Source organism: Anser anser, assembly GCF_964211835.1.
Source record: "Anser anser genome assembly, chromosome: 16".
NCBI lineage: Eukaryota > Metazoa > Chordata > Aves > Anseriformes > Anatidae > Anser > Anser anser.
In genome coordinates this window covers 5,495,642-6,072,357 of record NC_139737.1, presented here as the reverse complement: position 1 = coordinate 6,072,357, position 576,716 = coordinate 5,495,642, and the positions used below count along the sequence as shown (strand labels likewise).

The 576,716-nt window shown below is 42.8% G+C and overlaps 10 protein-coding genes and 1 long non-coding RNA gene across 32 annotated transcripts; 5 read left to right on the top strand and 6 right to left on the bottom strand.

Annotated features, from left to right (window-relative positions):
* Positions 1 to 6,339: 6,339 nt before the first annotated feature.
* LOC310882714 (uncharacterized protein) lies at positions 6,340 to 95,769 on the bottom strand. Of its 16 annotated transcripts, none has more exons than XR_014573094.1 (17): positions 92,425 to 95,769; positions 64,239 to 64,346; positions 62,526 to 63,427; positions 61,136 to 61,242; positions 56,870 to 57,085; positions 47,405 to 47,537; positions 45,561 to 45,694; positions 42,899 to 43,004; positions 38,201 to 38,295; positions 37,562 to 37,748; positions 35,360 to 35,437; positions 33,331 to 33,449; positions 15,111 to 25,637; positions 14,817 to 14,900; positions 14,647 to 14,740; positions 13,769 to 13,915; positions 6,340 to 13,491 (listed from the first exon to the last, which is right to left on the bottom strand). XR_014573094.1 is itself a non-coding variant. In XM_083801846.1 (14 exons), exons 4-7 carry the CDS (start codon positions 56,960 to 56,962, stop codon positions 37,708 to 37,710), a joined length of 363 nt encoding a protein of 120 aa, XP_083657972.1. In that variant the 5' UTR covers positions 56,963 to 57,046; positions 61,136 to 61,242; positions 64,239 to 64,346; positions 92,425 to 95,769; the 3' UTR covers positions 6,340 to 13,491; positions 13,769 to 13,915; positions 14,647 to 14,740; positions 14,817 to 14,900; positions 15,111 to 25,637; positions 33,331 to 33,449; positions 35,360 to 35,437; positions 37,562 to 37,707. The 16 variants fall into 16 exon arrangements, 1 of the variants encoding a protein (XP_083657972.1); XR_014573095.1 differs by having other exon boundaries at positions 62,526 to 63,352; XR_014573097.1 differs by lacking the exon at positions 92,425 to 95,769 and adding an exon at positions 73,086 to 73,190.
* Positions 69,860 to 77,638, top strand: PCK1 (phosphoenolpyruvate carboxykinase 1). 3 transcript variants are annotated; one of them, XM_083801816.1, is made up of 10 exons: positions 69,860 to 70,013; positions 70,240 to 70,487; positions 71,891 to 72,072; positions 72,682 to 72,885; positions 73,209 to 73,396; positions 74,357 to 74,519; positions 74,650 to 74,874; positions 74,968 to 75,099; positions 75,843 to 75,938; positions 76,533 to 77,638. In XM_083801816.1, exons 2-10 carry the CDS (start codon positions 70,264 to 70,266, stop codon positions 76,985 to 76,987), a joined length of 1,869 nt encoding a protein of 622 aa, XP_083657942.1. In that variant the 5' UTR covers positions 69,860 to 70,013; positions 70,240 to 70,263; the 3' UTR covers positions 76,988 to 77,638. The 3 variants fall into 3 exon arrangements, with proteins under 3 accessions (XP_083657942.1, XP_083657943.1, XP_083657944.1); XM_083801817.1 differs by having other exon boundaries at positions 69,865 to 70,013; positions 70,212 to 70,487; XM_083801818.1 differs by having other exon boundaries at positions 69,871 to 70,013; positions 70,244 to 70,487.
* Positions 95,770 to 97,646: 1,877 nt separating the features above from the next.
* Positions 97,647 to 102,129, bottom strand: LOC310882717. The gene is made up of 3 exons (XR_014573110.1): positions 101,925 to 102,129; positions 100,111 to 100,235; positions 97,647 to 98,852 (listed from the first exon to the last, which is right to left on the bottom strand). It is a non-coding gene; the product is annotated as an uncharacterized lncRNA (long non-coding RNA).
* A 14,784-nt stretch (positions 102,130 to 116,913) lies between these two features.
* PMEPA1 (prostate transmembrane protein, androgen induced 1) lies at positions 116,914 to 158,305 on the bottom strand. 2 transcript variants are annotated; one of them, XM_083801841.1, is made up of 4 exons: positions 157,822 to 158,305; positions 123,434 to 123,588; positions 119,107 to 119,160; positions 116,914 to 118,999 (listed from the first exon to the last, which is right to left on the bottom strand). In XM_083801841.1, the coding sequence occupies exons 1-4, from the start codon at positions 157,922 to 157,924 to the stop codon at positions 118,451 to 118,453; spliced, it is 861 nt and encodes a 286-aa protein (XP_083657967.1). In that variant the 5' UTR covers positions 157,925 to 158,305; the 3' UTR covers positions 116,914 to 118,450. The 2 variants fall into 2 exon arrangements, with proteins under 2 accessions (XP_083657967.1, XP_083657966.1); XM_083801840.1 differs by having other exon boundaries at positions 116,914 to 118,996.
* A 1,827-nt stretch (positions 158,306 to 160,132) lies between these two features.
* On the bottom strand, positions 160,133 to 459,730 carry ANKRD60 (ankyrin repeat domain 60). 3 transcript variants are annotated; one of them, XM_083801848.1, is made up of 7 exons: positions 458,393 to 459,730; positions 457,491 to 457,621; positions 455,801 to 455,966; positions 438,023 to 455,256; positions 427,021 to 427,087; positions 389,089 to 390,237; positions 160,133 to 160,449 (listed from the first exon to the last, which is right to left on the bottom strand). In XM_083801848.1, the coding sequence occupies exons 1-4, from the start codon at positions 458,571 to 458,573 to the stop codon at positions 454,973 to 454,975; spliced, it is 762 nt and encodes a 253-aa protein (XP_083657974.1). In that variant the 5' UTR covers positions 458,574 to 459,730; the 3' UTR covers positions 160,133 to 160,449; positions 389,089 to 390,237; positions 427,021 to 427,087; positions 438,023 to 454,972. The 3 variants fall into 3 exon arrangements, 1 of the variants encoding a protein (XP_083657974.1); XR_014573108.1 differs by lacking the exons at positions 160,133 to 160,449; positions 389,089 to 390,237; positions 427,021 to 427,087; ... (2 more) ...; positions 457,491 to 457,621; positions 458,393 to 459,730 and adding exons at positions 166,676 to 168,146; positions 169,621 to 169,700; positions 173,402 to 177,971; ... (1 more) ...; positions 209,586 to 209,768; positions 210,142 to 215,273; XR_014573109.1 differs by lacking the exons at positions 160,133 to 160,449; positions 389,089 to 390,237; positions 427,021 to 427,087; ... (2 more) ...; positions 457,491 to 457,621; positions 458,393 to 459,730 and adding exons at positions 166,676 to 168,146; positions 169,621 to 169,700; positions 209,586 to 209,768; positions 210,142 to 215,254.
* On the top strand, positions 386,552 to 430,824 carry LOC310882715 (uncharacterized protein). Its single transcript, XM_083801847.1, has 4 exons — positions 386,552 to 388,342; positions 390,800 to 390,947; positions 421,096 to 421,258; positions 427,762 to 430,824. Exons 2-4 carry the CDS (start codon positions 390,924 to 390,926, stop codon positions 427,917 to 427,919), a joined length of 345 nt encoding a protein of 114 aa, XP_083657973.1. The 5' UTR covers positions 386,552 to 388,342; positions 390,800 to 390,923; the 3' UTR covers positions 427,920 to 430,824.
* CIMIP1 (ciliary microtubule inner protein 1) lies at positions 430,965 to 436,160 on the top strand. The gene is made up of 4 exons (XM_083801845.1): positions 430,965 to 431,610; positions 432,219 to 432,297; positions 433,343 to 433,441; positions 435,835 to 436,160. Exons 1-4 carry the CDS (start codon positions 431,549 to 431,551, stop codon positions 435,988 to 435,990), a joined length of 396 nt encoding a protein of 131 aa, XP_083657971.1. The 5' UTR covers positions 430,965 to 431,548; the 3' UTR covers positions 435,991 to 436,160.
* Positions 459,731 to 459,861: 131 nt separating the features above from the next.
* Positions 459,862 to 484,158, bottom strand: LOC310882699 (serine/threonine-protein phosphatase 4 regulatory subunit 1-like). 2 transcript variants are annotated; one of them, XM_083801814.1, is made up of 20 exons: positions 484,024 to 484,156; positions 483,847 to 483,891; positions 476,789 to 476,921; positions 476,333 to 476,439; positions 475,943 to 476,085; positions 475,288 to 475,434; positions 474,499 to 474,606; positions 473,306 to 473,371; positions 472,635 to 472,793; positions 471,997 to 472,190; positions 471,210 to 471,646; positions 469,520 to 469,752; positions 468,389 to 468,481; positions 467,665 to 467,850; positions 467,136 to 467,297; positions 466,948 to 467,048; positions 465,750 to 465,870; positions 464,939 to 465,073; positions 464,053 to 464,194; positions 459,862 to 463,072 (listed from the first exon to the last, which is right to left on the bottom strand). In XM_083801814.1, exons 1-20 carry the CDS (start codon positions 484,028 to 484,030, stop codon positions 462,918 to 462,920), a joined length of 2,874 nt encoding a protein of 957 aa, XP_083657940.1. In that variant the 5' UTR covers positions 484,031 to 484,156; the 3' UTR covers positions 459,862 to 462,917. The 2 variants fall into 2 exon arrangements, with proteins under 2 accessions (XP_083657940.1, XP_083657941.1); XM_083801815.1 differs by lacking the exon at positions 483,847 to 483,891 and having other exon boundaries at positions 484,024 to 484,158.
* Positions 484,159 to 484,331: 173 nt separating this feature from the next.
* Positions 484,332 to 498,874, top strand: RAB22A (RAB22A, member RAS oncogene family). Its single transcript, XM_083801844.1, has 7 exons — positions 484,332 to 484,471; positions 486,282 to 486,361; positions 489,988 to 490,069; positions 493,910 to 493,981; positions 494,079 to 494,185; positions 496,060 to 496,169; positions 497,414 to 498,874. Exons 1-7 carry the CDS (start codon positions 484,436 to 484,438, stop codon positions 497,509 to 497,511), a joined length of 585 nt encoding a protein of 194 aa, XP_083657970.1. The 5' UTR covers positions 484,332 to 484,435; the 3' UTR covers positions 497,512 to 498,874.
* Positions 498,875 to 509,062: 10,188 nt separating this feature from the next.
* Positions 509,063 to 539,687, top strand: VAPB (VAMP associated protein B and C). The gene is made up of 6 exons (XM_083801842.1): positions 509,063 to 509,381; positions 524,607 to 524,759; positions 532,276 to 532,379; positions 534,469 to 534,549; positions 536,104 to 536,280; positions 538,439 to 539,687. The coding sequence occupies exons 1-6, from the start codon at positions 509,324 to 509,326 to the stop codon at positions 538,595 to 538,597; spliced, it is 732 nt and encodes a 243-aa protein (XP_083657968.1). The 5' UTR covers positions 509,063 to 509,323; the 3' UTR covers positions 538,598 to 539,687.
* An 8,687-nt stretch (positions 539,688 to 548,374) lies between these two features.
* Positions 548,375 to 566,550, bottom strand: APCDD1L (APC down-regulated 1 like). Its single transcript, XM_083801819.1, has 4 exons — positions 566,075 to 566,550; positions 553,734 to 553,863; positions 552,609 to 553,167; positions 548,375 to 550,537 (listed from the first exon to the last, which is right to left on the bottom strand). Exons 1-4 carry the CDS (start codon positions 566,109 to 566,111, stop codon positions 549,773 to 549,775), a joined length of 1,491 nt encoding a protein of 496 aa, XP_083657945.1. The 5' UTR covers positions 566,112 to 566,550; the 3' UTR covers positions 548,375 to 549,772.
* Positions 566,551 to 576,716: the final 10,166 nt, after the last annotated feature.

Below are 576,716 nucleotides of genomic sequence, written 5' to 3'. Positions count from 1 at the left end.
ATGGTTCACGCAGAGGTTTCTGTTTTGTTTTGTTTTTACAAGGATCCAAGATGATAGGGGGAGGGAAAGAACTTTTGTCCTCTGCTTAAAATAATTCAAGAGCTTTCCACTGTCTACGCCAGGCTCGAGCAGACATTTGCATAACAAACGAGCTTCTCCTCGCTCTGCGGCCCCAAAAGGCTCCTGTAGCTCCTGAGGAGCAGGCAGGTCCACCTCCACCTCCATCTCCACGTCCCCCTCCACCCACCACCGGCCCCACGACCCCGTCCTGTCCCGCTCATCCCACTGCCAGCAGCAGGGCTCCAGGGAGGGATGCAGAGGGTACGGGTTTTTTGGCACTTCGGCCAGTCAAGATGTAAACTGCCCCTGAAATATCCCAACAGTTTGTTTGGTGACCAACAAATCATTCCAGGCAGCTTTTATTTTGCTATAAAAATGCTACAGGTGGTTTTGTGGAGGTTTCTCCCCGAGGTAAAGCCCAGTGACAGCCGGGGGCCATGCAGGACTCTCCTGTCCCGAGCCGACGTGGCGGCCCCGTGCCCGGCCAGGTTTGCCCCCAGAGATGCACAAGCACAAGGTCGGGCCCGAGAGCCAGCTCAGGGCAGGAGATGTGAGCGAGCCCCTGGGAGTTTCACGGGATTATTTTTGCCCCGGGGCAGGCTCAAACCTTCACCTGTACGAGTCATGCAGCAGTTCTGCTCTTGCTGTTTCAAGTGATTTCATAGCAGAGTGCTGCGATGGTCAGCCGCCGGAGCCCAGGAGAGCCCTGCTGTGCGGAGCCGTGTCACCACAGCTCCTCTGGTGAGGCACAGAGGGGGTCTCTAGGTCTGTGTGAGGTGCCAGGAGAGCTTCCACAGAGCTAGCTGGAGGAACTGGGTGGAAGCACATGCTATCGGAGCCCGAACGCCTCATCAGTTGTATCTGAACATCGTATTCTGATGAAGAGAGGTGGAGAAGCAGGAAGTCCCAGCAATACCGAAACGTTCTTTTTAGACGATGACTGAAAAAGTGTTGCAGTTATTCATTTTGAAATGAGTTTCTATAGGGGAGTAGATTTATTTATTTATTTATTTTAAATTGCGCAACGCTATGGGTACACAATTAATAAAATGAATCCGTAATCAGCCAGAAGCCATCATCCCTCCAGGAACCTTTGCAACAACAGACATCCAGCCGTCCTTGCCCTTTCCAGCCAATGCCTTGAAGCATTGCCCAGCACAGCCCAGCACAGCCCAGCACAGCCCACCAGGGCTCCCCCTACATTCGGTGAGGGCCTGGCTGTCACCCCAGGGCCCACGAGGAGGTTTCTCTGCAGTGTGGTGCGTCCCGAGGCACGGTGGTGCCGTGCCGCCCGGAGAGCTCGCTGGGCTCCAGCCTGGCCGTTGGGGAGTCACGCGTGGCTGCCCCTCAGCACTTCTTCATTTTTGCGGGCTGCTGAAATAATGGCTGTTAAACAATGCCAGCACAGAGTGATTTATTTTTCTTGCCAGCCAGCCAGGCCCTCTGTAGTGGACGCCCGTTGCAGACATACCCGAGATACCAAGCCAAGGTTATGGCAGAGGTGTGCCATGGGGAAAACACAAAGGTGGAAACAGCACACACAGCTACCTGGTGGGGCTTGCTGCTGTTTCAAGACATGAGACTGAGAAGGAAAAGCACAGTAAAAAAACAAACAAACAAAAAAAAACTAACAAACAAACAAACAAACAAAAAAACATTATATACGGGGCATTCCTGGCAAAGCAGGTCACAAGTAGCATTTGCTAGAGTGCATAATTAGGACCCTCTGGGCCATTTTCAAAAATGATTTAAGAGGCTAAATGTCACTGCTGTTGGCAAATGCTGCAGTGGAGGCATTCCCGTTGCTCACAGACTGCCACTGGTGCTGCTGTGTCCTGGTGAAGTTTTCATGCAGCCCTGCCCCGCGGGCTTCCAGCATCACCGGCAGTGTTGGGGCATCGGTGCCCACCTGCAGCCTTGCATAGAGCAGCTGAGTCATGCTCAGAAACTAAACGTTGGAAAAAAAAAAACACAACAGGAATTCATACAGCAAATGCAGGAGAGATGTGCACGGCATCCCCGGGCAGCTTCCTTCCCGCAGGGCCTGGCGCAGGCTGGCCATGAGCCCACATCTCCCCCAGCTTCCCAGCGCTCACTCCAGCCACACAGCCCCAGCAGCCACCAGCAGGAATTGGGGCTGATTCTGGGGCTTGCTTTCGTGAATCAGCCCCGATGCTGTGCAGCTCTAATGGTGTTAGGGAGGCTCTGCCATGGCTTTTGGAGCACCTGCCCGTGGGCTGCAGCCAGAGGGACAGGCAGGGACGGGAAGGAGCTGGAAACGGCTGAGGTCTGCAGGACGAGAGCTCCGGGAGCTGCTGCCTTCGCTGGCTGCTCCGCCATGGCACAGGCCCCAGGCTGCAGGGGCTGAGAAAAGTTTGTCCTGGAGCTAGGGAGCCTGAAGCACTCCCCAGGTGCTTCTGCCTCACCCTGAATTTCTTCTCCCAGGTATTTTGCCCATCTCATCTGCAAGAATCTGCCTCATCCTGGCTCATCAGGGTGCAAATATCGCCAGACTTCTTGTCTCAGGGCAGCATCTGGAAAGGGTGCGCTGAGATCTGGGGAAGCTGTGGTGAGGGAAACGACCAGAACCCCCTGCAGAATATCCCCACGGTCTGGGAGGGACAGTGGGGACTGTGCTGCCCTGGACCTTTGGTTGGAGCTGATATCTCCCCCATGCAGTTCACTGCCTTCTCCACTGCCTCCTTCGTGATTGCCCGGTGCCAGCAGGTACCAAATCCTGCAGCATCAGTATGGCTGCTGCAAAGCCACAGGTACCAGCCAACGTTTAAACGGTCACCAGCTTAAAAGGAAAAAAAAAATAATCACAACAAAAGACCAACAAATAGTTGATTCTGTTCCCAAGCAAATAAAAAAGAGCAGTTTGGGATCGCCACTGGTGTCCCTTTGTTTACTGAATGCAGCAGCAGAATAGGCAAGGAAAGAAAAAATCCCTCCTGATAGTGACAACTTGGTGTGGGTGAAGCAGGCTGGGACATGCCCGAGAAAAGGAGGGTCAGGCTCCGTGTGTATCTGCTGGTGACGGGAAATAAATGTGCCCAAAAGCACTTAAAAAAATAAAAAGGACCAGACCTGATTGCAGCATTTAGAAGTGATATATTCTTGGCATGGAAACAAAAAGCAAATTCATAGCAGGTTTGGAGCTGATCTTACTGGCTTACATGGGATTTTATACTTAGGTAATTCTATTGTTGGCTGGCGCTACCTGATTTATGCCTGAATAAGGTCCTGATCCTGCAAACATTTACTTATGTATTTTAGCTTTACCTTTGCCCCAGACGCCCTATTAATTTCACTGCAGCAAGGATAGTGCTTGTTTGCAAAGCTGGCGCCTTTGCAGGAAGAAAATCTATGCCATAACGCCTGAAATGAGGAGGAAATTCTGCAGTGAGAAGTGAACTCCCCCAGACTGCGGTCTGCCATCCCCAGACACCCACAAGCTGTGGGTGTGAGTGCAGCTCCCTCTAACCCATAAGCGTGGGGAAGCAGCAGGGGAGCATCCTTAGCAGAAGCCTGCAGCTTCTTTCAGCTCTGTCTGCCTCTACAAATTGAAAATCAGACAGTAGTGTAGCACTAAGTTCACTTTGACAACACCATCTCCCCTGGGCGGACCATCAAAATGAGCTCCTAACCAGGGCAGAAGACACATTTATTTGCTTAGGTCAAGAAGTGCCGTTTATCATGAAAACCACTGCCTTTACTGTATGCCCTCCCCATCAGCAAGGAGGCATGGTAAAAGGGGCTGGCCCAGAGAGGGATTCATCCAGCAAACACCACCCTTTAACAATGCAGTGACTGAGTTTTCTTCAAAGAGAACATGAGAATAAGAACCTGGGAGGGGAGAGGAGGAAGAAAAGCAGAGAGGGCACACGTGGACAGGACAGGACAGCAGCTTCAGCCACCAGCCCAGCAAGATGCCCCCGGCAGAGCCGTTGCTCACATGCCCATCACATGGGAAAGCTCTGCTGCTAAAACCAGTCAAATGAAAAAAATAAAATAAAATAAAGGGGTGAGGGGCTGTGTGTCTTGGAGCAGCTGCTTTCCTCACTGCCACTGCCAAACCTTCCCGAGAGCAGGGTTACTCCTCAGCGCAGGGGGGAATTAATTTGCTTTACAATGGAGCCGCCCGGTGTGGGGCCAGCGGCACCGCCTGGGGCCAGCTCCGAGGACGCTTGAGGAGGCTGCAGGTGGGCGCAGAGCAAAACCCCTCGGGTACAGATCCCTGCTGCCTCCCGCTCGAGATGCTCAGGCAAGATGCATCAGTTCGCAGCCCAAACCCTGCGCTAGCTGCCCGGGGCTAGTGCACCACGGGGCACTTCGGTTCCCAGGCACAAGCCATGAGAACCCTTCCTCTCCGGCGTGCCTGGCACAGAGCACAAGCAGCAAGGCACGAGCTGCGTATACTTTTATTTCAGCATCTCTGCAAGCTAACAGAAGACTTTGGCCCAGCTGCACCCTGCTTGAAAAGAGCCACCATGCCTGGCACCGCTGCACCCCGTGAGCCTGGGGCTGGTCTAATTCCAGCCTGGGTCTGAATCAGCAGAATCAGCAGCTCCTTTTGGCTGCTCTGATCCAGGCGTGCTGGCTGCAGGTTGGAAGTGCTGGGAGCGGGGGCATAGAGCTGGACCCCAGCACTTAGGGGTCCTGCACCCCAGCTCAGGTGGGGTTCAGATCCAGGCAGACACAGTGCTGGCAGCCCTGGGGAAAGGGTAGCTGGGGACATGGGCACATCACCTGCTGTGAGCCCCCCCCAGGCCTTTTGGACCCCATATTGTGAGACTGCAGCATGGGGCTGGAGGCTGCTCCCAGGTCCCAGTACACTTCCAGAGCAACTCCTCTGAATTTGGCTCTGCTTCTAATGCAGCAGCCTGCAGAAGTGAATATTGCATCCCTAGGAAGATTTAATTATACATAAAATTAGAAGTCTTAGTTAAAATTTCATACTTCTGGAAGACAGCCGGTTCGTTAGCATCACTTTAATGAGGCACTAACCTCACTGTAATACTCTTATTAATGCTCGTCACTTATTGAGTGCCAACTGCTTGGCTCCACTCCGACAGGCCGGCTGGTCTGCAAAGTGAATGGTTCAGGGGTCCTTTGATGCAAAATGTGAGCGCGTTTACACCACGGCCAGGACAAACGACAGTTGGTGAGATGAGGCAGCCCAAACCTCACCAGATGGTGCCCAGAGCAGGCGATGCAGCGAGGGAGCAGGACCAGGGCAGACAGGGTGGGCGCAGGAGGGAGCAAACGAAGGGAGAAGAGGAGATGCTGGTTGGGGCGGACACAGGAGGGAGAAAATGAAGGGAGAAGAGGAGATGCCGCTTGCACCACCACAGCCAGCACCATTCCTGTGCACTGCAGCAGGGTGAGGATGAGGGCCAGGCCAGTGAGCGATAACAGCGCCTCCAGAACAACTTGCTGGAGGGGTGATGAGAGGGGAAGATGCTGAGTGTTACAGCAACCTTGGAGGCAGGTAGCCAGCAGCTGTGAGCTGCTGCCTGTCCCCCACCTAGTCCAGCTCCTGCTGTGCTTCGAGGTCTGCCCCACAGAGCCGGAACAGTGCGGCATGTTCACCACAGCTGCATCCAGCCTGCATCTCACCAGGGACCTTCTTTGGTCCAACCAGATTCCAAACCCCTAAGGCACCCATGCCCTGAAGTCTCTGCCCCAGTATGACTGCTGTGGGATAAATGGTGCCTTTCAGGTGCCCCTGAAGCTGCTGCGGAGGTAGTTTGCCTGGAGGAGACCCAGGAGAGGCCAGCAGAGGAGGGAGTCCCTCCTCTGGTCCATCTGCGCTGCGCTGTCATTGCCCGTGACCCTGCTGGGCCTCAGAAGGGTCCTTGCCCTGCCAGCACCTGCTTGCAGGTAGTGCCCAGGTGCTCTGAGCACCCCTTTCAGCCGTGGCCGTGGACAGAAGGACAAGGATTACCCCGGCAGCTGCTAGGACACGCTGCCCCACACCTCCTGGGAGCTGAGGTGAGCATATGCCATATGTTTCTCCTCCTGTTCCATGAAATGCTCTGAATAGAGGGATTAAAAATTATCCATTGTGGCCTGAAACAACAGAGCCAAGGCACCAGTGCGGGCTGATGTTCCAGCACGGGGCTTAGGGTGGCGGCAGCAAGCAGGTGGCTGCTGCGCCCGCACCTAAAGGTGCCCCACGGGTTGGCTCCGGATTCCCACCACGGATGGCAGCAGCGGTAACAACAGAGACCTCGGCAAAGAAGGATTCAGCTCCATTGATACCATAGTCTGGATTTCTGCAACTGAAATAGAGACTTTTATGTCAGCGCAGTGAACAAAAAGAGGGAAAAGATTATCCAGAGCAAGGGGGGGAAGCCAGCTGGCTGCCTGGGCACGGAGCGATGGGATGGGGCCAGCTGGGTGAAACACAGGGCAGAGGAGGGAAAAACAGGGAGAAAACCCCTTGTCCCGCAGCGCTGTCTACCAGCACTGCAGAGCAAGAACACCAAACTACAAAGTCACTGAACTGGAAAATTCGCAACATTTTTTTCTCCACATAATCTGTCAGATTCAAAGCCAAACATGGAAATTTCACAGGGTGCTGATGTGCTTTTTCCCTGTTAAAGTTTCTCCGAGTTTCTGTGGAAACCGGCCTGGTTCTTGTGAGGAAAAAAAATAATAAAAGGAAAGTAGAAAAAAGAGAGCATATTTTCAAGCAAAAGTAGTTAAGTGCAACTCATAAAATGAGTGATACAGGTAACTGGGAAAATTATTATTATTATTTTTTTTTTTTTGTAAAAATAAGACTGGTCCAATCACCTACATTTATCAAACTAAGGAAGAAAATGGAAGCTAGAGTGAGAGGGAAAGACACAAAATAAAACAAGAATGGCAACTGCCTTGAAACTTTCGTATGGGATTTACAGCAGTGCCTGGAGCCTGCTCACACCAGACAGCTTATTCTTGTCATCAGCACAAGAAAAGCCAGCCTTTTCAGCCCCTGGTCCGCCTGCCTCACCACTGCTCTGCTGTGTTGCAGGTCTGCGTGGGCCCGGCTGCGGCTTGACCCAGCAGCAGTGCAGGCCCATGTAGGCCGCACTGCCAGCCTCAAGCACTGCTTTCTCGTTTCAGTGTCTCTAGCGGCAAAAAAAAACCTGGAAACTTGATATTTTAAATGGGATTTTATTCAGGGCATAGAGCAGAAGCGTGTTGTCTTTGTCAGAAACAGGAAAAGGCATTAAAAGCTCGGTGCAGCTGTAAACAAGATGCACATTGGGAGGGTTCATCACCCCGGCGAGGGTAATCGCTTTCAAGTTAAATCAAGGTAGAAGGGGGAGATTTGGAAGCATCACATCCGTGGCACACTTCCCTGCTTTGTCACATCACACCAAACACTTGATAAAAGCTCCCTTTGAAGAGGAGCCAAGTTGTTCCTTGCTCTACTATAGTGGTATTGTATTGGATTTGCTGAGCCGCGTTTCCAGTTGCGCAAAGAATTTGTAAGAGGCAGAAAAAGAGTAAGCATGTACAGAAAGCGTTGCGGCTCAAAGAAAACAACAAGAGATAGAGCAGTAATTAATTATTGGGCTTTGCTTCTTTATTTTTTATTTTGGCAGTGGGACAAACAGACTACTGTGTTGGTAAAATGTCAGCTCTACATTATGAGAGGGCCTGCCTTCTGTATGTATTTGGTTCTATATCATTAGATATTCAAAAATCACATGCCATGTCCCCAAAATCATGAGATTGGTAAGCAAATCATGAGATTAAAAAAACTAATAGTAACAAAGGGTTGTCTTTTGTCTCTTAGGTTCTGAGCTGCTAGCCTGCCAAGCTAATTTCAATAGAGACTTGGTTAAGGGAAAATAAAAAAGGGAAGGTGAGACTTTCCCATGATTATACCAGAAGTTTAGTTTCCCAGGAAAGCAAATCTGTAATTCATTTGTAATGCGATGAGATCATTTCCATTTGATGAATCCTAAGTTTATATTCAGAAGGCTAAAAAAAAAAAAAAAAAAAAAGTAAAAAAATCCAGCATCCAAAAGCAATCACTTAGCCAATGGGTATCTGGGACGTGTGTATGCCCAACCAGAGCATGCGAAGAACATGCTATTTCCCTTCACAGCTCGGGCAATGTGGTGCTGGTTTCCTTAGCAGCATTCACACTGCAGTGGGTAGAGGTGTGAAACAAAGATGCTCATGTTGTGGACTGCCAACAGCCTCCTGGGGCTATTCACGGGACCTGTGGCCTGACCCATCAGCCCTTTTTCCCAGGCTGGGTGTAACGCTGTGGTAGGAACAGTCCAGAAGCTTCCCTTAAAAGCCCTGCAGCCCTTCCTATGTTTTGGGTTTATCGAGCATAAGCTCAATCCGCATACCTCAGCCCACTCTTGGGAAGGAGCAGCTCACCTGGCTGCTTGTTCTATGGGGAACTGGGGGAATGCAGGGTGCTGGGAGTGAGGCAGACCTGCTGGTGGCCACCTGTACAAGGACCAGACCCTCTCAGGAGGCTGCCCTGGTGCTTCGAAGCACGGCTCCTGCTGCGGGACGCCAGGTGGCTGCGCCCCTCACTGACTCCCCGGGAAGCAGGGCACTGGCTGTCCTGCTCCTCGCGTTAGCATGGCATTAGCATGGGCTAATGGAGATAACATCTTCCTCCCGCTTCTGCCCGCAGCCCCTCCCTGGAGACCAACGGCTTCACAAACATTCACTGCCCACCAGCCCCTGCTGCCTTTGTTCGGCCTGCGCGCGGCTCCTCCTGCGCAGGTGGTGTTTGCTCTCCGCACGGCTCTTGTTTCAGACAAGCTGCCTACAAAAGCTCAGGAGTCGTTGCTATTTATTCTCAGCCCTGGCTTGGCTTTGTTGAGATGACCAGGTGAGCAGGCAGGCGGTTGGTTCTCCCACTTATTTTCTACTGGATGGGGACATCAAATATTTGCTTTCAGAAGTATTTGCAGCAGCTCCTCTGCAATTAACGGCATCAACCAAAATGCTCAAAAAGGGTGTGGGAAAGCTCCTGGGCCCTCACTCTCTCCTGGGTTTTGCTATGGAGACCCAGAAATTCTTGGACTTTGTTACTTTGCTACTGAGTGTATCTGATGGGCAACACATTAAAATGTATGATGGGCTTCCCTTTGGCGGCACCATTTCAGACCTGCCAGTTCCAGCCCCATGCCAGACAGCTGTGCAGCTCTCAGGGAACAGCGTTCAGTTACACTACTACAAATTCAGAGGAGCTAATGGATTTACCTTAGACATTACTAGTGCAGCAGAACAGAATTTAGCCTTTGCATCTCAGGAACTACAAAACTGCCTGAGGCTATGTGCTAATTATGATGTACTTGTGTCCTCTGCCATCCTAGCTTACATTGCACCATCCAGCCAACCAACCTGGGGAAGCGTGTCTTGTCTCTGACAGGAGGAAACCCCAGCTGTGATCGAATGTAGAGGCCGTGTTTGAGATGGGTTGAGGGAAGGGCTTCCCTTTACACAGCAAAGGCTGAGCCGAGGCCTTCTCCGTATGAGCCACACGAGCTGACGGGTAGCTGGAGCCAGCCACCAGACAAGCTGTGGGTGCCTGAGGCCTCCAGAAGTGGTCTGAATCCCAGAGAAGTTTTTCTTCCCTCAAAACACATGGACATAATGGCCATGCTTCAAGAGCAGACTGGAGATTTTGGAGAAAGAATTCTCCTTTGCTGAGACGTGTACAGGCCTTTGTGCTCTGAAGGACTCCCAGTGTCTGCAGACATGGCTGAGGCAGTGGGAGACGGGCTTTCTTCCAGGCACGTATCATCGCTCACTGCTGTGAGAGGTATTCACAGTCACAGCAACTCAGCATGAGCTTTGCAAAAGGGAAGAAAACTACCAAACCCAAGGGATTGCATGGTACTGAGCACTGCACCCAGACATCTGGTGGTGATGTGCCACTACCTGCACGGTGAAACACTCACAGCAATACCAGAACAGCAGAGGACAGGCCAATCCAGGCAGGAAAGCTTGGGGTAGGCCCTGGTCTGGGGATTCAAGCAATAGCAGTGTCTTCCCCAGCTCTCACTTGATTATCACCACCATTTCTCTGTGAATGACTGACCACAGGCAACGTTTTAAACTCAGTGCCATCAGTCACTAATGTGATCAGACCCACGTACAATGTAGGACAGGAGTCGGTGCTAAGTTCCTTTTATTCTACCTTCTGCCTGGGCAGAGAGTATGCTTTTGGCTTTACGTACTCTGTAGTTTCTCTCTTTTCATTCTTTTATTTTTTTCCACCTCTTGTAAAGACTTTGCTATGTCAAAATCTGTCAAACAACTCCTTGTGCCATGTTTTTACAAGAATCCTACTTGCTGAATGGTGCCAAACACCCTTTTAAACAATACTCCGTGAAGTATTGCGTTGCCTGTGCTCTGCTCTTGCATGCCATATTTAGACAAAAGCTAGGGAATTCCCTGGCCTAAATGAGGGCTTGAATGAGTCCATTCTTTTATCACCTCAACTAAAAATGCATGTGTTCACATCAGGCACAGCTCCTACCCAGCTTTATTTTTAATCGATTCCACACTTTATCTACCTAGAAATCAGAAGAAAAAAAAAATAGAAAAGGAAACGAATCAAGTGAATCTGACCACAGAGACGTGCTCAGTCCTGCTGGGTGCATTCCCAACGAGACCAAAACCTAGGCAGCAGTAACACAAACACCCAGCCCCACACTGCCACCAGCTAACAATAGTCAGCTCACAGCCAAATAACGCTCCTGTTGCTTTGGCCCGCTGCAAACAAACAACAAGGTTATGGCCTAACACTGATAAAGACTTTCAGGGGGGTTCCTGGCAATGCACGAGCGCCCTGTTAGCCACCTGAGTCATTGGGGTGTCAGATGTTTCTGGAGCAAAGGAAAACCCCCAAGCACGTGGGGCATGGTGCGTAATGCCCTGCGAGCAGACAGAGCAGTGAGCTCTGCGAGCTCTGCGATCCCTGCACACACTGCCCCGCACGTTCATCCATTCAGACTGGCAAAAGCCAGCGTGCAAGGGCTCTTTACTGACGCTGCGAAAGTCAATGGGGCTGCAGATCTTTCTGGAGCGGCTATTGAAGCTCCACATTCCAGAGCGCTAGGCTAATCGCTTTTAGCCAGCCCTCCAACAGCACTCCAGTCGCTGATGTTTAAACTCTTTGCCATACTTTTGTCCACAGTGCGTGGGCCCCCAGATTTTCTGACATGTGGCTCTCCCTCTTGCTGCCAAGTCTGCTGGGAGAAGATGTCAGCCTCACAGGACCAAAACAGATGCCTTCCACACACTAACTCTGTTGGAAAACGTTCAGATAAAGGCCTATCTTCCCCTCTCCTCTTCCCCATAAGCTCTAAAAAATATCCGTCATTTCTGCTCCAAGAAATTCTGCTCAATCCTGAAATTGAGACACTGAGCATCGTCAAATACAGTGTATATAGCCTGAAACATGGGATGAAATACTCTGAAAAAAGAAGGCAGAGTTTGCATTAGAGTCCTGTTTGTATATATACATACATATATAAAATCCATTACAGCCATTTAAGTTGTATCCGTACTGCTGATAGCAGTGATGGGGAGGGACCCTGCTGCAGACAGGATGCTGGCAGGCACCTGCCTTTTAACTGCTGCCATTTAATTCCATTCGGTGTTGCCTGGGACGACATAATAACTGAGACATCACTCAAGCCTAGACTAGCCTGGTGCTGCTAGTGTTATTGCCACTGCTGGGAGCACTCTGGGGACAGCAGTAGAGGAAAGAAATGATATGGACAGAGCTGCAGTGTTATAAAATGCACCCTTAGGATCATATGCTCAAAAGCACTCAGTTCCCATTTAGGAACCAAAATGAAATTGGCAGGATTTCAGAAGTGCTCAGCATCTATCAGCTCCTACTGAGAACATGCCGAGCTCTTCTCAAAATTGTTAGAGAAAAACAATTCGAAGATAAGAGCCTGCTTGTGGTTTACAATTAACATCATTGTGTGGGTCTTCACAGCACTTTGGCAGGAGCAAGAATAGCTGCTTTCACAGAAGATGTTCTATATGAATTCACATCTGAAAGTGTAGGGCCAGGTCTATAAGCAGTCACCCCCAGGTCAACAAGCAGTCACTCCCATTGCCTGCCTCCTGTAAGAGCTGCACACCCTAAGGAGAATTTTCCACTTTGCGTTAGAATGATGTATTTTATAGCACTTGGTAAGAGGGAGTCAGCACCCGATCACACTAAGAGCAAACACATCTGCCGAGACAAGACCAGTATGAGTAGGGAACAGCTCAGAACATAACCCTCTGAGCTGCAGTCAGGGCAACTGTGAAAACATGGGGGCAAATGGACTAATTTAGTCCCAACCTGTATTAGTTTCTGACTTATAATTAGAAGCAATATTATTTGTCTGTCTGACATATGTATGTTTTTCTCTGATAGCTTTAAGTGCTCTTTGTTCCATGAATGAGACACATGTCTTCTGGCAGTGGGGACAGAAGCAATAGTCACAGTCTGGGCTGACACCAATGTGCACCTTCAAGAGACATAAAGGTTTGTCAGATCTCTTCAGTCAAGCAATTCCAGAGGCCTCAAGCCAGCAAAGACCTCAAATATTGCAGCAGTCCCACTCACTCCCTGTAACCACTGATCTATTTAAAAGAAATGCTGTGAACTCAAATCGTCCTACTGTTGGCAGCTCCCTTAACCTTGAACCAGCTGAACATTGGTGCCACACCAAAATAAATAAATAAATATTAATAATAATAAAAAAATAATAATCAAACACAAGAAACAGCTGGTGTCAGGCTTCAGCTCCCACACAGATGCACGATGATTCTTGAAGCAGACTAAGAACAAGTTCTTTTCATCACGATCCTCCTTTACACAGTGTCCTTCATCTCATCTTGAGTCCTGTTCCAGAAACCATCTTCCAGGTAGAAGTAGCTGGCCTGTGGGTCAGCTTTACAGGGGTTATGAAGCCTATCTACCCCTTAAGCTTAATAGTTTGATAGGTCTAATTCCACACAAAACCTCCAGAGATGCTTCTGGGGACAATAGGAACTTGAAGGATCTGATGAGTCTTGCTACCAGTAGGCTCCTTTGGTACGGGAGGTGGATCTATCATTTATTCTACTTCAGTACTTTCCTAGATGAGAGTGCTACAGCTCAGTCAGAACTGCCAGGTAACAACAACACTCATAGTACTAGGACAGCACAATATTTATCTATTTATCTATTTATTTTTTTGTAGCTTGGGAGAATTTTTCTGTTTTCATAGTAATGTTTTATTTTTACATCTGGTGAAGGTGGGGACAAGTGTACTGATTCCAAAGGACCTGCTGTTCCTTCTGAGGAACAGTAAGCTCAGGAACTTGGGGGAGAGATTAAACTTTGCATAATCAAACATTGCAAGAGTTTACGGACTCAGGACATGTTGATTTACTTCCCAACATCTAGAAATGAAAACAGAAAAACAGCAAAATGCATCACACTAAAACAAGCTCAAAACATGCATGAATTTAGCTTGTCACTCCTCAAAAGTAATGATTGAGTATGACTCATTACACCCAAGTATTCTAGCTCATTTTCTACAGATAATTAACCTTGCAGGCAATAATTTGCCCAACAGGCACCAACGCTAGAGGGGAACACTATTCCCAGGAGGAAGGCTCTGCCTCTTCGGAACAGATTGGAATAATAGACCGCAGGAATGAGGACGCAACAGCTTACCATGGTTTGGCCAAGGAGCACTGCTGTCCTTTCTCTCCTGAATTTGCCGTTTATAGGACAGGGACAGTCTGAGAAGACTTATTTAGGCAAGAAATGGAGAATTCTCTGTGCCAGTGAGCAACATGTGCTCAATTCAAATGCAGTCTCCTAGGGAGCAGAGAAGATACAGAGCTGGGTGATCACTGCCACAGCCACCAAAGGGCAACAAACACTCATCCTTGTCACAGCTGAGCTGAGCTAAACTAGGCAGGAGAGCAGCGGGTAGGAAGAGAGATAACAAGACACACATCCCGGAGCAGCAGAAGAGGCACACTGAGCGGTGCTCCCAGGGCTGCGGGTCGTGGGTCTGCCCTATCCGTAGGGAGCCAGGGGCTCACAGGTTTGCATAGCAGCTTGTAGTTTGGGCAAGGTTTTTAGTCTTTCTCTTGGTCCCTTGTATTTCCTGCTAGGTTTACACATCCTCTCAGCTTCTCATGTATATTTAATTTGAAGAACACAATTAAAATGCCAAGGAGGCTTTCAAGACAATTGTTTTGTTATATTAAACCAAATTCAATCCCAAACCCTGCTTCTGTGAAATTACTCACTGGGCAGGACAATTAAAACCTGAATTACCAACCAAATGCCATTGTCACTGTCAGGAGAATGCTGTTTTCATAGGTCAACCACAGCAGGAAAGAATTTTAACAAGATGCTGCCTGACCCCAGGGATCTCCATGCAGCCCCTTCTGCATCAGGCACCTCACTGTAATACAAAGACATCCACCCTTCACTGCGAAAGTCATCTTCTTCACAAAGTACCAGTGCTGAGACCCGAGTAGTGCTGCAGGTCTGAAACACCAAATGCCTCCGTGTGCATTTCACTGGCATGCACTCACCCCGCAGATGCTTCAGAGGATCTGTACAAGAGCCGCAGCCCGAGTGTCACCCGGTGAAACCCAAGAGCTGCATCCATTTTTAGAACAGGCCTGCCTGAAGATATGTTGCATTATCTCAGCAACACGTAAGGGAACAAAATGAACTGCAGCTCCCCCTGCCACTTATTTACCTTCTGTTTAAACAGTCTCTTCAGCCCGCTCTGTTCCCCTCCTGAGCACCCATTTACTCGGCACCTCTCGCAGGGCTGGCTGGTCTATTTTTAAAAACATGCTGCTGGCTTTTATCTTAAGCTGCTTTTTTTTTTTTTTTTTTTTTTTTTTTAGCTCTTGTACTCTTTAAACTTATTTAAAACACGTTGGCAGACAAAAGCAGTGAAGGGGGATGTAGCAAATGCTTCATGGTTGGCATTGCAAGTTGAGAATTAAGGCAAGAGATAATAACAAAACAGATTAAAAATAAATACCTGAACTCAATCGTTATGGCCAAACAGCTGCAGTCCTCGCATGGGAATATCTCCCATGTACTCAAAGGGGGGTTATCTGAATCTAGGCTTTAGGTTTTGCTCTGGTCCAGCTCATGGCAGCAAACACACTTGGGTGCTCGCAGCTGGGAGAGCAGCAGACTGGCAGCTGCAAGGAGAGGCTTTCTGCTGACCTCCAGTAAAAGGATGTGATCCCCCACCTGTAAGCAATTTTGAAGTTGTATCAGTTCTGCTGGTTCCACTTCTGATACGTGATCTCTGAAGCCAGTGGACTTGTAAAGTCACACAAGTGGAGGACCAGGGTGGGACACAACCGACAGGAGGTTTGGGCAGGACATTCCTGCAGGTATGACTCCAAACCTGGATGGATTTCACACTCTTGACCGGAGAGTGTTCAAGCTAAAACCCTCAGCAACTCTCAGGAGGTGAACAACGAGGGAGTTTTGAGGCCACGAGTACTGGCATGGCCAGATGCTGTATACAAGGATAATGGGTTGACTACATTCACACATCATTAACATCATAAGCACTATGAGAAACCACTCCAAAACTACCTCAGCCTCGTTAGAGCTATTAATCCATTTTTTCCTGGAAGAACTGAGAGTTTTTCTTTCAAATTTTTGTGACTCCCTTTGCCAGGCTCATTTCTGTCCTACTTCTATCAAATTTTGAGTAATGATATTTTGATTGCATTTTGGTTTCTACCAGTTTGATGCCATCCATAACCTTTCTTTTCTCTACATCTGAAAATTCTGGGGAAAACATGTGCTTATGTATCATATACATATTTGGCTTCCTACAGTGCATATTCTGGGGGAATGCTACTTTAGGCTGACCATGAGTTGGGATTTAGTTTCTTTTTTTTTTGTTTGTTTGTTTATTTTCTTTTGTTTTTCCAGAGCGACAACAAGGGAATGGGCTGGGTGCAGACACTGCTGCTGCTACAGAGAGGATGATAACATATTGGGGTGGCCAGGCTGAAAACTGGGAATTTCCTGGCAATCTCCCAGGATGGGGAGACAGGGAATTACTGACACCCAGTTGCAAGCTTTGCATTTTGGCAGCTTGGAGATTTTTCTAGCCCATGCCTTGGATCTAGATTTTTTTTTTCTCAATACTCAGGTGCCAGGCTCTCCCTACAGAGCTGCCCTGTGCACCCTACTGATGTTCCTGTAGCGACCAGACGCCTATAGCTGCCTCTGTTATACTGTGTACGTCCCAGGCTGAGCTCAGCTCCATTTCTGATTCAGGACATCTCTGAGAACTGGTTGAAACGAGGACTCACTAAAGCTTCCATCAGATGCTGACGGGCCTCTTTGTGCCAGGAAAACGGATGTGTGCAACAACAGCAAAAGTGCCTGGAAGCATCCCAAAGCCTGAGTGAAATGAGGGAATTTTGAGCGGCACCAAACAAAAGGAGCAGTGATTTAATCTCCACAGATGGGGAGGGGGGAGCAGCGTCAGGAAAAGCAGGAGGATGAGATTAGCTAGGCAATAAAATGAAAATGAGCAAGAGGTGGAGCAAACTGTGCTGAGATAAGAGGAGGTGGATTACAGAGCTGGCAGATGGAAGGGGAGCAGGCAGCCAAACAGGGAACAAAAAAACAGGTAATAAATCCGTAAAAATCTCAATCAACGACTTTAAATACCATTTCCAACCCATTTTCTCCAGGGAGCTAAGTGACTGTGGCAGATGTACGGCCTCCCTGCGTGCCCCCCTCAGGGTGCCCTGGGCCTGCCCCGTGCTGCTGCAGGGCAGGCGACTGTGAGTGGCCAGCAAGTTGTATGTGCTGGGGCCCAAAACCCTTGCACGGCAGCCAGGATCCTTCCTGGCACAAGGATAAAGCAGTCATTTAACACCAAAAGGTGAAAGAAATCGCTTCTTTCTTGACTGACCATTTGACTCGGCCTAATTCAGCAGCGTGAAAGCGACACATCGTCTCTTTTGTTGGCTGAAAGGGGCATTTCCTTGAGCCTCGCTGGGGCACATTAGGCTGGGTATCTCAGTTCCGGACGATAAGGCAGCTTTTATCAAGAAGCTTTCATTACTGCAGTTAAACTGGCAATAGGTGATTGATAATAAGCAGACATTTGACCTCTGTTTAAGAGTCACCAAGCCCTTGACCACTGAGTTTTTGGAGGATAATCTCTAGAATATCTTTGCCTGTGTCATTTTGGAAAGGCCATGGTGCAGCTTTCCAGATCTTTGCATGCCCCACATGAATTTCCCAATCTTCCGTTGCCTCAGGCATGTCAGTGCCCAGTGGCACTATCTCTGTCGTAGTCCTCCCTATCTCAGGAGGTTATATGAAATCATTTATTTGGCATTATATTTTGGGAGTCTGGGAGAGAATGGAAATTATGTGGGTACTGCAAAAACAAAAAGGGAAATTAATGGCCGAAGGTAAGTAATTATTTTATGAGTCTGAAACCTCTTTGTGGTAGGGACAGCTTTTTTCTCTGCAGTGGTGGGATGCCCAGCCCCACTGGGTTTGTGCTGAAGAGAAGCAACAGTGATGGCTCGTACTTCATTGCAGACATCCGTATAGAATAATAAATACACATTTTGAGCTGGCAGTTTCCCATCCAAATGTAGGGCATGAGCAGATTAATCCCATTGCTATTGAGCTGGATCAAATGATCTCCACTTCCAGAGGTATCCCAAATGGGTACCTCTTCCTCCCTCTGCCCCCTTAGCTTGTTTAATGTCCCTCAAACCATGGCCGTAAAAACTAAAATTGTACTACAAAAGGGCATAGGTCCAACCTTGTAAACATTGTTTTCATTTATCTCTTTAAGGCTCCCATTAGCTTTCCCTCATAGTCTGCTACAGATATGGCAAAAAGATGCCTGGGACAACGATCCTTATTTTTGACCTTTAAAAATCATAGACTGGGAACTAAATTTTCTTATCAGGCAGAGACAAAAGTCCCCAATTTGAATTATTTGGGGGCGGGTGGGAATGCACGACTTTTCCCCAGCAGAGGACCAGGAGAGCAGAGGAGCTGCAGGCAGGGTGCGGTGTGGGGAGGGCAATGGGACGGCGGGGAAGGCAGGGAGAGCCTCGGGTCGGGAGCTCTGTCCGGGAGCTTTCTTGAAAATCCCTGTGACTCCTAGCTGTTGGCATGTTTTTAGGAATAAGAAGCATTTCTACAATGTTGAACTAACTGAAAAAAAAAAAAAAAGAAAAAAGTGAAAAAAAAAAAAAGGACAGTCTATTTTCTTTTTTTAAGAACATTTTTTTCCCTTCGGAAAGCACTGTGGTCAGTCAGGAGATCTTGGACAAACTGTGGGAGTTAAGTGCATGAAATGCAACACTCCATGTTATATACCAGAGGTCAGGCTCAGGGTCCCTTCAGATCTAAATCATACATGCAATAAACGTTTCCCCAAAAAGCCCCTCCAAAACCCCCTAAGCCTTCCATTCAGCTTCTGGAAAACGCGGTGCAAAGACAGAACAAGACCTGGCGGCAGAAAGTCAGCAAAGAGGACAAAAACATTCAGAGTTTACATTCGACTTCAGTTCCTACAGCATTCACGCTCCCTGCCTAGCCAAAGCCCGGCGGGGAGGCTCGGTAAACAGCATCGCCCTGACGAAGCCCAGGACCCGGGGCCGACGCGCCAGGGGCTCGCGGAGCAGCCCGGGGCTCCCAGCTCTGCAGGCACTTGCTCCTCAGCTGACCCCAGAAGCTGCTGTATTTCACATGCTGTTCCTCCCTCATCCGAGCTGTGCTGCGAGATAGCTCATCCCGCTGGAAACTATAACTAAAAACACTGTCTAAAAACAGCTCCTCTTGCTGCGTGCCCAGAGGGGAGGAGCGGTCCCCAACGAGCACAGACAAACGGAGCTCAAATAAATAGCTGGGCTGAAAGGGACCCAGGAGGGCAGCCCAGGGCGGCGGGGCCGGGCAGTGATTTCACACCAAGAGGCAGGATCTCGGCTGGAGAAAGTGCCTGGCGATGACTTGCCTGCTTCCAGACCACGAGGCTGCGTTTGCTCTAACTGCAGTCGGCTGTGCTCGGGTCAGGCACACGGCTGTGTCTTGGCACCAGGTGTTACGAGGAGCTGATTTCCACTGCAGGATTAACAGCAGGATATAGAGCACAAACTCATTGCAAAATTGTGATAAAATCAAAGCTCCATCTGTATTCAGGCTGGAACTTGGAGCTAGCAATGATTGCTGTGGGAGAGCTGACAGTTTTTTCTTATTACCGATGAAATAAGCTTTTCCTGCACCTTGAAAACCAATAATGCTTTTTTCTTTAAAGGTTATATATACATATATATATAATACAGACATATAGGGAGAGTTGCAGAGAATTGAAAGCATTCTGAAAACATTTAAAGTGCAGTGTTTACTCTTTTCTTTAGAGGAGCTCAACTGTTCTCTGCTTGGATGCAAATGAGGCACACACTACTTCCACTCTAGGTATTTTTGGTCAGAACGAAAAGATAAATAGACAGTGTACGTCAAACGTCACACTTTCAGTCAGCTTTATCTAACTTTGGTCAAGAATTTAAAACTTTGCACAGGCTGCTAGCACATTTCAAGGCTGAACTGTAATTCTCCTCTGACAAAAATTTCTTGCTAACTGAGCCTGTCTGTGACATGGGAACCAACCAGCTAAAGCCTAAACCAAGGCTGTCAAACTCACTTCACTTATTAGTTATGAAATGGGAAAAAAACAGCAAGCTTCGGTGTCACATGGAAACATGAGCACGGTGGTGACACAGCCTTTCATGCACAGTGTCAGCACTAAAAACAGCGTATGGATTATTTGGGAGGTTATAAACACCGATCTCATGATTCTATTCTGGGTTGTCCCTACGACAAAAAAAAAAAAAAAGGAAAAAAAAAATAACCAAACCAAAACAATAACAACCACCAGCAGCAGCAAAAAGCCCCAAGCAATTCGCAGCTGTGCTCTGCAGCCCTTGTGCTGGTGACAAGCGGAGCTGGGAGAAGTGTGGCCCCGCTGATCCTGCTGCCTGCAGAGCTCAGGACCATGGCAGGGCCCCTCCGTCCTTGCTCCCCGCGGCTCGCTGTCGGGACGGGTGGGAGCCACGTGAGCCTGCTGCTGTGGGGACAGGATGATTTACACCGGGACAACTGCTGGAGCCACCCCCCCCAGCCGGCTGCCCTGCGCCTGCTGCACGGAGAGCGCAGCTGCTCGCAGCTCCTGAAACACTGCACTTGGGAGCTGGCTTTTTTCTTCCCTTTTTATTTTTTATTTTTGTAAGGCAAACGACCATTGCCGGGTTATCCGTGCTGGTTTGCCCTCACAGGGCACAGTTCACAGACTGCTTTGCAAATAGGTGAGCCCTCCATGCAGCCCCTGCCATCCCCGCAGAGGGCATCCTGACCCCGGGACAGCGCGTGTCCCCATTTAGCCTCTTACGTCTGAGGCCAGGGCAGATGTTCAGAATGGCTCTTTCTAATCTTCAGCTTGTCAAACCTTATTAGTTGACTTTATTAAGTCTATCTCCAAACATCTCTAAAGTAACGCGCGGTGTTGCTTTATCCCAAAATAGCCGCTCGGTATGAGATTTTGGCAGCTGGTGCTGAGGCTGGATGAGACCCTGGAGAGCAGAGTCAAGAAGGCAGCCACAGCCCAACCTGCTCGTGCTTTCAACGTTCACGGCTCCCTCCCAGCACCACAGGGCCCCGAACCCTCCTGTACCCCAGGAGATCTTCAAGCATCCCTGCTCCTCCGGCTATCCCGAGTTCAAAACTGGGCCCAGGCCAAAATTCTGCTTATGAACAACTTCAGGCACGGGAGAAGATCTGAACTTGGACCCAGACTGTACAACTGCGGGTGCTTTCCACCAGGATACCGCCCTAATTCCAGTTACAATAGGCCTTTTCTCTGCTGTCAGAGAGATGAGATGTCTGTCAGAAAGAGGTACAGAGCCACTGGTAATTATTAAAAGCATTTATCAGTAAATCCGGGACTGAAAGCATAGTGAAGGATGGGTGGCAAATCTTTTGTGAGCCATAAAATTTTCATGAGAGAATTTTTCATTGGAAAGAGCTGGAGGAAATCATACTGTATTTTAAGTGCGATATAAATTCTTATCAGTGACTGTTTTGACATAGTTTTAACCTCTGACTAAAGTACAACAATTTAAAAGACATCTGGTAACTGATGATTTTGCAAAGCTAGAAGCGCATTGTATACATTCAAATGAGCTCAAAAAAAAAGCAAAGGCACATCTGTTTTCATGAATCAGAAATCAGAAAAAAAAAAAACCACATTCTCTGTGGCAGTGTTGCTGCCGATGCTGGTTTTGAAGTTGAAGGCAAGTAAAAAGCAGAGTAGATCTAATCTCTGAGGCTGGCGGGACGGGACGTGCAGACACCCTCCTGCCTGCCGTGCTGAGCAGTCTGACAGCAGCAGCTGGAGCTGGGCTGCAGAGAACTTCGGCCTGACCCTCTCCCGAGCCCCCTGCGCGTGATGCCGCCTGCCTGCCCCCCTGCTTCTCACCATACCAGTGTTTTAGGGTGCTGCCACTGCCCAGTGGCTACTGGCCTGGCAAACCTGGGGCACGGTATTGCTATGAGAAGACCATCACGAACACAGGCAAGTCCAGATTATCACCAAATGCCCACTGCCTGCGCTGCCCTGGTGCTGCAGAACAGCACTTTCTGTTATTCAGTTTAATTTCACTTAGGTATAAGTCATGCACTATAACACAAGGAGATGCTGTTCATCCACCAGCACAGCCCCAAGCTGCTGTATCCTCCCTGCTGGTGTGGGGCCCTGCCCACCCCTTCCCATCAGATCTAACAAGCAATGCTAGAGCAGATCCGTGTCCTGGTCCTCAGCCCTTCCTTCCTCTTCACGCCAGGCCAGCAATCAGGGCCACCTTTCCTCATCCCCAGTATCATCTTTCTCCATCAGCACACAGAATTTCTCACATCTGCTCCACACAAGAAAAGGGATCAGATTCAACCCAGAGTCAAAAGATCCTCATTTGGCCCTGGATGCGTCAAGAACATGGGTCACACAAGAGCTGGAGGAGAGCAGAGGAAATCCTGGCTGTGTAAGTAACAGGGATTTCTGCCAAGAAGGCCAGAGACTTTTTTCTGTAGTTGGCCCTTGGAGAATGCTTTCTTTGACCAAAAAAAAAAAAAAAAAGGAAAAAAAAAAGGAAAAGAAAAAGAAAATGTAAAAAATCCATCCCTTGCAAGCTTATGAAAGCATGGCTGTGCGCCATGGGCTTTCTAACTCCCCAGTAATGTCCCCCATCATAATTCAAATGGCTGAAACATCCTCCAAGAATCCTCACTACCTCTCTCTCCTTTTTTTTTTTTTTTTTGTTTGTTTAAAGTAAAGCCATTAGATGGCCAGAGAAGCAGCAGCCAGTGCAAAGGGTGGAAATAATCTCCGAGGAGGTTCTGGGCAGCCCCCACACAGCCAGGTCAGGTTTCTGCAGGGCCCATGTTCTCCCCCTGCACGGAGCAAAACACTGGCAGGGACAAATCCTGCCTCTGCTGGTGTGTGAGAAACGTCTGCTCCAGTCACAGCTGAGCGAGGTGCGAGGTTAACCATCCTCTTAAAGCTGGTTTTCAGGCAGATTCAGCTTTCCTTGGACTTCTCTTTCTGACCAGAAGTTTTGCACATCTCTTATTGACCATTTTTTCTATGCTGATAGCGATGCTGCCTGAGAGCTGCCATTTCAGAGCGCTGATATGTGATGAGAAAACTTAACAACAAATGCAACCTTTTCTTTCTTCTTCACAAGAGAGACCTTTCAGCTAAGAAATACCACATTTTCCTTTACCTAGCCATTCCACCAATTGACTAAAAACCCCACCAAATTAAAGAAACCAGGACTTAACTCCTAACCAGGCCTTGTCAGAATTAATTACCCACAGCCCTATTCACCAGGGCCCAGATTTCTTCTGCTGAATTTCCTGGGAATCCCGTCCAGCCATCTTCAGCACGAGAGGGCTCAGCCCTCAATTTTATGTCTGTTGCCATTTTCCAGGGTTTGTGCTATCTGGAGTCCTTCCTGCAGCCGGGCTGGCTCTGTTCCCGTGGCTGGGAATGAGCTTCCTGAGCCATCCCCTCTCTTATCACTCATTGCTGATAATCAGCCTTAAACAAGCTCGACCTTTTGATTGATTTGAACTTTGGCCAACACGAAAACACTTGTTCTAGCAGATGAGGTCAGTCGCTCAGCTGCCTGCTTTGTATAAGGGGACAGTTAATGACACAATGGTTTTAAATCATGGCATATTTCCCATCGTGAGGACAGGGGAAGAAACAAAACTCACCAGAGGCTGTCTGCTGACATTGGGCTGGGCCAGTCTTGAGTTTGGGCTCTCACCTACTGTCTCGTGGTTACTTCTGGCATTACACTTTTCAAAATAAAAGAAACCTTCCGAATCATCTAGGAGAAGGTCTGATTTATCATCTTCCTTTCCTCTCCCTTGTGCCCTCTTGACCTCCTGAAGCCACCCCTGGACTGCAGAGGATGCCTCCTGCGAAGGATGGCCCAGTCACAGCTGACCTTGAGCATTTAATAACTAACAATGACAAACAAAACCTCCGGACTAAGAGAACGTTTCCACGGCATTTAAAATAGACTTGGAAGGAAAGAGATTTTATCTAAACAAATAAGCATGCTACTCAAACTGTCATGGGCCAAAATTTGTAACATCATGCTATATTTCAGACTTGGAAAGAAAAAAAAAAAAAACACAACTGAAAATGGAATACAAATAGCAAGCTGAAAGAAATGCAAAAACCAAACATGCAGGGAAAACCACAATGGAGTAAATCCAGATCATTTCAGCACTATAAAGGTATTTTATGCTAGTGTGAAGAGGAATTTATTATTTTATTTTCTCTGCAGGATTCAATTTAGACAAATACAAGTGCTGTCAGTGCCTCCATTGCTCTCAGTTTTATATGAAGGGGCTGAGACACACAGACTAACGGGCACTTCTTTGAGCCCTGCGACTAACAGGAGTACTGATGGGCCATTTCTTTCCTGTCTTGCAGAATAACGCTCATGAGTCTAAAAGATCTGGTAATGTTTCTTTGTATACAGTTGCTGCTGAAAAAATTACAAAAGGAGATCTTAGTTGTAAAAGGGAAATTTATATATAAACCTAAGTACTGAGAAACAGGTTTTTTTTCGGTGATTTCCAGGTTGTGAAGCACTCACAAGAATCCTTCCTGGTGGTCATCGTGTTGTTGCTGTAAGAAACCATGGCTATGAATGTGAAGAGAGATCTCACCTTGTTAGGACCTAACCAAGGGGAAAGCCCCCGGATACGACCACTTCTAAGGATGGTGTAACCACCATCTAGGTACTGAGTTGATGCATTTGCTACCAGGTGAAGCTGTTAGGGAGTCTGTAGCTTCATCCTTAGGTGCAATGAATTCTGCTTAAAGTGCATGGAAATCTGCAATAACTCACCACAGCCGACCACTTCTGAAGTACAGCCTTGAGGCTAATTTCTTACAAAAGTGTTTCAGGAACCTGTTGCTGCCCTGACTGTTCAAATTTCCCACCCAAAGTAACTCCAAAGTAGCAGGCAGTGGAGCATTACAAAGGACCTCTTGTGAGCACAGCCTTCCCTGACCAACATCTCCAGCATCACGTCCCAGTGCCGGCCTCAGCCAGCCCATCTCCAGGCAGATGTCCATTCCGGTGTCACAAAGGCAGCTGTGTGACGGGGCGGTGAGGCTTGGCACTGCTCAGCTGGTGAATGGGCATTGCTTGGTCAGAAGATCAGGGGCAGGGTGGGATGAGGACAGTGCGAATGGGCTGCCCAGAGCCCCCAGGGACTGGGCTGAGCTGCAGCCGGGTGGGTGCACAGCCTGCACCTACAGAGGTGTGAGCAGAGGGCAAACCCAGGCTGTCCCTGCAGGGACTGGGGAAAGCAAACCAAGCCCGTACCGCTTTACTGCTCCCTGGGGGCTGATTTAAGAACTACTGTCACCTAGCAAAACCACGTTAACCCGTTGAGATTGGTCATTTCCAGATTGCAAATGCTACATGACTTCTCATGCATTTGCAAAACCACTTATGGCCAGTGCCAGAAGGCTTGTTAATCTTGGTTAACTCATGCTGTCTCTTTAGAAGAGATCCACAGAGCCCCAGAGGTCTGCAACTAACACACCATATCCTTTCTTTCTTGCCAACTCTAGTAAAGAATCTGGTGTTCCTTGTCCAACACGTGTAATTACTTCAGGGGAATGCGGTTAATTCTTCAGCCTGAAGTGTCTGATGGTTGGGATGCATCAGGGGTGCCTTCAGCAGACAGAACACGGGGCTGTGCACGACCCAGCAGCACTGTGCCACAGCATGGTGCTCTCTGCACAAGGTAACCTACAGCACCTTCAGGAGGAGCACAGCCCTGCGGTACTGACTTTACTTGGACGCAAAAGAAGGGGGAAAGGCAGGAGAGCAAGAACACCACTTTTCAGAGCTCATCATTCAACTACACACATAAAAAAATCCACATGAGCCAGCTGCAGGGCCCTGAAAACCTGCCAACAGAGAGAGAAATAAATAAATAAGTAAACAAACAAACATATAAATTTAAAAACAAGCACACAGACATCTGAGTGTCTATAAATTTTACATAGCAACATTCTGTCCTTTGGATAATGTCCCCATATCCATTCAAGTTTGGAAAGTTAAATACAGCTAGCGTCTTGTAAAATATTAATTAAAGTAAGCATTATACTGGGGCCCGTGAATCATTTTACATGTGTTCAATATTTGCAAGTGTCACCATGGTGAAGAGTTGGTCTCAGCACCTAGCTACAGTGCATTAGTTATAAAGGCTTGTGAGCAACTGCTCAGCCATTGCTACTGGCTTCCCAAACTATAAACCTGTCATCTGGCCTGGGACAGCTCAGAGATCATAAAATAAGGCTTACAAGGCAACATCGCTATTTGAAGTTAATCCACGGCTCATGTGTCAGCTCCAAGAGTTAATGTTACCAACACAGAAATATCTGCAACAGGAAAGCACTGACTGGCAAATATGAATGCTGGCTGAGATAAAATAGAAGATAAGACCTCTCATAATAATCTGAGGCAATAAATTAATGGGAAGTCATATAAAGTGTGAAAGCTTTAACGACCATAAGCACAGAGAAAGAAAACCCCGTGAGAGTTCACTAACATCTCCTCAAATGACTCTGTAACCCCCAGTTTCAAGGCCTCTCTCTGTATCGCTAGGGGAAATATCCTGCAGATTAGAATTTTTGGAAAGAGATTTGCTGAATGTGCTCCTACATTCACAGAGATCTAATATCCACATACAAATATCCAACGTCCTATGAGAATGTAATGTCTTATGTCTAGCAAAAATGTCATTGGTTGTATGACAGTGATACACCACACAATCCCTGCCACCTGGTAGCCAAAGCGTTTCGTACAAAGTACCCAACTTGGCAAGCTGGACACTTATATCGGTCTTTCAATATTAACTCTGTCACAAAAAGAACAGTTTAAAATTGTTAAGTACAACATCTGGACCAGACGCTACCAAATGCTATTATTTTATCTGTTTGACTTCTCTTTGGCTTGTGCTGTGAGGAGGTTTTAGGTACCCTCCCTTGCTCTGTCGGTGCTGCAGTAATGAGATCAGTCCATTCCCCAGCGCTAAGCATCTGACCAGATGAATAATCCAGGCAGAGAACCTCATGCATCCCTCCTCCCCTGCTCTCAGCCCACTGATTATCTCAGATCATCAGTGTTTTGGATGACCGAATAAACAGGATTATCTTCTCCCAGTGCCCGTTAAGTCAAAACTGTACGGCGATCCTATTAGTGGATCGCAACAGTGTGAGTATATCCAAGCAGGAGATTATCTTTTGCTTGCTCTGTGGAGCTGAAAACAGTACTGGGAAATTTTTAATCTCCATGAAGGGACACTAGAGCTCACAGAAAGAAAACCAAATTCATTATTATCCTCAATCGGCTGCCTAGCTCAAAAAAATTATCACGATTGACAAAGTCATAACCTTCTTTCATTGATATAGTAATGGATTTGGGATGCCAATGAAAAACATCTTACATGCATAGCCTCTTTCATCCAAACTGATCCCAGAATGCTTTACAAGTGCTGCATGCAAATGGCACGTGGGATTAACAGCACTTTACAGTGGCCTGTTTCTGTTCCCACTGAGGTTAGCGAGAACAGAAGTGGGACTTGCCGCTGAGTAAAATGTGAACCAGGCTGGAATGCGGCCAGGACACTGAGATCAAGACTTGCATTCATCTGGAAACTGCTGGCACAATGGGCCCTGTTGATCAGGGCTTTGGGTTTATGTCTTGTCCAAAACAATGTAGCAAGTTACAATGAGGCGTAAAATAATGCCATTTTAAACATCTTGGTAATTTAGCATTATTTATTTTTCAAACAGTCCAAGATAAAAATATTGAAAGAACAAGCAAAGGAGGAAATACCCACATCTAAATTAAAATCTTCTTCAATTAACTATCTAGATTTTAACACGGAGTAGTGGGGAAGCAAAGCCAGCCAGCTCCCAACACTTTTAAATAAATGCATGCAAAATAATAAATTCCTTCAAAAGAAGCTTTGAAGAGCATAATTAAGCATGAAAGTTACCATATATTAAATTATACATCTAGCAAAAAAGAGTCATTAGCCCAACAAATGGACTGTTAATGATTTCAGGTTTGCTTAAGGCTATAAGCTAATAAACCTGTGATTAACCAGCATTTCTGGGATGCTGCTGTTGAAAGCTGGCAGCCTGGTGTCACAAACCTCACCCGCAGCTTAAGAAGTGCAGAAAAAAACAAAGCCACCAGAAATCGCACTATATTTGGTACCTAGAAACAACCCAGGTTTTGAGCAGGTGAAAGCCCTGCTTCGGGGCACCGGGGACTTCACCACAAGGCGAGACACCCGATGTCCCCTCCGTGTGCTGGGGTGTAAAACACACCCATGGGATATCCTGCTTGATGGTTTGATGGAGGAAATTGTGGTCCTTTGCTCTGAAGCACTGGGCAGAGGATTTCCAAGCCTTTGGGATTCCCTGCCCAGGTTGCCACCACCTCATGATTTCCATACTGAAACCTGCCCGGTTTCAGAATTGCCTGCTGGATCATTTCCCAGTACGGAGCTTTGAAACGATGGCTAAGAGCTGGTGCAACAAAGGGAACCAAGCGTGGTAGCCAGAAGAGCCCCTTTCAAGGCAAGATAAAGTCTCCAGCGATGCATCCCAGCACAGGCCATGCCCAGGAGTGCCCATGTCACAAATACCTCCCTGTCTATTTGGAAGTCATTGCTGGTAGCACCTGGGACACACCCCTGCTGCTCTGACCTGCTGGCAGCTGCCTCTCGCAGCCCCAGCAGCCATTTATATGGAAAGTAACACAACAGACGTGTGCTTGACAGCTTCCTCCAGACATTTCTTAGCAACTGGTAAGAAAAGGAAAAAAAACAACAACAGGCCGTTTGGACAGCCAGCTCCCTCCAAGCACCCATATTTATTTCCCTCATCACAGTTTGAAAAGCTGAGGACGTGGGAACCAAAACGGGCACAAAGTGCTCCTCTCCCCCAGAAGCAGCAGAAGGGAGGATGGCGCCCACCCGCTGCTGTCAGGACTGCGGGATACACGGGAGCTTACGTAGGCATTACATTTGCCTGCACAGGGCAAACTGTTTGAAATTAAAGCACAAGTATGTGCACAAACCACACCTCCATATGAGCAAGCAGATATTTGTCAATGCAATTTCAGACAAGTGAAATCTTTCTCCACTGACACGAATGCAGTACGTTACTGGGTAATATTCAGTCACATTAAAGCGTTAGATGAATGAAACAAAGTCTTTCATTGGCTATGATTACTCGGTATTTCGAAACAGAGATGGGAAGCAATCCATCATGCTGAAGGAAATAGTTGTTCATCCCTCCATCCCCCCAAAAATCATCATCTTCACCAACAGGCCCCCAGCTTTGGCTTAACTGTGGGCATAGGAATATGCACGAACTCCTAAAATGTTCAAAGAAGAAATGTGCATCCACATACATATTGCATCTGACAGAACAGCCCAGAACCGGTGGGCACCCCAGGGGCTGCAGGCAGCCTGGGGGCTCGGGGTAAGACTTCCTTCACAACAAGGATGCCCGTGCCCAGGTTTCCCAGCCTGTTCCCCTGAGCTGCTGCTCCACAGCTGCCTGGAGGGGCTTCATCGTAGCTGCCTGATCTGCTGCTCTCCTCTCTCTCCCCCCTCGGTAATATCTCCTCATCGCCTTCTTCCTGGGGAGAAACATGTAAGTGTAGAAACTGTCTCTTCACAGTGGCCCTGGGCCTCGCCGGCACTTTGCTGTTTGCTCCCTGGAGAGCCGCTAATGGTTTGGTCTGACATAAAGTTCTCACACTTAAAATAAATGGTATAAACACAGACCTCTCCAGGAAGATCTAAAAGCAAAATGAGAAATCTGTTTGATTTAAGGAAGCTCTTCCTTGAGTATTTTTTTAATGCTTTTAGCTAACCAGTAGTTCTGATGACTTTTTTTTAAAAAAAGTAAAACGAAGAAGTATTTTCCTCCTTTAGCGTCTGCATGATTTAAGGTCCAAGATTTTTATTTCCACATAACAAAAAGAAATCGGATCCTGTTTCAGCAGAGGCGATGGCAAAAACTCCCACTGACTTCAGTTACAAATAGAACAAGACCCATGTGCAAACTATGAAAGTAAGTTTTTGTGGAAACAATATCTACCAAACGCTACAGAAAGTTAAGAACTTTTCCTTTCTTTTCTGCTTTCCTTATGTTAACATGTAAGGCATAACCTCCGATGGCTTTTTTGACCTGATCTTTCAAATCTGTATAATTTTGTGTCAGATAAGTCATCCATATGGTGCCTGATTCTTCACCTAAATGCTGTTTTTTCTTATTATTCCTGCAAGAACATGGCTTGATTTTGGCAGCAGTTGCATAGACTTCAGAGTAAATATAGCTGTCACTGACTTTCCCTGAGACTCAGATACTTCTGAAAATAAGCTTTTTGGCACCCACTAAGGAACATGCTGAACATCTCCTTTAGTTACATGCCCCCAAAATAAAAAGAACCTATAAAAGTTCTTACAAGTAGCTATAAGAATTTGATTTGAGAGCTTATTTAACTCTCCTTATAAATATTCGGGGATGGTCCAGCTCTCATTCCAGTGATATCAGTCAGAATATCTTCAGTGTAATCAGTGGTGGCATCACAGTATATAACTGGACAAATAAGATAATTATTAAAAATAAGAATTTAATTATTCCTTTTTAACAGCCTCATCTGCATTTGTATGCTTGTGCAACAGAGTTCATTTAAAGGGGACCTAAGTTACAACTTACACTGGATCCTGAAACCCGGCTAACACAGCTGTGCCACAGGTCTTACTATTTAAAATGAACATTCTAAATTTGTTTTGTTTTTAACATGTTAAAAAATCTCTCCCACTAAAGTCAGTAGATTTTCCAGTGAACTCCAGCAACTTAACCCTGCAACATTTTACTATTTCTAGATGAAAGCATGAGTTTCAAAATTTGTCCTAAAGAACAAATACATGCATGAAGTTACGATGACGTTGCAGCAAGCCTAAGAGTCGTCCTGGAATAGAAAACAATCCAAGCAACAATATTTGGCTCTGGGAAGTTTTCCCAGAAGTTCAGGAGCAGGAGCCTCTCTTCTGCTAAGGCTACAAAAAATTCTGGATCTAGGCTCCTGTGCATGGCTCCTAAGGCCATCAGGCTGTTTAATTTGTTAGTTGAATATTCTGTTACGAAAAGTTTATCTCTCTTCTGATTCTGTCTTGTTCCGGAGATGACCTTGTGAATGGAGCTAATCCTGATTTTTTTTTTTTTTTTTTTTAACCTCCTAACAGGTAGGCATGCCCATATACAAATGTAAGCAGACTGTGAGGTCTTCAACATCTGCCTTCAAAGTGACTACAACAGATTAGCATTATTTCTCACTAAAAGCATCCTGGTTTGGTAAAAAAAAAAAAAAAAAGGTCCCAGGAGTGTTTTATTACCACAGCTGACCACAAGATGGAAGTCCTTTTCCATTAGATGTCTCCTGATTAGGAAAAGTAATAAAAAATACATCCTTTCTCCAGAGAAGTGTTTTAGAAGAAGCAGAACAGGGTACCATCCTGTCAGCAGCTTGTCTGGGAGGCCTCATCCATTTCTTGTTCTTTCTCCATCCAGGAAAATAATTAGGAGAGACTTCCAAAATGATGGGGAAGCTGCTGGGTCTCCCACTTTGCAGCCTTATCCGTTTGGCAGCAGGGTGCTGGGTCACCCTGCTTTCCTCCCTTACCTCAGGATAAGCGCAGCTCTGCAAGAGGGATTTTATCAGCACATGGTAGAGAAACTGATAAGATCCTTTCTTCTAGGTGGGTAGCCAAGGTGTAATCAATTTCATTTAACTAGCAAAAGTTTAATTTAAAACCAAAGCCTTTTCCTGAGAAGTTTTCAATTTTTTTCCAAGGACAGTCTCACTCAGAAGTGATCCTGAAGGAAATCCCTAGTCAGCTCCACTCGATACCCCTGTAGCTTAGATACACCAAGCAGAGAAAAGCTTTGTCAACATGTGTTCATTGTTTAATTTGGAAGCATGAAGGATAAAGTAAACTCTTTCTTCATATCATACCATTACATATATATAAATATATTTTTTTTTAAGAGCTAAAAAGCCCTCCGAGGAGTGATTCCAGCCACCCAAAGCCTGCGATGGCAGAGTTCAGGGGGTTCAGCAGGATTTTGCCTAAACTGCTGCACCGTACCCTACACAAAACCACTGGTCTGGGATCTAAATGCTAAATGTCATTTATTTTTGTTGTTGCTTATTTACAAAAATATGCAGAGCCTTGCCGTGGGATGCCACGGGGCATAAACAGAACTAAAAGGCCATTGCTGTCCCAAGGGGCAGCAGAAACGGGGGCGAGGCAGGACGGCGGGTGGGAGATGTGTCCCCTTCCCACCTCCAAGACAGCACAAGATGCGATATGTCCTGCTGCCCAGAAGGGAGGGCTGCCCGTGTCACTGCTGAGACCTTCGCTCGCCCTGCCACTGCATCTGGCCCAGCTCACCAAAGCTTGCTTTTTAACAAACTACTGCTATGAAAGAAGTGGAAGAACAGCTTCTCTGTTTTTAATTACCTGATCAAATTTACCACTCTAAATCTAATTGAGACGGCAAGTAGGGAACTACATTTAAAGACAGACAAGACATTTGCATCTGTTTTGCTGATTATAGTAGTTGCACGTTTTACTTTAAACATCAATGGGTTGCAACTGCTATTCAAATGATATGGAAATTGCTACTTTATACTGAAATTTCCCTTAAGCAACAAAGGAAAGGATTAGCACATGGCTCTGGTTTTTCTTTTCTCTTCTTCTTTTGAATTTAATAAAACACTGTGGCAGTGGAAAACTCTTTGATGGCTCATAAGCAACACCTGTATCTTTTAATATTTTATTATACCAAGTTACAGAATATTTGAATCCTTTTGTGTAACTATTATGATAGCAATTTTTAATTAAAATAACCTTCTATATCTGAAACACTGAATTCATTTTCACAAGTCTACCGCAAAAATGCACATACACAGGCTACATGGATAATTATGCAAGGGAATTAAGTTTCTTAGAAGCAATTTATAATTACTTTACTATAAATATTTCAGGTTTAGGTGAAGTTAATCAACTGGATGCCTGCGTGGAGCCTGTCTAGTTCACACAAACTCAAGAAACATGTCTCATGTGGTCAGTGCTGCCCGAGACTCAATCCAACACGTTTCCAGCAGCATATAGCAGCGTCAGTGCAAATGAGAATCACACCAGTCAAACCACAGCATGAACTTCTCCCACTGCAGCTCGCATAAGTAAAATCAGTTGTGTCCCAGCTGTTTGCAGGACTGATTGTTTAATCCCTGTCCAGCTCAGTGCCTTTTTATACAATCCTAAAAATGGCAAATTTTTAGTGAATTACAATGGTTAACGTCACTCCAGGTAGTAAATATAAATGATGCAAGGGATATATAAAGATTGTTTTATTAATTTCCCCTCAAATTGACTACTTTTACAGAAGACTAATTAAAAACACTTTACAGATGTTTTGAATATTACTGCAAGTTGCTGACATGGTAGAGAAACACGAGCAAATGCATATCACTGGCAGCCTTATGTGCCTTATAGGTACCTACCAAGGGAGAGTTTCAAGATGACCATTGGTCTTTCCACTGACTCCATTGTTACAGAATCTTCTTTATTCGTACCATGTACCATAATCTGAATATGTCCTCTCACCACAGTTATCCAGAATCTGCTGAGGAAAAGAGAAGTGCATTACTAACAAAATGTTTTTAAATAGTCCCATGCAGAAACATTGATAGAATTAAACTGTAAAACAATCTGTCTAAAGAGTGACTCACAACATTTCTTTTTTGATGGCGAAACTTTGATGTTTCAGGGTGCTAGGTTGGTGGGAAACTGTCAAGTCTTCACCAAATCAGTTTCCTATTCTTGAAATTAGTTAATTTGAACACTAAAGCACTGAAGTCAATCACTGCGTTCTCATGTTCCTTAAGCTTCTAGACAGACCTGGTGAGAGCCTTTCAATTCTTCATACACAGGTTCGAAGACAAACGCAAAAAGAATGATTAAACAAAGTAACTCCTTTTTCCCAGTAAAATGTTTCAGTAAATCACCCGCGATATACAGCAACGCCAGTCTGGGACTGCCTACATTATGCAGGGACACAAATTCTGCTCTTACTCACACACCTCTGCAGTCCCACTGCCTTCAGCGGACTTTTTCTCTCAAAAATAAAAGGGCAACATCACTTTAAAACATTTGCATCGCATTCATCGTACTGAAACCAACACAACAGGGCAGGCCACGATATATTCGTGCGAGAGCTCTGATAACCGTACTTGCACTTTTGGTTTTGTCAGTCACACATGAATATTTATGCACATTTCCATGATATGTCCCCTGGTTTGCATAGGGCACAGGTTGTCAGCAGCTGAAAGCCATTAGCATCTGACAGCTGCTAAAATAGCTTGTTTGAAACAAATAGGTGGTCCCGTCCATTGTCTAGCAGGCAGGTGATTAAGGCATCATTATGAGCTGCATCTTCTTTGGCAGCTGCCCGGACAAGGAAGGCCCTTCTTGCACTGCTCAGACCTGCCTGGTGGAGGGGAGATTTAATTATCGTCACTACATAATGGGTAGTTTGTAGGAGCCCGAGACCTGACAGAAACAGATAGTGGGCAAACACAGGACAGCTCGCAGCCGATGAAGTAATTACAATCCAAATAAGAGTGCGTGAGCCGACAGGGAGCAGCAGATGTTGCTGTCCATCAGCATCTCCATATAAAACATATGTTTAAATGTTATTGGAAAAAAAAAAAAAAAGGGTGCAGCAGAACGTTATTTGCATTATTTGCAGAGCTACAGGATACTGGCATGGGGGGGAAGCTCAGGGAAGAGGCAGATTCTCACAGGGAAAACCCAGGGGATCTCTCGGGAGCAGAGAGGTGGAAGACATGGAGTGCACGGGGCAGGAGGGACGGGTGCTGGGAGGCAGCAGGAGGAAGACACTGCTTCACCTTCAACCTGCCGATCTCCTCCCCTCCCAGCCCACTTCATGGATCTGATCCTTAGGTAGGGAGAGTGCGAATGCACTGAAGAACTGTAATTGTGCTTGGAGGAAGAGAGAAAGAGAGGGGTGAACCTGCGTGTTGGGCACACAGGGCTGAGGACTTTCCACCTCCAGTGGGCAGCCAGGGAAAGGTGGTCAAGGCCCCACTCACATTTACCCTCCCCATGTGGAAAAGGCTGCATGCACAACAAGGACAAAGTGCTGCCCAGTATCTGCCCGAGTACTTCTGCTTCCCAAAAACAAAATAAAAGCATTTAGTGGGCAGGGACAAAACGGGGTGCTCAAATACAGCAGAAGAGGTGCAATGCAAGTGAATCCTTCTGAGATGCTAGAAATGCTTGCCTCCATACCACACTAATAAACACAACTATTCCACTCAAGGCTATTTCATAAATTATTTTAAAAAATAAAAAGATGCAAAAGCAGGAAATGCCAACATGTGCACATTACTTCCTTTTTAAGCATTTTCTTGGCAACCCCCCGTCTGTTTTACCTCAGACTTTCTTCCTGAAGAGAATTAATCTTAATAAGCTTAAAATTTAAAGAATTTCTGAAATGACTGTACCTACCACAGTATCACCTTCTAGACTTGTGATGCTGCCACTGTCACCACCTTCCATATTTCCAGCATTCTTTTTCTTCAAAATCTGCACAAATAATTACCGTTGTAAACACATTTATGCAAGTTTTCAGAAAAGAAAAAAAAGCCAGACTCAACAGCAACATGAATTTGGTTTGTAAATTGCCATGCAGCACTGTCACATTATAAACAACTATGTACATGTACAGCTTCACTGCCTTTGATGCAAAGCCAGAATCAGACCTTTTCAACATTTTCTCATTGAGGCTAAATTACAAAACAAACCACGCATGCTAGAGTGCAATGGCTTTGATGGGAATGGTGTCCAGGTGCGTTTCTTTTTGTAACACTGATATAGTCTTTCAAATATTGCAGCATTTTCTCTGGAGACAAGCAAAAGTCTCACAATCAGAGCTATTCTAATAGAAACATTCTTAGATAATTTGCACATGAAGAGAGAATTGGGTCTTCTCATTTTGTCTGGGCTTACCAGAAAGGCTATCAGAAAAGTTGAGTATGTATTACATATTTTGGAGCTAGTTTTTGATTTCATTTCGCCCTTTCGCAGTGTGTAGCTCCTCTGAGAAAGAACAGTCCCTGGGGACAAGGCAGCCTGATCCTAACTCCAGCCCGCAGAGCAGCCTGCCCTCGCTCATCCTGCCTGCTTCTGGCCTTGGGTATTTGCAGCATCAGAGGGACGAGGGCTGGACGGGAAGGCAGCTGCAGCAGTTACTCTGTAAGCCCTGAGCTCTCTTTCCTTAGGCCGTTGGTTATTGGGGAAGGCAGAGGGAAGGGGGAAGCTGCTGAGGGCTGCACGTCTGCCTCCTCAATTCAACTCCTTTTCAGCACGCAGGGAATCGGGTCTTGATCTCACAGCAGATTTTTTCCCACGTGCTGTGCACAGTTACTATTATAAGCACAATCATGGTGAATGTTTGTGCAAACGACAAGCTACAAATCTTCTCGATACTTTATAGATCTTCGTGACTATTTGTATTTCATTTGTATTTTTTGGAAATGGTGAGCTTGGAAATATGCCCCACTTTTCTGGAAGCGTGTGCACAACGCGGCTCTAATTTACAAACCTTGAAGTTAATAAGAACAGCAAACATTTGCGCCTAAAATCATCAGGGAAGAAATGACCTCCATTATCCAGTCCCAGGGCTCACAAAATGTTCACTGCTGCATGTTTGCACAGTGTATTTTTAAAACATGGACTGTTTAAAATATACACAATTAATATTAACAAAGACCTGTAGTTCTCAGAGTGAGTAGCTGGAACAAGCACTGCCTCCTGTCTGATGTGCAATGACCTTTGGAAATATTTTTAGGCACTGTCCCATAAGCAATATGTCTTGCACAAATTACTTCTACCCAGATATAAACCAGCATTAACCAAGAGAGCAACATGGGATGAATTCGTGTTTTCTAAAACTGGGGGGAAAAGAAAGTTACCAAGGTTTATAAGAGGATTTATAAACTGCATAATTTTCTCTCTTGTTTAATCCTAACACATACAGAGACCATGTGCCATGGATAAGGACATTCATAACAGACTGAAGTGTTATACGATTCCCCCATTTTTGAGTGAAGGATGGAGACTAAAGTAATTAGCTTCCTGTAAGAAACAGAACGGCTAGACCTTAATACAATCCATTATATATTCAATTAGGAGCGTTTGTGTTTTCCAGTAAGGAGAAAGATAAATTTCAGTAATGACTAAAAGCTTTGAAACTTCACAGAATTAATCTAAAAGTTAAAGTTAGAGAAAACTTATGTGGAGTAATACATTCTGTGTCTTGGAAGTGATCACTTCTCCTAGCCACAGGAGAAGCCAAAGTGCATGGTGTGCCTGGGTATGCAATTGGCTCATACAGTTGCACATCATCACATATTGATGATAAAAAGTCAAGGAAATGACATGAAGGACTAGGAAAAACTAAGTGAAATAAATAAAATAGAAACTATAAGGCTGGGCATTTTCACACCTCATTTTTTTTGTCCAAGTTGTAAAGGAAATGTAGAAACAAAGGAAATGCAGATTCAGATAACTTAGAACCAGCAAACAAAGTCAAAAGTACTTCCAAACGCTTTCTATGATCTATTCTGTGAAAAAGCGCAGAAAAAGTACTATTTGACTAACAACTGGCATGATTCACCAGACGTAGGAGGAGCCTCCAAACACACCAACCTGCTTCCAGCCCCAGCCAGCAGCAGATCTGAAGAGAGGAGTACTACGAGCAAGGTAAACATGACGTGAGCAGACCCAGAATACCCTCTTGGGTTACACAGTCTCTTCAGGGACTTCCTGAGCCAGAGGAATGATTTAAACCCACACTAATTTAGCGACGATGCAGCTGCAGCAGTCAACATCATCCCTAAAAATTAAGGTAGCAGAAAGATTTGGTACAGCTGTTAAATATACACATACACAATCACCATGTATGTAATGGATATAATCTGTATTCAAAGATTTTGAATGTACAAAAATTGTTATATAAAAAAAAACAAAACAAAACTCCCAAACCCTGCACATAAAAACACAGCAGGTATTTTAAAAATATGAGGTATTGTTTCTAATCCATAGATTTTTTTCATGAGTGTAAACCTGTGAAAAAAATGGAATCAGCTCTCCCTGTTTTAGCTGCAAACAAAACAAATGTCTGTGGTTACCTCACAGACAAAAGCTAATGTAATTGTGTTCTGTCATTCTGTAGCAAATGAAGAGCTACCAGGAAGCTTTTTATCAAATGGATCACACCACAAACCAAACCTTTGTGAAAATTCAGAGAGGAGATGGAAGATTAAGGACTTGTTCCTTTCCACTTACAGTTAAAAAAGAAGGCACGTGTGAGAGAATAATCATCAGTATCCAAAAGATGAACAGAGTTCCAAATTGCTTTTTTTTTATTGTCCCAAAATTCCCTAAAGAAAAAAAAATATACAGAAATAAAACTCAATGTAGAAATACTTATGATGCAGGAAGAGACCAGGGTATGATTGCACAAAGGATGACCCGCTTTAGGTGATGCTGCCAGACAATTTCCTTCCCTGTTACATCACCATTAGGTTCCTTGTTAAGCCCATTTCTTTAAAAGTCACCCACAAAGGGCCAGTGGCATCAAAATGCCATATTCAGAAGAGGTTTTTTTACTGAGCACCCAGTCCAGGCTCTGCAGCTGTTTAAAAGGCATGCAGAGCAGTCCAGAGTGTCAGGGGTGGAAGTGAGTGCTGCCTTCAGAGTTATCATCTCTTGAAGCTACAAGGCAAGTAATTTTAACATATGGGTAGACACAGTCAAAGACCTACCAGTTATTAACATTTGTTTTTCCAGCTGCCTTGGACATGGACCTTTTTTAACAGAGTGCTGCAGTTCTTCTTTGTCTGACCTGCCTGGTCCACTCTGCAGCTTCCTACGGTCAACCCCGAAACTCTGCTGGATGTAAAAGAGTGAGTCCTGTCCTGGCAGAAGAGCCAGAGTCCCAAGGCACTGGCTCTTACCGGATTTCATCAATATCACATGCATTTCCAGTAAAAATCTCGGTAAATATAATCAACCTGATAAGTGTTTGTTTTTCCTTTCCTTATGAACTACTTGAGCCATGCTGGTATGTTCATTCCAAATTCTGCTGCAATCACCTGTTTTACTACATCTGTTGTTGAGAAGGATGGACAACAAGCTAAATAGTCTAATGGACAGCAAACTCTAAAGAAAGAAAAATACAAATTTTGCATTAAATCATATTGAAAGGTACAGTCCATGTCATACTTTCTGTTTAAGACTTTGAGATTAAACTCTTCTGGTGTAATGGTGCCACCAGCAGATAATAGTTAGAACTGGTTTTAGCTGAAAAACAGATGAGAGACATTTCTCTGTGTAGGCTATTTAAACTTCCAAAACCATACTCTTTAATTTCTTAAAATAATATTTTGGCAACGACATGGAGGTGAAAAAACTTCAAAATGTGATCTATCAGCAGGTAAAAATTTGGCTAGATACTTTCCTGTACAACTCTCTTTTTTGTTTCTCCATGATTTATAAAGATACAGAATTGTTTGTGACTGTGTGGGGTACAAAAAGCAAGACCTCTGTAAACAGCTCCTCAAATACATTTACAAGAACTATCTGCATGCAAGTCATCCTACATCTAGTTCATAAAGTTCTTTAACGGGAACAAGGAAACATTAGAACAGAAGGTAATTCTTTTTGCCTCAAAAAGGTCCCTATATTTTGCTCACCATGACAAAGATTTCATGAGAAAAACGTGCTGCTCTTTCAGTCTACAGCTTGGGGCAGATCTACAGCTTTTTCTCCCTTAAACTTCTCTAGACAGTAAGTCAGCCTTCCACTTCATCACCTCCAAAACCACGATAATAATAATAATAATAATGAATAATACAAAAGCAATAACGCTTCCCTTATTTCACAGTGGTATTTTTTGTTTTGTTTTCTCTTTTTTCATTTTTTTTTCTTTCCTGTAATGAAAAATATGTAAATGATTACGAGCTACTCAGACACTGCAGTAAAGGACCTTCAAAATGCCGTGGTATGAATTTGTCCTGGCTTTCTTCAAATATAATTAGTTACACTGAGAAGAAAAAATCCATACCATGAAAATTTTATACAAGGAACTGAGATTTAGATCACAGTTACAGCAATGTAACTCAGCTTTCCTGAGAAGAGTTCCTCCTGATTGAAATCTTGGTAATTAAAGTACCAAGTCAGTTATCAGGAAAATAACTGAAAGCAAGACTTCCATCCGCTGACGTACAGGTTTTGAATACAGTAAGGCTTCTAGGAATTACATCCATTCTGCAATCCTTTATGGCCATGGCCTCTCACTGACATTATCTGAAGTGTGATGTGGCTGATGTGGAGCACCTCAGACAACCCCGCGGGGCTCTCATGACATAAACCCTCAGCCCGAAGTCACTGTCACCCGTTGTGCATTCACACCACTGCACCTGCATATTTTATGTCACAGACAAAAGGTCAAAAGCTTGCCAGCAGGCTGCCTGGCTTCACAGCCACACAATGCGCTGAGAAAAATAACTCCAAGGAGCTGCTTGCTGTAATTTCCTGCAATTCAAGACTATTTATTTTTAAAACTTTTGCTGCCAAACCCCCAGCTGACTGTCACACTTACCGAATTTTATCATCAGAACATTGTAATTTATTAGAGATCAACTCCAACTGGTTATTTGACTGTCTTGGTTTTAAATACCACTCAGCCCTTTTAGCTGCTCTGAATCCTTAGGGCTCTCTATAATTAATGTTCCTTTAGCAGAGGCAGTAAGGGGATGGTGTGTGCACAGCCCATGTTAACCCTTTGCTGAGACCACTGCGAAACCACACTGAGGGCTGTGTTTTAAAAAGGGGTTGAACAAAATGATCCACAGAACTGTTTCTACTTCTGACATTTGAAAATTACCTTTTTATACCAGTGGGCTGAGCATAGCCCCTAACTACCTAAGAGAGACTCCCAGCCACCTCCACTCCCCGAGCAACAGAAGGGTTTCGCCCAGCCTCACACACATCTGCCACCTCTAACAGCTGTCAGGGGTCCCCAAAATTGAGCTCTGTTAAGCTTTTACCTGTAACATCGAGCAGCACATTAAAAAGCACCAGAATCTCCTTGAAAAGCAAAGATGAGGTTGCTGCTATTCTCTAGAAATTCTCCTTTGTTTTCAGCACAGGTAAGTGATCAAGCCAGCTTCTGTAGACACCTGAACACGCTTGAGCTGGCATCATGAATGAGGCCCTGCATCCCCAACAGCTGCAGCACCTTCTTGTTCTACAACCTACTCTGCAACCTCACTCTTCCCCACCTTCCTCATAGATGACCAAGAATGAATACAAAAATATTTCTGAGTAAATACCGAATTTTATTCCTACATCAGAAGATAATCTCCACTGCTCTTTAAGTCAGTATTATCTGAGCCCAGAGAGGTCAAATACCAAGTATTTGGCAAGAAGTAAAAACCTTCACACAACAAAAGCCGAAGGAGTGAACACATTTTCCTTTAAATGTTAACATCTTATCATTGCTATCATCAACCTTCTTTTTTGGCTATATGAACTTTGCCATTAGTAGAAAAAAAAAAAACAGTCTAGCATAGAACAACAGCTACGGTCTACTCTTGGCAATAAATATTTACATCGGTGAGTTTTGCATAGTTGAGGGGTTCAAACGTGATCTCAGAACATTCCAATAATCTGTCGTGAAATAAAATTGCAGCAAAATTACTATGCTCAATATCTATTTATTAAGAATTGTTACTGCAATTGGAGTCCTGAAGGGGCTGTCCTAAGAAAGCTTTCTCCTTTCTAGGCGAACTATTTAGGGCAGTATCCTTGACTGAACTTCCAGCGTTCTAGCTAATTTGACCATGTTTGCCTTCTACCCTAAGCACTCCCAGCAAAAATAGCTGCCAGAGCTCCTATACAGCAGCTGTTTCAAGAAGGCAGTCTTCAATTTTTGCAATTCTTCTATACTATTTCAAGAAGATTTTTTTCCAAGCTTCTCACATAGCTTTTAGTAATGGCAGATATGTTTTGTGTAAGTCTGTTAATTCCCCAAGTACAAGAGCTTTGGGGAGACTTTCAAGTATATATTTGAATCAGAGACACTGAAAGAGTTTTAATTAAACATCAAGATACATGGTGGGCTTAAAGTACTGCTACACATTTTGCTGAATGACTGGCAAAAGGCATAAACTAAAGCATAATAATATCAACCTTTTTGTCTGTTTTTGAACTACCAGAAAAAACATACAATTCTGTTCTGAACTACACTTTTATAATTTCAAAGGAATTTCTGCCAAAGTAAGCAGGAAATCATTGGATTTAACAGCTTGTATGCATAATCTACTGCACTAAATGAGTCCAAAACCTATAAACAATTTGTAGTAATATATAAAAAAGTTGGCACAATTTTTCTTGTGACTGTGTTACTACCTACTGATCTCATAACAGTAGACGGGATTAAATTTATGTTTCCATGAGAGTTATATGATGTAAACTGCTGCGTCTCTGATAATGCAGCCTTTATCAGTTTGAGAAGTCTCATAGCAATTTAACTGAACAACAACAACAAAAAAATCTTACTAAATAAATTGCACTACAAGAGCAAAGTTTTATTATTGTTATAATACCTATATGGACAAGTACTTTAGAGAAAGGTACTTGTCTTTCCTACCACAATTCCTTGGAGTTTGAGCAGAAAAAAACATGAAGGGTAAAATAACAGTAAATTAAAAAAAATCTAAGGCAGTTTTCAGAAAACTGTACTCTGCCCTGGTCTTTGTATAACTGTCAGTAGGAAACAGGCCTCGACATGCAAACAATGCCCCAAGTGCATCAGAGAGGAACAAGTCTTTGTTTAAAGCAGTGCCAGGTTACCCCTGCACTTCTTTATTCTGTCGGCTTCTGGTAACCATAGAAAACTGATACATGAAGCACACTGGCTGCACGCTGAATGTACACGACCGTTAATCAACACGATTGGACGTAATGGGGGGTACTTACCTTCCTTACTAATGGCTGGTTAACAGGAATCAGTATGTAGCTTTTTTAGACCACGAACACTAACTTTTTTCAAAAACAAACATTTTGCTTCCTATCCCTTGGACATCTGGTTAAAGAAGAAAAAAAAAGGAAAAGAAATTCCCCTATGATCAAAGAAACACTCTATTAAAATAGAGATTGTATATGAATATATGCTTGGAACAGACAGTTAACTAAAAAAGCCTATGCTGAAAAGAACAGACCACTGTCAGTGATCAATACTATTTACAATTTCATTGTAAGTGCAAGCCATAAAAAAAAAGTCATATACAAAAGAGTCATATTCAAGAGCAAAAGACATTCCTAGCTGCCAGGCATTATTGTAAATGTGAGTAAATACATATATATGCCAACTTGGCTCTGATTCCCAGGCTAGCTCTGTGTCCCTGAGAGCATGGCTTAGAAGAGACCAAGTTTCATCACTTCCTCACTGCATTGCGAATGATCTCTGTATCATGCAGCACAAGGACTTTTGTAAGTTACTTATTTATTATGCAAGAGTACTCGTATTCAGGCAAGATATATTTTCTCAAGTTAGAGTAATTTAAACAAGCGTTTTCAGTTTCTAAACATAGCATCTGGCCGTGAATCTATTTCTTTCAAGGTATCCACAGGACTTCAACCGGTTTCATAAGAACCACCATTCAGCAATCTGAATTCTGCTAAGTAAAGATTAATCTTTGATCAATGATTTCAGTGGAAGTTATACCAAGCAGCTCTGTCTGAATTTGAGAACAGTGGCTATTCTCAAATTCAGGCTTGGTTTCGGGCTGGAGCCCCTAAGATTTTGTTCAGCTGGAAACCCCGCCGTGTACCCCCAGCAGCCCCGGGGCATGCTGCTTGCACAGGCTCGGGGTTCCTCCTTCGCATGGGTAACATAGCCACTGGTGCTCCTGAAAGTTACATTTCTGTTTTAATGCATTACCAGACACATGAATACCTTTGAAATGACTTGTGTACTTTCTAGGAGATCACTTTCTTCTCAATTACAAGTTTCAGAAGCTAGCGCCAAAACATCTGAAATTCCTAACCAGCTGTTATGAGACTCATTTTTAAGTTGTAGCTCACGATTGTTAATCATGCATTAAACATCAGCAATTAATATGCATAAACAATTCATGTGCTTATGTCGCTTCTCATTCCCAATATAGATTTTCATACTAATGCTTAAACATTGCTGATTTCTGCATCTTGGGAAGGCATGGATTAAATAGCTGATTTTTGTGGCAGTGACGTTTTGTGTGTCCTGTCTATAACTGTTCACTCCCCACTGGAAAAGCTTTTTATATTAAATTGCAAGGAAGTCACTGAACAAAGTCAGGAAAATAGAATAAACCACTGTAAGGAAAAGATGCACCTTCAAGTTACTATGAATGATGTGTATTTACTGATTTATGCTGATTAATGTTATTTGTTGTGAAAAAACTACAGTTACTGTGTTCATCAAAGGATTTGACACTAAGCGGTATATTTCTGTCTAAATCACAACTATTTGTCTGTCTCAGAATGGGACTATTTGCTAGCCACCTGCCAACAGAAGAAAACATGATTGACTTAAAAAGTTAAGAGAATTTTCCTCATTTATATCTCATGAAGGAACTTTCCTGATTTAAGGCACAGGATGGAGCTCACTGTCGAGTATATATATGCAAACAGAATCGCTACGTAATGCTCTACGATAGGAGCTGCATCCTCAGGGTACAATTACAGCAATTATCTGGATGGATCTTCTCATCAGTAACCTTTGACTCATCTCCTACAAACTGTCAGTCTTCATCATCAAATAGGGAAAGCAACGTATTGTTTCTATTCAGTCATCTGCTTCTGAGAAAGAGAAAACTCTGCTATGAGGACAGCCTGCCTGCCCATATATATGACCTCCTGTAGCTAGCCTGCATCTGCCAGACGGAGTGGCAAGCCGCAGAATAACAGTAGTTCACTCCTATACTGTTCTTCTGTCAAGACAAAACCGGGAGGCACTCGCACAGACTTCTGCATTTCTCTCAGGAATCTCAAGACAAGCAGAAACAACCTTTTTGTATGCGAAGCACAGATGCATTGCCTAATCCTAAAAAAGTGCTGAATATCTCAGTCCTCCATGGAATTTGTTGGTTATCCATTATTTCTGGGACATAGCCCCAGTAGGAAGAGACGACTGTCTCAGGTCCCATCTAACTGTGATGAATTCACTGAACTGAAAGGATTTACTATAAACTTGCACCTATGCAAAAATGGAGCAAAGTCTTACATTAACACTATTATCACATTTATTATCACACAATTGGTGCTGAAATAAAACTGCTGCAAAAATTTTGTTGGAGGGCATGGCCTGGAGGATACAGCCTGTTTTAAATTAAGCAATTTTAATTCAGAGTCAGCAATGCTAAGTGATGTAGGGATACATAACTCAGTTCCAAAAGAACATTTAATATAGGATGGCAAAGTAACTACTGCAAACATTTTTATAACTTTCATTATATAGTGAAACAACTGATGAATTACTGTAACGGAACAATGGAGAATCACCTCAGCCTTAAGGGAAGGATAGCTTAACATAAAATTCTTCCAGAAAAAGGATAGCAGTTCTAAGGCTTAATTACAATCACCATTAGCTGTTACCTACCATTTGATTAGCTGGTAATAAAAGCAAGGCTCTTTCTTATCAAAGCAAACAGCGAGGTCACTTCGCATTCTTCCCATTAGCTGTGAATGTTGCTGTGTGGGCAGGGCAGGGATAGAACTAGTAATAGGCAGAACCTGAAAACCAACAAACAAACAAAACAAAGCTAAAAATAGACAAAATCATTTACAGAGGTAACTCAAACAGTCAGCTACCACAGGAGAAAGAAACTAAATTCGTCATTGTCAAACGTCCATTCAAAATGAAAACAGACTGAAGCAAAACTGTCAGAAAATTCTTTACCATTTTGTAACGATCACACAGACCCATAACACTAGACAGAGTCCAAATGTTTCAGTGACTAACTTCAAACAATAGCTGGGCTGTTTAAAAGCACAACAACAGGGAATGATGTTTGCCTGAAGGCGTACTGAATTAATGTAAATTGCTTTCAAATGCGTATTCGGTTTCTCAAACAAACAAAAAATAGATATTAAACTGGGCAAGTGGAAGTTACTGTTAGAGCCACATAACATCTGGTCACCTGTACCCCAGTTGTCCATCAGTAAGCACACAGAGGCAGCTTACATTCAGTGTGAAAGACAACAAAAGGTGTGTCTGCTTGTGTTTAAGGAAAGATTACTCACTTTACTCTTCCTACTTTAGAAAGGTCTTAAGACTATTGAGTCTGCGTCTTTATGAGCCTTCCCAATTACCACCTGACTAAACTCCCTACGTATTTCCTCCCAGTGAGGTACTTTACTACCAGTCACATCCATGGCCTTTAGTCATGCTGCCACAGTGTCTTTATATCAGCCTAAGCACTGACCTTTAAGAAGCTATAAATGTTATTTCAATTTTAATTCTCTGAGTTTAATGTCTCTGGAAGTGATTAACAGCACTGGCTTAATGTCATTAGGTCCTTGCACATTTGCTCACCACCTTCTGCTAATGTAACTTAATCACTACATGCTGCAACACCCCTGAGTTTCTATTTCTAGTTCAGTGAGATTATTAAACTACTAATAAGCAGCAACATACTGCATCATCAGTGGGTTTCATTGCTCCTAAAGGTAAAATAATTAAGTCAGAGATTAATTTTGTTCTATTCTTCCTCATCTGTACAATGGAGACCCCATAGTTACCGTTGTGAGAAACAGCTAGGCTTTTTCACAACAACAACAAAAATTAATTTCCTGTCTGTTAAGTTTCTGTCGCACCAGTAACAGTAGATCTTCACAATTTCCTCAGTAAAGTATGGGTAAACAATCCTACCCAGTGAGAAGAGTACTGCAATTGAAGGCATCTGGTTTCAGTTTCCAGATGCTAGCCTCTTAGGTGGCTTTGGGGGAGTCACCAATGCCCTCTATGTACCTTGGATATTTCTGTAAATTATGGAAAGATTTACCAATGATAAATGCTGTGCTGTAGCTAGCTGTTAATATTTTTGGTGAAACAACAGAAAAACAACAAAGAAAACAACAAAGATAAAGCAGGAAAAAAAAAAAAAGGAAAGAAAGGGAAAAAGAGGAAATAAAATATTACCAGACCTTCTTTCAGCAAGGGTAAAAAGCCCACACTGAAATCAGTTTTCCAAAATCAGATTGCACAGTATTTAACCTAGCCAGTCATTTTGGCTACATCTTGTCCCACTACCTCAGTACAGCCCAGAGACAAATCCAGCGTCTTACACTCTGGCTGTAGTCTGAAGGGTGCCAGATGACCCTCCAAGCAAGCAGGATCACCAAGCTAATGTGGGAAAGATGGGGGAGTCTGCCTCAAAGTACCTGCAAAATATACTAACTTTGCCTTAGAGGGAAAAAGGGGTGGGAAGAAGGTGTACGTACACTTTGGGACAGGGAACTCTCACTGTTGCTTTAGCAGCAGAGTGACTTTGCTACTACGAGGCAGGTGTGCACACGCCGTCCTTTTTCCTGGCATTGGTGGCTGCACTTTGTGGTGGTACTAGAATTTATTAGTCTGCAAAGAAAAAAAGCTAGCAAGAACACTTTCTGTTTAGCCGTGACATGTGTAAAAAGATTAGCAAGACATCACATTAAATCAATTAGCAAGACACCTTATTAAGTCAAAGTACGACAAAATAATAATAATAATAAAATAAAAATCAAAGCATCTTTGACATGTATCACTTGTTCTGCTGGCTGGGTAGCTGTGAACCTGCACTGCCATCTACAGGAAGCGCCTCCTCTTCCTCCACCCAGCACAGCTGAACCCTACCGTGACAGCAGGCATCCCAAGTCACAGCCCCACTCCCTCCTCACTTCCTTGGCAGATTCTAGGTTTTAGAACAATTCTTCACAAGTTCGGGAGACAATTACATTCGAGTGGATATATCAAAAAGTGCTTGCTTTTGCAGCATTATATGCACAAATTAATATTTGAGTTACTATGCTCCAAGGTCTCAGATACATTATGGAGCCTAATTAGTAAAAATGTACCCAGTGCAGTATTTTTACTCTCTCTGCTTTTATCTGCTGGGCATGGTATGTTTCATATGCCCTGCAGAAACGGTACTTTTCTTCTTACATTAACTATTTAATGCACAGACAATTTTTACTTGCAGAGGATGCTCAGAATGCATGCTTCCGTTTAAGCAGAAATCATCTTTTTCATATAACTGAATTATCTGAGGACACTGTTAGAGGCAACTACAGAATTCTTCAATATTATCTCTTTCATGATTCTTCCATAATTAGTAACTTTTAGTATTTTTAAATTGGCACCTGTTTTGTGTTTGCGGAAAGGATATTTAGTAAAAGTTCCTTGCATTTAAATATCATTGCCTTTCATGTGCTCACCTCAGGAAAGCACAAATTGACTGAAGTTCACGCAGCTTTCAATTGTATAGAAATATTGAGGAAAAAAATTGCTTCAGATCGGTATGTAATTCTAGAATTGTGTGTGTAAATCTAGAAAAAAATTACACTCAAGTTTCAGCAAACCCATCTATTTCACATGCCTATTTCAAGACATCTTGAAATGATTCCAGGTCAGCTTTGCAAAAATTAAATATTGTGGTAATTAAGCAGAAAGAAAAATAAATATTCCAATAAATTTCACAGTTAGGCAATTTAATTTAGTGGCAAAAATACTTTCAATATATAGCAACATCAAATCTTAAGATATTTTATCTTATCTTAACAATGAATCTATTTTACATTGGATATTATGAGCCAAGTTAGTGAGTAGTACCCATAATATTCTTATCAGAGGAAAGCTAAGCATTATTTAACTGGAAATTTAATTCTCATATACTAAAAACTGAAAAAGAAAATATGTGTAAGAGCAAAGTATTGATGGCACTGGCCACACAAGTAATTCCTAAGAAGGGCACAGATCTTACGATAATGCAATCTTTTGTAAAGCCACGTACAGGATTCCCTGGGCCCCTGCAAGTTGTGCAAGAAGTGAACAGCAGTGTATACTTGCGAGCGTCAACAGTTTGAAAAGATTTCTGGAACCAGCACAGAAATCTCTAATAGTTGTGCAAGTCAATTAGCAGACTGAGTATTTGCAGGCACAGTATCTAAAGAGACATCTTCTTAGCTCTAAAAATTGAAGCTTCCAGATGAAGCGATCTGGAAGATACCAAAAAGATATTGTTTGCATGTAGCAAAACATTAATAAACAGCTAAATCTAATTATTGCAAAAAAATACACACTGCAGCTGTAAATTTCTCTCTAACCATACCATTACAGCCTTACCAGTGAAAACAGAAGTGTCAATGCTAATGTAAACTCAGCTGCTGATATATATTCATTAGATTCAGAAAAGCTTCAACATTTCTTCTTCTAACTATGTCAAATTTTATCTCAGTGTCATTGGCCACAAATCAGCATAGATATAATCTGCTATACCAAAACATAACATTTTGTGACACCCAGGCCTTAGATGTATTTCCATTCTCGTCTCTTACTCCATAAAAATCACCTGGAGAATCATATCAAGAAGACTACTGTGGCTTTCAAACAGCATCTGGGAAGCAGAGAGGCAAAAAAATGTCCGGATGCTCTGATCAGATGAAACAGTTGTTTTGGTGCTGGTGGCCCTGAAAGTGACCTCAGAAACATCTGACAAACTCTAACCCTGCAACAGTGCAGGGATTCAGCACTAGATCGAACAGACATGGAAAAGGCGTGATGTATGAGGATACCAGGGTCCTGCTCATGGCCTTTCCTAGCTGAATACTCCATAGTGTGCTTTGCCTAGCTCAACAGAAAGGCACGTAAATAAATTAAGCAAATACCTCCTCTGGGTAAAATTTAGACTGTAAGGTGAAACTACTACAATATTACCATAAATGTGATGACAGGCTAAGGTTTAAGAGGATAAGAGTTAACTTTGTCTCTTTTGAGAGCTGCAAAGAAGATAAAAACATAAATGATTGTATCAGGAATTTGCTAATATAAACCAGAAAAGGTGTTCCTGTTACTGTTGTGGAGACCTTTCTGACAGGGCATCATCTGATGAATTAGCCTACTACCATTCTTGTCTGCCCAAACCTGAATTTATTCACTTCCTGGGAACCTTAAACTAATGACAAAAAATGAGAAATCAGAAGAAAGAGAAGGAAAGAAATTAACTATAGACCATCCTTTGTTTTATATTGAAATTTAAGCAACAAACACTCAGTGCTCAAGAGCTATCTACAGCGAGTAACCATGAGTAATTCCAAGTGCCTTTCTGATTGTACAGACGTGCTGAACCAAGAGCTCTGTAAATTGGCCTGGTCACCTCTGCAATGATCCTGGCAGAAGGATGACTAGCTATTTAACTCAATAGAATTTTTATGTTTGATCATAATCTGGTCAAAGTATGAGAGAAAGAAGAGTTTCTTTATTACGATGTGCTTTGTGATTAACACGCAATTTGAGTTCTGAAACGGCAAATTTTTCAGTCTGGTCTGTATTAAAGCAGTGTGTTATTACAGAAGGGGTCTTAAAAAAAACTCACTATGGCTCAACTCAGTAATATGTTTCATCCACCTTTATAACGGCAAAATGAATTTCCAAAAGGGAAAAGAAAAAATGCATTTGTAAGCATTGCTAAGCATGGAGTTTAGGAAGATATTTGCAGGAGCAGGGGAACAGCAGTCCCAGAATGGGTACCTGAGCAATGACCCAGCTCAGATGATGAGAATTTCTGCTACACAATTCAAGACTGTTCTAAAGCATTCTTCCATTATTAGCACTTAAATTAGCTTCATTGTGAAACAGTAATTAAACAGCAGGGGAGATTCACTGCTTTAGCCTTTTATTCTTGATTCTAATTTACATGATTAAATTCTAACTTATTCGCTGATTACCTTCTTGCTTAACATGCTTTAGGTTCTCACATTTTTTCCTTCTGCCCTTGCTTCTTTTTCTGGGTGTAGCAGTTTTTGCCATCACCAGTCCACAATCTCCAGCATGCTTACACATTATTCTGTTAGCATAATGAAGCATAAATAAATGAATCAAATATTAATGTATGTAAGCACTTTAACAAACACACGCACACACAAAAAAAACAAATATGGTTCTGGCAGACAAATTTTGGAACGTGAAGTGAAAGGCTGACTTAGTCAACAACCTCCATAAAGCTCCTGAAGATTTGTCCAAGATACATATTAAAACTCTGTTTTAAAGGACCTTTGCCAATTTAGTGGATTTCACAGCATATAGTTTTCGAAGAAGTGAATAATAATTTCATATTTTTCTTGCTGAACTGGTGCTAGCACTCTTTCACTTCAATTACCTTTTCAAGTTCTTCAATTTTTCTTAAAATTCATACCTTCTCACTGCTTTTTAATCTGAGAAGACTACTATTCTAAGCATTCATACCTTCTACTCCGGATTATACAAACCAGTACCAGCCCCGAAATTATGACGTGGCAGGTATCTTCTACCTAAAGCGGAATATTATAAGGTATTTTATTAATCCACCAATCTAAGGTTTGTTAAATGCTGGTGGTCTTTAAGGTCCCTTCCAACCCAAGCCGCTCTATGATTCTATGACATAAGAACTTTTTTATCCTACTGTCTAGCACTCTTTTTCCTAGCACCCTTAGCAGGATTCCGTTTCACTGTGCAGACCCAGAACAGAAAAAACCTGTAAATGATCCAAAAAATTAGGTCCACGTTACGGGCCTTGGGGATGGGCAAAATGGCAGACTTCTCAAAGACGACTGAGAAAGGACGTAATTGGAAAGCTTTGAAATGAGGGCAGATGGAAAGAACTGTTTTAGTTATGTTCTCATGGCTGATCATTCACTGATACTATGCAACATACCCAGCACTTTCATTCTGGGTTTTACAGATGTATAAAGAGTATTTCTGACAGAGATAAATATAAAATGAGAATATACTTCTGTCAATCAGTTGGCCTAACGGTCTAACACACATTATTTTGGCTTGAAATCTCCCCCCCACACGCACATCCTTTTTTTCCCCGGAGGTTAGGAAAAAAAATAATGTATCTGTAAGTTTCTAAAGTGTTTACTTGCTGCAGCATAAAGAAGTACTCTGCACTTCTATGGTATCTGTGTGCTGTACAATTAGATGACAGCAAAGGTAAACTATACAATTAAAGATATAATCTACTGTCAAAATCCAATCTTTTCCCAGAGTTGGAAAGTAACGTGATCCTAAATGTATTTTTATAGCACATAATTTGTTAATAAATGTATCACTTCAGATTGATTTTTTCTCTGACACTGCTGAATATCACAGTTAAAGCACAAATATTTTATTTTGTGCTCATCACAATGTCATTGAAATTGATTGCTCTTACTTTATACTTCTAAACAGTTCATATACAAAAGATTTAACAAGACAGCCTCAGATTTTTCTGCATTCCTATTTTACTGCTCATTTGTGAACCACTTGTCTTGCAAATAAATATAACTATGTCATTTTAGATTGTAGTAACAAACGGTTTTATCTTATTGAAGTAAATGTATCCCCAAAGCCAACCCTACCTTGCCGAATCATCCATTAAATATGCAATATTTTTTCAGTGAATTTAAATACCTGCTTGCATGTGTAGCTGCACTGATCACATTTGAATCTTTTTTTCATCTCTGTGAGTCTTCTTATGCTGAGTAAGAACATAACGCTCATGAAAACCAGCTTCACAGTAACTGCATGTAATTGCCACTGCCATGTATGAATGCAGATTTCACAAGTGGACATCTGAACTGTTATTAAAAACAATTAATAATAATGGTAAATTTTGGATTTCCACAATATTTAACAAGAGTTAGTTATTTAACAAGAGTTTAACAAGAGGAATAGCTTTGAGTAATGCATTTGTTCTAGAGTAAAACACACCAAAAAGAACCTTCTCTATTCTCCGCAATAGGTGTAAAATTGATAAATAAATTGACAAACAAGCAATTTCTCAAATGATTTTGGATGACTAAAGTTCCAGTAAGACACTAAGTTTCCAGAAAAATTAAGCAGTTTAACAATTCAAATCCTTTTGAAAAGTCCAGTAATTTTCTGCTTTTACCCACACAAAAAGATTAATTTCAAAATGCTACTCAAAGTAGCAAATAATATAAAAATAAAAATTGCAAAAATACATGAACAAAGGAATTGTACGTATGTAGATAATTCAATTTCTACCTTTAAATACTTAATATATTTAAATGGGAGCTTTATTTGAAAATACAAATAGATGCTAAAGACATCTATATATGCCCAAATATTTTTAATATAGCTTTTTCATACATTTTCAAAAATCTAAATTTTTATCTAACTTTGTTGATATTGGTCACCTACATCACTTAAAAATACAGTAAATATGCTATATTTCTAATACACTGATTTCTTAATAAATCTCTAATGCTATTGAGAGTTGTACAAGAACGTCTTTTTCCTAAAGAGAAGTAAATTTACACATGAAATATATGTATGGTGATATTTGAATCAAATGTTCTTCCAAACAAGAATAGTTCAAAAATTTAGTACATGAAATCCCCAGAAAATTATGAGGGCTTGTATAGAAATAACTGTGGTTTGCACAAGGGAAAAAACAAAAACAAAAACCAAACTTTTAAACAGTATTATAATTTTTAAACAGTATTATAATCTTTAACATTTTAAACAGTATTATAATTTTTATTTTCAGAATCAACCTGTATATCAATAGTGTTTGATACTGATGACAAAGAAAAAAATATATATTTTCTGCATATAGAATGAAAATGAATTTATACAGTGGTTTATTTTTTACTTTCTGGGAGAAGACCTCAATTAGCTAAGAGACGTTTCAGTTTATTGTATCACCTCCAATGTTCCATAACTGTTATAGAACCTGAAAATAATATTAGATATTGTTAAAATCAAATTTAGAATTTTACGAGTTTTTAATGTTTTAAGCACAGTAAAACCATCGCCTGCTCAGCTGATTAGGTCAAACTTAAAGTTAATTTACACTTTAATAATTAATGTAATTACATGTATTTCTTCAAATTATAAGGACAAAGTGCTCAGCAATTAAACACTGAACAATTTCAGACTAAGATGTAAAAGCTGATTTTCCACATGCAAAAATATATATATATATTTAAGCATTCAATATATTTTAGTGCTTTGTATAGCTAGATGGATTTTTTAAGTAGAGTTGAGAAAGAAGCAATGTGAGAGCTGAAATGGCTTCATGGAGATCTGGACTATTTTCTGTGGCTTTGAGAAGAAACTCCTCAGTATGACCTGGATGTAGGTTTTTCTGAGGTACCTCCTTACAGAAAGACAGAAAGTCACAAAGGTACCAAGGAAAGGAAAAAAAAAAAAAAAAGAAAAAAAAAAAGCTAAATACTTGATACTTTGTATTTTAAACAAATTAAAACATCAGCCACAAGATGTCACTACATCTCCTTGTAGGAGAAACCTGTAAATCAACAACGAACACTTTTTACATAGAAATATTTTGTAATGCTGAAGTCACGTATATTTTATATCATTATAAGCAGTGAAAATTAGAAACACTTCATCCCTAATTATCATCTCTTCATTCTTCCCCCCCCCCCTTTAAACTCAGCCAAATCACTTTTTCATGCAATAAAGGTACTATAATGTGGACACTGGTATTTTGGCACATTTTCTCCATGCTTCTGTAGCACATGCATTGTCATGCTACCACTTTGAGCAAGTTTGGCCTGGTAAACATAACATCCACATTTTTTTTTTCCACCTATAAAATATTAAAATAATATATGCTTACAAGCTCTGCTTATTTGACAGAAATGCAGAATTCACACAGATCTAAACATCCAACAGCAACAGCCCCCAGAACAACCAAAATCTAATATTAGCTGAAAATGCCCAAAAGGCTAAACAATTTTACTTGGCTGATTATGATGCAAATTTCCAGAATCTGCAAGTCAAACCGATGAAGCATAAAATCATTAAAATAATTCTAAATTATTAATCAGGATTTTTTTTTTTTATTCCATCTTGTAGGTGGATATGATCAGATGTGCAAGGAGAGGAAATGAACAGCCGTAACTCCATGATAAAAGTGATACAACAGTAGCCATTGATAATGGGACAAGAAAGGGAAATTTTTTCTTGTCCTTCTTCCCCAGAAAGTCACATCACACATGACTGTCATCAAAAATTACATCCACACTGGCAATTAGCAGAGTCTAATAAGAGCAGAGAGAAGCAGCAGTGTTGAGGACCAAACGTACATAGATTTTGAACTATGTTATCCAAGCTTTATTTTACATAAAGGAGCTTGAAAATACATTACAAAGAGTCAAGCTGTCGGACAGAGATTATTTTTTCTATTTAAGACTTAAGCAATTCACCCCAAAATAGTGCTCTGTGTTAGTGATACAGTTTAGCACCTAATTCCAGGAATCCTAACTCCTACTCTAGCTCTCTCCTCTGAGACAGGATGAAAGTTCCTCTCTTCATAGCATCATTAAGATGCGGTTCATCAAGGCACTTACAAACTATGCAATACATTTCTTGATGTCAACTGCGTAACTAGTACTAACAAGTTTAAAGATTTGGATATTTCAGGCTAAACTATTCTCAGCATTCTTGTAGTCCTGAATCAGTAAAGTGTATGTAAAAGCCTCTTTAAAATTACTAGTTGATTTTAAGGAAAGAAAGATCCATACCTTGAAGAATTCATAGAAGAATAAAGTTATGCTTTCTGGACTATATAACATTTCCAAGTTCTTATCACAGCAGTAATTAATTTCTTTAGAGAGTAACAAGTCAAGAGGAAATGTGCAGCACTTTCAGTTTTGAAAAAGATTTGAAACTGCAAAATGGCAAATATGTCATATTTGAAGAGCCTTTCCAGAACAGTTGTCTCAGCTCCCAAGTGCACTCTGTAATGATTTTCATGCCGAGACCAAAATATATTTTATACAATGCTTCGTACCACACAGAATGTGCAGCTAACACTTCACTTCAATAATAGCAAACAAAAACACTTTATTGTTATTTATTCATTGTGGATTCATGCCCACACAATAGAACTTTGTTAGCTTTATTAAAGCGGCTCAAGTGTGCTTCCTATAAACACAGTAACTAAACCAAGGGACATTAACAATTGGCACAATATCCATACTTTAAACAACCTCCACCGACATACGTTAATATCCAGACACTATGACGCATGCATCCATAGACTCTTCAACTCTACTGATGTCATCCAATTTTTACAGTACATACATACAGATTCTAGGGAAACAGACACTTATCCTTTCCCTTCTATGTCAGTCCTTGACCTCTGCAGCACACTTCTACATTCCTAAAATATTATAACAGCTATTTCCCGTTACTTTTATGAAGGTTCTGTGCGATACCTTGCTGACAGGAACTGGTTTTTGCCTACCACTCTCAGCCAGCAAGTTGGAACCATTCTAAGCTCATTCATAAACCCCTGAACACGTGCATCTTGAAGCTGAATGGACTAGGAAAGGCTAAATAAATTATTATTAGGTTTATTCAAAGGCATTTTTACACAGTATTAACTTTGAAGTCTCCCTGGAGGTTTCAAATACTGCATTCTGTTCAAAAGACCATTAACTTCTAAATGCCATCCAAAATGGATCTCCTGAACACAACAGAGATGACATCAACTTGAACAAATAAATTTAATCATTTAAGGGTGAAGGGCATTCTTCCTTCTTTCAAATTTCCACATAAAATTAGCTTTAATTTAACCTAAACTTAACAATTTACTGCATGAATATTTCATAAAAAAATTCAACCTCACTGCTAAATTTAACTTAAAATATGTTATCTAAAAATGAACTACAAATATTATGCAGTCAACTTTTTACCTTTTTTTCTGATGTGGAGCAGTCATTTGAGATTTTAGATGCTTGGGTTTTCTTGGAACTTTCCTGCTTCATCATGTGAGTCTGACAAATCATCTCTGGCTTTACAGCTCAGGCCCTTTGCTTCCCCAACAGCAAAAAAATTTCCTTTCCTCTCTCCTCTGGGGTCAGTTGCTGTACCTTATTTTCAAATGCAACGGCATCATTATCTCTGTCAATCTATTTAAATAAGAAACAGTTTTTCAACTTCCTTAATCAAAAGTTGCAAGTGGCAAAATAACTGAGCTATCAACAACAAGCAACCCACTAACTCATTTTAATCCTATATAGCATGGACAAAACTGCAACAAAAAATCACATTTAACATTCAGCAGCTTATCTGGGTGCTGAAGAATTACTAAAATTGAGACCTAGCTCTTCAAAATTTATCAAGTTTCCGAGCATCTTTTTGAGATTTTTTCAGTACATTTGCCTTTTAAATGAAAAGGACAAGAAGATTTTTTTTTTTTTTTTGCCTTTGTCTTATGGCATGATATCATGTCATAAGGTCATGATAGTTTTTTTTAGTTGGTAAGTTTAGATATGCTCATACCTCAGAAACTATCTAGGGTTGCCTTCATGGCCTACCTCTAAAGGCCGATGCCTGAGGGATGGCAGAGAGCCAGGCTCCTCGTGTGGCGAACTAGTGGCACAGCCCTGCAGCCAGACTGTGAAAGCAGCCTGATGTTTTGTCACAACATGTCCTAAGTGAAGATCTCTCAGTCTTAATTGCAGGCCCTTAACCTTCTGCTCCTGCTCAGCTGGAGACCGCAGGGCTGAGCTCAATTGGTTTCCCCACTTTCAAAATATTTAAAGCGATTCCCCTGTTTCTCATATGGAAATACTTCAGCCTGGGTCTCACGTTGCTGGAGTGCTCCTTAAGAGCTGGCTGACGGCTAGTACTGCAGCATCTCTTACATGTGGATCTTGAGTATTTTGCAAAATCGACTGAAGTGCATTTGCAGAGGCAGTAGAGCAGTATGTAAGCATCATTGTACTATACTTTAGGTCAGGATTGGTTATTCAAGGAGAACAAGAAGTTTTACATTTAAGAGTTCTCCAAAGGTATTGTAAAAATATCTTTGAGGTAAACTTGCAAGATTTGAGACACTAACATTTAATCTTGTGTACCCTTCTAGAACAGCAATTTCCAACTCATATCATTAGTACAAAGTAGTAGCAAATGCTCCTTGTCTGTTTAGCTGTACTGTTCCATCAGACAAGGTGGTATTTTGCCCAGTGGCTATATTATACCGTGTTTTTCACAGTATAGTTAGCACTGCTGCATATCCAGGAGCCATCTGTACCCTTTTCCACAGAATTTGGCCCGGACATTTTTGTGTTTTGGGTGCCTAAGGTAGCAGGCACCATTGGAAGAGACAGTGATCCAGATTACTGCAAAAGTTGTAGCCATGAAAAGTAACTCAGTGGGGTCATTATAACAAGTTGTAAGGATGACAAATTAAAAGCTTCACATCTTGAAAAACGAATCTCATGACAAGCCTGATTTGAGGTCATTGACCTTACTTATCTTCAGAGACAGCAGGTTCCTGTAATTACCATAAGTACCCTTAACAACAACTACTCCTATCTACGATTCTGCAGGCTCCTAAATGCAAGAATAATATTTTTATTTTTTTTTACACTTAACTGCAAATTAGTCATGACTAGTATGTTACATTGAATCAACACAAATCCAAAGCAATTATTTAAGGGAGAATATGCATTCCAGCAATTTAGGGCTAATATTTCAACATAGTTACCACGTTATTTGTAATCTACAAAATCTGTGGGCTCTCAAAACCAGAGAACTGGATGCAGAATACACTATACATACATATAATTATGCTGCTGGTGACTGTAGCTGGAGATTATACTTCTTATGCACTGCTCAGTCTTTTCAAGTTGCTACGTATACCATGCCATTATGATAGTTGAAGGGCACTGAAGAAAAAAGTTGTTATAACAATATATCCTCCTTTAGGTCATTAAAATGAGTTTCTCTGCATTTGAACAGTCATCAGGATCCAAGAGCTGTCCTGCCTTGTACTTCTGCTTTATTAATACCAGCACCATCCACGAAGCTACAGTTAAAGGTCTTTAATTATTTCCATTATAAACTGATATTTTCAAGGTTTTATAACTCAAGGATTGTAAAGTGAAGGGCAGAATAGTCCTTCAGTTCATTTAGGTTGAATTTAAAAGAGCCACTTGGATCAGGAATCTTCAAACTAAAGCACCTCCTTATTATGTTTTGACATAACAGGTTAACAGCTCCGCAATGGCTGTTATGGTATATTGTGTATGCAACCTCCAGTTACCAAATACTGCCTACTGCATCTCTAGCCGCAATCAGACTTCTACCCACTCCTCTGCAGGGACTATTTCTTTCTAACATATCAATAGTATGCATTAAACATCTCGCATGAGAATAGAGTACCTTCTTATTTTATTTTAAGTTGTAGTGATATTTGGTGGGGTAAACATACTTACTACAAATTATTTTGTAGTAAGTTTTTGTGGAGCGAGGAGCGGCTGAGGGAGCTGGGCTTGTTCAGCCTGGAGAAGAGGAGGCTCAGGGGCGACCTTATCGCTCTCTACAGTTACCTGAAAGGAGGCTGTAGAGAGGTGGGGGTTGGTCTATTCTCCCACGTGCCTGGTGACAGGACGAGGGGGAATGGGCTAAAGTTGCGACAGGGGAGTTTTAGGTTGGATGTTAGGAAGTACTTCTTTACCGAAAGGGTTATTAAGCATTGGAACGGGCTGCCCAGGGAGGTGGTGGAGTCACCATCCCTGGAGGTCTTTAAAAGACGTTTAGATGTAGAGCTTAGGGATATGGTTTAGTGGAGTACTTAGTGTTAGGTCGGAGGTTGGACTCGATGATCTTGAGGTCTCTTCCAACCTAGAGAAATCTGTGAATCTGTGAATTTTTATAGGAATATTTTAGAAGGAATATAAAGACATTCCATTTGCAAGGATTTTAATTTATACCAGTTCTCTTGTGCTAAAATAATGTTACATAAAGAAACAAAATTCAGCCACAAAATTGCACATAAGTTCTTGATAAGAATTTAGCAGTGCATGAAGGTGAATACGTGGATGAACAAAAATCCTAAATCAGCAGAGTATATTCTACCCTTGGCTGCACTAAGGAAACACAGCAAACTTTGGTCTGATCTGCATTTTTCCCCTGAGTATGAACAGATCAACGGACTTTTTTAATGAGTAAAATATTGGGTTATTTATTCCAATTGCCAGACTTAAATCTGAATAGTGCCTTTTAAAATACTGAAGATGTTTACTGCTTGTTATACGCAGCTGACTCTTTATAAAAGCTTCATTATGATGTAACATAAAGCATATTTGACCCTGAAGGTAGTTCAAAATCTTCAGTTTCACTCTCTTCCTGTGTTTTAGAAAATCATTTCAGATAGCTTTAGAGGCTGTATAATGAGCCTTTATTGCATATGTTTTGCACCTCCATCTTCGTATCAGAGGTCCTGAACCACCATCCTCTGATGCCAACAGAAAGATTGCCATCGATTTAAATGGGTTTGGAATTAGGCCCAGGATAGATAACCATGTGAAGCAATAATGGTGTGATTTATTTACACATTTCTGACCTGTCCAAAAAACTCCGAGTAAATCAAGACTGTTGTTGTACACTTGAAAAAAAGAGAAAAAAAAGAGAGAGAGAGAGAGAGAGAGAGAGCAAAGCAAAAAGCCAAATAAATAAACCCCACTTTAACCTCACATGTTCATAATCATTCCATTTTATGATATTCCTTCTCGTAGCTGAAAACTCCATTCTTCTCTGGAACATGACTCCTGTTAGTCTACTAGGAAACCCAGTTTTTGTTGTGACTTATTTTGACAGTTTTAATATCATTTTCCACCTGTCATCTGGAAAGTTTTCCATTTTCACTTTCCTCCAATGTCTCAATTTTGTTTCCAAGTGTATGTCGTATTCACACTGCACCTGTCAGAGTGGTATCTCTGTGCCTTAACAGTGGTCTGAAAACATGCACGCCTTTACTTTTGCTCTTACACCAGGGACAATTGCTACCTTCATCACCTGTTTTGCAGTGCAATCTTGCTCCTACGAATAATGATAGCAGTAAATAACTATCTCTACACCATCACTCATTTCAGAGAAAATTAGTATATTTTTATGATCTTCTAATTTATGTTGCTCCTTTAAATAGTGTTCCGTTATCAAGTTATACTCACTAAATGGTGAAATCCTTTCACTTTACTTTCTGGTGCTGTTGTCAACTTTTTCTTCTAGTGTTCCACTTTCACAATGATGAAGCACTACTTCAGAGAGCATAAAAAACCTTAATTAAAAAAAAAAAGTGTGACATCTAATCAGTGAGATAGATTAAAAAAAAAGAATATATATTTTTTGGATGTTCTTCTAAGCAACTGAAAGTAGCAGTCAGAAAAAACTTAGTGCTTCAGAGTGCTGGCCTAGAAGATTCTCAGGAGAAATTATACATTCTGAATTTCAGAAAAGATACTGATCACTTGGAAAGAAGACTATTATTAAAATATTTTAGCTTTTTCTTTTCTTTTTTTCAGACATCTGGCTTTGAGATGGGAGATGCAGTTGATTCCAGCAGACATTATTTAGCATTCTGATTTGACTTGGATTCCTCATCTACACAAAACAGCACTAGACCCCTTATAAGCCATATAAAAGCTGGTCAGATCCAGAAACTTATACAGTCCTACTTGTATGTACAGTACTTCTTCTTAACTTTTTCTCCAAAGCAAAGGGAAGATGGGAGCATAGCAAAGCAAAGACAAATAGAAGTCACTCTGGAGGGTATTGATTGACTCGTGTCTGGCCCAGGTATCAATTACCACTTCTCTTTCTCAGTGCAAAGAGGAGGGTGAGGAGCGATGCAGAACCCTCTCAGAGGCACAGTGATTGCTTAGACTGTGCCATTAATGAACAGTTGACTTGATGCGGGCTGTGCCTAAAGCACACTGAAAGCCTTGCTTTGCTGTCTCTCCAGTGCTCCTCTTGGCTTTGAGAAGACAAATCTCCTCTTTAAATTCGAGTGGTTCTTGTAGAAGAACCAAAACAACTTCTATTAAGTTAGAGGACTTAATGCTTTTATGTCTTGCCTATGCTTTTAAAATCCTGCTCCATATTGTTAACAATTATAATTATATAGCACAACAAAAAAAAAAAAAAAAAAAAAGAAAAACAGGGCATAATAGCATACAGATGTGGGATATATAACAGGGGAAGCATTTAACAGAAGCTTATTGGAGCTGAAAGTACCAGGGGTGATTGTTCAGACACAAGTCAGGGAAGTGGTCTAAAAATATTAACCATAATTGCAATTTATCTATTAACTGTTTCATCTAGCATTGCGATGTATTTAGATCAAATTCTGCTCTCCAGTAATGCATGGTTTGCTTGTGGCAGACAGCAGATCTGCGTGCCTGGGTCTGTTTGGAAGAAGTGTATTTACCTGGGAAGCATTTTACTTCCATTTCAAAAGACATTAACATCGTTACAGTTAACTACACCTCAGTGACTTCCTCTGTTTTTACAGAATACTTTTTAATCCAAGAGATAGCAAAGAAAGTTTTAAAGACAACTCACCTTAGTTAGTTAGTAAAGGTTTTTGCTGCTGTTTGTGTAAAGGTCAAAGAGTTAAGTTGAAGAGGCAGAAAGTTTTCCTCTTGTTTTGACTAAACTGGGGGAAACGTGCTAGAGCTGTGCAGAATTTGGTTGCCAAACACAAAGCGAAGATACACAGTGAGAAAAGATAGTAAAGGTTTAACCCAACTGATGTAAGAAACAAAATTCAAGGATGCCCGTGTTTCCTTGCCTTTATCACATTGTTAATCTTTAATCAGGAAAACAGTTCTGAGAAGAGCTCTTTGTGCACAGCTAAACAGGCATCAGCGCTTGGAAGTTAATGGGATCACCAGAGAATGAGACTATTAAATCATTGTCCTAATAAATCAATAAGTGAGATGTACAACCCAAAGGAGTTCAAATTCTGCTTCCACGTGGATATGCAGCAAGTGCACATTAAACCTTGCAAAATCAGCAGTAAGGAACTGGTTGGCAGGTTCAGAAGAGCAATGGCTTCCTGTGCAAGTTTTTTCCAGCTCAGATCACAAATCTGTGCAGGTGCTAAAGTTTCTGAGGATCCTGAATTGAGCTTGAGTATAAAAATCCAAAGAAATCTAGGATGGACTATGGAATTTAAGGGCACATATATTTTAGTGTGGTTTCACTGACAGCAGGTGATTTACTCCTTGATATTTATCAGCAGAGAAACGTTAAATCTTAGTCTTCCTTCTGGCTAATGACAAATCGTCACTTAACGTCCAAAACCAGATAGCCCTGTGCCTCTCCATCAGGAACTTGTAACAGAAATACCTATACCAAGGAGCCATAGGTGTAAATCTTTTATGCTCCTGTAAGAATAAACAAAAGTCAGCTTTATAGTACTCCTCTTTATAATCTTTTTGAACAGCAAGATGAGCAAGTGCCTAGAAAGCAAATGAGAACAGTTAAGTGACTGGTGTTTTGTGAATAATGGTTATACTTTGTTCAGAGCTGTCTCTACTAACTTACAGTCTGTTGATCTGTCATTCATACCCTTGTTTTGTGCTGTCTTAGTGATATCTAGGCAGAGTGCCATGTATGTTTTTGCCCCAGATAAGGAGATACTGCCTTCGTGCTATCGCAATGCAAATTCCTGAACTTTACAAGGTTAACATGTGGATGACTTGTTTTTAATTTCTTTGCAGGATGCAAGTTGGTTGTTATTCATTTGTACATATTAGTTTAAGCTCACATATAAGAGGTTATTCTTTAAGCAAACAATAGTCATATAATTATGAATCATCCTGAATAAACAAATTTGAGGACAGGTTCAGATGGTAGGTAAACAGAAGTATGTACAACAGAATCAGAATTCTGTCTTCTCAGAAGGACAAGAAAAAAGTATGATCTCTAGGGCCCACTTGCACCCTTGACCTCTTTACTGGGTGTTGTTTATAGCAAAAGTCATACTTGTGGCACTTGTCTGGTAGGAACCATTTACACTGGCCAAACACGAATGTTTTTACATTGAAAAATCCCACTGTGGTCTATCCAAGTTGCCTTCTTCCTATTAGAAATGAGCTAAGAATACGTGTACAGTATGTAGGATTTCACCTGACCACATCAGGATTTACCAATAAACATAGGCTCTATTACAGGGGCAATTGGTTTTTGTAATGTTGATTTTCCTGCAGCAGTCAGGTTCAAGAACTGATAGGTATGCAGTGCTTGACATAGGCACACTTGCCTTCTGACCTTTAGATGTAGCCTGGCTTTATTTCTGCACAATCAGCTTCTCTCTCCTGTTGTTGTCATCACTTCCAGTGTTACAAAGTGCTTGAAATATTCATCAAAGCTGTTTTCCTGGGAAAAATATAGAATAAATCTTACTTGAATCAGAAAGCACAGTTCAGCCCAAGTTGGTGCTTTTGTAGCATCAAAGCAGAAAACAGGTTATAGCAAATGTTTTTCATTTCAAATAAGAACATACTATTTGCATTACAATAATCTAAAGAGTACCCAGCAGGGACTATCTGTGGCACAGAACATAAATATAATGGGAGATAACGATCTCGTCTAATTAGGTTTTAAACTCCTCAGGCCAGGAGCTATCAAGCAAACTAGGAAGAATACACAAGAAGAGAGAGAAGTTGGCATCATCAACTCCCAACCCCCTTCCCACGGAGAAGATAAAGGCTTGGGGATGTAAAGTTACACATCCAAAGTCAAACAGGAAATCCATAGCAGAGGAAGACACAGAACCTAAAATATGAGTCCGTACCCACTCTTACTGTTCAGAGCCATCCTCCTTTAAAGAAGTTGGCTCACAAAGAACATAAAGATCTGGGTCCAGTAGGCCAGATTGCATCCAACAAGCAATAAAAATGACAAGTGAGACAAAAGGTAAACGAGAGTATTTCAACAAATGAGAAAAGCCATGCTGCCAGTCAGGTAGACAGAGCAGTGTCACTCTGAAATGACAGCTGACAATGGAATGCTGATAACGAGCAAAGGAACAGAGAGGGACATAAAAAGCAGCATGCAAAACCACCAATAGCCAGGTTTATCTCATCCTCGAAAAAACAAAGCAGTTTACATTTTAAGAGGTGCTGCCATTTCATTCCACAAGGCCTGAGCAGGTGAAGTCTCTGTCAAAAGGCACAGCTAGTAGGATCCTAGTATCAGCAGGAAGTTAGAAAAGTGCTTGGTCTTGAACAAGAGGTTGACACACAGCCTGCTGCTTGAAACCGTGTGGGTTTGGTACAAGGATTTGTCATTTACCCCCACCACAGGTAGGAAGCAGGGAGTCCTTGACAGCTGCAAACACACAGCACTGCGGTAAACAGATTTCACTCCAGCAAGGGTTACCATTTTTATTTGCAAAGCTAAATCTCGGTGCCATCTGGGCTTTGTATGACTGAGCAGAGCAGATGCTGCATAGGTGAAGGGAAACACACAACCTTATGCTGACTGTTTTCCACTCTGTTTAGTACAGTTTGTCCCCTTCTCTCCTGGCTGTGGTTCTGCTGTGCATCCAGCCAAAAAAAATGCATTAACCATGCAAAAAATCATAGTCACGTTCTTACCAGCCTTGAGCTGGCTAAGGCAAATTCAGACAAAACTTTGGTGGGTCCAAACTCTCCATGTGCCTATAAGACCTTCTACAGTAGCTTAGGAGAGCTCCGGAGCTCATTATGTGAATTAGTGCCATCTCCAGAACTATGGGCTGGTGAGAAAGAAGGATGAACAGTGAATAACGTGCTGCTCAGAGCCATCAAGCGAGGAAACACCATTAATGGGGAATGTTTGCCTTGCTCTGCTTGTGAAGTGCTGAGCTCCAGCTGCAAAACCGGATTCCAGACTGGGCGTCTTGTGTTGCTGATAAGGGTCGCCAGTGTGACAGAAGGGAATTAAATCCTCAGTATCCTTCATCCCTCAGTATCCTCGTCGCATGAATGAGCCACAGTGTCTCCCTAGCCAAGACTCCAGTTTTTGTCCTTTACAAGAGAAAATGGAAAGGAGAACCTCACCTCCCCTGCTGACTATAACAACATCTGAGAGCCTGTAAAAGCGAGTTCTAAAGAAAAGAAAAGGACTACATTTTTGCCAAAGCAGAAGAATAACAGTCAAGAAACCAGTCTGCCTGAGTGATCCACAAACATAGTATCCTACAAGCAGCCCCAAATCTCATGCAGCTGGGTCAGAGCTCTGCCCCCAAGAAAAGTAGTAGTAAGGTGGCAATATCACACGGGCTGCGGTGGGTCTGCAATAAACACCTGGCTCTGTCACAGGCTATTTTGCAACTGCAGGTAATTTGCACAGGTCAGGTTTTATTCTCTAAAATTGAGAGAGCAGGCCCTGGTCTCTGTGAGCTGTACATTTACAAAGGCTGCCCTTGGATCGGGGCTTGTGCAGCACCCAGTAAAACAGCAATTGCAGCACGCTCAGCGTCAACTGAGCACAACCTCACAGCAAAAATAACAATCAGGAAGCGATGTTCTTCATCGCTTTAGCTGGGAGAATCTTTAAAAAAAGCTATCATTTTTTAACAAAACAACAAGTGACATAAAAACTCTTTTGCAGTGACAATATGTGGGATAATTATTATGGGAGGGGGTAGAATTTCTGAGGATTGTTATATGTCATTAATTTTCAGATCTCCTTGAGAGTGCTTTGCTACAGCTCTGTAGCAATGAAGTCTGAAACTTTGTACACTTTCTCCTTGACCCTAAGAACCCTCACATTTATTCAATTAAATTCCAGTAAGTCAGTGAAAGTTGAAGTGCTCAAAACCTTTATTTTGAACAGGCTGAACGGTGTCCATCAGAGCAAACATCCCCAAAACACTCCTTTCAAGGCACTTGTTGAACACTATCATCTAGAAATGTCAGATTCACACTCATTTAAATAATTTGACGGCTTCCAAGAAGACACCTGATAAGCATCACTTTCAAGTGTCAAGATGCACAGAGAAAAAGTGCCAAAAAAAGTTCAATCCAAAGAAGTTGTATCAGCTATTAGAGGAGTATTATAGTTACTACTAAAGATGATCTTTCACTTAAATGAAAAATAAACTTTACATTCAAGACATTTTTTTTTGAGGAAGCCCTTACATTCCCCCCAGTCCATCTCCCACGTTTCTCACTAGTGAAATCTCTCAGCTCACTGAATCCAGAAGGCAGACACTTGTGGCAAACAGCAGTATGTGATGGCATTGGGGGAACATCTCGAGACCACTACGACTGAACTATTGGAGATGCCATTTCTGATTTTATTTTTTGTGGCAGCCACTGGTGGTTATAAGAATTCACTATCCTCAGATGAAACATTTACTGCTATGTGTTGGATATCTAAATGCTGAATTTCTAAATTAGAAGATTCTTGAAAAAAAATAAAATAAAATCTTGGCCTCGATTTGCGTATGCTCCACTTATTTCATTACACCATAGTATAAAATACTATGCATGCTTTATACAGGGGCTTGAAGCTTACTGTGTGTTTGTGATAGGCTTTGAGATTCTCTGATAGGAGGTGTTACCTAAATACAAGTAATTTGATGCTTAAGTGTCTAGAATTCCCAGTGGACATCTGTACTCAAGCCCTGCTGCCATCACAAATGAAAAACATTTGGAATCCTTAATGTGATTTTTAATGGACATATGTTCATAACACAGTGCCACCAATTTGGCATATTTAGTGTCTTCTCGAGAGAAGCCCACAGTTTGTATAGCAAGATTGTGGGAGGTTAGGATTGCAGTGTGAGAAAATTTGCACAACACCTGCCTGACTATAATTTAATTGGCAGAAACTAATGCTCCGGGTTCGGGGATTTTTTCCTTTGCTCAGAATTGAAGAGGCACTAGGACTAATCCTGCACTGTTATGCTACCAGTTTGATGCTTTTATTCAGACTTCAGTCATGCTGCGATATGATCATTTTCTGGTCTTGTCTTTTTTTTTTTTTTTAAGCTGTTTTACTCTCAGATGGTTATTTCTATCTATAATGACTTTTATCTGGCCATCACCAAGGACTCGGATTATTTTTGTACCTCACTGAAAAAAACGGTCTGCTCAGTATTAGTGAAGAATGTGCTGCATTTTATTTTTACTAAAGTACCTAATGATATATATTTTAACATGAAAATGGCTAACCAAAATATTTCTGATCTGCTCCGCCAGCAATGGAGCATGTGGACTCCAAACACACTGTGTTCTTATTAAATTGTCTTAATGCAGAGCCCCTTCTGAAGCAATTTCTAGCACCTCTTATCCTAACAGATTTTTGTTTTCCTTTTCAGCAATGTTTGGCCTTGCTGTGCATCAAGGACAGCCCCTCTTACTTCACTATTTTCTTCCCTTTGCATTTACAGAACGTAATAAAAGGCTTTGCAGGAGAGATAGAGGATACGCTCCCAGGAGAAGCGTTCCTGTGGTCTCTGATCACTGCACTTGTGAGGTTCAGCTCCATGGTATTTGAAATTCAAATCTCTGCTCTGCGCTGCTCTGCCAGACCTGGCTCTTCAGGGCTTGCAACTCTCTGCTGTCTGCATCAGTGAAAGCCTTGCAGGAAACATCTCATTGACTGCACGAACCAGGGCAGGTGACAGATTATGAATATCCTTTGTATTGGATACCTGCATCAATTTTGTTGTTTTAGAGAACTCCCAGAACCTTAACTCGCATTCCCAAATTTCTCGTTCTGCAAACTGCCCCATCAATCCCAAAAATGCCAGAGTTTGGCATTGCTGGGACTGGGTGGAAGTGGAGGGAGATGAAATGGCAGCAGGATTACTTCTACAGTTTTCTTTGTCTGAAATACTTCAGTCTTCACACACCCTGACTGTATGGACAAGTGGAGATGAAAATCAGCCTCTCTTTATGGGCATGATGGTCTAAAATGGAGTGGGAGAAGGTAATGAGCTGACAGACAGACAGACATGGGAACAGTTAGAGGAGAGACCCTGAAGGGACTGAGGTCACACCCTCACGATCACAAGCGTAGCAGTGGCTGTTGGTGTCATTCGCTGCCTACACGTGTAGATGTTTGTGTAGTGTACTTGACACATACACAACAAGGGTGCAGTCATTTCAGAGTGTTTTTGTGCTTTTGGTTTGCCTTCTAATTTAAAGACGTGTCAATATTTTTTTTGCCCCCATAGCACTCCCAATTAAATTAAAAATAAGATTTGACGGAAGGGGTTAATTACCAAGATGGCTGCTGATCAGCCTTCTCTGAGCTTGTAGAGATAGAAAATAATTCCTCACATTGCAAGAGCCTAAAGCAAGGCGTAATCAAAACTCTCTCTCCAGCACTTAAAGAAACTCAGCATTTAGATTTATATTGCCTTTTCCTTGAAGAATTGCATGGACAAAAATAAGAAAAACAAGGCCTCCAGGCAGGCATATTTAGTGGTTATTCAGGCCTATCAGTGCTCAGCATTGAACTTTATCCACGGATCAGGCAGCGTTCCCAAGGTAAGTAAACACACCTTGGACGAGCCCCCGCTTCACAGCCAACTAGCGAGCATCTGCTTACAGAGCGTGCCAGCTGTGCCTCGCCTGGGCGACCCCCTGGCTCCCAGTTCCCGATACTCTTTGTACTCAACCTTTCCCACACACCAAGAATTTATGACGCTTTCGGATTCAAAGTCAAACTAGATCAAAGTTTGGTTAAACTGCTAAATTTTGTAACTGCTTCAAACAGCAAACCCAAGGGCTAAGAACCACCGCTTTCAGCATTCATTAATCAAACCTGTTAAATGATTACCTTGTTAGGGCTGCTTTGTTGACAATCCTGCATGATGACAATGCGTCAGTGGCAGCGTCCAAAGACATATCCAATAGTGACATAAAGGACAAGCCTCCCTCACCTCACCCAGTGGGACGGACACCATGAACAATATTTAAGGAAGGAGAAAGCCACCTAGGAAACCAATGATCACAAGAGCACTCCAAAGCAAGTGAAACCAGACCAACAGAAAGGGGAGCCAAATACTTGCTGACATCCACCCAACTCAATCTTCCAAAGACAGTAAGTAGAATGGTTTCTACATATTTTTTCCAGTTTGAGACTGCCAGTGATCCAAGTTGTTTATATTAATTATATACTTCTGCTTAGAAATCAGGACTACTACAGATTCTGTTTTTGCGTTATGCATCCTTAGGGAGGCAGATTAAGACTGGTTAGAATGTCATAGCATGCTAACAGATGTGATATGTTTGATTTTAGATTGTGATCAGTATTTCAAATCCCTCAGCTAGGTCCACTGCAGGCTGCAAGAATGCCCCCAGAGTTGAAAGCTGAAGTAAACATCATGCCCAAGGTTACCCAGGGGGATCTGGAGAGCCTGCCTCCAGAAGCGAGGGAGTTCATTGAAAGTAATGCCAAGCTGTGCCAACCTGAGAACATTCACATCTGCGATGGCTCAGAAGAAGAAAACAAAAAAATTCTGGACATCATGGTAGAGCAAGGCATGATTAAGAAGCTGAGCAAGTATGAGAACTGGTGAGTAGCATAAATGGAAGTCAAGTTAGCATCTCAGAATAGTGACGAGTATTTTCTGTCCATTTACATTTAAAACTGTTTGTAACTCTTCAATATTTACTTTCCATGAACATTTTGGCACTGCAGCTTACGTAGGTGAAATATGTAGGAAAAGCAAACTTTTCCTCTAAAAATTAACATAAAACATATTATTCAATAAGACTATCAACTGTACATTGTCTCTATTGATTAGTTACATAAATCAGGGAACTGAAATAATGTCATGAGACTTATGTAACTAATCATTAGCAACGGTTAAATACTATTTAGCAAATACATCTTTTGAAGAATTCTACTATTTTAGTCAATTAGTTTATTCATCAAATACTTTTTTTTGTGGCATTCAAATAGCTCTGTGGGTGTTCAAATATTATTCAGTACAGGCATTATTCATATCATGCCGATGAGCTTTGACTGTAATGTATTCAGCAAATACTTTTTTCAAATATTTCATCATCTCTCCCAACTAACCCAACATGAAAGGGGAATATTAACAACAAGTACATGCTCAGGAATTACGTGCCGACTAAGAAACCTTCATGGAAGAAATCTGCAAAGGCTTTTGAATAACTAAGTGCAGGAATTTGGCAATCTGTTTGCAGACTATTTGGGAGAGAAAAGGGCAAGATTCACCAGATAAATTATTCATTGTTAATTATATGCTTAGCTGTAGTGATGATGGTTATGACAGCCCAACTAGAACATTTTTATATTCGTGGAAAATTTCTATGCGCAGAGGTGAAAATGTAAAACAATCCTCTCTATTGTAAATAAATAGCAAAAATTCTTCAGAAGGGAAAAAAGAATCCTATTTAATAAACTCCTTCACTGTTTATGATCCTGCTTACAGTCAATATTTCTTTTGTGATGCTTCTACCTTAAAGGACAATGCCAATCCACTAGGCTGGATTCTCAACCCAAAGGGGTGTAGACCAACACTTAAAGTACTTGCTTGGCATCCACTCTGCTTCAGGCAGCACTTTGTGGTCCCTATGCAAAACAACTGTATACTGATGAGAAGGAGAATTAAACGAGATTTTTAACTTTTCCCTGAAAGTCAGTAACAGAGAATAAAGCTGAGATAAGAGGCAAAGGAATATTAACATGTAACCAGAATTTCCCAAGCCATATAATTAGTTATTCATACTGTAAAGTCTTGAAACAATTTGTATGAGAGAATGTATCTGACTAATTTTTGAGATTGTCTTAGTTATACTAGCTCTGTCACTTTAGTTTTAGCCTTACAAAACGTTGCACTCTTTTGTACTAAAGGGGTCCTAACAGAAGGGTGAAAAGTATCATATTGATTAAAACAAAATAAAATAAAATAATTGTCTAATTTCCTGATTTTCATTGAAACACAGCTGGTTGGCTCTCACCGACCCAAGAGATGTAGCAAGAATTGAGAGCAAAACTGTCATTATCACTCAAGAACAGAGAGATACCACTCCAATCCCTAAAACTGGAACTAGCCAGCTGGGACGCTGGATGTCAGAAGAAGATTTTGAGAAAGCCTTCAATACCAGATTCCCAGGCTGCATGCAAGGTGGGTGAGAAAGGAAGGTTGACACTGAATTTTCAGGTTTACTGGAACATCATTGATAGTAATTATTGTGATCGTTAACTAAAGACGTTAGCTGAAGGCTTAGGTGGGAACCCCTGATATAAATCAATTTGTAAGTTTCATTTGGATCTTTACCACGGATCCAAATGCCTGCACAAGCATAGTCCTCAGTCTCTTTCCAGTAAAGAATTAATTCTGTTCTTCACAAAGAGAGATACAGCGTGGCAGGAAAATTTGTGTGGTTTTTTCAAGTCACAAAACAACTCAGCAGCAGATAGCAAGTGAGGTGAAAATGGAGGATCCCCATCCGGAGCAATAACTTCAGTGATTTACACCACAGAGAAACTGGCCTCCACCCACCTTTACTGCTGGTTAGACATTTTGTCTGAACAGCTGCTTTCAACATTTAAGATAAAACTTGCTACACAATCAGACAAACAGTAAGCTAGATGTTTAAACATTGGAAACACCCACAAGACACAGCTTTTAAAGAAGTGAGAAACAACCTCCATGCTAATAAAGATTTTTTCAAGAGTTCCTTGGTTTGCCTTGTCACATATCATTCATTTTACTCCTGTCCATGTTTTACAGGACGCACAATGTATGTCATCCCCTTCAGCATGGGGCCTATTGGGTCTCCTTTGTCCAAGATTGGGATTGAGCTGACAGATTCACCATACGTGGTGGCCAGCATGAGGATCATGACGCGGATGGGAACAGCTGCTTTGAAAGCCCTGAGCAATGGAGAGTTTGTAAAATGCCTTCACTCGGTTGGATGTCCTCTACCACTAAAAGGTAAGGAAGATTAAAAACTGTCACCCAGGGACATTCTCAGGAGCATGTTTTAGAACTGACTGCATTCTTTGCATTCAGGAAACACTTGCCATAGAAGACTAGGGTGGTTTGTGTAACAGCACTAGGTTCAAAACTCAATTAAAGGAATCAAAGCTCAATGAGAATTTCATGGAAAGGAGATTATTATCCCTCGTACTTACCAAGGGGTTTCCTTTGAAGCATCTGGTGTGGGTTGCTGTCAGAGGCTCGATGCTGATGAAACAGCACAGTCTGATCCAGCATGGAAATTGCTGCATTCATGAGCACAACATTCTGTTCTGCAGAACCATTAATCAACAACTGGCCGTGCAACCCAGAGTTAACGCTGATTGCTCATCTCCCGGATCGCAGAGAGATCATTTCATTTGGCAGCGGTTACGGAGGAAACTCCTTACTGGGGAAAAAATGCTTTGCTCTCAGAATTGCCAGCAGAATTTCCAAGGAAGAGGGCTGGTTAGCAGAGCACATGCTGGTAAGAGCTATTCAATCATGTGTGTTTGAACAGCCATCAAACCCTAAATTAGCAAAACATAAATACATCACATCTTGGTGTCAATGAAATTACAGTCTCATATGGATAGTCCTGAAACATTAGATATCAATATATCACATGGCAGGCTTTTCAGAAATAGGAAACTGCTTGCAAGGTTAAGTACCAAAACATTTTAAAGTAGGACCTATAAAATCAGGAACCAAGAAAGATTTAGAACTTCTGACAGTGGCTACTTGTAGGAAGACCCATGTACTTGAGCAAAGCCTGAACATCATCACCAGGCATCCACATTGCTCCTACAAGCTGAATCATGAAGGATTAATGCAAGTTTTGAAAGCTGTCTTTCATATTATAAAGAACTCTATGGACTCAAAAATCTGAAAATATTAGATTTTCTAAATGAGTTTTGCATTGTGCCCTTCATGCCTTTGCTTTCTGTTATCATTTAGACATCATACTACTATAAAATACCACTGAAAATTTAAATTTCACGATTGAATAGTCTCAGAAAAATATATCTGCATACTACAAGTATGAGAAGCGCAGAAGTACCCATACATAAAGTGCACTCACTCCACACCAATAATGCAGCCAAAAAATATTGCCTGTTTTTCTTGTCTCAGCTGAGAAACGCAGCTGTATACAGTCTGTACATCTTTAATGGGCAAAATAAATAAATAAAAATTGAATCATACACACCTGCCATTTCTAAAAAAAAAAATAAATCTCCTTACACATAATCTAAGGGAAAAAAGAGGGGACTTTTTGATGAATAAAACATAGCTTGTGTTATTTGTCAACTATATTATATGCTGCTTCGTTTGTAGGAAGAAATTTGCGTAATTAAATGTTTTATCATTAGTACTTGCTGCAAGACAATCTTCAAAATGAAAAATGCAAGAAGAAACCCGTTTAACAGTTGCATCTGCTTTTCAATAGATCCTGGGCATTACAAATCCAGAAGGTGAGAAGAAGTATTTTGCTGCAGCATTCCCTAGTGCCTGTGGAAAAACTAACTTGGCCATGATGAACCCAAGCCTGCCAGGATGGAAGATTGAGTGCGTGGGTGATGATATCGCCTGGATGAAATTTGATGAACAAGGTATTGAACTGAAATTGCATTGTAGTACAGTCCACTACTGTTTATTTTTAGGGTCAGCAAGACATGCTACAAAGTTCTGAAGAGAATTGAAACAGTTTTATTTATTTATATTTTGTCATTTAACTTTCAGGCCACTTAAGGGCAATCAATCCAGAAAATGGCTTTTTTGGAGTTGCCCCTGGAACCTCAGTCAAAACAAACCCCAATGCTATTAAAACCATATTCAAGAACACCATCTTTACCAACGTAGCTGAAACCAGTGATGGCGGTGTCTATTGGGAAGGCATTGACGAGCCATTGCCGCCAGGAGTAACCCTGACTTCATGGAAGAACAAGGACTGGACCCCAGATAATGGTAACCCTGCCTTATTCCACATTCTCTCCTGGCTTTCTCTGCTGAATTTCACTTCAATCTGTCATTATGACCTTTTTATTGTATTCTGTACAGGGGAACCTTGTGCTCATCCCAACTCACGATTCTGCACTCCAGCCAGCCAGTGCCCCATCATGGACCCTGCCTGGGAATCACCCGAAGGTGTCCCCATTGAAGGGATAATATTTGGAGGCCGCAGACCTGCTGGTAAGAGATGCAGCAGCCTTGTAGCAAGCCTGAAGTGCTCATCACAGAAGGGTTGAAACACAACTGGGCATAGACACAGATCTTGCTGTCATGGCTGCAAAAGCAAGGAAATAACCATGCTAGCCCAACTTCTCTGTGTTAGCCTTTGACACACACACTTACAGCCATTGATATTTCAACATCTAAATTGTTAGATGTTAACATAAAAACAGGTAGTGATAGCAGAGGACTGGAGAGAGATCAGGACCCACTACCCTGGGTAATACATAGACACATAGCAAATTACTGTATTTGTCTCAAATTGCTTATAGTCTAACTAGTTTAGATAGGAAATGCTTAGAGAATTAAACCAGTTGTAGACAGTTTGCAGATAATTAAGTGAAATAAGTTGTTCTGTTAAAGGTCACCTAACGCTAGAAAAGAAACTGAAGTAATGCTAGGTCTGAGTCTAATATCATGATCGTGACCACAGACCTAGTATCTGTTTCCAGTAAAATCTACTGGGAATTCTAAGGCCCCAGGCAGCTGAGTGGAACAAGGATGTGTTCAATAAACAGTAGCCAGTTTTGAAAATATCCATATAAATTACTCTAAGAGGGCAGGAAATGAACTAAGTTAAAAAAATATAGAAAAATTAGAATAAATTACATAGTAGCAGGCATACAGCAGTATCTCAGGTAGCAAAACCTGTTATAAAAATGCTTCTGGATCACTAATTACTGAAGTGACTTTGTTCTTTACAGGTGTGCCTCTTGTATATGAGGCTTTTAACTGGCAGCACGGAGTATTTATAGGAGCAGCCATGAGATCTGAAGCAACAGCAGCTGCTGAGCACAAAGGTAAATCCAAATCTAGTCTGCCTACCTGTATTAAAAGCAATCGTCTCTCTGGAGAGCTGTCCTCCCCCTCTGCTCTTTCACATTTGAATCTTGGCAGCTAGTTTTGCAACCTGTGCATTTTCGTGATAGAAAATATTTGTACTGGAATTAAAAGCCAAATTCTCTGTAAAAGTCAAATTAAGCAAAATAATCCCCTAGGTGGCAACCATGCAGAACAGGGTGCAATCATGGGGTTGCCAGAAGAGTTGATACAGAGTTCCTGTTACAGTTTGTGATAAATAAACTTACATTTTCTGTTCTGCTAGAGCTCAATAAAAATACAGGAACAATGAAAGCCAGCTCTCAAGGATCTACATTTAAGCTGCTTTACCTGAGATTTAAGAAATTTACTTTCCATTGACTGCAAAAATTAATCTAATTTGTACTTCAAGGTTCATGTTTGTACCATTTCTTAAAGTTCTTTGGTTCAGATGCAGAAAGGTGGTTAAGGGGCTAAGGTGGTTAGGTACTAAATCCCGGGAGGAACTGACTCTTTGTGCTTTAGAATAAATGTGCTATTTATTCCTTAACAATCTCCATTTGTGTTTCGAACAGGCAAAATCATTATGCACGATCCATTTGCCATGAGACCTTTCTTTGGCTACAATTTTGGCAAATACTTAGCCCACTGGCTTAGCATGGCACATCGCCCAGCGGCAAGACTACCAAGGATCTTTCATGTTAACTGGTTCCGGAAAGACAGCCAAGGGAAATTCCTGTGGCCTGGCTATGGAGAAAACTCCCGTGTGCTGGAGTGGATGTTCAACAGAATACAAGGGAAGGCCTCTGCCAAGCCAACTGCTATAGGTTACATCCCTGCTGACGCTGCTTTGAACCTGAAGGGTTTAGAAGACGTTAACTTGACTGAACTGTTTGATATCTCCAAAGAGTTCTGGGAAAAGGAGGTGGAAGAAATCAAACAATACTTTGAAGGGCAAGTTAATGCCGACCTTCCCTACGAAATAGAAAGAGAAATGCTTGCCTTGGAGATGAGGATAAAACAGTTGTAGCTGATCAGAAAAACAATTATTTATCAATCCACATATACAGGACAAAAACATTTTACCAAATCACCACTGGAAGTACAACAGCACACTGATGAACGGGGGTTATAATGAAAGTAGGTCTTAGTTTGGCTGGGCTATAGACAAGGGCATCCTAAAGTAACTCCAGACCTAATGATTTATAACTGCATCAGTTGTTGTGAATTGGTGAGCAGCTGTGAGAATGTATGTGCACGGTCTTCAGAACTCTGATCTGTCACTCGCATGCACAACTCTGCATATAGCTATGATGTATTTAAATTACTTGCTGACAGTTCTGCAGATACGATCTAAAATGATCCACCCCGCAAGGTGTAGCACGTTGTTCCTATCACACAAGCCACTAGAGTCTCAGACTAATTTTTTCATAATTCAGCAGTATCGCTTACAGGAAAGAATGAAAATTAAATGTTGTATATATGTATTATCTAAGGATATTTCGTGCTTAAATATTTTTTAGAAAAAATGAAGTTGTAACTTTTACCAGAGTGAAAGATGACTTTGTATTACTAATGCATATTTAAGATATCGCTATTATATATGCCTCATGTTCCTGTGATTTCCAGATGTTTTGCATGGCTTGTTCTTTAAACTATTGAAATAAATGTTTATACAAAATATGACCTCATTTCCAGTATTTTCACTGTTTATAAAACTACATGCCTACAATTTGGGCCTCCTGTCAATACCACAGCACAGAGACAAATTCACTTGGGGAAGTTAGATGCCGACTAGCATTGGTCTGCTACTCCTAAGCAAAACTGTTTAAACCACATACTTTCTTTGCAACCTTTATTCAAGCCAAAGAAATGATATAGAGATTATGATACCAGCTGAGAGCAGTCATCCAGCTAGACATGTGTTCTCCATAACTGGGCATTATTAGTTGCTTCAGACATTTATAAAATAAACTACCCTCTAGGAAAGCCCTGTGTTAGGCTGTTGCTCATTTGCTAAAGCCATAGGATTTCTCTCTGTTCCACAATACCTTGGCTTTTGCAAAAATAACTAGTAGAGCTGTTGAAGTAAAGACAGTTTGGGAAGTTTTCTGGGTTGGGCGAGATGCCTAAAGCCTTAGAGCTCAATGAAAACTGGGGGCTAAATGGGCCCAAAGTTGGTTTCCTTGTAGATCAAGATACTAAAACTGTCCCATGTGCTCCCGAATAAAGGTGTCCTTTACATGCTTCTCATGTCCCTGGCAGGTATCCTGCTTTTTCACTTTGAATGCTTGATCTCCCCAAATATATTGCAAATATTTGCTTAGCAAAAAGAAAATCACTTACATTGTGTAATAAGCCTTTTTATAGACCCTGCTTCCTCACAAAGCAAACAGTACCAGGGCTGGTCAACAGATGCCCTTCAAAGTTTGCTAGGAGAGGTCACATAGCCTGAAGAGCTGCTAACTACCTCCTGGCTTCAGGTTTAGGAGTTAACACAAACATTATCAACTCTGAAACAAGCAATACAACACAAGTCAATAGATAAATCTCACAAAATAAAATAAAATAAACACAAACAAAACAAACAGAATAGAAAGCTGTGAGGAAAGCAGAGGAGGGCTGCACAGACTCTGTAGAGATGATGGCCAGTTGGCCCCTTTGCTGGTCAGCAGCACATCTGCATGGATGCAGGTCTCCCATACGGTCATCTTTAGCCTGCATAATCTTGAATGGGCTCCAAATTGAAATATATAAATAAATCAAAGGGGAAGACTATAAATAACTCAGCAGAGGAAAAAGCGAGCCAACAGAAACTAGTTTATGCGCTCCTCTGGGATTCAAGGAGCGCTATCATATGTATAAAACAGAGTTGTTTATAGAGTAACTCTATAAATAGCTGACTGACATGGTCAATCCTATACTTAGGAAATCTAAGAAAATCTGTCAGGCTAATGTCAGAGAATTATGGCCAATCACAGACTCAGAGTTTTTTAAGGGCCTCGTGAGAAGATCTTAGTCCTGAGCAGTGCAGAAACACTCCAAGTGCATTTTGAAGTACTGCCCAGGAGATGTACAGAAGCTTGGGGCTTTCCAGAATGCCTCTGAGCATCTCTAGCGTGCTTTTCTGCCTTCTCAGCCAGGCTCAATGTTCCGAATATGACAAAAGGAGTGGCTCATACTTCATGCCACAGGGACCTATGCCAAAGCCCGGCAAACATACTGGGATAAGCGAGTGACACTTGTCCCAAGAAATGCTGCTCAGCAAGGAGGTAGGTACCACCACCATGAGCCAACATAACTGCATTGCCAGCTGGGGGTGTGCTATATGCAAAGTCTGTGGTACAAGGTGCTGACTGGCTCAAAAACATCGCCCCCCAGCACAAAACACTGAATTCCCTATTGTGACTAAACCCTTGCTTTCTCCAGCAGTGGCCGCCTCGCCCAGAGGCTGTCAGACTCCAGCTCCCTCTCATCCTTTGGGTGCTCTTCCCATATAACTTCACGCAACTCGTGAGAAAGGGCTATCACAAGGAATTCTGGCACAAAAATATTTAAACCATTTACAGCTCTGGCTCCACATGTTTTAACCACATGCACCTTCTCAAGTACTGCTCAGAGACTGGCGGGCACGTGAATCGTTCCAAAGACTACAGAAAATGGGGAAAAAATCTGTTGTACCATTAGGCCTGAGAACAAGAAAATAACTTTTTACGTGAATCATTCAACAGCTTCTTTGTATGTAAATATATCTGTAACCCATCAGCATCTATGGGGAGTACAATTTACATTTTGAATGATCAAAATGTTTAGTATTGGCAGAGAAAATGTTTAAAAAGAGAGAAGGCGGCGGTTTAAAATTTAGAAACTTAGTCAGCCGTGCCAGATTATGATCTCAACTTCCCTCTCTCCAACAAATACTATGCTCCATAAAAACAAAATGAATTAGAACAAAATGCTTTTAAATTGAAATTTGGAAGTTCTCTTGATTTTCAAAAGAAAGAGGGGAAGGCAACAAATGCAATAAATTTCAACAAATTAGTAGAGAAATATAAAACTTGGCCTATTAAATGTGATTCAGAGAAAGGAAGCACAGGAAAGACTAACACATGAAGTGTACAGAGCCATAACATTTGCAACAGCTGTGTTATGAAATGCACTTGGTATTCTGGGAAGCGAGAAACAAAATACTTTGTTAAAACACTTGTGGATCTACCGGTGGCTGAAAAGAGGAGAGACGAAGTCAAAATCACAGTTTAACCATCAATACTGTTGAGGATATGGTCTGATACTTTATTTATGCGACGATTCACTGAAACAAGACGGCACAGCAATGGACACACCACATCCAGGGAGGCCCTGCTCGACTCCCATAAAATTAGTCCAATCTCTTTAATTGACTTTTAACCACTCAGACAAAAATCCTGGCCTCAGTGCCAAGTACCCACGTTAGTACAGACAATTCCGTAAAGCTCAGACCCAGGCCCCAGTCCTATCTTTGCACAGATAGAGAAGTCTCCGAGCTGGATACCTTGCTTTGAACTCATTTCTAAATGTTTCAAGGTTCAGATTTTCACCTGCATTTTGTCTTGTTCCTTCAAAACCCTTTCTCAGGCTCCAGTCTGGGTCGTGATTAGTCCGGGCATACAGGTTATCAACACACCTCTATTCTGTTAACATGAACGAAGGCTAAACCAAATAAATAACACTGAGAAAGCAGCATTGCTGCAGAACCCTTCTTGGGAAAAAGCAAAATCCAGCTTTAAATCTCACAACTCTGTGATGATAGGGCTATTTTCAGGGAAAGAAGAAAAATTCGGAGAACGGCATTTATGCTGTGGGAAATACTGTTTTCCAAAAACCTTGGCTACCATAGTAACATGATTTATTCCATACTTGCTGCAGTATAGTCAATTAGCTCCCTAACTGAAGACAATTATCGTGACTGGAGACATACCTGGCTGGAAGACTACTGAAACGCTGCTTATGAATGGCAAAGCAGAGCACTCTGAATTCCAAATTAGTAATCGTTATTGTCGATCATGGAGGACATTTCTGGCAGTGGTTTAACCTCAACAATACAAAAGGGCACATTTGTCAAATCGGTGCTGGCAAACCTCAGTCAACAGGATTCCAGAACACGTCCCACCACATCTGTGAATCTGTATGCAAAATAGCAAGGTATAAAACCAGAGGAGAGAAGGAAAAAATAAATTGCTATTGTATGCCTTTACCACATTCTGCAACCATCATGGATATAACTTTTGGCTGAAATACTTGAACAGAGAAGGATTTTGTGAGCAAATTACAGAAATCCACATATACCAATATGCAAAATTCAGGCTGTTTCTGATCACCGCAAACACAAACATCATTATGGTTTCTTCGTTGTAAGAGGCTGTGCAGAAGACCTGAGCTGTCCCTCCGTGGCATGAAGGGCTTTGCACTGCCTTCGCTACCACCAGTGACACTGGTCAACTCTGCATTCATTTTGCTCGTCTTCATGCTTGCTCCATTGGGCTTGCCATGGCTCCTCTCCAGAATAAACGTGACCAGATGTAGGTTTTGAGATTACTTAATTTCAGCTTTAGTTCAAGCTGATAAACTGCTAACAGAACTTTTTCTGGGGCGTGTCAACACACCCCAGAATTGTTTTTTGTATCTTCTTTGGAAATGTAAAATATTAACCACTGGAGAGAGGGAAAAAAAAAAAAGAGAGAGAGAAAAAGAAAAGAAAACATCTGTTTAATCCTCCCAAAGGAACATATCAAAGTTTTTGGGCACAGCCCCAAGGCCTTTTATTCAGCTAAAAGAAACTTTTGTAAAGCTGCTGTTTGTTGTTGTTCTTTGTTGTTATCCAAGCTACTAAAGGTTGTTCTTTTTCTTGTAAAGCACCAGACACCATTCCCCAGGTTGAGATGCCCAAGGAATTACCCTTCCCATACATTTGCTCCTAATAAACAGCTGTTTTCCAGAGCAAAACTAAGCTCACCCTCCATGGAAAATAGCTTCTAAATTCACAGCTAATAGATCTTACCTCTGCTTTGGATAGTCCTGAGGGCTTTAAACCAGCTAAACTAATAGCCTGAACTCTTGCTGTTCCCCACATCTCTGCAGTGAAATCCTAGGAAGGCCCCGATCCACACTGGAGCCTGGCACAGCGACAGCACGCGCGTAAGAATGCCATTTCAGCTATGAATGTGACGAGCACAACAAAACCTTATTTTACCCACCGGAAGCCATCCCTATATTTATCTGTGTCTTCCTGAACAGATGAGAAACTTCCCATGGTGTTCTGGAGCTCCAGATCCTGCGAGTGGCTATGAATAGCAGCTTCAAATTTATCCAAGGTTGGAGGCAGAGTGAAACCTAAATGCTGCAAGATGGTGCCAGTTCAGCTGGTTCAGGAGGCAACAGAGCCTTGCTTGCGAGCGGCATGCAGATAAATTCCAGCCCGCAGGGTGAACAGCATGGCCCCTGGTATCCACTAGAGCTACAAAAGCAGCGTGACTTTGTGTTTATGTGCTGCTAAGCCTGGAGCAGTCCGGCTCTCCCAGGAATTACCCAAGGGAACCTTCTGGAGGTGACAGCGTGCTGCACAGACTCTGGTTGAGCAATCTGACTCCTGGTTTGCCCAGACTCCGACACAAATTAGTGCCTACTTTCCTTTTTCTATAGCTTGTTCAAGTACGACCAGGTTAAGGTAAGCATGCCTGAACTTCCTTTCCACCGCAGGAGGGATTACGTTAATACCAAACAGCAAGATTGTGAAGTGCCACACTGCAGTGGCAGGGGAATTGGAAGGCAGAACCCCCAACTAATAAGAAGAATCTGTGGGTTTTCTGCTGGGGTTTGTTTTAGTACATTTCATCTGTTCTGTCCCTTCAGCTGGGGATCCTACGAACAGTTAATGGAAGCTCCAGAGGTAGCCAGTAGAAAAAAAAAAAAGGAGAGAAAGAAAACTATATATTTGACTGGGACAGCAGCTGGGAAAGGGAGGAGGAGGATGTTTGAGAACTGTGCATCTTAAGAGTACAAAAACAATATCCTTCTGACACTAGTAAGTAGAAGCAGGCCTCAGATTCCGTGGAGTTTTCTTGGACTTTATAGCACAAAGACAGAATCCTGGCTCTGTTTCATCATAGTTATCTGCACCCAGGCACCCCTCCACCCCTGAAGGAGATTAGTAGTGATAATGCATCTGGTACCTGCCCCAGCAATAACAGATCTATGTGGAGAAGATTACAAGAAATTGTTTGGACTTCTGCCCAGTCCTACAAGTCCTACCAACCATTTCCATAAGTCCCATCAGTTTTTATGGCTTGTCTCTCAAGAAGGCTGCTGAAACCTACATGAAGGAGAGACTTTAAAAAGATTTTTGCAGACATTTATTTCTGGCCAAATTATGATTGCTTGGAGGAAAAAAGAAGCCACCATACAAATCTTGTTAGAGACTTCAGCAGGAACTCACAAACCCATGCAGAACCGAGATAAGCTAAAAAAAGCAATAGCATCCAGGAAGGAAAGACAGACCAGCCAGCCAAATGCAACTCTAATTCCAACCCGTGACAGACCCCTGGGGCAGCTCCAAAGCCACTTAGCACAAGCGTGGAGCTGGGCCAGGAGGAGATGCTGGCACCAAAAGAGCAGCTCTAGCAAGTCTAGAGTGCAATTCTGCGATTTGCTGAGGGGGACAGACTCGGACGGGCTCGTTACCCCTGGTTCTGTGAACGCACACCTCCCCACCTGCAGAGCACTCCAAGGCAGAGAGCTCCGAGGACAGCCTGATCCTCGAGCTCCCCGTGCAGAGGAGTGAGCGCGCTGCGTGCGTAGGCAAACAGAGCAACAGCACATCTGTTAATGACACAAAAACATGCTGGCAACGCTCCGTGTGGCTTGGCAGGGAAACCTGTATCAACTGTCTGCAGTCCAAGGTCTAAAGGGCAATCCGCCTTCGGAGACGCCTGCAAACTTCAAGGAACGGCGCCCTGGAGAGAAATGGGTGCCCGTGCGGCACGGCCCCCGCACAGCCAAACAGCAGCTGCTTCGTGCCCTGCAGCTGCTTCGTGCCCTGCACGCGGTGGCTGTCCTGGGACAGCCGGGGAACAGAGTGTGCAGAGCATCCTGAGAGGCGAAGGGCTACGCCACCTCCCTGCATCTCCCAGGGCCCTCTGGCAGACCTCAGCAGGCACAGCACGGGGAACCAGCACAGGATTACCAAGCGTTGGGAATGTCTACTACAGCAGGGATCGGATATTTTATTTTTTTCAGGGAGAAGTACATCCAGCTGCCAGGCAGGTGACTGTGCTCACTAGTCCTGTGCAGGACCTCTGACAGCTGCCCAGCCAGGGGTCCCTGCGCAATGCCGGCAGGTGGTGTAGGGGGAAGGTACAGGAGGGGCACCCGACATTCGGCGACCTGGCAGTTTCTAGCACTGGCAATTAAAACCCCTTCACAGACTACCACATCGCACCGCTGCGGTATCTACCAGCGAGCAGCTCTCTCCCATACCGCTCTAACCTTAGAAAGCAGAAGCTGGAAGCTTCTCCTATTCCAGTTGCTGGAGAGCAGCTCCCAGCCTCCTGGTCCAGGCAAGCGCGCTGGCTGGATGCTGTCCCTGCTGAAGACGCAGCGGGACGACCGGGGAGGACATCTGTTCCCGAGACATTTATGGTGGCGCTGGGTGTTTTTGAACCATGAATTTGAACAGAAACCGTGTTGCACCTTAAATGTCACTGCTAGGCAGAAGGAGAGTCATGAATCTTCAGCAATCTTCCCCAAACCATAATTTTCAAGCAGAAAATGCATATACATTGGAAGAAACACTACAGCTGTGAGTGCCTCACTGAAGCAATTAACAACTGCAGTGTAACACGGCCAAGTGCAGTCAGCCCTGTCTCGGGGCTGTTGGGTCTTTCTCCCATTCCTCTTTCTCCCCGTCGCTCTGCTTATTGTTTGCTTCATTGTTAATCCTACCTAATTTAAAAATAGGAAATTGATTTCTTATGTATCCATTACAAACCAAATCATTTCTTTATTACAGCAAGGATCATATTTCATAAGCAAGTCATGGAAAATTAAAACCATGCCTGTTGCTTTGATGAAATAATGGAGAGAAACGCTAGAGGGGAAGGCACAGACAGCTGGGGGCTGTCATGCAACCAGCGGTGCAGGTTAACTCTTTGCAGGCACCCAAGGCTGCAGCAGCTGCCAGCTTTCCTCCCCACAAACTTCTGGCTGCAGTGCTAAGCATTCCCTTACTGCAAAAACTCAAAAGCCTCTAGAAGAGGGAATGCAACCTCTCAGAACAAAGTAGGTCAAGGATTTCGGTGGCTGTTTTTGCTAACAGAAGGTTTGCAGCCTGCCTGTGTGCACAACCAGATATTTCTCAATATTAACACCACTGATGCCAGGTGCCTAACATTACTGTTGTGTGGTGCACACAATACAGGGACCCATGACACCAGCCACGCATTAGCACCACAGTCCTTGCAGCATGAGAATTTCCAGGCCTTGGAGATGATGGACCACCAGGTGGGAAGGCTGAGGCTGAAGGAGAACCACATTTGTCTGGAGAGAGCTGCAGTCCACGCCGCATGCAGGTTATGTCCATGCTGCAGGCACTTCGGCCAGATCAACAATGGGTTAGCAGCGTGCTGTGACTTGGCAGATTATACACTAAAACAAAATCCACTGTATGCATAACCAAGGATTTATGGGCAGCTCTGCGGACCTCCCTGTGAAGCAGACAGGACATCAGTCCTCTGAAAAGTAATTCAGATAAGCACCACAGCTAGCAAGGCATTGCAACATCCAACCCAAAGTTTATCAACTACTTCATTATCGTGCTGATCTCCAGGAATTACAGCCAAAGAAACAAAGCCTCTAATTTCCCTATCAGAAGGGAAAAGATCAGCAATTTATTACTGTACAGCATGTTTTTGATAATGTGTTATATATAGACGTAACTATATGAAAATACCATGCCTGAGGACAAAGAATAAGCAAAGCTGTCACAACAGACCACAAGCAGACAAACTCCACGAGAGCAAAGGGTGGCAACAGAGATCATTTCAGAGCAGTAATTCGGCACTCCGAGCACACCCTCCTGAGCCAGAAACTGTTTGCCTTCACTTTGGGATAAGAGTCTCTGTTTTGAAAAAAAGATTAGCAAGATTCTGTAACATGGGCAGTGTTACTCCTGAAGTCTGCCATAGCTCAGGGACTTGCTGTTGTTCTTTCTGGAAATTAGGGCCAGAGATATTACCATACTAAAGTAATTCTTACACCAGTTAAGAGAGCTGCAAACATTTCCACCTTACCTAATCCTTCCCTTTCTCTGGGAGGAGGCCAGGGGAGCACTTGTATCTTGACAGCAGGCAGCAGCATTTGCCAGTTTGCTACAAAGAGCTTCCTAACAAGCAAGCCAAAGAAAGTCCTTTTAAAACTCTTTATGGTCCTTTTGCGCCGATGATTCTCAGAATTGGAAAACAAGTTTTGTAACTCAGTGGGAGCGAGGGGAACAGGCGCCTTCCAGGAACGTCCTGCATTGTCCCTTCTGCCCCCACCTCCAAGGAGTTCATCTAAAAAACTGTCACTGGGAGAAGTGTGCCCCTGTGCTCCTTTCCGCTAGCTTCTTTATTGGCTGCGGTTATGTTGAACCAACTTATTCATGCAGTAAAGATCCCAAGAAACGGTCTGTGTAAGCTACTGCAAGCTACCACCGAGCCGCTCCAAGAGCAGCTAAAACAGCCAAAGCTTTCTCAGCCTCTGTGAGGTTCTCCTACACAAGAGGCATTTCAATTCTCCATTACAAGAGGTGCTTTATGCTGCTTTCTAGCATGCCACACCGCTTCTTCATACAGCTTTGCCAGAAAACTCGTTTTCTGTATGGTTTCTATCAGCATTTTAACGATTATCAAATACATTTTACAAGTCATTTTCAAAAAGTTTCTTATTTAGAAGATATCCTCCAGGAGCTCCAACAAGTATTTGTTTTGGTGATATATTTGATAAGACAACCACAGAAATTTTCAGAAATACAGAAACGTTCATTTGCACTTGCCCAACAGAGCAGACTCACCACATAACGTTTTAATGGAACCACTGGGTCTTTGCATTAGCTGCATTTGACACTATGACAGCAACAATAACGCCCAGACAGAAATTGAGACAAGATGCAGTAATTAGGTCAAACCTTCAGGATAGAGCTGTCATCACAAAACATAAATGTAAATTAGTTTCCCATTGCCCAAGCTCCGTAAGCTGTGTTATTGCTATTGGTTGTCTAAGCAAGATAAAGGACTGGAAAAAATGAGGGTCATTCCTCCTCTCACTATTCTTCACAATTACCCCGTGTTTAATTGATCTGGATTAATTATTTAAGGTAAATTTAGCTTTCCTGACCTAATGGCAACATGTAAACTGATTAACTTTACAAAGCCAGCAAAATGATCTGCACAGCCAGCCCAGCTCCTGCCATGTATTATTTAGGCCAAGCTATCCCGTGTCTCTACCAGCTATTTGCTGCCAACGACAAGGCAGGGAGCAAGCAGGTGTGATGTGGGTCTGCTCCGGGACGGGGCTGGGCTCCCTCAGCACCACTGGGAAGGGAGGAGGAAGAGGAGGAGGAGAAAACATCCTGTGCTATGGCAGCACGTGATGCCTCCTGGGGTTGCATCTGTGTGGGCTTGGGGGGAAGGAAGGAAAAGGAGGAGATAAAATCCCCCAGGGTGGGATGAGGGTTGGGGGCTCACAGGGAGCTCAGGGCAGATTTGCAATGAGGAAAGAGGCACCTCCAAAGGCAGGTTGAGCAGCTTGGCAGGGCCAGGCTGTGGTTTGGCTGGTGGAGCCAAGCAATGCTGCTGCTAGCACGGCCTGACCCCAAAAAGCAAAGGCAAAACAGCCCTACGTCCATCTCTGTTTTGGCAGTCCTGTCACGGCCTCCCATCCCTGGGGGTTAGAGGGCAAAAAGGCTTATTTTGTGCAGATAGTGCCTATCTTCACTAGAAATCAAAGCCTAGATAAACTTTCCAAGAGCTTCTGCTCCAATTTGGAGCTGAGCCCTGCAGTGGGAAATGCAGTGCCCTACATGGACTGATAAGCAACTCAGTAAAATTGATTCCTGGGGTAAGTTATGGGCATCAGAAGAAAGTGATTTGTTTAGATATCCACAGCATTCCCCATCTCTTCTGGCCAACCGCTAAGGCAGGTACACAGATAAATGAGAAGAAAACACTCGTCACTGCACCGGCTTCGGGGAAGAAACAGATAAGGCCGATAAGGCTGCAAGTGAAACTCTCCTCCAGGCTGATGCAAATACACACTTGGGGCAAAGGCTGCTCAGCTACAGCGAAAATGCTGCCTTGGTTGTTTGCAACAACATCACCTCCAGGCACAAACAGGACAATAACCCCCTGTCTCCATGAAAAGCTGCTTGTCCGGAGATCCAGCAGCAAAACAGGCGAGGCAGAGAGCTGGGAGGAGACAGAGATGTCCAGAGTCCTCCCCGAAGGGTGAGGAGCCCGGAGGATGCATCTGCAGGCACGAGCCGAGCTCTCCAGCCCTGGGGAAGGAGGCACCCCCCGGCTGGCTCTGGGTAGGAATGCTGTTAGCTTACAAAACACGGGGGCAGGGGACACAGGGGCACCAGAAGATGGGACAACAGCCCACCCAACCTCCCCGTGCCTTTACAGAGGCTCTCAAACCATCTCCCTCGTCTTTAAACAGAGATTCATGCAGTCCTATGAGCCCTACTACAAGAACTGATGGAGGTTTTCTGCCAAATTGCTGTGACCATTTTTTTTCCCCCCTCAATTTCTTTTACATCCCAACAATTCTTTCCTTGTATTTATTTCTACTCAGCTTTCTACCTCTGGGACCCGAGCAAGCCATCGAACCTGGCTTAAAAATGCCACAGAAGAATTCAAGCCTTGACATGGCCAAAGTATTGGTTTCCAGTGAAACAAAACAAAAGGCTAAGATGAAGTAACCATTTCAGCAGCTCATACATAGGCGTTGCCAATGGAGACTGAGGAGAGATAAGACAACACCACCCCTCCAGGTCTCACAGAGGAAATGCCCAAATCCAAGCCCAATTTTCCAGCAGTGTTCCCCACCCTGACTCCAGCTGAAATGGTGGATAAGCCACATTTAAAAAGATGCTTTAAAAAAGGGGGACAGAAAAAGTCAGGCTTCCCAGCGTGGCGGCAGGAAGGCATTTCCTCCCAGGGCAGGTTTTGTTTCCAGGCTGTGGGACATCTGCAGCTTCCCAGCCCCGAGGAAGGGACTAAGCAGGCCTCAGGCCTGACCCAGGCTAGCAGTGAGAACTCAACAGCACTCTGTGTTTGTTTTTAGTCAAAAAATATGTATTTCTTTGGATCATAATCTTCACCGGCAACCCCCAGGCCTACCAGGCTGCCTGACGCCAATTACTTCAAGGGTAGAAGCTGATGGGAAGGGAGCGGCAGGGCTGGAGGAGAGCAGAGCCCCAGGTCCTGCGCTGACCCAAACCAGCGCTGGCAGCAGCTCAGAGACCAAGGCAGAGCCTTCCCCAGGCCTCCCTCACACAGCAGCTCTATGAACACAAAGAAAATTAGTGCAACGGGAGAAAAATACGAGACTGACCACAAAAACATGACCAGCAGGTGTAGGAAAGAGGCAGCTCTAAAATAAGTGAATTTATACCTGCATATTAACGAATGCTGAACCTTAAAAAGCCTAATGAGACACTTGATTTAATTAAAAGGAGGGGTCACTTAGCAGCTCCCCCACCAGCTCCTCCATCCCAGGGTCGCCCACGCTGGGCACAAACACTGAGGAATGCGGCTCCAGCTCACCCGCTGGCGTAACATGTTTGCTTTGCGACTTGTCGGACTCCTGCATCGGTTGTACGGCTGTACTTTGGTCCAAGAACATTTCACCCAAATGTATTAACCTAGCACTACATCCACCAGAGTAAACATTTTATTTTCCGAGAGGAACGCACGCGCCACTTTGTTAAATTGACCAAGGGACGTATCGGCTTTGTTTGTATTCAGCCTTTTTCGGCAAATTCCCAGGGCAGATGATGCCAGTTTTGCAGAAATTGCAGGGATCGTGCTGGCCCCTGGGGCTTGGCCGTGTGAGGAGGGGGCTGGCAGGGCTGCCATGGGGAGGCTGGAGCCCCTCAGCCCTACCAGGCTGGTGGGTTCCAGATCCCACCCTGAAAAAAAACCATTGATTTTTCCTGGTGGGATCTGTGCTTCTCTGTCCTGCCTGGTCTGGGTTTGGAGCGGGCAGGCCAGGGAAGGGAAGATGCTGGGTGGCTCCGGCCATGGCTGGCAGGGGCAGACAGCCCAGGCTGCCAGCATGCTTCAGTTCTTGGGAACAAAGAAATCCAAGCACGTGTGTACTCACCTGTACAGTTACGGGGCACTGGGAAATAGCCCCTACCCCACCACAGCCTTCCCCAGGGCAGGGGGCTGCTGCCGGTGGGCACAAGGGCAGTGCTGCCTTCAGGGTGCGCAGCCCAGGGACTGCAGTAGGGCTGCAGGGAGACCTGTGTCTCGCCACACCATGCTGTCCATCTGACAGCTCCTTCCCTGCCCAAACCAGCCCCGTGTGGTGAAGGAAATCAGTCCTCGAGAGCCAGGCTGCTCCCTCTGGCACTGATCCCTGCCAGCCAAAGCCATGGGGTGGGCACGGCACGGCCCCATCCTGCACCAAGCAGCACAAAGTCCCTTCACACGAGGCCGGGTGCCCAGCCGGCCGGGACAGGCAGCAGCACGACCAGAGGGCAGGCTGCCTTGGGTCACTTAGCGCCGACGCTGCATGAAGGAGAGCAGGATTTGTTTGTGCTGCTGGATGGCTTGTTTGTGTTAAAAGTACATCTCGTCTCAGAGACGGCGTTTCAGGTAACCGCTGCAGGGAGGCTGGGCATTAATGGTGCAAGGAGCCCCCCCAGGGATGCACAAGCATGCTGACAGGACTTACGTGACCATTACCCCTCCCAGCTGCAGTCCTGGTCACGGGCACACTCTTGGTGCTGTTAGCCTAAACCTCCCCCAGGAGGCTGAGCTGCCCCAGCACAGGCTCTGAGCACCAAGGCTCAGATTCCCGTGGTTCAGCTAATGCTACCACTAGGCGACAGTGCTCACGCCTTGGAGCCCTCTACTGCCATCAATGTTTAACCCCGGTAACCTTGACTGACCTCCCCTCTGGATACCTGCCAAGGGGCTCAGGGTGAGCCTGAGCAAACTTCACCTCTGATGGCAAGGTAAAGCTGGCAGTGTCGGTGCTCATTCCAGCCAGGGACACCCCTGTGGTCCATCTAACAACCAAGATAAAGCTTTCTGGCTCCACTAGGACTGCTAGTTCCAGTTTATCACATATTGTTTGGTTGTTAACATAATATGCTACTTATCTCTTAATATATAAATGGTAAGAGCAGCACGAAATAACTCCAGTCTCTCTGCTCACCTCCTGCCTCAAAAGGACAAAGCAGCCATAAGTTTCTGTGCACTACAAACCCGCCAGGACTCAGCCCTGGTGCTGTGGTGCTGGGTGTGCTCCTGGGGATCCTACAGCCAAGCTGCCAGCAGCAGGACCAAGCCTGGCTGGCAAACAGCAGTCATGTAAGTGCCCCAATCACAGCGCTGGGGAGGTATTTGGACAGCTCACACACAAAGCCAGTGGGTACACTTATTAAATAAAATGCCCTTTTTGTTTCTGCAGACAACTTTTCCAGTGTAGGTGTGAGCTGGTTTCCACAGGAAATTTCTCCAGCAAATCCCCACGCCTCTGTGCGGGGGGAAGACACCAGGACAGCACTGCTGGATGAGTTTTTCCTTCTTGCCCACAGCCAGCACCATGGGAGCCCGCAAGTCACAGCTGGGCAGCCCTTTAAAGCTTTCCAGGCTTGTGCAGGGCCATGGGCATGGCTCCTGGTGGAGACTGCATGGCCTCAGCCCCATGGAGCAGTGTCCCCTGCTCCACAGCTCAGACACCTAGGCACAGACACCGGCAGCCTGACCCAGGCAGGAGCAGGGCCACGGTGAGGCAGAGCCACCCCTGCGGAGTCACCCAGCTTCCCCTACAGCTCCCCCTCGCACGTGGTTACAGGTTCAGCTCCTGCAGGTGCTTCTGCAGGTGTTTGCTGCAAGACAGCTCGTGTGGAGGCCTGGGCAGCTGGGCTGAGCCTCAGCAGTTCCACTGCGCCTTCTGCAAACCGGGATGGGGGGAGCTGCCCCTACCCTCTGCCGCAGGGGACCAGGCTGGCCCCGGGGTGCCAGGAGAAGCCACCCAGCCCAGCAAAGAGGGGACCTCTGCACACACACAGGATCACAGCGCCCAGAGATGTGGTAACTTCAGAGGACCACACCAGCTGGGCGAGACTTCAGCCTGCAGCTAACCATCACCGTCAGGCTCCTGCAGCCACCAGCCTCCTGACACCATGACCAGGGCCCACCCCCAGCACCCACCAATTACCTTCTGTGGTAGCACAACCACGGCACCCAGGAAAAGCCCTCAGCAACAGCAGCAGCCCCAGCCCAGCTCCTTCTGACGGAGCCTCCCCCCTCCAGGCGTGGCTCATCAGCACTAACAAGGCTCCCCCAGCCTGCTCCCACCCAGCCCAGCTGCAGAAAATGGGGAAGAAGAGGGAAGATGGGGATGGAAAGTGCCAGCCCTTCTCTTGGGATTCAGTTGGGGGGGCTTAAGCGGCCACAGGACGCACTGCCCCGTGCTTCCAAGTCCTGCTCTGCTCATTTTGGACATCCTGGTTCTCACCGAGCCCTCCCACAGGTGTCCCTGTGTGTGCTCCCCACCCCGCACTCATCCCTGCTCAGGGAAAAAGCGAAGCCCCCAGCTCGCCCTGCTGCAGGCCAAAGGCCGAGCACCCTTCCCACAGGACAGCCCGGCCGCCCACGGGCTCCTTTGCTCGCCACCTCGTGGTGGCAGCGGGCAGCCCGACACGGCCCGTGGCCACACAGCCCCACGGCCTGGGTCCCATAGGTGCACGGGGTGCTGCGACCCACCTGGCAGTGTCTCACGTCCCCTGTCCTTGTCCCGCAGCAAGCATGACAAAATGGTGGTGACATGGGTGGATTTACACTCCTGGAACCACAACAGCCCCTCAGTGATGGAGGAGGGACAGCCAGGCCTGGGTTGTGGTGCGGTGGTTTTGTAGCCACCCCAGTGTTTGCAGCCCCAGGGCTGATGCCCTACCCTCGTAGCAGCGTTTTTTGGGGGGCCTGGTGCTGGCCCTGCAGCCCACACAGCCCCTGGGCTGGTGGCTGGGCCCAGCAAGCTCTGTGGGGCCGGGCCCTGCACCACCGCTGTGCACACACTCCAACCACAGGCTTGGCGGAGTGGTTTTCATTAGACCTACAAAGCAAAATTAGCCCCAGAAAGAGCCGATGCCTGGCTCTCTTCCAGGCCAAAGCAGCAGCTTCTGCATCATGCCCCCACGGGCAGGATCCTGCAGGCCCTGCCCCAGCCCCTCCGCCAGCATCCCTCACCTTCCTGCCCCGCAGCACCCCCAGTCCCCACCACACGCACCCTTTTTCTGTTTTTCCCCTCTCATTTGGGATAAACGGCACAAAAGGAGCCGTTCTGCTCGCCGCCCCCTCCCCAACCTCCTCCTCCCCCTGTCTGGCAGGTCTGTGTTATTATTAAGACACTTGAGATTATGGTTGTCTGAAAGTTGAAGAATGACAGCAAAGAACCAGATGCTGTACACTGATAAATTACAAGGGCATTATGCAGAGGCAGCTGTACCATATAAAAGCCTAGTTTTTATACCCTGCCATGATTTTCCATGTGGCATCGTATGGTTCCAGCATCTGGGCGTCACCGTCAATGTCTCCCGTATATTTTGCTGAGCACTGTCATTATGATAATGAAGAAATTGCAGCAGACGTTAATTGCAGTTCCCGCTGGCTATTGCAAGAAGTCGAAGGCACGGCAGCGGGGCTGGCGGGGCCTCTTTCATCTCACAGGGTTTTTTTCACTCTTTTGGCACCAGAAGGGGGCTCTGGATGGCTCCGGGTGCTGTGATACTCCCAGCATCGGGGCTGGCTGGACCTGGTGGGCACACTGAGATGGAGCTGGCAGGTCTCTGTCCCTGTCCCACTGCAGAGGTTCGTGAAGTTGCTTCTCCCACTTGGCTTTCTCGTTTGTGGGATGAGCAGAACACAGCCGTGAACTGCAGGAGGTTCCCCTTTCCCCTTCTCGGTCTGAGGCTAACTGCATGCAGAGCTGCTAATTTTCAGCCATTGCTATAGGATGTCTGCAAACTGTGTGTCCAGAAATGCTGCAGGAAGCAGCAGCGTGTTGCCTCCTGACCATCTCCCCATGACATCAACAGGGGCTTTAGCAGGAGCATTTGCTGCTTTGATGAGCAATTTCCTTTATACCCATGGAAATCCCGCAGCCCTACCAGCCCCACCTGCCTGCTGGTGCTTGCCAAAGGCGAGGAGACCCGAGCTGCCTCCGGGCTGTGCTTAGGAACAGGACGACTGCTCACACTGTGCAGGCTCTCAGACCTAGCGCTTGCCGTAACCACACCACAGGTGGCACTGGCAGCACATCTGAGGGCAGCTACCCGGCTCCACACGGGCTGTAAGAGCTGAGCCTCTGCTTTGCCCCAGGGGGACAGGACCCTGGGGACATTTGCAGGCTCCAGCCCCAGAGAGGAGCCCCCCATATGTGACTCTGATACTCATTTGTTCTCAGGAGGGTCGAGGAGGGGAATTTCAAGGTCTCAAGCTCCCTCTCACGCAGGCAGTTCCCTCTGCCACTCCAAAATAATCGATTCCTCTTGAGACTTTGGATGCGTGACCACCACCAGCGAGGACACGGAGGGAGCCAGCACCTCCAGCAACCTTCTTCCACCGCAGCCAGGGCCAGGAACGTTCTCCTGCTCCAGATCCTGCTCCAGGAGCAGCCCCACTCTCAGCAGCATCTGACAGCTGCCTCTGGGTGAAGGTTTCGGGTGTGGGTCCCGGTGAGGGTGGCCACCCGGGTGATGCATAGACTCTGGAATTTGCCGCTGGCGTTTCCTTGCTCTGTTAGGAGCCAGGTGAGGATGGGCAGAATTGCTGTCCCCTGAGTCACCCCCTGATAACCGTTTTTAATCATGAAGTCTCAAAGATGAAACATTCCTGCTTTTCCTTGCTCTTTAGCCCAGCGGGAGAGGGGCTGGTGCCACAGGCGTGACTCAGGGCAGGAGCAGGGCGCTCAGGCTCTCTGCCAGGCGCGGGGCTGGCGCTGGCAGCACAGCCTCTGGGAACCGGCCTCGTTGGTGCTGGCTCGTGGGGACACCCAGGGCAAGTAAAACAGCACATCGGGCAAAAGGGGCAGCTGCAGGAAGCCCCTGGTGAGCCAGGATGGGGAGGCAGCTCCCAGCCCTGGGCAGCCCCTGATCCCTGTGACTGCCCCGAAACCAGGGGATCAGCCAGGACGGCCTCAAACCTCCCCCCAGAAGTCCTCCAAAATTTGTACAAGCTTCCAAAGCCCATAAAAGCAGGTACCTCCACTTTTCCCTTCCCGACCCCTGCCAGACACACACATTTCTTTCCAAACGGCTCTGTAAAGCTGCAGGTGGGATCAGAGGCCTGCCAGGGAATTGCTGGTTTGACCAGAAGCACCAAAGCCTGGGAAATCCTCACTTCTTTCCCTTCTGGATCTGGTCTGAGGAGGTGCTGTGGCAGCGTGTGCCCAAGACCGTGCCTCCTGCCAGCACCTGGGGTGGCCCAGGGTTCCTCCAGCACCCCAGGGCATCACGATCAAGCGGCAGAGCTGGTATCCTTGTGTTATGCACCAAGAGCTCATTCCCTTCCTCTGTCTTGGCAGGGTCCATGGCTCCATAAACCAGCACCCTGGGGCCAGAGGAGCTCCACCATGCGGGTCCTGCAGCGCCTCTGCCCGGAGGCGACGCCAATCGCACTGACGCGGCGTTGAATTAAATCTCTCCCTCTGCGAAGGCAGCACTGGCAGTCATAACACTCACCTATTTTTTTCCAATGGGCAGTGGAAACTATGATGAGCAAATGTATACGGCTACAGCTTCAACGGAAAACTGCTCAGGGTGCCTGTGCCTGGTCACCGAGCTGGCCCGCGGAATGGAGCGTGCCGGATTGAACATAAACAACGGGGACGTGCAGGGGCTCAAGCAGGGTGCAAAAAGGAGTTATTTTTCCTCTTCAAGGGGATGTTTCAGCTGCCTGCCAGGCAGAGTGCAGGGAGTGGGTGGGGGTAAGAGGGAGCCCGCAGCCCCACAGGGATGCCCCCCTCCTGCACTGCAAGAGAAGCACAGGAGGAGCATCGCCGAGCTCAGCCTAGCAGGGCGCTTCACTCAGCACGCTCACGAGCATTTAAAATCACATGGAAGCAAAAAATAGAAGCATTGCTAAGACCAAATAGCATTTATGCCAGCTATTGTCAAAACTCCAGCTACCAAAAAAGAAAAAAAAAATAAGAAAAGAGAAGCCCACCAGGCTTTAAAATGAGGAGGAGATGGAGGGCTTCACACTGGGGATTTGGGAGCTGCCCCATGAGCTGCACCCAGGGCTGGTGGGTGAGTTAGCTCATTGCTCAGGTATGGCTCATTCACAAATATCCGCCGCAGCTGCTGCAGTCCCGCTGGAGCCACAATTAGCAGTGATGCCCCAGCAGCTGTGCCAGGGCACGTCTCCTCTGGGTGACCCAAGGGACTGATTTACGCAGGGTATGAAGGCTGCACGACAGTTAAAAGCCCGGAAAAAAAAATGTTATTGCCTGGCCCTGCCTCTAGCCCATCTCTTCCTCTCTCACTCTTCCTTTTCCCCAGAGAGGAACCATCCCCGGGGCCAGGGGCAGCATCCCGCTGCTCGTGCACCCAGAGCAGTGGCTGTGGGGCTCCCAGTGCTGCCCACACGCCTCTGCCCGCTCCGTGCCCCTGGGGAGCGCACGGCACCCTCACAGCCCAGCACAACTGCCTGTGTTATCCACGTGCATGCAGAAAGGTGCCACGGGCAGTCCCAGGTGCCCTGGCACGGCCAGAGCTGCACAGAGCAATGCCCAAAGCAGCAGCAACAGCCCATGCTCTGAGTCCCCCTGTGTGGGGACAGTGAGGGTTTGCCCAGCCACCAGCTCTGCTCAGGGTCCTGCAGTGCCAGGAGCCAGTCCCACTGCCCAAAACGTGGGGCATGTTCTTCCCATGCCCCCCCGGCAGAGACCCCACCACAAAAGTGCCTGCACAGGCCTCATTTTGGCAGATGTCTGCAGCGGAAAGAAAAGGCCTGGGGGACACAGAGGAGATTTTCCTGCAGGGAAAAAAAAAAAAAAAAAAAAGAGGGAGAGGGAGAGGGAGGCTGCCCATCTCAGCTCATCGCTGCCTGGCACCTGTGTCCCAGGGCAGGCGTCCAAGCGTGCCGAGAGCAGGCGCGGTGCCACCGCAGCAGATGGGCACGAAGGCAGGCAGCACCGGGCTCGCGCTCCCGCAGCCGCTCGGGGAGGGGGCGGCTGTTTAGGGCAAATTTCCCAGCTGAGAATGTCAAAACAGCTGCCAGTCTGGAGTTTATACACCTATAATTAAGGGGGTATGTGATTTCTAATCCAGCTCAAATGGAGCTGGATTAATTGGCAAACCTAAAAATAGCATCCGTGACCATGTAAGGCAAGCTTTTGTGTGCGGTTTAAATTAGGAAAGTGGGCTCTGGCTGGTTGGAGTAAGCTGGGAGAGACAGAGGCATCGTTCTGCATCCAGACTGCCTGCGAGGGCCTGATCCTGCTGAGGGACAAGGGGAACCCGCAGTACACAGCTTTGTCCAAATGTACAAGCCTTGTTCCTGCTGCCTGGAGCCCCCAGAAGGACTCGGGGTGGGTGGGCATCAGCCTTACCCACAGCTACCTCTGTTCCTGGGGGAATAGAAAATGTCTCCCCTTGGAGGTTAGCTCTTGGCTGGGCTCCTCCATACGTGCCTGCAGTTGCTGTGCCCCAGGAGACACCTCAGACCCCCCCCTTCCCACGCAGGTCCCATCAGCAGAACAAACTCCGCTGACTTGTGCTCAAACGCCGATCCACCCGCAGCCAGACTGCAAGGTTAAATTGCTTTTAATTTTTGTTTAATTATCTGCAGTGGCACAAATAACTAACAGCATCGATTTGAACTTGGCACACAAAGGCAGGTTCCAAATGGCAAAGCATATTATGAGATCGAATTATTAAACGTAGCTAATGAGCAAAATAATGATGTGGTGCCAAGCTATAAAAGGTTAGACTTTAAAGTTGTCACAGTTCATAAGCAAGAAAGATTTAATCACATTCTTAATCAAATATTTATATGATAATGTGTTTTAATCAAAATAATAGCAATTAATTTGGAGAGGAATATATTGTATGCTTCCTATCCTTGCACTATAGAGTGTTTTTTTTTGCGGTGGGGTTGCAGAGCACTTATTTCCTTGCTGAATAATGCATCAGCTCCAGCTGCGAGGTGTCCCAGCTGCCTGTGGCTGGGGACACGCTGTTGGGGCCACAAAGAGCAGGTCAGGCCCTGCGGGTGCCGTTCACCCTGCTCGGAGCCTCGTGCTGCCCCCAGCACCCTTGCTGGGTCCGGATGCGTCCCGGCACAGCACCCGCCCGCCAGCCGGGGCCCCGCGCTCTGCCTTTGAAGCGCTTGCTATTCGCAAGTGATTTAGCTGCTACCTCTTTCCCTCTGAATCCTGCCAAATCTCATAACTCTCCTTGGCAGCTGATGCTATCGCAATGATTTCCAGCTGTGGAAGAAGCAGCTTAAAATGGCTGCTGTGTCGGAGCACCGATCCTCTCCTTCCTGCCATCCTCGTCACGCTGAGTGCCTGCAAAGCCTCTGCCGAGGCACCGTGCGGGAGCACCACGAGGGAATGGAGATGGAGGCTAGACCCGCAGAGACCTGCCAGGGAGAAAGAGAAATCTAAAACTTTGCCCCAAAACTCCAAAATGAAGCTTGTTCAAAATTTAAAAAAAACAGGGGGGACCATTTCTAACAGGAGCTGCAACAGCCAAGGTGTTATCAGAAAACATCGCCTCTTGAGGAGCGCACCAAAGTCCTTCCAGCACAATTAGTGGAGGGAAGCAGACAAACCATTCAGGTATTTCTTTTAACAGAGCCTCCAAACCATTGCTGCTCACTAGATGCACAGAAAAGATCTTCAAACCATCACGCCAAGCAAAACAGAGCCTATTGAAAGGGAGCATCGCTCACCCCAACCCCCGATAAGAATATGCCATTGCTCTGTGCGTAGCTCGGATGAAGCTTTTGAGGAAGATAAATGCTGCAACAGGTGCCAGGGCTGCAGCAACCTCAGCTCCTGCAACCCAGCCTGGCACCAGCAGCAGCCTCACCCCTGCTGCCCTAGAGGTGCCCACAGGCAGGACGTGCCGCTTGGTGCCGGTCCTGGGGCTTGCAAGGCAGCCACGGCCATACCCTTCGCAACAAGGTGTCCGTCACGGCACCAGGGATGGACTGGGGAGTCCATCAGAGACACCGCAGCAGTGTCAAAGCACTGGCCCTGCCTCAGGGCCCTTGGCACACACCTCCGCATATGCACAGCCCAGTATTTTTCTCCTCCTGTGTTCAGCCTCCTGTGCTGGGTGTCTGTATATGCACTTTTCGCTGTCTGCCTTTTTAACACTTCATCAGAAAGCTGGAATTTTTTTTTAAGCACTAAGTTTGCCGTTTCTGTTGGAGTCGAGATGAAAAGCTTTCAGTGAGCCACCTTTGATTGGAATCACTTCTGTTGCCTTTGGTTTGGCCAGATGTTTCCTAATTACTTATCTGTCAAGTATTTTTTTTTAAACGCACAGACATTTCCTCTAAATGAGAAATAGTGTAAGGTTCTTGTTTAGTGTCTTTGCCTGAGTGAAATAAGCCAGGCTAAGCTTCATCAAGGCTGGATTTTATGCTTGAACATGCAACTCAACATCAAAAGCTTGATCTTTTTTATTATTCAGCACAGCCTTTTTAGACCAACTTCAGCAGGAGCCAAATGGCACATTATAACTTGGGATTTAAAACTTTTATTTTTAAGGCTAGCTCTGAATCATGCAGCTTTCTCCTGAGCCTGAGACAGTTTCGTGTAATAACTCAGGGCCAGAATCTGCCACCATTACTCACGTCAGCGAAGACTTATTTACACGAACAGACTTACTGAGCAAGTACTGCTTGGTGTGAGTAATGGCCACGGAGTCGGGTCTCATCCTTCTCCCATCAGAAAGCAGTCCCACGGATCTGGGCCCACGAGGGCGTCTGTCCCTTACTCGTGCAGTACGGGCTCTGAGGGAGGGAGACAAAGGAGGGAACCTTGAGGAGTAAATCCCCAACCCAACCGATCCCTCCTGGCAGGGATCGTTACCTGTCAGCCACTGGAGACATTCGGCATCGATTCGCTGCCTGGTGCTCTCAGGGATCTTTTACTTCAGGTGAGAGTCCCGGGGACCCAACATCACCGCTCCCTCCAAGAACGGAGGGGAAAGCCACCAGCACTGAGTCCTGGGCATTCTAAAAATGTCACTCTCTTCTTCCCTCTCCACCTGAAGCAAACAAACCCCCCACGTCTATCACAGCAGCCGAGGGGCAGGGGTCACCCCAGGCCCACCGGGCTGTGCTGTGCACCCAGGCTCAGCGGGGCTGGGATGGGAGGGGTGCAGGGGAAAAAAGCTACAGCCATCCTCCAGCCTTCCTGAATCCAAGCACTGCTGCAGATAATAGGCCAGTACACCAGAAGGGGATTGGATCAACCAAAAGTAAAGCCATATAACGATTTTTCAATAGCTTTAGCTGTCTTTGAGGGCGAGTAGCGCTCTTTGATGAAAGCAGTGAGATCAGGCTGGTAAAGCTTTAGGAGTTTAAAGTTATTTGATAGCTGGTTATTTTTCTTCAAAAAGAAGCTGAGTACACCTCTGCCTCTAGCCTTCATCACAGCACCAGAAGTGCTTTGTCAGTGTATTTGTGACAAATTAATTATAGGGATGGAAAATCTCCGTAGAAATGAATATTCAAAAAAAAATTTTTTTTTTTTTTAACGCTGTTGACTTCAGGGAATGCACTTCTCTTTCTAACGCTGTATGTTTTCCTCATTAGCTCTCCCCCTCCCCCAGCTCCTTTCAGAAACTTTCAGAAATTATTAGAAATGGTTTTATTTTCAGCTAGCCTGGGGAATGGCAGTAGCAGTGGAACAAACCCAGTGACGCTGGAGCCTTCCTGCCAAGAAGTGGCCCATCAACAAGCTCTTCAGAGAAACCATCCCAAAATTACCCCACCACTCCCGATTACCAGATACCAGTAAGATGTCAGCATGGGGTTATCTCACAAAACTTTAACATTTAAGGAGTCCTTTTTTGCTGTTTTAAAGCCTTTCTTAGCTTTCTTAGGTAGTGCACTCCCCTCACATACCCTGAGTCTCCTTTACCTAGAGGGCTGCACCAGTATCGAAAGTCAGGGTTGCAGCTGCAACGGTCGCCTCGCTGGTGGTTAGCCTGGGACCTTCCTGCCACCCTGAGCCAAGAACCCACCCCCAAAAACTAGTCAGAGGATTTCTGCTCTGAGTCACGGCCTCCAAAACCTGGTGAGCAATGATGAGAAGGGCAGCAAGCGTTGCTGGGTTTTGGTAGCTGCCACTGGAAACATGCCTGTCTGTGGCACTGGTTTTTCAGTATCTGCATAATATTGCAAGTCTTAAAAAACTCAACTAGGATGAATGTGACTCCCTATTTCTGCTCTTTCTGACCTCAGAACAGCTTCCCAGAAAGAGATATGGTGCTCTTTCTCTTTGCAAAGTCTCTGGAGAAGCAGAGGGCCCTTGTTTATCCCTGGCTCTGATTATTGTTTCTAAACTGCACATCTTTCAACTTGGGCAGAAGTCGTTTCAACGAGCACATTTCCCATATGTGAATTTCAGTTAGGCCAATGAAAGCAGGAGGCCACAGCTCCCCGTCACCACCCACACCTCTGAGCTATCCTCACCTACATCCCCGTGGTCAGGCTGGTGCTGTCCCCGTCCCAGCATGGCTCAGCCCTGTGTAAACCACTAAGAAATCATCCTGCAGGTCCTGGTGGCTCTTCTGGACGGATTGCTGTGGGGCGATGATAGCAGGCCCAGGAAGATCCCACAAACCCACAGCTCAACAAGAAGCCATGTTCCCTGCTCCGCTGCTGCCTCCCCTTCCTCGCCTTCCCCCAGCACCTCAATTAACAAGCTGCCTCGTTAATGTCCTAAACTTAATTAACAAGTTGAATTAATAAGTAGCCCAGGCTGCTTAATTAATAATTAATTACTCCTTGGTTAATAAGGACATCAGGAACTAGTTCATAAGGGAATCATTTCAATAGATTAAGGTGAAACAAGGAGCTAAGGAGCAGGGGGAAGCATTAAGCAGCCACATGGAGCTGGTGCCTGGACCGTGCCCCAAGAGCAGCTCTGGGCAGCTTCCCCTTGAGCTCCTGCCTGCCTCCTCCAGCCCCAAATCCAGGTCAGAAACACTCAAAACACACATTTGGTTCTTGAATCTGCTGATGATGCTCTCCAGAGCCCTGTGTTGGTGACAGCTCATGGGGACAGCCCATCTCTTCCCCGGGAGGTGCCTGTTCCTGCTGGAAGGGAGTAGCTGGGGAAGGTATCTCACCCGCGGGCTCTGCAGTAGTGCAGGAGGGTGATATCACATTGTATTTTGTACTTATTCCTCCCCTTTTTATTGCTCACTCAATCTAAAAACATTCTTTCCATGCAATGATCTCTCACTTTCCAGGGAAGGACTGTGAAGGCATTGTAGTAGTCAAACCTCCTACAGAGAGAAGCTGCAAAGGTCTGCGTGAAGAAAGAGAAGAGGGAGAAACCAGGACTGCCAGGCTTCTCATGCATTTGTGCAACTGAGCTCAGTGTCAGGGCAGACACTGAATCCTCTGCAGTATTTCCTGGGTGTCCATCAGCATGGGGACCTGCACCTAACCCTCTGGGGTCAACCACCCGAAACGTGCTGGGACCACGCGAGAGACCTCCCGAAGCCCCCCCCGTGCTCCGAGCACCAGGCAGGTGTGAGCAGCACTGAGGGTGCTGAGCCCAGGAAGGGATATGATTCTATGAATACCCTTCCCCACAGCACAGCCTGGGCTCAGCTCAGCTGCACCCAGCTCAATATGTTGCCGGCAGTTTGACAACATGCACGATTTGGCATTTTTCAGTAGGAAAGTGTGAAGAACTATGTTGATGTTTTCTTCTCATTTTGATACAGTAAATGTCTTGTTTCTATATTAATATTGATCTCAAGGTGTGTATACATATGTATACACACACTGTATACAAAAATACTCATAATATCATGTAGCATTTCAAATTTAGCTAAATAAAAGCAGTTGATTTCTCCTGATGGTATTGGTTTGAAATTTCCCATCCACAAACCACTCTGAAATCCCAAACAAAACAAAAAGTCAGAGTTGTTATTTCCCACACAACAGATGTAACGCAACAATCTCTAGGAAAAAGAATTTTTAGTTTTATTTTTGCTTATGGTGACTTACGTTCACGAAAGGGCTCAAAGAAGATATTGAGCGTAGCAACGAAAACCTTTGCAGAGAGTAATTACTGTTATTTTAATTTATAATTTCATCATTTCCTACCTGAGTATTTTATCACAGGGAAACAACCATTGTTGTTATGGCCACATTGAGAATTTATATTGGTTTATTCTGAGAAAACAATTAATGGTTGTCTATTTTGTCCGCAAATTTGGTGGATAACCTGCAATAAAACTCAAACTGAAAAATTTGTTACTAATAATCACAAGGAGGAGGGGTATGGGGAGGAAGCTATTTAATGACAAAATGCTACAGACAGAACCTGTAAGCAAAATTGAACTAGAAATTCAGCTTCTTAACAGAAGGATGCAAGGATACTTTCCATAGTGTGGAAATCCAGATCAGTGCCCTCACATCGCTTATTCAGCTCTCTGGTATCTGGTGTGTCTCTAATTTCTCAGAGTGCCATTTAGCTTAGTGTCAGTGGGAAGGAGCTGAAGGCAAGTGCAACTTATCTGGTGGCAGAAGGAAACTCTAGTTAACTCAGGATTCTTTTTCTGATATAAATCAGTATTTCTATAGTGTCTCCTCCCTATACAAGGCCAAACACACATGGTGTCTCATACTTAGCCATATTTTACAGAGGGCGGAAAGGGAGGGCTCAGTGTTTTCTTCAGTCTCCTTTCACCTGCTATCCTCTTCCCCTGCCACAGCACAGGCAGTTCAGACCCAGCCCCTGCTCCCCAGCCATAAAGGTTAAAGATAAATCCAGTGATAGCTCTTCGCACCAGTAAGAAAACCAAAGAGTACCGAAGAGTAGTCAGGGGTCTCCAACCTAAGGAGAACTGAGCTTGGAAAGAACTCGACGCTGACTGATTTGTGGTATTTACCAGTTGCTGCATCTGTTGCATGGCATGGATGTTCTCCCTCTGTCATCTGCACAAATCCACTTGAATATCTTCTTTTGATCAAATAGTATGTACAACACTTGGTTGGCATCTGGCTTTGTAATGCAAACAGCAGCAACAATCCAGATGGCCTTACGGGGAGTTTTGACTGTTCTCAGATGGTCCAAAAATCCAGTGGCAATGCTCAAGCAAAAAGATATCTCCCCCTCAAGGCAACTTAACGATATTTTCTATAGCAATTACCTTAGTCAGATTTCCCTGTTTCCTAACCACTTGTCCTGAATTTTGCTTTTGTGCAGTCATACAACAATGACTACAGATTTGGGAGGGAGTGGCAGTCAAACAAGGCCCAAGGAGCAGAGTGTGCGCACCACTCCCATCGCTCTGAGCAGCTGGGAATTGCAAACGTAACAAATTCCTGTCCAGTGAAAACCGCATTTACTCATCCAAAACACATGCATGCACGTCACCATTGCTATGAGTGCTAGGGCTTATTTTGGACCACAGTGGGCCACACGGATTCGTATGACTTCTAGATGCCTCATCAGAAGACTGGCCTCACTGTGGGCAAGTGGCTCTGGCCTTGCTGAGACAGAAGCTGATTTTATTTCAGAGAGAAGGCAGAAAGCTTTGCACATGTCCAGGGGGTAAGAAGTCCTGAACTTCTTGGTTGTTGCTGCCCCACAGGAAGGCCCAGAGCTGCAGCCCCGCCTGGTGTGGTCACACTGCCTCACGCCAGTTAAACCAGCTTCAAAGCTGGGGACGAATACAAGTCCCAGCCTTTCTTCTCACCGCTGAGCTCTGTTCCTCACAGCAGGGAATGCCACCTGCTCAGAGCTGCCAGCTCCTCTCCACCAGCTGCATTTTGTGTTACTGAGACCAGGAACTTTTGCTAGTGATTCCCTGGGCCCACAGGTCAGTCTTGCTGAGGCCTGAGGCCCAAGTCCCTGAGGTGTAAGTCCCTCATCCTGCCTTTGGGCCAGACATGGCACGCTTCAGCTAACCTTCACCTCCTCCTCATGCAGCAGGACATGTGTAAGGGTTGATTTTAAACCTTCGTGGTCTTCCCAGGCCTGCCTTGATGCTTCTCCCCCCACACTCCTATTTTTCATTAAATGTAGGCCAGCAAGGAGAAGAGAGTTCAGTGCATCTGTTCAACACCAACACTGACAAACAGCACGGGGAAGTGTTTCTAACCTGAAATGTATTGGCATATCTAACCAAAAACCACTTGATTTCCCCTGGAAAGCAAAAGCTGTGAAACACCATTACTAGCAGGTTGCCCTTGCATGTGAAGTAATTGAATCAGGAAATAGGAAATATGAGGCAGGAGAGCTTAGCTGTCATTTTACAAAAACAATTAAATGCATGAAATGTATCTTAATGATATAATTAAGGCAGAATTCTAATCTTCCATTAGTAGTGGCATTAATTATTGTGAGCACATTACAGTCAGTATCACTGGAATGAGGAAACCCTTTGTTATGCAGCTTTATTAAAAAACATCAAAATAAAAGCAGATTATCTGATCTTCAAGAGAAGCTCTACCACAAAATTTCTTTTGAACAAACCCAGATTATGTTCATCTATTCAGGCTGACAGAAGAGGTCAAAGCGTCAGAGGAAAGCCACTGGAAAGCACTACATGACTGCTAGGGCTGGCCATGGGCTGCCACAGAAGGTGCACAGCAAGCAAGTTGTGTGAAGCAGGGTGGACTCGTACCATCAGAGGCACCATGAGCTGTTGTTGCAAGCTGTATGCTTGCTAGAGATGTATACACCCCACACTCCTGGGGTTCAGCATTTCCAAGGCCCAGACGTCAGAGGTCAATCCATGGTTGGGAAGCTGCTGCCTGGAAGCCCCAGCCTCCAAAGGAGCCCCAAACATTGCTCATGCAGTCTCTCCCGGTGCAAGACAAATCCTGTAACCTCATATCACATACAAATCTTACATGGGTACCCAAAGGTGTAATTTGGTCCTCGAGCAGCCTCTGAACACAACCGTACCATCCTTTCTTCCTAAGCAGACTTTTAGCTTCCCTGCCTTCCCCTCAGCATCCACCATCTGCAGAATGCAATAGGTCTGTTTCAGTTTTACAGCTCAGATAAGTTTCCAAGTTTTGCTTCCAGGGTTTCAAGACGGTCGGCTTGGCACAGCATAGACCAGGACTTTGGAAATGAGCTTGGCCACTGCGGGAGGAGCCAGTGATGGGCTGCTAAAGGCCTTTGGATATTCCTCAAAACTGTTTTACATACTGGGACAAGTGGTGGCATTGCTGATCTCAGGTGTGAAAACACCAAATACACCTTTCCAACCAAAGCAGGAAGCCATCAACAACATTTCCCCTGTGGGTACACTTATTCAGGACTCTAAGCAAACTTCAGCAGGCTTCTGTGTATATATTGATTTTTTTGTCACAAAATTCAGCTCAACAAACAAAGGTTAGGAAAAATTAACCCTCCCCCACAGACAGCCATGCAACTCCTAGGTGATAACTACCAGAGGACGAGCAAATGCATCAGTTGAGTGATGATGTGGATACCTGATGAAAGAGGGGGAATTTTCAATTATGCTTGGATGATTTTCTACAAGTACATTTCCCACTATATGGGGAAAATCAATTAGCAAGAGTCATTTGTTTCTGAATGCAGTGGCTGGAGAGAAACATTAGTTCAGAAACATTAATTTCTGGACAAATGTTTACAATTAAAATGCAATTTTGATTCCACTCAAGTCCTATGCTGCCACTCTGCATCTCCGCCAAGTCTGGAGAATAAAGGAGCGTCTCCAGGACGCACAGACTGGGGTCGCAGTGATGGGGAGTGCTGCTGCCGGTTTGCCACTAGGGCACTGAGCTGCAAAGGACAGAGCTGGGGAACTGGGATATTCCTGGAGCTGAACCTTGATCCTTGAGAGACAAGAAATAACGGGGAAGCTCACACAGCTCTGAAGTACCCAGACTGGGAGAAGAAAGAAGTGGCAACCCTCAACCCAAATGTGCAGGAGCCCTCGACCTTAGCTCCCTGCACATCACAGCCACTTGCCAGCTGCCAGCTCACATGGATCTAAGGTTCAAGAGAGAAATTGGAAGGAAAGAACATTTTTGTTGTGTCCGATTCAAAAAGTAACAGAGTTTAAGCTATTTCTCCAGATTTGCCAGGATCGGCCATGGTCAGGGTGAGGCCCCAGGACAAGCTCACTCAGACATTCCCTCTGCGTGCCCTGGGTTAGAGAGAACCCCAAATCAGAGGACAGCACACACAGATGGCTGGTGGTGGTGGAGGACAATGTGATGCAGTACCCCAGGGGTTAGGATTTATTTTCCTGTGTAGGACAGGTGGAGAACTTATTTAAAAGCAACCTGTGTCAGATGGCATTTGTGCCATTTGCTCAAGTCCTGTAACTGATCCAGGAGCTGAAGACCAGAGGAAGCCCCACGAGTGGTCAGCACACACAGAAGCAGCTACTCGTGGCTGTGCTTTTACCAGCGCAGGTGGCACTAGAAGCCAGAACAGGAAAGTGAAACCAGTTCGTTTTCCCATAAACCAGAACTTCAAGAGAAAAGGCAAAGTCAGTTTTCCAAACTCACATTTGGTTACAGCAATTGCTCACGACTGGTCACATTTGTTCATGACACTGAGACTTCATTTCCGGGCAGAAAACCTCCTAAAGAGTCAGGCATCTTCTGAGAAATCAGGAGAGCTGAGCAAGCTTGAACAGACTGAAGGAGTCAGTCCACTTCCTTAAAGCCTCACTTCATGTCGTGCCTTTTCTACGGCACAAGGAGCCTCGCTTACATTCCTGACACAGCACCTTTGTTCTCTGGTGCAGCTACTCAAACACCACGCTCCCTGCGATGGCAGGGCTTCCTTTGAAGCGCTGCCAGGCTGTAGGCAGTGGGGATCGCATCCTTGTAGGTACACGCAGAGCAAACATACTGGGCATGCCTCACTTTCCTCGAGATGTGGTGCACAGAAAGCACCTGCCCGCATTGCCTTCAGTAGGTTTTTCTGCAATAAAGGGTTGTTCCCCCGTTGTAGGTTACTCAAGAGATGTAAGTTCTCAGCAGCAAGGCGCAAGTACATCCAGGCACTGTGCAAGTTTGCAGCAATTGTTTACACGAGTAGTTTATTTGAACATTTACAGTAAAATCTATCCTGGAAAAGGTAAATAGAGGTGCAGTTTCATGCCGCTCTTCCAATGTTACTGTAAATATAGACATATTTAGTAAGTTTTTCTTCCAGTGTGGGGACTACACTCCCAGCTGACCTGCAGTGGTGCAGGAGAAAGAGGAAGCTTTCCAGACCTCCTGTTTGCAGAGCAATGAAACATAACAGGGCTCAGAGATCAGAAGGAAAACAAACAGACCTCTCACTCCCGCCCCACGCCCCTGTTTTCCCTCCCCTGGTTATATTTAGCTCCTACCCTACCCACAGGAGAGCTGCCCAAGCACTTCAGGGAACATCAAACCTTCCTCCTCCTCGGCTGGGAAAAAACGACAGAGCCATGCAGCTGGGCAGAGGGAAACGGCAGCTCTCAAGAGGCAGAAATAGGGGTGAGGAAGAAAGCAGTAGGGCCCATCATGGTCATATATGATTTGTTTTTCAGCCTGATTCTCCTCATTTGAATATCACAGAGCTTTGATCCGGGATTCAAGAGGAAATCTGTGTGTGCCCTGTGATGGACAAGTGCACTAACAAGCTCTCTGGTGTGAACATGTGCTTAAGGCTTGTCATCCCCTGTGAGGAAGCCACCAGTGTGTGCTCACCCAGGCACAACCCACCCCAGCTCGCCTCACATCCACACCAGCTCTGCTGCCTACCCCAAACCCCACAGTCTTTCCCTAAAAGGACACAAAGCACCCCGAAGGTGATCTTACATGGCTATTCCAGAGCTCCTGAAGGGCTCAGATGCCTAATCCTTACCCATCTTAGGGGACCATGAACAAAACTGCTGTCATTATTGTGCCAAGACCTTTAACTCAACGCTTCAGGCTCAGAAAAGGATCTGTAGCCAAAGCCCATCCTCCTCAGGGGGCACACTGTGACAGAGGGAGCTTACCCACCTGTGACAGCACCGTGACCCCCCCGTGGGGCTGTGGGGGTCCCCAGGGTGGCACCCTGACCCTGGGTCAGGCACATTCACCTTACGGTGTTTTGATGTGCCCAGGCTCAGGGCGTGCATCCAGACGGTGAAAACACTCCCATTTACATCTTGAGAGCAGAGAGGCCACAGTAGGAAGGGGAAGGCCAGGGCCTGGCAAGCAGCATGGGTGGCTGCCTCATCCCCCAGACCCCTCATTAAACCAGGCTGCTCGTTAGCAGCGTGCCCGACACCGCAGCAGTGGCTGCCTACTTCAGTCACTCCCGTAACCAAAAGCAACTCCCCAGAGCCGCGCTGAGCTAACTGCTCACCGCCCAGGCCGCCCATTGCGGGGGTAACTGCTCCGAGCAGCTGCTTCTTGACTGGCACCCAGAACTCACCGCTAGCCGCTGCGATCGTGATTTATCGCTGCTGCCAGCCATCAGGCTCAAGGCAGCCGCTTGTGTTTGAGCCGGGAGCCAGGACAGCACGAGGAGGGGGCCGAGCACCCACCGGGAACTGACAAGCAATGAATCCCGACCAGCAGCAGAGGCTCTCCCACATCTCAAAACCCACTCCAGGAGTGCTGCACCACCTTTCTGTCTTCCTAAGCCTCTCTGTGCTTTATATCACGGCTCCTCTGCCTGGTCCAGAGCCATCAGCTCAGACAGAGATCCAAATTTCACACAGGCACTTTTAATCCTACCTGAGCAGGGGCTCTCCACATGCTGAAGCAGGGGGAACGCTGCAGAGCAGAGCAGCCCCCAGGAACCAGCAATGCCACCAGAGCAGCCACAGGCAATCAATGCACTCAAAGCCACCTGTGATGCTCCTGCAAAGCTGAGCTTCAGGGTGCCCTAAAAAATGCCATAAATCCCAAGCACACCACAAAAAGAAGCAGCACAGAGAAGGCTGCTGTTTCAGAGGATCCAACAAGCCTTCTAATCACTGGGGCAGCTTAAATTGGCTTCCAGGGCAGGGGGGGATTGTGCTCACCTGTGCAGGACCAGCCGTGCTGCCTGGCCCCAGCCCCCACACATCCTGTGCCGAGCTGCCGCAGCGCTCCCAAGCAGGGGCAGGGGGCATGCGATGTCAGTTTGCCCCAGCAGCCTGCAACCAAAGTGGATTCAGGCAGAGCTTTTCCAGCCCCATCACATCTAGCAGCACAAGCACTGCCAGGGCATCGTGCCCCAGTGCTAAGGCCAGGTGGGGAAATGTCCCTGTCCCCAGCACGGAGCTGCTGTCGGGCACGGCAGCCCCGAGGAAAGGCTGGCACGGATGGGCTAGCACAGTGCCTTGAGGAAGGCGACACAGCCAAGGTTTGGGTTAGGACAGGCGGATAAAATACAGAGACAAAAAAAAAAAGGGGAAAAAAAAGCTGCTGTGAAGTTTGGACGCTTTGAAGTTGGAATTTGCACCTTCCAGTGAGCAGAGCCAGAAACGCTGCAAAAAGGGCCTCAGTCTTGGAAGCGCAGGGTGAAGCTGAATCTCCTTGTTGAAGTCCTATTAAATTTGCAGCACAGAAATCTGTTTAAAATCAAAGCCTTTGCCACTTGTGGTTTCCAAAAGTCACAAAACTGTTTCTTCCGCTGAGCTACAGAAAAAAAAAAAAAAAGTTAAAAATAATCTTTTGCCAATCAGCCATGCTGCAGTGTCCCCAGATCACCTTATTAGCTGCAGAAAGGTAGCCTAGTAACAATATTTCTCTGCCCATTCCCACGCACTGTGTTGGTTGGATTTGTTTTTTGTAGTTTTTTTTTTTTTTCATTAAAAAAAAAAATCCCCTTTGGAAAATGTGGTTTCATCTGAGTTCTCGTTTTCTGTGGGAAGACGTCGGTTTCGGCTGTGAATCCAAAAATGAAAAAACTGTCATTCCAAAACAGAGACTGAAAACAAAACCCTGCCCTTCCCCGCAGTCCGCGGGCCTGGGGAAAGGTGGCTGCTCCTACCTCGGTACTTGTGAGCCTGGCTTTGGGGAGGGGGCACTGCTCCTCTCACAGAAGTTGGGGCGTTTTGGGGTGAACTGAGAGGACAGCAAGTGGCTGGGATGCTCAGGAACAGCTCCAGCACATCGCTGCCCTGCTGCCTGCCAGGACTGCACCCAGTGAGCCCACAGCACCCCGTTTGCTGCCCCCAGCGCTGGGACGTTCAAGCACACGGACTCTTTCTCACCATCTCCTGGCCTTGCTGTTTGGTCCCTTGGGGTCACACTCGCGGTGTTACACTCTGAGCAAGCCATTTGAATTTTTATCTGTGTTACTCACGGGGCAAGAAATGAGACACCTGTGTGGTTTTAGGATTAGGGGCTGAGTTTCCATGAGGACTTCACGGCCCCATGGAGATCCCGCTGTATTTTGAGCTGTTAGTGGCAGTGCTTGCAAGGAGGCTCTAGGTAGGAGCAGAGGTGATGACGATTGCAATGAAGATAAAATCATGGCCTCATTACCTGCTCGACCCCACGCAAGGCAGTGATTTGTGCATTTTGGACCACGCACACATGTTGAAATGCATGTCTTGTTTCCTAAAGGCTATCCGCCAGCACAGAGCCACCAGTAACTGGTCCTGCCACTGGCCTGCTAGCAGGGCAGGTTTCAGCAGCTAGGACAGCCTTCCCTGAGGGAAAAAGGAATCCAACCCTTAAGAGCCCAGCTTTGGGAGAAAGCACCATCTTGAGAGCAAACATATTATGAATGTTAGCTTCAAACACTCATCTAAATCGCTCAGTTGGTAAAATGGAGTGAGCAGGTTTCTGCTCATTTCAAACAGGACTTAGAGGAAAAAAGGCTTCCTGATTAACAGCTGCTGTTTTGTAAATGGACTGGGAGGCATCAAACAGTGACAGATCCGGCACTACAGCATCTTCAGAAGTACTCTGTGATGCCACCAGGGCATGGGAACGTGCCGGGTTGGAAGCTGCGTCACTTGTGGGCTCCCAACAGCAGGTGGGGGCCATCCCCAACCCAAGTACCCCACATCTGCCGCTGTACAGCTGCTTCTGACACCCAGGGAGTTTGAGTGGTTTTGGTCCAAACCAGACCTGTTTGGGTATTCAGCCCAGCAGAGTCTAGGGCGAGTCTCTGAGCCTTGCCTACGCAGCCAGGCACCAGCATGGCTTTAAACAAAAGCCATTTTCTTCTTTAATTTAAAAAAATTAAAGCATTCCAACCTAATCCTGCTCTTTCCAGCACGGTGCCCCCTGGTGCTGGCCCTCCAGCAGCGAGGACAGCAGGAGTTTCACAAAACACACCGCGACTGGGAGGTAAGTGGCACAGCCCCAGGCCCAGGGCCAGAGGGTAGGATTTGGGGTTCTTGCTCCTGACCTGCAATTACGCTGCTTGCAGCCATCCCCAGAGACATTTGGCAAAGCGGCCCCCAGCTGGGCTGCCACCAGCTCCTGCTGCTGCCAGCTCCCCACATCAAGGCCAGCTCTCCTCCACGTGGCCACCCAAAGCAGCTGGAGGGGCCTCCTGTCAAAGCGCAGGCATTCCTACAGGCCTCTCGTTCTCAAGAGGGAACCCAAGGCCTGCCAAAGGCAGGTGAATCTCCAGGAAATCCTTCTGAAATAGAAAAAGAAAACCCCCTGCAAACCGTTGAGTTTTCAATCATTTTAATGTGATCACTGCAATTTGACCACAGTCTCAGAAAGAAAAAAGTCACACAAATTTTCTGTGCTTAGGATTTGAGTCAATCTACACAGTTCTTGTTGATTGACGATTATTCAAGTTAAGACCTTCTGACCATCAGTGGTGTTCTTGTCTGAAAGGCAGGATCGCAAGTGTTGTAAATATTGGTGCAAAACAGGAATGCTTCTTCTGGAATTAAAGCTGCGACACCTGATCTACTCAAAAGAAAACAGAATTGTACACGCACACACACACACACGGATCTAGCATGCAAATACACCAGGAACCAGCTACAGCTTCACGGGAAAAAAAAAAAAAAAAACCAACACATTGTGTCAATACATACGTTGGCCTGTAATTCAGAAGGCTACTTAACAAGGAAGGGGGCAAAATACACAAATATCAAAACCCGAGAATATTCATTTTCCAATATTTGAGAAGAAAAGAGGAAGAGCTTTTTAAATTACATTGTGTTGGCAAACTCTGATCTGTAGGTAACAAAGCAAAAGGTGAAGGCAAATTTTCCAAAGTATTGTAAAATTTATTGTATAAGTATTGCAGCTTTTAGAATGACATATAATTGCCACTATTGGTTACTGTTACACAATAAGCGTTTACAACAGATTTTTGTAAATTGGCATCAGAGTACATATTCATACTAAAACAGCAAAATATAGATAAGTACTGCATTGCATGTGCTGTCAATAGTTTACATAAGTTTAAACTTGAACAGAACTCAGGATACAGGACTGCCTATAACAAACTCCAAAGCCAAAGCAATGCAACTGGAAGTTTAAGAAAATATTAATACAATGAAATGTGTCTATAAGGCAGGCAAATTAGGACTTGTAATGTTGTCCTTCATGAGCTTCTATAGTACAGCAAAAATTTGAAGCGCAGTTTCTGGAAAACTTTTTATTTTTTGTAGCTTTGTGTTGTACATAGAAAATCTCTGAGCTATACAGAGACAGAAGAGATTAAAAATTCATTCTGTTCTTGCCTAGCACTGCTAATGCTACACATCTGGATTCAGTCCTTTTTCAATCCTTAGTAAAAACGTTGGGCTTTTATTTATTTACTTTTAATATAGCAGTTAGTGCAATTTTGTAGTTTTATACACATACAAAGGGTGAATTCTCCAGAAAGCAATTAGATTTCCTTATACCCCCACTTAAGATAGAATGGATTTTGTGACACGTATGGAAACAATGCACTAGATTAGTAAAGCTGATCTCCAAACCACTGAACTCAAGGGTTGTGAAGGGGACTGAAGTTTTACCAGTGTCAGAACCAAATGAAACCCATTCTTCCTTGCCATCCTTACTGAAAAAGCCATGTTCACATTCCAGGTCATTAAGTTTCGGTGGCACATTCAGGGTGTTGTTCGCCATACTGCATGCTAAGAACATCTGCAAGATTAACAACCCCTTTTAAAGCTAACATGACTCTCAAAACTTTGAGCAAAAAGGCAGGCTAGGACAAGAGGTTGCTAAGCGTTAGCAATGTCTTGTTTCTTCTGCTTTTGTCTAAAGTAAGTCATTCTTAAAGGCTCTGAACCTCTCTCTGCTGACAGCTGCCGATGCGGGAGACCCCTTGGAGCGGGCAGGAGCCAAGCTCCTGGCACGGGTCTCTCTGCATCTGCACCAAGGCCAAAAGGGACCAAGGAGAGAGATCAGCAACGGCATGCACGGCCAAGTCTCTGCCTTGGTGGCGGTACGGGACAGGGGTATTGGGAAGAAATGGACCCCGAGGCAAAAAGTAACATTAAATAGTAATAATAATAATAATAATAATAACAACAACAATAATAATAACAATAATAATAATAAAAAAAGGCTAGACCATTATTTCTAAACACCCATTCAGAACTTGGAGTTGATCTGAGCCCCAGATCCGTTTTCTGCAATGGAAACACAGAGTATTCGGGGCAGCAAAGCAGCGGGATGCAAATAAAAAAAGGAAGCCAGGCAAAAGGCAAAAACACGGCTGCATGTCCCAGGTCCCACGGAGGGGCTGGGGCTTCCCTCCCACCGCTGCCCGCAGCTCCCAGGAGCCCCCAGTCCCAGCGGCAGCTTGGTTTTGGGGCAGGACATGGGCTGAAAGGCAGTGTTTGCAGTAGGAGTTTGGTACTGATGAGCCATCCCATTTTATGCTCATTAAATTCCACGTACAAGGGGAAGAGCAAATGAAACTGGACCCAGCAACTCAAGGAAGGGATCGAGGAACTGCAATGCTTGCGGTGAGGTTTGTGAAATGAGACTTCACACTGGGAGGTGATGGAGGGAGTGGAAAGAGAGAGAGAACCAGTTGAAATTTCAAGGACTTCAAAGCACCGGAGCTGCACTGCACGCCTAGCCCCTCTTGTGCACCCCTGGGTGCCTTCGCGAGCTCCAGCCTCTCGCTGCCTCCTCCGGGGGCTCCGTGCCCGGAGCACTGCCATGCCACAAGACAACTCGGCTACTTAACAACCTCCGGTCCCGATGACACCTCCTTACTCACTACTCAGTTTCAGATGTGTGATGCATATTCCACCCAAAACCTGCTGAGGTAACCATTATTTTTTTTTTTGTAGCAAACAAACTATTTTAGGTCACAGAGCAACCCCCACCCACCCCCCCAACAAAACCCAACAACACTATTCACGCGTTTTGGCTCAAGAGGGCAGTAGATATTATATTTCAGTTTGTCTTTTGGTTGGTATCTCATTTACAATATCCACCACAGTTTCCTACCCAGGCAGGTAGGCGATGTGCATAAATGTATTCAAGTTACCTTACAAAGAGTCCAAGAACCCAAGTGGCAGAGGGAGCACCGCGCGCGGCTCGGCACATCGAGCTGGCTCAGCCGGGAGGGGAGCGGTGCCGGCAGCAGCAGTCCCCGCTGCAACGAGGAATTGGAAAAGTGAACGCAAGGTCCGAAGGAGCAAGAGACCAGACGCTGGTTACTTGTGACGCTAATGATGATTTTGTTTTTCCCCTCTTGAAAAAGGGAGGGTTACTGTTTCGTTAATAAGGCACTAAATAGACATGTTACATAAAGGAAAGATACGTTTTTAAAAACTCGTATAAATTCATCAGTTTTGTACCTTTCATGACAAACTAGTTATTCTCCTTTGCAGGACTTTTTTTTGTGGCTTTTTTTTTTTTTTTTTAGTTTTTAAGGTCATCAAAATTTAGGTTGCACGACTGTAAAGCTATGAAGATTTCAAGAGCTGTGGAAAAGCGGTTTGAAGTACTGAGAAGGTACATGACTATTTCTAGGCAAAAAATAAAAAAAAAGCAAAAAACAATGATCAAACTTCAAGTTCAGCTATTCTTCGTCTTCTTTAAAATATATATAAATATTGTTCAAATGGTCAGAACTTCAAAACTGTTCTCATGCTTATTTTTTTTTTTTTGTTCAAGTAATAGAAAAGTTGCTTAAAAACAATAGTTATTGCCTTTATATCTTTCATTTATGTCACTCTACTAGATAGCATCCTGCAGAAAACGAGATCGCACCTCCTCGCCAACCCCTGGCTCCCCGCGCTTGCCCTGCCCGCCCTTCCCGGTGCCGGCAGCCCCCGGGCACGGCCGTGGCTTCTCCCTTCGGGTTTCTCGCGCGCTCAGGTTCCTCACTCGCTCGCTCTGTCACGTACAAAATTCACCACGAGGGCAAAAACACCTACCCGACATCTACGCGGTACAAAAAAATGTAAACAATAGCATAGTTAAGACAAAACGCTTCCGAAACGGAGATAAATTAAAAGACGCACGACATCTGGAGGGGAGGACGCTGGCGGGCGAGGGACGGTGCCGTTTTGAATGAAGAAATCTTCAGAAGAGGTAAAGGGTTTTTGCTTCTAAAGCATTAAGCGTTTTTCTTTAGCCTTTAGTTAATACATCACAGGAGCAGATTCGTTTCCATCTACTGTATTTTACGCCTCTTTAGCTAGGATAATAAAGCAAAAAACAGCAATGACCGGAGGCAGCCCAGGGGAGCTGCAGGTTTGAGGCACGACTGCACACTTCCATTCCACATACGGGTTTGGGAATTTCACGTGAACCAAAAACGACTTCCCCGAACAACACAGTTTTCAGCTCGGCCTTTCAGCGAGATATTTAAACCCCCTCTGAAAGGCGGCCGGTGGGCACGGTACCATTTACTCACATCAACTTCCACATGACTTATCTCCAAGCAGGGCCCTTCAGGTTAACATCGAAAGAAATAAACCAAAAAACGCTTAGTTCCTTCAGACACAGAAGTTTATTCTCATCCCCACCACCCCCCTCCAAAAAGTTAGAGGTTGTCCAAAAAAAAAAAAAAAATCAAGTAATTTTTGTCTGCTTCTGCCATTACTGGCTCTCGGAAGCAGGGATTTTTATTTTTTTTTTACCTTTGCACTCCCCAAACCCTCTCGGCTGACATGCGGATGCGCACCGACTCCTCCTGCTTTGTAGGGAACGTAGGGAACTTTGTAGGGAATGCAGGGAACTTTGTAGGGAACGCCGGCCCCGCGCAGGGGGCGCTGGAAATGAAGGCGTTGCGTAAGATGCAGTCTGGCTCGCTGCGCTCCTCGCGGGGCTGCCGCTTCCTCCTTAGCGTTTTTCCACCCCCTTCCAGCTACTTTGTTCTTCACTTTGACAAATATCCCTTAACGGTTGCATGGTAGACATGATAGAGGCTTTGACCAACACAAGCACTGACATATTTATATTAAAAAATAGTGCAAAATTTCAACATTTATATAAATAACTCTAAACCCCTGCTTTTGATTTTTTTTTGTTTTTTTGTTTTTTTTTTGTCTTTTTTTTACAACGTAATACACGCTTTTTGAGTTGGCACTCAAAAAATTGCCATTTTTCTTCTAGTTCAGAAAACAACTTTTTTTTTTTGAATAGGCCTCTTCTAATACAAAAATACTCCTGCTCCTTACACATACACTTTCTCTTATTTTTAATATATATTTATATATTTATATTGCAGATCTTTAAACAAAATGTTTTTTGTGCAAATATTTTGTCTTTAAAGTTAAGTGAAATAATCAAACAAAAAAAAGCATTCACACACAGCTCAACTAGAAACAAAAAAAAAAGGACTACAGTTGATTTTTTTTTCCTTTTTAAACGTCTAGACACAGCTCAATAAAGAAATGTTTTTGCAAGCTTTGTAGGCTTGTGCATTCAGACCAGACATAACAAGTAAATATTTATACATGGAGAGATGGGGAAGGGCTTTTTTTTTTTTCTTTGCTCATCTTCCTCAACTCTCAATCTCTCTCCTTTTTCTTTTAACGAGAAGTGCAGAGTGTTTCATTTAACTTTCTTGATTTTTTTTCCTTTTTTTCCTTTTTCATTTTTTTCATTTTTCTTTTTTTAATTTTTTTTTAAAAGGGGTGCCCTTTTTGTTTCTCTTTCTCTTTGTTCCACGCGGTTGTGCTCTCAAGGCCATTGATTTGTGAATGATGGAGTCTGCTGCCCTCCAAGAGCGAGGGCATCCCGCTGTTGTTCTGCTGGTGCTGGTAAAACGTCGACCCGGGGTAGTGCCCGATCACCTCGCTGTAGGTCGGCGGCGGTCCCTCCATCCTGCCATTGCTCCCATAGCAGGTCGCGCTGATGCCAGAGTTACTGCTGGGGGGGCACGGCCCCCCGTACACCGAGTTATCTATCAAGTCACTGTCGAAGATGGTTCTGTTGGGGGGCGCGCGCACCGACTCCCTGTTGAGCTCCATTTGCTGCTCGGGGTCGCGCAGCTGCAGCGTGCAGGGTCCCTGGTACGGGGGGGGCTCCTCGCCGTCCGACAGCGAGATGGTGGGGGGCAGGTCGATCTCGTGCTGCAGGTAGGGGTAGGTGGGCTGGAACCTGTTGAAGCGGTCCCTCTGCAGGAATGACGGCACCGCCAGCCGGTCGCTGGGCCTCGGGGTGTAGATTTGCTGCTGGAGGGGAGAGAGAGAGAGAGAAAGGGCGGCAGGACCGTGAGGCTCGGCCCCGCGGCACGGGGACAGGCGGCGGCGGTGGCACGCGGCACCCGCAGCGCCCTCACCTCTGCTATCCCGTTCCCCGACACCGTGCTTTCCGACGGCCACAGGCTGCCCTCCTGCATGGGAAAGGAGAAGAGAGGCGAGGGTCAGGCTCAGCAACGCGTGGCCCCGACCTGCTCCGAAGCATTCGACCCGCTCTGGTACGAGTGGAAATACCACTGGAATACCCCTTCCGATCAGGATTCCCCTCCGTTTTCAGCCCCATTTGTATTTAGTCAATCACTCGCAGAATGAATGATGGGAACGACACCAGCACATAACGCCCCCCCGGTTGTAGGCTTCCCCCTCCCACCCGCGCCCACCCACCAGGTTCCTCTCCCCGCTTCCAACACACCACAGCGGTGTTTTTCAGCATGGGATCCGTGAGCCAGGGGTGATTCACAGCGTACCCGAGAACGCTCCATGAACTAATGGCAAGATTAAAAAAACACAACAAAACTCACACCCACGTTTGGATGCAAGCGATCAAGGAAATAATGGGAAAATAAAGAGAATAAGTGAATACTCAAATGTTAAGCTTAATTTTGATTTGGCTACAAAAAAATACATCTACAGCACCAGGATGCTTCTACAGTATTTTTTCCCCCACAGGATTCCAGGTTCTTGCTTAAAAAGACTGAGGAGCTGCGGCCTAGAGGCTTCCCTACACTGCAGGCATCAGCCCTGATTCTGCAATCTGAACCCTGGCGCCAACAACCCGAGGCATGAAAATCCCACAAGCCAATTTCCCCCAAACCATGGGACTGGTTTACAATTCATAATCAAAACAAACAAACAAACAAGCCTCCTTCCATTGGCTGCTGATACTGCGAACACACACAGTTCACCGTCTACACTTTTGCCGTAAGACCTAAAATATTTAAATATTGCTAATATTCATATACAGCAACATCGCTCCGGGAGACAAAGCTGGAGGAAAACAAGCCAGGAGGCTCCTAATTACAACCCGCAGTCGCTGGCACTTCCCATCCCTTGCAGGTGAACCTCCAGTTCTGGCACCGGCAGACACGTTTACCACCAGGGGAAAGAAAATGCCAGGCACCTTTTCTTTTTCCCCTTTTCCTTTAAGGATAAAGCATCCCTTCCAAAGGCCACTCTTGGACCCAGCCTGCGCAGCGGGGCTGCCAACCACAGACTCTCCTTCTACAAAATACCTTTCTTACCCGGGGCACAGGGGGGCTCCCCCCTGCCCAAGCAGCTTCAGGCTCCCCAGCCACGAACCCCTTGCCTCCAGCACTGCTACGGAGCCCCTCTGAGTAAAGGCTCGTGTCTCATTTTATGAAGTCAACATCAGGATTAAAACTGCCAGAAAGCAGTAGCTAGGTGGGCAAATCTCTCAGGCAGAAAACAGGAATATTCTCATCCTTCGTGTTCTGGCTGTGTCCCCAGCTTCGCGGCTCTCCTTGCATACCTTCTGCTTCCAGAATATTTAGGACGTGAGTTCATCAGCAATGGCCCTGTCCAGAAAGCCGTGATTTTACAAAATGGAAGTTAGGTCTTGATGAGCAATATGGCTTTAAAAGCCTCCGCCAGTATTCCAGGATTCGCTTCAGAATCTAAAATTACTTTTTAATTTCTTTTTAGAGATCAGTCTTTGACTTTTATAGAACCACTTGTTTGAGTAATGTCAGAGAATTCCCATCGCAAAGCTGAGTGGTGCAGATTAAGTTTCTGAGCCTTCAGGAGGACGTATTTCCCATTTTTTCTTAGAGCGGGTCTCGTTACTCCAAGGGTGCAGGGTCAGTGCCATTCTTATTGGGAAAAAAAAAAAAGAAAAAAGGTTTTTTTTTGCATTTCTTGAAGATTCTCAGTTCTTGAAAAACAGAGGTGCCCGTTACAAGGAGACGGTTTAGGTAGAACTGACAGAGCTGTGACTGAGAAACAGGTGCAGCAATGCAAAAATGCCACGCTACCGGGAACCACATTAAAAAAAACCCACACCTTTGGGGAAATGAATTTCTCCTTCAGTTGTAATTTTTGAGCTACGAGAAAAAAGGACAACGACTGCAGCTCTAGCAGCGCTCTGACCACGGGATGAACTACTTTAATATTTTAGAAGATGAAAAGCGTGTTTGTAGCTCCAGTGCCTGCCTGGTCACGACAGCCAAATGAAGTTTGGGATTTAGAAGGCCCAACACCAGTTCAGTGCAAGTTTAACGGATTACACGAACGGGTATCTCGCTCAGCACAGACGCTGCCTGCCGTCCTCGAAGGCGCATTTAGGCTGGAGTGGTTTTCTACAAGAAGACACGCTGTGCTGAATCCGAAACGAGCCACCTTTAAAATCCTTACTGCTGCTGATCCCACTGCAAGGAGCTCCCTGCTTCGTGCCCGGGGCCTTCTCCGTCCCTCCGGGAAGGCTCTGGGGCCATGAGGGAAGCTCGGCTGCCACATCATGACGCTGGCAAAGATGGGCAGGAGAACAGGGGGAATTATAAAGGGTGCAACCCCCCAAAACAGTATGTTCGTGTTCCTCTCCTTAGCTCTGAGAAAGGTTTAGAAGACTCTACGTCCTCACAGAGGTCTGGCAGCTGTGCAGAGGTAAATCTCTGCTGAAAAGCCATTTAATTGCTCACGCATCTGAAGGCTGAATAAATAACGGAGCTGTTTCGGTGCAGGGATTGGGCCAAAAAACACCAGGATGTTTTTGGCCTGATGGGAGGAAAAGGAGGAGGATTTTTTTCCTGAACAGTCAAGACATTTTATTTCAACCTGGAATTTTTGTTCCATCTCCACACGCCTTTCTCTTCTTTCCACTTTAGCCGCCTTCTTCTTTCTTCATTTTCAAGAAAATAAAAACAGGCAACTTGAAAAAGGCTTGTCCTGGTATTTATTAGAAAATTGTAAATGAAGCATTTTGGTATTTTTCAAGTAAAACATTCTGGAAGCAATAAAACAATAAAAAAAAAGTGTAAATGGGAAAACAGTCTGCTACTCTCAAGAACTCCTGTGCCCACACTGTGCTGCTCCAGGCACGGGGCTCTTGTTGCACGGCGTCAGGAGGCGGGCACAAGGCGCTCGCTGCCTTTGGACACGCTCTCCACAGCTGACAAAACGAAGGGCGGTTTGATTGAGCTCAGGGTCTTCACGACTCTCCCTCCGACCTGGCGCCTTCCTCACTTCGGCACAGAGCACCCGGTGAGGGACCTCCGTGCCCTGTGTGACAAAAGGAGAGCACCCGTGGAGCAGGGACAGCGGGTACCTGCTGGCTGGGCAGCCCTCAGCAGCGGTGCGCGTATTAAACCTGACGTTAGATCTCTCCGCTTTGTAAAAGGGAATCAAAGGAAACTCAGAGTATTTGATCATTTTCCCGGATCCGATACAAGGGAGCGCAGCTCCGCGGAGGCCAGCACAAGGCGGCAGCGCCTGCTCGGCCCGCCCTGCGAGGCTCCAAACGAGAGCACAAAGCAGTGACCTTGGGGCAGCCCTACCGTTTAAAGAGCTCTAAGATCCTTTAAGGTGAACGATAAAGAAACACATCAGTACGAGATACCCCTGCATGGGAAGACAGAGCCACGTAGGCAGCGGTGAATTGTACACGTTCAACCTCCAAGAAAACTCTGTCTTTTCTCTGTAGGTTCTTGTCGCTGAGCTGCTGCATCTGATGAAACCTCCAGCTCTGCATAAACCAGCAGCTGCCGCGGGGCTGGAGAGGCTCCCCCTTGAATGCACGTTGGAGGTGCAATTAACACATTTCTCCTCAGGCTTCTGTGAACCACAGAGCCCGAGTTACGCGGGGAATCTCCCGAGCATCCCCTTGGAGAGGTTTCTGCTCGCGTGGCTGACGGGCGTTTTCTGACACCTCCACTGCAGCAGTGACAGCACGACTTCACTTGTGACGAAAACTGGAGAAGGTCTTTCAGGATTTCCCATCCTCTTGAAGGCAGCAGAGAGATTTAATACGCTCATTTAGGACTCTCCAACCGGAGCTGCCAGCGGACTCAATACTTCGGGGCTGTAAATGCCAAGGCACATGCACCCAACAGCTGGCGGTACGTGGTGGTTTCGGGAACACGACACACCAAGAACAGCCTCATGTGGTTACTAATGGAGAGTCCACATTGCAAAGCTCAGGACAAAATTGGAGGCTACGGCTGTCTGTATATCACAAAAGCACCCCAAAAAGCCAGAGGCATCCCTACACGGGCCCCACGTAACCGGGAAGATGCTGCCAGGACCCAACCTGGAGGGCGTCTTCACTCAGCGCTGAGTGGCACATGGGCAAACACAACTGAGATGAATGCCTTTGGCTCTCGCATTTCCCCAGTTTCACATCACTTGGCAAACAAGACAGTAAGACATGGATGAGAAGAGCAGTGTGTGACTTACTGATGACAGATTCTCATCTCTCCGCCTCCCTTGGCTGTGCCGACTGATGAAGGATCGCGCAGAGAGTTTGTAGTGGTTCAGCAGACAGGTTATCACAACCACCATCACCATCATCACCACCACGATTATGATTATCTGTACAAACTCCAACTCCGCTGCAAGAGAGAGGGAGACATATTTTGAGCCACCTGAAAAAGCAGCACTTAATTGAGTGCAAGAAGCAGGAATTTGGCCAAGCAGCCGGTGACACAGCGCAGCTGCATCCTTCCCCCCCCAGCGCTCCCAGACACACATACGTGGGCTCTGCATGCTTCGAGCCCAGCTACTTCATAAAAAAAACACACATTAATTCACGTCTTCGGTGCCACAGAACAGTCTCTAGGAGGGATCTTTAGACGTGCCCCACACGGCACGGTTTTTCCAAACTACAATCCAGACAAGACTTCCCGAACCCCTCGCTGCCGCTCCCGTCTGCAGTTTGCTAGGTGCAGCAGGCAGAGGTTCGGTGCCAGGTCGTGATGCCACGAGCCACGTGTAATCGGCCATAATGAACTAACTCAGCAGAAACTCAGCTAAAGTCTCGCTGTTCTCTTCCCATCGCCACCCCTCCTCCCTCCTGGGAGCACAGGGCTCAAGTCCTCCTCGGCACGCACGGGCACCAGGCACACGTCCCCACCGCCCTGGGGGGCTGCAGGTGCCACCAGCCCGTGCCCAGCACCGGTCCGTCTCCGGCTGACCTCGTGGTTTTCCAAAAGAAGCCCAATGGGACGGCCGGGTGCTGACTGTGCTCCCGTTCCCCGTCCTCCTGCAGCCGGCGCGTACCAGAGCTGCGGCATCGCTGCCCGGGGCTCGGCCAGCTGACAGCGGCAGCTTGAGTGGCGTGAACTGGCACAGAGGAGAACTGCCAAAAATCCTCCCAACAAACAAGAACGCGCAAACAGACTGGCCGGTTAACTCCGGAGACACTCGGCAGTATAAAGGAAAAAATAAATAAATAATAAAAAACACACAAACAAATAAACACTCCTAAAATTTAAGAAAATAACTCCTCACACCTCCCTGAGGCTAAATAAAACCGAGTGCCCCAGACCAACGCAGCACTAGGTAATTATTTCCATGCACCCACAGAGTGGATGCTGCCCCCCGAGTCCCCTCGCACCTGCGGAGCCCAGCGCTCCCCGCGCCCTCTGCAAAGGAAGGGCCAGGCCAAGGAAAACCAAATTCAACTGCTCTGGGCATTCAAAGTCTGCTTCTCGGTAGGAACAGCTACAAAACCCACCCTTGGGAACTGTGCCTTAAGCTGTCAGGGATGCTGCCCCCTGCATTTTATTTAAAAATACATTCGCAGGAAGACTGGCGGTGCCCCCAAGGGCAGTGTCGCACTGCTCCCACTGCCAGGGGTGGCTTCTGCTGAGTCAGGCAGATTTTTTTTTGTTTAATGGAAAGTTTTCTCCTGGCAGGTGGCATTTAAGTGCCAGTAAAAGCAAATAAATGTCAAGAAAACAGCCCAGGTGGTAAGTGCTGCCAGTTACCTTGGAGTCCATCCTGCTACGCAGCAGCTATTTCTGCCGCCGGGCAGGCGCACTCCCCACCATCCCAAAAGGTCCCCGAATGTTTAACCCGCTCCAGCCACCACCTTCCCAAAGCAGAGCGGTGCCCTGAAAGCAGGAACCGTATCTGGCACCTGCAGCTCAGGACCCCTGCGAGCACTGGAGGGGACGGGACTGAGGCTGGGGCTGGGCACGCAGCTGCACAGGTGCTCCCAGAGCAGCGGGCAGTGGCAGTGCCACCACGTGTCCCCAGCCTGGGGACGGTGACAAGGCTCGTGAAGGGATGGAGGGAGGGCTTGTCCTGTTCCTCGGTCAGGTTTATGGCCATCCACTGTCAGGAGGAACGAGCCTCTGGAGCATCTCTGCAGGCTGAAGGCTTCGAGCCCCTTGATTCCAATTTTTTTGTTGTTGCTGATTTATTTTTGCAAGGCAGGTTTCTGCACTTGCACTGCTTCCCTGGGTAACGGCCTCAGGCTGTGTGCAAAAGACCATTAAAGAAAAGGAAAGAAAAAAAAAAGGCAAAAAACAACAACCGAAGAATTTAGGAGGATGAGTCAATTTAGCCTTAAATGCAACATGTGCTTTGGCCACAGCAAGAAGGCGCAAGGAAAAATAAACGAGGCCAGTGATGGAAAGCTTCCTTTCTTGTTAAAAAAGTTACATTTCTGAAGAAAAACAAGAGGCCGGCAGTTATAAATTAAAGTGCCTTTCCTAGAATGAGAGGCACGTTCAGCGAACCAAGTCCTGCCGAAATGCTCAGGGCAGTTTGGCGACACGGGTGAAGTTTTGGTCCTTAGGAAGAGCCAGGGGTCGCAGTGGCAGGGACTTAGAGGTGGTGGGGAGAAGGAAAACATATAGAATATATATATTATTTACAAGAGACCTGAGCCAAGCCTTCGGCACGCACACAGACACGGGATGAGCGGAGCACGAAGCACGGGGTGGGATGGCGGCACCCCCGTTACTTGGGGCACTGCAGGACAGCTGCTGGGAGCAGTGGGCACGGGAGCCGTGGGAAGGCTCCTGGCGGGCAGGGGCTCCCCCCGTGCCCGTCCCCCCCCCCGTAATCCCTCCGAGGTGCCCAGCAGGAGGGGTCGGGACCCCGGGCCCCCCGGGAGCCAGCGCTGCGGGGCCAGGCGGGGTGACGCTCCGCGTGCCGAGCTCTGAACCGGGGCATTTCAGCGCGAATCCAGTCTGTTACGGCGATGGCGTTGGCTTTATAAATAGAAGGCTGATTTTAATATCTTGCTTTGTGGGAGGGGGGAGGACAATTAAGCTGCAAATTAACATTCTGTAAACGGCTTTGGCAAAGCACTTCGGAATGACAAACCCCATCAGCTCCCATCTTTGGCTCTGGCCCCGTCACGACAACGGCCGTGCTCGTCTCCATTTTCCTTCCTTAGCACGGGGAAGCAAACGCCTCAACCTCTGCGCAGAGCACACCTGACCCCGTCCAGCACCACAGGCCAGGATCTGAGCGTTTTGGTACCACACACACAGCCAGCACCACGAGAAGCACATCTGCCCTGACACCGGCATTGTTGCTGTCGCTGAAATGAAGATTTCCTCTCCGAGCTGTATTTGGAGTACACCAGGCAGCCGACCCCAGCAGGATCCTCTAATCCCTGCACCAGGAGGTGCTTGGGGAAGAGCTTGGGGCACCCTCTGCCCCTAAACCCAGCCCCAAACGAACAACACAGCATGAGAGCCTATGAATAAACGCATCAGGTATGCTGAGAGGAGCTTTAATCGCCCCAGCAAGAACACTCATGTTGCCCAACGTGGCCTTTCAAAAAAACAAAGGAAAATGAAGAAAAGAAATCAAACGCAACCAAAAAAGCTCCACACACAATTGGGGCTTTTCAAGTTTCAAGAGACTCATACCCACTTGAGGCATCAAAGTTTCTGCCAGCTCTCCCTCTGTTTTAACTTGTCTGCATGGGCTTCATTTTCAGAGGGGAAAAAAATAAAACACACCACACTGGAAAGCTGGATATGCTCGGTAAGATTTTATCCAAGCAGCTCAGTCAAACTAATGAAGAAAGATCATTAAAAAAAAAAAAAAAACAAACTTTGAGTTAATATGTTATTATACAAGTGCAATTCAGCTGCTATGCTAATAAAAAGCCTTTGGGGAATGAAAAACAAGCCAAACTGCAAAGCACATAATTTATAATTCTACTGGTATTCTTAAAACACACACACACAACAAAACAAGAAAAAAATACTCAACACATTTTGTATTTGGCTTCCTAATCATTGTCACTTTTCAATTAGAAGAGACCTCATTCCATTTCTCTCTGTAATTTTCCCCAAGGGAAGTGTTATAAATGCACTAGGCTTTACAAGATGGGCAAATTCAGCCTCCAAATGCAAAGTAAGGTCACACTAATTTAATTTTGCATAATTTTTACTCCAGAATACGTTTCAAACTAACAGGTTCAGACATCACATTTAAGTGACACAACCTGCTTTTCTGTATTTTCCGTCTAGACGCTGCAACTCTTGCAGTCGGTGAGCACGCACGCAACCCTTTACCCCCCAGACTCTCACAGTCCTGAGGCTGGGCGTTCGTGATCGAGCCCATTCGGGCTCGGGTACTCACGTGCCGCTTCGAGGCACGCGTGGCCTCGGATGAGGGCTTCCCGGCAGCCTGCAGCGGGGCCGAGAGCAGACCCCAAAACCCCGGGGGCTGCAGGTGCCGATGTGCGGAGGCGTCCTTCGGGCACGCGGGCAGCAGCCCCCCAGGACCACGCTTAGGGCTGGGCAGAAGCAGGGGCAGAAAGGCGCACCTGAGCTTTGAGCACCTCGAGTTTTTTGCAAACAAAACGCTAGCACGGGTGGGTTTAACGCTGCTGAAGGTGCCTGCAGGAGGGCGAGCTGCTAGAGCCAGCGGTCACGCTGCGAGCGCCGAGGTGCCAGCCTCTGCACGCACACGGGTGCGCAGCGGCCGGGGCAGCTAAGGCCGGGGGGTACTTTAAAGGCGGTTCCTTACTTTTTATGGCTTACTGAAGGTGACAAAATGCTTACTATAAACTTTACGAACGCTCTTCCCTCCGCGTAGGGTATCACTGCTGAAGATGAATGCTCCGAAGCACCGCTGGGCGTGCAGAGAGAAAAAAAGGACACCCGCACTTCGCTGGGGTAATGACGGATGCTCCAGCTATCGCTAACACCGGGGCAGCACGGCTTTCGGACAGGGTCTGAGCCAAGAAGACCTCTGCCTTCAGCCAGGTATAATATACATCTGCAGGTCAAAGCGATTATCCGTAAGCTTCAGTTGTGATTTCTGTACGTACTGGTATCACGTGAGAAGGGATGAGAAATGAAAGTACTCGGGACATAATGGCTGAGCTGAACAAATGGAGCTGCACTAGCCACAATTCCTAAGTTTAAAAAAAAACAATCATAAATGCTGTGGTGAGCCGTGCTAAAACTGCAGCCGTTTTCTGAGACAAAATTAAAGCAGAGAATCCCCTGCAGAACGCTTTGCTTCTCCCATGTTCGCTTTCACTTCCTCTGGGCATTTTTATCTTTCAAAACCCCTTACTTCTGACTTGAAGCAGATTGCTAGGACAGTTTGGGCAAGATGAGCCCGATCACACGCTCGAGCAGACCAGCGGAAACATCCTTCTAAGGGTGTGGAGGAAAAACCGCTGCTGCTGTCCTCTGGCGGTCACCTGCCTGGTGCGAGGCCACGCTCACGAGCCGGACACAGCGAGGTACCTCGCTAACAAGCCTGACTCCTGACAGTTAATTAACCGTCAGGTAATGATTACCCAGGAAGGATGGGCTGTGCACCTAAGCTTCCGGATGCTCCCGTGACTGTCCCTCCTACCAGAGTCCCAATATCACTCACTCCACCTGCGTTCTTCAGGAAAAGACATCTGAACACGTTCGGAGGTTGCTCCGTGTGTCGGGCACGGAGGGGCTGGGGCACCCAAAGGTGCCGGACTGTCCCCTGCCACCGGACTGGGCGGCAGCCTCACCGAGCTGGGTCCGGGATGGGGGGAACGGCCCCGGATCTGGAAAATGGCTCTGGTGAGCGCAGCCTTGCTGCTACGGGGGAAATTTCCAGGTTGCCTCAACAGCATCACGAGTCACAGAAAAGGCAGAAAATTGAAGCTTGGCTCCTGCTGTAACTCCAGTAGCTTCCCCTGATCTAGACACGGGTGCTAATTTGAGTGGTAAGAAAATCCAAAAGGAAGTGAGTAAAGAGGGCATGAGGCTAAAGACAGAATCAATGGGGAACAACGCAGGTTTTACCAGTGCAAAAGTTTCAGAGTGCTGCGGAAATAGCACCTTCCCCCAAGTCACTGCGACCTCACTGCTGCCAGCACAGAGCTGGGTGCCATCCCACGGGGGAGCTGTCTGGCTGGAACTGCTCCCCAAAGCCCAGGACCCGAGGTGGCAGCCCCCTTCTCTGCAACCCACTTGCACGATGATCTCAAGACTGGCTAGTTTCCACTGGACACAGGGACAATTTTTGACAACGTCACTTACTTTCGCAGAGAAACGTCCCGTAAGTGCCTAACGCAGCAGCCCAGAAACCCCGCTGAGTACCGCGCCTTCACCTCCAGCTTCCACTGCCTCCAACACACTTGCAGCAACTTCTGCACCGAGGCTGGACGGGACGGTTTTGTGCAGATTCCTCCTGCTGCCCAGCAAGCCTCAACAAAACGGGCAGAAAGAGTAAGGCTTTCATGCCTTGCCTGCTGAAATAGGAGGAGGTGCAGCTCGGCGGGCACGCCGCAGCATCCCTTCTCCCTCCCCGCTCTAGCAGCGAAGCCATAACCTAAGGATTATGGACGTTCAGGTTACGTATGGTTGGCTGTGGGAAACGACGGAACTGAGGTCCTCCCGGGGCTGCACGAGGTGCCTGACCCCAGCACGGAGCGCCGGGGAGCCCAACAGGGCAGGGTGCAATTACGGGGCGCGAGCAGGGAAGCCCAGAGGCACGCACGCGGCTCCCGCGGGGCGGCACGGGGATGGCCGGCGGCACGGTGCCACGGGCACGGTGCCAAGCGGCGGTGGGACTCCCCCTGCGCCGGTCCCTCGGGCAGTGGCGGCGCTGAGATGCTTTCTGCTGCCGGAGCCCTCGGCGGCTCCTCCTGCTCCTCGCCGTGCGGGGCGCGGAGCGCAGCGCCTCCGGTTATTTATGGAGCCTGGTGCAGGCGGTGACTCAGCGCCGTGATTCAACAGATCCTGGCCGAGCGCCCGCGGTGCCGTGGAGCAGGGCACGGCGGAGGGACCCCCCCGTGGCAGCACCGGCACAAGCCCTGCAGCCGGGGATGGTAGGACCACGGCCAGTCCTGAAGGTCCTGAAAGCCTTAAGTGCTGCCTGCTGCCAGCTGCGTGTGGCGGCACCCCAGTGTCACACCGCGTGTCCCGGCTCCTTCCATAAACCCTGGGAATCCAGGAGAGCCCAGCGCTGCTCCCTCCCCAGCACGGCCCCACACGCACCCTGCGAAGGAAGGGCTCCGCGCACACACGCCAGACGTGGCAAAATCTAGGGGATGAATTAATAAAGAGTGCTCGCGGATCCGCTGTGAGCCCCCGCCACGCGCTGTTGCTCTGCTGTCCCATTAACACCTCTGACACACGGAGCTGCCCCGGCAGCGCGACGGCGGCCCAGAGACACGTGCCCAGCCCTGGCTCCTTCCTCTCCTTGCAGCTTTCTCCATCCCCACCTTTGGGCACCTTTTGCTTGAACAGGCTCCTTGTAGCCCTTGATGGCAGCGCTGTAGTTACGTAAAAAAAAAAGCCTTAAAAATAAATAACAGTACAGACACGTTTTGGCAGAGTGTGTGCAGATAAGGCTACTGAAGAGGAAAGTGGTGGGGAGAAACGAAGCCCAGATCAGAGAGGTGCTGCCAACGGTGCGAAGCCTGGGGCTGAGGAGTGCCCACACATCTTTCTCCCTGCCTGCGATCCCCGAAATCCTGCGCCTACAAGCTTTGTGGGGCACCAAGCGGGGACACACAAGGACTTCAGCCAAGAGCACTATGGGGCCGGTAACCTTAAGGCTTCCCAACAAGCCTGCACAGCCCCACAAAGCGCAGATGGAACAGGGGCAGGCTGAGGTCCCTCTCTCCCAGCTTCAGCAAGTGTCTGTCAGCACCCGAAATCTGGGCTGCTCCCCCAGTATCCTACAACAAACGCTTTCCCAGCCCCTGGTCCAGCAGTCCCTGCTCCCCTACCTACAGCGCCTTCGGGAGGCACAGCAAGGGTATGACCCAGCACCTTCCCCAACAGCCCCCTGCTGCCTTGGCACCGAGCTTACTGCCAGCGGGGACGCAGAGATGAAAGCAGACGCGAGGGGTCTGCCTTCCAGCCGCCCTCAGCACCCACACCTCTGGCTGAAGGCAGCAGCGCTGGGGGAAGTGGGTCGGGGTATGGGAGCGGGCCAGATGCCTGGATCCATCCCGGCAGCTCCTGGACAGCCTGACCCTCTCCCCTCCCATCCCCACCGCCATCCCAGAGCCCCACAGCTGCTGCTGTGCCCCCAGGCACCGGCAAGAGCAAGGAGAGGCACACGGGCTGTCCTTCCACCAGCAGCTGCGAGCCGCCCGCTACCTTGCACGCCCCAATAATCAGGGCACAGAACGAGTCCCGGCCACTTGCTGAAAACGGCAGCTGAGGACACGCTGAGCCACCTTGCCTCATACACACCAACCGTCTTTTGTGAGCAGAGAACCAGAAAGGCCAGGAGCTGGCATCGCTGAGCTGCCTTGCTGCAGACCTGGACCAAGGGGGGCTCCCCCAGAGCTCTCCTGTGGCCCCCAGGTCTCCTCCGTGCACACACAGGGGGGCTCCTGCTGGAGCCCTACAGCCCAGGGGCTTGTGTTCATGCCTGCCACACGTCTGGAGAGCCAGGGACAGATGTTACAGTGTGGTCTGGGCGTACTTCGGACCAACCTGCGGATAACCCCTGGAAGGACCCGTGGGTTACACTCGACAAACTGAGCCCAGCCGAAGTGCGATGGCTTTGCCAGATACTCATTAAAGCCTCTGTACAAGGATGTGGGTTAAGCGACGCAGCCAAACCGTGGACCTCATTTTTCTACTCAAAGCTAAAGAATGTGAATTCAAGAAGAGCCGTCTGAGTGCCGGCACCCCTCAGAGCTGTTTTTACCAGGGAACCACCCCCCAACCCTTCAGCAGGGGGCCTGGGCTCTGCTGCAGCCCACGGGCCAGCACCAGCACCCTGTTTATACACACCCTGTGGAGGAAAGCACCCTGGCACAGCAGCAACCCAGCCTGGTGCAGCAGCTCAGCACCGACCTATCCATCCCAGCCCCGCCTGGAGAGGGGACATGCCCGTTATGCTAAACACCGCATCGCAACTGCTCTAATTTAAGCAAGAACCAAAACAGCTCCAGGCAACAGCTGGAATCCAAGGGCTGCCAACGCGGGTGCAGCACCGAGCGCTGCTCCTGGTTCACGGAGCGATTTCACCCAGCAGACGCCAAGCTCCACTTGTTGGGGACTGACCCTCTTGGTCCCTGAGCCTGTGCCCGGGGAAGACGAGACGGAAGAACAAAGGACTTCAGACGGCAGATTACTCAGCCCCTGCCATTTGTCTGCGAGGTCATCTTCGAAACAATCAGACCAGGCAAAGTCACGGCTGCAATATTTGTGTGTCAGCATTTATCTGCTACATTTATCTCCTAAATAATGCCTCCATAAAACCACATACAAAGGGCCCATCAGATTGTCAACAATTGTGTTTGTTTACGAGGCAGCACGGGACATACTGAGGATAGATACAGAACACGACACTGCCGTCGCTGGCACAAACCAGCAGCATCTTGAAGCTGCAGCAGCAACACCGAGGCACAAAAGAGAGCAGGATCAGGCCTGCGGCAGCAGGCGGGACGGCTGCGGAGAGCCCGCTGGATTCGGCCCTGCCGAATGCACCAGGATGATGCTGGCACCAGGACCCGCAGAAGGGGCTGGCCTGAGAAAAATCCTCACTGGAGGATAGGCAACGGGGGCCCAAGAACTCATGTGTGTAGTGTCAACGCTTGGACCCTAGCTGTGCATTTAATATAGTTGGTTTTCTTCATTTGTCACCCTGGGTAATCAAGCATCACATCCTCTGAGTCACTGGCGATGGCCTCATCCTGCACCCCCACTCCTTTTTCTGTTTGTTTTAAAGGAAATGGCCCCATTTCGTGCTTACAGCTGTGGAAGCATCAGGGGGATCAGGCCTCAGAAGATGTCTTAGTCCCTAAAACCCAGTGATTGCCCCGGTCACAGCGCTGTTCCTGTTCCTGCAGGTGAACCTCCCAGGCTGGCGGGGCTATGGCTGCAGCCACAGGGGGCCTAAAGGAGCAGGGGCCACGTTCAGAGGCCAAAAGGGACTGATGGACACGGCAGCACTCAGCTTTCACATGGGGATCGCAAACCTTCGAGCTGGGGTCGGCAGCTCTCACAGCTGGGACACCTTTTGGCTCCCAGCAAAGACCTGTCAGCTGGTAACGTGTTTAGAGAAAGTCTGAGAGACATTGACCAGCCCCGCCAGAGCAATGGGAACTAAGGAGGCTCTTCAGGACACTTGGACTCTAAAATTTTGTGTATTCCCACCATTTTCCTCCCTTTTTGTGTGCTCCCTCCCCTTCCGGTATTTTCAGACGACATATTGTAAGCACAGTAAGCTTGATCCAAGCCTACTGAAATTCCTGCAAGGAGTATGCCGCTTTTGAAGTTTCTCCCAAGGGTAAGGACAGTTCGAGGGAGTTAAAAGAAAAAAGTAGTTTTGATTTTGCACTTGAAAGATAAGCAAATTTGCTTGCTCACTAGGAAATTCTGAGCAGCTCTCATGGCCCCTCCAAGGTGGGGCGAATCGCCCCTGTCTGCCGAGGCTCTGCACAGCACCAGACCCCGACACCCCCCATCACCCCTCCATCAGACCCCGACACCCCACATTCACCCCAGCAGGGGGCACGGCCCCAAAAACCTCCTCAGCGCCACAAGCACAAGCATCCAGGGTGGGAGACGGGGCCAAGAGCTACAGGCCTCACGCACCCCCGAACAGCACGGCTCAGACTGACTCTGCCGAAAATCACTGAAAAGACACAGACACAACATCCGGATGAAACCCTGCCAAGTGACCCTGGAAGACCAAAGAGGTTCTGTCGGGGCTGTTGCTACAGATAGTAAAAATAAACACATTAATAAGTAAGTATTTTCGCGTACCCTGGAAACACTCCTGATCGATATGCGGCTTGCTGCCGGAGGTTTTTTCCTTCCAAGCAGCAGAACCTCATGACAAAGGAAAGCACGTCTCATTTATGAACTTAGCTATAAATACTTTTGCTAACTGCCATTTAGGAATTTCATTTCCTGCTTGAGCAAGTCCTGTTGAAAGAGGCAATTACCAAATTTGTTTCTAGTTATAGAAATAGATGTTTGTTGCTGCCCACATCTGTTTCGACAGACAAATTGCCAGTCACGGACGCTCGGAGGAGAGCAAACACTGCATCCAGGGAGGGCTTCGCCACCTCTGCAGAAAGCTCACAGCAATTAGAGGGTCGGGTCCTGACTGCCGGAGCCCTGTCGCTGGATGTAACAGGAGCTGCTGCCACTCACCGGGCCTGCACCCCGAGAGCCCCCAGCGCACGCGGTGCCCGCGGCCTGCTCCGGCCTGCGGCAGGGGAGACCCCGAGGGCGCTGATTTCACCAGCCGCCAGGCGGATCGAACCGGGGCAGCCCTAATTCTGCACGCCAGGAAGGTGCAGCACGCCACAGCGATGTTACAGAAACGAACACCGCAGCGAGGTGTCGCAGGCCCTGCCTGGGATGCCCCATCCCAAACCAGCCAGCACGGGGATGCCGAGGCTGGTGGCTGCCACCCGAATCGGGCACCGCCTGGGCAGGGACCACAGCCTCGTACCGCTGGGTGCCGCCGGTAACGGGGCCTTCCCTCCACACACCCCACCGGCCATCCTCGGGGAAGTTTCCCTTCCCACTCGTACAGCTACCCATGAACCCAGTGCATCCCGTGGCCCCGTGGCAACCAGCACCGGGGCACGGGCACCTGCAGAAGACACAGGTCAGGCAGCAGCACCGGGCAGCGTGCTAATGTGGCTAATGTGTTGGCTGACCCAGGCCTCAAGGCAGTGGAGGCAAGGCCCCCTGCAGCCTCCCATGCCGTTCCTCACCCTCCCCGTGCCGCTTCTCATCCTCCTCCCCATGGCACCCAGCCTGCGGCACGGCCCGGGAGCAGACGGGTGTTGAAATGCAGACGGGACGAGCTGGCCAGAGCCACGCTGGGCTGTAATCGAAACCGGATTTCCTCAGCTCTGCCCAGGGCCTTATCAGCGGGACACGTCTCCTTTCTGTACCTCTTTTTAAGTGCTGTTATCTTCTACGTAGCTCTGCAGCTTTCGCTTGCAAGAGAAGTGACATTTCACGAGGCCAGTTATTTCCAAGAAACAAATGCAATCTGAAGTCGTAGACAATCGGGCACTGCAGATAAAAATGCAAATTGCACCCAAGTGCCCCCACAGACGCACTGCGTTTGGTCACTGCAATGTTCAAGTTCAGTTCTTGAACTGGTCTGAATGCCACCCCAGTACCCAGGAGGGAACGTATGTATGTACTCTCATGCAGGTATGTGGAAAAAAAAAAAAATACATATATATATATATTTATGTACACATACGCCAGGGCAAATGGGGGAGGTGAGAAAAACCACCCTGGGTCTGATTAAATTAAAAGGTAATGAACTTCCACCTTGATTGCAGCAACAGCCCTAGAAAGCTTTGAAATCACTTCAGCAGTGGGTATGCTGAAGGTCCACATTTTGTGGAGGTGGGTTACACTCGTGAGTCTTGAAGCAGACACAGAAAAGGCAGCTCTTCTCCCAGGTAAGCCCCAACAGTGCTGAACAGGGCCAGTTTCTGGGGCCAAGACCTGGGCTGGCGCTCCTCTTACCGCCTGGGCAGGACGAGGTGCCGCATCCCCATCCCCGTCCCGATCCCCATCCCCGTCCCCATCCCATCTGCGCCCCTCCATTGTCCCCCACCCCGTGCCGGGACCTTTCCCATGCGGCGCAGCCACCAGAAGGCAGATTGATGACACGGGGCCACGGCGGAAAATTTACGGCCGCCCAGCGAGGTCAGCGCCAACAAAGGGTTTTCGGGGAGGCCGGCGGGACGAGGCCACGGGGGCGAGGAGCCCCTCGGCTCGCCCGTCCCCCCGCGCCCCTCGCTCTGCGCCGAGGGGACGTCTCGTTTGGCTTTTCAGTGGCCGCTGCGGGCGACCGCCACCTGCCCACGGGGACAGGGATGGGGACAGGGACGGCGGCGCAGCAGCTGCCCTCGCGCCGGGGCGGAGGAAGACTTTGGGAGGCCGGGGGAAGAAGAGCACAGAGGGGAGGATTATCCAGCAACACAGCTTGTCCCCTTTTCACTGCGTTTAACAATAAAGCAGTAGCTATAGCAACGGGGTTAATTAATGCACCCGATTTGCATAACTAAAACTCGGAACCCATTCAAACCTTGCTGATATTTTCATTCTTAAACCTGGCCGGGCTCTCATGGCGCGGGGGAACACAAACAAACATGCAGCCCCATGTGCGCGGGTACCTGCACAGATCCACGCAGGTACAGCCGGGGATCCGCACCGAAAGGACCGGCACGCAACCCCACCGCCGGGACTGACTGCAAGGGGTCTGCTCCACGTACCTTCATTCCCCCCGAAAGCATTAGCACCTGCAAATAAACACCCTGAAAAGCACGGAAAAAGGGGGACGGAAGCGTCCTTCGAAAAATTAACCAGAGAAGAAGTGATTTTTTCAGAGATGGAGGGAGTAAAACGCATTCCAGGACAGAGGGGGTATGGAGATAGGCAATGTAAAGGTTTCAGACTATCGTATAACCAGAGGGGGAAATGTCTTCTCACCACAAACATGCATCTGCATGATGTCTAGACAGTCATAAAAAGGGCAATTAAAGTACTGCAGGCTGCAGTAAGCTAATGTCTCCTCTCCCAGTCTAAACAGTTGAAACATACGGCACTAACTTTGAAAAAAATATATATAGGCAGAGAGAGAAAGATAAGTTTGTATAGAAAAATGTTTTGAAATACCGTTTTAAATAAGCCAGTAAATTAATTCAACCTTGTCAAATCTTTGCCTTATAACATATCAAATATTCCGCCTGCGTCCTGTCTAGACTGCGATAACAAAGGGCATTTAAAGCCCTGCAAGATGCGCTGACAGAGTAGCCATTTAAAGATGCAGTATTGCTTTCTCCATCTAAAACGATTTGTCAGATGGAGTTAAAACGAAAATGATAAGTAATCACTTTGGTTCACAACCATTTAGAAAGAAAGAAAGAAAGAAAAACAACAAAAAACCTCCATAGCTTGTAGATCTAAATCCCACTAAAATCATTCCGATGTACCATTCCAGCAGCATTGTTTGGCATTTGCTTATTTTTTTTATTGTTACTCTGAGACATCGCTATCTTTGTGGCCACATGCATTTCTACAGAGGAGTGGTTAAGTTTTAAAAAGCTAGCTTCGAGCATTAATTGCTACAAAATAAGGATTTGTGGAGAGACGCTATTAAAACTCAAAGGGTTAATGCTGAAAAGGACTTTTTATTTTTTTATTTACTTGAAAGCAGAAGGGTGAAACTGTCTCGCATAGCAAACTGGCCAGTCTCCATCACTGCCGATTCAGCCTGGGCGGGCGCTGTCCTCAGGACAGCGACCCAGCAAGAAAAGTCGCTGCAAACGATGGGGGTGCACACAGCATTCCTACTTTTTCCTGACAAAGGACAGCTTTCTGTAAAAAAAACAAAAGCAGATACAACCCTGTCTAACCCAAGAAACTCTCCTCCCTTGCTGAGCTTTATCAGCTGTCGCAGATCTCAGAGGATATATGCAAAATACGGCTCAGCAGCCCCGACCGAGGCTGCCCACGGCGGATCAGCGAGCAGCGAGCGTGCTTGTGGGGCTGCGGCCAGGTCACCTCTGCTACGGGGGGCTGGAGCCCCATGGCTCTGCTTGGCTGTGCCACAGGTCGAGCCAAACCCACGGGCAGGATAAGAGGTGTGGGGGGCACGGCCAGGCCCCGCTGCACCCACACCCCACTGATGTTCCCTTGGGGCAGGGGCAGCAGCACCACAAGGTCAGCAGTGGGTTGATTGCAGCGTCCCTCGGCTCCTCGCCCTACTGCATCCCACCGCCACCTCGCTGCGCCTCCCTCTGCCTCCCCACCCTTGTTTCTTAATTATTATTTTAATAAGACTGTTTCCAACTTCACTTGCTCATTCCGCAATAGCCCAAGGGCTACAACTGTTCATTAGGCAGAATTTCTCTTTTAATTGCACTGACACAGATGTGTAGGTTATCTGGAAGAAATTACTAAAATGAGCAGTAAAGAACGGGGCTGGATGCTTTCCTCCCCTTACGGAGGGTTTAATTTAGCACCGTTTCACCCCACACAGACAGGATCCCTCATCCCATCGCAGGTGCCACGGACACCTTCCTGGGGCACGTGCCACCCAGCACCCCGCATGCCTTGCGGTCAACAGACCAGACTTCAGGAAGCCTTTTTAAAGGTTTTTAGCAGAGGTCAAGTCCTATCAGGAGTCACCCAGCCGTGCCCATGCCATGTATTCCCCAGCAGGGTGAAGCCCGAGGCCACGGAGACACCTTGCTCTGCACACTACTGCGGGATTTCTGCCAGGGTTGCCTCCAGGGGCTGCAGACCCGGTGCAGGATCTGACCCCACGGGTCTCTCTGGTGGGTCACTCTCCAGTGAGTGCCTGCAACTTAATTTTTTGTTTACTATTACTGCTTTTGACTCCTCAGCAAGACATGGGAACACCAAGCCCAGCAGGGACAGGGCAACGCCACCGGTTCTGAGCCACGCTCTGCAAGCCCCGTGCCACCAGCTTCGTCCCCTCCCTCCACGCTCAGGGCACCGGGATCAGGTAGGAGCCAGCCGGGCTCGCCGGGATCCCAGGGGCCCTCTGCACAGCAGCACATCCCCAGGCACGGACCTGCTCCGCGTAAACCCCATCGCTTCTGCTTAGCAGCACTCCGGCTGCGAACCGGCCCCGGCGCTGCAGCTGTCAGATCAGCCACGGGGCGTGCACGAGCTGCCTCTGCAATTCCTGCTGGCAAGAGCCAGACGCATCGCAGCCTTGGATTCACTGAGAAATAGCTGCCAGGGTTATTCCTATTTAAAACCTCTATTTGAGTTTCATACGCTCGCTCTTCACACAATGCACACGCACATACACACGGGATGCAGGGGAGCGCCAGATCCAGACGCATTTCACTTCACCGACAGCACTGCCTAATCAGGATTTCAGGTTTTGGCTCTCGGTTAGTATTTAATAGATTTTAATTCAATAATAAAAAGTACGAGCCTGCCAATTTTTCTGTTATGTCTTCTTGTCAGGAAAAGAAAAAAAGAGAAACTGCAAGAACCTTGCTACCAACTTGTGCACGTAGCAGGCCCCTCTCCTGCACCGCAGCACCAGGAGCACGCGGCCAGCACAAGGGGGACACAAACACACGGCAAGGGCTTGGGTCCCATCTCCGAATATAGCTAAAAGCTACACGAAGAACGTTCTCCTTCAGCAAAACTCATCTTGGATTTAAAGCTGGGGAGTGCAGTGATGGGGGGGATCACAACTGCTTCACGTCAAGTCTGCATTAAGGAAAAAAAATCTTCCCTTGGTTGCGAGGGGACTTATTTGCTTTGCGTCTACCGAAACCCTTTAAAATTGCACTATTCTATTTCAACAAAACCCCGAGACTGAACCATCTCATGTGCTAAAATTCAAGAGACAGAAGCCCATCAGTTCCATCCGTTATTTCTAAGTGCTTTGCTCAGGCCTGACTTGGTTTTGTGTCTTGGTCCTAGATGCTTTTTGGCAGTTTGCTCTAGACTTCCTGGCATGGGCTAAAAGGTTTTTATTTAGCTGGTGTCAGCTGAGCATCTGTGCCTGCGAGAGCTGGAGTGGGGGTGATCCCGACTGCATTTCAAAAGCACATTTCTTTCCGGGCGCTGCCTGGGCGACTTTAAATCCGCACACATTGGGGTCGCGGGGTGAGTCCCCACAGGGCGTCCCCACCCCAGCCGAGCATCCCTGCCCCGCAGCGGGGCGCACCCCGGCCGTGCCCCTTCCCGACACACGGCCGGGGAAGCATCCTGAGCCCGTCCTGCACGGTGGTGGTGCAGGATGGAGGAGGGAGGCGCGAGGTGCCAGCCCAAACCCCTGCCCATGGCTTGGCAGCGGCTCCGGGACAGGGCCCAGTGGGAACGTCCAACCTGCGGGATTTCACAGTGCAAACCCCACTGGGATGCCCTCTGCCTCCGGGCATCACCTCGTCGAAAGGCAACCACCCCGGCTCCTCGGTCCAGCGCAGGCTGCCGACGGAGAGGGCAAGCAGCGCAGTGTCTTCCACGAAGCCTTCGCATTCTGCTTTCGCCGTTCATCGCCGTGAAAGGGGCTGAGCCAAAATGCTCCCTATCCGCCAAGCCGAGGGAGCAGTCAGCAGTCAGGAAGGCTGAACCCCAGACCCAGCTCTGACACATCCCTTGTGCGACCCCGGCCAGCCGATCTGCTTCTCCACATCGGAGGTCCCCTCGTGTAAAAATACTCAGCGAGATGTCGTGCCACGCAAATACCCCAAATAAGTGCTAGAGCTAATGGCAAGTTACTGCCAGAGAACTGCAGGAAGGGAAAACAAAAGACCTATTAAAAGCCCTCCCTCGTCTCTGCCAGAAAGAAAACACTATTACCGAGTGCTTAGAGCCGTGCATTAGAAGAGACCAGACGGAGGCTCAGACGTGCCCGGTGCTGCACGGAGGGGAACCCGACCCAGCCTCCCCGGAGAGGCCCCGGTGCCACGGGCTGCAGCAGGCACCCAGAGCCCACCGGGCAGGGGGGGCTGATCCTGCACAGAAAGTGCTGCAAGATGTGCCACAGCACCCCGGGCACCGCAGCACCTCCTGGCTCAGGATGCTCAGCACGGGACTGGCAAACACCGGGGACAAGTGGGACAAGTGGTAGCCACATCACCTGGTCACAGGGCCCACAGCTCCCATGCTGGTCCTGCAGGGGTGACCAGCAGCACAGGGACCGGCCAAGCAAACCTCCCCCAGCAGCTCAGACTGGTTGTGGAGCTGTTACAAGCCCACCCGCTCCCAATGCGAGGTGAAACAACAGCTGGAGTCGAACCTGATGAATTTGGAGCGAGGGGGGAGTCTGGTTGCTCCTGCAGCCAGCTGGCACCAATCCTTCACCCAACGCACTTTAAAGAGGGCCTGACCTTCTTCTCCCCACCACTCCCTACCCCATCTCCAAAACTCCATCCCTCCAGCAGCAACGGAGCCAGGACACCCCGGGGCACCCCGAGCCACCCCGCAGCCGCCGCCAGGTCCAGCACCCAGCGCGCCCTCGGGGCCCGGCACCTGCCAGCCGGCCGCCTGCGGAGTATTTTTGGTACGCGTGCACAGGAAGACTGTCAGGTCCTACAGCGAGGCTTTCTCAGCGGCACGCAGCTATGGAAACAAACCCTTTTAGACTAATATAACAAAATACCCAAACTGACAACAGCGCCACAAAGGACGGTGCAGCTGGGCATTTCAGCGGGGAGTGCTGCAGGGGAGCAGCGCCCAGCCTTTGGGATCAGGTGAGGTCTGAGTGTTGGACGGGTTTTACCCAAACCGCTAAGAAATCAACAGGCAAGGCATTCGCACCGAGTTACACTTTTTATGGAAGCCCTCCACCTCACCCTTTTACTTTGAAGTGCATCTCCTCCTAAATCAGGCGAGCAGCTCCTCAGCGAGGGCATCTCCTCCCTTCCCTCTGCGCCCCTGCCCCGAGGCCAGCACCCAGGAGAAGCAGGAGGGCAGGCACCGAGGCCCCACAGGGTTCACTGTGCCCCCCTGTGCCCCCCGGGGCTCTCCTGGCTGTCCCTCACAGAGGCAGAGGCTCTGCAGAATCACAGAATCATTGAGGTCGGACAAGCCCTCCGATATCATCTGGTCCAACCGTCCCCCTACCACCAGTATCACCACTGAACCATGTCCCTAAGCACCACAAACCGGGCCCCTCCTGGTAGTAGGGATTCATGTCTGATTTACGCAACTTAGAGCCTGGCATCCATGCTGGAGACATCCAGCAGTCACCAGGAAGAAGGGGGAAAGCGGAATAGTTTAAAGACTAGAGGAAAAAAAAAAAAAGGCCCAGTGAAAGCTCGTCCCCCTCGGGTCGGTCTGGGGAGCAGCGGTGCTCAGGATCTGCTTGGACCCCATGTAAGAGGGTCTTAGCCCTGCAACTGTGGAGGCTCGGGCAGGGGTCCCCCGTGGTGCCAGCCTTGTCTGATGCTGCCACCACCCAGCCCATGCTGGGCTGTGCCCCGGGTCCTGCGCCCCCATCCCACCTCTCCGCTGGCTTTCCCTGCGGGGACACCCCCGGCTCCCCCCGAGCCACGGCTCCTGGCCCCGGCCGGGCACGCTGCAGCTGCAGACAAGGACCCAGACAACAAAGGCGAGGCAGAAAGCCATCTGATAGCGGGAGCCGAGCCGTGCAGACGGCAGCGTTTCAAAGCCCACAGAGGTTTCCCCCGCCTCTGCGCAGGCACTGAGGTCTGAAAACGCAGCTCCTCGCTGGGCCGCACAATGAAGCTGGCAGCAAGGTTACTGAAATGTCCCGCACCCCACTGCAAATAATATCCATCTGGTAGGAATAAAAACCTCCGAAGTGTGTGACAAAAGAGACTGGAGACTGTAGGGAATGACTCGACCCAAAAGAAAAACATAATAATGTATTTTTGCTATTTATATTCTAAGAGAACTGCGTGCTCGCACTTGCATCTTTGCCTCCCTCCCCACGGCACAAACGCGCACACAGCGTGGGACAGGGAAGGCCGGGTAAATCGGGAAGAGCAGCGCGGCCAGAACAGCTCCCTGCTCACACACCTTCCCAAGTCACAGGGCAAGGCGACGGTGCAAGTTGTACAGCCATCACGCAACCGCGACCACCTCCTGCAAGGTAACAACACGAGAGACACTGGAGCTCTGACAAGAAGCAACGAATACCCCCAGGCCTGCCGTTCGAGGCGTCACCACGAGATGCGGCACGTCCTGCTCCCCGGCGTGCCCCAGCCAGGTGCAGCGCTGCCACCACGACGCTCCTCGCGCCACGGCGGCATTCTGCAGCCTTCGTGCACTAGCAAAGACCGTCCTGCTGCACAACCAAATTGTGCCGTCAGGCTTTAAGAACCACAACTGAAATAATAATTCTTTTTTGTCTCATTTTAGATTATGACTTTTGCTGATAAATGCTTGATAAAAGCCTAATGAATGCTCTGTAGGTATTACGAGCACGTTAAAGATCTAAGTGTGGTTATAAGCCAAGGTCATAAACTCTATTGACTTCCTGGGCTCTATAACAATTGATTAGCTGTTTTTAAAATCATTTATTCAGCACTTGTTAACACTTTATTTAGTCATTTCTTCTCTAGCAGGCTTGGCATACCACATCTGGGCAACGACGCCTTACTTTTGAGGTACTCTCAAAACTCAAATCTAAATTGGGAGAGAGACCCATAAATGCAGCGATGATGTCTTGTAATACAGCAAAGGCTCTTTTGCAAACTGATTCAGCTGAAACCCCAGGTTGGTTCAGCCGGGCTCCTGAGGCCTCCATTTGTCCGCCCTGAACACAGGCAGCCCCTTCCACGCTCAGCGAGAGTCTTGAAAAAAGTCAGGTCGTCGATCTAATTTCACAGATACGCAGAAGCTTTTTCCTCTCTGTAAAGCTGGTCACTAGCGTACCTGAGCAATGACAAACGGAACAAAACTCTTGCTTCAAAAGACACACAGACCCTGGAGATGCCTCTAAATTGAGCAGCGGCCTGAGGACACTTGGAAGCAAGCAGAAAGCTCCCGTCCCTGCGGGAGCCACCACGCCGGGGGCTGGCTCGCGTAAGGTCCCCCTGCAGCCAACCATGGTGGCCCCAGGGACACCTGCAGCCACCACAGCCCCCAGGAGCTCCAAGCCCGACACAAGCCGCCCCGTCCCGCTCTCAGTACCCACCCCACTCTCTTTTTCCACCCCAGCAGGTGCAGGCCAAGCTCCCGACTGTGCCAGCGCACGGGGCCCTCCTGGGACCGCTCTCCCCCAGCGCTGCCAGCCGACTCTCCCGACGAATCGCTGAAACCCTACAAAGGCCCACAAAGTGCTCAGGGTCGCTCAGCCCACCCCAGAGACCTCCCCGCCACGTCCAGCAGCACCGGAGCTCCTGTCCCTGGTGTGGTCTCTGCCAGGAGCCATCCGAGCCGTGGAGTGAAGGCCCCCGGCCGAGCCCTGCACAAACTCTAGCAGAGATACCAGAGGCATTTTACATGAGGCACAACGCAGCAAAAAGTTAGGAAAAAAAAGGCAATCCCTTACTTCTCTCCGGGCTGTCGGTTAGCAGCGCCTCAGCGTTCGCAGACATGATGTGACCACGGGCACGAGTCCCTGCGGACACCCAGCAAAAGCCGAAGGCTCAGGAGCGCCCGCGGGACGCCGGCCGCTACGCCATCCCGCAGGGGATTTCTGCGGGGAGCACCTGCACACGTAGCCTTTTTATGGAGCCCATAAGGACCGTCTGTCGCTGATAACGGCACTAATTAGTGCCTGCCACAGTCGGATTCTGAAGTCCTAGCAGCCTATCAACGAGACCTTTAACCTGGGAACATGTTGGCAGCACCGCGGCTGCCCCGGCTCGCAGGCTGCAGCACGGGCCTGGAGGGGTTGAGGAGGTGGCAGAAACCCGTCAGTGCTCCCTGCGGGGCTGGAGACGGGATCTTCCACGCAGCCGAGAGGGCAGACACAAGCAACTTTCTCACCCCAGGAAAAGATGAAGGGTCAGCAAGTGGCTGTAAATTACTGCAGCAGCTAAGCAGCTCGGGACCCGCAGGCCCGGCCAGCTCGCTGCTTTTTAGTCACGCTGAGTTAGAGGAAGGAGCTCGGAGGTATCGTAAATCGATTCTCTGTGCTCAGGAGGCAGGAAAGTGTTGCTGTGCCAAGGCAAGGGGTCGCCTGCGTTGGTATGGACAGGGCAACGGGCAGCTGATGGATCCGGTGTGTGGGCACACACCTGAGCTGGAAGCGGCACCGGCATTTATCGGGATGGGAAGGAAAGGAAAGGGATTCTCCCGAGCCCAACGCTGCCTCGTGGTAATAAGCCGTGACCTCCTCCTGCTCCTCGCCGTGTGTGCAGCCAGCAGGGTCAGGACCGGCCGTTCCCCGGTGAGGGAAGGGCAGGAGGCAGCAGGAGGTAGCAGCCAGCCCCTGCCCCTCGCAGGGCGATGCTCACGGCAAGGACAAGCTGGAGCCGAGGCGACGCTGGAGCCCAGCGTGTGGTGTTATCGCCCGGGGCATTTTGGCAACATGGGAGCAGCGAGCCTGGACTCTCCAAAGTCAGGCGGGATTTTAGGAAGCTGCTCCCTGCCTCCCTCTGGACTTGCCTGCCTCTCGTGTGCTCACAGTTGGCTGTTCGTTTCCCCCATGCGTTTTGCCAACTTTTGAAACACAAATCAAACTCTGAAGGAGCAAGGTTTAAAGTCAGTGCTTTGACCCTGACCTGAGCCAGCGCCGGCTCTCCTCCTTTCCTCCATTCACACATAACCTTTGTTTTCTTTATCAAGTGCAACCATCAGCTGAGGAGCAGGGCAGAGTGCCCGCAGCCCTCCTGTGGCCGCAACCCCAGCACTTGGGCTGGCTGGACCAGCACCTGCCTGCGGCTTTGTCTGACCCCAGTTGTGCAACTGACCTGGCTGCCGGCACAACGAAGACGTTCTTGGTCAAACAAGCGACGACACGAAGCACGGAACGGAGCAAGCCACGTTTGTCCCGCTATGCCTCTGTGCAACACTTGCCGGAAAACGATTTTTGGCTGCATTCACAAAAAGATTCCCAAAAGCAGGCAAAAGCACCGCGGGCGCTGACGTGGCGAGGCTTGGCTGCAGGAGCCAGCCCCGTGCCAGCAGTGGGGCCATCGGGGTGCCACTGACATGGGTGCCATCGAGCTGGCTGAAAGCAGAAGCGCCCGTGGTGCCGAGCAGTGGGGTCTGCGCGGGGCTGGGCACGCGGCGCTTCCTGCAGAGCACAGCAGCAAGGTGGGAAGGGGACGGCAAAGCCCTGAAGCAGCGAGGGCAAAGACCCCAGAGGAGCACTCGGGCCACCCTCAGGCTTTGCTTCTCATCGCCACTCGCAACTTCACTGCACGGACCGTGGGCAACGCGCTCCCCAGCGTGCAAGGCTTTGCTGGCCACCGCCTCTGCAACGCCGGACAGCCAGCAGCAGCTCGTAACCGCACCAGCGCCCAGCCAAGATACGCTCCCCCGTCGGCAGATGGGATTTATTGCGGATGATTCGGCCTGGAATAAAAACATCAGCCCCACCTCTCGCAGCGTATTTACTGAAAGCTACTAAACATTAAACAGAGGCAAAAAGTGTACACCAGCAACATCTGGAATTTATCCCTTCCTGCCTCTGCAAAAAAATAGATAAATCATGCCCTATTCTTTTTGAGAAAGAAAAGTGATTATATAGAATTACAATGCTGGAAGAAGATAGAGAAGAGCAGAGATTTTCTTTGAAATGCTGTTTGGGCAGTTAAAAAGGGATAGTTCCAAAGAAGAAACAAATCACATCTCAGCTTCTTCCACCCTGTCTCAGTGCCAGGCTTTCCTCCCATGTGCTGGCTAAGACACTCCTAGGAAAGCAAACGAGTTTTCCTCCTTGCAAGACCTTTAGTAAGCTCAAAAGAAAACCAACTCTAAGTCCTAACCGGCTGAAGATACCTCCAAGAAATGATCATCCCTCCAATTCCTGCCAGGAAGATTCAGAGGAGCCTTGCTGCCTGCGGAGAGGAGCTACCTGGGGACCAGCTGGCCACGAGAGGAAGGGCCAGTTGTTACCCAAGAGAGCCGACGCTCTGTCTCTCCCAACGGAAGAACGGAAAGGCTTCACATATAGAAAGAGAAAAGGCTATCTGGATTGCTGTAAGGATGCAGGGTCAAAACACAACACCCTTCACTTCCTCGGGCTCCCAGTCCCAGAGCAGCTGGGTGACAGCTCTGGGGCAAACAAAGCCACTGCTCTCCTCCAAGCCCACAGAAGTGCCTACAGCCGTGAAATTATCCAGCTTTAACTAGCTGCATTGATCGGGCTGGAAAACAATGCTGCGGTTCTTGGCATGCTCGCTGTCAGGAGGGCACAGCTGCAGGAACAACCCGTTTCTCACCTGCTCGCCCTTACAGCCCTAAAAATGACACCCTGTGTCCCTGCCAGCCCCGGTGCTGCGGGACGAGCCTGAGGGGCAAACACGGGCGAGGTGGAACCGATGCTCCAGCCACCTTCCAAACAAAACAGTGCCTCAGCAAACGACAGATAAATCTGATTTTGCAAACCAGGGCAAGGCTGTTCCTAGAGCCAGTCCCATGGTGTGGCTCCTCAGCCCCCCCGTGGCCCCATCCCCTTGAGCAGACTGGATGTAGGATTTCATCGGGACACTGAAGTCAGAGGCCGTAAAATCCCTGCGCAGAAAAACAATTACACCTATTTTTGTAACAGCCAATTTAAGCTTGTATTTAGGTCCCCTCGCATACCCCTGCATTACATAAAGCATTCCTTCCACTTGAAATGTGGATTTTTAAAGGTCGCTTTGCTTAATTTAATAGAGCCTGAACGTGGGTCTGCGAATCTCTGGAAGCATAACCAAGGAAGACACGTGGCTGCGAGATACAGCGTGATCCCGCCAAGAGCAGGCAGCGGACGGGAGGGGATGAAAAGCACCTCCCGAGCTGCGAACCTGCTGAGCCTGGAGCGCACTTGGGCTGAAGAGCAGCAAAACCCTGCGGTCAAGTCAAAAGGGATATCCCTGAATACCCGCACGGGGCTGTAAGCCTGGTGTGAGCCTTCCCCTGCTGCCCAGCCACACCAGCTGGGCTGAGCCCTCGCAGCCATGCTGCCCCCCAGTCTGAAAGGGCTACTTTCTGAACTTAAGTTATATAAATGCAGCCGTCTTTGTTTGTTAAAAAAAAAAAAAAAAGCTGCACTAATAAAAAGCAGAGAGCAAATCTTTTAAATTGAGACTGTCCATCACGTTTATCATTCCTTACTGTTCAGGCCCGGGTGGCAAGTCAATGGACGCCGAGAAGTATTTACCAAGAAAACCCAAGAGGATGCAGAGGATTAAGAGCCACCAGCAGACCCAGGAGGTGCAGAACCCCGTGGGCTGTCCCGCACAGCACCCAGCGCACAGACCTGCACCAGACCCAGCCTCGCTCCTCAGGCAGCCTCTGGGCCATCCGCAGGGCAGCCTCCGCCCGCCTTCGCTGCGCGAGCTGAGAAAGGAGCGATCGATGTACGCTGCCACGAGTAAGCCATGCTAGAGAAACACAAAACGCTCATGGCACCACAAGCCAATGACTGGTATCATTAAGCTGTTACGTGTGTGTATGTGAGCATGCTGGAGTGGAAGACACTCAGTGGAAAATGCATCCTCAAATGGAAAAATGCATCTGCAAATTCAAGCAAATTCCCGTTACACTAATATAGCCATAACAACAGAAGAGAGACTCCTGTTTATTATACAGAAAATTATCACAATTTAATATTATTTTACTCCACATTGTGTGAAGCAAGTGTCCATAAATCACGTTGCTCCTTAAGGGTCCTAACGGTAGCACCTAACAGGCCAAAGCACCTTCAGAGCTCAGTACCAACGAGCCTGACCTGCACACAACGGGACCAGGTCATTGAAGCCAGGAGACCACAATACCAGCAGTGGTGGAAAGGGCAGAAAATCACGGGCAGAGCTGGAACTGCTCCTCTAGGAAAGCAGCGTGACATCCCCCGGCAGGGACACAGGGCTCCCGCAGGCCGGGCCAGCTGGGGACACCAACGGCACCAAGAACAAGACTGACACCAGAGCACTGAGCTCTGATTCCCCACCAAGGCCCTAGCAGCAAGCCGGTGTCCTCGAGCTGGCAGCTCCACGACCGGCAGCACCGCAGGCAGGGCAGCACAGGTGAGGTGTGTGAGGCTGGGGGCACAGCATCACTTCTGGGGCATTTTGTGTTGTTACTAGCATGAAGCGCAACAATCAGAGCGCTCAACGGGAACGCTACGGGGGGACTCTCCCAGCCTGCCCACACACAGCCCCACGGGCACACAGATTTCCCAGGACTCGTCCAGGGCAGCGCTGCGGGTGGATGGATGGAGGCGGCGAGTGGCTTCAGAGGGACGGTGGTGGGGAGCGGGGCTTGGGAACGCTGGTCTCAGTGCTCAGCGCTTAGATGTCTTCAGGAACTCATCCAAATGGCACCGCTCCCTTCCCACTTGCCCTGCAGGTAAAGCTAGCATGCGGCTTACACAATCTGTTGACTTAAATAAAGCAAGGGCAGGAGGAGAAAGGCGTTCAGCCATCAGAAGAGGCTCGTCAGTCCTGTGGGCAGCAGTCGGGGTCACTTCCCTCTCCGAAGCACACCACGCACGTCCGTGTCCCGGTCCCCTCTGTGAGCGCATGCTGCAAATGTGCAGCAGGATGGTCAAAGCCTTCCCGGCTTCAGCCAAAGGACAACAAAGTCCCATTGCCAAATTCTTCCACCTTTTTGGCCAGCACCGATGCTTAAATTCAACATACAGAAATCTAAGTCCAGGAGCTCTGTGCTTGGAGTCCTCCAAACACCAGCGGCACCTGAGCGTGGCAGGGCCTGGGGGCTCGGGGCCACAACCACGGCCAGATCTCGCAGCGCTCGCTGCGCTCCACTCGCCTCCACAGCCACGAGAGGTTTCTGAAGCACCACGAGCTCTGCAAGCACAAGGTCTGGTCGGGTACACTCCTCTCAGGTGCAAAGCCCCTGTGCGCCGTGCAGGTCTCAGCCAACTCAGGCACCCAAGTGCATGGCACGAGCAAACGCTGCCTAACCCAAACCGAAACACCCAAACCTGAACAAAGCGATTCTGAAGCGGGTGCAGCCAGAACTGCTTTTGTTATCAGAGTTACAGAGGGGAAAATTCATTCTCACAATTAGTAAAATGGCACAGAGGTAGAAGAAAGCCACCTCGTAAGACGCAGGTCTGCTTCCCTCCGAGATTCAGAAGCACCGAGGATGCATTTGGGAGGAGAGACAGCCCACCTGGCCACCACCGTCCCTACTGAGACATCGTGCAGCCATTCTGCATGATGTGCAAATGAGAAATGCTATCAATCATCATGAACCACAAGTTAATTACGTATTAAGCCAAATTCTGCATGTAAAGGATATAATAGCTGAGGTCTGCAACGGCAAAGGCCAGGGCTTTGCTACTACAAACACACACAGCGCACGTTATCGTCTGAATCTCAAGGAAGGCAGAGGAGACTACCAAAGCCATTCCGATGGTGAGTTCCTTAGGAAACATGCTAGACACTCAATCCTTTTCTCGTATCAGACCTATGCTAGCATTTAAACAGAACCTCCTGTAGTGATCTTTAGCAAGGAGCAGATGTGTTTTTTGAGTAATGGTTAGTGTTACTTAACTGGTTATATTCACTAATGTAATTGACACCTATTCCATCATCCTTAATACACCCACTTCTTTCTCCGATACCATAAATAGATTAGAAAAGTTTCTGCAGATGGCCATGACCCCATTTGTTTGTGCACTTAGCCATGTATGAATCACTCTTGGCTTGTAGCAGCACTCTGGAATTACTGAAAGATAACTAGTCGGCACAGACACCAATAAATGAATCATGCTTTCCACAAGACCAAACCTTTGGGCTTTTACAGACTCCAATTACAAAGTAAGAAGAAAAGAACAAAGAAATTACTCAGTCTATTTGCACAAAGTCATGCAGAGTTGATTCATAGTTTTACAGAATTATTACTGACAATCATTTGTAGGGGGTTAGAGTAACAAACCAGCTACTTAACATATTGGGCAGGATGAAGAGAGCGAAAAAAGAAATCCCCAAACCACGTCCTGCATATGATTCTTGAAGAGTTGTATCGATTTCTCTGCAAGTGCCTCTTTTCACTGTCACTATGTTCCAGGCCTGGGGGTTAACCAGTTCTCATTCTCCAGGGCTAAATCGTGCTTTGCTGGGCTGCCTGGGCCAGGTTCACAAACGCGGGCAATCCTGCTGCACCTGCTGCAGCGCGCGCGCCTCGTGCCAGCAGAACGCCGCACGCGCGGCTCCTCGTCACTGCCTGCGTGAGCAGGGCCTGGTGAATGGATCTGGGAACTCACACGTGCAAAAACACCTGCATTTCTGGATGTACGATCCTGAAGATACACCGCAAGTGAAAGATCAGCCAGTCAGAGGCATTTTATTAAGGATATGTGTGAGACTGAATACGCCAAACACAAATGTGTGAACCAGTTGAAAGGACTGTGGACAGCCACCAACACTGACAACTTGTGAGGCAAGTTTCAGAAGATGTGCAAGATATCTTTACGTAATGCCACAGCCTGTGACAACACTGCCATACACCACAAATAGATTAACCATGCCCTGCTCTACATGGAGCGTAAACCTGGTCTTGCATCAGCTGGGAATCAGAAGTCTGATTACTTGGGAAAATTGGGGACACTGTATCAGTTATAACCTTAGCAATGTTACCTTACTTTACACACTCAAAAAGTAGTGCTCAGTTAAAAAATGGAAAGGTGATGGGGGACTTGGTGCCGCCCTGACCCCCACAACACACACCAGTGCATCTGAGTGTTACAGCTGCACCTACAAGTCCCACGGCCGCGCTGCCTCGTGTCCGCCCCACCAGGACCCCGTAGCAGCGAGGGATGCAGAGTACCAGGGATGGCATCCAACAGAACAAAGTCACTGGCGTTTTGGAAACGGACGCAAGCTAAACACGGTGCTGTTTGGCTAAGACATCCCAGTGCTGCTACCCTTTGCACTTACCTAAGACCCAACTTCACGGGCTCATTGAGCTTGCAGATGAAGCGGGCAGCCCTCCTACACACCAGCTGAACTTGGTGCAGAGCAGAGCTGCCAGCCTCGTACACCTTGGAGTCAGAGCTCAGGATGGGCCAAAAGCAGGACAAAAAGAGCAACTACACAGCTCTGCATCAGTCTGGGAAAACTTGCCTACTTGTCCTTCATCCTTAAGGCCGCTCACTGCCCAACAGAGGTAAACCCAACCCAAACTGGCTACAAGAAGGAAAGATGCTACGCGAGGTTTAAACAAAAACCTTAATAAACGTTCTCAATTCCTACCCCTCTCCTACTCCATCCCTACTACGTAAAGGCAACGAGCTCTCTTGTATAAGAATATGTAGGCGATGACAACCTCCTCCCTCCAAACAGAGTTTATCTGAGGATGTGCAGCAGATAGAAGGGGAAGAAAAAGGTTCCCACCAGCACCACTCCAGCAGCAGCAGGCTGTCTTCAGAAGGCTTCTGAGTCAGGGTCTTCGGGTGCAAGAGAAGACTAAAAGGATGCATGTGCTAAATGGTAACGTCTCCTTCCAGGTGGAAAAAAAAAGCTAAGTCAGGAACCTGCGATGTGAGGTGGGAGCTCAGCTAAATACCGTACAACATGCTGCAGCAGAAATGCTAATGCAAGCTTAGGTTTCACACTGGAGATAATTCAAAAGATTTGCAAAGCTTTGATAATATTTAACATCTCTGCTAATTTCTTTTTTTGGTGTAATCATAAATTTACCATAGTAGCCAAAAGATCTGGGATGAACTACAAGTTCCAGCTGGCTGCAAAGCAGGCAGGAATAATGTGCGCTGTTACTATTTTCTCTCACAACATACCTCTGCAGAACTGACTTAAAATGAGAAAAGAAATTGTGAAACTGTCATTACAAAGAAGCATTTAAAATGCAGATCAAAGTGCTGCCTTGGAAGCTGTATTCCTTGCCAAAGCATCAAAGCTCTCCTCACTCTCAATAGCTCCCCAAATCCTCTGATTTGGACGATAGACTTCTACAACTGAAATCCATCTGCTTCAAAAACATAAAAAACAAAACCCCAAAACTCCTTTCTCTGGTTACCAATGACTTCTTTAACGAGTTCTTTTTAAACTATTTTCTTGTAGTGCTAAATCAATTAACCTTCACAGAGGGGTGTATGCTTGCGTACGCACACAGACACTACCCCAACACTTCTTCAAGTACTGAGAACTCGGCGCTCAGAGGCGTGCAGGTAGGTGGTCTCGTGCACAACGCCCGTGCTATGGACCTGCACCCCGAGGGCTGCCAAGCCCGCAGCGATGCAGCAGCCCGCAGGACCGGATCCAAAATGCAGACAGGCAAGGTCAGATCCCGGTCCCATAGAGGGGAATCCTGCCCCAAAATCCTGCTGCAGCGCGAGCAGTGCCTCCGCAGGGCTGATCCCCGACGTGTTTCCTCACCTAGGACCTGCCGAGCGACCTACCTTCCGCCACCCAGAAGAATTATAAAATAATCAGGCGGCAATTTCGCCCCGCAGACGGGATGAGCACTGCGAAAAACATCCCCAGCGACATTAATGATTCCTTTGCTTTATGGACGTCTGGGAGTGTGCTCACGGTGTGAACAAAGTTTCTAGCTAATTGCAGCAAAGTGGCCCTTGCACAGCTCTCCTCGCGAGCTGCCCAGCCAGGTTTTATTACCTCGGATGTAATCAGCCACCAGGAGATGCACGGTGTCAGGGAACCCGAAGGATCTGATTAGATAAACTGCACACCACGCACGGATCTCCCTGCAGGAAGCGAAGTGTCAGTCGGGTTTTAAAATGAAAAGCCATTGCAAATAAATGACCTTTCTTAGCTAATTAGAGTTACCAAATTCTGACGGTTGTTGTTACCTGAAACAAGACCAACAGACATGACTGCACACTGACTGCACTCAGGAAAGGAGCTGGACTCTAATTACTGCCTATTAGTGACACCGTGTATTTTGGTACTTCCCTTGGAAAGGTCTCCTCACGTCTATCCATTTATAATTTAGGTTTACAAATTCATTCTAAAGCTGGATTTATCTAACCGCCAACTCTCAGCCCTGGAAAGCTAAAAATATTAGTACATTTGGTGAGGAACAGCAAATAGAAATAAATAAGCAGAGGGAAGGTGTGTTGGTAGGTATTCTTCTCTCCATCTGCAAAGCAAGCAGCACTTGTGAGGCTCATTCAGCGCCCTGAAATTTTTTTTGGGGGGGGTCAGATCCCACCTTGGGAGCTCTTGGCTTGAAGGAAGGCAGTAGGGGTGCTGCATGTCACACACTCTTCAGTGCCAGTGCTCTCACAGGCAGGATCTGAAAGCATAATACCGGGTGAAACGAAGGCAAGCCAGAGGCTTGTTCAGGGGGCGGAGGAGATGCACCACCTTCAGACACAGCCTAACAGGACTTGCTGTGTCAAACACCCTCCCGAATACACCCTGATGCTGAGGGAAGAGGAGGCATTAGCCAGATCATGTTTCCGTGCTGCATTATGCATGATTCGAGGCGCCTCTGGAGCGCGGGTGTCACGGGGCTGCGACCCGCCTCGCCGGTGGTGCGCGGTGCAACGCGATCCAGGTGTTCACCCAGGGGAGAAGAAAACAAAAAAAAGAAAAAAAAAGACTATTTTTCCTCCCATTTCCTCCTCTGCGTCTTTTAATTCTCCCATTCAACCCTGATTATAAAACGCTCAGATTACATCGCTGCTCGAGGGCACAAAACCAAACCTGCCTTTACGACCCTGCTGCTGCCCCGGCCGGGTGGGTGACGGTGGGAGCGCACCCCGGGGTGCGGTGCTGCTGCTGGGGTGCACCCCGTGGCTGCCCTGGGCGAGAGGCAGTGCCCGGCGTGGATGGAGAGGCAGCCAGGGACACACGGGATTCTCCTGGGTTTGGCCGAAGTCAAACCGAGAGCCACAACCTGAGCACGCTTTGGGAAAACGCTCTGCGGCCGGCTAAGGGGCCGGTGGCAGCCCTGGCTTTCCTGCGGGTGCTCACCTCCTGGGGGAAAACTTGAAGGGGGGAGGAAAAAAGAAGTAAATGTGTATTACGCGCCGTCCTGAAAGAGCCTGGAACTGCCACTGATGCGGCGTCAGGGGAGAAACTACCTGCCAAAAAAGCAGCCCTAAGTGGAAAGGAGTGCGATCCCTGCTTGAGCCACCAGCATTTGGTTTGCTATTAAACCGAAGAACGTGAAAACCTCGGAGCCTCGGACAGAAACCTCCCTGCCAGCCCGCTCGGCCCCCCCCCGGCACCTCGGCTAAGGCCAGCACAGAAGCCAGACCTCTGCAGGACGCACGGTGCAGCAGGACCCCTGCCACCTCCCAGGGCGCCCCATCGTCCCAGCCCTTCCTGGGCACCTCAGCCCCTCTGCAAGAACCCCCTGGGGCGCGAAGCAGCCCTAGCACGGGTCAGGTCCCCGCTGCTGGGGCTGGATGCAGAGGGACAGCGATCGCGGGATGCTGGCAAACCCACCCGGCGGTGCTGCCCGCTGCGGGCGAGCAGGGAGCTGGCGGGGAGGCAGGCACGCCGCCGCGCCAAATAATTAGTTATTTACGGACTCTTCCGACGCGCAGCTCACCCCTGACCTCCGTCACCCCGCCGAGGCGATTAGCGACCACTGCCGCAGACGTCTGGCTGCCCAGCGCCGCCGGCACCACGGCGCGGCCAGGGCAGGCCCCGGCCCCCTCCCCAAACCCCCCCGGCCTAATCCTAATCCTAATCCGGGAGCCGCGCAGGGACCAGCTGCTGCCGCCGTGCCGCAGCCCGCCGCGCGGAGCAAAGCCTGCGAAGAAATAGTTTTGGGGATCAGTTGCACGGTTAACCTAATTAGAGGGTTAAATTAAAAGAGTTTACAGCTCTGCCACTTTCCCGAAGCATGCCGGCGTGGTAACTTTGGGCTGGGAAATGAGAGCGCATCTGGTGGTAGCTGCCCAGAGGTTCCCTCAAAGTCGTATTGAAAAGGTAAATGAAAGCAAGCCGTCTGAGGGAAGCAATGCTGTAAAACGAATTTCTCTCAGGAGGCTCAGCTCTGCCCTCCCCACGGAAACCAGACAGAGGGGACAATGGGGTCACAGCCCCCGCAACTCCCCCACAGCCCCCCGGTACCAGAGCGGTGAGCCCAGCGCTGCCCGCGGCCGGCAGCAGGCAAATCGAGGCACCGACAGCGACGAAACCTAGCCGAAACGAAGGGAGAAAGAGCAGCGGCGATGGAGCTGGGTGCCGGGCTCCGGGAGGTGACGGGGACAGGCCGGCTGACAGCAGCCATCTGCTCCAGGGGCTCGGGGCCCGTCCGGCCCCAAAAAGGGGCACCCTGAGGGGTCCTGGGGTGTCCCACATGTCCCCGGTGTGGCACGCACACAGCGCCCAGCCCGGGCACCTGCCTCCCACGGGGCCGGTCCCACGCTGGGGAAGAGAAGAAGAGCAGCACCAAAATGCTCTCGCTGCAAGGTCCAAGCACGAAATGGGAAAGCCGGAGAGCTTCCAACAAGCCCTCACGCCAGCAGCCTGGAAGAGAAGGTTTTCCTCCCAAAGGCGCTGCCCGTTCGTATCCCCAACTTTTACCGTACCCACGAGCCTCGATCAGACACGGAGTCAAGGCTCTGCTCCTCGTAACTGTGCGGGACACAGCTCGTGCTCGCTGACTGGCTGACAGAAAGAAGAACTGTATCTTCGTTATTTACACGCTGCCATCGGTATGCACGCCTAGCCCGGCCTGCTCGAGTCAGGGAAGAATAATGGTCTATTCAGTACCGGCAGCGTTAATAAAATCAGGCAAATCCAGCTTAGTTTTGTCTGAACACGAATGAGATTAAATCAAGATTAAATGTGCATACAGTACAAAGGGGACGGCTTATGCGAAAATTCAGCAGGAACACGTTTCCGCACCGGTGTGCGAACGCCCGCAGAGCTTCCCCGGGACGCAGACACCTGAACGGAGCGAGGCTGAAAGCGGAGGAGGCGCGGGGCAGGCGACGCTGGACGAAAGCCACCCGAAACGCCCAGGGACGGATGCCGGCCCCAACAAACCGCTCCGCAACCCCGCCGGAGGTAACGGGGCAAAGTCTGTGCCCGCCGCAGCAGGAGGCACGGCCGGGCCGACTTTCCCCTACGCCCCCCGCGAGCGAGCCTGCCCCGGCGCCGCGCCAGGAGCGCAGCAAGGCGAGCCCCTGCCCGGGGCTCTCGTTTTGGGCCAGTTCCCATCGGGTCCGGGTCCGGGGGCACGCAGCGAGGCGCCCGGCGGGGTACGACCCGGCGTGCCACCCAGCCCGGGACACCCCAAAACCCTTCCCCCCGCAGCAAGCGCCACCGCAGCCAGCTGAGTCCCGTTCCCCGGCCCGGCTCTCCCCCGTCTCCGAGCCCTTCGTGGCCAGAGGGGCGAGGGCCAGCGGCGGCCAGGCGGCGGTGGCCACGGAGGGCAGGCGCTGTCCTCGCCGCTCCCCGGAGCTCCCACAGCCCGGGTGGCCGGGGCCAGCAGAGGGGGGACGACCGGGGGGGGGGGAAGCGGGACAACCGGGCACGGCTCCCCGGGAGGGGGGCTCGGGGCCCCCCGGCACCGCCCGGCGGGGGCGGAGGGGAGCGGCTCGGGGGGGCTCCGGCGGCCAGGAGGGAGCCCGAGGTGCGGGAGGCGGCGGTGCCGGGGTGGCCCCGGGGCCACGCGTGTCGCCTCCCCGCGTCACCTCCCACGAGTGGCACCAACCCCGCGTCACCCCCCACGCGTGCACCCCCACGCGTGCACCCCCCATGCGTGCAGCCCCCCACGCATGCACCCCCCCCCACGCGTGCACACTCAATGCAGGCTGCCCCCCTTGCACACTTACCCCTTGCACGCCCCCCCCTTGCACGCCCCCCCAGCCGGACGGGCACTTACTGATCTCCATGCTCTGGAACAAAGACCTTTTGCAGTTGCATGTGCAGGACACATTGGGCTGAAGAGCTACGGCCGTGCTGTTCAGACCCATTAAGTTATACATTTAAAAAAAAAAAAAAGAGGAAAAAGGAAAAAAAAAATTAAAAAAAAAAAAAAGAAGGCGACGGCGACACAAAGAACTTCCCGGCCGCCGAGCGCTCTCCGGGCAGCACCACATAAAGCCGGGGCTCCTCCTCGGCGCGGGGGGGGGGAGCCGGGGGGAGGGCAATGCAGCTGCGAGCAAAAATTGGAAATAAAAAACCCGGCGCGGCGCAGCGCCCCCCCCCCGCAGCGGCACGGCCCGGCACGGCACGGCCCCGCCGAGCCCCCTCTGCTCGGCTGCCGCTGGGCCGCTGGGGGCGGCGGCCCCGCACTTGCTTGCTTTCTTTCTTTAATTAATTAATTAATTTTTTTTGGGGGGGGTGCGATGCCGTCGCTGCCCGCCCCCCCCTCTGTCCCCCCCCCCCCCCCCCCCCGCCGCTCATTCACGGCCCCGCGGCCGCCGCCAGCCGCGGGCGGGCCCCGTGACGTCAGCGCCAGACGGGGGCTGCCCCTCGCGCCGCCCCCCCCCGCCCCCCCCCCCGTAACCCCCCCCGGGGGCTCCCGCCCGGCCCCGCTCGCCCCAAGCCCCCCCCCCCCCCCCAAAGCCGCAGCCCCCCGGGGTGCCCCGCCTGGGGAGGGCCCCGACGTGGCGACGGGGGAGGGATTTGGGGGGAAAAATGGGGGTTTTGGGGGCGGGGGGGGGCTCGCCGCGATGTTGCGCTGTTTGCTCCCGCGGACCCCAAAACGCGCGGATTTCGGGGGGGTTTCTGGCAGGCTGAGAATGGAGCCCGGCCGCTTTTAGCGAGGAAAAAGGGAAAAACTTCATCCCTCCCCCGAGGGCTCGGTGTGCCGAGGTGTAGTCAAACCTTCTTTTTTTTTTTTCCTTTTCTTTTTTTTCCTTTTTTTTTTTTTTTTTTTTTGAAATAAACCTGAGAAAGCGGGGGGTTATAATGCAAACGCTGGAAGCAGCTTCGCCGTGCTGGGGCGAAGGAGCTGCTGCTCGGGGAACGCTGCTCCTGGGAGACGCAGGCAGCCCCGGCACCTTCCCGGGGTGCCCTCTCCCCGTGAGCCCCCCCAGCTGCGATTTGGGGTCGGGGACGGGCGAGGAGCCCCCAGGATTGCACTGCGAGGGCCGCGTGTGCCCCCGTGAAAACCCCGACCCTTGTGCAAAGCCGGAGGTGGATGGATGGTGCCAAGGCCGGCGCCGCTTTGCTCATGGGGAGGCTTCGATTCGTATTCCCCTCCCCAAAACCAGGATTTCTTTCTCCACGATTATTTACAAACCAACGTTAAATAAGCGCCTGCGCTTCACAAAGACTCCGGAGGCCCCGTCTGGTCCTGAGAAAACGCCCAGAGAGGAGGAACGAGGAATTGCCAGGTTGTTTAATCTTTTACTCCTTGCCACCCGCCAGATGGTAACTCCCAGCGCTTACTAATCCGCAGGAGCCCCGGCAGAGGATCGCGCCTCTTGGGTGGAAGCGAGCTTCGAGGTTCGGCTTCGCGGCGCTGCTCAGAGGCGCTGCCGAACCCCAGGGGCCCGGGGGGCGATGTGGCAGCCCCCCTGGGAGCCCCTCCTGGAGCTCGCTCCGCGGGCAGCAGCCTCGGCCCGCGGGGAGCACGGGCGGGCGCTGGGGGCTCGGGGCCCGCTCAGCCCCTCCCCAGGCTGTGGCGAGGTTCTGGGAAAGAAATCATCGCTGTGACTGCCGTCAGTCGTGGCCGGCACGCTGTGAGCGTCCACAAACGGCTTGCCAAAAATTACCTGGAAAAAACCTACGCAAGGAGCGGGAATCAAGCACTTCCAACCCTATTTTTATATCCTGCTCCCAGCTTCGGTTTCCTCATCCGTGACGTGGGAGGAGTGACGCTCACCTGCCTTTTGGCCTCGTCCCTTCCACTTGGTACTGCAGTTGCAATTTCTTTTGTGCCAGGCAAAATTTCTAGAAACGCTTTGTGAGGAGGCGAGGAGTGGGCCGAGGGCCTGCCCGCCTCGGGAGGGCCAGCTCCCAGGGCGGAGCGAGGCGCACGCAGCAACCCGGGCCGCACACCCGCTTCAGGCAGCGTTACGTGCCGACCCGCTTTGTTATTATTCAGCTGGAAATGCGGTGGTGTCACTGTAAAGCAAATGGCGACTGAGTATCAGAGACCCAACCCCAACATTTCAGATTTTTTCTGACATTTTAAGACACAGACGCGGCCCATCCTAAAATGATCATAAGGTCACAAACGCAACTATAAGTAATAAACTGTTCTTCAGCAGCACGTCCAAGCCCTGACTGAAGGATTTTGTGTCCTCTCTCCATCCCAGGTGCCTTTTGCAGCCCCCAGGGCTTTGCCCAGCAGCCCGGGCACAGGCGGAGGGGTCAGGGCCGGCGGCCCCCGGCACGCAGGAGGAGCCCTGGGCCGAGCGCCCGGTGCAAGACGTCCGCCCTCGCCGTGATTCAGCCTGCTGGTTCGGGGGCAGTTTTTACAAGTTTGCCGAGCTTTGGTGGAGGGAGGTTCCAGTTTCAGACGCAGGCCGATGCAAGTTCACACATCGTCCTAGCCCTCCTGAAAAAAAAAATAAAGAGAAAAGAAAAATAACTGTTCGCAAGTCGATGCTGGTTTAAAAATGCGCTGTTTACCACTATCCCCATTTCATCTGAACGACTCACGTGGCTGTAAGAACAATCAGCATTTTTCCACCGTGATTTAAGAACAAATAATTAAAGTCATCCCAGATGGGCTTGTAAAAATTAGAGTACATCAGCTAACTTTAAATGACTTATCCTGTTCCTGTGCTGACGCTACCCACCCTCCAACCCGCTGCAGTTTTTCAGTTTCTTCTGTACCAGCGCCGAGCGCTACCTGGCTGGTGCGATACTTCTGGACACCAATTTTTGTCGATTTTGGCACCTGCGTCCTGTCACTGTTGAGCTTTTCTCGGTTTCTTTTTATGTTCTCCCTAGAGGCGCCGCTGCTGGCTCCAGGAAGCGCGTGGGCACCGCGAGAGCGGCGCTTCCTGCTTCTCGAGCTCCCAGGGTGAGCCGGGGCAGCTCTCCGCGCCTCACCTCCTTCCGCGCGGTGGAAAGGGAGGGACCCAGGGGAGCTTTGACAAGATTCGAGGTCCTCGAAAGTGAATTGCACAGACACATCGCTCTGCTCTGGGTACTCGGGGCTGTAACAGCATCTTGCCCCTTGCCACACCAGCACCACTCATTTGCCTGTGCAGTCACGTTGGTGTCTTTGCTGTTATTCCTCACGGCAGCACTTGCGCGTTAGTTAAAGATTTGAATGACCCTGCATAATCGCTGTAGTGCAACGCTAAGGATAAATTCATAAACGTAATTGGGAAGAGAGATCCATATTAGAAATAAGTAACCCTAAGAGTCAAATCATCTCCTTCCCTAAGTGGTTGAGGAGATCTAAAGAAAAACAAAACAAAAAATTCAACAACTCCCCGAAGATTTGTTAACTAAACAGTTGTCCATTAAGGAGACCAAATATTTCACAGCATTAGTCTTTGGATTAATGTTAAATCGATACGCACTAACGCAATAGGGCAATAGTTACCATGGTGAATAATTCTATATTTATTTTCAAGCAAGCCTTATTTCGAACAATTCCAGACACGGTTTCTACTTTCTGGTTACTAAAGTCTTTATTTATTTATTTTTTAACCGTTTGGTACCAGGAACTCTGGATTTTCTCCCTGACAATTGTAACAAGATCTCTGCCGCGATAGAGAACAATGCTGGGCAGGGACACAGATGCTCGCCAGTTTCTTGTTTCCCTTTGAAAGTCAGCACAGATTAATCTCAGGTATGATTTAAAGCGCAGCAGCTATTCTGAATTAATTCCTCAGCAGACGAGCCCTCATTGTTGTCTGGAACATCAGACGCGTTTCCTTCGGAGACTTCATCCCATGCGATACGTGTTAATAACCTACCGCAAACACGATCCCACCTGAAGCGATCCCAAACGCCCACCTGCGCCTTCCCTGCTGATCTACCGCTCTGCCCGCTGTCCGTGCCCCGTGGCCTCTCCCCGGGTCACTTTCCCTCCCAGTCCCCTCTTATCTCCCGCCCCCCTTTGAGCCTGGACCCCTTGTCCTTGCCCAGGGCCGTGTCAGGACAGCGGCATGGGGGCCCGGCGGCCCTCAGCAGCCCCCGGGTGCTCTCTCCCTCCCTGCACAGCCCCGCGCTGGGGCCCACGTGGCTGGTGCCATGCCCACCCAGGGGGGCCAAAACCTCAGTGAGCGTTGGTTCCTAATGCGCGTTTGTGGAAGCCACCAGCACGTTCCTCCATCCTGTTCTACCTCAGCGGGGACCAGAGAAGAGGCTCCAGGGACCAGACACGTTCGCCCCGCCGGGAGCTGGGTGCCCCGAGCGCCATCACCCTGCGCCTTCACAGCCCCAACGGGCAGTGCTCGTCCCCTAAACCACGAGGAGCAAAACCGGGTGGCGGGCGTGACACCACACAGCGCTGGGGGAGAGCGTCAGAACAGCCCGAGATGAGCTAAGGCGTGCGTGGCAGCACGGCCCCGCAGACACCGGACAGGCGGACACACGGACGGCACACCGCTCGGCTCCAGGCGAGCCCCCCGGCCCTGCCTGGGCACCTGGGGGGCTCCGAGCAGCTCGGAGAGCATGGGGTGGGCACCCCCAGCCCGGCCGCGCGGGGACACGGAGCCGCCGGGAGCGGGCCCGCAGGGACCCCCCGGGACCCCCTCCCCTGCCCTGGGCACCCCGAGCTGGGGTGGGCGCCCCCCGCCCCCCGCCCCGCGGGCGCTGCCCCTTTAAATCCCCCAGACGCCGCGGGGGCGGCCCCAGACGGCGCGCGGTGTCACGGGCGGGCCTGGCCCCGCCCCCTCCGCATGCAAAGGCTCAGCCAATCACAAGCGGGGCGGCCGGGCCGCCGGGCTCCGGACAGCCAATCAGCGGAGGGAGGCGGGGCCGCCGCCCCCTCCCGCCGCCGCGCGGGCTGGCTGTCCACGTGGGGCGGGGCCGTGACCGCGCGGTGACCCGGGGCCGTGACAAAGGCTCCGCTCGCGCCTTCCCGCGCCGCCGCCTTAAAGGGGCCGCGCCCGCGGGGGCGCGCGGGGCAGTGGCGGGGGCGCGCACCGGGGTTTGGCGGCGGCGGCGGGCGCCCGGTGCTGGGGCCGGGGTTGGCGGTGCCTGGGGCCATAGGGCCGTGCCCGTGGCCGTGCACACGCGTGTGCGAGGTGGTGCAGGGCGCGACTTGGGCACCTCCCGTGTCCCAGCACCCTTGGGTGGGGGCGCTGGGGCTGGGCCATCGCCCGCTGCGGCCACCGCTGGGCTCAGCCCCTGGGGTCGGGTGTTCGGTGCCCGCAGGCAGCCCCCAGCACCGCTCTGCAAGCAGTCCGTGGGAGGGGAGGCGGGGGAGCAGCGTGGGGGTGAGACGGGGGCTGCGGGTGCTGTTACGGCCCGGCAGAAGGACAGACCCCCGGCAGCAGCCGAGCACGGGGCTGAGCAGCGCTGCCACCGAGGCCCCTTGTTAGCGAGCAAGCAGCACAACCCAGCCTCTGCATGCAGGCCGCAGGCCATGCGGGCGGCCTAGCCCCGCGCTCGGTGTCGCCGCCTGACAAACCTGTTAACTTGGGGGCTGCGGCACCAGAGAGACGGCGACACAAACAAACGGCAGCGCTGGGGGAGAGGGAGGGTCCTGGAACACCAGCGCTCCCAGAAATGCCTTTTCCGTAACTCTATTTACTCAGCTGCTGAAATGATTTCAGCTGAGCGATCGGTCTTACACGCTGAAACCCAGCCGCCCGTTCCCCGATAGTCCAAAATGCTACATCTGGGCCTTTATCTGCAGGCCTTACCCCCTCCCCCCCTTTTGTTTAAATGAGCTCCTGCAGTATTTTTGCCCCAGCCTTGCCACCTCCTCACAGCCTGGGCTGAGCCACCCGCACCCACATCGGTCGTTCCCATCTCACCCGGCTGCAGAGAGCTGGGTGCTCCCGCACAAGCCGTTGTTTTCCAACACAGAACCGAGAGCTTGAGTTTTAAAGGGAACAAAAATAAAACGTTGAACTCGGGGTGAGGACAACGCTGAAGTGCAGCCGTGTGCCCCCGGGTGCCTTGGGGCCGTGGTGGCCCCAGACCTCAGGCGCTGCATCCTGTCCTGCAGCACCGCGTTTCCTGAGAGCCGCGCCAGGAAAACGAGGGGCAGCGAACGCACTGCGTGAGGCGAGGCCAGGCTAGGCTAAGCAAGCTACTTAACTTGAAGCTGGCCACAGCGTGTAGTATATTACCGGGAAAATGTTATATACAATAAAAAAAAAAACATGGGGTGCGCACACAGCATTACGTACTGCTATGTTACTAATAATCTTTATTTTTACTGGAATATGAAAAAAGCCAAATTGTTATACTTCATTCTCAAATCACGTGTCTTGCCTAGCCTCGTACCGCTCGCCACAAAGAGAACTTAGGGGCACACGTAATTAAATTGTATGAATCAAGGATATTGTCTTGTTGAAGGCTTTTTGTTGTTATTGCCATTTTAGATTTCTAATGGTGACCTGTGAAATGGTGAATCCTGAGGCTCTGGAGAAAACACAGAAATGGCCCCTTTTGGGGACTCCAAGGGCCCTGTGCGAAGCCGATTTTCCAAATGAAAATAGTTATAATATCAGTTAAAACCTAAAGGCTTCACTTTTGCAAATCTTTTATGCTCGATTTTATACAGCTAATACATCGCCAATGTTTCCAAGGAAACCAATATGCCCTGTTCTCACTGAACCAACTCTCACTATTAAAACAATTAAAAACTTAATCTGGGTTCCCTCCCTTCCTCCCCCCCTCTCCTTTTGGTATTACCGTACGCGTTTTAATTAAAAACACGATGGCGATAAGTTTTTTACACATATGTAGGCTACGCTGTAAATTACCTAAAGGAAGCTTGACTCCAGAGCACAATAACTGGGAATCAACTCCGTTTCCACAATTGAGTAAAAACAAATTAACGGGAGCCTTGATGAATCAATTACAGCCACTGCTCATCTCTGAAGGCTATCGGCCAGCCGATGGAGAAGTTTAAAACTCTGTCGGGTTGTGAAAGGCACGGGAGGGCGTTGGATGTGCCTGGGCTCCGAGCAGCAGCAGGATCACCTCAGGCTGCCCAGCTCCTGCAGGGCAGGGCATGGCACACCGCAGGAATTCCCCCCATTCGTGCCGCCAGCTGACTGAGCAGCAGGATTTCAGGTTGTGCTGGCTGCGGAAAGCAGGCCCGGAGGTTCCCTGCCTCGTGCCCTTCGGGGTGCCTTTTCCGAAGCCTGCCCTCGAGCTGCTGCTTCGCACGTCTGCGCCCTGAGGCCCAGCTGAGGAGATGAACGCGGTGGGAGGCCCCGCGCTCGCTGTAACACAGGCAGGGCCTGGAGAAAGAGGGGGCTTGAAAATTAACCCCAAACGGCGTGCTATAAAACCCTTCGGGGTTTCACAGTCAAAGCACCTCTCTCCAAAGCTGTTGTTCTGGAACTGGGCGTCTCAGCCAGGGCGAACAATGCCGCCCTTCTTCTGGTAGGCTCCTGCACGAGTTCCTCATTTCCCCAGGCTTGTGTGTGAGGTTTTGGGGCTGCTGGCCCTCGCTGACAGGGCCTGGGGCACCTTCCACGGGACGGAGCAGGCCTGGGGCCCGCAGCCTTCAGGCGCTGCCTCTGTGTGGACTTCCAGAGCACCACTGCTGTCCTCAGGGCTTGGAAAACAAACACGAGCCCCAGGGGCCAGCACAAGGAGCTTAAAGCCTCGGGGCGAACACACAGCCCGGGCTCTTTGTGTCCGATGTGTTTTGCTGGCTGGATCTGAAGAGGCAGTCGGATCCAGGCGCGGGGCTCCGGGGCTGCTGAGGAGAGGGATCTGCGGGTCAAGAGGCTCATGAAAAGAGGAAACCAGCTCCAAGCAGACGTGAATGGCACCGGGGAGGCAGTAAACACAGCCCCGCTCTTTGTTTCGCCCGCATTGTGTTTGCGGCTCTGCCTGCTGCACGGTGCCTCTGCTCCTCTGTTCCCCTCGCGCGCGCCGCTTCCACTCCCATGCCAAGAGGCCGAGCATGAAGGAAGGGAGCAGGCGGCACGGGGACGTTTCATGTGGATCCAAGAGCTAAATCCGGCCCTCGCTTGTGCGCTCCCCCGATTCTCCAAGGAGCAGAAGGGAAATGCAGCCAAAGCAGCTTCCTCCACCATTGTCTGAGCACTCCGACATCCTCCTGCCGGCGCTGCGAGGGCAGGGGACAGGGACGGGGTGTCTGGGGCACTTCCAGCTCACCCCACACCTCCGGTGGGGCTGGCCCAGCCAACCTCCCCCCGGGGGTTCCTGCAGGCGTTGGGCTGCCCGGAAGCTTTAGGGAAATGAGTTTTGCTCGCTCCTCCGTGCACATCCTTCAGGGCAGCGTGTTGCTGTGTGCTCCTTGCAAATGTGGCTTCCTGTGAAAGAAATCCCAGCCGTGCGAGCATCCCCCACACAGTGTGATACATCCCCATTCATGCACACTTCCCACCACTCTGACACGCAGTATTGTACAACCGAAGAAAGTGCACGGCAGGTCTGCACTCAGAAATACCTCATTCTTCTAGCGTGCAGGGGTGACTTGGGGTTACTGAGGAGGGTTTTTTTCCCCCTCTCTTTTAGAAGAGTTTGGAAAATTACTTTCCACCATCTGCCCTCCCAGAGCTAGGAAATATTTGGAATACATTCCATTCTCCTAATGAACATGCAGCAGCAGGGGTGCAGCAAATAAGAGAGAGAAAATCTTTCTAATGAACAACGAATGAACTAGAAATCAGATCTACATAGCTTCAGCTTTTGTTGCCTATAGCTTTAGGGTGATTCATGGAGACAAAAATCAATGAACGTGCTGTAGACCCAGGCCTAGCACGGCGGGCAGAAGTCTTGTCGTGACCCAAGCCATATTTGTTTTTGGTACAAATACAGACTCTTGCTAGCTTCCTTTTCTTTTAATTGGGGAAAAAAAAAAAAAAAGAATCTTAAGTACGGTTCCTATAACTCTTGTTAACGCTCCTCAAAACGTGTTGAATTTATAGGATACTGTCAAACGCGTATTAGTATTCATGACAAATCATGTTGCTTCCAACTGGTATATAGAGCTGTATCATGCTCTTTTGTTTAAAAAAAAAAAATGTGCCCAAACTGAATAAATTAGCAGGTCTTTCTCAGAGGAAGAAGGGCCAAAAAGCTCCTCTTGGTCCACACTGAGCATTGCAAGAGGTGAATTTCCAGATCTGCCACAGCAGAAATTAAGGGATGCTCTCAAGTGCCGTATGTGCCACTATGTATATGCAATTAGCTGTTCTTCTAAGAGCATCGCCTGCTGCAAACCATCTAGACATGAGCAAGTTTCCACCCAAGGCTTTGGGTGTCAGAAGCTTGGGCACACCGAGGGGAAGCCTCAGTTCCAGGCTCTGCTGCTGCGTGAAGCACGGGGCGGCCCATCACAGCCGGCCTTAGTGCAGAAGCAGAAGGAATAAAGTGCTCATGGAGCCATCCTGATTGGCAAAACATCCGATTAGGTACTGGGACTTTTCCTCATACCTCCTTACTGGTGTATTTATTTATTTTACCTGTCCGCAAGCTCTGCCCCAAGATACACAATAAGGGGCAACGAAGAGCTCAAATCATCACCTCTGAAGCAAAGGCATCCCTCAGCTTGTCCCCTGGAGCACAGGAAAAGTTTCCAGCCTGCACTGAATGGCATGACATGGGCCACAGCAGGCCAGAAGCAGCATTGCCAAGCCAGGCAGATTTAGGTGCTAGAACAGGGAAGGATTTAGTCCAACAGGTATTGACTTCGAAGATACTACTAGCACTTTCTATACTGTCCCAAAACCCTAAATTGACCCTACATATTCCTAGTCCCCAGAGCACTGAGCTCCTCATAGGAAACATTGCCAACAGGTGAGGTATGGGGGAAAAAACAAACAAACAAAAAAAACAACTTCTGCCCCTAGAGGAGGTTTCTGAAAGTCTGGAGCCCCAGAGATGAGCATGTAGCAACCCAACGCGGGTGATGAAAGCAATGGGCAGACAGGCATTGCTGTACAGGTACACCCCACCTGCTCTGCTCCAAGCACCACTCTTCGGTGCAGGAGGATCGGGATGGAAGGCATTGTGCTGGCTTTCCTCTCTGCACCTGGTGTCTTCACCTGGCTGTGTGCTGAGCTGCTGATTTTTTGATGTATGAATTGATTGCCTTGGAGCCTGACTCTGCAATTCCTTCCAACGTTTAACCTGCAAGAAAGTCAACGGAGCTTTCCCAGGGAGATCCTACATGGCCAGGGCTCTTCATTTAATACCATTTTCTGCATGTGTTCACCTCCCTCGCCTTTATTCCTTGTACTTTCGCCCACCAGAAAGAGGAGCTGCGTTCAGCATCACAAACTCATTAAGCAGCTCCTAGGTGCCCCCTTGTTCTGGGTCTCACACTGGAGCATGCATTAAGGGGAAAAAAAAAAGAGACAGAACGTTCCTACAAAAAGCAATTTCTTGGCTGGCCATTTTTTTTTTTTTTAAAACTCCCCTCAATATGGCAGGAGATATTTATGTCTGAACAAATCCTTCTCCCTCCCAATCAATCCAGCTTCTCTTGAATCTGCGCCGCAGTCACACTGTTTGTATCGCTGTTATTGTGAAAATTAACGTGACGACACAAAACGCAACATCATGACTAAAGGTGTGTGAAATAGTCCCAGAGAAACGAGAAGCGACTTCAAATGCAAGGTATTTCCTCCTTCCCCTTTCTCCCATCCTACAATCTGCTACAGTTCTGAAAATGGGACAGTTTTCAAATAGGCTATATTTGCAGAGCAAAGATGGATGCTATTTTTATTGCAAATTAGCAGATTTTTTAGCAGATCCAACCTCATTTGCAAGTGAAAGTGACTCTACTTACCATGCAGATATAGGTCTTATGTTGGAAGCTCATGGAAATTCATGTTTTGAACATACTTACAGAAGAAAAAAATAGACCCTGCCTTTATTTCTGGCTGAGACTAGCTCCACTGAAGAAAGACCAGTGGGGCAGCACATCTTTGCTGAACCGCTGCATTTTGCGAGCAAGCGTGAGTGATCCTGAAGCAGATCTGAAGCTGTGCCCCGAACTTTGGGGGGCTGGTGGACTTTAAGGAGTCCACAGATACATAAAAAAAAAGATAGTGTTCACAGCCAGAAATTTACTATCCATGGATCCACATTCCCCATGGAAATATTTGAATGGTCTGCACGCTGCAGAACACTGAAAATTCACTGTCCCAACAGGCAGAGCTAGCTAGGGACATTCATGGTCTGCCCTAACGTGAACAATTTAATGTATTAATAGTGTGAGGGCAAAGCTTTTTCAGTCAACGCTTGTCCTGCAAAAGATGCCATTTCAGAATGCCAAAACTTTTCATTACATTGGGAAAAAATCTGGTTGGTTGTTTAAGCCAAGAAAAACAGTTAAAAAAAATTAGAGAAATCCAAACACCGCATTTAAGTGCTACTGAATCAAAAGCTTTTCAGGTTTTTGTCTCGAGATGAGATTTTTCAATTAAAAGTCAGTGTACAACTTGGGAGAGGTGAGCAAATGGTTAAACACCTCCCCAAACAAAACAGAAGAATAACTCATTGCATCCCAAACTGTGCCAGTTGTATCAAGCCCAAACCCATGCCATAAAAATTACAGAGAAAGTAAAATTTGGGGGAGCGAGAGAAAAATTGTGCATACCTTTAATACATTCATACAACAGTGGTGCTGGATTCCCAGAAGTGTGATTTTAGATTCAGTTACAGCTTCATGAAAATGAACTAAGATTAAAAAAAAAAATCTTCATTTTAATATGGGCATTGCAAGAAGAAAGTGAAAAATGAACAGCAGGCGGGGAAAGCAGAGAGATCCGATTTCAAGAAGGGGAGTTTAATTTTAAGAGTGCAATTTCTACCTGCCAAATTTGCACATGCATTCCTCGAACCTGAAGCCATCCAGCAGGTGTGAACCTGTTTGTACTTCTCCTGACAGGAGCACAACAGAGGGAAACCAGCGGTGCGAGTATTCAGGTATGCTAACAAATTCTTTTGGCAGATGCCAGTTTCACAGTTAGCTGCTACAGATGAAGAAGCGAAAGGTGAGCCTCAGCCCTGCTGTTACGCTGACGTGGGATGGGCTCAGCTCTTTCTCCCTGTCCCATCCCTGTGTATTTGGGGTATGTAGGTCCCGGTTTTATGATGTCCATGACAAGGGCAGATCGCATTCCTGAATGCCCTGCTGTCGTGGACTTCAACGAGACTGTTTTCATCACAGGCAAGTTCAAGATCAGAGGTGACATTTTAAAGACACCTAAAATTCATCTTGCAAAGACAACCAAATCACTAGCATCCAAACCTAAATTAGTGGGGTTTGTTTGTTCTTTAAGAAGTCCCAGACAGCATCCGAAACCTCGGCTGTTCTGCCAGCACAGGGCCCCTGCTCACACACCACGCAGAGTATTTAACACCCGTGTACCCGTCCCAGACGCTGATGCCCTCCCAGCTGAGTGGTGACACTGCTCGGTTTGCACGGCGGTGGCACTACTACTTTGTCACTACAACAGAGGTCACATCTTGGAAAACAGAAGGACACTTCTCGGTTCACAGTTTTTACCATCCTTATTTTCTTTAAGATAGGTACAGAGGGTGTAATTTCTTATTACTGACAAAAAGGCCGGGGTATTCTTTTGTGAGCACGAGGCATCATGTAATTTGTAGCAGGCATGAATTATTGCAGTGTCTCCATCCAAACAAGCGAACATCTGTATCCCATTTTCATTGGCACCACAAGATACCTGGCGCGGCCCCAAAACAGAGTGTTTAGCTACAAGGGTTTAAAATATGCAGTAATTTGCTGTTGTGTTATCTTCTGGTATTCTCTGCTTTGGGGAAAAAAAAAAAAAAAACTTTATCAGAGAAGTCCTCCCACTGTCTCTTCGCCTTGCTCTAGTCCAGAATGAAATGAATCAAGTAAAACAACTTCAAAAGCCTCATTTATTTCCCTCCTGAAGAGTGGTGCTTAGGGAAGCCAGTTGGGGCAGCATCCTGCGCAGGATGGCACACTGCACGTCCCTCCGGCCAGTTCTGGTGGCCAGGGTTTTTTTTTATACGGGCACAGGGGGCTGTGTTGTATTCAGCCCTCCCCAGGCCAGCTGGATGGGGAGAGGGGCGTTAAGAGAACTGGAGGTTCACAGGAGAAGTCTGGGGGCTCTCAGTCCGGGATTGCGTCCTTTGCTTTTGAAAATACATTTAAGGCCTTGGCTTTGCTGAAAGCAAGGCGAGTTCTTAGAGCAGACACCTCAGTTAGCCACCTCACATAAAACTTTAGGACAGAAAGGCTCTGTTACACCCTTACCTTCAGATTGTTGAGCTATAGAAGTAAAGAGACAGAAGTAAATAAGGCCATGTCTCCACAGAGAAACACGGTTACGTCAGTACGGCTATAAGTGTCCTGGAAACCCTCTTATATTGGGGCGAGAGGGGCTTTTGGGACATTCCTTCAAAAAAAAAAAAAAGACAGTATCTTTCTAGTGTCTTCACTAAAGAGGATATCCCCCAAATATCCGCATCAGTTCCAGTTCATCCCTTACGTAATACCAGGTAGTTTCTTTTTGTAGATGAAGCCTCATTAGAGCCCCGTGTCCATAAACCCGTACCGGCTCCAGAGGATTCTCCCTGCACGGTGAGCGCGGGATCAGCCTCTGCTGACGCTGCCTGCCCGAGTGTTTGCCAGTGCTGCCAGCCCTGCTCCTGCCTCCTATCTGCGGGAGCATCAGAGGGGAAGGAATGCCGCTTGCCGAAACGTGATAGACTATTGCTGCAGGCAGGAGTAACTTGTGCTGTCAGTGTTCAATTAGCACCGAGTTAAACTAAATGTCTTGTGAATATTTCATAACGATCTGCCAGCATCATAGCTGAACTCTCTGGCTTTTACCAAGCCATTTCCCTTCCAAAGTGACACGATGCAGAATTAAAGACGGATGATGAGCCAACCTTGCTTGTTTGAGTACCTATTCAACAATCACGCAAAATAACAAAAACAGAGTAATAATTAAAAAACAGCACAAAATACACTAACATCAGTCACCTAAACCTATCCTCTGAAAATAAACCCTCACTTTGTTCAAAGGCAGTTTATACGAAGAACAGCTCTTCTTTTTCTGACTGTAAATTTATTGTAGCCTTCCCCATTTACTTCAGGAGTTACAGGAGCTGAGCTCACGTGAACTTCTATATTTCCCATCTTATTTTTCACAAAAAGCTCAGAAGTTAAATGGCTTGGAATAGACCTTAAAAACAGGGCTGGCTTTAACTTGAAATACAGAACCTGCAGCAGGCACCGGCTGAGCTGCACAAGCCATCTCCCCTCACTTCCTCTGTGCGCAGGATGCTGGGGTTTTGACCCAAGCTCTCTGGGATCTGGGGCAGAAAAATCCACTGAAATCCCTCAGTGTGGCAAACCAGCCACTGCACAGACACACAAACCTCCGGCTGGAAAGTACCTGCAGGACCCGTGTCGTCTGCCTGGGGGTCCTGGGCACTAAGTCACTGGGGACACGCAGCTGGGTCTTGGAGCGGGCAGCCTGGGGTGGGCACGCAGCCCTGGCAGAGCAGGAGGGGCTCCGGAAGGCAGAGGCAGCAAAACACCAAGGGTCGCAGTGCTGACTGCTCGCAGTCCCTGCTGGGGGACAGGGGCTGCCTCCAAGGATGGAAAGGTGCCACAGGGCACGAAGAGCCTTTCCCAGATTTTCTGCTGAGGCTGCCAATAAGGAGATTGGTTGGTTCCAACAGTAATGGACCAAAGCCACCAATTCACATCACCTCATCCATCATACGCCCAGATGATAAATGATGCTGGGTTTGCACCAGCCTGGGCTGATACTCCACAATACACAGCCAAATTGCCTCGCTCGGCTTGCTGAGGAGACGGTCCCACAGCTGATGAAGGGCAGGCTAAACTAGAAACTTCTCATGGTATATCTGCACAAGCAGAACGAACTCTGAGACTGCTGAAAGTAAACTCAGAAGGTAAAGAGCAACAGGCTGAAGCGACCACAGGGACTAAGCCATTTCGCTTGCTTGATGCTAAATGGCCCATGGCTAGTTTCACCTAACAATGCTGCACTTTCACCTTGAGTCCCAACTCCACTGGATTTTACAGCAAAATAGCTAGTACATGTTAGTTACCTGCCCATAAGGAACAAATAGTCACACCTCTTTGACAACAAAGACTTAGCAGGAAAGTCCACATGGGAGCTAGCCTATAGCACTGCTGCTGTAACTGCAAGGAAATAGCAGGGAAAGCTTGCCCATATTGGTGGGATACGTGCTTTGCCATTTTATGAATAGTATTATAATATACCTATATAAATGCATAAAAACATATCTGTGTTTTACCTCTGGTCTCCCCCTCCTCAGTGCCCAGCCCTTACACACTGCAATCACTCACTTTTCCTCTGGCATCATCACACAAGTATCCTTACCTGTGCCAGGGAGCCAGGGCTTCTGCAGCCCAAGCCCAGCAGCGCTGCTGGCCCCCCAGGGGATGTTCCCCTCCCTGCTGAATGAATTGGGAGCTCAAACCCCAATAGGAATTGCACTGAGCTATTTTTGAAAAATAAAGTTCTTTAATCTCTCCTGTTACTACAGCCCCTTTGCTACCTGACCTTTTTAAAGCCTTTTTAAGGTGGGGGAGAGATGGGCAGGAAACCGCAGAGGGATTGGAGGCACCTGGGGAGATGGGGACTAGAGCCAGAGGAGAAAACAAGACACAATCCCATGCCCCCACCTCCTCCGGGCCAGGGCACTGCTGTTAAATGCTCTACTGATACATGCTAATTAACCTCCTGCCTTCGCAGATAACGAGGAGGTGGCTGTGCTGGGGAGGGGGCTGGCAGGAAGGCACACTGGGCGAGCCGGTTGTGGCTCGAGGGGACAGAGCCCGGCACGCGGTGTCTGAAGGCTCCTGTAATTCATTTAACAGAGCTGAAGGCCTACCAGCATTCATCTGCCACAGATATAGATGTAATGCAAGCAGCAAAACAAACCCAGCGTGGCTGGGCTTGAATATTAATATCTCCCTCCAAGGGCAATGGAAGTAGGGCAGAGCCTGGGGTTCGCAGGCATGGGGGGGTTTTGGTGTGGACAGGCAGCCTCATTAGCAGCGAGTGCCCTGACCCTGCTCCGCACAAACGCCGACATTTACTCTCCCCAAATGGCTGAGCTAATATACTGATAGCGGCGGTGGCATCCCTCCAGCAGATGGGACCGATCTGCTTTGTACATGGACCTGTTGGGGTTTTTGACACAGTCGCTTGTCTGAGTGCCAGCATCTGAAATACAACTCAGGAGGCCCTTTATGGCTCCAAACTGGAGGCATTTGGGACCTTTTCCATTTTCTGTTAGACAGTCACAAAGAAAGGGAATGCTACTGAAGTCTGGGCAGATTAGTCATGGAGTAGATTTGCCCGATGCCGTGTTCAGCTCTATAATAGTTGCCAGAGTAAATTCAAGGATGTGCTTTAAAATGCCAAAATATATTAGTAATGCTCATCTATGAAAATAATGATTATGGCAAAGGATTTGTTTGTAAGCCTTACAGAGAAAACACAATTTATCCCATATTTTGCTGGAAAAAAAGGGAAAAAAGTCCCATATCTCACTCCTGGAGTTTCAGAGCTGAAAAGAAGGGGCTGGAATGCTCCCAACGTCCTCAGAGCCTTTCTGACCCACCCAGTCCCACTGGCTTTAGCAGGTTGTTCGAAATAATCAAGCGGCTGTAAAAACAATATTTTGAACTTGATTAACATGATGTTCCACTTAGCAACTCCACTGCTGTTGTTTTTTTTTGTCCTTGATAATCAACGGGTAGAGGCTGATGCCGCGTAATTGCTAACCACCAGCCTGCATTTCAGCTGCAGCCCTCCCCAGCGAGGGAGTGGAAAAACACACGAGGTAAAGGACCCAAGGGGAGGGGGACACGATAAATAATTTTACAACTTTACAAGAGAGAGTAGCACACATGGAACAGCTCCTATAAACATGGGGACACAGCGGGACAGGGAACGAAGGGCTTTTCTGCTCTTCCCTTGCTTAGCTGGCCAAGTGGCTCGCCCACCGCTGGGCACGGGAAGGGACCCAGCAGACACCCAGCCAGAGCCCCCAGGGGTGTGAGCCCGTGGTGTGGCACGGGCACTGGGAGAGAGCAGCCCCCAAGTCCTGCGTGTCTGACCCTCTTTGGGGTCAAAAGCCCTGGAAAACGCCCCATTTGCGTGAAGCACTGGGGCTCACCTGGTGCCTCCAGGTTTCTGTGAGATGCTTTATTGCATTAGTGTTGTCAAACGGTGACATTTCTGAGTGTAAGTCATGGGGTTGTTGTTAATGCCAATTTAATGGTGCTAAAATGATTAAATATGGCAGGCTTTTAAATAATGAGGTACATAAAAGGTGTTAATAACCTCTTAAGTGCTTTAATAATATTCTGTGCTATCATAAAATGTTAGTAATTGGACCTCTTAACTTTCATCTGCCATAAAGTAATGAAAGAAAAAATCTCAACAGAGGCGCTGAATGGCTGAAAATTTTGCTTAAATAAAAGAAAAAAAAAAAAAGAACAATGGCAAAACTGAGCCCTATTTGTTAAAAAAAAAAAAAAAAAAGAGAAAGAATTAACTGGAAAGCCCAATGGAACATGCATTTTAATATCATGCAAATTTTTAGCATTTCCAAAAATTGTCTTTGGTAGAAGGCACTGCAAGAACAAAGGATCCAGAGAGAGGCACGAAGGTTCGCTGCGAAACCCAGCATCGGGTGGGCTGCGTGGTCTGGAGTGAGACAAACGTGTACATTCCCTGTGTGAGTTAGAAACGGCCTCTTTCTTACTTGTGCATCACAAACCCAAGCCAAGCCTGGGTCATTCTTTGAGACCATGCAGCTGAGCAGAGCTTCTTATGCAGGTTTAACTCCGGTGGGACTGATCCTGCAGCAGGAGCATCGCCTGCCAAAGGGCTTCTGGGCCGGGCAGTGCTGGAAGCCCCCAGCATGCCAGGGCAACTGGAAGTGATAAAGGATCCTTCAGAGCCTCTGTAGGTAATTGTGCGTGTCTAAGAGCACACAGCGAAGCACTGAACTGGGTTGGATGGGGCAGCAGAATAGCCACATGTAAATAAAATGGCAAACGGGGAGCACAGATAGGAATATCTACATGACATCTGGCCAGGATCCTGGGTAAGCAGCAGCTTGGGTGGGAAAGGGCTGAGGTCTTTAAAATCCCCTTCAGGGCACTGCTGAATCCCATCCAGACCCCATAAAACGTCCCAACATGGGGCTGCCGTTGCCTTAAGACTGAGCAGGCTCCTCAGCATCATTTCCAGTAACGTTTGCTGGACCTCTTCTCCCTAAACACCAAACAACCCAACCAAATTACAGTGAAAACCCTGTATCAGCAAAAGCAGCTTAATTAACGGAGATTTGCAAGTTCTTGATTCAATGGCTTTCCCAGGGAAACCCTCGTAAGATCTCCCTGGCTTCCCTCCTTACGTGCTCTTCTTTACTGCCTGTTAACAGGTCTGCCCAGTTCATTTTAAAACTGGGTGCTTTGAAATGTCTGTAAATGCGAGCCTCTGAACCTGGGGGCTGGCCGTGTGTCAGAGGAGTGCTGTGCAGCTCCTTCGGAGCCTCGCCAGCCTGGCTCTGCGGGGCGAGGGCAGCGGGGCGCCCACCAGCCCTCCGCTTGTACCTCGTGTCACGCAGGCGGGGAGCGGGAGCAGCCCCACGTGAGCCAGGCACCCGACTGCTCAGCAGGAGTAACAATGGGAAACGGCAGAAGCCAAGAGTTTGCCCATAGGCATTGAAAAAATTATAATGAGCAAATCGATTTTGAGTAGTCTAAATTTGCTTGGAGATAAATCAGGAACAGAACAAATGCTCTATCTAACAGAGAAATGATTCACCAAGTACAGTGTTCCTAGAGCCATGCAGAAGGCTCTTGGCTGCTGTGAATGCCGGCTCCTTTTTTTTTTTTTTTGGCTTTATATTGCAGACAAGACCATTATTATTTTCTCGTTATGGGTCTAGTGCCGATCCCGTTGAAGTCAATGACAAATTTTCCATTAGCTTCAATGAAGGACTTGGCCTCATAAAAGCAATTATTCATCCATACATAAAGTACTTCCTTGACTCTTGTATTTGAGAGCGAGAGCCTGCTACCCACTCGTCGGCATCTCTCTCCAGCACAGCTACAATTTGCACAGGCCCCCTATGCCCCACTGCAGGCCCCAGCATCCCAGAATAGGATCATATTTCTTCTTGCGTAGATGCTCTTTGGTTCATTTGATGTGCCCATTATTTGAGAACCGTCTCTCCTTTTGTCCATTAGGTAAATTCTGGATGAGATTATTATTCTGGTTCGGTTTGTAACAATCCCTCTGGATCCATCTTTATGCTTGTTAGGATTTTAGAAATGCAATCTAATTTGTGCTAAAGCATACAGATTCAGCTCCCCTATGATCTGTGCCGTTCACATGTCATTGCTATGTCTGCAACGCCGCTCTAACGTACGCCCATCGGTGGGAGCAGCCGTGGGGGTAGAGCCCGAGCAGGAAACCCCACCGAGACAAATACCTGAGCTCCGGTGAGCCTTGGGACCGTAAGTGAAGCCAATTGGTTCATAGACAGTTCTTTTTAATTCCTTATCGACTCTCCATGAAATACTAGTTTTTTTAAGCTTGACTGGAAATCACCAAACTCCTTTTGTGGCCATGAGTGCACTTTGAACCATGTTCCTGGAATGTCAAGAGATGTGCAGAGCCAAACAGAGATGCTCATGTGCTTATTTAATCCCACTCTGCACATTTTTATTTTTTTTTTATTTTTTGGTCTGCAGGCTAGTTCAGATTGTAGTCAGTGTAAGCTTCTGCCTTGTTCTTGCTTGCAAAGCTCTGTGCACACCCTCAGCACCATGGAGAAATGCAGCCAAACCCGACGTGCCAATAGCCAGCAGTGACCAGTTTCTCATGCTGATTGGGCAAGTTAATTAGAGCAGAAGTTATTTTGCTAGGATAGGTTAAAAAAAAAAAAAAGAGAGAAAATGTTTCATTTTGTGATTAGCTTAGGTTCCTGGAGAAGCATAGTGCAGTGCTTCTCTCTGACTGCTGTGCTGCAGCACTGCCCAGAAGCCTCCCAGAGGCACAGATGCTTCCAGTTTCAAGTTCTTTTTAACTTTTGAATATGAGAAGTCATCCTCATGATATGTGAAAAAAATCACCTCCTCTGGTACCTGAGCTTTGCCTCCCACATTTTGCCAGGTAGCACTTTTCCCCATTGGAGAAGAGGCAAACCCAACGAGCAGGGCAACACGACAAAAAGGTGATTTTCGCCCTTCGTTGGGTGGGAGCTAGGTCAGGACCCTGAAGCAGGCTCCCTGCTGACCTGCCCCTGCGTGGGGACAGCAAAAGCAGAGGGAGGGCCACAGCCTGGCCACCAGCAGCCACCGGGCTGCTCCTTTGGGCCAGAGGACACCCAGGAGGCACCCAGGAAACACCCAGGAGGCACCCAGGAGCTCCTCCAGCCCGTGTGGCCACCGCCTTGAGGAGCCCGGGCTTGCTCTTGCTCTTGTCAAGGCAGCAACAAGTGCTTGGGTCCTCTAAACTCCCCACTAACTTCTGCAAAACCTTGTCTTCCTAAAGGTTCTTCAGGGCCACTTCATGTTTAATGTCTGTGCTCTACCCCGTGTAAAGAAGCGGATAAAAATCAATAAAGTGCTCGCAAAGTTTCTCTGTGCCGAGTTTCACGTGCACATTTAGAAAGCCTCTCTTCCCTGCCACTCACCTCATGAGTCTATTCTTGGAGAATAAAAACTGGGATCTACTTTGCAGCCAAAAGTAAAGTCATAAAGAAGTTTGCTCACGTTCCTCGACACATGAGATACAGAGTTAATTAAAAATTGTTCTCTGTACAACAGGTTTGTTTCACTGGAAAATGTCACTGATGTAAGGCTGTTCTGCTCTTGTTGCCAACTACATTGAATTGACTCCATTATAAGCTTACTCCTCCCCCTTCCCATTACTTTTCTTCCAATAATAAACTAAAGAGAATCCACTTTTTTATTGGAAAAGATGCGCTAGGATTAGCTGAGCTGGAGCAGCCACTTTGTGCCCCTCCGGTCCCTGTTTATCTGTGGTCCTGCAGAAGAAGCAAACACTTGCCCCAGCCCAGTATAAATGAGATATTTGATCCTACAGGCATGGTGCTGTTAAAAGATTTTTAATTAGATAAATACATTTTATAAAAAGATTTTGCAGAATAGTTGCCTCTAGCAACTGTAACAATCTTGAAGCTTCATCTTCTAAAAGGAAAGAAAACTCTTGCAGGAAACTAATGTGTTACATAAAAAAGAAAGATGGTGTTAGAGAATGAATAGGAAAGGGCTCCTACTCCAGTGGAAATGCAGCCCCACTCCTGGAAAGGGGAGTTCGCTTCATCACTGCCTCCACACAGCACATGGATTTGTGCTCTAATTTTCCCAGCCAGGTTGCCAAGTCCTAGCCACGGGCTGGAGGAATAGCTGGACGGGGCTGGAGGGAGGTCCTGTGAGTGCTCTCTTTCCATAGCTGACGTGCTGCAGAAGGCATCATGCACACGTCAGCCCTGGAGGACGCACTTGGCTCTCCCCGCACCGCCGCCCTGGTGCTTCGTGAACGAGCTGGGGCATCCTCAGCCAAACACGGCTGCCTGTCATCCCTGCCGTGTCTCAGCAAGGGGTCCTGAGCTTGCTTTCCTTGCCAGCTAGCCCCTTGGGAAGGACACCCGTGACCAGGAAAGGCCCGGTAGCTGCATCTCACTGCCTGAGGCCGGGTGGCTCAAGGGGAACAAGGGGCAGCCTGCAGGCCAGTGCCTCTGCAGGGCACCCCGAGAGGAGGTGAAGCCAGCCCTCGACCCCACCACCACAGCCTGGAGTCCTAGGAAAGGGAGATGTTAAGTTTAGACACGAGCCTGGTTCATGCCGAGATGACCTGGGGCTGCTTTGATGCCCCTTCTCTCCATCCAGCCCCGACCCTCTCCTGAATGCCACGTCCCCGGGGGACCTCTGCTGCCGGGGCAGGGCCACTGTAGGACTTTCCCTCTTCCACTTGCAGATCCCAGTGAATGAAGCTTCCCAACGTGCCAGCAAGGTGGGGAGTTTTATCTCTGCAGACTCAGTAGAGGATGGCAGCTGGAATGGGAACTTTTCCATCCTCACCCCCATAGGCAGTATATTTAGCCCTGACCTAGAAAGACCATCCTTTCTAGGGCTGAGCTGTGATTCAGACAGTCTGCTTGCTGAGCAGAGACTGCCAACTGTGCCGAATCATAGCTGATTAGAGGTGGGAGAGAGCCTGAAAAACAATACACCCAGGCAAACGCAGTGGGTTTGGAGCATTTCGTGAAAATTATATTTAACACCGTTTTGGTGACTTAAAGAAAAATTAAAACAAACAACCCTCGCACCTTCCAAAATAACCCTACCTGTCTCTGGTGGGAGAGCAGAGACTGGCAAAGTGCTGCTATTTTAAACCACAGCGGAACAGCGTAAGACAGAATATACATATAGATAGATAGATATAGGTACAGACACACACATCAGATGAGGCATGGGATGCTTCCTCTGACAAAGAAGACAGAATGGGCAGAGAATCTGATAATTCCACGCAATTTAGAGGAAATTTTATCTTCAAGCCAAACAAACCCTATCGTGTCTAAGGGCAAACAAGAGTGAAAGAAAACAAGTACTAGAAGGCGTCTGAAGACATGTCAAATGCAGAAATGTCTGCTGCCAGGTCAGGAAGTGTCCCGCCAGCACAGCGTGGCACTGGAGCTCGTGCCCCACAGGCAGCTACCCTCTGCCAGCAGACACGCTCACGCTATCGGCTGGATCTGAAGGAGAAATCTTATCTGCAGGCCTGGGAGAAAGGAGGAGGAGGTAGTCCCGGCCCTTATAAACTAGTAACACAGCCAGGGAGTTAAACTGGAAAGTACCGCATAGCCCGCTCTGGAGAGAGCAGAACAGGAGACTAAACACAACAGTTTAACAAATAATTACAGGTTCTTTATGGGGACTACAATTTGTAATCCGCCTTCATCCACTTCTCTTTGCACAGTTTAGAATTACAATGCCAAAGGGATCACAGGGAATCATGAAATAATGTCCTGCATTTGAGTGCAGAGCAGACAGTCTCGGAGGGTTTTAGACAGTCCATTTGATACTCTTTTCATGAAACATTTACCATGTTGTACCGAAGCGTTCGCTCCACTGTACCTCAGCAAACAGAGCGTGCATGCTGTTACAGTCACTCACATGTGCAGGATGTTTGCAGCCATTAAAAGTGATGAGAAAAAAACCTGACCTGGATAGGTTCTCCTGGATTTAAATTCAGTTAAGTGTGGGCCTTGAATGTTATCTCCATAATAAATTTGCCACACCATAAAACATAGTGGGGAATCAGGAAGTAATATCTTACATTTCAACAAATGCTCGGTCTCTGAGGACCTCCATCATCCATTTGATACACTGGGTATGTAGGAGTACAATTTCGAGTCATCTATATTTTTTACGTTAACTGCATGGAGAAGATAGTCTTATGACAGCAGCGCTGGATTGATTATTTTGGGGACTGTGGATTGGTTACCAGCCCTGCAGCACTCCCTGACTCCCCAGATACATCACAGCCCTTTGGCTTCCCACCTGCAGAACGGGTCACGGACACCTCTGCTCCTCTGCCCTAAGGCCATTTGCAGCCGTGCCTCCAGGACAGGTACCTCCTCGTTTCCCTGAACGGCAACAGCGACTCCAAGGACACTGAGATGGGGCTCATCTTTTAAACGAAATGGGAAAATAAAGAAATAAATACAGCAGTCCATTGAAATGTCAATGTAAAAAGACTCGTGGCATGTTGTGTTTCCAGTACTAGCTCCTTCTTTTCCCTTTTCTTTGGGAAACACCGTTGTGGGATTGCTGAAGGTGGGGCTGGGAAGCTGCAGGGATCCCAGCCTGGCACTGAAACGCCTCTTTGTCCCCGGGGAGAGCTGCAGCTCGGGGTCACACCCTGCTCATGCCACAGCCCCTCCAGCAGCTGCCAGCGGCTGGATTTGTCACACCTGGGAGGGCTGGGACAGAGGGGACGGAGGGAGGGGAGGATGCACAGGCACTCTTCGCACTTCAGTATTTCCACAGGTGCTTTTATATCTCCCTTTAAGGGAACGGCTTGATTAAAGAAACAAAGTCATGTCTAATAGTCAAGAGTAAATGTTAATAAAAATAAATGCCAATAAATGTGGTTCCAAAAATGACTCACATCATATTTCTGTTTTAGAGGAACTTGAAATGAATATTTGTCAAAAGTCACCGAGGAGTCAAAAAGGAAAGAGAAATTATCTGAAGTCAAATAAAAGATATTGTTCGCATATAAATAAAAGGCTTTTTTTGACATTATAAGTGGTTTTTAAACATTGCTAAATAATGTGGAAGAAATTTCAAAAGCGTGGTTTGCAAAATTTGGAAATACTTTGTTTAGAAACATCTTCAGAAACATTTCACATTTTTCATACTCTTATTTTTTCCCTACAGAAACTGTGGAAAATTGACACTGGCTTGGGAAGCACTGCAGTATCCGCTACGCTGCATTTTTTGCCCAAAATATTTCACCAAAACCACGTATTGAGTTCTCATTGGGAAGTCTCTTTTAACAAATTATGTAACAAAAGGCTTTACCTTAAGCACAAGCTTAAATCCCTTCGATTTAGGTGAGTTAAGCACAGACGTGGATTAAGCAGTGCCCAGTGCTTTGCCGAGCCAGGCTGCGGCCAGGCACCGAGCGAGCGGCCGTGCCGAATGGGTCCTGGGGCACGTGATGGAAAGTGAAAATAAAGCACAAAGAAACAATCAGCAAATAAGCCTGGTGCTCGGAGATTTTGAGCTTTGTTTGTACAGTATTTCTAAGGTGTGTTTTGTGTGTCTGAAAAATCCTGTTATTCAGGAGCCTGGGATCGGCTCTTCCATCGCTAGCGGTGCTGAACAGAAGCGGCGCAGCGTGCGGTCCTTTATTCCGGGGAGCCGTAATCACTCCCCTCCCGAAACTGCAGCTCCATTTGACTGACAGAATTAGAAGCAATCCATATATTGGAGGGGAAAAAAGAAAGGCAGACCCATTTGGTTGTCAGACTGTGGGTACATACACAAAGCTTTTAGTGAAAAAAGAGAGAAGAAAAAAGAAGAAAAAGTTGTTGCCCTCCTAAATCACATCTATATTAATGACATGAATGACAGGCTTAAGGGGAAAATTATAAATCTTTTTTTCCAGCTTTTCTTTTATTGCCCAACCATATATTTCATTTTTGCAGAGAGCAGTGCCATGAAACACGCAGCAGGCGCCATGGATAAGCTGCAGCCAGGCTCCTCTGGAGCACAGCTGAGCCCGGTGGGCACGTCTGAGCCGGTCTGCACCCGGCAGCGACGGCACCAAAGCTGCCTCCGTGGTACTTTGCTCCTGCAGGTGCCCCGGTGCCCTGTCACCACCCCTGCGTGGCGAAGGAGGGGTCTAAGAGAGACGGGAGCGCTCAGGTGGGGCTGGGCGCTTGGCCATACAACCCCTGAGCCCTGGCCCCCAGCTCACCTGGGGCTCCCCACCCCTCGGTGCCTGTTCCAGGTGGGATTAGCAGTTCTGCCCCGCGGCTCTGGGGCTGCGACCTGCCTGAGCGGGTCCGAAACCTCCAGAGCCCTCAGCAGATGTCCTCTGCACTGGCAGAGCAGCAGCGTGAGATTACGGAGGTGTTTTGGACTCCTGTTGGAGAGAAGAGTGATGGCTGTCCTCTCCCATGCCATCCAAGAGGCCGTCTCTGTCCCCGCGGTAGCCACCAGGTCTCTGCCTTTGTGCTTTGCTCATTTTCCTACATAAGCCTCAGGGGAAAACAGAGAGGAAGACAGAGAAACCTCAGTGTCTTGTGGGACCACAGAAGTAGATGTGATCATCTTCCATTAATTCCTGTAAATTTCCCCAAACCTACAACCTTTTTCCTTGGAGGCAACACGTGATTAATCGGACTGTTAGAGCTGCATCCATCCACGTGTGTACACACATACATACAGACACACACACGCTATGCACTTTTTGTAGGAGTCTCCTGTGAACGACTTATGGCCATGTAAAGCTGCCCACACTCAGACACGCCGCAGAGACACTTCCCCGGGTTTTATTGTCTGTGACCACCGCACTCAGCTTTTATTGTAGCCTAATTACGGACAATCCCCTTTAAATGCTGACGCGCAGTGCTAAATTATCCTGCAGGTGAATGAGGAGATCCAACATTTCTCCATGTTCTCTAAAATCCTGTAGCATTATTAACTGGACTGGTCAATGGCAGGACTGCCTGGAGAAATCAATCTGGTTGGAAGTGGCCCTTGGTTTCCCATCACCACTGGCACCGAATGCACAGAGTTTGGGGAATGTTTTCTTCATGAAGGAAGTGGAGGATTACAAAAATTAAATGGTTTCATTTGAAACCTCCTGTACAGCTCAGTTTATAACGTGAAAAGGCAACGGTGGTTCCTTACAAATCAATTGAGGGGAAAAGTAGAATTAAGAAAGAATCAAAATGAATTAGCCAGGTGCTGCAGCGTCCTGCTCTCTGGCCCTACACAGCCCAAATTATACGGCTCCCACCTTTTTGCTAGCACTGCTACAATAGATTAAAAAAAAAAAACATTTAATTTTCTGTCACTCTTTTCATCTGAACAGACTCGCGGAGTTTTCACAGCTGTAGGAGGACGGTGCACAAAGCCACACCTTTTCTGGAAAGAAGAGGCATGGAAAAAAAGAAAATTTGGGCAGAATTGCCAGAAGAAACTCTGTCATGAAAAAACAGGCTTCAGACATTGAAAACACCGAGGAAACAGGCTGACTAACACATGCTGCTAGCAACGCCCCAGAGCTGGCCCAGGAGCTGCAGCTTTCAGGTGCAGACCCTGATTTCCCCAGGCTCCGGAGCCCCGTGCCCGTGGAGATGCCGGTGCGGTGACAGGTAGCTGTCCCCTCCCAGGCTCAGTCTAGCACATTAAAAACCCAACAGTGTTTTTCTTTTTTCAGCTCGCTGCTTCAAAGGCTGTCTACTGCCTCACCATTACCCCGTGCTCATCCCCACGCAGCGATACGCGCAGTGTAAATAGCTACCAGGAGATGACGGATAGGACATGGACACGGGCACGACACCAGCGTCCCCCCGTCCCACCGCAGTGACCGTGGTGATGCACGCAGCGGCGGGGCTGCAGGAAGGCGCAGAGGCAGAGGTATGTGCACGAGCTGAGCTGAAGCGAGGCAAACTTTTCATGCTGTCCCTGAAACCTCGCCGGAGCTGAACATCTAAGTGAATATTTATCTGCGCAAAGCAATAACCGCAGGGTTAATTAGGACTTGACGTAATTTAGGAGCTGGTCATAATGAGGAATGGCTATAATTTCATGTTAGTGTTTCAGTGAGCTCCCACTTCAGCTTTTTTTTTTTTTTTTTTTTTTTTTCTAAAACCCTCCAGCAGCGCTATCCAGCTCAGGGATAGTGGAGGGGATTAAAAATCAGCTCCTCATCTCGTGCTAATTCCATTTGTCCCAGCCCTGTATCCAAAGCAGCAAAATGCGAGCAGAACATCCAGCTTGGGGCACCATAATCCCAGACACACACAGACTGATCCCCGAGAGGCCAGAGAAGAGCAGCAGGAATCAGAGGTTTGGAAAACATGACCTGTAAGGAAAGGTTGTAGGAAAGGGGTTTGTTTAGTCTAGGAAATAAAAGAATGAGGGAAGATATGATAAAAGTCTTCCAATACGGGGAAGTTTGTTATAGAGCAGACAGTGATCAATTGCTCTTCCTCTGCGCTGGGAAAGGATGTGAAGAAATCACCTCAATTTACAGCAAAGGAGCCTGAGGTTGGGTGTCAGGAAAACACCCTTCCGACTGCACACAGGAGCTGGAGCAGACAGCTTAGGGCAGGTCTGGGGTTTGCCACGCTGGTGGTTCTAGGAAGAGGTTAATGAGGAAGAGGCCAAGGGAAGGCTCTGAAGCCCTTTCTGTCCCATTGCTCTGTGCTCAGCTCCTGCAGCCACACACTGCGGGTGATGTCCCCCCGGCGAGTGGCCGGTGTCGCTGTGCTGATGGGTCAGGGAAAAATGCTGGAGCTCCCTGCTGGGAAGTGCTGACCGTCGGCACGGCTAAACAGGCGGCTGTCCTCCCCTGCGGCCACGCGGGGGTAGCTCTGGCCCCAGCAGGTGGCCAGGTACCCCCAGGTCCCACATCGGCACGTTCGGCACGTGCGGGGCAGGGGACGGCTCAGGCTGCATTGCCATCCCACTGTCCCATCACAGCACGGCCCCTCGGCTGCAGCGGAGTGTTTCTTCTGCTCCGAGTAATGTTATTTATTGGTATTAGCCCCTCACATCTCGAAGGGGAGCCCCGCAGCATCTTTGTACAGAGTGAGAGTGGTGGGCACAGCACAGGCAGTCAGCACAGAGGGGAGCCAAGGAGGGGAGGGGAGATGCTGGAGAAGGCCTGGTCCTGGCTGTGGCTTCGGTCGTGGCACCCCTGTGCTTGTCCACCCTTGGTGCCACACTTCAAACCCTGCCTTCATGCAGGCACGGACACCCAAAGCAGCAGCGTCCTGGTGGGGAGGTGAGCCCTGACCTGAAGTCAGAGCTGCTTGCAGAAGTCGATCACGTTCTGCGAAGCCAGTAAATATTTCACGAGGTTCACAAAGCCTCAAAGCCCGCAAGCTTGGCAGAGCCTGACCCGCCGCTCTACTCAAGAGCTGTAAGGAGTCTGGATTCAACACTTGGCTGGCAATTTGCTGAAGACACATGGGGCAAAAAAGAAACCAAGTTTGCTCTGTTTAGACTGACATTGGCTCCCCACTGTTGACAGCAGTCCAGATTTGGGGTCTGGTCTTTCTCCCACTGAATTCAACGGGGAATTTTTCCATTGCCTTGAATGGGGGCAGCAACAAGCCATTGTATCTGTCAGTGCAGATTGCCAGTGGAAGACAAACTGGAATGGCTAAGTGCTGTCTGTAATGAGAGATCATTTTTTCCCTCCCTCCTCCTCTCCCCCAAGTCCATTTTCAGACCATAACCACATTTTAATGAATAAAAAGTTGTTGTTTCAAATCCTCGCAGAACTGCAGTCCCTGCCAAGCCTGTTTTTCTTCTGGAAAGACAGATGGATGTGCTCACATTATGGTCGTTGTTTTTTGTGTGCCATATATTTTCAGTGATGTTCATGAAACTAGAATTAGTGACACTAATAATGACAAATCAGAGGGCTAATATTGTTTAACCCTGTTAAAGAGTGTTATTACATTTACATGTTCCCACAGAGTAAATGCTGTTTGGCTCAGACATATGTCTTGCTATCTGTTTATTTTTATGAATCAGAAATGAATCAGCAGTCAGTCTCAGAGCGTCCCATAGATTTACTTGTCTCATATACCATTTCAGAAGGGGGAAAGAAAACCACAACGGGGTTTATAGAATCATTTTGTGTTCAGCAGAGGCACAATATTATTATTAAGTTAATTCTAATCAATAAGACAGAATATGGCAAGTCTGCAAGGACTTATCCCAAAATGCTGAGCCACAAAGAGAACTAGACTGTGCTCTTGCTGATGTAATACACATTCCTTTTCAGATGGTGAAGACAAAACTAAACCTTCAAATTAGGTCTTACGTGTGCGTCTGTCTGGTTTTCACTGTTTATGAGCAGATACACGAGTGCCTTTTTCTCAAGCCAACAGATCTCTCTGAATGCAAAGAGCAAATGCTCGATGTAGTCTGCAGCGTTAACGTCCTATTTGTGGACAAGACCTGCAGTAATTTAGAGCTGGGAAATGACTCCCTCTCTGCACCACACACGGCAAATAAATAAAATAAAATGACAGGTATTAATATGATGCTTTCATCCACGTCTTTCTTCAGTACTCAGGGGCTTCCGAGAAAAGGGCTAGGATATTTGGACAAGACTTTAAGCATCCTCCGTCCTTTGAATTATTAGCTCCCTTCCTTACGCCTAGGCCTTGCATCTTATTTGCAAGGATCCAATAAGAGGCTTGATAATCTCTGCCTTAAAAAAATGAAATCAATACACTGCTTCAGAAATTTGACAAAAAAAGTTATGTAAGAGGTAAGAAAAACATCACACTTTCTTAGAGCTTTAGACATTCCAAGAATTACAGAAGGTAATTTAAATTCAACTCAGCCGCTACTGTTGCAATATTGAGGTTTTAAAGTCAGTTTATTTATATTTTAACTTTGCAGTTTCCCATAAGGCATGGTCAAAGTCTTTAACAGAATCACTGACATTAGGAATTCTCGTCCTCCTTTTCCCTTGCTCCTTATCAAGTGTACTTTGTTTCCTGCAATGGTTTATTGGGACCATCTGCATCTCCTCCTGTTTTCTCTCAGGCATGGAGATAAGATTTCACCTTTGGCTGTCTGGTTGAAGTCCAGCTGGCAGTCTGGATGTGTTTGGTGGCTGTGGCTCGGTGCCTGTTGCATGCACGCACTAGTCTCACATGGTGGCGACAGAAAAACCCACGTGAGAACCACCCGTGGTGCTCAGGACCAGCTCCATTTTCCTCTTCAAGGCCAGGACCAAGAGCTTCAAACCTGGCTGCTTGAAATAAATGCCCCCGAGCCCTCATCTGAGGGGTGAAACAAGCGGCTGGGTCTTACAGCCTGGAGCCTTTGCTGATTAAAGAAGGGAATGGCAAAGCCTGCTAGGACGCCTAGTGCACTGCTTGCCAAACCAGCGCCCAAAGTACCTTCCAGATTTTTTTAAACTACTTTTGGACAGAAAAACGTCCTTGCAGCTGCCTCCCTCCCTGGTCACAGCTCTCCTCATTCCTGATCCCACTGCCTGACCTGAGCGCAGCACAATTGCTCTCTGCACCCTCCAAGGACCTAGAGCAATCGTGCCCATGGCAGTCACCGCAGGGTTAGGAGTGAAAGCAAACCGGGTACTTCCACGCAAAGCTGCCCAAGACAGGGAAATTGCCATAGCACAAGGTGCCATTTATCCCAGGCAGCTGGGAGCGCTTTGGGACGCCTGGCCATCTTTCTGCTCTCCCTTTACTGATTTGTGCCTTACTTGAACACGAAGCAAAGCGCCTTGATTTCAGCCTTTGGAAGTGGTAATGGTTGCTGCTGAGGCCAGCCCAGCTGGGCAATCTGGTTTACTTACAGCAGAGGCCTGGTAAAACACGCTGCAGGAAATGGTTAGAAGGTGAAATCAGCCCCCCAGCACACGGGGCGGGGGACACCAGCTCCCAGCACCGGGGGAAGTTTGGGAGAGCTCTCCTCCGTGGTTTATCTGGGAACCCCACAGAAATGTTGCAGTCTTTGAAGATAGCAGGAGCAAAAACAGTTCCTTTCTTCCTTTCCTGCCTCCTGCTTTCCTCCCTTCAGTTTGGGTACACATTAGCCACGCAGAGGGTCAAGTACCTAGTTAAATGAAATGTTTCTCAGAAGCCCAACGTGGAGGTTTGCAATGCAGACAAACCGACCTGAGCCTCACTGCACATTGTCCCAAGAAAAAGAAGGAACACCTTGTACACTGAATCTTTTGTTTCATTGTTTCTTTCCTTTTTTCATTCTGTGAATGTTTTTATTCTTATTTTTTAGTATCTCGTGGAATAGAAGGAACCACTAATCTTTGCTCTATTTGATGTTTTAGAAAAGCAAAAGAGACAAATCTGTAAAAGCACTTTCTCTGTTAGATATTTTTTTTTTCTTCTTAAACACAGGCTGCAAGTCTCAGAAGAAGTCAAGGACTCGGGTTTCTCTTTGTTTTTAGTGCCTGGCTGCTTCTACTGTGTTAAAGTGTCAGCTCCAGATAAATAAGGGAATGAAAGCAGAGAAGGTCTATTTAAGAGAAAATGTCTGTCCTTCAAAGCCTGGAGAGATAGAAGCGAATTTATAGTCCCCTGGGCAGCATCCAGGGAACGTTTTGGAGCCTTGAGGCAAATCGTGGATGCTGGAGCAACAATCCTAAGTGGTTTCCTGTGTCCTTAGTATCGCACTCAGGTCTGAGCTGCTTCCCATCCAGTCGGTTACACCTGGAAAGGGAGGGGGCAAGAAGAGGTCCTCGTGCTGTGGGCCACTGCAGTGGTGACAGCATGAGCCCCAGAGCAGGGGTCGGTCTGTGGCCAAGGGGGCACAGGGAGCCGATGGCCATGACCAAGAGGCTTTGGGCAGTGGCCACAAGCCCGAGGAAGCTGGGAGCTGTGAAATTCAGACTTTGATCTGAAGAAGCTGCTCATGTGCAGGTCAGGACACTGGCTGGGACCTTCTCTACTGCAGGGAGAAAGCTGACAGCTTCCTGACCGGTGGAACGGAGCGAGTCCCCGGGGAGCTGAGCTTGGGGTGCTCAGCTATCGCTACCGACGGCAGGAAGCACGTCCCCTCTCTGCCTTCGTGTCCAGGGGCCAGGGTCAGTGGCTCTCATCCTGTGCTGGGTGGCCAGCTGGCCCTGCCTCCTCACCCAAGGACACCAGGGAGCATCTCTTTGCACATCTCCTCTGCTTCTTGGCTCCCTCCCCGGCTTCTCACTCTGCTCCCACCAGGGATGAGCCTCACTCTTTTTCGGGATATGCTAAGGGAAGTCTGACACAGGCATACAATTTCTGGACCTTGACAGACTTGGATGAAAGTGTCCTTCCCTAAAGCACCTGTAAGCAAGTATCACAGCTTATATAATCACTGCAATTAGTACAGCGCAGCCTTGCTTATTTGGACTTGTGATTACCTGAGAACCGAGGCTGACTTAATTTAAAAGGAGAAAAAAAAAAGTAGGCGTCTGTCTCATAGCTGTGGAGAAAAGTTCAAGGGAAATGTGGACTTCTCCATTGGTTTTCCGCAGGAATATTTCCGATGTGTTATTTTCTCTCCTCAACTTTTTCTGCTAACAACATATGGTAAAGCAGCTCTGCCTCAGTGTGGATGTGCAGGTCCTACTGAGCAGTGCTGGCTCCCTGGGCTGGAGACAGCTCGGATTATTTTAAAACAACAGCATTCATAATTGCACTATATGTGGAATCAAGACTAATACACGAGTTACCATAACAACAACACCTCGACATGGCGCTCGCACAAATACCTAACACATCCCAGGGAAGGGATGCAGCGCCCTGTTGGGTGAAAGGCATCCATCCTTTGAGGAACAGGCCCATGAAAATGGTAGAGCCCGAGTCGTGAGTTTGTAGCAGGAAACCAGTGCATGAGAAAAGGCTTTAGAAAGTTACTTGCTAGAATTTTACTGCTGTTTTACCCAACTAGTGGCTATGTTGGCTACTGTAGAAACTGTCACCTGCTTGCTGGCTGCTGAGTCTTGCTACTCAGCATGCACAGGAGTGGTGCATGGTAGGGTTTAGGGCAGCAGCACAGGGCTGCGTGGTGCCAGGCACTGCACCGACACAGGGCAGCAGGAGAAGAAAGAAAGAAACCATCTTTTGGAGCTAGAGAGAACCCAGCACACGGCAGGCAGGGAAACAAAACACACAAAGTATTGTGGCAAATGACAGCTTGTCTTCACAAATACGTGCTTTTTGGAGGAAAAAGTGAAGCTATCAGAAGTAATCCAGTGGAAAAAGATGTAGCAGGAGCAAAGATAAGAGAATAGGGTGGGCAGGAAAGGGCGGCAAGGAAGTACGGAAACCACTGGGGGTTGATGAAGAGGTGACTCCACCAGACCCGCTAACAGACCTGCTCTCCCATCCTCACACCCAGCAGTTACAACTGCTTTTAAAAACCCTTACCGACTTTCATATTCCACTGCTGTTGCAGTTCTCTCATAAATTACTACATTTCAAAAGGCCATTTGGCCCATTGATAGGTTTAGGGGCAGAAGTTCCTTACTTTTTTAAAGCGAGACTTCTTGTTGGCGTTCACCATTTTGCTGTATTTGTGTTTAGGAGGCAGGCAGCTAAATACCATGCAAGTCCTTTCCCCAAAGTAATTCTTCCACCTAGATTGACTACAATGAGTCTGCTCATCATGCAGGGCTGTGCGGGATATTTGCTCCCACTGAAGAACGGCTCGACAAGGGCAAGCTCCCCACTCCCATCGTGGTACCTTCACTAGTCTTCTTTTCCTTCCAATGTCTCAGCCCCTAACTTTCCTCTGAGTTTCCATAAGCACTGCTCTCATACAGATCCTGCCTCTTTTATTTATTTATTCCCAGAAGAACAGTGCTTGATTTTGCTTACAGTCCTTCATGGCTGTTACAGAAAAGAGCTCATTTCTGCTCTGCTTGCTTTGATAGTGATATTCAGCAGTGAGATTCTTTGTGTGCAAGAAACTCAGGAAAAGTATCTTTTCCTGGCATTATCATTTGTTATACTTAGGTGTTAAAAGTTTTCAGCTGAGCTGTTTGTGATAAATACCGCATGTGCTCCAGCCTGCATAGATTCCCACTAGCTTTTCTTTGTCCAGGTTAGTAACACAGTAGTTTTAGGTTCCCTTTGCAGCTAATGGAGAGAAAAAGGCTTCCTCTGAGCTGTGATTTATCCCCCTTCAGATCAGCATCACTCTGAGGTGTCTCTCTTCCCCACTGAGCACAAAGGGCAGGCGCACTGCTAGCCAGCACAGGAACCGTTTTAGGTCGGACGATGCCTGCCTTAAGCTGCTCACCACCTCAGCAGATAAGAAAATAAATGGATGGGAAAGAAAAGCAAAACACAATAGCAGGAGGTAGGTGAGGAGGCTCAAAAATCAGGCACTGGCTGGAAATCACACAAGGCGCCGGGGTGGGAAAAGAACCCAGATCTCTTGATGAGAGGACCTGGTTTTGTGCATTTTGTAGCGTAAGGCTCTCCTCTCTGTCAAACAAGAAGAATGTGATTGTATATTTCCTTTTTCTCTTCCTTTCCAGTAGTTGCATGTTAATTAAGCACTTAACATTTTCCAGAGCAATTGTAAGACCAGAAACCTCTAAGTCAGATGGAAAGAACTCAACATTTCAGCCAACGTGAAGTATCCAGCACAAAGAAGCATGTGGGAAAAAAAACATTGTGCAAATAACATTGCTGAGGGAAATACAAAAATTACATGAGAAGGGCAGATAGGGGCATTGTGCAAAGGATAAGGAAGGAGCATTAGGAGCAAGGGAGGGCTGCTAATTTTGCTTTGTAAGCACAGCTGCTGAACAATCACGGTTCCCGTTCCTGCCCCCGCTCCCCAAGGCGCAGCCACACAAACACTTGGCTCCCTGCACACCCGTGGGGGTCCCACAACCTTCAGCAGCAGGGCAGCGGGGACAGGAGGGAAGACGGGAATCGGGGATGGGACCCTTGCCAAGTGGAAGTGCCACAGACACAGAAATGAGCCGGCCTGCCCACGGCTGACCTGCCTCGAGAGCCTCTTGTCTCTGTCTTGCTCTGGAGGTGAACGTTTCTGCCTAACTCATCGTGCTGAATGCCAGATTAGCTCTGTGGCTACAGAGGCAGAAACGTCTGAAAAATGACCATCGAGGGCTAAACTGATTATTGGCTGTGGCCTGATCTGATTTTGGATACAGCCCTGCCCTGAGCCGACAGCAGGACTAGGTGTCCTCCAGATGTCCCTTAAACCTGGACTCCTGACTCTACCACAGGTTACCAGTAAGAGCTGCAAGGGTTCAAGAAAGCAACTTTGTCTATTCCGTGGACAGGAGAAATGGTATTTCCAACAGTAGTTTCTGTTCATTATCAGAAAAGCACTAGAACAGCTCAACACCCTCTTATTTGCCTCTTCAGAAAAAAGCCAAAGCCAAGTGAAAGATCAGCTGCAAACACTGCAGCCTTGCTCCTGCTGGCCTCCCACGGCAGTCAAGGAGTAAGGATTGCAACACTGGCCCAGAAGAGTTTCTTCACTTGTTTTGAAACTGTCTCAGCTGGGATACACACCCCAGCTTTCTGGGTCCTTTCTTGGTCCTGTAGCGGCTGTGTTTATAGCTGTTCAGGTGCCCAGCACCTCCAGAAATATAGCTGAACATTAGTGCCAGTTTGGGCACTTGAGATTTTCTCCTAGCGTTTGGTCACACAGAGAGCCAGTCAAGACGAGGAGTAGGAGACACGGGGCCGCTGCCCAAAGCCGCGCCGCAGGGAGCAGCACAGCTCCGGGTTGGCAGCTGAGGAGCCAGCAGCCCCGTGTCCGTACAGAGACACGAGCTCGGAGCTGTGCTAAAACAGCCACTTTCCTGCAGTGGAGGTTCCTGACCCGTGGGCCTGCCCTGCCCTAAGTGCCAACCTCGTGAGGATCCCGTGAAGGGCTCAGTTTCAGCCCACACCACCCAGCAAGGGGCACACACACCAGCTCTGACCTCTCGGCTCCGCTCAGCGCAGGTCAAGCAGCCCAGCTTGGAGGAGATGTGCTCAGATCCTTAGACTGGTGCATTTTGGAGGCGTTAAGACTTTATTATACCCCCTCACAAGCTTAACAGGACTTGGCACTACGTCTCTGTAACAACTTGAATCACTGTGGTTAGAGGGGGCTCTTATCCCAGCTGCTGTTTTAAACCAAAGCAAGATGGCAATCCACAAACCCAGCCACAACAGGGTCAGATCCCAGCTGCCCCCTTCAGTGCCAGCTGGTGACGTGGGACCTCACTGACACCTGGGAGAGGATCCCTGCATCACACAGCAAACTGCTCAAAGGAGGTTATCAGCGGGACCCCAGGAGACCAGTCACTGTGAAGCTCTACTTCATTCCATAAATGTTTTGGAAGCAATTACTTCATCTTGTTCTTTATTCACAGGATTCACTTAACTGATGACATTATAGCTCAGTCCATTAAGTAAATGGGTTATATATTTTCTCCAGGTTTTGGTGAAGTAATGTTGCAGCCTATGTCACTATCATTGTCAGCAGTCAACGGGGACAGGGACAGATCCTCATTTGTTTAGTGAGGTCTACCTCTCTGAGATCTTAAATATGATATATCTGGCTCCGGGTATTTTATAACATTTGAGCAGGATTTAAAAAAAAAAAAGAAAGCAAGTGTTATTTTCACAAAAATTCCTGGCAGCTGTACCGTTTATTATGAGAGGAAAACGGAGCAAGAAAAATTGGCATGTCATTCCTTAAATGAATTTATATCCTCATTTCCTTTAGAAAATGAATCCATGCTCCATCTAGCCATTTTCCATCAGTCTGCAGGGGCAAAGTTTGCAGAGCACAATTGAAATACACAGTTATAGCACAGGCCAGCGTGCCATATACTGCTTTATTATAAGATCCTCCCTCACCCCTACTGCCAGTAGCGCTTATAAAGGTTTTATTTTCCATCAGTTAGCCATGCAGTAGGTCTTAAAAGTCAGCAGCAGCTCAGAAAATAATCAGGGACACACGATCAAAATTCTGGTCACCAGGGCCAAAATGAGCGCCGGCTGCCGGAGCCACCGCTCCGCTGCGAGCGGCCCTGCCGAGAGCTGCCTTCATCCCACGCCCTGCGCCATGCCAGCATCGTGCCGGGAGTTTCTTTTGTTGTCTCTCTACAATGGCTCAGTACCCCGGGGAGGAGAGGCAGCAGGCTGGGGAGGAGATTTGCCAAAAGATAAGCAAATTCAGGAGCCAGTTAGAAGCACTGCTTTTGGGAACTGTCACAGAACGCTGTCAGTCAAGAGAAGTTTCTCACAAAATCTCCAAAACAACCTCTTCCTCCTCCACATTCATCCGCCTCCTCCGAAGGGTGGCAGTTAATATCCTAAATACAACATAACCGCTTGGAAAGCACTTTTCCTTTTGAGTCACCACCTTGCTATTTTTGCAGCCGCAAATACAGACTGGCAGAGCTGATGTCATTAAGCTGGTACCTACAGGAACAACCTGGGGAGCTGGGGCTGGAGTTCCAGGGAAAGAGAGGCTCCCGGGAAGTGTCTTCTGGGGAGTCAGGATACAGGCAGTGCAAGGCATCAGTGCCAGGAAAAGGATGGGGGGAAAAAAAAAGGATAACAGCACTACAGTGTCATTGCTGGTTGACTCCAGTTTGTTTTAAGCCATTAAAAAACCAGAAAAAGAGGGGGGGGGGGGGGGGGAAAGGGTAAACATTTCATTTGCACACAACATAACAGGTTCTGTTTTAGACACAGCTTTTTTTATTCTTTTTAGCTGAAGTGTTAAAAAACACCCAGGAAAGAAGTTTCAACCCCCAAAGTTATTGCAAAATGAGAAATCAAAGGTTCCTGTTCCAGCAAGAAGCTCGCTGGGACTGGGTGGCAGACAGGGTGGGAACGCCAGACATCAGTCCCTGGAAGGCTGACAAGCACAAGGGAAGGCCTGAGCGCAACAAAGCTGGGACACGAATCCCGCAGAATCTCCTGGTGATTTGGGTCAACATATGGCCCAACACGCCGTCTTTGGCCAACCTCAACATGTTTCAGTCTCCAGGGCAGCGTATGCTCTCTGGTTCTGGTGTGAGAAAACAGCATCGATGGCACCATGGAAGGAAAAGGTACTCTCATCGTACCTCATACATGTCCCCACTGAAATGGGGTGCTAAAGCACTGTTTACTCACACAACATCTGATCTACAGCTCTCCTGGATCTCCTTAAAGCTCAGAGGAAGGCTCCTGATCGGTATTTCAGCTGTTGCATGAGAAAGCAACAGGAGTGGTGTCAGCCGGGGTGCCTCAGTGTCAGCTCAAGTGCGAGCCATTTCCCTGACAGGGTGTTGGGTCTGCACACCCACCGAGCGCCGGCTGATGTCAATGGGACTATTATGATTTCACCCAGGCTCGCTGCTCCGGCTGCAGTTTCCCTCATTCCCTGAACAGCAGGGAAGGTCTAGACTGGAGCTACAAAGATTTCCACATAGACACACAGACAAACACAGATTTCTTTCCTGCCCTGCCAGTTTCGCCAACCATGAGAGCAATCCACAAAGCACATGAAGGCTTTCTTTTCTCTGCCCTGCTTGGCTGGCTTTTCTTAGCCTGTCTGAATGGCTCTACTAGCCTACCCATGAACATACAGACAAGTTTGAGCCTCTGTTGTAGATGACAAACTTTGAGAGAGAAGAAATGCAAGTATCAAAGTAGCAGTAAAAGAGATATATGCATGGGGGAGAGTAACTGTGGGATGGAGAGAGAGGCTTCAAGGCTGAAGAACTAAAGGAAGAGAAGAACTAAACTGGGACTAAGCTATGCAAGAGGAGATATCTAGCACATCACGCACAGCCCCACACAGAGGTCCTTTACAGAGCACAGCCTGCCCAAGTTCTGTGCAGCTGCCCTACCACATGCAGGGAAAGGGCCGCCTCCAGGACCTGAAGGAGCTCTAGTCAAGGGTAAGAACAGAATACAGCATCTGACTTTGCTGTGCTCTTGGGATCTGTCCAGAGGTGCACACAAAACTGATCCAAGTCCTCCACAGTCCTCCCTGTAAGCAGATGTTCTCCTGCTGTGTACTTTGTGTCTGCTCTGGAAAACCCTGAAGGATTTGATCCTTCTCAGTTGTGCTCTCAGCTCCCTCCTTGCCCAGGGTCAGGCCGAGCCCCGAGTCTGTGCCGCAGCAGCTTTCCCAGGGGAAGGGGAGCCTAGGGGGGAGAGGTGGGCCAGGAAGGAGGAAAACCGCTGTCTGTCTCTTCATCTCATGATCTTTAGATCACCTCTGCGCAGCGAGTGCCCTCATATACAGAAGTCAACAGAGGAAGAGCACACAACAACCTGAGAAGGGATGTGCCCTGGGAACGCCGGCAGTTAGTCAGGGTGCTCAGGCTAAACTGTGAGCAGAGAGCAGTGCCGAGACCGTTCCAGCTGCAGCTTGCAGCCTCCCACAACACAGACGAGAGGCCACGGAGCTGCTCCACACACAAGAGAGCAGCGATCAGGGCAGCAGGAACTCCAGCAGAGCCTGGAGCGGCCGTGGCACCAAACACTGTGCGTGGTGTGTGATGCAGAGCTGTTTGGCAGCCCAGGTTAATGCTGTGATGTCTCCTGCGTGACTCTGCCCTGTGAATCCGTTCCAAAAAATAAAAAAGCTGCAAACAAACAAACAACTAAAACAAAGACCCAGACAAGTCAAAGAAAGCAAGAGAAAGACGGTGCCGTGATTCATGTACCTGTAAGTGTTCCGAGAAAAGCAGCCATGACCAGAGGCATTTTCAACAGACAATACCACGTCAGCAGACCTGGCTGCTTTTAGGGTAATATCCTTGAAAAGGGCTGATTTTAGTGGAGGAAACAACATAAATAATTTGACAGTAATCTGGTTTATCAACTTGAGGGTTTAAGAAAGAAAATAAAATGGGGAAAGGGACAAAGCCTTGCATGTGCAGGAGAGAGGACCGCTGGGATGAACACAAACAACAGCTGGTGGTTCTTTTTTTTTTTTGGTTTTCATTTTTTCTTAAGAAAGATAGAAACGCACGTAGGAGAGTTATATTAATGAAATATTGAATCAAAATATTAATACACTGTAAGAAGAATAAACCATTCAATCTCCTGCTGTCTCTATTTTTAAAGAAGTATTTTTCAGTTTCCAAACTCTATAATACAAAAGGAGAAATCAAAGATTTCCTCTCTGCCCTTACTTTGTGTGCACTTCCAGTCCAGTGCAACTGCTCCAGTTATTTAACAAAAAACAAAAAAACCCACACAAACAAGAACATTTCAGGAAATGAAAGTTCAGAGAACGCTCATTTCATTTAATGATCCCTCCTTCTTTGATATGTTTACTGTATTTGCATCAGGTGTTACAGTTGGAAGCAGCTGCTATTGTATCAGTGAATACTTGTTTTCCAGTTGGAGTTTGCACAATCCCTGTCTCACAACGGTGCGTGCCAATAGCTTCAGTGCCGGAAAACACAGAAATAAACATAGGAACAACTGTTCTGCATTATGCGTAGCAACTAGTGAAAATTATTTTTCTCCCCTCTTCTTTCCTAATGACTCACACCCTCCAGAAAAATGACAAACTACAGCCCGTGTAACCTGCTTTTCCTCTAGAAGACAGTTCTGTTTTTCCCTCTCCAACCAGCAAACTTAGTAGGAAAAAAAAAAATCTGCATCTCAGTCCTTTTTATTCTCTATTTGATAAAAGCGATCTGATCTCCTTGAGAAGTGATGGGAAGCCTCTAAGGACTTCAATTCATTTATTTGAAGCTTAGCTGAACTTTTAAACATCCCACCCTTCTGCCTAATCCCTCAACAAGCTCACATTTCCCCTTTACCCCTCTATGGGCTTGCCTACAGGGAAATACCTTCCTAGAACAGCTGGACTAGAATAATTAATCCGCTATAGATTAGGCCAGTAAGATTCCTGCCTTGGTATTGTTCTGGAATAAAATTTATATTATTTTGCAAATGTAGGTCTGTGGCTTTTATTCCACAACCCATAGACTTATCCTGGTACGGCTAGCACCGAGCAGTTACTGTGACACCACAATGAAGGAAAATCTCCCTGCACAGACAAGCTAGGAAGGACGAGCTCAGATTCATCCAGCAAGGACTTCAGAGAGACTAAGCTGCAAACTGCAAGGAGATCATGGGGTTAGAAGCTACTACAGCTAATACAAAAGGCCCTTTCCCATACATACGTATCTAAGGGAAGGTCTCATTGGTCTGAGGTTTTATTCCTAGTGCCAGGCCATTGCTCTGCCCATCTCCTGACAAAAGCACAGCAATGCACGTGGGCAGGTAAGCCCCACTGAGATGCCTCACGAGCTCTTCTCAGAACAGGTGATTTTCCAAGCTCCTGTTTTCTAAACCAAGAACTCAGATCCCACTGGGGGGTCTTGCCAGGGCTCTCCAGGTGACATTGGCTTGGTTTCATGTGAGCACAGCACAGTCAGGAGAGGGCAGCTGGGGAGGGACCCCAGTGACTGCCTTGATGGCATTCATGGTGCCAGCACCAGCTCCACCACCCCTGCCTTCTGGCAAACTCCTCTCACCCTTGTGCTTTGGTTTCCCAGTTTTCTAGGGGGAATGTAATATTGCTTTGGGGATTAATTAATTGATGAATATAGAGAGCTTGGAAAGTGTAAAGCACTACACAGGAGTTAAGTGTTATAATTAGGAGCAATTCTGATCTTGATTACAATGAGGTAAAGCTGGAAGTCCTACACCACAGAAAGATTTAAACTGATAAAAAAAGATCAGAATCAGGGTCTTATGATTTTAAACGTAAACTTGGGCAGATTCCCTGCTGAGTTACATCTGCAACTGTAATAAGATCATGGAACATGACAACTTGTCATTTCAGTAAGAGACATAGGGAAAATGCCCTTTAAAAAAATTAAACAGGAAGGAAATTTTTAAAGTGTTTTCTTTGGCTCTGAAACATATGCCCGGGGAGAAACTGTTCTCAGCAATGCAGTGGATCTTGAAATATTTACTGGGTCTGGCATTTAACATAATCTTTCTTGTATAAATGATATAGGAAAAAACACATTATCTTAGGCTGCAATCTAGTGTGAGGATGAGATGATATTTTAATAGGGCTGCATTCATCAACTGTAACAAGGGAGGGAATGTGCTCCGATCCAACATGCCCTGTGGGCAATGTAAATAAGGAGTAAGCGACTTTGACCATCAGATAAGTACAGCAACGGGGGAATACAGACGGACAGACAGACTGCTAGGGAAGGAAAGCGGTTCAGGAGGGTGATCTAGCTGGGACAGGTATGCCTATCTTACAGGGATCCCATCCTCTCACTCCATGCTAAGACCCCCCAAGTAGGATGCTCCTGGAAACCTGAATTTCTCACTTGGCTTGCAGTGGGATTTGCATGTCTAGCCAGTGACACTACTATTTCAGACATAATTAAATTTTTAATTATGCTTTTTAATAGCCAGTAGCTACAGCTTTGCAGTTTTCTTTCTGTCCCTGTTGGATGCACCATGGAGCAGCACCATGAGCCTCCACCTTTTTTTTTTTTTTTTCCTTCCAGCAAGATCTGAGAGTGTGAACACACGGCTAGAAAAGAGTGCATGCATGCGTGCAGCTGAGCTTACAACCACACGTCATAGTTGTAGACTAAAATCAGAACTGGGCAGTGCACTTTAGAGCCACAAGTACATCCCTTCGAGGTTTTTGAACACAAGTTCTGAGAAAGAATGGGGAAGACAGAAAGGCCCAGATCCTCAAACATCACCAAATTTGCAGACAGAGTTAGTTCTGGGAAGAATATACCATCTTCCCTTCAAATCAGGCTGAGCACTGGTAAGTGTATAAAATAGGGAAAAAAAAAGTTGTTATATACAAGTAGCCACAGTAAAACTGAAAGGAAGTCCTTCAAAGAGGACTTGTGCTGGAGAATATGTTGTATTGAAAATCATCAAGGAGAATCAGAGAATTATTTGTGACCTTGGGCAAGTTGCTTAATCTCCTACTAGCTCAGACAGGCAGTCACACTCACCAAAACCACAACAACCTCCTCATTCCTCCTCTGTGAAAAGGAACAGGGGTGTGGAAAAGTGTACATTTTCCTGGAGATTCAGAAGGAGGAGAGGTCTAAATAAAACATGAAAAAATTAAAAGGCAGCTCATTTTGATCCAGTCATATCCCTCAACCTTTTGAAGTTTGAAGGACCTCTGACCTTCCTGAAGCAGTCCCAAGATTCCCTTTCACCCATTTGCAGAGAAAATGAAAAAGACCCAAATCACTGACTGCTCATTAATTTGCTTTTCTTTTCTCACGGTTTGTTTGCTAGCTTGTCTGTGTGGGAAGATGGAGTGGGTTTTTATTATTTTCTAGTCATTGCTCGCCCCACCTGTTTTAGGGACCATCAGCAGTTAATGGAGCACAAGCTGAGCATCACAGAACTGTAATGCCCGTAAGCACGTGCCTGTTCCCAGTCCCTTCGGTGTCACTCCCTCAGAGACACCCTTTAATCAGGGTTTCAGATGTACCACAGAGCAGACTCTGAACATCTGCAGTATAGAGGCGATACCGTACTGAAACACCAGCAGCTTAAATCCCCACAAGGCACCAAAACTGCCGTAGCTGTGCTGTGGGAAGGGCAACACGAACACCCTCAGCCTGCAGGAGCCCTTCACAGCCATCGGTGAGGCCAGCTCACACGCACACCAAGCGGCTTGCACAAGGAGGGCCTGCTTCCACGCAGAGGTGTGCAGCCCGGCTCTCCATCTGTGGGCCTGCTGACAGTTCACGAGGGCTGGGCAGGCTCAAAGGCATCCTTCCCTTCTCCCTGCCTACAGCCAGCAGCCAGATCAGCGCTGCACGTGTCTCAGCTCTATCCTGACCGCTCACAGCTCCACCAAGGCCGCCCTGCCCAGCCCAGGCCTCGGCCTGCGGAGGTGCTGCCACATCCCAGCACCTCCCCACCATCTGCATCGCCAGCCGGGTACAAACCAGGAGCACGGAGTGGCTGTGATTCGGCATCTAATTATCACAATGACTTAGCAACTCAGGTAACCATTTTCAAATTGCTGCTAATTGCTATTAATTTGCGTACACAGCAGCCCAACGGGATATACCGCCCAGGTGGCAGAGGGCAATGCTTGGTTTTCAGGTCCTAATTTTATCTCACTTTTTAAAGCAGGGTCTGAACCTCCAAGGTTTTGACTTCTTCAGATCCCCGTGTTATGAAGTTATGAGAAAACATTTGTGGTCGGGTGATTTCCTTTTGCCCTAGACAGCTGTCAAGAGCAGCAGAATGGCCCAAGGCAAAATCTGATGTGGGTGTAAGGAGTGGCTTAAGCCAATAAGTTAAAGTGACGGGTTAGAAAGCCTGGGGAAAAAAAAAAAGCCAATAATTGCCAAAAAAATCTTCCTATTCTGCTAAGTTTATTTAGTCAAATTCAGTGGCCCCTCTCCAGGCTTTCAGCCTTCTCCACATGCCTTAGAAAAGAACCTTATTAATCATTTTGCTTCTATTGTTTAATTATCCTAAGCATCAGCAGTACAGACCAACGCTTGGCTCTCGCAGAACAAATCCCAGTGGCTGCAGGAGGAGCGGGCACAGCTTTGGGGGCAGCACAGGCAAAGGAGGATTTAGGGCTCGGCGAGCACAGCACAGCGCTCAGCTCGGGACTGCACCACACAGACACTGGCTCCCCTGCCGCCCCCGCTGCAGGTTGCCTTTCAGGTACACAACAGCAGCCTTTTTGGAATGTATAGCTGTTTAGACATCCCAAAAGCGCTGCCACAAACTATATTTTAGGAACTGGAACATCAGCTGCTGCTTAAAATCCTCTGAGAGCTGAGAAACTTAATCAGATTTATAATAGGCCCCACAACCACTCCAGGTGAATCAAAGTGAAGATATTGCCTGTGTGTCATTTCGAGTAAAGAGGGATTAAAAAAGTATCTTTATTACACCCTACCAGTCTGCTAGGATTTTCTTTTAATGAGTAGTCTTCATTGGGAATGGACAAAAACTCTCCACCAACTGTTAAAGAAGGTGGTAAAATGGATTAGCGGCTCAGAGACAATTGTCACAGATTGTGTTTGTTCTTCTTGGGAAGAAAAAAAACACCTCAGTTTTAAGGAACAAATGCACATCTCCTCACCTCCCAGAATATTACTAACTGAAAGAAAATCTGTTCAGATTTTGACAACTTTCATAGGTATTTTTTTGGGGTGGAGGGGACTTCTGTTCGCCAAATTCCTGTCTGCAGGAAAAGGAGAGAAGGCAGTGCTAGTATTTGGTTCAATTTGCTATTTTTACAAATAGCAGTTGCAGTCTAGATATGCCCTTAGCTCTGGACACTAGCATCATCCATTGCTGTGCACAAATACAAGCCCGCATCATTTGCGAACTACAGCTTTTGGATTGACGATTGCTGCTGCCCAGAGCTGCACTGGGTCCTGCCGGCACAGGATGGGACTGCACTTCTTCACGGAGCTGCCCAGGATGCAGTATAGGCTCTGCTTTTGCCCTCTGTGTCCCACCCTGAAGCACTCACAGCCTGCAGCTTTCCACTAGGTTTGGGCACCTGCCACAGTGCGCTTCATTTTGCTAAGCAAACATTTGCAACACAAATATAATTACCTTTCTCTCTGGTAGCCTTTGCGGTCCAAATATTTTCACTGGAATGCTTACTCTCATTCAATTAAAAACTTAAATTACCTTTATAGAAATACCAGATTATTATTATTATTTTTATAAAGACTTAAAATTCAACTTTTGCTTCTTCTGCCTAATGTTCAGAGATGTCTCCCTTTGGAGGTCTCACTCTGAGTCCTTCATGATGCATTCACGGGATATAGACTGGCTGGTTATCAGGTAATATTTTATACAAAGGCCAAACCTTTATTTAATAGTCAGTCTTCTATTGATTCATGCAGGCAGTAATGGTGACTAACAGAGCTGTGATTCATTGGCATCTATTGGTATCACGGGGCTGAGGTTTTTCTGCTCTTCACAACCTCTTCCCTCTGCTTCTCCTAAATCCATATATATACCATTCTTTTGAAAATACAGAGGAATAAAATGAGAAGACTATTTTTTAGCAGTAGCTCTACACTTGTAGTAAAATTCACATCCTTCTACATGACATACCTACAGCTATTTTAGAGCCACATGCAATTTCCTAGAACCTCCCAAATTTATCTGCTATGCTGTTTCTTCATCTCATATTTCCTATCTAGCTGGAGAAGAAGTCAAGTATATGGGTTATAAGAAAACAGCAGATGATTCATGACAGCTACAATACTTAAAAATTAGCTATTCCTTGTCCATTTTATACAGGCACACACGCAGTACCTTGCCCAGAAGTGATCCATATTCTTCCCCTTGAAGTAAATAAATAAAGTCAGTCTTGTTCCTGGGTAGCTGCTTATAGTACCTTTGACTCAATCAGAGAAAAGAAATATGACAGCAAGAAGCTCCAAATTAACAAGAAGTATACCCATACACTTTCAGAGTATTTCAATTCTAAGTTTAAAAACACAAGCAGGTCACATGGTTTGCGGTAGTGAAGTTTTGGAGGCACTTCTGTCTCTACAAAGATATTTCAGATTTTTTACAGCAAGGACCAAGACCCCTCAGCAGCTCGGACTGCAGGCACCAGCCCTCTGGTTCACCTGGCTCCAGACTCATTGCTTGTTTTTACACAGAGAGGTGGATGCATCTCTAGGACCGTAACAACTTGGAACAAGGCCACCCACACCACTGTTGGTGAACAAGCCTCTGCCAAACCCTCTCAGTTGTGCTCTCAGAGAAGCAGGCACAAATGCCTTCAAACTGTGTTCTTAGTGGTCTGAAATCATACCTTTAACCACGGGCCTCCCCCTCTTCGATGACTCTTTGAGACCTACACAGCAGGCAACAAAACCCCCAGACCTTCTTCCTGCTGGAATCTCACTAACCCCTCATCTTTGCACTTCCCATCATCATCATCCTACCCAATGAGAGCACAAGCACCAGTAATGAAATCTTGGCCTTGTTAAATCAAGTCTGACTTTTACCACTTGTGACAGTGAGGCCAGGACTTCATTACAGGCCCTCCTTCCCCAGGCCTAGGTAACGGCAGCCAGAGCTTCACCTGGGGTGAAGCTGGGCCACTGCACGGTTTTGTTAATTAGTGGGTCATGAGTTGATGCTTGCAGACACACCATTGACTGCTTCTGAGGAACTCTGAGCCCAGTAAATCCCAAATGTTTGAAATTCAAGCTCTAAGGCCAGTCAGACAAAACCCACTATTTTTTCTTTTATTTCTTTATCTTCTGCCTCACAATCCACTGTAAAAATCTTTTCCCTCAGAGCCTGTCAAAACTGCCTCCCCAGGGCTCTGCCCTATTGTGCATGGCCTCATGCAGTCCCTTTGTAATACCCAAGCCATGCAGCTGATGCTCAGACTGAATTAGAAAGCAGGCCTGTGTCTGATCCGCAAACATACCTCCAGCCTTACTTTCCTTCCCTTAATGTATTCCAGTCTACGCCTGGGTAGTTAAAATCTTCAATTCCTACCACTCTTTCCTTTTTACATGCCTGTTTTATTTGCACAGTCATTTCACAGTCCAGTTGTTCTTTCTGGTCAGGTGGCCTATAAAATATTTCTATTACTAGTTTACTCTCTGAAACATCTCCAACTGCAGCCCGTAATGACATAGCAGGCCCATTCCAGCCTCTCTCAGATCCCCACTTTCAAAGGCTAATAAATCCTTTTTCTTCTCAAATAGCTCTCTCTTCTCTCATTCCTTTCTCTTCCTCCCCAAACAATCTAAACAATCTCTACTCTTTAATGTTAATACCTCTGTTATCTTCTAAGGAAACAGCAGTTGCATCCATACCTATTTCCCAATGGGCAATGCCTATGCGTACAGCTAAATTTCTAGCATCCGCAGCGCGAGGCAGCAATAAGCACCCCCCTCCTTCCATTCCCTGTACAAATATAACCTCTTCCCGACCGCATCTGGGACTGATGGCTTTGATGTTCCTGGTCAGGGTAAGCAGGGCTGGTTCTCATTTCTGTCCATCTTCCAGCAAGTCTCCGGTTCCCCAACTGCTTCCAATTTGTCTGGGAGGGAGGATCTGGTTAGAGTCAAGGATTTCTACTTTTTAATGTCTCTTCTACTGTATCCCATAAATATATTTAACTAGCCTTTCCCACTCCCACTGCAAGAAACCATCCTTCTGCCTGTGTTGTGGTGTGGGCTGGCTGCAAACAGGAGTGTAAGACGAACCTAGTGCTTGGGGCTGAAATTGTCCTTGAGGTCTGTGCTGCATACCTTGACCTGCAATGCCTTGAATTCCTCCAACTGCATTTTGTTAGCATATGTTTCTGCTACAGTGGGAGAGTGACTGGTACCTCGGGAGGTTCTGCTCAGCCAGGACTCTGCAGCTGTTCCTGGTACTTGTAGCTTTATGGAGGCAGACACAGCTTTGGGCAAAGCCCTGAGCTCTCCCTCACCATACTCCCTAACCATGTGCCCCATGGGGAGGTGACACCAAATGCCTTCTCGTCCCCTATCATCCATCTGCGTGACGATGCAGGAGCACAGATGCAGCATGAGCTGTGCAATGCTCCTGCACATCTAGCCTGTCATGAGCACCACACATGGTGGCCTGAGCAACATTTTTTAGAGTAGCCAGATGAGGAGTTCATGGACAACTCAAAGTCTAGAGCCTCCCAAATCACACTCAGAACATCCCTGGAAGATGGGACGCTCACATTCTTTTGCCATCATTGACATGAGAAACTGTAAAAAACTGCAAATCTTACACTGAGGAAAAAGTCAGAGGAGTGGCTTAGGATTCACTCCCATGTGCCAACGGTTACTAGTGTGTTTTTAAGCACCAGGCCAAAGTTTGAGCAAATTTACTCTATACTAAACTTACATATGCTAAAAAAGAAATCTGGCCCTGAAATGATTTGGTCCTATGGTGACTGTAAAACGGGATTTAAAACGTATTTCTATTAGTGATCTGGACAAGAGCTTGGGAGGGATGCAGAGGGACACAGCCAGCACAGTTCACAGCACCCAGCAATCCACCCTGCTCACTGCTCCAACTCCTTATTAGCCAAAAAGGAAGAGAAGAGCAATTTCCTTCTTTTCCTTTTTCACAGTCATGCTGCAGCCCTGTGACCAGGTTCTCCACAGAGCCTCACGTTGCTCCCTGGCACCCAGGGCATCAGCTGGATTCTGCACCACAGGAAAGCTTTATGTTTGTTAGCACTATGGGCATTACTCCCACAAATATCACAGTCATGCTACATACATCCAACCGGGCTGCCAAATGGTTTTGAGCCAAGCAGTGGTCTCGGAGCAAGTAATGTAGAGCCCTGGGAAATCCCTGAGAAGTCCAAAGGCAGAGCACCGACCACTCTAGTTTCCCGGCTGTTCAGTTCCCCAGCTACGAGCGGCACTGGCTTTGCAAGCCGTGCCACACCTGACCCCAACAGGCTGCCTACAAATGCACCCCAGGCCCAGTTCTGACTGCGCAATGGTAGGAGAGCTGCTGGTAGCGGTGGAATCACCATCGCCTTCCACGCTGGCCCAGCGAGCTGGTGATGCTTCCAGCAAGCACATGGCCGAGGTGGTACCTCCCAAAAACAGCCCTCCAGATCTCCGTGACACCCAGAGCCGAAGGACCTGGTCGGAGCAACTGCACTCCAGTGCTGCACCTGGAGAGAGCACTGGAATCACCAGCCTCTTAGCCCGCGTGAGTGGAGCTGGGAACATCCGGAGTACATATCTTCTTCTAATCTTGGAAGAGCTCCCATTGTGGTTTCCCAAACCCTGGTGTTGACACATCTTGTTGGGCCTTACAATACAGCAGTTGGACTTGGTTGTACTGAGTCAGACGGATCCCGCTTTTTTTTTTAGCCTGAGACTATTAACATAACATTTTAGTCCCTCCCACTCCTCTTCCAAACTGACACCCGCTACAGCTGAAGTTCCTAAAAATCTAGGAACCTGTTTTTCCTTGTAAGCCCAAAAATTTTTAAAAAAGGTTTGGAAGAAGTTTCAGGAGTTTTCCTGGACAAGGTCTGATTCATTCCTCCCATGGACGCACGTGTTGCAGTGGGGTCAAATATAAGACTTGGAGTCAAGAGCTGTTAAGGGTTTGGTCCTCCCACTGACTTTGTATGTGACCAAGGTGAATGAATTTTACCACTTTATCCATAACTTTTCTCATCTGGAAAATTGGCTACTAAAGATAACCCAAACCCATACTCTTTTGTGAGATCAAATTTTCTGACAATCCTGCAGTATTCTCAGAAAGAAAGGTGAGTTTATTAGGAGTTATCTGGTCACTCAATAAAATAGAATTATTCAAATGTGCTTTTTCTCTCCTAAACAAAAGTTTTTACCATTATTTACGAGAACAGAGACGATACATCAGGAACGGTCACGAAGCACCAGTGCCTTACAGCATCCCCACAGCTATCTGCGACACAAGTACAGGAACTTGGGCTGTTACGCGGACACACCAGCTCCGTTCCCAGCTCATTGCACAGCCTGTCCTCATTCCAGAGTGCTGAACCAAGTCTCAGCGGCTGGAAGAAGTCACCCTAGGACACTGCCGGGAGGAGGTGCGGTGGCGCAGGGCAGAGCATCTCTGCCCACTGGCGCCCTGCTATTTGCCCTCTTCTTGTGCAAGCAGTACTTCGGCTGAAAAGAACATCAGCTAAATGGCAGGATCGGGTTCAGAGCAATGCTGGGAGGCTGTAGTTCTGTAGAGGGACCCCATCATCTATATTATATGCCATACAGACACAGTTTTGCTGGGTAAATGACACAGTTAAACAAGGTAAATCAACAATGAGAGAGACGATGAGAAAATTATATTGACTGTAATGTTTACAAACACTCGTCACCTTCCAACTCACTGATGAATTGGTAATTTTTTTGCAGGAAGAAAAGATCCCTCTTGCTTTAAAGAAAGCTATTTGATGAGGCACAAGGGAAACAATTAAACATTTAATTCAGTTTGACCTGCTCTGTCATTATAGCTCTTTGTTTCCCCATCTTTCTCTTTTACTCTGACCTTTAGGATTGGGTACTTCGTGGTGTATTTTTTTTTTTGACCAGGTCAGATCAAACGGATCCTGTTTCCCAAAGATAACGTGAATGCAGAATATTAATGCAGCCTTCCCCTATTGTGTCCCTTCGCCTCCCTTCCCCCAGTTTCCCCCACACCCCATATGCCTCCCCCTGCCTGCAAGCTCATTTGCACAAAAGCACACCGAGTCCCCACTCAGCAGCCCACCTTGAACAAAACACTCCAGGACTCTTGAAACAGCAGAAGTGCTAATCAAGCAGGGCCCTGTGCTGTGTGCTTCTGCAGTGGTTGCCTGGCATAGAAATGGGCTGTCTGGCCGCAGCTATGAGGTAACGTCTGGCTTTTTTGCCAAGCTGCAGAACTAGTCAGACACTCCCTGGAACAACATTTCTTCAGGAAAAAAAAAAAAAAAGAAAGAAAGAAAGAAAAGTTAGGCAAGAAATGATCTTCCAGAAACTTCCTTGCATCTTTCTGTGTTCCCCACCCCCCCCCCCCGGGATTTTTTTTTTTTGGAAAAGTTATATAACCGAATTACTTAGAATGCAATGGGTTTCATCAGCTGATTTTGGGCAGTAATCTTATGAAACTGATTTCTCACACTAGTCACACTGGAAACTCGGAAAGGGGAATGAACACACACACACAAAATATAGACACACAGATGTACCCCACTCTTTTTCCTGCAACACAATCTAAATCTATCAGCTATTTTTGGATGCAAACTGAAATAGAGCGATACAAATTCAAGCAAGGCAGAGCTAACCTGCATCTGCAGCATCTTTTTTTCAGAGCCACTGATTAATCTAATTAACCAGTTAGAGGAATTTTTCCTTATGCTGCAGCAGCCCTTCTCTTTCCCCGAGAAATTCCTTATTTTCTGAGGTTGCATAGTACTCTGTATTCAGTCCATTCTGCTTTTCATAATATCCCTGACAGCTTTATTTTTTTTCTTCTTGGAGAAAAGAAAATACATAGTTCATTTTTCTGCAGGGAAGGCTGAAAAATAGTCTGATGAGACACGGCTGCTCCTTTGGAGATTAAAGCTCCCCGGCAAAACCTCTTGTATTAAATACGTGTATATACCTCAGTTAACAATTTAGGTTTGTCCCTGGGTGACACCCTTCGAAGAGTTAATTCCTGAGAAGCAGCATCTCTGAAAAGGTGCAAGAAGGAATGTCTTGTCCTCAGGGCAGGACCAGCCAATGGAGCCGGGTGCCGGTGATGTAATGCTTCAACCCGGTGCATCATTGGTTCCGGAGATGTCAGACTTGATAGGGTTTTGGAGAGTTTGGTGAAAGGAGCCTTAGCAGAAGAGCCTGTAAATTTCCCTGCACCAAGGACATTTCACTTCAATTCTCTAGTGTTCTTCAGCCGGAGCACGTCTAGCTGGGAGAAGTTTGCCCTGATGATAACACTTCTGCCTTGTGTCTTCTCGGTGCTGTTTAGCTATTCTGTATCCTGCTATCTGGGAGGCATTTCTCTGAAGTCAGACTGTGCTGGAATTACTTCTCCAGCCTGCCCATGAAATTGAAATGAATTTTTAATAAAAAGCAGTTGTTTTTTCTCTGACTCACCTCTGAACTCTTAATTGTTTCAGGCACCAACTTCCATTCCCCCAGCTTCTATTACCTTCCTAGGTTTTCATCTGCCCAGTCTTATTTCTTTAGCTGATTACTTCATGAGGAGATGGCTGATGATGTCTTAAATGAACCTCTCCAGTCTGGGCTTGCTCAGGAGGAAGCTGCTAGAACCACCAGCTCAGGAACACATAGCCCTTCGCACGCCAAGGTCCCAGGCTGCAGGATTTGCAGGAGAGCAGCTGCAGTCCCCGAAGCTGCCTGGCCACGGGTGCACTAGGTAGCTGCTTTGAACTTCAGCCATGATTCAGTCACAGAATCCTCTGAGTTTCCCATCCCTTTCTGTTCACTCATCTTAAATGAAATAAAGAGTCTTGTAAAACCTACAGGGGCGATTAAAGCTTGAGTCAAACCAGGGAGGAAACAGAAAGTGCAGAAGATGTTCGCAGACGTCTTCCGCGGGTCCCCTGGAGACGCCGGCACTGGTGATGCTGAGGTCAAGGCAGCGGCACACAAAGCCCCGGCCAGCCCACAGATCTCTGGAAGCTCCGAGCAGTTCAGTTTCCCGTACTTCCCCTGGGCACCCCGAGGAACCCTGCCAGTTGCCAGAGGCCAAAGATCACACAAGTGCTGCGGAGAGGAGAGCTGCTCCAAGATACAGACGGCTTAGCGCTGCTGAAGTTTGCTTTGTTTCCAAACAGGAATCTGAAATCGTGAAACTCCCTGAAAACTATGGAGTAAATATAATTTCTGCTCAGTTTTTAAATTTTATTTCAATAAAATCAAAATGTGTGTTTTGATGCAGACTTTTGAAAGAAGTACAAAAGATCTGATTTACTATTTATATAAAGAAAATTAAACTGAAATAATTCGTTCCAGAAATGGAACTTCTCCTGTCACCTCCCACTTTTGTCTAAAGTAAAACAGTTTCAGTGAGACTGGCCCAGGTCAGCGGCCTGTTTGAATAGCAATGGAACGGCACCTTCCCTAGGCCTAACTGCCTCCGCTTGGTGCGATAAGGAGGGCATGAAGATGAACTAAAGGAAACTCTGCACCTCCCCTCCTTGTGCTGTACAAAGGGATTAACCCTGGCAAACTTCTGCCTTCTCTGTGTGAGTAACACCATCTTAAAAACCTTTTAGAGAGTGAGATCTAAAACTAACCTAGAGAGTCTGTTCCACTCCCTACGTCTCCTAATAAGCAGAAAACTTTTCCTAATATCCAATCTAATTTTTTTTTTTCCTTTACTGCAAATTAAGCTGATTTCTTTTTAAGCTGATATCCTGCCTCCAGTAGAAAAGGGAAATAACTAACCATCGTCCTCTTTGAATCAACCTACTCCACAGTACCAGGCTACTGTCATGCCCTTCCTTATTCTCTTCTTCCCCAGACTAAACCAGTCCAGTTCTTTCAATCTTTTCTTCTCACTGATGGTATCTACATTTCAGATATTTCCTTTTGTCCCTTCCCTAGGATTTTGTCTCTACTTTTTTGAAGGTTTCCAAAACTGGACCTAGTGTGCTGTGTACTGCTCCTGACCAATGCACTGCTGCATCTTCTCACCCTGCTTACCAACACAGGCAAGGAGAACAGTCATTTCTTCTCAGAATAACGGCTGATAAAACCTAGAGAGGGGACTGTCAACCAAGTAGGTCTCCTGCTTTGTGACATTTTGTTGAAAAAGTGTCTCTGCTTGAGTTGCTTTAAACAAAGAAAAAACAGTCATATTACACCTCCCCATCTTCCCAGAGGAGTAAGGATGCACAGTGTACCCTGAAGGGAATATTTCTGGTAACTTTGCCCAGTGTTTCCACAGCTCAGCGCTTAGCTGGACTTTCCGTGTGCTACCAGCTACCTATTCGTTTGTACTGACTTTCCAGTATTGTAAAGCCAGAATATCTCATAAATGCTGATGAGGTAATTGTCATTACTGGTAAAGGAGGGAGGGATTTAATAGCAAGCTGTTGAAACCTATGGAAAGGAAGACCACAGATCAGCCCCATTCCAGGGCGGCACATGCATTGGTTATGTGAAGTGTTATCAGTTAATTTCATTCTTCTGAATCTATGGGATGCAATCCATCCTGGGTCATCTTGCTCATCCTTTTCAGCTGAAACATCTGTCATCTGTATTGAGGTGGTAGAGGTTTGTTACCACCAGCGAGCCTTGACCTCTCATTTCTTTCTTTGCTCTATTGAGTAACATAAGGTTTTGTTCTACCTTGATGAAAAGAGCACATCATTTCACTACTACCGAAGTCGAGGTATTAAGATGAAGATACTGTACAAGCACACAAGACTGAGTTTAAAGCCCCACCACGTAATTTGTTTTAGCACTGTGTTCATGGATTGTGACGAAGAAGCCTGTGACAGTAGAATGTAATGACAAAGAAATGCATACCCACTGATTCTACAGTTTTCTTTCCCCGCAACAGCAAGACCACCTTTTCTGTTCCAGACCTTTCTCACGCTTCAGGAGACATTTTGTGTTGGCTTTGGAGTTACAACAAATAAATGTGCTGTGCCCAGGCCCCTGCCCTCCCTGTGGATGCTGTATGTGGAGAAGTCAGGTATGGCTGTGCAGGGTGTTTGCTGTGTGGTTTATAGCAATGCATCTCATTTGTGACTCCAGCTAGCCGAGCGTCTCAACATTGCTGTAATAACAATGACAGCTGTGTTTGGAGTTGTTGTTTTTTCTGCGTGTGTGCTGCTTTGCTACAGGGAGTCTTTCCATTTACTTCAGGCAGTTTGAGAAAGGGCCTTTGCTCTAGCAAATATCTGCTGCCGCACAGACTTCCGTACAAGCCAGCCATTGAAGCAAACCACAGGGAATATGCAAGTACGCAGGGAATAAAAATGAACAGGGAATTTGAAAATATGACTATTTCCAAATACCTTCTGATGTGACATGGAAGTCCAGCGGACAACCAAATGCACTACCAAGTACTCTGGCTTCCCACAGTGTTTGGAAATCCGTGCAACCTAAATGTGCAAAAATGTCAGCCTGCTCACAACCACTCCTCAGCCTTGTCCCCAAAGCTCCTATCGTGTTGATACTTTAAAAGTATCTGCAGATGCCTTGCTGCAGGGTGACATGCAAACCCTTTCTCTGGCAGTCCCCGGAGCACGGGCACTCAGCCTTGCAGCCAGCCCCATCTGACAAACTATTCCTGCTCCTTCAGGTGCAGACAGGCCCAAAGTGAGCCACACAGGCAAATAAAATTACTCACCCATGCCAGTGACTCCTGTAGGAGAACCCCCCAATTTAAGATGTTTGGATGTTTTACTGTCACCATGGTTTTTCATAAATTGCTTGCATTTGAGAGCCGAAAAAATTCCACTCCGCAGGAAATAAAGTGTCAATTTAAGTGTTAATTATATTTTCATATCAGAACATAAACTCCAGTTTGTAAGAACATGGGAGTCCTTAAAATATGTGGTAATAAAAAATTGAAAACAGCTAGTGTTCTTGAATCAATTTTCACATTTATAACTTTAAAGAATAGTTCCCTTTTTCTATCTCATTTTGTCAGCTCTCAAGTATGTATGGCTTTCTGCTTGCCTTGTCATTTCATCAAAATATGTCAGTCTGTAATTTGCAGCATTTCTTTCAATTAAAACAAATGCCCCCCTCCCCAACAAAAACAGAAACAGAAACAAAAAAAGCAGAAGCAAAGTCTCAATAATATATTAAACTATTTGGGCATGGTAATCTGAAAGAGCATATATAATTTATTCTGTCAGCTATAGCAAAAACGGCAAACATTCAAGCTGTAATGTAAAGAAAATATCCTTCTACTGCTATTAATGGCTGCTGTCTGTGGTGTATACACCACTGGGAATTTTCATAGGTCATTCACATCATAAATGAACCACAAACAATCCTGTAGAAGATACTGTAGATACCAGACTTACCATAATATCTGAGGGCTTTCTTTGGAGTCACAAAAATTGGACCTTCCATACATATGATTTACTTTATTTACTGGATTTCAAAATTTTAAATCTTTCCAAGGTCATTACAATAATGAGAAGCAGAAAGTTAAAAGATGCTGACTACAGAGTTTGCAGAACCTTTCCGATACCTTCTAAGCACTCATTTCTAATTCCTAAAACTACTGACTTCTTATTTTTAAGCTTCTCCAAACTCCTGCAAATCCCATGAGCCTGTAGCAGTCTTCCAAACCTCTAGCAGTACATTTACTTTCTGCCGAGTTAACTACTAGACCTAATTAAACAACACTGTCTCATCTGAGTGGATGATATTCTTACAGTCTGAATACAAATTAAAATTCCAATTCTGTTAACATTCAGGTCAGTTCATCAGAATAAACCTCTTTAAAACTGGAAGACTAAAGTGATTTCAAAGTCAATCATACTCAACTCATTTTTAAGGATGCCATTTGTGCTAGTCTCTATTGGTTGCCTTTAAATAATAATAATAAAAAGAACTAACAGTTCTCAGATCAGCCTAATTCAATGAAATAAAAATAGGGAATTTTACATGAAGGGTTGCTAAAGAGCTTCAGTTTCCAAAGGGCAGGCATGCAGTCCTGCGTGTTGAAAATTGCACAGACAGTTGCCAAAACAGCATGTGCAAATTAGACATCGTTCACATAATGAACTTGTTAGAAGACTAATTCAAGATTTGCATGTGGAAATCCGAATGTAGAGCTACATTATTCCTTGTGAATGCAGATGTATCTATTAGCGTGTGTATTTTAGCAGATGTTATTTTGAAAACAAGATCCCAAGTTCTCACAGTACCGAAATTAATAACCAGAGACTGCAATTTCTTGGAGCACTTCTCTCTTACATAGGACATGATACTAGACAATCTGAAATGTTGAGTTTTCAGCTCACCCTCATAATAGATTTTCTGTGTGAGCTCAGGGAAATTATATTACTTTTACCTACTTTTGTTTACCTATGAGTGAAATGGCTTTAATATTCCTTTTCTGCCATCAAATGCACACTGTCAGACTCAATTAGTGTTTGTAATTCTCTTTAAGCTCTGCAAATGATCACATGTTTTAGAACAGAATTAAAACTTGAATCGTTTAACCCAGCTATTTTCTTACTGCAAATGCTAATCATTTGGCAATAATTTTCTCATGTTAAAGAGGCGGAAAAAGAGTGAGAAGAAACAGACACAAATCCAGGTATACTGGCAACCTTGGGGGTAGGCTGGGCCGTCATAATTGGAGCTGGCATTTTAATAAATAAGTAGGCTTTAGATGAGGGTGTACAGAAGAGCACAGAAAGCAGAAGCTGTGCTTTCACCCACCAAGCACGAGAAGGCTGCTTTTGGTTCAGTGTGGTAGGGAACCTACCCCTCCCACTAATTGCTTAAAATGGTGACTTTCAAAATGTGCACGCCATGGGTGATTGTTTTAGGGTTCAGCTGCACTGATGACAAATGCAGCCTTTGCTTAGCATTCGGTTTGCATATTGCTAAAATACATATACGTACCCAGGTTTTAGGCCCTGTAATAATTCTTTTAAAAGTGCAGTGCTATTTTCAGCATTATCTTCATTTTATTCTCATTGAAAATAATCGCTGCAATTTAGAGAGTGTCTAATGCCCTGTCGTTATCTCCAAATCTCTAGTAGTAGGTATGCTGGCATCCAGTAGTGAACCTAAAAGCTACGTAGCTTTTCAAGTTGCAGCATGTTAATCTCGTTTAGTATGTAGAATGATCTCTCTAATTGAAAAGATAAATGCAGCCTGGCCCTATCGGTACTGTTTGCATTTGAAGTCCAGTAAATGCTAGGAGAAGAGAAAAAACACACCAAACCCACAGAAGCAAAACTGATGCAAGTGTTGGTTTTGAACTCAATAACCACATATGATTTGGCCTGCCCACGTGTGCTCTCTCCACAAAAACTGAAGGTGAGTAGTATTCAAATCGCCTTGTAGAGAAAGAAATTTGCATTCAGGAAGACTCGAGTACAAGGCTAGTGAAATCTTGACTCTTTCTAAGACATTAGCAAACCTCTTGCTGCCTTCATTAAGAGTAAGATACCACTGCCGGATGGTTTGTGCCTTAACCTGTTATACTGACACAGGGGATGTAAACCAGAGCGCTGATACTGACTCCAGTTTGCTTGAAAATTAACAAATCTTTGATTTCTGACTGGTCAATCAGTAACAAAAGCAAGAGGAAAATGTATTTTACAATAAAATCCATAGGACATGCTTTGTGTCTATCACTATTTTATCTGTTCCTTGTACCTGTTCAATAGGCCCTTCCTATGCTCCCCTCTCTCTCCCCTTCACAGAAGCTGATGTCTCCTGAAGGACACGACAAGAAAGCATGGACTAACTTTTCTTAAGTATCAGAGTATTAGCAAAAGAATTATACTCCTGCACAAGTAACCTGGCACAATGCAGCCATCAGTATATGCCATCCTCTGTAGTATGGCACGGCTACTTTGTGGAATAACCTGAGATGTCTGTATATGCCCACTGACTGCTGGTTCTCAAATCCAGACAGGGAGGAAACCTTCCTAAGAAATCTAGTCTAAGCACCAAAGGAAAAAGGCTATAATATGGATCCTGAATGTTTGCTGCACATCACACATTCATGTGGTTTCACTTACTCTGCTCCCACTCTTGCTTTCAGCTGGTTGGCAATACCCAAGGGTGTGGTTTGCGTGTGAGATTAGACAGGTTGAGAGGCAGGCTTTTATCATTGTTCCTGCAGTGCATGTGATTTTTTTTTATGTGTTCCTACTTGTAATTTTATCACTTGGTTATTATTTCACAGTGGTTTTTATTGCACTTTTTACTACAGGAGTCTTGTGGGTACTGGTGTTAGCTATTGGGGAGCAAGCTTCAGTCGCTGTAGTCTGCCTGTGAAAAACAGGTACTTAGGTGGCCAGCAGAAGTTGTTATTTTCTGTCTGCGAAGTCTGTATGTTGCGATGAAACCTCAAAAGATGCCAGGTTATTTTATTGAAAAAGCTGTCTGTGCTATTGCTTCATACACATCCCGAAGAAGTTTCTAACACTGTACAGCCCAGGCAGAAGAGTGCTTGAAAAAGCTTACAGGCAGGCAGGTGCTATTATCCGAATTGGGTCACTCATTCCTAATTATTTATAACCTCTATCTGCAGTGTATTGCACAGCATGATAAGTACTCTCTAACAGGAAGCTTCCTGGACATCCAGCTTCGGCTGTTTTCTCTCACAAGGAATCCCTTTACAGAGTTCCCCTTGGGCTTGTAAGACTGCTGCTCGTCTGCTGGGCCTCAGGGCAAGTCAGCATTGTGGATGTGCTCCCTCCTGACCTCCAGCCATCCTCAAGAATAACATTTGCAGACTCCTTGTAAAGCTTCCGATAATGAGGGCTCCCTCATTACAAAGTCTAATTATGAGAGTGTGATTGTAGGGGACACAACCTTAACATACAGGCTTCCGTGACCCTTTTCTTTCCCCAGTTTATCTGGATGCTGCACCAAGCTGGAACTGGCAGCACGCAGCTAACATCCTCGCTGAGCGTTCCCCTTCAGTCCCACACTTGCAGTCAGTTGCAATCAGTTTGATGAACCAGTGGGTCAGCAGGAGAGAAACGAGGCATATTAGTCTTTAAGCTCCTTAGATAAAATGTCCCAGTGAACTCTGGCAAGAAGAGGAATCGGAGTGGGACCCCGCAGTTAGGGGAGGGGAATTAATGTATGTTTGCTGGTTTTATTTTAAGGAAATCAATGGGTTTGCTGGAGACCGGGTGATGGAACACACAGCTGGTGGAATGGACAGCCAAAGATCACTATTTTCCTTTTAAGCAAATCAATGTGTTAATTGGGAGTCTGGTGGGATTCTGAAGCTGCTAATGGAGGTGGGGGCCAGTGGAGGATCATTAGTCTTTATTGTAAGCAGTACAGTTAGTTAATTGGGGTGTGATTGTGTTGTTGAAAGAGAGAACAGGCAAAGAATGAAAAGTGATTTTTAAAAGCTGTCACTTTAAGCTCTCCATAATGAAATGGATTTATTAAAAAAAGCTAAGGAAAGATATAATTTGTTTCTCCTTTAGGTCTTTGAACTAGGGGAGATCTTCATTTTGATGAGACCATTCACTTTTATAAGGCAGGTTTTTCCAGCTTTCCAACCCAGATTAGAAAGAAGTGAAGTCATCCTTGGAAAGTTAGTATTTTATTTATCTGAGCCTTATGAAGTTGGTGGCAAAGCTTCATTAGGCCAGATGAGATCAGATCTTCTCCAAACACCCATATAGACACAGCTCCATGTTTTATTTCAACTTGGATTCTTTTTTTAAATTTTTTTGATAGCCTGGGTAAAGATGCATGATTCCGCATAGATATTAGGGCTGTGCCTTAGAGATGATTTTCTGCCCACATTATGAAAACCTTCAGGATAGACTGTGCAAAGTCTAGATTTTGTGGAAAATCCTGCTTGTGATTTCATCCCTAGCTTATCTGACTGTGAGAAGTACTAAGCCTGTCCATGTTCAGACAGTAAGTCACTTAACTGAAGGGCATAAAGCCTGAGCAGGTTCATTCCAGCTCTCAGTCTGCCCTCAAGATACCAGCAGCCAGGACTGGTTTATTCTCTCTGAAATAAAACCTGAATCTCACTGAAAGAGAGAGAGGAGATTTCCCTTGGAGACCAAGTGGAGGAATGGAAGCTTCTGTGAATGCACTGAAGAGTTTCTCGTGAAGGGGAAGAGTTATTTGCAAAACTGCCCTAGAAAACTGTGTAAAATTCTTTTAGGGGAGATTCAAAAAGAAATTTCTCTCTCTCTCTCTTTTTTTTTTTCCTGTTTGGTTTAACGAAATGAAAATGTGAAGTATGAAACGAATCATTTAGGATGAGTAAAATATGTCACTTAGTTTGAAATAAGAAGTATCATTGCACTTGTAAGCATTTAAAAAAATAAAACCAGGTACATTTCTGAAAGGTGTAGTGTTTCATGTGAAATGTTGAAAGGGAACATTTTGACTTGCTTAAATTTTAAGAATGAAACAACTTGTTAAGTTGAACGTGAATTCATAAAATGTTGCAGTTGACCCAAATCTGTTTTCTTCAGAGCATAATGTTTTATCAAAATCTATCCCCCAGCACGAGCAGTAAATCCCAGAAATGCTCCATACACCGCACAGAATTAGGCTCAAGTTGTTCTTAAGCCACCTCTCTGATCCCAGCTCAGAGGCTCTTTTTGCTGCCTGTCAGATGTATAGTACTGTGCAATCACACCCGGACTTCTCACAGGTTCACAAGTTTCAGACCTGCTCTTCTCTTCCCACTCCTAACATGCAGTATCCACCTTTACCATAATGTGGTTCCCTAATCGTCTTGTTGAATGTTGAAAGGAAAGCCGGCAGACTTTCTGGTGTTGCTAAAAGCCCTCAGGCCAGGCTGGCAGATAACAGCCCTCTTATTTATTTGTCTAAATAAGCATATAGCATGATGGATAAGCTGTCAAGGAAAAATCAAATCAATGGGGACATAGCTTCGAGGGAATTACGCATTACCTCTCTGCCAGTTCTGCTGCACTCTTAAAAAATATAAAAATTAACATAGTTGGTGGCTAGTGCCAGAAACTACATTTCAAGAATAACAGTGATATTTTCAATAGGACATTTCAGCTGAAAGGATCCTGAACTATAGCATACAATAATCACAAAATTCATTTTAGAAAGGTATTTAGCCCAGAAGTGAAAGCAGAGTAGGCATGTGAAAATGCAAATGACTCCATGTATATGATTAAAAGGAGCTGAAGACTATTTACTTGTTCCAAATTTCCAATATTCTATATATATTTATTTTTTTATGATGTGTGTTTCTGAGAAGAAAGTGCAGGGGTTCCTGAGAACCTGAAAGCTTTTAGCAAACTCATAAAACCAGACACTGTAGGAAATGAACTTCATCCAAAAAAGAAAAGCTACTTTTAGAAATATAGCTCCATGTCTGGCCACAAAGTAATTAAGGTTCTTAAAGCTTTCCTGTCCAGATGAGTGACTGGCACAAAAATAATAATAACTATACAGTAATAACAGCAGTGACTTGTCACTGTAGGGAATAGTTAGCAGTAAACAACTTCCAGTAGAAGGGCCAAAGGAAAGGAGTGTGGAGGGGGCATGGTGAGGGGTAGTACGTGTGTGTGCCTCCGAGTGGGTAGGTGCTGGAGGAGATACAAGGGAGAACTGAGACTCCTTGCCAAAACAATGCAAAACATCTTGCTTTAGCGTTCAATTCATAAAAAGAATAAAACTGAGTCATATTCTTTCCACTATTCAGTGTGTGTGTGACACAAGATGCAAATCCCATGTGTGATTCATAGAGAAAGAAAGATGTCACTTTTTCAGAAGCCTACATGAATTTAAGAACTGTTTCATGTCCGAACTCTGCCATTGCAGGGGAACTGGCTTTTCTCTTCTACCTTGTCTTTCAGTATCCAAGGGCAGAACCCGGGGACCTGGCTCGGGCAGAGGTCACCCACCTCCTGCAGTTTGATTAGCACTTTCCATTCTTTCTAGCATGAGTGGAAGAAACTTGTCATGTTACAGAACCAGGCCTGCAAAACTCATCCAGTTCAACTGGAGTTTTCCATGAACACCAAAAGGCATTGGACCAAGCCACAGAGGACAAGAAAGGGTTCAAATATGAGCAAAACTCAATACATTGCAAAACATCTTTTCCCAAACATCCACCAAGTTCTTGATACCTTCATTTAGGAAGTACTTGTGCCACGTGACAAACTTAAAGTAGAAAATTCAGAAAAACTGCAAGTTCAAGTAAAGAGGCATCTCCTGAAGGTCCACTGTGTGGAACTGATGGTCCCTCAGCATAATTTTTTTCTGGACTGAAACTCACCTCAGAGTGACCTGCAGTACAGTTACACTGCTTCCTTTTTGCATTGGAGGGAAGTGAAAACCCAGGAATGATATCTACTGTCCTTGGAAAATAATGAGGAACATTTTGTTTGGCATTTTTATCAGTGTGTTCAGTTGAGCAATTCACCACACCAGTGTGCAATTCAGTGATTTAATACTTTCTTGGGCTGCCTTTGTATAAGATGTCATACTCTCAGATGAACACCCATTTGTTTTGAAAACTACGCCAGGTCTCTCTCTCTCTCTTTTTTCTTTTTTTTTTTTTTTAAGGAAAATTCCACTGGTAGCAAGAAAAAAGCAGATTTTTTCTCAGTGAAATACAGTTTAGGTTCTTCCTACCTATAAAGCTGATATTTTTTTTTTTCTCAAGAATATTTCGATGAAAATAGAAATAACTCTTCTTTCATTCATATTTTCCATGCAAATATTAGTCTTTAAAGTTAAATAAACTCATGCACACATATATATGTTTGTTGGTTTGAACATGTATTCTGTCATTCCCTCTTCTCTATAATCCAAACTTGGCATGATATTCCGCAACAGCGCTACACTGCTGGCATGGGGAAGCAATTTCTCAAAATAAGTAGTAAACAGCTACACCCTATGTTAAAAAGGAAGTGATAATGCCCCACAAAACCCATTGCTTTGGCAGTTTTGTCCCTCCAAAAGTTGCTCTTTAGAGAAGGTGCTAATAAGGCCATATAGATTCGTTCAGTGTAGAAGCTGATGTAGAATAGAGGGATTCAAAAAACCCACACTGAGCACACGCATTCACAGTCCCAGCCTAGGGCTGATAGTCTGCTGCATGTCTGAACATCTCTCTAGATGTTCAGAGGCCATGGATGTGGGACTGGAAGGTCCTCCAAAGCCATCAAGCTCATCTGCTGCTGCTGTAGCTGAGTACAAAAAGGTTCAAGAAGCACTTGAACCGCCCAGGCACTGCTGTGAGGCTGTTCTCTTTGGAAAGCTTGAGTTCATCTGGCTGGAATCACCAAGCAAACCTTCAAGGGGCCGTTTGCTTCCACAACTGCAAAGGAAACTATTTCAGGCTCAGCTCATGGACTGCATTTGTAAATGGCACCCTGCAGAGTTCACACATCCTGGAGAAGCTGATCCACTGCATTACTTCTCTCTCCTTTTGTTTTTTGGTCTTGCAGCCCTTGCCTGGTTATGATTCACTGTCACAGGAGGAAATGAAAGTGCAACAACTGTTGACTTTTTAGCCAGGGAGACATACAGTTTATGGAGCAAAAAATCCAACAGGAACAGAAGTGGGCTGAACGATAAACCAATTTCAGATGGAATAAACAAAGGAACAAAACGATCAGCAGCTAAGAACAACAGCAACTCTGAGCTCCAGTTTCTTATTCAGCCATCGCAGGGGGTTACAAGCCAACGAGTGTTTATATGAGACCAAAGACACGCACTGCAATAAGGGCACAGCCAGGAAAATACCCCAATGGTATAAACTACTTGCATTTGTGTTTCACTTCAGTCTGTATCCAGGCATAACAAAGAGCATCTCCAAAAGTGAAAAAGGAACTAAATAAAAATTACAAAATGGATGCCTGTTGCAATCTATGACAGACCAGTAGAATACCAAAAGGGAATATGGCAAAATTTGAATGGGTGTGCGGCTTTTACCAGTGCCCTGAAATCTTTGTGTGTCTGTACAGGCTTTTTGTTTTGTCAACTTCAAATGGGGAATAGAGAATCAAGCATTTCTTACTGTGTATTTCCCCTTTCCCAAACTTTCATCAGGTTCTGATGCAATTGTTAACACACTGTGTCCCCTCAGGTGTAAATGCCACCATGGCACTGTTTTGAGATGCCAAGGAACGAGAGGCCAGCTTTCTTTTCACATGAGGGTTACCAATTCAAAATAAGGCTGACAGAGATGAAAGATGTTTTGTCCATGACGGCTGTTTGGCAACAAGACTACCTGCCCATACACTGAGTAAACTGCCTATGGGCACTCGCTAGACAGCAAGCTATAGGGAACCTGAGCAGACAAAACAGCACAAGATGAATCAAACAAAATCACCTGCTGAGTTCGGATCAGCAGTCTCTACAGATCTAAAAAATACTGCCTCTGAGTGCCGAGATAAGGAAAGAATAACTTCGTGGGTGCCATCAACAGATACTTGCTTCTTAAAAAGCAATGCAATTTGCTATCAAACCAAAAACTGCCCCATAGACCTATCAGAAATATCCTGTACATGTTTAAATGCACCTAAAGCAAGGAGTGATGAGCCCACATCTAACTCTATCCAGTTCTGACACTGGCATCCAAGTGACAGCCGCCTTGTGGGGCTGAGTGAATTAGGGAATGTTGCCTGTCCCCACTCCTGAATTGTCCACGGCATCACAGGCAGACACTTGCTCTTATTCTTTATAAGCACGACCTTATGCTTTATTGCTTGTAACCCACTAGGAGCTACAGGCTCCAAATCCACCTCAGCCCTAGAGACCTGCACAAACATGTTGCCCATCTCTCAAATCTCCGGTGTAGACGTGCACAAAAAGGAGTACCTGCTCTTCTGGCTGCTAGGTCTGCGTACAAACCAGCTCATTCATCTCTCCCATGGAACGTGGGACATGCTACAGTTCCTAATGTCCCCTAATGGCACCACAGGGAAGTACAAAATCATCGTTTGCCCAGGTTTAGACACAGAGAACTGAAGCACCAGAGGACAAAGTGTCTGGTTGAGAGTCACATGGGAAGTCCCTGGCACACCAAACAGCTGAACCCATCTTCCACCTCCTCTCCTTATCTGACTGCTGGCCCACTCCTCATGCAGAGTGAGGCTGTCCCAAACCCACCCTGAAGGTCCCTGACAGACCTGAGGCTGGGATATATCTGACAGGAAAGTAAGCCCACAGTGGCCCACCCACATGGCTCCCCTGTTAACGTGAGCTGTGGCACCCTCCGCAGTGTCAGACAACACCAGGTGCATATTTGAGCCTGAATAGCAAAGGCGAAGAGAAGGATGGGATTTGTAATACAGCTGGGAATAGGATTCTGGGAGATGCCTCTAGCAGGAGACTTGTAAGTGCTACAGTAGAAGGTTAGCAGTTTATGTGGGTTGAAAACATACTAGGACCTTTAATTTTTATTTTTAGCATCCCTCCCACTTCCCACAGGTTCCGCTCCTTAAACCTCACTTTATTCCCTGCCTCAGTGGGAGACACCACTCAGTCACTGTCTCCAGCTCAGGAGTCACATGAGAAGCTCGGGTAGTTTTCTTCTTTGAACCTACTCATTCAGAATAAAAAGGATAGTGGAAAAGCTAGTAGCTGTAGGTCCACAAGCAAATCAGACAAAGTACCTCTCTATTCAGTTTGTATTTTGGAAAGTGCTCTCATTAGAATTACTACATTGATTGTAGCTATTTCAGGACACCTATGCAAATTCTATGAAAAAATAGAATTAGTAATGGAAAAGTACTAATAAAGAAACTCTTTCAGATCTAACTTGGCCTAAAATTTAGGCTTTGTAATAGCAAGCTGTAACAAAGCTTATATTTCCATGACATTTTGTTTTAAATTCCAATGGGGAGGCGGGAGAAATGTTTAAACAATGATTCTCTGTAGTCCTTGCTTTGTGAGGAACGATGTGAAGCCTGAGAAACACAGTCGGAGTTACTTAACGCCGATCTGGGCAGACACTGTCAGGAATTTCTGTTCATCTGAACATATGCTGCTTCCATGCTCTACGCAGTAGCCTTGCTAGCAAACTGGTGTAAGGGCACTAATCTCTGCTGACCCAGCAGAGCACAAGAGCATAGAGCAAAAAGTTCTCAGAGCTTGGCCTGAAGGGTTAATGGCTGTTGTCTGGGCACGCTTGCCTGAACTCTGGCCATCTGACAGCCAGGTGGCCAAAAGCCAGGGTTCAAGCAGGGCCTTGGTGAACTCAACAGTGTCTGTATGAGGCCTACCTCATGTGGGTGGGTGCCTGGGTTAGGGTCATGAGATGGCCATTTTCTTCCTGGAAGAAAATGGCCGCTGAAGAATTGCTTTCAGTGCTATTCAGTAAATAACCAGGTATAGTTAACAGATGTAAGAAAACTGAGACCTGTCCTCCAGGCCTGAGCTGAAAGTCCTGAGAATTCATCTTCACCAAGAGCTTTCCCTTTGTGGGCCTATGACAGAATTTTGCCAGCTCAGAGCTGGTCCTCCGGCGCTCTGCGGAGGGCAGGCATAGCCCACCTACAGATAACAACATGCTGACTGGTGAACCAGGAGGGAGGGTTAGAAGCAGTTTTTTACCAGTGAGGCTTGGTGGATTTCCTTTCCTTGAATTTTTCAATTATCAAAAATATTTATGTATAAATATGTAGTTAAAGCAAAAACAAAACAAACAAAAACAAAAAAACACACACAAAAAAGAAAAACTTGAGTATTTCTGTTGAACAGACAGCAACACGTGCACGTAAGAATGATGCTGTGGACCCTGACACAAATGCTTATGCCAGTTTTCATTGTAGCTCCCTTAGTTGGGCTAACTCTGCTACGCTCTGTGTTGAGGCAGTAAGAAGTGGAGAGTTACGTACGGCATGAGGCATTTATAAATCTTGGAAGATGAGGTCAGGCTGACTGACGCAATGAAATGGGAACACGAAACATCGAAACTACAGCTCCTACCACGCAGTGCATGTAGCATGCTCCAGACTGGGAGACTTAATTCTTCTAAGATATACAGATGTTTTCCGTAGTTTCTGTAGCCCTTGCAAAGAAAAACAGTTAATCCAAAACCCAATTTTCTGTCCTAAAAAGGGGATTGTGTGTGAAAGAGGAATTTCAACAAGTCCCAGACTGATCATTATTCTTACAGTCTAACACCACAGCAGGTACATTAGGAAATCAATACTGCTATTGAAGACTCAATGCAATACAACGTTATTTTATACTGAAAAGGAGTCCAGCTTTTCTGGAACTCCTCGTTATCTCCTGCTGAACCAAACTGAGAATCTCATGACAACAACTTGGTCGAGGCAGCTGGATGACCTTTTCACATAGAAAACATCCTCACATCTGAGTCCCCCAAAGGGCAACATCTTTACAAGTACTGCCATGAAATATATGGTCAAGGTATGCGTTAGCAGTTTTACTTAACCTGAAGCACCATTTTAAAAGTATTTCCTAACATTTATTTGGCAGCAACATGAAAGGCTTCTGATAAGTGCCCATGTCTCCATTGTTCCGGGCATGGTACCACGTCGGTGGGAGGCACAGCATGGGCCCCAGGTTTGCACTTAGTTTAGTCTGGGGTTGGACCATCCAAAACATGCGTGAATCTCCTAAGAGAACATTTCAAGGACACTTTTAGGCAGACTTTTAATCACAAGGGGAAAAAAAAAACCACCACAAACTATTTGAATTATTTATCCCTGACAGTGTATTTTTAGACAGAAGAGGTTAAAATAAACTTTATCTGTAGGAAGCCTTAGCCTGATTGAAAACCCCTCCATATATTTGGAGTCCTGTTTAATAAGCCATCCAGACAGAGGGAGCATTCTTCTGTAAAGCCCGTTTGGCACAGCAGCCTGCAGCAAGAGCTGAGCAGGCAAATCCCACGGCAGGGGAGAGACAGCACTTTTTGACCCAAACAATGTCTAGACAGCCTGAAAACAGATAAATTAACAGGCAAGCAGCAGCAGCATCACCCAGCAGCAAAGCGGTGGATATTTGTCACCTCAGTGATGGGTTAAACGAAGATTCAAGGCCCCGGTATAGTCTTTATGAAACACAATGTACTCCAGCTGTCTCCCTCCCTCCTCCTGAGCTATTTACTGTGTTAACAGCTCCATGCAGAAAGTTCACATTCAGTGACATGGTAAACATTTCCCATCTTTTACAGACTGCCCTAATGAGGCAGCAGGATCAGAACAAATTAGGGACAGAATTCCCCCATCCCCTTGCTCACGGTGTAGGAGCAAATGTCCTTTACTCCTTGCACACCCTGCAGAATCTGCACTTGGCTTCAAATGCAGCAGTTCATGGCAAACGAAGGGGGGTTGTACAGCCTAATGGGGTAACAATATTTTTTAATGCAAGTCCTGCTTGAGGATGCTGTATTCGCTTTCCAGTCTGGCTCTGCGGCTTGAGAAAAAACATGTTTTGCTATATTTAGTGGGGTTTGAAAAATAAATCCCGTTACTAAAAGAAGCCCAAATAGTTTCAGATGACACTTTTGGTGGAAAAGATACGTGATTTCATTCACTGTGTTTACTGAAAATTATGCACACACAAATTACCTTAATGAGATGCAAACCTTGTCGTTTGCATTTAGTGCACCAGTAACAAAATTCCGGTAGCTGCAATGATAGTATATTTAACATACAGAAAATAAATAATTTGTTACATCAATGCTGTCAAAATGAAACAAGCCAAACTGTGATTAAAGCAGTTATCATTAAACCAGAGGCTGACTTCCAGAGCTGTTGTGAAAACAGCAAAAGAAGCAATTTTCCTAAGTGCATTTCAAGTGATTGAGTAAAAATTGAACTTATGGTAGACTATGTTATAGAATACTACTTAAAGTGTTTGGATGATGATACTTCATAACACAGAAGCCTTTATGCAGTACAATTTCAATCCTTTTTTTGTAGCTGAGCTTGAAAGCGTATTAAAGATTGAGAGACTTTCTGTCTGTGAGAATCAGCCCTTCCATTCTCAAATATGACAGCAAGGAAATTGTGTGAGATTCCTCGTGTATGTAGAAGGATGGAAGGGAGCAAGGCAGGACTTCTCATACCACGCAAGATGCATGTCCTGGCTCTTGCCAAGCAATATTCTGTGCATCTTCAGTATGGCAGAAGTTGTAAACATGTTGTATAATCGCATAACTGGGCTGTGACCCATTTGTTAGCAGCATAGGAAAAATACATCAAAGTCACAGATAGTCTCTTCAGACAGGCCTCGGCAGATACCCATCTGGTAATAACCCCTGACTGAAGTATGGATGATTTATAAAGGTGTTAAGGAGCTCTGCTTTTTATACATATAAAAATCCCTGTTTAAACTCCATACTGATTAACTATGAAGTACCAGGAAAAGAAAAGGAAAAATAATGCATTGTTTTAGAAACAGTAAAGAATTGAGTGATGTGTAAGAAGAGATTGTAGCCATATGAGAGCCAAACACTGAGTTCTGGGTAGCCCTGACGATCTGCTATCCATTAAGCATATGTGAGGCTAAAGCATAGCAGCCCCAAACAATAACTGACCTTAACTGCCAGTCACTCTCTTGAATTTGACTGTGGCTGTCATCACAAGTGCCAAGAAAGGCAGTGACAAGCTATATTAGAAACCCTTTCCTTTCCTTTCCTTTCCTTTCCTTTCCTTTCCTTTCCTTTCCTTTCCTTTCCTTTCCTTTCCTTTCCTTTCCTTTCCTTTCCTTTCCTTTCCTTTCCTTTCCTTTCCTTTCCTTTCCTTTCCTTTCCTTTCCTTTCCTTTCCTTTCCTTTCCTTTCCTTTCCTTTCCTTTCCTTTCCTTTCCTTTCCTTTCCTTTCCTTTCCTTTCCTTTCCTTTCCAACTCTTTCTCTGGGGAGGATGTATCATTGTAGGTAGGTACCTTCTGTGGTCTAGACTTAGAAGTTCTTACTCTACTGTTATATTGCTCTGCTGGAAGGTTTGTAAGTCACACTACTTGTCAAAGTTATGAGGATGCTGAATCATTTTTATCAGGCATCAAAGTCTCCTCCCCACACCCTTTCATTTCTTTAACTGAAAGCTTCATTAGATTGCAAAATGGCACCTCTGTGCTCAGACAGGGCTGTGGGCAAATCAGGTTCTTTCCTTTGTTAAATCTGATTGATTTATTTCACATATAAAATGAGCAGTAAATGTTCAAGTTCTAAAAAGTTATTTAACGAGTGTCTGAGTAGAATGAAAATAGCTTTCTAAAATAGTGCAAATACTTATCATAAGCATATTAAAGAGACTCTTCCTTTTCAGACGTTACCAAATGCCCATAAATTCTTAGATGTTCAAGTAGTCAGGCACCTGAGGAAGCTTGGCATAACAATTAATGATGAGACATGCTGCTCAAGCAGCTTTTTGTAACCCTGAGTTCTGCAACAATTTAGGAAGAAGGTAGGTACCATTTTGCTTATTTTGTGGCAGAGAAACAAGGGGAAGACAATGGAGGGCTGGTGTGAGCTAAAATTTTATCTCAAGCCTCCCTCTGTCCAAGCCAGTAGACAGGCCATATGCCCCAGGCATTGTTGTACCTCCAGAGGACTCAGAAAGGAATGTACAGAGCCACAGTCTGGTAGCAGACCCTTATTCAGGCAGTTTGTCAGTGGTATCACTCATCCAGGACTGTGTTCCTCCTGTTTGGCCACTCGGCACTTAGTGACTCATAGAAGCTTGCTGAGCTTAATGGGAAGAGACAGACATTTCCCAAGAGCATCCCATCCCACCTGGAGGCATGTGTCCTTCTTCTGCAGGGTGCTGTCTCTCTCTCCACATGCCTGAGACAAGCTGTAGAAGTTCAGCTAAGTGTCTGCACTGAACCTGGACACAAGGTGAGATAGATTCCAGAGCAGGGAAACATCCTTCAAAAATGCAGGAAGATAGATGTATGTACCCCTTGGCCTCAGCAGCAGCCTAGAGGGAGGAGTGAAACGCTCATGGAGATGTAAGTCACAGCTTGTAAGTTAGCAGTCTGTGTCAAACAGAGGGTTAGAGTAAAAAACAAACATGAAGTTGCAGGTGAGCAAAGGCTAGTTCCTATTTCATGCTAATTTTGCTACAGACAGCTTGTCCCACAGTACAGCTTCAGGCTTACCGTGCTCATAACCAGTTACTTTTCTGGTTTCCTTTGACCATATAATAGGAGAAAAAAATAAAACAAAAAGGAGAGAAGTGTGTCAGAGAGGAGAAAGGACCAAAAGAAAGAAAAAAAAATCAGTTGAGAGAAGGTGGCAGAGGGGATTTAGGGATTATGTTCCGTAAAAAAGCTATGAGCAGAGACTTTCATAGCAACTGAAGAGGGAAAAAAAAAAAGAATAAATAAAAATAATAATAAAAAAACCTGTCTCCTGTGGTGAAACTTCAGTGAAATGCTATTAAGGATAAATCTTTTATTGCATTGTCCTGCAGGCAGTCTGGTAAAAACTGTATTCTCAGCATAAATGAACTCTTCTATTATAAAATAGGGAAAAATGTCTGCTTTCGGGACTGGCTCCACGTAATGGCTGCTGAGATACCCACAAGGGGGTATTTCAGAGCAGGAGCAAGTGGAAGTAGGTCCAGATATTTCCTGCTGAACTAAGAGGGTCTTCTGAATGAGCAGGCACATCAGATGTGTTTGCAGCCTGCTTCCCATGGGCTAGCAAAAGACTGCAGTTCACATAAAGGATCTAGCCCAGGGAGAGCATTCAGTGAGGAAATAACTCCCCCTTGCTCGGTGATTTGTCAGGATCTCTTTCAGTTGGTTCTCTGGCTGAGAGATAGGGAAAAACATGGGCCAAATAAGCCTTGGTGGAGCTCCAGCAAGGATAGCTTTGACCCCCAAGCTGTGGAAGAAAAAGAAAGGGTTTTCAAAGGGAAAGGGAAAAGAAAAGCTTTTAAAATGGTTGGTCCAGAACGGGGAGAGTCTACTTCAAAGAGACATTGATGTAGTGGGCTTCTGATTTAGCACATCTCCAACAATGATTACCTAGAATAGCCAGAAGCCACTGAGTCACTGTCTCTGCTGGAAGGTGACATAAGCAGGACGTGGACATGTGGATGAAGACTCAGACAAACAGCACATCTAGCCAAAGGCAGAACCATTTCAGCCACAAAATCTTGTTTTTTTCCCTTGCTTACATAGTCCTTACTGGCTTATTAAATTTCTGATGTAGCTTTGCCCGCAGAATTTGCATACATGTGTTGTAACCTCAGCAAAGCTCTCAACACCCAGCTAACTTGTAATTTTAAAAGAGATTTTGAGGCCAGATTTTAAGACAGTTTAGAGGTGCCATTATGTGCATAATGTGTGTGTGTGGTAAAACAGGCAACCATCAACTTGATAATGATACTGTTTGCATGCAAATCATGGTCACCAAGTACAGACACAGAGACACACACACACATCTGTTGTGTGTCAACCCTGGTTGCATTTGAAATGACAGGCTAGCTCACTACAGTATATCTACCCATGGAAATGAAAGCTCACATGAAAAAGCACAAAAAATGCAGTACCAAACTCACTAAAAATGCTGTGATACTGGGGAGATTCTGCTTCAGATTGGACCATTTTTCTGGAAACAACAAAGCAGCTAAATGGTGCCTTTTTGCCACTATACCCCAATTTTTGTTCCTTTGCCAAGTAACTACTCACACCTTCTAGGCTTCTCCCATTTCACCATTGTTTAATTCTTCTGAGAAAGTAGCTCCCTGAAAATTCTTCTACGTCGGTCCATCTATTACCAGCCCTGTTTTTAAGAGTAGCTACCAAATACCCATCCATATCACTTTGCTCCCGTGTTTTCCCACTGATTTGGGCAATGGCCATATTTCAGGCAATCAGATGAGATTTTGGAGCCCATTTTACTGTGGCCATACATGGAAGATTTTTTTCTCAAATGACTTTCAGGAAGCAGAGACCAGCCTTGCTATCATGAGACAAATACGAGCTCGGTTCTGGGAACTCCAGGTAACTTTGATGATTGCTTCACATTCTCCGATAAGCTAGGGTTGAACCCTAACTGTAAAACGCACAGGCTTTGGCTGGCTACATTTCAGGTGGAGTTATTACAAGCAGTTATAAAGAATCCCTGCAGCTGAGTCATTAATCCAGCCATTCCCTTCCCCTCTAAGCATTATGAAAAATTCCCATCCTGCTTTCTTGGTGTGTTTTGAGATGGCAACTTCTCCTTGTTTTCTCTCATGTTTATTTTAGAAGAGCTGTCTAAAGCACAAGCAATATCTGAGGTTTCAATGTGGTCTGATAAAACTGCAGATTGCTCAGCTGAATTCATTATATATGGTTCACATATGGTGTATGGTTCCCATAAAATAGCGGTGTATGCAGCACCAAGCACTAAGGGATCATTTATTCCAGGCTACAGATAGGATTCAGCTAGAGGCATTACCAAGAATTTTTCTAGTGATAAGGGTGGGAGAAGTTAAGTCCCATGGTGCTGGAGGTATGATAAATTGAGAAATGATAGTAAAGCAAACTTCACTGCTGTAAGAACTTACGGCACAGAAACCAAATTGGCAACTTTCCTCTTACTCGGTCTGCTCTCAGGAAATCTTTTAGATACTTTCAGAGACACATTTGGTCCCTTCATGCTAAAGTGCTGCCAGAGCACACATTAGAGCCTTGGATTTACCCATAGCAACTGATGAAATCGCTATTAGGAAAATAAACTTTTCGGTTACGTCAGAATTAATTCATTGAAAAAAATCTGAGCTTAAATGGAAAACACAGGCTTGGATAGGTAGAATATCCTCTGAAAGTTAAGCAAGGGTATTTTTTTTTCCTCTACATACTTCTAACGTGGATTAACAGAGGCATATGGAGAAGATCAAATATACCTTGAAATAATGGATGTATAAATCTGCAGACTAAACCTCTTTTGAGTGCTGGACTTGAGGGGGAGAGAGAGAGAGAATGTAAAACTGTAGAGATCATTTACTGAGGGGATATAATACCGAAGAGCCAGAGTGGTTCTAGGATCTTCAATATTTTATAAGAGGAAGCTTAAAGTTATTATAATAAACCATGGAGGCCAGTTTTTCAAAAATGTAAATGTACAACTGTGCACAAAATTTGCATATGCAAATCACCACAATTGGGCAAGCAAATCAGATAATTGCATGCAAATATGCCTACTGACTCTGTGCCTGTGTCTACAATGGTAGTAACTGTGCATGCAAATTAGGTACACATTTTGTACACATAAAGGTGCAGCTTAAGTGGCATATGGCATGAAAATATGGCATATAATGTAACAAAAGAAGGAGAAGGAAATAGCAAAGGATACAGAGTTAGCTGTAAATAATTATATGGAGCGTACACAAACACACGCACACGAATCTATAAACATGGGATTAGAAAAAAAAGAAAATACATGGGTCTTTTGAGAGCTTAAGGAACTGAAATGGCACATGATGTGTGGAGTGGGCATCTGTCCAAAGCTAATACAGCTTCCCAGGAGACCAAGTGCCCATTCAAAACACAGGCTGATCATGGCTTTACAAAGCCACACCAACTTCTCACTTATTTGACCCAATGTCCTTCTCTTTGAAGAGAAGATGGAATTCAATCTCTTCGGCTTACACGGGCTGAAGGCTCAGACACAACTGTCAGCAATGGTGCCAAGTGAACGTCAAAGGTGGTGGTGGTTTCTCGTGATACATGGACAGTTGTCTTTAAGGAAAAAGGCTTTGCAACTCTTTTGTCTCTCAAAAGTATTGATTTTGCTTCAACTCCCTTTCTTTCCACTTTGGAACTAACCAATATAACCTCATTGCCTTTCTCCATCAGGCTTATTTGCATTCAGACTGCGTTATAGCAAAACTGCTGGCAGATAGGATGCATGGATGGATGGATGGATGAATGGATGGATGGATGGATGGGATGAAAGGATTCTAAACTCAACTCTATCCTTGAACTTAAAATCTCTGTTATATTTTTAAAGCACTTAGACCTTTAACTTAGTTGTTAGTAGATTAATGAGATGCACAGACTGACATTTTATTTGAAGTTTTCCAGGCAGAGGAATATAAAGTGCTTAGCGTGAAGAGCAGACTGAGTTGCAATGACAGCAAGCCCCCTCAATCACTCCAGGCTTCAGCATGCTCACAGCTATGAAACAATGAGCACAAGTTGGAGAACAGAATTAAAATGTTGATTCAATTTTGATTCTGTCCCTTTTATGTATGCAATTCCACATTGATGCCACACTCAAATAGCCATAACATCAAATATCACTGACCACTCGGAGCCTTCAGTATTGGGCTTATGGTATTCGAGGCTTCGCAGACCTGTTTGGAGACAAACAGCACAAAAATGTCTTAATGATCCAGAGACAAGCTGGAATCACAAAAGTCAGACTGGCCCAAGAGCATCTGAAACATGTCTGCCTAGTGAACTGACATGGTTGCATAGAGGATTTGGATGGATGTCCAAAGACGCCCCTCTCCAGCTTTTTCAGTGTTCTTGTTCTCTGGCTTTCCTTTACTTTTCAGAAACCAAGGCAAGGTTTTGCTCTTACCCACAAAGCTCTACAAATTCACTGAACAGCCCCACCATGAGGATTTTTCTGGCTGTACTATTTCATGAACCCAGCACATGTCCCTGGAGCTGCCTGAGGAAGGCTGTAGAGGATGGCACTTCCGTAGGAAACACAGGTAATGAAAACGAGGGTATGGCTTGGGGAACGAGTTAAGCACCTTGCTTAACTGAAAATATTTAACACTGAGCTATATAAGTGTCGATTAGAAGTCAGGATGATCATGAAAAATTAAAAAAGATAATTCTTTTTAGTAAAGTGCAAGATATTGCTACCACTTTAATAGCAATAACCAGGACCAGAAATAGTGGGACATAGCTGCAGCGATGACAGCACCAACTATCTGGGGTGGCAGAAAAGGCAACTGTTATTCCAGTGGACAGATAAACAGTGAATCCCCTCAGCACACAATGCAAACAAAGAAGACTTCCACAGAAGTACAGTTTCCATGCATTAAGAGCAGCTTGGAAACTTGGAGCAGTTGGACAGAAGCCAGAAGAAAGCAATCACAATTAGTAGCCTTTAGGTCAGGGTCACTAGATCTCGGGCAGAACTTGAGGAATTCCATCCAAGAGGAAAAGATAGGAGTGAAAATTTACAAAAGACAGCTGCAGAGAACATGGGAAAAATCATACTGTCAAGAGAAGAAATCCTGGGCTTAAAGAGCAACAAGCAAAAACTTGCTGAATGTAAGAGCAGGGAAACATTTGATAAATTATCTGGAGTGGTTGTTGAGTTTTTGGTTTTGGAGATACTTAAGAAAGGCTGGACATAGATCTATGACAAGTGATGTAAGTAAAGCTGATCTAGTGATAGAGCAGAGGATTGGACTGAGTAACTCCTTGAGCCCCTGATCTTTTGCTGTTTGTGCAAGTGGAAAAAAAATTTTTGGTCCTAACAGCCAAAGGTGAGCAGTTGGAAGCTAGAAGCGAACAGATTGCTTTTGGAATAGGACAGCCACAGGATCTCTGAAAAACATAGCTGGATAAACCATCTGATAGTCTTTGTAACCTTGGGAGATGATAATAATTATAATGATTAATAAAAAAAGAAGGTTGCAGTTAAGGCCAAGCACCAAAGTATGGTTGATGCTCTCTCTAGTATTTGCACAGCATTCTTGCCCAGTGGACAGAAGAGATTGGGATCAACTAACCTTCCTTATTCACCAGCATCTCTTAATTTTGATCTAAGCATGTGACAGACATCTGCAATGAAAAATATATGTGCACAGGCTCCAGAAGTAGCTGGGTGTATTCAGTGTCACCCAGTTATCGTAGATTTAATGAAATCTAGGTTAAATCCCCTAAGAGATTGGAGAACAATGCATTTTCTCTTCATCACAAATCTCAAGCTTGCTAGCAGAGTGAAAGATGAAGACTCGCATGCTTTACAGCCCATTCCAAGTCCTTGTGGGATTAGTTAATTATTCTTTGCAATAATTAAGGCACAAACAATTGATATAAGAATCTCAATTTGTTTATAGTGCGAGGATTCCCTTCCCCCAAGGCTGCAAAATGCTACAAATATATTTATACTCCAAAGCTGCTGTTCTCCGAAGGGAGATTGTTCTGCTTGGCTGAGAATGAAAGCCATCTCGTCGCTGTGGCAGGTATGGCTATATTAAGGCAGCAGTTGGGGGCCCTCAGGAGTTACCTGATTACATGTTGGAACAGCTTCATTCTTCAAGAGCTGGCATCAAGCCAATTAGTCCTATAGGAAGACTGATGTTTTAACTAGGCACATCCATCTACATTGCAGCTCGCTAAATACACTGTTTTCTAGGTACGGACAGCACGGGCATTTCTATTTCTCATTTTCTGCGAAGGTCAAGGGACACCTCTGATTTTTGTTCAAGGCAGGTTCCAGGAACCTGAAAAGCACGGCAGTGAAAATCAGACTTCATCTTTCATGTATTAATTACCTACAGCACTCACCGAGGGACACGTAAGATCTAAAATTATTCATTTGGCCTTCAACTGATAATCTATCATAGATTTTAGGGGCTAGAAGCAAAATAAGTGTAGCATCCTATAAGATCCTGCTCAGAAAATCTAGCCAGAAAAAAAGTAGCATCTTAGGAACCTGCAGGCAATGAGAAATGAGAGCAAAAATGTACAGTGGCCAAAGTAACAAAACCAGCCGCCTCGCATAAAAGCCACATCCCTGAAGGCGTGACTCTGGGCACGTTGGTTGTAATGCCCTGGAGAGGGGAACTCACAGAGCTGGCTCTGCCCAGAGCTGCAGCTCCACCTCCCTCACTCGGAGCTCTGTGCCAAGGCCTCCGCCACGGCGCTGACACAGCCGCTGACTTGAGAGCTCCCAGCACGGGGACAGGCACGGCAAGAGAGATGCTGCCCTACCTACTGCGTGCCTGCTACTGCCACCGTGCTGGGGGACTCAGTTTGATGGCTTTCTCTCCGGAGGCCTTAGGTCTATTGACCTTTCCTTTCACCTTCCCACCCTTTCTATGGTCTGGTACAAAACTCGTGTGCTGGGACAGGAGTTGGAGAGGCTGTTTTCCCTTTGTAGACTTGACTCACAGAGACTGTTCCAGCTAAATACCGCTCCAGGTTTACTGGGAATGGGATGTACAGAAGATTCCCAGCAGCACTTTGGCATGAAAGCTACCCTTGCCCATCTGCATCGCAGCCAGCAAATGGGAGGGAGCAACCCCAGGACCCTAGATTCTTCCTGACACACATTAGTTTTAAAGGAGAGCTTTCGTAGGTTCAGTCATTATGCAACCGAAGTTACAATAGAACAAACAAAAACAATGAATAATCACCAGAGCATCCCACAAATTTTTAGATCTACAGTAAATATGAGGAAGATAATTTTAAAATATTTTAATTGTTTTACAAAAAATAGTCCTCTTAGTACCAAGCTTATAGAAGCTGGCTGCAGGTTGTAACTGAGCTTCTGTTTTATAAGTATTATGATAATTAAATCATCTACTTCCTCGGTGGCATTCTCTATCATCTCTTTGGTAATTAATTTCCCCATTAAGCTAGAGCCTCTGCTTCTTCAGAGAAGCACAAAGATGGTGGTGGGGACATGGTTCTGGTTCCTGCAATACACCAGGGCCATTCTGTAGAAGTTAGGAGGATGGTTGGCCATAATCTACCTCCAGCCCCAGCACATGAAAGGGTCAGCCAGGGCATCACACCCTGCCAGGCTCTGTGGTGGGAGAATGAAGGGAGAGCTATGATTCCTCCCTCTAGCAGCAGTCTGAACACTCAGAAATCCTAAGAGGGCAACTAACGCTGACTCTCACACTATGCTGTTTTGGAGGTACCAAGCCCCCAAACCCACGCTGTGACATCTAGGCCATCGCACCCACACATCCCAGCCACTTCACTATTGAATGCTGAAAGAGAAGGGTCTCGTATGCATAGGCACCTAAGGAGGGTAAAAGTGCCTAATTTCAGATGGCTCCATCCGATCTGGTTGGCTGGACCTCCTTTATAGGCAACGGGCAATCACACTTGCAAAGTGAGATTCATCCAACCTCTGTTAGTAGCCAGCTGCAAGTGAAGGTGAACATCACCTTCAAAGTGCACACTTCTCTGCACTGAGTACAACAGAAGTTGAGAGGGCTGTTTCACACAGGGATGCCTACATTGTGGACATCTCCGAACAGGCGAGGTGAATGCCAGCCAGAATGTGCAAGAGCATGGGGAAAACTGCAAAGCTGAGAAACTGCTGCAAAGCATTTAGCAGCACCCTATGAATTTATTTTTGTTACGTGTCTGCCATGTAATGATCAAACTACAATTGTGATGTAATCCTAATGTACTGCCTCTCTTCTGCTTTTAGTGCACTGTTTTACATTCCCACAAAACACTTTCTTCACATGATTACTGCTTCTTATTGGGTAAAATATAAAGGTGAAAAAAGAGGAGAGGGTATTATCAAACAAACTACTTTTTTGCAGTGTATGCAGTTAGATACAAAAGCTAATTTGTATCATAATAGCATGTCTTGGAAGAGGAGAAGGGAAAATTTATTCTTCTAGTTTTGCACAAATGCAAAGTCCTCAGTCATCCTGCAGCAATGTCTGATTTTTAAATTATTTAAATTTTCTCCCTTTGTGTGCAGCATTCTGTTACAGGAATTGCAGAACCACAGTGCTTATTCTCCAGATGTGTCATATGTTAGTTTGCTGCAAAAATTAAAAGAGCTACTCCCTGAGTGGCATTCTCTATCATCTCTTTGGTAATTAATTTCCCCATCAAATGTTGACCATGAGTTTACAACAAAAAAGCAATTTGGAGAAGAGACAACCTGCAATGGTTGGATGAGCTTTTGATCACCTTGTAATTGAAGGCCCTGCTACTTGCCAAAGGGTAGTTCGAGCGGCTTTCCAAAGGTGATGTCAACAAAACTTTCCCTGAAATGACTGCTGTCACAAAGAACAACCTCGTTAACCTTCAGTCCATCTCATGGCTGTCTAGAGTACTCGGCACAAAGAGCTGTCAGTATAGTGCCAAGCCATTTCCTACCTGTCACATCTCGAACGACTTAAGTCCCATGAGGACCATGTCTTCTAATTAGCCACTAGTTCCACTGTCAGGTATTTTGTTCACACAATGGTGTGAAGAAATGAGGATTAGCTCCTTTCCTCAAAAAGTAATGGCTAACCTTGATTCTGCTCCTCCTCTACTGTAATGACATGCCCAGAGGAGCCCCTGTTCCTCGTAGCACAAGGAAGCACCTTTCTAGAAAGGCTCACATCCTACTGACCTCTCCCTCACGCTTCAGTAAAGATGTTCACCTTTGTAGGGAAATGTGCCTGAACCCAAGACCGTTCTCACATACACGTTCCCATTTGTCTTCACCTGCTTTTAAAGCACCAGCCTCTTGTTTACTCAGTGTTGTATCTCAACATGGGAAAATCCAAGGTTCAAAGCTCACCTTCAATTATTAATTTGCTGATATAAGTATTTCTTCCAGTGTTTACCCAGCTTATGTAAGCCCCTATAATTATGTTGGTATTACCTTACAAAATACAAGAAGGATGTTTTGTCTGCTCACATACGCTAAATGTTAAACAAAAAACATAACCTGCATGCTGTTGGAAAGCAAGAATGCAGGAAGCAGTAAGGCATGAACAGCACTGCCAGAAACAGGGGTATCGGCAGGACATCTTCTCTGTTCACGCTATGAGAGGTCCAGGTTAGCCTCAGATTAATTCTAATGCAGGCTGCAGACATGTCCTGCAAGCATCGAAAGTAAAAACCTCCCGTAGGAAGCCTGGGCCTCTGTGTAAGCTGGTTTTAGACTGCAGTACGATGCACTACCTTTGATCTTAGTGCTTAGTTCAAAGAGTAGAAGGAGGATACTATATACTAAATATGTAAATGGCTGCAGCAAAGGCAAAAGAAATAATTTGTTCTCTGGTGAGGAGGACAGGAAAGACTGGGCTATTGCTGCAACAGGTTAGGTATTAGGGAAACTTTCTGTGAGCAAGCTCAGAGATTCTGACATTTCAGTCATAAAAAAGGATCAGACACTGGTGGAATAGTGCAGACTGTCTCGGGGCAGCTGATAGTACAGATATCATCTTTGTAGGAGGTACAAAATATTTTCTAATTACCATCTCACAAGAGAGCCAGAATTTGGTATATTCAAAACATGGAAGCACAGCAAATGTGCTTCTTGGGCAATGCAAAACTTGGTTTCAGGTTCACAAATGTGAAGGTCCCGTGGGGTTGTTCTGCTGCCTGAGCTTTGCCTCCTGCAGCAGGTTGGCTGTGCAGTCTCATGGAGAGCATCCTGCAGTGCATGAACTGTAGCAGGCAAAGCAAGGGACTCCGCTAACTTTTGCCCGCATAAGTTCACATGTGCTGCGCTGTGCTGCTGGCGTCCATTTATCAAGGTGCACTGTAAGGAAGATTGGAACTTGGGCCCTGATAGAAAAAATATTTTCTTAGTGTCATTGCTCCTGATTCTCAGCTCTTTTAAGTCAATGCAACGTACTCCAGGGATATTTTAATAACATGAGTTTCGTCAGCCTTCTAAGCACTCTCCAATTTAACAGCACTCCACATTCAATTGCAAGTCTCACGATATTTCACGGCTTTTCTTTTTTAAAGCCCCAGCTGCTAGATTCATGCATTGCAAAGAACTTTAATCTTTCATTTTTAAAAATTCTATTTCTGGTTCTCATGGTTGTGGAAAGAAGCCTGAAAACATGAAGTGCCAGTACCTTACAGCTCCAAAGAGAGAAGGCAAATAAAAGGAATTCAAAGTATATTGGTTTAAGCCAACCTCATGATTTTTTCCCCAAGGTCTGGCTCATGATTTTTGAGAACTGGCATTTAGAAATACTGGAAACATACAACTCTTAATAAGGAACAGGGGGAGTTACTAAGAAGCACGAGGAGAGAGAGAAGATTTGTTCACTATAGTAAAAATGTGAGCATTAAAGAATTGAAGAGGGAGACTTGTTAAAGGCTAGCAAAATTCTTTCTTTCTTTCCTTCTCAACAGGTCACCTACACAGTCACTGGCCACTTAACTCTGCATCTTTTTATTACAGTGTTTACCTTTAATAGCACTACTATCTTGATGGTTTAAACATGACAAAGTCATTTTGTTCACTGGAGAAAGTGGAGGGCATATGGGGACTATAGAGAACTCAATACCTTTTAACAAAAATAAACAGGTCAAACAGAGGAGGGCAAGGAGAATGTTCATGTTCTGGTTTGTTTTGGTCCTATCCAGCATCCTTGTAGCATAAGTTGCTGTCAGAAACCATTTTTTTCCTAACTTCGGGAGAAGCATATTTTTATGATAAAGAAACAATTATGGAATTCATTTGTTTTTTTTTTTTTTTAAACCCACCCTAAAGATAAACTTTTCTTATAGAAATTCTTTTTTAATGAGCTTGAATAGCGATAAATAAATAAATAAATAAAAGAAAAAATCACAAGACCTCTGTTGATCTACTTAAAGACATCCAAATAAGCGTTGGCGCCAACAGAGCATAGAAATTAGATGATGTGGGACCATGACCCAGTCTCACCAAGGTCAAAGAATGCTCTGTCCCAGATGCAGTGAGGAGCAGCATGGATCCTGCCTGTTGCCAGTTTTGGCTCTTTTACAGACCATCGTGGGGAAATCAGCAACCAAAAAGCACCTCATTACAGATGCCCCAGACTAAAGCACTCAACCTCTACAGGATTTCCATGCAGAATCCCTAAAGCAGACTAAGAAATGCAGTGACATTTAGTCAGGAACAGAGAAGGCCTGGCTTGCTCACCTATGTTAGACTAAGGCACAGACACCACTCATGCACATTCAAACCCAAGAATGAAAAGTTACTGAGGCAACTGCCTGGGTCTGAAAGGCCCAACACAGCTACCAGAAGACTCAGAAAGTGAACCCAAGATTCCTTTACCCACAATCTTTCTATAAGGTGGGAGGCATTTGTATTCCTAAAACTGTCTGCCTAGCATTTTCAAATAGACTATAAAAAGTAAAGGAACATGTAGAAGAAAGCAGCCGACAATATATATTCTGTTTTGCACGCACAGCTGCCCCAGCAGTTTCCCCATCAGATGTGCTCCTGCATTTGTGCATTTATGCTGAAGACAACAAAATGCAGAGGATTCAAATGAACACGTTTAAGAGGCTTTTAAGGGAAACGCTGCGACAACCTGGCCTGCACAGAGCAGCACTGTGCTTGACTACCTGAATTAGATTTAATCTGGCTCCCCCAGTGGTAATAATAATATAATATGCTGTAAAAAGGAGTCTAAAAATCTTAAATTGAATCTGTATGTTTACTATCAAAGTAGCTGTGTCGAGTGTACAGTACAAAATTTTAATATTTTCAGCAGGCAAGTAATACATCTTGTCTAGACACTGGAGAAATTTTCAGACACAAAATTATTTTAAATGCTAAAACAAATAATGCAGACTTTACCTCACATCCCTACCAGATTGTGGAATGTCATTTACTTTAAATTTGCAGCCAGACATCACATAGCTAGAGAAATTGCCTGTAAGAAAAATAGGCTGACACTTATCACTGCATTCCAGTGGGACCAGGCGGTGATGTCAGCTCTCTCTGTTTCTCCCAGACAATTGAGCTTCCTACAAATCAATAAAAACAAGGTTTATTGGTATGTTTGCTTTATCACAGTTGAGCCACTTTCATTGTGCTAGTGACAAAGTCTTCACAAATTGAATCATTAAACACAGTAATTGTGTTTCAAATACATTTTAGAGAGGAGGAAGGGAAGAGAGAGTGTAAAAGATTATTTGCCACAGTATTTATGGCTGCAGAATTTAGATTTGTAACAGTTTGCCATAACTATATTTTATTTTTCTAGATGGAAAAAGGAGCAGGGGAAGGGGGCGGAGGAGGGACTCCAGTAAGTGGAACAAACAGTTGCACTCAAATTCAGACCAGCTAAGCTTTTAATATTTCACTGAGGGAATGTTATATAAGGAATTTCTCAACAGTTCCTCACACAAAATGTCAAACTTATTTTAAAATTATTTTTTAAAAATAGATGGGTTTAGGAAAAAAAAATGCACCCTGGAGTCAGGATCTAAGGACTGTTACCATCCTTGTGGTTAAAATAATTCCTTCCTTGGTGTTGCTCAGTCCCTTACGCAAGCCTGTAAACTCATTTCGCCCCAGCACTCTTTAAATCTTTGTCGCTCTTTGCATATGTGGTTGCAATTTACATGCCACCCACATTTAAAGAGGTATTGACATTTTCAAGTCAGCTATTTTAGCCCCTGGATTTAAAACGGTATCAATCACACTTTATTTCTTCACTCAGGAGCTCAGGCCTGTATTTGTCGCACACCCACCTCTCTCACTGCAGCCCGAGAGGCGTTTAAAAGCCAGCCATTTGCATATTTATCAGCCCTTCAGCTCTCTCTCAGGCGTGGATTATTTAACCCTGGTAGGGATGGGGCTGGGTGCCCCAAATGATGGAGATTTTGGCCTCTCTGTTCTCACAGTTGCTATGCAAACTGAGTTTGGGGCTGTTCAGCGGACGGCCTAGCAAAATACAGGCACATTTCACAAAACTATCCAGCATTATTCAGCAAAATCGGGTGTGACTAGCGTTCTGGGCGCTGAAGAGGCCTTTGACGAAGTTGGCATGTAAATGGCATTGTTTTGTGCTGAATGGCGGTGACCTGTGCCGGGCAGGGTTAGGTCAGCGGCAGGCCAGGGCGAGAGAGCTCATAAAAGTCCCACATGCTCCGAGCCTGACTTGGAAGTAAATCGGGGATTCCTCTAGACAATGGCATTTACTCTTTTGTCTTAGCCAGCACCCCTCGAGAGCGGGGAGGGGAAGGAGGGAACAGGAGAGGCTCTGTTGTCAGAGCAGCCTGCCCTACTGCAGCCACACAGCTACGGGTCTGTCTAAGGAGACACTGCACAGGTTAGCTCTGCGAACGCCAGCCTTTCCCTTTTATTAGGTTTCCTGTGTGAATCAGAGAGCATTCCTCCCTCCCTTCTTTTTATCTTGTTGCATTTTTCTTACTCAATTAGCCTGAAATGGAACACGATCAAGCTCCTAGCTGTAGTTTCCTTCCAGCACGCTGGTATCAGACCTCTCCACACATTATACAAATTGTATTTTATCATTGAAAATTAAATCTAGAAGGCAATGATGGCCAAGTACAGAATACTGTAAGGATGTACAAGTGCTTCCTCTACTGCACTGGCTCTTAAGATGAATGGAGGAATGCCCATCAGGAGCTGCAGCTCTTCCAGCAGCTCTAAGTCGTTCAGGGCCCTTTGCCCCATTACGCTGATGCTGTCAGGGAGCTCTCAGCAAGGCAGCGCGTTAGGGAAACACAGCAAACCACACTTAGTGCCTAGCACACCTCCCGCAGCAGGAGATCTCTGGGTAGTACTTGCAGTCTCTGTCCCATCTTGTCTAGCAGCACAACTACAGCTGTACTCTGATGGGATGCACACACCTGTTTGGCAGGGATTAATTCAAGCCTCCCTCACAGTATATGTAGCAAAGCTCCAGGAATTGCTGGTGTATCTTTTGCTTTTTATATAAAAAAGAAGAAAGATTTGAGCTACTTGCTCCCATCCCAAATCACAGCAGCAAGTCAAGTCTCAGCTAACCATTTTGGTAAGTGTACCTCAGCAAGGTAATACACGCCTGAGCAAGGCCTACCTGGACTTTGCCACTCAACTGCTTCTTGGCAGACCTGGCAAACAGAGAACAAACACATTTGGCACCACTGCGCCTGCAGCTGCAGATTCTGTAATGGTCACCATCAGCCCGTACACACCTTGGTCTGGACTAAAGGAACAATTTCATGGTATCCTTGAGAAAAACATTCAGGTTTGGTTTTGCTGAAAGGACATTGCTCCTTCTCTGTTTTGATTCAGCCTGATTCCTTCTTCTTGCATTTTCTGGTTCAACCACTGAACTGTTACACACAATCGTTTGCTCTCATTGCTTTGCACACAAACATAGGATGCCAGAGGGCTGTTTGTCTTAGCGCATGGCTAAGAACAAAAATCTGGTGCTTTTCAATGACACTATTTCTTCTTATGAAGTATTGTCCTGCATGGAAACCATCTTGCACGTGTTCTGACAGAGTTATTTCTTTAAAGACATAAAATGGTTAGTGATCCACTTTGATCCTGCCAATTAAGTGTGGACAAGATTGATAGCCTTGCTTGGTGACCCTCCTCCCTTTCCCTTTCTGAGGTTATTGTTGAGGCAGGGAGAAGTTCACAGCATGTGTAAAGGAGATATTTTCCAGGGGCTCCCTAGAACCATTTCAAGAATCACATGTGTAAGGGAGAGTGGCCTGCAGCCCTCCCTGCTTTCATCCAAAGCTGCTGATGTAGCCAGCAACTGCAGACCCACCTCTGTTTCTGCAGCTGGAGGAACAACAACAGAACAATTTTGTTGTCATACCACTAGTTCAGAACAAAATGCCACCCATTCACACCAACTACCATAAAAACCTTCATGAAACTTGGGGGGAAGGATATGCATATATTGTTCATGTGTGAGAAAAAAAAATAATAGAATCACCTACATCTGGGTCATTTCCTTTCATCATACCAAGTAAAGCAAACGTAGCAAGCAAACAATCCAGACGCATGGGCTTGCTGACAGTTAAACTTTGCATTTTAAAATGATTGTGGTGCAAATTAATTCAGTTGGCTGCATCACACACCATTTATCTTTGAGAAGGTCTGCTCCAAAATGAGTCTGGGTTTGGTAAGTCTGTCAGTGACGGCTCTATTTCCCAGTATATATTTACACTCACATCAAACGTGGTGAGTGGGTTTGCTGTCGAATTCGCAAAGCGCAAACCTGACAGTTTGGTTTGAAGTTCCTTTCCCCACACTAGGGTCATACAGGAACACTGAATAGATGCATTTGCTATAGGTTATAGCAAACCTGACAGTAGTGAATGAATGACTGCTCCTAAAAAGTACATCTTGTTCTGACATTATCAGTTCATTGCATTCTAAAAGTGGCTAAAACAGAGACAACCTTCATCGTCTTTCCCCACCTCTGCTGCCATTCAGTATCTCTTCTGGTTCAGCAGTCTATATTTTCAGACTGTATTCAAGGAGTTATGGATTTACACCAGTGGGACATGATATACAGTGGTAGCATTTAAAGCATAACAACTGTACATTTTTTCAGAGAAGTGCTTATTGATGAACCAAAGTATTTCACACTCTTGTGTGTCTAACCAGTCAATATTCCTATTTAATTGAGTAAAGTTCCCATAACCTGTTCCACTGGAACCTATTTCTATTATAACTGAAGGCAGGAAATGCCACTGACTTCCATGGGAGCAACATTTGCCTCACAAGTAACAATTGGTTAAGCATTACATAATTTACTAACTCCTGCCTGTAGGGAGGGACAGCCTGGCTGGAACAGCAGTGGTGGCAAAAATAAAACACTAAAACATAGATATGAAAAATGATGAATTGACTTTGTATGACTATTTATGCTTAAAATTAGGGCAGGCACTTGAGAACTTTGCTGAATCAGGGCCTTGGTGATCGGTACCAGTAATGAATGCAGACATTTGGGAAGGTACGTTTCATTGCTGCCATCATACTTTATTTTTGGAAATGTTAAAGAAAGTTATAAAGAAGATATAAAACAAGTAATTAAATTCCTGTTTTGTGTAATGCAGAGCAAATATTTGCTTCAAGTTTTATGGCATCTTGCAAATCAAAATCATAAACGCAGATGAGCTTTTGTTTAAAAAAGACAATCTGATGGATCAGCAGAAAAGAATAAGAGAGTTTGGTTTTGGAAGAAAAAAACAAAGCCCTGACATGAACCACAAATGCATTTGATTAGGTGACACTCAAGATTAGAAGCTAATTAAAATTAAAGGAAATGCATTGAGGAGGAGAGGGGTTGTCAGGTACCCTCAATAACAGCAAACATCCTGTCTTCCAAGTTTGTGTGGAAGACAAGAACATGGACTTAGTTAAGATAAGATATTTGATTTGTGTTTTCTCAGGAAAGTGCTCTGACAGCTTAGCTAAGAGGAATTTGTATTTCAGTAAAACTTGGACAAGGTAACAATCAAGAGAATACCAGTGCTGGAATGGAATCAGCATTAGACAAGCATTAGACAATGGAAAAAAGTTGGTGAACAAGTCACTGTGGAATATTTGCTGAAGCACATTCTTTCTAGTATGAACCTTGCAGAAAGTGAAATTTGAAATGCCAAAACCGCCTGTTTTGGACACAGTAAAATTTCATTTTCCAAAGAATCCAAATCCATTTTCTTTCTTCTTTCTTTCACTTTTATTTTTATTAACACTCTCAAACTGCTGTAAATGTTACTTTGACCTAGTCAGAAACCAAGGAAAACAAAACAGTTTTTATAGTTTTCGATATATTTTTATGTTCAGGGGAAGAGAGGAGGAAGAAGAAATACTTGGGTCCAGTACAGCCAGCGCAGTCATGTGGCCTAGCGTTTGCAGTCGTGAGGCCTAGCGTTTTCAGTCATGAGGCCTAGTGCTTGCAGTCATGAGGCCTAGCGTTTTATCCTCCTCTCTCTGCTGAGCTCCAAGTACTGTAATTTACAGTTAGGCCTTTCTCATAGAAAAAGGAAGCACAGCCTGTGGTGGAGGTGCGTGGTTTTGAGGCATGTGGCAGCCCAGCCAGAGAACCAGGCCCACAGAGGATTCTGGAAGCATAAATCAAGAGCTTACAACTTCCCATCAGGCACTGCAGGCATTTTATAAAATAAAGGACTTGTTGCAAAAGAATGTTTGAGATGGAAACTTTTTAATCTGTCCTGTTCACATTAGTTTTTCACCTCTCTGTTGACAGTCCCAAAGCAGCAGCCTGGGCTGGTATCAGTCCATATTTTACATACAGTTAGGTTCACAAGTAAGATATTTTGAGCATCAAATTCTTCCCATTCTCAGACAAATTAACCCCATGGCGAAGTACTTTTAAAAGATCACCCCTTTGTCTTTGCCTCTTAATTTAGTACTTTAGATGACAAAGAGAAGGTGAGCTGTGTAAGAAGAGACAGAACTTTATTAATCAGAGTAGCTAATACAATTAAAGCAAACAAAACCAGATTAGCTCTGGTATACACAAGCCCTTCCAATAGCAGAAAAAATGAGATGCAAGTCAAAGTAACGCAAATCCTTCGCTATCTAATCAGAAAGAAGAGGCAGATAATCACTGCTCTGCTGACTAGAAAAGATTGGTCTTACCCATATTTAGAGCAACTAACAGATAACATTATAATATATTTTCTGCTGTTTCATTAACAGACAGGGTTTAAATGATGAACTAGCATAGTAATGCACTGAGCAGAGAGTTATTAATAACTTAAGCACCATCCTTTACCTTGCTGCATGAGCTGCACTGACATTGTCTTATAAACCTATTCGGCTGCAGATTTCCTCTAATATATCACACCGCCATCAAGTAACAAGTCTGTCCCATTAAGCATTCCTCTACTACCACATGAAATACTCTTTTGACCCTGCACTGTGTGTAGGTAAGACTCTTTGCCGTAATGTCTTTTAGCATATGGTCAATGGAGAGAATCTGGGAGGGTTCCAAAGAAATTTGTATTTCCCTGCCTTTTGTCATTTGTAACACTGTAGTACTGTGCCCTGAGGGTAAATAATCAGCCCCATTTTCCTAATGAGGAAATTTGTCCAAGGTCACATGGTAGGTTAGTGGTGCTGCAAGGAATGAAAATCAGGTCACGGGCAGGAATCACCTACTGACTTCTCTGCAGCTTAATCACATTCCAGAAACTACGTTTATTTGGTAAGATAATAAACCATCATCTGTTGTAACAAGACAATAAAAGAACAGCAACCAAAAAGAGGCAGAAACATGTTGAAGAAATGTGGTAAGCACAAGTAACTAATGGCAACTATAATAAGGCTAGGGAATTAGACAGTAGCTAAGAATATTTCTGGAAAAGAGTATTAATGGTAAAGTACTACTGATCAAAGCCTGTAGGCCCTAATCCTGCAAGTGCTTTCTTATATGTAGAATCATCTTAGCAGAGTCCCATCAAATTCAGTTTAGTCACAAATTACAAGGTTATACGTAGTCTTCCTAAACTGCACTAGTTACAAACAGAAAGTTACCCGAGGGGTAAGTGGTCTGCAGTAGAGACAAGCACTGAGCTTGCATAAAATCAGCTATTCCTTTTCCTTATTTGTACTTTTTTCACCTGTCATTGATACTAAACTTGGTAGAAGGTGCTGGTGATCGATCTTTCTCCAATTTATTACTTTGTGCTTATATTTCTCTTATAAAAATGTATGTAATATGAGACTGTTTAACTTCTGAAACTTGACTGTAATAAAAGATCATCAAAGGTATCACATATTTAAATGAAATGTTCTCCCCTTGCCTCCATGCACATAATGAGCATAGGTTTTCTGCAACATAATACAGAAAAAGAAATCAAATAGGACAATTCATGTTGGAAGGCACCTCAGGAAGTCATACAGGCCAGCCAGCCGCAGGAAGCAGGGTCACTTTTGAGCTCAGCCCACACTGCTCAAGGTTTTATCCAGTCTGGTCTTGAACACCCATTTGACCCCATTAAAGCCTTTCTCTATCGAGTATTTGCTTAACAAGATAATGTTTCCCCATTACACCTGATTTCATGCTTCCTGATAGCTCTTTTTCCTCTTATATATAGGAAATATAAGGAAATATATAAGGAAATAGTTTATATTGTTGTTAGTTACATGGGGCCAAGCTCTTAAGATCCACACATACAGATCTCATTGATTTCAGTGAGAACCCCATCCAAACTTCCTCTCCACACAGGAGATATTAGCGACATGAAAGCTCCAGAAGTGAGTAGTTTTTCCTCCTTCATATTTTCATGTTGTGTTAAACATAGGGGAAATCAAAATTCTGAAACAAGCAAGCATTTGTATTTTACTGACAACTGTCCTATCCACATATTTTGCAAGTAATTGCTGTGGCCCTAACTGGATTCAGTGTTTTTTAAATATACAATTAAGTTTAATGTGATATGAAAACTAACTGCATCTAATTAGGTTGTTCTATTACAGAAGGACTAAGGAAGTTACAAAAATTCAGAAGTGATATACTAAACCATAAAAGTATTGTGGTCAAGATATGAATAAGTCAATTTTCTGAGCCTTGAACAATGTAGAGAACAATAGTTCTACACAGTGATCCTTCTTCCTGCTCCCTCCCTTCCCATACACACCAAAAACACACTCCTAATAGTCATAGTTCCTTTTCCATGTAATTGTTATTATTCCTTTTTTTTTTTTTCCTCCTGTAATTTTTACTCACTGGGTAATCTTCCTTTAAGATGTTTCCTTACAGTTTCAAGCACTGTAGTGTTGAAGGTGACTTTAATATTCAAGGCTGCATAAACAAATGAGGGACATTCTCTTCCAGACCAATTAAGACATCAGTAGGAAGCTCAGTCCAACGAGATATCAGAGATAAAAGAACTCAACTATATTAGTCAGATATTTTATATATGTCGTCAAGCCTAGTTTAATATCCACTCTGATATTTTTCAATAACTTGTTTAGGCATCACTAATCTTGTATAAATTTAGTTAACCTTCTGACATAGCTTAAATGATGATACAGCCGTTTGTATGAAGGATAAACACTCATCCAGCTACCTCTTTAAAAAGCTTACACCTTTTAAGTACACTACATTTGCTGCTATTTGTATTGACATTCCCCACCCCCTCATTTCTGTGAATTTACGCCTGGATTTATAATACATTTTATTCTTATTCTTAGATACGTTGGCAATAAACACTGTGAAAAACAGAATTTGGATATCCATACTTGACAAGAAAATGCAAAAGCATGATATAATAAGAATAAATTTAAGCATCCTCTGGAACTTCTGATGGTATTCATGCACAGACAACTGACGCTTTCTTTGCAACTATTTATGAAGCCAATAAGACAACCAGCCACAATAATTTCAGATATAGAAAAACAAGTCCTGAATGTTCTTTGTCCTCCCAGATCAAGGCATATTAAACATCAGAGATACTCTGTCTGTTTTAAATGCATTTTGCTGTTTTTACAGAACCTGGTTACCTAGAAAAACGTAATTTAGTAGTCTGAGCTGAAAGTTTGTGTGTCACATTTATTTTTTGGAGTTAGTATTTTTGTATCCTAGTGGGGAAACACCTCCCCAGCCCCCAGCTCAAAAAAGAGAACCCAGCAATCCCTATTCTTTGTGTCTAGCCCCAAGTAGGCTATGTTTCTAGGTTTCCCCTCATGTACTGACTCTGGTGCCTGGAATGATCTCTCAGGCTGCAGGTATAGCTACATTTAGCTCATGACCCCGCTCTACTCAGAGTCTTAGTTTATTAATATGTCTATTCTTCTCTCTCACACTGGCCTTATTGATTTCTCCTTACTGTGAAGCACTGAGGTTATTTTCAAACCTGTCTTACACGAAAAAGCTTGAGTTCTCCCACTTGAACTTTACCATGACAGATTTGAAAGTATGGTATGAATAAAACAAAAAGACATACTGAACCAATAAGTAGAAAAGCAAATATCTCATTATACAACATGTCTTCTAAAGAAAAATTGTAAAGTAGAAAGCATACTAGGTTTGTTTTCTAGCTCTTGCTCTCACTTGATTATAATGTCGCACTATAAAAGGAATTTAGCATCACTGCAAGTGATTCCAAATAAAGGGTGTTTTTTGCTGTTGTTGCCATTGTTTTGCTTTGGTTTTAATAAGTACAGACTGCACATGCTTGTAATTGCATGGAACAGAGTGGGCAACAAGATCTTCTGAACGGGCCTTGCCATCAAAAGTAGACAGACGCAGGATCATCCCTGTCTACTGGGTCAAAACTTCTGAAAAAACGCAGGCACATACAGAATTTCTGCAGGCCCAGCTCACACGTTACGGAGAAGTGAGATGTCTAAACAGCCTCTCCCGTAGGCATTCCAGTACCAATCTTTAATCACTTCAGCCACCTATGCATGTACTAAAGGTGCACACCAAGCAACAAGTCACAGAGACATCAGTGGACTTTCTTCATATTTTTACTGTTTTAAGATAAAGAAACATGAAGGAAAGGCTATTCCCAAAGGAGATGTTTGAACATGGAGCAGGAGTCACGTGGGAAATGAAGAGAAGTGCTTATGTGCTGGTGATTGGGATAGAAAAACAGGTGTAAGACTTATACATATGGATTAGAAAGTTGGAAGGCATTTTTGCTGCAGTTATCAAACAAAGGCTGCCAAGTTGTTTTCTCCTGAGTAAAATAGCCCACAGAGCTGAGATCATGGCTGTCTAAGCAATATTGCAGTTACCACTCATATTAAGCTCACTGTTTCACAATACAAAGCAATGCCCTACACCACCCGATACGGACTTTCAGAGAACAGCCTCTCTTCTTTCCATTTGCCACTACAAAAATACCACCTGAGCACTCTTACTGGTTTCAGCAGGAGATGGTTTGAATGGCTTTGGCCAGCTGCAGTTTATCACTCACAACCCATTTTTGTCCTCCTCTCTCCATTACCTTTGACTCGAAGGCAAAGTAGGGTGAGCAGACCTTACTACTTTTACAATGTGTTTTCATACATGCCTTTCTTTTTAGGATCACAGAAGAAATTGTTCTTTAAGGGATCTGTGAAAGATGTTTTTGTTTCCAGAACCTTTTCTTTTTTTCTGTGACAGGAAAACACTGCCATTTGGCATTGAGTCCCGGAGAGCAATTCAGGGCAATGCGAGGCCAAGTTCAGGCAAAGTGTGACCAGTACGTGTCCCACGGGATGGAGGGATGCCAAATGGAAGCTGGTGGGTGTTAGTGACAGGGAGCCAGCCGGTGGATGGAGCACAAGCCTGACCTCAGTGCCAAGTGGACGTGGCAGCAGTTTGTTAACACTCATCAATTCGCATCTGCAAGAGGCCACCTCGCAGGACTTCATCCAGCAAAGAGAAACAACTAGAAAAGTGCAAGAAAAACTGCTGATGGCAACTGAGATTGCTCACGCAGACATTTATACAAATGTCTAAACGCTTCCCGGAATTAAGGCATTCCTGACCTGGGACCACCCTAAGGTTTTCCTACATAGTAAAATAAAGATAGCCATGTACTTGACTGAATAAGGTGGGAGCCACTGCAAAAGGCTAGTGAACTGGCCACTGAATGTTTACACTTGATGGGTAGGAAACTCTGGATATGTTAAATGTAAAATCATGACAGAAAAACGCAAAAGACATGTAGAAATTTTGTAGAAATGTGTGAAATATTAACAGTTCAGCAGATTTTAGTTATCCTGCTGTTAAGCTTGTTACAAGCTGCACCCCCAACCAAAATAACTGGATGGAGATAAAGGTACCAGTTTCGTGATGGAATGAGACGGGATGAGGGGCACCAGATGCTTCCACCCAGAGGTTCAGCTCATGGTAATCCTGGCCAACTGCAAAATTGGTTCTGAACAGAATTAATCAGTCCAAAATAAATACACACGATATAAAGGCTTTATTTAAAAGGGCTGTCCTTGTGCTGGCATTAGTTTACATTCAAAATCCCTCTGTCTCCAAGAAGAGCTCGTCAGGCTTTTAGAAACAACATGCAGTTGGAAAACTGCTATCAAAGGTGCAGAATCTCATCATTCTCAAAACAACTGGCATATTCCTGGGGACTTTTCCATGGTAGCACAGATCACTGCTGCAGGAGGCCTCTAAGATGAAATGCCATTGCTAGCTTTATTGCCTGCTTTAAGCTTGAATTTCACAGAACTCTTTGTTTTGGTTGTATCCCACCTGCTCCTGCTGGTATATTTTGTTCCTAATCATAAGGAAACTTGCAGCACATTAACCTTCCAGAGGGAAAGTATTTCATCTTTCAGTACTGCATCAGCAGTAAGACTTGTGAGTTACATAATTTCTCTATCAAAAAGAACTAAAAGCAGTGGTATGGATTTTTAAAGGTGGAATAATTGCAGAAGAGCCATTATTGTTACCATTTGTAGCAATAAAAGTCACTTGAATGGGGAATGCTAATTGATTAATTATGATTAAATAAAGTAGTTACATTCCCTAGAATACTGGTGCTATTGTGCAGACTGCTCATCTACCTGCATTAAACCTGTCCTCAGAAACCTACTCTCAGCTCACAGCATGCTGCAGTCCCGACCAGCAGTCAGATTTAGCCACAGATATCAGGCCAGCTTTGCTTTGATCTGTCCTCTAAGACCCCTAGGGATCCACCAGGAAAATCCTCCCTCGGCACTGGCTGGGCACACAGAGCCCCTTGCAAAGTGCAAAGGCTGCATGAGATGGATGCAGGCGGAGTGCGACCGCCCCGAGCAATGACTTCATCCAGAGCCCCGCCGGAGCAAGTGAAGGTTACTGCAGCAGTCTTTAAAACCAAAGCCCATTAAACTGCTGAGGCTATTCAGCATTTTTATTAAACGTAGCATTTATTTTACTTATTTTTTCTTCATTTTTAGGTTACTGATTGTATTTTTTTTTTCCTTTTCCATTTGTTATTTTGACATCTGCAGTTCTTTACTGCGGTTCAAGAAAGAGACGGGAAGCTCGGACCCCTGGGCTCTCCCTGCTGTGCCTCTGTCTGTCTGGCTGGCTATTTATAGCCTTTCTCTCACTGAATTGCAGAAGTGTTGAGAGTTTTGCAACTACATTTTGGGGACAGAATCCTGAAGTGTTTACTGCCAGACAAAATAAAATGAGTTAGTGAGATTTTTGCCTCATTAAGACTATATTTGACAATAAATCAAGCTTAAAATTATTTTTATTAAATTCTAAGGCACCTTAGCTTCATTCTAGGAGGAAGTATATTTTCAGAGGAAGACACTTGCCATTCTCCTGCTGTTTAAGGGCAATCACTAACCCCACATCTAACAGTTTAGGGGACATGATCCATAGGGTTTGCAACTGTAGATGGTAACTACATGTCCCTTTCCATGCTGCTAAGCAAGGAGGAGGCTTACAATGTAGGAGAAGCTGAAGACAGCTGGCAGTTAAAACTAATTCTATATTATCCACACCTCCCATTGTAGATGTTATATCTATAATCAGAGAGTTTATTTTCCTTAGCTCCACTTTGATATTATTCAAATCCAAAGAAATCTGCAGTTTTAAATAACAGGGAGGACAAGTTGTGCTTTCCGAGAGAGGGAATTGGTACTCCTGCTTGAACAGATGTTAAGAATGTTTCTGAGTGTGCTAGACTCATTTACGAGTCTTTTTCACACATTTGAATCTTGGGGACATCAGCAGTTTGTTCAATATTTTCAGCCTCCTTCCTAAATGCCACACTGGGAAAACGAGAGGAGAAAAAAATGGAAAGAGAAAAAGAAAAAAAAAGGAAAAAAACCCACACAGCTAATCTTCCACCAGTGTGACAGTGTAAGCAAGAATCACAGCAAAATAATAAAGGCAAGGAAGGCACAGATTGTTAGGAAGATAGAATCAGTCTGGAAAAATAATGCAAGATGATAATTTTAACATACAATTAAACCCAGTCACCTTCTGCACTGCAATCCTGAGGTGAGTCTGCAAAACATAAGGTCCTTCCTCCTAAGGGAGGACTGAACTGGCTGGCTCAGCACTAGGGAGTCAGTCTCTGTGGACTCTGCAGTCCTGGCATAAAAAGCAGCACCTTTGAGCTCTGATTCTTTCTCCTAGCATGGTTTCATCACCTTTAGAGATGCTCTGAGGTTTCCTGGACTGGAATAGGAATGGCAAGTATGATTTTATACTGTTTGTACGGTGCCCAGAAGCACAGGGCTCAGCTGTGTTTGGCACGCTGGGTGCTACATGAAAACATTTAATGACAATGAACCAGGTTTGAACCAAATGGACGATCACTCCTGGCTGATGATGAAACAGCCACTTAGGCTTGCCAAAGCACGTTGATAGGCACATCTCTTGAATGGGCTAACTAAGCAATAAAAAGGTTTTCCTGTTGTAAAAAATACCAAAAGGAAGGAAAAGAGATCTCTATGGAGACTCTGGTTTTGCAAGACTCGGTGTCTTTCCTGTGCTGCCTCTTCTTCTGTCCTTAGTTGGTGCAAGTAGTTAGACTTGTAAAAGGTTTAATATTAGCAGTTGTTATGGAATTCCTCATCAGATTACTATATATCCCAAAAGACTAGCTGCACTTCGTTGTTTCAATTTGCAATATCGGCTGAGTAGACCACAAGCCATCAGCACTAGCAAAGCCATGAGTCTTTATACTTGCTTTGAGCGGTACGGTGGCTCAGCAGAGAGAACAGTTCTCTGGGAATAAGAAAACCTTCTTAATATTCCTAATCAGTTACCGACTTGCCATACAATTTTGGAAAAGTCACTGCATTCCTCCTTGCTTTGTTTCCTCTCTCATCTTCAGTGCATCTTGTTTCCATCTTGTTTCTAGACTACAAATTCTGTGGGGCAAGTATGGTCTCTCCCCCCATGTTCTTACAGAAGTGACAGTTCTGGTTTGCTTCTATACTGAGTTAATAAACAATGATCAATACTTCTAATCAAGCATCTTGCTTTCCTCTCATACGTTCTGAAACTATTAAAAGTTTCCTGGTATTGCTAATTTCAGAGGTCTGAAGCTGGTGTATGCAATCAAAGGGACACTATCAGATATTTTACTCTCCCTCCTACATTGACAAAATATAACACCAGTTTTATTTGCGTGTGATTGCTTGTTTTCAGCTGGAAGCACTTCACCAAAGTTAGAAGACATGCAAAACAAAAAAAACTACAACAAATATTTTGGTTTGGGTAGGAGGTTACTTGTCCCTGGTGATTTTCCATCATACTCCGAAGGCCAACCCCTGGGCAGTGTATTATCAGTGACAATGCAGACACAGTGGTTGTGGATAATGGGGCCAATTTTGCTCTCAGGCAACCCCAGTGACTTCATTGTCTGGTTTATCTGATGATAGGGTATAAGCTGGTAGAATGACTCATCAAGAAAAAAAAAGAAATTGGAAAAAAAAAAAAAGCAAAGGCAGCCAAGTAAAGACACAAGGCTGTCTCCTAAGGATAATTTTAATAGGAAGACAGCAAGAGAGCTTCAAAATGCAGCAAGGGAGCCAGAAGTCTCTGCAGTATGGGGTTGAGCCCAGAGCTACGATTCCGAGCTTAGAGCCTAGGGGGGAGCTTGGGACTTTTTTTGGGGGGGGGGGGGGGGGGGATTTTTCTTTTCTCCCCCCTTTCTCTTTTTAATTAAGGCCATTTTTTCTTTCTTACCTCCCAATAGCCATTTTCTCCTCTTTACTGTGAGGAAACAGGCCAGGAAAAGGGAGCTGAAGCTAGCCCCCTTTTCTCTTTGTGTATGCTAACTTGGAGCAAGAGCAGCTCTTCATAATCACTACATTTGTCAGATACAAGCTTTTTAAAAATGTTGCTTCAACATATAATGAGTCTATTATATTATTACTTCATCCTCAGAAATATGGAGGGCCCCAAACAAGGTCAGGATCCCTCATGCAATGCACTGTACAAGCTCCTGCTGAGAAAGAGTCCCAGTTCTTACAGCATTTAAATAGATACATCAATCAAAGAGAGGAATAAAATGGCTGACGGCCAAATTAGATGAGCAAGAAATTTAAATTCCCAGAGCTCCGAGTCTCCTGCCCAGCTCACTTGGTTCCAGCCCCTCTCCTTCTGCAGAGGTACAAGGCAACCCAGCGGGGGAAGCAGCCCAGTGCACACTGCTCCGCTGTCTGTTTGAGAACCAGAAGTCTTTAGCCAGAGCAGGCTGGGAGACTTCTGGTGACTAAAAGCAGCAGGAAACTTAGGGAGAAAAGCTGCATTATTTGTCCCTGTGACTGGGAAAAATTTTTGCAGGTCTTAGGTTTTCTCAGCTCATTACACTGCATCTATTTGCTCAACTCATGAAGATTTGAGGGAACTTGAGTAAAGGACTGGAAAATTATGTTTAAAAAAAAGGATTTTATTGAGGACATAGACAAAAATGTTTAGAGATCAGCAATGGAACGTATATAGGGGATAAAGTCTGGTCCCAAAGTGTTTGAGGAGTCATGCTGTAATGTATGAGACGCTTGAGAACATACTGTGGGTATTCTGGAGTTATTTAGATAGTGTTATGATTGTAGTTTGAAGTCAGTAATAACATGCCATATGTTTCCTTTTTCTAAAAAATTATTCTTTATTAATTCTATCAGAGTTACTCTATGAATTCTAAGGCAAAAAAGCACATTAACTGTTCCTATGGCATTTCAGTAAATTCTGTTTTACTTTAAAGGTCAGGTAATACTATACGGTCTCTTCAGGATATTACTTATTATGAAGCTATTTGATACATCTCCAGACTGTTCCCTTTATACACCAGTAACAGATATGCAAACCTGCCTTGATTTTACCTGAATGGAGGTTTGAATCTATGGAATCCTGCTTAAAAAGGAGACAAACAATACATGAAACCATTTTCTCCTGCCAAACCAAAACCTTATCGATTGGTTTTGAGATGTATATTAAATACCAGAGCTGAGAGTCCATCTGTCCTTTACCTTGGCTTTTGAATGCAGACAGGAAGGATTCTGCAGAAAAAGGATCTGAAACTCAAATACCTGAATTTGGTTCAGTAGCACTGCCATCTTAGACTGGAAGGCTGCATGCAGTTCTTGTGGACATAAAACAGGGACAGCCCATGCAGAAGGTATTTCTAAGTCTCTTTCCAAATCAGCAATTCGCATTGAGAAAGGACCAGGTTAAATAGTTTGCAATACCTCATCTCACATCAAGAAAACAGAAATCTGGTATAGTTAACTAGATTCAATCAGAAATTTAGTTCCTTCAAAGAGAGAAAAATACCATGTAAAAATGCAGTACTTTGCTATAATCCTTCTCTAATCATCAAGGACACTTACAGTTTGAAAAGTCTTGCATACCCAAATTAATGATCCATACGGGACAGAGACCCAATGTTCTCAGTGCGGTATAAGACAATGCTGAACAAATAATAATAGTTACTATCAAGTCTTATGCACCACTGCACTTTGTAATACTGCCTTGAAGTGAAAATGACAAGATGGTGTGATAAGCTAAGCTGTTCCCAGGCTATTGCCCTCTCTAATAGAATCCCCCAAATCCAGAAATCTCAAACAAAAACTTGGTTGAGGGATATTCCATACTTGTTCCTCGGTAAATTAATTTCAGATTGGTTTCAGATAAGTAACCCTGCACATAAATCTGGTTCACATGGTAAACAACACGGAAGGTGGGATTGCAACAACTTCCACATTTCAGATACCAATTTGTTCTGAATCTTCGGAGACAAGGACGGTGAGACACAACATGGGGGAACTACGGCGTTGTTCATTAGCCGTTGTCTGGTTATATTATAACCTTTATGTTATTTTAACGTAAGTTGATTTTGCTAAAAGCATACCTAACTATTGTATGTTACATTATAACTGACATTACAGGAGCTCCTGAACAGTCCAAACACTCATGATGAAGAATTAGAACTGAGAATCTGTAGACTCAACTTGGTTTCCAATCTGGTGACTACTGTAAGTGGTTGATTCCTCACAGGAAAATATTAATTGATTGCATCACTTAGACCAGAGCCTCCTGGAAGAAGACTTAAAAGAATTCAGGAGGGAGTAACTCCTTCCTCCTCTCCAAATGGAAAAGAGCTAGTGTCAGTAACACAGCTACATTTCAGATGAAGCAGTTAGGACAAAAATTTTGTTAAGAGCCATTGTGCCAGGAAGGCTATTCTGCTGGTCAGCTGCTCAAAGATTCCTTGTTTGTGAATGCTGAAAAATACGCTACTACTGTAAAACCAGTTTGAATATCCACGAGTTCAGTATTTCCAAAGACTTCTTATCCCCCCCCTTTGCAGCAGAAACAGAATTGGAGAAGCGTCCTTTAATTAGAAGGCACTACACGCCTAAAAATTAAGGGCAGTAAATACACAATACAGGAAGGCAAAGCTCTATCCCCCAAACCAGGGGGTGGGAAATAGTCATGCTTAACACCAGTTTGCCAGTGGAAAATCAAGTCACAGATTAAGTGATTTGGTAAGCCGAAGGCTGGGCTTGAAACCAATGACCTCCTTAGTCCTCCCTGAGTATCTGAGACAGGTGATTGTCTTTCTCTGCTGAGATTTCTCCCACAATGCCAGTCTAATTAGGTTTACCTCTCTCTAGCAAAGGGAAAATCCATCCTGAAAATTAATCTGAAATTTTATCCCACACAACCCTTAATAAAAATGACAGGCTATGGGTAGAGCATCATACAGTATTACATTAAAAATGATTATGGCAGCACGGCACTGACACACACAACTGTCAGTTATTTACAGGATAGCAAAGAAATTTTATTCTGCCTTTTTGAAAATCCCCTCAAAATACTCAGGATGCAACAAAACCAAACGCATCTATTCTATCACCACGGGGTTATTGAACTATCTGGTACCTTTTAATAGAAAGCAAATTGTGGGTCTAGTGTTGTAAAATCTATATTGACTACACGTAAAACTATCAGATCCATTCGGTGATTTAGCTTCTAACAGAACATCTTATCTGGTTCCAAGTACTACAATGTGCTTTGTTCTGGGGATCCTACGGAGTCAGCTGTTTGACACTGCTTACGCACAGACACGGATGGACAGGCAGCAGAGGGGCAACAACTGGGTGCAGCCTCACAAGGGATGTGAGGGATCGGGGTGATGCTGTGCAGTCACGGCGAGATGGCGCGGGACACATCACGCTGCAGAGTGACACTGACGGTAACGAGTGGCGAGTGCAAGCGGCGGAGACAGAAATTCAAACAGCCACGCATTTGGCAGCTCGCAGTGGCTGGGTGCAGATTAGCGTCAAGGTCAAATAAACATCATAAAACATTGCTTAAACTGTCAATTAAAGAACAAACAAGCTCATCATAATTATACAAGATAATTGTTATCTGCTGGGTGTTAATTAGATACATTTTATCAGATCTGCTGTCACTGAATGGAGAGTAAAACTGGTCAAAGTTTTTTTTATTGTAATGATTTCATAACTAGCTTTGCTCTCCCTTATTTTCCCTGGTTATGTTTTCTTGACTTCATTTCTTCTTTTAAGAAGTTTTAAATTTTCAGAATGAAATTATCTTTCTGTTTAACTAGGCCCACCAAAGAAAAGCATGTGTGGAGAAAGATCTAAAAATAAAATTTGTAAGAGATTTTCACTTTAAAATGGAAATTAAAAAAAAAGACTTTTCTCTGTACTGTTTCAAAAACTAAAATGTTCGATTTTATTAATTTTGAATTAATTAAATGGAAATTTCAACCCACTCTGAATCATAAATAAGGACTCAGATGCCTGAAAGACTGAAATTAGCATATAGGTCTTGAGTAAGCAGTGGTGGAGTTGGCCAATTATCTAAGGCAAGTACTTTACTTATACCTGGAGATAGGCAAATACATCAGATAGGCTTTGGATAATGTCCTGAATGGAAGTGAGAAAGACAGGATGGTCTCAGAGTGCTGCAGCCTCCAGCATCCACTCCTACCCGTGAGAACAAGGATGTGGAATGATCTCAGAGGCACACAAGGATGGAGTAAGTGCTAAAAAAAATACAAATGTGGGAGTTCTGTGCAGTCTGATGAATAAGGTATCATGCTGAAATAAAAACAAAAGGAGGGGAAGAGAGGAAGAACGTTACACGGTCACACACTTGCATCCCATTACCCCTCCATTACAGCAAGCCCCCATCCACGCTGCAGTCGTTCCACCCTCACAACTCGCTGTTTATCTGCCCAAGTAACAGTTGTCTTAATGTATCACTTTCTGGCAAGAAAATAGAAATGTCCAGTATTTATCTAATCAATAGAAATATCCAAACTTTCAGCCTTTGGGGCAGGGCCCTTTCGTTCTGTATTTGTGCATCACCAAACACATAGCAGGAACTTCCTACACTATGGTACCAAACAACAGGGATGAAAAAGGAGGGCTAGTAGGCCAGTAGAAATACCAAACTTCAAGCTCCATTTCAATTCAGGATTTTCTCATTTAAAAAGATAACCAACATTTATTTCATAAGCTACAGAGCTTGATATAATTTGTATTGGTTTTAGCACAGAAAGAAAATACCAGAATATATTTTTTTGAGGAGAACAGTGGCACAAAGGTTTACCACACAGGGCCTAAAATAGTGTGAGAAAGGAACTGACTTCAGCTTGAATAATAGTCATTAAATCAAAACACTGGAAAATGCATTCCTTGTAAGAACATAGCCACTGGAGGTTTGCCCAGTCCTAAACAAAGAGTAGCAGTTCACAGCTGTAGGGGACATACTGTGGGTATACACTAATCCGAGGTTTAAAATATACTTGTGGTCTGCAGCAAACTCGGGGATTCCAGCGACCGTTGCAAAAAGGCAGCTCAGGTTGCATTCGTTCCTGTACTTGATAATAGCATTTCTCTGGAGTTTTTATCTTCTCTACCTAAATTACTGGAACAGCTATGTGTATCAGCTTTATCCTAAAAAGAAGTAAGAATGAAGAACTTCCAGAGTTATATGTGCACAAAAATGTAAATCCACTCTCAGAATATTTCAAGCAATAGGGTGTGCTTTCATGGCAAAAATGTTGTGGACATTTTCCAAGCACTCCTCCAATATAGTGACAAAGTTCAATGTGACTCATGTGTGCAGGTAATTGATATTATTAACACAAACAGAAAATTTGAGGTCACTACTGGCAAGCAGTATAAAAATCATGTTTGTTTTCTAAGAACATTGTAAAGGGATTACAAGAAAGGCAAACTGAACAAAGATCGAGTTAAATATTTAATATATACATGTATATTTGATGTTCATCTAACAATACCTCATTCATAGCTTATGCAGCCTAAATGGACGCAGGTTGAAGATATTTCCTCTTGTTTCACAAGTTAAGCGCTATAATACAATGTCCTTTTTCCTTCCTTTCTATATTAAATGTCTGTGCTACTGGTTAGTAATAGAGACGGCTGATACTTAGGTGAAGATGTGAGACCTTTCATATCTGTAGAGTTCAGAGAACTCAGAAAAGCTGGATATGTACTTGGAGTAGAGACTGTAAACTCTGATAGACCCTTTGAACCTTGCAGTTCAAGCTTTGTGAGCCAAAGCGTAAATGAAGCTGAAGGAATGATCCAAAGACTACTGAAAGCAACGAGGACCTCTCTCGATGGATGTTAGGAGGTTTTGCATCAGCAAAATGAGAAGCAATCATACTCTCAAATTAAAAAATAATCTAGAAAGAAGAGAGCAGAGGAGGAAATAGAAGCAACAGTCAGCAGAGCCTGTTAACTTCGCAGATTCTTTAGAAGTTTGGTGTAAGATGGAAGAATTGTTCCCTTGCACTTGAGCTTTTTGCAAAGGAGCTTTTCAGAAAGAAGTCTGAGATAAGAGTAGGCAGGCATCTATCACAAGTCGCCTTCAGCAGTTCTAGGATGCATCATTGATAAAAAGCCTGAAAATATTCATTTTCAAAAAACACCACCAAGAATGGAGGAAGTTAAAGCAGCATTTGTTGATACTTCTGCCTCCTCTTTTTTGACCATCTGCCAACAAAAGTTATATTTAAAATGCCCTTTCTGCTTAGAAATCAGCAGATGTGTAACCTGGAATTCCATGTTAATTTTCATGAGTTTTTGTCTCCCAATGCCACAGGTGCACAAATATAGAAGCAAGCCACACAACTGAGGGAGACAAGATTCTCACCTGCTCTGTTAAAGGAAACCTTCACCCATGACCTGAAGGAGTAAAATTTGACTGTATTACTCATATTCCCAGAGATGCGAGTTTTATGGAAAACGAATGGAACAGAAGTTACCCAATATCAGAACATACAGCAACCTGGGAAGCAACAGCTTTTCAAACAAGGCAGTCAGGTGCAAGCATCTGTCTGCTGCAGAAATCAGCAGGGACAGGGAGATGCAAACTTCCACAGTTTCTTTCCAAAACACAGAGTCCAGATTACATTTGTACTGGAATAGCCAAGGGGCATAACCCAGCATCCTCAACAACAGTGTTTCACACCCTGCCTGATAAAATTGTCAGTATTGTGTGCATGTGCTGCAATAACTGAATTACATGACGATTATTTAACAGTAATAAATAGCTCATCTGTCAAAATCCCACATTAGAATGAGAACCGAAGTCCCTCAAAATTAGCAGCTTGAGAAACCTCACACTAAAGGCTCGGAAGAACACCTGCAGCCATGCCTTCACAGACAGGAGCTGACAGGCAGAGCACTTGCCTCTAAGGTCTGCTCACTGCTGCGTTTAGCATCGCGGCTCCTAGCACCGAGCTCTCCTCGCATGCTTGTTCCTCTCACCCACACCAGACCTTAACAATCATCCATCTGACCCACTTTTGGTGTCATATGTAGGGCAAGCAAGGGAATTTGCTTTCATATCTGGAATGATTCAGATTTTGTTTTCTTTTGTCTCTGAGGGCAGGGACACACACCAAAGAGCATATTTTGCAGAACTGCTACTCTGCACATCAAGCAAGGCATATACTTCACTGCTGCTTTCCTGATGACAACTGAGCTCTGTTAGTTTTCATGTTCCAATGCATAACAAACAAAAGAAAATAAAATCAACCAAATTAAATTGATTTGATTGCAAATTGTTACTTTGATATTATGATTTCCTTGAGTTGCATATTTTACAGGAAAAGGGTGTAAGGGTACAAGCTTTCATCTTAAACTGACTGGAGTTCACAGGAACAATGGGCTGAAGACAACTAGAACTGGCAGAAGGATTTGCAAAACAAATGGGTCATAAGCTCTTTTCCTTCTAAACAACAAGCTCAGGCAAAGCAATTTCCATCTTCTCCCTGAGAAACAGCCGGTTTGGTACTGGAAATCTCAAGAAGCTCTCCCACTGTTAGACACCACTCTTCCAGTGAGACCCATTGTGATGTGCACAAAGCAACTAAAGGGTTTGTCTACCTTCTTTACAGAGTGGTATGTTATATGGAGATGGGTATATTCTCTCAGGAGAATGCTTTGTACTCAAAAAATACTTTGAGGGCTGCCTTGGAAGACGTGCTTTGTATTTTATATTACAGTTGGAACAATCCAGGCAACTGAATTAATTGCTTTCTAATAGGAGTCAGTCTTTTTTTTGCAGTAGCAATTTCTCCCTTCTCCTCCTGTTATAAAATTCCTGACTGCCTTTAAATGCTGCCTTTTTAACCCACACAAGGAGAGGTCAGTTGTCCTGCTGTTCTGAGAATACGTTTGTGCCAGACTTACACAAGTTCTGTGGTCTTGCAGTGTTGGGCAGAGTCAAAGCGAGAAGAACATTACGTTCATATACACCATTTATTCAACATACACATATACAACATAGCATATACACCATTTATTCAACCTGCGCCTTAATATTTTTGTCCACTGGTTAACATAACACCTGCTCCATACTACACTGATTACAAGTTGATTCACACCACTGCCTTCATATCCAATCAGCATCAGTGCCATTAATGCAACCTTTAGAGATCAAAACAGCAATTAGGCAATCACTGTTATTCTTGAATGCTACTGGAAGGTTTCCCCACCTAGCATGTATTTTCTGCACAAAGATGGCAGCGATGACAGCAATCCAGAGAAGGAATCACTGATCAGAAGGTGAATAAACCAGTCTTTCGGTACCCTTGTTAAATCTGATGTTTCTTCATTAGTGGTTTCAAGTCCCAGAAGGGAACATGCAGGAAATATCCCCAGTTTTGCCCAGGTTATTATTATATAATGGTACTGCATGAATGCATTCTCATAGGATCGCTGACCACACAACTTATAATTGTTGTTGCAACCTAATGAAAACCATGTGTCTTGTATACCAGAAAGAATACACTGCCCATTTTGTGTAAAGGGCACCTACTGACTCATTTAAATATTTGTTGGGGATTTTTGTTTTATGTAAATGTAGCTTTGTTAAGTTTACAGGCTTAATTGAGCATTTGTATGAACAAGAATCCAAAGCACTGTACAATAGGTATTGTTTAGTCTAGTACACTGATTTACATTCAAGTGGGATACAATCTACATTTCATCTTCTGTTAGAACTTCCTGAATCCTGCCAAAAACTACTACTAGGAACAAAAAGGAACATTTCTTCTCATGTTAGCAATTCTTTTTATTCTGTTCAATAACATTACCTGAGTACTTCAGTTTAATATTTTATATTTTTAGTAACATTGACAGAAAACTCAAATAAGCTTCTCCAATATCTCATTATGTTTGCTTTGGGAATGATTTCTTATTGTCTTTATGATTTTCTTCATTTCTTCATAAAAGCTAAAATTAACAGGCATGGAATAAAAAAAAAAGAACAACCATATGGCTAAGATAGCTAACTAAACATCATAAAACAGGCAAATGTGAAGGGCTCCTGACCAGCCCAGTGATTTAAGTACATCTGCATCAAGTGTATGCCAAACAATTTGACAGAAACTAAGAACATTTGGTCGTGGGAAATCCAAAGGCAGAAAAGGGATAGAGCTTTTGAATAAAGTATTTAATATCCAGTTCTTCCAGTTCTTCTTCTTCCTTATCCAGAAGGAAGGCCCATTCAGATACTCTGAATATGAAACATCTTTTATGAAACATTTAACATTACATGTTTACTTTAAAAAAATTACACTGAGAAACACATCACTTTCCTACTCACTAGCAAATGTACTGTGGAATGTGGATTAATAGGATGCAGGTGTAAAAGGCGAGGTTATTTTAAGTCTATGCAGGAGATTTGGCTCAACCTGGAGGCAAAATAATGCATGTGAGTTAGGAAAACCCAGATTCGTCCCTTACATTCTCCCACACCTCTCCCTGTTTGCATAGGAAGCAAAAATAACAAGCTTGTGGGCTGCTACAAAATAGATATTAAAGATTAATGATTTCTCTAAATCCAACCCCCAAGAAGACATCGTGATAACCTAGAAACAACTTTTGGAAGGCTCATTGTTTTAGAGAGGGATTCAACATGCAGAATTTGTATTAGACTTGTCATTTCTAGAAAGCATCTGAGGCACTACTCAAAGCTTTGGGCCTGATTTGTGGTCTCCTAATTGTGAACAAAGCCAAATTTAAGTGTCGGTTACTCCACTGGTGAACGAATCCCTTTATTATGATAAATAAGCTGCATATATGCATCTTCCTCATATGCTGAGAGAAACTCAATGTTGAGAAAAAGGTCAGTTTAATCCAAGAGTTTTGTGCATTCTCCTGGCTTCAGCTTTGTCCTTAGTCCTGGTTGGTCCAAAAGCAAAAAGGATGTTTTCTGAATCATAGCCAAACATCCTTCCCATGGGAGAGGGAAAAAGAGGGGATTCTCATCACTTGATGGGGTGAGTTACAAGAATTATGTGAATAGATGGGAGAATTTCTTTTTGAAGAAGACCCACTTTCTCCATTCCTCCCGAAGGAACAAAGACATGCAAGAGCACATTTCTTTGTGCTGTTGCCAAATAGTGGATATTTATCATCATAATTAAAGAAACAAATTGCCAAAAACAAATATTATTTGCAGATGGATTCCTCTGTCTTCTGTGAAAATTCTGTTTACATTTCAAATGAGTGGAAAAATAAGATTATACATTTGAAAAGCCCCAGGCCAGCTATTAGGAGAGATAGGGGAGCTCTGAACTTTCTCCTGCAAAACACACCTGAAAGACTTTCTAATTTCTCAGCATGTTGACATTATTTAAATTCCTGTCTTACTGAAATATAGCCAAAGCTGAAGCTCTAGCCTCCAAAAAATAAACTCTTGTTTAATCATGTGATGGGTAAATGTATCCAGGAAATGTCACAAAATAAATCTGAGACAAATTAAACAAAACTTGACTTCCTTTCTTATGTCAGATGCCTCTAATTTTAGCAGCTTGGGGTAACAAAGAAAAAGCAAGCACTTAGAAATGAAAATGTCTGTTTAGCATCAGAGCTGTAAAGAAAAAGTAGCACGTTTCCAAATCTGTAACAACATATAACATATGACCTGGGTCCTCTAACTACACTGTACATAAACCTCTCATTGGCTTCAGTCAGAAGCACATTATTTCTCTTTATTTACAATGTTGGCTGTTGTTTTAGGAATTTGGGTGCAGTCGGGCTATGCGTCAGAGTACGCTAGAGGTTGTATTTCACCCATCCCATACAGTGCTAGATAATCTTCCACTCCTTGACTTTCAAGATGACAGTTCCCTATAAACCATCTGTTGAAATAGTGTCAGGATAGAAGTCTAACTGCCACCAACACAAGACATGTGGAGTTACAGATCATGAAAGTTACTAAAATACTGGTAGACATGGAGAATTGGCAATCAAGGCTTACGCAGGTTGATAAATAGCCATGTAAAATAAAACAAATTAGTATAATACATGGGGAAAAGGAAAAACACAGGCATTTAATATGAAGGAAGGGTATTTAGGGGTCAAAGCAAAACATGGAAAAATTGAGATTACAGTCTGTGATAACCAAACTTCTGCTCCTTCCTTCATTAAGCACCTGGCTCACCCCTTCACTTCCTCCTCAGCAGAGCTGCATTCTTTCGCAGGGTGCTCTCCAACACAGGATTACACAGACTTTCAGCAGGGCTGACTGCCATCAGAGCACAAGAGGTAGGATTTGCAGGCTGCTACCTGAGCCTGTCACCCTTTACAGATGAGCTACCCAGCTGGCTGAGCAGATGCTGGCTGAAATAAGGAAACAATTACCTTTGCACCTGGCTGAGTCCTTTAGATCTTTCTAAGAGATAGATGACCAAGCATGAAAATATGCCAAGTAGTGGCCAAGAATATTTAAGAGATTAAATATAAAATTTGCTTAAGTCTTGTAGGTAGAGGTGTTTTTGTTTTTTGCCAGATTCTCTCTGGATATCTGGAAGATGCCATTCCAACTTTACTCATTGCTCTGGATTGGGGCTGCTTTTCTCTACAGCACCAGATGCTACTCTGATTACAAAGTCACATGCCCTTGTGAGTAAGCCACCCTTCACAATATATTTTGGATGGAGGTGGAAAAAAATCTGTCAAATGAGAAGGTAAGTGGGAATTAAAGAAGAGATGTAACCATTGAAACAAAACAGCATAAAAAAGATCTCTTGACCAACCTTTACCTTTCTAGAGATGTAAAGAATATGGTTTGTGTTATTTATTGCATTTGAATTGCCCATTTTCTAGAAAAAAAAAAGGTGATTCCAAGCCTTTTCCCCACTTACTGCTTTCCTCTAATCTCTTTCTGAGCCTCCATACTTAGTGTCTCTCTGGGAGCGTATAGGTAACACTGAATGCTAATGAAATACCTGCTGCAGCCCTGGACCACCAGGGTGTAATTTCATCCGTTAAAAGCAACCAGCAGACAGGTACTTCATCAGGCACTAAGCAGTTCTGGTTGTCCTGCCATTGTTAACTCATCCCATGGGCAGTCTAGAGGTAGTACATCCACAGCTCAAACTGGGGGGCTTCTTCACCAATACCTTAAACACAGCCATATGTAATAACAACACAGACAGCAACGAGTGTAAGAACAGTCCTTCCAGCAGATTACTCAGGGGGGAAAAAAAGTCTCTAAAGTAGCATCAACTTCCCCTACAAAGAAATCAGTTATAGGAAGATGCTTTGTTCTCCCATAGAACCCTCCATCTGGTAGGAGATTTACAGAAACTCCACATTTTCACAACAGCCTTTGAGAAAGGAAATGTCACCTTCTTCACATGGATGATAAAAACAAGGGGCAAAGAATGATGTCCTCGGGATCATACAGAATGGAACAAAGACTAAAGAAAAACACCCAGGATGTGCTTGTTCAGCACTGGAAGAGTTCTTGGAAGCTTGAGACTGTTCCACATATTATGATCACAGAGCATCACATGGTGTGAAGGAGGGGATGGGAAAGTCTCGCTGCTTCCCACAGAAAACCCCACAGTAATAAGTCTTCCCAGAAGACTTCTTCCCACATCACTTATTTGAGAGGGTGGGACTTCAAACCTCAAAATATGCAGCTTGACCTGACAGACTTGTTTTTTTGCACAGTATGGCTCAGACAGACAAGGCAGCAACATGCTAAAAGCATTGTTACTGCCATACAATTCAGGAAGGGTTTTTTGGAGGGTTTTCTTAGCCAGCTATCTCCATACCAATCTGCCTGCATCTTGTTGCAGGAGAACTAGGGTGAGTAAGCTTTCCAAAGGCAGAAAACCCTGAAGGCCTAGTTAGTGGGAGACACTGCATGGTTCCTTCCTTTGTGGGAAGAGAGGAATGCAACCTGCCTTATGCTCCAAAAGTAGAGTCCTGAGGGCCAGGTATTCTGCAGTGTTTATCCTCCAGTTGGCACCACCTGACACCCTCTTGCAGTAGACAAATCACTGTTCCTCGGTGCCTCAGTTTCCTCCTTATCACCTCACTGAGCTGCTTCACTGCTATGAAGCAACACAAGACCGAAAGTGGTAGAGGCCATTCAGAATGAAAAAGCATTATTCATTTTTCTGCAGTTTCTGTACAGCTTTACAGTTGCCCTAGGTAGGTCACTAAATGTCTGTTTCTCAAAGCAATTGAAATAAGGAAATTCCTGATTTCTTTCCTGAGTAATGACACCAATAAATGCTACGCCACTATGTACTAAATCAGCATAACCATTCACAGCTCATATGTCTTGAGAAAGTGTTTATTCAACTTGTTTTTAACTGAAGAGGACTGCAACACACTGGGGAAAAAGGAGGGAGGAAGAGGCAGAGAGACCAAACAAGCCTGTCTTACTGTTACAAATAACTCCTGTAATCTCATAATGATAAGAAATTTCTGAAGATAGCTGTTTGCTTGTACATTACTGGGAGCCTATGTGGCTCCCAATAAAAGCCCGAAACTTTGAAAGGAGGGGGGTGCTTATATGAATGCATGAATTTTAAAGCCCAAGTGCAGAACAGAATTAAGGCAACTTCAGCCTCCAGAGAAATAACCTTCAAATCACAATTTGACAAACAATATCAAAAACTATCAGAGAAGCAAGCGATCTAGCTGACTGCAGTGTTTTCATTCCCTTCTCAGCAGCGTGACCTCATCACAGTCGCACTTGCACAGAATCCTATTACTGCTGCCTCAGCTGCAGAGCTGCAAGACAAAGGAAGGTTACAGACATCACTCCCCTCTGTGCCGTGCTAATCAATAGTTTTTATCTAATTTCTTTGCTTCAAGATACAGGAAAACAAGGTGCTGCATCTGAAATGGAAGGCTGGGAATAACTGAGCTTTGAGGGAATCAATACAAAATAGAATAGCTGACAATGTCATTCACCTGAATCACTATGAGGACAGATTTGAAGTTCTTCTAATTATCTAGATGTTTGTACTTTTAATCACTGATTTAGTGTCTGCCTAAAAAATTGTCTTTATTTAATATTCACTGTGGTTTCAGAACTTTCTGACCTACTGGCAAGTCTGCTCGATTTCCTTATGCTTTTATTCTAGCTGAAAGTTTCCCTTTTGGTGTCAGTTTAGGGCTCAGCACAAAGTAGCTCTGTTAGCTTGTTGGACTCAGGTAGATAATTTACACGTGATAACACAGGGGCCGAACCCTAGCTAGCAGGGATCAACACACCTCAGCTGATGGACTGTTACTGCAATGGACACCTTTTCTTCCTTCAAATGCTAGATTAAAAAAAAAAACACACTCACACACATCCACAAAAAAAAACAACACAGTATATTGTTTCTTTAAATTAGCTAACAAGAAACATAATAGCCCAGCACTACTTAAAGTAGAACCAACAGAGTTAAGAATAATAGTAAAAGAAGTAGTCTTCAGATGCCTAACTCAGAATGCAGCAATAAATCAACATTAAGAGAGGAAAAATCATCATCAGCTATGCTCCATTATAAAATGGAATCATCAATTTTAAGCATACTCTGTCTCTTCCTGAGCACTGAAAGGCTTCTCTCAACTAAAGCACATAAGAGAAAGTTGAAAAGAAGGCTGCACAGCCCACTTCACTTGCCTTAGTGCCTCTCCAGAGAGCCTTTCACATAGGCTATCAACACCAGCCCAAACCCACTCCTTTCCCCATCTCAAACTCTTATAGTGTTCCTGTGGGAAGTCATTAATTCCTTACAGCTGGTGGGTCTCTGCACTCATGATGGGCAGCTTTGTTACTGCATCTTCCCTGTCCCTCCAAGGGTGAATTAACACTTTCCCAACAGCCCCTTCACTGAACAAACATGCACTACTACACGTCCCCTCACTTTTTCCAGCATATTATGTCCAGATCCAAAAGAGACATCGATGGACATCCATCCAGATACTGCTCACCAGAACCCCTTTTTGAATGCCTTCCACCTTCAAAGTTAAAAGGCAGGAGCTTCCAAGTGTCTACAGCTTTGCTGCTGAATGTGTGCATCGGTTTCTGTAAGACTGAGAAACAGGTCACCTATCACCCAGGCTACCTTGGGATTCTGAACTGACCCAGATCTCACTGATCTGACTGATCCTTTACTTGCTTCCCCTAGGTTTTCTCAGTGAGTGCCTGCCATGTTGCAAAATGCAGACGCAACCAGTTCTTTCTATTTGAAACAAGGGCAGAACAGTCCCCTTCATCCAACGGCTTAGTGGTTGGCTTGGTCAGGATGAACATTGGATTTTCGCTTTTGTTTGGAGGGATTCAAACTCACCTTCCCAGAGGTAACGATCCTCACCACTGGGCTGCTGCAGAAAAGGAACAGTTCCCAGATCCCCCTCGCATTGGAAAGGATAGCATGGGTCCTGCTTTATTATAAGGGGAAAAAGGGGGGGACTGGAGAACTTATCTTTAAAAGTGTTCCAGGCAGCTAATCCCATGGGAAGGAGATGCGAGCCAGCAGCACAGATCAAAGAGCCTGGGTCAGGGCTGAATGCACCCCTTCCCCTTAGCTGTGGCTGCTTTAAGCAGCCTCCTCCCAGCGCGCTGCCTCATCTGGCTGCCATTCTGAGACTCCTCGCTCGGGGCTGTGGGTCCCACCAAAGGGGCAGCTAGAGCTCAGCACTCTGGCACCCACATAATACTTTGGGTGTTGGTCTGAGGTGCGCTTATTTTTCCCTGGCAGAGTTTTCTTTCATCTTATGCTGCTGATATAACAGCATCGTCTTAGGCTTACGCCGAAGAAATTGTGAAATGAAGTGAATGCAAAATTCTTTCTGTTGCAAAAAAGTAGTTCTCGCATAGGAACTGTAACTGCCTCACAGCTGAGACTTCTCAGCTAGAGTAAAACATTATTTTTCAGTAAACCATAAGATTTAATTTTTGTATAATTATGTATAATTAATATGGTTGGCATATAGCATCTACAACATCCCAAAAATGCAGTGCAAGCACCAAGTACTTCAAGGCGCTCCTTCATTGCAGCTTGTAATCCTGTTTTGGAATGCTGTCAGTTTGGTCTAGAAGGGGTTGTTTTAATTTAAGAATGTAACTATAACAATCTATAAAACTCATTCAGAGTTATGGACTTGCTTCTGTTTAATGGATAAGCCATTTTTTAAGGAATGAACTTTCATAAATCTGCCACTAGCCAAGTTTTTAAGTAAAAATATCAGTTTAATGCAAGGGAAAACTACTCATTAAACAGTAATCAGTTCTCTCATTTTCTTTCTTTGTGGACCATAGAACTGCTTGCAGAGTTGGTAGCTGCAGACTGTAAAGTGCAAGAGTGAAGACAGATAGATAACCACCAACAAGTCCAAAGCTGATTTGCAGTAAAGACAAGAACTGCTCTATAAAATAAATTTGTACAGTTGCTTGGCTGATGTTTTAATGCCAACCTGGCAGAAAGATCAGCTGCTTACCCAGGGAAAACTACCAAGGCAAGCAATTCTTATTTTCTAGACAAATAGTAAATTCAATTTAATTTTGGTTAAGTTTCAGATCAAAAAAAAGGGAGACATTTTTCAAAATGTCAAAACATTTCATGTTGACATTTTTTATCTGAAATGTTTGTCTCAGAAATGCCAAAAAGTTTCATTTTGACATTTTCACAATTGAAAGCTTTTTCAAATTGGCATTTTTCATTCAAAAGTACAGGTAATATTGAAAAAAAAAAAAGTGGGGAAAAACCCTTTTGTATGGAAAGTTAAATAGCTCAAAAATTAAATGAAATATTTCATTTCAGGATAAATAAAATATTTCTCATTGATCAAATAAAACTTTAACATTTCCTTGAAAAGCTCAGTTTTGTTTGAACACACAACAATTTTAATCTTGCCTTTTAATATAAAACAAAAGAGAAGTATTGTCTAAATTTAAAACCATCATATTGGTGTTTAATACAGTTCTTGTTTTGGTTTTCATAAGTCTTATAGTCAGGTTCACAAGTGGGGTTCTTGCATCTTAATAGATGATTATTCATCATCTGAACAATTTTAGATAACCAGGTGTACCTTAAAGGCAGTCCCACAAATATAAGATAAAATGTTTAATTTAAGCTTCTTTAGCTAATGTTTAGGCCAATGGATTTTATTTTGTATTTGTGGTCTAAAATTTTTGTTTAAAATCATTCGCCACCAGAGGGTTCAATGCACACATATATGACTTGGTTTTGGCTGGGGAATGGCCATGGTTTTCTATTTATGAAGTTATATTAAAATTTAGGAAAAGCATAAATATTGTTCCTGAAATAACATCAGCCAAACAGAGCTACAAGCTAGAAATCTGGAGAAGGATTAAATCAATTACTAGATGAGCTAGGGCAATGCACTGTTTCATTCCCTAGTGGTGAAATCTCAGGCTACAGAACAGTAGAGATACAGTTAAATGCTTCATATACAGCGTCTGATTTATTTTATACCAGGGTACGTTCAGAACTGGCTAAAGAAATTTGAGAACTGTGAGTAGGTTTCACGGAGATATTGCCCTCTATGGAGAGTGGATCAAGTTGCAGATGTTTGAAAATGGTCAAGCCTAACATCTAGTCTTTAAATAGGACCCGGGGCAGGGGAACAGGGCAAGAGCCAGGAAATAAGAAGTCACTCATCCTGAATTGCCAGAGAAGTATTACAATGAACTACCAAATATAATTGCATAAGTATCTAAGTTGAAAAAGAAGATGAGTGTGAAAACTAACCTGATTCAGGGATTTGTCAGCATCAAAGCAGGAGCTCCTCCTCCCTTCACTGCATTTCTACTGCTTATTTTATATGGGGGCCATCTGTTATTGATGGATCAGCTCTGCTCCAGATAAGGAAAAATGTGTAGATTCCATATTTATTGACATTAATAACTTCACTGTTTCATATGGTACCTCAAAACTAGGTGGGGAAAATATAGTCTAGATCTATAAAATGAATGAAATTACTGGTCATAATGTCTTCTGTGGGTAGTAAGGATTAGTGGTCCACTGGAAGGATATATTAAGTGGGGTGTAATCATTCATCTGTTACTAGACAATATTTTCACTGCAGATTTTGTGCCATAAGAGTATTAGAAATTCAAGTGCATGAGAAAATCTTGATGGACCATAGATTGCTTAGGGTTGAGAGGAAGAAATAGAGGAAGATGTGAAAGCAGTCCACACAAAATTAGATTTGTAGGAGACAACCTTCTTCATGTCCACTTTTAGTTGGACAAGTACAGAACTTAAATTGCAGCAAGGCACATGTCACATGAATGTAAACTATTATTAATTAATTACCATTATTAATTTATTAGTACTATACAGTGTGTCTGCCAACATGCTGCTAAACATTGCCAGGCTGTGGGCACTTATGGTTAGTTACCACTAATAAAGTTCACCCCAGGGACCAATTCTGGAGATCAGCCAGCTGCTGTAGTCTGTCTTTTGTTTTAAAAGTTGCCTTACTTGCTCAGACCTATGAAGGAAGGCATTCTACATGTTTAACATTGAACTAGCATTTTTATGTCCCTTTAGGTGTTTATTTCCCAAAGGAGGAGAAGAGACACGACAGCTGTAGAATTCTTCAGTATTTTGGTTCAGTTGTTTGGGTGCAACTTGGCCAAAAGAAGCAACAGAATACGGCTCAGGATTTGGGCTCTGCTGCAGCAGTAGAGCAGTGACAGCTCTTTTAAACCACAACTTGATTGATTACAGCTAGCAGATATTCATAATAATTAATGGGGAATCTCAGTAGAGTTAAGTTTTATTTTACCAAAGACCACTAGTTAAATAAAAATTGTTTATAAATAATTGTCTCAGTGCCATTTGGGCCAGATCAGAAATGGAGTCTGGGGACACAGTGTGTCAGAAGCCTGCTTAAGTCTCAGGCCAATTTCATTAGTAGTTTTGAGCTCAGGAAGAAGAAAAAACATGAAGCAAAATCCAGGAGTTGCACAAACATTTTAATGTATCATGCAATTAACCTGTGGCATGCTCTGACTCAAGAAGTCAAGGGATTAAGAGCCTAGGTAGTGTAAGAGCAAACTAGAGAGTCAGATGGATAATGCAAACATTAGTCAGGATCAACATCTGTAAGGAATGTCTGTTCCCTACTCTGATTATTTGCACCTTTCTCCCAAGCACCATTCTATCTAGAAACACAATATTCAGAGTAAGAATTTTTTTCATGTCCAATCTTATTTTCTTTGTAAAGGAAGAATTCAGCAGTAATGAAACATTGATTTTTTTTTAAAAAAAATGTTTCATTTTAAACAGAACTTAAGATCATTACAAATTTCTATAAGAAACAGTCCTTTTCTTTTTGATTGAGGTCAGTTTGTGTTTTAGAGCTTTTAAATATTGGTTTAAAATTGAAGTTTTACTTAGCCATAAGTAGAATATCAAAACAACACTCTCCAAAAAACTGAAAGCTTAAAAATTTCATATCGGTGAAAATTTGAAAAAATGTTTTCAAAATATCACTGAATTTCATTTCATTCGTTTCCCATTCAAGTATTGCTAGGGAACCAACAACATTGGATTTCCACCACCTCTAAAAATATTGGAGGAAACTCTGTGGCTGTGATTCATTAAGGCAATACCCAAGCTGTGGGTAGAACTTACCTCAACTAGTCTGAGACATCTACAGTGTCGAAATCCCAGTCTGAGCTAGTCATCACAACCTCCTTTAATGACAGTGTGCTTGTGTGATACAACATTATGTTACGGTAGGCATCTTAAATAGGTCAGATGCATCCTATTTCTCTCTATTGACAATAAAGGGAATCTAGTTCAGGTGGAGATTTCTGCCTGGCTGATGTCTTAAGCTAAGCATTCATGTTTCTATATAAATGAAGCAGATATAACTTTAGGAGTCAGACTCAAAAGATATCACTCAGCATATGTTAAGACAAGCAAAAGGAAGACAATGTCTACAAGAGGTGTAATTCATCACAGAATGGATTCTCTTCACCACCTACCAAATGTGACCTGGAGGATCTTCTCCAGGGCACTTGCAAGGCCATCTGCTTTCTCTTCTGTTGTGTCTGCTTTTCATTTGTTGCTCAAGGCAGGGATATGTAGGTGTCTTTGATAGCTTTGTTTTCTGTAGCCTCAAGGAGTTCAGAAATGAGATTTCACTTAGATACTGAAAAGATAGAAAATGTGTGAAAAATTGTAATGATGCTCTCAAGGTTGTTGGATTAACTTCCTGTTGCTATCACTGACAATGATTTATCCTCGTTGTTTAAATTCTGCTGGTAACCATGATGCAGTGAGGTCAACTATGCTCTCATTGTGCCGAGACAGAATTTTCCAAAGCCAAGCGCAGATCTTTTACTTTCTCTTACTGCTCTGCTGCTGAAGTTTTCAGTAACATGCACAAGGGAAATAAAATCTTTACCCTTGCTACTTAGACATATTCATGTAGGTCATTTACTGTTTCACTGTAGTTCTCTGTTGTAACTGTGTAAGCTTCCTAAGAATCACAATTGGCAGAAATTAGCTAGTGCATATGAAGTAGTACCTCCACTTAATAGATGTGGGCTAGTGACACAGCATTGCTTGCGCTCTTCCACCTCAACCTCATTTACTCAACAGAGTGTAAGTGTTCTGGCTTTCCAAGCAAGTAAGGCTCTGTCCTCTGAATTTAGCAGCCAGTAACATGAAGTATGTGAAGCCAATACTTAGGATCTAGGAACAAATGATTTCAAACTAAATGAAGAAAATTTCTTTTCTTTTTTTTTTTTTTTCTCTCATCTGATGGATGGTGCTGGATATAGTGAAAGCAATGAAAAGACAGTGAACTGGTCTACAAATGTACACTGTAAGGATGTAACGACAGAAAGAATATGGTCAGTGATGGAGTGGTGAAAGCCATTGGTTAGCTTTGGAGCAGGTCAGTGGTTCCATGCAGCAGAATCCAGTGCAAATGTGGTTGTTGTGCTGCAGAATTAATTAACTCTGGCATATGGTAGTGCTAAAGAATCTGAGAGATGGGTCAGAGCTTGTGTTCTATAAAGGCACAGAGCAAAATGACAAACGTGCTCCAAATAAGGTAAGTACTGGAAGGTTTCTCTGAGGAAGCATCCATCTTCAGTTCAAGCCAACAGGATTATCCAGGTCTCAGAGACTGTTTCTTTGAGACGCATTAGTCCACTTCAGGTTCACTATGGGAGCTATCAGTGAGACAATAAACTCTACCCACAGAGCAATTCCTGCATGCTCCTTCCTGGTCCTGTGCAAGGCGAAAGGATCCTGTCCCTCTGTGACTGTGATTCTTTGCAACATGGAATACCTGCATGATCCCTGGAAGCACAGGGACAGAGTCTGGTTCACCTCCAATTGTGCTCTTCCCTGTAAGATAATACAGCTGGTGAAGAATCCATCTCCCAGTAAGACAAGCTGTGTTCGCCCTTTGTCCTGCCTGGCTATTCAGTTCATGGATCAGGTCAGGATCAATGAATTGACTCAATGAAGACATCCGAGAGGGCAGGGGTGTGAAGGAAAAGGGAGGAAATCCTTGCAGCAAGAAAGGGGAGAGTCTGTAGTAAACCAGTGCACTGGTGGCCAAGTGAACCAGACCCATGTCTTGGGCTGTTCAAGGTCAAAAGAAAGGGAGAAGCTGCCCCCTACACTTTCACAGCCAGAATCCAGGAGGGATTTTTCCCTCTTTGGTGAATTATAAAGGATGTCTGGGCATCACTCAGAACAGGAACAAGCCTAATACATACATTCCTTCAGCCAAATCTGCCAGCCGTCACATCACATGAATTTGCATTGAAGCTTAGTTGCCTGGGATTTTTTTAATGGAGAGCATGTTCTGCTCACTATATATTCTCATTGTGTAACCATCTATCCATCATCTAGTATATGCACGGCTATAAAAGCACAAACCAGATCGTCATTGTTATTTTTTGAGAAAACATTCCTTTGTTCAAGTGCAAAGCTTTGTCTCCTTCAGTTGTACTGGGGTTTAGTTATTCTAAAATCTGACTTTATAAAAACCTTCTGCAAAAGCAGATAAAATGAAGGCTCTCTCTGTGTAGGAGTGATTAGTATTCTGTAGTGTTGCAGTACATTTTCATACTGATTTTTGTGTGTTTTTCCCCCTTCAGAATAGTACATTTGTGGGCTCTACATATCTTAAAATAGACTGAAGATAACATTTTTAAAAATCCATACTTGGGTGCTTTAATTATCCAAGTTTTTTGCAACTTTTTAAGGAGGATTATTCATTTTAGGAAATCAAAATGTGGGCAACTACACTTCTGGGGCCAAAATCAAACGTAACAGAGTTTGGAAAGAAGGCTGAAAATATTTGGATCCTATGTACTTTCCCTTAATACAGGTGCAGAATTCCTTGAGAATGTAAGCACTGTATAGTTCAATTATTTCTGAAATGCATTTGTGGAAAATAGGTATTTCCTAATGATATAAAATTAGCATAATGACAAGGACACAGCTTTGCAGCAAGCTCCACATCTCCTCAGAAGTGCTGAGCACTCACTGCCGTTCTCATTGCAGTCTGTGGGAGTTGCAGTTGCTCAGCATACTGGAGAATTGGGTCTTAATTGACTTGCAGTTCATAAAAATTCACAAAAGATATATGAGACTGTTGCAAAGCCTGGGCCTCACATACGTCACTGGAGCACTCGAGTGAGATATGGCATCAAGACCTGAGCAAACATTTAAAACAGAAACAACTCAAAGCAAGTGCACAAACCAATCAATGGGACATTCAGGTTGGCCCAACGCCAAATGTCAGGGAAATAAATTTGGAAAGAAAATAACACCAAAAAGCCAAAAGCCATTGTATTGACCCTCGCTTTTGAATCAGGCCCCTCTAAAACAAAGAATCAGATTTTTTTTTTCTCTTCCTTTCCTACGTGTTTTATTGTATAATTTAAAATATTCACCTACCCTAATTCTTTTTGCACTTGAAGGGCACTTTCCTTTCTTGGTTTCTGTATGGATATTGCATACTTAACCAATTGCCTTTAACTCCAGTATCATTCCATTGACTTCAGCAGTGTTGCTAATATGCTTAGAGTTAGGCACATGCTTAATTACTCAGTAGAAAAGGGACCTTAAATAATTCCCTGATATGGGAAGGAAGGCTGTTTTAGGTTAACTACAAATGTGATTTGCCTTGTGGGAATCTTTGTCTCGCTTTCATGATTGAGGGCAAACCATAATGGAGTAATGGACAGATAATAAACTTAACTCCACTTTTTAAAACAATATTTTATTGATTTAACTGAAAATCTCAAGTCCGTAGATTTGCTCTCTATAATGCCAGCCAATAACTGTATTAAAAGAAAATGAAGGAAGGGAAAGTGGTGGGGGAACACCGATGCTTCACTTTGAAATTTTAACCCTTTCAAGTTTTTCTTTTTTCTTTTTAAAACTCTTTTGTTTCAAAAGATGGCATAAAACAAAGCTAGAAGCATTTCTTTGGCAGACCAATTGGAAACATAGATAGAGAAGAAAGGCAAACAGGGACAGCCCAATTTATGTCACAGCTCACTACATTAGAGCATGTCTGAGCCCTGAATTTTTTTTCTGTTCGTGCCAGCACTCCTTTGATGATTACTTTATCTGAAAAAGATAAGACATTATGAATTTGATTATGGCATCACTCCATGTGGTTTGACAGCACATCGGTAAATTGCTGTCTGAGCAGTTCCATTATTATTGCATAGCATGGCTCAGAGTTAAGGACTAAGCTGGAATAAATATAGAATTAAAAAAAAAAAGATAACAGTCACTCTTAGCCTTCATAGAAATTACTCTTTTAAAGTTACAGTGTCTTCCCATTACTTGCAGTGTCATTCAGTTAAACATCAGTAATTGCTGGCCTGTGTATCACCTGCACGTTCAAAGCAATCCCAGAGCCCAAGTCTACAATGCTGAAATGTCATTTCTGGCCATCTTTGAAGAATTTAATCAGTACTTAAAGCGTACAGGACTGACAGGGAGAACTGTTGACGGCAGTTTCTTTGAGACTGATCATATAATTTTCAAGCTGAATTTTATGACTGTGCAGTATTTTAAGTAGGAGAACAGTACAGCAACTGTAATTTTAACAAGAGGAGCATTTTATGTTTTTTTTTCTTTGCACAAGTCTGGAATTTATGCACTTAATAGTCTTAGTTTAAGGAGTTCAGTCTCAGTACAAAGAGAACTACCATACACTACAATTCAGGGTAGGCCATCGGAAGACCAAACACATACATCACTTCATCGACACTCTAAGTTCAGAAAACCAATTACGTATTCTTATTATGCCCTAAAAATACAGGACTATAGTCAGAGGGAAGTCTAAGGAATTCTGAACTGGGATCAGTTAAATTCCTTTTAATTTCTTCCTTCTGCAAAGTCCCTACAAGCAAAGAGGAGGGAGAAAGTTTGTGGAAGACCTTACATGTTAAATTGAAGACATCCCACCCAAAGAAAGAAAGCTCTTTGTGGACACAGTTAATCTCGACTGGTAAGTATGCAGTAATCCGTTTGAAAAAGAATGAATTCTAGCCCTTCAGCTAGGATGTGGTCACTAGAACAGCATGTTTGTTATCAGCCACATCTGGGAAAGCAGAAACTTGCAGGAAGTAGCAGGGGCTGAGAGGAATGGAAGGACAGAACTTTAAGAGTAAAATGTCTTATCCTTTTTTCAAAATTATCTCTGGTAAAGCAGTTACTGCCTTCAGCTACCATGATCAGTGCAAGTGTTGTCAAGAATCCAGGATGGAACCTGACCCAAGCTAGGGGATACATTTGGGAGAGCAGAAGCTGCAGCTTCATCAGTGGGAAGCAGAAAATTGAATTCACGAGGACAGAAACCTCATGGAGTGATGCACAGAAAGAGTGACTGCTCCCTTCTATACCATAAGATACTTGAAAAAGGCTAAATCCTTCTTTAACTGGCAAATCGTGTCCTTATTTTGCTTAATTTAAGACAAAGTAGAAACCTCCCACAATGTCTCAAAAGGTGCTAAAATATGGTCATATATCTCAGATGGACTCGTACTTGCAGCCCAGCTGGTCTGGGCAGCAGTTTAGAAGTAAAGCAAAAGAAGTACTGACAAAAAAAAGAGTAAAAGAACTTCCCTCCCAAAGGATATGCACACAACAGCTGACAGTGGCGGAGCAGCCACAAGCACAGACATATGTAACTGTGTGTGAGCATGTGTGATTGCATGTACGCCTTTCCCTTCTCAGGACTGAAACCTACTTCATTTTCCTGAGAAGTCCCCCATGATGGATCCAGGTGTAAAGCGAGTTACAAGTGATAACAGGTCTCGGTCTGTTCCTGTTTCCCAAAGCTGAAAGCTCTTGGAGTGAGTCAGAGGCACTGCAGCAGCCTGCCGGTGAGGTCCAGTTCTGCAAAGGCAGAAATTGTTTGTAACTGCAAATTCCTTGGGCCTGCTTTTGTGTACCTGGTTTGCATTCCCCAAGCTGGGGCTGTCTGCAGAACTCGCTTCCTCCTCAGCTGACATGGTGTGCATTAAGCCAAAGCAAAGAGGCCCCCCTGCTTTGATGTGCCTCGCTAGAATCCAAGGAAAGTGTACAGAGAATATTTTAATAATTAAGAATTATGGATATGAAAGCAAAGCTGTTAGCATTGCCAAGTTCGACCATAGTCTTTGAAAAGAACTCTGTCAAAATGCGTTTCTAAGAAGAAATTATGTTATAAATTATTTTTATGGAATGTTCCAATGTTAAATGAATATTTAGGTTGCAGTTCATGAAAACCTCCCTCTTTTGAAAAAAAAAATGTTTTCATTTTTTAGATTTCTCTTTGTCAGCATTTCTAACAGTAAAAATGACAAACTTTCATGGGTAGGTGCCAATGGAGACAGCTGTATTTTATTATTGAATACTTCTGGTGCTTAGTTTGGCACCAGTCCTGTTTATATTGCTAGTAAGATTTCATGCAAGCCTTTGCAAGGTCTTGTGTTTAAACTTAAATGTCTGATACGGTTTGTAATTGATTCCACCCAGTTCCTTCCCTCCTCCTTCTCAGTCCATTTTGTAAAAGAGAATTTATCACTGTGTGGGGAACACAAACCTTCCAGTCCTGCAAATTCAAAGACAAAAATTCCATAGCAAGATCCTAGAAACCTCTGGTGCTATTATGATTCTCTTCAACTGCTAAGAGAATGTATTAATCCCTGCTGTTCCTGCTCTTGGATTCTTATTTTTGGTGTGTTTTGAATAAGTAACTTTTCTCAAGGTTAAATCAAACCAACCCATGTGCTTCCCATCTCAGAGCAGAAATCTAGCTGTTGGCTGTACCTCCCAATCCCTTGGTTTTTCTGTTCCTTGTAACCTCTATGCTCACTGTTGATATACCAGGCAGTTTACTACATGCTTGCATGAGAGGCCGTGAATATCAAAAAGCAACTTCATAATGATATTCCTTGAACAGGAAGATGGATTTACTTTGGTGCTTATATGCAAAACACCGAAGGGGTGAACTTCGCTGCTGTCGGGGCTCACATTACATGAATGTGAAGTCACTAAGGTCAGAGGATTTGTTTTATGCAAGTGAACTTCAGAAAAGGTTTTTCTTTAACTCATCCCCTAGAGCTCCACCATGGTAAACAAGGTAAACATCTGCCTTGGTGTGGTCTACACAGGGGCAAATATAAACCAAGAATAAAATGCGCACTGGCCAATTTAACTTGTAATGAGATACTCCTGATGAGTAGCTAATCAGTGAACTGCACTTGGCCTTGCAAATCACTTGTCATTGACAAGACCTCTATGGCAGCCGGGCTGATCACACCTCCTCTGCCACTGCCCTATCTTGTAGCAGATACTCCTGGGCCTGAGATGCTCTTTTTGGCATTTGCCAGTACAGTAAGTATTACAACATCCATGTCTCTGGCTGGGGTTTTGAGCATTACTGCACTACAAGAACTGACAGTGTGCCATATTTTGCAGCATTCTGATCTTGTCCTTATCAGATCATGCACAGAATTTCACAATATTTAAAATTAGGTTTTGCTTTTGCCTTGTTTTATATCAAAACAGCCTCCACTCCACGCCTTTTAAAACTCATTCCCTATGCACTGCTGATAACTATTATGCAGAGAGATAAAATGGGTTATTCACAAGCAACTCAGATTCCCATGTTACTCTGTATTCTGTGGTGGGCCCCTGTTAAAACTGTAAACATCCTCCCTTACCTCATTACTTTATATTTTGTTACAGTGTGCTGCATGCGCAGCTTATCTTAGCATAACAAATTTCTGCATAGCCATAGCTGGGATGACAATGTGTTTCTGTAGAGGAAGAAAAACTATATGGGGCTTTAAAAGTCAATGTTTCTCTCCCACCCACCATAAAAAATGGCTGGAAGCTTCCTGTAGCCATAAAACTCAGAAGATAGTTGCACAGGGTATGATTGGCCATCAAGAGAAATGTGAGAATATTGTATAGATTTCAATATGGAAAGAAGGTTATAACTGCATGCTCTGCAGATATCATTCATGACAGAATTACAACAAATATTTTGTGCCACTAACTCAGACTAAGAGCTGTGGTGTTTAGCTAATCCCTCTCTCATGGGGTGAACAGAAGACGGTGCATCAGTAAATTGGCACCAGAGTCTAATTAGTGTTCTCATTCAGCCTACTAAGTAGGAAGAGATGGCAGAAGAAGTAGATAATATTCGACAAGCAGATCTGGATTAATATAAATTGCAGACCCGAGGATCTCTAGAGAGTGCAAAACAGAAGCTAACATTTTATCCAGCTTCATCACATTAGAATGCAAAACAGGGCTCAAAGCATCTTTTGCCACCATGAGTATGTAGCTAAATGAACCCGTGTTTCCTCTAAGTGTTTGTTTCACCTTCTATTATGCAGGAAGGAGGGAAGTAGGGCTAGGGCTAGGATAATAACTCATCCTGAAACATTTTTTGAGCTAGAGGTCAGGTAAAGTTCCAGGAGAGGCGAGTTCCAGAGGAATGTAACTCAGTAAGAATTCCCACATCCAGCTCCCACTCCCATCCTGATGGGGGTGATTAGCTGAAGTTTCCTGATGAATGTAGGTGTTTGTAACAAGTCAGAGAGAGAGAAGTGATATATTAGGTCATTTAGCCTAGTCTAGCACCACTGTGTGGATAGATCAGCACTTCAGATTTCACACAGGACACTTAGGCAGCGTGAAGCATATCACACAAGCATAATGAAGTTCTCTTCCACTTGGAAGGTGGACAGCTTTGCTATGATTCAGCATTCATCAAAGTTGCTGGACAGTATTCAAGATTCTTCCCTGGTACAAAAGCTTCACTACAGGCCTGCCTGGAAGCAGATAAGCCTTTTGATTTTAACATCTGAGGATAGGAAAAACATGTCAATTCTTGACTAGGGGCAGATAAAACAACCGTTTTGCTGAACCGGGATACCATTTCAGGCTCCTGGACTGCAGGCTCATCTAGCAGAACCTGGACGTGATACACGTTATGACAAGAGGCAGGTTTATTGATTGAATACCACTCAGGTAAATAGAGCTTGCTGAGAATCAACTCTAGTAAACAGAGCTTGCTCCAGTGCCTGGCAAGCCCGTGTTATAATCAATTTGATTTTATGATGCTAATAATTTGCATTAGATTTAGCATCCATTTAAGTTGGACTTTATGGCTTAGAATTTTCTATTTAAGAGAAAAGCTGCAAGAACCATAAAGTCATTAAGTACCAAGATAAAGAACACCAGTTGGAGAAACTCTAGCAAAAATCACATTTTTCCTTGCCCACAGAAACACAGACCTTTTCTTCATCACTCTATTGACTGAATCCTATTGACAGTATCCTACAGTGGAAGAAATGAGAGGTAGCATTTACTAAGAACCTTCAAAAAAGGCTGGAAGTGTGCTTCTGGGGCTCCCACCATACCAAGTCTCTTTCCATCACTTCAAAGTGAGTATAAAATTTTGAAGCTCTGCTTTTGGCTTCCATAGGGGCAGGGTTTGACTCATGAGATAGAAACTTGCACTCTTCATACACAAGCCACTGGCAAATGATTTAAAGAAACGCATTGTCTTTCCCCAACCATGTGAAAGTAGACAGGTTGTGAAGTTCTAGAGTGCACACAGAGAGCCCTAATACACATTATAAAGTCTAAAGATGTCTAAAATACAATTAAATCCATGTTTGTCAACAACAAAGGTCAATGTAGTCCACCAGATCTTTAAGGAAATTGACCCTTCTAGAAAACATGACTCCTCATGAAGTGATGAAGCTGATCATTGAAGATATATTGAATACATATATTGAAGCCATAGCTTTTCTATATACCTTGAACAGAATGAGCTTCCACACCACCCTTCTAGTCTAGATCGTAAGAAGCGGCAGTTTAGTCAGGTGTCTTTGTAAACTCCAGATTAGACGGTCCTCAAAGGCTGCTGGTGACAGATTGGCACAATGTAACATTTTAGGGACTCAACAGCACAGTTTTCACATGCAATTAGACATATTACTTCAATTATTAGGTCTGGCAGAAATGTTTTTATTAGGTTTCATCTGAAAATATAAATGGAAAAATATTAGACTTTGGATAATAAAATCAATATCAGAAGACTAGGTTGGATCAAGCAGCAGGACCTTTGAGTTTAGAAGCAGAAAATAAGTATTAGTATTAAAGGCCAGACCTGAATTTCATTGACATGTGAGCAGGTGGACCTAAAAAGACCTAAAAACAACAAAACCCAAATCTGGTTCAGCCCAGAAAATGACTTAAGAAGCTCAAATCATCCCTGCCTGTTGTTTCTTTCCTCGCTTTCTCACTTTCACTTTTTTCAACTGTTTCTTTTTTCATTTGTAGAAACAAAAATTAAGGGGAAAAAGAAAAAAAAAAAAAAAGGAAAAAAAGATATCCAGTGCAAAACTGACCTTCTGGACACTTAGCTCTGGTCTAGATCCACCTTTTATAAGTAAGACTACACAGCCATTTAAAAAAATAAGGTTTTTAATTAAGAGACTTGTGCAATGACACATTTGAGCCAGCCTCTGGAAAAAAAATCAGAGTTGCACATTTCAGCAGAAATGCATCTGTTGTCACAGTACAGAATATAAGAGGTGCCATCCTTCAGCCTGCTTATTTAAGAAAGAGAATGCAAGAGAGAAAGACATAACAACTTTAATATCTCCCACTGAGAATACTCAGTGTCAAGGAATGTAATGGGTCCAGTTCTTATTTACCCCAATGGGAAACTAAAGAAGAAGCCTTTCCCTCAGTCTTAAGATAAGGATATAATTTTTAACAATTATTTGAATAACACGGCTTCAGAAGCACAAGGGAAAAAAATGTCTTTGACTTGCTTCAGGGCTTTAGCAGTTTAAAAAGACTCCCAAATTTATTATCATTATTTTTTTCATTCAACTGTTTATCACTGATTTATATAATTCCCCACCAAAATGGTTTCTTATAATTTTCATTTGGGCAAACATGACAGCACTCTTCACCTTTTGTGTTATTTTCCTCACTGCCTCCTCTTGCTTCCAAGAGATTTACTGCTCTACTGACATAAGTTTTCAAAATCCACGGTACACAGCATGAAAGCTGTAAGGGCTCTTAATTCATTTGGCAAAACCCATTAAGATTTTGTGAGTGTTGTAGAAGTTTAACAACCTTCCCGAGGGAGGCGTTCAGCAGGAGCGATGACTCAGAGGACAACAAACTGCCACGCACCGGTTTGTTGTTAAAGATGAATGCCGTTCTTTGCTGCATTGAAGGAAGGCTCTTAAAAGCACGTCAGGCTGGTTGGATTCTTGACTTTGCCCCAGACTTTCTGTGTGACCTTGAGCATGACGTGCAGCTTGCTTCTGCGATTCAGTGAGACCGAGGGCGGGTGGCACTCAGCAGATCGGGACAACAACTGCCTGTGGCCTCATCATTCACTAACACATGCCGTGTACTCTACCCACTTACAAAATCAGCGGCTGATCCAGCTCATCACAGTGAATCTACTATGAGGGAAAGCCTCCGAAGTGAATGCAAACTCTAGGTTTACTTCAGCAACAACTCTGCCTTAAGAAAAAATAAAAATAAAAAATTGCTAAGGTCTCTGGGTCTAAGAAACAACTCCAAATCATCCCAGCTGGAGAAGCCTCCCAGTCCTGCACAAGGCACCATTATTTAGATCATAGGGCAGGTTTAGATATTTGACTCAGCTGTTACTCAAAACAATTGATTTTGGAAACCTGCATAATTCCTACGCAGCATCCCTATATCTTCTGTGCACCCATCAGTGGAAATTCCTGATGATATTTTAGCTTTAATTTCCTTAAAAAAAAGGTAATGGTTTCAGAAAAACACAGGACAATTTTCAAGATCCCAGAAGCTCCCTTTCTGGTTTAAGCTGCTTGGATACTCTAAACTTTGTAGCGAATGTCAAACAGCACAAAATTAAACAAAAGTCCCAATGTTTGAGGCAAGATGTAAACGCACTTCAGTTTTCCTAGCATGCTGAAACAGAGCTCTGCATTTTAACTTCTCTGATGCCTAAATTAAGCCTAGCAAAATATTCACTGGTTTATAAAACTGTATTAATTAAGAAAGTGCCTGATTTAATTTCTATGAGTAGGTTCAAAATGACAGATTTGAAGGGAAAGAGTCATCGGATTTTTATTTTAACAAGTTAAAAAACCTGATGACTGAAATGATATGTAACCCGCAAATTACCAGCCCAGAACCTGAGTGCCCAAGCCCAGATACCAATGTAGAAAAGAACCAGCAGTGTTTTAATTGCATGCAATAGGCTTAGGTTATCAGTGCTTCATGTGTTTACAAAATTTTCAGACCCTGGTGACTGATAGAGAATAATTAAAGTGCCTAATGAAGTGTTGCAATATCTTGTCCAAAACTTGTAAGAGAAACAATGTTTTATTACAGCTTTATAAAAAAGATATATGATGCCCTATCTATTTCTGCATTTTCTTTCCTTCATAAAGGTTGTACTTTAAAAGATCTCTGCGTTTCCTACTACAAACACAGTGGTAACATCTGTGTAGACAGGTTAATTGTTTCAGCTGCAGCTATGAATTTGGAAGCATCAGGGGTGAATCCTAGGCATACTACCTGGGGGCCTTTATCACTGCCCACTGCATGCAGGCCTTCTTGCTGTGTCCCAGGGCAGGGTCTGTCATGACACCATCATCCTTCTTCTCTTTCTCCCGTTCCCAGGTACTGGGACTGGCCAGAAAAGACAAAGTCATGAAACACACCATGGACCACAGCAGACAAGGCTGAAAGTGAGCGGAGACATTCCCTGCACGTCTGCTGTGCAGCTTCACATGAAATGACCTGTGCTATCAACACTCCCTCTGGGACCTCAAACATCTTCCATGGAATAGAGGAGATATTTGCAGGACAGAAAAAGCCTTGTTCAGTTGTTTCAGAAAGAGAGAGAAATTAACTGTGCAAAGGAAACTTGTTTATCCAGCATGATGCCATCTCATTCTTTTCTTGAAGGCAGACATTTCTGCAAATCTGTATTAAGAAATGGTCAGTACCAGTGTGACTACCACCAGGACTGTGCACAGAGAAATTCAAATATTCCAAAGCCGCGTGCGAGAGAAAAAATTCTCCACCACCCCCAATCTTATATTTTTTTTAAGGCATGGGAAATACTCTCATCCCAATTTAGATTTTTTTTCTAAAGATGTCAGCCTACTAAGTGTTTACAAAAGAATCAGTAATTCTCTACTGGAAAGTTAAAGCTCCCCAGACAGAGTCCTTAGTTAAACAGATTATGTGGTTTCCACCTACTAGACAGAAGACCACATCACATTACACTTTGAATAATCCTGCCATTAAAATGGCAATTCCTTTTTCAGAGTGGGGATGGAGACTGTTTGCCTATGAAACACCCTCTACCAGGTGGCCTCCCAAAGGTTTGTAGGCCCAAACCTACAGGACAGAGCAGAGGAGTGTACTTTGAGGCTTTGTGCCTGAGAAAGGTACTGTCAGCATTGAAAAGGAAAGCCCACAAGTAAACAGAAAATTTGGTTTCTCACTGTTGCCAGTTCTTTGGACTCTGCAAACACAAATATCCACCGCAGAAAAGAAGTACATGAAAGAAAGATACTGTAGGCTGCTTGGAGTTACTGCTTCCATGCCACCCACTGTACTAACTCTTAAAAATAGAAAAGTAATTTCTACACATTTCCTTTACATAATGGTGGTTGAACACTGGCACCCAAATGCCCGTCCCTCTTCCATGGCATTCTGTTTTAAATTATAGCCACTTAATGTTAATTTTCAGCCCTAGCAATTACTGAATAATTTCTGTGTTTTATAGGAGACGTAAGAGAAGTATTCCTCTTGGGGTGAATCAATATCAGCTTATGCCAAGAAAGAGAGTATTTTACAGTATATAGTTACTCTGATCTTTTTTGGTTGTTTTATTTTCTTTTTCTTTTTTTCTTTTTCTGCCTAATAGAGAGTTGTTAATCCTGTGGGTGATTCTAATATTAAGTGTACATGCATGTGGTAAGTGGGTGGCAAAGACAGTTATTGATTATTATATGGACATATCTGCCAAAGCTCATGCTTATGAAATTAGAAACCCATAGCAATGAACACTGAACTATGCACATAGCTTAATAATAGTCTTTGGAATAGTTCTTTATAACGAGTGTAACAGAGGAGATAACCACGGAGAACGAAGATCTCCGCTTACACAAGCCGGGGTGTAGAATAACCAGTGGCAGAGCAAAGCAATGTACAGTACCACACAGGTATAAAGCACTGAGGTTCTGCTTATTTATTTAGACAAATCTGCTAAAAACTCTGTAGGGGAGTGGACGGATATCACCCAAAATATTCTCCCGGAGTAATGGCCTAAAAAGATAAAGAGGCAAATTAAATCTATGACAGTTTCTCTCTGCTTTGACTGCTCTCGACGTCAATATTTACCATTTTGTGAAGACCACTTGAACTCAAGAGCAATAAAGATCTACTGAATGCAGAAGAAAGGGCTTCACCGCATGGGACATTAAAATCTGTCCAAGAATTAATTTTCTGATATTGTGACTTGAGGCTACTTACGGTTAGAAGGTCCCTGTTTTGTTACAAGTTTCTAAGCCTGCCTGTCTCCTTTGTTATTGGCAATTAATTACAAGTTTTGTGGCTGCAACAGTAGGATCAGAGAGGTGCCATAACAAAGAAGAAGAAGGCATTGCCATTCCCAGACATCACCAGTACATTTTCCTACCTGCAGTTTAGAAATCATCCCAATTTCAAAGACTGAGGTGAAAACCTGCAGTTGTGTGAATGATAAGCACACTTGGACGAGAGCTTGGATTGTGACAGCTCTGAGAATTTCTCCACTGGAAAGCAAAAATGAGCCTAAGCTGTCTGGTTTGTAATGAACATTTCTACGAATCACAGACCATTTCTTTTCTACAGAAATTTCTAGTCTACAGAAATCCTGCAAGTTGCTAACCCCTTCTTGGAACCACTGATCAACTCCAATTTCTACTACTTTTGGCAGATGTTCAGGGTGCTACGCATCTCACAAGGATTTTACCTTGAATCTCACCAGAACAGAACTGCTAATTTAACCGAAACAAAATTAATTTAGTGTGCTGCAGTCTGTGGCAGCAACCAGCTCATGAGGGAGAATCAAACCTATAAAGAATAGCTACGAATGTGGAAATTGGGTATCCTCAGGACATATCAGCATGACAAAACAAGGATACAAAGTGCAAGATTTGCAAATTAAAATGCTTAAATTACCAGTAGGTATCCAGGTACATGCAGTAACCACGAAACTCATATTTGAAGTTCTAATTAACTCTGAATAGGAATCTGAGAAATTGCCTCAATATTGTTGATGAAAATGTTGACAAAAGGATATAGCTGTCTACAATGAGATTTGTAATGGATAAAAGCCTGGTAACCAGGTTATTGACTTCTATAATTCTAACATTGGATTACTTTGTAAATCCAGGTGAATTTCTGTAGGCAAAATTTTAAAATGGGGCATCTGCTCTGCTAAGTCTACTTTCTAAACATTTAGCATTCATGGTTGAAAATAGTAAATTCAACTTGTCTCTGCCACTTGTAAAACAGATGCTGTTACCCAACAAACAACATCACTGAGCAGCTCTGAGAACTGGTCAACCTTTTATATCCAGAATACCTTTGGAAAGAAAATTGCTTTTCCACATTCTGTTTTTTGGGAAAACCTGTCTGTTGGATTTTATTTAAAAATGAATGAGAAAATGAAAGTGGCAAATATTTCTATTTTCCATGGTAGAGAATTGAATGAAAAAATGAAAAATTGTATTTTTATAGCATATAAATCTAAGTCATAGCTTCTCTGAAGGAATATAAGTTGCCCTGAAATTTTGAGCAGAAATAAAACCACAATTAGTTTGTATGCTAGCAAAATGTTTTGAAATCCATAGAGACAGAGCCATATCCTGATACCCTTCTTCCTGCTCTGTGTCACACAGACGGCCCTGAGCATGAGCAAGGGCAGGAGCATCTAGCACAAAAATTACAAATGGCTACATGTGCACTTTTAATTAATGAACTGGTGACCTGACAATGCAGTATTCAGGAAACACCAGCTGGTAAAACTCTGTACAACAAAATGAGGCTAAGCAACTGGAAAATCACTAACAGCTCAGTGCCTTTATGCAACATTCCAGATAAAGAAATCCATGCACTTTAGAAAGAAACACAAAACTGAATGTTTAAATAAAATGTATGATATAAACATCTTTGCTCTCAGTATTTCTCTTGTAAGAAATATTGCTAAATTACTACACAGAGTTTAATTGCATTAGTAACAGTGTAAGAAATGGCTCCAAAGCAGTTAAGAGCAATAATGCATTAAGGCTGATCAAACTCCTTACAGAGGAGAAAAGTGAGTCTGAAGAGACCAAAGAGTTAGTTCTATGTCAATGCTAATATCAAAACCCAGTATTTCCCAGTCTTTCATTTTTACACTCAAATACTGGTATTTCTGAGTAGATCAATTTAAAATGTGATTGTAATGTATTAAACTTAAAACTGGAGTTTAAATTATTAAAATTACTTCTATTAGCATTAAGCACTATGGCTCTGGTTTAAGCAAATGAATTAAGCACATGCTTAAGTACATTTCTAGTGCGTTAAGCTGTTTAGCAAATGCGTTCCCTGAAGACCTGCTGAAGCCAAAAGCATGTAAGCATATGCAAAATTTGGGGATATACTTAACTGCATGACTTTAATAGAGGTGCTGCACTGAATTTGAGATTAATCTTGGATGCAAGATTCCACTTTGTACGAACAAATGAGCGGCTGCATGGCTCTGTTTTGGTTTTGCTCTTTATCACACAGAAAAAATACAGTTGGTAAAGAAAAGAATAATTACAACTCCTTTCGAAGTATTTATGGAAAGGTAAATTCTAGGAATGATTAATGAGGTGGTACCAGAAGCAAACAGACTCCAAACCAAGGGAGAAAAAAAACCCCACAAGCACTAGATCAATCCATCCTCTGTCAGTGCATAATAAACACTGTGGTCTTCCAGCCTATAATTCACCAGATTCAATATTAGGTCATTTAAGAATCCCTGTGTGACACAAATAGAAAAGCAAGTTAGCAGCAGAAATATAATGATTAATTTTACATGTAGCAAAGAGATCTGCATGCCTATTCAACTCCTCAGAAGCCCCTTGACAGCCGATTTTTTATTTTTACTTTTTTCTTTTTAGTCTACAATTGACACAGTGTTCCTGATGACTTGAAATGAGGTTGTCAGAAGGAATGAATATCACTTATGAGGAGGTTTGACTGCTGATGGGCTTTAAACCAGCAGCAACACTGTCCTGCAAAAATGAATGAAATTAGTAGCTCCCTTTGTATTGGTGCAGGGCAATATATATAAATAAACAGGAAAGCATGAAGCTAAATGATCATTTATAACAGCACAAAGACTGCTCTAGTCCCAGCATCTGCATATTTATTAGTTGCTGTGATACGGCCGAATGCTAGAACCTAAATTACAATGAGATTCAACACCCAACTGAGAATAGGTAGACTGAATTAAACGAACATGATGCTGGTTGTTCCCTTTCAGCTGGAAAAATGATAATATGGTACACACATTTCAGTAAATACGCAGTGATGATACTGTTAGGAATTGGAATAGCTGTCGAGTCATAGGACTAATTAGCAGCTTTATGACTGATAAGTGAAAGAAAATGTTATATAACTTACTGAATTGCTTTACATAATCACACAGTCCCAATGAATATTTGCAGAAACACCTTGGGAACAGCAGCAATAGGCCCAACCCTGTATGCGGTCACAGCGATGGGAAAATCCCCACTGAATAAGGAACAGTTCAACAATTGATAGCAAAAGATCGCCATGTTGTAAAAAGTTATGTAAATATACAAAAGTCCATTTTGTTCTAAGAGTTATTTATAATAGCTGTAGTGTAAGCTGACCACAGTCAAATGAGGAAACACTTCGATGGGATTGCAGAGTTTGGATAACATAAAATTATCGTGTGAATGACATATTTGCAACATTTTCTGTTGGGTCCCTCATTAATACTTTCCAGACCAGTATTTATGAAATTATTTGAAGCAGTGAATAATTATGTTTCAAAAGAAAAAAAAAAAAAAAAAAAGAATTTCATAATCTTAATTTTACAGAAAATGTCCAGGATGTCCAGGACAACTAGTATCCTGTATTCCACTGCTCAGGACGGTGGGACTAGCTAGTTTAAGATATTTTAGATATTTCCTAATATATTTTAGTTATTTCCTAATCAAGACTATCAAAGCTACTAATTAGCTGGATGAAATCAAGTGGCAAATGGACATCTTCTTTCAAGGAGGCAGTTGTACAGCTTTGGGGAAATGAACTCCCTTCTCTGCTGAAGACGGATCGAAGGGTCACCAAGACGTGGCAGCACAGAGCACGTCACACGAACTTTCAGGTTTGCTGCCCTCTAGCCACTGCTCCACATTGCCTTACACCAAAGTGTTACTCTTAGGCACAGACTAATATGCAATAATTTGAATCACAGCAATTGCAATGTCATTGTTCAAGAGCAGCCTCTAGTAGTGTTCTGTAACTCAAGGGGGAGAACTGTCTGGTTCATGCCCACAGGTTTGTTCTGCATGTCCAGTTTTGTTCTGGATGTCAAAGATCCCCAGTTGTGAACAGTCTTGACATGTTTCTATTATTTATTTCACTGAGGTGGATGATGGATTAATTGTTAATTATAGTTTAGAGCTGGACAATGGAACTACAGTGAAAAGCCTCATCAGCTACAGAATTTATAACATTCAGCAGCAGTGGAGGTACTTTCTCCAGAACCATTTACAGAATTTTATCCATCTTCCAGTAGATAAAATTCTTCTTTCTCTTTTGATTTAGCATTCTTCCCCTCTCTGATCTGAAAACATTTTCCACAAGATCATGTCAGACAGCTGTCCATCCAATGTTAAGACTTTTATGAAGGTGGAGTCCCTAATTCCAACTTGTATTTGAGCTTGCAGTTTCCAGAGGAGCCCTACATTCCCCAGAAAGAGGCCTGCTTTAATTTATAATCTTTACCTTGCATTATAAAATAAATGCCAGAATGATGGAGAGTGGCCTTTCTAGGTCAAACAATTGGAGAAAAGTCAGGGAGAGGCTGGAGGGGAAATGCCTGTTCAATCAAGAAAGTTCACTAATGATTTCTAAAATGTCTTAATTGCTTCAGCACAATCTACAGGCATCCCTTTCATGCCTCAGACAGGACAAATAACTCAGTATAATATTTCAGAATTAGCAACTTGCTGAAGTAACCAGACTATAATCTTCCTAGTCATGGGTTAGAATTTTTGAGGTCTCATCAGCACACCACAGCTTCTTTCTTTAAGTGTTTTGTGTAACTGCAGGCTTATCTTCAAAGAGCAGATGTATGAACTATCATTTTTGATTAAAGCCATCCAGTTGGAATAAAAAAAAAAAAAAATCATCTGTTCACTGCAGTTAGAATCATCTATTTTAAATACATTTACATATTCCCTTAGCTGTCCAACTATTTTTTCCCCACTTTCTCTTCTTTTTGCAGCTTGGAATCCTGCCACATTTATATTTTGCACTAACTACTCAGGGTCCTAATTAGCAGAAATGGGATGTCAGCAGGGTACCAGCCAGCAAGGGAGGCTTTTTGCTTCATTGGGAAGATGTGCAGCATGTGGCATGGATCAAAATCTTTGTATCCCATGCAGAGAACAGCATGACGTGAATTGCAGAGCAAGGTAGATGGGAGAATTTGGGCATCTTGGAAATTTGTGAATTGGCAAAAGCTGCTGATTCACACGTTCTAGCTATAGGCAAAATGAAGGGGGTTTTGCCAGCAGTATTGTAAATTAATCCAAAATTTAGTATTTGAGTATGTGATACTCAAAAAGAATCTGCAGTTCTGGCTTCTGAGCCCACAGCTGTTCTGCACAGCCCAGTCCCACTGACATCTAGGGCTAGAGATTTAGATGTGACAACAGATATTCCAAAGTCTCACTTTAGGTGCCTGGCCCCCTTGAGAATTCCAGCGTCCTCCAGAACAGACAGATTATCTACAGAGCACGGGGAGAACTAACTGCCTCCAATAAGGTCCAAAATGAGCACGACTATGATCTCTTGTGAGATCTTCTGTGGACCTTTGGGAGAGAAGGAACATGTGGGGTGTTCTCCACAAATGGTACTGAAACGGCTCCTTATCAGGAGAACTGAATTCAATGTACAGAAATCTCACACAGAGTATATCTCATTGATCTTATATATATAAGTGAAAGGTTTTTTTTGCTATATACACATATATATACATATAAAACAAGCAAGTTTATGTATATATGTACATAAATATATATTATCTTGTTTATAACTAGCCTTCTGGTTTAAAAATCTGTTCTGCTACCAGAATTTATTTTATTTCTATCTGCTGCTAGTTTGTTATTCTTCACATCTGCTTAGAACATAACTCCGTCACAGTCTTCAATCTTGAATAAAGGGACAGTGTGCTGTTTGTTCAGCAGGCATAAGCCAACAGCTCAGATCCTGCCCAGCTCCTGGATGGAGCTCAGAAGGCCACAGCTTCCTTCTGTCGGTGTTCAAGGACAGAAGGGACACAACTATCGAGTCTGGCTGTCTGCATCGTAAGCCAGAGCACATCACCTAGTGCTTCCTGCAGCATGAGCTACCTGAACTCTGCTTTCAGAAGAGCACCTCATCTTGTAGTAACAACTTTGCGAGGTTATGTCAGTGGTTAATTACCTTCATAGCATGAGTAGATGTTGATTTTCATAGCAGGTCATGGAGAATAGGGAGATGTTTTTTCAAGAGTTTAAGTGGAAGGTATTTGTCGAAATCATCCAGACTCAGTGGAAAACTGAGTGGCTTTAACCATTGGTCAAGACTGGTGGCTTTGGTGGAATTTGCTCATACACTGTCAGAGGGAAATCTGATCCCTGGAATTACAGGAATGGTCCTTTGAAGTTACAAACGTGGTGCTGGCAGTGACTTTCCAAAGGAATGTTCAGCGCTGCTAACTAATGAAACATGAGTTATGATAATGGTTGGTAATGGCAATTGTTAATATGCTAACGACATATCAAGTATTAAAATCTTATCTATGCACTGTAAGGCACTAAAAGGTGTCAGACTGCAGGGATGAGGCTTTAATCTGTAGCGAAGTCTTCTTTAGCTGTAGATCCAAGGGTAAAGAAAGAGAAGGCAGCACTCTGCTGACAATAAATACAGTAAAAATTTTGGTTTTGCTTTAAAATCTCTTGCTTTCACTTTTCTCTTTTTTTACCATTTAACTTCAGAGTTTACGAAGTGACAGAAGCTTCTTTTGTCTTTTGCCATTAGACAAATGTTGCATCTGTTTTGAAATGTATGAAGTGGCATAGAAAAGAGAGATGAATGACAAAATACTTTGCACTCACTCTTCCTTTGTGTGCAGAGACAAACATGGGTGAAAGGAGGGAAGCAAAATTGAAAACAGAAATTAAAACTTTGAGATTTCTGAATTTGAAGGAAAATCCTGGAGAATTAAAAAAATTAAAGAGGAGACTCCTCGGTTTTCAAAACGTGGCCTTTTTCCAGTTTCATTCGTAAAACTGCCACAAGTGCTATTCCACCTTTGCAAGCCAGACAGTCCTTTGTGTCAGAATGATGCAATATCAGGAGGCAGTTGTTTACACTCTGTGCAAGGGTAATGGTTATTCTGAGTGCAGAGGAGTGGAGAATCAGTTGTGTGGGTCAGAACTATGAAAGGAACAAATTAATGATCCTCTGGAAGCAACAATATTTCAATTAAAAACTGCAAATGATATTAAAGCCAAGATTTATCTACATGAAACACAGACAGTAGTCAGTCGAAAGGATCTATTGACCCAGTTGTATTAGGTTTGCTTCACTCACTTCTCTTTGGTGTTGTGTTGACAAGATATTGTTATCTCCAGACACAAAGTTCCATGTGATGGGTGAGGTGATGAAACACTGCTTCATATCTGCTGTATATATACAGGGTAACCCCACCTACGTCAGACTGCAAACACGATAAGACAAGTACATACAGAGAGGAGATTCTGTGCTCTCTTTATGACTTTCTTCGCAGTGACTCTGGAACAGTGAGAGAACTAGCTATAAACATTTCTCTTCTCAGAGGCATGAAATTTCTGACCAATTCAGAACTCTGAGGCAATTGTTTTTATCTGCCTAGTGCAGCTATTTGTTCCCAGTACTGAGTAATCTCAGCCAACCTCTGTTTTCTGAGCGTTGTAGGAGGTTAGATACTATTATGCTGTCATTACTCCGCACCACAGCAAAGCTGAAATCTCTTGTGACTTTCTTCATGGAAAAGTTTCTGTGTGGCAAGGGAAACATCTTTGGCAGTGTGGGATAATCCTATGAATGAGTAAAAATCTCAATAGGGTGAAAACGGACAAAGCCAAAAAAGAGATTGCTGGTTGCAATCTCCTTTGATTTAGAGACCTAAGTACCAAAGTTGGCCACTAGAAAAGCATTGTGGTTGGTGCAATAATGGCAGTGCTCCATGGGTTCTGAAAGGGCAACTATGGGCTAGTTGCGGTGGAACTTCTCAGAGGAGGTGAAATATTGGCCTCAGTGCAGTAGGTGTGGCTTTGACCAGAAGGTGGGCAAGAAGAACTTGCTATGGATAAGCAACTCCAAAATAAATTGGCTGCCTTGGAATAATTCCCTGATGATGACAGTTTCTTCCAGGAAAAAATATAAAATTCTTCGGGCTCTGCTCTGGGAGGGCGCAATGAGTCAAGAGCACAGGCACTTTATTCTGGAAGAGATTGCCTCGTGCTTTTCCAGAACAAGTACAGTTATTCCAGTTCATGCCCCTCTTTAGGCAAACTGCATAGCTCGAGAGAGAGAAGACAATTTCACTTTTACTTGTTTGTATAAGAAGTCAAGCCCATCAACCACAATCCTGCAAGGTGCTTTACACCTCCAACCTTGATGTGAACCAGAACAACCTAAATCAATATTTCACATGAATTTTTGGTCTCTTCAGTGCTGCTGTCCTCCAAAGGCCTTTGTCTCCTGCTCCTGTCTCCTGCCCCCCTCCTGCATAACTGTGCTTTTACCAGCGTCTCTGTACTTTTATCCCCAGCAGGGAGGCAGGACCCTGCAGTACCACAAGCATTGTTATTTGATTATGGCAAGGGCTGTGGATTGAGGTGACCAAAGTAAAGACTGAGTCTGGGAGTTGCTGTTCCCCTTATCCATTGCACAAAATTGCTGTACCAGTAGGTTACACACAGAATTATCTGTATATTTTAACTTTGTAGCTCAAGGATCTGTCTAATTAGCCCAATACAATGTTAGCACATTAACTACACTCCAGCACACCGAGAGTATTTATTACTGAGAGAACTCCTACTAGAAACCTTGGAATTTTTACAATACATTTTTGTCTATACTTTTTGGAGCAATAATAACGTAATACCACACTCCCTCCCCAAATAGCTGCAGGGTCTCTTTTAATGAATAGGAACAAACAAACTATCCAGCTAAGCCCAGAAACATGACCCCTATCAAAAGCAGAATCAAACAATACCCTGAAACAATCTACATATACAAAGAACAAACTTTTCTTGTTCTTCCAAAGATTAACACAGTAGGTATTTGGCATTCAAAAAATTCTACAACAACAGAAATGATTTTGTGTTTGAAGAGGTTTTCTTTAGCATTATTGTTGCAATCATTTTACGAGAAAAAAATGAAAGAAAAGAAAAGTTCTAGAAAACAACTCAGAAATATTACTCTAGGTAGCATTCTGTACAGCCAGGACTCCTGTGCTCTCATTCAATGGCAGTTTGTAAAGTCTGTTATGTTTTTAATGTAGATTTTTTTTCAAATCTCCCAGCCATGTACTACCAGCTCCCGTTCAGCATCCATTGCTCAGTCAACAACAGCGATATTCTCCATCTCTCCCCAGACTTGTATCTGGTGACCCCAGCACGGTACTGGTCATGGAAGAAAATTACCCTGAGCTCACACAGGAATGGACAGAGGTATAAAAATGGTGGGCCCAAGTGGAGACACCACAGTGCTTGATTGCCCCACACTGCATACCATAGGTTTGCGATCCCTCTTTCAAGCCCAGACAGGAGGATGACTCAGAAAACACCTCCAAGTCCCTCGGGGTCCAGCAGGACCTTTCCACTGGTCCACTTGTTTCATGGGAGGGAAGACTGGAAAGAAAAGAGAGCACCTGGCAATAAGGCACCCAAGCTGTGCTCGCGGTCCCTCCGCACCCCACCTGGCTGTTGTAACCCCTGCCTGGCACACTGTCAGGGTCCAAGTGGCACAGCCGCGGCCGCTCCAGCAGTCAGGCTGCCCGAGGTAACCCAAGGCAGCCAAGGAGAAGCGATTCTCTGGGATTTGCATCTGTCAAACACTTCCAGCAGAAGCCTGGGAAAGCAAACAAACCCTCTGGGCTGCACTTCTCTCTCGGTAAAATTGAAATTACCTATTTAGACTTTCAGTTCCCTATGGCCAGGATGGTTTGACATTGGTGTGTACCACAGGGTGCCCTGATCTTCTTTAGGATATTGGTGTACCACTACAGGTCAAGAAATGCTACGTGTGCATGACAGAATTTATAGATCCTGTGTTGCTGTCAGTGATTATGACCTTTAGGTTTAATAGTGCATTGAGCTCTAAGTACTGGCTACACCTCAGGGAAAAAGCCAGTTCTTCTACTGACCTGTGGTTTTAAGCTCATGTTTAGAAGCGTTAAAACTAGTGGAAGCAGAGGCCAACCCTTCACAACTCTGTGTTAGGAGGCTGGAAGACTACAGAGAAGTCAGCGCTGAACTTTGAAACTAACCCAACTCATTTGTGCAGGCTATCCATGATGGTGTCACCTCAGTGCTTCTGCTGCAAAGTGTAACATTCCTTTAGTCAGTACGATGGGAAGGAAATTAAAATATTAAATAACCTGGTCATCTTCCTCAGAGCTGGAGCTTCAAAGAAACTATCAGGAATTTTCCAGCTTCTTACGGGAAATGCAGTCTCCACATCAGTAGTTTCCAACAGAAGGGTTTGATTTTGCTTTGTTTTATTTATTATTATTTTCAATAGGAAACGTGAAACAGCACTACTCATCTCAGCTTGGGTCCAAATGATCCCAGCGCTTCCTCTGAGTGAACTTTTCTCTGTACATGGGTCTCATCACAGCAGTCAGCCATGAAGCAACTGCTCCCATTCCGTTCACCACTTTGATCCATCCGAGCTTGGGTTTTTTAATTGTGTTGTGAAGCCTACATTGCTCATGGGCACTCCAAAATAAGAATGAGTAATAGGATGAGTGTGTCTTGGGGTTGAGTTTTGGGGTTATTCTGTAGAGGGTTTATTGATCTGAAGCAAGTCCAAATATGAGTCACTATGCAGAAATGTTGCATGCAGATTCTTATTTGCAATCTTACAAAGTGCCGAGGTCCCTAGAGCGTTGCAAATAAAATTGTAGCAAGTTCATTCTGCACAGTTCTGATAAGAAATCGCTTGGGGTTTGTACAGATGTTGAGGGCACACGGCCTCTGGCCCAGCAGTAGGAGAGCCCTGGCAAGGACCCCAGGAAGGGGGCAGGCTGCGGGCAGGGGAGCAGTGCCGCCTCCTGACAGCTCGGCTCACTACAGAGGGAGCCTGGGTGAGATCAGGGCTGGCAGCACAGAGCTGGGAGAGCATCTGAGAGAGCAATGGGAGGAAGGCCTAACCTGAGGTCACCCTTAGACTGTCTACCAGGGTCACTGAGGAGTGGTAATAAAAGCTAATTACTTAGTCTAAATGTTTTTATCATTTACTGCCTGCCTCTGTCGTAAGAGAAACTCATTGACTTTTTGTTCCGTATCAGTGCTTTTCCTTCTTTATGCCCTCCAAAACATGAGGCACTGTAAGTCACAGCAATCCCGCCCTGGTCAGAACAAACACAACACCAAGGCAAGTTATTTAGGGGAGCTATTAAACATAGTCCCATGTCCATCGTCCTCCACCAATAATGGAATTGCTACACAGAAGCTGACATCCTGCTTTTGCGATGCAGCCTGTGCTCTGTCACTGGGTTTGCAGCTGCTCTTCTTGGGATTTCCTCAGCCCAGGAGAAACGTGTACCTACACACAGGCACACACACACAGCTGCACCAGTGCCTGAGAACCAGAGGCATCCTCCATCACTACAGCCAAAGGGGCAGAGCAAGCTTGTGGCAGCCAAATGCCAGTAGGGCTTTGGGTACAAGGCGGACAGGGCAATACCAGATTCCACGTGGAGCAGACAAAGCAGCCAGCAACTCACTAGGTTGTTCTGTCTATAACCAGCAAGCAGGGAAATGGAGGTGGCTTAGAACTGTTTTGAACCCAACTTTGCCCACTCTCCATTTCATCAGCCTGGGCTGCGCATTAGTTAGCTCTGTTTGTGACTCTGATCATGCTGTCCAAGCCCTCTGTCTGAACATTGCTGCAGCGAGGACGAATTGAGCAGCATGCATTTTGTTACTGATGCACAAGAGCCTGCACTTCCTGAAGACTGAAAGCCAAAGGTGAGAGAGTAACAATTTTTTCCTGGCTGATTCTCATTCCCTTTCCAGCCTCCTAATTATTTCCCTGCCTCAGCTGCTGTTAGACTCCAAGTCATTATGTTGTTGGAAAGAGCAGTTATGACAAAGAAATGTGCATGAAGTAGGATCTTGCTTTGAAATCTGCAGGTGCTGCTTTTTCTAATTATTGCTGCAGTATTGCATAGACGGATGTTACTTTATGGACAGATGCAAGGAATGTTGTGGATGTTGAAAATACTCTGCATCTGTTTCAGTTATGGGAGGGTGTTTTTTTTTTTCTTTTTTTCTTTCTTTTCTTCTTTTTTTTTTTTTTTTCTTTTTTTTTGCGTAGTTACCAGAGCAGGCTACTCAACATATGTCTTTTTCTTACTAATATGAGGAATTTTCGTGTTAGTTTCAGTGCCCAACTGTCCAATGCGATTAGAACTGCCAGAAACAATAACCCAGGAAATGTCATTTTCCACAACATTTTAGCACTGGCTGACTTGGTGGAATCCCAGCAGTGAGCTGTGAGCGATGATATATGAAGTGAAAAATGTTTGCCCTCCCTCGCAAGCCTCTCCGCACACTGCATAGACTTCCTGCTCACAATCCCTACTGAGGTCATGGGTTTTGCTGTCAGACCGAGCTTGAAAGTAGATGATAGCTGCACATTTGCCAGGTGATTTTGATACCACTGTGAGCAGATAGATAGCAAATTACCATCTCGGAAGAAGTTTTCCCTATTGCCAGTTTTACTTTCAACTCAGAACATCCACTGAGATAGTACAAAAAGTCTGGCTTGAGCCAGGTTCAGGATAAGTTGCCTTTAAATTTGTGTTCGCTAAGTTCGTGTTGTAAGGAAATAGTTATGTATCTAGTCACAGCAGATTATGTAAAGCAACCCTGAAAACAGCCTCAAATGCCATATTGCAGGGGAGGTAGATGAACTATAACAAAGTTTGTCTGACAGTTGGAAAGTTTGTCAGTAATGTAAAAGTGTGCTTGGAGCAGAAAATAAGGCAGTTTGCTGCGGTGTGGGTATGTAGTAGTAAGTGGTCCTTCTGAAAGCTGTTCATGTGGCAACAATAAAAAACTATAGCGAGGTAGGCAGGTAGAGTTCATAACAAGCCATAGCAGGCTTTCATCAATGGCTTTTACAGCTTTGCACTACACAGATGCCATTTCTGCCTTCAGAGGTTAGGATATAATGGGATGTGCAGATGCATAGATATTTTCCCTTCTTTTGACTGACTGATTTGATGAATAGGAACCACAGGCTCTGTGCCACAAATGAGAAAGGCAATTCTTCTAGCTTTCATGAGAAGTTGCTTAAATTATTAGTTTCAGCAGTAAAATGTTGGCTATATTTATGTTTACAGAAGAAATATCGGGTATAAACTTTCCAACAACTGCACAAACTCTGAAAAGTTTTCCTTTTTTTTTTTTTCCCATCCTCCCTGACATGACTATAATATTTGCTAAATGTGCAGTAGGTTTATTTTTCACTCTTAAAATTGCACAAGAAGGTCACCAGTTAAGCTATTCTTCCCATATGGAATTAAGCAGAAGCAGATTAGTAGTTAAAAGGAGAAATTCTCATAGGGGGGTCTTCTCTAGATCTTTACGTTTTATTATTTTAATATTTGAAGTCCACTCTGAGTATCCAGTTTAGCTGAAAAGAAGTCACAGACCTGATGGTATTTTCAAATTTGTCTGTACTTTTTGTTTCACTTCTTTTTGGACACCATAATCCTGTTTATTCAAAGGTCACTGTGCTAAAAGCAATCTCTGCAGATCACAAGAAATTCTGAAGATACAGCCACACAATGTAGAAAAATATGACTTGCATAACCCTTCACCTCTATTTCTTTTTGGTCTGTCTATTGGTTTTACAGATGAAAACAAAGGAAATTCTATTGTCTTGAGTTTGCCTGTGCAAAATAAATCAAATTTCATTCATGGTTCCCTCCCCCTCTCAGAAGAACACACTAGGTCCTGCAGCAGCAAGAAGACTTCGGTGGTGTCAACCCTTCCGTGTCTCATGTGTGCCCAGTCCTCCCAGTCTCCATCTCCTAGTCACATAAGAATTCTTAACACGGACACATCAGAAGTGAAAGCTGGTTAGCACTGTGTGGTAGGAAGAAATGTCTTCTCATGGTATACTGAAGTAAAGAAGCAAATTTATATCCTCTCAAATGTTCTGATAAGACCATAATTCAAAGTAAGATTTGAGTCTAAGAAAACCACTGAGATATTAAAAAAATATATCCCAAGCTATGTTCTGTAGCAAACACTTTGGTACATGAATGGGACAAGAAACCCAAGTCACCACAGTCACAGCTTCTTGCTGCTCAAGGCTGTTCCAGGTAGCACCTAATGCCAAAATATTATTACACTAGGCCACGTGAATTGGCCAACATGGTTAATCTGTAATCACTTCTTTTTCAGAGAAGTATTACCCACAGCATGGAAACAACCTCATGGCTTCTAGCAGCAGACATACTGCTGTGTAAAGAGGTATCACTGAAATCAAGTATGTCGGGGTACTCAGGATGGATGGCAACATGAAACTACCTTCTTCGTGATTTGTCCCTGAATCTTGGAAGAAGTTTTGGAAATAGGGCAAAGACCTAGAAGATCCAAATTCCATGGCTGTCTTCTCTGGTTTCACCTAGTACTTCATCTAAAGCCTATCCAGGGAAATCCTTCCTTCTGTTGACCTCAGTAAGCTTTAAGGTAGAAAGTGTAACAACAAGATAGCCACACCAACAAAGCATTAGCTTGCTGTGAGGGTTCTCTAATCTCTCTTGGATTCAAATGCCTCTCCGTAGCTGTGAACATATAACTACAGATATATAGATACAGATATACATGTACATACATATGCATATTTGCAACATCTTTTCTGGGATTCTCTTTTTACCGTCTGTAAATGTTATGTAATGATCTTGGATCAGAATCATTCTGAAAATAAATGTCTCCTGCAAAGAAAATTGTCTATCTCTTCAGAAAGAGGAGCATAGACTTACAGACTGAGCATAATGGTAAACTTTCCATTCATTAAACCAACAAAAATATTTCAAGAGAAGTAAAATTTAGGCAAGCACTGAACTTGGAAAGCAGAACACAGGAAGCTGACATGTGCAGCCAATTCAGTATGCAGAAACTAGACATTAATATTTTAAGGATGGAATCTGGGGCCCACAGCTGATAATGTAGAATTCAATACTCTTGGTAACCTGCACATTTCCAATGGAAGCCAAAATCTCATATATGGAATTTAAGCAGAACACACGCCATTCTCCTGACAAGAAACACATGCACATTGACTATAACCTGCACCGGCCATTTGAGGAAGTGATTTCTTTTTGGTGTATCTGTCCCACGGCCACCTCCAGGGCTTTCAGACGAGTCAGACTTTCCTGTGAGCCGCTTGACATCAGAAGCAGGCCTTCAGACAGACTCACCCTGCTCCCAGAGGTCTTCTGCATAGGCTCACAAACAAACCCCTAGTGCACATTGCTTTTTTGCATTACACCTATGTCAAAGGAAAACTACATTTCTGAGGGGAGGGAGATTTTCAAGGAAAGTCTCTACTTTCCTCAAACATTATTGTTACTTCAACACAAAACAAACAAACAAAAACACCCAACAAGATGATTTATTTTGTATTCTTGGACAATCTACAGCCACAACTATTCATAAACTTTTGTGAGCTTTGGCCTCACTTGAAAATTCTAGGTTTTCCATGCAAAGGTGGGATGGAAAGGAAACCCTTCTTCCAGGTGCTGCTAAACTCACCAGAAGCTTAAGTAGAAAATTTATTGACAGCAAATCCAACTGCAAAAGTGAGACTAGGGAAAATGTGGGCCCACTGCTAACTGGGACAAAGAACATGGAAAAGGCCAAGGTAGTTGATGCCTTCTTTTCCTCTGGCCTTACTGAATATTTGCCTTTAGGAATCCCAGGTCTCTGGGGCCTGTGGGAAAATCCTGAGCAAGGAAGACTTATGCTGGGTGGAGGAGGATCTGGCTAGGCAACATTTAAACAAACAGTGCATGCATAAGTCCAGGGAACCTGATGACATGCACCCACGAAAGCTGAGGGAGCCGGCTGATGTCATTGCAAGCCCACTCTCAATTATGTTTGAAAGGTAATGGCAGTCAGGGGTTATTTCTGAGGACTGGGAAAATCAAACTCAGATCTCATTCCTGTCTTCAAAGAAACGCAAGGAGAAGAATCCTGGGAACTACAGGCCTCACCTTGATCCCCGGGAAAGTGATGGAGAAAATAATCCTGGAAACCAGTTCCAAACATATGAAAGAGAAGAAGGCGGTTAGGAGTAGTCAGCACAGATTTATGAAGGGGAAGTCATGCCTGACCAACCTAATAGCCTTCTATGATGGGAAGCCTGGCTTGGTGAATGAGGGGAGAGCAGTGGATGTTATTTATCTCAACTGAAGTAAGGCTTTCAGTGCTGTTTCCCATAACAAACTCATAGACAAACGGATGAAATACAGACTGTATATACAATACTTATAGGAGAAGGCCATGAAGAAAAAGTATTCATGCTGCTAGCTGCACTCTTTTTGAGAAAAGTACAGTACTGTCTGCGCCTGCGTAGGCAGGTGCCTTACGACAACTTCAGAGACCACCATGGTACAAAGCTCCCCATGATGCCCTAGTGTCAAGGCACACAACCCACAATCTATACTCTCTCTGGATCAAACTCTGAGGCCACATAAAGTGGGTCACACAGTAGTGTGCAAATACAGCTTGGGGCAGGCTAAGCAGAGAGCTGCAAAGCCAGACAGATGCGAACACTCTCATTAACCCTCCCAGGAGCACCCAGGCCTGCAGCTCCCAGGGATCCCCTCCTATGCAGCCCTTCGAAAGTGAGGCTTGTAGCAGAAGAGTAACAACAGTGTTTCAGCATTAGCAGTTATTAAAAATAAAACAGGCTGTCTACATAATCACCAAAAATGCCAATTTACAATACTTATTAAAGCTTGCATTCAATGCAAACCGCTCCCATTTTTAACCTGAGACTTATAAGCAGCTTTCTGCAGTTCTGTAGCACTGCCAAAGCCCTGTCTCATTTTTTCTTTTGCTTGCTGTCTCCCTCCCTCTTTCTTCCTCTTCCCACCCACGCATATTTACTCAGAATATGACCTAATTACAGTTTGTGTTTATCTGAAGGACCTGCACTCCACTGCTTCAGTTAAGGGGGTAGTTTGAATTAGGATGGACAAAATATCTTGTTAGAGAGAGGGGGGAAGAGAGATTGTGAGAGTTGTTACAGTAATGAAAGGAATCCACTGGGGAAGGCAACAGATGAAGCGCAGTATCTTCTTGGGTCTTGAGCCTAAATGGGTGTCATTGCAGGCCTGGAGGATGGCTTATCGTTTTAGCCAAAGTCAGTTTCTCCTCTAACTATTAAACTCAGGGCTGTTTTATTTTCCTGGCCTAATCTTGCTCACACTGAAGTAAGTGGTGATTTCACTGGAAGCAATGCTGTGTCCTTTGTTGCTAGCCATAATGACGGTGTTTGCTCTGCTTCTAGCCAAGACCCTGATGAGACTCCAGAGAAATACTGTTTTCCCCCTAGTCTCATAGAACTAGTTTTACTTTTCTCTTTTTTTAAAGACAATGTGAAAGAAATGAGCAAAGCACAACACCAGAAAGTGGATGAAGGAAAAAAAGAAAAAAAGAAAGAAAGAAAAAAAAAAGAGCCCTGCCTTTGAAAGAAATACTCTGTTTGTGAATCTTTGGCACAAATGAACAAAAGAGAGGAAATGGAAATGGGAGGTTAAGAAGGACAGAGCATCTGATCATGTTGTGATTGCTGTCTTCTTCCCAACATGAAGCTTTAGAAGGCCACTAGTCCTGACTACGAATATCTTGGTTTGTGTCAGAGGCTATTCCCACACCCATTGATTTCAGCTGGAGTGTTGCCATTGGATTCCTTGGAACCAGTATCTAACCACCATCATGCACCAAAATCTCCACTGGTTTAGTCTTCATATATAAGGATGAATAAAGATGATCCTGGAAACTATTGGAGCAATTGAGCTGAGTAAAACATGAGCATAATGTGCTGGCTAACGTCTTGTCCAGCAGCTGGCCCACAGCAAGCAACTAAAGGTCTTCTCCCTTCACTCAGAGGAGTCAGGGCTGCTGCTGTGGTGAGAAGTCTTGGCCATCACCAAATCCTGCAGCAGCTTGGTCGGCGGTCCTCTGGCACCCCCACTAAGGGGGAAATACCTGCATTTGGCCAGAGGGTGATTTGCTCACACAGCTCGATCAGCTACGCACACAAATAACCAAGTAAGCCTGTCTGTGCTGCATTCAGCTTGTTGATTGCTCCCCTCATACAGAACTCTGCACATCTGGGACAGGGTTATCATTACATTTGAAATATTCCTCAGTGCAAGAATCCCAAATGCTTTTTGCCTTATGGAAATTTAAAGAAATGTGAACTACCCAGAAGAATTTCAATTTGGAGTCCTATGGTGCACCAGAAATCTGACTGCAGAGAGTTGGAAAAAGTTAAAGAACAATTGGAGAGGATACAACTGAAATCCATCCCTACAGGAAAAGGCAACAGAGACCAATGGGAATAAGTGGGGTTGTGAAGATTAGCATCAGCAAAATATAGAAGTCTTTCAAACACAAGCAGTCTAGGAGATAAGCAGACTGGGGAGAGCTAGTTGTAAAAAAAAAAACAAAAAAAACAAAAAAAACCTGGTTTGGGCCACCAAGGGAGGTCTCCAAAGACAGTCAGCAGTTTAATTTTGTTTCTGTCTTCACAAAGGAGGAGGATAGAGAATGCTAATGCATTTCCCCTTGGAACAGCAGCAATACAGTAATGAAACACACAGAAACACTCGCAGAGAGAAGACTGGGTGCATCGTTTGCCCCCCTGGGAGTTCCAAAGAGGGTAAGGGCAGGTGAGCCTCTTGCCTCATCAGCAAAGCTATTCCTAAAGAGATGGAAACATCTAAATGACAGAGATGGCAGTTTACAGGGATATCTGCACAGCCACAATTTGAGATGTATTTCATGTGGTTTGTTAGGCTTACTGTGAAAAGTCTAATCTATGATGTGAGTCAGTATAGCTTTATTGGTGAAGGATGACTTGGCTGTAGAAATCTTGGGAGTTTCCCTACACAGCTGCCATGACAAAATGAAATAAATGTTATGGACAGGAAATAATAAGGACTCAATTCTGCCTTTGCTTACATTTATGCAGTTGAGCTGAAATCAGCAGGCTCACTTGTCTCTCATAAAACATTGTTTTACCCAGTAGACTTTCACTAGCCTTACATGGAGTTACCTCCCCTATACCAATGGATGTGAAAAGAGAATTGTGGTCACTGATCTGTTATGAACATATAAACAAGAGAAGAATTTGGCTGCTGGCCTTTTTGAAGGCATTTTATATTGCACTTTATTAGAAGTCTTGAGTTGAAGACTAAGAAGTAATTCTGCTTTAGGGAGTTCGGTATTTCAGCACACAATTGTTGTCTAAGAAAGTGACATTAGCTGCACCCCAAAGTCTTTCCGGCCAAAAGGGGTAATGCCCAGGTGCTCTCTGTTAGTCAATTACAGAATTTGCACTGGTGCTGTACAGGCTCTTGAAGTCATCGTCTTTCACCCTCCTGGCTAGGTAGAACCATGAAAAGGCTTGAATTCCAGAAATTGCCACAGATTTCATAAAGGAATACCGTAAATCCTGAGATAACCTCATCTATTATCAAAGACTATTGAGAAGGTTGTAAAGTTATGCATTCTGAATGGTTCAAATAGGAATATCAAACGTGAGGTGTTTGGATTTGCTGACAATGCTAAAACTGCAGGTGTGGAGGCAGAGAAGAAACAGAGCACTTGAGAGCTATTTTGATCTTTCAGGAGAATGAGACAGAAAACTGAAAGCATGGCTTACTGTAAGTCTTGGGGCAATGAGTGAATCTAGAAGGGGATTATTAAATTTATCAACTATACAATATGATGGCTAAGCAAGGAAGATTTAGAAGGCAATAATACAAAAATCCTAGAAGCTGTCTGTCCAGTATATGACAGTTATAAAATCAAGAAATAAGAAGAATGTGGTAAGAAAGAGAGAAAAGAAATCAAGGAAATTCTGTTGTTGCCATGTACAAAGCTCTGATTCACTCTCAGAACGCTGAGCCAAACGCAGTTCCAAGTCACACTGGCACCACTTCTGTGTCCCCATAAGCTCTCAGTGCTATTAACAGCTATAGAATTTGTTCCATTGGTTACTCTGGGGCTTTTTTTTTTTTTTTTTTTTCAGAAAGGTTTTTCCAGTAGTGAAGAAGATACTACATAAAACACGTAGGGCAGTTCCATGAATTAGCAATGTTTCTTGTGAGAAAATTTGTAACCATGCAGATACAAATTCTTCTAATAGATCAGAGGTAGAACTAATTGCAAAGTGATTATATTGATTTTTTTTGAGACAAAACAACCATTGAGGAAATGTAAATAATATACCAAACTGCAAAAGCTCACAAACCTCACGGCTTGTCTGAGAACACAGCCTAGAAAAGTGAAAAAGTCTGCAGGAAAATTGAAATGTGAAACTCACAGCAAGGTTTGTTGAAGTTTCCAATAAATCTGTTAGTTTATAGGCCAGCAGGAACAAATAGAACAGCACTATCAGGGAAGGCTGCAGTGCCAGGTGGCACACAGCAGTGCAAGTCACAGGCAGCACTGCCCTGCACAACTCACTCATGGCCATGTCAGCTCCATACTGCGAAACCTCGATCGTTTCTGCCTGGCTTCTGCGTAGGTGTAGCAAGCCAATGTATGTAGTTTTTCACTCTATAACAAATAACCTGCATTGCCTATTCATTACTCATAGACATTCAAATTGCAGTAAATGGTCCTGATATTTCTTTATTTACAGAAAAATGGGTATACACAGCATGTAAATAAAAGCCCAGTGCCACAATGACACATACATAAAAATCTAGTGATCTGGGTTTGTTGAAAATTCACAGTCTGGTCAGGAACAATGGCACTATCGTGTTTATTAAAGTAAAAGAGAATAAGTCTCCATACATTTGTTGAATTAGAACTACTCAGTGTTAAGTTCTCTACTCCACTGCTTGGTATGTAAAACCATGCTTTGAGGAGGGAAGGCATGTAAAACCACAGAGCTTTAGAGAAACCAGATGCATGTGTAAAGCAGGAAGTGGAGGAGATATGAAAAATGCCAAAATTTTGTGAAGGAAGGGGAAAGCATACTGTGCCAGCCACACAAAAATAATTAAATAAATAAATGAAAGGGAGGAATAAAGGGGTGGGGATAAATCCAAACTCTTGCTGAGACTCCTGGAATATGGACTTCAATGGCAAGAATTTCATTTAGAACAGAGATGAGTCTTAACACTACAGCACCTAGCGAGTTACCGCTGGTCTGTAAAGACATTTCTCTGCTCTCTCTCAGACTTTACTAAAGGCAAGCTGACTTCTGACAGAGAAAGCCAGTTCCCTGCCTTTGAGGGTTTGTTCTCTACCTGAAAACATTCAGCGGCTGAATATGGCCTCTTTGCCCAGTAACACAGTCCAGCTAGATGCTCTCTCTGCGTTGTCATGTGCCATTTATAGAATACAGGAGACGATGTTTTAGGTCCTAGAAATGCTCGCACATGGAATCACTTTTGATGACCTGAATAAATAATTTTCAAAGCAACCATTGTCCTTCCTCTTTTCCGCACTTTGGCTGGCTGTGGAGAGGTGTTTTAACAGAAAAGAAAGTACAGTGAACAGTGTGACTTTCCTCAGTCTCAGGAAGGAAGCAGAAGGTGCCGAATTAAACAAACATCTGCCCTGGCCAAATAGCAAACAATGTGTTTGTCTAGTAAACTGAACAAACAGGACTTGGAAGTCAGAGAGAGGGGAGGATGAGCCAGAGGAAGCCAAGATGGCCATTTTGCCAAATGACATTTTTTCATGCTCCAGCAGTCAGTGTTGTAATTACGAGAATCTCTAAGGAACTGGGGAGTCTGAATCTTCATTGCTTTACAGCATTGCCAATAAGATATAAAAATTGCTAACACAGTGAAAGCATTCATATGCAATGGAGTTTGGTATTCCTTTAACCAGCAAAATGTCTATTATGCAAAAGAAAAATTCATTATAGGTTCTTTCATCACACAAATTTCATGCTCATCAAAAGGGCCCGATTAACAATGGCAGGAATTGACATCTGGGTGTTTATCCACAGGCGAGGCACAGGCATTAATAGAGCACGCTTTCCTGCTAACACATCTTAACACTGCTGTAAAAAGGCAGCTTTGAGGGTCAGAAGGTCAGTCACTCTTTGTGGGCTTGTAGGAGCTTGGCCAAGGTGACAATAAGAGTAAGAGCATGAGCAAATTGGGCAGGAGACTGTGAGAACACTGAGAAAACCTCCCTGTAGTTGCAGTGGGTTATATATAATTCTTAGATTTGCTGCTAGAAGCCTCTAGATCAGGGACTCCTAGCCGCATATTTTATGCTCGTGTGGGACAGCTAGTCTGTGAAATTATACAGACATGAACAAAAACTAAAAGGTCTACCAAGGGCTACACAATTTGTGTGCTGTCAAGTTTGTGGCTACGACTAGCAAAGGAGACAAGGCTGGAAAGAGTGGTGCCTTACCCTCCCCCCTGCAGAGGTTCCTTCTCCCTTGACCCCTGCTGGATACAGTCAGCGTGAGCACAGGTCACTATAAACCTTCATGTCCTTACACTCATCATCCTTGTTAGACCTTCACATTGCAGCTGGTAGTAAGAGATCATAAACTCAGCAGGGCAGGTTTTTCACCATTGCCAGAACCTAACCGCCCCAGCCAATTGTTTTTTCTTCTTCAAAACCATTTCTATTGTGGGTTACAAGTTCTTCCCTTCTGTCTTCAACTTTGGTGAGAATTTGTACCTCATTTTGTACTTAAGAACTCTACGTGTGGATGTTTAAATCAGTTTTCAGCCCTGAACCTTAGCTCTCAATAAATGATGGCAGGCACTAAACATATGGCTCCCACGTGCAATGTTTTCTGATCCCTGAAGAGTTCCATATAAGGTGTAGTCGGAGACAATAAATTCATTCAGCAACGGCTGGAAGAGCCACCGACCCCACAGACACCGAATGAAAGAGACTAAACTTGGGATTTCCTGCCTTTATTAAAATTTCTCTCCCTGTTTTTTCCCTCGCAATTATTCTTCCATCACGTTTATATTAGAGCATCATTTTTTTCTCAATGTTAAAAGCAAGGCAGGACCAACAACCATTGATCTTCTTGTCCTTCTTCAGCAGACAGGAATATGTGTATTTTATTGAGACAATGAAATTAGTTAACTATCAAAATGTGCATAATTCTTTTCCAAATACTGTAAATGCTAATCACTGTTGTAACCTTCACTGGTAATTGACAATAACTCAACGACTACTTCCTTTGACTTTAATGACTGCAATAGCTTTTGTAATCCTTCTGTTAGTATGCCTCAGTGATTTACATTTATAATATGCAGGGGTATATTTCGCGGCTCCCCTGTTTCAGAAAACCTCCACAGGCACCAAGTGAAGAACAGAATTTGCAAACTGGGGGAAAGAGAAACAGCAGTAGGAACTGGTGGCTGATTTAACATATTCTAGTCACATAGCCTTTGGTGGAGCACACCCAATGCATTGGAACAAAAGGAGAATTTCATTTTGTTTTTGAAATGCTGTTATTACATTCAGGAAATTTGCAAAGGCACCTTGACAGAAAATGATCAAATATCTGAACTTCTAGTGCAACAACATTTACTTAGGAAATGACATTTTAATGCAGAAAGTCAAATTTGCATACTAATTAAAATTTTCCTTTAAAACATTTAGACTTTTTGGCCTTCCCACCTACCCACAGTGACAGAGATTAAAAGATTTTTTTATTAAGTCCTGTCAAACCAAACACACTTTTGTAAAGTGCTACAGTACAAAGTAGCACTTTTAACCTATTTCCTAGTCATTCAGAATTTAGGCAGTTCACATTTCCACACGCTTCTTGATCTCAGAAAGGCAGCTGATGGCAGAGAGACAGGGAAGACTGGGTTTCCTCCCTCTCTAAATTTACACATTGTGGGAAAACAGTTTCATGTACTGCATGCTGGGTAATAAAATAAAAAGACATCACACTTGTAAAACTACACTGGCTCTTTACTAAGAGAAAGAGATTTATAGAGGTGCTGCAAGTTAGAGTAACACTTCAGCTGTCTTCACCTTGTTTGACTTCCAGGCAGGGCTAGAAGGTGATATGGGTAAAGTAGGCAATAAATAGTCTAAGACGGCAGAAGGAGGGTGTTAAAATCCCAGGGCAGGAGGGGAAATAGCCAGGCGGCTCCTTCAGGCTCTGCTCATCCCCAGTAGCCCAGACCTTGGTAGTCAGGAGGAGGAGGGGAGGAGGAGGAGGAGGAAGAGAAGGAGGAGGAAGAATGCTGCCAGCCTGCACCTTTGGTTTGAGGTTGCCTTTTTTTTTTTTAATCAACCCTTGAAGCAGAATTCCTCCTATAATAATTTCTCAGCCAAGCCCAGTTCTTACTGTGAAATGACCATTTCCATATCTTCTAGTGGAAATAAAAATATTTCAGAAGGATCAAGACAAACTTGTTACACCATTTTTCTGATCTCCTCTTCGTATGTGCTTGTTACCAGCAGTAACTTCCTAAGATGTGGCCTCCCCACAAACCACTGGGATCACTACAAACAGGCAAGCAACGCTGCTAAGCTTCAGTTGTTCTTTGCTCTTTTGTTAAGCCAAGAACTGAAAGCTCTGCTTCTGTTTTTCTTGACAGGGCAATTTCAACGCTCTTCAAAGGCTGTTTTCTTTGAGAGAATTTATATTCATTTTTGTGTGTGATCAGACTTGCCTACTCTCTGCTACGCTGTGTGGCTGAAAGCACATTTATGCCAAGCGGTGGACTGCTGCAGGACAGCCGCTGAGACAGCCGCATGGTGCCGTGTGCCAGGCAGAGCGCTGGTGCTGAACTCAGGGTGTTTGCCAGGGTCCCAGCTCCGGTGCCAACGCCACCCCAAGAAGGGGATGTGTCCACCTGGTCTGTCTTACAGTGCACAAAGGATTTCTTCCTTCTGCAGCCAGCAAGCCACTTAGGGACATGTTTTCAGTGCTTGTGCAGTCCCACAGACTACAACAGACACGTGATTGCACTCATGTTTTGCTGGAGAGAGAGAAAGCTTAAGATCTCACCCTACAGTTCCTTCTCTGGTAAAAATGTGTGTATAACATGTTCCTCTATGAGTTCTGGCATTTTGCAAGCTCTGCTGAAATCCTCATAGGACCATTCCAAAGACACCTGAGAGACAGATCCTACAAACACTGAAGGGCTGCAAACACCCGGTTGTTGGAAGCATTGCGCTAACTCCACCTGAGACCCATTCACATCAGTACAGATTCCAGAAGTGCTAGTGCAGGCTTGCTTCCCCTGACCTTAACAACAAAATTACATTCATGGTCTTACTTCCCATGGACACTTAGGTAACCTTTTACTGCTCTGTGGGATGTCTCTAAGTGAAGGTAAATTGCATTTAGCTTAAGTGCCAGCTTAGGGTTTCCCTGCACAATCCTGTCTTGTGGTGGTACAAAGAGGGCAGCTCCCACCACTTGGAGTTAATTCTATCACTTTGAAGAGCACATATCATCTGTCCCAGGAACACTTAAACTTCTCCTCTTTGTCCCATGCCTTATACCTGGGTTATCCACAGAAAGCATTCTGGACGTGAAATAGTAGTTTCTGATACCACCCCTACCAAAGCATCCCGGCCATTACATCACCCTCCTGAGTGCATAAATGCCACAAACAGCTGTTCTTGGAGAAAGGGAAATTTCTACACATCGTATCGCACTTTGGAACTTGCATAAGGAATTCCATAGAAGGAGTTTCAGTGATACAAATGCTTCATTGAAAAATACAACTCTCAAGGCAAGTTCTACCTACAAAACATACTATCACAGTCCACTTTACCTTAATCATGAACCAGTTCTCTGTTGATGCTGTCCTCTTTACTGAAGCAATAGCTCTTAAGCAATAAACCCCTTTTATCCCCCATAACGATGAGCGCTCAATTGCTTTCATTAATGTCTGTTTCTGCAAAGCTCTGAATATTCAATCTAAAGGTACCAATAATCTTCACATCCTGAAAAATGCTCAAAGAGTTTCATTCGAACCCCCTACCCTTTTTTCTTTATTATGATGATGGTGATTCAGAGCTCTGAAAGTGTATTTCAAACACAAACACCAACACCTGCTTTGTTTTTTTCTTTGCACACAGCTCAGAAGCTCATACTGTAATCTTATTCCTTTCCTCCTCCCCTCTCCCAGCTTTATTTCCTCACTTACAAATTTAACAAAGTAATATTCCCTACCCCTTTGGGACAGTTTTCTATCTGCAGGGTACTGTAACAACTAATTTAACGTAACCTTTTGAAAAATAACATTTTCACATGTTCTTCTTAGGCATCTTCAGCTGCAAGGAGAGAGTGCGCAACAACAGAATCCCAGAGACGAAAACTTAAACCTCTTAATTTTACCTTTTATGAAGAGCCCTCTTTGTCTTTAAAATAGAGACAGAGGAACTTTGCAAATGCTCCTAGTATGCTGGCATTTTATTTCCATGTAGGGTAATGTTTGTAACTTTGCTTTCTCTGTAGGGGACTCAGACACCAAGATCACAGTGGCTGATGATGTCAGTTGCAGCTAGGCATTTACAACCCTTGGGCCTCAAATCTTAATTATATCTGCTACTGTTTACAGCTTATAATTATTGATGTTAATTTACTGAGTGATGTTACACTTCTAGCCTCAAGTTATGTTTTTGGCATGTTAATCCATTTGCACACAGACTATTTATTGCATCTGATCATACAGGCTGCAATTAACGGGGATTTTTCATTTTAATTTCATTTGATTTTGCCATGTTCTACATGATATTTTTTAAAGTAACATGACTATTTCTAGTAATTTTATAAATGCTATTTAAATTATGCATGATGCTTTGACACAAAAGCAAGAGAAAAATACTTTGTCCATCTGCACAGCATAAAGCCACATTTGTATCCTGTTTCAGCAGTTCTAAAACCACCAGAGGGCAGAGAGCGAAAAGCCCGGTAGGTCTTCATGCAATGCTGTCCCACCTATGGCCTGGAGCTGTGTGAGTCAGCATTAGGTGGGAAATGGAGAAATGGAAAGGTTCAGAATAGCACAGGATTGTGCATGTGTCTGGGTTGTATTTCATTTCAACGGAGTGGGTAATGAGCCCCGGTCTTGCTTCATTGCTCACAGTCCACAGCAAACATCACCTCACCCGTCGTCATTTCTTGGCCACATGGCGATGGCTGCAGCAGGCCATGCACGTGGCAGCTTAACGTCATGCATATGACTGGTCTGGACAGCCGTGTGCTTCAGCTTTCACTTGCTGAAACATTTTCCAAGTGAGGATTTATACTGACATAGTTGCGTGGGGCCCCATGCAGCTCCCACCTCTGTGCCAGACCACAAATCACTCTGAAGTGGCCCCCACACCCCCTGCACAACTCCTACATCGTGGCGGTGTTTGGTGCAGGCAGTGAGGAATCGCAGCTCTGGCATGATTTGACTGACACTGCGGTGGAGTTACAGACACTTTCCATGGGAATTAGGTGAATACCTGCCATTTATACCTTTCAAAATTTCTCCCTAAGTGCCAAGAGAGAAGAGTGAATATGAAATTACCTCCTTTTAAAAATCAAAATAAAGGAGCAGAATTTTAATAGAAACTGACCCTGAAAGAAGGAGTTACTATATAGTATAGCATAGAGACCAACATCTTGATCTACCATTTCTTTTCCTCTCTAGGTGCCATCCGGGAGTGGCTGAGAAAAAACGAGCAAGTTGAACCATCTGGCCTCTCACTTGCTTTACTGCCAATGTCTGGTGGTCTTAACAGAGAAATATGAAATATGAATTACAAATAAAGAATCTAAAAGAACAAACAGAATAAAAATTATGAAATCAATGGCCCACTAACATACAAATTAAATGTATTATCTAAGACATGGTAAAACTGCCAGCTCACTACTATAGACATTAGCATTTCCATATGGCCATTGTGGTTACAGCATCCCAGATTAAAAAGCATCTCCAGCTTGCAGAAGTCTCCATGCTGCAGGCCTTTGGGCAATAACTCCTACCTCTTGTCATTATTATGGATGCAGCCAAACTTCCTTAATTTCATTAGGACATGAATTTATTCAAGAAATAATATTAGCATCAGTGGGTTTCTTTAAAATGTATACTTAATTCTCCTATATGATATAACAAAGAAAGTGCACCTCACTTTTCTGAGATTTTTGCAGTCCCAACTTCAGTGGAATTACCACCATGTGACAGCAAAACTAGATCATGGAGTTGGTATTGCTGAGCTTTATTGCTCAATAATTACATCCTGCAAATACTCATAGCCAGACATGATCCTGAGCACAAGGTTTATTTCTCTCTATGTAAACTGGGGCACTTACAGAAGCTTAATGGGATCAATATTATCTTTTTAGTCTGTAGCTTTCCAATATTATGAAACATTTTTATGGCTAAGAACTCAGAACAGGAATAGCCAGAGATAGTTCTTTTCTCTCTAATTAAACCAGATTCTTTGATTTAAACTTATTCAGTGAAACAATCTCCCTTCCTGCTCTGACTCCCTGTCTTCTTTAGATGATAAATGTGGATTAATATCAGTTCGTATTATTAATTTCAGATGTAATGAATTAAAACTTAAGGTTACCTTTTCATCATTCTGTTTCATGCCTTTTCCTACACTGCATCCCTACAGAAGGACAAAGAAGGTACAGTGCAAGTAGCTATTTTGTAAAAAATAGGAAAACAAGAAGCAATAAATTGAAGTATTTCTGCTGTCTTATGTGGAATAAGAATGCATTATTATTGAACAAATGCAGCAGCTAATATTTTCTTCCCTAACATTTTATTCTCTCATTCCAGTATTTAGTCTGTCTGAGGATACTTTTTCCTCCTCAGTCCGAAACCTTGAACAAGCAGTTCTACCTTTCTCCACAAATGGATACCACAATTTGGGATATACCGACTGAAAAAGTGCTCACACTAAAATCAGCGGCAAATGTTTTAGGGAACGAAATTTTATTTGTTACTTCTTCATTATCACCCTGGGGCCAAAACCTTTCTCTGTTCCCTGTTTCCAACTAGGATAAGAGAGGAATTTGTGACAACTATCACAGTAGGAAAAAATATCCTTCTTACAAGGAGTTCTAATTTACCGGGTTCCTTGGAAGCCCATGAGGTGGGTGAACTACTCCATCTGGTATTGCACCTCCATCCAGGGTGAAGAATAATATTCCTAATGGCAATGTGCTACCAAACACCATGAGAAAACCCACATACAGATCATACCTTTATATCACGGCAATGCTTCCTTGCAGTAAAACTGGTTATTAAGAAGAATTATAATGTTCATAAACCAAGGTATTGAATACAAGTCAAAGGCAATATTCTTGCCATATAGAAGTAGTGGACCCACATTCATTGTACAATTCTCTTATCAGCTTATGCTAAGCTAATGCAACAGTAATGCAAGGTATAGGAGGGGAGAGATAACGATAGGGGAATGAGGATTATTTATCTTCTCCAGAGGATTAGAAAATCTGAGTGCTACCACTTTTTATCTGGGAATACTTACAGCTGAAGATATATGTGCCTAGAGTAGGCAAAAATGTGGTTCTTACGAATATGGTACTGAGCATGTTCTACCTACAGCTGCAGCAGACAGGACAAGATTTGTTTCACTCGTGTGCTGACTGGGAGAGGAGTCATGAAAAAAATAAATTTGAGTCATAGTTATTAGAACAGCAAATTAATTTATTCTATGCCGCCCATGTTTGTCTTCAGCATGACAAATCCAATGACAAAACCACTTGGAAAGGAATATCAGCAATAGATTCTCCTCATCACATTTTCTAAAGCACGATTTTCCTTGCTGTGGAAGTGCTTGGTTGTTACAGTCAGTATCATCCAGAATAATTCCCTAACATGGAGGAACAGATGGAGATATATGTCTAGATTGTATCAGCTTCATCTATATTACTCCTCGCAACACTACAGGAACAGTTTTTTCATGATATATACTTGGCACTTGTTTAAGCTGCAGTTTTGCCATTCCCAGGTGTTGGTGAACTGTAAAGCCCTCTGAGATGGGGATTTTATGTTTCACTTAGATGCAAACTGAGGCATAAAATAGTTCTATGATTTAACCTGTAGTCATTAGGAAGCATAGGAAGTTAATCCAGGACTCATATCTGTCATGCTTTTATCTTTCTTACCAGAAATCTTGCCACATATGAATAGGGCTATGGATGAGGAAAAAGAAGGGGAATGTGAGGTGTAGCCTGCCTGCGATACTGGCAGTGAAGGTGGATTTCCATACCATTCAGCACTGGCCCAAGCCTGCCCAGGCAAATGGGACTGCTAGCACTGACTGCAACAGAAAAAACATTTGGCCCAGTGCTGAGAGCTTTTGAAAATGCTGCTTTGACATTTTAGGCCTGAAACCAGACATTTTCCCTGACATTATGAAACACAGCGAGGTAATATTACAAATAAGTGTAAAAAATAAATCCAACTTGGAAAACATAAATGACCTTTCAAAGCCTGAAATCATGTAATAATAATGGCCTGATCCATTGCTGAGGTTTTATTGTTTGAGCTTCACCCATGTTTCTGCCTTTCACCCTTGGATAAAGTGAACAGTTAGGGACTGAAACCCCAGAACAAGTGCATGCCTATTTACCAACAAAATGAAAAATGTCTTGGAATAATTCAAAATACCTAACCTGCTAGTGGGGAAATCATACAAAAATAAAAGTAAAATAAAAATAAAATAAAAAGTACAAAACCAACCAAATAAAAACCCTCTTGCTTTGTTTTCTCCAGGGTTCACTTATATTTTTTGCTTCAGACAGCCCATTTCTAATGAATCCAGTAATCAGCTGGAACTTAAACCTGCTCTGCCTCCTCTCACTGTTCTTTCAGTTCCAGGAAAACTGAAGCAAATAATATTTTTCTTGCTCAGCATTAAAAAAGCCATAATAATACTAACGTTTACATCTGGTTCCAAAACCAGTTTTGAGCTTTAGTCAAAACAGAACTGAAATTTAATGCACACAAAGTTCAACTTCTTGGGAACCCAAAATGTTTGCTCAGTTGTCTTTTCAAATCTTTTTGTAAGAGCTCTTCTGTCCCAGCCTGGTACTCTCTTACCTACGACAGGATCACTAGAGCAGTACCAACCTCTCAAACGGTGACTTGGGTATTAAGTCAGCATTGCATTTTTATAGCACTCTAACTGCACCAGTTAGGGGTTGTGCTATAGCAGACTTATTGCTAAAAGGATTCATACACAATGACTTTGGTACAGCCTCTGCAGGGCTCAGGGCTCAGCTCTTTGCGAGGAGGCAACGGCCAAGTTCCCTGCACACACCCTTGCTGTTTTTTTGCCTGCTCCTGCATTTTGCAGCAACCCTTATTCCACTGCTGCGAGTACGCTAGCAAGCTAGGTGGCACCCTTTGGTGGCAGGTTCCTGAGTGTTTTTTTGTTGAATTATGATTTTGCTAGAATTCAATATTTTAGCAAGATCTTCTGTGACTGACACCACTAACGAAAGGCAGTTGTTTAGTGGAGCTGGGAACCCTACCTTGTCCCCCTCCCTTCCTGTACTCTCTCTCTATGTACCTAAGGTCCTGTCCTTGCAGGCAGCTCTCCAGTCTGCCCCCATGTTCCCCAGGTGCTGGGATGGGCAAGTGGAGCAGGTAAAGTGCAGTTTCAGACCGGCAAGGCTTTCTGTGCCTCTCCTGAGGCCAAGGGGCCTGCTCTGCTTTCCAGTCTGGGAATGGCAGGAGCTTGTTCTACCTGCACCTTCCTCCGCGGAGGCGCTTCGGCCTCCTTCTGTCCCAGTTGCCAAGTTCTGTTAACTTTGTTGGAATTTCATATTTTTGAAAATTCTCTCCTCTCCGGTCATTTTTCCTTGATAACGGCAAACAGATTCATAAATCACTGGGAGAGGATAGACAGTGACAGACAGACAGGTAGACAGGCAGACAGCCTCATTTCCTTAGGAAGCAAGGCTAAAAAATGAACACCCTCCCTAGAGGTTCTGACTGCAATGACTTTAGTACAGTCGCACAGAACTACCTTTAATTGGATACTGTTGGATTATGTTCCAGTTTTCCTCTTGTCCTGACCTGCTCATTGAGTAAATAGAGCCATCTGCCAAAGCAATGGCTCCTGAATTAGAGAAATGCACCTTCCCCCTGGGACAGCAAAGTAGGCCAGCAATTCACCAGGGCTTTCTGCAGCTGAAATTATTATTCAGGTTTCCACACTGCAGGAGCAAGGGATCTGTATCTAGATGAATAATCTGGCAGGAAATGTAGCTAAGTCACAAAAACAGATTGGCTGAGAACCACGGGTAACTTCTATGGAGAGTTTAAAGTGACAGTTTCAGATAAAAGCTTGTTATTCCCTTTCGCAGCCCAGATCTGGTTCATATTCACCGAATGCACTTCTCACCTTAGACAGCAGCACGCTGTCTGCATCAGGGCCCTAGCCAAAGCAGCAGTGCTAAAAGGCCTTAGCCATAGTCACCAAAACGCTGCACTGCCATGCAGGCCATCGCCGATGGGAGCGACAAGGCCAATGCCTCCCTGCTCAGTAGGTCCCCACGTCCTCAGGAAGGATACCAGCTAGAGTGAGATAACCAATACTATAACTCCATTTTACTTAAATTAGGTATTCTGTTTATCACGGAAAAAATAAAGTACTATTTTTTTTTCCCCCAGGGAAATACGCCCTTGACGTAACAAGCAGCCTCCTCATTCTGTGTTCTCCTACAATTGTGTAAGATTTTGGGAAGCACTGGCAAACGCCTGGCAGAGGAGAGCAAGGTAAAAACATCTAGTAGAAGGCCCTTTGCAGAATTCCCTGGACAACACATTATCCACACAGACTGGCCCATGCACGCTCAAGTTTGCCTTTTAAGAATACTGTGTCCTCGATGAATGCTACTGATGCTACCACAGGGATTGTCTGGGCACCTTCTCTCTTCACAATGATCTTTCCGTATTATTACAGGATGCTGTGGAAGCATCTGGGAAATTATCCCAGCTCCCTTCTTGGACAGACTTTCTGTCCACATGCATGGGAGGTTCATACCCAGATCGTTCAGCCAGAGCTGGAGGTGCTTGCATCATTTATTATCTCTGGCTTTCACGGCATACATTGAGCAGCTGGATAAATTCATGGTAGGCATGGAGGCCTGCAGGGGGTGCAGCCTTTTGGCAATGCTAGGAGAAGCTTAGTTGCCCATTTTTGGAACCCAGAATTCCCAAAGGCTTAAATGAAGATGCCACTGCATATCAGTTCTGATAAACCAGCATAAAGACCTGTAAGAACACCATTAAATCCATCTAAATCTAAAAGTAGAGTATATCAATTTCAGTTGAATTCGTTGGGAACAAATCAAAACTAGCCTAAAATAAGCCTTTGTTAAACAACAGTAAGTCTGTCATTCTCTTAACTGAATTAATTAAATCTAGTTGCAAACAAATTTAACACATGGTTGTGACGTGAAAAAAATAATATTCTGTGAATATCACAGACAGCAAAGGAGGCCTTACTATGGGGCTGTGAAGACAGATACTTTTGAAAATCAGGTGTATTCAGACAGGCTTCACATTCTGTATTTTGCATTTCGACCCAGATGCAAAAAGTACCACTTAAAGATTTCCCTGAACAAATCCACCAGTTTTCTGCTGTTTCTATAAGTTTTAAGGAAATTTTGTTCAGTAGGTTGTTCCAAGAATACATAGGCATTTTGATAAAAAAGAATTTGACTTATATAGTAAAGCATTTTGGAGTTCAGGAGCAAAGCAAGGACAAGTAGGCCAAGAAGAAAGGAGTCTAAAGCAGAATGAGACATGAGTCACCAAGCCACAGTCCCAAAGGTGAGGGAAATGCCCAGCTCCATGCTCCCACCTGCCCTCAGGATGCTCAGAGAAGGAATGGAAAATGGTGGCAAGAATAGCAGAAAACAAATCATTTAGGCAGCAGTCTGAAACTGAAAAAAAAAAAAAAAAAGGAAAGAAAACAAATATTAAAAGTCTCTTGAACATGAGGAGCTTTTGTCTTTCTTGTCTGAGTCGGCTAAGTACCTAATGGTGTGTGATAAAAGCAAAGTTAGGCAATTATTTTCTTCTGTTCTGCAATCTCTGTAAAAGCATGCGGGTAAACGTCATGTCTGGTTGCAAGTATCATGCTTTAAGGTCTGGAAATTTACATTCTTAGAGCCCAGACAGACATGAATTGACAAGCACTAGCCATTCCTGGAGCAAATGTCAGATTCAGAGAGCCCTTCTCTGCAGATAAGTGCCCCAGTTTTCCACGCACATGCGCAAAGCGTGTCTTAATACTTAACAAGACAAAAAGAAAAGCATCTATGGAATCTTGAAAGACTGTTTTTTCCTCTTTCTGGCTACTAGTCTAGAAGGGCAGTTAAGACAACTTTTAAAAAGCACTTCAGGAATTATGTCCTTTGAATCACATATCAGAATCTTAGTTTTCATGACAAGCAAACCAAAAAACCCAGTCTATTGTAAAATCAGCCTACAATGATATTGTTAAGTCTTACAAGAATAGCATACTGAGAGATTTGAGTGACTTATGTGAGAGTGTCAATAGCTGCTTTGGATAATCTTGACTTGTTGAATTTGGTTTCAGTTTGCATTAAGTACTTATGTCTCGTTGATCCAGAATTACGGTTGTCCATTCCTCGAAGGCAGAAGACACAAGCAGACAGAAAGAAAGAAAAGGAATTCCCCCTCATACCATAAAGGATAGTAGAGATTGAATTTTTCTTATTTCTGTAAAACCTTTTAACCAATTAGATAAGTAAATCTAAAATATTAATTATGATCAGAATTAAGTCCAGTACTTTAAAATATTTTTAAAGCTAAATTTAGATGCTCAGGATTTTGGCTAAGAAATCTTAAACAGTTTAACTTCTCAGGATCTGTTTGCATTGTGCCCAGGACAACCTTATCTCTCTAACCGTATTGAGTATATCTTACTTTACACTTACCTCATACTAACCAGGTAATTGTCTTGCACATTCTTGTTTCTGAGAACTAATAAAATAAAAGGTTTGCTTCCTACTAACCCACCCACTCAGAAGCAGCCTTCTCATGTTTTGCTTGATAAAGCACATGTGGTCCTTTCAAACAATCTGATTTGACATCTCGAATAGATTAAAAGTCATATCAGAAAGCTATCTGTTGAGTGACAACATAAGTACTTATTTAATAAGTATATTAAATACATATGCATGGCTATATACTGTACATGCAAGGTTTTAAATATATACCCTAGTTAACTGCCATATGGATATGTTGTTGTGGAAAAAAATATTTATAAAATGTTTTTTCCAAATGTTTAATCTACAGCAGATGCGCCTTGCATTCATCTGTTTGGCTTGGCATTCACTACAGGGAGATCTTATTAATCATACAGACCTCCTGTAGCAGAGGAAACAGAGGCTATTATAGGATTCATCTGTTTATGACTAAACAGAAAAAAGGATCTTCATCAAATGAGAGATCCCTCTCTGAAAGCTCTCTGAAATGTAGAAGGTTGTGAGTAAGCCACATACTGTTTTTCAGCTCCCAGCATTGAGCCCTTACTCCTCCTCTTTATATTGAAATAACACGGTGAAACAGGAGGTATGTGTCCGGGGAAGGAGAGGGGAACAGAGAAGTAACAACTATGGCGATGGATCTGGAGCAATCAGATTTCAGTCGTGCCCCTTTCCACGCTAAGATTGTGGAAGTTTTTCTCCTAATCCATTTGTTATTCCATTACCCTGTAATGTTTGGAAAAATGTAGAGAAAGATTTATGGAAAGTGCTTCAAAGTCTAATTTTACTCTTGAAATCTCCAATATGTCTCTGAGGCCTGCTTCACATGGTAAGTCAATGATAATGTTAACAAAAGTCTTATGATATTATTGCTTCCCCAAATTGTATTATCCTTTAGTCTCTAATTCTCTGTCCTGACAAAGGGAGTAGCTATAGCTGACCTTTTGAACTGGGCAGGGAAAAAACAGGGAAAGCCAGTGTGGAAAAAGAATTACTTAGGTTCTGCTGAGTAGAGAAGACCAACTATCCTAAGAACATCAGCGGAATGGAAACCAAACAGGAGGCAGCAGAACCCAGAAATCGAAAGGAATTTTGAAACAAAGGAAAATATCTTAAGTCCCCACTCTACCTGCTGCACTTCCTAAATTGTGCATCCTAATGATGAAGGACACATTCACATTTCCCTTTCTTTTTTATTTCTTTTAAACTTCACTGCTTTGCGGACATGATTACAACTAAATACCTAATCTGTAACAAATTCTGTATACAACAAATTGCCTCTTGTTCTATTTCCAAAGTAGGAATGAGGTGGGGAGGCACTGGAACAGGCTGCCCAGAGAACTTGTGGGTGCCCCATCCCTGGAGGTGTTCAAGACCAGGCTGGATGGGGCCCTGGGCAACCTGATATAGTGGGAGGTGTCCCTGCCTGTGGCAGAGGGTTGGAATTAGATGATCTTTAAGGTCCCTTCCAAGCCAAACCATTCCGTGATTCTATAATTCTATGAAAATGCACACTGACAGGTCACCATTTTGTGGTTATGTCTGTTGGGCCATTTGAAGATCAATTTACCCACTCTCACAAGCATGTGTATATCTGGGACAGACAGTTTCATCACAAAGATGGAACTAAAATATATTCCGAGGAAAAAGGCCACAGATTGGCCTTTGAGCTTGAGGTAAATTTGTGCTTGCCTCTTAGGACATTCATTCAGCATCTTCTCCACTTCTCCACAAGGTCCAGATCCTCACTGCACTGTTCCTGTTCCCATCATATAATCCCCCTCTGTTGTGCCTGGGCCTTGGAATCACTCAGGGCAACTGCTGCAAAACTCAGCCTGTCCTGAGAATCTGCCCAGCCTTTTTGCACGGCTGACCTAAAAGCAAAACTTCTTTGTGTGAGGGTGCCAACCAACAGGCCACAGAATCTGACCTCAAAGAATCTACACCCTCACCTTATTTACCCTTTAAAGATCAATGTTTATGTACCACTAAAATGACCATGGATGTCTTGACCATCCAGCCTTGCCATGTATCCACTATCTGTTTTCTGACTTAAAGTATCAGAAAAATCTTAAAATCTTTCATTGCTGTCCGGGTCTCATGTTTTGCCACCAAAATCTGTACTGTACTTCCACATGAAAAACCTTTTCTGTCCTTGATGTGAAATTTGGTCTCAGCTTTGGCAGTTTGCATGTCTATACTGCAGCATACCTTTAAAAAGGATAATCAGCAGCTGCAGCCAACTAGAACGCTTTGCATCACCTTCCCCTACTGTTGTCCTTTTGATAGAAATAGCAGAGAGTTTTTAAATAGCAATCTGCATTTACCTGCATGTTCTTTGAGCTATGAGCCTGCTCATGATGCTAACAATATTCACTGAGATCCAGAAGGCCGTAAGCAGTACTACAAACCCAAACACGTGCATGCAGCATCAGAGGCAAAGAATTTCCGTGCTGATTTAGGTATTTGATTCCAGCTGAGGATCTGTATCATCCATGAAGCTAAACTGGATGGACTTGGGAAAGCAATCTTGTTGGGAATGGGTACTGCCTCTCCAGTGCCTTCACTCCTGAAATGATTTTCTGATTTATTCATTCTTGCCTAAATTCTACTTCGAGCTGTCATCTGCATTTTTGAACTATTAAGGTTTATTTTCAAATGTATCATATATGTGCCAAATACCCCATAAATGCAGGCTCTACGCTGAGCTCAATGAACTTTAGCCAATTTATTTTAGCTGAGCAACTGTCCCGGTGAATCCAGATTACTTTACTCATTTTTCAGTGATTTAAACCATAATAGGCCTCTCTGTAAATATACAGCTTATATACACAATATTAACTAGATCTAATCAGCTTAATTAGCTGGTTAATATTAATTCAAGTTCATGCAGCATAATCTTCTATATAAAGTGGGTACAATGATTTACAGTATCTGAAAAATGGCTCAGCTTAATAAACTGATGGAAGAAAAAATGTGTAAAAAGAGAATTAACGGGTATCTCTTGAATTCCAATTGCAGCATTACCCAAAGAACATCCACACACAAATCCTTCAAGGCAAGTGCTGCACGACAGGCATTCACCAACAAAAGAATTCCGATAGTATTTGAAATCCTCTTCTGGCTTCTCCAGTGTAAATCTGTGTTCTCATCTGCAGGAGAGCTCAAAAACTGTACAGTTGTGTTCTGCTGTGCAAGTGCCAAGCCTGTGGCGGTGCCAGTTCTGTACTGTACAACCATTTTGCATCTCTGTTTCTACCTGCCACTTCTTTTTCCTCACTGGTACAGGCAAATGCTGTTTCTGTGCAAGGCACTGCAGAATGAGCCTGGATACATTTGGTATACTTTCGGGTTCATTTCCTATAACATATTAATGTCAGTAGCTTTTTTCAAATATTTAATATACACATTTCACTAAAGACGGTTAAACCCAACACCCATATTTAGACCACTTGTGATTTATAATTATCCTTTCCTAATTCCGCATTTATCTGTTATCTGTATACCATATACAGCATTTAATGCTACATTTTGAACTGTAGACAGCAAATCAGAATGCTTCAGCTCTGTTTTTCATGGTTCAGACATGTCTGAAATATAATGAGAGCAGGGATTTGTCTGCCCTGATTTAATTACTACAATCCAGATAACTCTGTCAATCAATTTTTCTCCTTGTGACTCCTGGCAGGGTGAAAAATGCCTTCATTATAAGAACTGATCATTAGTGGATGTGAAGTTGAGAAGATGATGAAGATGAGTTGTTGGCTCTGGCAGAGAATTGACCCATCAGTGTCATTAAGTGAACTGCGGCAAGCGCAGCAATTCCCATGGGGCAAATCATTGAATTCCTCAGGAGCAAAGGTCTGTGTCTGTCTACACCAAAGCACTTTGAAATGTACACACATGCAGTTTGCAGTAATCTGATGGATAACTAAACAATTACACAGGCAATAACTGATTCGTCCTTCCCTTTCCATGAAAGAAACAACTTTTAAGGTACCATATTTTAGTTTCCTTTTTATGTGACAGTTTAAATAACACTTCGTTACATCCATTGCCCTTTCAACTCTACATTACAAAAGTTCAGCTCTGAGCTGCATCAACCTCCCAAAGCCCAAATGCTCTTTATTAACCATGTAAATTGCAAATCTAAATTCTTTTTCTTCTAAATATTGAATGACAAGACTGAGTCACTGCAAGCACTATGTTAGGGGGTTTTTAATCGATGTTGTTCATCCAGCAGTAAAAATAGAATGTAAAAACACCTTTCCATACAACAGCCTCAGTTATAAGCAATTTAATGAAAAATGAGCTCAATGTTTTTTTCTAAATTATGCTTTAATTGCAAAAGGTAATTTCATATAATTGACTAATTAATCTTAAAAAAAAAAAAGGAAAGAAAGAAAATGATTACAACACCAAAATATTACTAACAGAGCTATCCACAGAGAGAACATTCTGCTGGCATCAAAGACTTGCTCCACACACCTACAGGTAATTTTGGTGACCAAACTAAGAGAGGCAGCGAGGTTGTGCAGGTTACAGTCACAATACTGCTTTTAGAATAAGTTGTAAAGGGCATTGCATGGGGATTCAGGCTGTGTGTTACACATCCCCGTGTACCTTAGTCCAGCCTCTCCAGCTGCAGCTGCAGCTTTGAGACTGCAGAGTTAGGCAGTTCTTCCAGTCCCCTGTTCAGTTCCTCTGGCTGTGTTAAACTGATCCCCTCCCCAGCAGCATCCCTATGATCCTGAGGATTATTAATATCAAACATCCCTGCACTTTTTTTTTTTTCTCTGGAGGACTACAAATATTAACTGAGTAGATTTAATCATAAAGTCTTTCATTTCTAGTACATACTCCAAACTCCAGTTTGAAGGGAATTTAAACGTGTGAGTGTGCAAGCAGGGGGATGTGAAGCATGCAAGCAACCTTTGGCAGGAGTGGGTACAAGGGGGAATACAGCTTTATGTAATTCTGTTATTTAAATTATTGAATTAGGTCTTAAAACTGAGCAAGAAAGGAAGGTGTTACTTTGATGGGAAGGGTGCTGGCTGAGCTAATTGATTCAGCAGTGAGACTGGAGCAGCTTTTTAGTGCTATGAGTCAGAAAAGCTCAGCATTAACTTTGCTAAATAGTTGGAACTTTTCCTACAGCTTACAAAATCTCTGAAGTATTTTTCCATCTTGATGCCTCAGATATGCTTCGCCACTGAGAAGGCTCTCTCAGGTGCTATCATGACACTGACATCACTTAGGCTCTCTGTCTTCCATAGCCCACAGCTCTTTTTGAGAACAGCCTGTGTACTCTCTTCACCCTTAATTCCTGGATGGTCACTATTTAAAAGAAATTCTCTTTTCCACCACAGTGGTTCACAGCTAGAATCACAGAGGCATGACATGGTCAAAACTTAAACCAAAGAGTATCCAGGATCTGCTAGCCAGACAACTTATTAATAGCATTCACTGAAATAGCATTGAGGGAGCCCAGCTAGGCATCTAGGGCCTTAGGATCAAATGACATTTTAAGAAACAAGCCCTTTCACGAATATCTGCCAAAGCATAAGAAAAATGAAGGAAGGAAGAGAAAAAGCAGGGACATAGGAAAGTGACAGTTAAATCTTTATTTTGACATTTCACTTAATGCTTCACCATGGCAGGAGCTGGGCTTTCTGTAGCAGCACCTAATGAACTGTGCTCTGCGTGTTTGCTGTGGCGAACACTTTTAAAGGGGAATTCTCTTTTATGCCTGACCACTCCTTCTATATAATAGGGCAGGGTGGAAAAAGTCTTTAAAAGGTCTAATTTCTTTTTCTCTTCCAGCCTTCCTTAGCTCGTGCAAGTTCTTAACCAATTTTCTTCAAACTTTCTAAGCAAATAATATTTTTTTCTGAAGATGAACATGAAATGATTTGTTCCCTTTTTTTTTCCCCAGAAAGCTTAAAAGCATGATAAAGTTTGTTCCCTAATTGAACCTGAGATTTGGTCCCCTGACCTGTCACTTCTAACTCTCTTCTCTGCCTCATTCTGTGAATGAAATAATACAGAAAAAAACAAAAAAAAAAAAAACAAAAAAAAACCACCTGAGTGTGAAATGAAAATCAGGCTTTCCAAGTGGCACTGATGCTGAAATCCGAACGTGGAGTTGCAATTCTTAGCCTACACAAAAACAGACCGGATTGTGCCGGCTCCTTAAGCAGCTCCCTGGAAATCACTGACAACATCTGGTGGGGCAAGGTGCTTCGTAACTGAGGGCAGCAGTTAGGACCAGCCCCCCAAGGGACTTACTTAAACAACACAGAGCTTGGGAGAGTGTTGAGAAGAACAGGAAGGGAGGAGTGTGGAGTAACAGCATGGTAGAGGTGTTATATTTTGGGGAATGCCTTAAAGAAAGAAAAACGCCTTAATCTGGCCAATGTGACTGCTCTTTTGCATCAGTCAAGACAGCAGGCGCCTTCCCAATCTCTGCCTGTTGGAATAGCTTGTATACCCACGCCTGTGGCTGCAATCTGAGATGGTGTGTTTGAAAGCTGTTCCCTAACTCACTCATGGACTGGAAAAGTCAGAACTAAGAGGTTCTTAACACTAACCAATAACCTTCAGTAATCATGAAAACTAAATATAATTCAATATATTTACATCAAACAAGTCAACCAAGACACAGCCTTTGTGCCCAGAGTGCATGATGATACCTCAGGAAGCACTTTACGAGTTTCCTTCGATTGTGATGATGGGTCAGAATTACTGATGGTGTCATTCCGTCAGTTTCAGTGGAGTTATAGTGGCGGTGAACGTGGCCCATTTCTGAAGGCATAAAGCCAGCAAGTAGTATGCAGTGGGATTCTGATAAATGCTGCCATCTGCAAAATGTTATATCCAATGCACTGCAGAAACAGATGGAAAAGCTTTTCAATCCAGAGTACCAACTTAAAATAAACATCCTTAAATGTAGCTGTTCCTTCAACTGGTATTGAAGAACAGGCAAAGAATAAATGAATGAAACGAGAGAGGCTTACAAATTCTTTTTTCACAGTGACCAAAGTAAAGCCTCTTGAGCTCACATAAATCTTCCTTATGCAGGGATCAAAAGCTTCTTGTTTTCAGGACAAAATGAGCCTGTAAGTCACAATGGTTTCTAAACATAAAAATAATGTGTGTTTCCATTCTGTCTTGTTCTGATGAGCACTCCCATTTCCCACCTAGTTATCTTCACCCCAACTCCTTCCAAAGACCCAAGTTGTCACAATTCTCTTTACAGCAGCTGCAAAATTTCCCTCCTGAGTCCATCACCGTGATCTCAATAGATGGCTGAGGTTGGCTATTAAGCACTACAAAGGGCCTCTTTCTTTCCCTCAGGATGCCCTGAGCATGCTGCCTCTATAAACCGAGTCCAGGTTTAACAGTAGAGTTTCTGTTTGTTGCTGCAGATATTTGCTCCTGAGCATGGCAAATAGCATAAGATATAAACCTTAGTCCAACGTGCTATTTCAACAAGACTAGAGAAAAAATATGCCGCCAAATGGGAAACGGTTCTGCTTTTGTCTTTTATGTCAAATGCTGAGGGAAAACTTTGCATCCATGTGTATTAGCTGCAAGCCCAGGAGTGCACGCAAGCAAAGATAATACCGTCCCTGGTTTCCAAAGCAAACTTCAAGCTCACTTGTCCTTCATTATAAGACATAACTTTGCCTATAAAGTCAGGACTGTTTTAAGAGAGCCACATGTCTCAGAATGCAAAATAAACTGCTACAGTCACAATGCTGAAAAGATTGACTTAGAAAATTGCAAATTGAATGAGGAGAATTACTCTGGCTAGACACACACATCATTAAGAATTATTGGCATAGGGGTTTCAACAACACTGGATGCCTGAATGAAAGAATTTCAAGCTTAGAGGAGACAGATTTTAAAGGCTTTAGGATAAACTAGAAGGGTTGCAGATTGCTTTATCTGGCAACTCATTGTGCCATGGAAACATGCAATAAACAACGAAACACATGGAACTGAAACCTAATTTTATGGAAGCATTTAGGCAGGTAGCTCGGCCATACGTTCAAAGAGATGTAACTGAACTGAAAAACAGATGCTTTTTTTCTTTTCTTTTTTTTTTTTTTTTAATCCACCAAATTGTATCCCCGGGATTCAAGGGATAAAAATAAAAAATAAATAATAAAAAATAAAAATATGGTTGACATTTGAGTCAGAAAGTCTTAAAGTCTCCCAAAAGAAAACAGGATGTTTTTTTCCTCAGCCCTCTCCAGAAATCTTCACCCTGTGCCATTTGCAAGAAGAAACCTCAGGGACAAATCTTCAGCCAGTGTTTGGTGTTTCTGCAGTGTAGTGAAATGATCTACTCTGACTTGAACCGCTGAGGGTCTGGCTCCTGGACCTATGAAATAACCTTGTGGTGTTTGTTGTTACAGCTGTATTTTGTAGCTGTCTTTGTATTGGTGGGTGTGCAGGCAGGGCGGTGGGACAGCACAGAGGAATCTGGTCATAATGGAGCTGCACTGAGAAAAACTGGAAACTGCTTTCAAATTATGACCCAGAGGCATCCAGACGTGATCCCTGAGTCAGTGGAAACACATTTGAGATACAGGAAAGAAAGCAATAACAGCCTCAGTGAATATCTCCAGAGGTTTACACTTATACTCTGTCTCTCCTTATGATCGCTGACTTTTCCTTCTCTGCAAATTCTCAGGCCCAATTTCATTCTGGCAAAAACAGAAACCAATGGCAACATCTGCAATTACAGGACATCTGAGTCCAAAAGGCCAGGACAGAGAGAAGCAAAGGAAAGTGTGAGAACTAAGGGAAACACGCAGGTTTGGGTAAGCAGCATTCTTGGAAGCTTCTCCCTCAGTTTCTCTACTGGATTTGCATCTCCACAAGTCCCTCGATGCAGGATATCAGACAATTTAAACTCTCTTTTGAAGTCACGATGGTACCAATAACAAGCTGCAATTTTCTGATCCCTCTCAGCTTCTCTTCCTAAAAATGCTCAAATCCATTTACTTTGTTTTCTCCTTTCCTCCCCCAACATATACTGTACCTCTCCACCACTCTATGCCTTTCTCTGTAGGGCTTAACTTCTGATTTATTGCTGACCGTCAGAGAAGCTCTTTAGTACTAGCAGTACTGATGGGAAAAACAGGCCTGTTGGAGGAAACTAATGTGGGCCAAATTTTGCTTTCTATTACACCACCATTGCTCAACCTTTTCCATCCTGAAACAGTTCCCCTCATCCTGGGATTTAATACGCCTCTTCCTTTTAAAAAATGTTAGAAAGGAAGGTGAGAATGGCCCCTTGGACACGTGTTCATGTGAGTTCATGGCAGCCAAGCATCTGCTCATACTGAAAACTGTTGTGCATCTGCAATGCAAATGCAGGAGAGCACATTTATTCTGCTGTAACTGAAAACCGGAAGCTGGCTCTGCAGATTCCTCCCACTCCTCCTGGTGCTTGTTTCCATCCGTAACATTTTTTCCAGTAAGCACCTGCCTGACTCCTATTTAATACATCCACAGCTGCAGTTTCCATAGCTGCCTTTTGACAGCACAGTCCAAGATGAATCATCCTCTCTGTGAGGAAATTTCTCCAGAATGCTTTTTCTTTCTCATCTCTTCCTTAATCATCTCTGGATTCCCCTTATTTCTTTAAGGTATATTATTAACTTCCTATTAGAAGATCACCCGTCCCTCATCCTTTTCCAACCACCCACTCAGAGTCAAATAGACTGCCAGAGCACTAAGTTGTCTGGTCTTTTTAAATAGGCAGGCTCTTACAACTCTTCATATTGCCATCTATCACGGGATATCACTGACAATTCTGCTCAAGCCCTTATACGGATAAAATATATTCTGTCAAAAAATGCTTAGGATGAACTACATTTTGTCAAGCACCTTCATCTATTCAGTGTAGAATATTAATCCTGCCAAGTATCTTAAAACATTCTGCTGACAAACCTCCATCTTTTCAATATGGGAAAGCAGTGCACAGCAAGATTTCTTGTGTTGAAATTTATTTTTGCTATGTCTAGTCACCAGCTCACCCTCAGCATTGATTATCTCTTCCCTGTTTTTGAGATACCCAACTTTAGACACGGACCCCATAATCAAGCGTAGGAATTCCTCCCTATTCATTACAACCTTGCATTACAGTCTTCTACTCTCAGCTGCTCAAGTTCTCATTTGCTTAGTCAAGCTCTAGGCCAAAAGTTGCCATGGATTCATAGTGGCACAGAGAAGGACTCTAAAAGAATTCTGAATTAATCCCATCGCAAGACAAGCAATGTTGTTCCCATCATCATTCATTAATATTTTATGAACCTCTTTAGTAAGTACAGACCTGGTTTTGGTTTGTTGCATGAGCAACCAGGCCAAAGTGACCATTCAGACCTACCCACGCTGCAGGGATTCCCTGAATTAATGCCAGTTTGAACTGCATCTCTCTTAAAAACACATCCTGTCCCAAATTCAAGGATAGGTGACTAAGGATCCAAAACATAGGATCCAAAGGTCAAGCACCCTCCTAGCCAAGTACCTTGCTTCTTCTGAGACTACACAGCATGGCCAAGCATCACAGCATCCCTGCCAGTTCTTTTCTAGCTGCCAGTCCCACCCAAAAACCAACAGCAGGTGACTGATTCCTTTTATTTAACAGCAACTACTGCCACAATTCTGGAAAAATCAACACAAGCTCTTAGGTGCAAGCAGAAAAGCTCTCAGAGCATGTTTTACCTTGGTTCTCTCTTCTTCACATTAGTGAGCAGTCCCTGTTACCCAAAGCAAGGGGCTGTGCATAACCCCAGGGGGGGACATCTGGAGATAAATACAGGGCAAACATAAGCAGCTCAAAAGGAGGTATTTAGCACAGAGCTTTCTCCAAATCAGCTGTACCCACTTCTGATACGTGCAGCATACTTTTTAGGAACGTCTGAAATGTCAGTGATATGAGGTACTCACTGGAGACACTTGTTTGCTCAGGACTGAAATCAGTCGTTACAGACAACATCCACCTATTTATATCAATGACTAGCACTGGAAGTTATGGCAAGAGAGGTGTATATATAAGTAAAGAATTCATCCAGTAATTTAAAATCCAGTCAGTAACTACACAAAACTCATCACCCATGACTCTCATGCCAAAGATTTAATCTGCAGAGATCTAAGAACAGGACAGGGATAAATTTTGCTGTATCTACTGCATGCTTTGATTTATCATTCATAGTAAAATATTTAGAGCTAACAGAAAATTAATTCTGGCAACACTGTAAGTAATTAAATTAAACAGAAAGCACTTTCTACATACTGGAGATGAAGTTGATGGGAAAGCATTCATACAATAAACTGAGGAGAAAAATGGTATGCATAAGCTAACCAAAGCTTGCAGTGAACAAAATGCCACTTGCTCTGCTCTTTATGCTTTTATAAAGACAATGAAAGCTCTACCTTCAGGTAAAAATTCAGATTCTAGTGGTAATAAGGCATTCATATAGATTCATATAGAACCAGATATATGCAATGTGGGATGTTTTTTCCCAGCCTCAAAAGCCTCCTTAAGGAGATTTAAAAAGGAGAGAGATTCCTCTTCTGAAGTAGTCTGCTTCATGTACCCCACCTTGCAGCCTTCTGGAGGGTTGAACCAGAGATGAACAGACACCCCTTCCCCCCGAAAAGTGTTTATTCCTGGCTTCCCTTACTGACGGCTGGATGCCAGTGATTGAAAGGTCATGGCTCCTTGCAGATCTTCCAATAACACAGTTCTTCAGTGGGAAGAAAAAAATCATTTTGAACCAAATGATACTTTTCTTTCCTTTAAAAAAAATCTAATTTTCTCCAAAAACATTAAGACTTCATTAAAAGATATATGACATTAAAAAAAAAAGTTTCAGCTTCAGAGATGAAAAATAGCAATATAAGCTATAGAAAATAAATGTTATTTTATTGCTCTGCATTTGTAAGGGCTATGACAAGTATAAATAATGATGAAATCTCTATCTCCCAGCCAGTGGGTTTCATTGTCCAACCTGGAAGTGAAAGGTTCCCAATCAGATATTAGATCAAAAGTCAGAAATCAGAAATACAGCCACCTGGAACCAAAATCAAATAAAAGCAAGAAAGAAAGTTAAATAGCAGGAAATCGGGAAGATGATACTTGAAATCTCAGTCGTGATTGATTGTAGTAGATTTAATGTAGTATTCCTCCATATTGAAACATCCGAAACAAGGAATACAAACAAAGCCATTCTAGTAAAAATATTTCACATATTTAAAATGATTGCTATGTGAATTTGCAGGAGTCTTCTTTCTAAATCATTTTATTAGGTATTTTCTTCCTCCAGCTGAAATAACAGCACTGAGCTAGTCTCACTACTCCTTTCCTGTAGCCTTCCCATAATCAAAGCAAATCAGCAGAAGAAACAATATGGAAAGCACAATGCTGCAGTCATCAAGATACTTTCAGCCTTCCTCTTGCTGAGTTTAAGACCTCATCTTGCTCAGAAGAGTCATGGCCTGTACTCTGTTTCTACTTTCTACTATAGGAATAGCAATAATAAGGGGGAAAAAAATCAACAAAAATGTGAGGCGTAATATTGTGAACTTCTGTGAAATCACACAATCTGTTCTCCTGCACTCAGAGAGTGTTCCAAACCTCCCTTTTACCAGATCTTCATTGCAATTCAAACCACCAAGATAGGCTGCCTCCCATTGTGCTCTGTCTTTTAAAAGCAAACATCCTTCATAACACGCATGTTTTAAAAAGGGTTTTCTTTTCTTCAGAGAAATGCTTTGGCACGTGGATTTGGGCCAGCATCAACAGCTCTCATTTTCCTATGAGTCTTCAGATTTGAGAATTCTCGGATTCATGTCAAGTACCCTCATCAAACTGTTTCTGTCAAAGATCAGCCCTTGCATTGTCACAGAGGCACGAGCTCCGACTTAGTGCTGTGTTTATATCCACCACATAAAGATTTAGAATTCGGTGTCAGGTGCTGCTCTAGATTTGCCCAGAGCTTAAGGGAAGGGGGTGGGCTCCATAACTACACAGAACATCATCAAAGCAGGCTGTGAAACAAAGGGCACAAAGGGAAAGTGTAAGGGGAACAGGCTGCAGTTACAGGAAACTTGTTTGAAAACAGCATTTTCCCCTTTGGTTTCTTTGGGTGTGTTATGAGATTAGCACACCCAGAACAGAGATCTATGGCAGTGCTAAGGAGGGACGTCCTCACACCACATGCATGCACACATCCTCACACACAGAGAAAGAAGTACTGTTGTAACAGGCAAATCAGAAGTACAAGAAGCAAATCAGGCTAACAAAGAACATCTCAGAAGAGTGCTCCCAGCCTGAAGAGCATTTCTACCCACCAAAATATAAGTACTTGTCAACACCAACTCATTTTCCAGGTGGGCCAAGTCAGGGGAAACCTGCTGATTCTTTCCTTTTAGGAGCAAAAGGTGCCTTGTGTCTTTATCAAATGAAGCCAGTGGCTGCTGCAAACAGCAAACTCTACTGCAAATTGTAGCCTGTAATATTTCTTCGTTATGATAATGGCAGGTGCCAGTACTGCTCCATAATAGTAACAAATGACCAAGGTTTTTGCAGCTGTGGTGAGTAAATGGTGGCAGACCGATAGCTTGTGGTATTGATTTTTGTCATAACTCTGCCTTCTTGCTCTGTGCTTCAGCCTGACAAGGACGGCTGCCAGCTTTTGCCGGCTCCTGTTCTTCTGGGAGCAGCCATCTTGCATGAACAACACTTTGCCAAACCAGAATTAGCCCGTAGCACCTTCCTCTTAAAAGGGAGTGTGTAAAAGGGAAACCATTCAAAGAGCTGTCCTCCACCTCCATGGAAAAAATGCCCCCGGGAAGAGAAGTTCACTGGTCTGCTCTGCAAGTCCGTTGCTGAAATAAAATGTACAGTGGTACTATGTTCTGATTCCCATTCACAATAAACCCCTGTAATCCATGCTCCCAGGAAAGGTAGTAACTTTTTTTTTTTTTTGCCTTGCTTACTGCCTTACTGATGATGGCTATCTTGCACAAAGAAGCCAACTGGGAGAATTCTTCTTTCAAGCAAACTTCCTGTAGCTGCAGTCTTTTCCCAGAACCGTGTCAGAGAGCTCTGGGATAAAATACTAACCCTTGTTTTTCTATATATCTCAGTGAGTTGAAGCATTCCACACCTGCAAAATGAAAATGGACTTAGCTTCTTATCATCATCTGTGGACTTGTGGCTTTTTTTTTTTCCCTGTTTTTAGGTTCCACTGGCAGACCAAACATTAGGTGCTGTGGAGGGGAGGAGGAAAAGCAAATGCAAATAAAGGAAGAGCTTTGTGTACATCCCCAAAAGAGTAGACAGAAAAGGTCAGATAACACATATTAAAAACAAATAGCTGGAAAAATAAACAGGATGCATTAAAAATGAACCAGATTAGTTAAAAGGGACAGGAGGAATCCATAACAAAAAAAAAGAAAAGAAACAAAAATGAATGTAGCATAATGTGCTTAAAGCAAGAAAATTCTTATAGAAAACTCAGTTTCAGCAAGGAGCAGCAACACTCCTCCCTCTACAGAGGAAAAAATAGTTGCACAGAAATAATACAGAGAAAGCAGACATGGCCTTAAATTCACTCAGAGGTCCAAGGTTCTCTTGGAAGAGGAGTGGAGAAACATTAAAAAAAAAAAAAAAAACACAAAAAAAACACCAAAGATGGTGTTAGAGTTTTCACAAATCCCTAATCCAGCATTGGGTGATTTCTGTTTCTCACCATTTATGTTAGTCTCCTACATGTCCTAAACCATCTGCATTGCCATATTTATTTGACAAGGTGCGTATGTATGGCAACTTCTCTGGGTCACTGAATATAGGGGAGAGCTGGTTTCTCATGAAACCTTTTACAAGAACTAGAAGTTTTTGAAAAAAAAAAAAAACATCAGTTTGGACAAAAATGTTTCTTCATGCGTTATGGAGATAGCTGAAGAAACTGCAGTTCAAAAGCCCCAATAACAGCACACCAGGGCTAACCCTCACACTGTCCCATCCTTGACAAACGATGCAGCCTGTTGTTTACTCTGGGCCCTGATTCTTTCTGTCTGTCTCTGCCTCTGAGAATTTTAAAAGGCCTTGCTGTCATTTCCTATTGGAAAATAAATACACTTCAAAACCTCAGAATCTTTTGCTAAATGGAATGGTTGTTTTTCTTGTCCAAGAGCAATACTCTCCTCTCTGGCAAATTCTGTACTGCATTGGAACCCCATGGCTTGTTCTCCGAATGTTGATTTTAAACCAGTTATCATGCGTAGCTGCAGTAAATAAACCCCTCAGATGTTTTTTTGTGCCACAGGGGGTGGGAAGGGACAGGGTCAGATCACATAGTGCAGTGATCCTGCTCCAGCAGGGTAAGGAGTTCAGAAGAACTGCATGTGAACTTCTCAGATCTCAGCTTAACAGCATGCAACCAGATCAAGCTCTGCAAACTTCCCTACGTCTGAAGTGGATTAATTTCCTTAATTTATGACACATCTTAACCTGGGCAGCTGATGAATGTATAATGAGGTAAAGGGGCACTGGGATAGGAGCAAGGCACCTCACACTCTACCATAAAGCCATAAATGAGTTGTAGGTGTACATGGTAGGCAGTGTAGTAAAATTAAGGGAAGAGAAGAGAGCCTGCAGATCCTGGATTATTAAAGTAAAGCTAGAGTTTAATGAGTTAAACCTGTCAGACCACAACAGGTATATGGCTATGGTAGCAATCATGCTGACATGTAGTTTAATGTTAACATCTTGATCGTTTGCATATCTTTAACATAAAACTATAGTTCAGCTAGGGTTTCATTGCAAAATTGTTACTTCCTGATAGTTTTATTTAGTTTCAGACTTCGTTTGCTGTCTGAAAAACCTTTGAAGAGCAAGAAGAAGGAAAAAAAAAAGTAGGGCAAATAAGTAAGGATTATGTGAAATCTCCATGCCTTTAAAAACATATTTGTTTAAAATAACAAAAAGGCAAAAGGCCAAAAGGCAACTTACGCATGGAAGAATTGAAGGTTAATGCTGCAGGAAAGGCAGTAATTCCCCTCCATATTACACACAGACAAAGACTAATAAAGAGCAAGGAAGATGCCCTGTATCCCAGACATGAAATTACTGAGCTCATCCCAAAAAGCAGGTTCAACTCTATCAACTTTGTCAGCTCAGGCAGACAAAAGACCCTTCATTTAGGGGCTAGTCCAGAGCCCTTTCACTCACGCTCCTATTTTGCAAGATCAGGATCCTCTGCTGGGACAATTGCTTTTATTTTACGTTAACTGTTTTCAGCCATCTGAGTCGGCCACTGTTGTTTTAGAAGCCCATGTCCCTCCTAAATCTTTTCTAATTGCATTTGAACAAGTTTAGTAGCTCCAGGTGTTAACAGAATGTTGAATATATCTGAAAAAAAAAAAAGGACTCAGAATCACTAATGGAAAAAGTGAACACTGTACTGAGGAGAAAGGGAAAATAACATTATACAAGCAGAGCAGGAAAGTCAGGCCCTTCCCCTGGAAAAGCGGAGGGGAGTGGGAGGTGTGGCAGTGCTGGTGAGAGGGTGAAAAGTTGAGAGTAATTGTGAGTAATCACGTTCCTTCTCCACACCAGTCTAGCCATGAAGTTCTTCACTACATTATATATCATAGAACCATAGAATGCCTTGGGTTGGAAGGGATCTTGAAGGTGACTTAGTTCCAACCCCCGTGCCCTGGGCAGGGATGCCAGCATGTTTACTGCTGCCTTTTTTCCAAGCATCTGTTTTGTGTGGCAGTGCATAACGTGAAGGCCAAGTTGTGAGAATTCCCAATCTAGCAAGCTTATGCCAAGTGGCTGAGCTGGGGGACTGAAGCATTTCATTGTGTAAGAAAAGTGTGACCGTGGTCCTCTATCAATTTGATTAACCATCCTACGTAGGAGAAATGCCTGACATGGGGGGCACCTGTGCAGTTTGGTTAGACAACTTTGCTGAAGCTGCTATGGCAATTAACTTATCTGTCTTCCAAAGATGCCCTGCTCCTGCTGTTAGAGGCAGGATACAGGAGCGCCACATCTGTGCTGCTTAGGTAGAATCATCTATCATCAAGCTGTGGTAACAATTTTTAAGTGACTGATGATAGATATTGTCCATAATTGATGCATGGTAGAGTGGTACATGATAGCAGGAGAACCATGGTATTAAAGCCAAAAATCTAATAAATATTATATGTTGCATTTGGTAGTGAAGTGGATTTAAGGGTATACAGAATGAACAGGGAAATGGAACAACAGAAGTGCACAGTGCTTTTCCTTTCCTATGACATTTCAATGAGTAAATTAAAAATAGCCATAGTATACCATGAATCAATGGTCTGAATCATGCTCCAAAATAATTCTTTAATGCACCCCAGCCCAGAGTGGTTAGCATAAAAGGAGAACATCTCTAGTGACTTCAGATATGTTTTCAAGTAAGTTACTCAAATTAGCTGAGATATCATTTAAAAAGTGTCTGTCCTCATGCAATGCAAACATCAATATTGAGGAATGCTGATGAGAGTTGGAGACGTGAGCTCTGCATCTTCCTTTCCAATCTGCTTTGCTTGTGGTCTTGGGGACTAACCCATATAAATATGAATATAATTAGATATTTAGAAATAGCAAAAAGAGTTCATTCGTTACATGAATCTATGAAGAATAAGAGGGTTTTTTTATAATCCAGTTTTGGATTTTAAATTGGATTCTTCATTGTCTGAAGTCTGTTAGTCATTACTCCCTGGGTGCAGCGCTTGAATTGACATCTGCAGGGGTTTGTGTATGTATATGCCTCTCAGAAAACATTCTGAATAGTGAGGTTCACCAGGGAGCGCTGACACAAATAACGGACACAACATATTTTATCTATTAAAAACACTTCAGGCTTTTAAGTAATGCCAAAACCCACAATTAAATCAATATTAGACACATAGGAAGAGTTGATTCAGAAAAAGTTCTTCACAGTAATGCACAGGTGGATATTTGCATTGTGGAAGCAAGCCAGATTGAAACAATATTAACTCTGCACATGGAGAACGTTTCCTGGGACTGACAGTGATCCAGAACTATCTTATTCCAGAATTCAGAGGCCAATTTCAGAAACGCTTAGGTGAATGCAGTTATTTCCCAAAAGAAAGTGTTTATAGTGGAGCCAACTGCAGTGAAATCACATTTTTGTTATGATCATGCATGTTCTAGATGTTATTCAGAAGACAGGAACATAAACAGCTTAGCTCCTGAGAAATCAGTAGTCAAAAGTTTCTTGAAAAATCCTCTATTCTACCAGAAGAGGTTCCTTTGCTATCACTTCTGTTTCCCTTTTTGTTCTGACCTCCCCATTTGATCTTTCAGTTTTCCACTTTGCTTTGCCTTTTGATCAGTTTTGCAAAAAAAAATATATATATATATAAATATCTTTTTTTTTTTTTTTTTTTTTTTCTGGCCATGGGACTACCATAACGCCTTTAGTTATTTTTTAAGCTAATTGTATCCTGCCATGGTTTGCCTTCTGCCAGGACAGCTAGGTACAAGTTGACATAAATCCCTTCCCTTTTGACTTGGTTATTTGAACATCGAAATCAAATATGCTCAAATGTTTATACATTGAAAGCTTTGGAAATATTGGTCATTTCTAAAGCATGTATCCCTTCCTAACCTGTCATTTTCGTCTCTGGTCCACACACACTTGGTAACATTTTCTCAACTTTATTTAATGAAAAAGAAATTATAACAGAGATTCACAGGAGTCAGACTCTAGAAAGAGCTATTGATACAAAGGAACGACTCCTTTGCTACTCCCAGCATCTTCATTCTCCACTTACACCTTTTTTCTTTCTTTTTTGGGGGTCTTTGACATATGCTATCCTCAAATAATAAGTTGAGAATTGTTATGATTGAAACTTACTGTTCCACATGATTATTCACTTTTCTTGAAAATCTCGCTACAGGCTGCTTCTTTGTCCTTTTTTTTTTTTTCTTGTTTATCATAATAAGAGTCAGAAATGTACTAAGCAATGAGTCTGCAGGACTCAAACGTGAAAACTAGACGACTAGATTTACAGCATTGTAGGAACAGCATATGAGCTCTCCCTGTGTCTGACACCATGAGAACATCTAGCTTAACGGTGGAAAAAACTATGTGCAGGGTGAGTTTTATTTTCCTCTCTGCTTCACTGCTACATCCCTGAAGTCTCTGGTCAAGGGTAGAGAAAGAAAGCACTTGGTCTTCGTTATTTGAAATATAGCATCTTCTGCTCTAAGTCACTGCTGCCTCTTCCCAGCTGTACTGTAGCAGACGTTGGTCTTCAGACATTTCTGCAGCTACACTTTCGTTGAAAGAACAATACCTGTCACTGATAATCTAAGATCTCTTTACATCAGCTACAGAAAGCAGTTGGACTTATTTTTTCTACACAAGCAATGAAACATAAGTGTGCAGGGACTGGGAAAAAAAATAAAATAAAATAAATTGCAAATTGTTCCAATTAGACAAATCCCGCTCCTTGAAAAAAAAAAATACTGAGGGAAATTACTTGTGCACAAAGATACTGTAGAAGTATCTGCTGAACAAATTCCTTTCTCTTAGTAAGACAAGGCATAGATCAGTCTTGGCTTTGTTCTGCAAACAAAGTACAGTGTTCCTAGCTTTGGAATGTCCCTTGTTACAGATGTCTACATATGTCCTTATCTGTAACTTGTTCTTCCAGTCATCTGACACAGAAACTTCCAATATGCTCTGATCTCTGGCTGAAAGACTTCTGCAGTGCCAGTCAGGAGTGTTTCAGATCAACAGCTCCCAATCCGCCTAGTTACATTTTTCACCTACCAGTTTGCTCCCATTCATGGAAAAAGTGAAAACGTTTCCAGGTGTCACGTGCTGCCTGCCTGTGAAAACACTGTTAGCAGAGACCACATGCTCAGTGTCATGCAAGGGAGAGCAGTGGACATGACTACAAGACTTGGTACGGAACTTGATTCCATCACCTACCCTGAATCAGAAAAAGCATATGGAAATTAAACAAGCCTTGCTTTGACTTTCATAACTGTATTTAATGTGCCTGTTCACTGAGACTGTTTGCATTTATTCCTTAAACTGTTTTTAATCAATATTTAGTTTTGAAATGTTTGCACAGAAGACATCTGGAAGAAAGAGAAGGCCAAGTACAGAGTTCTGCAAATATCATGGCAGTTGTGTATGGATTGGTCTATCATATAAAGTTGTGAAATGGTAGTTTATGTTCCATTAAAAAGAGGTGGGGATAATTAAAAGCAAAACAACAGAAGAACAAACAGTGGAGGCAGATGTTTTCCAGATTTCCCTGACAAATTAGTGAAATATTTTAAACCCTGTATTCTCCTTTTCTCCACATCATTGGATATTTTTATCCCTTGGTTATATCACATTGAAACAATGCAAATATTTCACAGAGGCCGTGTTTCCCAGCAGCTTGGGAAAAACAGATTCCATAAATATTAAAATGCTATTAAAGTAGGTGAAGTATCTAGAGCTGACTCATGGACAGCCCCAGGAGACTCAGAAAAGGCAAAAACACCTACTAGAGGAATAAATAAATAAATAAATGCTTTACTATATTTACTTTTCATCCTGTCCCAGAATTCCTTCTGCATCCAAATTCCAAAATTAAATGGACATTATAGGCACACAAATATTTTACCAACTTAAAATAAATTTGAAAGCAATCCTTTCATTTCTATATCCTTCCAATGTAAATCAGCTTCTTGTTTCTGTGCAACTGACATTTTAAATAAGATTAGGGGTTTCATTAATTAACTTTAAATATACATATACAAATAATACCATACTTGTCATCAGTTTGGCATCCTCAATAGAGAGACAAACAAGATTGCCTTGGAAAATTTAACTACTCATTTTCTTTAATTTAACGCTTTCCCTTGCATACAGAATTGAGATTACAGTGCAAGAGAAATGTAGGTCCTGCAAGTAGAAGTCCACAGTGCCAGCTTTAGCTGAACAACATATTTTTAACATTCCTCTCTGTCCCTGTTCTGTATTTCAGCTGGGCATGCTGGAAAATCCAGTGCTCGAATTCCACTGGCATCCAGCTTCCACTTGAATTCAGACATGATCCTTACCACTCTTTGCTGTCTTTCCTGAAAATGTTCCCCAGTTGTTTGTGCACACAAAGGTCGGGAAGGTGGTTTCATTTGGGGAAATGCCAGTTTTCACATGTTCAGTGTCAGCTGGAAGCACATGGGGCAATGGACTGGAATGACTAGGGAGGGAAATTCGTGAGATACAAACACATAGCAGATACTGAGGAAAACCTGCATGTAACCCACTGTAAGCTTATGTTTCACACCTCCTGCTGCTGGGATTATACATCCCAGTATAGCAAAAACAACACTGTGGATATCTTCATCTCCTGCTGCTGCTTCCTGTATCCCTTTTAATTCTTTTAGGCCTTGCATTTTTTAGTTGCACTTATGATATGTCCACCCTAGGCTTATTCTAATGTACCCTTATAGCCAACAGAGCAACCATCAATGGTTCAACAGTAGAGAGGGAAATACTTCATACAAGAAATGCAAGAAGCATCCTTTGCACTCCTTCCAAAATACCACATTCAACTGTGATCTGCATCTGTTCTTGATCTCAAGACAGTGTGAAAAAACAACTCTAATTCAAGCCTACACTGGTAGCTTTTTGTCTGGGTCCAGTTCTGTGACTCAGTTGAGATGATTATCTTGATTTTTATGGCTCTAAAATCTATATGCTCTGCAAACTCACAAGGTTCTGCTTTCATTTTTAGTTTACATAATTTCTAGGGTTGTGTGAGTACATCACATTGAACAAATGAGCAACATGAAACTTTTTCTCAAACATCATCTTATGTATATCTCAAGTCATTTTTGATAAATGAAGAGATAATTAGTATAGCACAGCCATAGAGGTACCTCATAATATATTAAGTTACAAGACTGTCACTAAAGCCAAACTGGAGATTTTCCATAACAAAACGTACAAAGCAGGAAAAGCAAAATACTAGGCAATACACCTCTGGGAAGAAGTACAAAGGACTAAGTAAACTCATGATAGCAAGTCTTTTCTGTTACACGTAAATTTGTATACCCACAGGATTGTATGTAAAAGCAATGACTCAATGAAATCTGAGGGTAGCACAGGACGTACATTTTTAATTCTCACATTTTTCAGGGGGCTAGAGGAAAAAAGAAAAGAGGGTAATAAAATAGTGGACAAATTAAAGGACTAAAGACATGCAGAGGATAAATGCAGTCTAGAAGAGAGAAAAGTTCAGAGTGAAAGAGATGTCATTGTATTCTAAAATAACTCAGAGAAAAATTCCTAGTAAAAGGAATTCTGCCCTCCGTCTCTTGAACATGTTCCCATTGATTTTAATGGAGATACAAAAGTGTGCCATGAAAATACAGCTTTGGGAATCATTCCCAGCCTTGGAACACAATACATAGCACAAAGCATTGCAGTTTAAATTTAAAATGCCAAATTAGGAGAATGTTCTTAATACAAAAGAGAGAGAAGGCAGTAAAATTCCCTGAGGGACAAGGCATCACCACCGACTGCACAGACTAGAAAAAGACAGGACATAAACAGAAATGATGTCAACAATCCGCAGACTTTTCAGACCACTCTTTTGTAGCACGCCCTTCACAATGTTCCAGATCTACCAGCTGTCTTTTAATCTTTGATATTAAATTCGAATATATAGATACATATATATGCCACAGCAAAGAAACCAGCCAAAACAGTTCTTGGTTTGTTGTGTTAAACAAAGTAGCAAAATGCCAGAGATCTTTGAAAACCAAGCTGAACCATATGGATGTGTAAGGCTAAGTAGCAAGTGAAGGCAAGCTGGGTGCCTCAAAAGAATCATAGTTAATCATGGTCTGTGAAATATGATGAGATGATGAAAGGCAGGATGAACAATTAAGCCTGATACATAACATATGACAACCATAAATGGCTCTGCATTGTGGCTAATCTAAAGCAGCAATGAAAAGAGATGACACAAAAGATGGACAGGAAACGTGAGCAATGCATGAAAACTGATGGAACCCAGCAGACTAGTCTGGACTGGTTCTATTACTAATTTGTTCAAAATGTACAAAGAAAGAATAAAGGAACAGATAGGATATATAAACTAGAAATACAGTTGGGTTTTGTTTGGGGGTCTTTTTTGTTTGTTTATTTGGTTTGCATTTGAGAACAAATTGTGAAAAAGGGATGATGTGACTGGTTTAGACTGGAGTCTACAAATCAGGCACAAAAGAGATAAACAAAACCTGCAAGTTCCTGAAGGTTACTTGAATCAGATTCTACAGTGATTCTTCGCCAACAGAAGGAGGAGCTTACATTTCACTTGACATTCTCCTCTTCCTCAGCATCTTGGGGACATCTTTTCGATTTGACACTGCCAAAGACACTGTAGGGACTCCTGCAATGGGGAAGTTCCACTTTAGATTAGTACCTCACAGTCCTACATGCTCTGCCAAGCCAAGATCATTCACCATGCTGTCAACTGAAAATCTAAGCCATATCAAGAATCTATCACACAGGTATCTCTTTAGGAATGTGCTGCCACAAAGGCACTGAGAGTATCAAGTTACTGCATATATCATTTTCCATAACTACTAATTTTAGAGTGTGAAACGGCCTATGTATCTATCTGAGAGAGAGAGAGCTTGTGCACATATGTGTATATATAAGGTTTAGGCTGAGAAGTTTATTAGCAAGGAGATTTCTGCAGAAGAGGGGAGCATTTTTCCTGCATGCCATCCATGCTTGGAGATGCCAGCAATGTCACTGGTAATTCTAGACAAAGACCAGACTCTGGTGACACAGTTTAGAGGTACTAGAAGAGAAGGATTAATCCTTTCATTGCATATTGTAGAGAACATTTGCTTCATTCTTTGTTAGCCTTCTTTTCCTCTGGGAAGTGATGTGGAAAAGGGCAGTGGATACAGCCAAGTGAGTGCCTGTGTTTACATTTGTAGACGTTCTTGGGCACGCACAGCAATAAATTACTCTAATGTAAAGAGAGGCCTTCTGACAGTTTTAAAATTATGATTTAGCTCTACAAAAGAAACATATGAACACAATGCTTCCCATGTGAAATCAGCCAAAACTTCATCTCTTTTTGCAGATTCTGCCTTATATAGCTATGCATGGATCTTTATATGGCTTGGGAATGAAGAGGAATTTCAGTCTGCATTTCTAGCTGTCCCATAGTTTGTTTGCTTGCTGGTTGTTTTGTTGTTGTTGTTGTTTGTTTAAAATTTTGCAGTTGTGTCAGTAGATATCAGCTCCTTGCAGTGATGACCTTCTTCATGGATAACAAACTCTTTTTAAACATTATCTGACTAAACCTTCAAGTGATGTATTACTGCTGTAGAGCAAAGGAACATTAGAAGGGTCTACAGAGGAGTAAAGGAAGAGTACCAAGATACTAGCAGAAGAAAGGGAGGTCATAGACAATCTGCTCATGAAACCCTGCCTTAGTACAGATTGAAAGCCATGTGTTCCCAGAAGGCACGCAGCTCATTGGCTATTGCAAATAAATTTCTCTCTCTCCCTCATATTAGTATATAGTAAACACTATATATTCAGATGCAGACAAAATGTCCCAAGCAAAGGTGAAAAAGCAACAGAATATGCAGAGGAAGCAAGGTTTCCCTCACTGTCTTGTTTTCTTTTTTCAACTCCAATTGGTAGTTTTAACAAGAGTCCCAAACAGGCCACAAGCCATGTAGGACTTTATGGTACTACCTTAGAAACGAATCTTAGAAACAGATTTCTAAAATAAAATCAACCTTGCAAGTAATTTTGAATTTTGGCATTAAAAGAAGGAAAAGAGCTGTTAGATAGATATTAAAGTTGCAGTGCCCAGGAATAGAGTGACTCAGGAGGAAACTTTCTGAGAACCCCGTATTACACCTCACCATAGATGCTTAATTCTTAATGGTGAAGTCTCACTTGTATGCTTTCTCACAGCTTTCTCATTACAATGAAAAACAGATGCTCATTAATTTACAAAGTGACACCCAAGATGTCTCTATACTACTTAGTGAGAAATACTTCCAAATACACATTTGGTATAAATTTAATAAGACAAATATTGTTAGATTTTCAAAAATTTCCTATAAAAATACTGAATTAAATTTTGAAGTGACTCAGTTTATCTCTGAGTATTCAGCCTGAGGTGACTTGGGAGTCCCTTCTTTTCACAAAATGCCTAACTTCTATTTTCTGAAAATCAGGCCTAGATAAATTGTGGAAAAGTGAGCATACACAAACGGAAACATAATACAATAGCAGTAACTTCTGAACATGTTTGCTACTGGGTAGTTAATATTGTAATAAACCTGATTAGACTGCTCATTGAAACACTGCTACCAAATGTAAAAGGAAGATCTAATGCTGCTTGCATACTCTTCAGGCCAGGGTCTTCTGGACTGCACAGGTATGTGAACAACACATATTTGGTTGCAAGCATGGAGAATGCACAAACAAAAGTCTTGGTGAGCAAATTAGTCATTGGGAGAGCCATTTTATTCCCTTTGCTTTCCCACACCCCTAGCATGTCAGTACTGGCTCCTCAGTTCTCCTGAGTGACTGCCAGTACCCACTGAGCATCCTACCAGATAATTCCCCTAAGCCTCCTTGAAAAAACTGAAATAGCTGAATGATTCTTTGGGGTCCTTAGTTTAATACAATAATGGTTATTTAGCATCCAAGTGATCGATATCCCCATGACAGAAAAGAGAATCATGTTTGTTTACTACTGATTGCATTATCCTCTCTGAGGGAAACTTCTCACTGAACTACTCAGTTAAAAGTACATATTTCTGTCTTGAATCCCCTGAGCTCTGCTGACTTACTGCTTATGCATCAGTGAGAACAGGTGTGTCTACACTGGATAGCTACAAAAGAATTAAGAAAACAAGCATGTCCTTTACAACAGTACTAAGGAACAAAGATATCTCATGAGCAGACCTTGATTTTGAAGCTCCAGCTCTCTGTGCTGGGTAGTCTGTGAGAAGACGGAAACCATGTCCTTTTTAATGGTAGTTCCCTCCAGCTTTTAGAGCACGTTCAGCAGCTCCACCCTGGACTTATAACAGAGGAATATCTCAGTGAAAATGATGGAGAATCCTATCATTTTTGACATGAGGAGATGTCAAAATGATGGGCTTCTCATTTTGACATGAAGAGATCTCCTCTGATGGAAGACAGTGCTTAAAAGTCACTCTCTTCTAGTTCTTTTCTTGGATAACTCTGGGAGTTTCTGAGCCATCAGGACACAAATATGTTGCCACCACCATCTTCTAAACCAGTGGTGCATTAGTGCTCAGTTCCATCATTGCTACTATGTCCTACCCCAAACTGACATATAATGGCCTTTCCCTAAATGTGCAAACACAATGAATCTTGGATATTAGCTGATTCTTGGAAACATTCAATTCATCTTCCTCCTTCCTTTTCTCAGAATGACAGCACCGCCTGTGTCTGGATCCAGCCTACAGTAAGGCATCACTTCCAAATCTGACCTCCTTTTCCCAGCCAACAACTTGTAATGCCCAGGTATTAGCATTCTTCCCTTTACTTCTTGACGGAGCCCAATGTACAGACCACCAATCAAACACACCTATTCAAAATCTAGTGTTCCATCATTCTGAGGGAAAGTAAGCCAGCAAGTAGCAGTAGTGTCTGTCAACCCCAGTAAAACTGTGGCTTGTTGTACTATACCTCCTTATTCCATTTTCCCCTAATGTGGGATTGGTGGCTTATGGCTTGCTAAAACCTTTCTGTAATAGAACATTCAGTTTCTTTGTAGCTCTCAGTTTTGTTTGCATGTAACACAGCTTGTTTTTCCTAATTTTCTCACTGGAGACTAGGATGCTGAAAAATACATGCCAATCAAATGACCTACATTTCTTAAGAAAGAAACTCCTAGGGGTGAAGTGCAAAGCTCCAGTCTAATTAGCAGACTTACATATCTTTGTCATAACGCTCCAAAAGGATGGGGGGAAAATGAAGCCCTTGTTTCTTGCCTCTGTCTAGACAGTGGCATTGAATCCTTTCCAAAAGCCTGATCCATAGCAGCCTCTTCACCGACATTTAGTTGAACAAGCAATTTGCCATGGCCCTGTCAGTTTTTCCCCTGAGATGTAAGAATTATAAAAAAAGGTGTTTGTTCAACATGCTGCACGAGGCATATGGCTTAGATGCAGTTAAAGCTACAACAAACACAGAAAGTTGCTCCACAGATCACAGCTCCCTGCTTTACAGTTCTACCTGCACATTAACTGTACATAGACAGACACACACAAAAAGAGCCCCAAAACATGATCCAAATCTTAAAACTATATACTAGTCTCCTACTGCAGGCAGTGTATCAGCAAAATGGTCTTCCATCTTTACATATTCATAAGACCATTGGGAAATGTCTTTTGTTATATGTATATGGATGCCTGAAAGACTCAGGCATCCCTCAATGCTTGTATCCGGGCAATGCAGCCAGCCATATGACACTCACAAACACATTCCAAGTGTGGAGCTAAACTGAAGAATGTGCTGCTGCTCTCAGCAGCTATAATTATCACAGTTGCAGTTCTTGTCGTCACCCACATAGGTGTATTATCATCTAATATGAAGTTGAAAGAACATTAACTCTTACTAAATAATTGGAGCGGCAGGTGACAGAAGACCCAAAGCGGTTATTTCTGAGAGCAGTGAGCCTAGAATCTCCGATTCAGCCCCTTCCTAGCTGCTGTGTTCCACATCTGTCTTGGGCTCTAATTTGTATTACAAAGTCTCTCTTTGCTTTGGTGTATTCCTCATCATTAAAAGTCCTGATTTATATAATACATGCAAGCAAAACACTTACCGATACTAGCTGAAACTTTACTTACACACAAAGAATGAGACTGAGTTCAAAATACACCATTCCTCAGTGGATGTTTTAGTTTGAAGTTTTAGTTTGAATGTTTTAGTTTGTCTGTGAATGGTTTAGTTTGAAGCCAGTCACATCGATTTACATGTTTATTAGTACTTTTACCTCCTGGCTATTGCTGGGCATTGGATAGGGTCAAACAGAGATATTGAGCTAGAATTTAAGGTATCTCTGTTTTCATTTTTAACCACCTTCCTCTTAGATAAACTGAGGGTTTTAGCAAGAACACTTCAATTATATATTCAAAATACGCATAAAAGACTATAAAGCCAGGAAATACATTTTGTATTATTGTTGTTATCTTTGTATTGCATTGGTATCCAGGAATGTGGGCCTCACTTTTGGTACAAAGCCCTAAAATGCTTGTGGAGATTTACAGCATGAAATATAATCAGGATACTACCTGAAAGAAAATTGTCAGTGTTTTTAATGGATATAAGCATAAAACATTTAAATTGTGTAATTCACCGGTTACTGTGTCTCCCAGGGCTGGCATCAGGTTTGACATTCTAGTGACAAAATTAGCCTTTGTAAGTCCCTGTAGGCCTGACCTTTGAAAGAAAACATTTATAAGCCATATTAGTTATTGCAGTCACATTAGAAAATAGCTTTCCATGCTACTAATTACAAAAAGTATTGTGTCCATACCAGAGCAAACAAAAAAACTCATCTGAACAGGCTGAGAATACTTATATTTGTGCCTGTTCAGTTCCAGTGCTCTGTAGCAGATGTAAAGCAGCTGTGCTTTTCTGCTTGTGCGCCAAGAACGTGACTAGAATGGTTTAACCAGAGAAACCCAGCTTCCCCCTCCATATTTTCCCTTCCTCTTGGCACTGCCTTTTCATTCTTCTGCTCAATTGTTCCTTTAATCCATGAAGCAGTGTAGTGACGAAGGCTCTTTCATGTAGATTTCATTCACGTTGGCAATGCCCTTGATCTCTTCTACTCCCTTCCTGAGGCACATCATAGTTGTGGGTTTTGCTCTCTCACTGTTGATCTTCTGTGTGGTACAGGCTGTTGGGAAGTGTTTTGTGGCCCGTGGTGTGGTACAAACAGAAGAGGAAGTCTGAGGACTCTTCCAGACTGCTTGGGTCTGCAAAGGACTGAAAGGGATGTAACCAGACCGATGCTTTTCTGCAGTGACAGCTGTGTTAAAATCTGCCTGGGGGAATTTACTGAGCAGGTCCAGAAACTGCTAAAAGTACTTTAAGATGAACAGAGCTCAGTTGGGCCTATAGTCCTTTATCCCTCTGATCCATACCAGACCTGCTCCATGCAGAATAATTCAAGTTAAACTGCCCAGAGAGCAGTTAACCCAAGATCTTCTCCGAGCCTGGTATCTCACTCTACGGGAATTTCCTTTCAGAATTCTCTACTCTGTAGCAAGCATCCTCTCAAGGTTACCAAGACAGGAAGGAGGGAAGCAAGCAGAGAAGGTTGCACACACCCTCTGCTGTTGAAAGGTAAAAGAAGGCCCTGAATCACAATATTCCACCAACACAGCCTGTAAAGATATGTGGATCTCAACTTTTGTCTTAGGCACACTTCTGGCATGTTCAGTCACATCTACATGCATCCTAGTTCTTCTGCTCTAAGAGTCCATTTCCTGACTAGTATCTGTCTCTGATGTCTCATGTCCTCTGTTTCTACTGCCTGCTTAAAACACAGGGTCAAGCTTCATTCAACTGGTCGAAGCCCCCTTTAAAAAGACATTCTATATCTAGTCTGTGTACACTTCTAAGAGAATTTAGGGGAGCATTTCCTGCAATGTGGAGTAACTAACATCAGTGCTGATGTCCACAGGTTCTACTATTCTGTTTTCCTCTTTTCCTTTTTCATGCTCTCATCAATGCAATAACTTGCTTTAATTTCAACAAATGCAAAATAATTAATTCTTTGAATCAACACAATCAGCAGGGCTGTTGCAAAACATTCTGATGCCCAGCCAGGCTGTCAGTTCTGTCTCCTTCCAGATGAAACTGTGAGGGATGGACTGGATTCAGTGGAAGAGCATGTAAGGATTTTATGGTTGACCCCACTGACAACAGATATTTAAAATAATGTTCTTGATTCTATCAGAGTTTTTGCCATAATTATCTCATCATTCTTATCACTACTAGTTTGATTTTATGTGTGTTCTACCTTGTGCATTGTTTTGGAATGAAAATACACTCGAATGCACTATTTGCATCTGCAAATATTATGTTTCCATGTGCAAATGACAACAAATCCAAGAACTATAAGCATAAGTGACTGTGCAGATAAAATTATTCTGCTGTTAATCAGAAGCTAGATTTGATTCTTCATTGAAAATACAGCTCTGTGATGTCTGCCAGAAATTTGCCATTTAATTTCCAGCACCACAGCTGAAGACTTTTGGCAGCTCGAAGAAGAAAGTAACATGAGAATAAGAGGCAAATATAAATAAATTTGAAATGAAAAAGAAAAAAGACCAAGGATAATCACTTTTCTGTTCTTTGAAGTTTTCTGAGTAATATTTTATAAACAGTTGTAAAAATCCCATTATTTGCTTTCTTCTCTTGGTAGGGGCATTAGTGAAGAAACTGTGTGGAATTTAAAACTAAGAGTGTCAACTTTGAAAAATATAAAAGATTTTGAAGGAAAAGTCAAGATCTCAACTATAAATCCATGAGAGCCTTCTGTAAAAGATGAAGTCAATCACAACGGAGCTTGACAAGCTCAGAATTCCAGAACTGTTTAAATCAAACCCACAACTGTGAATATGGCTCATATTTCTATAGTGAACTGAAGCAATTGTCAAGCCACTGTTTTGGTAAATCTGAAATCAAAAGAGAAGTCTTGGTTCTGCTATGAGTCAAATTCAGTTTTGTAATTGTTTCTCCTTTATGTGGGAATATCTGCGCAGAAGAGGCCAAAGCTTAACTGTATGTTGACTTGGTTACACTCTCTTTCAACAGAGGAACATCAGTTAAGAACCTCGTCCACTGTATTTAGACTTAACCTCTCTGAAGAGAATCTCCCAAGTGTCACTTGTCCTTCATAATTGATATTTTAAAACTAGTTCAATTCCCAATTTAAATGCCAGATAAACTTCCCTCTTCCCTCTGTTGTAACCAGACATTTCGGTAGTATCAGTTGTGGCTGCTTGTTTTGGGGTCTGAAGAGGAAGCAAACTTAGCTGAAAATCTGATTTCTAATATATATTTTTTTCCAACTATCATGAAAAGGGGTATGAGAGACCCTGATTCAAGGCAGCAAGCCAACCATTGAATAAACTCAAAAATAAACTAAAAAAATTAACCCGTGCAAATATAAATTATATTTTTTTCAAAGCCATCAAAGGAAATAAAACTGTCTATAGTCAGAGAACAGTCTCAGTTGCAAAATACGTTTTACCACGTTTATTTGCAGCTAACCTCACAAGGCACAGGGCGTTCAGAACTGAAAACATGCAGGCTGGCATCAGTTGCCAGTAGAACACACCAAAGCCATATTTTCCAGGAACAGCAATTTAAATACAATGATAATCAAATATGTGTGGGTGTCTGTGACTCTTCACTTGCATCCAGCCTACAGAACTGGCACAGATAATCAAATTGTGTGCTGCATGATGGCAACGGCTTGTTAGTACACACAGGTCATTGCTGCATGACTTGCTAGATGCATTAGGAGATTGCCTTGCCTCTTTCTAAAGAACTGCATAGTGGCCGTCAGTATTCATTGCGTGTTAGCTGAACTAATAGCTTCAGGTACTAGCCTAAATGCTGCAAGGAATCAGAGGCTATTTCGTGGTGTGCTAGGGATATCCCAAGATGACACTGCAGCAAACCCTAAATGCAGTGCCTCAGTTTGCTCCTCTGTGGCATTTGATCAATATTGTTAGGCCCAGAAGGAGGACAGAAGGGCTGTTTTGTTCTGTTTCTAAAGCTTAGTTATTCCATCACAAATAGCAGTGGACATCACTTTTCTCTATATCACAAGTTTGCTGTGGGGTTTAATTTACTGTTTTTTTGCAAAGAACTTTGAGATACTGGATAGAAGGCATTACAGAAATGGAAAGCTTTGGAAGGGGCAAACACAGAAGATTTCATTCTGAATGCAAACTCAAAGCTCTTCCTGCTGCTGACTTTTTAAAAGCTGAGCCAAAAGATAGCAAAAGACAACTCAGCAAGCCTGGCCAAACGTGGAGCCTTCTCCTGACTCTGCAATGCTTAACATCTCTTTTATGATACACACACAGCCTGTCTAGACGATCACACCAGGAGAAGTCATAGAACTATGAGGGACTTGATTAAAACTCGCTGCCCCAAACAGCATGAGAGCTATAAGCAGAGGCTTGAGAGCACCTACGCAAGGTGTGCTGTCTGCAAGTGTCTGCGTCAGTGCCACAGACAGACAAGTGAGGGGAAATCCAAAGAAACAGAATGCTTCTGGAAACCTTCTAGACTACCTGGAAATATACAATCAAAACAGTACCCAACACAAACAAGATGCATGCTGGTCAGCTAGCTCAAACAATGGTTTCAGCAGAGGTCAAAATTAAGCCTTTGTGGATTTTTGGTACTTTGTATGCCAGTTCTTCACAGTTTCATCCTGTGTTTGGTTTTGCTTTTTTTTTTTTAGTGCTGCTGTAAAACAGGTGAGATTTTCTTGGATCAGCCTGTATTTTTTTTACTTTTACTCACTTAGTTGCTTAAGTGTGGAAATAGAAACCTGTAGGCATTAATGTGTGCTTAGCTGCTTAAAAACTAATAATAATTCTGTTATTTAGATGCCAAGGAATACTTTATAAATGAATAGAGGTGTTAAAAACAAATCTGAAATTCTTTTCCCAGAATATTTTAACTAGACTATGGAGTATATCCACATAGCATACCTGGAACAACAAAAATGTACCAGGGGCTTTGAATACTGACAATTTTCATTTAAACTTTGCAGAAGCCAAGCGTGATTAATTTCTTTACAGTATGCAACAGCACTGCCTTTCCTTAACAATTAAGTTTAGTGCTTGAGTTTGTCTCTAAATGCTTAAAAAGGGGCTCCATGGAAACACATGATGCCCTCTAAGATAGCTTTGTAGAAGGTAGGAGGAGTCTAAGAAGAAAGCTGTTTGGGAGTATTGATTTTACAAGTACAGTAAAAAAAGAAGGTGGAATATGTGCTGGGAAAACGTTGTGGAATTTAAATGAATCCTATAAATAACATTTACAGCATACACATCTGTACAAAGGCAGAAGGAACAGGGAGAAATAGATCTTTGTAATTCAGCTTAGTTGTCACAGTGTTACTAGGTATAGCCATCATTCAACTGCAATGGTATAGGCTTGGATTCCACTACCCTTATTTCCAAATTACATATTTCCTAGATCACATGGAAGACCAGCATAACCAAATCTCTAAAAATTTAAAGGCACAGGAAACATAAGCATTTCTAAGAGTGATTTCTTCTGCTCTATTTTTCATATAGTTACCAGAAATCCTGAAGAAATATCATCCAAGGTCCAAAGAGAGGAACATATAAACTAAGAACTTCGTACAACTAGACAAAAAGGAACCCTCAACAGAAGGTACCAGCTATGCTGAATGAAGATCATGCATATGACAAAAGCAACTACAAGAATTCTTCCTAAACAGGAAATAATCTATAAAAGGAGATAACCAGTTTGGGATTACTATACTGCTTTTTATCACAGAAGTTGTTGTATACTTTGCAAAACAAAGTATTCAGAGAAGCAATATTCTGGTTTCACACTGAAGCTTTCCTTTCCTTGTAGGACACAGCAGGCTGGATGTCATTTCCTAACTTACTGCTCTCCTTTGAATCTAGTTCCTCCTTTTTTGCATATTCATTTTGTTTCCATGACTTTCCATGTTCTTACATCTTTCACTGTAATACAATCACAGATCCCCAAAACCACTGCACATAAACAATATCCATCTGATGGAGCCACATGGGTGCAGCTGGTTCCAAAATGGAACAGCAAACTTCATACTTCTCAGCGTAAGTTCGCATCAGCAAATCTGCCTCTCACTCAGGAATTTTACTTTTCCATGCTCATTTGTTGTGGTGTTGATGACAACAGTTTCAGAAGTACAGTATGTTTATCAGAAAGATGAATATTCAATTAATATTGCTTTAGGCAGTTTTCACTAAAAATCAAGGCTTACAAATCTCTCCACACAGATAATAAGCCCCTTCAGAAGGATGTTTCAGCAGTATTTCCCTTCCCCTGCAAGACCTTGCCTTGCTCATTTAGAACTTGAGTAGAACTTTATTTACAGACAGTCTAAACTAGATACATCAGGAATGGAAAGCTAAATTGCTGATCTTTTGATCTGTCATCACAGTTTTCTACACATTCATTATAAAGCAGTTTGGTACCAATAACTGTTTGAACCACCTTAAAATAGTCAGTCAGTGTAAAAGCAGATATGTATTTACAAATGGTATCTAAACAAACACACACGCAGAGCTCCCGCAACAGGATTACAAACCCCAGGCATTTGAGAGTTCAGTGTCTCTCCATTAGGCCTTTGTACATTTTCAATTAGGAAAAGAGATGAGGTTTTTCATCAAAATCTTCAATTTACTGCATTTTTAATTTTAGTCCTAAACAGCAACCTGATGGGTCATGCCAGGAGGGCAAAAATAAGCAGATGCGTATTCATTTATGTCCAGATCTTCACTAATATCTCATTTGTCTTGTCATTATGTAGCAGAACAGCTTTGCTGGAACAAGAAGCCATTGGGTTAATTAAGTGAGAGCACAAATGTCTTTTAAGTGGAGCCCTCTCCTTGAAGGCTTCCTATCTGTGGCTGATAATGTGTCCAACTCACCACAACAATTACCCTTTCAGAGGGGTGAATATTTCTGAATATCTGTTGCAGTGCAGCAGAAACTAAACATGTCAAAACAATTTTCTTTGGTATTTCAGAAAAGTGTAAATGTCTGTCTAAATCATTTGGAGAAGAAACCTCACCAGTGATGTACAGACATCATCAAATATATTTAGTGGGAAATTAAATTATGTTTAATCTTTTATGAACTCCTTTTCAAGATATTAGAGTGGAGTTCTGCCATTCGTTTAATTAAGAATTTATTAAACTTTGTTTTTTCTTCTAATTTTAAGGTTGCCCCTTCTCAAATCTCAGATGTTCAGAGCCTCAGAAATCTTATCCCTCTTTTTCATAAACTTAGCAGCATTTCCTGAACACAAGAGGAGTAACACAGAGCAAATTACAGGATAATAAAATAGCAGGAAGTGCATCATCACTACTAGTTAAGAGTTCATAATGAGAATCTCTTTTTACATTTGCAAAACTTTCATTAGAATGCACTCATTTCCTAAGCTGGTCAATGCTTACAGCTTTTCACAATTAACAAAAGTTTTAGGTAATGCTTAACATAAAAAGTAATGAACAAAATAAGCCTTCTTGTTTAGAAACCATGGGGAGCACATGGAGAGCCCTCAATACAAATTATGTATCTAAATGAGATTTAATTTTATTTTGATATTGACAGCTGAAGACAAACGTCTATTATATCTAAGTATGCTTTAGGGCTTGATAAAAATATGTGAAAATGTCATCTGATAACCAAGCTGTATACATGCCACACTGAAACCAACAGAGGAAACCTACATACACCCAGACATTTAAGGTCATTCTCTCTCTGTCTTAATGTTTGGAGGTATCACATTAGAAGCAGAGAAAGAGATCAGAATGCTCTGTGTGGGCAACACATTGCTGCCACTGGAGACTACAGACATTTTAGTTGCAGAAGAAGCATGGAGAAAACTTCTGGTGCATCCTGTAAGTGCAATGGAAAACTGGAACAGAAGCTGTCTTGTCTGGGAGTCCCAATTATACCCATGAATACATAGAAAGTGAAAATTAAATAATGTAGCCTATGTGTTTACCAAGTGACTCATTGACTAATACATGTGTAAAATCTTGTCTTTTCTAAAATTAGTTGGGAGTTTTGTCGCTGAATTCAAAGGAATGCAATTTCATTCACTGTACCCAATTATCTGGCTAGAAATAGATATAATAAAATATCTAGATGCATTTGAATGATGAACCTTCGCCCTGTAATGAATCAAGGGGTCTTTCTGAATTAAAATAAGCTTCTATGTGCTTTGTTTAAGAATGCTAGTGTGCAAGCCTCATCCTGTGGCACTTACAACTCATTACCAGGTGTATCCATGTACAACAGCCCCTATATTCACACAGCTCAGTTTGAAAACAGAGGTCAGAGGCACAGAGGTCTGACCAGTATACAGGGCAAGGCTCAGGAGAACTCACAAGCATTCTTAACCTCACACTGAACTGCAAGCTTGAGCCAAAATTACACCAGCCACAATAAAAGTGTCTTAAAATCTGGTCAGTGGACATACATTGGCTTTCAAACTCTGCTGTAGGTTTCCTTTGACCTGTTGTAAGTCATGCCTTGTTTTGCACCTCCATTTCTTAGTCTGTAAAATGAAGATTCAATTACTAGGGAGACTGTTCTTGTACAATAGGTCAAATGTCGGCTTTGAACTAATGATCTTCTGGGTTTGCCAAACACCCAATTGGAGTCCAGGACCCCAACGTGTCAGGTAGGGAAACAACGCTTCCGACAAATAGTCAAGCTATTTTCATCAGTGCAGAGGTATCCTGATCAGGATTCTTAATTTAATGGAGCTCCTGCAAATAAACAAGCTTAATGAAGATTACTCGCTTCCTGGAATTCATCTTGCTGCTCCAATTTAATGCTATCACTTGCATAAGAGGCTATGACAAAGTCTCTGAAAAAAAATAAAATATGCAAATTCAGACACTTCAAAGGCTTTCATTTTAATTGTGTAGAATGCAGAGCAGAACAAGAGCAACTCCACTAAAAATGGAAAAAGCATAAGAGAGGAAACTGATATATTTGCCTCGTTTCTTTCAGCTCTTTCAGAATTACTCTCAAACACAAGAGTTCTCCAAACTACCAGTTCCTCTGAATCAATCCAGTTCTCCTGACAGGTTTGCTGAGCTGCATGGAATGTCCACAGAACAGAAACAACAAAAGAGAAGACCTCACAGTACTCTACCAATTTCAGTTTTATTGCAAATGTTGAGTTCTGCATAGATTTGCTGAAGTTTGTAAATATTATGATCCAACTTTGGATCACTTTCAACTGAATCTGTGACCAGTTTTAAATGGCTTGAGGTCCATTTTCAAACAAACCTGGGCTGAATTGTGGCTTGGCATTCCAACAAACTAAGCTTAGTGGTTTTGATATAATTTTGCCTAGAATCTGGGGGCTCTTTTGAATCAGAGATGAGCTCAAGATGAAAATCAGATCTGGGCCAGGAGTTGTGGGTATTTAGATCCCAAGATGTGGTTCTGACCCAGTTCTAAATAGTCTCAAAACCACAGCTCAAATCAAAACTGAAAAAAAAAAAAAAAAAGCCTGCCAACTAAGGAAACCAAATTTTACTCAACTCCTTTGGTTTCATGTTTTGCCTGATTACAGTGGCTGATTTAGGCCATTCTGCATGCACTAATTTATATCTTAGTCTTTCACAGGAACATAGCATTGTGCAATGAGTTAGTATCAGATGAAAATTTCTTAAATGAGTGCAAAATAAATGTTTAGAACATCACTTTAATTTTGTTTTACTACATCTGAATTAGTTGCAGATAGAATTTATTTTGAATTTATTTAGCAAGCCATTTTATCTCTGCAAATAAGTTCAACTCCACCAGTAGCACTATGAGTAAGCCATTCCATAATGCTGGAATGGTTTGGCAAGGAACTGTAATGTTAGAGAATTACAGGTTCTTATAAAAACTACTACACTAGCAATAAAGTTTTAAACTCAGTTAAAACTTGTAGAAACTCTGGTCAAATTGCTCAAGGATGGATGACAACAGTCCTCAAGTCACTGGTGTAAATGTTCCTTAGTGCTCTTCGGGAACACAGTTTCATGTGGAAGTATGAATACAGAAAACAGAAAAGAATTGATCAAAAAGAGCAGCATTGGCCAGAACATATCTCCAGGCTTTCAAAAACTTTACCAACAGCTGGCTTTTTGTCAATTAATAACAGGAAAAAAATATGAAATAAAATCAAGCAAAAAAGACTGCAACTGATTAACTAGCATTACAGGTTACCTGTCAATTGAATTCTACTTTATAAGACTTCCTCAGCTATCTATCAATGAACCACCCAGAGTTTACTGCAGTCTGATAACCCCTCATGTTTGTTTATTCTACATTTTAGAGACATGTTTTAATTTGAGCAAAATTAATAGTTTTGTAATGTTGAAAGCATAATTCTCTCAAATAGCTAACAGCTACAGACATATTTTATAGACTTGAGAATACAAATGGCTCTTAATTGCTGTACAACATTTAAAACTTACTAAAATGGGGACTGTATGCCTGAAGCAAGGTAATATACAGCACATAAATTTTTGCTCTAAAGCCAGCGCTATCTTAAGCACGGGATCTGGGACCCTGTGGTATCCCAAGCCTCTGTTCACAAAGAACATATCCCACAGACTATGTCCTAGAGCACATGAGGATGGTAAATCTTCTTATTGTGTGTGCACATGGTTCACAAGACCACCCAGAATTTAAGGTGTCCTATTCTTAAACCATATATTCCTCATCTGTGCTGCAGAAATGTTCTTCCCTGTGACGTTCAACTAATCCTTTTGAGATATCATACACTACAGGACAACAGCTTTGTGATTAACATTTAAATTCCAATGGAATTTTGTTCAGTTTTTAGCCTCGGTTTCCTGTATAGTTTTGGAAAAGTTATTCAGTCATCTACCTTTTGCCTAGGGTCCTAGCTTGATCTGATTTAAGTCTAAGTTTTAATGTATTACACTCAAACAAACATTAATCAAGAAGAGGTAGGTGTCTAAATAACTTTGAGAAACCAAACCATAATCTACGTGTGTTCTGTTTTTGTTGTTGTTGTTGTTGATGTTGATGTTGTTGTTTTTTATTGGCTTTGTTCAACTTCTCCTGGTTATTAATCCGAATAAACCTTTTTGGACTTATTCTTTATAGAACCTACCACAACATAATTTGATCTTGGGTCTCTGATTCTGATGATAATCAAAAACAAACCAAGTATGTTTAACAATGAACTTTGAAGAGATTCAAATTAAAAGCATGGTGTTTCTTTTATCCAGAAAATTGTTACGTGTAATTTTCTAATATCCTTATAGCACCGATATAGCAGCAACTTCTGAGACACTTGACAGGAATTTAGAGATGAAATTTATCCTGACTGTAAGCATTTCGGAAACACAGCTGTCTTCCTGCATATTTGTCAATTCACACTTTGTTTCGACTTAGGGCTTAATTTGCCTCTGTTTTCTGCTCTTTGATGCTCAGGTGTAGCTCACACTGAATAAGATCACACCTATAAAAAAGGAAACTGATCTCTTTTCAGTATTCAAAAATATTTTAGATTCTAAACTGCCTCAGTGGTTAATATTTATTGAACAGCTCAAAAAAAAAAAAATCATCATGGAAAAGGAGAGAGACTTCCCTGTAGGGCCTCAGACTCTAGATTATCTTGTTTTACAGTGCATGCTTGTATAAATATTTGTTTAAAAGAAACGAAGGGCTGCAATTACTGAATTTAAAGAAGAAAAAAAAAGAAAAAAAACAATAATGAAGCCTATGTTTTACCAAAACATTATAAGAGTATGACATTATTCTATTTGGTATGAAAATTCAGCCATTGGATGGTGAAAAGCAGCTCAAACTCCTTTTCTTTTAATTTACAGGTGCTTTCATGAGTAATAGGCCCCAGTTATTTAAGCCTTTCTGAGCAGTCTGTCAAGTTGAATCAGAAACAAAAAGGTAAAAAGTACTATCGGGATCCCTTAATCTGTCCAGTTAGTTCCTATATAGTGTTTTAGCAACTCATTTCAACAGAATCTTTACAGAGTGGAAGAGATTTCAAGAAAAAAATAAATAAGTGCAGGTATGAAAAAGATTCATGAGTATCTATAATTAAAGCCACATGCAGAAGAACTAGAGCACAGTGTTCTTGTGCTTCCTTCCAATAATACTTATAACCTTAAGGATATTATCTCAGTCAGGGGTCTGTTGAGCAGGACAAAAGAATATCTACATCCCCAACCCCTTGAAAGTTTGTGTTTGGCGGGGTAAGACGGGAGTGATCTTCAACATTATTTTGTACTCAGGGTGTGGGCTTACAAAGATACAAGGAACTAAGAGCCAAGCCTTGTGCTTTCATGAAGGAAGAATTCAGATCTGAAAAAAAAAAAAAAAAACTCTAAAAAAAGTTAAAAAACAACAGCCTACAGCACAACACAAAGAATTTGGAACTCTTTTTAACAAAGACAAAGTTCTGGGAAGCTTTGCTGTATTTATAGCTTGTGGTTTTGCCTGAGCAGTACATCTGCAAACCATGCAAGATTCAGCTACACCTGCTAGCTTTCCATGCCCTTATGTTTTTAACTTTGTATGAAATACTTCGATCAATTCTGTGGCACTACCTATACTTCCAATAAATATTTCAGCACAGGCAGCCACAATAACAAATCAATCACTTTATATAGCCTCAGTCTATGAATACGTTTTGGAAAAAACATTTGTAAGAGTCAAGGGTGACTTTTCAGGTGTTAATGTTCCATCTTTGATCTGCAACTGGGAAGTCTTCATATCCTGAAAAAAAAAACAGGGAGACTTGGACTGCAATTTCAGAAGCTGTTGAGCATGAACTTCTGAAAAACAAGTTTTCTCAGGGCCTCTCAAAATTGGCACTCAGTAATTGAAAATATATTAAAAAAAATCTTTACCATTTTAAAGTCTTGACAAATAGAACAAAAACACCATTCATTATAGTCAACCTTCATGATAAATGTCACAACATTTAGAGAATGGATTATACTGAACATCTGGAACAAATGATATTTAGGTGGGCCAGTTCCAAAATGTTACTTCCTTCTACAGTTTCCCATTACTATCATTTCACTGTTACTGCTGCTTGAGAGAGTTTTGTTATTCACCTCAAAGGAACTACCCACTAGAAACTAGACAAACCAGACATTCATTTCAGATAGACCACATTCTCTGCTACTAATAATATAAGCTGTGTTCAGAACAGTGTTCTCCTGAATTCTCATTTGTTTTTTTCCTTATTTCACCTCTGCTTCTCAGTATGCTGTTGCCCTACTGCTTCCGTAAAGCCATGGCCTCATTAAAGACAATGGTAAATGTCACCGACATCAGTAAAACAGAGATAATCTCTTCCGAGAGAATGGTACTGCCTGAAAACAGCACATAGGAAGAAACATGGGAAAGATAAATGTTTCTGAATAGGAGTTTTTGAAAACAGATAACCTTGTGTGGTGCAAAACAGACATGAATATTGTGATTCTGCTGAAAGATTTCTGTTGAGCCAAATAAAGGATATGCAAAAAGGGAGACAAAACATAGTCCTATGGCCAACAAATATTATGCCTTTAAAAAAAAAAAAAAAAAAAAAAGCATAAGGAGAAATTTGGTTGAAAAAAATGGATGAAAATTCAAATAACTTGGAGAGCAGAGAGTAATAAATAGGGAAAGAGTAAAGTAGGATTTATCCTTTTCTTCATGATTTACACATTTAAGTATTAATTAAATTGAAGATTTAAGTATTTTTTAAAATGAGAGTTCATGGGGAGATAATCCAGCTGTTGAAGACCTCCAAAGCCTGATGCAGCTGTAGCAAAACAAAATGCCATTCCCTTCAGAGGGACCTCTCCACGTTCTCAAGATCCTTCCTAAAACCAAGCCAAGCGAAACCACCCTCCTGCAAGGGCTGCTAACAGTCAGCAGCGGGCTCACGTACCTGCCAAGGGTGCCACCGCGTGGACAGTGAGTAATTACTCTTCTAATTAGCCCAGGCTGTGTTTTGAGCTATAGCAGTACTCAGCTAAACTGAGCGACACGCAGTTTAAGTTTTGTATTTTACAGCTTGGGTGACTGTATTTGAAGTCATTTTAATGATCAATCCTTTAATTCATTCTCAGCATTGCAGTCTGGAATTTCACAGCAGATTAACGGAGTAATATAAAGTAATATAAAGTGGATTTTATGTACAATGACCAGGTTCAATATCTTTTTTATCTCAGCAGAGATAATCTTCAGAGAGGACAGACAGGCCATGAGTTAGGTGCTAAAATAGATGCAAGTTAATTTCTCTACTCTGGGCATATGTTCTCTGGTTCAGGCTAAGATGGGGATAGCAACACTCTGTCCTACTGCCTTTATATGTGAGAATAAAAGGTTTCTCTGATGCTATTTTAATATAGGTCATGTCATGATGGAGAGATATGAAGATTCGCAATGCAAAAGAAGAGTAAAGGTATGAATCAGAGAAAATAACATAGAATTCAACTAACCTAGCATCCATTCAACTATTTTTGCAAAGGACTGGTGCCCTATATCTGGAAGGATAAGGAAAAGAAACAAACAAAAAAGAAAAAACAGTGCTGGAAGAAGTCTCACCTAAAGAAGAATAGAGCCATCTGAAACTCCTGAGATGTAAGCAGTGAAGGAAAACATTGAGTGACAAAGCAAGAATTTCTCAAATTAAACTTCAGATTTGAGGACTGGATGTCATTTGCCTAGTGTCCAGGGCAAACTGCATACATATAGTCATTTTTCCTGGAAAAAAAAATAGCTCTTTTTTCCAACAGCACTTAGAAGGAGCTCAGTCCTTCAGACCTCTCCTTTGGGATGGAGAGTGGTATAGACAGGGGGGGTCAAGGGCTTGACCCGGGAAAGACAGTGGAGTGAAAGGCAGCAACTACAAAATTTCTGTAGGGAAATAGTATCCCATGGTTTGTAGATGCCTTCCTGATGCTTACAGTTGAGGATGCAAATTGCTAAGTATTGTCTTGAGTCAGCATAAAATAAACTTTAGTATTACCAGTCTGAAAAATATGTATTTGACCAATCACATACAGCAAGGGCTTTTTGTAATGAATGTTAACGTACAGATCTTTCAAAAGACCTGTTCTCCTTTTCAAACACCTGCAGAAGAGCCAAATTTCCAAAAAGGTTTCATGCTATCTAATTAAGTCAGCATTTACTGACATGTTCTCTTAAAAATCTGGAAGCTTATGTGGGTTCTTTGTTTGAATTCTGGCCCTGAAGTACCATATTTTTATGGCTCAGATACAGTGGGAACAGCACAGCTATCCATTTCTTCGTCTTTCTGATTCTTGCCTAAAAGCATTGTGTCCGTGTTACTTTAGATGTGTGTTTAAATGGACCTAACGTGCCTATTTTGAGTTGTGCAATTTCCTTTTCAAAGTGGATCATGTCACCAAAACTCTGAACATCACGTCTTTGTGTTATCCCAGCATTTCTTCTGTTACCAATACAAGGACATGGTGAATATTTAGTTGCATCAATGTTTTCCATTCCTGCTCTTTCTACATATTATGGAGATATTTATTGGACAGGGACAAAAGATTCTTATTCACAAATCTGGCAAGCTCAAGAATTTGAACTACAAAGAGAAATATAGCTCTGTACATTCAAAAAATGAATTGGAAAAATGCCCTGGCTTTCTTTCCATTTCTAAAACTCTCTTTGTTTCATTATCTCTGCACTTTTAGTGTCGGAAGTTCATGACCTATCAATCAATAAAGTATGAAGAGTAACTATTAAGGACATATTTATGTGAGAACCATGTGTAGTTCTTGGCATCATGTGTAGCCTTAGCCTCCCTTTGAGCCCACTCACTTCTCTGCTAAGCATTTTATTCTTAAAAGAATGGTCTACTGTCAAATAAGTCATTTAACCATTGACAGAATGCCTGCTTCTCTGATTTTAAATTTGTAATCTGTGTAGGAATAATTATTTGCTTCAGGAACTTATGTGGGCAGATGGCTTTATCCAATGAATTGTTAATGGAGACTGAATTTTAAGCACAAAAGTCAGCAGAGATACACCAGAGCTTGGTGTAGTGTTTATTCCTGAAATGAGTGCTAGAACCTTTGGTTCTACAGCAGCTTTACTCATAGGACTGGGGACTCTTGCAGCACAAAGTTTCATTCAAGATTACTATACTTTCCTTAAGAAATACATAGTGAATTTTAAACAAGTTTGGCCATAAATTTCAAGAAGGGTACATTTTCAAGGTTGGCATATGATTAGCTGATTCTTCAGCCCAGGACAGACTGGAAGGAGGGAAGACTGACACAGAATCTCAGATCTAAATGGGAAGGAAAGAAGGAATTAAGTTACCAGAAGGAGATTCAGGAGATCTAGTTTCAGATTTCCTGGATGATCTAAAGAAATCCGTTAATTATTTTTGCTTTTATAATCCCTGAACTCCCCATTTTACGCTGTCTGTTTTGTTTATGAAGGTTAATTAAATCACAAAGGCAAGAATTGTTTTTTACATAGGGGCACTGCACACCTGTAGGCATTCCTTGCCCTTATACTAAGTAAAAAATGGTAGCAGATGTAAAACTAGATCCCTCTTTCCTCCCATGTTTGACTATTCTGAACTTTGCGATGTTTTATTTCTGGATTTATGTTTGGCAATTCCCACACAGATTTTAAATACTGAAAGTTTGGGGACTTCTCATTCCATGAGAAGAACAAAGAAGAGAAATGCAACAGGGACTGAAGCAGATGATGCATAGCATGAAGAGAAGACACAGAACGGGAAACAATGGGGAAAAATAAGACTTCAGAAAAGCTGTTGATGAAAAAAAAAAGGAGAGAAGAAAACTGTGAAATGCAAAAACAAGAATTCATTATTTTATTTTATTTTAAGACAGGAGCTGGAAAGGTATGTAGAGAATCAAAGAATGGATCTGGAAAAAATAGAGGTATAGGGTCATCAAGGAATCTTCACCTTTAATTTTAACTTGATGTGTCATAAGCACTTGGCTTTCACGTGAAACAGTATTTTCTTTCACGGGAACTAAAATCTGAAATGTAGAAGACAACTTTCCAACATTTTTAGTATTTTGCTATTTTCCTCTACAAAAATGAGATATGAGAGGAAAACATAAGGCCAAGCACAGCACCCCTTATCACAAATATCACCGTGACCCACAATCTCTGATTCAGAATTTCTGAATCTACTGCCTAATACCAAGCAGCTTTGCACTCCTCAAGCAGTTGTTGATGGCATAGCATCTGACAGAGAGTACATAAGTGCAGCACATGTAACTTGCAATGTCAATGTCCCAGTAGATTTTATAGACTTTAAATATTTTGTAAATCTTATCTTTTAAAGAATGTCAAGTCTTTACTTCCATAAATAGTGTGTTAAGTATTATTTAGCTTTGCTTTTCTTTTTTTCCTCCCCTTTGTTTTACCTCCACGGCACAAATCCTCCAGCCTCATACTCTGCAGCTCTGCCATTACTTAGACTGCAGCACTCTTTTGCAAGACAGGAACAATGCAATGCTTTAGGAAAGAGAGACGAAGGGAAAATGGGGAAAATGAAACCAGTAACAAAGCCGTGTCACCTCCTGTGATTACAAGAGGCAAAAGGTCAAATATTACTTTTAACAGCTGCAAACTCAGGACCAGACTTGATAGTTGCAAATCGTAGGGAATGCTCAGCACATCAATGTGCAGCAACACACAGAAATTAATCCATGAAAGAGCTACTAAGTGGGGGGTGGGGAGAAGCCACCAGAGTGATAATGCATCATGGAGAGCTGTCAGTCTAAATGAAAGTACTGGAGCAATTAGCAGACACAGTACTAAGCGCTGTGCCACTTTCCCCGTTTTAATTGTACTTCATCTTAGTCAGAAGCTAAAGTCAAACTGAACTCAGTTGGATATGGCAGAACTGACTCATTTTGAAGAACACAATGGTCTAACAGTTAACTTCTACTTTTCTAACAAAATAAGGAGTAGGAGTTTTGAGACAAGAAACATGGGGAGAAAGAACTGGGAGTAGCGGCGGCCTGGAAAATTTTGCTCAGAACAGTATTCATTTTCTAAAGGCAATCCCTATAAAAATCTACAAAATGCCTCACATTACTCCCTATCGAAGGCTTTCTTTACATTTACCTCACATAAGACTCTAATGAGAACTCAGCCATTACTGTGGACTGGGTGCTGAATCACCAGTACTTTTACTGGTACCCTTTCCTTGCTGGCTGGGAAATCAGCCAGCCTCCCGTCCCCCTCTGGGTCCCTGGACAGCGAACTCTTCGGAGGGTGAGGCATGGACCTGATGACACCACTGCTGGGGCTAAAGGGGAGTCTTTGGGAGGTCCAAAAGTTGACAAGGTTTCTTTTCTGGCATGAAAGCAGCAGCACAAATAAATCCTTTAGAGCTCAGCAGGCAAGCAACGGGAAGCACTAACCTTGAATTTTAGCAAGTAGGTGCCTAAGCCCTTCCCCATTTCTATCCTCATTGTGCTTGGCTTGCTTTCATGACTTGCATGAGTAATGTTTTGGTGGTGATACACATGCTTTTGTCTTCCAGGTTTATTTTTCTCCCCCTTAAAAGAAAGAGCCCAGAATGGGACAGCAAGCTCAAACCTTCCTCCCCTCTCTTTATGCCAGGATCTGGTTGACAGTCTTGTCTCTGTGTTTTAAAATAAAACTACCATGGCTAGTTACTGAAATGGCCTGTGACCTGAACGGCTACACTTATTCACAAATCCTCTGTCTTCTCAGTAGCCCATATCCCAAAATATGCAGTAGGAAATGAAAGGTGGCTGAGTCTCTGCACACCCTTTGTACTTTGTTGGGGACATACAAAAAACAGAGCTGTAACCTCCCCAGAAATGGATGGTCAAGTCAGTCAGCTATGAAAATACTGATATCAGCCTGTCCTAGCACATCCCAAAGTGCAGACGCTGCAACTGAGCAGCCAGGAAAAAAAAAAAAAAAAGTTCATTGCCACAGCTGGATGAAGTGTTCAGTAATGAGACATTACATCGTTTTGGGGGTTGCAAATATTGTGAGACAGAGCTGTTTACTTCATTGTACCTACCACTGGGTATCCTGGCATTTTGTCCTGCCTGTGGGTTTGTTTAGAAGAGTAGATGTGACATGCAAACTAAGCTGAATTGTTCTGAGGAGCAGGATTCAATTCCATATATTTAGAGGAGTTCCTCAGCAAAGTGTTTTTCCCAAAAGGTATCATTTTGATGAGGGGATAGTTTTTACTGTTGTCATGTGACACTGATTTGTTGCAATTTTTAAATCAAAGCTTAACAATTCGTCTTCTTGACACTACATTCTACTTTTTTTTTCTTTTCCTTTTTTAAGTTTTCAATGAGCTTCAATAACAGAGGAGTAAAGAGAAAAGAAAGAAATTTTTGGCACTCTCTCTATTCTCACACAAAACAGTAACTGTTTTGGCATCCAGAGACATCAGCTCTGTGCTCAAAAATGATTTCACTTAGATGCTTTCACTTGCACAAAGGTAGCAGAACTACCATTAGCTCCAGCAGATGAAAAAGGGTACTAATATAAGACCTTTCACTGAATAGCTACTAGGTATGTAGTTAACATTAAATATTTACATACACGTGATAATGTTTGTTCAGGAATACCACAAATAAGAGAGTGTCCAGGAATGAAGAGCCAGAACTTGGCATGGCTGCTATGAAGCCCAATGAGTTTATATCTTCTGAATATTAAACCCTTCTTGCTATCTTTGACTTCATATTTCTTCGTCATTAACAGAGCTCATTGTTTGACTAGATCAATAATCTCATCACACACTTTAAGTTGAACAATCTAGGTTGAAATGTCATGGCTATCATTCACCCAGCTCTGTATGTAAAGTAGCAGTGGCACACAGGATCAGAGGTAGCTTTCCACCTGTAAGTATTGGAAACTAGTTTTAGAGGTGTGGTTTGTTTGTTTTTGCTTTTATGTTGTTTTTTTTTTTTTTTTTCCATGACTCTGTATGCTTATACTAAGGAATCTGTGGTATTTGTGCACCTAGATTAAGAGCACACATCTTCTCTAGTCTTATAGCGAGAACTACTCAGCTCAGCACAAGTACAACTGCAATGAACACAAGAGGGACTATAAAGAGGGACTGTATATGGAGGGATTAGAAGAAGTACAACATTCTGTCTTCATGTTATGAGGACATGGGAAACTAGCACACCTACCACAGGACACAGCCAACACTTCATCCAAGAACACCTCTGCTCAGTTTCTGCCCACTGGAGACACATAACTGTGGGGCTGTGCTTCTGAGTCATTCCCTGGCACAAACCCCTCCTCACTTGGCTGTGTGGCACATTCCTGTCTAACAACTGCGTATCTGCTTATGAAGAACAGCTGTGTTTCAGCTTTGCAAAGACTTTGCACTGCCTCTACTCTTGGGAGTACTGCGTCTTAAAGGAGGCAGGGCTTCTGTTAACACACATTGTCCCAGCAGAACAAAGAAGCTGCAGCGCTGACAAAGACAGACCAAAGTCCTGTAGAAAAGCAACGTGGTTGGAACTCTTGTCCATACAGCTATATTCTAACCCTCTGCCTGCCATCAGTCCTCTGCATAATTCTTGGATCACTACTTCATCCTTGTGTGCTATTTAGAATTCAAGTTCTTCAGGGCAAAGACCTACTTCAATTTTATATTTCACAATTCCCGGGGCTGGAGACCACTTTGGGTCTCCAGACCTTCTATAACAGAAGCAGTAATAGTATAGCTCCTATACAAACCTTCACAGCTATATACCAAAAGAACATAAAGAAGTGTCTCATTTTGCAGCTACATGTTGATCATGCAATACAGATTTCTCTATTCATAGAAAGCTGTATTTCTTGTTTTACTGTAACTCATAAGAGAATCAATTCACATATAATCCTCCTATATGTAATTTACAAATGCAGATTAAAATACAGTGTTTTAGCAAATCATTTCTTCTTGCTCCCCATGCAGCCTGAAGAACGGTCCTAATATGTAAGCTGTGCTTTGCAGTGAGCTATGATGGGACTCATTGCCACATGCTGTCTGCCTTCGTTAATCACTGTGGTCCTGCTGCTTCAGGCCTTAGGAAGCCTTGTGGATTTCATACATAAATTACTTAATGAAACCATATCACTTTAAAAAACAAACTCTAGCAAACATACCACAGTAGTAACTAAAACGTATAAATTTCACCTTATGTTACAGGACAGGTCTCCAGAACTGCTTCATGCACTTAGTGCTGTCTGGTCAATGAAAGCATCCAAGAGCTTCTGCAAGTGAACAAGCCCAGACTCTGATTTACTTCTGCCTACAGAATCCTTTCTTCTGTGTTGCAAAGATCCGTTAGACTTAATAAAATGGAATGTGACCTTTAAATTGTGGTTCTGAGTGTGCTCACAGAGAATATAGGAAGCAATCACGTTATTTGTATTTAAAATGTGTGGTAGCCTTCCTATTTGTGTACCTACAACCTTCTGGTACTGATGGACAAATTTTTTGCTGTAACAAGGAAATAAAAGATGGGTGCGAGCTACTTGCATATGCCTTGGGTGGGAAGAATGAATTATAAAATCTGTTGCACGCTACAACATAGCTATGCTGGAAATGCTATGGTTAACCAACGCCCAGATGTTAAACTTAGAGACAACCAACTATGCGAGCTACAACATAAGAAAACAGGAAACTTAAAACAAAAAATGAGGCTAGAACATGGTCATAAAAAAAAAAATGAAATCTCAAGGAGCAGTAAAAACAAAATCCGTGATGAGGCCTGAAGAGCAGGATGGAAGGATTAGTTTTGCTTTTCATTCCATACTAGAAATCCCGATACAGTACCTCCCATTGACTAAGAACTGTTATCTTGCCAGAAGACTAACCTTTGTCATAACAAACATTGGTAGGTTACATGCTTTTCAAAGACAAGAAGTATCATATAATGTTTCAATTCTTTTGGCTTTTTGAAAGAGAGAACTCTCAGCAAAGTGTGAACACAAAATTCCCTGGCTTACAGGGAAGCCACCTCGGGGAGATTGTGATAAACTACAAGACAAACCATGAAGAGAGATTGTTAACCATCATTCCTTATTTTACACAATTTCAGGGATGAGCTGTCTGTCTCTGTCATAGAGAAGATCACAGAGTACAGGAGTAACCATAAACAAATACTCTGAATGCACTCTTGTAAAGTGGAGGAAGATGCTTGGTGTATTTTGAGGAACCTGGCTTGATCACAGCAGTCTTGGAATCACAAAGCTGAATTCACAAACCCTGACAAGCTAATTGCAGGTCCTACCTCTTTTCTTTCTATGCTCCCATGAATTAACTGTGGAAGAATTAAAGTCACCAGATTTAAAAATCTCTTTAAAAATGAATGACCTTTCCATAAAGTGTGGCAACTTAAAACTCTTGCCTAAAATCTGCAGATGAGGAGAAAATGAAGAAAACTGGAATATCCCTGTAACATAACCTACCAAACGCAGCCGGTAAGTCTAGAGAAAAAATATTTTTATGCCAGATATATCTAATAGTCCAGATGGCCAGACAGGTCCCATGACAGCTGTTTTATTGAGGAGGACTATAACAGATTTGAAAAATAGCCTACAATCAAATATATACATACACATACATATATATGTATATATATATCAAACTACATAATGTGAGATCAGATTCTGAGGTCTTCAGTGAGTTTTCGTTCACTGAATCCAATGTGAATGTGCCTAAAAAAAGCTGTATAAGAATCTCACAGTACAACTCTTACCTTTCAATATTTAACCCAAACCCCTTTCAATTCAAAAGCCACCTAGTAGAACTGACTGATCCACACTGCTTTGTCAAAACAAAGGCATTCTGCTAGAATGCTTGTGTTGGTCTATGTTTTCCTTTCTTTCCATGAAATTGTTGTTTATAAAAATAAAGAGAAACCAGATTAAAATTAAAATTTGAGTTTCAGTATTGAAGTTATAAACATTTTAAAATATAATACAATTCCTTGTTTTAAGAAGAATTGCAGAATTGGTTTGTTTGTTTAAGTCAAAAGCACTGAACAAATGATCCATGGAGTCACACTAAATATATACTGTAACTCTGAAATGAGTACAGTCACAAAACAAAAACCTCCAAATTTCCCACAGAAAATAATAGCTATCAATAAACTATAGTTGGGCTATGCAGCTCTGCTCACCAGCTAAGCAAGATATACATATATATATATATATATATATATACACATATCCCTGTATATTGAAGTATATACAGAGTATACAGGGATATACTCGGCTCATCAGTCAAGCTTTCAATATACTAGGGATAGAGCATGTCCACACTTCTCCTATCTCCAGGTTTCTCCTGGATATTCTTTTCCCATGGAAACTGAAAATTTTGGATATTTGTCTTCGATTTCTAAATGCTTGGCAGCAACAACACCAAAGCTGCAGCTCCAACCCTGTTGCCAGACGTCTGGAAATCCAGACATGTAGACACCATGAGTTCACATCAATTCTACAGCACGTGCACAAGGGGTCTAAACACACTCAGACAAAGCATGAACAAAAGGTCTGATTTTTAGGAAGCACTGGACACATTGATCATACTTGCGAGAGTTTATGCATATCTGCTGGTATTGTAATAGGTTACTGTACACTTGGCAAGTAAGGGTACATGCTTTAATTCATTATGACACTTGTGTATGGCTTTATTTTTAAACCTATACCTTTACATATTCATCCTTTTTCCAATTTTTCATGAAACATGTTAATTATCTTCTTTTGAGAGATTTTGAACCAAATCTTCTAGCAGGCTCCAGCATTTTATACCTACTTTTGCAGATATAATAGATTACCATGTTCGATTTGTCTTTTGCAAATGCATAGATTTTTTCCTGGTGCCAGCAGAGTATGCATACAAAATGAAAAGAACAAAATTGTAAGCCAGGTGGAGAAATGTGGCTATCAAGCATAAGAAATGATCTCCACTTAATTTAAATTTGGAAATTAGGCTTGAGGCTGTAAATTCTATTTCTTGCAAATACAAGTAATATTTCCAGAAAAATTCTACTTGAGTTAGTCATCCAAAATTGATGCTGTACAAATGGGAGCTTCATAAAGCATAGCCTGCTATCTCTTGGAAGTCAGTTGGAAGGAAGAAATCATCCTGTGCAAACAAAACAACATTCCACAGATTTTTAGGGGGGGGAAATGGAAACTAGGACTGAACAGACAGGACAGAATCTTAAACAAAGTCCCATATAACCAGGAATATACAATACATTTTCATCTTGTGCCTTTTCATTTATTAACACATGATGGGTGCACACATCTACAAAATGATGAAGGACAGTGTGATTACTATTTAGATTCTTTTTAGCCTTGGTCAATATAGTGTATCACCTGTAAGGATACCAGCTCCTCGTATTGGATGGGATGAGGACAGCACAAAGTCAGAGAACTCTTGAACTGAAATAGCCCCAGCCCACATAGCACAAAGTATGAGCCAGGATGTGCAGTTAGACTGAAAGTTAAACTTGCCCAGCAGAAGCCAGAGACACAATACAATTTATTTTACTAGGGCATCCTTCTCTACCCCAAGTTTTACACAATGATTCACACAGGTACAGTGTCTAAATGACACTTGCAGAGAAGTCTTCCCTAGGTAATGTCAGAGACAGGAAGGGGCAAGGTTCCAAACGAGTAAAACAATATGAGAGAAAAATCTTCCATGAAGCTAGTAGGGATAGCAAACACATCTCTGTGAATGAAGGAAGCAAGGAATCAAAGAAGAAAATGGAGGAATTTGGAGAACAGAATAGAGACATCACCTGTCAGAAGTTTTGAAAGCAAGGAATGAAGTTCCAAGCTTAATCGAGATATTTTAAGGTAGGCAAAAGAAGATAGGTCCACTGTGACTGAGTTCTCTGAAGTGAGAAAGCATGCTGCCAACCACATTTGGGGCAGATGATGCTAAGAATGTAGAAGGAACATTGCTGATTGAATTACAGTATATTCAAATGAAGAGGCCGAGCTATATTTGAATCACCACATGTTACAGAGACTGTAACAGACAAACTTATGTTCAGGAAGGAGCTTTGAGGAAAACGTATTTCTGCATCCTGGCTGCAATGCACCTTTCTTAGGAAGTAAGGTCTCATAAAAGGTCACAGGAAAGTCTAAATGCCAAAACCCATATAGAATATGGTAAAAGGAAATCTACTACCCACAAATCAGAAGCAATATCCCCTTTAAACTGGGAACTTCCTGGGCTTGTTCTTGGCCTGATTTACATCCCACAAAATTGTATGTGCTGCATAGTTTTACAAATAAGTAAATTAAAGGTGTATATGACTTATTTCCATTATTTTAAGTGTTGATTTTTTTCCAGTTTCCTGATCCAATATATTGCACAAATGGCACAATTTGTGCTAGCTCTACTAGATCTTGAATACTTTCCTTACTCCGGGAACAATTTCCTTTCTTTTACAGCTTGAGATGCTGATCTAGCAATAATTATAGCTACACAAATTTATGGGTGTGAATAATCCCATTGATGTCAATATAGTTGATCAAATGTGTAAATTTAAGCATGTGCATTGCCAGGAGTAGACTGGGTTGCAAGCAAAGAAAATTGATCATTATTTAAAACGTAAGTTTCTGATCAATATTTTAATATGATGACATGGTTCCAGAAAGCAGAGATTCTTACCTGATACTTAGGAATATTAACTAGCACTAATTTATACTACTTGGAAAACTAGTCAAGAAATTTGATCAAATAGTGATCTTTTTGTTAAGTCTGCTGTATTTTAACTCTAGCACTCCTAAAATCGCAGTAGAATCTCAGTGATTTCCTAAGTATAATACAAGGCACACAAGCAATTATGTTCATTGTTGATGACAATGCCTGATTATTTAAAATAAACTTTGAAAATTGAAAAGTTTCTTCCTTGATATTTCCGTTGTCCAGAAGAACGTAAAATAAGAAAATACAGATCACTAGATCAGTCATTCAATGTCTGTCATTCTCTCAGCATCTAATTGCCAAGGACATCACAGGAAACAAGTACTCATTCTTCCTACTAACCATTCAGAACCCAGTTTGACTGACCCCTGAATCATACAATTTTTTTCACCGTTATCTTCATGCCAGCATAAAACATCAGATATCAGCAAAGAAGGAACGCTTCTGACAAGAGAATAAAGAATGATGCAGAGTAGGGAGTAGCAGGGGGTGTTATACTGGGCCTATTCAGAGCCTGGTGAGCAATCATTTTGTGTTAGCAACATGAAAAACTGTTAAAGGTCAGGTTGATCGTCAAACGTCAGTTATACTAATTTCATTGGACTGATTCCTGAGGTTCCTGACTCACTTTTTATTCCAGCAAAACCAAAGTCCCACAAGGGAGGAAAAATTTGTTTGCAGTATAAATGTTGGCCTGGGAATGAAGAACTGGTTTCAGCTCACTCTTTCACAAACAGAATTCCTGTCTTGTTTCAGGAGAATCACTTCACCTCCCTTGCCACAGATATCCATCTACAGACAGCAACACTAATCTGTCTTCTCCTCAGTTCCTGGTAGGTAACAGTGCTCAGCACAGGACAGCTCAAGCACAGTCAGGCTTGTCCCTCACTGGAGCCTGCCAATGTAAGCCAGTATAAAAAATACTAATTTCTATGGTGAATTTTTCACACAGGAGGCATACTAACGAAGTACCACTGCCTTGGCATCTGCTACTGCCATTGGCAGAGACTGGATACTGGGATTGATGGGCATTTGAGCTGACACAGTACAGCTGTTCCTATGTTCTTGTGTTTCTACAAGGTCTTAAAAACATATGTTTTATTTTTGGTTTTAAATACTCATCTTTGACCCAACAATGCACTGAATAACTCGTACAAATAGATGAGCTTACATTCCAGTGGGTATACAGAGACCTGAAGATTTTCATGTCCTCTATAAATTGTTTCCAAATTAACCGCTTAATTAACTACAACCACAGTGAGAAAACAGAAATGGACAAATAAATAAATAAATCTGGTCTATAAAAGGTGATGGGGTGATGGTGAATTATGGGAAATACCACTTTCAATCAAGAAAGCATATGAAAATCCTGAATCTGATTTTCCTAATTTCATTAAAGCCACTGGAACTGTATGTTTTAAATGAGACCACTACTAGAATCAGGTCCTAATTGTTAATGGAAAATCATCCAGTGTGTGCCTTTATTGCCCCTAACTGAGGTTTGTAAGTGACCTAAGTTTAAAAAACTCACAGTATTTTAAGTTTCATAGTTGAATTCTTCCTTTAAGTTCTTTCATACAGCAAACCTGGATAGGATAAAAAATGTACAACAAAAGCTGAGACTCCACTACCTGAAGAAGGAAAATATCCATCTACAGTTAAAGAAATACAAAATAGTCCCATTATCACTAACTGGTCGATAGACTCCTTTAGTGAAATTATTGTTATTGTGTTTCCCATGGAGAAATCAAAGTAAGAAACAGATGTCTCTTTCTTTTCTGTAAATTCGAACCCAACTGAAGTGACAGATGAATAGCAGTAAAGGAGCTATTCTGAGAACTCTCACATACAATGTATGGAAACCACTTCCTTCGTTTGCAGGTGTTTGGATTGCTTTCTCATGTGGACTATGACCAATAATTGTGCCACTGGGAAAAAAAAATAAAATAAAATAAAATAAAGCAAAGCACACAACTCTCACCCACCTCAAAATGCATTTATAAAGCTAAGAAAAACTTTTATTACAGATGCCTCCAATGAAATCCTTGGAATTTTGTCACTGTTACGTCAATAAATTTAGCACATATCTATCACCAATCATTCTGGAAAAGGAAATTTTTAGCAAGAGCCAACTGTAAGAAGATGTAATATCATCATTGTATACTTCAATACTGCATCTCCAAATTTTGCACAATAGTGCTTCCTTTCTTCATTTTCTTGTACTTGAGCTATAACAATAAAATGTAAGTATTTTACAGGGCAGTCAGCAGGGGCCCTGATCACTGATGTCAGGGTCAAGTTGCTTAGCCCAAAATGAATGAGAGAACCGAGGAAAATATTGGTGGGGATTTGCTACCTTACTCGTAAACTCATTAAGAAAATGTGTGACAAAACACAAAAAAAGAGTTTAAGAAGTAAAGAAATTATATATCCTCCTATAATTGTGTGCCTCCTCAAAGAAAAGGCCCTTTGAAAAGAAAGAATTAAGTAACCCTGGGAGCAAACTTTTTTTTTCTGTTTTTGTAGATATTCTAAGCACATATGATTAAGAGTTTGTTGTCCCCAAAATCCTTGTTTGTATAGTAGATTAAAAGCATCCAGATGTCACCAAAAATATCTGCCCTGTTCTGTAGTCTGTACTGTACGTCACTCTTTCATATGCTGCTGAGTTTGACATTGATTCAACAAACCAGCAACAGATGGTTGAATTCTATACTTCCAGTATGTTAGTTTAATGCTTTTTTTAGGAGATATCGGGGCAATTCTTCTCTGCATTTTATTTAGGCTAAAAAGTACAGTCATTCACTGCAGAAATATTTAAAATACAGAGGATGGGAGAGATTTGTAATGAGATTTTTTTTTGGTTAAATCTCAGAATTTTATAGTTTTTCTTTTTATTTAAGCCTAGAAGCCAAAATTCATTACAGCACTACCCTTCCAGGGACTAGATTTTATTTTTGGAGTGTAAAGCAACCTGCAAATTTATGGGTGCTATATAAATAAATAATCCAATATTATTTTTGTAACTCCAAAGCATGTTGGCTTTTTCAAGTCCACATGATGAATCTGGACTTGGGCCCAGGGTTTTTGGAACAACTTACATTATTGTTGCATCAGTACAAGGCAATTCTATGGGTACAAATACACTGAAAACTCAAAAATTCCTCGAGCAAAGGGGTAGCTGGGGCATTTTCCACAGATATAAATATCTCTTCCCTGAACATGCTTTAGCCTTTATTAATTAATTAATTATTTTATCTACTTCCAGTTGTCAAAGGATTTTAGGATATCACAAAACTTCTTGGTTTAACTCAAATCAGCCGTCTCTGCAGAAGATTGGTATGACTTCGAATTTATTTTTTGTTAGAGCTCTGGGAGGCAGTAATCTGATGGTTTTTCAGAGAAGGATTTAACAAGTTCAGCATTAAGGTTCTTAACTGAAAACACTGCCAAAATTGTGATCTACCCAGCCCTTTTTGTTCCAATTTGAAGGAAGAGACAAATCTGTTGTTTTTTTTTCTAACAGGATCTTCATCCCACAGAATCTTCTTCATGCTGTTTGCACAGTTCAGTCTTTGTTCAACTTATTAATTAAAGTTTCTCGTAATGGAGGGTCAAATATTCATCTGATCTTGCTTCATTAGCATTCAGCAGAGTTACTCCAGAAAAGAGTTTAGCCCATGAACTTTTAATTAGCCTCCTAACAAAAGACCTCTTTTTCCATGCATAAGTTCATCTCTAGCAGAACTGGAATTACCTTAACCTAATAGATATTCTTCACTATTTGTAGTACATTAACCATTGCTGGAAAAGATTTGAGATGGAGAAGAGGTAGCTCATGCAGATCCAACACGATTAAGAGGCAAAAGACAGGCTTTCAAAACAAAATGTATACAGCTCATCCAAAACCTGGAGGAAGTACTACTGTTGCAGAAGAGAGGGTGAACACTAATGGGGGAGGAAAACAGCATTTAATGGCAAATTTGAATATCTCAAAAACCCCACAAAGTGTTATGAGAATTTTAAATAAGGAAGTGTTAACAAGAGATCAAGATTTTGGAACCCTTAGTCCTTTCAATACCAGCTGTGACTCATGCATCTCCATTGGTTACTTTCAGTGAGGTTACTTCCATTACCTTCATTGCATTGAAGCCATCAAATCCTTTTCTTGTTCTGTGACCTTAGAGATTTCCCCACAAACCATTCAAGAACAATTTAACCATTTAATAACAAATCTTCTGGAATGATCCATATTGGCACCAATGAACTTTTGTAGAAGTAAGAATTTAGGTTTCTGTCCTTCATTAATTCCACCAATGAAATGGAAAACGTTACTTCATAGAGCTATTCAGGGACTAAATAAAATAACACTGATGCCAACTTTGCCTAGAAAATGCTGAGAACCTGATTCTTTCACAACTTACAACTGTATAAATCAGGGCTAAATACAATAAAGCTTCAGTGATATTAAAGTCTTCCTGGTGCTTTTACAATAACCATTACCTAAGCAACGATATGTGAAAAAGTAAATAAGAGATAGTGACTAGCACTGTAAGAGACTTTCCGAGTCCCCTTCCTCACTGGAAATAAAAAACGCTGAGTTTATTTTACTTATTTGAATATTTCCCTTCCAGAGTACACAGCTGAAGGACCAGGATTGCTTTCTGCTGAGATATGAATTTCTCACAAATTAATTTACTCCTTAGCAATGTTCTCTGACCAAATTAGAAGAGTTGCCAAGTTTTCACTGGCAGGTAATACTGTTAAGTACTGTAAGCCAGTATTCCTGTGCAAGGTTACTATCATAACATGCTTTTCTAAAATGTTTGCCAGTTTCTTGCTACAACTCTACCCAGTTATTTTAAGGAAAAACACATATCAGCATTTTTGTAACAGTAGAAATCTGGGCTCAACAGAAATTCAGGACTTAATCCTACAAATTTTACTCACACTAATATTCTTATTGGCTTCAAAGAGAATGCTTATATGAATAAGTCCCAGTGAGCTGAGAATCATAGCATTTTACACTTTGTAAATTTGAGTGTTTGGAAGACCTAGGATTCAAATGCCCATTTTGCCACTGGTTGCCTCTGGGACTGAAATACATCTTAAAACCAGCTAAACTACTTAACCAGGGATTAAGGGATGGAAGTTTTTCTCTTAACTAGTTCCACCTAAAAGTCAATGCCCACTGTGCAGATTCCCTCTACAATCAAAGAGCAGAAGTAAGAACATCTGGAGAAAGATTCAGCACAGATACGGTATCTCTGACAAAAGTCCCAGTGATGCTTTAAAATATCCCTGTTCCCAGCTCTCTGCCCTTGACCTTTTAGGAAACCATTCTGAAAATACAGACAGCACTTCACTCATCTCTCTCCAAAATCTGGTGTATCAGCTTAAAATATGGAGTGAGGTGATTTTGCTTTTCCAGTTCAATTTCAAGCTGGTACACTCAGGCTACAGAACAGAGAGAGAGCTGGGAGATGAATGTCCAAAACTGCCCTAGTGAGAGTCACTAAAAAACTCAGAATGAAAACTAGAAAACTAGTCACTCTTGCTGAGAGCATATACATTTCTGCGCTTCATTTGTAGAGGTATAAAACAAAGGTGACAGGTACTCTCTGTCTCACAGGAGTGGTATAAATATAAAAGCATTGAAGAGGGTGAGGTGCTGTATGTTAGAGTAATGACAACTGTAGGAGCATCACAATCCTTAGTTTTTGCACTAAGAATACTATTATTAGCAAAGAAAAAAATACTTTTCTATATCAAAGACTTCAGAAGAAAATGCATAAAGTATTAAGATTTTTTCTAAGCACTTCTAGCTGAAAAAAAGACAATTCCAATTAGTCATGGTCATCAAAACAGTTTTAAGCTAAGGGATATCTTTGGCTCATGTGCTAGCACCAGTCAGGTACAAACAGTATCTCAGGCAAAGTGGACTGCTTTCTGGAAAACATACCTGATCCTGAAAAGACGTTGAAGTGGTTTTCTTGTATGCTATGCCCACAAGCAGCTTTAGCATCCATCATAATACAGTTCCGAAAACGTGGGTTATAAAATAGCTATGAGAGACTTACCTGAATGTAGCTTTAACCCCAGCAGTTTAATAAACAGTTAGAAAAAGATCATTTCCTTGTAAACTCTTTACTGAAAATATATAGACCAATTACGATAAACATTTGCGTCCTTTAAAGTAATTGCTTTTGTAATGGGTATTGTAGAGTCTCTGTGCTATGTATTCTATGAGAGCTAAGCAAAAAACTTATATTTATATTTACTAGTGCATGTTATCCCTTGCTTACTGGTATATCAACTGTTTCATATACCAGTAATATACCTTTGATTGAAGAACCACGCTTAAAATATCTACATTATTTTTAACGCTGCAGTGGATCCTACTGTCCTCATTTCTGATCAGGGCTTCATTCAACTAGCTTCTTCACAAACACAGAGATGCGGTCCACAGTGTTTGTGTGGTTAACAGGAAGAAGAATGTGCAATTTGCAGATATTTGCAGTGTTTTCAGTTCTACTGTGCTCACCTGCCCCTATGCCAAGAATCATTAGAAGGCAACTCATTTAAATTCATTTTCTTTTCAAAAATAGCTTGTCAAAGTACTACATGTTCCCTGGAACTACCTCTGGCCAAAGATAGTACATGTCCATAAAGTTTAGCCTGTTTATTTTCAAGGTTTAAAAAAATAAATGCTTCAATTATCTTCTGGTTTATTGAGTATCTCAAGACATCATGTGGCCTGTAAATCACAGACCAACTCTGAATGGGTTGATATTACAAATAAAATAATTCTCCATCTTCTTATAAAACAGACCTAAAACATTTTAAGAAAGCAAAGACAACATAACACATTGCCTGGAGACCCCCACATAAACCACTGTCTCCAAATAATTTCAATTTCTAGACAACACATTTTCAATCACTACAGTAACTCTCAGGCTGCATTCATCTGTTCCAGAAATTCTTGTACTCACTTTCAGTTCAAAGCTCAAATTCCCTGTTTTTTGTGTAGTCAGTGTTGCTTCTGGCTCAATGTCATACTGTCTTACTCAAAAGTAGAGTCAGATGGGAAAAACAACTCAGTAATTAACCAGCAATTTGTAGAAGAGGTAAAATATCTTCATAGTAGGGGTATAATGGAATCATTATTGAAAGCTGCCTAAAAGCACTACATGAAAACAGAGAGAAAGATGTTTGACCTCAACCATACCAATTGCACAAATAAAGCCTTAATAATAGCTTGCAATCACACTTGGCTGGGCATTATTTCCCAGACACGCAAGGTCTGCATTACAGGGCCAGAAGCAATGACTCACTCTGCCAGCTGCTGTGAAGGCACAGGGCAGCTTGTTATTCTGTCATAAGTTGTTTTGTGCATGCTGTAAAAGCTTCTATACATCTGATCCCTCAAGAAAACATTCTCTCTCTGTAAGCAAAAAGGTAGGTAGTTTTCCCATTTCTGAAACATCATTTAAAGTTATTTTTTTAAGGTGGAAAAAATATCTTTTATTCAAAGAAAAAAGAATACTCAAAGGTCTTCTCTTCTTAAAGGCATGACCAAAAAAAAAACCAACCCAAACTGGGCAGAGGGTGGGGGGAGGAACACTTTACACCCAAAGGCAATATAAATGCATACATTCAGTACTGTGTGCATCTGCATCCATCAGCACTGCAGGCTGTGTATCACTGTGCAGTTCTGAACTTTAAAAGAAGCACACAATTCTAAAAGCCTCTAGGTCTTTTCTATACCAGCTCTTGCCTAGAACATCAGCTGTTAAATTTTCACAAGTTGAAAGTGGAAACTGGAAAGCCAGCCTTCCATTTCTATATCAAAGACTCTGGCTAAGACTGTCTATTATTTCTGTTATTTGTGTCAGCAAAAGACTTAAGGTCAACATTACTGTTCAAAGCCTTTGTTAGTCCAACCATATGATCACTTGCATGTTTTATAGCCTGCTTTTCTCATGCCTATGCTTTTTTGCCCTCACATAATATCTATTATTTTATCTGTTTGAGAGGTATGATATTGGTCACAATTTTAGCAAAAGGCAGAACTTTATCTGCAATGGCTCTTCAAAGTTTGGAAATGAGCAATTATAATTTAGCAATTGTCTTAAACATTACACAACTTCTCTGAACATCTTAATTTTTCACAGTTTGTCTGAGCTTCTCATAAATTGGCTTACCTTAGGCAATTTCAGGATTCCTTGTTTCTGAACTGCCTGAAGATCAGCCTCTCTTTTGACATGATGACATTGCTGAGTCTGATCCTGGATAGCACCCAGTCTTTTAGAGGAGCAGTCTATGTTGGAAATATTTTGCAATAGCTTCTTAAACATTCAGAGGGAAATTGGCAATATATCATCTTGCAAAGTATAAGATAAGGGTCTTAGTTTTTCTGACATGTATCATCTGGCCCTTCAGTCTGCTCCTTTCAGTAAGCAAGTAAGGCAGCACTCAATCTCTTCAGAAAAGCTACTGCTGTTTTCAGCAGTTTTCAAGATTTCTGATTTTCCACTGACATTCTCTTCAGATCACATACTACATTCACAGCTCTTCAATATCTTAGGAAAATTGAGTGAGATCTAGTGCAGTTCAAAAGCTTGTACTTTAGTCTCTCTAAAGAGGTAAAATCACAGACCAAACTTTCTTGCTTGAGGGTATGAGCTAGCCACTATATGCCCAAGGTTAGGAAAGATTGTCCCTTTGGAGCACACAAATCTAGGATTGTCTGCTGTACAATTTTCTTTTAACATTTTCATTTGGGACTGACCACTGTCAGAAGTATGTTTTGGACTAGCTGGCCCATAGTCATTCCAATGTAATGGCACACTTCTAGTCTTAGCTTTATAACTGGTTTATTTGTAGTTTTATCAGATGTGCTGTCCTCTCATGTTCTAATGAACTTCAAAACTTCTAGCTTCCACAAGAAAAGTACGTTTGTTCTCTGGGGTTAGCAACTGAGGTTTGGGCATCATCTAACACCAGTTTCTCCAGTGCCACATAAAATAACACGCTATAGATGAGTAATATCTGAGCTTTGAAGCTTAAGTTTCTGGTTAACTTCTTCAGAACTAGGGTACTTGAAGCAATAATTTTGCAGATTTTGGCAAAAGTAGTATGATTGTTCCACTCTGGAGCTTAGTGCATTTTCTATTTATCGTCTTGAGACTGAAGATGCAGAGGAAGCAAGTTGCGGAGGGGTGGTTCTCACATAAAAGGACTGTTGTACCATTGCAAAATTACACGTGACCCAATTCTGAGTACAAAGCATCAGGAAAGTGCAAAGATGGCTGAGATGGCAAATTCACAACCAGAAAACTTCAGACGTTTTCCTGAAAGTACAAAAAAAAAAAAAATAAAAAGAATGAGTGAGAGGAAAAGACAATGATGAAATTACCCTGAAACTGTTGATGATTAAATCCTAGCAATGAAGCACTGAGGTACATCTTCAGTTAAACTAGGAATATATGTAGAAGAATCCCATCTTAGTTGTTCACAACAGCTGAATGCCTAAATCCATACATATGATCAAGTTCATGTAATAACATTTATCATGCTTGTTATTTATGTCAACGGTTAGACATGATCTGTTCTGATCTAGTCTTATCTGTTCTTATTCTGGTATGATGTAGAATAGTACAAATCACATTTCTTTGCAACACTGCTAGAACATGAAAATCCAGTACTAATTGTGCAACTATAAATAAATACTGTGAATGGAACAACTAGAACTACATATCCCTAAGCTTCTCCACATCAAAATTATGGTAGATATCTGTTTGTATTTGAACGCACAATAAGAGCAAATCCTTAAGAAGTCACAGATTTTGCAAGTCTCTCCATTTGCAGCTACATAAAATTTCAGACTGTAATGTTTGTTTAAACCTGATACAGACACACCTGGAAACAAGAAGACAGCTGAGGCACATATAACTGCTCCCCTGCGTCTGACCTCAGTAGGAGCTTTGCTGGAGTAAAAGTGAACCATTTCAACATATGAGTCAGTTTGTGTCCGAAGATGTCTTCATGTCATGGCTTTCAGGTAAGTTTCTCTTTAATTAAAGATTTTAAATAATTTTAAAAGGCTTTAAGGTGTTGGCCCATTGCATACCTATCTAAGCATTTAATCCTTTTGTAATGACCTGTAGAGCCTACGGTAATAAAGTAGAAGGGTTAAAAAGAAAGAATAATAAAAATATATTTACAATTATTATTTTTTTTGTGTCACATAAAGAGTGTTTTATCTATAATACAACATACATACATTTCTCTAATGGTACCCAGTTTGCGCCTCACTTTGTAGCACAATATAGTTCTGTAGTTTAACAGAGATATCAGAAAAGATACACATAAAACTGAGTCATAAACACTCCCCCAAATGCAACACCATAAAGAACCTTATGACATCAAAATTACAATGTAGTGGGCAGTACTTTGTGGTCTCTGTGGTGCCTGCAAAGAAAACCACAAAGCTTGTAACATTTGTAGTCTCTCATTCATTCAGACACCCGTTCATTCAGGTCTCCCTCACTCACCCACATCTCTGACCAGCTGCTAAGAAGCTTGCCATGTGATGAGATAGGGCCTCATAACAGGCCAGGTTCCTTTCAAACCATTATAGAGAAATAGACATAGTTCCTACTTGCACCAACACTGGCAGAAGTGCAGGTGTGAACGTTATCAGGGATGTAGTCATTCCTATTATTTACAAACAAGACAAACTTTTTGTTGAACCTCTTTCCAAACTCGTTTTTCCCTTTTTGCCCTCTGTTGTATTATTGCCTGCTATGTCTCCTGCCAGATTGTCCCCACAAATGAGGGAAAATTTCTTCATTGCACACCAAACTACATACTAACATGAAAGGAGATATAGTCCCTCTCACTGCTAAAATTCACTAGCCTGAACATTTGCAATTTAAGATAATTCTTCTGTGCCTTAGGCTAGCAATGCAAAAAAATGGCAGTTTTATGCCGATGAAATCACAATAGATACTCAAAACCATTTTGCAGGAACTCTTTCTCTGATTCATCAGAAATAATTCTCTATCCTACACATATTTTGATTTCAAGTATAGATTACAGTTAGTATTTCATACACTGTGGTGTCTGCTCTGAGATCTTTACATCAGAAACACAGGAAGCTTTCAGTCAATGAAAAAATGAATGTACACAAATGCAAGTGTAGAAATGTACGGTATTATGTCTCTCAGTTCTCCAGGTGACCTCGCTCTTCTCTACATTAAATCTAGAAAGCTCAGAATAGCTGCAGGTGGGGCTAAATTTTTTTGTATACTTGTAGGTTTAGAAGTATTTGCTTCCCTTTACTTTGATTTCAGAAAAGTTGAAATTATTAGGCATTCTTTTCTTGTCTCTTTACTGATTAAACACTTCTGTGGCTGCCTTGCCGCTTCCAGCAATATTGGCTTTTTTCTTTTGTTTTGTCTCCTTCTCAAATGTACTGTCCTTTGCCACACTGTTTATTGTTTCATAATTTTAAGATGAATTCATGGAACTGAAAACAAAGTGATTCATATGCAGGATCTTCCCAAGGTCAAAGCTAAAACCAACTACAACCAAGAGCACAATACTTCAGGGCCCACATGCTGGTAACGATGTCTCACCACTGTCAGAAGCAGGGAGCAACGCAAGCTTTTCTACTTCACACCAATGTTGAAGGTTACTTCAAAAGTTTCTAATTCAGAATTTCCAACAAAAAGTCTGCCAAATCTAAGCATAACGTTTCTGTTCAGAACCAGTTTCTGGTGTGCTAACTCAAGCTGACTGGCACATTAACCCTCAAAAAGGCCAGTGGAACATGGTGGAACAAATCCTGAAGGCAGCATGCAGCATGACTAACCACGTCAGGCTATATCTGTGTTGCATTAGGAGCAGAGGTGCAGAATGGGAGCTGGATTTCCCAAGCGCTGAAATTTCTGTATATGAGAATTTTCTTGTGTAATCTGTTGCTATTGTAGCAACAGGACTTTCTCAGTTTCCACTTGTCTTTGAAAAGAACAAAACCAACAAAACAAAACAAAACCAGTATTTATGCCAGTGACCTGACTGGATCTCTTACATCCCAGATAAGCACATTAAATGGGTACAGTTTTTACTATTGGAAAAATATATTTCAAATTACCTTGTGCACATTTATCTTAGCAGCATAAAGTAGAAGGGAAATCAATACAAATTAGACAAACGTTATTGTGGACTGATTTTCTACATCACTTGGATTCAGATAAAACTAGAACAAGAAGTAAAAATTACTCTCAGCTGCTTTGAGAAGAATGAATATTGGGGAAGAAGGGGGAAGGAATTTAAAACTCCAAATTAGAAATTAACTCCAATCCAATACACGCTACAGCTAAAATTTTATCAGCTGTTGAGGATTTCTATGAAATAGAGAAGTATCTTTATTCTAAAGATTATCCTGTTCTTTTCCTGCAGACAAACCTCTTCAAGGCATTTTCTTCACACAAAAATGCCTTGTATTGATAATGAAATTCAGTGACAAACCTGTGGGTTCTCCAAAGACAGATTGCACCTTTTGGTGAATTATTGTGTCTCCTAAAATGCGAACACAGACCGTTTTGCTCAACAATTCAAACAGATGTCAGGAACACGGTAGGTTTATGCATACTATTTCTTTTGCATAACACAGACTTCAGTAACATGCAGAAGTATCTCTTTTTAAAATGGATTTTTTATTAATTTTTCCAAGATTCAACACCATAATTCAAGTAATATAAAAGACACAAAGCCCTGAAATCACACAAAGAACTCCAATAAGCTGCTATTACACCTTGAAATTTATGAGATTCATATAAAGCTCTTTGCATTACAGAAACAATTTTACCAAGATCGCATACAAAGTTTGATACTTAAGTCTGACTGTGTTCCATTATTCTCTGTTAGAAAGCAATGCTTGGGTATTTTTCTTCAGCATTAAAACAAATTTGACAGAATTCAGTGATGCATAGAGTCAAACAATCATCCTTTTACCTTCAAAGAATCTTCAGTCTGACCCCTAAATCTACACTTCTGACAAGGGAAGTGAAAGGGTAGAACATACCCTGGTGGTGACAATGAAAGGAAATTGATTGTTAATATGAAATAGGTCACCTTTATGACTATGTGTCAACTGCAAGTGAGTGATAAATGCCTAGAAGCAATGTTTTGCCCTACAGATGTATGAGTGATACATGAAAATTTTCAAGCAGAAGCTGCTTGCTTAAAAGCAAAAGAACATAATGAAGAGGAAGTGGTATCTGACCTTTAGAGGGGAGAAGAATGCATAGGGGTTGTGTAGCTGACTGATACTTTTGTAAAAAGTAAAATTAAAAGTTCAAGCTGTAGTAGTCATATTGGGACATGCTGTTTTTTCTTGTACAAATCGCTATTTTACCTGTCATGTCCAAGATAACATTAGTCAATGTGCCAGGTACAGAAAGGGTGGAGAGTTAGAATAACACCTTAGGACTCTCTAAGTATAGACATTTCCTTTCTTTTTTTTTTTTCTTTTTTTTTTTCTTTTTTTTTCCTTTTTTTTTTTTTAATAATGACAGCACATGCATCATATGCTGTCTGTATAAACAATAAGCAAAGGCAAATCTATTTCCTTCTCATACTTTGCCCATCTTACCTAACTACAGTTTATGCTTGTTAGGATATGGATGTCTCCTATAGTCTGCCTACAGAGCAAACACAATGGTTCTCCCCTGCAGGCTGCTGGAAGAGAGAGGTGGAGCATTTCTCTGAAGCTGGGAGATTCTCAAGGAAGGAAAGGCAGAGAGCACGGTCAAGTGAGTTCCTACTCAACCAGGCTCTCTATTGCCCTCAAATTGGATGGTCTCTTCTTCTATGGGACTTAAATTATACCATTTGTCAAGAACAAAAAAAAAGTCTACAGATTAGTAGCTCAGAATTAATCAGCTGCAATCAGCCTCCTGTCATTCTACTCCCACAATATTGAAAGCCCTTTCAAAGAATCAGTGCCTTGGAGCTCTGGATAATCATCATTTAATATTTGAAACCACCATTCAGGAGATAGGTATCTATCAACATGTCACTTTACATACTAATAAAACAATTCTTCTTCTATTGTACCTGAACTTAAGAATCTCAAGGTGTCTCGGAAAGAGTAAGCCTTTAAATTCTCATGGGATTCTTGTGATTTCCAAAGAAAAAGTTGATTTCTGGGCCTCAGTGGTTGCCTGATTTCTGGAAGGAATTCAGTTTTGACCAGTGAAAATTAAATCTCTTTAAAGTATATTTAGTTTAATGCTTAAAACTTGAAACATGAAAAGCAGTCATTTAGCTCTAAATTTTAGCCCTCGTCTATCAGTAGTTACTAACGCTGTCTGCTGGATCATGTTAGACACAGAGCTTTCAGAGAACACAAAATATATCACATGCAAACAGATTTTGTAAAATGTTTTATGCTACTTGATCATAACCTCAAAAAAAAAAAAGTATTGATTAAATTCAAGATATAAAGAAAAAATGCTAATGACATAGCAAGGCTGCTGAGACATCAATATTTAAAAGCAGTTTGCTGAGATTAATATTTCTTTTTTCTGTCCAGAATGACTTTTGTGCATTTTTTGTATTCTAAAATACAAGATTAACTGTGTCTGTTGGATCAATACCATAAAGTAGCAATACTGTCTTCCATAAACACCCAGTCAGTTTTATGAACCAGGTTATTAGTAGTTAAATATTTAAAGATGTTTGCCCTTTGGATCTCACTTTGATGCTTGCAGCCAGAAAATACTGTCTTCCAAACCCACTTCCAAGCTCCTCAGTGTGGGAGGAAGATTTTGAACCAGTTCAAGAGCAAAAGTAATTTTCCACCCTTCTAGACATAAAAAGAAAAACAAGAATGTATTCAAAAACGATACTGTACATTTTGGCTCATTAGAGATTGTTTTCAAGGAATGATGCAGAATGAACCACATGACAACAGGCACAACGAAGTTGAAAGGACATAAAGTTAGGCATAAGGGTTTGGTTATTGCATACAAGAGTCAAAAATACACAAATAGCACAGCACAAGAGTGAATCAACCAGCTGTGCTTCCTTTCGTAGTGTCATTTTTTGCTTCATGACTTTCTCTTTCCTCTGCAGTGCTTGGCACCCTCAGTCTTTCTCTGTACTTTAAGTGCATTATGTTTCTTCATCTTCCCCACGATTTGTTTTTTTTTTCCCCTCTTCCTCGCTCCTCCGTTTTGGATGTTTAAAAATAAATGTGAATTAAGAAGGATGTCCTCCCCTGCCAGAGACCATCTGCTGTAAGACACCCCTTGAAAAACTATTTCAATGAAATTAAAGTCATTGTGGACTGGATATCCACAAACAGGGAGAAAATAGGCAGCAGCAGAAGCAGAGCTGTTTTTCAAGAGGATTCAGGAGCTGATCCAAGAATCCCAGCTATGTCTGTGGGAGGTAGAAGGCTGATGGTAGCACTGTTACGTGGGTCACCTAGTCCTTTCATCCCAACTAGGGGCAATGCAGCAGTGCCCAAGGAACACTGTCTATAACCTGGCAGCAGGATGGGCTCCCTGCAATTGTACCAATTTCCCCGTGGTGCTGTTCAACTAGTCAGGCTGTGCACTCAAGTACAGCAGTTAGTTTCAAACAACCGAGTTACACTATACTCAGATTTTAATAGGCTTAAGTCCTGCCTGATTTCCTATCATAATAACTGGGGAACAAACTTGTGGAGGACAAGGCTGATGGAATTCACGAAGTGAGGAGTACGAATGTGAGTTAGAACCTCCAGACCACCTCCCAGAGCCACCAAGCATAGGTCCCACCCCCATAAACAAGGATATGTTTATCTACTGTGTAGTCCTCGTGATTAGTACCTAGCTACATCACACAGGAAGCAATCCAGTCTGGTCATAAGCTTGCACTAACCATATTCATAAATTAAATAATAAATGCACATCCCAACAGACTTCTGTTGGTTTCAAAACACACTGCACTATATTTTAAAGAAAAGAAAAATGCATGCAATTAGATGTTTACAATGACTTCAGAGGCAAAAATGTAGTGTGACGCACAGTCATCTCACTGGCTCGTGGTAACGAGCTTGTCACCATAACAAATTAGCATATCCGTGTAAAAGTGTATAGGTATCTGTACACAGCCATCTGCACATAGGCTTTAAAACAAGAACAGAAATATAAGTGCTTTATACAGTGTCATATCAAACCCACAGAAAGTAGTCAGTACTAGTATTTATGTGAAGTCAAAGTTAATTAAGATGCCAAAAGAATGCTTTTGTTTCCCTAAGAATTCTCCATCAATTTATTTCAATTTAAACATAGCATATTAGTTCTCCCTCAAAAAAAGGAAAGAAAAAGAATTGATCTTTATGTCACTCAGAATCACATTATCTTACAAGCATAATTCACATAAAACAAATTAAGAGGCTGATCAAATGCTCTGTTAACGTAACTCTTTAATAATAATATCACTTAGATCTTAAACTGCTTAATTAGATTTTAGTCATTGCAATCAACAGCCTCATTGAAACTTCATTTATAATTTATAATCTCTTTGCATTTTACTGTTCAGTTTAAAAACAGCATTAACAATAAAAGCCAACAGTAAGTAGAAAAAGACAACAGCTACTATAAAAACCAAGGTGATTTATAGAAATGTTGCACCAGTTAGGTTTTGGGATTAACTTATTTCCTGGTTCACCAAACATCAATGGAAATATTTCAATTGGCTCGAATGGGTTCATGATTTTCCCTCAGGAAAAATAAATTTGGACTTCGAACACAAATCTAGATCCAGCATTTTACATTTGACCACAAATCTAAACTGAAAAAAATAAAATAAAATAAGCTGTGCTTTTAGTGAGAAAGTTGAAAAATGAAATAGATCTTTGAGACATTTAATGCCTAAGCATTCAACTCAGCTTCCATTCATTAGTTAGATTTTTATAGATAATGAAGATGTAAAGAGTAGGCCTAGCCAAGGCAACATTTGCTGTTGTGAAGTAGATATTTAAAGAAAGGGGCGTTTGGTTAAACAAAGCAAAAACACATTCTATAAAGAATTTATGCACATTTGAACACAACCATATTCACAGATAATGTTGGTTTTCTTCTGACTGCAGGTAGAAATAGGTCATCCACGGTCAGGTGACTTACTTTCTTGGGATAAACCATAATTTTATCTGCAATGGCAAAGTACCACCTTGGGAACTGGCCTGCCGGAAACGGAGCTCCATGTTTGATACCACTCACCCCACAGAGCAAGGGGAATATTACAGCTCCAGGATTTTGGATAAGATTTATGTGAATTGAAGTTCCTTTTTGAACATTAAGATATTAGCTGTTCAATAACACAGGCATTTTGCTTTTATTGTTCTTATTTTAATAGCCAGAGCTTTATTCTCCTGTTATTGCAAGATTATGTATTTATAATTATACTCCATTTAAAGAAGCTTTGATTGGTTAGCATGTTGGTATCTCCTCTATAACTAGTTTATCTACTTAAACTGAACACATTTCGCTAACTTCTTCCTAGCAGAGCCCAAAACAGACCCCAGTAGAATTTTAACACCCATCCCTCTAGAGCAGTCTGCTGATATGCTCAAAATATATGTGTAAACTAGCAGGCATCTGCTAAGCTACTAGAGAAGTATCCAGTAAGTAAATAAATGCATCTGGGTTGCAGCCACCAAGATTTATAACACTTTTCCTTGATTTCCTTTTTCACACTACAGTAAATACAGTAATGGTGCTGGCTAATAAACAGCCATAAATCTGCCTTCCTGTTTTTATGATGTTTGCTGATTGAAAAGTAATGCTGTGAAACTGATGAAGTCAGTGACTATGAATGCAGGAAGGCTTTGTGGGCTTTTGGGGGTTATGTTTTTAGTATATTTGAAACAGTTCATTTTGCAGGACTTTTCCACTCCCACATCAATAAGTTGGGGGTTTCTCATAACCTTCACCCCCTCTATTTTCCATATGCTGTAAGCTAGATTTTTACTCCTAATAAATTCAGCAGATCCACAGCAGATGTGGAATAGAAGAGGAGGTCTGGAGTTTTTTTGGACATGGCCTCTCACCAACAACTTAATTCAGTTCCCGTTAAGTCAATGGAAAAATTCCTGTAGACTTTCCTGACAGTTGAATTGGGCTTCTGTTGCTTCCTTCCTTCCACACAATTTCTTTCATACCCTCTCAGCCATCCTTGAAGAACCAGGACAGTTTAGGAACAGTTGTATACAACACACATCTGTTTTTACAACTCAGTTAACAGAGCACTGCAGGAAACTCCTAAAAACGCAGGAAACTTTTGCACTCAGGATCTCTGCAGGCATAGCATGGCAGAAGCATGCCAGACATCACCCCTATAGGAATATTCATTCTCTTTCTGTCAACATCTCAAATTTAGCCGAGTCTAGTGGGGCTGTCCATAAAAGTCAGACATTTCTTTCCAAGGGATGTCACTTTTGAGAAAAGTGTAGAAATACCATATCATTTTTTTCTCAGACTTTTCTTGGTGATAGTAAGAGAACTGAATCAGAAGCAAACGTGGAATAATTTAACAATTTTATCTTTAGCTGCTCTGGAAATAGCTTATTTTATCAACTGAAGGCCTGTCACTTCTCTAAGTTCAAAGTACTAGACACTTCTTAGGGGTAGTCTAAGTGTTAATTACAGCAGTTTGCCGTATCCAAGATGTCAAACGATGGTCACAGGAAATTAGCTGTGTTTATACTCCTAAAGAGGAGAAATAATATTTTTCCTTCCTACCAATGAGAAGACAGACTGTTGATATCAGCCTGCAGAACTGGATGTTTCCCTAGCAAGTTATTTGGTCTTACCTGTGTACGTTGTTCCCTCCTTCCCTCTTTCCAGATGCACTACTTTTAGGAAAGTTAAAAGTGAGTTCCATCAAACAAAACAATTAAGAGAGGCCTAGCTATGCTGACCTGTAAAAGAACTTTCAGGTGGAAGATTAATTTCATTTTGACAAACTTTATCCTGTCTAGCAGCTAGGACTACCAGCTTTGCAGACTGACATAAAATCCCTCAGTACAAAGACAGAGGTGAGACCTTATGATTGACTAAACAAGAAACCCCATTATTTTATATCCCTAAGAGGCCATGCTAACTACAGCCTTACTCATGCCCTCAAAATAAAACAGATACTAATGCTAAAGGAGAAAATCTTCAAATCAAACAGAGCTACACAGTGAGAATGCCCAGAGAGATTGCAAAAGCCTCTCTCCTTCCCAGCTATTATTACCTCCTCAGAGCTGCACAAGCCCGGTGACTGCTACACCCACAAGACAGGTGAATTGGCATGAACCCATCAGAGTTCACAGAATGGGGAACATCCATTTTTATTCCTTTTTTCAGATACTTAAGAGAAGAAAACATGCAAAACAAGCAGTTGTAAGAATGATGCAGATAGAAAAAGGCTTCTTTTTGAACATGAGATCATTTCACCTTCTGTAACCAAATTATATTTTAGCCAATATTATTTAAGACAGGATTTAAACTGTACATCAGTACCACCATTGGTTTTATTCATATTTCACAGGAGGAGAAAATAAAACTGTAAATTTCAAGTGCAAAAGAAAAGCCATCACTGCATAGCTCTGTAACACTGAAAGGTCAGTTCTAGTCTTCCTTTTTCCCTAGTATTCCAAGTTTCTAATTTCTCTGCCATACATGGATCTCAAGTCCCATTTTTATTAGTGCTAAAATAGACTGTTCCCCCACTGTCACACCATCTGTCTCTTTTTCCTCCTGCCTGCCAATATACAGAACATCTAGGAGTTGTTCTGAAAAGAGAAATAAAAGGAAAAAAAGAAAACTGTATTGTTTTGGTCACACACTCTGCTGGCAGCACCGTGTTTCCAGCAGCGACTGTCTTCACAGAGGGACACATTCAGCCTCTGCCAGCCCATGACACACATTTACTTAAAAAAAAGAAAAAGAAAACAAAATCTTGCTGGTTTGGAATGAGGAGATGGGGAGAAATGTGATTTCCTTTCTGCTCTCCCACTGTGTGATTTCAGAGAAGGGCAACTCCTCCCAGTATCAGTGCTGCCTTGTTGCCATTTCAGGTCCTGTATCGGAAATTTCTCCTGACAATTTTCTGATTCAGCCTGAGCCTGAATCAGCAACAAGACCTGTTCACAGTACGCACCAAGAATGGGCTTTTCAGAAAGTGACAGAAAACACAATATGGGCTGTTGCTGCCTTTTTAAAATGTACTTTGACTTTAAATCTACAAATGCTTTTTTTGGCTTTTTAATATAGACATCAAATTCTCTTTTTTCGCCATATTATAACGGCCCTCTGTATCAGTAGCACTCTTAAGAGGTTGAAAATTCCACTATATACTCAAGACAAGATAGACTAAAAAGTCCTAAGGGCATAACAGGGCCAAAAGGCTCTTTTTATGAGGAGTGTCCTCATGTATAGCTTTACACCTGCCTAACACAGAAATAGCTGTAGATGTTTTTCTAAGGGGAATGAACATCATCCAGGTCCTGTGGTGTGGGACTAGAAGAGTGAAAAGGAGTGAGCACCACGATACTTCTGAAGTTGTCAGGATATATGACCTCTGCCCACTATATTTGGTGCCTAAATGTTGATTCTCAAGTGAACCTTTTAGCATCTGCTTAGTTCTGGGGTTGGTGAATGAACGCTCCAATATGCCTCCAATAACTCCCCTTCTTTGACTGCAGGATATTCAAATGCAATAAAAAAGTGAGAGGCAGAGGAAGAAAGGATGGATAAACTAGCTTGAAAAACAGAGAGAGGTGGAAGTTCTGGAAGCCATATTTTCCACTCGTAGATATGTGTACACCCCTACTAATATAACTTATTTTCACAGGAGCAAATCCCAGCACGATATGAATCTATTCCAGAACATGACAGCACCTCATAGCTCAGATTGGGCAAAATGGAGAGGGACGGTTTTGAAGAGCTTACTATGAAGCTTCCTTTTGATTTTTATCCACTACCACAGCAATGCTCCTTCATATTCTGTTTAATAGTCCTTGCAACATCCTGTTTTTTTTTTCCCCTCTGGGTTGAAAATGAATTTGCATTGAAGTTATTTGACATTTCAAACTTTTAAGATTTTTCATGTGAAAATAGCACCATCTGTAGGAGAAAACAGACCCAAGTTCATTAAAAAATGTTTATTGTCAAGCCATTAAGCAGAAGTTCCTAATTCCCAAGAGAGTCAATACATAATTTTCAAAGTATGCTCACATTTTCTACTCCATCTTGCTACTCCAACTACCTCTGGCACAGTTCAGAGGTGCAGTAGCCTGTACCCTACAACCCCCAAGCTCTCCCTTTGTGACAGCATCTGAGCAGACCATTTTTGTCCTGACAGCAGTTCACTAATGACAACTGTCTGCTATGCGTATGTCCAGAGCCACAGAGCCAAGAATCTAGATTTATGTTTATAGAAATAAGCAATTTCCAAATACTGGAAATATTCTAGATTTATCAGTGAAGAGCTTTCAGTTTCCTAGCCTTTTAAAAATGGCAGTACATCCAGCATCCCAGTTTACCACACATTTAGTTCTGTTTGCTGACTAGGTTGGGGTCAAAAGATGAAAATGCTTTATATTAATCATGAAAATTAAACACATAAACTAATAGGAATCCAATATTGTGTCTAATTGTTTGGAGCCAGCCTTATCTATCATACCACATTGAATGTCCTCATCTACTACTACTTACAAATTCATTTACATTAGCATATGGTGGCACATCAGCCCACAGTCTGTTGGTCTCTCATAGAAATGACTTTTAATGTTCCCAAAACATTTGGGAACTACCTGTTTTGCCATAAATATTATTTTTAGACGTGTGAAAGTAACTTCTAAATGATCACAAAATTTTACTATAGCATATCAAAAATTACAAGAGGTTTGAAATAGTAAATCAAGCATATTTTCTGAAATATAGTCCCTACGGACATAAATGAAGAAAGATTTTCTTATATTTAAAAAGTAGGCTTGGCTCTGCCAAAAGCATCTTGCATGAATTCAAGTAAGTCATTTCATTTCTCTGAATTTCCAGGAGAAAAAGGTATTCCGTACTTAACCTCTTCCCTATTTCAGGCCCTACATGCTCTGGCCTGGGGACTCCAGCATCTTACATCAGTAGTGGGATAATAATAGAGGTGAGGCAACCTGCTTCTCCGTCACATCCCTTTCAGAGATAACGTTATAATAAAAACAAACATGGCTGGGCCAGCAGAGCCTCTCTGTGATTCACCATTATTATTTTATTATTTTTAAGGTATGTCTATGGATAAAAAAAATGAACTTCATAACTGCTTGTCCATATAGACTCAACATCCATCTATAGCTGCAACTATAGGCTAGCTATTTTAAAGAAAGTGACAACATTCTGTGCCTGACAGACTGGCACTGCATCACAGGTTTGATACTTCCAAGCTTCCTGTGCAATGCAAGCAGCTGAGGTCAAAAAAAAACTGTGAAAAGACATTCTAGCAGTGAACTCTGAGCACGGGCCTAGAAGATTGTTTGCTGGATTTTTTAGAAGAAACTTGCCAGAATTATCTGCGTAAAAACAAACTCTCTTTTCTGCATGAAAATGAAGTCTCTGGCAGACAGCTGAAGCTGCATGGTGAGCCAGTGTGGGACAGTCTTTTATCTTTTCTAAATAATAATACTAATAAAATTTTAAAAAGCAACAAGCATCCATTCTTCAAATGCAAACAAATAAACAAATTTGCTAGCAAGATCACCTCTACCCAGCTGACACCATGTAGACTATTTATTCTGTTTATTAACCCCCTTTCACAGGTTTGCTAAGAAAATTCTAAACTTCTCTTCACAAATGACTAACAATTTTTATGCACAGATAACGATGCTCAACAGCCACATATGATAAATATTTACTATTCCCATCCAACTATCACTAAGACATTAACTTTGGTGCAAAATACCACTCACAGTGGATAACAGCATCCCTAACCTAACTCAAGAGCATTTTGCGCACTTAATGAGCATCACATTCAGTACAATTTGTATCCTTCCCTCCAAACTCTTTTCCATTCACTTCCCTCTGTTCAGAAAAGCACAGAAAGGGCAGCATACTGAAAAGCTATTTAGCGATGGTGCTAGAGAGCATTTTGCAAGGAGATGCCAGCAAATTCTTCACAGCCTGTGAGCTGACTAGCACTTACGAGCATGGCACTGAGCTGGAGCTAATAAGCACTGGTGAGACGCATGTCTGTTACTTCACATGTGTTCGCACGGCTTCTGGCTCTCTCAGGCAGGAGAGCAAACACCTTACCATAACATATGACGCAGATACATCATGAGCCTTTGTGGGCATCTGTACAGAATATATATAAAACTGAGTCAACAAACTAGACCTCACATTCCCATGGCAAATATGAGACACACAAAGGAAACGTAAGGGAATGTTTTTAATTTCCAATATGTCACACAGAGAGCTGTGTACAGGGGCAGCAAAAATGTGTACAACTGTTTGAAATGTCTTGTTATTTTCTAAAGTGTTACAGATGAGAAATTATAATTTGAGGGTGGGAGGGTAAAAACTGAAATGAACACATAAGTGCTGCAAAAGAGTTCTTGGATATCTGAATGCAACTGACAACAAAAAAAAAGGGGGGGATGAAGCATGTAGAGACAAAGAAACCAATTCAAGCTTGATCCAATGTCCACTAAGTCAGTGAGAGGCTCTCCACTTAATGCATACTGGAGCTGAACCGTTAAGATCCCGTACACCCATGAGGGCAAGTTTATACCAGGCTATTGTTAGCAATATTTTTCAATTATTGCTTAGAAGAATCAGCTCCTTCAGTCAAGTTCCCTGACTGTTGGCCAAATTTAGTTCTGACATATGCATCCATTATCTTTCAATACAGCATACATATGCACCAGAGAATTTGGCTGCTTGGTGTGAATGATTAAAACATTCAATGAGAGAGGGAGCTGCATAAAGATTTAAAAGATTATTAGTTCCATGTTCTCATTCAAACAGAAGACAAAACAGTATCTCAATTGACAAGAATATACTAGCAGTGAAAGCAACTATTCTGTGAGCCATTTGCTTTCTAAAAAGGAGAATAGAACTCCCGTTGCTAAAATCTCCCTGCAAAAATGTCACCGCTCTGGGACCGAGTCCCACTTCTACCCTCATCTTGCTGGGCAACATCGTAAAACCATTGAAATACTCTGCTTAAAATACAAGGAAAGTCTGCTGGCTTTGGAAACATTTATAGTTTAGATCTCACACTGTTTAAGAGTTTATAGATAGTGTACCTGGCTTCCTAGTAAGAATTTCATACAATCTTTTGAAAGGCTTTAAGGATGTACCACAGCATTTGTTGCTTTTAAACATACAAGCAGCATTTCAATTAGCCTAATAATGGTTTCCTAGGAGAACTGAAGATTCACTTAGAAACACTGCACAGATCAAAAAAGCAAGTCTTCAAGCAAATGTGTGCATGTAGGCTTGCTTCTGTCTTTCTTCATCAGACAGTCAGAATGATATTGTTATTCGTCCATGGACGTTCCTCTTCTTAATTTAGCCTTCACATTTCACTCCAGTTTCTCCTTTATTTCTCAGGCCATTAGGGCCATGACTGAAGGCAGAATTTAAGACCCATCCTTTTTCACATTAACTACAGAAAATCCTCATGCTTTTCTGCAAAATAGCTGCAACACAGTTGCACAAACTGATAATAAAGTGGACATTCCACTTGGTGCTTAACTGTTATGTTGGATCAGATAAAATTACCTTGCCATTTTATTTGCCCAGCCTTCAGGTGTGATGTGGAAGGGCATGTCTGTTATCAAAACACCATCAGGTTATTCCAGTGACACAGCTGTTACAAATCATAATGGAAGATGACACTCAGCTGAACACATTAACCTGGCCACAGAGGTTAGGAAGCAGTCATATGGTAAAAGGGCTCATTGGAAAAATCATCTAACAATCCCAAAAAGCAAAATAGGTCTATTAGAAGAAGCACATGTGATGTGTTTCCCCCTAGTCCCAGCTGCTCCCTCAGGAAGAGATAATTTCTGTCAATGAAGCCAAGCCTGTAATGCAAAGGCAACTGCAACTGTTTTCAAAACCACACCAACTCCTCCCTGGGGAGTCAGAGGGTATGGAAAATCATTCTCTCCCAAATGCTGTTTTTGAAGCTACAGAATAAGAAGGAGGGGGGAGAGAGAGAAAGAAAAACAAACAAACAAACTGTAGGTTCTGCTTCTTCCAAGATCCTACCGAGGGCTAGTCTCACATGAAATGTCATCTCGTTCCTTTTGAAAGATTGCTTTCTGCAGTTCATGAGCAAGGTTTACAGAATCAGTTTGCAGACACAGAATCCTGAGAGAGGGGCACTTAAAGCAGCAGCAGCTGCAAAATCAAGCCTTGAATGAATTGAACAAGAAAAGCTTCAAGACAGCGTCTATGCCAGGTGGCACTGGCTTTCAGTGAGATCTGGGCATAAAAATAAAATACACGCTGTTCTCATCAATGAAGCACAGGGAGTTTGTATTTAGTAAAAATTGTAAAATTGTTTAAACAGCCCAGAAGACATTAACCAGAGACTGTGATGTGTAGCAATCTGCCATTCCCTCATCTGTCCTTTTTCCATTTCTGGGTCTTCAGTCACTTTGAGTCCCTGAAGTTACTTTCTATTTTATGACACAAAAACAGCAGCTGTTTCTACCTTCTGGGATAACACACTGTCTAGGTAAAATTCACCCTTGTGGAGACAGCTAACTAAAGGTCTCTGCTCATTTGCATGCTTGTTCAAGTACTCATGCTGGTACAGAAACATTCTGTACAATGTCTGCTCCAGGCTGAATTTCATTCAACAAGTTCTTTCTGAATCTGAAGAACTTCATCCACAAAACAGTGAGATTTTAGGAGTCTGCACATATTCAGAAAAAAATGATGGTCAGCACAATCAACAGTTTTTACTTTTATTTTATTTAAAAAATTTCTCTATTTGTTCTGAGTTCCAGTTTTTCTCAGCAGCCATAATGGCTAGAAACAGATTGGGATGGAAACTAAAACTACCATATAGTCATACGAATTCAAGAAGTTAAGATTTGAGAAAAAACTCAAGTATACAAAAACATCACAATAATGACTTAACAGTATGTTGATACCAGCCTGTTAGCAAAGTAGAAAATATAACGTCTAGACCTGTCCACAACATGGCTTCTAACCAAGTTTGAATGCAGGAACTGACACGGTTTCATTTCTATAATGTTATATTTGATGTGGAAAAGAAGTGAAGCAAAAGGAATGAATTTACAAAACAGAAACTGAAGGCAACATTTGCACAAGCTCCTCTGAAGCCCAGATCCCAAGTGTCATACAGCAATATTCAGTCTGTGCTGAGGAACACAAAATATTAAGGATGCTATGACTATATATTTCATCTTAGGAACAAGCCTCCTACTGTTTATGTTCATATTTGATCTGTAAAAAGTAAGAGCACGCATGCAAACTGATAGATGAACACCCTGAGAGTGATTGTCCCACAGAGACACATTTTCATCTTTCAAGACCTATCACTTCGAGGTATTGCATCGCGTAGCATAACAATGTGATGTGTCTGAATAACAAATCACTGGCTTCCTACTGAACATGTAAAGAAATAATAAACATACTTTGCCTTCCTTTTTCTTTGGTATGTATTCTTCTGAGTGAAAATTATATGACAGTGTCTGAAGTCAAAGGACTGACAAACAAGGCTGCTTTGCCAGCATCCAAATTACCAAGGATGCAAATGTTTCATTTGTCTTTCTGTTCAAATAAGGCGGGATGTTTTTATTTTTTAATGCCAGCATAGACCCTATTTCCCTGCAACTCTCTCGCATGGCTCATCAGATGCAGGCATGCTCTACTTAGAAAACTGTCTTCTGATGTTTAATACTAATGCTTCTACAGACTGCTTTCATTGTACCAATTAGAAAAGGAACAATAAAGCAACTCTCAAGTTACAGCATAAGGAGTCATAAAGTATATGTAAATGTAGTCTTGTAAAATGAGATAATGTAAATGTAAACTGGATCTCCACAATATCAAAAAATAATGGTTCCCATAAGCAAAGAATGGGCACATCTGTACCAGAGAACTGGAAAATTCAGAAGTTACCAACACTGACCCATGCCAGTATGCCCATGCAAGGCAGAGCCAGAAGGGTGTACCAACAGATAAAATTAGTGTAATCTCAGCACTATGATCCCCAATATTTCTAGTTGCAGAGCTGCACAAAACCAGGTCAATCATCTCTGAAAAATGATTATCATCTGGCCTTGGATCCATTACTCACAAATATTCAATTTGTGATTCATCTTTTACTCTTGGTTATCATCTTCTTGGCAGTAGTGGACAATTCCCTGTTCTTCTGTATTTAAAAATACAAACCAACTAAAGAAAAAAAAAAAAAGAAAGAAAGAACTAAAACCAGTCATGTCCCAGTTGAATAAACTTGCATTCAAGTTTTACAGTTAAGGATGAGAGGGCAAAGGTCTTCATGTCCAGCTAAGCTTCTCAAATAAAACTATTAACGTAATTTCAATGTAACATAATTTCAGTGTAACTCAATGTAACTCATGCTTTCTTCAGTCCAGAATATCCCTCTAAGCTTGCTCACTTATTTCCTTTAGGGTTACACTCAACCACTCCACTTAGAAGTCAAGCCTAAAACTCTAAGCTCTACTCTCCTTCCAAGCCTGTCTTCAACACGTCACCTGCCTACAATTTCTAATAGAGCTTCATCCCAGCCTCTTGGGAAAGCTCAGTCTTTCATCTCAGTTACTTGCCTTTTGTTTCGTTTTTCTACATTCTTTGTTTTAAGTACGGACCACAGAATCACCTGATTCATGCCCACAAAAAATTACCCAGGAGGCTCCCTATTGTCATTAATTAAAACATGTCGTGTAGGGATAAGCAACCTATGGGTAAGGTCTAGATGTAGCTGGATTACACTTCCTGATATTACTTCACAAGGGAATCCAACAAAGACACTACATTTTCAGAAAGCAGCATACAGCCAAACTGACTATTTTCTCTGGCCCAGATTATAAAGGCCACAACTAGCCTACAGAATCACTTGTAGTTATACCAATGACTTATTTTATACAGTAGGAACAGGATTAAAGGCATTCAAACAGAATAATAAAAACAATTAACACCAAGAAGATCTTTAAGTTCTTATTTTTTTTTACACCTAACACTGCTTTAAAGAATCACCAGTCTTCACCACCTAGCACCAGGTAGTTCATTAGGATATTGTTACTATCACTGTGCTAACGTACTATATGCTATTTGAAAAAAAAAAAAAAAAGAAGAAAAAAAAAGAGATAAAAAAAGACACTCCTTACAAGAACATTTTTGAAAAAAAAAAAATCAGACAGAGCACATAGCAGTCAAGAATCTGCCACTTACACTATCATCTATGATATTTTTCCAGTCGTCTGACCTTCATTAAAATTTTTCAACCCAGTCAAGTGATTAAAGTGCTGAAAGGTCATTTAGCACTTTCTATGCCTTAAAGGCACTCAGTCACACTTTGTGCTGCAGAGAGTATTTGTCTTCTCGCAGTGTTTAGCACTACAGAGATGGCAGCCAACATTGTCATTATGAACGAGTTGTTCATTTCTCTTACGTCACTCGTCACTCGTACTTTATTTCTAAAAGCTTCTATTAGCTGATTATTTTCTTTTGTTTGTTGATTATAGTGAAAGACAAATCTTATTCAAATTATTGATGAAAGACTTCACAGATTGGGTCAGTACTCGTATTCTTCTCGTAAGTTGACACAAGGACTTTTCTGGTCACAGTGCCTGCAATTTAATATACCTTTACAAATATTGATATCTTGCATTCTCAAAACCATCACAAACAATAGTTTTCTGCTATAGCTAGCACGCTATTAAAAAGAAAATCATATTTCCTACGACAGCAAAGTGGCATTCTCAGGATTAGCAAGCACTGTCCTCATTACTGGACCACTCCACCAAATCAGACAACAAACATCTCTGAGCTGGAGCTAGCTGCTGTGGGTTCATTATTTAAGAAATGTAAATCCTAACTGAAATGAATGCTCATGAAGATTCAAGGCCAGACCTGATGAACCTTATGTTCTGTTTGAGCTTAAAATGGCTATTGTGGAAGAATCAGTATCAGTTTTATGCAATGTTTTCAGCTTTAGATATCTAAGTTACTCAAATGCAATTGCTTCATATGCGAAGCCTGGGGTAGTTAACTGGCCATCATACAAAAAAGCAACACCTGATTTGATATTTCTAACTGTATATTTAAAAGAGGTTAATAAAATCTTTTTTTTTTTTTTGGTTTTGTTGTGTTTTTGTTTGTTTGTTTGTTTGTTTTTGTTTCAATACAGGCTGGCCTTATTACATGAAGAATCCTAAACTGAAGGGTTGTTATTTTTTCTTGTCTCAAGGAATGTTATAGATCTTATTATTATAAGAGATACTGTACTTGGAAATCATCGCCTGGAATGTAATCATTATGAAAGGGTAATAATTACCACACACTCAAAAAGGTGAATTAGTTGTGTCAATAGTTAAAAAAAAAAAAAAAAAGAGAGAAAGAAAGAAAAAAAAAGAGAGAGATAAACAAATATGATCTCTGCCCCACTGTGTATTCTCCTCAAAGTACAGGAGTTTCTCTGGCAAGAAGTTTATTTTCATTTTTGCCCATGAGTTTACTTAGGACATTAGACATTAATGTAATTAAAATAATATATAGTAACAGAAAAAAAGGTGTTAATTTCCTAACACTAACTAAAATACTTTATTTAAAGCCACAGGCTCTCTAAAGAGAACAAGTAATGTATCCTTTGAAATTTTACAACGGGGTAAAAGCAACTGCAATTGCAAAACCTGGCAGACCTTCTTCATTTGGGTACCTCTTCATTATCTCGCACTCTACACCAGCAACACCAACCTGCTCAACCTCTAGCATGTGATTTTTCTTTTATAATTTTAAACAAAGCAGAGCACTGTCTGAGCTATTTGTGACCAGTATGAAATACGCAGGTTCTTAGGGTTTGAAAGGAGAGATATTTAATGACAGATTTTATTTTTTTTTTAATTTCATTTTGTCATTTCATTTTACCTGTGAAAAAAAGAGATGGAAGGAGAAAAGTGAGATCAAAACTGGACAGTAGAGTTAAGCTTCATTCCTCTCTCAGTGAATGTACTTGGCTTTGTTCTTAGTAAGGGTAACATTCACTGAAGCCCACAGAAATTGCAACCAAGAACAATTTGATTGGAATTTGATTTCCCTGCCTTTTAAATATTTCATCCTTTCTGCTAATGGCTTAATCCAGCCTATGCAGCCAGTAGCAGTAATCATCAACAGAAATGCTCAGAGAAAACACCAAACCATTATCCAGTGCAAATCACAATCCTTCCTACAACAGCAATAGCACTCTCCTGATAAACGCCAGCTGAGGATTCAGAACCTTTGCTTGTCGATTTAGCATTCATGATACCTAAACACACAACAGACTGTTCTGATCACAGAGGTTAATATTTTTGCATTCAGTCACCACCTACCTTAAGGAGACAATATAATGCTTTATCTGTTCTGTCTTGTTTTTATCATAAAACACCCCATATAGAGGATCAAAATCGATTTGGCTGTCAGGAGGAAGTAAGAAAGCTCTGTTTGATTTTGTAAGCAATTAGAACATGTCTCCTGTTTCTAAAGCAAGCAGCACAGTCTAATAGTGGCCTGTACTTAGCTCCATTACAAGACATGCAATACTAATAATAGCAATACTTGTCTTTAAATTCTATTTAAGCAAAGGCACAGAGTAGAAAGGAATAAAAAGACTATTCATTTGAGTTGACAATGCACAGAGCCTTAATATTGGTGCAACTACGATTTCATTTTGTATGCAGCCATATTAACAAACAAGATGCTGGTCAGAGAATGGAAGGTAACAAGTTAGGATTCTGCCTAAAAAACTTAATGAAAAATAAATTTCATTGAGGAGCATTAGGGGTGCATTTCTCCCCTAGCATCTGCATTCAAATAGTGTTGTTTTTTGTTTTGTTTCATTTTTTTTTTAATCTACACATACCTTTTAGTGACTAGTATGCTTGTAAAATCCTTCTACATATGAACAGCAGAGTACCTGAAACAGTAGAAAGTACGATTCTACTGGTCTTTTCTTTGTTAATTATTTTTTTTAAAGATAAAGATAAGAAAAAACTCAAGCTCAAAATACACCATTCCTAGCAGTTTCCTTTGTATCTATGGATCAGACAAGATCTTACAATCTCCCTTTTGTTCTTTACAGTGCGGCCTTGCTGCTACTGAGCATCTCATAAATCACCAGCTGTCAGCCTGAACCTTCCAGATTAATGTTCAGAGTTCTCACATTTGAAGTACCTCACTATAATCTGGCTGCTAGAACACTAAACTACTAAATATTACAGTTGTAGGGAGAGTGAGGATTTGGAAATTAAGAGCCTGGTTTATTTGTTATTAATTGTAATTAGTATATACAGTAACACCTATATGTCCCCAGTGAAACCACGTTCCTTGTGTCCTAGATTTTATATAACACAGAATGAGATGGAGTTTCTGTTGTCAGTACCCAAGAGGATACCAGAGAAATAGTATGGAAGTAAGGAGGTATTGTTATACCATCTCTCTCTCTAGGAGAAAAAAAAAGCCTTAATTTATTCAGAGTAACACAACAATTCCCTGTCTAGGCTCAGAGAGATCTCAAATTGCCTGAACTAGACGCATCGGATCTAGACCCATGATCTAGATGCAAAACAACTCTCTTCCACTCAAAACACAAATGGGATAGCAAGAAATCCCAAGCAAAAGAAACCTTGAAATAGAATGTCTTGTGCCTTTAATAATCAGCACCTTCTAATTTTTCACAATTTAGTGGGGACTAGTGACAAACAGCAAAGGAACATTTGGAGGAATTTTTGTAACCAACTGTTTGGCTTTATAATTTTACTTTCCTAGTTTGCAAGCACATTTTCAAAGCTAATTTGAAATGTTAAAATTGTAAAAGTGTTTGCTTTTCTACAAAACACATTAACCCAAGCTGCATCAAGTGTGAGGCAACTTTACTTTTGGCATGAAATAAGCTTCCTTGTAGACATGCTCGGTCACTGGAAAATAAAAAGCACAAGCCTGAGAAGTGAAGGGCCTGGTCAGCATAACTTTCTCACCTAGCATGCTCTAACTTCCCACTGTAGACCCAACACAGAACAGAACATAAACCCTCCGAAGTATGTAGTCATTATTTCCAGATAAACTTAGATGGCAAACAGAGAATGCTTGCTTCTTTTTAGGCATGTTCTTTTCTTTCTAAATTACAATGAGGAATTGCTGTCTGAGAAACTAAATTAGGCCTAATTCTATCATAAATTTGAAGCTGAAGAAAGGAAGAAAATTCATCTAGGACTATTGTTCTTTTCTGATCTTTTCTGTTTCAACAATTTTTATTACTTCTTACATTTTAATTCTCGGATCATAGATTAGTTTAAAGCTGATGTAAGCTCTTTAAAAAAATAATTGTAAAAGCATGGGCTATATCTGGGGCATAGTCTTAATTCACTTTAAAGTTGTTTTTGCCAAGTCATCATTCTAACCGGTTTGTCAAATAACTGGAGGTTTATAAAATCATACTGAATAACCTTTTCTTTTTCTACACAAACTGTTCTATTCCTTGGGAAAAAAAAATAATTTAATAAACAGATTACTAAAAAAAAAAAGTCTAACTCCATGCTTGAGTACAAACAGTTTCTCAACAACAACCACCACCAACTGATACAATAAATACACTGACACAGAATCACGATCTCTCAGACGTTTCTTAAAATTTCCAATGAAGTCTCTCTTTATACAGGAGACAGGTAGGGGAAAAAACATGCAGATCAGCTTTGGTAGTCAGCACAAACAATAATCAAGATTGTAGATATAAAAATATCCTCAAGATTTTTTTCTTATTGGTACATTTAATATTAAATTCTATTTATTCTCTAGGAGTTAATGGCACTGAGTACAACGGCTTGTACGTGTTCACCTGTCATGTTTCTACCTTCCAAACGTGACACTTTAGTTGGAGTTATTAGGCAGCCGCCTGCATTCAATGCAATTTTTAACTCCATCTTTCTTAGACTGGATGTAAAACATGCACAATCTATACTTTATTTGCATGATGCAGTTAATATTTTTAAATGAAAACATCCCTCAATAGTAGAAAATCTCTTTTCTCCGAAGGGTGGAATTCATCTCAGTTATACAGTAGAAAGCTACAACTGGTCTAATATTATCTTCACTTGCTTCGCCGTCAGCAAAGACAGGCACTTCTGGGACATGACTCACCTCACCTATCTTGAATTTCTGACTTCATCTAAATTAAGGTGAGCTAGGCCCTAGAAGTGCCTGTCTTTCTCCAAAGACTAAAATTAGGAGCCCAAAATGACAACTGAGCTGTAGGTGTCTACTGTAAGCCTTTACACTCGTAAAGACGAACCATACCCTGACCCAGGCTCAGCTCTCCTTTCGTGACTTCTGATTCTTACAGAGTTTTTGTCTTGGTGTACATAAGATGGAAAAGCATTTTTCCAAAGAGATTTGCACTCTAAAGAAGGCAACTTTTAGCAAACGCTTAGTGCCTTATCAGATATGACAAAAAATGGAACATGTATTAAATAGTCTTTCAGAGGACATTACCTATTTTCATGAGGACCACTTGGGCAAAAGTCTTTAAGGAAATAATATCTTTGATTTTTTTTTTCTTTTCCCGAGTTACTTACTGGTTTCATGAAGGAGACAAATTGTTATCCTTACATTTAAGAATTAGGATAGATTGGCTGCTACACAAGCTCAACCAGATAAACGTCTACAGCAGAAATTCAGGAAAGATGATTTAAAAAAAAAAAAAAACAACAGATTTTTTTAAAAGAAAAATAACAACCAGAAAACTTGAAAGAAGAAAAACCTAGAAAGGACATAAAGAACTCATTCAATATAGGTAGGATAGGTAGGTGGGGGGGGGGGGGTTTGTTTGTTTTTGAACGTTTTCAGGTATTTCCACCAACCTTTTCTACTTATTGGTGTCCTGAGCTGCAACATTAAAAACTTTGGAAGTAGAGAGCACTGCAAGAGAAATATCATCTTTCTAATTGTTGCTGGTACTCTGTGTGCCACACTTCATGAAGAATCTCATCCAGATGAAGTACTGTTGCCGTAGTCAATGACAAAAAAAAACCACATCGCTCTTTCAATTGAAATTTGGCTGGAATAGTAGCAGAGAAGAGCAGAGTGCCAAGGCATATTTTTGTTTTGCTAAGTGAATGGATGCTCGATCGTTTCAGCTTGAACCCATATGTCACTCATGCCAAGAGATATCAGAAACACGTTTTCTTCTGAAGAAAGAACACAATGAACCGATTAATCAAACCTTAAAACTGTGAAGAAAATTATTACAGCCATTTGTTAAAATACAAAAGGGCATTAACAAAACAAACAGTTCTAGTGATATTTGCTATGGTTAATGCAATGATATTTTCAATGTCCTGTGTTTGCAGAAAATTGGCATCCTCTTCTTTCCGGGACTCTAATGTTTCTGAAGACAAGTTTCTCAGTACTCTTCCCTGATTCACTAAAAAATGAAGAGCCTCATTCTGCATAAATTAGAATAAGACTATTAAAATATATGTGTTTGAATCTGCATTGTCTCAAATCTTTTTTAAAACCATGCAAAAGCATTAATAAACCCTTCTACTTATAATTTTACATGATAGAAAAAGTAAGGCTAATCACACACAACCTCAGTCAGAAGTTATGAATCTATTTGAAGCTGATTGTCTAAGCTCTCATTGTCAAAAGAAACAGGTACCACCAAAGAGTGGCAAATCCTATGACGTTTGATTGTCCAGAGCAAGTGGAATGAACTGAAAGCTCACTTCATCTACATATCTAATTTTTAGATGTGCAAAATTTGGCACGTAAATTATGCAACAGAGCAGGAAATGAAGAATCAGTCCCAAGAAGTACATTGACTGAAAAATGTGTCCCAATTGGGACATCAAGACTAGATGACGCTGGGAAGATGTAAGGAAACAGATGAGACAGCTTCAGAACAATAAGGCACTTTCTCCCTCAAGTGATCAGAGTTCACATTTTACCAGTCAGTACAGGTGGGGTATCTGCATCTACTCCAAACAGATTTTTGGAAGTAGAAATACATGTAACTGTACATTTTTTGATATTATTCTTTTAGTCATAATCATCTAAATACATGGACAAGGCAAAGAGGTAATATCTCTCATCAGAACTAGTAAATCCTATTATGTTTATCTGCATATCTGATTTTGATTACACCAATAAGCGATCCTCATGACTGTGCATTCATTTCTGACATACAGCTGTATGACTAGACCTTTTCCTCCAGCAAAAAAGCTCTAGAGCATCTTCAATAATTTTGCTGCCTTTTTCATTGTCATTTTAATTTTTCCTTTTGTTTTTCAACAGAAAATACACTTGATATCCTTCTTTAAATTCAAGATTCAAGATTCTGTACCAAACTCAGAAACCACCATCAAAATTCTGCAATTGTTATTACAGAATAATTAATATGTAATCTGTATTAATTCTGTAAAATCCTCTAACATATAACACGTTACCTATTCAGGACTGCAGCCCCAGTACCCATTTATCCAATGGCACAAATGGCACATGAACAAAAAACAAAGTTGGAGATAGAAAGGCAATAACACATGTAGAGCTGGCGTTTGTTACCAGTGATAAAGCAATGTTCTATTTTACAAAAATTAGATGAAGTTGGATGCCAAGGAAGTCCAGTGTGCTAACTCCACTCAACATGCAGTAGCTGGTTCCTGACCTTTTGAATTTTAAATGGGGAATAAGATGATATCCCATAAAAGTTAGAGACAAAGCTTTTTGGCAGCACATATGAATAAATAGCAGGCAATTTACACCTATGGGAGAGCACGTACTAACTACAGAACATGTGCTACTGGCATATATACAGAGGGCCCACCTAGCCCAAGCAAATGAAGCACTTCACAGAAATACATGCGTCCCTCTGTGCCAAGCTGGATGCACCATATACAAATACATATTTTGCAAAGGATGGAAAGTCAGGAACATTCTGGAAATTCAAATATCAGCATTCGCAATTCTGCACAGACACACACATCTCTCACTAACTTCAACCAGAAGACCAGCATGTGAAAAGACATCCATCTTAGAGGCAGCCAGACAGATCTCTCTGTAAGTGAAGCCAGTGGCAGCTGTTGACAATGAAAGTATCAGAACTATTATAGCACAACTAAATGACAAACAACTTACAACTAAGTCATGAATCTTTAAAGCAATTATTACATTTGACCCAAGATTGTAAGTACATACTTTTGTCTGCTTGTGCTGAACTACAGAAAACAGTGATTTATTATGCATAGAATTATAATAGGAATCTGGTACAATGCTCTTCTGACTCAGAAAGAAGATGAATCTCTCATACCATAGAAATTGAAATGGCACATTTCGTGGATACACAAAGAATTAAAACTTTTGACAGATGTTTATAATTTAGTTCCAAAAATTGTCTGAAGTGATTTTGACACATGTGACTAAAATTGTCCATTTTAACAATTACATGATTTAGAATTTTAAAAAAATAATAATAAAAAAATCCAGCCCATCATGCTTCATGCGATATATTTAAAAGCCCCTATTCACTCAAAAATCTATCAAAAATCCTAAATAAAGAGCTACCAAAATGCACTTTACTTTCATGACACATTGTTGGACCTGATCAAAATCCGGCCATGACATTCAAAAAGATTTAACTAAAAGCAGGCAGGCTAAACTGCAGTTATAACAGCCTTCGGAATCTCTCAGCCAGACGGGAAAAATATCTAGTCCCACTCATTGTGAAATAATATTTATTTCCTGAATCAACATAATCCCCCTCATTAAAATGGATCAACTACATTATGCCTAACCAGCTCTATAATACAGTACTCCTCCTGCTCTCTGAAAGTCTTTGGAGTACCCATGAGACCTCTGCACAGGACTCATAAAATGCACCATTAAAAAAGTAAAAAGAAAAATACAGACAGTCGTGTATCTGGTGCCCAATCTCCAAAAGCAGGTATAGCCACAACACCCGTCCCCACCCTCTTAGTGCATAGCCCACGGATAACGAAGGCAGTGTAGAGTTTCCTTCACTTCACATTAAACATGTTAAATACAAGTTAAGTATCAGAAAATTCTGAGTTCATGAGTTCAATTCTTGCCCATGAACAAATAGCTTCTATTTTGAAGGCTGTGGACGTGGTCTACCTTGACCTAAGTAAGGCTTTTGACACCGTTCCCCACAACATTCTCCTCAAGAAACTGGCTGCTCGTGGCTTGGACTGGCGTACGCTTCGCTGGGTTAGAAACTGGCTGGATGGCCGGGCCCAGAGAGTTGTGGTGAATGGAGTCAAATCTGGTTGGAGGCCGGTCACTAGTGGAGTCCCCCAGGGCTCGGTACTGGGGCCGGTCCTCTTTAATATCTTTATCGATGATCTGGATGAGGGCGTCCAGTGCACCCTCAGTAAGTTTGCAGATGACACCAAGCTAAGTACGTGTGTCGATCTGCTCGAGGGCAGGAAGGCTCTGCAGGAGGATCTGGATAGGCTGGAGCGATGGGCTGAGGTCAACTGTATGAAGTTCAACAAGGCCAAGTGCCGGGTCCTGCACCTGGGCTGCAACAACCCCAAGCAGAGCTACAGGCTGGGAGATGAGTGGCTGGAAAGCTGCCTGGCCGAGAAGGACCTGGGAGTATTGGTGGATAGTCGGCTGAATATGAGCCAGCAGTGTGCTCAGGTGGCCAAGAAGGCCAACGGCATCCTGGCCTGTATAAGAAGCAGTGTGGCCAGCAGGTCGAGGGAAGTGATTGTGCCCCTGTACTCGGCTCTGGTGAGGCCGCACCTCGAGTACTGTGTTCAGTTTTGGGCCCCTCGCTACAGGAAGGACATGGACGTGCTCGAGCGAGTCCAGAGAAGGGCGACCAAGCTGGTGAGGGGTCTGGAGAACAAGTCTTACGAGGAGCGGCTGAGGGAGCTGGGCTTGTTCAGCCTGGAGAAGAGGAGGCTCAGGGGCGACCTCATCGCTCTCTACAGTTACCTGAAAGGAGGCTGTAGAGAGGTGGGGGTTGGTCTATTCTCCCACGTGCCTAGTGACAGGACGAGGGGGAATGGGCTAAAGTTGCGACAGGGGAGTTTTAGGTTGGATGTTAGGAAGTACTTCTTTACCGAAAGGGTTATTAAGCATTGGAACAGGCTGCCCAGGGAGGTGGTGGAGTCACCATCCCTGGAGGTCTTTAAAAGACGTTTAGATGTAGAGCTTAGGGATATGGTTTAGTGGAGTACTTAGTGTTAGGTCGGAGGTTGGACTCGATGATCTTGACGTCTCTTCCAACCTAGAGAAATCTGTGAATCTGTGAATCTGTGAATGAGGACTACAATGTCTCCGCTGTTATGTGCTTCTTATAGTGCGAACCCCAAGAAAGACAAACTGTAATGTCTTCTGTCATCAGATTTTTTTTTTACAATTTTTTGTTTCCTAACTATAGTAGAACTTCATTCAGTTTGTACAGAAGTCAGTCATTTCATTGCCTTTGGGCTTTAAATTGGAACATTGCTGAATAATTCCATTTTCATCAAAAGAAAACCCTCTACGTAGATGTAGAATAAATGATAAAAACTGCAATGCGCTGTTTAATGAACAGAAGATTATTGCTTATTTTCAGTATAGGCAAAAAAAAAATGGTATGTCACATTCATAAATCAACAACCAAAATTCCTGCTGTGAAAAATTTACAGTGAAGCTAAATCAGATATTTGGTTTTGACAGTTCTTCACTTTCTAAACCTCAACTTTTGTAAACCTTGTCTATGACTTTGGACAGGAAAATTAAATGTACTTTTCCTTATTAACTTTCATATTGACACCTAGTTGCCTGAGAATTCAGAAATCTTATTACTGCTCACCAGAATTGCTGGATGAGTGGTTAAAATAGGGCCAAATTTTCCACCAGCTTTAATGACCTAGATATCAGAACCTGTCATTTCTCAAGTTCATCTAAGGCTTTTAGGGAAAGATGCTGTCATTTCAGCAAGCGTTGTCTCCCCAAGGACTGTAATGTCAAAGCTTAAGGCTTCAGCCTTAGAAAGCAGCAAGCTAACTACTTCTAGCTGGGACTAGAAAAGAAAGTGAAGGCAGCCTTGGTGTTTGACCTGCTGTTGTTTGCATACATATAGCATATGGTAGGATAACACAACTTCATATCATTGAATCTTTCAGTTAATACAAATACAATTGAAAGCAAAAGCCTTTTGATCCATTGAGTGCATTAGTCTAAAAACAATGATTGATGTTTTGAGGTACTTTGTCACTGTCTGTGCTCAGAGCATTAAACACCTAGAACCTCTGGAACAGGTGAAAACATCGAGCTTGATAGGTTTTCTTATCCAGTGATAGAAAAATTATGTCTAAAAATGAGCAGAAACCCAGTGAAGGATTACATTAACATGCAATTCATAACATTAGCTTATTAAGCTTTGCTTTATCCTGGATTCTTTTATTCCAAAATTTCCATGTACAGGCTTCAATCAACACAAAAAGCCATATCTGTGCTAACTTCATCAACAATGAGAGCTGTTCCTCTTTCCATTTTCTACTTTCCCAGAAGTTGTACGATAAAGTTGAAATGAACTAAAAAAATATATGCTGCTAAAGCGAGTACAGGACAGTTCACAGCACACTACAGATTAATTTTGTTTACATTTTATCACAACATTTTTGTTTGAAAACAGATTGAGAAGCCCTTCCATATCCGACAGAATCATAGGATAGATATCTCTAGTTGGAAGGCACACACAAGAATCGAGTCCAACTCACGGTCCCACACAAGACTACCTAAAAAATTAAAACAAGTCTAAGAGCGTTGTCTAAATGTTTCTTGAACCCCAGCTGGCTTGGTGCCGTGACCACTTCCTTGGAGAGCCTGTTCCAGGGCCTGATCACCCTCTGGGTGAAGAACCTTTTACTAATATCCAATCTGAATTTCCCGTTGCAGCTCCATGCCGTTCCCCTTGCTCCTGTCACTGGTCACCAGAGAGCACAGACCAGCGCCGCCTCCTCCTCTTCTCCCCCTTGTGAGGAAGCTGCAGGCCGCCACGAGGCCTCCCCTCAGCCTCCTCTGCTCTGGCTGAACAAACGGAGTATCTCAGCCACTCCTCGTAAGTCTTGCGTTCCAGTCTTTCACCAGCTTTGGTGCCCTCCTTTGGGCACATCCTCACATGAGCTTGCTGTAATGTTAGTGTACCCAACTGGACAGCTTACAGAAGTGCTATCCGAATAAGATGCCTGATGCAGCCCTTGGACAATCCTCCCCTTAGAAGATGTCTGCAGAAGCATTAGGAAGGGCCTGTAATTTTAGTCAGCTCCCACACACTACTGAGGCCTTTAACCCATGGCCTTCAGGCTCTTTACACTGGTAGCCCTACCGCTGATTTCAGCAGAAAGTCTGGGTGAGTGCTAAGGGTTATAACCTAAAATAAAGAAATTCAAATTAGGGCCCTCGTTCAAAAAGTTAAAACAATTAAGCATTCGCACGTCTGCTTGAAAGAACAGTACAAGTGATTAAATGAGATTCCTAAACCTGAAGTTATACATGAGCAAAACCTTTGCAAAAATTAACAGAAATAAGCAAAAAAATATCAAAGTACAATACTAAATCACAGTCATTTAAATCATAAAGGACAAAACGCTAGTTGTTATCAGTCTCCTTATTTAAATGTTGTTTATTTATTTAAAGCAAGTAATTAACAGAACCCTGAGATCACAGATAAAGCTGCCTGGGTAGAATTTCCGTTTCCACACCATAGACACAAAATTCATCAAAGTGAGAGGCTTAAAAGCCTAATGCAGTGAAGACTGAAAATATTAAACTTTTCAAATCCTCATTTCTCTGGCCTTTTCTTCACCCCAGTCTCCTATCACTTTTTTTCTTAAAAGACATTATGTGTTAGGAGAGCAAAGCAGCCTGGGGAGGTGATATTTTACCATCGTCTGTGCTATTAATGCAGTTAAAAAATCCTCAGACTGGAAAAATCAGACAGATGCATCTTCCAGGTTCACATGTGCCAACTCCATCTGTTAAATCATTAAAACACAGGCTTGGCAGATTCTGGAGAAAAACACATTTGCTTTCACTATGAAGAGGAAGAGTAAACTTTCTTTCTGTTCTTATGATTCCCTTTCCCCCATAATTACTTTAATGTGAAAGCCTGCATGAGTGGGTATTATTTAAAATGTTATTGAAAAGCTGTTTCACTGAGTTGGGGTACATGTGTGTTAAATTGTATGTCATAACCTGGGTTAGTCAAAGATTCGTTAGACCAAAGCTTATAGCTACATTAAGATGCTTCATCATTTACCTTTTTACTGCATATATCCTGTTACACTACCTAGTTAAATATTCATTATCCTTACAGGGAAGAACCCATCCAGGTTATGTTTCAGCTGCAGTTTACATAAAGAATGGCAAATCTGATCAAAGAAAGTTGCCAAACCTTGAATAAAGTTATTGGTAAAAATAAGCCCTTTTCCAAATCTGTAAAGAAAAAAGTTACTTATTTTAGGATAAAACAAAAAGCAGTAAAATCCTAACCTAAATTCAATATCAACATCCTATATTTTCCCAATATCAATACTAAATTGATTTCTGCATTAGTTTTTCTACTACAGTGACTGTACAATCATTCTTCACTATGGCAACATTACTTATGGAGCATATGTCTAAATATTGAGTCTTTTGAATGCAACTAAGTATGCCTAGGATCATTGGATTTCCTAAGTATGACAGTGTAAATATTTTAAATCCCATGACCTCCCACAGCTACTATAAAAAAAAAACACAACAGATTGCTGCAGGATGCATTTCTTTCTCTTTGTATTCTATTGAGGAACTGAATTTCATTCTCCAGGCAGGGGCTTATTCTAACAGCCTTCCAGACATTAATATTGATTATCTTTTCAAAAAATATCTTTCACAGAACATTCCATGGATTACAGGCCAGTCTACATTGTCCATCAGCAGAAAGGTACAGAGGTAGCAATAACTGTTAAACCAGCCACTGCTTTCTATAATGCAGAAACACAGCAGCATTGTTTGAGACATACATGACCATTTCCACATACTTAGGAAATTTCTTTTCATTTTCTTGAGTAATAATAAATAAAATCATCATGGTTTTCATGGAAACATTTTGCTACAAGATTAAACTTGGTCTGGATAGTAAAGCTTAAAAGCACATAGTAAAGAAAGCATAATTGTTATCTCTTTGAGCATTCATCTCTCTAATAGTAAGCTTCCATCCATATATTAGAAGCAGTAAGATCCTTTCAGACTTAGTAGCAGAGAGATGCAGACATAGTTGCAGTGCTTAGAGGGGAAAACATGGAGGACCTCAGCAAGTTGACCATGCAGAGCTGCTGGAGTTATGGCTGCTAGTGGGAGAATGAATTTTTACCACGAGAGGGCAAACCTCCTCTGTGGGCTGCTGAGAAGGCACAGAGCAAATCACCTTTTGATATCTAGGACCAAAATGGTGCAAAAAATTTAGTGTCTTCTTAGCACTAGGCATTAGCCTTCCCTCTGGCAAGACCTCTCACCACAGGGAGGAGTGACCATTTTCCAAGGGAATTTTAACACAGTTCGGCTTATATTCCCAAAAGAACTTCTTGGTACAGAAAATGGACTTCTTGCTATAGAAATTAGTCTGTATTAATCTACCAAATTCTATAGGAACTTTAGTTCATATAATAAGTTAACAAGTAGTGCAACTTTTAAAGCAAGATTTAAATTAAACAAACATATGTTTAATATGTTAAGTTTGATATTTTCAACCCATGCTCTTCTGGATCATTTTACCCAGATCAACAGTAATAATTCACAGTTTTGATAGACTCCCTCTGAAAACAGTATCTTCAAATTCGATTAGAAATATTTCCTATTTCCAGAAGTTCTTCATTCATTCATTTCCATCTGACTAAGATGTACAAATACTTTACAAATATTTCCAACCACACACTTAAAAATTTATAAAAACAAAAGATCAAGTAGTGTGACCAATAAAGGCAAATTTATCAACTGCTATAATTTAGTGAACCCAAAGCAAGTGATATGTACTTTTAATGTCATTAATGCATGCTGAAAACAATCTGCTACAAGGGTAGGCAAAGTACTTTATTCCTTGTTCTTTAAAAACATAAAATATTTTATATTTGTGTATCTAGAACAAGTTTCAATTAATATTTAAATGCAGGTCAAAATTTTATATTTACAAGCTCAATCAATAAAAAATGCATTAGTAATTTTAAAAATTTATTGGTAGGATTATATGAATTACCTTTACACTGGAATTGGATTTGGGTTAATTTTAAGCTTTAAATAAAATATATTCTATTTAAACCCAGCAGTTGTACTCGGAGATTTTATCTGAGACTTTTGTTTGCTTACAGTTTTGCAGCTATTTTATATCATCATATTAACAGTTGTTTTCCCTTTAGCATTCTTAACAGCAAAGCGGAGAAATGAACAGCTATTTCACATCAAGCTATCTGCTTTTGCAAAACAAATACATTTGCATAAAGGGTATTCCATTGCATTGTAGTTTCAGCAAGACATCCTCCCAAACGATTTTCTGCATCAAGGCTCATAAAACAGACCTTAGCTTTGAAACAGAGGTCTTACTTCATGTGTTATGAACTGCACCTTTTATTAGTGTCAATTGTCCCTCACGAAACGTCTGCAGGAACTGCAAGTCTTTCCCAAAAAGGGGCTGGAATGCTGTGTTGACTACAACTGGTAATTCTCCTGCTTTTTGTAACAGACAATCAACAACTTTAAGAATTATTCTTGTATTTACGCAGTCCTGGAAGAATTCTTAGAACACTCACCTGCCATACTCTAGTAAGACCAGTCTAATATATATATATATATAAAAGATATTTCAAGATATACAAAACCAGAGTACACGAGTATACCAAAAATCAAAACAATGGCACACTGAAGAACACAAAGCAGAAAGTGTACTTCAAATGTTTCCAAGAAAAAGGTTGTTCTGAGTATATATTTTCTTCCTAGCAAGTATTTTAATGCATGTGCTCAGATGAAGAGCAGAAAAAATGCATCTAATAGAGGCAATAACTTTATCACATTATAGCTGCAAATAGAGAAATCTGAACTAAAACCAAATACCCTCATAAATTAGAGCACAATGAGATGCTCATAACCATTATCACCTACAATCACCCTCAAGGGAAGCAAAATTGCATAGGACTAACAACATTTTCACTTATTCTAAAATTTAGAAAAGGCTCAAAAAAGTTTTACGTGCATATTACCTCAGAAACAATGTGCTACTTATTCTTCCTAGCAATGATATTTTACATAGCATTCTGGGATCAAAATGTAATTTCAACAATAATATATTTTCTGATGTTCTCCAAGGAAAAATTACTAGTTTCTTCTCTCTAAAAGGATTTAGATGGAATAACATCTGTGTTGAGATTATTGTGAATATGTTAAACTGACAGCAAGTCTCTAAGGGGCACTGCTCATTAATGTTCTGTGCATAAAATTAAAACTTGAAATATATTTTTCAATCCATTTTGAATCATTTAAGCAATTCTCATGCAAAGAAACTATTGTGCTGCAATAATATATTTGCAGAGTAGAATATGAAAGCTATTAAAATGTCCTAGACCCCCTGCCTTTCATGCGAAAAGAAAAAAGGCAGCTCTTCTGGTTTGAAACATGCACTGTATTGAGGAAAAAAATACTTTCAAAGACCACGAAGAATTTGATTTCAGTTTATAGAATGCAAAAAAATTCCAAATTATGTCTTTTTTACTTTATCTTTAATTCATATTATGCCTAGGTACTCCAGCACATAATGGGGGAGAAGTCTAGCACATGTTGCACATGGGCATTTGCAGGAACCGTTTACAGTGAGGAGACTAGATGTGGTGGTCTTGTTCCCCATCTTTGGGACCATTTCAGGCAGCATCCTGCAAGCCCCTTGCAACTGGAGCTGTGGAGCAGTGCTCAAGGGCAATGCCTATGAATAAGGAATTTTAATGTAAATATGTCCTCCAATTTGAAAATGACAAAGCCCTCCATGTCACTAGCAGAAATAGTTTTATTTGGAGAGCATGTGCACTTACTCCACCAACTATAGCATAAAGGTAAGTGTTTCCATCCAGGATAACAGAAGGAGGTATCATGCAAATCTTTATTTTGAACCAGAAAGCAATGAATCTTCTCAAAAACAGAAACTGAGGAATTATTGACAAGTATCTAAACTCAATAAAGATTGTTTGTCCCCTTCAAGCACAGAGATCTGCATAAAGCTGTAGCTGTGACATTTTATAAACAGAAAAGAAAGCATTTTACTGGGAAAATAGAGACTCCAGACACTGTTCAAAAGTCGTTGGATAATTACAGCCACAACATGATCTTGACCATTCTAAATTTGGCTACAAAATACAGTAGTTCTAACCCAGCCATGGATTCCTCTCAAATAGTAAACCAGGAACTACAATTAACATATTCTTGATGGTACACACTATAGCAGTTTTTGCTAGCAGGGTTTGCTTGATTTTGTTTGGGATTTGTTTGTTGGTGTGTTTATTTTCTTTGTTTGTTTTGGTTTTGGAATGAAGCCAGAACCCACAGTGTCAATAGGACTTAGTTTACTTAAAAGAAATCACAGTAATCTTAACAAGCAGTTTACCACTCAAGCTTCCTACACCTGAAATATTTAGAAATATTAGCAAAAGACCTAAGTTATTTCTACAATCTCCTCTATTAGGCTTCCACACTTAGTATTGCAAATGGTATCATGGAGCAACAAGTACAGAACTGCCCAAAAGTGCTAATTGACATTTTTGGTAAGGATTTTCAATGGAAGAGCATAAGTATAGATATACATACACTTCTAACATCTTCGTTTTCAGAGGTTTCACTTCAGAGTTGAGAAGCATCGATGGTTAGTGTGTACCTGGAAGAAGAAAATGTTTTTCAGGTTCTTAAATGCAAAAATGGTAGTGCTTATAGTGTGAAGTGCAGGCCTTCAGAAATAAAACCAGAGAACATGGACTGGCATACACCACTGTGGGTTTCCTTAGGGACATTAGCATTCTCCTTTCCCTTGCTGCTTTATCTCCCATCTGTGTAGAGTATTTGCACTTTCCAGCCAAGCAGCCTAGTCAGAGCACTGACAGTCGCCCCCACAGAGCTGCCAGATGTACAGCAACAGTCACATCGCATCAGGAGTGCGTGGGTCTTGTTGGTCACACACAAGATAGTGGCACAGCCCTGAGACAATTCCCAAATCACTAACACGTGCTTTCCATTGCACTGTTGGAACGTCTCAGATAGAACACAACAGCAACATCTATGCCAGCAGGACACAATACAATAGAAGTTGCAGAGCCCCCTGTGCTGCAGCTGTTTCCAAGCAGAATTACATCTATAATGCCCATGTCCTCATAAGAAACATACTTCTGTTATACTCAATCTTTACAGTTGCAAGTTAGTTTGAAAAGTTTTCAGAAAACAAGTACACTATTCAAAGGTTCATTTAGTGGTGAGTACTTCTCAACTTGTAAGCTTTCAGATCATAAAAGGGGGAAAAAAAGTCCTACTTTATCATTTATATTTTTGCTTTCCCAGGCACTATGACAGTTGCTGCTGCGCATGATGAAGCACACCGTTACAACAGCACGAGGACAGCGTTGGAAGAATCTCCCAGGCAGGTTTATGTTGCTACAGGCCCGAGCCTACCAGAAGTTCAGGCAGTCCTTACATTGCTGAAACCTCCTCTAAGCTGAGCCAAGCAGATGAGTTCCTCAGGGACTGTCCTGCCAAACTGCATTACGTGCTGCCGTTCCCCAGGCCACCTCTGTCTGCACTCTCCTTGCATGTACACAGGGGAGCAAAACAGTGAAATAGCAATGGCTTTTTCACACCATCCCAAAGTTCTCAGAGAGGATTCTCAGCTGTACTTTGTTTTTTTTTTTTTCCTGGTATACTTCCAACCTGAACAATGCAGAGCTCTTAGTAAAGAGATAAAGGATTTAGATCTAATTGCAATTCTGTGCTGAATAATTTAAAATAATAATTTACGTTTATGTGCTAAGTAGCAGCAAATATAAAAATACTCAAAATACCATTTACAACAAAAAATAAACTTTTTCTTTTTTTTTAAATATTCCTACCCATTCTCTGATGAAAGGCAGAGGACTCTCATCTCTACTGGCAAGAATAGTTAAGTGCAATAAAATCTGTGCAGCTGATAACATGATGCTGGAACTGGGGACATGACCTAGGTTTGGCCTCATAACTGAAGCTAGAAGTTACAAGACAGCTGGTATAGAGTACTGTCAAGCATGATGTACTTTATACCTGCATCTATAGCACTTGAGCACAAGTATAATCTGGAAGCATCAATCTCAGCTCATTCAGTGGAAGTTGGGATGCTCGTAAACAACACTTGCAGACACTTGCATAGAGCCTGAAAGAGAACAACTTCGTTCCTTCCAAGCAATTTCCAAGATTAGCACACAAAGTTATTGTACATTAATCTGGACATTTCTCTATGAACAAGCAATATGAAAAGCCTTAACATTTTCACGTCAGGGCAGACACACGAGATTCCCAGAAAACAGAAATTAATTCATCTTGAAGACTATAAATGACATCAGAAAAGCCACTGTTCCAGTTTTAAGATGTCCACCTAACCTCGGCTGTTCATTTCAGCTCATGCATCACCCCTCCTGTCCCCATTCCATCTATTGTTTTGATTGCAGAAGCTCAACTGCTTGATAACAGATTATATCAGCAATCTGATCTTCCCTTACTGCAGGGTCTATTTAAGTCTATTTGGTTCTCTAACCTATTTCACACAACAGCACCACCGGTACTTATATCAACCATGGCAAAGCTGCATCTTTGTAAACACTCAGATCTATCTAGCGTTATCATCCAGTGCTGCCCTCCTACAAGCCCTCCTGCATTGCCCCATCACGTGCTGGTGATAGCGTTTGTAGAACACAGAAGAGTGTGGGTTAAATCATCTTGTTTTCCACTTGGTTTGTTTTAATCCCTATCAGTGCCTCAGCTCCACTAGCACTTGTACTATCTGCTGTGAGAAGGGAGCAAAGGGTCTGTAAAAACCAAAACACGCCAATTCCACAGCAGTGGGGTGATGTCTTATGGCAGGTGAAAGAATATCTAAAACTCAAGAGGCCAATCTGCTACTCTCGTGTTACATACAGGTTGTAAGTTCTTGAAGGTTCACTTGATCAACAGCAGCACTACTGAGTACCTGAATAACTGGGTAGTTTCTAACTGGAAGAGGAATAAGCAGTAGTAGTAGGATTTTAGCATTTATGACCTTAGGATTTAGCATTATAGCCACATTAGTTTACCCATCTTAGAAGATCCAAATATTGCTTGCCTTTAGACAAGGCACCAGGTCTTTAGACTCAATTCTATTTAAACATGTACCTTCAGTGATTTATTATCTGCTTCACCATTTGCCACATGTTGACAAATGCTGCTGTATTTAACTACAAGACCCAGACTTTCAGCAGATGACCTCTGAATCTCAATAGACATGTATCCCTAAGTCATTCTGTATAGTTAGTAGCTCATTAAAATCCTATTTCACTTTCTTGGTTCACATTGCCTATGTTTTAGTGTTGCCCTGTGCTCACAAGAACCTGATAAGACCTAAAGCTAACAATTCACTTATTTGCATCACCCCATCTGAAAAATAATCAGTTACATACAAAAAGAGAAACTCTGAACATTATCCAGTCCCGTTTTCACAAAATTAGTATAAGTTTCATTCTCTCTTGACAAATGCTACTACAGTTTAAATGCTGACACATAGTAAACTATCAGTTTGATTGCTTTCATTAGCAAATTACTTATTTTCACAGAAACCATCCAGACTGTAATAAGAGAGCTCCTGAGATAAATGTGACTAAGCAGCAGGAGTTAATTAAATAGGACAATGAGTAAGCATTTATGGGTGTGATAGGACACCCAGCTGATCTAATTGTTAGTCTAATTATCAATTAGAGAGTCAAGAAATGGCATGTAAGTGAAATATTCTATTTGCTGATAGTTTAATGATTTTTGGAAACCCAGAAGAGCAGTATTAATTACTATTTTAGGATTACAAATCGTTTTTTTCCTCTTATTCAAACAGAAGTTCTTGGTATGTCTAAAATGACTCCTAAAGGTATTTACAGACTTCTCATATTCAAGTATTTAAGACCTTCAGTTATTTTGCTCTACAGAAAACAAACAAAAAAAATAGCAACTAAGCATTCAAACACTACCTATAAACCATACAGCTCAGGTCAAAATCTTTCTGCAGTTATTTTATAATATGGATAATAATTGTCTGCTGGTGTCAATAAGTTACCCTAACTATTCACACTGTTAGTACAAACCCATTCCCATAAAGGGGCCAGGGAACTATTTAAACGCCTAAGCACAAAGAGCCAGTTGGCTACACTCAGTGTTGCAATGATTTATAAAGCAACAGCAAGAAAATAAAAGCCCCCAAAAAACTGATGGAGAGCCAAAAATATCAATATATTGGAACACAGTGAACTTTTAAGAAGTTGTAAATATTTTTGGAGGTTTTCATGTATAACCCATAAAGCGTACTGGGATCTTTCTCAGATCTTCTAATATTAACATGTAGTTTGTAAAGTGTAACTTGAAGACGAAGAGATCAGACACTGTCACAAGACCTATGCTATTCCCTGCTACAACCACCAAAAACCAAACGTGTATAGTAAGGTGCACATCAAGAGCACCAAAGGACTAGAGACAGCAGGTTAAAAGCCCAGAAAACAAAAAGTATCCCTCATAGCACACACAGATTAGGTTTTGGGCATGTTAACAAGCCGATTGTCTCTGGAATAAAAATGGCACACTCCAACCATTTTTCACGTCTATTACAATTAAAAATACCACAGGTTTTGTGACCAAAGTCCCCTGCTGGGGTTTCAAAGCCCCCTAGCAGCTCAGGGCCCAGGGGGCACCCAGCTGCTTGCTTTCTGCTGAGGGGACCCAGCTCAGCAGAACCGCAGGTTCAGAAAACACCTCTTCCTCCGACACACGCTAACTCCTCACACGCTTTTCACCTTAGCTCAAACGTTTCTGCACTGAGTGACATTTGAAAAAAATAATAAAAAAATTAAATTACTAGCAACGTCAAGTTCGCTTTCCTGAGGGACTTTAAGGTGACGAGGAAACCCAGAGTGTTTATTTTTTTGCCTTTCACCCGCGAGACGTGGGTTACTAGGCCACCTCAGGAGGTACCCGCAGGGCGGCGCCTCAGGCGGCACCGGGCCCGCGCTTTCCCCGCCCGCCCTCAGCACGAGCGCGGCCCGGCCCGGCCCCGCATAGCAACGCCCCAGCGGCCCGGCCCGCTCCCATGGCGCAGCGCCGCAACGACGGGGCGCAGCTGCGCGATTTCGTAGCGGAGGACAAGTGCTGGTAACAGCCCCAGCTCGCCCCAGGCCTCCCCTGCTGCCCCGTCCCACCAAGGAAGCCTCTCCGGGAAGCTCTGCCCTGTCAGCGCAGGCAGAGGGGATTTGTTCATACTTGTATTTCACACGAAGTGGTAAAGCTGGGTGTCTGCCTTGCTGGGTGTGCTCATTCCCCTGACACCCTCAGAAAGCCGAAGGGTTTTCATACCCTCAGGTGTGAGAGGCGAAGCAGCGGTAACAGACCCTGGGGAGCCAGCACTGCCCCTCAGCCCCTCAGTGTGAGCAACAGGGAGCAGGGCTGGGGCGAGGGGGGGACATCACTTAATTGTACGTGGAAAAGTTTCAAGAAGTTTCATCAGCAAATGTAAATATAACCTGTGAAGAAGTAACTTCATGCATAGTTTTTCATTTCCATTTCATCATGGAAAATATTTACCATTATCCCTGAGTCAGAGAATTGTTAACGCATACAATAACTTGCTATTTTGAGGCAGAGGACTAAAGATTTGTGCTATTGCAGTGCTTTTTGACAACAGTTGTTCGGTTTGTTTGTTTATTTTGTTTGTTACCTTTTAAAAGGTAGCTTTCAAAGTCTTAAATATTTCTCCATTTCAGGAAAAGATACATTGAAAGCGAACTAGAAGCTGCAAGAAAGTGGTCTCACAAATGGGGATTCTTGAAAACACCTCCAGAGGTAAAATTGCATATAAGCAAAATTGTATATAAGCAATACATGAAATTTACTTGCACACAAATTTATCTGGACACAACACGATGAGAGCACAGAAGTGTAGAAAAGTAACGAGTATGCTTTCCTAAGTTAGGTTCACAGGTAACAAATGCAGTACCTTTAAGATGGGTTCAAAGTTTCAGCTTTCCCCTGAACAAAATATGGCAAGTGGTAATTTATATGCTATACACATTCTGGTATATTTCTCTTGAGAAGCATGACTCCCAATAGTGCTAACAAGTAGTAGATGCACACTGACAGGAAAACATTTCCCCTTTGTCTATCCATATGGTAGACTAAAAATCAAGGGGAAAAGGTTCTAGCTAATTAAAATTTCAGTGGAGAAGTTTACAACAAACTAAAATATTTGGAGAGATGTCTATTCTTGATGATGTTTAGGTACTAGAATATAGTATCACATGATGTTACCTTTGGAATCACAATATTTAATTGCTAAAGAACAGGATTGATGCATCCCCTGAATAAAGTTATAAATTTACTTACCGTGGAGCTAGAAGTACTTAAATTGTTCTGGGATTTTTTGAAAATTCCTGTAGGCAGCCAAGTTAACACCTTTAAAATATTTGGTCCTCTAGGCTTCAACATCCATCCTTGATAACCACAGTCTGTCATGTATACCACCTTTGCACAATGCTAATAGGTATACAGCTGAAAAGCTGACAAACTCTATGCATTGTTACTGTTGGTGAACATGTGAAATTACCATTTATTAATATTTGTTTTGTGGTCATATAAGATACATAAGATATCTTTCTACCCTGTCTTGCACCAGTGGGGCAAGAGAGTTGGAATCACTCAGCAGTACTTGCCTGTCATCTGAAATTCAGAATTATATCACTTTCTGAAAACAAAAAGTACATTACAGTGATTTCCAAAGCACTACATTAAGTAGTCCTGTTTTAGGTGGAAAGAACAGGGTGTACAAATGCCGCAGTGAGGGAAATGGTATTGATACCAGTCTTTTTTTTTTATGATATTTTTATTTCAGTTGATTGAAGATGAAAAGAAAGAAAAAACAAAGCCCAAGATACAGCTTCCAAAACATCTGCAGATTCGACCTGTGACCCCTGTGGAAAAATATATTACGGTTAGAAAATTAGATTTTATAATTGTAGTACAGCAATACCTGTCTTCAGAAACTATGCGAGCCCTAAAAATCAGTTGTCTTGTAGCAGTGGGCCTTTACATAAAGGTCAGAGTAAATTGTATTTGCAATGCAAGCAATGCTTTAAAAGCATTCATTTAAGACAAGGAATTGCCCTTTGAATATGGTGGTTAGTTCACAGAGCTTTCACTGTATGTAATCTTTCTGTAAAGCCCCTCCCTCGTATTCTCCTTCGTGGCATCTAGTAACAGAACAGTCATCTGTACAGCTTCTTACAGAAGAGTGCTCACAGAGCCGTTTATGACTGCTGACCATTCATTGCTCAAATATACATACACATATCTTACTTCAAGGCTTATCATAACCTGATCTCTCTGTTGTAACTATTGGTTAAGATGCAGCCATTTTTCTAGCTTTATGTAAGACAGTATTCTTTTTGGCTGAGATGATGCCGCTATCCTCTTCAGTGGCACAAATTAGGTTGGCCAGGAGAAGTCAAGTTCTAATGAGCCAATTCTTAACTATTTGCTTGTATGTTGTATGATTTATATATGTTTTGTCTCACAGTTGGAAATTAGTGGAATGAGAACCTTGGTTTGATTTATAAATATACAGTGTAAGAATCACCACTGAATTTAATAACTATATAGGAGGCTAAATCACTGACAATGGGAGAGGAACATATTCTTAAAAGGGGAGGCAGAGCACACTAACAAAAAGGAAGGTTATTCTACTTAGAAGATTAAGGAAAGAAAAGAGATTGAAAATTCCTACTTGTTGAACTTTCTTTCAAAGGATTCCAAGGGTGGCAAGATAAGGTGAGCAAATAATAAAAGCTTATACCGAAATTAAACCGAACCAAAAAGTAAGAGTAAGTGCTGAGTGTGGCAGAGAAATTAAATGTCAGCATTTCTGCCATTAGTGCTACTTGTTCTTCAGTTTTGTCTCAAGCATCCAATTTCAGTCAGTCAGTCCCTCTGCTGCACAATGATGGTGTGTGTTACAAATCACACACACAAGTTATCAGCTGCTAAAGTAGCATATGTAGCCCAGTGCATACTGAAACAGGGATCAGAGTTTCAGTTTCACCTCAGAACCTTTTTTTTTTTTTTTTTTTTTTGCCAAGGAAAGCAGGCTAGGTGTGATTTAGGTCACCCTCTACATATTCGGAGTGAAGTTTCTTAAGTCCTTTTTCAGACCTGTGTGTCTTTCTGCACATTTACCTTCATGGTAACAGTCATTATATCTGTTCTTCTCTCTAGGTTAGATTAATAATTGGTTCTTCATAGTCCCTTCCCCCAGATTATAAGTAGGACATGGTTTCCTCCATTATCCAGCTCAGTGGGTGGCACATTTGGCCATAAAAATGATCTTTTCAGAGGAACTGCTCCACCTAAATATCATAAACATTTTCTAATCTTGGCCAAAGAACAAAGTGAAGCAACTCTGGCAAGAGAACTGAAACATTGTTCTCTTGCTGTGTATTTCTCTACTAAGTCCCCAGATGCTAAAATGATATAACATGCTCGATTGGGAAGATTCAGCCAAAGTAAGCACAGCAGTCAGTGAACAGAGGTTCTTGGCTTTTGGTGTGTTTCCTCTTTAGCAAGATTAGTTGCAGATTAACTTGATGCTTACCCATCTTTTAAAGTAGAAAAGTGGGATGGATAAGTACTTCTGGATGCAAAAGCCAGCTTGGTCAGTAATATCTTTAGCATTTGGCCACAAAACTACTATTCCTTAGCTGCATTGCTACCAAACGCATTGCATCGAGTATAAAATGTTGGTTTTCCTGTTTAGAGACGTTAACTAGCTTAAAGATTATTATTACTCTAAGAAAAAAAGTTAAAGCTGAAGCTTAAATTCTTCTGATTATGTAACGCCAGTAAAGCCCTTAGAAACATACTGAGCAAAACTATATATATATATATTTTTTTATAAAAGTATGCTAGCATATATACTTAACAATAACTTTTTTTTTTTTTTAATTTCCTGTTATAAATACCAATTGAGGCACTAAAAGAACTCTTAAAAAGAGTAGTAGATGAAAGTAAGTTACTTCACTGGAATTTGGCCGTTTTACTTCTCTCTTCCCGTGTCTTGCTATAGAATGGTACTTAAACTATCCTAATGACTTTTTAAATTATAAGCCATCCTGCATGATAAATCAAACTTGCATTCAACTAGGCAATCTTTTGAAGATCTTATTTCCTTCCAGTGTGTGTTCAGGATATTAATTCATTGGATTGCATTTAAAACCACTATTTTTAACAAGTTCTCATTTCCATCCACTTGAGCAAAAAAGATGTTACATGACAGAAATAACAATCAAAAATCTTTTAATTATTGAATTCTATATGTTACTTTTATTCTAGGTGAATCCATCCCCTCCAGTACCTAAGACTACCCAGGGATTTATTGGCTGGAGATCATCTGTTCCTGGGCTGGAACTCGAACGTTGTTTTGAAATCCAAAGCAGCAAAGGTACCTTCTTCAGGGATTTGAAGTGGCCATGTGAGCCCTCTGACTGACATTAAGAAATAACAACTAGGCACATAGATCCATTTCTGTTCCTAAATTAACATTCTCTACTGGACTGTTAAACATTTATCCTTTCAAATCTATCTATCTAAACGTCCACAGTCATTTTGGTAACGTGTGAACAGTGAACATCTTAATAAAGCATTTTACTTGTTGCTCATTTTTTTGAAATCTGTAGCATTCAGGCTGTTAATACTGCTTCAGATTCATTTAGAAGCAACAATGAATAAACTCATGCAAATATAAGAGAGCAGGTACTACTTTTGTTAGCGTTAGTAACTATGATTTTAAAATATTTATTGAAAGTTTTTAAAAAATGTGTTTTGAAATGGCAGAGCACTTTTTTTTTAAATTGTTTCTCTGTGAAAGCCTCCACTCAGACTCAGTTTCACAGCAGCTTATTCAAACATAGATACAGACTGCCATGCTCTTGACATGTTCCTACACTGCTGCTTATTCCATCACTTACCAGTATTGGAATCTGTGTTGTAGAATTGGTTTTCAGTCAGATCAGCACTTTGAATGAGCTCACTACTGAGTTGCCCACATGCCTGTGCTAGCATGAAAGAGACTCCTTTGTAAAAGAAAGGGATGGGAAGGGGCAGAGGACAGTAGCAGGCATGACTTAAATTGGCTCAAGTTGCCATGAAACTGCACCCTTATATTTGGAAAGAAGCTTTCCTCATTTAAAAAAAAAAAAATAGATCCCAAACTACCACCTCCAGAAAAGATAATTATCAGGCTTCATTATAGCATACCCGCTGTAGCTTGAAAAAAACAAAACAAAAAAACTACAAAACAACAAACAGGCAAATCATAAGTTTAGTTAAGTCATAATTATTAAATGCATTGTCTTTTACATTGCGCATGCTTTACAGGCAGTTTGTGTATTTCGGTAAGCAATTAAATTCTTTCCAGTGGAGTTGCCTGATTGGTTTAAGTAAATCATACAAAAGCCATTCAGCAAAATGAAGTCACTTTCAAAAAACAGTTTTGGTATCAAAGCAGTTTTTTAGTTGTTCAATTAATTGATCAAAATGCAAGTTTCTAAGCATAAGTTTCTAAGTAAAACTAAGTTACAAAAAAAAAAAAAGAGAGAAGCTAAATTGGCCTACTACAAATATTTTCTTGCATTGAAAATTTCTAAATCCATCCATCGTTATACATCATTTAACACATTTTACATAAAAACAACAACATGTTATCAAATCATTTCTTGTGGCAAGCTTATTTTCAGAAATATTTGTGTAGAAATCAAAAGAAAAAACAACCCACATTAACAATTCCAGTAGTTTCTTGAGTAACCTACAAGACATTCTACAGGCTATCAACTACTCACTCTTTGTTTGAAAGGTCTGTTACATAGCATTTAAATTTGGCAAGCTTGTGGAATCTCACCTGTATCATGTTTACCAGACATACCACACCACATAGCACATTACAATATAACAATATTATATCGATAATATAACGATGGAGAGAGATAAAATTAAATACTTTTCTGTACTGTACAAATGATACGCTTAATGAAACTTTCAGGGATAACCTGCCATTAAAATCAATCAAAATATCAGCCGAGTGAGCATTGGAATGAGCATTAGATCAATCTTGTCTCTCAGTGTCAGATAAACCTTTATGAATTGGTTCCTCCTGTCAGTGATGAGAGATCCAAGATTTTTGGTTTATAATAAGCGCATAGTTCCCCTGGATACTAATAAAGAAGCCGACAGACACTTATTAGTACAATGTTAGCAAAGCAAATGGACATAAGAGGAATGCCTTATCAGCAAAGCACAGGAATATCTGTTTAAGTGAAATGGATGATATGATGTACGTGCCAACTATTTATTTCAGAAATGTGCAGTATTTGTTCTCTCACGTGTTCTCTCATGTGTCAGAAGGTACATTTTACATTAAATATATTTACATTTACATATCTGTTAACAGTAGAGGATTGTACTGGGAGTTACTGGTGTAGCTGTCTCACAGTTGTAGAGTTCAGTCTTGCTCTTCATTACCTACCTGAAGGTTTGCGAGGACTTCTGAAAACTCAGAAGGAGTCTCTTTAGTTGTAGCAACTATTTGGTTCTAGTTCTAGCTGGCTAACATTTAAAATAGAAGATTGTTGAAACAAATAGCAGCCTCCAAGAAATTAACACAGGCAGTTCCTTAATACTCCTTATTGCTTAGAGGAAAGACTTTTCTCTTTAATCCTGCTACAAGATCTCCATTGTTCTCTGCAGCAATCAATATCTGTTTCTTGAGTCAGCAGTAAGTCCATGGCTTTCATAGCAGTAGGTCAGCAGCTAGTGTTTGCTCTTTCCTTCTTCCCAAGAAATGACTCACAGTTATCAACATCCCGCCTATTTTTTTTATACCCAAGTGCCCACAAAAAAATAATATTTTACTTTTTCCATATTCTTTACAAATAATGGAGAAATGACTCATATCCTTTGGAAAGATTACCAAAGAATGAGAATACATAGCAGAACTAACTTCAGTCACATTACTTTAAAACCAGAATAAAGAATTACTTGGAATCAGACTCTGCAAATCTAAACTAAACTGCAGTTTAGCTACTAACTATAACATATGTAAACTGTTCACTGAACAAGCAAGATAATTATAAGAACGATATTTTATTTAAATTTTAAATGCTTTATTTTCATTACTAGGTTTCTATACTAGTTTATATAAGTAATATATAGGGGGGATGTGTAAGGAGTATTACTTACAATTTAAACTTCCTATAGCATAAATCAGTCAATTGCTGATCCATATATTTGGGATTTTGGTACTATAAACCTATTTCTTTTCCCCGCCCAAAAGGCTGGTTTGGATTTGCAACTGACAAAGGACTGCCCAGTCAACTGCCTCAGCTGTGAATCCAAATCGCTGATACAGGTTTATTAAATCACCTTGTAATGTTTGAAACCTGGCATCTAATTTGTGGAAATTAACCTATTTATTGAAGCCAAGCTGGGCACACAAATGTCACTGCACACTGTAAAATATCATACTATCTCCAAGGTCAGGACAGTGTTAGTGAACTCAGTGCACACACTGGCAAAATGCTTCAAAACAAAATTAAATCACTTCAAAAATGCAGCAAAAGTCAAAACTACGTAAGTGTCTTAGGCCTCTGCTTCTATGCAAGTCAGAGCAGAATTACATGTTTCTAAACATATATAAAAAGTTATGTGCTTTATTTTTCACCAGAATTTGAAAACAGGATGATAGCGTATTTAGATGTCTTCTATGCTTCAGTGTAAGCTTCATTTGGTGTAGTCATTTATAATGTTTTTGGTGGCCTATGGTTCATACTAACAAAGTGACTTATCAATTCCTCTATAGTTGACACAAATTTTTCAGAGAACTGAGGCCATCTTATCTTTTGACTATTGTTTTCAGTTAAACTAGTTCTTTGTAACAGGCTGTTTTTAGAGAGAAACTATGGAGTACACTTTCAGAATTGCATATGCAAAAAAATTTGTGTATTTGATACACAATCACCACAGCAAGACATTAAAGCAGGTCAGCCACACATTTTTGCTACTGTGGATTTTTGCTTGGTTTTACCTTTCTGGGAGTGTGATGAAATAACAGTAGAGTCTTAAATGACAATTGCATTTAAGTTGAATAACTATGAAATCAGAGTGATCTTTCTCATAACCACTTGCTTGCTTTATCAACAACATAATTGGGTGGCAAAAAAAAAACTTCACAATGTGTTCTTTTCTGTGTTTTTAGAACTGGCACTTGCTATTTATAATACAATTAATACAAGATATTTTACAGGGAGCTCAGATTTGAAAGATTTGAATTTATTTAAAATGCATTTGCAGCAGAGAGTAAAGGTTTTTGATCAGATGATAGTAAAATAGTGATTCTGTGTAAGTAGCACTGGTCAAATTGCAGTCACCATAGAAATGTTGCTGTAAGACTTGAGACATGCAAAACGAAAAGCAGAAACAGCATGTGGACGGCCAATTGATTTAGTTGCTGTAAAATGTGGCCACTTAGAGAATGACTCTAATTGCTATTCTACATGAGACATTGCTACAAAGGTACATGCTCTGACTACCCTAATGGATACCTACTACAGTCCTAAATCTGTTTAGAAATTACTGTCTCCAGTTCCCACTGTGGCTGCTCTGTCAGCCTGAAGTAACTTTCGTTCTGAGATTGTTTGCCTTGCAAAACAGGAGAGGTGGAATTTATTTTTTTTTCCTTTCTGGAGATCTAAGGCATTCACACACATCATTTCCTTTAGTGAAGGATTCTTTGTGGTTTCTTCCACATTCTATGAAGTCCCAAAGCAACAAATACTAGCCAAACACAGTCATTATCAACCAGACCAAAATCTCTACTCCCATGTGAAGCCCAGTCCAGGTCACTCCTTGCATTATGTTCCTAAATGTGTTGTATTTAGTTCCCCTTGCAACCATACGTGTCTTTGTAGCAAGACAGATAAGGCCCGTTTGCTGACTGTTACCTCCTTCCTGACTCCTGTGGTTTTCACATCCCATCAAGTTGTTATTTAACTAGTTGAAAGCATGTCAAACCATTTCATAGGACTATAGTGTCATAAATTGAACTGTTCTGGAAAATGATACTGTTGTGCTGTGAAACTGATCAGGTCCAGTGAAAAAAACTTTACCAATCTGGTCTACTCTGTCAGACACAGAAAAGACCAGCAGTAAAGCAATACTCAAAACAAAACCAGAAACTTTGCAAAAACAAAGAAATTTCCAAAATCTGATTCATGTTGCACCAGTGAAACACAACATGGGAAATGGACATTGTCAAATTGTCCAAATCCGATGTCCATTGTCCAAGTCAGATGATTTGGAGATATTTTTGACCTTAGGGTTTCAGGCTGCTCACACACCAACACTTGCTCTGTTACACAGAGAACAGGTCAAAGAAATTAAAGGACTACTCTTTCTTGTCTGTCTCAATGGTGGGCTTATTTTCATTAAGGTTTCTACTGGTAAATTCTCTGATATAATGTGAACAGTACCACAGGGTTGCTTTTAATCTCAATGTAAAGACTTTGATGTTGCCACCTTTAAAGACATGCTTATGAGTCCAAGCACTGGGTTTTACAGGCCCTTACAGAGCACAAAACATTTAAAACCATTCAGTGGTGGCAAGCCACTGGTCATCTACCTAGCCCAAGGTTTGCAGAGAAGCTGGGGGTTGTATTCATGAAGAGAGTTGTGAAGCACTTGTCTTTTCCTCTCCTCCATCCATGAGCTGCCACGGCTTCAGCTGGCTGTCACACACTATCTTATGGACAGCATCTCAGCATTCGGGGAGGCAGCTCACCAGATGTTCAGAGAAGAAGGATCAGATGCAATCAGACATAAAAGTAAACACGGCAGGTTAATTTTAATTCCTATTCATTTAAGCAGATGCAGCTGTATTTACCATAGCGTACAAAGTTCAGGCTGGACACACAAAGCAATGTATTCTTCAGAACACTGCAGCTTCAAAAGGTTCTAAGGCAGGTTAGCAAAAAGCATCATTATGTCTGATCCCCAGTGTAAGATTTTTCCAGCCTTTAATGATTTATTTATTCTTAAATCAGTACATTGATCTCAAAAGTAACATTACACAACCTTAGTAAACCTACAAGTACAAAAAATTCACTGTGTTTAGCAACAGCACAGGAAATTATAGATCAAAGGCTGCTTGTTACTTCTTGGTGCATTTTTTTTTCTTTTGTAAGAGATGAGAGTATCTGAAAAAAAAAGAGCTTAGAATAAGCAGACTTCCTACTCTTTGGAAATGCATGATAGAGGTTACATTTTACAGCATGCTAGGTACATTATGGTACAATACATTAAAATAGCTTTTTTTAAAGAGTATCTCTGAGGATAATTACCTGTCATATCTTTTATATCTTTTAAGTTTATTACTCCTGACTTGCATCAGTAACGAAAAGCTAAGGATTTCAAGGATAGCTGAGAAAAAGGTAATCATTTTTCACCCAAGAGTGGTGAATTTCTTTTTTCATTTCATTAAAATTATATAAAAGTTCTGCATTTCCTGGTAACAAACTAAGAAAACTCTATCCAATTTCTTGCTTCATTTCTCCACAATTTAAAATGAACAATAATAAATAGCAGAATTTCAAATACTAGATTTACTCCTTAAATAATCCACAAAAAACTATTACATGATTGAGGTGTAAGCTGCTGTTATCACAGGCAGAGGGCTACAAGGAAAGATCATTTGAAATTCCTTCTGGTCCCACTTTCCAATGTCTTTGTAAGACCCAGAAAACAGCGTCTCAGGGTTCCATACATGTTCCTCGGGCATTTTCTGTGTTGCAATACAGACCATACTGAAGCATATCTAATGCCCTGTGGCATCAAAACCTTTGAATACTTGGATGCTTTTCCCAAACTTTAGATCGGGCACAGGCAAAAACTAAATTTACTCAACTGAAGTTGCTAGGGCTTGGTCTGAATTCACTCAGTCGTAAAAGATCTTTAAACCTATGGTCATTGCACGCGTTGCAATAATAAGGCAAGCTACAATTTTAGGAACCGTTAAGTTTGTATCTATTCATTTAACTGTTTTGGAATGGAGAGAAGGAATTGTATCCATAAGCTAGAAAATGAACAATAATAATGGAATAAAAATACATTTTTATGAATTTTATTGTGAGCCAGCTGACCAGGTCTCTATTCTAAGCTCTACTGTTTCTTTATTATTTGATAAACTTATACAGCCTGTTTTGGTGACAGGTACGTGACAGATACACAGCTATACTGAAGTCTGAAATGATGAATCAATATGATGTGTTTTTATTAAAGTAAACTACACCTTGTAGTCCCAGGGTGTGTATGTTACCCATTTGACTCAACTTTGAATTTGGCACTTAACCTCGTATTTCCCTTACCGTGCTTCATATGATTCACTGAAAAAGCTGTGATTGAAATAAATCTAAGAACTTCAAAGCATAAAAATAGATGCAGCCATGTAGAAATAAACAGAACAGAAAGAATCCTTTGTCTTCCCTCAGTCCTTTACAGATATATGGCTCCAGCTTCACTGGGTGCAATTGACTGCGGGATCAGGCCTTGTAGGCGCCAGATCAGGATTAAACATGACCGCTCAGGAGCCCTGTTAAGTAATGTTTTTAACAGCTCAGACAATGGCATTGTAAGTAGCTCTAATGCAGGAACTGTAGAAGTGGCCATTTTCTTTCTCTGCTTCTTTGACAAAGGCTCTTTATTCAAACCATCTTCCGAGTCTGCTTCCCAGAAGGATCATTGTTGTAGGGAACAGCCTTGCACCAAAACAAGACATGGCAGCCTTCACCCCCCACACCCTGCACGCGCACACACACGCTTCTGTCTCTTGCCTTTTCCGCATGATGCCTCCAGGCTGCCGTGTGACACCCAGCTAATCTGTCCTGCTGAGAGTGCCACACAGCCCCCTGCTCCAGCCTGACCTAAACCTGGCAATGCCTTCTCACTTCTCGCAGGCTGAAAACACTCCCCCTTCTCCTCCTGAAGTGAGAGACAGTTAACGCTTTTATTCCTCACAGGGGAGCAAGACGAACCCAGCTAAGCTAGTGATTCTTCTTTGCTTGCTGACATGCGTCAGACACAACATTCTCATCCTTAAAAGCTGGAGTGAAAACAAAAACAAAACAAGAGCCCAAAAAAAAAAAACACAGCAAGCTACAGTCCTTGTCTGGAAAAACTAAGCAGCCATTATGATCTTATTGCGAGAGCACAGCCATATCCTTTTTATTTAAATGAAACCTATAGTAATTTCTGGTGCTCCCCATTATGTGCAGTGCAGCTTCCATCTTAGCGTAACACTTGCTTAATGAACAAACCACACACATTTACTTTCTCTTAGCAGAAGCCAAGATAGTTACCAAATAGTGCCAGTGTCACAGGGCACTCAGGGTGTAGAGAAAGTGGGGAGGGACACTGGTTATTCCTTCACTTGAGCAGACAGATGTCCCCCACCTCATTTCCTTTCTGGCTGTTGTTAGTTCTGTGCAACAACAAATTGCTAGCAACAACAAAATAGCCCTTTTTGCTTAACCCCAAATCCTGAGAAACCAGGCTGGCTGTGCTGCTTCTGTCACAGGAGAAGTGAGAGTGTGTGCAGCAGTGGTGCTGCTCTCAGGGAGCACTACTGATGTTTGTTGTCCTAGGAGCTATGCCCTTAATCATTTGACTTGTATGTAAATGAGAAAAGACCAATTTCAACAGCTCTCACCACAGCTCTGAACAAAACAGGTTCTTTGTGTTCCGTTGTAGTTGTGCAGTATTGTGCTTAAAGGACTCAAGAAAGAAAAAGGATTCCCTAAGTCTGCTTTTAATTCGCCTTTCATTTATACCCTTGGAGTCATTGCTAATCAGTCACTGTCAATAATGACAGGCATTACCAGGCTGGTTCTGCCTCACTCTGCACTGCTGTGTACACCTATCAGCTTACTGGTTCTGCTGGAGTTAAAAATCTGATAAGGCTTCATGAAACATTGAAGGCAAAATTACATAAATACTGCAATTATTTGGAATGTATTTTATATTCATTTCATGTGTGTATTTGGCAGTATTGCTAGGGTTGTTTTGGAGCTATAATGCACATGCAGACAGTGCTCATGGTATAACAAAAGCATCCACATATGAGAAAGGGTCATCGTATCCAGTGAGCCAAATCTCTTGCTGTGTTGAAAAGGGGCTCTCTACTGGTGATTTTCAAAATTTTTAATGTAGAAAAAGTGGATAAGTACACACTGTTGCCTCATCAGTGCCTACTTAATGATCCCCAGATGGTGAGGTGACATCCAGTTTACAGAGTTTGTCTAATAGCTCAGGTTCCAAGAGGTTGTTTTTCTACTCTCACCTAAACCTGGTGGCTTTTGGATACCTGACATAAAATATATCGGACCTACTATCTGGCAGAGGTGGACTTCCATCGTGAGCCTCCCAGAGTCCGTGCTTCTAAGAAAGAGCTCTGAATGTAGACTTCAGCTGGTGCCCAGGGTCCTGTAATCAAGCTGCTATTTGCAGGCAGGGCCACATCTGTCCAAACTGCAGAGAATAGATTTACAGCCATGTTTAATCACAAACGCTCCTTAAATGAAGCCTTGATAACAGTTGACCTACTGCCTACAGGTCCAGAATAGCATAAAAGGATAGGAAGTTATTAAGAAGAGAGTGCAGGGCAGGGTACACTGCTTCAGGATAGGCCCAAATAAAAAGTTAGAAAAGAATTTCTAATTACAGTGAGACATCATAAAGTATTAAAGCATGTAAGAGCGTAGTTCCAGCTCAGATCTCTCACAACTTGAAGTAAACAAGCAAGCTTCATTCTCTCTTAATGACCACAAACTTCTCTATAAAATTACAATTTTACTATGCGTAATTCAATTTCATCAACTACTTTTCTTCATTATCCCTTCTAACTCTGCACGCATATACTTGTCATGTATTATAATATATAAATCATGCCCAAAGAACTGCACAGAAAATACATATTTCCTAAGTAAGGAGAATGGAAAAATCAGTCAGGACAATGAGGAATTTATTTCCCTCACATGCAATGGATTTGGAAGTGTTTGTGTAGATTCAGGAACCATCTCTGGATTTTATCTGAATCTCTGATTATTACACAGGCATTGTTACCTGTAATCTGTAAATTATCACAACACTAACAACAAAAAAAAGTGCCACCAATTCCATCAAAAGCCCATGAGATGTTTCCTAAACTAAATGCCAATACTATTTTGCACTCCTTGGGTTAAGCCCACTCATGAAAGCACTCCTAACTATATCAGGAAAAGCTTGCTTCATGTTCCTAAGGTCAGAATATGGCTAAACATATGCAGAACATGTTTGGCTCATTACACATGTGCATATCAAACCTACATTCAGCAGCAAGGGAACAGAAAGACAATATACGGTAAAGATACTGGAACTGGACTTCAAAGATCAGGATGCAATTCCATGAACTCCTAGTGTGACTTTGGCCACAACAGTCACTCTCTCCTGCTTCAGTTCCCATCTGTAAAAAGCAAAATAACCATCCCTTATTTTCACTTCATCCATCTTTTCAATTTAGACTCTAAGTTCTTTGTAGTGGCGTCTCTTCCTTAAAATACATCCAGCTCCCAGCACACAATGTCCTCCTCAAAACAGCTTTATGGAAATGTATAAAAAAAACACATAAAATATCCACTGATGAGATAAGACCACCAGCACAATGCAAAGAACAGCTGTAATCTGTGGGAGGATTATTTCTCTTTGCCATAAATGCCATCCATTTTTCAAGACACAAGTTATTTTCCTTTCATAGAACAGTGAACTCAATATCTTCAGACAAGCTGCCTTCAAAGCAGTACACTTTTCAAAGGCTCCCAGTAGTTTGTGACATTACATAGAAGGTGTCACATCTTAATGACAAATACTAGTATGAGCCTGCTTGATGAGGATAATTTGTTTCTTCATTGGATATTTTATTCCAGATGAGCTGCTTTTCATCCATATTTTCAAGGGGGAAAAAATATGCATTCTGACATGCAATGTTAATGTGCCCTCTGCAATGACCTCTTATTTCTAACTTTTCACTCTCACCTCCCATTCTCTTCAGTGCGTGAAATGAGCTCTAGCAGTAGCTATTGGTCAAGAGTCTCATACGTTGGATACCTGCCAAGTCTTTTGGGGTGTCTAGCACAGACAAAAAGTCTATTCCTGTGACACACACATTTAAATTTAGCACTAAACTGGTGGGGAAAAAAAAAAATATGTAAAATGTCACTTTCTGACAAGCAGAAAATTAGAATTCATTCCCCTGAGAACTAAATGGACTTTTCTGCTTCCAGTCACTAACTATGACAAGGCTAACATTTTTCAGTCTAATGACTAAGGACATTAAGTGTGCATGTGAATAAGAAAATTACTAGAGGGTATTAGCTAAGCATGTGATGACAGCCCAAACCGACAACAGAACTCCAAGGATGCAGATTCTAACACTGGCCATTTGCTGTGGAGAACCAACGGATAAAAGAAACGGGAAGCATAAATACACAGAGGCCACCATTCTTTCATTACTATAACAACAATGTAAGGAATCACAGGAAGATGTACTTCTCTAGATGGGTGTGGAGTGCACGTTAGAGCTCATCCAGTATGCTTCTGGTATCCCAGACAGGAACACTGAACGGGACAGGATGTTAATTAAAGGCCACGAAAGTCTGAAGAGACTCAGAAAAGGAAAAATACCAAGTGCATCTCTTATCTCCCCAAGTAATCATTCACTACTCTACATTCATGGCTCAATTCTGATATGACATAAGCACTGGGATTTGTGATTAAGTTATCATTCATGATTTGCCTTAGCTTCTGTTCTTCCCAGTTCAGTCTTCCCTGTAGCTCCTCACTGCCTTAGTCAACTACTGCAAACATAACCGTTCTAAATGATGAAAATAATGAATTTCTATCTAACAGAGCATCAAGCAAGGAGGACTTAAAGAGAGAGATCTGTATGCTACTGATGTGCTCTAGGTGTTAAGTGTAAAAATGATGGTTAGAGATATGGGTCAAATCTGAGAAAGCACTTTTAAACAGGAGTGGCTAATATGTTATCTAACAGAATGAAGAAAGCTGTGAGGACATCAATAGACTTCAATGCATACATTTATTATTTCTGCCTTTAATTGCGTTTCAAAAGCTATTTGGCCACAAGTGAGAAAAATATAAACCTTGCAATTTAGGAGACAAAAGAAACATTTTAAGATGAAGACAGATTTTAGAACTAAAGATAAGGAAAGGAAACCAGAATAACACAAGTACTTTCAAAACCGTGGAATCTACCTCCAGATTAGCATCCACAGGAAAGACTCACCAATTTCTCTTTGCTTTACTATTGCCCAGCAAGGTGCTCATTAGTCTGAAACTACATTTTTTCTGTTTTTCTAAAGTCGGTGTGATCAACTATTAAGCATCTCGGTTGCAGTTCACTTTTCCTATAACATCAAAAGCTAGATTCTCCTCTATTCACCTGCAATTAGCAGGCACCCATCTCATAGCCCTTGGAGAAAATTTTCCTGGCCAAACCAGCATGAAAGGATTACTGGCTGCTTTTACACTACCAGACAAGGCCTGACTCTGTTACTCTAATTCATGCTGACACGGCTATATTCCCTCCATCTTCCTCTTTGCTTTACTTACTTGGCTCCCAGAACAAGGTACAACTGTATTTGGAGATTCTCAAAGAGAAAGAGCGTTTCAAACCCATCTCTCATTTACAAGCGAGCTCATGTGTTGACAAGGCTGAACAGAAGCTTCTTTAGCGGGGCCAGCAGTTTCGCAGTCATGCAGCAAGCACAGCTGTAGAGCTGAGCTTTGTAAGAAAAGAAACATCAAGACAGCTATTCCCCTTAGAAACGACTTCCCCCAGTGCCGCGCGTGCCCTTTTTGCCATGCTCTGATCTGTATTCCACGTTGCTCTCACTCTGACTGGAGTCTGATTACCTGCGGTCCCTGGCCTCATTACCTTACACTTCCCAACAATAAACTGCATAAGCCACTTATCAGCCTGTAATCCTAATAAATCCAAATCATTTTGAATGAGTTTGTTTTGTTCCTCTGTCCCCTGTCCTTCTGCCCCTCCAGCTTCCTTAGCCTTATTTTATGTCATCATCATATTTGAGGCACTTTTGAAATTACATCCTGCTCAAGGTCACAGCACTGAATTTAATCCCCCCATCACCATAGAGCACATCAATGCTTTTACTTCCATCTGATTTATTTATCCTGTTTATTATCATAGAGCAATTCAATCAATATAAGCTGGAATGCAAACACATGTACATTTGAATTATGCATACTAACGCTCATCAAGAGATGGAAGACAACTGCTATAGCCCAGATCATTCCTCTAACATATGGCCCAGCTTATAAGTAAGGAAGCTCATAGTGATGAATCTTTATACCTTGACTTCTGCTTGACCCCAATAATTGTTTGGTTACTGGAAACCAAAGGAATTGAAATAGTGTCACGAATTCCACGGAAGAAGCTTGGACAAGCAATCTCTGTGTTTCTTATCCCAAGCCAGTAGGGCCATATTTTAAGATGGGCCTTCAAGTTGACAGTTCCTCTGTTAGCTTCTGAACACACAGGAATCCTAGCAAAACACCAGCAAACCATACCAGACAGTTATGTCAAGAAAATCTTGCAAACAGAACAGCATATGGGGAACTGGAACTTGAAAGAAAACCAAAGCACTAACCTCAATTGCAGTGTAGGTTAGGCATTAAACCAACCTAAACGGTATTGGAAGCATGCTAGATGTTGAAAGCGTACTAGAAAGCTTATAGCTTTTGGCTCCCCTGTGTAAACCACTATCCTTTCTAAATATTAATGGTCAACATGATCCTCAGACAGAGTTCACAACCAACTTCTGGTCGTCTTTGAACGCAGTTGGTGGTTAAAATGCAAGGAACACTGCAAATTGAAAAATTGAAGGCAGAAAAAGCATTCATACATAGGTTCTGCTACAGGCAGAGGTGCTACAGAGAGGGACTATGCACACTGGACTGGAACTTTCAGGCGTTAGAGGCACAAAGACTGATTAATTAAAAAATTAGTGAGATGCACAAAGTTTGGGAAAGAGAAGTGTACATTATTCTGTACAAAAATTTGGTGTCCACTTAGTTAACTGTAATGCTAAAATGGGAAGTAAAATGAAAGACGAAACATCAGTGTCCACCATCAGCAATTCAGGTCTCCAAGACTAGAAACGGATCTTTGCATAACTGTCCCCTTCATGATTACCTTCCCCAGCCGACCTGCAGTTCTTTCCATTTCTCTGTCCTTTACCATCCTCCTTTACTGCTCTTTTCCCCCCTGCTACCTCCTTAGAATGGATCCTTTAAAAACATTTTTATAAGCAATAATTTCTAAATCTTCTAATCACTCTCCTAAAAAGTTTTCTTCTCTTTGTTCTTACTTATAACAAGGTTCTGTCACACCAGTGCTGCCCTGATTCATACCATGTAGATGCATGGCCTAAGGTATCAGGGATTAAGTCATGACCTCACTGAACTCCTGATGACTTTGGCAGTGTCAGACTTCACCTCTGCATCTTCTCTGGCCTACAGTTACATGAGCTCTGGGAGTCTCCTTGAGATTTTATTTTAATATTTCACCATTTAGGCACAGAGAATATTTTGGTTTCTCTATCAATACATTTCTGCTTGGTAACTCCCAGTCTGAATGCTGATTGTGTTTTGCATAAAATTAACTAAATTGCAGGCCTTCTATTTCATTGGTACTTTTTGTCTGCTTCCTCCATGAACAATGTCAGGGAGATTGCAAGCTGACTACAATTCTCTTTCCCAAGCAAGAGCAAAACAACATCTAAGAGTCCAATCAGTACGAGTTTCCTGATGTCTGTTGGGTTTTATATGCTATATTGTACTCTAGCTTTTAACAATTTCTATTCATTTGATTCACTTTGAGAAATGAACGTCATGATTGCCACAGCGTTCTGCGTTACTGTTGTCTATAGATAAATTTGGAACAGGTATAACAACAAGCTTGCTCTTTTTTCTATTTAAAAATTCACTGAGCTAACAAATTCTTTGTGCAATGCCATAGTAATCACAGGTTTTTACTCTCAGTATCCAGATTCAGTATCCAGCCTCCGTAGGGAGGTCCGCTGTAGGTGATATTTTGCAAGTAAGACTAGATCAACAGTGGCATTAGGCTTCCAGGAGTGTTAATACCACACATGAGCACACTAACTCTACCCAGGTGTTGCTTGAGTCCAGAGGGACCCATACCAATACAAGTATGGAAGTTCCATCAGTGGAGGACAGATTTTAAAATAAGTGGCCTCTGTCTTCCTTGAAAGGAACTTTAACACCAAGGAGGTTTCAGGGCTATGAACTGGGATCAGAGGGAGATGATTGCCTGCTGCCTAAAGCAAAGCACAGCTCTTGACCAAATGAGTGGGATCCACCCCATTACACAGGGAGACATCATTCACCTGACAGCCTCGGGATACAAAGCAGCAAGGTGCCTCAAAATTGAGGCTGCAACACAGGCACTGCAGTACTGCTCCTTCATAGGTGCATCCATTCACCAGTAGGCATGTCCTCTTAGCGCATCACTTGTGGCAACAGCACAAGCCTTTCTCTTCTGCAGCAGCCATCTACAAGGAGCTCAAAGGAACAAAGTAAACATAAGCAAGTTTGGGATGTAACTCAGGTAAAGCTGGAAACATTTCTGGAGAAAGGGGAAGCATTTGGGGAACGTTTCAATGATGTTTGAAATTATATAGACATCCAAGGCTGTCCCTGGCTAGGGTGCCTGTTTCTAAGTAGCAGCAGTCACTGTTTCAGGCTTGCTGAGCATTAGCTTGCTCAGGGCTCTGGGGGAACAGCAGCCATCACGATGGCTGTGAGCAACACTGGGGGTCTGCCCAGGCAAGGAAAAAGTGAAGCTGATAATGGTAAGAAAGTGTGATGAATTATTGCTGCGCTTGTCATCTTTATTTAACTTACTGCCTTTCGCATCCAGGGGAATCACAGCCCTTCCAAAAGAGTTGCTTTGGTTTTCTTAATATTAGAAGACAGTTGTGACATTTGTCCTGCCTTGGGCCTAATTAGACTCAAGACATTTCTGATGCCTTTTCTTCTTCATAATGACCTCCCTGTTCCTTCATGTGAGAATCCCAAAGATCATTAACGAATCCTCACTAAAGTCTTCTGGAGACTGATCCTTTCCCTCTGCTGTAGCATGGAGAAGAGAAAGCAATGACTGCCACGCAAAACACACAACCCTTTTGTTTCTTGTCTGTTTGTTTCCTCTCCTTGAACAGGTTATTACAGCGTCTCTTCTAGAAGCAGACTTTTGTGCATCAGTACAATACAGAAACTTAACATTCACAAGAGTTCCTGATACTATATAAATCAGAACTCAAATTCTCAAGCTCATCTATGAAGTACTTGCAGAACTGAGTATGCGTTTCAGAACTCAGACCCTCAGTCTCTTCAACAGCCCCACTTCAGTCTGAGGTCTGTCCCTCAGTGTGCTGTCTCCCTGATTCTGCTGCACACTATAGCGTAGCTGCTTCCTTTGAGACAGACAATATTATTTGCTTCATCTACATCTTTGGAATAGAAGCTTTGAGCAAACACAGTGTTGCGACAAATAAAATCAGCATCTAACAATGCAGCCACCCAGTCCAAACAGCGTGCCAGAGCACTCGAACACACAGCAGCATTCCTAAGGCACACACATTTGGTTGGGTCTCTCTGTCCTGTTCCACTGGACCAAGAGCTACAAAATGCATTCTGATTTCTGGTCTTACTATCCCAGCAGTTCCCTTCAGTATAAATATCTTTTATTTTTATTATTTTATATCTCCCAAGCATTTGTCATCTAAGATAATGAGTAATATAATCTCTTGCATGTTTTTTTTTTTGTTGTTGTTGTTGTTGGCCCTGCCCTAACACTGCCAGCCCTCTCAGGAGGAGAAATTTATTTCCCCTGGTTAATTTAGGGGTCTCTTCTAGCTTGAATTCACCTTTCTTGAATAAGAACTGCACGCACTGCTCCAGTGCCGGACTTGCCCAGCCATTTGCTCTCTTCTAGCTTGCCCCAGTACAATTTTGGACTGGTGCATTCCCATTTCCCAGACACAATGCATTGGTGACTTCTGTTCTGTTCTTTCCAAAGGGTGAATCTCCAGCTACCAGTAAAAAATACTTGCTATTTGTCCCTCACTACGTGATCATATACTAACATAATTTTCTACCATTTCTGGCATCCTTCTCCTGAGGTCACCCAGTTCTCTCTGTCTGACATTCTGTGTCTGTTTTTTCCTAGAATTATGCAGCATGCTGCATAATGTCTAAAAGCAACTACAAAACCCCTCGCCGTTTCTAGAAGCTTGGGTACGGATTGCACAGTCTAGACAGACAACAGAAAAAAAAAAGGAATAAAGGAATTTATAGACTTTTCTCTATAATCCTGCTTGCAATATTTAAACACTCAGCAAAACACCAGAAACAGCATTGTTTGTATCTTGTCTACTGGTCACTCTGATAGAAATTGTGATCTTGCCATTCTCCTAAGCAGTTATTTATCAACCATATATTTGAAGCACATAGAATTAGTAACCAACTTAAGACCCATTTAAGTGAATTTCCTTTAGACGATACCCTGCGAGTCTCCCCTCACGCAGCGGGAAGTCTGCATTCGTTTGTTCCGATTGCTGTCAGCACGTATAAGCATCGCCGCACGGCCTCCCACAGGAACCGCCTTCCCAAGCGGTACTTGGCACAGCCTGAAGTTCCGAACCTTGCTTTATGACTTTATTAAAATAAGGAATTAATGGAAGTGGTCACGGGACCGTGCCTGCCGGAGTTCAAGCAGCATTTGGACAACGCTCTCGGACACACGGTCTGATTTTTGGGTGGTCCTTTGGGGACCCAGGAGCTGAACTCGATGATCCTTGTGGGCCGGTCCCAACTCGGATATTCTTTGATATTTGTCATCTTAAACTTAAGAGCTGGACTGCGAACAAACGCCAGGCGGGAAGGAACACGGGGCCGCTGCTCCGGCAAGCGGCAGCGGGAGGCGCAGCGCCAGGTGCCCGGTGCCCGGGCTCCCTCTGCCGGCCGCCGGGGCGGTTTCGCTCTGCAGGCGTTGTGCGGCTCCAGGCTCGGCAAAAAGCAGCCACGGGCTCGCTTTCCCTCGCGGCTGCAGCCTTTTAAACTCAAGGAAAGCAATACCAGCAAAAAAGCACAGCCACCACCCCAAAGCCCTTTTAGTTCACAAAAGAAAGCTGCAGTAAACGTGTATTTTTTTCCTAGGTTACTCTAGAAGTTGAATCCACGGTTTTCATTGCTCTGTCTCCGTTCCTGGTTCAGCACATAGTCCAGTGGCAGGGCACTGAAGTCAAAAAAGACCAAAAAAACAACAACAAAAAAAACCACTCTGCCACAAGAAACCAAAACCAACTTATGTTAGTTATTTGTAGAGTCTCTGGGCTGTGCACTGGGCTTTGCAAGCAAAAAAAAAAGCAGCAGGCCAAGTTCTTATAAGTGCTTGTCCCACTGAGAACTGCCTCTTCTATGGATAAGTAAGTCAAGTGCTGAGCTCTTCAGGAAAAAAAATAAAAAACCCACCCAAGCCTCTCTAAGCAAAACAATGGAAACTGCTGAAGATGGAGCACTGAGACACTAACAAGCCCTCAAGAAACAGACTAGAAGCTCAGCTTCCTTCTACTCATCATAGAGATGTAACGAGAATATGAGTTGTATTTTTACTTAAGCATCTAAGGAACGTGGGATTCTTGAAAGCAGATGGACAGCAAGTCACTGACTTGAAGAAATCCCGGTCTTCAAGTTCCTGAGGCTTAAGATTTTGGAGGTTCTAAGAAAGCACCAATTCTGACTCTGAGCAATCGTAATTAGCCACTTCCATGCACGTTAACTTTGCCTGCACCCTATCATGACAGGCCAACTGCCCTATTTACAAAACAACCCTTAACTGATCTGCTGGAGGCAATAAAGCCAGTCAGGGCTAGAAGTGAATTAAAGATCTAGGGATTTCCAATCCCCTGAAATACCCGTTACACTACATCACCCTGGTCTGTTGCCAACTATTAGGAAACTACCCTAGCAAGGAGCACTCCAAAGAACTTGTAGACAGCCTCAAGCTCTCCTACAAGCTGTTATTAACCAAATGACCAGTTTGGCTACGGAACAATTTTAAAAAAATTTAACCTATAAATTAAGAGCGTGTTTGCGAGCGGTGCTGTCAAGCTAGCTGTCATCTTCGCTGCAGCATCACCAGTACATGACCCTATTTCATAACTAAACCCTACAAACCCCACCTAGTGACCTATATTTGAAGTGTGTCTTTGAGAAAGTCACTGTCCTTTGAAATCTGCCAGAACCAAGATAGGCCATATGTATTTTAGGACGGGTGGCCAGACGTCTGCTGCCCGGCCTGACTCTCGGAGCTGGAGGGCAGCACAGCAGCAGCTGACTTCCTCCGCCACTGGAAGCGTACCATCGTGCGCTCGCTCTGCTGCTGGCCCCACAGGCGGGCGAGGCTCACTGCTGTTTGTCCCTCGCTATCTGGGTCAAGGGCTTGTGCCCCACAGCTGAGGAGCAGCTCAATGCAGTCACAGCGGCTCATGACAGCAGCTACATGAAGAGCGGTCCTTCCTAGCGGGGTTTTGGAATGCACATCCGCACCTGCAAAGAGACACACGTAGTCCGAGCGTGACAAGGCTCACAAAAAGGAGATAACTGACGCAAAGGACTGCCCATTGCGCAAACGCAGATTCCTAGGGAAAGGCAAGTTGCAAAACAACAAAAAACTCAAGTGTCAGAGCTATAGAACTAGAGCTTGCAACTCTTCCTGTATTTCTGTGTATTTCTGTTATTTCTTATATGACTGATAAAACATTGCATGGGACTGATAAAAAACAAACATTTCTAGATACTAAAAAAACAAACACAAGAAATAAATGTTACTCAAAAGGAGAGAAGTAAGAAAACAATTCCTGTTTCGCATTATGAACTTAGCTACTTTAAGAGCAAACTCATTACATTCAGCAAGAACAGTTTTCATTGTTTTAATGTCTACATCAGGACTGATGGGCTTAATACATTCCCTACCTCAAATACAAAATATGCAAGATGATTTGGGTAAAATTTTATGATCTTGGTAAGCAGGAAGGTGTGGTATGCTGTGCAGGTACAGCCAGCGAAGAATCATTCTATCTAACAACATTACCATGTCTCAGGAGAAACGTGGCAGTTTTAACATGACCTCTGTGGCTGGCAACAAACAGTGCCACAAAAGCTCGGTGCGCTACCCATTCCTTTTTCTGCTCTGCTCCCAGTATTTCTGCATATGGTGTGCTGCCAGGAAAATCCTCTGTAACTCCCAGATGGGCCAGCTGCAGAATAAACAGAAACCTTTTAGCCTCTTTCAAAAGCATAACCTGATTCTTTATAAAGTCTCATATCTGCACATAAGGTATGCTAGCACACTGCATAAATCATTTTATGATCACCTAAATAATACCTGCTTGTTTTATATTAGAGAATCAAGATAAGGCAGAATAATATCTAATGACATTTATTCACAGCCATCCCTTGGAACATTAAATTTTGGTTTTCCTTTTCTATACAGATACTGAGCTCCACAAGATCTTATCAAACCCATATCTCTTTGCAGTCCCTGTCCCTCTCTTAAATTTATTGGAGACTGACCAGATTCCAAGCTTTTGGGGGAAGAACACACCATTGGCCATGTAAGCACAAGGTCCTTAGGATCTAAGCAAGACTTCGGGCCTTAATTCCAGCAGACAACTCAGACTACTTCAGGACACAGTCCTGTATCGTATTCTTTCCCAGAAGGAGGTTTGTGATTTTTTTTTTGTTTGTTTTGTTTAGAACTGATGTGTTTGGCTTTAAGTGTTGCTGAGAGGCCTCTTCGAAACAATTTCCAGTTGCCTCATGCTGCTATGCTGCTGTTCTTCCTGAGAAGTCATTTACACATTGGACTATATCTTCCACAGTGCACCGTGGTTTCCTCATCTAGTAAGTGGAAGCACATTAGTAGAGCAGCTGTACAGTTTTCTTCATTTTTTTTTTTCCAGTTGAAAGTCAACAGTGTCAAACTTTTTTTTTTTTTTTCCCTCCAATACATCTTTCATTTCAAAGGAGACTATTGTCTTTGTGGCACACCTTTCTGCTTCCTGCTCTACACTAATAAACAGGGAACTCAAAACATGGGAAAAAAAGCAACACTTCATCCAACAGCAAAATGCAAACCATTTGTGGCACGAGGCAGAACAGCTGCTTACCAACGAACCGCAACACTACACAACAGTTAACGATAGGAAGTGAAGAACCCTGTGGTATCCATTTGCAATGGATGGGGAAATGCAGAGGAACAGAATGTAATTAGCCAAGCTGGAATTTGGCCAGGGCAGAGATAATGGTTCTTTATGAAAGGCACCAAAGGATATTTCATGATCACATCTGTTCGGGCCTGAAGGTTTACAGTACAAATCAGAGTACCTTGTGTTTCTGCTGAGACAACATTTCAGCCCTAAATCAAGAAAGCAGCACGCCCTCTATAAAAGCACCACAGAAATGATTTGTTCCACACAAAAAAAAAAAGCTGTCTTACTAATCAGACTTGACAGTATTGCAAAATCAAGATGGTCTGTAAGCTTGCAGCAGGTGAAGTGCAAGAAATGTAGAATGGCTCCTGATCCTTGATTATTAGTTTCCACTGTTCACTGTTACAAGAAGCACAACGAACCTAATTTTTGTCTCTTCCGTTAAAGACTTCCCCACTATTTTCTCTATGAACTCTTGCTTTATAAAAGCACTTAAGACCTTCAGCAATATGCTTTCAGCATTTCTGCAGACAGCACACCCCACTCGTTCACCAAAGTAATGGAATCAACCTTCACAGTGTCTCCTTTCGCAGCAGCTGCCGCAAGATGCCCCCAGCCATCTTGTCTCCAGATACGCATTGTAATTGTTCCACCACGGACAATATCATTGTCCTTAAATGTAGAATCATCTAGCAGATCCACTGTAGGGAGTAACACAGTAAAAGTAAGTCAATATATCCTCAGAGAAGATGGCAATGACCAGCTTAAAAAAAAGTGACAATTATTTTTAGCGATGTCCATGTTCTCTGATTTTGCTGTCATTACGCATCAAGGACACCTTAGGTCCCACTGTGCTAGACAGACATACACAGACAAAACACAGACAAAACACAGACATACTCCCAGCCTGGAAAAGGTTAGAATACGGTGCTGTTGGGATAATATGGTTGTAACGCACAGACAGCTACAGTTAACACGTTAAGTACCAAAACCATAGGAGAAAATACTTGAGTGTATCCATGCACACAGGGTGTCTTCATTCTAAAATAAGCTTTCTGCTTGCAACCTCCCTGCTTGCAACCTCCAAAACGAAGTTCTCCAACGACATGCGATCTCTGATGCAGTGGGCACAAACACTGTTCCACACAACTCTGTGAAGTTAGTCGGAGCCTTGCTAGAGCTATGCCAGGCTGAGGTAAGCCAGCCAGGTGTTGGTGTTGGCTACTGACAAGGCCAAACAGGAATTTAGAGGTCAGTTTTTGCAATTTCTAATCTCCTAAGAAGACCCTGTTGGTTAGACTGTTATCCCTCAGCAGTAGGAAGCAAAGTTAAGTCAAGAGCTGAATTCCAACTGCAGTACAGCAGAAAAGAGGAAAAAACTCTGACCTGCACCCAGGACTTACACATAGCTCTAACTAGCAGGTAGAGACACAATGAAAAACCTCCATAAACCTGAGGTTACGCGTTCTCACTTTCATCCAGGTATTGAAGCCGCTGGAAATGAAGGGGGATCCCAGTCAATAATTCTAAATGGGACTTAAGCTTCTTCAGAGTCAAGTCATTCTGGCACTGAGGCAGAGAAAACATCTCATTAGTTTCAGCCAGACAGAGGCGGACACCAAAAGTCCCTGGAGGCAAGGAAGACATGGTCATCAAGTCGTTTGTGACTGGGAGAAGTTTATAAGACTTTCCTCTTACAAAAAGTTGCTATCATTATAAGGACAGGGTCTATATCCAGTCGTAATTCCTCCCTTCCCTAGGCACTCCCCTTATCATCAGAACCCTCCATGCCATCGAGGATAGACCCCCTGTATATCATTAGCACATTACAGTATCCAAGCAGCACCAAGTGACATCACAGAAGAACAACCTGCTTGTGTGATGGAAGAGCCTGGATGTGAACACAGCCGGGAACATGACAAAAGTAACGCACCAGGATGATTACAGAAGGATTTCTTTGTTCTTGACCACTTTTTGATTTTCACTAGGATGACACAAACTTACTTAGAATCACAGAATCGTTTAGGTTAGAAAAGACCCATAAGATGATCAAATCCAACTGTCACCTGACACTACAAGTCCACCACTAAGCTGTGTCCTTAAGTGCCACATCCACGCATCTCTTAAATACCTCTAGGAATGGTGACCCCACCACCTTCCTGGGCAGCCCATTCTAATACCTGGCCACGCTTTCCATGAATAAATTCTTTCTGATGTCTAATTTAACCTCCTCTGGTGCAACTTGAGGGTTTCCTTGCGTCCTACCACTTGTCACCTGAGACAAGAGACCAAAACCCACCTTGCTGCAACCTCCTTTCAGGTAGCCATACCTTGCAGGTACCTTTCAGGCACTTGAAAGGAAAGCAGTAGACAAGACAGTAACTCCAGTAAATACCCAAGCTGTCCGTATGTTATGTTCCTGTTTTCTTTGTTCAATTTTAGGACACAATATACGTGTTTAGTTTGGTGTGTCATAAAAAGAGCATATGGCTGTTCCATTTGCCTTTCCAGTTTGTGACCCAGGGGCCTTGTGTCCTACCTCAAAGTGTGTGGGTAGGCTTTACTAGGAGGTATAGGGGGCTGTTTATTCCTCCCACTTTTGCATCGTGCAAAGAAAAAGAAAGAAAGGCTGTATGTTCTTTTGCAGCGCTTGGCAGAAGTTGTAGAGCACAGGGTGGAGCAGCCAGTCAGTGTCTGAAAGGAACAAAAGGACAACTGCAGCAGAAGAAACAGAAGACTCCGATATGAAAGGAAAAACCAACCAGCCAGGTGTTGATTACTCATTCCCTCATCCACCCTCTCCCTCCCATCATCAGTATGATGGATTCCACGCTCAACCCTGGTATAAGAAACCAGTGTATTTTTGCTAGGGAGAAGCTTCACTAACCAAAAGAATACATTCACACCCCACTTGTAACAAAAGCCAGTTACTACACATTGATTTATAAAACAGTCACAGAATTTATTGAGATAAATACAAATAGAAAGTTACATAGATTCTCTATTCTGACAAATGAATGACACTTCCAGAGCGTCCTCATTTAATTGGGTTCTAAACAACACTGTGTACAGTCACAACTGCCACTAGGGCAGCATCCTCACAGATGCCAAGTGTACATCATACATAAGATACCAGTGAATTCGAATTCTAAGCAACATGACTAACATGCTTTGGATTACAAGTGCTTGATAATTCCCTATAGCATTCAAGCAATATTGCACCCACTAACGTTATTCTCATGTTCCTTAGCTAGAAATGCTTTGAAGTGATATTCTTACTGCTTTTGTGAGAGTGGATCAGCTACCTAACTTTGCTCCATCTGGCTTTTAAAATACATATTTTTGCATAATTTAAACAACCCAGAGAATTGTATGTTAACACACAGCTTTACTCGTCATTGCATACATTTGTCTATTACAAGACGTAAAGTGCGGTCTTCAATCATGCTGAAATCACTTCTAGTATAAAATTAAAACAAAAAGGCAAACCTTGTAAAGGGTAAACCTGTTTTAACAGACCTGCACATTGCCTAGAAAAAAAACCAAACGACATACCCCAAAACTATGGTGCCCTCCATTAGTGCATGCAACTGTAGAGTTTAAACAAGTTTTTAAATGCTCTACTGAAATCTTATCATTTGAAATGGACATGATTTCTGGAGCTAGAGAGGTACCAAATGTTGTTAAAAACAAACAACTTTGTTTAGCCTTTTAGTGAACTTCTATAGCTGGTGGCTTATTGTTTACAAATATTCTAATTAAAAATCCTTAATGAACACTAACCAAACACACTAAATCATACAAAAGCTTGTGTTTTCCAGTGGATTATTGCAAGAAAAGGTAATTATTAAAAGATTATCTAACAAACAGAAACCTGGGTTGGGTTAATGTTCAAAGTATCTAGTATATATACATTTCAAACATACTTACATATACACACACACTTAAAAAATTTGATCAGTGCTGAGAAATTTAATGAACTGATAATAGAAAAACAGAATTAAAACCTTGTCAGAAAGGCCTTAGAAAATTTGAACTGTTAGAAAATACTAGTATAATGCCAGCATTAGAAAAAGATATTAGAACTAGAAAAAATTAACTTGAGGGGTCTTTTTGTTAAGAAATTGCAATCATAAAAAGTCTGTAGTGAAGAACCATTTTAAATTATAAAAAATTGTAAAAAATTAAATGTAGAATGTTGCAGAATTTACAGAGTTTGTACTGTTTACTGTAAGAGCAGTGATAACAGTGGTACATTTCTGCCTTTAGCTTCCAAAAGCATTTTGTGAGCTCACAAGGAAACAATTTAATACAAATACTGTACATTATAATACAAGACTAGTTAGACAAACATTCAATTTTTCAGCACAACTGAACCCTCAGAAAGTACAGAGCCCAGCTGAGGAACCTACTTGCTCTATCACAGACAAGCCAGATTTAAAACAAAAGAAGAAGAAGAAAAGTTATTTCTGCAAAAATCTTCACCCACTTGAACTACTCACTAGTAATAACAGTGAAATAAGGGGAAAGAAATATTTCCACAGGCCTATTTATGATAAATTGTGTTCACTGAGAAAGTAACTATCATTACATAAAAACATTTCTTTAGTAATCATTAGTTTTTGAACAGGACGAAGGACCAATCCAAAATATGAAGGGAGTAACAAAGCCTTTTTTTTTTTTTTCAAGCCCCATTCTAACTATAGGTTTGGGACATGACAGAAAACAGGATCCACCAAAATGTATTAGTTTTGTAATTTTGCAAACTAGTCAGACTCTCTCAGATTTCATTAGCAGAATTTTGCTCTACCTGTATACTCACTCCATCCTTATTCTGAAACAGTCGTCTAAATACACAGAAGGCATGTCCCATGTAAGCTTATAGATCTCAATAGCCTCCATTTGTTGTGTGCCCCAACCCTGACCATACCATCAATAGAAGTTATAAACTGCATTAACGCCTTCCTTCTGAACACTTACTACTTGAAGTTTCTCTAGAATTCAGATATCCTTTGTGTCTTACAAATTAACAGACTGATGGGGAGCTGAATGTTGGACTAGTTAAAAGGTGCTTTTCAAATGAAGTAGGAATGAAAGAGACCTGTAAAAAAGCTTAAGTCTGTAAAACTGTAATGCCCTTCTAAAGAAAAAGCACACGCTGAAGGAACTGAATCCTTTAGTTGAAGGGAACTTCACCAGAGCAGAAAGAGTAATATTCAGTTTGGAAAATTAATGTTCTATCTACAACTAACCAGCACCAGCAGTAATGGTAACAGACAGTGTTAACACCTGTAGGAGTATAGTTTAGAAATAAAATAATAGAAAAGTCACGATATACAAAGAATGTCAAACTCTGTGCTTTGAAAATTATCACATTAAGTAAAAACGAATCATGCCTTAGCTCTAGCAGAATAACTACTTCATAAAATGAAATGATTGAACTTTTTTCCCTACTGATACAGAATTAAATTCTTCATCCTTTTTTGTTGAAATTTAAGAGCTATTCACATACATACACTCCTTTCAGATAAAATAAAACACAATATTTGAAATGATACAAAAGCTACAATAACAAATGAAGAAAATATCTGTATGTAAGTTTGCTATAATCAAAAAAAAAGATTTAAGAAACATTAGAAGCTTATAGCAGACTACTACAGGAACTGTTTTGTTAAAAAAGAAATTTCAATTACACTGAAACACTGAGTACGTGTAAGAATTTACATACAATACTGAACTGCAGGTAAGATCAGAGTTACCACCCACATTTAGGAAAAGAAATAAATTGCTCATGCATATCAGACAAATGTAGAAACATCTGTAGATGAAAGGTGGTCATGAAATAAAGAGTATGGCATTTCTTAATAGGCCCTTTCTAGCTGTTTTGTCACTTTGTGCTAAAAACTTAATTTTCTTATTTGTTCACCTTATTCATACTAACCATGAATGTTGTTCAAATAACCATTTTGGCGTCCGAGGCTATTGCAGAAGAACACACTAGTTTTGTTTTTCAATGGGTGTATTGTCCATGTTGTTTTGTTTTAGTTTTATGGTAGCAAAGAAGGACACATCTTGATCTCTGTCAGATTGCAGAGCTAGAATGGTCTCCTCTGCAGCTTCTAGGTGAGGATTGCCAACACTTTTAAAATAAGCTAGAATAAGGTGAGAAAAAGACAATTTTAATCAAAGCCAAAAGAAGAAATTAAACTTTTTTTTTTTAAAAAAAACTATAGGGCATGCACAGCGCCTAAATATAGAGGATGCCAAAAACATCTGGGATAGCTCATCCAATTTATGAACTTCTTAGAGAAGCTACAGCAAGCTAAGGAAACTGTCAGAGAAAGAAATATGCTGAGTTTTACTTATCTTATAAGGTACTTAAGTATTTATAAATATAAATTATTTTTGATAAGCCCTAAATGGAAACATGCCAACAAGGAAAAGCAAGCTCAGGAAGCTGCCTTTGTACAGTGTTTCACAAAACACTCTCCATACTTTAACTCAGAAAAGACAGAGTTTTGATTTCTAAGGAATTATAATACAGGAAATTGTAGCAGCGCACAAAATTACATTATTTCCTACTTCAATTGTTAGCTTTAGACAAAAAAACAAAGCCAAAATTTGCAGAAAGAGGAGTGACATTTCATTTGAAGGACCACAAAGATGACTTAAATAAAATAAAGTTTTGAAACGAAACAATACAATCTAAGGTGATACTTAAAATTTCCCAATAAAAATCTATTTGCCATAAGCACTACAGATACCAAATATAAACATAGGCAGCAACATGCAGTAACTGCATTACTTCCTGCTATAAACAGGTACGTAGCTGCCCTCTAGTGGATGGAGCATTATTACGTTGGACATATTATCCACGTCAGTTTCAGGCCCTTCAGGGATGATGATGGTAAACAGTTATCCTAAGACAAAACACCCACTATATTATGCATTTCTAAATCTAGGTCCCTCAATCTGAATTTAAATACAGTATCCCAGATTACAACATACAACTGTGTTTTCAGTATAAGCAGAACCAAACAGGCTTTTACTAGTCAAGTGAGCCAATTTATAAAGAGCTGCACTGGCAGATGAAGGACAGCATTTGTAAGACATTAGTTCTTAATGACCACACCTTTCTCCAATAAGGTCTGCCTTAGAGCCTTGGCGAGCAGAACCCTTACGTTTGGCACAGGATCTGAAGCAAGACTTAAAAGACTGGGGAGTAAGTGTTCAACAAATTGGTCAACAGGCATACATTCTTCTTCCACCACAGCCTACAGGAGGATAAAGACAGAACATGAGAAAGCAAGATTTATGTTAAAATTACAGTATTTGCCATTCCTTTCTATCTTGTCCTTAATTTTGCCTGACCATTTAGAAAAGACAGAGTTTAACTTTGAATAAACACCTTATATTGCAATACAACCTTTGAAAAACATTCTAAAAATGCATCTTGCCATTCTGAAGATGAACCAACAAGGGCAGATAACTTAATTTCAGCTATATTTTAGGAAATACTGCTCTCTTGCCTGTCATCACTCCTTTGCCTTTCAGTATTAAACTCACCTCCCCTTCTCCATCCTTATTAGAGCAAACCTTTGTAGGGGGCTGAAGTGTGACGGGTAGGAGGCATGAAAATAAAGCAAACAAAGTAGTTCCTGGCATCTGGCAGCCATTGGTAGCTCAAATGGATCTTGTAAACCCTTATCCCAGCATGTCAACATAGGTATTACAAAATGTTTATCACGTTTTATAAATTTATATATTTACTTCCTAACTTAGCTACTAGGATGCCAGAAAGGAACAAGGATCAGCTGTAACAGCAGGTGGTGTAGCACAAAACGGACCACGGCTTCAAACCTGGATAGCCATTTGCTACTGCTGGCACCAGCCCTGCCCACAGAATCACTAAAAAAAAATTCTCAAGTCCAAATTTTGGTTTTGCCTACATTACTGAAAATTCTCAAACTGGCTCCAAATTAAACGTATGTAGACCCACAGAGAAAGAATGCTCCAACCTGACAAATGAAGGCAAAAGCTTGTCTTCCAACCCACTTGGAACAGTGACGAAACCGCACAACAAGTTCATTAATGAAATTTAGTCCCAGTGCACTTGCATTATTTGCATAGAACTTCTGTAGTATTGCTACAACCTGTGAAGCAAAGGAAGAAAGGAGATTTAAATTTTAGCCTTTAGGAAAAGGCATCATTGTATTTGAACCCTACAAAGACACAACAAACATATAAAGTATAACCAGCTCTGCCTGAAGAATTTAATGAATTATTACATTTATTTTGGAGAAAAGCCTTCTGTAGAGAAAGCATAAGAAGGTGTTCAAGTTAAACAAAAACCACTAAAATAAAACAACCGTTAAAATAATGCCTTTATCCACAGTTCCACAAACAAGGAATCTTTCTACTCATTCATCTACGGGATGATGGCATTATCGCGGAGTCCATAGATTAAATAAACTTTGAGGAAAGGTCAGATTTTTTTTGGTGTTTTTTGGATGTCTGTTTCTAAAAGTAGAATTCAGGGAAAGTTCTTCTGAGTAGTCTTATTTCCTGGTTTCTATCCAGTTAAAAACATTTGTCACTGACATACAGCCAAATGAGGAAGGCTTTAAGATATGCAGAAGTCAGACAACTCAATGTATTTTATACAGTTTACTTTTTAAACACGTGTATCAAAACTGAGCAAGTTCAAAAGGTCAGTAACTTCTGCCTACAGACAGTAGCTCCTGAGGCTATAAAAATAAGCAATTTCAGATATCCCTCTTAAGAATAATATTCCTCCTGTCCTTCCAGTAAGCAAACTAAATCCCCTACCAGTTTGAAGGAGATCCACCGAACTTCTGAAACTTTATCGGAGCAGAGAGTCAGTGCAATATGTCTTAAGTAGTCATAGACATCATTGGGATTGTAGAGTTCCAGTATCAGGATCAGCTGCCTGAAACAAAGAAGTGATTAACTCAACCAAGTGCAACACTAACCAACTGTTTAAAGTCAATAAGGATCGCTTGGAGCCTTGAAAAGGCCATGGTTATTATGAAGCACCTGGAGAGGTTAGGTCTTCTCTTCACAAAGGTGGGCACGCATATTAAAAGAGATACAAGAGATGCAAGAAACTTTTATCCAAGCTAGATCAACAAAGCATCAAATTTGTTGCATCAAAATAACAACAAAAAAAAAATACAAACAGAAGTACGAGACATTTCTCTGTAACTTCAGACCAGTATGGTGTACCTTCCCTCAAAGTAAAAATCACAGATTTACTTTGGTGTACAAGTCTACATTTTAAAAATTATTTAAATCTACAAAACCATACTGGACTCATTTCAGTCACACCAACAAACCACACAAAGTTACAGAACTCTCCACTAGATGTCAGAGGACTGCTGTACAACAGCGCTTCACCAGAGTAAGATTTATTTTGTTGAGCCAAACTACAAAGGGAGAGTAAATCCTCAACAGCCCAAACAAAGCGACGAGATAAATATGAAGGTCAGATTTTAGCTGCAAACTATATCTACAAACATTCCTTGGGTGCTTTAAATATCAACGGGGCTTGTAGAAAAAGAACTGTGAGGTATCACTATCTCCATTATATACCCAGCCATATGGAAACGCCAAACAAATATTTTTTAAGAACAGACTTTTCTATCCTGCAGATAAGTAATAGAAAAATAACTCTCTATATATATTTCCCTAATTTTACATGCAGTCCAGAACTGAGTAGAATCTGAACTCTCACTGAATAGTATCTATCAGACTGTCATATTTCAAAAGCTACATGCAAACCAGATCTCCGTTTTGGTATGTGACAGACATTTAAGTTTCTATCATGGTTGATCACAACACAGTTTGCATTTAAAAAAACTGTCAGTAGCTAAGTTCCCTAATTAAGTTCCTTAATAAAGAATGGTTGTGATCTTTTAGCTCAGAATTAGGGTGCACTACCTTCTGAACAAAACTATTTCTGAGTCAGTGATATACATGAAAATCAGACATTACGAAAATTACGTACTCTGCCAGCTCATAACGAAACCTCCAGTTCCTGCTGTTATCAGTCACCACAAATTCTTGAAGTTGATAAAGATACTCTCGCCTTTTGTCTGCATGAAGTAACTAAAGGAAAAACATTACTAGCATAAAGCTGATCAAACTCAAAACTCTGAAGATACTATCTTCAGAAATTAAATTACACTCTCCTACCTTTAGGAAGTCATAGAGATGTTTAAGGACACCAATGCGCACTTCATCTAAATCTTTCAAGAATCCATTGAAAATTGGCACCAGATCAGCAGCTGTTAGCTGATCCCCCAAAATAACTGCTAGTTCATGGATAGAGAAAGCTAGCGTCCGGCGTACCTTCCACTGCGAACAGTTTAAGAAGGGATACAGATTAGGTACCGTAAGTGGAAAAACTCACAGCTTTTAAACGCCACCCATGTGAGGGATTGAGAGAGCAGAAGAAATGGAGCAAGCTACACAGAAGCAGAAAATGTTGATTACATTTATGAAGTCTGATTTAAATCTTGAATTTTAAATTCTTACTCTATATTTAAATCCCTTACAAAGAAGAATATGATGTTATAACTTCAGTGAAGTAAACTGAACAAAAGCTAAAAAATCTCTAAATTCTGGTATATCATTAGAAAGCTGTAAGATTTTTTTATTGCTGGTTTGGGGGTTTTGTTGGTGGTGGTTTGCCCCCCTTCCCCCCTCTTTTTTTCTTTTTTACCTGTACATCTGAGGCCAGCGTCTCATATGTATCTTTCAGGCAGTGCCAGTTCTGCCTGCCCAGCGTTAAGGCCACTCCAGGAAGACTATATGCACAGTGTTTGGCTATTTCAGTATCAACAGTCTGGGCTCGAGCAGGGTCAGTCATTGACAAGTACTGGTCTAGTAAAGGTTGAGGTATGATATCCTACAGAGAGCACATCAGCAACACACATTGCCATTAATTTAGGATCAGTAAGAAAATACACCTGTTGTGCTGCAGTATTCTCTTCCTACCAACCAGCTGGGAGCAAAATAAAAACAGTGGCAAGACACCCGTTTTGTGGGTTTGCTTTACAAACTGCAAATGAGTAGTTATTAGTCCTCCCATTAGGTTAGAGCTGTCAGCAATGAACAGTAAATAATACTTCATGAACAGACTACATTAAATCAAACTGAAAATTTATTCTTTGCTATAGACAAACAATAAATCCAATGACAAAGCAGTATCATCAGCTAACGTCTGCTGCATGAATTGCCTCTAAAGCACCAAAAAGACAACAGGTAGGCTTGTTTACCAGAAACATAATTTTTCTAGTTTTCTGATTTAAACTAGTTCTCTTTAAATGCCCAGAGCATTTCTTCATCTTCTGTAACTGATCAACTGCAAAGCCTATTGCTGTATTAAGGATGAGATGAACTGTATCTATTACTCCACTAAAGCAGTTAGATGCTATTTTAATCACCTGTAACTTTGACTTGTCATCTTCAAACGGTGGATTATTTTCTTGCTCTTTTTTTAAAAATACACTGGTTCCTCTGTGTTGTTCCCCTGAATCCTGTAAAAGGACATACTAGGTAGTGAAATGAGTTAGACTTAGCAGTGTTTGCAATTATTTCAAAACATCACAGTAAGAACAATGCAATTCAAATACAAAATAGCCTGTTAGAGACAAAGCCTTGTACAGGCAAAGCCTTATTCAGTGTGCTTATACAAGTGCAAAAAAGACAACAGCTGTACACTGAAGACAAACACTATTAGGATCACAGACAGATTTGCTTCTAGAACAGAATTTAATGCAATAAACTTACTCAGATTTTGTGTGGTGACTTTTATTATACTCTTACATAAATTCATGCCAAGAATAAAAACTAACTATTAAACAAGGCAGCTGAGCAGTTACTCCAAGTCAATATCATGATAAAAGCATCACTTATTTTGGAAAATACCACTGGAAGCTCCAAGCCTATCAAATCACGAAGCACAAACCTCTCCCCAAATAAATATCAACAGAAACCTTTGAAAAAACTCGAAAGGTTTAAAAGACCAAAATCACAGAAAGTCTGAAAGATCACATTTTTTTATATATATATATATATATATATATTATTTGTACAGGTCTTATGTGCAATTTTTCTTTGTAGTCAAAGTTTTTTCTTAATCATTCACAATTAGCTTCAGCAACATTAAATACTGCACAAATGATTCTTTTTACTCCTATCTGTACATTACTGTCAAGAAATAGTAACCAGGAACTGTGTAGGTATCACCACCTGATTCAGCCTCCTGCTTGAAGATAAAAGACTAATTTTAGATCGATTGCAGGAAGAGGTGAGACTGTACTTGATACGTTTCCTCTGAAAACTACTACAAGGCTACTGAAAAAAATAACTCTTAAGCAGTCTGTGTGCAAGCAGAAATAATAGCCCTCAGTAATTTTATTTTTTTTTTTTCTAAATAAGTAGCATATGATAGTTACAATGTAGTAATGGCTTCAGATCAGAAGCAGGTCAGTTATGTCAGGGACTACATGAACACACACATTACTTCAGCTGGTAAGAATTCATTTCAGTCATGGAGCCCAATGCACACTTACTGTGCTTTTCAGTATACTGGGGGTAGACTCATCGCTGATATCATCCTGGGATGCAGGGGATGAAAGGATGTCTTCCTCCAGCTGGTTGCAGGTAGCATCTGAAACAGCTGTTTCACCTGAAATGTTCTTGTTCTGAAGTTTGCCACTGCTCTCTTCCATTTTTTTGGTCTCACACTCCCCAACAGAATCAAACTGAGCAGCTCTTAGAGCAGCAGACAACACTTGGACCTGAACTGTATAAAGCAAGAGACTATTTAGTATCCTTTCTGCACTTAAAAGCATTAAACTTACAGTTACTTAATCTGAAAGGATAAAAAGAAATGAAATCTAAGCTTCACAGAAACATATTAGTAAACATTTGCTGTTAGAAAGGCCTATTACTCTTCCATGAAACCTTCACATAAATTAAGAGCAATGACATGGATACATTTTCAGCAGAAGCATTCTATCAATTTCTCCCACAAACATATTTCTGATAATCCCTCATGAGGTATCACAGTACACTGGCTCACACCTCATTCTTTATATTGTCAAACATATTAATGCAAATTCTTTATTAATATTCTTGAATTGCTTCAGCTACCTGGAAAAGGCAATAATGCGCATTTCAAACATTTCTCAAAAAAAAAAAAAAACAACCACAATCTAGCTAGAGGAGGGAGTTAGTAAAACCACCTCTGAACTTCTGCAGAAGTGGATAGAACACTAGAGGCTGGGTTTACCACTACATCACCAATGAACTTCGGAGAAACTTTGCTGCTAACAACATGAAGTTACTAAGAGGTCAGAATGCAAACACTGAGGTAGTTATATCTCCACAGGCCTACAGAAAGTACAGTCTCAAGACTATAGAGACATTAGAGCATAATTTAAAGGTGAAGAATACCAGAATACTTTGGAAATGAGGGGATAGGAGAATTTATAAATATGCCTGTTATCGGTTCTTTTGTTGTTTTAAAACTGTTCTGGCTGTCAGAGCAGAAGGGAAACAAAAATTAATAACCGCACCTCCTTATTCTGAGAATTGAAGCATGACTGTTCAACTAAAGTCAGAATGAAAAGGGGATGTACAGACATGTTCTTGCTTTCTCCCATGTCTCTCCAAACCATTCATTTTCCCACTGCATAGCTGTCAAGCTAACATCTTGCCATTTGCTTTAGTTGAACATAATACACTTTTGCTCTTTTCTTCTTGCCTTTACTCTCTCCCTTTTCTTTCCAAAACTAATTTGCACTTTTTTCCTTTTTTCATTCATTCACTTCAATTTCCGCTTTCTTTCACGACTTTAATTTTTAATTTTTCACCTCTAGGTCTTCCCTTTTCATTCTACTCATTTCCATTCTCAGACATGAAAAATTGTCCTGGTGCCTTTCTAGCTTGCCATCTAGATGTGCCATACTGCCACTCTGACACTGCTCACAGCATAGCAAGGAAGCCAAATAATACTCCAGCTTCATGCAGAAAAAAGGAATGAATAAACAGGCAGATGAAAACTGATAATTTACTAGAATACTCGAGACTTAGTGGAATGAGAAACAGTTGACTATGTATGACAGGCTTGTCAGGTGAGTCCTAACACCTTATGAGTACCAAACCATTTAAAATACAGACAAGGTTTTTTTTTTTTTTATAAAAGCCAGGAGAAAACTTTCTGGGAGAGAATGTTATTTTATTGTTACAGAGTCTCACCTTGAACATCTGGATCATCTATGTGCTCCTGTAAGCTTTCTAGAACTTTTTTTATTTCACTACTAGCAACACAGTTATTACACGGCACAGAGCAGCTGTCTTTGTGCTTCTCAGTCTTGAACTGAAGCAACTCCAGGTCCTGACTTATATCAGGCAGAGGAGGGCGCCAGTATAGAAAAGTATTAAACACATCCTCAGCAGACTGTAGCCTTGAGTTTGTTCCTGGAAAATTGCTGTCCTTAGAGACTTCAACCACACCAGCAACAGCTTTGTCATCCTGAGACAACCTAGACAGATCTTCTCCAGGACTTGTACAACAATCTGAACTTGCTTCCCATGTGTCTTTATTCAGGTTCTCAACTGAGAGCGGCGTATTCACTTCAGCTGAAGTCTGCTCAGTCGATGACTCTGACTTGATTTCCATTGGTTGTTCCGAACTGATAACAGATACACATAATTACCCATATAAAGTATCTCTAACAATACTTTTTCAGTAAAATACTTCATAAAAGGTAGCATCAACTACAGAAGCTTACTTTCTACACAGAAAGACAATGTTAGCACTACACTTTACTTCTACAGTTTTCCCTTTATCTTCCTGTCAAGCCATCAAAGTCAATTTCACTTCAATAACATGGCTACGCTCAAACAGACATACATGCACGACCTCACCTTTCATACCTTTTCTGGAACTATTTTCTTAAGATTTGTAGCCCTAAGCAGCAACTACAGGAATTACCTTCTTGCTTCTCCCTTCCACTATACCACATCTTTCCTATGATTTTACCTGGATGATGTAGCATTTGTACTAGAGGCAATTAAAGTTATATTGTTGCTTGGTTGACAGGAATTGGAATTTACATCTTGTGTTGACGGTCGGATACTCAGTGTCCCATCTTCTCGAATGTAAAGACCAGCACTTGAAGGGTTTGCAAAAGTAGAAATAAAGGGGCCAAGAGACTGAAAAGCTGCCTGACGAACCTGGGAGAGTAAAAAGACAACATTCAGGATTCATGCAACTCCCACAAAATTAATGCTGAAAAATAAAGTTTGGTCCCAAGTTGTTTGTTACTGTAATACCTTCATTTAATGCCAAGTTTTACCAATTATGAATAACTGACACCTACACAAAGGGTATCAGCATATTAACAAACATGGATTTTTTTTTTTTTAAGTACAAATTTGAAGGACATCATTACATACTTCAGCTAGTATCTTTAACACAAGCAACGTACTCTCAGAAGAACAATACACTTACAAAAAACATTGATAGGAATTCTAAGTAACAGAAGAGAAGAAAAACAAGGTATCATCTCTTTAGGTAAAATTAGCTTTTACTAGATAAGAATCTAATCGCAGCAAAACACACCTTGCCCATTATCGTGTCTGCCTGGGAAGACATCAATTATAGAGTGAGTTGCTTACCCATCTACAAGTGTCACTAATAAGACTGATGAAGAGTGGGGATAGTTTGCTTCTGCGGACTTCTGGGGATGTAGTGTAGGACACTGCCATAAAGCATTCAGCACAAGCTTTTCTCATTCCCCAAACGCTATCAGAACAAAGTTCAAAGAACTTGGGAATCTGCCAAAAATAAACAAAACCAAGACTAATTAAAAACTAAGCAAAGGCTGTAGCAACTTACTATCAAGGTATTTGTTTGGAAACTGGAGACAATGAGAACTCAGAATAAAATGAGTGAAGAAGAGAATAAAATAGGGACAGATTAAAAAAAAGTATTAACTGAAGAAACTGGAAAAATGTATCTCCCCTTCAATGGGATTTCATGTATAGCTATATACACTAGGAAAAAATAGTATTATTAATGGCTTATTTTTTCTGAAATTGTAATTTGATCATCTAGTTCAGGGAAAAGAGAAAGTCAGTAATTCTGAAGTATGTAATTGATGGTTCATATGCATTCTCCATTTCTATTCAATCCCAGTTTTGCCATATAAGCACATTCAAAGCCTTAGATAAAGCCATTTCAAAAAACTACATAAACAGATTATTTCACAAACAACAGAAGAATTATTATTAAATCTTTTGAACTGATAAATACATGTCTTGTAAATGGATTTTGATTTTTTACCTACCAGAAGTCTTTCTGTGGCTTCTTGCCCAACTGCATTACAAATGTCACCAAAATTAGCTGCACAAATCTAAGAAATAGAAAAAGTCATGAATAACATTCTGGCTAACACACTTTCGAGTGCATTAGGTTTATCATCAACTTCACCATGCATTATTTAACCCCTGTAATAAATGCACATTTGACTATTCAAATTTCAGCCATGTAACTACATCCTGTAACCTTAACGCATCCTGAACAAATACTCATTAGAGCAGGCTTCCATAAACCATATGCCTTTGAAATCAATACTAGAAAAGGCTTCTGCATTGTGAAGAGAGTCATCTGCTTCAGTAATAACTAAAAAGGACAAATAAGCCTACTTGGAAGTCTTAATGACTTTGAACAGCAGCTGTCAAAACAAAACAGATTAAAATATGATATGAGGGTCAGGACTTAGGTGTACAGACAGAATTATCTTTGCTAGAGCTGAAGCTGGCTTAAGCACTTTGCTGAAGCAAAGTTTAATCAACGTCTCAAGTTAGTCCCATTTACAGTGCATTATATTCAAATTCTGTAATTAATGCAGAAGAGACATTCCCATGTTGCAAAAAACAACACAGCTGAAATCTGAAATGAATTAACATGTGCCTGTGTTAAAGTACATTTTATTTAATATAAAACAATTATAATGCTAGAACACAGGTCAAATTCCAACACCACCAGCTTATGTTAAGGACCAAGCTGAAGCTCAGCACAACCCTTAAGTCTACTTAACTATTTTAAGATTTCTTATGCTACAAGTTTCCCTTTGTACTTGACCATGACTTAAAAGGAATCTTACACTTCTGAGATTTCTCCTTTGAACAACAGGTTTTAAAAAAGGAAAAACGTCTAATACCTATTTTTGAATTTCTGGTTTTGAAATAAGATAACAGAGCAGGTAATTTGTTTGCATCATAGAACCAAATATTGTGGCTTAAAAATAGGTTGTGAAATACTATTAAATGGTGCAAAACCTGCTATTTCCCAAGGACTGTTATCTAGTTCTTTAATGAAATACAGAATCTATAAGCCATGCCAATAAATTAAAACTATTCTTCCAGACCCTTTCAACTTCATCAGTGAAAGCCATGATTAAATTCCTCAAGAAGGCATTTGAATAGCTATGTACATACAAATTCCTTTGAAGCGTTTCAGGGTTGAAAACACACCAACCTTTCGGACTTGAAACAATTTCCCATCACTGCAAAGTTCACAAAAACGAGGAAGCAGCATGTGCTCAACTGTTGTTCTGCTCAACATAGAAGCCATTTTACAGATTATCTAAAATCAGGAAGGGGATATGAGGAAGGACAAGAAAATTATACAACTTATAAGCGTGGTCCAAACCTCCTCTTAGAAATTACTTCTGAGAGCAAGAAAGCAACTACCATCAAATAGATTTCAGTACTCTAGATTATATTTTTGTACACCTGTTTATGCAAAGCACAACTGTAGTTTTTATTTAAAATCATTCCATGCTGTATTTAAAACCATTCTGTACTGCCATTCCTGAACATAATATTTCTTTACATTATTTATCTGGATTAAAAAGGCAGAGAATTGGCTTTTATTAATAAATACATTTTCAATACGACTTACAGTGTGGTATACATACAGTAGTATTTTTGTACAAGGAAGACAAGGTCCCATACTCAGAACTTTTAAGAATTAACACCTTAATTCCATAATTAAAGTTAGTTAGTAACACATACTGAAACTGAAATACTGGTATAGAAAGTTTAGGTTCCATGATTAACGTAAAGTTCTCAAGCAATACAAATGCAAGTACAATTTTTATTTCCTCTTTCTTATGCTTATTTAAGTCTTGCACAAAGTTTTATAAATATATTCTAAAAGAGCTTTCTAATAGCACTGCTAAAAAATAGAGAACAAAAGCAATAAAAAGCCTAAAAAGTAAAGATACGAGCTTTCTTTCAAATTGAGTTTTTCGAATTCACTTACATTCACAGCTTCCACCTTGTACTCATCATCACTGTCAGGAGCAGAGAGGTCCAACAGAATTGGACACACCTTGTTTTCAATGTCACTCTGAGCAACAAGATCTTGTTCCAGCAGTATGAGCAGTGCTTCTTGACCTGCCTTTCTGACCTAGTAATAAGAATGAACAGAACAAAAGTCTATGACTGTAAAAACATCATTTAGTGACACGAGAACTACAGAAAGCATGTCTTCGTTGAACACAGAGGTACAAGTTAAAAAATAGAAAAAACCCTCAGCTTTAACAATAAAAGGAATTAGTAATAAACAGTAAATTTTACTTTAACTGTTAGATGCCCTTTAATCAAATCCTGAGGAGAAGCTGAAATATGAAGTAGAACTCAGGACCTGTAAGTTACAACTCCAATAACAGACTGTGTCAGTATGTCATTAGGAAAATCCTAAAAGTTTCCCATTATCCACTAGGGTAAAAATATGTATATTCAGACATCCCTAGCAAAGTGTGCTCAAATCAATACATACAAATAATACATAATACAATAAATATGTAATAACTAGGTATCAATTAAAGGGAAATTTGTTCTCTGTTCCTCATATCTCTAGTTCAAACCACAGCAAGTTTTCCAACTATTCAACTCCCATAGTCTGTTTTGCCTACCTGATTGTTAACATCTGTGAGATACCTCACTACTATGGGCATAAGGTATTCAAAAAATGCTGTTGGGAATTTTGGTCGACTTTCTTGCAGAAAAATGGCAATTGGAGGTATTTGTTCCATCAGCTCTGTACGTACAGTTGGTTCTACCAAGGAAACGGAAGTAAAAGCTACATTAGTAAACTGATTTTTTTTTTTTTAAAAGTACATTAAGAAAAAGCTAGGATTTTGTTTTGCTTTAAAGCTTTCACAATAGAAAAAGATGAAAAGACTCGAAACATAAGGAAATATCACCACTAAGATTGCCAGTTCATAAAGTAAACACAAATAAAATACCCTTACATGTATCACCACAGTCCAGAGTTAGAAGAATTAAAATAAATGCATTCAAACCTGCATCTTCAGAGAGTCTGACTACTATTTCCATTACAGTCAGGAAGTCTTCCTCATTGTTACTGAAATCTCGAAAGACATCCAAAAGACCTCTGGCAATAATTTGCCTGTGGAAGGAAAACAGATTAACTGCCTTGATATCTTGTCAACAACATAAAAGTGGGATGCAGGAGGAACTTAATAAATGGAAATGGACACAAAAAAAACACACATCAAGCTCTTCTCTAAATATTCAGTCATACTAGCTATACAATTTTGCCACACCCCCAAAAAAACGAAGACTGAGTCCGGAGATATTAGATGAACAAGAAAGAAAACTTATTAATGGAAATTTTACATAACGGCTATTCAAACAAATTTTGCATTTAGCAAAATAATGAAAGTAGCAGCAATGCCCCCAGACCCACCATGCTGTAAAACTCGTATCGCCATCAGGTGTGATTGTTGTAACCTCACCTGTTAAATACGTTATCACTGAAGGCATATTTTTCTAGACGAGCCAGTGGAGTCAAATTATCCTGTCCTGGAATGTCCAAGAATGCTGTTATCCTCATGCTATCACAGTCTGGTCCATAATCTTCAAATCCAACTTGAAAGGCAAGAAGAGTAACAAAAAAAAAGAAAAATCACCCAAGAGTCAGCAAGAGATGCTGGAATATAAAATATACCAATACCTCTACCTATTTTTAGAGCTATTCTTCAAAGCAAAACTATTTATATATCACTGAAAACTGCTTACCAGAAAAAATCTTTAGTTATACCCAATGAACTCAAGGGCAACACCTGCATATAGACCAGCAAATTCAAGCCTTGAAATGTAACTGAAATGTAACCTGTTTCAGCTGTCACAATATCCTTGGCTTTTAATACATTTTACTTTGCAATGTGAATGAACTAACCACACTATAAAATTAAAGAGAGCTCAGCTGACAGAATTGCATGCCACAAACTGACAGACAAATTCAAAAGGAAGATCAGTCCCATTAAAAGAAACTGAAATTTTCAGTGATAGAAAATGCAAAAGCATATTGCTTTAAAACAGCAAACTTGTGTCTGTTTCAAAGTTACCAAGGCACATTTTTCTCACTCCAAGTACAGGGTCCCAAACATTCAAACCACACAGGTGCTTTGGAGAAAAAAACAACTTTATCTGTGGACATACTGGGTGCCTACTACTGCAGATGTTCTTAACTACTGAGTTTCCCAAATAAAACCACTGTTTTCTAAACCTTTTTTTTATTTGTAAAATTTTAACAAAGTATTACTATACCAACCCCATACCACCAAAATCTTACAGGCACTGAATCCAGTAACACGCACTTGATTATAGATTGCAGGCAAAAAAAATAAGGCTGTGAGGGGGATAGGAAATATAACTTTGCTGTCAAATTATTTCCTGTGCTCATTTCTTAAAGCAAAGGCATTGAAGAAACCTGTCTGCAACTCAATCTTCCAGACAAATTCTCTCATTTCTGCAACAGATACAGGAACACACACAGTAACTAAAACTACAGGAAAAATTTGCAATGGAGTAGCTGACACTTCTCCTCTGGGCGTACAACTTTCCCAACAAAGCACACTTTGAATAATGTGCGCTTTGCTCACACAAACCACACAACACCCGTGATCTTCCGTAAGTACAAATGGTGCCACACAGCTTCTCATATGTGAGAAATAGTCTCCCTCAGGCCAGCAAATGTGCTAAGAGTGACAGCCACTGCAGAAAACAAGCCAGTTTCTGACTTGGCCGGACACAATATTAGGTATTTGAATTGGTCAAGAAAGCACAAAACTGGCAGTAATTTGCAAGCACAATGACAAGCCAAATGGGCTGTAAGAACTCTGCCTGTAGGAATGAAGCCCAGGCACTCCAAGCCACGGCTCTACAGGCAGAACCCTCTTGTCCTCAGGGAGGGGAAGTTACACGGTGCTTCCATATTAGAAACCAGCAGAGCTTTGGCTAAACAAATGAGCAAACCAAACCTTGTTTCATTTATAGCATCTGTTTCCTCTGTTTGTAAAATGGGAAGAACAGAAATACCCTTTCCCTTTGACGCACTCAGAAGATCAGCAAATGCGCGTGTGAAGAGCTGCGCATCCCCATCTTCAGTGTCCTGGGTAAATAAACTTACAGTCCTGCTCAATGTGCCAGCCCAATCACTACAAAGGTTTTGCACATCTTAAAGACAAGTCTTCATTATTTCATAATACACTCTGAAATTGCCAGTGGGTTAAATGGTGTCTGTATGTAATTACACGGTCTCTGATACAACGGTTTCTTCAGGATTGAAGTGGCAGTACCTTAATCAGAATAAAGTTTCAACTCTATCCTCTTACTCTATCTACAGTTTTATATCATCAACACTTCTCTGAAGAACTCCTTAATCTGAGACCTGCATGATGAACTGTGTTAATATCCATTATAAATTCATTTTTATATAAAAATACTCTATTACCAAGAGGTACCAAGCCTCAGCTTTTTTCCCTACAAAAGAATCTGATTTCATATGTCTGTAATTGATTTCCCATTATTTAATACTTTGTTTTTGCTTTCTATCCTTAAATAGACTGAATCTCTAGAAGACACTGTTTTCCAAACTCGCAGAAGTTACCTGTTACCTTAAAGAAATATTTATCAGCACACGTATTATTCTGCTGTCCTCAATACAAAAGAAAGCAAAAGCTACTGGGACAAATTACAGACCTGAGATGAAGACAACTGAAACATGGTTTCCTAGTATCAGACACAAACTGAAGCCAAAACATCCTCCACAGAAACACAGTGCTTAAAAAAGAAACTACATCTGAACATACTCGAGACAAAAGGTTATACCTGGGGGTCTCAGGAGGGGGAAAAAAAAAAAAAAGAGACTACATTTATGAAAACACAGTTTCCAGGGAACCTACGTGAACTAAAAGACAGTAATTCTGCGCTCTTGCAGACAGTGAGCTCCAATCAATAAATTCAACAGGATTCAAACAGAAGAAAACTGGCAGATTATACTTTGTGTTGTTGTTGAAGATGTTTACATAGACATGTGACTCCACAGCTACCTGATTAGCAACATACGCTAGTTACTCGTTGTTTTCTTAAAAAAAAATGTGGATTCTTATGACACCCTTATTTCCATTCAATTGGTTGTTATCATTTCTAAAGGCTGCTTTTTAATATACTTTTCAAGTTGTCAGGTTCGAAACATTTATTTGCACAAGTGTAGGTAACTTACATTACACTGCCCTAGTAAGGATCAGCTATCCACCTGTCCCAGGGCTAACTCTCCCACCAAGCGCAGCACCCGAAGAGGCAGCACCCAGTGCTTCCTGCTCCAGAAGTAACCCACTGTAGCACCAAAAGCTCACAGGAAGCCAGACTGTAAGATTGTGGATTTCTTTTTGGAGGTTGCAACACTCTCTCCACCTCCAAAACGGAACTCTGACCATCCTTATGCCTGTGCAGTTACAGTATATATTTTTGAAATGCACATAGATTGGACACTCTTATGCTAGCTCATTTTTGAGGCTAGCCACCTCTTGTACAAAGAGTAAGGCTTAAAAAAAAAATCAATATACTTGCCATTAACCACACTATTGCCCACTCGTTAAAAATGAACTCATTTCACTTTACTATTAGTCCCTTCAAATATTTCAGAATTCCTACCAGGTCAAAAAACAATGAAGTAAATCTCAATTATAAATCTGGCTACAACACTACACCAAGGACTAATTTTCTAAACATGATAAACATTCTTTACTTCACTACCTGAGTAGTTTTATTATTCATTTACATTAGCTAAGCACGCATTAGTGCTTCTAGGACTTGAGGGAACACAGAGCAAACTACTTATGCTGAGGATGAAGAGAGTTAAATACCTGAAATTTTTTCCACACAGACTCAGTACACATAAGTTAGGAACAATCATGGAAGAATCCGTTTTGCCTTCTCGCAAGAATTTTTCTTCCATAAAACAAGAAGCTATAGGTACTTACAAGTTTTAAAATACACTAGAAAATATATTACAGAAATATGTTGAACTTGTACTTCTAATGTATCTAAATACTCCTTCAGAGGTGAACCATGCATTCAGTATTTTCCCTCCAACGGTATCAAACAAGCTTGCAATTTGTCCGTCTATAAACAAGAACTTTTGGTGAGCCCTGAAGTGGCCAGGCAGTTGGACTTGAAGATCTCTGCAGGTCCATTCTGACTGAACTCTATTCTAGTCTATTCTACCTATTTGAAGACTGCTGAGTTTGAATTTGCCATGCCTTAGTTTGACCTAGACTCAAAAGCTGGTTACAGCCTACAAGAACCACCTACAGCATTACCGAATTTATGCAACACAACATCACCAGGTACCATCACTGTATCGCTAACCACTTTTTCCAATACAAAACATTAAATACTGGTTCACTATGCATTAACTTAATGAGCTCAACTAGATAATTTTTTTTTCTTCCACTGTTTTTAGAAGGAAAACCAATTTTAAAATACATGTTCTTAATTCTATTAGGGAGATATTTGAGCTAATTATTTTTCTCACCTTACAAAAACAAAATGTCAAACTGTAGTTGATTAATTTAGGTAGATTTTATGATAGCTTTGCCCCCTATTCAATGGAATCCCCCCAGCTGTCTGTTTCAGTGGAATTGAACCTCACTGTGGATAACACTATTTCACCAACTTAAGAAAGTAAAAATCCAGTTCCAGTTACTTATTTGACTGTGTTCTTCCTGAAATGCACCATGAACTCTTTGCGAGAGACTAGTCATTGGATTAGCACAATATCTCAAACTAGATAGGATTTCCTGAACTCTACTGTATTAGAAATTGAAGACCTCTTTGACTGCCCCAATTCTAACCACATTGCCAAATTCATGAACTTAATCGAAGGTTATTTTTAAAGCATAAACAAGGTTTGCATAATGCTTTCAAATATATTTCCCTTTATTTACACGCTTATCCTAAAAATGATCATTCCTTTTACACAAATGTTAAGTGACCCATGTAAAATGCTTATTAATGACTACTTATGGCAAAACTTTATCTGAACCTTTTTAGTTGTTTTTTTTTTTTTAAAATTAACTTCATGACTCAAACCAGCATTTTGCATACAAGCATCAGACTTATTCATCAACTTAGCATACAAATTCTTTACCAACAGTCTCAAAGGAACAGCCAAAGACTGAAAAATAACAGAGAACGAACACTTAACTCCTACTGATGTCCACCCCCAGTTCAAGGCCAAGATCCATAAAACATTATGGGAAATTTGCATTTATTTCTGCTGTTTGTGCTTTACACTGAGCAAACGGAATTCAACACTATCTTTGTTTTATTACATGGATGAAAAAAAAAAAAGGAACTGGGAGCAATTCAGAAAAACACAATTCAAAGAGCTAACCATTCGTTAGCACTATGAAGAGGATTTTTGTGTGTGTTTTTTTTTTTTTTAAATTAGGGCAGAGAGAATTAAGAATTTTCAAGTCTTAAGGTACTGCAACAACTGTTACAGCTCTCCTGTGATTAGAGGAGCTCAGGTGAGATTGATGTGCTGAGCTCTGCAAAACAGCCTTCAAATCAGCCTAAGTACATTGAAATGCATCTCCTAATTTTCTTGTCACTTAAATCCTGTTCAACACATGCATGCTTTTTGTCATTTAAGGTCTTGACACAGACATCTTTCATTTAGTTACTGCAGCAAGCAATAACCTTCAGTACCCATTTTTAAGCGACTTCCTCCAGTGTTATCATGATTTCAAATCCCTACATGTTAAAAACATGCATTTCAAGCATTATCCTCTAAGGTTTGCACGTTTTGATTTATTTACTTTTTAGATTTCTAGCTTTCCAAATAGATAGCATTAAGGTAGGAAAATGCTTTTTAATTAAGGCTTTAAAATCATTAAGATACACACAGTTACAATTTAATTCTAAGGAAAACATCAAAGATGTTCTGCAATACGTAAAAGGACACAAACACAAAATGAACCAAAAGGTCTTACAAAAGCTCTCACCACTTAACCATTAATTTCAACTCAAAAAAAAAATATTACTGAAGTAAAAAAAATAAAACTGTAATTTGTTTTTCTGCTACCTACTAGTGAAATGCTGAAACCTGACATACTGAGAGCAAAAACAGTTAACAGGCAACTAACAAAATTCTACAGGGTGATCCCCTGCCTGCAGAGGCAGTGTCCCTGCACATCCTTCCAAAGGAAGGCTTTAGCTTCCATTACACTCTCATGTTTCTCCTGCTGTTCCTCAAGATCATTTTCTTCCTAATTTTGAATGTTCACAGTCGACAGGGAAGCAAAAGCCTTCTGTTGTGCATTTTCAAGTACTATTACACAATAACAGAATGGTTGAGGTTGGAAGGAACCTCTGAAGATCACCTGGTCCAAGTCCCTGCCGAAGAGGATCACCTGGAGCACGCTGTGCAGGATGACATCCAGGTGGGGATATATCTCCAGAGAAAGACATTCCACAACATCTCTGACCAACCTGTTACAGTGCTCTGTCACCCTCACAGTAAAATGCCCTCTCAAACATTTCTGTGGTAAACAAATCGAGTCTCTCACAAAAAACAAATTCAAGCATCAGTTTTCATTTTTTAAGGGAAATGTCAATCCAGCATCCCAAGTGCCAACGAAACCGCCTCCCACACCTACCTGGTTCCCAAAGCAACACCACTTCAATGATTAGTGGCTACAGATTTATCTCCTTAAGCAACAGCTCCTTCAAGTTGTCTGAGCCGCATTCAGCTCTAATCCCCTAACAAAACTCTGCACTGTACCAGCTGAATCGGCGCTGCCTTGCCTAGCACGGAGAACAGGGCACTTAACTTAAAACCACCAGCTTATATCAGCCAACTGGAGCACAAAAGCTTTTATTTCCGTTTATTCCCAGCTTATGAAGGGCACACACACAACAACGCCTGCACCGCAGCGGTGAGTGCCCAGCAGAACCCCCAGTGCCTGGAACCACCCCCGAAGCCCCCTCAAGCTTCACCCGTTCGCAGCCACAAAACCCCCCGTCCCCTGAGGCCGCAGCACCGGGCTAATCCTCTCAGGGGCGGCCGGACAGAGCCCATTTCTCTCTCCCTGAGGTTCCCTGCCCAAGGCACTGCTCGCACAGACCCCGGGCACCCAGCTGCCCCCACAGCCAGCGGCCTCTCGCCTCGGGCCCTCCTTCCCCGCGGGACAGCGGCTGCCCCCGGCGGGCACCGAGCGGTTCCCGGCCCCCAGAGCCGCCCGGGCGGGCACGGCTGCGAGTGTCAGGGCTGAGAGGCCGAAAAGCCGAGGAGGACGAGGGAAGGGCCCTGTCAGCCCCCGCGCTGCCCCAGAGCCACGGAGGAGCCTTCAGCTCGCCCTGCGAGGCTCCGCACAGCCCCAGCTCTTACTGTCGCGAATTAAAAACGCGGAGAGCGAAAAGCGAGCGATGGCCAGACCCTGGGGTGGGAGCGGGGCCCAAGCAGCGAGCGGAAAAATAAAAAAACAAAACGACAGTTACTCACAATCATCTAAGTCATCCTGCAAATCCACAAAATACAAAGGGATCCCTACAAACAGAAAACAAAAAGAGAGACACCGGGGGGGTTGGCTTCGGAGGGGCAGCGGCGAGGGCGGCCGGGCCGGGCCGGGCCGTGGCGGTGCCCCGGGTGAGGCGCCCCCCGCCCGCCGGCCCCACTTACCGGCCATCTTGGAATGGACATGGGCGAGGAGGAGGCGGAGGAGGAGGGCGCAGGGAGGAGCCGCCTGTGCTTCCTGCCCCCGCACGGCCGAGAACACGACCGGCTGAACAAACGGCAGCTCCCGGAGGGGGGAGAATCGCCCCTAAACGCCCCCCGTCCGTCTCCTCAGAGGGAGGAGAAGCGCGGCCGCCCCGCCGGGGCTGCAGTCAGGTGACGGCGGCGGGCCGCCCAAAATGGCGGCCGGGCCGCGGCGGCTGAGGGGCGAGATCCGCCCGTAGCTGAGGGGCGGGGAGGCGGGGGGCTGCCCGCGCTGGCGTCTGGCTGTCTGTGTGTCCGTCTGCGAGCGGGGAAGGGGCTATGATCGTTCTGGGCCGCGTCTCCGGCGCTCGTTGAAGGCGCAGCCTGCCCGACCATGGCTCTGAGGGAGCTGAAAGTTTGCCTGCTGGGGGTAAGTGGCGCGGGGCGCGGGCAGGGGGAGGCAGGGAGGGGAGGAGGCAGGGCGGGGGGCTGTCTGCCCTCGCCCACCCTGCTGAGGGGCTGTCTGGGCTGGTGTTGGCTGCTGGGGCTGAGCCTGGGGCCCTTCACTCCCAGAGCGAGTGCTGGGCCCCGGTTCCCCGGCCCTGGTCCCTGGAGGAGAGCGGTCGGGGGGACGGACAGGCCTTTCCCTGCGGGGAGAGAGGCGTTTTTATGGGGAGATGTCCTCCTCCTCATCCTCCTCGTTCGGCCTTGGCCTCTGAGGAGGAGCAGAGAGGAAGCACGAAGGCTCAGTGTGTGCTTCCCTCTTCCTCGGCCTTGGAGTTCGTAAAAGGAATAAATAAAAGCATCTGAAATCAACCTGGAGAGAGAGGCAGGGAACTTGAACTGTTCTTTTTTTTTCTTTTTTTTTTTCTGTGTTTGATTTTTATTTTTTAACAGCATGCGTAGCCTTTGAAAGTACATTAAGTGGAGCAGGTAGTGGAAGGAGGAGACATCAAGCAAAGTGAAGTAGGAGTTTTGGAATTCCAGGGAAAAGCCATGTGTTGGCTTGGGTTGGGTTTGCTCTGAGGACTTCATTGGAGAGTCTCCTTTTGAATAGGTGGAGTTTTCTACATCTAAATCCTGTGCTGTACAGAGTATGACAGGCAGAATTGTCTTCTGCTTGTAAATGGCCCTATTGCCCTTCAGAGAGAAAATTGTTTCTGTGCTCTTCATGTTATGAAAACGTTGGGGGTAACTATGAACTACAGTTGGCTCTGCCTGCATAGTATTTTGTCCTGTAAGAAGAGGAAACACCTATGAAAACTGATTCCTGAACTCCTAGAGCCAGAAACTGCATCTAAATTTCTCTTTTTGAGATCTGCTTTGTTCATTGAGACTGCAGACACTATAAAATACAGAACTGAGGTCATACACGTTCTTTGCGAGGAAAACAATTTGAAAAGATAAACATAAGTGTACGTGCTGTACCCAGTTTTATTATAACAGAAGATTCAAGATAATGCATGAATGGTGTAAAACTTCAACAGCACTTGTGCTGATTTTCCTTAAAATATTTACTCTGTAGATGTAAAGCAAAAAGTTTGTTGTCACCTGTCTTAGTTAAATGACAATTTAAAATGTCCAACTGCTATTGAGAATGGTCTTAGTACTAGCAATCTGTTATTTCACTCCTAAGTATGCCTACTTTTGCTTGCTTTTTTTCATAATTGATTTGGTGGTACAAATACATGCCCTGAAATTTTTATGTTGAGTCTCTTCTTCTACCATTTATAAACCTGTAAAGGTGTATTTGAAACATGTTTCAGGTGTGTCACGAAGACACTTCAGGCCTTTCATTACGCAGGGTGGGACAGCATTAGTCAGAAGTTGTATAATTTCATGTGCTCGATTGGCTTGCAAAGGTGGAGTACAATATTCAGTTGCTCTATATTTTACTAAATGTGGTAGAAGGTCTTTCTCTGCTCTAGTTCAAATTTGGTTTGTGTATACTTTTGGGGAGGAAAGCTTGAATAACTGATAAAATGCAGGAATGCAGATTTTTGTACTCCATAAAAATTTCTTTATAACAATTTTGTTTGGAGAACTGTAACTTAGAAGAGAGACCTTTCATTTTTCTAGTAAACAATATGCTAATACCCAAAATATTTCAGAATCTGATCAAAGTTCTCTGAGACCGTCTGTGGGAACATGTTATTCATGAAAAATAGATATGAGGATAAAAAGAATGAAAGGTTTACAGCAACCAATATCTTTTTCAATTGTTTCTGTTTTTTTTCTAGGACACTGGTGTGGGCAAATCAAGTATTGTGTGGAGATTTGTAGAAGATAGCTTTGATCCCAACATTAACCCAACAATAGGGTAAGAAACTAGAGTAAACGTGACTCGTTCAAGGATCAGACTAAATTGTCGGAACATGTTTATATACCTCCTGAAAAGATCATACGAGGCTTTTCCGTGTGTGACAGCTAAATGTGGTAATAAATATGACTGCAGTCTTAATTAGCCCCTGAGCTACCTTAGGAAACCTGGGAGTGTATTCAGCCCTACTGCAGCTTACATTTTCATATGTAAGATCTGAACCCATTTTGTGTTGCTAATCATGGCTAAGAAAATCCTGTTAAAAGTATTCTGCTATAGATGCTTCTGTTAAAGAACAACATGCCTTTGTCATGCACTATTCTTGAATTTCAAAGTATGATTATTATGTGACTGCACGATTTTTTGAAGTTTTTTTGTGAAGAGTGAAGTACAATAACAAGTCTACTAGGTTTTCAAAGGTAGCTAATATACTAATTCAGGTTGTAGGTTCTTTTTAGTTCGTTCTATTATTATACGTTGATATGTTACGCGCTCTCTCAAGTAACTGATGAAATTGTTAATGCAATCAGTCTCACAGCTAAGGATGTTTGAAAGATGAGCCTCAGAGGAGCAATGTTATTGAGCTCAAATCTTCAAATAGATAGGAGGGAGAACATCAGGAATTCTTGGAGTGGTTGGAAGTTCTTCTGTTTATTTCTTTTGCTGTCCTTTTTGTTTTCCAAGTGTCTTATGCGCTGCTTGGCTCAGAAGCAATTCTTTACTTACAGGAGGACATGACTTTACTCGATGCTGAGAAGCGTGGGGGGTCAATACAATTTCCTGCCTGAGGTGCCACACAGCCTCTACTACAGCTTTGACCAAAAAGATTCTGTTGATAAAGATTAGCTGTGTCTCATCCTGCTCTTCTGAAGAATGTGGTTTCCTTGCTGTCTCTCTCCTTCCTCCCCCTCAAAGACCCCCCACCCCCCAATATTTCTGTGTAAAAACTGGTATTGAACTGCAAGATACTCTGTAGGAACTATGCTTTTTAATTTCCCTGTTAACAAAGGTAGCCTTTAAGACAGATTGCTAGATTGTTTTTCTTAGATCTTCAAGGCTTGAACATCTTTAGTTACTGTCAGATTAGCTACAGTAGATGTTCTTTTTCTGGAGGACAGTGAAGCTGATGTGGGGATAGTAGCCAGACTGCTATTTGATTAAGTAGGGGGCCAGGCTGTCCTAAACACTTCAGCTTAGATTGTTCAGAAGGCTAAGACTTACTGCACACAGTAATAACAACTACAAGCAAACCTCCTTGTTGAGACAGACAGTACTGAAAGATCAATTTATTTTTTGTATTACCTGAGGTGTTTGAGAAATTGGTAATCTGTCTTTATTCCTAATCATCCAGATTCTTTAAAAAAAATTAAAAAGATTTTATTTTTTTTATTTATTCTGTTAAATAGTTGGCTAATACAGGTGGTATCTACAGTAGCCCAAAGTTAGCATTCATGCTTGTGCATGTAGTGCCTGTTTTTTTCATTTAAAAAAAAAGTCGAAGTAGTAGGTGACCAGCCATGGTAACACAAACTTAAGTTTGCAAATGTGAGGAGTACCTATTTATTTGGCTGTGGTGCTCTTTTCTATAGTTACACGTATATGGCCAGACATCTAAACTACCTGGGTTAAACCTTTGAGTAACCTAGTATGGAATTTGCATTATGTCTTCCTGTCACATGTGAACTACAGCCTTGTCAAATTTGTTGTCAATTTCTAAATTCTAAAAAAACGTGTTGCCGTGCATGTCTGGGAGACTGCATAAAGCTGCAGAGCAAAGATTGTGATCTGTGATGCTTCTATTTAGGTGAAGTAGAATGTCCTATATTCTGGAGAAAACTCGAGTGTTTTTTGTTTTATTTTTCCTGGTGAAAGGACTGAGACTAGAATGAACTTCATCAAATATCGTTGTCTTTTTTCCAGAGTCAGTTTCTTTTCATCTTGTAGTTTTCTGGTTCTGTGATGGTTGATTTTTTTTTATTACTTTTTTCCCCTCCCTTTTGCGTAGCACCTATATATTTGAAGGCAGGAACCCAAAGATATGACATGGACTCATTTTCCCAGTGAAATGTCTGTAACAGACGCTATGCAGTACCTTACAGGGCTCTTAGAAGTTGCCCACCATTGCGGTAATGAGGATAATTTGCAGGATTTTATTTGTTTTCATTAATTTAGTGATAGTTATGGAATTCATATGGTTTCTTGAAGTGATGGATTAAAAATCTATATCTTTCAGCAGTATTAATAAAATGATTAAGAGGTCCAACAGCTCGTACTGTTGGTGCTTCGCTATAGTAGTATGGATCAAAACTCATCCAAATGCAGGAATTGTGTGAAGTTTCTGGTAAGATGCAGCCCAAAAATTCTAAGCAAATTCATTTTTGAAACTTTTGCTAGACTTTGCTTTAATTTCCTGATTGAGACTAGGAGGTGGAAAAAACAAAGTGAAGGTTAGAGAGAGGTTTTAGAGCATCTTACAAAACGAAAGCTGAGAAGTAAAGCTTTTACTCCTGGCTTTTTGAGTTCATGAGATGCAATCTTACATTTCCTGTTCTATTTCTATTTGTCTTAGAATATGTGAGCCATCATACTTCATCATAATTGTTCACGATTAGTTCATGATTCAAATTTGAATATAGGTAACTTGTAGGAACCCTGTCAGAACTTTGGAACTTTTGTACTCTCAGCGCTGAGGACACTTTCCACTCCTGCGTCTTTAGGACTGGCAGAATCTTTAGTCTTTCTTTATATCATTAAACAAGCTTTTTGAATGGGTATAGATCTTGTTCATGCAGTTATGGTGTTGGCTGGAAGAAGCAGATAGGAAACTTACTGCAAGTAGGAAATTTAGGTGGGGTACTGCCAGTTTTCTTACTAGAAGAAGTTAAGGGTAACTAGTTTAGATATTCCCAAAGCAACTTGTCTCTGAGTTGTGTGCTCTCTCACTCGTGCTCTTGCTCGCTCGTCGCATTGAAATCTTCGGTTTCTCAAAGAATTTCAAGTGGAGTCAGCCACCATTTGGGATGTTTAGTTGTGATGTGGGTTAGTGCAGCACAGCCATTCTGTTCAAATTGACTGTACTGGTATATTTCGGTTTTCAGTGAGAATCTAGTTTAGGAATTGATGTCTGATTTTCATGAGTCTTAAGGAAATCGAAGTCTTTGTGCTTTACTACAGACGCTCCTATCACTTTATTTACTCTTACTCCGTGCTAAAATACATTTAGTTACCTGCATTTAAATAAACTGTAGTTAGACTTTATTTGTAGGAATGTTGCATCTTATATTTGGCTTCTTAAAAGAACGCCTAACTTTGGACAGTGATACTACTTGGCTAGCCATCTGAGCTTAAGGAATGGGAAGGAGATTAACTCTTAACATTGGAAAGCATTTTGTAATTGCTCCCCTTTATTTTAAATTTAAGTAGCTATTTTGTCCTTCTGTAACAGGGCCCTTTTCCTTAAATTAATTTCAACGTTTGTATATGAAAATCTTACTTGGTTTGGGGGGGGGAGGAGCACTTCTGTTGAAATACAAACTTCTTTAAACGTTCATGGTACTAATGTTTGAAGAAGGCATTTATATTTTGGCATTAATATTCTGAAAATCATAAACTATTTTCTTTTCCAGAGCCTCATTTATGACCAAGACTGTACAGTATCAAAATGAGCTGCATAAATTCCTAATTTGGGATACAGCTGGACAGGAACGGGTGAGTAGAGTCTTACACATATCTTTAATCACATATCTTTCATCAGACCTGTGGTGATGGTTCTGGTTAGAGTTTGGGATGTTTTTCAACCCCACCAAAGTAAGTGGCGTATAAAAGAAAACAAGGGAGGGCAAAAAGCCAGCACCTGTCTCTGGTACCAATTCTATTTGAGTTTTAAACGCTCACTGCAGCTGCTAAAACGAGTGTCAGAGATAAGAGAATGATCTTGTTTCATTGTGCAGGTAAGGCTCTGGAAGATTTTTGGCCTGTTTTTCTGGAAAAATACACAGCTGCTAACACATTGTGTTAGCTTAAATATTCAGCTTATTAATGCTACTGAGGTTTTGTAATGTGTTTGTAGGATGTGGGTTTAGGTGACCAAAAGTTGTTTCAAGCAATATTTTGGATGAGAACTGATCTTTTATTACTTTATGTATGGAGTTGTCTTCACAAATCTGGTAGTGTTAAAAGCTATGTCGAGAAATCTATTTTGAAATTCAAATTTTAATTTGATGGCTTGGGGCTTTGATATCTGCAGTATGCAGAGGGCCAAATGCAGCCTGCGTTCTGAGCAGAGGTAACAAAAGTGTTCAAGAAACTGACTAGTCAAATGAAATCACAGTTAATTACTTTGCATCATTTTTACTTCGGGAAAGGAAAGGTTTGCTAGTTAACATGCTTTTTTATGGTCTGCCAGGAACAATGATAGAAATGAACCTCTATCAACAGTGCTTATTCTTGCAGTTCAAATTCTTGACTGTTAACTGCTTGCAACTGTCAGTTACCTATGAGTTTACTCAGGATATGAGCTAACTATAACGAAGATAGATAGCAGAGCTCTCCCTGTGAAGAGTCAGTTTGATCAGGTTGGGTTATTTTAGGATTGTAACTGGCAAATGCAACTGTAGTATATTCAGGATTGGCTTAAGGAAAAAAAAAGGGGGGGGGAAATATTGTAAAGGCTTAGTCAACCTTGTGCAGTCACTCAAACTCTTGAAGTCCTGGTGGAACTGACTTGGTAGCTTTTTAGTGTGATAACAGCCTTCATGGCTAGAAAAGTCACTCTAGTATATTTGTATTGCATTCAGTGTTCTAGATTCTGAATGACTACTTATTTCTTCCCAGCAGCATGATATAAGGCAAACTTAGGTCACTGGGGATGTGTCCCAGGGATATGTCCTATTTATGTAGGTTACCAGAAATATCCCAGTCCTTCCATTACCAGAGTTCAGTCAGCATTTGCTGTCAACAGTTTTTCTTAAGTGAACATCATAGCTCATTCTGAAATGTTAATGCTTCGATCAGACTTCTGAGGGGTAGAGCATGACTGAAGAGACTGGTACTCTTAAACAGAAAGCTTTACAAAAGTGCCTGCAACAACTTGGCAGGAAATATCTATTACGTATTAGCATTCCATCCTGTTCACTTTAACTGTGTTTGCAGGCAATGGGAGAACGCCCTGATTTGGATTCAGCATGCTACAATCTGAGGAAGCGTATCTGTACATGACTAGCACATTCCCTGTCTGTTTTTAGACTGTGACATCTTTTTATTTTCTTCCATTCAAGTTGCGTGTTATGTTTGTGAAAGTCAGAAAAGGAGAGATTACTTACCTGGCCCCTGACCCAAGATCTGTGATATCTCTAAAGCTTGTTCCACACGAGAAGTCGTCACTGTGGGGCCCAATATATCCAAGGAAATCAGCAAATTGGGAGCAAGAATATTTTCTTTGATATGATGTCAGTGTCTTCATAGATATTTCTCTCCAAAACCAAGCTGACACTATCTCTTACTGCTGGTTACAATTGGTCCACATGCATGGCTTGTGCTGAAGTCTGCAGTACTGCTTTCTGGCCGTGCAATATGACTGGCAGTGCGTTGTGGAAGGGATCCCATCTGCGGTGGTCTGGAACACCAAAACCGCCCAAACAGTTCTTGGAATTACGACTTCTCATACGAGCTATGATAGTAACAAACACGATTCCTGTCTTTTTGAGGAGCATTGACTGTCTTCTAAAGCCCATCAGCAAATGGTTCTAGGTTATACTGGACAACCTCATGTTCTAAATGGCTTCAGGAAGTGGCAAAATAGCCTCACTCCAAAGGTGGAAATGTGTGCTAATTTACTTCACGTAGCTGACTTCCCTACGTCTTACTCGTTCTCTCATTTCTTCTGCACTGTATAAAGTTGGTGGAAGATTACTTATAGCAGCCAGGATTTCTGCGTTCATACCTAAGAATTGTGAAAAGTTGTCTGGATACTTACGTTGTCTTGTTAATAGTTCTGTCAAAATGCCAGTCAGAGACTGGAGGACAAGCTGAGGTCTTAGAATAAAACAGCAAAACAAAAAATGAGTGTTTCTGGTGACATGTATTTTGTTAATGTATTTTAGCTACTGACTGCTCTTGGGTAGAAAAAAAGGTATCTAAGTGTTAGGCAGGAAATGAGAGTAATACCAAATCAGCAAGTGAAAGTTGGTTTATTCCCAATGTAAATAGTCAAATAATCAAAAAGCCACTTTGCAAGGAGTCCAAATGGTGGTTTACCAAATATGCTTCCCTTTGCGTTCTAGTATTTTTGTGGAGGAGAGGGATTATGCCCCAATGTGAACTGAATGCCTGCCCGTGTTTCCCTTTCTCACTATTAAATATTTTCATATTCTGAACTTCTTGTTCAAAAGCCCGTTTTCAACACAGAATTTGATATCTAAATGTAAATGGTCTGGAATTCGCCTTTATACCAAAACTTTTATGATTTATAATATTGCTCTCAGTTGCGCTGTATTAAGCAAAAGGAAATTTGCTTGGTTCTAACAAAATATCAGCCTTCCTGGAAATCTGTATTCTACTCATGTTTTTTACCATAAGTAGCAAGATGCATGAAAGATCTAAGTCACACATACTTACATCAAAACAGCACATGTAGCTTAACTCTGTGCTTCAACTGAGAGTTTTGTTTGCCAGACAAGTTGTATGGTGCTTTTTCAATTAGCAGAACATCGTATTGTTATATTGTTAGGAAATTTTTAATAATATTTTAGGCAACTTCGACTGTGTTCTTTTTTTTTCTTTTTCTCCAAGCCTGGATTCAAAACACTGTCTGTGCAAAGATACAGCCCTGGTTTATAGCCTGCAAACTCACTACCAACCAAATATGCCTGTTACAGGTTTAATTTTGAATATCGCAATAAAATTATTGTAGGCTTTTATTATCCAACATGTTTCTTAAAACTCTATTTGCAATGGATCACATAGCTTTGGACTTCTGCATTTTTTGAGCTTTGAGGAAAAACTTGAGCAAAATCCCTAATGCCATAAGTTAGATTAGGGAGAAAACAGCGTTTTTGGCATTAAATGAATGGCATGACTTACCCATTTTTCAGCAGAGTTAGACATCAGCCTATGAACATTTCAAATCAGCAGTAATATATGCTAGTTTCCTTTAAATTACTTTTTGTCCAAAAACACCAGCAAGAAGAAACAAGTTCAATTTTGACTTTTTCTCCCTTGCTCAGTATTTAAAGTTGAGCATATATCCTGCGGCTTTGTGTCTGTATCACCAGCCTTTTAAATGAGAGATTTTAATCTAGTCAAAATAAGGTCAAGTTAAGCTTCTTGCTTTTTTACCATAGGTGTGCTGCTGGTTCCTAGACTATTTATTGATTGGCCTGTGTAAAATGATATTTTTGTGGAATTTTATGTAGTCTGCTGTGTGGGCTCTCTGCAAAGAAAAGTTTTCCACTAATGTTAGATTTAAAGCTAGTTATCTCTAATGTTAAATAAGGAAGTTGTGGAGGTCAGTGAAAATGAGATTCATGATGTATGGTCTCTTTCTTTCAGTTTCGTGCTTTAGCCCCAATGTACTACAGAGGGTCAGCAGCAGCCATTATAGTTTATGACATCACAAAAGAGGTAAGAAATCGGACTTTGACTCAGCATTACAACTTCTGGTTGTTGTGTCACGGGCCAGTTCAGATTCTTAATTCCTTCTATTCTTCTTCCACATCAGGAGACTTTCTCAACGTTGAAGAATTGGGTTAAAGAGCTTCGACAACATGGACCTCCAAACATCGTTGTAGCTATCGCGGGAAATAAGTGTGATCTTAATGATGTAAGGTAAATAACTGTTGATGGTTCAGTCTTCATTTCAGGAGATAAGCTCATAGAGCTTTAAATACTTTATATCTTTCACTGGCTCTGAAATCTTAAGCAGTTAAACTTAAGCAGTTTTGCACTGTCTTGTGAAACTTGTAGTTTCACAAGGAGTCTGAGTTTTTTACTGCCAGAAGATTTGGTTAGTCTGCCTTTGTTTTTCTTGCCCACTTCCTCCCCTTTGGTGCGAGGAGTACATGTGGTTGGGCAGCAAATCAGGGTGTAAAATGCATCCAGATTAAAACTAACCAATTAAAAAAATAGGAAAACCTATCCAAGTGTATTTATCTTGCTCACAACATGATCACTTGCTAGCATGACAGAGGTGTAGGGTAGCAGCGTTAGGAATGAGCAGTTTATAGGGAGACGGGATTACCTTTTCTGGTGGCAGTGCCAAGTTACACAAGCTTAAACTGCCCGTGAAACTACGGTGTAATACAAGCTGTTTACCTCATTTTATAACAAGTACCCCTGTCAGTCTGTAGCACCTCATTTTGTTATGAAAAACATGAAGCCTGTTGGAAAGCATTGTGTAGGTTCTTCTGACTTGCTTGCTCAGGTGCCTACCCTTTCTGCTTAAATGCCAGGGTGGAACTGGCTGTGGTTGAAATGGTTGCAGGAAGTGGGAAAAGCTCTTGAGAAACTTTATGGACAGCCAAAGTTTCAAGAAAGCATGTATTAAAAACAAAAGAAGCCCTTTTCTATTGATGTCCTGGTTAAATAAGCCAAAATTCAGAAAGAAGGTGTGTGCAAACTTCTTGTTTTTAGATTTCATTGGAAAAAGTACCACTGTTGCTGTCCAGAGGCAACAGCATGGTTGGTTATGTGTTTGAAAAACCACTGCAAAGTTGGTTCTTAGTATAATTTTACGAATCATTACTATATTTTAGTAACCTAGTGAGCTCTAATAACTCTTCTCAGAAATAACATATCTCTTGGAGTAAATATGGCGTAAAATTCCTTAGAAGACAATTGCAAGGCATGCAGTATTAAATCTCCCACTTGTGCTTACATCTTGGTACTTAGGTGGCATCATAAAGCATGTAAACATTGCTATTCAAGCAAATGGCCAAGATTCCTTGTACTCCAGAGACAGTATTTGAGTCACTGACCTAAACTCTGGACTTTTGTGTGTCTTCATGTCCTAAGTCTGTTGTTACTGACAGCAGAGATGTATTTTAGAAATGGTACGTAAAGCTGTGTGGGGTATAGTCATATCGTCTTCACTTCAGTTTTGTTTTTTTCTGTTGTTTATGGAAACATTGCGTTATCAACTTGCCTATCAACTTAAGGGTGCAAAATAATTTTTTTTTCACTACTTGGCTGTGTTGTTGCTTGCACAGTCTAAGTACATTCCTGTTCATAGCAACGTCCTCATTGCTTCACATAAACTTAATGGTATACTAATAATCCATGCAGTGTTGAGAAAGATCTGGTTTTGGGAGCAGCTGTAGGAAATCCACTGGATTAGTGGAATTAAAACTTTAGGATCTTTTCAGTGTACCTAAAACCTGTGTGTGAGAAGAGCAAAGTACCCCCAGTGACTGATTGCAGACCTATGCTTAAAGCACTCAAGAAACAAACTCCATTGTAATGTCAGATGGATTGAGGTCATTTAGTTTATGATTGTGCTTCAGTGGTGCTCCTACCTCTGGGCAGGAAGAAAGCATACAGTAAAGAATGAGCATCAACTTCAGGATGAGGGAGCAGGGTGATGAGAAATGGGTAATACGAAATACTCATTAAGTGAGACACTTAAAAGCTTAATCTGTCCCTTAAAGTTCTGAATCGTGTTTTTTTTCTGCATTCAGTTTTCTTTCCTTTTTTTTTTTTTTTAGAGAAGTCATGGAAAAAGATGCTAAAGACTATGCAGATTCCATTCATGCAATATTTGTAGAGACAAGTGCGAAAAATGCAATAAACATTAATGAACTCTTTATAGAAATTAGTAAGTATTTAAACAGGTAATGTTTTCTTCTGAAAGAAGTTCAAGTAGAAATTTGGTTACTGTAATTTTTTGGGGGTGCTTTTTAAGCAATAGTATGCTGATTTAGATTTGTTACAATCAGCTATGAATGCTAACTGCAAAATGAGGTGTGTAAATTTTTGGTCATCTAATGACCTCTAAGGTTCCTTGTAGGGATTTTAAGCCTACTGTGATGCTGTTGGACAAATAGAAAGCAGGGCACTGATGCAAGAAGTCAGTGTCATCTTACTATATCCGTTATTGAATGATTCAACTAGTACATCCAAGGTTACAGAAGGGACAGTAATGGCATGAGAAATATCCAAACTTTATACAACTGAGAAAAGGAATTCAATTCTTGCTCTTAATGTTTCTGCTTAGTCTAGAACAGCATGTTTTCAAAAACAGAAGAATTCAAAAGTGCTAGATTACTGCCTGGGAAATAGCATCTAGTGTGTGGATTTTCCACCAGTACTGTTGTGATACCTTTTTTTTTTATTTGTAGGATATATTTCAGGCAGCAACATCAAGATGCAGATATATGTCTGCTTGTGAAATTAGAACCAACAGTCCATTTGTGTATGCATGCACTATTATTTGAGTAACTACAGCAATGTTATATATTAGAATTATATATTAGAAAAAATACAGTTCTTGAAAGCAGATGAGTATATTGAAGCTGATGTCAAAAGTATGCACTGTAGATAAGCTTCATGGTGTACTGACTTTAGAGTTGCCCTCTATACTCTAAAAATTGACCTAGATTAAAATATGGAAAAATGTCTTAAACCTCTCAAAAAAGAATTCTCAATCAGGAATGGTCAATTTCAAACACTGATTAGATAACTGAAGTAGCTACCTTTACAAGCACTTCGGTGCTAAGCCTGACACGGGTGATCTGCTATGGAAATGCAGATCTAGATGGTAGATCTCGACAAAGAGATTCCAGATGGTATTGCATCCTGCAAAGTATATTCTCTGGGTGCTTCCATAACTTAGGTCTCTTAAGGCTGGTTCAGCCTCAAGTGCAAAGTTAGCTTAAATCTGCCTCTGCTCTTTTTTGTGGAACTGTACTTCTTATGGGCACTGTATAGACTGTTAACTGCCATCCTTCTGTTATGCGGGAATATCATCATTAATAACATATGACATAACATACATTGAATGCGTACAATGAGCTTCAAATATAATGTTTGCTATAAATGTTATTTTCTGCTTCCTTATAGGTCGTAGAATTCCATCAACTGACACGAACCCCCCAACTAGCGGTAAGGGATTCAAACTTAGAAGACAGCCATCGGTGACAAAGCGCAGCTGCTGTTGACTGATCCATTAGAAAATCAGACTTGTTTATACAGTAGGTGGTCTTGGAAGTTAATAGTTCACGTTGGGTTTATATTATCAGTCTTAGATCTCTATCTGCTGGTGTTCATACGCCCAAGGTCCTACAAAAATGGGCCAGTTCATCTGACATCTGTATGCTCGCAGAAAAGACTGCAATCATAATGTCAGCCTGTTTACTTACAAAAAGTGTAGTATCTCTTGTATTCAAAGGGAATCCATCATCAGTTTTGTGGCCTTGCTTAAAAGGAAGGTGACTATGGACGGTAGAACTGAAATGTTTAGTAGTTTTGTAATCAAGATTTTGGTTTTTTATAAAAAGGGAAATGAGCACTTTTGTGGGACTTGGGGGTGGGAGGAGTCTGTTGAAATTTGAAAGTTAGTCAGATGTCATTTCTTCCTTTTCTTCAGTGAGCCTTATTTGAGATTTAACTGTAGCTAATCCAAAGTATAATGAGACAGTTGGTTTGAGGTGGCTACAGAATAAGCAGCTGAAGACAGATAATAGGCAAATCAGTCCATCCACTCCCCAGAACCCATTTGCACTTTTTATTTAAAGATGATACACACCGGGGATGGGGACACAAACGAGAGGTCTTAAACCACAGACAATCTTTTTTTCCATGCTGACTTTAATCACTTCAAGGCAAACTGATATGCTTTATAGTCATCTTCTTGTTCTTAGAAGGTTTTTAATATTAAGATGTTGACTGAAGAAAACCTAGCTGTAGTTCTGACTAAATTAAGTGATTACTGACTAAAAACAGATGCTGTAAACAGATGCTGCCAATAGTTCTGATAAGACTTAAAAGGCTGGGGGGGAAAGCTTTTAATTTGTTTAGCATGTGTAAAGTGTTCATATTATATTTAAGAGACCAGTGTTTAAAGTATTCTAAATTATGTAAAAACAGTTTTTTTTTAAAAAATGCAATCTTATTCACTCCTTCCATTCCACACCTATGGATAAACTCCTGGGGTTATCTATCAGTTGTTTTTTTTCCAGCATTTTAGGTATTGTCACTGTTGGTGACTTCATCCAGAGACAGGCTGAAATTCACTCTTTAAATCCCATTTGAAAGATCAAATAGAGGCTGCTGTCGGTGCAATGTGAGGTCTGTCTGTTGAACAAGTTTTCATCTGTGGTGCACCCAGTCTTTCCTGTTTTGGGCACAAAAGTACAAATAGGAAGTAACCTTAAGACATGTGGTAATGTAGATCATTACCTCTTGGTTCCTGGGCTTTTTCACCTGTGAGGACTTTTTTTTTTTTTTTTTTAAGTAAATCAGCGTTTAGCTTATATTGTGTTGGCTTTAGTATGCTCTCAATTAAACTATAGATTGACCATACCCTATTGTGCTTTTTTATTTATTTTCGCTTTTTGTTTCCTACTGGCAGTAGTGAGGAACTTTATACTTTTGAAGAAAAAGATCTTAAAATACTCAAGTATATAGTACTATGCTGTTAAGCTTTCCAATTGAAATGAGGTCATGGTGAGATATTTGTTCTCTATAATCTGGCTTTCTGTCATCTCAAGTATTTTCTCTTAAGGAAATGGGAGAAAAGTTTTTAAAAAATGAAAGAACTTACAATTCAGATGAGTTTGTATTAATCAAAATTCTTGTAGAGCTCTTACGGAGCAGAACAGTTAAACTGCTAGGGTGAAATTTTAAATGGATCAGTATGTTTTAATGAAATTTGACTACATTTTTTAAATCATTGTACAAGCTTCATGGTTCATACATAAAATATTTCATTTATTAAATAATAAATCTGGAAATTTTCTTGAACTAGAAAATATAGTAAGAAAAGGAAAATATTAAATATCAGGAATACCTTCCGTGCAGGTTAGTAGAAAAAGGTTTTTGAACTTGCTAAATTTATGGCTTGTAGCATGGAATAAAAATGGAGTTTGTCCTCTTTTCAGTGAGATAATAAAAATCGTGTAATATTATCTATCCAATATTTATTGACTTGAGAAGAAATAGTGAATTCTAGGCTGGACTGAGAGCTAGGTTAATACTGAGATTATTGTAGCTGTCTCTAGTCATACTGCATCATGTACTATTACACCACTTTTATTATCTCACTGATCCTGTATAGTATCTCTTAGGAAATCTTTATAAAGTACATTCTAAGCTATTCTTATTTACTTGATGCATACCAAAATTAGTCTTAAAACAAACAGAAAAACAACTTAAGCAGCAACATCAACCTGGCTCTTCACAGATGTAGCTAAATCTTGATGCCTCAGACTCCTTTTGTGTGCATATTACTAATCTGGGTGAAATACAAGCATACTTCATAGCTTTTTTGCAATCCCGATCTTGAATTACTCCAGTTAGTGAAGACATGGAAATGACCACGGTTTGCCCAAACTAGAAGCATTGAAGTGAGACTGGTTGTTAAGACCATGCCTATGTAAAATGACAGACTGTAGATGTCAGTTCATTTGGGCCAAGATAACTTTTTGTTGATCAGTAGGCCTTAACCAAAAGTTGAAATGCAGTCTTGCCTGGATGAGATGTGCATGTTTGAGATCTCATTTTTGTTGGAGAAAAATGATTTCTTCTGTACTAATAATTTTTTAGGCCATCTGCTTTCATTTTGCACTAGGCTTACTGAAATTGATTATATTTTTCCCTAACATAGCATCTCTATTTGGAGAAAAATTAGCCTTTGAGTGTTAGAAGGATTGATTATCAACCATTCCAAATAACTTAAGTAACTTTGTTAAGAAGTTATTGAAAAAAGCTTGGGACTTGAGTTTTATTCTGCTACACCTTTCTTTTTCATGAATTGTGATCGTCATAGAGACTAGGTTTTAAAATGATCTAAAAGGGAATTGATGGCTTAAAAAAAAAAAGAGTTGAGAGGGACAAGTGTCATATTGGTAAAAAGATAATGAGGTGCATGTCATAAAATTGATTTAGAGCATTTTTAAATTAACAAAATGCTACTGTTTCCACCTCTATACAATGCCAACTCTTTCCTACAAAAGTACATATTTCTATAAAAATTGTACTTGACAAATGGCTTGTTCCTAAGCTTTGGAGTTACTTAAATGTGCTGTCCAAGTTTTGGAGGGTGTCTTCATCATTCCCTATAAATTATAAGTTTCTTAAGTGACTTGCTATGCTATGTGAGTAGCTTTGTAGCATATTTTAGATACATGCTGGAAACTGGCATGCTAAGTGCCTAGATAGGTGAGTTGTGGAAGCTTCTGTTTAACAAAATACAAAGGCATTTAGTGGCCAAACTTCTGAAAATTGTAATAGGTGCTTTGAAAAGTTCTAAGAAAATTCCAACAACTTTTGCTGTTTCCAAGAAGGTAAAGACTTTGTATGTTATTAGATCCACGTTGAAACAAAAAACATTGCACTTTAAATTCCTACTGGTATCAGTGAGACCTTTCCTTTAAGTGCCACAGTATCATACAGCTCATAGTTCAGAGGGGTGTTCAATGCAGACTTGTCTTTGATATGTTTGTGTACATAGTACCAATTTAATGCTACCAGCGTGCTCAGGAAAGAATACGTACATGCCTGGGAAGAGACTAAGAGGAGAGGCAACCATGCCTACCTACTGATCGTGAATTCTGTTCCTTTAACCTGGTCAAGAGATGCGAGATTCATTGGGAATTGCTTTCATTCATGGTTAAAGTTTCATTTTAGTTATCAAAAATAATTCATTTTCAATATCTTGAATGGTTTAAAAAAATTGGCCTTGACAAGCTTTTTGTTATGATGTTAATCCTAAATTGTTCCTTAACATTAGTGTTCATTTCCAGTATAACATATTGAGTATTAGTTGGAAAAGAAAACTTTATTAGTGATGACTGAATGATGTTCTTGTGAAACTGTCTTTAGTGTTTATTAAGGATAAGACAGTCTATTTGTGGCATGCTATGTCAGCAGTCTGCAAAGACTATCTTGGGAATTGATGATTTACAGGACAGAAGCTGTATAAACTGTGTGGCTAGTCACCCTGTAGGGAGCCTTGCTTACAAGCAGCAATAACTACATAAAAGTAGAAAAATATCTCAGGCATGGAGAGAGTCTGAATATACAACTGACATCAACTTCTACACTGCCTATTCGTTTTCTAAAACACTTTAAATCTCTAAAAAGAGGCTCATCTTCTCATGGACAAGAGACAGGGATAAACTTTCTTAACTTAGTGGGAAGTTGTTTTACAACGACCCACGACTGTATTTGTATGCAATGAGTCAGTTTCTCAAAGCATGAAAATTGTGTGCGTGGAAGTAAGGTTTTCAAAGATCTGTATAACATTCTTCAGAGATAACTCTTAACACCTGAACCTCTCTCAACAATTTACCAAAGGTCTTGGTAGCCTAGGGAGTTCCCTTCTGACTGGAAGCCAGCCAGTGTTTTACCCATCTACAGGAAGGGCACTAGAGAAGACCCAGGAAGTTACAGACATGTCAGTGTAACCTCAGTCCATGGAAAAGTTATGGAGAAGATTATCTTGAGTGCTGCTGAAAGGCAATTAAAGAACAAAACTTTGATCAGGTGTAGTCAGCATGGATTCATGAAGGAAAGGTCCTACCTTAGTCATTTGATCTCCGTCAATGACAAGGTTGCCCACTTAATGGGTGAAGGGAAGGCAGTACATGCAGTCTTTCTGAATTTTAGTAAGGCCTTTGATACTGTCCCTCACAATATCCTGGAGAGATTGTCCAACTGAGTTAAACAGGTTCACACTATGCTGGGTGATGAACTGGTGTGACAGTAGAGCTCAAAAGGTAGTAAATGGGGCTGTGTGTGCTTGGTGGCAAGTCCCTAGCAGTGTTTCCCAAGGCTCAATTCTAGGGCCAGTTATGTTCAACGTTTTTATCAACGATCTGGGTGCAGGAGTGGAATGCATCCTCAGCAAGTTTGCGGATGACACTAAACTGGGAGGTGCTGTTGACTCCCTGGAGGGATGAGAGGCCTTGCAGAGGGATCTAGACAGATTGGAGCAATGGACAATCATCAATGGCATGAAGTTTGACAAGGGTAGATGCTGGGCTGCACTGGGATGGAGTAATTCTGGACACAGGTACAGACTGGGAGATGAGTGGCTGGAGAATGGCTCTGCAGAAAGGGCCCCAGGGGAACTGGTGACAGCAGGCTCAACACAAGCCAGCAGTGTGCCCTGGCAGCCAAAAGGGCAAACCATATTTTGGGGACCATTAAACACAGCATAGCCAGCCAGTCAGAAGAGGTGATTCTCCCACTGTATTTAGCATTGGTGCAGCTTTTCCGTGAATATTGTGTGCAGTTCTGTGCCTACAACATAGAAACGATGTTAAGATACTTGAATGCATCCAGAGGAAGACAACAAAGCTGATGGTAAGCGGGCTGGGAGGCATGTCCTGTGAGTAGAGGCTGAGGACACTTGGGTTGTCTAGTTTGGAGAAGAGAAGGCCAAGAGGTGACCTTACTGCTCTACAAATCCTGGGGAGGGGAAGCGGGGAGAGAGGTGCTGGTCTCTGCTCCCTGGTAACTGACAGTGGAATGTGAGGGAACAGCACAAAGCTGTGCCAGGGAGGTTATGGGAGTGTGGTCAAACACTGCAACAGGCTTTCTAGGGAGGTGGCTGATGCCCCATGATTGTCGGTGTTCAGGTGGCTTTGGGATAATGCCACCCGTAGTATGCTTTAGCTTCTGGTTAGCCCTGAGGTGGTCAGGTAGTTGGACTAGATCGGCTTTGTAGGTCCCTTCCAACTGAACTATTCTATGCTCACATTGCATCTCTATTTATAGATCATATCCGTACTAATGTTTGGCAACAGAAGACTTATAAAAGATATTGGTGAGAATTACCAATCTAAGAATTAAAAAAAAAAAAAAAAGTTTAGTATAATTTGTCAGCTGACCTTTTCAGAGTTGTATGGCTCCAGCCTGTCAAAAGAAATAAGCTTGAAACTACATCTTTGTTTCTTGTACAAGAATTCAAGTGCCAAAACATATTTCTCTATAATTGTTAGGCCTTCTAACACCAATACTTGTTTAAAAAAAAAAAAAGACATCACTTTCTGGTCTTTTGAATGCAAACTTTAAAGTCAGGATCAAAAACGCTTGATGTGCAAAAGCTGAACAAGCATTATCCAACTTTATCCATGAAGTGTCACAGATTTTAAAAAATTAAAAAGTCATCCAAGGCCTATAAGAGTATCCTGCAACCCAAGAATATTGATGGGTTTCCTCTCTGACATGTTAAAGTGATTCTTGGCTCAACTTTTTCTTCCTTCCCCTCTCAATTCCCCCCCACCCAAGCCTGAATTTTTAAGTACTGTGAGTGTACGTGCTACAAAGAGCTATTTAAAAATGCTTACAAAAGTTCTAGTGGCTTAGAGTTATTTGATGCTTCCTATTTCACATGGGAAATCAAGGCACTAGGATGAATGTGTCCCCTTAAAAATCAGTAGAGTGTTTGCTGAAACTGTTCTAATTCTAGAATAGAGAATTTCTAGAAGAAACAATTTTGTTTTTCCCATTGCATCATACGGCAAGTTGGGGGGTTAATTTTTTGCTTAAACACTAACAATTTTGTTCACGAAGGTTGGGTTTTCTTTGTTTCATTCATGTTAATATTTTCACATGTTGTTGAACAAACCAACTGCTACTCCTTTTCTAATGTTGAAGGATACAGACAACCTTTTCTGTCATTCTCTTCATTTGTGTGGGTGTAATATTCCATCCAGTTGTTGAAGTCCAATTCAGACCCATAGAAAGATTCACTGCTAGATTCACTGCTACTTCCTTGCCTTACTTTTACTCACGTTGCAGTATGTATTTCCTATTATTAAATCCATTCTCTTTTCTTGAGAATTTGTTCTTTGTTTCCTTATGGGATCTAGCCAAGAAAAGGTGGCAAGTGTCTTTTTTTCTCCTTAAAGGTTCGAGAAGTATCTGTCACAGCAGCAAATATTTTTAATAAAATGGTAATTCATTAGTACAGCATTATGAAATTAAGAAATCATAGCATCTGAGACGCATACTGCTACTTTATTACACCAGATAGGAGGCTAAAAAGCACATCCGCCTGAAGGAAGTAAATTATTGTAAAGCCCTAATAACATAATTTAAACTCTCCTGTATTTTAACTTCTGTACTTCCTATTTGTGAATATAGTGCATCCAGCATTGAAATTGTGGCAGAGTGAATTGATACAAGACACGAATGGATCATATTTCTGTAGCTGTAGGACACTTAAGACTTCTTGGCAATTTTCCCTCTTGTGTTCCTTAGCCCCCAGTCCAATGAAGAAAAAAGGAAATAATTCTGAAGGTTTGTGAACAAAAACTTTGCATTTGCATTTGTGTATTCAGGGCACAAAAATAACCTGATATGCATATAGCTCTTGCAGTGTAATAAATGTATGCCTGTAAAATTAAGCGTGAAGGTTAACCTTTGTATCAGCAGTTCTTGTCCCTCCTGAGAATGTTCTGTCTTTTTGTTATAGTATTGGGTTAACCTGTTAAAAAAGATTGAAAGGTCTGTGCCTTCTTATTATAATATCTCTTATTAAGACAAACTAAAGCCGCTCAAAGTTACAGAGCATTTGCAGCACTGTAAACTGCACAAATTTACAACCATTGCTTCACTGCATGAAATGTAGTCAGATTGCGAGTGATGAAATATAGTGATGAATTCCTAAGCTTATGAATGTTTTTGAGACTTTTATAGTCTTCTCTTGGGCTGGTCCCGAGGATGTGTACAGGTTTGTCTGTATTGTTGGTTTGTAGATGCTAATGAAGAAAACCGGACTTTTGTTCTCTCCTTTTTGTTTGTATTGTTACACTCCCATATAGTGCATAGACTGAAAATAAAGAAATGTTGGTTTGGCATAATGTAAACAGCATTTTCAGCTTAAGCATTCATAATAAACTTTTATAGTGTAATAACATGCTAAATCACTACCAGTCCGATGTATTGTGCAAAAAAGGTGTAAACATTTTATTAATAAAAAGCTTTGTTTATAGATGTGCTGGCCTTGTTTATAAGTGGTTCCAAAATTCTCAACATTGTCGAAAGTAGTCTCTATAGTAATAGAGTTCCAGAAGAGGAATGCTAAGCAATACCATGGTAGAAGTGAATCTAAATGACAGTTCAAATAGCTGTTTTCTAAAAGCAGTGACTGCTGGTCATTCAGAAACTGAAGCTTTTCCATGGCGTAAGTATACACAGACAGACAACAGACAAACTTATACAAAAAAGGGATGGGGAAAAACAGCAGAGAGAATGCAGCTTTTGTCTTACACTTCCTTTCTTTGCAGCGTGATGTCTGAGAGACTGCAGGCCACACACAGTCTTGTCAGCCAGTGCAAGGCCTGACAAGTTCTACTGGGGTCAAGTTATTTAATACATTGCATTTAGCTTAGTCTGTATCAAAAGTTGAATTCTTAACTGCTTAAGCCAGGTTTCTGTCAATCAAAACTGTAAAGTGCTTTTAATATCTGTATGGTGTTGTTGGGGGCTGTCATGCCAGAAGGGATCTTTTCTCATTTGCTAGTACAGCTAGCTGGTTGGCTGCTTTTTTTTTCCCCCCTCTTAGAAACTGCTTTGGTTATGTACAGCACAAAAATATAGACTTGGCTGAAGTTATCTCACTTGGATAATGTTTAAGATGTAGTTTTCTTGTTTAAATATGTGATGCAAGTTAACATGTTTAGCTAACAACAGCCTTCAAAAGCATAAATAAGAAAAATAATCCTGTTTCTAATATTTTCTCCTGAATATGTTTCTCACCTGACAATCCTTTATCCAGGTTTCTACTAAGCAGCTGGCTACAGTTCATATGCAAAAATAAACAGTAAGATCTCTTTAACACAGACTTGGAATAATGTAAATTTATTGTTTGGTGTCTGCTATTTTTAGGTTGTCCTTTCAGATGCGTATAAGCTGCTTTGAAGAGTGTCAAATATATTTGTGTAAAGGGTAGAGTGCGCTTTGGAGTGTATAAGAAGGGTAAACACAAGGAATGTGCTAGAATAGAGAGAGGGATACATTTACATGTTTGTATAGGGAAACTAAATGCAAACTATGTCATTTGCATGCATGCAATATGAAGGAATAATATTTTTCATGGATAGAGACTTTCATAGCTTTTAAGGTGAAAGTTTTGTAACAGAAGTGTTCGTTCAAGTTGTTCCAGTACAAAGCTTTCACATGCTCTTCAGGTTTTCCCAGTAGCGTTCATCACTGTTTTCTCCTATTAATCAAAAATGCACCTTGGCAACAAGTTTCTTCTAGCCTTGGTGTGGCTGAAATTGTTAACAAAGTGAGGGTTGTTTTGTGTAAGTGATAGCGATGTAGTATTGCAGGTGACCTTGATGCATGTCCATTGCAATTAATCTGATCTGAACAATACTGACTGTATGCACACTTACGTATAAACAAAAAAGGCAAACTACATTCATTAGACTTCATAAGTTTTCAACTTTGAGTAAAAACTGCGGTGCTCTATATGAATTTCAGCATGGATGAAAATGTAGGGGAGTCCTCCAAATCCAAGCAGGTAAGTTCAGAGCTGCCAGCTGTAATCTACTTTTGTAAGATGATGCCAACTTGGCAAACCCCTTATGCTGTGGCTCGTCTAACACTTAAGGGTGTACTTTGTACTTCTTGCAGAAAAAGCAGAATGTGGAAAGGTCTGGGCAGCAATGCTGAACAGTTGTTTACTTTGGGGACTTTTATTATGCACGACTATATGTTGTATAATGTTTCCTTTGTCTTATTCCTCATTAGTTTCCAATTAACTTGCAGATGTATATAAAGCTTATCATTTTCTACCAATTACTTGGAATGTTTATGGACAGCTATGTTTTATAGCTCAATGAGAGAATCTGTTTATAAAAATAAAACAATCTAAGAGATTACGTTAAAGAAGACAATGTTTCCAGAATATCAGCCAAAGAAAGCTCTACTGCAAGTCGTAAGCGAACTGAATTACCTCCTGATTTGAAATCTAATAAAATGTTATGACATAATCTGTAGTTTATACTATAAATTAAACCCCCACAAATAGCAAAAATAATAAGCTAGTGACATCCTAGGCTCCAAATCTAATTAACAGTAGAATAGCAGGGACCTGGGAAAAAAAAAGCATGCCTTTATGACATTGTGACCATCTTTTCTCCAACTCAGAGAAGGAAGTTAAGGAAGAAAAGCAGTACGTTATTTGAGCATGTTGCTATACATTGCTGAAGATTTTAACAACTAGTCCTGATGTACTGGGTATAAAGTATTACCAAGTTTCACTACAAAACTAAGAGTTGTACTAAATATTTATATGGGTTCATGTTGTTTTGGCATGGAACGAAAACAGTGTTGGAACAAAAACAAAAGGTGAAACACGATTGGAGATGCTTAAACGAACTAATTGAAAAAGGAATTATCATGGACAAGAGCAGCTGGTGTTGAGACTTGGTACAAATACTGCAGATGTGCTTTTGCAGACTTCCTTACAGCACTGAATGTCATCATCCATTTAGCGCTGTTAATTTTAACGTATACATCACTCGTTTGCTATTGCCTTTATTGCCAGCAACAGAGCAACCCTCTTATTCCAGATATTTTTAATCATTTTTATACATTTTTGGCGATTACAAAGTAAAACAATGTTCATGATAACATTCATGATACAAAGAACCTGTGGGCGTGTGAGGTACAATGTGTATCAGAGCTTGTAGTCGTGTGGTAACATGAATTCTCACATTAATGTTTTATTACCATATTTCTATTCATCTCTTACCTGTTAGCTAATCAGCCCTGATTAGGACTTGCTCTAACATAACCAGTATTCTTTGAAAGTTTTTCTCTGTTAATAGGACTGCTATTATCCTTGAAAACATGGTATCTCCTCCCCCGGCCTGCACATCTGAAGTCCAGTAGCCTAAAAAGAAAAGACTTCGTATACACAAAAAATTGTTTATTAATTATACATAAACTAAACTAACCCTTGGCATGTTTCTGCTGGTAACAGGGACATCCCCGTCTCCTGCTTCAGTGTTACAGACCCCTTGACTTGATGTGGCACAGAAATGTTTTATGAATTCTTACGAACTTTTAGATCGTAGAAAACTACGAGGGGGAAGACGAATGACTACATAGTGCTGTTACAACTATGCTGGCCTAAGGTCATCAGAAAAGCGGCACTTCACATTAATTAGACAAATTTGCAAACTGAAACTGAAAAATATTTCGAGTCAGGTGGAGTTAAAAAAAAAAAAAAAAAAAAAAAGCTTTTGTTAGCCTGTGCGTAGGGGGAGCCTTAAAACCACCGAGCTGACCCGAACGCGTGTCTTTATTCACTAAAAAGCCCGTGTTTCCTGTAGCTGGAGGCCGGCGCGGGTTTCCACCAGCCCTGCAGCGCTCCCTCCTGTAGCCCCGCGGTCGGGACCCGGCCTGGAGCCGTCGCTGTGCCGAGCCCCGGGGGGACCCAGCTCGCCTCTCCGCGCCCCCCGAGCCCGGCCGGGCCCGGCCCCCGCGGCAGGAGGCGGGCGGGCGGCAGACGTCAGCCGCAGCCTCTCTCTGGGCCGCTCCGTGCTGCATCATCCCCGCCTCCGGCCGCCTCCCCCCGTCCCTCCCGGCCTCTCCCCGCGCCCCCGTCAGGCCACCGGGAGCCGCCGCTGCCCGCCCGGCCCTGCCCGGCTCGGTCCCGCTCGGGGGCGCTGAATAAAGCCGCGGGGCCCGCCTGCTGCCGTCCCTCCCTTCCCCTTCCCCTCCCTTCCTCCCTCCCTCCCTTCCTTTCTCCGCCTGGTGCCGCCACCGCCGAGGAGGAGGAGGAACATGGCGAAAGCGGAGCAGGTCCTCAGCCTCGAGCCGCAGCACGAGCTCAAATTCAAAGGTACGGGGCCCGCCGCCCGCCGCCGCCTTCCCCGCCCGCCGGCCCCGCTCCGGCGGCAGCCATTTTCCGTGGGCCGGGGCCGGGCGCCCGCTGCCAAAATGTCCTTCAGCGCCGCGGCTTTCCCCGTCCTCCTCCTCCTCCTGCCACTGCCCCCGTCCTCCCCGTTCCCCCCCGTCCCCTTTCCCGCACCCCTTGGGGGCAGCGGGCAGCCGGCAGCCCCCGGCCTCCGCGGGGCCGCAGCGCGGTGCGGGGGGGTCCCGGGCCTGGCCCCGCCATGGCCGCGCTGCGGGGCCGAGGGCGGCCTGAGGGGAAGCCGGGAGGGAGCCGGGAAAGCTCCCGTTGTGCCCCCGGGAGGGGGAAGGACGGAGCCCGGGGCCTCGGGGAAGGGGAAGGGAGACGTGGAGCCGGCTGAGGCGGGGGCAGGCGCTCGGCCGAGGTCCCCGAGGAGCTGGGGCACCCCCGGACGTGTGCGGGGCTCGGCCGGGCTGCGGGAAACCCTGGGCCCCCCGGCTCCATCCTTGGTGGCATTTAAAGGCGTGGGTGTTTTTTCGTTTTATCTTCGTTACCGTAACGCTGTGAGGCATTTAGACACATTCCTCGTGAATATTCCGCCTGCCCCAAACCCCATCTTTCCCTCAAGTCCAAAATTTGAATGGGTCGGAGCGGTTGCTGGCATTGAAATTCCAGTGTTGTGACCTGACAGATAGCGCTGCTGTAATGCAATATTCGAGGATTACAAATAAGCATTCGGCAAGTTTATTTATGCTGCAAGAGTCAGAGGTTCTTTAGAGCTTCAGATGAGTATCTGGCAAATCTTCCTTTTTTAAAAATAGTGACCTATTTGCTGGCATCTGGTAAAACTACTGCTTATTCAAAAGCCTTTCATATAATGTTTTTACACGTAGGAGAAGCCTCTACTTTTATTTAGTAGTAAATATTTCAATATAAACTATTAGTATAAACTGGGCTTACAAGAAAGCATAATAATAAACAGTGGCTGGAGTGAATGTGTCTTTGTTGCAAGCTGAAGTCTTTGCATGTTGTTATGGCAGCAGAATCAAACATGCTTAAGAAGCAAGCTGTTCTAATATTGTTTATGTTAAGGGCTGATATTCATCTGATCGTGCTTGTTGTGAGTGTGAGTAACGTTACTTCCATCAAGAAAGCGTATCCAAGCTGAGGCGGGCAAGAAGTGGGGCCTTACTTGGTACAGACTTGCCAGAGGCACCTAGTTGTGGTTCAGGGCCTTTTCTTATCATTTGGTTGCAAGCAGGTGTAAAACTAGCCAAAAACTGTGGGTTTTATTTGTTGTTGTTGGGATAAAGCTAACTAGTCCGGCTGCCTGGTCCTCAGTTGAGGATCTGGAACTGCTGAAGTTAAATCCGCCAACCGTAGAGGTTTTCTTTGTCAAATCTTTAGCCAGCATCGTACGTTCCTTATAATGTAAAACGTTGCTTGACTAGCTGCAGCTCATATATGGCTTAGTTTAAAAGTATGCTTAAATATTAATGTTCAAATAGGCTTAATGCTATGGATAGCCTTCATATGCCTTGGCAATAAATTCTGTCTTACAGCCCTTCCTGACAGGCAGTGCTGACCACTGTCCTTCATTCAGGAAAGGCCAATTTGAAGTATTCATGAAGTCAATTCCGCTCTAAGCAATTCTCGTCCTGTTTTTGTGGTGGCCTGGTAATGTGGCAGCAACGATTCTCTCGCCTTTGTAAACAGTTGCGTTTCTTTGCAAAGCGTTGCCTCGCTCAGCACGCGCAGATGCGGACAGGTGCCAGTAGCGCTGCCGACTGGTGCGGCTCTGCTTCCTCGCTGGTGTGCCCGTAAGATTTGACGCTTCAGGGCAGCGGTGGCAGCGAGGTGGGATCCTAAACCGAGTTTCACAAACGCTGGGAATGGATAAAGGTCTCTGTCAAAATGCAGACGGGTAGAAAAAGCAGAAAATAATCAGCTGTGCTGTTGTCACGCTGGTCTGTATAATTCTTAAATATAAAATCTAGAGGGAGGTGTGACATTTATGAAAGGATGCAGGAATAAGATACCGAAGTGAGGATTCATTCTGTGTGTCCCAATGTGTGGGATTGCAGCAGTCTCTGTTAGCCACTGCTTTCACTTAAAAGAAAGGATCTGAAGACCTTTTCTAAGAAGCTTTTGTAACCTCTCGTTTTGCAGCAATTCTTCTAAATGCATTTAGGTCTTTCAAAATACCATTTGTGTCTTTTTTTTGCACAAATATCAAAGAAGGTATTCATGCCAGAATTGCTTTTCATAGCATGTGAGCGTGAGCAGGGTTGTCTTTCCTCTCCATCTCCTACACCATAACACACGCTCCAAAATAGCATCACCATGTGCTGCGCTGAAATGCAGCTGTGAATAGCGGGAGGCAGGACACTCCTCTCCTGACCATAATGTGGCTGGAGGTGCCTGTTTCTTACCCTGCTCATGTGAAATAGCAGCTTTGCAGCTGTGCCAGTGACTTCTGTTGGTCACTGCAGTTTTGCTGCCTAAGTGAGAAAGCATTGAACTACAAGTTTATCATTTAGACTTTATTGGTAATGAATGGTGAAAAAGACCCTTGTTGTTATACGTGACAACGTTTGCATTTATTTTTCCCTTCCTTTATTGTTAATCAAGGACACAGCATGCAACAATCAGATTTTCTGCCATGAATGAGATCTCAATATTTGAGGACCTGACTTAAGGAAGCACAAGCTTTAAAGTTATGCAGGGATGTGTAATTCTGGCCCCTTTTGTTAGATGGGTTTTGATAGCGTTGGTAATTACAGTGCCACACTTGTGCTATGGGGCACTGCCTTGTTCACTTTGCGGGATGGCCCCCAGTCAGGCAGACCTATCCTTCCAGCATCATGAGCCCACTTGGAACAGATTTATTTAATGCCAGCAAGTGATGTTTTGTTAGAATAGAACTTATTGTATGACCCACCTGGGTTTTCAGCTGCTTGAAATGCCGCAGCATCCTCTGCAGGTGCAATTTGGGGTGGGGGTGGCTAGCAGAGGGCTTGTGCCAGCAGGTGGAGGTGGCGTGGGCTGCGGTGCGTGGCAGAGGGGTTTTGGGGGTTGCTACAGGTGAGCCCGGGCTTATGACTCAGCACTCACTCTGTTGCAGTGCTCCCCAAGTGGCAAGTAGCAGTATTGTGCAACCAGATTAATTCCTCGCCAACCAGCACAAGTTGCTGCCAGTTGGTAATGCAGTTTCCTGCATCCGGTGTGTGATTTTTTCCACCTGCACAACAACTGCAGTACGCCTCTGTGTAGCCTTCCTTTCTGAAAAGAGCACAATAACAAACCAGAATGACCAGTATTCTCCATTCTTAATCGTACTGCTCCAGCAGTGGCTCCAGGCCCAGCGGTGTTCCTTCCAAGCCATCGCCCGTCGCTGGCTCTGCTGCATCCCCGGGGTATGTCAGAGCTGCAGACAAAGGTGCGGCCTCAGCCCTTGCAGCACACTCCCAGGTGCATGGCTCTGAGCTCCTTTGCGTGTCTGTGGGCAAGCTACAGCCAGATCCGTGCCTTGCAGGTTGGCAAAACCTCCTCTGTCTGATGCGAATGTCCAATTCTTACCGGAGACCAAGCTAAGGCTTTTCGGTCCAGCGGCTTGGCAACGTTTGGGATGTACAATCAGCCTTGAATCTGCTGTCATCAGGGCTGGAAAGAAAGGTTCAGGACCTAGCGGAATGTTGTGACTCAACTATGTACTTACCGCTCCCTCCCTGTCATGATCTGTGTGTAACGGCCGAGGCACTGGAGGTATTCGGAGGGATTTGGCTGCCTGCTCATCCTGTTCTGTATTGGATAAACAGGGATTTCTCATCGCTGCCGCTGGAACAGGCTTTGTTTAAGAATGTAAAATACTGACAGTGTTATGAAAAGTTGCCTCTTTAGTATAATTAATATGCATCTTTTAAGTTGAAAATTTATACAGTGTTTCCTTTTAAACTGTTAGAGCCCTTCTGGTGTTCACAGCGCAATGGCAGTCAGCGCTAGGATTTCTTTACTCTTTGAAGGCTGCTGTGTCAATGGCTGTCTGCTCTTCTGCTGGAAAATGTACCGTTCTATGATTGCTTCAGTTTAGCCCAATTCCTAATAAAGTCATTGTTAGATCAAATATGAGTAAACCTTCACATCCTTCTGCATATTTGATCAAGTTTTACACTTAAAAAGAGAACAGTATTTAAATAACAGGCTTCATAAATCTGTATGAATCTATAGTTCATTAGTCGTTTTTTGGTGACACTTAAATATTTGTAGTTCATCTTATGCTAGCTATTCTCGCAACTTAGGTAAAATCAGTAGTTTATTCTAACTATTAAGTGTTCACTATAGTTGGACAGACTTGCTGAATCTCATTGAATTATTCTAATTTCACGTGCGTTAATTTTATAATTGCCTCTTCGCTTTCCATAGACTCTTCACTTAAAAAGAGCAATGCTTGGAGGAAAAGAGCTGAAGATAAAGCAACGGAATGATGCATTGTACCTATTTAGTGATACATCTCATTTTTTGAAAGGTGGGATAAGTTAAAGACAGCGTTTCCTTAATCAGCTGGTGTTCTGCACGCTAGAGACATGACACTAACAGCCCTGCTGGGAAAGGAGGAGGAATTGTACGAGTGTGGGCTGACAAAAGTTTGAAACTTACAATAGGATGCATCTTTGGTTAGAGAGCCAAATAATGATTATTTGAGGTGTGTGAAGCAAATAAAAGAAGTTTAGCCACGTTTTCTGTTAAATTTAATTAACGTATTTAGGTCTCCTAAGATTATTTCCAAAAATCTCACAATCTACTTGAAGGTTTCAGCCAGTGCGATGTATGGGTTAAGGGCTTTTGAATAATTTTGTACTGCATTGATTCTAAGAATTGCAGTTGAAGTAATAAGCATTAATGGGAGCAAAGCATTACTATTTCAAGGAAGAGCCTAATGCAGTGATAAAATCAGCATGAGCAATTATAATTTGGAGCTTACTTCTTCTCTTAGGTTTGTGGCATTTTGTGTTTTTAATATGATCAACTCCTTGCCTTTATTGGAAGGGGCACGTACATTCAGAGTTTCCAGTTTCATATGAATCTGATGTTTGTGCACCGATTTTCAGCTAAGTTAATTTTTAGTGGGAAAATCATACGGCTGCTCTTTTAAGAGATCATTGTAGTGGAAAAACTTGCTCAGTTTGAGCTATGGAACCATTGCGATGATAGGTGACAAACAAGGGTGTCCGGCTGATTATTGAAAGCTCCTTGGTGGCGGAATGCCAGTCTGAACTGGTGATGGCATGTGTCCTCTGTTCATCACTTCCGAAAATGTGCCTGGGTAATAAACTATATTGAAGGTAACGGGTGACCGTCTCTACAGACACAGGTAATGTATCGTAGCAGATGTAGATTCACGCATGTGCGTAGCAGTAAATCATCTGTTTACCAGCTGCAACCCACCAGGCCACGTGCGATGTCGTAGCACCTGTGAGACGGGAATGTGGAGTCAAAATCTGCGCAGGAGTTTTCTGATAGTTTCTTCTCCCTGGAAATAAAATGATTGCATCTGTATTCTCACTTCACAGGTTTTATAAATCATTTATGAATCAATGCAAAAAGAAATCAAATTAAAGAAATTTAAAAATTTCTTTTAAAATAAGTGAGCTACATCTGAATACAAGGCTGAATTCTGCCTAATTGTACTTTAATACAGAATTAGGATTGTAAAAAATCAGAGCACAAGCCTTTAAATAGATTCTTGGATCTGTTTTGAAACTCAACTGGAAAAATGGCATCATCGCCATAGTGAGTGATCCAACTTTATGAGCTCAGCTCAGCTTACATCTATGAACAAACACCCGCTTCAAAAGAAGCTTAATTTGTTGCATGCACCCCTCTCTAGAAGGTATCGATTGCATCAAATGAGCTTTGGATCAAGCGAGCAACTTCTGCATATGTTGTAATGCAATTTTTGCAGAAAACCGGGTGACCCGGGGGTCTGTCTTGTTTCTTGCTTTCGGCGTGCCTCCAAACAGAGCTTTTTGCCTAGCCGGAGACAATGCAGGAGTCAAATGACCCTTGCTAATTCTGCCCACGTCTTGCAGCCACACTCATTTTCTACTATCTTGTTACCATATTGGTCTTATGTTTGCTCCCTGCTGGGAACAACTAATAACTACTGAAAGCATTTCACAGTTGGTACAATAACAGCCTTTTTGCTTTTTCTGTCAGTGCAGTTGGTTGGCTCCGAGAGCTTTTATTGATGATGTTTGCAACAGTTTTGTTTGTGGTACCAGCTGTTGTTTCAGGCTTCAATTTCATCTTCGTTTTCGTAGGGAATACGATCTTTCACGTTATCACCGTGCCACTGCAAGCCATCCTTTTCTCCCTGTAAGCAAAACCTGGGTGATTTCAGTGGGGTCCAGTGAGGTGGCTGAGGGCCGAGTCCTGCTTCCCTCACCGTGCCGGGTGATAAGTGAGGCCAAAAGGAAGCCTGTGCTGCTTACACACATCAATATTTAAATAGCCCTTTATCTAAATTAAGGGCCAGACTCATGCCAAATCTCTTTTTCTGACTTTTGACCCGAAATTTATTCAATATATAAATCCTTTCATACCTGCTTTGTAGACTGAGAGCTCTATCAAAGGCAAAGGAATATCTGTAATGTGGCTGGGCTGCTGGTGCAGCCTTGGCCTGCTAGGCAGCCCTTCAGAAGGAGGGATTTGTGCCATCAGTCCAGAGCAGCTGTCACAATCTTGCTGTCACTGAAAACATATGCAAAGCAAATCACCATTTCCATGTTTAATTCAGTGCGGGATTAAAATGCACACGGATGGAAGTGATGGAGTGTTTACACTAGCAGGACAACCCCACTGAAAGTTGACCGAGCCTGTCCTTTCTGCGTTACAGCTGTTCTGAAAATTGCTTACCTCTACTGGAATCCTTCTTGCCCCAAAAACATTTGTACATGTTTGTACAAATTGGGTGCTGCTGCCGCATGTAGTGCTTTATCCCACATTATTATAAATACTTTATGAAAATAATCTCTTTACTAAACTACCTTAGTGTCTAGCTTTCCGAGCTGTAAACGAAGCCCTTCATACCATGGTGCTGTGGATGAAAGATTTCATAGTTCTAAATTTAATTCTGTTTTCTTGGTTGGTTTCCACGAGGTGTGGAAAAAATAGAGAAGGGGGAGGTTTGCCTGGTGATCCATTTACTTTTGATGCAAATTATAAAATCGTGTAGGTGTGGGACTCACTATGCAGCTAAATCTTATGTTTTTGCAGACATTTCTAAAGACTTGATTCAAGTTAGTTGTGTTTGTAGAAGCCATGTCAAGTGACTGTGGAACTCTTTAATTAAAAAAAAAGAAAAAACTTTTGGTTTTCCCCTGACTGCTTTTTTTCATCTAACCAGTTATTTCATCCTTGTTGGTGCTTCTAATGTTTCTCGCAAGCAGGAGTCCAGCCCTCCAGTGTGCAGTTGTGTGGTTGGACTGTCACCCTTGCCTGTTTATATTTGCAGCTGTTGAATTTTGCAGTATGTGACTTACCAATGCATTTTGCATCTTTTCAAAGTGTTTGCATGCGTAATTTCCGCTGGTTTGCAATATCTTCTCATCTGGCCTTCCTACATGCTCACCAGACTGAGAGCAAAGGTCAAAGGGCAGTAAGGTATTTTAAAAATATTTTTATAGCTGATTTTACTCTGAACTTCTTGGTTTCACTCATACAGGGATGCAGATAATGCGTATGGGAGTTTAGGTTTGTAGAATGCCACTTAGCACGTTTATCTTGTTCTGTGCCAAATGGTAAAACTGTCAGGTATTTTTACCCTTTATTAAGGTCTCTCACTGCTTATGACTAATTTTTTGATTTGTTTTTGTTTTATTTTTTCCTTTGATCTTGAAAGCACAGTTAATGGGCTAGTTTTCAAATGGTTCCCAAGAAATGTATCTTGCTAAATTCAGGATTCCTCCTAATTTGTAGATATAATTAGTATCTTGCTGCCTATTTAGATTTTTTTTTAACTTGGAAAAGCAGCTACTCATTGTGCGACCCAAAATCTCTAATTTTGCTCTTTTCTTCTGGTATTTGCAATTTATGCATAATTTTGCAGTTAATATTTGTTCAGTTGCTATTTAAGTTACACATCAGACTTGTCTATTTGAAGAGTATATACGAGCATAAAATTAGAGTAGTTATGTTGTTCCTTCCCTACCATTTGAATGTGCATCTGAAATGGAGATTAGTGATTAAATTAGACCAGGGAAAATTACTTCACAAGAAGTGCAAGAAAAAAGGGTAATTTGGGATGGGGCGGAGGGGGATAAAACCGTGATGCCTCTTCCAGGGAGATGCTTCACACTGACTTCAGCCTTCAGCCAGCGCTGTTTTTGCCGGGGGAGGCTGTGCGCCAGGCCGTGGTGCTGCACTCCGCTGCTGCATCCATGCTTCTCCCCGGGGGCCTGCGCTTTGTTTCAGTATCTTTTTGGTACCCACCCAGCAACCCGTGTGCGTGAGGCTTCGAGCTGCGCAGAACTAAGTAGGTATCTTATTACATGTAGGTCTTAGTATTTCCTGGTTGTTGAAAGAGATGTAGCTGCTATTCCACCACGAAAAGAGAGTATGCCGCTATTTTCTGAGCTGTTTTCCTACCTGGAGAGAGCTGATATGTGTGATATTTGTGAGTGGAATGAACAAAGAAACATGATATGTTTGGCACTCGGTTCTAAAAGGATATGAAAGCACATTTGAAAGAGATATACCTCTAAAAGCTGGCCAACTGCTATCAGTCTTTGGTTACTCGGTTGTACGCAGAAATCTGCACTAAATTGAGGATGTAGAGAAAATATTTCTTACGTGATTTTGTTGTTGAAGATCCCTGTAAGTAATGTTCAGGTCTAATGAAACTCCGAATAGATCAGTTCAGGGGGAAAAAAACAAATGGCAGTGGTACCAAAATTACGTGAAGGACATGTTCTTCCATTTCGCCTGGAACCTTGTGTGTGGCCTCACAGCTCTTACAACTGTGAAATCAAACTGTTAATGATGCTCTGAGGAATAGAAGGTGACAAAAATTACGTGGTAATAGATATTCTGAAAATAGTCATCAGACTCATGGTGGTTTTTTGTCTTTTTTTCCTCTTGAACATGAGGCATGCTCTGGCAAAAATAGGTTGTGTCAAAATAGGCCAGGGAAGGACACCAATTAATCCATCCAAATGAAATCATTTACTGCCAGCCTTGATCCAACTTTGGCACCTGGATCATGTAATTCTGCTGGCTTTGTGTGTCCTTTTTCCCCCCTTGTAGATCATTTTATTGATTACATGATATTAAAAAAAAAAACTCACTGCATAAATTATTTCACAGAGAGGGATTTGGATGGCACTTCTTGTTATATTTTTTTTTCCAGCAAGGCTTCTACTGCTTAGCACAGCAAAAGTGGAAGTGGCCACTTCCCTCCCTTCATTCTTGCTTCAAGGGCTCTTTTGGGCGAGGATAGGCACGGTAAGAGTAATGAAATTGATTCCACAAGGGCACACTTTTCTAGCTGCTTCCCTGCAAAATCTGAGCTGAGACTGACAGGTTTATGAGTGGTTTACACAAGCATTAAAAGCAGCCTAAGTTTTTCTCGAACATAATTACCAAATTCGGGATAGCTGGGTCTTTTCAGGGAGTTACTTGTGAAATAAGATGTTTATGCAACACAGGCAATTCTTGTTTCTCATTCTTCGACTTCTTTGATTTCAAAAGTTGCTGATGCTCACTTAATTATGAATGTCTCCAGAGCCAGATGGTGGTGATGATTAAAACTTGGCATACAGTGCTTTTTACAGAAAATCTTGTGAAGATTAGTGTTTTAATTAGGTAAGTATTCTCCTGACTTCACAGAGAGACAAACTATAAGGGTCCAAACCTGCTCCTGTTTTGGAATTGCTGTCAACTCTTAAGGCTTTTAATAGCAGAAGATCAAGCCCTTAAGTGATTTGTCTTAAGACAAGTAAGGTAGGGGGAGAGTTTGATTGGATCTTAGGTGTTCTTGATTCACAGGCACCTGGCTGATAGCTCAAAATGCATTGCTTGACATTTCAGAGTTTGTTTTTAAAGGTCATCAACTTTATATGTAACTTTAAAAAGAAGTGTATAGTAAGGCAATTCTACACCTGTTATTGAGCCTTCTTGCTAATGTTTTGCCAATAGTGTGTTTATTTTAACCATCTCTCTGCTGATAGACACCCCCAAAAATAAAATGGCAGAAGCTGTGGATAGAAAGTGAAATCAGTACTGCCAGATGTATAATAAATTGAGAAACAATTTGGATACAGTGGTAAGAAAAGCTGGAAGTTGAGGGGCCAAAATGCTCCAGTGGAGAGCTGACTGTGCTTTTGGGCAGCCCCCAATCTGTCGGCAGGTTGATGCTGGCTGGGACCCAGCAGAAGGCTCACACGTATTGGGGCTGGAACAAGGGGCAGGTGTGCAGGCACTGCGTGTGTGTGGTGGGGAAGGGAGCCTGGAGCATTGTGTTCAGCCCCCACGCTCTCACTCGCTCACGGAGCAAATGTGGCTCTTTCAGTCGATGAGTTATTGCTCCATGTGGACATCTAGTTAGAATGCATCAATGCGTGGGGCTTGGGCTCTTGAGAACAGCCACAAAACAATTTAAGTTTCCCCTTCTATTGCTCTCTACCATCTCGCTTATTAAAGATTCCTTGGTTACCTTTCTAAGGTTGATGACTATATCATGTGATTAATGACTTTCATCTGACACATCGATGGGATTCAGCCACGGTGAAATACGTCCTTCCCCTCCCATTGTAGCATTCGGCTGCTTTCCCCAACGGAACTACAAGCGGCTGCATCGCTCGAGGCTCTGGTTGTATTTCTGCCTGCATCTGGGTATTTTGCCTTCTGATACACGTCTGTGGTACTGAGATGAAGGGGCGAAAATTGTTGTTTAGGAAAAGGTGATGAAAGTGCATCTAAGACGTTCTGGGAATAACATGGGAATTTATTCTTACCTATGCTAATTACTGATTGCCAGTTTAATCTGACTTGACTCTGGTTGTACCAAGTGCTGCTGTGTTGCATTTGCTCCGAGAAGCACCAGTTCGGGAAATTTGTTTTAGGGGATGCCCAGCATTAAGCAGATAAGAATTTGCATTAGATTTAAACACACAACAAAAAATTAGGCATGTGCCTTAATCACTTCAAACGACTATGCCAGCGCTTCAAGGGAAAGTGTGACTGCAGGGCGTATGCCTAGATGTGCCAGCTTTAACCTGCTAAATGCGAGACCTTAGTGCCTTAACCTGGCAGAAGGCTGCTGCGCAGGAAGATGCGGTTTGCCTGATGGCAGCGTCTGAGTGCTGCTCGATCTGGCTGAAAACTGATTCTCCTTTTTCTCTTCCCCACTGCCCTCTCCCTCACTCCCTGCCTTTTAAGTGGATTAATTTTCAGCCTAAGCAGCTCCCTGGCTCAGCTCTCCGTGAAGCAGATGAACACCGCAGCTCGCGCAAGCAGTTGGTGGAGAGGAGAGGTCAGACCACCTCCCCTTGCAGCAGTGAGACAGACGTGTGAGGATCAAGCGGCCGTGAGACTGCGGCCCTACAAGTTTTCAGTTAACTACAAGGAAGAATTATTGGTAGTATTTGCACATACAAATCTGCAAAGTTCCTGTCCAAGCATGTGGCATCAAAGCTCTGCCTCTGATGCCTACACTGACTTTTCATGTGCCAGACCATGCTGCAGCAGTAGTCTTGCAGCACTGAAAGTACATACGTGTAAGGATTGTTTATTTGCCATGCTAAAGCAAGAAGTTTTGGTTAAGATGAGAAAAACTGTGTTAGGGTTCTGTTCTGTTCAAGTGCAGTAGCTGTGTAGCATGGTTACTGGGAGCAGCCAGTGGTGCGAAACTTCAAGCAAAGCACTGTGCTAACCAAAAAGTTCTCAGCCTGGATTTGCTGTTACAGTTATGTGCACTTCTTTTTATTGCAATGAGACTTATTTAAAATTTAAATAGAGTTGACATCATGTTCTTCTGACCTAATTCTCAGGCTTTTGTATTATTACTAAAATGATCTGGGATATTATAATGCAGTACGCTGCGGAATGACACTCTTAGGAAAGATTGATACAGCACTGGTGTTTGAATAGGAAATGGAGCGTGGCAAATTCTGAGATAATGCTGTGATCTTCAAATGTGAAGGCTTGTATGCATAGCTCCTGGGTGGAAAGCCACAGCTGTAGCTTGAAACTAACCCTGGTGAAAAGTGACCCTGTGAAAAACCGTTACACTTGTTGTTGCATGAATATGACATCTGTGGTGGTTTTTTTTTTGTTTTTTTTGTCTTGGTACCTCCTTGTTAATGTTAGGAGATGCCCACGGTTTGCATTAAAACAAGTTGACTTTATCCTAACTGGCACGAAATTGTCGTCGGTCCTTGTGGAATATTCCAAACTTTCAGCACCAAATTCAGTTTGCTGCATTCTTCGTCCTGGACAGCTCGCTCCCATGGTGACCCATGTCAGATGATGCACGTACAGCCCCTGAGTTTCTCATAACTTTGTCCTTGGGATGACACCAGTGGCATTTTTCTCATGATCTTTAAAAACATGGGAGAAAAGTGTTTTCTCGTTTGTTTTGTTTAAGTGTGAAATGTCGTTTGGAAAGCGCCCTGCCCTTAAACTTACTGGGTTTGTGTTTACAGAAATGTAAGCTTCACTTTTCCAGCAATGTGGAAAACAATCACAAATATATTCTTTTGCTTTGAGCTGACCCCAGAAGTTTCGATGCCTCGCACTGAAAATTGAAGCTCCAGGGTCAATCTGTGTCTCGTGTGACCATTAACGCCCAAGCCGCCCTTACCCGAAATGCTCAGATCCAGCCATTAGAAAGCGAAGGCGCCTCTCCGGTACAGAATTAGGCTGTGCTTAACCCAGGGTCTGTTCCTACACACCCCAGCCTCCCCCCAAAAGCCTAACACAGGCTGGGATCCTTTAACAACAGCTGTCGAGGTTTCACCCAGCCGGAGCTGGCAGGCCGCGGGCCTTACTCTTAGAAGGCAGGGACCAGGCCGATAGTATTTCAGCGCAATGCCCTAATTACCCAAGTAGTACTCGGTTGTCTATTTCTTCTTCTGTTACGCACTTCAGAACACCTATAATGGCACGGTAATCCTGCGTTTGTCTGTTCCTGTTTGCTTTGCCTATGCTATTTGGATAGCGGTGCCAGAAGGAGCGTGCCTGGCACGCGTCTGCTGAAAGCAGGCATCAGCCTTGTGCAGTTGTGCTGGCTGCTCTGTGAAACCTGGAATTTGGGGAAAATGCATCTAAAAACTTTCTGTAGCCTAGCGGACAGAAAAAGAGGAAAAGTCAAGCAGACAAGAAATGATTTCAGTCTGCTGAAAGGTTTTGCTGCCAACGAATTCGGTATGGTCCGTGTTAGCAGTAAGTAAATCCATTTGGAAATTATTTTACACACAGACTTTTGTCGTATTACTATTACAAACAGCAGCTCGAAGCTGGGGCACACAAATCCCGCACGCATTCATGGATCAGCCAAGTGAAAACACGGCATTTCCCCCAGGAAATTATCCCAGCATGCAGACTGGTGAAGCTGTTGAGGACGCAGCTGCACCCGTCGGGCTGCGAGCAGATGACCCTGACCCTCCCTGTGTGCTGTGCTCGAGCTGTGGCGTTTCCTAAGGCACATCCATAACTCTGAGGCATCAAGTAATTCCTTCGGAAACATTAGACTTCCCCCAGTTAGATCTACCTTGGAGATCTGCTACTGTCTTTACATATCTAAATGTTTGCTGGATTTTTCTGCTAGCTTGGCTTGTTTAATGTCTTTAACAACTCACAGCTGCTCTGCCCAGTTCTTTCCCACTAGACCTGCACACTCCCTGCCTGCAGCACACAGGCAGAACTCCTGTTTCATTCTCATTCACATCCTGGCGTTTCATCACCAGGCACAGATTTGGTGAAGCCTTTGTCATCGGATCTGAAAATTTCACTGCTTCACTTTTTTGCTGCCAGGTTGCGTTGGAAGCGCAGGGCTGGCTTGTTGGGAGCACGGGCAGCACGGTCCCCTGCTGCTGTCGGGGTGCTGTCTTTTTGTGTTTGTTTAATTATTGCTTAAAACAAATTGGATTGAGGGCTATGGCTGCAGGACGGTAATCCTTGCACAGCTGTGTTAAGTGGCATTTTAGGAGATGAATTTATGTCATAAATTAGAAGAGTAAACAATCTTAAGTGCTTTTAAGCCAACCATGCTGCAGTTGAGAACCAATCCTATTTTCTGTGGAGAGCAGGAGGATGATGGGGGTATATTGCATGTTTTTATTAGTACTAATTATAAAAATGATCATTCACTATTTTTAAATTTTAGGACTTTCACTCCTGAAGGTAGATGAAAATATTTTATTCAGGCATCAAATTACCGTTTTTATGCAGAAGACAGTTGATCAAACCATGTTTAAATTTCTTTCATTTTAATTCTCTGTGATCCGAGCAAGCAGTGCAGTCGCATGCTACCTGCCTGATTTATCAGTGCCTTACAGAAAACCAGGAGCCAGCCTTTCCTCAAACTGAAGGGATTTGGGCAGTTTCAGGTAGGCAGTGAGCTTACGAAAAACCCGTCTGCCTGCACTTGGTGTTGCAGATACCGACGGTGGGTCGGATCTGGCTGTGCTAATACAGAAGTCACAGCCGGTGCTGTCAGCTTCCGGGAACTTTCCTGTTTCCACGGGGTTATTTCCTGTCTCTGAGGCAGGATTTTGTTTATGGAGATTGCTTCTGATGTACCATTTCTAGCAGCCAGCAGAACTATTTCCCACCACCCCACCTATTTTTGTCCGTACACAAGTGTACGTGGTACCCGCGAGCCTGCCTTTACTCTGGTTCAGTATCGGAGGGGAATAACTCTGGTACAGCAGAGGACTTGGCACCGTTTGAATGCCATGCTGCTGTGTTGGCAGCATGTAGAAATGATCCCCCCTTGTTGTTTGCTATTAATGACCAACTTCAGCTGTGGTGCCGTGAGCGTTCGGCTTCGCTGCGTCCCGGGCTGCGTGCGCCGTTACAGTGCGTGCCACAGATGGAAGCCGAACGTCTCATTACTTTATGAGATTTGTGAGCAGAGATCTGGAGCCTGCTCAGCCTCTGCTTGAGAAGTGCTTTCTGTTGCGATTTAAAGGCTGCTCTTGCTCTCTTCCGCAGGTCCTTTCACAGATGTTGTCACTACAAACCTGAAACTTGGCAATCCTACAGACAGAAATGTGTGCTTCAAAGTCAAGACCACAGCACCACGCAGATACTGTGTAAGGCCTAACAGTGGAATTATCGATGCAGGAACATCAATTAATGTTTCTGGTAAGTCATCCAGGTGTCTTTTTTGGTAATTGAAAATAGCTTCATCAAATGAGTTATTTCTTGGAATGCTTTGCCATCTGAAAGTATTTTGTGGAATGCTTGTAAAAGCAAGAGGTGGTGATTTCATAGGGAAGCAGCCATTTCATCTGTCTTTACTTCCCTTATTCCTGGTCTAGCAGTAATGGGCTTGTTTTGACATCTTGTTTTAGGGCAGGGGGAGGGGGACTATATAAATAATTTATGTAGTTCCATAGCAGCCTTAGCCAGCCTATCCAAGTCGGTACCGCTGCAGCCCTGCCCTCCCTGTGGGATTATTTTTGTACGGCTAGTTTTTTTGCCAGCTTAACTTCCTGAACCAGCTCATTGCAGGGTCAGACAAGTGCTTGGACAGGCACATTGAGGGAAGAATAAAACTGGGTGGACTGCAGCCACACAGCTTAGACTGATAGGCTTTTGCCAAACTGCCTAATACAACCAACCAGTAATGCAAACATTTACTTTGCAGCCGTGCTTGTTTTGTGTTCCTTGGGGATGCTGTATGCTTTGGTGCTAGAAATGTCAAGTGACTAAATCTTTGCTGTTTCACAGGAAAAGTTAATGATTTTCTCTAATGAGTCAGTAGCTCTTGGCTTGCCTAGGTTTGGTAATGGAAAAATGAAGGAGTGTGTTACATTGAAAGCATAAAGGACTGATTAGCTTAATAATCTAAAGGACTCTGTCAAAGCATTTAATAGTGTCAGGCTGCAGAAATTAAGTCTGACTTCTGAGTTAAGAAAATGATATCTGTAAACATGCAGACTTGTTTTACTATTTTTAATAAATTTTAATATTGCATAATAGAAGCACACAAGGTACTGGCCTATGGGAAGACCATCACAACAAAAATACTTACTGATAGGTTGCATGATTTGCCATTAGTCTTACCAAACTTCCTTAACATGTACTAAATAATTTTGTGGTCTCTAACTACTGCTTTATACTTCAAAAAATCAAAATGTAAAAAGCAGGACTTAAGTTACTAATGAATAAAATGTAAAATATTTAAATGCTTTGTTCTTGGAGACCTTGCTTCAACCAAATAAAAACTGATCCCCAAAATACTTCACGTTATAGTATTTAGAGACTAATGTGAATCTTCTTGTACATGCCTGCATTTGCAAACTCACTGGTCTTTTGTCTTTGGGGATTCTTATTGTGTCGAATTAAGTGTGCATATGATTGCAGAATTGTACCTCGCTTGCACTTAGTATCTGGAGAATGTCACAGAGTGAGGAGGTAACCGGTGCACTGTGGTACCTACAGGTGGGACAGGCAAAGCGGTTCTGCTTCAGGAGAAGCCTAGCACGTATGCAGTAAGCTCTGAAATGACTGATATGTAAATGGAAAAGATCTCCAGAGAGGAATCGAAATTCTTATAAACTATGGACGATTCCCAAGTATAGCTGTCTGTCATCTATACTAGCTGCAGGCAAGCATATTAAATGCATTGAAATCAATGAAGTGATAAAAAAAATTAGTATGGTTTCTAGCTACAAATTATCTATATGCTATAAAGATGGCAATTCTTTTCATCTTTCAGATGAACTTTCAAAATTAAAAGCCCTTTTCCTTTGCTAGTACCTCATATACTTTTTAAAATGTTTTCTTGAGCTCAACATTGATTTTTTTTCTTAAACTTCTGCTTACAATGACCCTTCGCTCTACCTTGAGCAGTACATAGTGTAGGCAAGTCTTGTGTGAACCACAAGACTTATGCTACCAGCATGATTACATCTTACGTGCTTTTCCAACCTCGCTCTTCATAGCAGCCTGCTGGACAGGATATGGATCTAGTCCAAGACTTGACTTAAAGTACCCAATTTTGAGAGATTGCTGTGCTTACCGTAAGTTATGCTTTGCTCTTGCTTACAAAGCTTTGAAAAACTTCCCTTTTTGATAATTTCCTTTGTAGTGATTTATGATTCAGTTTTGCAAATGGCTTTGGTATATTTAATTACAGAAGTCACATTTGTGGTGTACTTCCATGCTGCTCTTGACTTAGTAGTAATAAATAACTATGCTGAATTGCCAGCCCTTCTATTAACATTGCATATTAAAATGCAAGCAGTACACATGTTGTTCCTCAGGTGGTACATTAAGTAATTAATTTATTAATATGTAAATTTCTAGGTAGATACGTTACAGAATTTTCAGGGTTTAAGCATGTTAATTCTTCATTTCCTACAATGTTCTAAATAGAAGCTGTCTTCACCTTGTGCTGTGGGTGAATTTCTCTTTAGCAGAGTTGTATTCATTACAGTCTTGCTTTTGGCTTCTATAAACCATGTGTGGGACTTAATTTTGGTACTGAAGGTGGCAGCATCATTGGTTCTGATTATCAGAAGGGATCTTTTGGATATGAGGGATTGAAAGGGGGACTTTCTGTTAACTTACAGATCAGAATTGTTTTCAGCTCCTTGGAAAAGGAGATGTTTCACCTCTGCTTTGGAGTAATAATGCTTAAGAACAGAGGGATGATTTTGGATTTAATAAAGAGAAATATAAATAGAAAATGTTTTCTTTGCCTCTGAATCAGTTATTCTTCAGTCATGGGATTCAAGTCTCACATAAGGCATAAAAATAGGACTTGAACTCTTCCAAACCTGGATATTCTAGCTGCATTTTCGCTAGACGTTATTAGAATATAGTTCAGTAATAACTTCCAGACACTTAAACTAATTGGGGTGTGTGTAGTTTATGCAACGTGTTCTCTTGAGAACTGCTGACTGGCTTTAACACAGTGGCACTGCGTTGGTACTGCACCTTGTGTCTCCATTAAAATGCAGTGCCAAAGCACAATGGAGTTGAAGCTCTGGAACAATTTGTGTTTCTTAGAATATTACGGACTGACTGCTGGCTTTGGGACAGCCTCTGTCTTCCTTGCACTGTAGCAACTGGCTGCCTCTCTTCCATACAGTCCCACAGGCGGATCTTATTTTAATGCAAGCTCACGAGAAGGTGTTCTGTCCTTAGACAGGCAGCCATCTGAACATTATTTCTTGCTAGTATGTTGGCTCATTTAACACACACAAAACACTAGAAAAGCAAAGCTTTCCTTATTCTAGTGAAGTGTCAGATACTGGCTGCTTATGCTGTACCACAGCTTTTCCTAAATACCAGCATTTAAGGCTCTGTCAGCATGCGCTGCTTGCTGCGATGGCAGGTTTGTAGTCCGTGTTTTCACCTGTTATATAATGGCATGTAATTTTAACAGCTGAGTTTATGTAACTGTCGGGAAGTGTGCGTATGTGCTGTCACCCTCTTTGATTGCATTTGGTCTGAAGCACTTGGAGAAGGGTATTTGCACACATTCTGTTTTTTGTTAAACATGCCTTACTTGAACAAAGATATCTGATTTTGCGGCTCCCAAGAGGCTGAAATCTAAATAAAAGGCATGAATAGATTACAAGGGAAAAGTGAGAAAATATAAGCAGCTGCTGATGAGTCTGCAGCTAGGTGTATAACGGGAGAGATGAAGTACAGATGGTGCCGTGTGCGTGCAGCATCCTGCCGCACAGCGCAGAATGAACGTGCTCCCTGGAAACTGGGGGAGGCTGAGGGCATCCTTAGGGGGATTTTTAGTCTTTTATAAACTTGCCTGAGTTGGAAAAAGCAGTTTGCATTTTCCTTTAGGACCGTTCTGGTCACAGCGGGTCTGCACCCTCTGCTAAGACACCGGCCGCTGCTGTTCCCCTCATCCCCCAAGGCTACGTGGTGGTCCCAGAGTCTGGGGTTGGTTTTGTCCGCTTGCCTTAGAAGAGTCTATCTTGATCTGCAGGAGTCAACAATTTTTAGTGTTACTGCAATATTTACAGAAAGAGCTATGTAAACATGGAACAAACAAGGGGATGCAGTGGCTTCTGCTCGTTTGTTGACGCGGGTGTCCTTCGTTCACCTCCGGCACCGTGACCTTGAGGCTCATCCCTGTAGCAGCGTGGGTTGTTTGTGTGAAGGTGAGGCGTGGTAGTTCTGATCTAGCCAGACCATAAAGAATTTCATTCTGTGTCATATAGGAAAACCATTATTAAAGCTAGAAAAGACACAAATAGATTCACAGACTACTGAGAGGGCTGCTAAAGAGTAAGCAGTGCTGCGGTGGATGGATAGCTTTTGAACTGTACCAGGAGGAAGTGACCAGTGATGTTTCTCGAGAATGATGTTTGGTATTAAGCTTGCTTCATGCTTTTGTAAGCAATTCTGGCACAAAGAGTACACTAAAAACCCTGATGATGACGTAAAGTTGGGAGGGTGAAGATATGCAGCAAGAACTAGGCGTCCTTGAAAGCTTCAGTAAGAGAAACAGAATGAGTTTCGTTGTAAAAACTGCAAAATCATGTACTTGGAGACTAAAATACTTCTGCTGTAATTACAAGCTTGTTGTACAAACTGGGAGGGTTATTGGGATGTTGTGACTAATCATAGAGTGACCAAACTGTTAACATAATGTGGCTGTGAGTAGGGCAAATGTAGTACAAACAGTCTAGGTAACGGAAGAGAGAGCATAAATGCTATTGTCCAAGGCACTAATAAAATGTTGTGTTTGTATACGTAGAGTAACTGACAGAGAGGAATTCGAGGCGGAACAGGTGCCGAGGATGAATGGGGAGCCTGACCCAGAGAGGACTGACGGTCTGGCTTGTTGGTTCACCAGGAGGCCAGGAGTTGCTGTGATTGATGTCTTGGAATGCACTGGAAGTAAAGGACTCTTCCCCTTCTGTGATATTTAAGCATAAGGGCAGCGTTGGTCCAAGACCAAGTAAACAGCCATTAATAAATTTAGATGGAAGGCAGAGGAAGGTTGCTGATGATCTGAGCAGGGAGACTTTTCTGTTCCTTCTGCTCTTGGAAGGGAGGGGTAGATCCTGGCAGGCTTTTAGAGCAGAGTTTGGCCTTCTGTCTTACTTTCTTGCTTCAAATTTCCCCTGCCCTTGATATTGATATTAGCTTTGCCATTAAACCACGCTGGGGAAAAAGGAGCATTTTAGCTCTGCTTCGCTATCTACGGATCCTCGTGTAACAAATGAAGGGGTGTAACAGGAGCCTGAGAGGAAACTGGTGGCCATTATGTGGAAACGTTTCAGAACAGGATGTACGTCAGGTTGGTCCTTTGAATTTTGGAAAAGGCAACTGGGCTAGCAAGTACAACTGATGTTATTTCTTATTCCATTGATCTCCCAATGGCTTCACATGTTTTGCTTGTGATAGGATGCTGCTGGTGCTTAGCTGTAGGGCCATCAATGCAGGCAGAGGGATGCATATCCCAGCCACTTCCTGATGGATGCTGGTACCAGCGTACTTGAAACTCACGTTAATCATTTTGTTGGATCACTGGCTTCTGATGACAGCTGGTCAGAAACTTCTGACCAGCTAAGAAGGCTGATTTTTATAAGATATTTTGTAGGAATGTGCCCTTTTCATGTAGTTCTTGTGCACGGTATGGAATTTCCAGGCAAAGCAAAGGAGCCGCACTCACTGTAGCCACCTCTGGCAATTAGGGCAGATCCGTGGAAGCGCTCTTTCACAGAAACCCCCGATAGTATGTGAATAAATGTTGAACGCTTTGGTTTCCTTTTGAACAAAGCAAGTATTTTTGAGCTTCCCATCTGGCTTACCAGACATTTGTTGGATAATTTGTGTCGATGTGGCTTTCGTGTATTGATCTAAAAATAAAGTGCTAACAACGTTTATACAGCCGAGCCCTCTCTAGCTGCTTGCTGTTAGGATTCAGTGAATGGAATTCAGAGCAGCGCTCGTTTGGCGTTGAAGCGCGGCTTCAGCACTACCACCGGGGAAATAATGATTTTCAAATGAGTTTATAGTTGCACTCCGCAAAGCAAACTGTTAAAACTGCAGGTCTGGATAAGTTCCAGAAACAGTGGATAGCTCTGACAACCCAGTTGGCTCTTCAGTGTTATGTAGGCTTGAAACAACAGCTAGGTGGCTACAGAAGGGACGAGAAATTATTTTGCTGCTTTTCAGTGATGTAGCGTGCAATGTTGAAATATCCATGCTTTCGCAGTTCAATCGCTTTTGTTTGGAAAAAGAGTTACAAATGTAGCCTGTTAATAATGCAAATATTTATTTTGGACTAGTATTTGAGTACTGCAAGGCAAGTTAAAAATGTATAATAATTTTCACAGCATATTTGAGACAATTGGCTGTCTTGCTTTTCCTGCAGCTTTAAAAGTCATTTGGTTGTTGATGGCCACAGACTGTGTGCATAATAAAGATGGCACAAGTGTAACATATTTTGCTTATTGAAAGGGGCAGATTGGTTTGTTTTTTCTTCATTTGTAATAGATGGGATCTTTGGATATCACTTGTATACTATAAATCCCTGCAATTAGCGCGTATGAATTTCACCACATGTTAATAGCACTACTACTCGAAAGCAATCCTAATTCTTGAACTGTTAGTATTCATTGTGATTGAATTGAGGGCCTGAAGTAGCCTATGGGTCACAAAATGTGAATTTTTAATTCTTACACCATTTTTTTTAAATGTTAGCAGTAATTGCAGTTCACAAATGGTTCATTTTAACTATCTGTTTTTTTTTTTTGAGGGGACATAGCTTTTTGCAATGTCTAATAACAAGTTTGTATAAAATTCTTGGTTTTTACATTTTGTGCTGTCTGATCTCAAAGCAAGTCCCATGTTTTGTTAATATCACTGTTGAATATCCAGGTGTCATTTATAAAATGTAGAGGTTCTAAGTGACCACTGATTGAAAGAAAAGCCATGGAAATTCCCAACGTGTTAAAAAAATAAATAAAAATAAATTAAGGCACTCATTCCCTTCTCATACCATTCCTTCCCTCCCCCCTGCCCAATATTTCCTTTTCCTTTGCCCCCTGAACATAGTTCTTCTCATTTAACCATAAACTTTCAGCTCTGTATTTTTAACAAACTTTCAGCAACTTATTTTGGAAGGGAAGTAGCTGTACTTGATAAATATCATGAGATTTTTCTACTTTGTAGAGGAAATTTGCATTCTGAATCCTCAAGGTTTAAAATCTTTCTTTGCCTGCCTCTGTAGCCTTTCTCCTGAACCATCCACAACACTGTGCAACTAATCAGAATGCCAGCTTGTTGCTTCTGCCCCAGGGATGGAGGAAAGACACATGATGCTTTCTTTGAGAATTTTTTCCCTCTGTCACAGAAGATATGTAAATTATCCTGTTCACTATAAATTGCTACTACTATATTGCCATAGTCGTGTACAGAATATTGTATCGTGATCAGCGTTTCCAAAATTCTCAAGATAAAAATTTGTGTAGACTGAAGAAGTCAGTTTCTGTTACCTTTTTATTTTATTTTTTTTGAAGGAGGTTCCTGATCTCAGCTGCTACTTCGGTCAGAGAGAGTTAACACTTGAAGTCATTTTAATGTCTTTATTTCTCAAATCTGTTAACTGTATCATCAGTGCATGACTCTGCATCCAAGCGACGTTAACATAATGTGTTTTTTTTTCTTGCAGTGATGCTACAGCCTTTTGACTATGACCCTAATGAGAAAAGTAAACACAAGTTTATGGTTCAGTCTATGTTTGCTCCAGCTGATACTTCAGATATGGAAGCAGTAGTAAGTATAGAAGTCAATTTTAATTAATTTAATTCTGTTTCTATAATTTTTAAGACCTTTTACCACGTTGCTTAAAGCCTGTTGCAGACAACACCGGAATGTTCCTTGAAAGCATGACTAGATTTCCATCCCTGGGCATGGTGAGGTTTTCTGTATTTATCCGAAGCCTCAGGATTCTTGTGTCAGCACTGTGTCTTTCAGCACAGCACAACAGTCTGTGGTTGCTTCCTTAGGAAGTTGCTGTCAGTAATGGGATACCAAGCCATGAAACATGTTAAGTAGTTGTAACTTTTTATATGAAAAATGTTTTTTTTAAAAAAGGCGAACTTGGACTACATATTCTAAGGATCAGGTCTGTGGCATCTCCTATATTTTATGCCTCTTGAGTCTTCCTTTGAGCAGCTCCTTTTCCTAGTAGGAACTGGGAGGATGGCTTACAAATATTGAATTTTTCTTTATCCTTACTGTTGTGGTTTAATTGAACTGCCCTTATAGATCTTGTCCGATGGATTACAAATGAGAGTAACAGAAGCATGTAAGTTCTGAAGCAAAGAAGGACAAAAATATGTAGAAATAAGATGTCTGGCTATGTTAAGGTGACCAAGAAAGGAAAAAAGCAGTATGTCTGGTGGTTTTTCATAACAATGAGATACTTGCTGCTACAAGGAAGCTTTCTCTGGTTTAGCTTTTGTTAGTTTGACAGAACATTTAGTAACTGAATTTAGTAACTGTTGAGGACACAATAAATAAGAAAAAATGCCCTTTATTCTTTAACGTATACAGCTCTGTGTATGTTTGGATGTATATGTCTAACTTAAAAAAAAAAACACCTCAGAATGCATATTTTTTTTTACAGTAGTCTTTACAATACGTGTCTTCTGAACAGCTCTTTAAAGCTGAGGCACTTTGTAGAGTTAAGAATTTCCCTTTTAGAAGGAGATTTATGGAACTGTATTTGTTTAATGACCTTAAAATAAGATCCAGTGGGAGAAAAAGCAATAGTAATGAAATGTCTGCATCACTAGAAGAATAATCCCGTCTGCATCTCTTTCTAACTCTACATGGTATAAAGTAACTCATTAAATTAAAATGTTATTCTGCTAGCAAAAATGTTTTTAAGGATCTAGACAGTCCTTTCAGTTTTCCAGAGCTCCTCAGACCAATACCATTTCTTTTCCTGTAACATTTGATCACTTCTCAGTTTTGTTACTGCTCTCCAAATATCTTCCTATTCTGGATAAACAGGTGAGACAAATTACTAGAATACTATAAAGCTTTCAACACGTCCCCAGCAGCCAACAAGCTCAAAATAGGATTGTGACTTCAGCCACAGAAGAGTTGAAGTACGATTCGACTATTTAGTATGGGTCAAATTCTTCTTCAGGTTGCACAGGGGTTAGCCATAATTTGACACCTACTTGAGATGTGCTGAGCTGTACCATGCTACCAGAAGCATGGTCAAAGCGAGGAGAAGCATGAGCACTCCAGGACATAAAGTGTGGACGCTTCTCACTCTTTACCACTACTATGAACCAATTTTTTCAGTTCAGGGTTATGGCTGATATTGAGCATAGATTTATAACTGTTAATCCCTATTAAAAATATTGGAAAGAAATTTTGTTACGGTGGACTCTCTAATTGAAGAGCAAAGAAGGATGAGAGGGAGAGTTACCCATTTTGATTTGTAGCACGTTTGTTATTGTTTAGGTGTTGATGTTGAAACATAAGCAGGTGCAAAATATCATTCCCTTCCTTTAAATATACCCCTCCTGTCTTTTTTATTTTTTTTTAAATCAGGACCATAGCTCCCCCTGTCTATGCTAATTACTCTTACACATTTCCCAGTTCACTCATAAATTACCTGTGAAAGTTTCAGACTATCTAGAATTATTTTATTTATTTTAAAGGGTCTGGTCTTTAACATACTACTCAATTATGTACTTGATTTTCATTTTTGGTCCTGTATGTGGTTAATGGTAACATGATAAACACCTGTGGAGTTTTTCATGAGATGATGTGATTTGTTTATACAATACCCTACATTTTCCATATGTCTTATTATACTCTGTTTAATATTAAATTATTACAGTGGAAAGAGGCAAAACCAGAGGAACTCATGGATTCGAAACTTAGGTGTGTGTTTGAGCTACCAGCGGAAAATGATAAGCCTGTGAGTATTTTCAGCTGCATATTGTGTGACTTAACTTAATACCACAGTAAATCATGTAAAATGGCATGTTTGTACAGACAGCTATATAAGCAAAAGACAGAACCCTCTGTTTCACCGTCTGGATTGCATCCCTGTTTTAAATGGTTTTATGTTTTTAAATCCTAGTAATACTTAATATTACTGGCAGCTAACTTGAGCAACGTGAATGCAACACAACCATAAGGAAATCTTTGAGTTGATCTTTTTGAATGAAAGATCACATAGGATAAAAATATTAAAACGAACAAAAAGCTGATTGGTGTTCATTACTGCTTCCACGTAAGCTCCGAGCTTAATAGCCATGAGCAATACAAATCTGCCTGTCCAGCACTCCCCTTTTGCTTCCTTGATACAACACTGGTTTTAGCAAGTAAGTTGGTAGACACCTAGTAAGGAAGATTTAAAAAAAAAAAAATAATAATGCAGTTAGGGGTTATATTGCAATAAGCAGCTTTAATATTGTAGGATCGTTTATTTGTTAGAGCTATGAACACACTGATCAATTTCTAAAGGAAGTATATAGTATTAAGTGTAGAGCTGGTAACAGACTGAGTAAACTGAGGGTGTTTCCTAATATGCAGATACTGAAGGCACAAGCACTATGTATTGCACTGGGCAGCTTGTGCTTACAATTAAGTGGTGTTAAAATTGCACTGTTGTGGTCTCACTGTCTTCTTTACCTGCTCCAAAGAGTGAACACCTGCTCTAAAAGTAGGTGCTTCTGTATTAGGCCAGGATACTTTGTGTTTCCCATTTAGAGGTGTGACAAGAGGAAGGAAAGAAAGAACTTTTTTTCTATAATGCCTAAAATTTATTAGAGCAAAATAAAGCACAAGTAGTAACAAGTTCCTATGACTCTATAAATACAAGCTTCATGTTAAGACTTTGGGGGCAGTTTGGGTGGGGAAACAGCAGTTTGTTTTTGTTAGAGCCGGGCCTGTTGCACTCCGGCGTGCAGAACAGAGAGGATCCAAAGCCAGGAGAAGGAGGGGGCTTTGGAGCTCTGCAGCTTCTCTTTCCTAATTTGGGCTAAAAGTTCCTCAATCACCATAGAAAAACAGAAAGGTGGAGAGGTGATAGCTGTGGGGAGCGAAGAGAGAACTGCAGCAGGGCGGCTGGGTGGTGCCTTGCAATACTCTGGCTCTTGGAGGAGCTGCTTGTGTTGTGCTTGGAGAGGGAAAGGTGAGGGGAGCACGAGGACTCCATACGCAGAGTGTGAGCAAATAATTCAAGTTCCCTTTCTTACTGTGGGACATGGTGGGACATATTTCCTTTTTTACACGACTGAAAACTAGGGGTCATTCTGTCTGCACTTATAGCTGCTGATCTGGTGTTTTCTGTGGAAAAACAGGAAGGGGAAGTGAAGCTTGCAGAAGGAAAAATGTTGCTTATTTCTTTTGATACAGGCACGTTGCAAGTGTGCGCAGAAAATTTTACCTGATTCTCCTCCTAAGTATCAGGTTTGTGGTGTGGTGTTAATAGCTAACCAAAAATCACTCTATCCTTTTTTAACAGCATGACATAGAAATAAATAAAATTGTATCCACAACTGCAACAAAGACAGATTCCTCTGTAATGTCTAAATCAATAAGTTCTTCTTTGGATGACTCTGAAGTTAAGAAAGTAATGGAAGAATATAAGAGGCTTCAAGTAGAAGTTCAGAGGTTACGGGAGGAGAATAAACAGTTTAAGGTAAAGAGATTTTTTTTTCCAGGTTTACCCCTTTTCTGAATTAGAAGATTCAGACTGAAAGGCTTGGTTACCTCTTTTTAGCATAATATTTTATTATTGTGTTATCAATTAAAAGATAGTGTAGGTTTCTCCCTATAAAGTCAGAAAAAAGTGTTGAAATCAGTGGTTCCTTATAAAGGAATATTACAACTCATGAAGTCAGAAACTGATTGGATAGCAACCCAAAGTAATAAATTCACATTCTTTTTTTTTAATTTTCCCATCTAATTTCCTGAGTCTGAAATAATTTAGTGTTGGATTTGGCCATGTTCACTCAAACTGATGGGAGCTTGAGGGCAATGTTGTACTAATATTAAGTTTTAAGTAATTGCACCTATAACATTAGTTGAAATGACCGAAGTAACACAAATTAAAAGGAAATATGCTTCCTGTCATATCCAGCGCATCACTGTGAAACCAAACAGAAGACTTTATCACCATGCTGGAAAAAAAATGCAGTAGTTTCATTTATTATAAATGTCTAGTTTCATAGATAACAGCACCAATAAAAACTTGAAATTCATGAGCACTGGACCTTAATGAAAGGAACTCTGTTCTGTCAGCTCTGATGCTGCATGGCTGGCTGGTGCATGAAGAAATTATTTAAACATTTGTAAAATAATTTTGTTTTGCTCATAGAAATAACATACATGTATAGCTAAGACATAAGCTTAGCTTCTTGTGTTCTGGTTTTGCCAGTGTCTCCCAGTACTATGAATGCTATCTGTATTTTTTTTTTTTAACAAGTCAGTCTCGAGTAAATCTGGTATGGGAGTTATCTAGAATTGAGCTCACACCTTCAGTAACATCTTAAAACTATGATATCTTTGTTCCCTTTAGTGAAGTGTTAGGAATGTCTGTAAAAGGTCAGAAAACAATGTTAAATTACCACCAGCAACCAGGTGCTGTCAGTGCCAGAGTAGATCTCGCTCAAGGTGAAGTTTAAATATTTAAAATGAAAAGTTAAATTTTAAAATTAAAAATGTTGTTTTCTAGCAGTAAAATTACCATGTAGTTGTTTTTTATTTAAAAAAAAAAAAGTTAGTTGTTCCCATCCAGATTTGTAGCAGCAATGAGATATCAGGTAGTCCATGGTTTTTAATATTTTCCTGAAGGAAATGAGTTGCCCCTTTGAATTCAAAAGTGGAAAAACATTCACATAGACAAAGCGTTTTGAATTCCTCTTACCTGTCAATTTTTAAGGCTGCAGTAACTTTTATTACAATTTTATTTCTGGAGTGTTTTTTTATGTATAGACTGGAGGCTTTTGCTTCAATAGCTTATACTTTTTGCACTCTCATAGTGCGTCACGTAAAAAAGCCTAACACTACTGCTTCAGCTGTATACCAGTTAGGTCACAAAAGGCTTGCTTTTTACCAGCTCCTAAAGTGATGTGCGTGTGTGTAGGATGGAGCGCGCTAACACCCAGCTGTGCTGCACAACACTTTAGATCAAGAAGTGTAGGACGTTGTCTCCACTTGAAATGATAGTATCTGGTGTTATGATGTTATTATGTGTTCTGTCATGCATCTTTAAATCAAGAGAGCTGTCAAATTCATACCAAAAGAGCATCCTAATAGTTAACATTAGTTTTGTGACGAAACTTTAGTATTACTATGGTGGAGGAAATAGTTTTCTCTTTGAGTGCTGGCAAAAACTTGCTTGTGAAATCTCACTAGGGGAATGAGGAATATAATTCCCTTAAAGCTGCATATTTTTCACAACCTGTCTTAGTGAGTTATATTTTAAAACGTTTTCCCCAACAGCATTATATTCAGTTTTACAGAGCAAGACGAGCATCTTCATGCCATTCCCTTCGTCATTGCTCTTAATGCTCTGGACCTGTCTCCAGACTTCAGACAAGTGTTCCTGCAGGCTTCCTCACTGCTTCCCCTATTACCTTAGCCAACAGGAGAAACCTTGAAGAGTATGTAGTTTTTTCTCTGCCAATCAAGCAGACAGAGAACTCCTCTCCTTCCTGGGGTTATTTAGCGAATGGAACTCTAAGCTGTAAATTAGTGCTCCCCTATTTTATTATTCACACCTAAAATAAATACAAAAAAGGTGGATAATTAAAGCTTTTTTTTCCAGTAGAAGTAAGCAATTTATCTTCATGTAGGAAGAAGATGGACTTCGGATGAGGAAGGCACCCCAGACAAACAACCCCATATCTGCTTCTGCAGCTGCTGTGAAGGATGAAGGGCTCAGCTCCAGACTACTCGCTTTGGTGGTTTTGTTCTTTGTCTTTGGTGTAATTATAGGAAAAATAGCCTTGTAGAGGCAGCATGCTGGAAATTGTAAATTGATTTGATGGTTCTGCCATATCATTGGATTAAATTTATTCATAACAATGTTTAAAAAAAATTAATGTATGACATCTCACAGGTCTTGCCTTTAAATTACCCCTGCACAAATATTATGTAACATAATCTAGAAAGTTTAAAATGTACAATGAATGAGTGAATGAAAGAGAATAATCTTCAGTGATGAAGGCAGGAAGAAAATCATGATTTAACACTACAATGGAATATTGTATATGTCATTTTAAACATTCTTAGACCCTGGTACATGTTGCTGAATTACCTCTTTTTAAAAAAAGGGAGAAGAAAAAGGAAAATAGAAAAAAACTATTCCTCCACTGCTGGAGCTGGCCCTATTGGATGTTTGGAGCTGGGTTAGGCAGGAGGTGTTGATAACTTCTGTAAAATACGTTAATCCACCATTCTGCTCATAAATTTAACAGTTTCTGTCAGTGTCTTCAACTCTGTGCAAGTTACCAATTTTTTGGCACTTAAATGAATAGTGAGAAGCTGAGAAGAATTGTATGTGGCAATGCTGAATGTGCTAGGCATCATTAAGAGGCGTATATTGACTGGTATGACGCTCGTTTGGAATAAAGGTCAATGCCTTGTTCTCATGAAGGGACCAAGCTACATTGCTGTTGGTTCATTTAGTTGAATTAAAATGTTATTCAGAGATGTTTAATGCATATTTAACTTATTTAATGTATTTCATCTCATGTTTCCTTACTGTCACAAAATTGACTAATACTATATGGTATGAAAAGACACCTGTTCTAAAGCCAGTGACTAGAACTAAAAAACTGCTGCTGTAGTGGTGCAAGATTCTTCTGCCTCCTGGTGTTTTGGGCACTACACGTAAATTGTTGGGAGTTTTGATCATCCGAGCATTGGAGAAACAGTGGTCAGGAAACTGTTTTTGTATGTAAATAAGTCTATCTAGGGGAAGAAATATTAGTAGTAAACTAGTCCTATGCCGTAAAAAGACCAATCCTGTTTGATGATGTAGCATCTAAAAAAAAAAAAAAAGAAAAGAAAAAAAGAAATTAAATAAAGCCCCCAAATTAATGTTTCTTTTGTTACTTTTGTCATGTTCTCAGTTTCAGGGGGGGGAACAATATTCTTTGTCAACTGAAGTTTGTTTATGGCATAAGGAAACTAGCAGCCATGTTTCAGGAAGAATTTTTTCTTTTCCAGCCTAATTTTAAAATCAGTCTAAACAGCCCCATCCTGAGCATGCTTTACTGATTTACCGTGAAATGTGGTGTTAGCAGTAACTGTGCTGACTGCTGAGGTACTGCATAACTCCTCGTTTTTCAGCTTAGTTGGATTCAATAGTCAAGACACTTGATAGCGTATTGAAAGTAAAGCTAAGGTAATTTTGTTTCTAAGCATACTTCTATTACAAAAAACATAAACTCAGTGTGTTGGACTTCAGTAGTTTAAATAGGTTTTGAGCAAGTGAATTCGTGTGTAATCCTAGATGCTAGGTTCAGAAACTGTTGCTGATAAAATTTTGTAACACCCTTCAGGATTATGATAGATCTGTAAGAAGTGGCTTCTTCCATTCCTGTATTGTTCCTGCGATTCCTTGAGAAAGGTGTTTGGGTGGCAGTCTGTCTACTATACTCTTCCTACATCATTGACCTTTATATTTGTTCCATTTGTTTCTCAAGGGTTTCTTGCTTTGCAAGTACGAATAAGTGAAATTTTATCTGAGCTTTAATAAGAAAATGGACTCGGAGGAAATGCTAGCTGGTATGTTCGGCTTAGGAACACAACTCTGGAAGTACCTCTAGGAGATCCAACAGAAACAAGAGGTCTGTCTTTATTCCTTTAAAATGTTAGTGCCTTCTTGTCTGCTCGGGATGGAAGGGGCAAAGCAATTAAGGTGTGCCTGCAAAGGGCAGGGAAGTGGGAGATGAGCTGGAAAGAACGAAGCCGTGAGTTCAGCGTGACAAATTGGGCAGAACCGATCAAGAAAAAGATGCTTTCTGGGCTGTAGAAGCTAATGAAAACTTTCCCAGGAAACATGGTAAAAGAACCTTTTCAGACAGAAAAGTGATGTAAGTGGTGCAAAATTAGTTTTCTTAGCTTTGAAGAATGTATTTGAGAAAAACTTCACTGAAGGGAGACTGAACTACCCAGTACTTTTTAAGATGCTGTAAACATCTTTATCTAGCTAAGAATGTTATCAGAACAGCTGAATTCCTAAATGGCTTTTTTCTTTAAAAAAAAAAAAAGTATAAACTTTTTTTTGAGTCCTTTGTTCTGCCGAAAAACACCCTCAGAAAAGTGTTTAAAAAAAATATGCTGTCTTTGCAGGGCAGAGGGATCGAAGCGTTAAACTGGTCTCCTGTGAGTATATCTGTAATAATGCGCCAGGCAAATTTTACACATAGTTAGCTGCTGAAGTTGGCTTGGCATGGGCAGCTCCTAGATGAAGTGGAAAGTCAGCAAAATGTCTGTCCTCCTTCCAGTGTTCAATAGTCACACTTCTCAGTGATCTGTGACAATTTGGAGCTCCAAGTCATTTGCGAGCAAAGTTGTTTCTGTTTGCGCTCCAGGATTGCAAAGAAATGCAGCAAAAAATGCTCTCATGCTCTGCTTGGTGCCTTACAAAGGCACAGTTAGAGACCAACACGCAAGGGACATTAGGTAGGTAAGGATCTATTGATAGCAACCGTAGTCAGCAATAGGAGTAGGCCCACATTATCAGTCCAAAACAAGACTCTAAACTGAACTTTTTATATTTTGGAAATAAAAAAAAGAGGTCTTTCCTAACCATTTTTGACAACAGCCTAAACAGACGGTAGCGCTGAATTGTATTGATAGTGCTTTGCTTTTGCTGAGCTTAAAATAAAATGACTGATCAGTGGAGTCCGTATTGCCTGTCTGTCTGACTGGGCCCTTCGTTCATATGCGACAGAAAGAAAACTAAAAATATTTTTTCTTGCAAAGGCTCATAAAAAGCCAGTTTGTGGATATATTGCAAAAATAATTTCTATATTGGGTGGATGTTCTAAAGCCACTTTGTTCTCTTACAAACCGTCCTTTATTTGATGACATCAGAAATGCTTTCCTGAAGTATTCATAGAAAATGAATTCTTCTGGAGGGCGTTGTAGATCTCAGGAAGTTATGCATGACACACAGCTTATAAATAGCAATATTGTCCGGTGTCTTCACACAACACCAGATATTAGAAAACTGATAGGAGAAACCAAGTTATTACTTTTAATCTAGTTGTTGTCCGTACTGTTCTTTTAGGTTTACTGTTAATTTTCGAAGAGCCAGTAGAAGCTGCTTAAGTCTTCTCTGTGTGGAGCTTCACGCTCCTGACTGCACTCTTTGGGTCCACAGTACAAACAGACGGCTAAAAGGGCTTGAAGTCTAGTACTGAGAAATGAATGAAAAAATAACTGTGAAAATAGTTAAAGTCACACCTTAAAGTAAATGTTCTGTGCATGAGCGATCATAATTATTGCTCTGCATTAGCCGTCGTTGTGTGAATGCACAGCTATAGCAATGCATGTGCAGGCTGGGCCCCCTGTTTCAAGCTGTTGTTAAATAGCCTTAGGGATCACAGAGAAAGTTAATACCATGGATGTCACGTCGAGAGGGATTGATGTACCATAATGTAATTTTCTAAAAATGTAGGATTGTAATAGGTTGGTAATGGTATTCCATGTTAACTTTTTACCAAAATGCTGGTAGTGCGATAAAGTTGGAAACTTGCTTCACAAATTGCTAGAATTTCTTCTCACCAATAAATTATTAAGGGTGTCTAGTTGCTGCACATGTAAACTTGCAATTCTTATGATAATCATGAATTAGAAGTCAGCACATTTACGTAGTGGTGTGCACACAAAAATGGATTTTTAGTGTCTTAAGATACTTGACATTGCAGTTGCCTAAGGCAAGAAAACCTTTTTAGAAAATGGGTGTCATTTTCATCTCCTTAATTCTTGAGCACAATAGCAACCTAACGGTGGAATTCTTAAGTTTTCAAACTATTCTTATTTGCTTTACATACTGTCCTGAAACATCATATCCTGTGTTCTGTTTTCTTTATAAAGTAACTGAGAAAAAACACAACCAAAAAGCCCTCTATTTGAAATTTAAGAACACATAAAAGAAGTCCTCTGAACCTCGTGTTTGTTGTGGCTGTGTTACAGCTGCGATAGTACTCAGCAGCACTAAAGCAGCTTGGGGTTAGAGCTGCTTTTTAATTCTGTCTGAAAACAGGTTAGCATCCATTACTTAGATACTCAAGTGAGCAAGTTGAGAAAGGACAGGTGGTGAGTGAATTGCAGTGTACATATTTGAGATTTTTTTTGATTCAGAAACTCATATAAAAAGAAGAAAGTAATCTGTATAGGAGTGAGATTAGTTCAATACCATATGTGGAAGTTAGTTTTCCTTATAATCAGATACATATCTACAAATTTAATTTACTGTTTAGAAAATAGAAATATAAATCAATGTGTAGGCATTTTAGAAAGAAAAGCATCTACTGGGCACGGGTGCTTTGCTTGCTCGTATAGAGTGAAACCTAGCTGTTCTGTAGATTGACTTGATTAAAAGATGACAATGGGCTACAATGCCAGTATAAATCATCTGTTGCAGTTAGATAAATAGAGGGATTTATTGTTAAAGCAGGGCAATGCAGATCCTTTGAACATGTCCAGCTAAGATTTCTTCATGCTATGCTGACAGCTTCATGTATACTGAATCACTTGTCTAATGGGTGTCAGTGTTAAAGTGACACTGTGCATTGTACTGCTGCCTTTTGTTTTGATTAGCTTCAGAGAACAAAGTAATTGTGTATTTCCACTACTCAAATCTGCTAAACTATAAAATGTTTTATTAATGGATTGATTTTTTTTTTTTACTGGATAAATGTAGGTTGTTTTTTAAAATAACACAAGTAAGAGCTGGCCAGAAATCTCTAATAAGCGTGCATTTGCACTTCCAAAATGAGTGTATGTCTGTCATTAACTCCACCATTTCCCGTGGCTTCATTTCCTTTTATAGAACTGCTTTCACATTTTTACTTTGAAGAGTAAAAGGTTGAAAACTACTAAATTTCCATGTAGATTTTTTGCTTCCCTGTCCAGGCCGAAGTCTGTCCTGAAGCATCTGCATGAATGAAGACCACAAAAAGGAGCACTCAAGTCAGTACAGAAACAAGGCTGCTTTTCCTTGAAGCAAACTTGAACTTTGGATCTTTTCTCATATGATCTGTCAGTGGAGAATGGCCTTTTCCAGATGGCAAAACAAAAGAAGTTAAGCAAACAAATGAATTAAGAAGAATTAATTGAAGCCGCATATTACAAGTTGACATTATACATCTGGCATTTCTGTTTATGTTTCTGCATCGGTACATTTCATTCTTATTTAATAAGTTCCTAATTTTGTGATTTTTTTTCAAGCTTTTGAAGTGCCTATGAAGAACTGAAGAACAGCCTGCAGTAAAGTATTGTCCCCAGTTTAGCTGTACTTCATTTTTTTAATCAAATCTTTTTCTTCAGTGGAGAAACAAGACCAGAAGAGCCTCCTGAGCTCCCTCCTGTTTGAGTTGGCAGAATTCCCACGCGTAATTATCCACACACAACTCCTTTTAAAAGAACTTTATTAAGGCTGTACAAAGTCAAGCACTCTGAAGTTAGGAAATGGCAAAACCAAGTGTGCCTGTCCACTGTTAGTTTGGCTGCTTGGTGTGAGTACCTCGCAGTATCTGAACGAGCCTTCGGCACCTGGTTGAAAAGCGAACTTAGGTGGACCAGAAGGTGTCTAAAACTGCCCAGTGCCATGTGCCTGACCCTGCATAACCTTAAGTTCTCTTAAAATGCACATAATTAAAGTTTTGAAAGGTCACCTTAAAAAAATGGTGTTACAGCATTATGTATAACTCATGTATGAGTCAGGATCGGCTCCTTTGCATCCCGTGCGTGGACGCCCATTCTCAGCCTAAGCATCCGATCACATCCGATCTAGCGGTGAGTAACGGCCCGAGCTGAAGCAGCAGCACCTGGGCACACATTTCACTGGCAGGCCACACAGAAATACAACTGGAGCCAGGAATTTTTGTTGCAGTTCTGAGCCCAGAAGAGCATTCCTATGACGGCTGCAGCCTCTCCTGCCCAGTTTATTTTCTGATGTATTCTGCCTGGGCTGTCAAATGAGTCCAGTCCCTAGCCCCTTGGTTCAACCAAGTCATCCTCATTCCTGCACCACTCCTTGGCAAAGACAGTGGTGTTCAGCCCAGCCTCTTTCATTTTCCATCTCTTTCTTCCCATGGCTCCTCTTCCAGTCTTGCTCTTCCCTGTGACCTTCCCTGCCTGGCCCAGACTTCTGGCCCACAGCAGCCCTTGGCGGCTGCTCGCGGGTTGACTGGTGGAGCAGTCCCTGATGCATCTGACTGCTCCCAGGTGCCAGCTCCCACCCTGGGTTACAACTCACCCTTCTGCTTCCTCTTTGATCAAGGTTGCTGATCCCTCTTCTCTAGGTAGTGTAGAGCCATGAGTCCTGTCAACTGTCTCCTTTCAGTCTCCAGCTTTTCTCTGCTGCTTCACTGCAGCACATCTGTTTATAGTCAATAACAGGCTTTTCTATTCAGTGTGGATTGTTTATCAAATGAAGCATTAACTCGGTGCTATTGATTTATCCAGAAGCGTTCTAAAACTTCTGTGCGTTTCAGTTTAAGAATTGTTTGGGAAGTTAGAATGCAAAATACATCGTGAAGCATTTTAAACAGAGAGGACATGAAGGTGGCTAACTGGAAAATCAGGAGATCAGACCCCAGTCTAAGTTTGTCCAGCAAACTCAGCTCATGCTTCAAATTTTTGTGCCTGCTACAGAAGCAGAAAATCGGAAAGGCAACATGTCTGAGTAGCTAAAGGTATGAAAGACTTTCACGTTCAGACCCAGTGTAGGAAGCTAGTAAATGTATTCAGAATGTTTGAAATTTCTTTCTTTTCTCTTTTTTTTGAGGATAGTTAAAAGTGATAAAATTTGAAAAGTATTATATTAGAAGTTGAGGGGGAGACTTTTTCAAGATGTGTGCGTGTTACCGTTGACTTTCAGCTGGTACCAACCTGCCAGTGCTTCTGTGTTAGCTTGGTTTTTCTTTACAGGTACAGTAAGAAGGCAGATATGAATTTTACAGTTGAATAGAATCTAGTGGTCAGGACTAATGTTTGTTGTTTATGTCCTAGATTCTAATAAAGCTTTAGACATGACGGTATTCAGCTTTGTCTTGGTTATGTTGGTTAAAGATAAAGGAATCACAGAAGCTGGTGGTTTCTGTGGAATCCTGACTGCATTCTTCTGGGCACGTGGCCATGCAAACTGCTAGTGGATGCAAGTGCTGCTTCAAAGAGTGGCATAGCTTAGCAAATTTCACATCAGATCTGGTGGTGAAGAAGAAATTAGATGGAAAGCTGAAATAGGATTGGCCATTTTCTAAGAGAAAGGTAGTAAATGGCCAAAAAACCAACAATGTTGCAATTGAGAAGGACTGGCTGAAAGCCCATCCTGATTCAGTGAAAAGGGAAACATTAGATGTAAAAGAGTAAAAAACAAGAAAAAGGGAAACAGTAATCAACACAAAATGAGTTAAGAAGTGTAGAAAATTAATAAGGAAAGCAATAGCCAAAGGAAAAGAATGGGCCAGATTGCTTGGAGGGGGTGACAAAGAGCTGAAGCACAGGGGGAATCTTTGCAGTAGGATGCGGACTGTTACTAGATGCAGGTGGTGAAACTGCTAGTGATGAGGTGAGAGAACTGAATTCATTCATTAGCAATGCTTAATTAAAAAAAATAAATTTCATTCAGTAGGTCTAGAAAACCTGCATTAGTACTTCCACAGGAGATGTGTGAGGCCATCTCTTACCTGCCAGTGAGAGGAGTGGCAAACAGGACAGGATGAGCTGGGTACAGCGCCTGGTTAGCCTGACGCCCCAAAGAAGGGATGGGAAAGGAGGTGAATGTTAGCGAAGGAGCATAATCTAAGTAAGTAATTTCATTCTATCTTTGTTTTTCAGTTTTATTTGGGTTTAAAGTCAACTGTTATATCTGGACCCCTACAAAGCCTGATATGTTGTGATAATCACACATTTCAGAAGTGGTCTTTTAAAGAGAACCATAATGAAATGGGGATGCTCACAGAAGGCTCCTGCTGGGATCTGATACAATTCAGTGCTTCCATATCGCTGGTGAAAATACACACAAAATCTCTACTGAGAAAATGGTAGCGTGACAAAAATACCCATACCCAGGACCAGAGTGAGTAAGAGCTCCACATGTGCTCCCAGTGCAGTCCCAGGGTGAAAGACTACTGAATAAGGACGTGTTCTTGTTTTGAATTATCGTTAGCAGTGGGCGATTATACTTCTGTGTGTCTCAGCTGTGAGAGCTGGGAATTTTGGATGCAATTTGGATATTTACATTTTAAGAGAGAAGCTGAATAATTGGACTGGATGCAAAAAGAGATTGAAAAATTACTAGTGGAGTGTGAAAATGCCTTAGAGAGAACTCAGTTGGCTGAGTTTATCTACCAAAATTGAGAATGTCTTGATTACAGTGCACAAATACCTTCACGCGGAGAAAATACTGAACACTGCAGCTCTCTTTGATCTTAAAAAAGAGCAAAACAAGAATCACTGACTGGCAATCAGAGCCAGGCAAATTCAAATTGGGAAAAAGGCACAAATTCTTGAGAGAATAACTGTATAATTTAGGAATGTTTCTCCAAAAATTGTGAACAGAACAATAAAAGTTGCAATATTTATGCAAATATTATTTTCATGGATTTCCTTTCTTTTCAGAAGTATGCTTAAAGGGGGGGAAACAGGACAAAGAGGCTCCTGATGAGGCTTTCATAGGGAAGCGTAGTAAGCACATCCCATCTGCTGTGCGGGGTTGTGGAGCTGGGTGTAAACAGGTTCCCAGCTCCTGGAGCTGAGCTGCGGTGACTGCTGCTGCGGCAGGAGCTGGGGCTTGCTCCAGTCTTTGGTTGTTTTGTAACTTTTTACTTCACATTAATGCCATCACCACTTTGAAAGGATGAGTAGTCTCTTAGGTGTTTTTACGCCATGCAGTTGCAATGCTGAACACTTGCTAAGTTTAAACAATTTCCCTAGTATGTAAATGGGAAAAAAAAAGTATTAGCGCACAGATTTCATATTTGTGTGTAAGAATGTAGGGCAGGAATTGCCTTTCCCCTCTTCTCCCCACCCTCCCGAGCACAAGGCTGCTCCCTGTTCTTGCCATGGACACCTCTGGGTCCTGCAGAAACGCCTCTTTGCTGATCTGGGGAACAGGAGCCTTTCCTTGGGGCTGCCACGAGTGACCGCCTTAGCACAGTGATGGCAAACACACCTGCTGAGGGAAAAAATGTGTGTATGGCTCTCATGAGATGCAGCTCTGCTACCCCGGCTTGCCCCGATTTGTAGAATTCTAACAGGGCATCCAAAGAAGACAAAGCCCTGCTCTCCAAAACGTGCTTCTAGTCCTTCAAACGTTTGCCCATGGATTTCCGTGCAGTAGCAGGCAACAAAGAACAGCAACCTTTAGAAACAGGGAGCTGTTCTGCCTGCTCGACTAACCCCCGGAGAAGTCTCCCTCTCCGTTGTCTGCAGATGGAACTGAAGATGAGTTAGCCAAGCTTGGTCTTTTTGTGTATCAAGTACATCTGTTTACATGCATGATTAATAGTTGATTGTGCCTGAAACACGCAAACATGCTGACAACATTTCTGTCACAATTGTACGCATTTAATAAGCATCTCATTTGAATTATTAATGTACAATTTCCCCAAAAAAGTATTTTATGTTATAAAACCCATAAATTATCTAAGTACAAGCTGCAGGTTTGTAAATACAGCATTAAGAAGGTAGCTATTGCATAGATGATTTAACAAAAATATCCTTTGTAAGATATATAGGTTTATGTGAGGGGATTTAGCTGCTGGGAGGAGGTCTTCCCCAAGTAAGTTATGTGCTTCTTAGCTGCAGCAGACAAGGGAATGTAATTTCTTACTTTGTCCTTCTTGCTGGTGGAGCTCCAGTTGTCCTGGAGCTAGTCAGTTCTCTCTTCAGCCCCCTGTTCACTAGAGGCAGATTTATAAGCCGTCTTTACGTGAACACCTGGAAGTGACTTTTGATTGAAAAGACAGCTGGATTAACAACCTGTATGCCAGTACGCTTAGAGAGGTGACGGAAAATAAATGGCCTGAGAAGACTCATGAGTGATCTTTTGCTTTGCTCGGTGCCTGGCGAGTCGGAGTCACGACCGGCAGTGCCTGTGCCTGCTGGACACGCGTGCAGCGCCGCGCTGCCTTTGCTGGCGTACCGAGGCGCAGGCCTGCACTGCACTGGGACAGCCGGACTAGTGCAGCAAGGATGCAGCGTCTGCAGCGCTGTAAGGCTGAAAGTCGGAGCAGTTGTGCACACACGCCTTCTCCATTTACTGCATCGTCTCTTATGACCAGGGTCAGGCATAACAGTCTGTCAGGGTAATGCTCTGAGGGCTGCTTTTTGTACGCACGTAAGTGAAAGACTGTACGTTGCATCTCCGTGTGTGTACATACACACAAAAACTGCAGAAAGTATCTATAAACCGAGAGAGGCCTGATTAACTGTGCCCGTACCAAGAGCACTTGCTGACTGCGGAGCTGTTGCTGACTGACACGGCAGATCAAATTTGCACAAACAGCAATAAGGAGTATGATGAGAGGGAACTTAACCTCAAAGAAACTCAGCAGCTGACACTTTGGATGTTTGAATTACATCTGAATCAAGCCCTTGATTAAATCTTTGCAGTGTCAAAAGCTCCAAGCAGCAATTGTAATTGATGTTGCTCTTTTTTCCCCTCATATTGCTAAATTATCTACTGAATGTGCAATGCATCCATGTCACCACATTAAATTTTTATGCACAGAAGAGGGGAGATTAGGCAATAAAGCCACAGGACAAACAGTACATAGGCATATCTTCTTGGCTTCATTCACTGTGTTTTGTTTTTGTTTTTTTTTAAAAAAAGTGTTTCCAAATCTAAGTAAAACTGATTCCAGATGTACTCATTTGGAGGATATAAAAATCACGCTAGCACCAAGACTATGTGGATTCTGTGCTTGTACCTGAATAGATTGCTAGTCCCATCTTAAAAACTGCAGTGCTATAAACAATAAAAAGGCCACAGGCAAAGGTTTTAGTGCTTCACTGCCATTAGCATCCTCTTCTCCCAAGTACTTTAGACTAACATAGTTAGAGAACTCCTCTGGCGCCCCAGCACACTGGATCAGAGGTGCCTGGTACGAGGTGGGTCGCTTGTCGGGACGGTCGGGACTGGACCCGTCTGTGGGCCTCTCGCCAACGTACAGCAGGCTGCGGTCTCTCGTGTCGTGCTCCGTTTTGAAGAGCTCGTACTCCGTGTGGGGCAGCTTGATGCCCAAGGCCAAGCAGCCGTTCGTCGGTGTTATATCCTGCTCCACCCCGGCACTCCAGGAGTTTGTCAGCCCGCAGCTGCCTGGCTCGGAGGAGTTCAGCATCATCACCGTTAGCTGGTCCATCGGCGTCACCCGAGCCTGCGTGACTTTAAAAGCCAGCTCCGTGCCGCCTCTCACTTTGGAGGAGGGGACGCCTTGGGTGTAACGCCCAGACGCGTAGATGGTGAAAGTCGGCTGCTTGCAGAGGGGGTCGGAGTAGTGGTAGTAGTACCCTTCCCAGGTGTGGTTGTTACCGTGGAAGATGAAGTACCTGGTGAGGAAAAGCACCGCGGGCCGCACCTCGCAGTGGGTGCTCACCCAGCTGCCGCTCAGCTGCATCGGCGGCTCGGCTCTGGCGGGGAGGATGGGGGGGTGGTGTTCGTCAGCTCTGTATATAATCCCACAGGCCGGGCAAGGATGCACGTGGTGCTGCAGAAGACAAAGAATGGTATTTTTGTAAATTGATAAGCCAAAAAAAACCCTTTCCAGAATGTTCAAAAAGCTCACGCTCCCCTCTCCCACGCCAGGGTGTTCAACTGCAGCAAACTTGGCCCAAGGCAGCCAAGCAGATTAAGTGAGATAAAGAGCTGCCCCGGCTCTTTGCTATTCTTGTCCCCTGGGGAGGACAGAAGGGCTGTGCTCTGCGCGGGGCCGCTGAGGACATGCGGAGGACGGGAGGAGGATGGGGCAAGGGCAGAGCTGCTGGACAGGCAGGGAGCGCTCCCCGGCCACCCGGCTCCGGAGGGAGGCAGAGGTTCGCTGTGAGCAGCTGGAGCAGATGTGGCAGTGGAGAAGGAGAAGAGAAGAAGAGAAGGAGCTGCCCCAGGGCTCTGCCTGTGCTTCATGCAACACTCCGAGTCAAAGCAGTCCTGCAGCCGATCAAATGCCAGAGGGTTGTTTTGGGGTGGCTTGGAATTTTTTCCTAATACTTCGTACATCACAACTGATTTATTTTTAAATAACCAGGGTTTGGACATTATATCATTTTCTAGAACACGAGGTAATCTTTACTGAGCTGTCGTATGCAGCAAGGTTGAATAACTCAGTAGTTAACTGTAGGGTGGGTAATTTACATGCGAGTTGATTGGAGTCTACTGTAATTTAGTCATTTTCAGCTTGTTTTACTGCTACTGTCACGTTAATGAGTGCTGACAGTATACAGTACATTATGGCTAAATAATCCCAGAAGTTGGCAAATATATATGCTCTCCTTAGACAGGAAATTCTTTGATAATGAAAGGTAATTTGGGGAGAATGGGTTTCTTTAAAAGAGGTATAAATTTAAGGGAATAAGGGTAATATTTTCATAAAGAGGGTTAAAAAATAATTCCTAACATAGCTGTGTAGCTCTCACTAGTGCAGGCAAATGGATATTAGTTCAGTAAAAAAAGAAAGAAAAAAACCCCGTGCCCAATAAAATTATCACTATAGACATGAAGCCAAAAATCTTGCTTGCTTAAACCAGTTGTGTGAAGTTATTTCTAATGTATGGCAGCTTCTAATTATCGCCAAGTGGTGACATCATGTGCGGGTACATTGGAGAGCTGTTAGCTGATTAATTACAGTGCTATATTCAGAGAGTGAATTTCAGTATCTTTAGGTTTGGTTTTAAATTAACTTTTAAAAGTGTTTATGTTTACCATCTGGTTTTGCTCATATATACGGTTTTGGCCCAGGATAACACAAGTTTAACCAATTTGAGAAGGTTATTTTTGAGGGAGGAGAGAGGTGTTGCTCTGTGGTTTTCTTTTTCCAAGTCCAGTTGCTGTAGTTTGGGGTGTGGGGAAATGTTGCCCCTCGAAAGCTGCACACAAAAGACTTTTCTTCAGTTAATTGAGTTCCATCTAAACTGTAAAGTTCAAAGAGGATTTTTTACCCCATCTCACTACTCAATAATTTCTGAATTGATAAGCTACGATTCAGATAAAAATGTGCTTTCCTGGAAACAAAGCAAAATATAAAATAAAAAGCAACCAGGTCTCCTGCTCAGTTTTATTTATGTCAAACTAAAAGTTAAATCTCAGTGTAATAGTGTTACTCAGAGCAACTTCCTCCTCTAATGGCATTACGCTGAGGAGCAATGATTTAATGGCAGACACTTGCTTCCTCGCTCCTCTCTAAACCCGAAGGACATGACAAAGAGCTAGAGAGGGATGGAAGACAAACAGCGCGTAGGCAGCCTCTAATGATGTGCAGCCCAAAGCTTTCACTGACTGTGGTGCAGGAAACTAGGAAATTGCATTTCCTAGGAAAACAGAGCCAAAGAAAAGCCATTAACTCCAGGCTCGTGCCATTGCAGGCTTACTTCTTATGCTGTGAACCCACACCCATGCCCTGCATCTCCTCCTGTGGGTCCGTGGGATAACAAGGGCTCGAGGTGCAGGTGATCAGTATTTTAACAGCACAAAAATAACGTGTGCTTCACAAAGCCCAGTGAACTGATGAGGGGAGAGCCGGGAATCTGCTCTCAATAGGGCCTGTGCTAAAGCATTGTTCTTACCACGGCGCTCTGCATCGGTCGCTGGTAACCGGTCGGTCGGTAGTGGCGCCTCTCCACCCAGTCCGTGTGAATGTCCCCCAGGTACAGCTCTTCCACCAGCTGGCTGCCGCTCTGCTGCGGCTCCAGCAAGGGCTGATAATGCTTCTCCACCCGCACGAGGCTGAGCTCGTGCATGGCAAAGCCCAGGGCTGCGGTGCAGTCGCGCTCGGACTTGGCACTCAGCAGTTCGTAGAGGGCTCCGGGAGCCCAGGTGCGCCCCGGCGGCAGGAACCCGCTGCAGCCCTCGCCCGAGGTCTGGTTGATCCAGGAGGACACCTCCCGCATGGCTTTCTGGCTGTGGAAAACGATGCCGACTTTGTGGAGGTGGTAGTCGGCCTCGGTGGCCCCGCGGGTGATCCAGGAGGCCTGGCGCAGGCGCAGCTTGCCCTTGATGACCAGGGAGTACGAGGGCTCCCGGCAGGAGGGGTCCCAGTAGTAGAACTGGTAAGCCTTGAAGAGGCGGTTGGCGTAGAAGAGGTAGGATCGGGTGAGGAACTCGGGTCCCGGCCGCACCTCGCACCTGGGGACGAAGGCAGGCGTGAGCCACCCACACACGGGGCACAGCAGGCGGGCACCCTGCACGGAGCGGGATGGGGAGCAGAGGGGTGGCGTGGGACTAGGACACCTGCACTGCCCGGGATGGGTGAAATTGGGGTGCAGGGAGAGCAGGGGCGAGTGTGGGTGCAAGCAGCGCTGAGGTCAGGAGCCTCCCACCGCCGGTGGCAGTGCTCGGGTGGGTGATTTTGAGCACCTGCTCCCCAAACCCTGGGCAACCTGATCAAGCGGGTGGCGTCCCTGCCTGCGGCAGGGGGCTGGAACCGGGTGACCTTTAGGGTCCCCTCGGACCCGAGCCGTCCTGTGATCCTGCGAAATCCCATGGGTGTGATCCTGCGAAATCCCATGGGTGCTGGCGGCACTCTTTGGGCGTGACACCGCGCTTCGTGCCCCGGGGACGGGAGCTTGGGGAGGGACAGAGGCAAGAGGGCTGAAGGGCGGCTCGGGGCGGGGGGCACCGGGGTGCCGGGGGTGAAGGAGGAGGAGGAGGAGGAGGAGGAGGAGGAGGAGGAGGAGGAGGAAGGGCCTTACCCGGTGGACACCCAGCGGCCCTCCAGGCGGGGCGGCAGCCGCGCCGCGATCCTGGCGCCGTCCTGCAGGTGGCGGAGCTGCTGCCGGCACCGCGGCTCCCAGCGCAGCGGCGGCTCCGCGGCAGCGCAGGCTGCGCCGGGTCGGGGGAGAGAAAATGGGGGCGAGAGAAAGAAAAGGGGGGAAGAAGTCGTCAGCAGCGCGGAGGGTGCGAACCCTCCGCATAAGCCCAACCGCGGGGCCGCGCAGAGCTCCCGGGAAGGCCCCGGGGGTGCTCGGGGCTGGGGACCCCGCTGAGGGGCCGCGGAGGCGAGAGCCCACAGCCGGGCCCGGGCACCCACAGCCGGGCCCGGGCACCCACAGCCGGGCCCGGGCACCCACAGCCAGGCCCGGGCACCCACGGCCGGGCACCCACGGCCAGGCCCTGCCGAGCAGGACGTGCACTTCCTCACAGGCACAGACCCTTTTACGCACCGAGGCCCAGAAAACCTCCTGGGTTACGTTCACCAGAAGATCCAGTCAGAGCCTGACACCCCAGCCGGGTGAGCGAAGAAGCGAACAGTTGGTTAAGGATACTGAAATTTTATTTACTGTTTTCCAGCTTTGGTTTGAACAAAACGCAGCCACTTTTTTAGATGAAATCTTCGAATAAAACTGAGCGTGCTTTGTTCCTGTTCTCTCTCTGAAGCTATTGTTGAAGCAGTAACTGGAACAGGGAATTACAGCATGGGAACATTAGACTCGCCTGTCGCCCGCCATAAGGACAGTAATTCTGTCACTTACCTCATTTCCCATAACAACGGATGTTATTGGCTTAGGGAATGTGCGAACACTCAGCTAAATCCTGAAGACCTTTGCATGCACACACACATATATGCATATATTCCTGTATGTTATTCACTCTTTGCTTAGGCAAACTTCTGTGGCATTCATCATGAGTTTGCTTCAGTAAGAAACATGGGATTTGCCTCTGTAACGATGTGAAACGAGTTCCCAGCACAGCTCCTGAAACCCCACCGATTTTCTGCAGTTGGACAAGTGTCCGTCCGGCAAAGCCAGGTCCCGCAGCCTGGTGCGGTTCCAGGCCGGCCCAGCGCTGCCCCGGGTTTATTAGCCCAGCCGGCGTTCACTCGCCCTAGCTGTGCTTTGCAATTTTTGTAGCAGTGTGCTGGAAATGTTCAAGCCAACTTTTATGGCTTATGCACATGTAATCCATTCCCCTCCTCAGTCAAGATCACGACTGGAGAGATCTGATCTTCATGTGCTCCACAACAAATCGCAACTGCTCCTCTTAGTCCCTATGAGCCAACGCCTTCACATAACCTGAACCACCCCGTGATCTTTGTAGGGAAATTTGTTTAAACCAGACCTCTCATTGGAAGGGAAACCCAAACCATCTGACTGTACGTGAGGGAAGGAACCACAAAGGGCCCGAGCCAGGCTGGGAGGGCACAAGCACCTCTCTGAGCAGCACCCTTGTAACAAGAAGTGTTTGCAAAGGCAGCTAGCGCATGTGGGTCTGCTGTCAACCATGGGCAAGACTACATACAAGCTGCTGAGCAACGTCAGCAAAATTCCCTGGCTCAAAAGCTTGGGATGTAACACAAATATAAACACTCAGGGCCAGATTCACAGCTGGGGTCTACCAGGGAGGCTCCCTCGATTCCCAACAGCCAATATATTCCGAGACAGGAGCCTCTCCTCTCTGGCATCAATGCGTCCTCCACGCACACGGGGTCAAATGCCTGCTGAAAATCTTCAGCATCTGTTTGCCACAAATACACACAAGGCCTACACCAAGCGAAACGGCAACTCAGCAAATAAACTCTTGTTGTGCAAGTCAGAGGCTCCTGAACATGTGGCAAAGCAGAGGCATTTCCACTCAAATGGTATTTTATTACTAATCTAATACTATACAACTTAAGACTTATGACGCACAAATTTAGTCTCTTCACTACAGAGCTGCCGTTTGCAAAGGTTTTACGCATCACAGTAACAGCATCTTTGAAATGCATTTGTGCAGATTTTAGCACACAAACCCTTAAACTATCACAGGTCACAAAGGGAATAACCACATGGAAAATGAAGCCCCCAGCTAAGCAGGGGAGCAGTAACAGAAGCAGCCTACCTACCTAAAGGCTAGTGAAACCAGCCGTGGATGTTCTGGTACCTCACTATGCACTGAAGTGCATAAACTAGCTGGAAAGACATATTATTAGTGTTAAGGGGTCTTTCTGGAGCAGACTTACAATTGTACTGTTTTAATCATCTGTAAGGGCTTGACATGGTGAGCAGGGATAGCCAGCTCCTTCACAATTGCTTGCATAGTGCTTCCTAAAGAGCAGTTCCTGTGAGCCCTCATATGAAAAGCAGACAATATTGAATGACAAAACTCATTGTTATTAGTTATGCCTTCATTTCAGCATCTCTGTGGGTGCCCAGAGTTAGAGCTCTGCACTTTCATCAAATTTCTGCCATGACTTTGCTCTGTGCTCTCAGGAAAATTTACTCCCGTGTATGCCTTACCCCTGTGTGCTCTTTTACACACCTGCAAAATACACCAAGCTTCATCTGCCTGCCCTATCACGAGGCCTAATTACTGGCACAGCTTTTGGTTCAATGACAGTCCAGACTGAATTACACTTAAAAACACATGAAATCATTATCCTAGAGAATACTGTAAACTAAAAAATAACTGTATTTGGATTAGAGGTAACAGACTAGACAGGCCAAATTTGCTCTTGCTTATAACCACAGAAAGACTCCAGAGGTGTCGGTGTAGTCTATAGTTATACCGAAATAACAGTGCAAAATACAGCCACATTCTGAACTTGCTAACTGCTCTGTGTGTGTGTTTATTGCAGCAGAAGCTTCAATATTTGACTGAACCCTTATTGCTGCTTTTGGCAGAAACACCAAAAGTCTACATTGTTTGAGAGCACAGACACTTTGGCAACACCATCACAAGATTTTGACACGTTCAATAGAAAAGGGAATTTTTATAATCAGGATCAAACTCCATGGGAAAAAAAAAAAAGAAAAAAAGAAAAAAGAAAAAACCCTCCAGAATGTAAATATTTGACATGATGGGAATTCCTAAGGATTTTGTCTTACTTAACTGTACACAAGACTCCAAGCTGGATGCATCCTCAAACCAAAAGCTACTGGCTTGAATCCAAATTTTGTGGCTGCTTTTCTCTCTCAAATACTCCAGCCCAGTCCCACCAGATCCACACAGTATTTCAATTTGGAAAAGTTCAGTTCCAGACCTAAAATCTGTAGTTAGGGCACATTTCTATTCCAAGAGCAGCATAAAGTGGCTGTCACTCATATGTCACTCTGTTACTCAGCCCCTGGGGAAGCGCATCAGGGCAGCTTCTCTCTCCGTCTTAAGAGACTCAAATTGACTGCTTCACAGAGTTGTTATTGGGGGGGAGGAGGAGGAAATTATTCACAATTCATCTTCAAGACAAAAATACCCATTCATAGGAAAATCTAAAAAAAAAACCTCAACTGTGATCTCTTCCACTCACTCGTTATCCTGTCTGTCTGTATTGATTAACCACAAGCGTTTCCAGAGAGCTCCTCAGTGCAGCAGCTAGACAAAACAGTATCTTTTTCCAGCTTTCTGGTGCGTGCTGCATCCAAAGCACTGGCCCAAGGTCTCCAGGCAATAGGGCTGCACAAGCTCTCAGGCAATTAGGAACGCCAGTACCCAGGAACGGAGGCTGATCCCTGGAATCAGCAGAAACTGGATCAAGCCTTGAGGCAACTGCAGTAGCAAATACTAATCAACTATTCCATACGCTCATTTGTATAAGCAATTTTTAGAAAAATCAGACCCGCAGCATCAAATGATAGAAAGGCAGAACTGGAAATTCCTACGCGAAGTAAATTCTTGGTAAAATTAGGACGAAAGATTCCTAGGCAATGGCCAAGCCTGAAATGAGAACCTGCCACGGGGGCTGTACTACAAACTACTGTATGCTGCAGATTCAGACCCACTTCTCCATTATGAAGGAAAAAAATACCAGCCAGGAGAGAAATATTGTAACATGCCTTGTTGGAAACAAATCTTGTTTGTGTTCCTCCACACAGATTGACTTTGGAAAAGCGCAAAGTTGAGTCACACATCTGTTTCTTTATAAATGGAGGAGAAAATGCATACATTAGAGTTTGCACCAAATTAGTTACTGTAGATCAACTCTTCTCCAGAGCTAGGTTGCTTAATCTGTTACATGTTATTGCCTCCTATGGCCAGAATTTATTATTTCAATTTATAAATCTAATGTTTCAGTTAGTCACACATTCACAGGGATAAGATCAGTGCCTGAAGTCATGGAGCATTACACATTTCTTCATTTAGAGATGACATAAAACCTTTGATATTTTCTAAGGAATGTTCAGACTGGAATGAAATGGATGATAAGAAACATATCGATATATTCTGCACACACAAATTGTACTTATCCACACAGACATCATTAACAGAGCAAAATAGTGTTTCCTTAGTGTTTTTCTCTCCTGAGAGCACGCAGAATTGATTTTGGGTTAGCCACTAAAGGAATAAGCATTCTTTCAAAAGCAAAGATGTCTGTATTAAGCAAATCGATTTCTCTTGCATTTGTGTGGAGATTAAGTTAGTGGTGCTTTTTATTCGCTCAGAATAAGGCATTCCCAAGAGAACAATTCTGTGGGAAGAGATATATTTTATTTTATAATACTATAAAGTTAAAAAACTTAAATATAACCCACTGGGGGTGGAATACTGTATCACATCACAGTTTTGCATTTTGCTTATCTGCAAACTAAACCCAGTTCAGCACAGGACTTAAGCACACGCTTAAGTCTAATTGGTTTCAGTGAAACTTAAGCACGAGCTTCAAATTAAGCCAGTTCATGAACATTTTTCCTGATTAGTAATGCCTCCCTGAACTGGTGCCAGAATGTGGTCAAGTGGTTGAGGGACGATGCCAGTGCTTTCACTGGAGTACTGTTTGGCTTCTGGAAAAGTATTTCTATTATTCATCCCTTCTCTTATTTGTCAGTAAAATGGGTATAGTTATATATAGCTTTTTTACCAGTTTGATGCTCGGTTCATGCTATTTGCAAAATGCTTTGAATTCACTAGAAGTTTCTCAGTATTCTTTCAAGGGTGGCACAGTAAGTGTATTACATATGTTAGCTATCATGGCTGAATAACCATATATGAAATTCTGCAGATCCTAGGAGGGAACTCAAAAAGCTCACTCAAAAGTCCCAAGGAGCTCAGGATTTTAGAGAAGAACTTTTTGAAACATACTTTCACCCCGTAGCTTTAAGCACGTTAAAAAACAAGTTCAGACACTGTATTAAATGGTTTTAGCCTAGCTGTCTTCTGAGGCTGTGATCTTTGTCTGATTTGTCTCATGTCCACAATTAAAATAGTGAAGCACTTGTGGTGAGTTGACTAGAGGTTTTTAAGGCACTAGAGAGGTAAATATTTTACTCTAGGAATCATGGAACCATTTATTTCTCCTGTAAGTGTCATGTCCAGGGACAGATGACAAGACAGATGGGATTTGCAGCAGGGAAGGGAGAAGATTTTCTCTCCCGCATCCCAGAGATCCTCTTCAATATAAACTACATTTACATAAAATGGCTCTTAAAACTGCTCTCTCTGGCTGTTTACCCTGAAGAAGAAAACCAGGCCTAACACTGTCAATGGGATTGCAGGGCTTGATCCCACTTTCACAGGAGTCATAAATAGGAAAGATCCCATGACCGTTACTACACAGCGTCAGGCCCTTATTCAGAAAATGCCCTTCCCCACAAGCTGGCGGTGAACACTCACTGGAAGAACGAAGGGGACAAAGGAGAAATGGGGTACGGCCTACTCTCTCCAGATGGAGCGAGCAAAGCGAGGCACACCACCTGGCACAGAGGACCAGGGCAGCATGATGTGAAACAAAAGCCCCAGCGGTGGGTGTGAGCACATCCTCCCAAGAGACCTCCTGGGGCTAACGTTGCCCGCGATGCCAGGCCTTTTGGTTACACGACAGAGCCTTACTCGCCATGCCCGCACCGGCCTGGCAGCCCACAGGCACTGTGGAGCCACCTCACCCCTTCCTCCTTCCTCCCACCACCCAGCAGGCCTCAGCAAGAGGCCTTCTTACGCCTCTCCCACGGCTAAAACAGTGCAAGGCGAACGATTTCCTCAAGAACAGCTGAGCAATGCCATATGGCCAGACGGTCCCCAGCTGGCCCAGCCGCTGTGGGCAGCAGCAAGCTGTCCTGCTGCCAGCCCCGCGCCAGGGACCAGGGAGCGGGCAGGTGTCCCGTGCCAGCTGAGGGCACAGGGCTCCCCGCAACCCCGGCTGCGGCCTCCGAAACCCACAGCACGGGGGGGAAAGGGGTGGTTAATCAGAAGAGTTAAGAACTAACGGGATAATTGTTACTTGCCTTCTTTTTTTCAGCGTTGGCAAGCACTGAAAAAAAGCAACTGGGTTCAGGCGACACTAACACATCGTGACCTGTGTTAAGCTCTGACCAGTATTGCCGCAGAAGTCTGGCACAGAGAAACACGGAAGTAAAAGGCAACAGAAAATGAAGGGAAGAAGGGGAATGCTCGAGCTTTTTTCCTTGAACACAGGTGAGAGTTTAAATTTGATTTTGGTTACATGGGGGAGATCTGAGTGCGATGATCTCTAATCCCCTGGACACCTGGATGGTGGGAGACCGGTGAGGACAGCTGGAGGAAGGCCTTTCCTCTCAAAAACAAAACCAAACCCGCTCAGTCCAAGGCTGAACAACACCCCAGGGGTACAACCGTGACTCAGTTAAATTCTAACCAGAATTCATATTCTAACCAAATGGGAAATACTACATCTATCTTCTTTAATTTAGATAAGATGGAAACTCATTAGACAATATAGCGCATGGTTTTGAAATTCATGGCACACCATCATTTTGAATATAGAGCACCCATGCAGTTTTGGCAATTCCTTCAAACCCTTGCACAGGCACTTTATTAGTGGCTATTGTGGCCATTTTTAATAGTGATGGCTAAGCGTATTTTTTCCCGGAGTGCTTTGAAGAGCGGAACTGGTAATCAGGCAATGGCTTGGCTATAAAATGCCCACGTCATTTTAAACATCTAAATCACTCACATGGACCGTAAGCACAGAGAAGACCACCCACCACATAATATTAACATAAATATAGCATTTACCCAAAGCAAAATGAGCAACTGGAACTGGCGGGAGTTGAGAGCAGAACAACAAAAAATGATTAGGGGGTGGGAGGCATTGAGTTACGAAGCAAGATTTAAGAGAGCAGAGTGCATGTAGCCTGGCTGAGTGACAGCTGGGGAGAGATGGACATGATAACAGCCTATAAATATTCACAAAGCATAAACACCAAGGAAGGGAAGGAATTCCTTACACTGAATAAAGAGGTTCTGTTGGGAGTGAATGAAGAGGGGAAAAAATGTGGCTTGTATATCAGGGTGAACTTCTCGACGCACAATCCAGTAGGCAGCACAAGTCCACTTGCTTGGCAGGATTTAGAGGGGTTGAACAAAGCTTTAGCACAGCAGGGAATAACCCGCTCTTGGCAGGGAGCTGGCGGGATGCTGAGAGTGGCCTTTCAGTCTCCCACTGCCATGGAGCAGTCCCAGTCCCTGGCTCCCACGGGAGACAGCTGCTCTCCTGTGTAAGCTCATTGTTTGTCCTCCTCCTCATTGAAATCGCCTCCACGGGACCAGAAGTATGGCCCAGAAGCACCAAGGCATTTAGGTCCGTAAAGACATAAATGACCACAGTAGGTTCTAACTGCTGGACACAGCTGGGAATCCCAGTATGTCCCTGCAATGTTGAGTACTCACTGCTGAAAATCTAAGTCCAGGAAATTAGATTATAAACCCTCTAAAAAAAGAACGATCCTTTTGTTCTCTCCTTATTTAGCACCTAACACAATAGGAGTCTTGGCACTGCTGCAAGTATACTGTTTATAGTAATAAAAATAGGATCTAATGGGATCTAATAGTCTAAGGCTACTTGGCTCCCACAAAACCAAGGAGGAGAAGGGCATTCAAAAGCAGTCGTAGTGGAGGGTATCCTCAGAGAAAGTGGTTCTGCACAAAGGTGGTAAACTGATACATCCCACACCAGAAATATGCACGCATGTTTAACTTGAATCACACGTGACCACAGAAAAAGGTTACTTGTTCAGCTGAAGCAGAGAATTAAAGTTACTTCTAACATGTGTTTTGGGGTCTGGGTGTGGTTTCTAGATAGCTTGAAATTTCAGTCTACTGTTTTGCCTGTCAACATTAGCCAAGTTTTGATGTGTTCCAGTTCTCTTAAACACTGCCGACAGATGCTGAAATCAAAGTTGACATTCAGCCTACGTGCTGCATAATCTAATAAAGGGACTCGCGCTACTCAAAATTAACAAAACTTAGGAATTTTTCGCAGCAAAACTTTGCTGTCACTTATATTTTCACTCACCTTTTCCAGGGAGTCTAACCAGGAGAAAATATTTTTTCTGTGAAAAAGAGCTTTAAAAATAAAGTGTCATCATGGTTTTGTATTAGCAGGGCAGAAGAGATACTTAAAAGCCATAACCTGCCAGTGTCCAGCACCTGTGGATTTAGTAAATGTGAACAAGGCGAATCCAGTTCTCTCAGTGGGGAGCTTGGAGTATACGTTGTTCCGCGTACAGGGGCAAAAGCTCATTTCCAAGGCTCTCTGTCTTTGACACGGACAAGACCAAAATGTCACAGATTTGTCAGTGCTTCATATTAACACAGTAGAAACCCTGGGGAGGGATTTTTTTAAGTGACTGATCAAATGGGTGCACTTATGCTTAAGGCTTTATTTTAAAGACTAGACTTAAGCAAATCTCTCTGAACCCTCAGTGGTGAGATTTCTCTTGTTGATTTATGTACCATCACACCAGTTCTGAGTCAAGAGATGTTGCTGAACTGATCCAAATGTCTCTCTTACAGTGCCACAGGAGCTGAGCTTCATAGCAGCATTCTCACTTTCAGTTCAACTCAAACCATGATTATTTAAAAAGCTGTTCAGTCAAAATGAGAAAACATCAGCATGAAAGACATTATTATCACACCATCACCCTGGTAAAAATAAAAAAAATAATGATGTATTTGAACCCCTTTAACACTTAACAATCTGGAGCTTTGGCTTTTCACATAGACATCAGATTTTTTTTTCTAATACACAGAAATACAACTTTTCCAATTTCGCACTTTACAGCATGAGACCTTTTAGCTCCCTAAAGAAAAAAAAATAAAAAATAACAGATTGCAGATTACTAACCCCTCAGATGTTACACAATTTAAATTGGTTAGAGAAGGAGCTGTCGTATGAATCATATTTTCAGGTTCTGGAGGAACCCTTAGCCTACAGGAAAAGGGTTACGTTTTAAAATTCCCACTTTATCACTGTCAGTTTCTTGGTATTGTTGTATCTTAGATGTTCTTTCTTAAAATCACAAAGTTAGGAATTCTCTGTTTTCATAGCCTTATCTTCCTTAGCAAATAGGTAAGAAAACCAGAGGTACTGTGTAACAGTATTGTGTAGGTGCTTCCTAATTTTGAGGTTGATTATAGCAGTGATGGTATCTCATCCATGAAAGCGTTGTTTTTATAGATGACATATGCTGTGTTGTGGGGAAACACAGGATCCCATTGAAAGCAAAATCTCTTTCCAAACTTTGTTCTGCCAGATGCAGCCTCCCCTAGCATTGGATTCCAGCTTTGGTTTTCTTCATAGCAATTTCTGGCTTTTGAAAATCTCCTTACTCAACAATTTGTGCTTGTGGGGAAAATATAGAAACCACACGATATTTTTTTCACTTGTGCTTTTTTTACATCTCAGCCCTGTTTTTATCTATATCCATATACTTTGAAACATGGCTAACCTATCATTATGGAAGAACAAATAGAGTCAAGTCACACGACCCAGCATAATACATTAGTTGTTGATTTTTTGGCCAGCTAGAGAAATGAAGAAGAAAAAAATGCCAACTTGGAAAAAATAAATTAGCAAAGTAAACATTGCCCAAAACAAACATTTGATCCAAAGACAATGATATTAATTTAATAGTGGGTATAAATATATATATACGTGCAAATACATACATCTAGATTTAATTCACTGCTATCATTTAGAGGATTCTCTTCCTAATCACACAAATGAATGCAACTGCTGATCTTATCTTATCTTACCCCATCACAGTTATTTTCAAATTTAAAATAAACTTTGGAAGCAAGAATAGATCCTTTATGTTAAAACCATGGAGGAGAAGCTACACATGAAAAATATCAGTGTGGTGTTATTGGAATGTAAAGACTTTAATGAAAGCTTAGGTAAAAACTCAGCAAGTCTCTCGGGACATTTCCAAGAATGAGTGATTCTTTGCTGGTGGAGACTCCAAAATCAGATCCAGTTACCTATCTGAAGTATTTTTTCAACTAATTATGCGCTGGTGTCATGCTGATGTTCAGTTTTATGCAAAATTCAGAATACCAGTCTTGCTCACACTGAAGTCACTGGCAAACCTTGCTTTGGTTTTAATGAGTTCTGGATCTGACTTAGCTATTTAAACATATGTTTTAGGGTCCAACTTCTGTTCTTACTGAAATCAGTGGAAAATCTGTCACTGACATTAGATGGAAAAGCACTGGGTTTTAATTAGATTGGACTAAAACTGTATGATAATTTAAGAAAGCAGTATTCTAATTAGACTTAGATGTGTAATCTTTCATAATGCAGTATAACAGATCTGTGAGCAGAGCAACTTGAATTAATGAAATCTATAGAGAGGCAGAATACATATTTCCCAACCTGTGAAGTCTTATATTTGGGAAACAGTGTATGACAAAGATCCCAGATAAGGAGAGCAGAAAAATAACCCTATACAAGTACCATGCTTAGAGATTTCTTTCTGTAGTGTGGTCCTTCACTCTTAATGCAAATAAGTTCCAGCAGCTGTCACTACACGATTCTTCTGCAATGCTCACTAAACAGAGCCCCAAGTTTAAGAGGCAAGTTAGTGTGATATTGTGCTGCCCAAAGACTCAGAGGAGTAAAGCAAGTGGTAGAAAGGAAAGGAAAGAATATCCAGCTGGCTGGATATCCAGGGTCCAGGCTGCACAGGGGGCATGGCAGCTATCTCCCCACCTTTCCCTTCACCTGTTCAGGGGTGTGGAGTTTCACTCAAGGGTCTCCTGTGCATTTCCTAGGAAAACACTCTGTCCAAGGATGGGGAAGCCTTCCCCAGGCTCTGCTCTTTGTCATAAACAGAAATCACTTTGCCTTTTTCACAGCACAGTTGTCTTTGTTCTCCCATATGCTCTCTCAAGCCAGAACCTTTTCTTCTGAAACTGCTCCAAGAACTGTGGGGTTGCAAGAAGCCTTTCCGAAAGGCGGCCGCAAAGATGCAGCCTGCGCTGCTCGGAGGGTCGGCACAGCTGGGGCTCCGTGTCCCTGGAGGAGACTTCTGAAGCAGTCCCTGGCCGGGGCAGGTGCTGGGCTCTCCCAGGGATGACTCCCAGCAGCAGCTCTGCAGAGCCACTGGGAATCCCCTGAGCCCTTCCTTGAGCCACGCCGAGCTGCGGCGCTCCCCGTGCTCCGCCGGCCGGCCGGGAGCGAGCGGCGACGGCCGGGGGGCTGCTCCCCAGCCCTGCCGCCCCCCGGCACCCCCAGGTTGCAGGGAGGCGAGAACGGCAAAGGTTTGGGCAGAGGGTCCCGCAGCCTGGCACCCTGCACCCCGGGGCAGAGGGAGGACCCCTGGCGGGTTGTGCCCCCCAGCACACACACGCACACACACACACACCGGTCCCACAGCCCGGCAGCATCCCCGGGACTCCGGGCTCCGTCCCGGGGCTCTCCCTGCGGGAAGCGGCGCTGCGAGGAGCAGGAGCACGGCCGGGGACGTCCCGGGGAGCGGGGCTGGGGCTCCGGGTGCCTCCTGCCTGTCCCGAGGCTGCGGGGGGCACCCCGGGACCCCCGTCCTGCAGCACGGAGTCCCGCCGGGCGATTTCCTAGCAGTCCTTTCACCCCCTGCAGCCTCCCGGCACCCTCCGTGCCGCTTCTTCGCACCCGCTTTGCAACCTCCCCGCACCCGCCTCGCATCCCTCCTCCTCAGCTGAGGAACTGCTGCGCTGCGCTCTCCCCTCGCAGGCTTCACCCACGCTCCCTGCAGCCTCCTAACAAACTCCTGCCCACCTCCTTGCACCCTTCTCGCCACCCCCCTTGCTCCCGGGGAGCTCCCCGAGGGGGCGACCCCTCTCCCCCGGCACCCTCTCCCCCCTTACCGCCACCCCCGGTGCCACCTACCTACGAGCAGCCCTGCGAGCCACCAGCACCGGAGCATGGTGGGCGCCCTGCTTCCTCTCGCCGAGCCGCCGGCCGAAGAGGGGCGATGGCCGCCGGTGCCCGCGGAGCTCAGCGGGGCGCGGCGCCCGGTGGCGGCGCAGCCATGGGCGGCCCCCGGTGCCCGCGGCGGGGGGACCCCGGCTTCAGCCCGGCGGGAGCTGGGAGGGAGGCTCCGGAGCGGTCCCCGTGCTCAGCCACAAGCTTTCGAAGAGGGGGAAAAAATATATATTTAAAAAGAAGGAAAAGAAAAAAAAAAAAAGGCAACTCAACCCCCGCCTTCGCTGTGAAGTGCGTCCCCCCCCGACTGCTGATAGCTCTAATGGAGCTTGGCAGCCGCAGGTTCAAGTTGCCAGAAGAGGTGGAGACTCCGCCGCCTGCGCCCCACATGCGGCCGCGCATCGCGCACGCCGAGGGGGCTGCCCCGCCGCGGCTCCCCCGGCACCCCCGGACCGGCACCCCCGGACCGGCACCCCCGGGACCGGCTCCCCCCGACGCGGCACCGGCCGAGCCTGAGGGCCGGCCTCGGTCTTTGTCGTCCCCGCCTCGGCCCTGGCTGCCCCGGGCCCAGCGCTCTCCTCAGCGGGGCGCCCCCGGCGTCGTCCCACACAGCCCCACAGCCGCCATGGTCCACGGCTCCCTCACACGTTCTGGGCATCGTTGTCCCGCTATGGCCCACTGCTCCCTCAGACCCATCTGCGCACCCTTCTCTTCAGCCTCCGCTGCCGAGGTCGTCAAGAGATGCTAGTGTGCCCCTTGAAGGATTTAAACCCATTAAAAGTCCTCATAATATCCCACACTGAGGAAAAGTAGGAGCCTTTGAAGGGTGCTCCTGGCCTGGTGGCTCACAGGGGCCTGTGTCAAGCTCAGCTCACCCCGCTGCAGGTGCTGGCGTGAGCCAGTTCCCCACCTTGCCTTGCCCTTCTCCAAACTAGGCCCGCAGGATGGCCATGATAGATAGAGGGCCTATAACCACCTCTTGGCACAAAGTTGAGCGCAAACCTGAACTGAAATGTGCCTAGGACAAAATAGCACTTTTCTTTGTCTGTGCTGGTGATTAGCAATGAGCAGGAAACGAGATGTTGGCTGAAGGTGAAGCTGGTCGTTTGCTACCCTTCAAGCAAGCAAAACAATGTGTTTCCCGATAATGTATGGGTTGTCTTGGGAAGCTGTGAGAGGAAGAGGCCAAGCTGTAATGACTCTGATAGTTTAATACTCATTCCAGTGTCTGCACTAAAGGCTGAGGTTTAGCACATATTTCCGGGCTGAAAAACTAGGCACAGTTTTTGCAAATGAGACAGAGAGCTCAGGCGCAAACCAAAATGAATGCACACCCCCAGCAGAATCCCATGACTCTGCAAACTTACTTTTTCTAATGAAAGTGGCTATTTCGCTCCATAAACAGAAACTTTAAGGTGAAAAAAAAAATGGTCTCCCAGTTCACAACAGCAGTCCCACTGACTGGAATGAGAAGTGGAGGCCTCATTGTGCAGTCCCATATTTGCTGAGCAGAGGCATCAGAAGGCTGAAGTGAGGTTTCTGTGCAGTGATTTTATTACTTTGTCAAAAGTAACGCATAACATCTTTAAAGCAAAGTGGGACAAACTTATCTGTCATGGGTGCCTAAGGAATTAAAGTTTAATGATACTTGCCAAGATAAAAATAACAAAGTCCGTTTGTAATGCAGACACTCCTTTTTCAAGCTGATGTTTTTATCTCTTTTTGTTTCTTAAATTCTCCAAACCAGTCATTCTCGGTAAATGTCCAAACCACTGTGGTTTTATTATATTTACAAATACATAAATCATCAAATGCGTAGGCAAAAAAAGCTGTCCTTTATAATGCTGTCAGAGAGAAATAAATCATTTTGCAAGAAGTTACCTTTACAAAGCTGGACATACTCCTTTTGGATCTAGGCCACTGAAGCACTGGCAGATGATGGCACAAGTTCTACCAAGACCAAACTCTGTTCCTGGCTCTGCACTTCTCCTATGATCCTTCACATATAGAAGCTTCTAATGCTAATCTCCTTCATTTCTTCTGCAATATTCTGAGACTTTTTATTTGTATTTTTTGAGGGAGTGAAACCAAAGCAATCTCAGAGTAGTTTTTACACAGCTGTCTGAAAATTTTAACACGGTTACGTAAACTATCCTGAGTTTTATCCTATAATATCTAACAGGGCTCAGTGACAGATTTCATTCATATAGCTTATTCCATCTCCACAGCTCCCAAAGGGCTTTATCGAAGTAACCAGGTTATAGGCACTCTTTCTTTGGAAGATTCCTCCTGCCCCCATTGTGCTGCAGGGATGCCTGCGCACCACCGTGCAGCTGTTTGCAGCACGCCGCCTCGCAAGGATGAGAGTGCCACAGCCTGTTCGAAGTGCCGGGAGGCTTTAGATAGGAGATTTAGTCTTCCAGCCTGGAAGACTGCCAGGACATCAGGCTTAAATTCTCAGCTCATGTAAAAATTGCTGGGTAATCTTCAGCTCCTGCAGAGGACTAGCGATGTAAAAGTGCTTATTATTTTTATTATCAAATAATTACTGACTACCTGCTGGGCAAAGCACGTGGAGGGAAACAAATGATTGCAAATAGCCTGTAATTCCAGCAGAACTATGTGGCCTGATTTACGCATTCAAAGTGAATATAAATGGTTCCTATTCTGATTCAGGAGCACTTTACTCACTGTGCTGTAAATACTAACACAGCTGCAGGGTAACTGGGAACCAGACCAAGGTGTTTTTACATTAGCTATGCTTCACTTGCCTGGCACCTTGTGTAATATTCATTCCTGTGCAAAATAGGTACAGAATATTTGAACTCAGATTCATGCACTCTTGTCAGCAATACAGGGCAATGAGTTGCCTAGCCCCCGAAGGCCAAATATTTTCTCTTCCCTGTTCCAGACTAGCAAGGATAGGCAACCACACATGAAGGCAGAAGGCCAGGAAACCAAAGATTAATAAGCCAACAGCCATGAAAATACTGTTTGTCTGAAGAAAGATCCTCTGAGTAGATACTTGGGTCCCCCAAAAGCCATGGCTATAAGCCATAGCAACTTCACTTCTGAAGTGCAGTCTCTAAGAAGTAATACCAGGAAATATTATGTTTGCAGAGCTGAAAATGCTGGGTGTCCTGAAAGTGCTGAGTATGTGCATTTACAACTAATGTTTACCCTGTAGAACCTCTTGCACTCTATTTCAGTTCAGGGGTGTATTTTATGGGGCTTTGGGAATTAATATGCCCTCGCCACCTTTTAGGATAGCCTATATATTTAGGCACAAGACTATGGCAAAAGTATTAGGGAAAGTACAGTATTAAAAAGATATATATTTCTTAACATTCAGACTCTGTTTTCATCCGGATAATTTCATCTGTTATGGATGGTCACCTGTAAAATGTGGTTCCGCATTTGGACAGAGTTTAAAGGCATGGCCAACATCCTTGTCAGGGTCTGCAAATGGCTTTCAATCTGAGGCTTCTTTTGTCAAGTGTGGAATAGATAGAATTGAATAATAAACTTTTAGGGGGCTTGTGGGAGAAAAGCTAGGCATCCCTCATGACAAGAACTTCATTGAATCTCACTGGGAAACTCTGGAGGGAGCTATATACATTTAACACTCTTTGACTCACCAACAGATGTACCATGATGCAGAGTTGGCAGGTGGGGACAGAAAAAGATATTAAAAAGGCTATAAAAAATAAACAAGTCTGTAAAGGATTCTTGAATTTCTCAGAAGAAAGTAAATAAATAAAAGGTGCAGATTCTATATCTTTCACTCTTAAATAAAAACAGTTAATATGTGCAGAGGATTCTTCATTTGAAGAAAAACATACAGAGCCTTTGTTCATTAACTCCCATAACATGGCCAAAGGGAGCTAGCATTATCTTCCCCACAGGGACACTGGGTTCCAGGGATGATATGATTTCCCAAAAACATAGCTGATGTCATCGGTCTGTCTCAGAACATCTCTCAGCTATAATGTGCAGTAATGAGTACCCTATTTCTCTCTGTTCAGCACAGCATAATACTTCCCCTGCTGTGCAACATGACCATATTATTCCACACTCTTTGACATTAATAAAGACAACATGACATTGCCCACCTTGATCACGTCTGATTTGTCCTGCCAACCTGATATCAAGTAGGTGCTTTCCTCTTGCTTTTCCATGATTGGTGACAGGCTATTTGGACATTGCTATTTGAGGCTGCTAGTGGATACACACAGAGATTGTGGCTGTTTGGGCTGTCTTTATCAGCCACCAGAGATGAGAGCCTTCTCACAGCGGATCTGTGAAGGACATGTCACCATGCTTTAGCCTGTTACCTTGATTCTATTCACTGAGAAGTAGCATAAAAAAAAAATCTTGCAGAGTCATACAGTAAATACCCAGTGCACTTCAATGAGTAACAATAGGAAAATGTGAATAAACCTTCTAGGGCACCTGGCTCAGTGTATGCATTTATATGCTAAAAAGCACTGGAGTATTATTTACATGCTTAGCTGGGGCTTGTCTTTTCTAGAGAAGTCTGGACTGCTACCTGTTATACTTGGCTCATGAAGATTTAAATAAGAATTTATAGACCCTAAACCATCTGCAAAATGTCCCAGTTCTTCAAGGCCAATGTAAATGCAATGAAGGGGGGAAAACCACAGAAAGAAAAGGTTAATAAGGTTTCTCCTTGCCTCCCCCTTGGCACATTTTATAATTAACTTCATAATGTCTGAGAGCAAAGGTTTGAAGCAGATAAATCTCCCACATCCCCGGAGATAATTGCAACAGTTTGTGTAGGGCATTATACCAGAAGCAACTTTGGTTTTATTTCACTGCAAACCATTGAGAGTATATGCACTGCGGGGCACTGTGGAGAACTGGCTTCGCATCTCAACATGAAAGCAGCTTGCTGTGATATATATCATTGTGCTAATCAGGAATGCGCATTAATTCTGGGTCCCTTTTGGGGCTGGGGAAAGAAGAAAGAATCAGAAATGAGCCAGCTTTCTATCTTGTGCAAGGTGCCACTGTTTTCCAAAGTGTGAAGAAATTGTGTCTTCAGTTTTTACAGATGCTTTAAAAGGCAACTAGAAGAGTGATCTTGCTGCATGCTGCAGTGAGAGCTACAGGCAACAGAACCTTTTGCCCCCAGACTCTATCAGTATTAGGGAAATTTAAAATTAAAATAGATCTTGAAACTCTAGCTCACGTTTTCTTATGAATGACAGATCCTTCCTGCCCTCAGTCCACCACATTTCTCCAAGTTTGAAAACTGACGCTTCCTTCTTAACAGCAAAAAGTGGGAAAGACGTTTGTGGTCTGGTGGTTACACCATGGGGTTGGAAAGCAGAAGAAGTGTTGCTTCACATCTGGGCCAAGTTTCTTGTTCACCATGGACTTGATCCTGCCAGATACTGAGCACCCATTGATTTTTCAAGGCCAAGCCCTCACACAATTCATGTGATTCCAAGTTCTTGTTCCAAAGCAAAACCTGGGCCTGTATTCAAAAAATTGGTGCTGATTCTGTGGTTATGCTGCTTCCTTCACAATCCCAGCAGCCCGGCATTAATTTCCATTCTCCCTTCTAGTGGCAGGAGAGCTGGGACAGTCATACTCTAACACTTGACACCTCCAAAGCTCTGATTCCTCATTAAAATTTAATTTTAATCCTCTTGGGTTTAACTTTTTCAGATCAGTGGGAGGTCCTGTTCTCTTCCATTTCTGCCCATATCCAGGAAGGGAGAAGAATAACAATCTGGAAAGAAATTACTTTTATTCTTATAAATTGCAAAAATCACCACTAGCTCGTGCTAGGGGAGTGGCTACTATATACATACAGATGTAGGTTGTACTGAGACTTGTCGCTTAGGAAGTACAAGCAAGCATAATCATGTATTGAGCCTGCTGGGCAAGTAATAGAACATCTTCAAGGCTTATTAGTGTTCACCCATTAGGACTGTAGGAATTTAGGTGGTAGTGTCTTTTAAATACCATGGTTGTGTGATTTTAAGTCTGTTTTACGTGGACCTGGTGGTGATTCTGAACTACTTCTAAGGGTTCTGCAACAAATAACTGAGAGGCATGTCTATTGTCAGTAGACTCCATGAGGGTCCATGAATCCTAAGAGGTTGAAAACCACCACTGAGATCAGTGGATGGATTGTTCAGATTGGATATGGCTCTTCTTCTGTATTCTTATATGTAATCCAATTTTCAGTGTAAGGTTTCAATGTAAGAAGTGCCAATTGCGCCACTGCATGCAGAAAACTGCACAGAACTGGCTGGCTGCAAAGGTCTTGGGCTCCAAGCGCAGCCCCTGCCATTCTGCAAAGACAGAGGAAGTAAGAGGGAACTTGGGCCATCAGTAAAGAAAGGTAAAATAACCATGTATTTGTTCAGTGACTATAGTAACCATAAACAGCTGTTAAAACAGATTGAAGCGTGTTAAAAATCCAAGCCTTTCTGTAGTCCCTTGTCCAGGGCTGTTACAATAAGGCTTGTTTTCTCCTCGTTAAAACACATCATTTACTCTTTATGTTCAGGAAGATAAATGTTCTCAAGGCAGAGAATGGTATCAGCATAGATAAATTACAAAGGCCACCAGCCAAATTCATGCTACTGTGAGGAACGCATCATAAATCGTTGCAGCAGACATGTCTCCTCTAGAAGTAATGTTAGCGTGCACCTGCTCACTGCATGAGACCAGTCCCTTGCATGTTCTGTTCCTGCAAAGAATTGGAATAATCTATGTAGGAATCTGTGAACAGCAGTCAGGACTGGTGCCCTGTTCAGGAAAGCACTTAATCACTTCTTTAATTCTTGCTCCACCCGAAAAGTACTTAAGGACACAAACTTCAGTTCAAGGCCTGTATATGTAGTACTTTTATGTGCCTGAAACATTATTCCACCATTTGCATCTTTTCTGCTTTATGTGTGCACTTTGCCTGCCAGTGTTCAAACCTATGGCAAAGAGTTTTCAAAGCATTTTTAAAGGTAGAAGCAAATGATGGAATAAGGGATGTCTTTTGAGTGCCTTGGCTTATAGAGCACACTTTCATCTGTGAGTACCGTGTGGTATCTGGCAGTGCAGCATGCTTTCCAGTACGCCTCATTGCACAAACCCTCCTTGCTGCCCCATAACAACCACCAACTGTCCCAAACTGCTGACCTATTAACCAAACAAACTCTGCTAAATATTGCCATGTGTAAGTGTCCTACTATTTTTCTAATTGCTAAAAACATGTCCTTCCTGCATTCAATAGCCTCTAGAAGAGATTGTTAACAGCTGGGTATTTAGCACAATAGAGGCTTTAAACTTAAAGGAACATTGTCCAGGGTAGCCAGTGAATTTGGCCATATGTATTTCTTTATAGATGGTTCTTTTCATGCTATCCATGTTACATTTGAAGCTGTAAATCAATGAATGACTCTCAGGAGGATTAAGGCAACAGACAGCGTAGTTCATTATACAAAGAATAGACCTGAGAGAAGATGGATGTAACCTCAGACAGGTGAAGAGGGACTTGGATTTGGACTGCTTTTTGACGGATGCACAGCTTTCTTCCACTGGGGGAAGGGGGAGAGAGAACACAAAACCTATCTTGGCATTTTCTGATGTGGTTTTATGAGATAACTGAGAGCTTTACGAACAAAAATGTCCCAATCATTCCCAGCTATTTAGGGACCAGTGTGTGAAGAGTAGTCCAGACTGTGTTTTGCCTGTGGCTTCAGTGGGAGGGAGTCCATCTTACTTATGGCTGTAATAATTTCAAAAAACTAATTTTATTTTCCACCACTAATTGCAAGAGGCTTTATCCTCCTGCTTTTTGCTTGCCTTGGAGGATAAGTCATTTTTATTCTTGTTTCTAGACAGTTTCAATTCATGCAGTTGTGAACTGGTTTGCTGTTACAGCATTTGTATTTTAAGCATGAAAAACAGATGTCTAGACCCAGTACTGTTGGGGAGAGAAATTTCTTTGGTATTTGAACTATAAATATGGCAAATTTCCCCTCATGTTGTATTTAGTAAAGCTTTGTTTTTACAAAAATATCTCAACCTAAATCAAGCTATGTTTCTCTGTTTAGTCATACCAGGGCTTTTCAGCCAGTACAGTCAATTGCATCAGTGGCAGTTTAGGTATTCCAAAATAAGATTATTATAAATCTGAGCTCTGTATCGCATCACTAGAAAGCCTGTGTGTCCCAGAGTCCCAAAACCTTAGGGCTAAGGTACTGTGCATTTACAGAATAAAGATCTTTACCTCAGTATCCCGGAGAGTTGTATGTATGCTGTAAAGGATGATATTATTAGGGTCAGGAACCAAGCTTTCACTGAAATAAGTGACTTCTGTGACTCTCAGTGCCAGCCTTTCCCTTTCACTGCATCACCACCGCAGTGTCACAGTAAGTAGCTGCCTGATTGCATGGATGCTAAGAAGTCTCAGATACAGGAATACTGGAAACACCTTGCGATGCAGGCGGCAGGAGCCTGCAGCTGCAGCTGGGATGCAGCACAGGGGAGGCAGAGACCTGCACCAGGACCCCAGCTCTGCGAGGAGCTGCCCAGCCTGAAATGCAGAGCTGACAGGGGGACCTTTGATCCTCTGAAAACAGAAAGTGCAATTGATTCTTTTCACTTACAAGCATGACTGGTGTTACATTTCCTGAGCTGGACAAGGGTGGTCCAGATGTCCATGACAGATTTTTGCATAAGCACTTTACATTTTTGTTTTTCTAGCTGTTTGCTCTTCTTCTCTTGCTTAAAAAGGCTGTTCATACACAGTCACTGTTGTTGAAATCATCGCCCTAAAAAAGGAGTTGCATCAGCCTTTAGCCTTCAATAGTGCATTAGCTGTCCAGTTGCTAATGAGGAAAATAGACAAAATTAGGAAGACAGAAAAATAGAACTGTGGATTCTGGGCCACGTTCTTGGAAAGAAAACCACCAGCAATCCTCTGCTGTAAGTCTCTCAAGCAGAAACAGCAATGGGCTTTCAGCTGTGCTCATGTCTGGATGTCCCAGTAAGTGTTTGTGCACGAGCCGGTATATGTGGAAATTAGCATTTACTGCCATGCATAATGCAACTGTAAGGAAACAGCCACCCTCTAAGATCTTTTTAAGCCTGGAGAATGTAAACGCTTCTTAATCCTTTTAGCGAGGTCTTTCTGAAGGTGTAAAGTTCACGCTTCTCATTAAATAAATAAATGTTGCTGGGAATGTAGGAATACACTCCCTTTAAAAATATCGTTCTTTATGCTGGCAGTGCCACCTTACTCGATGCATCATTTCTCTCAGTAGTTACGTATTTCCTTCTGGAATTTTTGCACAATTGTTTCTTATTATTCCTCTTTGTAAGGCCTCTCAGTACAGCACAACAGAATATGATGGCCTTGATAAATCTCCCCGTTGAGCCTTTGAGATAAAAGGTTTCTAATATACCCCAAAATATTTACCTTTCTAGGCAACTCCAGTACATGGACTCACAGGGTCACAAGCAGGTTAGCGTCAGATATTTGTAGTAATAGACAATACATTAGTGCAGATCATAAATACTATTAGAATTTGAATCTTGCAGGTTATAACATTTGAATCCCATCTTTCCTTTTACATAGAAGAAAATACAAAATGGAGAGTGTAGAAATATTTGTCCACTTTCCAGCCATGCCCAAGCCAAAGTCTACTGAGTTCGGTGGGAAGTCTGCTTCAGTCCTTCATGAAAGATCACAGCTTCACTGAGCTATGGTCACCCCTGTATGTATATAAGACACATTTCTTTGATAATAAAAGTAAGTTAAAACAGTTTCTAAGCCACTTCTGTGTTTAGTTCTGGAATAGCAAGTGTAGGTTTTCATTCTCTTATTTCTTGATTAATGCATTGAACATCAGCCTTTCTGTCCACTTCTAAACTTTAATCAAGGAGAAATGACCCCCCAATGTGTATTTTAATCTTGTTTCTATATTTCTAAAGGAAATTAAATGTTAATTGCTGCTAGGTAAATTCATCTAAAACAATGATTTTCAATTCATCCCACAAACAGTAAGAAAATAAAGATAATTGTGTGGCATTTCCTGCTGAATAAAGAGAGCAAGGACTTTTTTTCCCAAATAATATTTTTAAAATAAAGTATTTTTAAAGATTACTATTATTGTATATTTTTAAATGTCTGTCACTTTCAAATGGCCAGCTAAGCAGACTGCAGTAATTGTTAGGAAAATATTTCTCTCCCTGTCTCAGAGGTGACTGTTTAAGAACTATGACTTTGTTTAAGGAGAGATTAAAAGGTAACAAGAAATTGCCATTCTGTATTCAAGAGCAGTCTGAAAATATAAATCCCAGCTGCACTAGTGGATGCAGTATGTAATATCCATGCCGCTACAGTGTGTGCAGCTTGAGTCCATTGAAGAAAATAATCACACAGTGGTTATAGCACAGCCTGTTATCAACTTGCATGGCAAGACCATTGATTTGGGTATCTCACCACTTGTACTTGCCCTTTCATTATATGTTGGGACTGGTCTTCAAATGTTCTGACTTTACCATCCCAGGAAGCTGGGAATTTCAAAAGATGTTGCAAGCTGGCTACCCTGAAATCAAGGCAACCCAA

What these genes read in the sequence shown, in the direction of transcription:
- LOC310882714 (XM_083801846.1), bottom strand. Translation starts at nt 56,962, where the DNA reads ATGATTTGTCAGACTCACATGATGAAGCAGGAAAGTTCCAAGAAAACC. An exon ending in GCTCCACATCAGAAAAAAAG is followed by an intron (nt 45,695 to 56,869) that starts GTAAAAAGTTGA and finishes GTTGGTTTTCAG; the next exon opens with GTTCTGCCTATTACTAGTTC. An exon ending in ACGTGCCTTCTTTTTTAACT is followed by an intron (nt 37,749 to 38,200) that starts GTAAGTGGAAAG and finishes CTTAATTTTTAG; the next exon opens with GGATGATGTTGACTGCTGCA.
- PCK1 (XM_083801816.1), top strand. Translation starts at nt 70,264, where the DNA reads ATGCCCCCAGAGTTGAAAGCTGAAGTAAACATCATGCCCAAGGTTACC. An exon ending in ATGTCCTCTACCACTAAAAG is followed by an intron (nt 72,886 to 73,208) that starts GTAAGGAAGATT and finishes TCTGTTCTGCAG; the next exon opens with AACCATTAATCAACAACTGG. An exon ending in GGACTGGACCCCAGATAATG is followed by an intron (nt 74,875 to 74,967) that starts GTAACCCTGCCT and finishes TATTCTGTACAG; the next exon opens with GGGAACCTTGTGCTCATCCC.
- PMEPA1 (XM_083801841.1), bottom strand. Translation starts at nt 157,924, where the DNA reads ATGTATAACTTAATGGGTCTGAACAGCACGGCCGTAGCTCTTCAGCCC. An exon ending in GTTCCAGAGCATGGAGATCA is followed by an intron (nt 123,589 to 157,821) that starts GTAAGTGCCCGT and finishes TCTCTCTTGCAG; the next exon opens with CGGAGTTGGAGTTTGTACAG. An exon ending in CGGGGAACGGGATAGCAGAG is followed by an intron (nt 119,000 to 119,106) that starts GTGAGGGCGCTG and finishes TCTCCCCTCCAG; the next exon opens with CAGCAAATCTACACCCCGAG.
- LOC310882715 (XM_083801847.1), top strand. Translation starts at nt 390,924, where the DNA reads ATGTCTTCATGTCATGGCTTTCAG. An exon ending in CTTCATGTCATGGCTTTCAG is followed by an intron (nt 390,948 to 421,095) that starts GTAAGTTTCTCT and finishes TTCCCGTTGCAG; the next exon opens with CTCCATGCCGTTCCCCTTGC. An exon ending in GAGTATCTCAGCCACTCCTC is followed by an intron (nt 421,259 to 427,761) that starts GTAAGTCTTGCG and finishes TTGCTTTCCCAG; the next exon opens with GCACTATGACAGTTGCTGCT.
- CIMIP1 (XM_083801845.1), top strand. Translation starts at nt 431,549, where the DNA reads ATGGCGCAGCGCCGCAACGACGGGGCGCAGCTGCGCGATTTCGTAGCG. An exon ending in GTAGCGGAGGACAAGTGCTG is followed by an intron (nt 431,611 to 432,218) that starts GTAACAGCCCCA and finishes TCTCCATTTCAG; the next exon opens with GAAAAGATACATTGAAAGCG. An exon ending in CTGTGGAAAAATATATTACG is followed by an intron (nt 433,442 to 435,834) that starts GTTAGAAAATTA and finishes CTTTTATTCTAG; the next exon opens with GTGAATCCATCCCCTCCAGT.
- ANKRD60 (XM_083801848.1), bottom strand. Translation starts at nt 458,573, where the DNA reads ATGACCATGTCTTCCTTGCCTCCAGGGACTTTTGGTGTCCGCCTCTGT. An exon ending in CGAAAGGAGACACTGTGAAG is followed by an intron (nt 455,967 to 457,490) that starts GTTGATTCCATT and finishes TTTATTCTGCAG; the next exon opens with CTGGCCCATCTGGGAGTTAC. An exon ending in CACGTTTCTCCTGAGACATG is followed by an intron (nt 455,257 to 455,800) that starts GTAATGTTGTTA and finishes GTCTCTTTGCAG; the next exon opens with GTGCGGATGTGCATTCCAAA.
- LOC310882699 (XM_083801814.1), bottom strand. An exon ending in GCAGGATGACTTAGATGATT is followed by an intron (nt 476,922 to 483,846) that starts GTGAGTAACTGT and finishes TTGCCTTTCAAG; the next exon opens with TTGGATTTGAAGATTATGGA. An exon ending in TTTCGTTATGAGCTGGCAGA is followed by an intron (nt 465,871 to 466,947) that starts GTACGTAATTTT and finishes TCTTTGTTTCAG; the next exon opens with GCAGCTGATCCTGATACTGG.
- RAB22A (XM_083801844.1), top strand. Translation starts at nt 484,436, where the DNA reads ATGGCTCTGAGGGAGCTGAAAGTTTGCCTGCTGGGG. An exon ending in TTTATGACATCACAAAAGAG is followed by an intron (nt 493,982 to 494,078) that starts GTAAGAAATCGG and finishes CTTCCACATCAG; the next exon opens with GAGACTTTCTCAACGTTGAA. An exon ending in TGAACTCTTTATAGAAATTA is followed by an intron (nt 496,170 to 497,413) that starts GTAAGTATTTAA and finishes GCTTCCTTATAG; the next exon opens with GTCGTAGAATTCCATCAACT.
- VAPB (XM_083801842.1), top strand. Translation starts at nt 509,324, where the DNA reads ATGGCGAAAGCGGAGCAGGTCCTCAGCCTCGAGCCGCAGCACGAGCTC. An exon ending in CTTCAGATATGGAAGCAGTA is followed by an intron (nt 532,380 to 534,468) that starts GTAAGTATAGAA and finishes AAATTATTACAG; the next exon opens with TGGAAAGAGGCAAAACCAGA. An exon ending in AGGAGAATAAACAGTTTAAG is followed by an intron (nt 536,281 to 538,438) that starts GTAAAGAGATTT and finishes ATCTTCATGTAG; the next exon opens with GAAGAAGATGGACTTCGGAT.
- APCDD1L (XM_083801819.1), bottom strand. Translation starts at nt 566,111, where the DNA reads ATGCTCCGGTGCTGGTGGCTCGCAGGGCTGCTCGTAG. An exon ending in GCTCGCAGGGCTGCTCGTAG is followed by an intron (nt 553,864 to 566,074) that starts GTAGGTGGCACC and finishes GACCCGGCGCAG; the next exon opens with CCTGCGCTGCCGCGGAGCCG. An exon ending in GACCGATGCAGAGCGCCGTG is followed by an intron (nt 550,538 to 552,608) that starts GTAAGAACAATG and finishes TGTCTTCTGCAG; the next exon opens with CACCACGTGCATCCTTGCCC.